Genomic DNA, 558917 nt, shown 5'->3' with positions numbered 1-558917 from the left:
CTGAATCTCCTGCGCTGAATCTCCTGCCCTGAAACTCATGCCCTGAATGTCATGCCCTGAATCTCCTGCCCTGCAACTGTAGCCCTGAATGTCAAGCCCTGAAACCACAGCCCTGAAACTAAAGCCCTGAATCTCCTGCCCTGAAACTCATGCCCTAAATCTCCTGCCTTGAAACTAATGCCCTGAAACCCATGCCCTACATCTCCTACCTTGAAACTAATGCCCTGAAACTGAAGCCCTGAATCTCATGCCCTGAATCTCCTGCCCTGAATCTCCTGTCCTGAAGCTCATGCTCTAAATTTCATGCCCTTGATCTCAAGACCTGAAACCACAGCCCTGCATCTCATGCCCTGAAACTCCTGCCCTGAATCTCCTGCCCTGAAACTCATGCCCTAAATATCCTGCCCTGAAACTCATCCCCTGAATCAAATGCACTGAATCTCCTTCCCTGAATCTCTATCCCTGAAACTGATGCCCTGAATGTCATGCCCTGAATCACCTTCCCTGAATCCCATGCCCTGAAATTCCTGCACTGAATCTCATGCCCTGAATCTCCTGCTCTGAAACTCAAGCCCTGAATCTCATGCCCTGAAACTCATGCCCTGAATCTCCTGCCCTGAATCTCCTCAGCTAAAACTCATGTCCTGAATCTCAAGCCCTGAAACCACAGCCCTGAATCTCATGCCCTGAAACTCCTGCGCTGAATCTCCTGCCCTGAAACTACTGCCCTGAACCTCATACTCAGAATCTCCTGCCCTGAATCTCATAACCTGAATCTCCTGCCCTGAATCTCCTGCCCTAAAACTCATGCCCTGAATCTCAAGCCCTGAAACCACAGCCCTGAATCTCATGCCCTGAAACTCTAGTCCTAAATCTCCTGCCCAGAAACTCATGCCCTGAATCTAATGCCTCGAAACTCCTGCCCTGAATCTCATAACCTGAATCTCCTGCCCTGAATCTCCTGCCCTAAATCTCATGCCCTGAATCTCAAGCCCTGAAACCACAGCCCTGAATCTCATGCCCTGAAACTCTTGTCCTAAATCTCCTGCCCAGAAACTCATGCCCTGAATCTAATGCCTCGAAACTCCTGCCCTGAATCTCATAACCTGAATCTCCTGCCCTGAATCTCCTGCCCTAAACCTCATGCCCTGAATCTCAAGCCCTGAAACCACAGCCCTGAATCTCATGCCCTGAAACTCTTGTCCTAAATCTCCTGCCCAGAAACTCATGCCCTGAATCTCATGCCTCGAAACTCCTGCCCTGAATCTCCTGCCCTGAAACTAATGCCCTGAATCACATGCCCTGAAACTCCAGCCCTGAAACTCCTGTCCTGAATCTCCTGCCCTGAAACTCATGCCCTGAATCTCATGCCCTGAACTCCTGCACTGAATCTCCTGCCCTGAATCTCCTGCCCTGAAACTAATGCCCTGAAACACATGCCCTGAAAGTCCTGCGCTTAATCTCCTGCCCTGAAACTCATGCCCTGAATCTCCTGCCCTGAAACTCATGCCCTGTATCTCATACCCTGATACTCATGCCCTGAATCTCCTGCCCTGCAACTGTAGCCCTGAATGTCAAGCCCTGAAACCACAGCCCTGAAACTAAAGCCCTGAATCTCCTGCCCTGAAACTCCAGCCCTGAATCTACTGCCCTGAAACTCATGCCCTAAATATCCAGCCTGAAACTCATCCCCTGAATCAAATGCACTGAATCTCCTTCCCTGAATCTCTATCCCTGAAACTCATGCCCAGAATAACATGCCCTGAAACCACAGCACTGAATCTCATACCCTGAAACTCCTGCCCTAAATCTCCTGCCCCGCACCTCATGCCCTGAATCTAATGCCCTGAATATCCTGCCCTGAATCTCCTGACCTGAAACTCCTGCCCAGAAACTCATGCCCTGAATCTCATGCCCTGAAACTCATGCCCTGATCCTCATGCCTTGAAACTCATGCCCTGAATCTAATGCCCTGAATCTCCTGCCCTGAAACTCCTGCCCTGAATCTCCTGCCCTGAAACTCATGCCCTGAATCACATGCCCTGAAACTCCAGCCCTGAATCTCCTGACCTGAAACTCATGCCCTGAATCTCCTGCCCAGGAACTCATGCCCTGAATCTCCTGCCCTGAAACTCATGCCCTGATCCTCATGCCTTGAAACTCATGCCCTGAATTTAATGCCCTGAATTTCCTGCCCTGAAACTCATGCCCTGAATCAAATGCCCTGAAACTCCAGCCATGAATCTCCTGCCCTGAAACTCATGCCCTAAATATCCTGCCCTGAAACTCATCCCCTGAATCAAATGCACTGAATCTCCTTCCCTAAATCTCTATCCCTGAAACTCATGCCCTGAATAACATGCCCTGAAACTCCTGCGCTGAATCTCCTGCCCTGAAACACATGCCCTGAATCTCATGCCCTGAAACTCCAGCCCTAAATCTCCTGACCTGAAACTCATGCCCTGAAACTCCTGCACTGAATTTCCTGCCCTGAATCTCCTGCCCTGAAGCTCTTGCCCTGAGCCACATGCCCTGAATCTCCTGCCCTGAAACTCATGCCCTGAATGTCATGCCCTGAATCACCTTCCCTGAATCCCATGCCCTGAAATTCCTGCACTGAATCTCATGCCCTGAACCTCATGCCCTGAAACTCATGCCCTGAATCTCCTGCCCTGAAGCTCCTGCCCTGAATCTCCTCCCCTGAAACTCATGCCCTGAATCAAATGCCCTGAGACTCATGCCCTGAATCTCATCCCTTGAAACTCCAGCCTTGAATCTCATGCCCTGAATCTCCTGCCCTGAAACTCATGCCCTGAATCTCCTGCCCTAAAACTCCTTCCCTGAATCTCCTGCCCTGAAACTCATGCCCTGAATCAAATGCCCTGAAACTCCAGCCCTGAATCTCCTGCCCTGAAACTCATGCCCTAAATCTCCTGCTCTGAAACTCATGCCCTGAAATTTTTGCCCTGAAACTCCAGCCCTGAAACTGAAGCCCTGAATCTCCTGCCCTGAATCTCATAAACTGAATCACCTGCCCTGAATCTCCTCAGCTAAAACTGATGCCCTGAATCTCAAGCCCTGAAACCACATCCCTGAATCTCATGCGCTGAAACTCCTGCACTGAATTTCCTACCCTGAATCTCCTGCCCTGAAGCTCTTGCCCTGAACCACATGCCCTGAATCTCCTGCGCTGAATCTCCTGCCCTGAAACTCATGCCCTGAATGTCATGCCCTGAATCTCCTGCCCTGCAACTGTAGCCCTGAATGTCAAGCCCTGAAACCACAGCCCTGAAACTAAAGCCCTGAATCTCCTGCCCTGAAACTCATGCCCTAAATCTCCTGCCTTGAAACTAATGCCCTGAAACCCATGCCCTACATCTCCTACCTTGAAACTAATGCCCTGAAACTGAAGCCCTGAATCTCATGCCCTGAATCTCCTGCCCTGAATCTCCTGTCCTGAAGCTCATGCTCTAAATTTCATGCCCTTGATCTCAAGACCTGAAACCACAGCCCTGCATCTCATGCCCTGAAACTCCTGCCCTGAATCTCCTGCCCTGAAACTCATGCCCTGAATCTCATTCCCTGAAACAACTGCCCTGAATCTCCTGCCCTGAATCAATTGCCTTAAATCCCAGCCCTGAATATCCTGCCCTGAATCTCCTGCCCTGAAACCAATGCCATGAATCATTTGCCTTAAATTCCAGCCCTGAATATCCAGCCCCGAATCTCTTGCCCTGAAACTAAAGCTCTGAATCTCATGCCGTGAAACTCCTGCCCTGAATCTCCTGCCCTGAAACTAATGCCCTGAATCACATACCCTGAAAATCCTGCCCTGAATCTCCTGACCTGAAACTCATGCCCTGAATGTCATGCCCTGAATCACCTTCCCTGAATCCCATGCCCTGAAATTCCTGCACTGAATCTCATGCCCTGAATCTCCTGCCCTGAAACTCAAGCCCTGAATCTCCTGCCCTGAAACTCATGCCCTGAATCTCATTCCCTGAAACAACTGCCCTGAATCTCCTGCCCTGAATCAATTGCCTTAAATCCCAGCCCTGAATATCCTGCCCTGAATCTCCTGCCCTGAAACCAATGCCATGAATCATTTGCCTTAAATTCCAGCCCTGAATATCCAGCCCCGAATCTCTTGCCCTGAAACTAAAGCTCTGAATCTCATGCCGTGAAACTCCTGCCCTGAATCTCCTGCCCTGAAACTAATGCCCTGAATCACATACCCTGAAACTCCTGCCCTGAATCAATTGTCTTAAATTTCAGCCCTGAATATCCTGCCCTGAAACTCATGCCCTAAATCTCCTGCCCTGAATCTCATGCCCTGAATCTCCTGCCCTGAATCTCATGCCCTGAAACTCATGCCCTGATCCTCATGCCTTGAAACTCATGCCGTAAATCTAATGCCCTGAATCTCCTGCCCTGAATCTCCTGCCCTGAAGCTCTTGCCCTGAACCACATGCCCTGAATCTCCTGCGCTGAATCTCCTGCCCTGAAACTCATGCCCTGAATGTCATGCCCTGAATCACCTTCCCTGAATCCCATGCCCTGAAATTCCTGCACTGAATCTCATGCCCTGAATCTCCTGCCCTGGAGCTCCTGCCCTGAATCTCCTCCCGTGAAACTCATGCCCTGAATCAAATGCCCTGAAACTCATGCCCTGAATCTCATGCCTTGAAACTCCAGCCTTGAATCTCATGCCCTGAATCTCCTGCCCTGAAACTCATGCCCTGAATCACATACCCTAAAACTCCTGCCCTAAAACTCTTGCCATGAATCTCCTGCCCTGAAACTCATGCCCTGAATCAAATGCCCTGAAACTCATGCCCTGAATCTCATGCCTTGAAACTCCAGCCTTGAATCTCATAACCTGAATCTCCTGCCCTGAAACTCATGCCCTGAATCACATACCCTAAAACTCCTGCCCTGAATCTCCTGCCCTGAAACTCATGCCCTGTATCAAATGCCCTGAACCTCCAGCCCTGAATCTCCTGCCCTGAAACTCATGCCCTAAAACTCCTGCCCTGAAACTCATGCCCTGAAATTTTTGCCCTGAAACTCCAGCCCTGAAACTGAAGCCCTGAATCTCCTGCCCTGAATCTCATAAACTGAATCTCCTGCCCTGAATCTCCTCAGCTAAAACTCATGTCCTGAATCTCAAGCCCTGAAACCACAGCCCTGAATCTCATGCTCTGAAACTCCTGCACTGAATTTCCTGCCCTGAATCTCCTGCCCTGAAACTCTTGCCCTGAATAACATGCCCTGAAACTCCTGCCCTGAATCTCCTGCCCTGAGGCTAATGCCCTGAAACACATGCCCTGAAACTCCTGTGCTGAATCTCCTGCCCTGAAACTACTGCCCTGAATCTCATACTCAGAATCTCCTGCCCTGAATCTCATAACCTGAATCTCCTGCCCTGAATCTCCTGCCCTAAAACTCATGCCCTGAATCTCAAGCCCTGAAACCACAGCCCTGAATCTCATGCCCTGAAACTCTTGTCCTAAATCTCCTGCCCAGAAACTCATGCCCTGAATCTAATGCCTCGAAACTCCTGCCCATGAATCTCATAACCTGAATCTCCTGCCCTGAATCTCCTGCCCTAAAACTCATGCCCTGAATCTCAAGCCCTGAAACCACAGCCCTGAATCTCATGCCCTGAAACTCTTGTCCTAAATCTCCTGCCCAGAAACTCATGCCCTGAATCTAATGCCTCGAAACTCCTGCCCTGATTCTCCTGCCCTGAAACTCATGCCCTGAATCTAATGCCCTGAATCTCATACTCAGAATCTCCTGCCCTGAATCTCATAACCTGAATCTCCTGCCCTGAATCTCCTGCCCTAAAACTCATGCCCTGAATCTCAAGCCCTGAAACCACAGCCCTGAATCTCATGCCCTGAAACTCTTGTCCTAAATCTCCTGCCCAGAAACTCATGCCCTGAATCTAATGCCTCGAAACTCCTGCCCTGAATCTCATAACCTGAATCTCCTGCCCTGAATCTCCTGCCCTAAAACTCATGCCCTGAATCTCCATCCCTGAAACCACAGCCCTGAATCTCATGCCCTGAAACTCTTGTCCTAAATCTCCTGCCCAGAAACTCATGCCCTGAATCTAATGCCTCGAAACTCCTGCCCATGAATCTCATAACCTGAATCTCCTGCCCTGAATCTCCTGCCCTAAAACTCATGCCCTGAATCTCAAGCCCTGAAACCACAGCCCTGAATCTCATGCCCTGAAACTCTTGTCCTAAATCTCCTGCCCAGAAACTCATGCCCTGAATCTAATGCCTCGAAACTCCTGCCCTGATTCTCCTGCCCTGAAACTCATGCCCTGAATCTAATGCCCTGGATCTCCTGCCCTGAATCTCCTGACCTGAAACTCCTGCCCAGAAACTCATGCCCTGAATCTCATGCCCTGAAACTCATGCCCTGAATCACATGCCCTGAAACTCATGCCCTGAATCTAATGCCCTGGATCTCCTGCCCTGAATCTCCTGACCTGAAACTCCTGCCCAGAAACTCATGCCCTGAATCTCCTGCTCTGAAACTCATGCCCTGAATCACATGCCCTGAAACTCCAGCCCTGAATCTGCTGACCTGAAACTCATGCCCTGAATCTCATGCCCTGTATCTCCTGCCCTGAAACTCCTGCCCTGAATCACATGCCCTGAATCTCCAGCCCTGAATCTCCTAACCTGAAACTCATGCCCTGAATCTCATGCCCGGAACTCCTGCACTGAATCTCCTGCCCTGAATCACATGCCCTGAAACTCATGCCCTTAATAACATGCCCTGAAACTCCTGCCCTGAATCTCCTGCCCTGAAACTAATACCCTGAAATACATGCCCTGAAACTCCTGCGCTGAATCTCCTGCCCTGAAACTCATGCCCTGAATCTCATGCCCTGAATCTCCTGCCCTGAAACTCATGCCCTGAATCTCATACCCTGATACTAATGTCCTGAATCTCATACCCTGATACTCATGCCCTTAATCTCCTGCCCTGCAACTGTAGCCCTGAATGTCAAGCCCTGAAACCACAGCTCTGAAACTAAAGCCCTGAATCTCCTGCCCTGAAACTCATGCCCTAAATCTCCTGCCTTGAAGCTAATGCCCTGAAACCCATGCCCTAAATCTCCTGCCTTGAAACTAATGCCCTGAAACTGAAGCCCTGAATCTCATGCCCTGAATCTCCTGCCCTGAATCTCCTGTCCTGAAGCTCATGCTCTAAATTTCATGCCCTTGATCTCAAGACCTGAAACCACAGCCCTGCATCTCATGCCCTGAAACTCCTGCCCTGAATCTCCTGCCCTGAAACTCATGCCCTGAATCTCATGCCCTGAATCTCCTGCCCTGAATCTCCTGCTCTGAAACTCATGCCCTGAATGTCATGCCCTGAATCACCTTCCCTGAATCCCATGCCCTGAAATTCCTGCACTGAATCTCATGCCCTGAATCTCCTGCCCTGAAACTCAAGCCCTGAATCTCATGCCCTGAAACTCATGCCCTGAATCTCCTGCCCTGGAGCTCCTGCCCTGAATCTCCTCCCCTGAAACTCATGCCCTGAATCAAATGCCCTGAAACTCATGCCCTGAATCTCCTGCGCTGAATCTCCTGCCCTGAAACTCATGCCCTGAATGTCATGCCCTGAATCACCTTCCCTGAATCCCATGCCCTGAAATTCCTGCACTGAATCTCATGCCCTGAATCTCCTGCCCTGAAACTCAAGCCCTGAATCTCATGCCCTGAAACTCATGCCCTGAATCTCCTGCCCTGGAGCTCCTGCCCTGAATATCCTCCCCTGAAACTCATGCTCTGAATCAAATGCCCTGAAACTCATGCCCTGAATCTCATGCCTTGAAACTCCAGCCTTGAATCTCATGCCCTGAATCTCCTGCTCTGAAACTCATGCCCTGAATCACATGCCCTGAAACTCCAGCCCTGAATCTGCTGACCTGAAACTCATGCCCTGAATCTCATGCCCTGTATCTCCTGCCCTGAAACTCCTGCCCTGAATCACATGCCCTGAATCTCCAGCCCTGAATCTCCTAACCTGAAACTCATGCCCTGAATCTCATGCCCGGAACTCCTGCACTGAATCTCCTGCCCTGAATCACATGCCCTGAAACTCATGCCCTTAATAACATGCCCTGAAACTCCTGCCCTGAATCTCCTGCCCTGAAACTAATACCCTGAAATAAATGCCCTGAAACTCCTGCGCTGAATCTCCTGCCCTGAAACTCATGCCCTGAATCTCATGCCCTGAATCTCCTGCCCTGAATCTCCTGCCCTGAAACTCATGCCCTGAATGTCATGCCCTGAATCACCTTCCCTGAATCCCATGCCCTGAAATTCCTGCACTGAATCTCATGCCCTGAATCTCCTGCCCTGAAACTCAAGCCCTGAATCTCATGCCCTGAAACTCATGCCCTGAATCTCCTGCCCTGGAGCTCCTGCCCTGAATCTCCTCCCCTGAAACTCATGCCCTGAATCAAATGCCCTGAAACTCATGCCCTGAATCTCCTGCGCTGAATCTCCTGCCCTGAAACTCATGCCCTGAATGTCATGCCCTGAATCACCTTCCCTGAATCCCATGCCCTGAAATTCCTGCACTGAATCTCATGCCCTGAATCTCCTGCCCTGAAACTCAAGCCCTGAATCTCATGCCCTGAAACTCATGCCCTGAATCTCCTGCCCTGGAGCTCCTGCCCTGAATCTCCTCCCCTGAAACTCATGCCCTGAATCAAATGCCCTGAAACTCATGCCCGGAATCTCATGCCTTGAAACTCCAGCCTTGAATCTCATGCCCTGAATCTCCTGCCCTGAAACTCATGCCCTGAATCACATACCCTAAAACTCCTGCCCTAAAACTCCTGCCCTGAATCTCCTGCCCTGAAACTCATGCCCTGAATCAAATGCCCTGAAACTCCTGCGCTGAATCTCCTGCCCTGAAACTCATGCCCTGAATCTCATGCCCTGAATCTCCTGCCCTGAAACTCATGCCCTGAATCTCATACCCTGATACTAATGTCCTGAATCTCATACCCTGATACTCATGCCCTTAATCTCCTGCCCTGCAACTGTAGCCCTGAATGTCAAGCCCTGAAACCACAGCCTTGAAACTAAAGCCCTGAATCTCCTGCCCTGAAACTCATGCCCTAAATCTCCTGCCTTGAAGCTAATGCCCTGAAACCCATGTCCTAAATCTCCTGCCTTGAAACTAATGCCCTGAAACTGAAGCCCTGAATCTCATGCCCTGAATCTCCTGCCCTGAATCTCCTGTCCTGAAGCTCATGCTCTAAATTTCATGCCCTTGATCTCAAGACCTGAAACCACAGCCCTGCATCTCATGCCCTGAAACTCCTGCCCTGAATCTCCTGCCCTGAAACTCATGCCCTGAATCTCATTCCCTGAAACAACTGCCCTGAATCTCCGGCCCTGAAACTAATGCCCTGAAACACATGCCCTGAAACTCCTGCCCTGAAGCTCCTGCCCTGAATCTCCTGCCCTGAAACTCATGCGCTGAATCACATGCCCTGAAACTCCTCACCTGAAACTCATGCCCTGAATCAATTGCCTTAAATTCCAGCCCTGAATATCCTGCCCTGAATCTCCTGCCCTGAAACCAATGCCATGAATCATTTGCCTTAAATTCCAGCCCTGAATATCCAGCCCCGAATCTCTTGCCCTGAAACTAAAGCTCTGAATCTCATGCCGTGAAACTCCTGCCCTGAATCTCCTGCCCTGAAACTAATGCCCTGAATCACATACCCTGAAACTCCTGCCCTGAATCAATTGTCTTAAATTTCAGCCCTGAATATCCTGCCCTGAAACTCATGCCCTAAATCTCCTGCCCTGAATCTCATGCCCTGAATCTCCTGCCCTGAATCTCATGCCCTGAAACTCATGCCCTGATCCTCATGCCTTGAAACTCATGCCGTAAATCTAATGCCCTGAATCTCCTGCCCTGAATCTCCTGCCCTGAAGCTCTTGCCCTGAAGCACATGCCCTGAATCTCCAGCGCTGAATCTCCTGCCCTGAAACTCATGCCCTGAATGTCATGCCCTGAATCACCTTCCCTGAATCCCATGCCCTGAAATTCCAGCACTGAATCTCATGCCCTGAATCTCCTGCCCTGAAACTCAAGCCCTGAATCTCATGCCCTGAAAGTCATGCCCTGAATCTCCTGCCCTGGAGCTCCTGCCCTGAATCTCCTCCCGTGAAACTCATGCCCTGAATCAAATGCCCTGAAACTCATGCCCTGAATCTCATGCCTTGAAACTCCAGCCTTGAATCTCATGCCCTGAATCTCCTGCCCTGAAACTCATGCCCTGAATCACATACCCTAAAACTCCTGCCCTAAAACTCCTGCCCTGAATCTCCTGCCCTGAAACTCATGACCTGAATCAAATGCCCTGAAACTCATGCCGTGAATCTCATGCCTTGAAACTCCAGCCTGGAATCTCATGCCCTGAATCTCCTGCCCTGAAACTCATGCCCTGAATCACATACCCTAAAACTCCTGCCCTAAAACTCCTGCCCTGAATCTCCTGCCCTGAAACTCATGCCCTGTATCAAATGCCCTGAAACTCCAGCCCTGAATCTCCTGCCCTGAAACTCATGCCCTAAAACTCCTGCCCTGAAACACATGCTCTGAAACTCCTGCGCTGAATCTCCTGCCCTGAAACTACTGCCCTGAATCTCATACTCAGAATCTCCTGCCCTGAATCTCATAACCTGAATCTCCTGCCCTGAATCTCCTGCCCTAAAACTCATGCCCTGAATCTCAAGCCCTGAAACCACAGCCCTGAATCTCATGCCCTGAAACTCTTGTCCTAAATCTCCTGCCCAGAAACTCATGCCCTGAATCTAATGCCTCGAAACTCCTGCCCTGAATCTCATAACCTGAATCTCCTGCCCTGAATCTCCTGCCCTAAAACTCATGCCCTGAATCTCAAGCCCTGAAACCACAGCCCTGAATCTCATGCCCTGAAACTCTCGTCCTAAATCTCCTGCCCAGAAACTCATGCCCTGAATCTAATGCCTCGAAACTCCTGCCCTGAATCTCATAACCTGAATCTCCTGCCCTGAATCTCCTGCCCTAAAACTCATGCCCTGAATCTCAAGCCCTGAAACCACAGCCCTGAATCTCATGCCCTGAAACTCTTGTCCTAAATCTCCTGCCCAGAAACTCATGCCCTGAATCTAATGCCTCGAAACTCCTGCCCTGAATCTCCTGCCCTGAAACTCATGCCCTGAATCTAATGCACTGGATCTCCTGCCCTGAATCTCCTGACCTGAAACTCCTGCCCAGAAACTCATGCCCTGAATCTCATGCCCTGAAACTCATGCCCTGATCCTCATGCCCTGAAACTCATGCCCTGAATCTAATGCCCTGAATCTCCTGCCGTGAAACTCCTGCCCTGAATCTCCTGCTCTGAAACTCATGCCCTGAATCACATGCCCTGAAACTCCAGCCCTGAATCTGCTGACCTGAAACTCATGCCCTGAATCTCATGCCCTGTATCTCCTGCCCTGAAACTCATGCCCTAAATATCCTGCCCTGAAACTCATCCCCTGAATCAAATGCACTGAATCTCCTTCCCTAAATCTCTATCCCTGAAACTCATGCCCTGAATAACATGCCCTGAAACTCCTGCGCTGAATCTCCTGCCCTGAAACACATGCCCTGAATCTCATGCCCTGAAACTCCAGCCCTAAATCTCCTGACCTGAAACTCATGCCCTGAAACTCCTGCACTGAATTTCCTGCCCTGAATCTCCTGCCCTGAAGCTCTTGCCCTGAGCCACATGCCCTGAATCTCCTGCCCTGAAACTCATGCCCTGAATGTCATGCCCTGAATCACCTTCCCTGAATCCCATGCCCTGAAATTCCTGCACTGAATCTCATGCCCTGAACCTCATGCCCTGAAACTCATGCCCTGAATCTCCTGCCCTGAAGCTCCTGCCCTGAATCTCCTCCCCTGAAACTCATGCCCTGAATCAAATGCCCTGAGACTCATGCCCTGAATCTCATCCCTTGAAACTCCAGCCTTGAATCTCATGCCCTGAATCTCCTGCCCTGAAACTCATGCCCTGAATCTCCTGCCCTAAAACTCCTTCCCTGAATCTCCTGCCCTGAAACTCATGCCCTGAATCAAATGCCCTGAAACTCCAGCCCTGAATCTCCTGCCCTGAAACTCATGCCCTAAATCTCCTGCTCTGAAACTCATGCCCTGAAATTTTTGCCCTGAAACTCCAGCCCTGAAACTGAAGCCCTGAATCTCCTGCCCTGAATCTCATAAACTGAATCACCTGCCCTGAATCTCCTCAGCTAAAACTGATGCCCTGAATCTCAAGCCCTGAAACCACATCCCTGAATCTCATGCGCTGAAACTCCTGCACTGAATTTCCTACCCTGAATCTCCTGCCCTGAAGCTCTTGCCCTGAACCACATGCCCTGAATCTCCTGCGCTGAATCTCCTGCCCTGAAACTCATGCCCTGAATGTCATGCCCTGAATCTCCTGCCCTGCAACTGCAGCCCTGAATGTCAAGCCCTGAAACCACAGCCCTGAAACTAAAGCCCTGAATCTCCTGCCCTGAAACTCATGCCCTAAATCTCCTGCCTTGAAACTAATGCCCTGAAACTGAAGCCCTGAATCTCATGCCCTGAATCTCCTGCCCTGAATCTCCTGTCCTGAAGCTCATGCTCTAAATTTCATGCCCTTGATCTCAAGACCTGAAACCACAGCCCTGCATCTCATGCCCTGAAACTCCTGCCCTGAATCTCCTGCCCTGAAACTCATGCCCTGAATCTCATTCCCTGAAACAACTGCCCTGAATCTCCTGCCCTGAATCAATTGCCTTAAATCCCAGCCCTGAATATCCTGCCCTGAATCTCCTGCCCTGAAACCAATGCCATGAATCATTTGCCTTAAATTCCAGCCCTGAATATCCAGCCCCGAATCTCTTGCCCTGAAACTAAAGCTCTGAATCTCATGCCGTGAAACTCCTGCCCTGAATCTCCTGCCCTGAAACTAATGCCCTGAATCACATACCCTGAAAATCCTGCCCTGAATCTCCTGACCTGAAACTCATGCCCTGAATGTCATGCCCTGAATCACCTTCCCTGAATCCCATGCCCTGAAATTCCTGCACTGAATCTCATGCCCTGAATCTCCTGCCCTGAAACTCAAGCCCTGAATCTCCTGCCCTGAAACTCATGCCCTGAATCTCATTCCCTGAAACAACTGCCCTGAATCTCCTGCCCTGAATCAATTGCCTTAAATCCCAGCCCTGAATATCCTGCCCTGAATCTCCTGCCCTGAAACCAATGCCATGAATCATTTGCCTTAAATTCCAGCCCTGAATATCCAGCCCCGAATCTCTTGCCCTGAAACTAAAGCTCTGAATCTCATGCCGTGAAACTCCTGCCCTGAATCTCCTGCCCTGAAACTAATGCCCTGAATCACATACCCTGAAACTCCTGCCCTGAATCAATTGTCTTAAATTTCAGCCCTGAATATCCTGCCCTGAAACTCATGCCCTAAATCTCCTGCCCTGAATCTCATGCCCTGAATCTCCTGCCCTGAATCTCATGCCCTGAAACTCATGCCCTGATCCTCATGCCTTGAAACTCATGCCGTAAATCTAATGCCCTGAATCTCCTGCCCTGAATCTCCTGCCCTGAAGCTCTTGCCCTGAACCACATGCCCTGAATCTCCTGCGCTGAATCTCCTGCCCTGAAACTCATGCCCTGAATGTCATGCCCTGAATCACCTTCCCTGAATCCCATGCCCTGAAATTCCTGCACTGAATCTCATGCCCTGAATCTCCTGCCCTGGAGCTCCTGCCCTGAATCTCCTCCCGTGAAACTCATGCCCTGAATCAAATGCCCTGAAACTCATGCCCTGAATCTCATGCCTTGAAACTCCAGCCTTGAATCTCATGCCCTGAATCTCCTGCCCTGAAACTCATGCCCTGAATCACATACCCTAAAACTCCTGCCCTAAAACTCCTGCCATGAATCTCCTGCCCTGAAACTCATGCCCTGAATCAAATGCCCTGAAACTCATGCCCTGAATCTCATGCCTTGAAACTCCAGCCTTGAATCTCATAACCTGAATCTCCTGCCCTGAAACTCATGCCCTGAATCACATACCCTAAAACTCCTGCCCTGAATCTCCTGCCCTGAAACTCATGCCCTGTATCAAATGCCCTGAACCTCCAGCCCTGAATCTCCTGCCCTGAAACTCATGCCCTAAAACTCCTGCCCTGAAACTCATGCCCTGAAATTTTTGCCCTGAAACTCCAGCCCTGAAACTGAAGCCCTGAATCTCCTGCCCTGAATCTCATAAACTGAATCTCCTGCCCTGAATCTCCTCAGCTAAAACTCATGTCCTGAATCTCAAGCCCTGAAACCACAGCCCTGAATCTCATGCTCTGAAACTCCTGCACTGAATTTCCTGCCCTGAATCTCCTGTCCTGAAGCTCATGCTCTAAATTTCATGCCCTTGATCTCAAGACCTGAAACCACAGCCCTGCATCTCATGCCCTGAAACTCCTGCCCTGAATCTCCTGCCCTGAAACTCATGCCCTGAATCTCATGCCCTGAATCTCCTGCCCTGAATCTCCTGCTCTGAAACTCATGCCCTGAATGTCATGCCCTGAATCACCTTCCCTGAATCCCATGCCCTGAAATTCCTGCACTGAATCTCATGCCCTGAATCTCCTGCCCTGAAACTCAAGCCCTGAATCTCATGCCCTGAAACTCATGCCCTGAATCTCCTGCCCTGGAGCTCCTGCCCTGAATCTCCTCCCCTGAAACTCATGCCCTGAATCAAATGCCCTGAAACTCATGCCCTGAATCTCCTGCGCTGAATCTCCTGCCCTGAAACTCATGCCCTGAATGTCATGCCCTGAATCACCTTCCCTGAATCCCATGCCCTGAAATTCCTGCACTGAATCTCATGCCCTGAATCTCCTGCCCTGAAACTCAAGCCCTGAATCTCATGCCCTGAAACTCATGCCCTGAATCTCCTGCCCTGGAGCTCCTGCCCTGAATATCCTCCCCTGAAACTCATGCTCTGAATCAAATGCCCTGAAACTCATGCCCTGAATCTCATGCCTTGAAACTCCAGCCTTGAATCTCATGCCCTGAATCTCCTGCTCTGAAACTCATGCCCTGAATCACATGCCCTGAAACTCCAGCCCTGAATCTGCTGACCTGAAACTCATGCCCTGAATCTCATGCCCTGTATCTCCTGCCCTGAAACTCCTGCCCTGAATCACATGCCCTGAATCTCCAGCCCTGAATCTCCTAACCTGAAACTCATGCCCTGAATCTCATGCCCGGAACTCCTGCACTGAATCTCCTGCCCTGAATCACATGCCCTGAAACTCATGCCCTTAATAACATGCCCTGAAACTCCTGCCCTGAATCTCCTGCCCTGAAACTAATACCCTGAAATAAATGCCCTGAAACTCCTGCGCTGAATCTCCTGCCCTGAAACTCATGCCCTGAATCTCATGCCCTGAATCTCCTGCCCTGAATCTCCTGCCCTGAAACTCATGCCCTGAATGTCATGCCCTGAATCACCTTCCCTGAATCCCATGCCCTGAAATTCCTGCACTGAATCTCATGCCCTGAATCTCCTGCCCTGAAACTCAAGCCCTGAATCTCATGCCCTGAAACTCATGCCCTGAATCTCCTGCCCTGGAGCTCCTGCCCTGAATCTCCTCCCCTGAAACTCATGCCCTGAATCAAATGCCCTGAAACTCATGCCCTGAATCTCCTGCGCTGAATCTCCTGCCCTGAAACTCATGCCCTGAATGTCATGCCCTGAATCACCTTCCCTGAATCCCATGCCCTGAAATTCCTGCACTGAATCTCATGCCCTGAATCTCCTGCCCTGAAACTCAAGCCCTGAATCTCATGCCCTGAAACTCATGCCCTGAATCTCCTGCCCTGGAGCTCCTGCCCTGAATCTCCTCCCCTGAAACTCATGCCCTGAATCAAATGCCCTGAAACTCATGCCCGGAATCTCATGCCTTGAAACTCCAGCCTTGAATCTCATGCCCTGAATCTCCTGCCCTGAAACTCATGCCCTGAATCACATACCCTAAAACTCCTGCCCTAAAACTCCTGCCCTGAATCTCCTGCCCTGAAACTCATGCCCTGAATCAAATGCCCTGAAACTCCTGCGCTGAATCTCCTGCCCTGAAACTCATGCCCTGAATCTCATGCCCTGAATCTCCTGCCCTGAAACTCATGCCCTGAATCTCATACCCTGATACTAATGTCCTGAATCTCATACCCTGATACTCATGCCCTTAATCTCCTGCCCTGCAACTGTAGCCCTGAATGTCAAGCCCTGAAACCACAGCCTTGAAACTAAAGCCCTGAATCTCCTGCCCTGAAACTCATGCCCTAAATCTCCTGCCTTGAAGCTAATGCCCTGAAACCCATGTCCTAAATCTCCTGCCTTGAAACTAATGCCCTGAAACTGAAGCCCTGAATCTCATGCCCTGAATCTCCTGCCCTGAATCTCCTGTCCTGAAGCTCATGCTCTAAATTTCATGCCCTTGATCTCAAGACCTGAAACCACAGCCCTGCATCTCATGCCCTGAAACTCCTGCCCTGAATCTCCTGCCCTGAAACTCATGCCCTGAATCTCATTCCCTGAAACAACTGCCCTGAATCTCCGGCCCTGAAACTAATGCCCTGAAACACATGCCCTGAAACTCCTGCCCTGAAGCTCCTGCCCTGAATCTCCTGCCCTGAAACTCATGCGCTGAATCACATGCCCTGAAACTCCTCACCTGAAACTCATGCCCTGAATCAATTGCCTTAAATTCCAGCCCTGAATATCCTGCCCTGAATCTCCTGCCCTGAAACCAATGCCATGAATCATTTGCCTTAAATTCCAGCCCTGAATATCCAGCCCCGAATCTCTTGCCCTGAAACTAAAGCTCTGAATCTCATGCCGTGAAACTCCTGCCCTGAATCTCCTGCCCTGAAACTAATGCCCTGAATCACATACCCTGAAACTCCTGCCCTGAATCAATTGTCTTAAATTTCAGCCCTGAATATCCTGCCCTGAAACTCATGCCCTAAATCTCCTGCCCTGAATCTCATGCCCTGAATCTCCTGCCCTGAATCTCATGCCCTGAAACTCATGCCCTGATCCTCATGCCTTGAAACTCATGCCGTAAATCTAATGCCCTGAATCTCCTGCCCTGAATCTCCTGCCCTGAAGCTCTTGCCCTGAAGCACATGCCCTGAATCTCCAGCGCTGAATCTCCTGCCCTGAAACTCATGCCCTGAATGTCATGCCCTGAATCACCTTCCCTGAATCCCATGCCCTGAAATTCCAGCACTGAATCTCATGCCCTGAATCTCCTGCCCTGAAACTCAAGCCCTGAATCTCATGCCCTGAAAGTCATGCCCTGAATCTCCTGCCCTGGAGCTCCTGCCCTGAATCTCCTCCCGTGAAACTCATGCCCTGAATCAAATGCCCTGAAACTCATGCCCTGAATCTCATGCCTTGAAACTCCAGCCTTGAATCTCATGCCCTGAATCTCCTGCCCTGAAACTCATGCCCTGAATCACATACCCTAAAACTCCTGCCCTAAAACTCCTGCCCTGAATCTCCTGCCCTGAAACTCATGACCTGAATCAAATGCCCTGAAACTCATGCCGTGAATCTCATGCCTTGAAACTCCAGCCTGGAATCTCATGCCCTGAATCTCCTGCCCTGAAACTCATGCCCTGAATCACATACCCTAAAACTCCTGCCCTAAAACTCCTGCCCTGAATCTCCTGCCCTGAAACTCATGCCCTGTATCAAATGCCCTGAAACTCCAGCCCTGAATCTCCTGCCCTGAAACTCATGCCCTAAAACTCCTGCCCTGAAACACATGCTCTGAAACTCCTGCGCTGAATCTCCTGCCCTGAAACTACTGCCCTGAATCTCATACTCAGAATCTCCTGCCCTGAATCTCATAACCTGAATCTCCTGCCCTGAATCTCCTGCCCTAAAACTCATGCCCTGAATCTCAAGCCCTGAAACCACAGCCCTGAATCTCATGCCCTGAAACTCTTGTCCTAAATCTCCTGCCCAGAAACTCATGCCCTGAATCTAATGCCTCGAAACTCCTGCCCTGAATCTCATAACCTGAATCTCCTGCCCTGAATCTCCTGCCCTAAAACTCATGCCCTGAATCTCAAGCCCTGAAACCACAGCCCTGAATCTCATGCCCTGAAACTCTCGTCCTAAATCTCCTGCCCAGAAACTCATGCCCTGAATCTAATGCCTCGAAACTCCTGCCCTGAATCTCATAACCTGAATCTCCTGCCCTGAATCTCCTGCCCTAAAACTCATGCCCTGAATCTCAAGCCCTGAAACCACAGCCCTGAATCTCATGCCCTGAAACTCTTGTCCTAAATCTCCTGCCCAGAAACTCATGCCCTGAATCTAATGCCTCGAAACTCCTGCCCTGAATCTCCTGCCCTGAAACTCATGCCCTGAATCTAATGCACTGGATCTCCTGCCCTGAATCTCCTGACCTGAAACTCCTGCCCAGAAACTCATGCCCTGAATCTCATGCCCTGAAACTCATGCCCTGATCCTCATGCCCTGAAACTCATGCCCTGAATCTAATGCCCTGAATCTCCTGCCGTGAAACTCCTGCCCTGAATCTCCTGCTCTGAAACTCATGCCCTGAATCACATGCCCTGAAACTCCAGCCCTGAATCTGCTGACCTGAAACTCATGCCCTGAATCTCATGCCCTGTATCTCCTGCCCTGAAACTCATGCCCTAAATATCCTGCCCTGAAACTCATCCCCTGAATCAAATGCACTGAATCTCCTTCCCTAAATCTCTATCCCTGAAACTCATGCCCTGAATAACATGCCCTGAAACTCCTGCGCTGAATCTCCTGCCCTGAAACACATGCCCTGAATCTCATGCCCTGAAACTCCAGCCCTAAATCTCCTGACCTGAAACTCATGCCCTGAAACTCCTGCACTGAATTTCCTGCCCTGAATCTCCTGCCCTGAAGCTCTTGCCCTGAGCCACATGCCCTGAATCTCCTGCCCTGAAACTCATGCCCTGAATGTCATGCCCTGAATCACCTTCCCTGAATCCCATGCCCTGAAATTCCTGCACTGAATCTCATGCCCTGAACCTCATGCCCTGAAACTCATGCCCTGAATCTCCTGCCCTGAAGCTCCTGCCCTGAATCTCCTCCCCTGAAACTCATGCCCTGAATCAAATGCCCTGAGACTCATGCCCTGAATCTCATCCCTTGAAACTCCAGCCTTGAATCTCATGCCCTGAATCTCCTGCCCTGAAACTCATGCCCTGAATCTCCTGCCCTAAAACTCCTTCCCTGAATCTCCTGCCCTGAAACTCATGCCCTGAATCAAATGCCCTGAAACTCCAGCCCTGAATCTCCTGCCCTGAAACTCATGCCCTAAATCTCCTGCTCTGAAACTCATGCCCTGAAATTTTTGCCCTGAAACTCCAGCCCTGAAACTGAAGCCCTGAATCTCCTGCCCTGAATCTCATAAACTGAATCACCTGCCCTGAATCTCCTCAGCTAAAACTGATGCCCTGAATCTCAAGCCCTGAAACCACATCCCTGAATCTCATGCGCTGAAACTCCTGCACTGAATTTCCTACCCTGAATCTCCTGCCCTGAAGCTCTTGCCCTGAACCACATGCCCTGAATCTCCTGCGCTGAATCTCCTGCCCTGAAACTCATGCCCTGAATGTCATGCCCTGAATCTCCTGCCCTGCAACTGCAGCCCTGAATGTCAAGCCCTGAAACCACAGCCCTGAAACTAAAGCCCTGAATCTCCTGCCCTGAAACTCATGCCCTAAATCTCCTGCCTTGAAACTAATGCCCTGAAACTGAAGCCCTGAATCTCATGCCCTGAATCTCCTGCCCTGAATCTCCTGTCCTGAAGCTCATGCTCTAAATTTCATGCCCTTGATCTCAAGACCTGAAACCACAGCCCTGCATCTCATGCCCTGAAACTCCTGCCCTGAATCTCCTGCCCTGAAACTCATGCCCTGAATCTCATTCCCTGAAACAACTGCCCTGAATCTCCTGCCCTGAATCAATTGCCTTAAATCCCAGCCCTGAATATCCTGCCCTGAATCTCCTGCCCTGAAACCAATGCCATGAATCATTTGCCTTAAATTCCAGCCCTGAATATCCAGCCCCGAATCTCTTGCCCTGAAACTAAAGCTCTGAATCTCATGCCGTGAAACTCCTGCCCTGAATCTCCTGCCCTGAAACTAATGCCCTGAATCACATACCCTGAAAATCCTGCCCTGAATCTCCTGACCTGAAACTCATGCCCTGAATGTCATGCCCTGAATCACCTTCCCTGAATCCCATGCCCTGAAATTCCTGCACTGAATCTCATGCCCTGAATCTCCTGCCCTGAAACTCAAGCCCTGAATCTCCTGCCCTGAAACTCATGCCCTGAATCTCATTCCCTGAAACAACTGCCCTGAATCTCCTGCCCTGAATCAATTGCCTTAAATCCCAGCCCTGAATATCCTGCCCTGAATCTCCTGCCCTGAAACCAATGCCATGAATCATTTGCCTTAAATTCCAGCCCTGAATATCCAGCCCCGAATCTCTTGCCCTGAAACTAAAGCTCTGAATCTCATGCCGTGAAACTCCTGCCCTGAATCTCCTGCCCTGAAACTAATGCCCTGAATCACATACCCTGAAACTCCTGCCCTGAATCAATTGTCTTAAATTTCAGCCCTGAATATCCTGCCCTGAAACTCATGCCCTAAATCTCCTGCCCTGAATCTCATGCCCTGAATCTCCTGCCCTGAATCTCATGCCCTGAAACTCATGCCCTGATCCTCATGCCTTGAAACTCATGCCGTAAATCTAATGCCCTGAATCTCCTGCCCTGAATCTCCTGCCCTGAAGCTCTTGCCCTGAACCACATGCCCTGAATCTCCTGCGCTGAATCTCCTGCCCTGAAACTCATGCCCTGAATGTCATGCCCTGAATCACCTTCCCTGAATCCCATGCCCTGAAATTCCTGCACTGAATCTCATGCCCTGAATCTCCTGCCCTGGAGCTCCTGCCCTGAATCTCCTCCCGTGAAACTCATGCCCTGAATCAAATGCCCTGAAACTCATGCCCTGAATCTCATGCCTTGAAACTCCAGCCTTGAATCTCATGCCCTGAATCTCCTGCCCTGAAACTCATGCCCTGAATCACATACCCTAAAACTCCTGCCCTAAAACTCCTGCCATGAATCTCCTGCCCTGAAACTCATGCCCTGAATCAAATGCCCTGAAACTCATGCCCTGAATCTCATGCCTTGAAACTCCAGCCTTGAATATCATAACCTGAATCTCCTGCCCTGAAACTCATGCCCTGAATCACATACCCTAAAACTCCTGCCCTGAATCTCCTGCCCTGAAACTCATGCCCTGTATCAAATGCCCTGAACCTCCAGCCCTGAATCTCCTGCCCTGAAACTCATGCCCTAAAACTCCTGCCCTGAAACTCATGCCCTGAAATTTTTGCCCTGAAACTCCAGCCCTGAAACTGAAGCCCTGAATCTCCTGCCCTGAATCTCATAAACTGAATCTCCTGCCCTGAATCTCCTCAGCTAAAACTCATGTCCTGAATCTCAAGCCCTGAAACCACAGCCCTGAATCTCATGCTCTGAAACTCCTGCACTGAATTTCCTGCCCTGAATCTCCTGCCCTGAAACTCTTGCCCTGAATAACATGCCCTGAAACTCCTGCCCTGAATCTCCTGCCCTGAGGCTAATGCCCTGAAACACATGCCCTGAAACTCCTGTGCTGAATCTCCTGCCCTGAAACTACTGCCCTGAATCTCATACTCAGAATCTCCTGCCCTGAATCTCATAACCTGAATCTCCTGCCCTGAATCTCCTGCCCTAAAACTCATGCCCTGAATCTCAAGCCCTGAAACCACAGCCCTGAATCTCATGCCCTGAAACTCTTGTCCTAAATCTCCTGCCCAGAAACTCATGCCCTGAATCTAATGCCTCGAAACTCCTGCCCATGAATCTCATAACCTGAATCTCCTGCCCTGAATCTCCTGCCCTAAAACTCATGCCCTGAATCTCAAGCCCTGAAACCACAGCCCTGAATCTCATGCCCTGAAACTCTTGTCCTAAATCTCCTGCCCAGAAACTCATGCCCTGAATCTAATGCCTCGAAACTCCTGCCCTGATTCTCCTGCCCTGAAACTCATGCCCTGAATCTAATGCCCTGAATCTCATACTCAGAATCTCCTGCCCTGAATCTCATAACCTGAATCTCCTGCCCTGAATCTCCTGCCCTAAAACTCATGCCCTGAATCTCAAGCCCTGAAACCACAGCCCTGAATCTCATGCCCTGAAACTCTTGTCCTAAATCTCCTGCCCAGAAACTCATGCCCTGAATCTAATGCCTCGAAACTCCTGCCCTGAATCTCATAACCTGAATCTCCTGCCCTGAATCTCCTGCCCTAAAACTCATGCCCTGAATCTCCATCCCTGAAACCACAGCCCTGAATCTCATGCCCTGAAACTCTTGTCCTAAATCTCCTGCCCAGAAACTCATGCCCTGAATCTAATGCCTCGAAACTCCTGCCCATGAATCTCATAACCTGAATCTCCTGCCCTGAATCTCCTGCCCTAAAACTCATGCCCTGAATCTCAAGCCCTGAAACCACAGCCCTGAATCTCATGCCCTGAAACTCTTGTCCTAAATCTCCTGCCCAGAAACTCATGCCCTGAATCTAATGCCTCGAAACTCCTGCCCTGATTCTCCTGCCCTGAAACTCATGCCCTGAATCTAATGCCCTGGATCTCCTGCCCTGAATCTCCTGACCTGAAACTCCTGCCCAGAAACTCATGCCCTGAATCTCATGCCCTGAAACTCATGCCCTGAATCACATGCCCTGAAACTCATGCCCTGAATCTAATGCCCTGGATCTCCTGCCCTGAATCTCCTGACCTGAAACTCCTGCCCAGAAACTCATGCCCTGAATCTCCTGCTCTGAAACTCATGCCCTGAATCACATGCCCTGAAACTCCAGCCCTGAATCTGCTGACCTGAAACTCATGCCCTGAATCTCATGCCCTGTATCTCCTGCCCTGAAACTCCTGCCCTGAATCACATGCCCTGAATCTCCAGCCCTGAATCTCCTAACCTGAAACTCATGCCCTGAATCTCATGCCCGGAACTCCTGCACTGAATCTCCTGCCCTGAATCACATGCCCTGAAACTCATGCCCTTAATAACATGCCCTGAAACTCCTGCCCTGAATCTCCTGCCCTGAAACTAATACCCTGAAATACATGCCCTGAAACTCCTGCGCTGAATCTCCTGCCCTGAAACTCATGCCCTGAATCTCATGCCCTGAATCTCCTGCCCTGAAACTCATGCCCTGAATCTCATACCCTGATACTAATGTCCTGAATCTCATACCCTGATACTCATGCCCTTAATCTCCTGCCCTGCAACTGTAGCCCTGAATGTCAAGCCCTGAAACCACAGCTCTGAAACTAAAGCCCTGAATCTCCTGCCCTGAAACTCATGCCCTAAATCTCCTGCCTTGAAGCTAATGCCCTGAAACCCATGCCCTAAATCTCCTGCCTTGAAACTAATGCCCTGAAACTGAAGCCCTGAATCTCATGCCCTGAATCTCCTGCCCTGAATCTCCTGTCCTGAAGCTCATGCTCTAAATTTCATGCCCTTGATCTCAAGACCTGAAACCACAGCCCTGCATCTCATGCCCTGAAACTCCTGCCCTGAATCTCCTGCCCTGAATCTCCTGCTCTGAAACTCATGCCCTGAATGTCATGCCCTGAATCACCTTCCCTGAATCCCATGCCCTGAAATTCCTGCACTGAATCTCATGCCCTGAATCTCCTGCCCTGAAACTCAAGCCCTGAATCTCATGCCCTGAAACTCATGCCCTGAATCTCCTGCCCTGGAGCTCCTGCCCTGAATCTCCTCCCCTGAAACTCATGCCCTGAATCAAATGCCCTGAAACTCATGCCCTGAATCTCCTGCGCTGAATCTCCTGCCCTGAAACTCATGCCCTGAATGTCATGCCCTGAATCACCTTCCCTGAATCCCATGCCCTGAAATTCCTGCACTGAATCTCATGCCCTGAATCTCCTGCCCTGAAACTCAAGCCCTGAATCTCATGCCCTGAAACTCATGCCCTGAATCTCCTGCCCTGGAGCTCCTGCCCTGAATATCCTCCCCTGAAACTCATGCTCTGAATCAAATGCCCTGAAACTCATGCCCTGAATCTCATGCCTTGAAACTCCAGCCTTGAATCTCATGCCCTGAATCTGCTGCTCTGAAACTCATGCCCTGAATCACATGCCCTGAAACTCCAGCCCTGAATCTGCTGACCTGAAACCCATGCCCTGAATCTCATGCCCTGTATCTCCTGCCCTGAAACTCCTGCCCTGAATCACATGCCCTGAATCTCCAGCCCTGAATCTCCTAACCTGAAACTCATGCCCTGAATCTCATGCCCGGAACTCCTGCACTGAATCTCCTGCCCTGAATCACATGCCCTGAAACTCATGCCCTTAATAACATGCCCTGAAACTCCTGCCCTGAATCTCCTGCCCTGAAACTAATACCCTGAAATAAATGCCCTGAAACTCCTGCGCTGAATCTCCTGCCCTGAAACTCATGCCCTGAATCTCATGCCCTGAATCTCCTGCCCTGAAACTCATGCCCTGAATCTCATACCCTGATACTAATGTCCTGAATCTCATACCCTGATACTCATGCCCTTAATCTCCTGCCCTGCAACTGTAGCCCTGAATGTCAAGCCCTGAAACCACAGCTCTGAAACTAAAGCCCTGAATCTCCTGCCCTGAAACTCATGCCCTAAATCTCCTGCCTTGAAGCTAATGCCCTGAAACCCATGCCCTAAATCTCCTGCCTTGAAACTAATGCCCTGAAACTGAAGCCCTGAATCTCATGCCCTGAATCTCCTGCCCTGAATCTCCTGTCCTGAAGCTCATGCTCTAAATGTCATGCCCTTGATCTCAAGACCTGAAACCACAGCCCTGCATCTCATGCCCTGAAACTCCTGCCCTGAATCTCCTGCCCTGAAACTCATGCCCTGAATCTCATGCCCTGAATCTCCTGCCCTGAATCTCCTGCCCTGAAACTCATGCCCTGAATGTCATGCCCTGAATCACCTTCCCTGAATCCCATGCCCTGAAATTCCTGCACTGAATCTCATGCCCTGAATCTCCTGCCCTGAAACTCAAGCCCTGAATCTCATGCCCTGAAACTCATGCCCTGAATCTCCTGCCCTGGAGCTCCTGCCCTGAATCTCCTCCCCTGAAACTCATGCCCTGAATCAAATGCCCTGAAACTCATGCCCTGAATCTCCTGCGCTGAATCTCCTGCCCTGAAACTCATGCCCTGAATGTCATGCCCTGAATCACCTTCCCTGAATCCCATGCCCTGAAATTCCTGCACTGAATCTCATGCCCTGAATCTCCTGCCCTGAAACTCAAGCCCTGAATCTCATGCCCTGAAACTCATGCCCTGAATCTCCTGCCCTGGAGCTCCTGCCCTGAATCTCCTCCCCTGAAACTCATGCCCTGAATCAAATGCCCTGAAACTCATGCCCGGAATCTCATGCCTTGAAACTCCAGCCTTGAATCTCATGCCCTGAATCTCCTGCCCTGAAACTCATGCCCTGAATCACATACCCTAAAACTCCTGCCCTAAAACTCCTGCCCTGAATCTCCTGCCCTGAAACTCATGCCCTGAATCAAATGCCCTGAAACTCCTGCGCTGAATCTCCTGCCCTGAAACTCATGCCCTGAATCTCATGCCCTGAATCTCCTGCCCTGAAACTCATGCCCTGAATCTCATACCCTGATACTAATGTCCTGAATCTCATACCCTGATACTCATGCCCTTAATCTCCTGCCCTGCAACTGTAGCCCTGAATGTCAAGCCCTGAAACCACAGCCCTGAAACTAAAGCCCTGAATCTCCTGCCCTGAAACTCATGCCCTAAATCTCCTGCCTTGAAGCTAATGCCCTGAAACCCATGTCCTAAATCTCCTGCCTTGAAACTAATGCCCTGAAACTGAAGCCCTGAATCTCATGCCCTGAATCTCCTGCCCTGAATCTCCTGTCCTGAAGCTCATGCTCTAAATTTCATGCCCTTGATCTCAAGACCTGAAACCACAGCCCTGCATCTCATGCCCTGAAACTCCTGCCCTGAATCTCCTGCCCTGAAACTCATGCCCTGAATCTCATTCCCTGAAACAACTGCCCTGAATCTCCGGCCCTGAAACTAATGCCCTGAAACACATGCCCTGAAACTCCTGCCCTGAAGCTCCTGCCCTGAATCTCCTGCCCTGAAACTCATGCGCTGAATCACATGCCCTGAAACTCCTCACCTGAAACTCATGCCCTGAATCAATTGCCTTAAATTCCAGCCCTGAATATCCTGCCCTGAATCTCCTGCCCTGAAACCAATGCCATGAATCATTTGCCTTAAATTCCAGCCCTGAATATCCAGCCCCGAATCTCTTGCCCTGAAACTAAAGCTCTGAATCTCATGCCGTGAAACTCCTGCCCTGAATCTCCTGCCCTGAAACTAATGCCCTGAATCACATACCCTGAAACTCCTGCCCTGAATCAATTGTCTTAAATTTCAGCCCTGAATATCCTGCCCTGAAACTCATGCCCTAAATCTCCTGCCCTGAATCTCATGCCCTGAATCTCCTGCCCTGAATCTCATGCCCTGAAACTCATGCCCTGATCCTCATGCCTTGAAACTCATGCCGTAAATCTAATGCCCTGAATCTCCTGCCCTGAATCTCCTGCCCTGAAGCTCTTGCCCTGAAGCACATGCCCTGAATCTCCAGCGCTGAATCTCCTGCCCTGAAACTCATGCCCTGAATGTCATGCCCTGAATCACCTTCCCTGAATCCCATGCCCTGAAATTCCAGCACTGAATCTCATGCCCTGAATCTCCTGCCCTGAAACTCAAGCCCTGAATCTCATGCCCTGAAAGTCATGCCCTGAATCTCCTGCCTTGGAGCTCCTGCCCTGAATCTCCTCCCGTGAAACTCATGCCCTGAATCAAATGCCCTGAAACTCATGCCCTGAATCTCATGCCTTGAAACTCCAGCCTTGAATCTCATGCCCTGAATCTCCTGCCCTGAAACTCATGCCCTGAATCACATACCCTAAAACTCCTGCCCTAAAACTCCTGCCCTGAATCTCCTGCCCTGAAACTCATGACCTGAATCAAATGCCCTGAAACTCATGCCGTGAATCTCATGCCTTGAAACTCCAGCCTGGAATCTCATGCCCTGAATCTCCTGCCCTGAAACTCATGCCCTGAATCACATACCCTAAAACTCCTGCCCTAAAACTCCTGCCCTGAATCTCCTGCCCTGAAACTCATGCCCTGTATCAAATGCCCTGAAACTCCTGCGCTGAATCTCCTGCCCTGAAACTCATGCCCTGAATCTCAAGCCCTGAAACCACAGCCCTGAATCTCATGCCCTGAAACTCTTGTCCTAAATCTCCTGCCCAGAAACTCATGCCCTGAATCTAATGCCTCGAAACTCCTGCCCTGAATCTCATAACCTGAATCTCCTGCCCTGAATCTCCTGCCCTAAAACTCATGCCCTGAATCTCAAGCCCTGAAACCACAGCCCTGAATCTCATGCCCTGAAACTCTCGTCCTAAATCTCCTGCCCAGAAACTCATGCCCTGAATCTAATGCCTCGAAACTCCTGCCCTGAATCTCATAACCTGAATCTCCTGCCCTGAATCTCCTGCCCTAAAACTCATGCCCTGAATCTCAAGCCCTGAAACCACAGCCCTGAATCTCATGCCCTGAAACTCTTGTCCTAAATCTCCTGCCCAGAAACTCATGCCCTGAATCTAATGCCTCGAAACTCCTGCCCTGAATCTCCTGCCCTGAAACTCATGCCCTGAATCTAATGCACTGGATCTCCTGCCCTGAATCTCCTGACCTGAAACTCCTGCCCAGAAACTCATGCCCTGAATCTCATGCCCTGAAACTCATGCCCTGATCCTCATGCCCTGAAACTCATGCCCTGAATCTAATGCCCTGAATCTCCTGCCGTGAAACTCCTGCCCTGAATCTCCTGCTCTGAAACTCATGCCCTGAATCACATGCCCTGAAACTCCAGCCCTGAATCTGCTGACCTGAAACTCATGCCCTGAATCTCATGCCCTGTATCTCCTGCCCTGAAACTCCTGCCCTGAATCACATGCCCTGAATCTCCAGCCCTGAATCTCCTGACCTGAAACTCATGCCCTGAATCTCATGCCCGGAACTCCTGCACTGAATCTCCTGCCCTGAATCTCCTGCCCTGAATCACATGCCCTGAAACTCATGCCCTGAATAACATGCCCTGAAACTCCTGCCCTGAATCTCCTGCCCTGAAACTAATGCCCTGAAATATATGCCCTGAAACTCCTGCGCTGAATCTCCTGCCCTGAAACTCATGCCCTGAATCTCATGCCCTGAATCTCCTGCCCTGAAACTCATGCCTTGAATCTCATACCCTGATACTAATGTCCTGAATCTCATACCCTGATACTCATGCCCTTAATCTCCTGCCCTGCAACTGTAGCCCTGAATGTCAAGCCCTGAAACCACAGCCCTGAAACTAAAGCCCTGAATCTCCTGCCCTGAAACTCATGCCCTAAATCTCCTGCCTTGAAGCTAATGCCCTGAAACCCATGCCCTAAATCTCCTGCCTTGAAACTAATGCCCTGAAACTGAAGCCCTGAATCTCATGCCCTGAATCTCCTGCCCTGAATCTCCTGTCCTGAAGCTCATGCTCTAAATTTCATGCCCTTGATCTCAAGACCTGAAACCACAGCCCTGCATCTCATGCCCTGAAACTCCTGCCCTGAATCTCCTGCCCTGAAACTCATGCCCTGAATCTCATGCCCTGAAACAACTGCCCTGAATCTCCGGCCCTGAAACTAATGCCCTGAAACACATGCCCTGAAACTCCTGCCCTGAAGCTCCTGCCCTGAATCTCCTCACCTGAAACTCATGCCCTGAATCAATTGCCTTAAATTCCAGCCCTGAATATCCTGCCCTGAATCTCCTGCCCTGAAACCAATTCCATGAATCATTTGCCTTAAATTCCAGCCCTGAATATCCAGCCCCGAATCTCTTGCCCTGAAACTAAAGCTCTGAATCTCATGCCGTGAAACTCCTGCCCTGAATCTCCTACCCTGAAACTAATGCCCTGAATCACATACCCTGAATCTCCTGCCCTGAATCTCCTGACCTGAAACTCATGCCCTGAATCAATTGTCTTAAATTTCAGCCCTGAATATCCTGCCCTGAAACTCATGCCCTAAATCTCCTACCCTGAAACTCATGCCCTGAAATTTTTGCCCTGAAACTCCAGCCCGGAAACTGAAGCCCTGAATCTCATGCCCTGAATCTCCTGCCCTGAATCTCCTGTCCTGAAACTCATGCCCTGAATTTCATGCCCTTGATCTCATGCCCTGAATCTCATGCCCTGAAACTCCTGCCCTGAATCTCAAGCCCAGAAACTACTGCCCTGAATCTCATACCCTGAATCTCCTGCCCTGAAACCACAGCCCTGAATCTCATGCCCTGAAACTCCTGCCCTAAAACTCCTGCCCCGCAACTCATGCCCTGAATCTAATGCCCTGAATCTCCTGCCCTGAATCTCCTGACCTGAAACTCCTGCCCAGAAACTCATGCCCTGAATCTAATGCCCTGAATCTCCTGCCCTGAAACTCCTGCCCTGAATCTCCTGCCCTGAAACTCATGCCCTGAATCACATGCCCTGAAACTCCAGCCCTGAATCTCCTGACCTGAAACTCATGCCCTGAATCTCATGCCCTGAACTCCTGCACTGAATCTTCTGCCCTGATTCTCTTGCCCTGATACTCCTGCCCTGAATCTCATAACCTGAATCTCCTGCCCTGAATCTCCTGCCCTAAAACTCATGCCCTGAATCTCAAGCCCTGAAACCACAGCCCTGAATCTCATGCCCTGAAACTCTTGTCCTAAATCTCCTGCCCAGAAACTCATGCCCTGAATCTAATGCCTCGAAACTCCTGCCCTGAATCTCCTGCCCTGAAACTCATGCCCTGAATCTAATGCCCTGGATCTCCTGCCCTGAATCTCCTGACCTGAAACTCCTGCCTAGAAACTCATGCCCTGAATCTCATGCCCTGAAACTCATGCCCTGATCCTCATGCCTTGAAACTCATGCCCTGATTCCAATGCCCTGAATCTCCTGCCCTGAAACTCCTGCCCTGAATCTCCTGCTCTGAAACTCATGCCCTGAATCACATGCCCTGAAACTCCAGCCCTGAATCTGCTAACCTGAAACTCATGCCCTGAATCTCATGCCCTGTATCTCCTGCCCTGAAACTCCTGCCCTGAATCACATGCCCTGAATCTCCAGCCCTGAATCTCCTGACCTGAAACTCATGCCCTGAATCTCATGCCCAGAACTCCTGCACTGAATCTCCTGCCCTGAATCTCCTGCCCTGAATCACATGCCCTGAAACTCATGCCCTGAATAACATGCCCTGAAACTCCTGCCCTGAATCTCCTGCCCTGAAACTAATGCCCTGAAATACATGCCCTGAAACTCCTGCGCTGAATCTCCTGCCCTGAAACTCATGCCCTGAATCTCATGCCCTGAATCTCCTGCCCTGAAACTCATGCCCTGAATCTCATACCCTGATACTAATGTCCTGAATCTCATACCCTGATACTCATGCCCTTAATCTCCTGCCCTGCAACTGTAGCCCTGAATGTCAAGCCCTGAAACCACAGCCCTGAAACTAAAGCCCTGAATCTCCTGCCCTGAAACTCATGCCCTAAATCTCCTGCCTTGAAGCTAATGCCCTGAAACCCATGCCCTAAATCTCCTGCTTTGAAACTAATGCCCTGAAACTGAAGCCCTGAATCTCATGCCCTGAATCTCCTGCCCTGAATCTCCTGTCCTGAAGCTCATGCTCTAAATTTCATGCCCTTGATCTCAAGACCTGAAACCACAGCCCTGCATCTCATGCCCTGAAACTCCTGCCCTGAATCTCCTGCCCTGAAACTCATGCCCTGAATCTCATGCCCTGAAACAACTGCCCTGAATCTCCGGCCCTGAAACTAATGCCCTGAAACACATGCCCTGAAACTCCTGCCCTGAAGCTCCTGCCCTGAATCTCCTCACCTGAAACTCATGCCCTGAATCAATTGCCTTAAATTCCAGCCCTGAATATCCTGCCCTGAATCTCCTGCCCTGAAACCAATTCCATGAATCATTTGCCTTAAATTCCAGCCCTGAATATCCAGCCCCGAATCTCTTGCCCTGAAACTAAAGCTCTGAATCTCATGCCGTGAAACTCCTGCCCTGAATCTCCTACCCTGAAACTAATGCCCTGAATCACATACCCTGAATCTCCTGCCCTGAATCTCCTGACCTGAAACTCATGCCCTGAATCAATTGTCTTAAATTTCAGCCCTGAATATCCTGCCCTGAAACTCATGCCCTAAATCTCCTACCCTGAAACTCATGCCCTGAAATTTTTGCCCTGAAACTCCAGCCCGGAAACTGAAGCCCTGAATCTCATGCCCTGAATCTCCTGCCCTGAATCTCCTGTCCTGAAACTCATGCCCTGAATTTCATGCCCTTGATCTCATGCCCTGAATCTCATGCCCTGAAACTCCTGCCCTGAATCTCAAGCCCAGAAACTACTGCCCTGAATCTCATACCCTGAATCTCCTGCCCTGAAACCACAGCCCTGAATCTCATGCCCTGAAACTCCTGCCCTAAATCTCCTGCCCCGCAACTCATGCCCTGAATCTAATGCTCTGAATCTCCTGCCCTGAATCTCCTGACCTGAAACTCCTGCCCAGAAACTCATGCCCTGAATCTAATGCCCTGAATCTCCTGCCCTGAAACTCCTGCCCTGAATCTCCTGCCCTGAAACTCATGCCCTGAATCACATGCCCTGAAACTCCAGCCCTGAATCTCCTGACCTGAAACTCATGCCCTGAATCTCATGCCCTGAACTCCTGCACTGAATCTTCTGCCCTGATTCTCTTGCCCTGAAACTCTTGCCCTGAATCACATGCCCTGAAACTCATGCCCTGAATAACATGCCCTGAAACTCCTGCCCGGAACCTCCTGCCCTGAAAATCATGCATTGAATCTCATGCCCTGAATCTCCTGCCCAGAAACTCATGCCCTGAATCTCATGCCCTGAAACTCATGCCCTGATCCTCATGCCTTGAAACTCATGCCCTGAATCTAATGCCCTGAATCTCCTGCCCTGAAACTCCTGCCCTGAAACTCATGCCCTGAATCAAATGCCCTGAAACTCAAGCCCTGAATCTCCTGCCCTGAAACTCATGCCCTAAATATCCTGCCCTGAAACTCATCCCATGAATCAAATGCACTGAATCTCCTTCCCTGAATCTCTATCCCTGAAACTCATGCCCTGAATCTCCTGCCCTGAAACTCATGCCCTGAATCTCAAGCCCTGAAACTCCTGCACTGAATCTTCTGCCCTGAATGGCCTGCCCTGTAACTCTACCCCTGAATCACATGCACTGAAACTCCAGCCGTGAATCCCCTGCCCTGAAACTCATGCCCTGAATCTCGTGCGCTGAATAACATGCCCTGAAACTCCTGCCCTGAATCTCCTGCCCTGAAACTCATGCCCTGAATCTCCTGCCCTGAAACTAATGCCCTGAATCACATGCCCTGAAACTCCTGCCCTGAAACTCATGCCTCAGGGCTGGCGTTTCAGGGCAGAAATTTCAGGGCATGATATTCAGGGCATGAGTTTCAGGGCATGAGTTTCAGTGCAGGAGTGTCAGGGCATGAGATTAATGGCAGGAATTTCAGGACTGGTGATTCAGGGCATGAGATACAGGGCATGAGATACAGGGCATGATTTTCAGGGCAGGAGTTTCAGGGCATGAGATTCAGGGCAGGAGATTCAGGACAGGAATTTCAGGGCAGGAGTTTCAGGGCCGGTGTTTCAGGGCATGAGATTCAGGGCAGGAGTTTCAGGGCAGGAGATTCAGCGCCGCAGTTTCATGGTAGGTGTTTCAGAGCAGGATTTTCAAGGAATAGTTTCAGGGCATGAGATTCAGGGCAGGAGTTTCAGAGCAGGAGATTCATGGCAGGAGTTTCAGGGCATGAGGTTCAGGACTGTGGTTTCAGGGCAGGAGTTTCAGGGCATGAGATTCAGGGCAGGAGATTTAGGACTTTAGTTTCAGTCTGGAGTTTCAGGGCAGAAATTTCAGGGCATGATATTCAGGGCATGAGTTTCAGGGTAGTTGTTTCAGTGCAGGAGTCTCAGGTCATGAGTTTAAGGGCAGGAGATTCTGGGCTGGTGATTCAGGGTATGAGATTCAGGGCATGATTTTCAGGGCAGGAGTTTCAGTGCATGAGATTCAGGGCATGAGATTCAGGACAGAAATTTCAGGGCAGGAGTTTCAGGGCTGGTGTTTCAGAGCATGTGATTCAGGGCATGAGTTTCAGGGTAGGAGATTCAGGGCAGGAGTTTCAGGGCATGAGATTCAGGGCATGAGTTGAAGGCCAGGAGATTCAGGGCAGCATTTTCAGGGCAGGAGATTCAGTGAATGAGATTCAGGGCATGAGTTTCAGGGGCAGGAGTTTCAGTGCAGGGGTTTCAGGGCATGAGTTTCAGGGCAGGAAATTCAGGGCAGGTGTATCAGGGCATGAGATTCAGGGCTGTGGTTTCAGGGCTTGAGATTCAGGGCTGCAGTTTCAGAGCAGGAGATTCAGGGCATGAGTTTCAGGGCATGAGATTCAGGGCATGAGTTTAAGGGCATGAGTATAAGGGCAGGAGTTTCAGTGCAGGAGTTTCAGGGCATGAGATTCAGGGCATGAGTTTCAGGGCAGGATTTTCAAGGCATGAGATTCAGGGCTGTGGTTTCAGGGCATGAGATTCAGGGCATGAGTTCAGGGCAGGAGTTTCAAGGCATGAGATACAGGGCAGTAGTTTCAGGGCTTGAGATTCAGGACATGATTTTCAGGGCAGGAGTTTCAGGGCATGAGATTCAGGATAGGAGATTCAGGGCAGGAATTTCAGGGCAGGAGTTTCAGGGCCGGTGTTTCAGGGCATGAGATTCAGGGCATGAGTTTCAGGGCAGGAAATTCAGGGCAGGAGTTTCAGGGCATGAGTTTCAGGGCACGAGTTTCAGGGCAGGAGATTCAGGGCAGGAGTTTCAGGGCATGAGATTCAGGGCTGTGGTTTCAGGGCATGAGATTCAGGGCAGGAATTTCAGGGCAAGAGATTCAGGGCAGGAGTTTCAAGTCATGAGATTCAGGGCAGTAGTTTCAGGGCTTGAGATTCAGGGCAGGAGTTTCAGGGCATGAGATTCAGGGTAGGAGATTCAGGACAGGAATTTCAGGGCAGGAGTTTCAGGGCCGGTGTTTCAGGGCATGAGATTCAGGGCATGAGTTTCAGGGCAGGAAATTCAGGGCAGGAGTTTCAGGGCATGAGTTTCAGGGCACGAGTTTCAGGGCAGGAGATTCAGGGCAGGAGTTTCAGGGCATGAGATTCAGGGCTGTGGTTTCAGGGCAGGAGATTCAGGGCAGGAATTTCAGGGCAGGAGTTTCAGGGCCGGTGTTTCAGGGCATGAGATTCAGGGCAGGAGTTTCAGGGCAGGAGTTTCAGGGCAGGAGATTCAGCGCCGCAGTTTCATGGTAGGTGTTTCAGAGCAGGATTTTCAGGGAGTTGTTTCAGGGCATGAGATTCAGGGCAGGAGTTTCAGAGCAGGAGATTCATGGCAGGAGTTTCAGGGCATGAGGTTCAGGACTGTGGTTTCAGGGCAGGAGTTTCAGGGCATGAGATTCAGGGCAGGAGATTCAGGACTTTAGTTTCAGTCTGGAGTTTCAGGGCAGAAATTTCAGGGCATGATATTCAGGGCATGAGTTTCAGGGCAGTTGTTTCAGTGCAGGAGTCTCAGGTCATGAGATTAAGGGCAGGAGATTCTGGGCTGGTGATTCAGGGCATGATTTTCAGGGCAGGACTTTCAGTGCATGAGATTCAGGGCATGAGATTCAGGACAGAAATTTCAGGGCAGGAGTTTCAGGGCTGGTGTTTCAGAGCATGAGATTCAGGGCATGAGTTTCAGGGTAGGAGATTCAGGGCATGAGATGCAGGGCATGAGTTTCAGGGTAGGAAATTCAGGGCAGGTGTATCAGGGCATGAGATTCAGGGCTGTGGTTTCAGGGCTTGAGATTCAGGGCTGCAGTTTCAGAGCAGGAGATTCAGGGAAGGAGTTTCTGGGCATGAGATTCAGAGCATGATTTTCAGGGCAGGAGTTTCAGTGCATGAGTTTCAGGGCATGAGATTCAGGGCATGAGTTTAAGGGCATGAGTATAAGGGCAGGAGTTTCAGTTCAGGAGTTTCAGGGCATGAGATTCAGGGCATGAGTTTCAGGGCTGTGGTTTCAGGGCATGAGATTCAGGGCATGAGTTCAGGGCAGGAGTTTCAAGGCATGAGATTAAGGGCAGTAGTATCAGGGCTTGAGATTCAGGGCATGATTTTCAGGGCAGGAGTTTCAGGGCATGAGATTCAGGGTAGGAGATTCAACACAGGAATTTCAGGGCAGGAGTTTCAGGGCCGGTGTTTCAGGGCATGAGATTCAGGGCAGGAGTTTCAGGGCAGGAGTTTCAGGGCAGCAGTTTCAGAGCAGGAGATTCATGGCAGGAGTTTCAGGGCATGAGGTTCAGGACTGTGGTTTCAGGGCAGGAGATTCAGGGCAGGAGTTTCAGGGCATGAGATTCAGGGCATGAGATTCAGGGCAGGGGTTTCACGGCTTTAGTTTCAGGCTGGAGTTTCAGGGCAGAAATTTGAGGGCATGATATTCAGGGCATGAGTTTCAGGGCAGTTGTTTCAGTGCAGGAGTCTCAGGTCATGAGATTAAGGGCAGGAGATTCTGGGCTGGTGATTCAGGGCATGAGATTCAGGGCATGATTTTCTGGGCAGGAGTTTCAGGGCATGAGATTCAGGGCATGAGATTCAGGACAGAAATTTCAGGGCAGGAGTTTCAGGGCTGGTGTTTCAGAGCATGAGATTCAGGGCATGAGTTTCAGTGTAGGAGATTCAGGGCAGGAGTTTCAGGGCATGAGTTTCAGGGCAGGAGTTACAGTGCATGAGATTCAGGGCATGAGATTCAGGACAGAAATTTCAGGGCAGGAGTTTCAGGGCTGGTGTTTCAGAGCATGAGATTCAGGGCATGAGTTTCAGTGTAGGAGATTCAGGGCAGGAGTTTCAGGGCATGAGTTTCAGGGCAGGAGTTTCAGTGCATGAGTTTCAGGGCATGAGTTGCAGGGCAGGAGATTCAGGGCAGGAGAATCAGCACAGGAGATTCAGGGCAGGAGTTTCAGGGCAGGAGATTCAGGGCATGAGTTTCAGGGCAGGAGATTCAGGACAGGAGATTCAGGGCATGAGATTCAGGGCTTTAGTTTCAGGGCTGGCGTTTCAGGGCAGAATTTTCAGGGCATGATATTCAGGGCATGCGTTTCAGGGCTGGTGATTCAGGGCATGAGATTCAGGGCATGATTTTCAGGGCAGGAGATTCAGGACAGGAATTTCAGGGCAGGAGTTTCAGGGCCGGTGTTTCAGGGCCGGTGTTTCAGGGCATGAGATTCAGGGCAGGAGTTTCAGGGCAGGAGATTCAGGGCAGGAGATTGAGCGCCGCAGTTTCATGGTAGGTGTTTCAGAGCAGGATTTTCAGGGAGTAGTTTCAGGGCATGAGATTCAGGGCAGGAGTTTCAGAGCAGGAGATTCATGGCAGGAGTTTCAGGGCAGAAATTTCAGGGCATGATATTCAGGGCATGAGTTTCAGGGCAGTTGTTTCAGTGCAGGAGTCTCAGGTCATGAGATTAAGGGCAGGAGATTCTGGGCTGGTGATTCAGGGCATGAGATTCAGGGCATGAACTTCAGGGCAGGAGTTTCAGTGCATGAGATTCAGGACAGAAATTTCAGGGCAGGAGTTTCAGGGCTGGTGTTTCAGAGCATGAGATTCAGGGCATGAGTTTCAGGGTAGGAGATTCAGGGCAGGAGTTTCAGGGCATGAGATCAAGGGCAAGAAATTCAGGGCATGATTTTCAGGGCAGGTGATTCAGGGAAGGAGATTCAGGGCATGAGATTCATGGCATGAGTTTCAGGGCAGGAGATTCAGGACAGGACATTCAGGGCATGAGATTCAGGGCTTTAGTTTCAGGGCAGAAATTTCAGGGCACGATATTCAGGGCATGAGTTTCAGGGCATGAGTTTCAGTGCAGAAGTGTCAGGGCATGAGATTAATGGCAGGAGTTTCAGGGCTGGTGATTCAGGGCATGAGATTCAGGGCATGATTTTCAGGGCAGGAGTTTCAGGGCATGTGATTCAGGGCAGGAGATTCAGGACAGGAATTTCAGGGCAGGAGTTTCAGGGCCGGTGTTTCAGGGCATGAGATTCAGGGCAGGAGTTTCAGCGCAGGAGTTTCAGGGCAGGAGATTGAGCGCCGCAGTTTCATGGTAGGTGTTTCAGAGCAGGATTTTCAGGGAGTAGTTTCAGGGCATGAGATTCAGGGCAGGAGTTTCAGAGCAGGAGATTCATGGCAGGAGTTTCAGGGCATGAGGTTCAGGACTGTGGTTTCAGGGCAGGAGATTCAGGACTTTAGTTTCAGTCTGGAGTTTCAGGGCAGAAATTTCAGGGCATGATATTCAGGGCATGAGTTTCAGGGCAGTTGTTTCAGTGCAGGAGTCTCAGGTCATGAGATTAAGGGCAGGAGATTCTGGGCTGGTGATTCAGGGCATGAGATTCAGGGCATGATTTTCAGGGCAGGACTTTCAGTGCATGAGATTCAGGGCATGAGATTCAGGACAGAAATTTCAGGGCAGGAGTTTCAGGGCTGGTGTTTCAGAGCATGAGATTCAGGGCATGAGTTTCAGGGTAGGAGATTCAGGGCATGAGATGCAGGGCATGAGTTTCAGGGTAGGAAATTCAGGGCAGGTGTATCAGGGCATGAGATTCAGGGCTGTGGTTTCAGGGCTTGAGATTCAGGGCTGCAGTTTCAGAGCAGGAGATTCAGGGAAGGAGTTTCTGGGCATGAGATTCAGAGCATGATTTTCAGGGCAGGAGTTTCAGTGCATGAGTTTCAGGGCATGAGATTCAGGGCATGAGTTTAAGGGCATGAGTATAAGGGCAGGAGTTTCAGTTCAGGAGTTTCAGGGCATGAGATTCAGGGCATGAGTTCAGGGCAGGAGTTTCAAGGCATGAGATTCAGGGCAGTAGTATCAGGGCTTGAGATTCAGGGCATGATTTTCAGGGCAGGAGTTTCAGGGCATGAGATTCAGGGTAGGAGATTCAACACAGGAATTTCAGGGCAGGAGTTTCAGGGCCGGTGTTTCAGGGCATGAGATTCAGGGCAGGAGTTTCAGGGCAGGAGATTCAGCGCCACAGTTTCATGGTAGGTGTTTCAGAGCAGGAGATTCGGGGCAGGTGTTTCAGGGCAGGATTTTCAGGGAGTAGTTTCAGGGCATGAGATTCAGGGCAGCAGTTTCAGAGCAGGAGATTCAGGGCAGGAGTTTCAGGGCATGAGATTCAGGGCATGAGATTCAGGGCAGGGGATTGACGGCTTTAGTTTCAGGCTGGAGTTGCAGGGCAGAAATTTCAGGGCATGAGTTTCAGGGCAGTTGTTTCAGTGCAGGAGTCTCAGGTCATGAGATTAAGGGCAGGAGATTCTGGGCTGGTGATTCAGGGCATGAGATTCAGGACATGATTTTCTGGGCAGGAGTTTCAGGGCATGAGATTCAGGGCACGAGATTCAGGACAGAAATTTCAGGGCAGGAGTTTCAGGGCTGGTGTTTCAGAGCATGATATTCAGGGCATGAGTTTCAGGGTAGGAGATTCAGGGCAGGAGTTTCAGGGCATGAGTTTCAGGGCAGGAGTTTCAGTGCATGAGTTTCAGGGCATGAGTTGCAGGGCAGGAGATTCAGGGCAGGAGAATCAGCACAGGAGATTCAGGGCTGGAGTTTCAGGGCAGGAGTTTCAGGGCAGGAGCTTCAAGGCAGGAGATTCAGGGCATGAGTTTCAGGGCAGGAGATTCAGGACAGGAGATTCAGGGCATGAGATTCAGGGCTTTAGTTTCAGGGCTGGCGTTTCAGGGCAGAAATTTCAGGGCATGATATTCAGGGCATGCGTTTCAGGGCTGGTGATACAGGGCATGAGATTCAGGGCATGATTTTCAGGGCAGGAGATTCAGGACAGGAATTTCAGGGCAGGAGTTTCAGGGCCGGTGTTTCAGGGCCGGTGTTTCAGGGCATGAGATTCAGGGCAGGAGTTTCAGGGCAGGAGATTCAGCGCCGCAGTTTCATGGTAGGTGTTTCAGAGCAGGATTTTCAGGGAGTAGTTTCAGGGCATGAGATTCAGGGCAGGAGTTTCAGAGCAGGAGATTCATGGCAGGAGTTTCAGGGCATGAGGTTCAGGACTGTGGTTTCAGGGCAGGAGTTTCAGGGCATGAGATTCAGGGCAGGAGATTCAGGACTTTAGTTTCAGTCTGGAGTTTCAGGGCAGAAATTTCAGGGCATGATATTCAGGGCATGAGTTTCAGGGCAGTTGTTTCAGTGCAGGAGTCTCAGGTCATGAGATTAAGGGCAGGAGATTCTGGGCTGGTGATTCAGGGCATGAGATTCAGGGCATGATCTTCAGGGCAGGAGTTTCAGTGCATGAGATTCAGGGCATGAGATTCAGGACAGAAATTTCAGGGCAGGAGTTTCAGGGCTGGTGTTTCAGAGCATGAGATTCAGGGCATGAGTTTCAGGGTAGGAGATTCAGGGCAGGAGTTTCAGGGCATGAGATTCAGGGCATGAGTTGAAGACCAGGAGATTCAGGGCAGCATTTTCAGGGCAGGAGATTCAGTGAATGAGATTCAGGGCATGAGTTTCAGGGCAGGAGTTTCAGTGCAGGAGTTTCAGGGCATGAGATGCAGTGCATGAGTTTCAGGGCAGGAAATTCAGGGCAGGTGTATCAGGGCATGAGATTCAGGGCTGTGGTTTCAGGGCTTGAGATTCAGGGCTGCAGTTTCTGAGCAGGAGATTCAGGGAAGGAGTTTCTGGGCATGAGATTCAGAGCATGAGTTTCAGGGCAGGAGTTTCAGTGCATGAGTTTCAGGGCATGAGATTCAGGGCATGAGTTTAAGGGCATGAGTATAAGGGCAGGAGTTTCAGTGCAGGAGTTTCAGGGCATGAGATTCAGGGCATGAGTTTCAGGGCAGGATTTTCAGGGCATGAGATTCAGGGCTGTGGTTTCAGGGCATGAGATTCAGGGCATGAATTCAGGGCAGGAGTTTCAAGGCATGAGATTCAGGGCAGTAGTTTCAGGACAGGAGATTCAGGGCATGATTTTCAGGGCAGGAGTTTCAGGGAATGAGATTCAGGGTAGGAGATTCAGAACAGAAATTTCACGGCAGGAGTTTCAGGGCCGGTGTTTCAGGGCATGAGATTCAGGGCAGGAGTTTCAGGGCAGGAGTTTCAGGGCAGGAGATTCAGCGCCACAGTTTCATGGTAGGTGTTTCAGAGCAGGAGATTCGGGGCAGGTGTTTCAGGGCAGGATTTTCAGGGAGTAGTTTCAGGGCATGAGATTCAGAGCAGGAGTTTCAGAGCAGGAGATTCATGGCAGGAGTTTCAGGGCATGAGGTTCAGGACTGTGGTTTCAGGGCAGGAGATTCAGGGCAGGAGTTTCAGGGCATGAGATTCAGGGCATGAGATTCAGGGCAGGAGATTCAGGGCTTTAGTTTCAGGCTGGAGTTTCAGGGCAGAAATTTCAGGGCATGATATTCAGGGCATGAGTTTCAGGGCAGTTGTTTCAGTGCAGGAGTCTCAGGTCATGAGATTAAGGGCAGGAGATTCTGGGCTGGTGATTCAGGGCATGAGATTCAGGGCATGATTTTCAGGGCAGGAGTTTCAGGGCATGAGATTCAGGGCTGAGATTCAACACAGAAATTTCAGGGCAGGAGTTTCAGGGCTGGTGTTTCAGAGCATGAGATTCAGGGCATGAGTTTCAGGGTAGGAGATTCAGGGCAGGAGTTTCAGGGCATGAGATTCAGGGCATGAGTTGAAGGCCAGGAGATTCAGGGCAGCATTTTCAGGGCAGGAGATTCAGTGAATGAGATTCAGGGCATGAGTTTCAGGGCAGGAGTTTCAGTGCAGGAGTTTCAGGGCATGAGATGCAGGGCATGAGTTTCAGGGCAGGTGTATCAGGGCATGAGATTCAGGGCTGTGGTTTCAGGGCTTGAGATTCAGGGCTGCAGTTTCAGAGCAGGAGATTCAGGGAAGGAGTTTCTGGGCATGAGATTCAGAGCATGAGTTTCAGGGCAGGAGTTTCAGTGCATGAGTTTCAGGGCATGAGTTTCAGGGCAGGAGATTCAGGGCAGGAGAATCAGCACAGGAGATTCAGGGCAGGAGTTTCAGGGCAGGAGTTTCAGGGCAGGAGCTTCAAGGCAAGAGATTCAGGGCAGGAGTTTCAGGGCAGGAATTTCAGTGCTGTTGTTTCAGAGCAGGGGTTTTAGTGCAGGAATTTCAGGTAGGAGATTCATGGCAGGAGTATCAGGGCAGGAACTTCAAGGCAAGAGATTCACGGCAGGAATTTCAGGGCTGGAGTTTCAGGTCATTTGTTTCAGACCAGGTGTTTTAGTGCAGGAGTTTCATGGCAGGATGGTCTGCGCAGGAGATTCAGGGCAGGAGTATCAGGGCAGCTGTTTCAAGGCAGGAGATTAAGGAAAGGAGTTTCAAGGCATGATTTTTGGGTCGGGAGTTTCTGGACTGGAGATTCAATGCAAAAGTTTCAGGGCAGGAGTTTCAAGTCAGCTGTTTCAGGGCAGGAGTTTCAGGACTGGTGATTCAGGGCATGAGATTCCGGGCATGATTTTCAGGGCATGAGTTTCAGGGCATGAGATTCAGGGCATGAGATTCAGGACAGGAATTTCAGGGCAGGAGTTTCAGGGCTGGTGTTTCAGGGCATGAGATGCAGGGCATGAGTTTCAGGGCAGGAAATTCAGGGCAGGTGTATCAGGGCATGAGATTCAGGGCTGTGGTTTCAGGGCTTGAGATTCAGGGCTGCAGTTTCAGGGCAGGAGATTCAGGGCAGGAGTTTCTGGGCATGAGATTCAGAGCATGAGTTTCAAGGTAGGAGTTTCAGAGCAGGAGATTCAGGGCAGGAGTCTCAGGGCATGAGTTTGTGGGCAGGAGATTCAGGGCGGAAGTTTCAAGGAGGGGGTTTCTGGGCAGGAGTTTCAGGGCTTGGGTTTCAGGTCAGGATTTTCTGGGCAGGAGATTCTTGGCAGGTGTTTCAAGACAGGAGTTTCAGGGCAGAAGGTTAAGACCATAAGACAAAGGAGCAGAAGTAGGCCATTCAGCCCATCGAGTCTGCTCCGCCATTTTATCATGAGCTGATCCATTTTATCGTATTTAGTCCCACTGCCCCGTCTTCTCACCATAACCTTTGATGCCCTGGCTGCTCAGATACCTATCAATCTCTGCCTTAAAGACACCAAATGACTTGGCCTCCACTGCTGCCCGTGGCAACAAATTCCATAGATTCACCACCCTCTGACTTAAAACTTAAAAAATTTTTTTCGCATTTCTGTTCTGAAAGGGCGCCCTTCAATCCTGAAGTCATGCTCTCTCATACTAGACTCCCCCATCATGGGAAACAACTTTGCCACATCCACTCTGTCCATGCCTTTTAACATTCGAAATGTTTCTATGAGGTCTCCCCTCATTCTTCTACACTCCAAGGAATACAGTCCAAGAGCGGACAAACGTTCCTCATATGTTAACCCTCTCATTCCCGGAATTATTCTGCTGAATCTTCTCTGTACCCTCTCCAACGTCAGTACATCCTTTCTTAAATAAGGAGACCAAAACTGCCCACAGTACTCCAAGTGAGGCCTCACCAGCGCCTTATAGAGCCTCAACATCACATCCCTGCTCCTATACTCAATTCCTCTAGAATTGAATGCCAACATTGCATTTGCCTTCTTCACTACCGACTCAACCTGGAGGTTAACTTTGAGGGAATCCTGTACGAGGACTCCCAAGCCCCGTTGTATCTCAGAACTTTGAATCCTTTCCCCATTTAAATAATAGTCTGCCCGTTTATCTTTTCTGCCAAAGTGCATAACCATACACTTTCCAACATTGTACTTCATTTGCCTCTTCTCTGCCCATTCTTCCAATCTATCCAAGTCTCTCTGCAACTCTCCGTTTCCTCAGCACTACCAGCCCCTCCACCTATCTTCGTATCATCAGCAAACTTAGCCACATTAACTTAGGATTTCATAATCCAAATCATTGATGTACAATGTAAAAAGAAGCGGCCCCAACACTGATCCCTGTGGAACACCACTGGTAACCGGCAGCCAACCAGAATAGGATCCTTTTATTCCCACCCTCTGTTTCCTGCCAATCAGCCAACGCTCTATCCACGTATGTAACTTTCCTGTAATTCCATGGGCTCTTATCTTGTTAAGCAGCCTCATGTGTGGCACCTTGTCAAAAGCCTTCTGAAAATCCAAATATACAACATCCACTGCAGCTCCCTTGTCTAGCCTACTGGTAATTTCCTCAAAAAATTGTAATAGGTTTGTCAGGCAGGATTTTCCTTTAAGGAATCCATGCTGAGTTCTGCCTATCTTGTCATATGCCTCCAGGTACTCTGTAACCTCATCCTTGACAATCGACTCCAACCACTTCCCAACCACCGACGTCAAGCTAACAGGTCTATAATTTCCTTTTTGCTTCCTTGCCCCCTTCTTAAATAGCGGAGTGACATTTGCAACCTTCCAGTCCTCCAGAACCATGCCAGAATCTATCGACTTTTGAAAGATCATCGCTAATGCCTCCGCAATCTCCACAGCTACTTCCTTCAGAACACGAGGGTGCATTCCATCTGGTCCAGGAGACGTATCGACCTTTAGCCTATTCAGCTTCCTGAGCACTTTCTCTATCGTAATTGTGACCACGCACACTTCTCTTCCCTGCCACACTTGAGTGTCCGGTATACTACTGATGTCTTCCTCAGTGAAGACTGATGCAAAATACTTGTTCAGTTCCTCTGCCATCTCCTCATCTCCCATTACAATTTCTCCAGTATCATTTTCTATCGGCCCTATATCTACTCTCACCTGTCTTTTACTCTTTATATACTTGAAAAAGCTTTTAGTATCCTCTTCGATATTATTTACTAGTTTCCTTTCATAGTTAATCTTTTCTCTCTTAATGACCTTCTTGGGTTCCTATTGTAAGGTTTTAAAGACTTCCCAATCCTCTGTCTTCCCACTAATTTTTGCTTCCTTGTATGCCCTCTCCTTAGCTTTAACTTTGGTTTTGACTTCTCTTGTCAACCACGGATTCAGGACAGGTGTTTCAGGTCAGGAGTTTCAGGGCATGAGTTTATGGGCAGGAGTTTCTGGGTAGGACAATCAGGCCAGGAGATTCATTGCAAGAGATTCCCCATTGCAGATTCAGGGCAGCAGTTTCAGGGCAGGAGATTCAGGGCAGGAGTTTAAGGACATGATTTTGGGGGCTGTAGTTTCAGGGCAGGTGTTTTATGGAAGGAGTTTCAGGGCAGGTGTTTCAGGGCATGCTATTCCGGGCAGGAGTTTCAGGGCTGGGGTTTCAGGTCAGGAGTTTCTGGGCAGGAGATTCGGGGAAAGAGTTTAAGGGCAGGTGTTTCAGGGCAAGCGTTTCAGTGCTGGAGTTTCAGAGCAGGAGATTCAGGGCATGAGATTCAGGGCTTTAGTTTCAGGGCTGGAGTTGAACGGCAGACATTTCAGGGCATGAGATTCAGGGCATGAGTTTCAGGGCAGGAGATTCAGGGCAGGAGTTTCAGGGCATGAGATTCAGGGCATCAGTTTCAGGGCAGGAGATTCAGGGCAGGAGTTTCAGGTCATGAGATTTAGCGCATGAGTTTCAGGGCAGGAGTTTCAGTGCAGGAGTTTCAGGGCAGGAGATTCAGGGCATGAGTTTCAGGGCAGGAGATTCAGGTCAGGAGTTTTAGGGCATGTGATTCAGGGCATGTCTTTCAGGGCAGAAGGCTCAGGGCAGGAGTTTCAGGTCTGGTGTTTCAGGGCATGAAATTCAGGGCATGAGTTTCAGGGCATTAGATTCAGGGCATGTGTGTCAGGGCAGGAGATTCAGGACAGGAGTTTCAGGGCATGAGATTCAGGGCTTTAGTTTCAGAGCATGAGATTCAGGGCTGTGGTTTCAGGGCTTGAGATTCAGGGCTGTGGTTTCAGGGCTTGAGATTCAGGGCAGCATTTTCAGGGCAGGAGTTTCAGGGCGTGAGATTCAGGGCATGAGTTTCAGGGCAGGAGTTTCAGTGCAGGAGTTTCAGGACATGAGATGCAGGGCATGAGATTCAGGGCTGTGGTTTCAGGGATTGAGATTCAGGGCTGCAGTTTCAGGGCAGGAGATTCAGGGCAGGAGTTTCTGGGCATGAGATTCAGAGCATGAGTTTCAGGGCAGGAGTTTCAGTGCAGGAGTTTCAGTGCCTGAGATTAAGGGCAGGAGTTTCAGGGCTGGTGATTCAGGGCAGGAGTTTTAGGGCATGAGATTCAGGGCTGTGGTTTCAGGGCAGGAGATTCAGGGCAGGAGATTCGGGGCAGGAGTTCCGGGACAGGAATTTCAGGGCAGGATATTCCGTGCAGATGTTTTAGGGCATGAGTTTCAGGGCAGGAGATTCAGAACAGGAGTTTCTGAAAGGGTTTCAGGGCAGGAGATTCAGGGCAGCAGTTTCACGGTTGGACTTTCAGTGCAGTAGTTTCATGGCAGGAGTTTCAGGGCAGTAGATTCAGAGCAGGACTTTAAGGGCAGGAGTTTCAGGACAGGAGTTTCAGGGCAGATGTTTACGGTCAGGAGTTTCAGGGCAGGTGTTTCAGGGCAGGTGTTTCACGGCAGCAGTTTCACGGCAGGAGTTTCATGGCAGGAGTTTCATGGCAGGATTTTCAGGGCAGGATTTTCAGGGCAGGAGTTTCCGGGCAGGAGTTTCAGGACAGGTGTTTCAGGGCAGGTGTTTCAGGGCAAGAGTTTCAGTGCAGGAGATTCAGCGCAGGAGTTTCAGGGAGGGTGTTTCAGGGCAGGAGATTCAGGGCATGAGAATCAGGACAGGAGATTCAGAGCAGGAGTTTCAGGGCAGCAGTTTCAAGGCTGGTGATTCAGGGCAGGAGTTGAAGGAGAGGAGTTTAAGGGCAGTAGTTTCAGGGAAGGAGTTTCAGGGCAGGAGATTCAGGGCAGGAGTTTCAGGGCATGAGTTTGTGGGCAGGAGATTCAGAGCAGGAGTTTCAGGGAGGGGGTTTCAGGGCAAGACATTCAGAGAGGGGGTTTCAAGGCAGGAGATACAGGGCATGAGAAACAGGCCTGGAGATTCAAGCAGAAGATACAGCGTAGCAGTTCCAGGGCAGGAGATTCAGGCAAGAGTTTAAGGACATGAGTTTCAGGGCTGTAGTTTCAGGGCAGGAATTTTATGGAAGAAGTTTCAGGGCAGGTGTTTCAAGCCATGCGATTCCGGGCTGGAGTTTCAGGGCAGCGCTTTCAGGTCAGGGGTTTCTGGGCAGGAGATTCAGGGCAGACGTTTCAGGGCATGAGTTTCAGGGCAGGAGAATCAGCACAGGAGATTCAGCGCAGGAGTTTCAGGGCAGGAGATTCAGGTCAGGAGTTTCAGGGCAGGAGTTTCAGGGCAGGAGATGCAGTGCAGTAGTTTCCGGGCAGGACATTCTAAGCTGTAGTTTCAGTGCAGGAGCTTAAGGAAAGAAGGTTCAGGGCATGAGATTCAAGGCAGGAGTTTCAGGGCAGGAGTATTATTGCAGGAATTTCAGTGAGGAGATTCAGGGCAGGAGTATCAGGGCAGGAGCTTCAAGGCAGGAGATTCAGGGCAGGAGTTTCAGGGCAGGAATTTCAGTGCTGTTGTTTCAGAGCAGGGGTTTTAGTGCAGGAATTTCAGGTAGGAGATTCATGGCAGGAGTATCAGGGCAGGAACTTCAAGGCAGGAGATTCACGGCAGGAATTTCAGGGCTGGAGTTTCAGGTCTTTTGTTTCAGACCAGGTGTTTTAGTGCAGGAGTTTCATGGCAGGATGGTCTGCGCAGGAGATTCAGGGCAGGAGTATCAGGGCAGCTGTTTCAAGGCAGGAGATTAAGGAAAGGGGTTTCAAGGCAGGAGTTTCAAGGCATGATTTTCGGGTCGGGAGTTTCTGGACTGGAGATTCAATGCAAACGTTTCAGGGCAGGAGTTTCAAGGCAGCTGTTTCAGGGCAGGAGTTTCAGGGCATGAGTTTAAGGGAGGGTGTTTCCGGACAGGGGATTCAGAGCAGTTGTTTCCCGGTAAGAGTTTCAGGGCAGGAGATTCAGGGCAGGAGTTTCAGGGCAGGAGACTCAGGGCAGGAGTTTCAGGGCATGAGTTTGTGGGCAGGAGATTCAGAGCAGGAGTTTCAGGGAAGGGGGTTTCAGGGCAAAAGATTCAGGGAGGGGGTTTCAGGGCAGGAGATACAGGGCATGAGAATTAGGCCAGGAGATTCAGGCAGAAGATTCAGCGTAGCAGTTTCAGGGCAGCAGGTCCAGGGCAGGAGATTCAGGCAAGAGTTTAAGGATATGAGTTTCAGGGCTGGAGTTTCAGGGCAGGAGTTTCTGGGCATGAGATTCAGAGCATGAGCTTCAGGGCAGGAGTTTCAGTGCAGGAGTTTCAGGGCAGGAGATTCAGGTCAGGAGTTTCAGGGCAGGAGTTTCAGGGCAGGAGATGCAGTGCAGGAGTTTCCGGGCAGGACATTCTAAGCTGTAGTTTCAGTGCAGGAGCTTAAGGAAAGGAGGTTCAGGGCATGAGATTCAAGGCAGGAGTATTATTGCAGAAATTTCAGGGCAGGACTTTCAGTGAGGAGATTCAGGGCAGGAGTATCAGGGCAGGAGCTTCAAGGCAGGAGATTCAGGGCAGGAGTTTCAGGGCAGGAATTTCAGTGCTGTTTCAGAGCAGGGGTTTTAGTGCAGGAATTTCAGGTAGGAGATTCATGGCAGGAGTATCAGGGCAGGAACTTCAAGGCAGGAGATTCACGGCAGGATGGTCTGCGCAGGAGATTCAGGACAGGAGTATCAGGGCAGCTGTTTCAGGGCAGCACATTCAGTGCAGGAGTTTAAGGGCAGGACATTCTGGGCTGTAGTTTCAGTGCAGGAGTTTAAGGAAAGGAGTTTCAGGGCAGGAGTTTCAAGGCATGATTTTCGGTTCAGGCGTTTCTGGACTGGAGATTCAATGCAAAAGTTTCAGGGCAGCTGTTTCAGGGCAGGAGTTTCAGGGTATGAGTTTGAGGGAGGGGGTTTCCGGGCAGGAGATTCAGAGCAGTTGTTTCCCGGTAAGAGTTTCAGGGCAGGAGATTCAGGGCAGGAGTTTCAGGGCAGGAGATTTGGGGTAGGAGTTTCAGGGCAGGGTTTTCACGGTAGTAGTTTCAGGGCATGAGATTCAGGGCAGGAGTTTCAAGGCAGGAGTTTCAGGGCAGGAGATTCAGTGCAGGAAAATCAGGCCAGGAGATTCAGGGCAGGAGATTCAGCGTAGCAGTTTCAGGGCAATTGTTTCAGGGCATGCGATTCCGGGCAGGAGTTTCAGGGCTGGGGTTTCAGGTCAGGAGTTTCTGGCCAGGAGATTCTTGGCAGGCATTTCAGGACAGGAGTTTCAGGGCAGGTGTTTAAGGTCAGGAGTTTCAGGACAGGTGTTTCAGGGCAGGTGTTTCAGGGCAGATGTTTCAGGGCAACAGTTTCAGGGCAAGAGTTTCAGAGCAGGAGTTTCAGGGCAGGAGTTTCATGGCAGGATTTTCATGGCAGGATTTTCAGGGCAGGTGTTTCAGGGCAACAGTTTCAGGGCAAGAGTTTCAGGGCAAGAGTTTCAGGGCAGGATTTTCAGGGCAGGATTTTCAGGGCAGGTGTTTCAGGGCAACAGTTTCAGGGCAAAAGTTTCAGGGCAAGAGTTTCAGGGCAGGATTTTCAGGGCAGGAGTTTCACGGCAGCAGTTTCAGGGCAGGAGTTGAAGGAGAGGAGTTTAAGGGCAGTAGTTTCAGGGAAGGAGTTTCAGGGCAGGAGATTCAGGGCAGGAGTTTCAGGGCATGAGTTTGTGGGCAGGAGATTCAGAGCAGGAGTTTCAGGGAGGGGGTTTCAGGGCAAGAGATTCAGAGAGGGGGTTTCAAGGCAGGAGATACAGGGCATGAGAAACAGGCCTGGAGATTCAAGCAGAAGATTCAGCGTAGCAGTTCCAGGGCAGGAGATTCAGGCAAGAGTTTAAGGACATGAGTTTCAGGGCTGTAGTTTCAGGGCAGGAATTTTATGGAAGAAGTTTCAGGGCAGGTGTTTCAAGCCATGCGATTCCGGGCTGGAGTTTCAGGGCAGCGCTTTCAGGTCAGGGGTTTCTGGGCAGGAGATTCAGGGCAGACGTTTCAGGGCATGAGTTTCAGGGCAGGAGATTCAGGGCAGGAGAATCAGCACAGGAGATTCAGCGCAGGAGTTTCAGGGCAGGAGATTCAGGTCAGGAGTTTCAGGGCAGGAGTTTCAGAGCAGGAGATGCAGTGCAGTAGTTTCCGGGCAGGACATTCTAGGCTGTAGTTTCAGTGCAGGAGCTTAAGGAAAGAAGGTTCAGGGCATGAGATTCAAGGCAGGAGTTTCAGGGCAGGAGTATTATTGCAGGAATTTCAGTGAGGAGATTCAGGGCAGGAGTATCAGGGCAGGAGCTTCAAGGCAGGAGATTCAGGGCAGGAGTTTCAGGGCAGGAATTTCAGTGCTGTTGTTTCAGAGCAGGGGTTTTAGTGCAGGAATTTCAGGTAGGAGATTCATGGCAGGAGTATCAGGGCAGGAACTTCAAGGCAGGAGATTCACGGCAGGAATTTCAGGGCTGGAGTTTCAGGTCTTTTGTTTCAGACCAGGTGTTTTAGTGCAGGAGTTTCATGGCAGGATGGTCTGCGCAGGAGATCCAGGGCAGGAGTATCAGGGCAGCTGTTTCAAGGCAGGAGATTAAGGAAAGGGGTTTCAAGGCAGGAGTTTCAAGGCATGATTTTCGGGTCGGGAGTTTCTGGACTGGAGATTCAATGCAAACGTTTCAGGGCAGGAGTTTCAAGGCAGCTGTTTCAGGGCAGGAGTTTCAGGGCATGAGTTTAAGGGAGGGTGTTTCCGGACAGGGGATTCAGAGCAGTTGTTTCCCGGTAAGAGTTTCAGGGCAGGAGATTCAGGGCAGGAGTTTCAGGGCAGGAGACTCAGGGCAGGAGTTTCAGGGCATGAGTTTGTGGGCAGGAGATTCAGAGCAGGAGTTTCAGGGAGGGGGTTTCAGGGCAAGAGATTCAGAGAGGGGGTTTCAAGGCAGGAGATACAGGGCATGAGAAACAGGCCTGGAGATTCAAGCAGAAGATTCAGCGTAGCAGTTCCAGGGCAGCAGGTCCAGGGCAGGAGATTCAGGCAAGAGTTTAAGGATATGAGTTTCAGGGCTGGAGTTTCAGGGCAGGAGTTTTACGGAAGGAGTTTCAGGGCAGGTGTTTCAAGGCATGCGATTCCGGGCTGGAGTTTCAGGGCAGTGGTTTTAGGTCAGGGGTTTCTGGGCAGGAGATTCAGGGCAGACGTTTCAGGGCATGAGTTTCAGGGCAGGAGATTCAGGGCAGGAGAATCAGCACAGGAGGTTCAGGGCAGGAGTTTAAGGGCAGGAGTTTCAGGGTAGGAGATTCAGGTCAGGAGTTTCAGGGCAGGAGTTTCAGGGCAGGAGATGCAGTGCAGGAGTTTCCGGGCAGGACATTCTAAGCTGTAGTTTCAGTGCAGGAGCTTAAGGAAAGGAGGTTCAGGGCATGAGATTCAAGGCAGGAGTATTATTGCATAAATTTCAGGGCAGGACTTTCAGTGAGGAGATTCAGGGCAGGAGTATCAGGGCAGGAGCTTCAAGGCAGGAGATTCAGGGCAGGAGTTTCAGGGCAGGAATTTCAGTGCTGTTTCAGAGCAGGGGTTTTAGTGCAGGAATTTCAGGTAGGAGATTCATGGCAGGAGTATCAGGGCAGGAACTTCAAGGCAGGAGATTCACGGCAGGATGGTCTGCGCAGGAGATTCAGGACAGGAGTATCAGGGCAGCTGTTTCAGGGCAGGACATTCAGTGCAGGAGTTTAAGGGCAGGACATTCTGGGCTGTAGTTTCAGTGCAGGAGTTTAAGGAAAGGAGTTTCAGGGCAGGAGTTTCAAGGCATGATTTTCGGTTCAGGAGTTTCTGGACTGGAGATTCAATGCAAAAGTTTCAGGGCAGCTGTTTCAGGGCAGGAGTTTCAGGGCATGAGTTTGAGGGAGGGGATTTCCGGGCAGGAGATTCAGAGCAGTTGTTTCCCGGTAAGAGTTTCAGGGCAGGAGATTCAGGGCAGGAGTTTCAGGGCAGGAGATTTGGGGTAGGAGTTTCAGAGCAGGGTTTTCACGGTAGTAGTTTCAGGGCATGAGATTCAGGGCAGGAGTTTCAAGGCAGGAGTTTCAGGGCAGGAGATTCAGTGCAGGAAAATCAGGCCAGGAGATTCAGGGCAGGTGTTTCAGGGCATGCGATTCCGGGCAGGAGTTTCAGGGCTGGGGTTTCAGGTCAGGAGTTTCTGGCCAGGAGATTCTTGGCAGGCATTTCAGGACAGGAGTTTCAGGGCAGGTGTTTAAGGTCAGGAGTTTCAGGACAGGTGTTTCAGGGCAGGTGTTTCAGGGCAGATGTTTCAGGGCAACAGTTTCAGGGCAAGAGTTTCAGAGCAGGAGTTTCAGGGCAGGAGTTTCATGGCAGGATTTTCAGGGCAGGTGTTTCAGGGCAACAGTTTCAGGGCAAGAGTTTCAGGGCAAGAGTTTCAGGGCAGGATTTTCAGGGCAGGATTTTCAGGGCAGGTGTTTCAGGGCAACAGTTTCAGGGCAAGAGTTTCAGGGCAAGAGTTTCAGGGCAGGATTTTCAGGGCAGGAGTTTCACGGCAGCAGTTTCAGGGCAGGAGTTTCATGGCAGGATTTTCAGGGCTGGATTTTCAGGGCAGGTGTTTCAGGGCAACAGTTTCAGGGCAAGAGTTTCAGGGCAAGAGTTTCAGGGCAGGATTTTCAGGGCAGGATTTTCAGGGCAGGAGTTTCACGGCAGGAGTTTCATGGCACGATTTTCAGGGCAGGATTTTCAGGGCAGGTGTTTCAGGGCAAGAGTTTCAGTGCAGGAGATTCAGCGCAGGAGTTTCAGGGAGGGTGTTTCAGGGCAGGAGATTCAGGGCATGAGAATCAGGACAGGAGATTCAGGGCAGGCGTTTCAGGGCAGGAGTTTCAGGGCAGCAGTTTCAAGGCTGGAAATTCAGAGCAGGAGTTGAAGGACAGGAGTTTAAGGTCAGTAGTTTCAGGGCAGGAGTTTCAGGGCAGCTGTTTCAGGTCAGGAGTTTCAGGGCATGTGTTTCAGGGCATGTGATTCTGGGCAGGAGTTTCAGGGCAGTGATTTCAGATCAGGAGTTTCTGGGCAGGAGATTCATTGCAGGAGTTTCAGCGCAGGAGTTTCCGAGCAGGAGATTCAGGGCAGGAGTTTTAGGGCCGCAGTTTCAGGGCAGGATTTTCAGGGCAGGTGTTTCAGGACATGCGATTCCAGGCAGGAGTTTCAGAGCAGGGGTTTCAGGTCAGGAGTTTCTGGGCAGGAGATTCAGAGCAGGAGTTTCAGTGCAGGAGTTTCTGGGCAGGAGATTCAGGGCAGGAGTTTTAGGGCTGCTGTTTTAGCGCAGGAGTTTCAGGGTATGAGTTTCAGGGCAGAAGTTTCAGGACCGGAGATTAAGTGGAGGAGTTTCAGGACAGGATTTTCAGGGTAGATGTTTCAGGACAGGAGTTTTAGAGTAAGAGTTTCAGGGCAGGAGTTTCAGGGCGGGAGAGTCAGGGCAGGAGTTATAGGGCAGGAGTTTCAGGGCAACAGTTTCTGGGCAGCAGTTTCAGGGCAGGAGTTTAATGGCAGGAGTTTCTGGGCATTAGTTTCATGGCAGTAGTTTTAGGGTTGAAAATTAATACAAAAAACATTTAGGATACTTAAGCCCTTTGAACAATACTGTATACAAGTTGTGCTCTCTGCTTAATGATCCTATTTCTTTTATTGGACCATAAGATACGGAAGCAGAATTGGGCTATTTCATCCAGAGTCTGCTCCACCATTTCATCGTGGCTGATCCAATTCCCTTTCAGCCCCAATTTCCTGCCTTCTCCCCAAAACCCTTCATGCCCTGATTAATAAAGAATCTATCAACTTCTGCCTTAAGTATACCCTAGGACTTGGTCTCCACAGCTGCCCGTGGCAAAAAATTCCAGATTTTACCACTCTCTAGCTAAAGAAATTCCTTCTCATCTCCTCTCTAAATGGACATCCCTCTAATCTGAAGCTGTGTCCTCTGTTCTTAGACCGTAAGCCATAGGAGCAGAATTAGGCCATTTGATTCATCGAGTCTGCTGTGCCATTTCATCATGACTGATGCATTTTCCCTCTCAGGCCCAATCTCCTGCCTTCCCCCTGCATCACTTCATGCCCTGACCAATCAAGAATCTATCAACCTCTGCCTAAGTATACAGACAGCTTTGGCCTCTATAGCTGCCTGTGGCAATGAATTCCACAGATTCACCACTCTCTGGCTAAAGAAATTCCTCTTCATCTCTGTTCTAAAAGGATATCCCTCTATTTTGAGGCGGTGCCTTCTGGTCTTAGATTTTCCCACCATAGGAAACATCCTCTCCAATTCCGCTCTGTCAAGGCCTTTCAACATTCAGTAGGTTTCAATGAGTTCACACCTCATTCTTCTGAATTCCAGTGAATACAGGCCCAGAACCATCAAAAGCTCTTCATATGACAATCCATTCAAACCTGGAATCATTTTCGTGAACCTCCTTTGAACCCTCTCTAGTTTCAGCACACTCTTTCTCAGACAAAGAGCCCAAAATCTACAAGTGAGGCCTTCCCAGCAGTTTATAAAGTCTCAACATTATATCCTTGCTTCTATATTCTGGTCCTCTTGAAATGACTGCTAACAAAGCATTTGCCTTCCTCATCATAGCTTCAACTGGCAAATTAACCTTTAGGGAATCCTGCACAAGGACTTCCAAGTTCCTTTGCAGCTCAATATTTTGTATTTTCTCTCCATTTAGAAAATAGTCAACCATTTTGTTTTGTCTACCAAAGTGCATGACCATACACTTTCCATCGCAGTATTCTGAAAATCCAAATACAATCAACTGATTCTCCTTTGTCTATCCTACTTGTTGTTTCTTCCACAGATTCCAAAAGATTAGTCAGACAAGATTTTCCCTTGAGGAAACCCTGCTGACTATAGCCTATTTTATCAAGTGCTTCCAAATACCCTGAAATTACATCCTTAACAATCAACTCCAACATCTTAAACACAAAATAATCTGCAGATGCTGTTGTCAAAGGAACACTCACAATGCGCTGGAGGAACTCAGCAGGTCAGTCAGCATCAGTTGAAAAGATTAGTTGACGTTTCAGGCTGAAACCCTTCGTCAGGACTGAAGGAAGAACTTTGGGGAGGGTTTGAAGAATGCTGGCAGTTGAAAATAACAGTAATTTGAAAGACAAAGGGGTGGGGAGGGGAAGCAGGGAGGTGATTGGCAGGAGAGCAATAGTAGAAGGAGGCGGAACTATGAGGGAGGTGATGTAAAATAGGGATAGGGGAAGGGAGGGGGAGGGAATTACCGGAAGTTGGAGAATTCTATGTTCATACCAAGGGGCTGGAGACTACATAGACGGTATATGAGGTGTTGCTCCTCCAACCTGAGTTTAGCCTCATCATGGTAGTAGAAGAGGCCATGTATGGACATATGTGATTGGGAACGGGAAGCAGAGTTGAAGTGGGTGGCTACCGGGAGATCCTGTCTGTTGTGGCGGACAGAGTGGAGGTGCTCGACAAAGCAGTCCCCCAATCTGCGTCAGGTTTCACCGATGTAGAGGAGGCCGCACCGGGAGCACCGGATGCAATAGATGACCCCAACAGATTCGCAAGTGAAGTGTTGCCTCACCTGGAAGGACTGTTTGGGGCCCTGAATGGTGGAAAGAGAGGAGGTGTAGGGACAAGTGTAGCACTTACGCTTACAGGGATAAGTACCGGGTGGGAGATCCGTGGAGATGGACGTGCAGATAAGTGAGTATCCTGTCCCTCCCCCTCCCTTCCTCTATCCCTATTTCACATCACCTCCCTCATTGTTCTGCCTCCTTCTACTATTGTTCTCCTGCCAATCACCTCCCTGCTTCCCCTCCCCACCTTTGACTTTCAAATTACTGTTTTTTTCAACTACCAGCATTCTTCAAACCCTCCCCAAAGTTCTTCCTTCAGTCCTGACGAAGGGTTTCGGCCCGAAACGTCGACTAATCTTTTTAACTGATGCTGACTGACCTGTTGAGTTCCTCCAGCGCATTGTGAGTGTTCCTCTAACTCTAACATCTTTCCAGCCACTGAGGTCAGACTAATTGTTCTATAGTTTCCTTTCTTCCGTCCATCTCCATTCTTGAAGGGAAGGGTGCATTTGTAATTTTCCAGTCTTCGAGAACCATTCCAGAATCTAGTGCTTCTTGAAAAATCATTACAAATGCCTCCGCAATCTCTTCAGCCATCTCTTTAAGAACACTGGGGTGTGCACCATCTGGTCCAGGTGACTTATCGACCTTCAAACCTTTCCCCAAGAATCTTCTCCCACGTAATGGTAACCATACATTTCATGCCCCTGACACTTGGAACTTCCACCATACTGCTGGTGTCTTCCATAGTGAAGACTGATGCAAAATACTTACTCAGTTCATCCACCATTTCCATATGATCTAGTGAGATGGAGGAACTGAGGGAAATACATGTTAGCAGGGAGGTGGTGTTAGGTAAATTGAAGGGACTAAAGGCAGATAAATCCCCAGGGCCAGATGGTCTGCATCCCAGCGTGCTTAAGGAAGTAGCCCAAGAATTAATGGATGAATTAGTGATAACTTTTCAAAACTCTTTAGATTCTGGATTAGTTCCTGAGGATTGGAGGGTGGCTAATGTAACCCTGGTTTTTAAAAAAGGAAAGAGAGAGAAACCTGGGAATTATAGACCTGTTAGCCTAACATCGGTGGTGGGGAAAATGCTACAGTCTGTTATCAAAGTTGTGATAACAGCACATTTGGAAAGCGGTGAAATCATCAGACAAAGTCAGCATGGATTTGTGAAAGGAAAATCATGCCTGACGAATCTCATAGAATTTTTTGAAGACGTAGCAAGTAGAGTGGATAGGGGAGAACCAGTGGATGTGGTATATTTGGATTTTCAAAAGGCTTTTGAAAAGGTCCCACTCAGGAGATTAGTGTGCAAACCTAACTCACACAGTATTAGGGGTAAGGTATTGATATGGATAGAGAATTGGTTGGCAGACAGGAAGCAAAGAGTGGGAATAAACGGGACCTTTGCAGAATGGCAGGCAGTGACTAGTGGGGTACCGCAAGGCTCAGTGCTGGGACCCCAGTTGTTTACAATTATATTAATGACTTGGATGAGGGAATTAAATGCAGCATCTCCAAGTTTACGGATGACATGAAGCTGGGCGGCAGTGTCAGCTGTGGGAGGATGCTTAGAGGATGCAGGGTGACTTGGATAGGTTAGGTGAGTGGGCAAATTCATGGCAGATGCAATTTAATGTGGATAAATGTGAGGTTATCCACTTTGGTGGCAAAAACAGGAAAACAGATTATTATCTGAATGGTGGCCGATTAGGAAAAGGGGAGGTGCAACGAGACCTGGGTGTCATTATACACAAGTCATTGAAAGTGGGCATGCAGGTACAGCAGGCGGTGAAAAAGGCGAATGGTATTCTGGCATTCATAGCGAGAGGATTCGAGCACAGGAGCAGGGAGGTACTACTGCAGTTGTAGAAGGGAGACCACACCTGGAGTATTGTGTGCAGTTTTGGTCCCCTAATCTGAGGAAAGACACCCTTGCCATAGAAGGAGTACAAAGAAGGTTCACCAGATTGATTCCTGGGATGACAGGACTTTCATATGTTGAAAGACTGGATCAACTAGGCTTATACTCTCTGGAATTTAGAAGACTGAGGGGGGATGTTATTGAAACATATAAAATCCTAAAGGGATTGGACAGGCTAGATGCAGGAAGATCGTTCCTGATGTTGGGGAAGTCCAGAACGAGGGGTCACAGTTTGAGGATAAAGGGGAAGCCTTTTTGGACCGAGATGAGGAAAAACTTCTTCACACAGAGAGTGGTGAATCTGTGGAATTCTCTGCCACAGGAAACAGTTGAGGCCAGTTCATTGGCTATATTTAAGAGGGAGTTAGATATGGCCCTTGTGGCTAAAGGGATCAGCGGGTATGGACAGAAGGCTGGTACAGGGTTCTGAGTTGGATGATCAGCCATGATCATACTGAATGGCGGTGCAGGCTCAAAGGGCCAAATGGCCTACTCCTGCACCTATTTTCTATGTTTCTATATCCCCCATTACTATACTTCAGCATCATTGTCCAGTGGTTTGATATCCACTCTTGCCTCTCTTTTACACTTTAGATATAAGACCATAAGACGTAGGAGCAGAATTAGGCCATCTGGCCCATTGAGTCTGCTCTGTCATTCATTCATGGCTGATCCTTTTTTTTAAATTTCCTCCTCAACCCCAGTTCCCGGCTTTGTCCAATCAAGAACCTATCAATCTCTGCCTTAAATACACCCAGTGACTTGCCCTCCACAGCTGCATGTGGTAACAAATTCCTCAAATTCACCACCCTCTAGCCAGAGAAATTTCTCTGCCTCTCTGTTTAATGATCATAAGATTTATGATCATATTATGATCTCTGTTTTGAAAGGGCGCCCCTCTAGCGTGAGGCTGTGCTCTCTTGCCCTTTATTCTCCCACCATTGGAAACAACCTTTCCACATCTACTCTGTCTAGGCCTTTCAACATTCAAAAGGTTTCAACGAGCAGAATTAGGCCATTTGGCCCATCAAGTGTACTCTGTCTTTCAATCATGGGCTGATCTAATTCTTCCAGTCATTCCCACTCTCCTGCCTTCTCTCCATACCCTTTGATGCCCTAGCTAATCAAGAACCTATCTATCTCCTCCTTAAATGCATCCAATGACTTGGCCTCCACAGCCACTCGTGGCAACAAATTCCACAGATTTACCACCCTATTACTAAAGTAATTTCTCCGTATCTCAGTTCAAAATGGACATCCTTCAATTCTGAACTTGTACCCTCTTCTCCTAGACTTCCCTACCATGGGAAATAACTTGGCCATATCTAACCTGTTCAGGCCTTTTAACATTTAGAATGCTTCTATGAGATCCCCCCTCACTCTCCTGAACTCCAGGGAATACAGCTCAAGAGCTGCCAGACATTCTTCATACGGTAACCCTTTCATTCTTGGCATCATTCTCATGAATCTTCCCTGAACACTTTCCAATGTCAGTACATCCTTTCTAAAATAAGGAGTCCAAAACTGCACACAGTACTCCAAGTGTGGTCTCACAAGTGCCTTCTAGAGCCTCAACATCACATCCCTGCTCTTACATTCTATACCTCTAGAAATGAATGCCAACATTGCATTTGCCTTCTTCACCACCAACTCAACCTGGAGGTCTCTCCCAATCTAAACAATAGTCTGCCTGTTTATTTCTTCCACCAAAGTGCTTGACCAAAGTACTTTCCAACATTGTATTTCATTTGCCACTTCTTTGCCCATTCCCCTAAACTATCTAAGTCTCTCTGCAGGCTCTCTGTTTCCTCAACACTACCCGCTCCTCAACCTATCTTTGTACCATAGGCAAATTTAGCCACAAATCCATTAACCCATAGTCCAAATCATTGACACACATCGTAAAAAGCAGCTGTCCCAACACCGAACCCTGTGGAACTCCACTCGTAACAGGCAGCCAGCCAAAATAGGATCCCTTTATTCGCATTCCGTTTTCTGCTGATCAACCAATGCTCCACCCATGTTAGTAACTTCCCATAATTCCATGGGCGCTTTTCTTCCCAAGTAGCCTCATGTGTGGAACTTTGTCAAATACCATCTAAAAATCCAAGTACACTACATCTACCTGGAGGAAGCAACAGTGGCCGTGCCTCTGGCACAGAGTCTGGCCCTGTGGCTCAGGAGGATAGAGAAAGGAAGAAGACAGCAATAATAGGGGACTCTATAGTTAGGGGGTCAGACAGGCTATTCTGTGAACACAAGAAAGAAACACGGAAGGTTGTTTGCCTCCCAGGTGCCAGGGTCTAGGATGTTTCTGCTCGTGTCCGCTATATCCTGAAGTGGGAAGGTGAACAGCCAGAGGTCGTGGCACATATTGGTACCAACGACATAGGTAGGAAAAGGAAGGAGGTGCTGAAAACAGAGTACAGGGAGTTAGGAAGGAAGTTGAGAAGCAGGACCTCAAAGTTAGTAATCTTGGGATTACTACATATGCCACATGACAGTCAGTATAGGAATAGAGTGAGGTGGAAGATAAAAGCGTGGCAGAGGGATTGGAGCAGGGGGCAGGGATTCAGATTTCTGGATCATTGGGACTTCTTTTGGGGCAGGAGTAACCTGTACAAAAAGGACGGGTTGCACTTGAATCCGAGGGGGAACCAATATTCTGGGAGGGAGGTTTGCTAAGGCTATTAGGGAGAGTTTAAACTGGAATTATTGGGGAGTGGGAACTGAACTGAAGAGATGGAGGAAGGGGCGGTTGGCTCACAAATAGAGAAAGCTTGGAGACAGTGCAAGAGGGAGGATAGGCAGGTGATAGAGAAGGGATGCGCTCAGACCGTTAGTTTGAGATGTGTCTATTTTAATGCAAGAAGCATCATGAACAAAGCAGATGAGCTTAGAGCATGGATCAGTACTTGGGGCCATTACAGATACTTGGATGGTGCAGGGGCAGGAATGGTTACTTAGAGTGTCAGGCTTTAGATGTTTCAGAAAGGACAGGGAGGGAGGCAAAAGAGGTGGAGCTTGGCACTGCTGATCAGAGATAGAGTCACGGCTGCAGAAGAGGAATTCTTGGAGGGATTGACTACTGAGTCCCTGTGGGTGGAAGTTAGAAACAGGAAGGGGTCAATAACTCTACTCGGTGTTTTTTATAGACAACCTAACAGTAACAGGGACATCGAGGAGCAGATAGGGAGACAGATTCTGGAAAAGTGTAATAATGACAGGGTTGTCGTGGTGGGAGATTTTCATTTACCAAATATTGACTGGCATCTCCCCAGAGCGAGGGGTTTAGATGGGGTGGAGTTTGTTAGGTGTGTTCAGGAAGGTCTCCTGAAACAATATGTAGATAAGCCTGCAAAAGGAGAGGCTGTACTTGATCTGGTATTGGGGAGTGAACCTGGTCAGGTGTCAGGTCTCTCAGTGGGAGAGCATTTTGGAGTTAGTGATCACAATTCTATCTCCTTTTGGAGTAAAGGGAAATATGAAGCTATCAGGCAGGAAATTGGAAGCATAAACTGGGAACAGATGTTGTCAGGCAAATATACCGCAGATATGTGGCAAATGATCAGGGGATATTTGCATGGCATTCTGCATAGGTACATTCCAATGAGACAGGGAAATAATGGTAGGGTACAGAAACCGTGGTGTACAAAGGCTGTTGAAAATCTAGTCAAGAAGAAAAGAAAAGTTTACGAAAGGTTCAAAAAACTAGGTAATAATAGAGATCTAGAAGATTATAGGACTAGCAGGAAGGAGTTTAAGAATGAAATTAGGAAAGCCAGAAGGGACCATGAGAAGGATTAAGGTGAGCAGGATTAAGGAAACCCCCAAGACATTCTACAAGTATATGAAGAGCAAGAGGATAAGAAGTGAGAGAATAGGACCAATCAAGTATGACAGTGGAAAAGTAAGTGTGGAACAGGAGGAGATAGCGGAGGTACTTAATGAATACTTTGCTTCAATATTCACTAAGGAAAAGGATCATGGTGATTGTAGGGATGATTTATAGCAGATTGAAATCTTGAACATGTAGATATTGAGGAAGAGGATGTGGTGGAGCTTTTGGAGAGCATCAAGTTGGATAAGTCTCCAGGACCGGCTGAGATGTACCTCAGGCTACTGTGGGAGGTGAGGGAGGAGATTGCTGAGCCTCTGGCAATGATCTTTGCATCATCAATGGGGACAGAAGAGGTTGCAGATGTTGTTCCCTTAGTCAAAAAAGGAGTAGAGATAGCCCAGGAAATTATAGACCAGTCAGTGGTTGGTAAGTTGATTGAGAAGAAGCAGGATTTATGAACATTTGGAGAGGCATAATATGATCAGGAATAGTCAGCATGGCTTTGTCAAAGGCAGGTCATGCCTTGTGAGCTTGAATGAATTTTTTGAGGATGTGACTGAACATGTTGATGAAGGTGAAACAGTCGATGTAGTGTATGTGGATTTCAGCAAGGCATTTGATAAGGTACCCCATGCAAGGCTTATTCAGAATGCAAGGAGGCATGGGATCCAAGGGGACATTACTTTGTGGATCAAGAATTGGATTGCACACAGAAGGCAAAGAGTGGTTGTAGACGGGTCATATTCTGCATGGAGGTCGGTGACCAGTGGTGTGTCTCAGGGATCTGTTCTCGGACCCCTACTCTTCATGATTTTTATAAATGACCTGGATGAGGAAGTGGAGGGATGGGTTAGTAAATTTGCTGATGAATCAAAGGTTGAGGGTGTTGTGGATAGTGTGGAGGGCTGTCAGAGGTTACAGCGGGACATTGATAGGATGCTGAGAACTGGAAGATGGAGTTCAACCCAGATAAGTGTGAGGTGGTTCATTTTGGTAGGTCAAATATGATGGCAGAATATGGTATTAATGGTAAGACTATTGGCAGTGTGGAGGATCAGAGGGATTTTGGGGTCCGAGTCCATAGAACACTCAAAGCTGCTGAGCAGGTTGACTCTGTGGTTAAGAAAGCATATGGTCCATTGGCCTTCATCAACTGTGGGACTGAGTTTAAGAGCCGAGAGGTAATGTTACAACTATATGTAACATATATAGCGGTCGGAGCGGACAGCAGAGTGAGTGGCAGCAGAGTGCAGGGTTTTGGTTTCAACGGGCTTCTGCGGTAACGGGAAGAGGCAAGAGCGAAGCACCAACTCTTTTTTTTACCCCCTTGGCGAATCGGCCCGGACAGACAGGAACAGCAGGGCTCACACAGCTAACGGTATGAGCTAACGGTTTAAAAAGTTTGTCTGTTTGGCGAGGTAAGTGGGTGAGTGGACTTATTTTTCCTGTTTCACTCCTGTAGAGTTAGATAGCACGCCTGCAGGGTTAGTGCTTTGTTCAGTGTGTCAGATGTGGGAATCCTGGTAGACCTCCAGCCTCCCTGATGGCCACATCTGCGTCAGGTGCACCGAGATGCAGCTCCTCGGAGACGGCGTTAGGGATCTGGAGCTGCCGCTTGATGACCTACTGCTTATCAGGGAATGTGAAGAGGTGATCGACAGGAGCTACAGGGAGGTAGTCATCCCTAGGCTACAGGGGTCAGAAAACTGGGTGACTGTCAGGAGAGAGAAGGAAAATGCCCGGATAGTGGAGAGCACCCCTGTGGCTGTCTTAGCAAAAAATATCTTGTTCTGGATGCTGTTGAGGGGGATGACCTGACAGGAGACGCCTACGGTGACCGGGTCTCTGGCACTGAGCCTGGCACTGTTGTGCAGGACGAAGGAGAGAGAAGAGGAACGCGGTAGTCATAGGGGATTCCATAGTCAGAGAAACAGACAGGAGATTCTGTGAGCCTGATAGAGAGACCCACATAGTGCGTTGCCTCCCAGGTGCTAGGGTACGGGATGTCTCAGATTGGGTCCAGAATATTCTGAAGGGAGAGGGCGAGCTGCTGGTTGTCTTGGTACATGTTGGTACCAATGACATAAACAGGACAAGGGAGGAGGTCCTGAAGAGAGAGATTTCTGGGAGTTAGGAAGGAAGCTGAGAAGCAGGACCTCCAGGGTAGTACTCTCGGGATTGCTACCTGTGCCACGTGCTAGCGAGGGCAAGAATAGTAAGATCAGGCAGATAAATGCGTGGCTGAGAGACTGGTGCAGGGGGCAGGGCTTCAGATTCTTGGATCATTGGGATCTCTTCTGGGGAAAGTAAGACCATAAGAGACCATAAGGAAAAGGAGCAGAAGTCGGCCATTTGGCCCATCGAGTCTGCTCCGCCATTTTATCATGAGCTGATCCATTCTCCCATTTAGTCCCACTCCCCCGCCTTCTCACCATAACCCTTGATGCCCTGGCTACTCAGATACCAATCAATCTCTGCCTTAAATACACTCAATGACTTGGCCTCCACTGCTGCCCATGGCAACACATTCCATAGATTCACCACCCTCTGACTAAAAAATTTCTTTGCATTTCTGTTCTGATTGGGCACCCTTCAATCCTTAAGACATGGACTCTCGTACTAGACTCCCCCATCATGGGAAACAACTTTGCAACATCTACTCTGTCCATGCCTTTTAACATTCAAAATGTTTCTATGAGGTCTCCCCTCATTCTTCTAAACTCCAAGGAACACAGTCCAAGAGCGGACAAACGTTACTCATATGTTAACCCTCTCATTCCTGGAATCATTCTAGTGAATCTTCTCTGTACCCTCTCCAATGTCAGCACATCCTTTCTTAAATAAGGAGACCAAAACTGCCCACAGTACTCCAAGTGAGGTCTCGCCAGCGCCTTATGGAGCCTAAACATGACATCCTTGCTCCTATACTCTATTCCTCTAGAAATGAATGCCAACATTGCATTCGCCTTCTTCACTACTGACTCAACCTGGAGGTTAACCTTAAGGGTATCCTGTACGAGGACTCCCAAGTCCCATTGCATCTCAGAACTTTGAATTCTTTCCCCATTTAAATAATAGTCTGCCCGTTTATTTCTTCTGCCAAAGTGCATAACCATACACTTTCCAACATTGTATTTCATTTGCCACTTCTTTGCCCATTCATCCAATCTATCCATGTCTCTCTGCAGACTCTCTGTTTCCTCAGCACAACCGGCCCCTCCACCTATCTTCATATCATCAGCAAACTTAGCCACAAAGCCATCTATTCCATAATCCAAATTGTTGATGTACAATGTAAAAAGAAGCAGCCCCAACACGGACCCCTGTGGAAAACCACTGGTAACCGGCAGCCAACCAGAATAGGATCCCTTTATTCCCACTCTCTGTTTCCTGCCAATCAGCCAGGGCTCTATCTACGTATGTAACTTTCCCATAATTCCATTGGCTCTTATCTTGTTAAGTAGCCTCATGTGTAGCAGCTTGTCAAAGGCCTTCTGAAAATCCAAATATACAACATCCACTGCATCTCCCTTGTCTAGCCTACTGGCAATTTCCTCAAAAAATTGTAATAGGTTTGTCAGGCAGGATTTTCCTTTAAGGAATCCATGCTGAGTTCTGCCTATCTTGTCATATGCCTCCAGGTATTCAGTAACCTCATCCTTGACAATCGACTCCAACAACTTCCCAACCACCAATGTCAAGCTAACAGGACTATAATTTACTTTTTGATTCCTTGTGCCCTTCTTAAATAGCGGAATGACATTTGCAATCTTCCAGTCCTCTGGAACCATGCCAGAATCTATCGACTTTTGAAAGATCATCGTTAATGCCGCCACAATCTCCACAGCTATTTCCTTCAGAACACGAGGGTGCATTCCATCTGGTCCGGGAGATTTATCTACATTTAGACTATTCAGCTTCCTGAGTACTTCCTCTGTCGTAATTGTGATTGTGCACATTTCTCTTCCCTGACACCCTTGAGTGTCCGGTATACTGCTGATGTTTTCCTCAGTGAAGACTGATGCAAAATACTCGTTCAGTTCCTCCGCCATCTCCTTATCTCCCATTAAAATTTCTCCAGTATCATTTTCTATCGGTCCTATATCTACTCTCACCTGTCTTTTACTCCTTATATACTTGAAAAAGCTTTTAGTATCTCTTTGATATTATTTGCTAGCTTATCTTTTCCTGACCTTCTTAGCTTCCTTTTGTAAGGTTTTAAAAACTTCCCTATCCTCTGTCTTCCCACTAATTTTTGCTTCATATGCCCTCTCCTTTGCTTTAACTTTGGCTTTGACTTCTCTTGCATCCTTTTTCCATTCGAAAATTTCTTCATTATTGGAATATACCTGTCTTGCACCTTCCTCATTTCTGGCATAAACTCCAGCCACTGCTGCTGTGCCGTCCTTCCCGCCAGTGTCCCTTTCCAGTCAACTTTGGCCAGTTCCTCTCTCATGCAACTGTAATTTCCTTTACTCCATTGAAATACCGACACATCAGATTTCGGCTTCTCTTTTTCAAATTTCACAGTGAACTCAATCATATTATGATCATTGCCTCCTAAGGGATCCTTCACCTCAATCTTTCTAATCACCTCCGGTTCATTACACAATACCCAATCCAGTACAGCTGATCCCCTAGTGGGCTCAACAACAAGCTGTTCTAAAAAGCCACCTCGCAGACATTCTACAAATTTTCTCTCTTGAGATCTAGTGCCAACCTGAGTATGACCTGTTCAAAATGGACAGGTTACACCTGAACCCGAAGGGGACCAATATCCTGGCGGGTAGGTTTAATAGAGCTGTGAGGGAGGGTTTAAACTAATTTGGCAAGGGGATGGGAACCAGAATGATTGAGCGGAGGAAGGGGAAAACAGAAATAAATCTAAGATAGTGAGCAGTAAAGATGTCAGGAAAGACAGGCAGGTGGTGGGGCAAATTTGTAGCCATTGGGATGAGTTGCAGTGCAATCAAAGCAAAACATACCAAATACTAGTTATACTTAAATGTTTATACTTAAATACTTAAATGCATGCAGCATAAGCAATAAGGTGGATGATCTTGTCATACAGCTACAGATTGGCAGGTATGATATTGTGGCCATCACTGAGATGTGGCTAAAGGATGCATGTGTCTGGGAGCTGAACTTCCAAGGATACACGGTGTATCGGAAGGATAGGAAGGTAGACAGAGGGGGTGGCATGGCTTTGTTGGTAAGAAATGTTATCAAATCATTAGTAAGAGGTGACATAGGATCAGAAGGTGCACAATCTTTATGGGTTGAGTTAAGAAATCACAGGGGTAAATAGACCCTGATGGCAGTTATTTAAAGGCCTCCAAACAGCTGCAGGGATGTGGACTACAAATTACAACAGGAAATAGAAAAGGCTTGTCAGAAGGGCAGTGTTATTATAATTGTCGGGATTTTAACATGAGAGTGGATTGGGAAAATCAGGTCAGCACTGGATCTCAAGAGAGACAACTTGTAGAATGTCTGCAAGATGGCTTTTTAGAACAGCTTGTTGTTGAGCCCACTAGGGGATCGGCTGAACTGGATTGGGTATTGTGTAATGAACCAGAGGTGATTAGAGAGATTGAAGTGAAGGAACCCTTAGGAGGCAATGATCATAATATGATTGAGTTCACTATGAAATTTGAAAATGAGAAGCCGAAATCTGATGTGTCGGTATTTCAGTGGAGTAAAGGAAACTATAGTGGCATGAGAGAGGAACTGGCCAAAGATAACTTGAAAGGAACACTGGCGGGAAAGACAGCAGGGCAGCAGTGGCTGGAGTTTATGCGAGAAGTGAGGAAGGTGCAAGGCAGGTATATTACAAAAAAGATGAAATTTTCGAATGGAAAAAGGATGCAACCGTGGCTGACAAGAGAAGTCGAACCCAAAGTTAAAGCAAAGGAGGGGGCGTACAATGAAGCAAAAATTAGTGGGAAGACAGAGGATTGGAAAGTTTTTAAAAGCTTACAAAAGGAAACTAAAAAGGTCATTAAGATGGAAAAGATGAACTATGAAAGGAAGCTAGCAAATAATATCAAAGAGGATACTAAAAGCTTTTTCAAGTATATAAAGAGTAAAAGACAGGTGAGAATAGATATAGGACCGATAGAAAATGCTGCTGGAGAAATTGAAATGGGAGATAAAGAGATGGCAGAGGAACTGAACGAGTATTTTGCATCAGTCTTCATTGAGGAAGACATCAGCAGTATACCGGACACTCAAGGGTGGCAGGGAAGAGAAGTGTGCGCAGTCACAATTATGACGGAGAAAGTACTCAGGAAGCTGAATAGTCTAAAGGTAGATAAATCTCCCGGAGCAGATGGAATGCATCCTCGTTTTCTGAAGGAAGTAACGTGGAGATTGCGTTGGCGTTAGTGATGATCTTTCAAAAGTCGATAGATCCTGGCATGGTTCTGGAGGACTGGAAGATTGCAAATGTCATTCCACTATTTAAGAAGGAGGCAAGGAAGCAAAAATGAAGTTATAGACCTGTTAGTTTGACATTGGTGGTTGGGAAGTTGGTGGAGTCAATCATCAAAGATGAGGTTACGGAGTACCTGGAGGCATATGACAAGATAGACAGAACTCAACATGGTTTCCTTAAAGGAAAACCCTGCCTGACAAACCTATTACAATTTTTTGAGGAAATTACAAGTAGGCTAGACAAGGGAGATGCAGTGGATGTTGTATATTTGGATTTTCAGAAGGCCTTTGACAAGGTGCCACACATGAGGCTACTTAACAAGATAAGAGCCCATGGAATTACGGGAAAGTTACATACATGGATAGAGCATTGGCTGATTGGCAGGAAACAGAGAGTGGGAATAAAGGGATCCTACTCTGATTGGCTGCTGGTTACCAGTGGTGTTCCACAGGGGTCTGTGTTCCGCTTCTTTTTACATTGTACATCAACAATTTGGATTATGGAATAGATGGCTTTGTGGCTAAGTTTGCTGATGATACGAAGATAGGTGGAGGGGCCGGTTGTGCTGAGGAAACAGAGAGTCTGCAGAGAGACTTGGATAGATTAGAAGAATGGACAAAGAAGTGGCAAATGAAATACAATGTTGGAAAGTGTATGGTTATGCACTTTGGCAGAAGAAATAAACGGGCAGACTATTATTTAAATGGGGAGAGAATTCAAAGTTCTGAGATGCAATGGGACTTGGGAGTCCTCGTACATGATACCCTTAAGGTTAACCTCCAGGTTGAATAGGTGGTGAAGAAGGCGAATGCAATGTTGGCATTCATTTCTAGAGGAATAGAGTATAGGAGCAGGGATGTGATGTTGAGGATCTATAAGACGCTGGTGAGAACTCACTTGGAGTACTGTGGGCAGTTTTGGTCTCCTTATTTGAGAAAGGATGTGCTGATGTTGGAGAGGGTACAGAGAAGATTCACTAGAATGATTCCAGGAATGAGAGGGTTAATGTATGAGGAACGTTTGTCCGCTCTTGGACTGTGATCCTTGGAGTTTAGAAGAATGAGCGGGGGCCTCACAGAAACATTTCGAAGTTGAAAGGCATGGACAGAGTAGATGTGGCAAAGTTGTTTCCCATGATGGGGGAGTCTAGTACGAGAGGGCATGACTTAAGGATTGAAGGGCGCCCATTCAGAACAGAGTTGCAAAGAAATTTTTTTAGCCAGCGGGTGGTGAATCTATGGAATTTGTTGCCACGGGCAGCAGTGGAGGCCAAGTCATTGAGTGTATTTAAGGCAGAGATTGATAGGTATCTCAGTAGTCAGGGCATCAAAGGTTATGGTGAGAAGGCGGGGGAGTGGGACTAAATGGGAGAACGGAAGAGCTCATAATAAAATGGCAGAGCAGACTCGATGGGCCGAATGGCCGACCTCTGCTCCTTTGTCTTATGGTCTTATATAAGACCCTGGTCAGACCCCACTTGGAGTACTGCACTCAGTTCTGGTCACCTCACTACAGGAAGGATGTGGAAACTATAGAAAGGGTGCAGAGGTGATTTACAAGGATGGTGACTGCATTGGGGACCACGATTTATGAGAATAGGTTGAGTGAACTCAGCCTTTTCTCCTTGGAGCGGCAGAGTATGAGAAGTGTATAAGATGATGAGAGGCATTGATCGTGTGGATAGCCAGAGGCTTTTTCCCAGGCTGAAATGGCTAACACGAGAGGGCACAGTTTTAAGGTGCTTGGAAGCAGGGACAGAGGATATATCAGGGGTAATTTTTTTAATGCAGGGAGTAGTGAGTGATTGGAATGGGCTGCTGGCAATGGTGGTGGAGGAAAATACGATAGGGTCTTTTAAGAGACTCCTGGATAGGTACATGGAGCTTAGAAAAATAGAGGGCTATGGGTAACCCTAGGTAATTTCTAAAGTAGACATTCAGCACAGCATTGTGGGCTGAAGGGCCTGTATTGTGCTGTAGCTTTTCTATGTTTTATGTTCTACATCTACTGCAACTCCTTTGTCTATCCTGCTTGTAATTTCCTCAAAAAATTGCAGTAGGTTAGTCAGGCAGGGTTTTCCTTTCCGGTAACCATGCTGGCTTTCCCAATCTTGTCATGTGCCTCCAGGTACTCCGGAATCTCATCCCTAACAATTGATTCCAACAGCTTCCCAACCACTGATGTCAGGCTAACAGGTCTATACTTTCCTTTATGCTGCCTCCCACCCTTCTTAATTAGCGGATTAACATTTGCAATTTTCCATTCATCTAGGATAAGGCCAGAACCTATCGATTTTTGAAAAATCATTATTAACTCCTCCACAATCTCTCCAGCTGCTTTCTTCAGAGCCCAAGGGTGCATTCCACCGGGTCCAGGAGATTTATCCACCCTCAGACCATTAAGTTTCCTGAGCACCTTCTTAGTCATAATTTTCACTGCACGCTTCACTTCCCTGATACTCTTGAATGTCCAGTATACTGCAGATGTCTTCCACTGTGACGACTGATGTAAAATACACATTCAGTTTCTCTGCCATCTCTGTTTCTCTCATTACCTACAGCACAAAACAAGTCCAATTGGCTTACATTCCTAAGCTGAACATCACAACCCCCATCTTTAACAGTAACCCAAACACTACCACTAGAACACAATACTTCTAAAGAAACTATTAAATGTCCCCACTTACCACCCCGCCGCCAGCCTCTACATCCGGCACATAATTCTCCGTAACTACTGCCATCCCCAGTGGGATCCCACCACTAAGCACATCTTTCTCTCCCCTCCACTTTCTGCTTTCAACAGGGATTGCTCCCTACGCAACTCCCTTGTTCATTCATCCCTCCCGACTGGCACTTATTCTGGCAAGTGAAGCAAGTGCTACACCTCCTCCCTCACTACCATTCAGGACCCCAAACAGTCCTTCCAGGTGAGGCGACACTTCACCGGAGTCTGTTGGGGTCATTTACTGTATCCGGTGCTCCTGGTGTGCCCTCCTGTATATCGGTGAGATCAGACAGATTGGGAGACCACTTCACTGAGCACTTACACTACGCTCTGTCCACCAGAAAAAGCTGCATCTCCCAGTGGTCACCCATTTTAATTCCACTTTCCATTCAGCGTGTCAGTCCATGGTCTCCTCCACTGTTGTGATGAGGCCACACTCAGGTTGGAGGAACCACACCTTATATTCTGTATGGGTAGCCTCCAACCTGATGCATGAACATCAATTTCTCAAACTTCCAGTCATGCCCCCTCACCATTCCCATTTCCCTCTCTATCCTTATCTCAACTGCCCATCATCTCTCTCTGATGCTCCCCCCTCTTTTCTTTCTTCCATGGCCTTCTGTCCCCTCTAGATTCCCCCTTCTCCAGCCCTGTATCTCTTTCACCTATCAACTTCCTAAGCTTAAACACGAGGAATTCTGCAGATGCTGGAAATTCAAGCAACACACATCAAAGTTGCTGGTGAACACAGCAGGCCAGGCAGCATCTCTAGGAAGAGGTACAGTCAACGTTTCGGGCCGAGACCCTTTGTCAGGACTAACTGAAGGAATGGTCTCAGTTAGTCCTGACGAAGGGTCTCGGCCCGAAACATCGACTGTACCTCTTCCTAGAGATGCTGCCTGGCCTGCCGCGTTAAACAGTAACTTTGATGTGTGCTGCTTGAACTTCCCAACCTCTTTTCTTTACTCCTTCCCCCATTCGCAGTTTCACCTGGTGGTTCCCCCCCCCCCACACACACACACACACAGACAAACTTTCTTACTCTGACTCCTCATCTTTTTTTCCAGTCCTGATGAAGGGCCTCGGCCTGAAACGTTGACTGTACTCATTTCCATAGATGCTGCCTGGTCTGTTGAGTTCCTCCAGCATTGCGTGTGTGTGTGTGTGTTACTTGGATTTCCAGTATCTGTCGATTTTCTCTTGTTTGGGAAATAAACTATCCCACAGCTTTAACAGTGAAATCTTAACCTGGGCTTTATATACAGATATGTCCACCAATGAAAAGAATCCTAAACATAACCCAAATCTTATCTAAAATATAATGAGATTGCTGGGTTATGACTGTTTTTTTAATACCATACCATTGTATATGAACCCTTGTATTTATTTTTCCCATTTTAATTCAGCAGTCTCGGGAGAAAGAGCTAGGTGCCATGCAGTATACTCTCCTACACAGCAGACTGTTGCTGAGAACCAGAAACACAGGGTCTAATTCAGACCTATGGTAATAAATCACCAACGAAGACACTGAAAGCAATCCATCAATCTGTTTTATAAATGTTTATTTTATAAAGGTGACAAAACACTTTCCCTCAAACCAGATGTAGGATATTTGAGATCAATCTTCTGTAATTGCAATTCAAACACAAGTCAGAAAAGGAAAATAAATTTTAGTGCTTGCATATTTACTCATTCCTCTCTTCCCATTCCCACAACAAACACTATATACAGATAGACAACAGCTCAGAACCATACAGAGAAAAACAACAGTGCCCTCTTTGGCTCTATCTTGAGCAGGACACCGTATGGACCACATTTCCAGCCATTCTCAAGACAACTGTCAAGGGAACAAACAGTTTTTGCTTTGTACATTTGGCTTTAGTGGTTAGTAACCTTCAAATTGCATCACATTAATAATTTAAATAGATAAATATTTTAATCACAAAGAATCAATCAACTATGCTTGTATAACAATTAATAACATAATTAAAAGGTGTAGGTCTGATAAATATATATTTTAGTCCTAAATAGCCTGGGAACTCCTGCAGACATATTGTGTTAGGCAACTATTCAGACTAACACTTGACTTTAGCAGTTATCAGCATTGGCAGCAAAAAAAGGCCAGCCATAGATTAAAAAACTTAAAACGACAGAATTAACATTTGATCTTAACATTTCACTTTGTATGTATCACCACCCTATCAGTATTGCAGCATTCCAGGACTGATCTAAATACTGGATCAGACTATCACCAGTTACCATCAGAAAGAAATCAGTAAACTCCACATTTAAACTTTTCCATCACCAAAAATAGAACAAGCATTTTGCTAAAGCAGTATGTAGGTGATTGACCAGTTAACGTAATATACAAATATGTTTTGCCCTTGAAATTCACAACCATCCCAAAATCATTCAGAATGCAAACGATACTACTAACACATAATTACCCAAAGATTAATATACCTGCTATTCTTTACCTATTTTTTTTCTTCATATAGTATGAAGTAAATCTAGTTAAAATTGTAGAAGTGCAGTGAAATAGATTAGAAACCATAAAAATCAAAATGTATATGAGAACTCAGTAAAATGTATTCAGATAATTCCCTGGTGGCTCAGAAAGCACAGTGTGCTTGCTATAGTGTCAAGTGATTCAGGCTGCATAGGTCCCAGTTTTGAATTCCTGACGGGTGCCGAGTTGAATTCCTGAAGAGTGCTGTGTTTTGTGTGTGTGTGTGTGCGCACGCATGCGCGCATGCACACACACACATGCACAGTTGCTATTATCAAGTAAAGACAGAACTGAGTTAAGCTGGGATAGTCAGTGTGGATGTGGAACATACTGAGCTAACGCTCATTATTAAACTAGATATTCACTTTAGGAAAATACTGGAAGACTGATGGAATTCATGTGACTGGAGTCTGGCAAGCTACAATTTTCAGAGAAAGATGGGAATTTGCTGGCAGGAAGGGGAGTGTTATTTCAGAATGTTTACTGACATTACCACACAATCAGTGACCCTGGAAAGTTTATTGATTGGTTGAAAGCTAACACAGATTTTTAAAAAGTGATGAGATCAATTCTAGGAGACCACTCATTGCCACAAAATGTAAAACATGGTGAAATAGATTCAGATATCACCAGTGCTTCGAAGAAACAAAGATCACACTGCACGGTTAAAAAGACAGTGAACTGTTGTTAATATTTGTGTTACATCCATGAGATTTATTTCCTGTATGGCTTTAATAATGGCTTAAGCTCTCTTTCTCATTTGGAAGCACCATATAATTAAGGCTTCTAGGAATCGAGGTGATTTCAGAGTCCTGAGCTCAGATCAGTGCAATTGTTGCAAGCTCATGCTTTCCAGGTCACCTAAACCCTCGCATAGTCACTTCTTTTACGTTTCAGTTTGCACCATGGTTTAGAGAAATTCACTACACACATAAGCACAACATGCATAACCCAACTATTACACACAACAATTGTCCGTTGTTATGTATAACCCAATACTTCTAAGCTACACTACGTGTACAATTAAAATATCATACCACTGGAAAGAAAGCTTTTCCCTTTTTGTACCACAGTATTAGGTCAGAAATAGTTTAAAATTCTGAAACAAGTCAAAAGAAAAACAAAAATCATGACATAATGCAGATGGCTGAGAAAAAGCAGTTGTCAAAGAGAAAATACAAGATAACGTTTTTGTTTTTATTCTGTAATGTTTCTTTTTTTTAAACTTCAAACCCTTTTCCAGACCAGAAATATATGAAACAACAACTCAATAACTTGCCACCACCAACCCCTGATATCCCTTAGAGCTCTGTGGCCCATGAGGCAGCAATCATTTACAAGTTCAGTAGTGATAGAACCAAAATATCATATAATGCAGCATGTAGCATTGTCTCTTCACAAAACATTAAATACGTATATCAGAAGTTGGATATTTAGATTTTGAAAAAAAAGGAATAAATGCATGTTAACATACAACACATAAGAGAACTCTTTGGTGTAACACAAAGATGATGACCAGTGATTTGAGTAGCTTTTCAAGTATAATATGAGATATTGATCATCACAACTTACAGTTTAATTTAAGCTCAAGTTTGCTTTAAACACACCTGAGGGAGAGGCTACAATGGAGACCTTGAATACATCATAATGAAACAATGTAATGCCCCCCTCAGTATTTAGAGATTTTACAATAACATGGAGAATTTCTTCTCAACATTAATAAATGATGCTGTAGGTCTTCATTTTTTTCAGTTTCTGAAATATTTGGTGGCACATCAGTGAGATTTACTGTTGTTTTATTAAAAAATTCAAGGTAGAAATGCTTATGGAAATGATTTTCTCTTACTAAAAGCACTTGACATTCCAAGTGTAAAATTTATAAATTACCAAGTCTCCCATTTTGCAAGAGAAAAATAAAATATTGTGGTTATAAATGTTATACCCATTAAAAGGGCTCACTCTTAGGGGTTAATGTGTGGAATTAGTGGGTGAAGAGCTGGCCTTAGCTCATCCTTTCTCTGAAAGATAATGCAGTCAAAAATTACAATCTGTAGCACAAATTTTTCTTGTATCTTGTATCTTGCTACTGCACACTCCACAGGTACAAGGGCTGATCAATCATTGTCGGACAGATGTCCATCCAAAAACCATGCATCTCCACACATACAGTGAAACTATTTGATCACACAGTGTCTAATCTGTAAGCAGTGTTAGAAAGGTCAGTTTGGGTTCAACGCCCTTCATGGCTGGATTTGAATGCAGTGTTTCAATTGGAAACCTTACACAACTTATCATAGACCATCGCTTGCCACAAAATGGATATACTTTGCAAGGATTATCTTATTGCCAAGTCACAATGCCAATTGCAAACGTATGATCTTCTTGCAAAGACATGGCTTTCTTTTTGATTGCTAAAGACACTGGTATAAGACTTCTTATGTAACCCTAAGGCAATCAAAAATTTAGGGCCCAGCACATACAAGGTATAGATTGAATAACTATTAACCCAATTTTAGCCATCAGTGCAAGACTGTGAGCATGGATCAGCAATTTTGACTTACGAATCAGGTCAAGAGAGGAGAGGATAGGAAAAGAAAGCAAAGGGAAAGACCTGTAGGCACGGAAAACCCAAGATTACTTCTACCTATCTCTTTGCAGCTGAGGCATATCAACTCACAGCTTTCTGCCATACCTGTTACATAAAGTATTGGTTGACCAGATCAGCCAATCAGCTCTCCTATATTTAGGAATCATAAATGAAACTGGATGTTTGCTCGTTAGAGGGCTAAAAAAACGAGCAACTTGGGCTAACCAGTGGGGAGGGGAGGGGGTGTGAGATGAGCTCAGAGCCATGTTTGGTAACATATCTTTTGAAAGTAGTAACAATCCTCTAATCGCAATCATGAACTCCTTTTATAACAGGGGTTCCCAACCTTGTTTTTTAATGCAATGGAACCTTATCCGTGGACCCCAGGTTGGGAACCCCTGTTCTACAGATTGTCACTTAGCAAATGATTAATTTTCAGATTGTGTGCAGTGCTAAGTGTTACAGAGCTCATAGCCAAGCATCTGGATACCCTCTTAATTGAAAACAACTTTGCAGGAGGATGGCACAACCAAAAGGATTGTTTTCTATAGATAATAATCCACATCCCAATGACACAGAATTTACAATATTCCATCAGTTAAGTTTTAGCACAGCAGAATTGCTTTTAACGTAGAACTTTTGCACATCACAACAAACCTGCCTAGAGTACCAACCCTTGAGAATTTGATACACTTTCATTAACACTGAATTTGACACAATTCATGGCTAATGACCACAATCTGTTAGGAATAGAGGGGCCACTTCAAATCAAAGGGGCATCTATGACATAAGCAATACAGGTTTGATAAACTTCTGATGTTTCTAAATTAATCATAAATTCAGTGTCATCAACACAGCTGTGGTCATAATGGCAATCATCTTTTCATGGCTTATGCCTCCACATGCCTGCATCAAGAGCCACAGAAGGTGACACTAAATGGAATGGTAAACCAGTTAAATTACGAAGAAGGAAAGCAGCCAAACCAAGTTAGGCATACACCTTTCACTAAAACAGTGAAATAAATCCGAAAATGCAGCAAGTATACATTTAAGTTTTTAAATGTCAAATAATCGATTCAAATGGGTTTATTAGTCCCAGTCCATGTCGATAAATTACCACAGCCCATTCAGCGTTCTCTATAACATAGTAAAATTCAGAATGTACTCCAGCAGCTTTTGTCGATTGATGAGAGGTAGAAAAGCGCTGCTCAGTTCTAAAGTTGTGCTCCCTTTCTTCTGTGCTTTAAAAACCTGCAGAAGGAAAATTGCTACAATTTAAATAATTGTGATTTTTACACCAGCTTACAACTTGCAGTAATTATAGTACAATTCTCTTCTTGCAATTACATACTGACAAATATTTCAGTACTGTGCTTATAAAAAAAATTGGAACTCAGTAGGCCACACAGACCTTTGAGACTGATCCATCATTCAATGAGAACCTCAGTAAGATTTACTAGTCCAGTAGCTATTTTCAAGACTAATTTTCATAGAACTACAATTTGACAAGGTAGTTGTGAGGAGGACTGCACAGACAGTAGTGATAAAATTATTTTGCTAACTCCTAAGTAATGAATGTTAATGATTTGTCTAGCAGGCCAGTGGGAAGAACCCCAAGATTAATGTAACTAATATCAACTTTTTGATGGAGCACACCATTCCTGAAAGCTAATGGGTCATACTGTAATAGCAAAGCATAGTGGCTCAACGCAAATGGAAGACACCAAAGTAAATATTACTTACCCCAAGGTCCTTCAGAGTTTTCACTGCACTTTTTGCAAGACAGAAAGTTGCACTCTCCCCTAAGGAACAAAATAAATTATAGAAGATCTATGATGATATTGCAAATGTTAAATTTGAAGACTGAGGCCCTTTTTAGTTGGGTTGACCATCGATATTGCATCCTAGCTATCTATGTGATACAAAAGCCAGGGCAGTATGATATGGAGAGCAAGCTGTTGCCCATCCAGAAGGCCCCCCCTCTCCACGCAGCTGATGAATCCAAAGGAACGACAGGGACCAGTAGTTTGGCATCAGTGGCAACACAGATGTTGTCAGTCAGCGTTGAACTCGACGTAGGACTGCCTTAAGGACTCCAGTTCGGATATTGCCTTTGGGGTTTACTGACGAAGCCTTCCCCATGAGCAGGCCAAGCCACAAGACAGTGGAGGCATAAGTTTTCCTTCTCCTAGATGAGCTGCCAACCACAGCTGATGAGCCCCATCTGTCTGAAATGACCCGTTTTAAGGCATCAGTAACTCAGCTTTGCCCCTTCTCCTGTCAGTAGAAACTGTTCTGCTGGGCTTAGTAGCTAAACCACATGTGAAGGCCAAGAAATGGATTTGGTTGTCAGAGGCTGTTTGAGACACATGCTACTGGAAGCAATAGGTAGTGGGAGCCAATTCCCACTATCACCCATAGCTGACAATCTTAAGGGACCTAAATTTGAAAATACATTAATTTATAACTACTAGAATGAGACATCACATGCTATTTTGGTAAGATCACAAATCTAAACACTGCTAAAAAAAAGTCTGAAGATGAACAGTTTAATTACAAATAGGTGAATGAAATTTGAAATGAGAACAGCTTTAGAACACGAGTGTGAATGTGCATGCAAGGGGATAGGAGGAAGATATGAAATAGTCACTTTTTCATAATACTTTTGATATTTCTAATATTTGAGGTGGGCCAAATGCTTTCAAACCCTTTAATATTTCCAAGTAGACTGCCCATTACTGAAGTAATTTGTACTATGGAATGCCAAGTGTGTTACTTCACTATCATACCTTGACAGGAATTTTATTTTGATGGGCAATCAAAAATCATGGAAAGAAAGATCTGAAACCCAGGGCCTGACTAGTTGTTCCCTACAGGAGGCAAGGACAGAAACTGTTGGGGCCCTAGCAGAGATATTTAAAACATCCTTAGTGCCAGGGGATAGCCAATGTTGTTCTGTTATTTAAAAAAGCCTCTAAACAGAAATCAGGAAATTATAGGCTGGTGAGTCTGACATCAGTTGTGGGAGTTTTTGGAAGGTATTCTAAGGGACCGAAATATACAATGCCTGTAAAGAATATTCACCCCCTCTTGGAAGTTTTCATGTTTAATGTTTTACTACATTGAATCACATTGGACTTAATTTAGAGCAAAAGACATAGGAGCAGAATTAGTTCATTCAGTCTATTGGGTCTGCTCCGCCATTTCATCAAGGCTGATCCCGTATCCCATTCAACCCCATACACCTGCTCTCTCACCATATCCCTTGATGTCCCATCCAATCAGGAATCCATCAACCTCTGCTTTAAATATATTCATGGATTTAGCCTCAACCATAGTCTGTGGCAGAGCATTCCACAGATTCACCACTCTGTGGCTAAAAAAATTCCTCCTTACTTCTGTTCTAAAAGATCACACCTTAATTTTGAGGCTATGCCCTTTAGTTCTGGATACCCTCACCAAAAGAAACATCATGTCCATATCCACCCTATCTAGTCCTTTCAACATTCAGTAGGTTTCAGTGAAATCCCCAGGCATTATTTTAAATTCCAGTGAGTACAGGCCCAAACCTGCCAAATGCACCTCATATGTTAATCCCTACATTCCCGGAATAATTCTTGTGAACCTCCTCTGGACTCTCTCCATTGATCTTGTCTTTTCTGAGATATGGGGCCCAAAACTGTTGACAATGCTCCAAGTGCAGCCTGACTAGTGTTTAATAAAGCTTCAACAGTTTGGCTTTCTTCCCCCCACTCTGATCAGCAGAAAGACTCTTTTGTGTCAAAGTGAAAACAGATCTCTACAAAGTGATCTAAATTAATTAATAATATAAAATACAAAATAATTGATTGTATAAGTATTCACCCCCTTCAAGTCAGTATTTAGTAGATTTAGTAGTTAATAAATTTTACGTCACATGCCAGTGATAATAAACCTGATTCTCATTCTGAGATGCACCTTTGGGAGCAATTACAGCTTGTGTGGATAGGTCTCTCAGACCTATCTGGACACTACAATTTTTCCCCATTCTTCTTTACAAAACGGCACAAGCTCTGTCAGATTGCATGCAGATCATGAGAGAACAGTCCTTTTCAAGTCCAGCCACAAATTCTCAATTGGATTGAGGTCTGGACTCTGACTTGGCCACTCTAGGACATTAACTTTGTTGTTTTTAAGCCGTTCTGGTGTAGCTTTGGCTTTATGCTTGGGGTTATCAACTTGGGAGAAAATTTGCTTTCCAAAAAGACACAGTTCTCTTGCAGACTGCATCAGGTTTCCTCTAGGATATCTTTGTATTTTGCTACATTCAGTTTACCCTCTACCTTCAAAAGCCTTCCAAGGCCTGCTGCAGTGAAGCATGATGCAGCCACCACCATACTTCATGGGATAGATGGTGTGTTTTTGATTATGTGTGGTGCTTGGTCTACGCCAAATATAGCATTTAGTCTGATGGCTGAAAAGCTCAATTTTGCTTTCATCAGATCATAGAACCTTCTTCCAGCTGACTTGAGTCTCCCACATCCCTTCTGGAAAATTGTAGCCAAGATTTCATGCAGTTTTTTTCTACAGCGGATTTCTCTTTGCCATTCTCCCATAAAACTGTGAATGGTGAAGCACTCAGGCAACAGTTGTTGTAAGCACAGTCTGTCCCATCTCAGCCACTGAAGCTTGTAACTCTTCAAGAGTTGTCATCGGTCTCTTGGTGGCCTCCCTCATGAGGCCCTTTCTTGCACAGTCACTCAGTTTTTGAGGACGGCCTGCTCTCGGCAGATTTACAGCTCTGCCATATTCTTTCCAATTCTTGATGTTTGACTTAACTGTACTAAGTGATATTCAGTGACTTGGAAATTTTCTTGAAACCATCTCCTGATTTGCGCTGTTCAATAACCTTTTCATGGAGTTGCTTGGCGTGTTCTTTTGTTTTCATGTTGTAGATTCACCAGCAGTTGGACCTTCCAGGTACAGGTGTATTTTTACTACAATCAATTGAAACACCTTGACTGTACATGGTGATCTCCATTTAACTAATTATGTGACTTCTGAAACCAAAAGGCTGCACCAGTGATGGTTTGGTGTGTCATATTAAAGAGGATGAATACTTACGCAATCAATTATTTTGTACTTTATATTTAAAATTAATTTAGATCATTTTGTGGAGATTTGTTTTCACTTTGATACAAAAGAGTGTCTTTCTGTTGATCAGTGTCAAAAAATGCCAAATTAACTCCACTGTGATTCAATGTTGTAAAATAATTAAACATGAAAACTGCCAGGGGTGGGGGTGAAAACTTCTTACAGGCACTAAATATTTGAATAGACATGGACTGATTATGGATAGCAGTGTGGCTTTGTGCATGGTAGAGTATTTCAAGGAAGTTACCAGGAAAAGGATGAAGGCAAGGCAATGGATGTTGTCTACACGGACTTTAGTAAGGGATTTTACAAGGTACTGTATGGGAGGTTGGTCAAGAAGTTTCAGTCACTCGGCATTCAGAATGAGGTAGTAAATTGAATTAGACATTGGCTTTGTGGGAGAAACCAGAGTGGTAGTAGAGGGTTGCCTCTCTGACTGGAGGCCTGTGACTAGTGGCATGCCACAGTATCGGTGCTAGGTCCTTTGTTGTTTGCCATCTATATTAATGATCTGGATGATGGATGTAGTTGGGAACCTAATGTCAAAGGTTATGCTTTGTATCAGAGGGATAGGAAGGTAGGCAAAGGGGATGGTGTGGCTCTGCTGGTAAAGAATGGCATCAAATCAGTAGAAAGATGTGACATAGGATTGGAAGATGTTGAATCCTTGTGGGTTGAGTTAAGAAACTGTAAGGGTAAAAGAACCCTGACGGTAGTTATATACAGGCCTCTCAACTAGCTGGAATGAGAACCACAGATTAAAACGGGAAATAGAAAAGTCATGTCAAAACGGCAATGTGATGATAGTCATGAGAGATAACAACATTTTAGTCGATTGGTAACATCAGTTGGTAATGGAACTCAAAAGAGTGAGTTTGTTGAATGCCTACGTGAAGCTTTTTAGAGCAGTTTGTCATTGAGCCTACTAGGGGATCAGCTATACTGGATTGGATGTTTTGTAATAAACTGGAGGTGATTAGAGAGCTTCAGGTAAAAGAACCCATAGTGATCACAATATGATTGAGTTCAACTTAAAATTTGATAAGGAGGAAGGAAAGTCTGACACAGCAGTGGGGTAAAGGAAATTACAGTTGTATGAGAGAGGAGTTGGCCAAAATAAATGGAAAGGAGATGCTGGCAGGGACAACAGCAGGGCAGCAATGGCTTGAACTTCTTGGAAAAATGAGGAAGGTGCAGGATAGATGTATTCCAAAAACAAAGAAATACTCAAATGGCAAAATAATACATCCGTAGTTGACAAGGGAAGTCAAAGCTATTGGAGGAGCAAAAGAGAGGGCATATAACAAAGCAAAAATTTGTGGGAAGACAGAATTGGGAAGCTTTTAAAAACCTACAGAGAGCAACTAAGAGTCATTATGAGGGAACAGATGAAACATGAAAGCAAGTTAACAAACAATATCAAGGTGGATAGTAAAAGTTTTTTCAAGTATGTAAAAAATAAAAGAGATTAGAGCGGATATAGGACTGCTAGAAAATGAGGCCGGAGAAATAATAACGGGGGGGCAAAGAGATGGCAGATGAACTAAATGAGTATTTTGCACCAGTCTTCACTACAGAAGACACTAGCAGTTTGCCAGATGTTGAAGAGTGTGAGGGAAGAGAAGTGAGTGCAGTTACTATAACAAGAGAGAAGATGCTCAAAAATGCTGAAAGACCCTAGGGTACCTAAGTCACCTGGACCAGACGAACTGCACCCTAGGGTTCTGAAAGAGGTAGTGTTGGAGATTGTGGTGGCATTAGCTATGATCTTTCGAAAATCATTGGACTCTGGCATGGTGCCAGAGAACTGGAAAATTGTAAAGGTCGCTCCACTCTTTAAGAAAGGAGGAAGGTAGCAGAAAGGAAATTATACACCAGTTAGCCAGAGCTCAGTGGTTGGGAAGATATTAGAGTCAAGGATAAGGTTATGGAGTACTTGATGACACAGGACAAGGCAGGACAAAGTCAGCATGGTTTCCTTAAAGGAAAATCCTGTCTGATGAACCTGTTGGAATTCTTTGAGCAGATTACAAGTAGGGTTGATAAAGGGGATGCAGTGGATGTTGTATATGTGGACTTTCAGAAGGCTTTTGACGAGGTGCCCCACATGAGGTTGCCTACCAAGTTAAGAGCCAATGGTATTACAGGAAAGTTACAAACATGGTTGGAGCACTGGCTGATTGTTAGGAGGCTAGTGGCGTTCCGCAGCGGGTTGGTGTTGAGACCGCTTCTTTTTATGCTGTATATCAATGACTTTGATGATGGAATAGATGACTTTGTTGCCAATTTTGCAGATGATACAAAGATTGGTGGAGGGGCAGGTAGTGATGAGAAAACAATTAGGCTGCAGAAGGACTTAGACAGATTAGGAGAATGGGCAAGAAAGTGGCAAATGAAATACAATATTGGAATATGCATGGTCATTCACTTTGGTAGAAGAAATAAATGTAAGACTACTTTCTAAATGAGGAGAAAATCCAAAAATCTGAGATGCAAAAGGAGTCCTTGTGCAGAACAACCTAAATGTTAACTTACAGGTTGAAGGAGGCAAATGCAATGTTAGCATTCATTTCAAGAGGCCTAGAATTCAAGAGGTCTAGAATACAAGAGCAAGGATGTGATGCTGATGCTTTCCAAGGTACTGGTGAGGCCTCATCTTGAGTATTGTGAACAGTTTTGGGCTCATCAAGAAAAGATGTGCTGGCATTGGAGAGGGTTCAGAGGAGGTTCACAAGGATGGTTCTGGGAACAAAAGGGTTATCATATGAGGAGTGTTTGATAGCTCTGGTCTGTACTTGCTGGAATTTAGAAGAATGAGGAAGATCTCATTGAAACCTTTAGAATGTTGAAAGGCCTAGCCATGGTAGATGTGGAAAGGACGTTTCCCCATTTTGGGGGAGTTTTAAGACAAGAAGGCACAGCCTCAGGATAGAGGTGTGTTCATTCAAAACAGAGATGCAGAGGAATTTCTTTGGTCAGAGGGTGGTGAACTTGTGGAATTTATTTCCATAGGCAGATGTGGAGATCAGGTATTTAAGTGTATTTAAGGCAAAGCTTGATAGGTTCTTGATTGGAGTGGTGCTGAGGCGAGGGGTGGTGGGAGAGAAGAAAAAAGGATCAGCCACAATTCAATGGCAGAGCAGGCTCGATGGGCTGAAAGGCCTAATCATGCTCCAATGTCTTATGATCTTCTAAGGTGGTTAACTGCTTCAGCAAATTTGTGGATGACACTAAGATTGGGGATGTAGTGGACAGCAGTAAGACTATCATGGCTTGCAGAGGGATCTGCATCAGCTAGAAAAATGTGCTGAAATATAGCAGATGGAATTTAATACAGGCAAGGTTTTGCACTTCAGTAAGACCAACCAGGGTAGGTCCTGCAGTGAACAGTAGGGCAATGATGAGTGTGGTAGAACCAAGGGATCTGGGAATACAGGCCCATAATTTGTTGAAAGTAGCATCACTGGTAGATAGGGTCATAATGAAAGCTTTTGCTATATTGTCCTTCATAAATCGATATATTGAGTACAGAAAATGGGATGTTATACTGAAGTTGTATAAGATATTTATGAGTCCTAATTTGGAGTATTATGATCAGTTTTGGCCACCTACCTAGCGAAAAGATGTAAACAAGGTTGAAAGAGTGCAGAGAAAATTTACAAGGATGTTGCTAGGTCTGGAGGACCTGAGTTATAAGGAAAGATTGAATAGGTTAGGACCGTATTCTTTAGAATGTAAAAGATTGAGAGGAGATCCGATAGAGGTATCAAAATTATTAGGGGTATAGATAAGGTAAACGAAAGCAGGCTTTTTCCACTAGGTTGAGTGGGACGACAACCAGAGGTCATGGTTTAAGGGTGAAAGGTAAGAAGTTTAATGGGAGCATGAGGGGAAACCTTTTCACTCAGAGGGTCATGATAGTGTGGAATGAGCTGCTAGTAGGAGTGGTCCATGTGAGTTCGATTTCAACATTTAGAAAAATTTGGATGGGTACATGGATAGTAGGAATATGGAGGGCTATGGCCCTGGTGCAGGTCAATCTGAGTAGGCAGATTAAATGGTTTTGGCATGGACTAGATGAGCCAAAAGCCTGTTTCTGTGCTGTGCTTTTCTATGACTCTATCAAGCATTTGGAAGACAAGAGATTCTGCAGATGCTAGAAACCTTGAGCAACACATTCAAATTGCTAGAGGAAATCAGCAAGTCAGGGAGTATTTTCCTGATGAAGGAACTCAGTCCAAAACTTTGACTGCCTATTCCTCATCACAGATACTGCCTGATTTGCTCAGTACCTTCAGCATTTTGTGTGTGTTACTGAAATATTTGGAGACAAGAATAATATTTGTTTACCTTCTAAGTTCATGAATGAAGATCATAAATTTTGTTCGATTTCAAATGATCACTTTGCATATTATTTGCTCATGACTCACCAAATACCGCAATTTTCATTTCGGTTCGGGATAAAAGATACTTGTGAAACTTGCTGATGCATTCACTTTCTGAAAAATAACGTATTTCTAAAAGTTGTTAATCAATAAAATGTATTTATTGAGTCGAATGTTGAAGTGTATTTTTTCTCTATTTTGTATAGAGTTTAGCCACTACAGCAACTTCACTTCAGTAATTATTTTCTTGGTACTAAAGACACTTTACATAAAAAGCAGCACAAATAGCAAAACCAGGACGTGTATTTGAATACTGTCTATCAATGCCACACCAGGTTCTGTGCACAACTGTATTTGGATGCTATCTATCAATATCATACACCAGTCTATCAATACCATACAGCAGGATTCCTTGAACACTGTGCACAACTGTATTTGGATGCTGTCTATCAATGCTACACACCAGGATTTGAGTTTCTGGGTTAAATGCATGGCAAGAGGGATTATTTCCATTCATGAAGGCAATTCATTCACTTAACTGCAAACGTAATTAGAGTGGAGTGCAACGATTAAGTTCTTCTACAAAAAATACTGAGAACAGCCCTTCAAGTCATGCACCATCGCAACTTGCAATTACAATGCTATTTCTTCATCAACACTGTATCAAGATTACTGGCTTAAGATGACACTGGAGGAATAAAGCAACAACTTACAGTTAGCTAACAAAACTACTAACTACTTTTATCAATCACATTTTTCCTGGAAAACTAAAAGATCAATTGCCTCTAATTTCCCTTTTGGAATTATGCTTTTGAACTGTCTATACAACCTAGCATTTTTGTGGTATGAACTTAAGTCTTGAAGGTGCAGGACAGTTGCAATGTTGCATGTACGGGTCAAATTGAGGCCACAGAGCTTGGGTCTGAGAGTGAGGAACCAGCCATTGTATGGCCACTGATGAAGCAGACTGGAGGCAATTCGAAGCAGCAAATCTGAGGTAAGAGAGAGCCGAGGCAACGGTACCCATGCCTGAGATCAAGGAATGAGCTGATGTTAAACTAAATTATGTGCCTGGCCAGATTGGAAAGGTTGGTTATGGGTCAAATCGAGGTGGTGGGTCCCAGGCCCAAGAGCGTATCGAAGCAGCAGGGCCTGCATTCAAGAATGAGGAGCGAGCAATGGTCTGGCAGATTTAAGTGCTGGGCCAGCTTGAAAAGATCAGGGTGTCGGGACTGGATGCAAGGGATTGGCTGGTGCTCAGCTCACTGCTTGGTGAGGTTTACTTGTATCTGCGCTGAACTGAGGCTGTGGCCAGCAAATAATGGGCTCCTGAGTCAGCTGTGACAGTCTTTGTGGCTGTGTACTCACTTTTGTAAACATTAGTTCTAAATCTTATTTGCTTACTTTTATTGTTTGCACAATTTGTTCTTTTTCTGCATATTGGGTGTTTGATCGTCTTTTTTCAAATGGGTTCTATTGGGTTTCTTTGTAGTGTTGCTGCCTATAAGATGAATTTCAAGGTTGAATATAGTATACTTTGATAATAAATGTACTTTCAGCCTGGATCTTCCTACCCATTAGCACATGGGACCACTTTCAGAGCATGTCACAGCAGTCCAAAAGGAGAACCTGTTGTTACTTTTGCAAAGCAATTGTGATTAGACTGTGCATGCGGCCCTCTTTAGGATAAATCTAAAAGATCACAAGTACAAAAGTACAAATGATGTTCTCAGCGAAACCTACCTTCAACCTGAACTCTGAAGCTTTGAATATAAACAGCAGCAGAAAAATAAGCTTCCAATAATGGACCCAACAGCCTCTGTAAGAAAGTGATAAACTCCAGGTGATCCTGAGACTGGCTCACCTAGAAAAGATACAATTTTAAATGATTCAGTTTTATAAATAATTTTTAGCAAAATTGCATTTTGAGTGGCATTGTTGACAATTATTTGAATACTACCAATTGAAGTTGGAGATAGAATTGGATGCAAGTCAGCTCTAGCAGGGCTTGCAGGGTTTTACTTCCTACAAGGCAACATCTAACATCATAAATGGCTGATAATTCATTTCTAGAACAGCTCAACTCCTATTATGCACACTTTGAAAGGGAAAATAAAATTACACCAATGTGAATCCCTGCAGCATCTGATGACCCGATGATCTCTGACTTGGAGGCCGATGTCAGAACATCTTTTGAGAGGGTGAACCCCTGCATGGCGCCAGGCCCTGATGGCACACCTGATAGGGCTCTGAAAACCAGTGTCAACCTACTGGCAGGAGTGTTCAAGGACATTTTCAATCTTACACTGCTGCAGTCAAAGATTCTCATCAAAGGAGCGACAATCATACCAGTGCCCAAGAGAGCATGGTGAGCTACCTCAAAGACTATGCCCAATTGAACTCACATCTACTGTGATGAAGTGTTTTGAGAGGTTGGTCATGGCCAAAAGCAACTCCTAAGCAAGGAACAGAACCCACTGTAATTTGCCTATTGCCACTATAGGTCTACAGCAGGTGCAATCTCACTGGCTCTCCATTCAGCCTTGGATCACTTGGACAATATGGGTTAGGGTTAACCCTAGCTCTAGCGTTAGGCTGCTGTTTATTGAATACAGCTCAGCATTGAACACAATCATACCCTCAAGCTCTGAAACTTGGGTCTCTATACCTCCCTCTGCAACTAGATGCTCATCTTCCTCACCGGGAGACCACAGTCTGCGCGGATCAAAATAACATCTCCTCCTCGCTCACAATCAATGCTGGCCTACCTCAAGGATGCATGCTTAACCCACTGCTCTACCCTCTGTACACGCACAACTGTGCGGCAAGGCACAGCTCAAACACCATCTATTAATTTGCTGATGATACATCTATTAATGGCAGATGGTGATGAGGAGGCATACAAGAGCAAAATACATCAGCTGGTTGAGTGGTGTCACAAAAACAATCTTGCACTCAACTGAAGTAGGACCAGAGAATTGATTGTGGACTTTGGGAAGGGGAATTTGAGGGAACAAAGACCAGTCATCATCAAGGGATCAGCAGTGGCAAGCTGAGCCGTTTCAAGTTCCTGGGTGTCAACAACTTTAGAGATCTAGCCTGCATCCAATATATTGATGAAATGACAAAGGCAGGAAGACAGTAGCTATATTTCATTAGGAGTTTAAGGAGACTTGGTCTGTCACCAAAGACTCTCACAAATTTCACAGATCTACTGTGAAAAGCATTCTGACTGGTTATATCGCCACCTGGTATGGAGGGGCCATTGCACACGTTTGGAAAAAACTGCAGAAAGTTGTAAACTTATCTAGCTCTATCATTGGCACTAGCCTCCCCAGCATCAAGGACACATTCAGAAGGTAATGCCTCAAAGTCCGCATCCATCATTAAGGACCCCCAGGACATGAGAGTGGTTTAAAGTAACATGTCAGGGGTATGGGAACTAGTCTGATAGAGCTGAGGGTGAGCCAGCAGGTTTACAAGTAGATGATGGGTATAATATGAACGTAAGTAAGGAGAAGCCGATGATTGGGTACAAATGCAGGCAGAGCACAGAGTTAAACTGTACCACAGAGGCAAAAATCAAAAGGGCAAAGAATGCAGGACTGAAGGTGCTGTATTTAAATGCTCATAGCATGTAAGATGGACGAACTTGAGGTGTAAATAAGAGATCAGTCGGTATGACATTGTGGGTATCACCAAGTGATGGCTGAAAGTAGGCCAGAGTTGAGAGCTTAACATCAAAGGATATACTTTGTATCAAAAGAACAGGCAGGAAGGCAGAGACAGTAGTGTGGCTCTGTTGGTAAGACATGGAATTACATCTTTAGAGAGGGGTGACTTAGGGTCAGAGAATGTTGAGTCTTTGTAGGTGGAGTTAAGAAGCCGCAAGACTAAAAAAACATTATGGGAATCATTTATAGGCCTCCAAATAGTAGCCAAGATGTGGGGTTGAGATTGCAAAGGAAGCTGGAAAAGGCACATAATACGGGTAATGTTACAGTTGTAATGGGGGATTTCAATATGCAGGGGGATTGGGAAATCCACCCACAGCTTCAATCTGCTAATTAAATTTGCAGATGATACTACATTGATTGGCCTCATCTCAAATAATAACAAGGCAGCCTACAGGGGAGAAGTCATCATCCTGACACAGTGGTGTCAAGAAAAGGAGCTGGCTGTGGACTACAGAAGGAACAAAGACAGGTTCACCCTATTGACATCAATGGATCCGGGTGGAGTGGGTGAAAAGTTTCAAAATCCTCGGTATACACACCGAGGATCTCACATGGTCTGTACACACCGGCTGTTGGTGAAAAAAGCACAATAGTGCCTCTTTCATGTCAGACAGTTGAAGAAGTTTGGCATGAGTCCCAAATCCTAAGAGCTTTCCATAGGGGCACAGTTGAGAGCATCCTGACTGGCTGCATCATTGCTTGATATGGGAACTATACTTCCCTCAATTGCAGAGAGTGGTACGGATATGTACTTTCCACTTACCAGGACATTTACAATGACAGGTGAGTTAAAAGAGCCCAAAGAATCATCGGGGACCCAAGTCACCCCAACTACAAATTGTTCCACCTGCTACCATCTGGGAAACGGTACTGCAACATTAAAGCGAGGACCATCAAGCTCCAGGATAGTTCTTCCACCAGGCCATCAGACTGATTAATTCACGCTGACACAATTGTACTTCTAAGCTATACTGACTGCTCTGTTGTATATCTTACTGTACATACTATTTATTACAAATTACTATAACTTGCACATTCAGACGGAGATGTAACATTTAGATTTCTTACTCCTCAAGCATGCGAAAGATGTAAGAAATAAAGTCAATTCAATTAAAAAAAAATCAGGTTGGTGTCGGATCACAAGAGAGGGAATTTGTTGAATGCCTACAAGATTTACAATAACTTGTGCTTGAGCCTACTAGGGGAAAAGCCATCTTAGATTCAATGTTGTGTAATAACCCGGATCTTATCAGGCAGCTTAACGTAAAGAAACCCTGAGGAGGCAGTGATCAGAGTATGATTGAACTTATACTGCAATTTGAGAGGGAGAAGCAGAAGTCACATGTATCAGTATCGCAATGGAATAAAGGGAGTTACAGAGGCACGAGAGAAGACTTGGTTAGGTGGATTGGACGGGAATACTGGTGGGGAAGATGGCAGAGCAGAGATGGCTGAAGTTTTTGGGAATAGTTCACAAGGTGCAGGATAGATATGTCCCACAGAAGTAGTTGTTCTCAGATGGTAGGCGTTGGCAACTGTGGCTGAAAAGGGAAGTTAAGGACTACATAAAAGCCAAGGAAAAGGCATAGAAGGTAGCAAAAGTGAGTGGGAAGTTGGATAATTGGGAAGCTTTTAAAATCCAATAAAAGGCAACTAAAACAGCTAAAAGGAAGGAAAAGATGAAATATGAGAGCAAACTAGCCAATAATATAAAACAAGATACTATAAGTTTTTTCAGTTATATAAAGAATAAAAGGGAGGAGAGAGTTGATATTGGACCACTGGAAAATGATGCTGGTGAGATAGTAACGGGGGTCAAAGCAGTGGCAGATGAACTTAATGAGTACTATGCATTAGTCTTTATTGTGGAAGACACTATCAATGTGCCAGAGGTCCTTGAGTGAATGCCATTGCTACTACAAAGAAAAAAGTACTCAGCAAACTCGAAGGACTTAAGGTGAATAAGTCATCTGGACCAGATGGACTACATTCAAGAGTTCAGAGAATTTGCTGAAGAGGTAATGGATGCATTGGTAATGATCTTTCAAGAATCACTTGATTCCAGCATGGTCCTGGAGGACGGGGAAATGGAAAATGTCACTCCACTCTCTAAGGTAGGAAGGCAAAATAAAGGACATTATAGGCCAGTTAGCCTTAGCTCAGTGGTTGGAAAAGTGCTGGAGTCTATTACTAAGGATGAGGTTTCGGGGTACTTGGAGACTGATGATAAAATAAGTTAAAGTCAGCATGGTTTCTGTAAAGGGAAATCTTGCCTGAAAAATCTGTTAAAATTCTTCAAGGAAGTAACCAGCAGGGTGGACAATAGATTTACTTGGATTTTCAGAAGGCATTTGATAAAGTGCCACACATGAGGCTGCTTAACATGATAAAATCTTATGCAATTTCAGGAAAGATACTGGCTTGGATAGAGGAATCACTGACAGGCAGGAGGCAGTGATTAGGAATAAACGGGGCCTTCTCTGGTTGCCTGCCAGTGAATTGTGCTGTTCCACAGGGGTCAGTATTGGGACTTTTACTTTTCACATTGTTTGTCAATGATTTAGATAATAGAAATGATGCTTTTGCGGCAAAGTTTGCAGATGATACGAAGATAGGTGGAGGGGTACATAGTGCTGAGGAAGCAATGCAATTGCAGCAAGACGTAGACAAATCAGAATCGGGTTTATTATCACTGGCATGTGACATGAAATTTGTTAACTTAGTGGCAGTGATTCAATGCAATACATAACATAGAAGAAAAAAATAATAATAAGTACATCTTATTCAGTATACTTTATACAGTATATGTATATTGAATAGATTAAAAATAGTGCAAAAAACAGATATACTATATATTAAAAAACAAAGTGAGGTAGCATCCATTTAGGAACTGGATGACAGAGGGGAAGAAGCTGTTCCTGAATCGCTGAGTCTACGCCTTCAGGCTTCCTTACCTCTTACCTGATGGTAGCAGTGAGAAAAGGGCATGCCCTGGGTGCTGGAGGTCCTTAATAATGGATACTGCCTTTCTGAGACACTGCTCCTTGAAGATATCCTGGGTACTTTGTAGGCTAGTACCCAAGATGGAGCTGACTGGAAGAATGGAAGAATGGGCAAAACAGTGGCAGATGGAATACAGTGTTTGGAAATGTATGTTAATGCATTTTGGTAAAAGGAACAATAGTGCGGATTATTATCTAAATGGGGAGAAAATTCAAACATCAGAGGTGCAGGGAGACTTAGGATTTTTTGTGCAAGACTCCCAGAAGGTTAATTTACAGGTTGAGTCTGTGGTAAAGAAGGCAGATGCAATGTTGGCATTTATTTCAAGGGGAATATAATGTAAAAGCAAGGAGGTAATGCTGAGCCTTTATAAGACATTAGTCAGGCCACACTTGGAATATTGTCAACAGTTTTGGGCCCCATATCTCAGAAAGGATGTGTTGTCATTGGCAAGAGTCCAGAGGAGGTTCACAAGGATGATCGGCAATGATGAGGTAAACATACAGTGGCATGCAAAAGTTTGGGCACCCCGGTCAAAATTTCTATTACTGTGAATAGCTAAGCGAGTAAAAGATAACCTGATTTCCAAAAGGCATAAAGTTAAAGATTCTTTAATATTTTAAGCAAGATTACTTTTTTATTTCCATCTTTTACAGTTTCAAAATAACAAAAAAGGAAAAGGGTCTGAAGCAAAAGTTTGGTCAATACTTAGTAACACCCACTTTGGCAAGTATCACAACTTGTAAACTCTTTCTGTAGCCAGCTAAGAGTCTTTCAATTCTTGTTTGGGGGATTTTCACCCATTCTTCCTTGCAAAACGCTTCTAGTTCTGTGAGATTCTTGGGCTGTCTTGCATGCACTGCTCTTTTGAGGTCTATCCACAGATTTTCGATGATGTTTAGGTCGGAGGACTGAGAGGGCCATGGCAAAACCTTCAGCTTGCGCCTCGAGGTAGTCCATTGTGGATTTTGAGGTGTGCTTAGGATCATTATCTTGTTGTAGAAGCCATCCTGTTTTCATCTTTAGCTTTTTATACAGACGGTGTGATGTTTGCTTCCAGAATTTGATGGTATTTAATTGAATTCATTCTTCCCTCTACCAGTGAAATGTTCCCTGTGTCACTGGCTGCAACACAAGCCCAAAGCATGATCAATCCACCCCCGTGCTTAACAGTTGGACAGGGCTTCTTTTCATGAAATTCTGCACCCTTTTTTCTCCAAACATACCTTTGCTTATTGCGGCCAAATAGTTCTATTTTAACTTCACCAGTCCACAGGACTTGTTTCCAAAATGCATCAGGCTTGTTTAGATCAACACTCACAACACGCTGGAGGAACTCAGCAGATCGGGCAGCGTCCGTGGAAACGATCAGTCGACGTTTTGGGCTGGAACCCTTCGTCAGGACCAAAACGATCATTTCCACGGATGCAGCTCGACCTGCTGAGTTCCTCCAGCATGTTGTGAGTGTTGCTTTGACCCCAGCATCTGCAGAGTATTTTGTGTTTAGGCTTGTTTAGATGTTCCTCTGCAAATTTCTGACACTGAATTTTGTGGTGAGGATGCAGGAAAGGTTTTCTTCTGATGACTGTTCCATGAAGGTCATACTTGTGCAGGTGTTGCTGCACAGTAGAACAGTGCACCACCACTCCAGAGTCTGCTAAATCATCCTGAAGGTCTTTTGCAGTCAAACGGGGGTTTTGATTTGCCTCGCAATCCTACAAGCAGTTCTCTCGGAAAGTTTTCTTGGTCTTCCAGACCTCAACTTGACCTCCACCATTCCTGTTAACTGCCATTTTTTAAATTACATTACGAACTGAGGAAACGGCTACCCGAAAACGCTTTGCTATCTTCTTATAGACTTCTCCTGCTTTGTGGGCATCATTTATTTTATTTTTCAGCGTGCTAGGCAGCTGCTTAGAGGAGCCCATGGCAGCTGATTGTTGGGACAAGGTTTGAGGAGTCAGGGTATTTATAAAGCTTTGAAATTTGCATTACCTGGCCTTTCCTAACGATGACTGTGAACAGCCATAGCCCTAACAAGCTCATTAAGGTTTGAGACCTTGGTAAAAGTTAGCTGAGAGCTCAAATCTCTTGGGGTGCCCAAACTTTTGCATGGTGCTCTTTTCCTTTTTTTCACTCTGAAATTGTACAAAACAAAAATAATACACTAATCTTGCTTAAAATGTTGAAAAGAATGTTTCATCTTTAACTTTATGACTTTTGGAGATCAGTTCATCTTCTACTCACTTAACTATTCACAGTAACAGAAATTTTGACCAGGAGTGCCCAAACTCTTGCATGCCACTGTATGAGGAGCGTTTGGAAGGTTTGGGCCTATACTCACTGGAATTTAGAATACAGGGGAACTTTGAAACTTACCGAATTTTGAAAGGACTAGATAATGTGGATGTGGAGAGGATGTTTCCTATGGTGGGGGTATCCAGAACTATTGGGCACAGTCTCAGTATTAAGGGGTGACCTTTCAGAATGGAGCTAAGGAGGAATTTTTTTTAGCCTGAGAGCAATGAATCTGTGGAATGCTCTGCCACAGACTGCTGTGGAGGCCATGTCTGTGGGTATATTTAAAGCGGAAACGGATAGTTTCCTGATTGGTCAGGACATCAAAGGATATGGTGAGAAGACAGGCATCTGGGGTTGAGTGGGATCCGGGATCAGCCATGGTGGAGTAGACTCGATGGGCTGAATGGCCTAATTCCGCTCTTATGTCTTATGGGCATGCCCATTTCTCATGAATGGTAAATATTTTCTCGTGCATATTGATGACATAACGTAAATGGCAGTCACACAGTCAACTTAGTCCATGCCAGCTCTCAGAGCCATTACAACAATGTTATTTCCTCTTATGGTTCTGTATTGCACTCCCTCTCTCATATGATTCGCTGAATATTAGACCACTTTCTACATGAGAAATAATTTATAGAAACAATTCACTTCCCACCCATGGGCAACTGAGGTGGGAGATGTACTTCAATCAACTGCTGTCACTTTGATTGAGAGAAGATACATTGATAAAGGATCAACTTAGATTTTTCCATTGTACGGCACAATATTAGGATCAAATAAACTATTCCTGTCTTTAAGTAATTTTTGAGAATCTGGCAACTAAATCAGCCTGAAGAGTTTTGCATTCTATACCTTTAGGTAATGATCACGTTGCTCTTCGCCGTAATCACTATCATCTTCTTCATCACTTCTCCAAGACAAACCATCTGGGTACTTATTCACCCACGCCTCCTCTGTAGGACTGGGACTGAGATCCTCCTGTTCAATCAATGAACAAAGACCTGTTATTATGGTTTTCACTATCCAAGTCTACACTGTATTATAAGTAAAGCAGATGGCAGTGAAGCAAGGAATACAGACACTGCATGTAGAGCACTTGCAATGGGACTTTATGTTCATTCTTTTTTGGTTTTGGCTTTTTTGTTAAACCGCATGAACTGAGCTACTATTGAAAGGAATTGAGTGTAATAATGGTAGTGGGCCCAATTTTGTTGCCTTGAAGTTCATACGGTAAATGTACTCCTGCAGTGCTGTTGCTTTGGTAGTTCTGGGATTTAGTCATAGTAACATTGCAGAATGTGATAAATTTTCAAATTAATTTTGTGTACATCTTAGAGATCAGATTGCTGTGCATGGCCTGATTCTGCACCACAATATAATTACAAGAAAACCTGCAGACACTGGAAATCCAAAGCAACTCTCACAAAATGCTGGAGGAACTCAGCAGGCCAGACAGCATCTACGGAAAAGATTAAACAGTCGATGTTTCGGGCTGAGCCCTTTCATAAGGACCGGAAAAAAAGATGAGAATTTAGAGCAAGAAGGTTGGGGGGGGTGGGGGGGAAGCAGTACAGGTGGTAGGTGATAGGTGAAACTGGGAGAGGGGTGAAGTAAAGAGCTGGGATGCCAATAGGTAAGAAGGGGAAAGGCTTGCAGAAGGAGGAATCTGACAGGAGAGGGTAGAAGACCATGGGAGAAAAAAGGGGGAGGAACACCAGAGGAAAGTGATGGGTAGGTAAGGAGATGAGGAGAGAGGGAAACAGGAATGGGAAAGGTGAAGGGGTTGGGACAATTACCAGAAATCGAGAAATCAACGTACATGCCATCAGGTTGGAGGAATGCAAGGTGCTGCATCTCCAGCCTGAGTGTGGCCTCATCACAGCAGTAGAGGACGCCATGGACTGACACGTCAGAATGACAATGGGAAATAGAATTGAAGTGGATGGCCAGTGGGAGGTTCTGCTTTTTCTAGCCGACAGAGCATAGGTGCCCATAGGTGCAGTCTCCCAATCTATGTCTGGTCTCACTGATATACAGAAGGCCACACCAGGAGTACCAGATCGAGTAGATGACCCTCAACAGACTCACAGGTGAAGTGTCACCTCACCCAGATTACATACAGATTATTTTCGTGACAATATTTAACAGTTATGTTAAAGAAAGAGAATGGCTATTTAAAAATTTATTAAAAAATTAAAATTGTAAAATACAAGAAAATATTGAAAAAAGTTAACATTGGAGAGCATTGGAACTAAATGATCATGCATAGAACACTGTGGAAGCTGAAATGCAGAAAAAGATGCTAGACATGCAGATTCTTCAGGTCTAAAACTATTTCCAGAGAAAAATGAAGTTAATAATCTTTCATGACCATTTCCAGAATTTTCTCCTTTCATTTTAGAGTAACAGTATTTTCAGTATTGTACTTCCATATTTTGTAAGTTGTGTGTTCTGTTTTGAACAGTTGTTCATGATATTGGGCTTATTCAGCAACTTTGTAAGGACATTACAACTCTCAACTCTGAATAATTAAAAAAATGTAATTCCATATGAAAACCACAGCCAACAGAAAAATGAACTATATTATAAACATTATTGAAGAACAAAGAACATCAAACAGGAACAGACTTACTTTGAATGCAACCTCACTAGTTGCCAGTGAATTACTGAGAAAGCTAGACTTGTTTTGATGGGTTTAGCATCATGCAATTCTCATCTATCTTCATTGTGGTTGAACCATCACTGACAGAAACTTTCAAGCATTTGAAAATTCAGTAAATTGGTTTCTCACCTCTGCCACTAACAGGATGCCATACTGAATGAACTTTCCAACAGCATCGTTGAAAATCTGGTACAGGGGCTGACATGGCTACAAATACAAATAGACAGAATTAAATCAGACCAATTAATGCAGGATTAACATAATCTCAGTGCTTCAAAATCTACCAAATTTAATGAAAACATTGTGGTGCGACCCACAAGTTGTAGTGGGGGAGCTCAGTGGGTTAAATAGCATGTATGCGAGAAGTGGGCAGACACTATTTTGGGTCGATTCCCTTCTTGAGGACTGTAAAGAAAGAGGGGAGACAGCCAGTCTTAAAAGGGGGAGGGGTGGGGGGGAGTTGAACCGAGAGCTGATGGATGCTGGGTAAATTCAGATGAGAAAGGGAAGCTATCATCAGTCAGCTCTCGCTTCACCCCCTTTACTCACCCTTTTATACTGGCCATCTTCCCATTTTTTTTCCAGTCCTGAAGAAAGGTCGCAACTTGAAATGTTCACTGTGCATTTCCCTCCACAGATGGTGCTTAACCTGCTGAGCTCCCCCAGATAGACTGAAGTTTTCCAGCATCTGCAGTCTACCTTGTGTCTCCATAAAAAATGTTGTGGCTGTGTACCACATTGCATTCAATCAGGATTCTTAATTACCAGTTAAATCAAGATTGCATATGAAGTTTGTGCACTCAACTGGCACTTACCAATCCTACAATCACCTCATTGGAAAGGAGGTGACACAGATCAGCAGCTGTACGAATAAGCCTTTCTTGACTGACAGTTGGATCCAATCTGTCTGGCCCTGAGGTCTTCTCCTTTAGTATAGCACAGAGGGAACAGGCTGTAATACAATGAAATAAAATCCAACTAAGAGATAATCAAGTTAGAGTGAAAGATTGTTCATATCCATGGTCACTTCTTAAATTGCATCTTGCTAAAGAAATGGGGGAGATCTTAAATAGGTTTTTTGCGTCTGTATTTACTAAGGAAACTGGCGTGGAGTCAATAGCTATAAGGCAAACAAGTAGTGAGGTCATGGAACCTATACAAATTGAAGAGGAGGAGGTGCTTGCTATCTTGAGGCAAATCAGAGTACATAAATCTCCAGGACCTGACAGGGTATTCCCTCGGACCTTGAAGGAGACTAGTGTTGAAATTGCAGGGGCGCTGGCACGGTATCCACGGGTGAAGTGCTGGAGGATTGGAGGATAGCTCATGTTGTTCCCTTGTTTAAAAAAGGCTCAAAAAGTAATCAGGGAAATTATAGGCCGGTAAATTTGACGTCGGTAGTAGGTAAATTATTGGGTGGAGTACTGAGAGATAGGATCTACAAGTATTTGGATAGACAGGGACTTATTAGGGAGAGTCAACATGGCTTTGTGCGTGGTAGGTTATGTTTAACCAATCTATTAGAGATTTTTGAGGAGGTTATCAGGAAAGTGGATGAAGGGAAGGCAGTGGATGTTCTCTACATGGACTTCAGTAAGGTCGATGACAAGGTCCCGCATGGGAGGTTAGTTAGGAAGATTCAGTTGCTAGGTATACATGGAGAGGTAGTAAACCAGATTAGACATTGGCTCAATGGAAGAAGCCAGAGGGTGGTAGTGGAGGATTGCTTCTCTGAGTGGAGGCCGGTGACTAGTGGTGTGCCACAGGGATCAGTGCTGGGTCCATTGTTATTGTCATCTATATCAACGATCTGGATGATAATGTGGTAAATTGGATCAGCAATTTTGCTGATGATACAAAGACTGGAGGTGTAGTGGACAGTGAGGAAGGTTTTCAAAGCTTGCAGAGGGATTTGGACCAGCTGGAAAAATGGACTGAAAAAACAAGTGTGAGGTATTGCACTTTGGAAGGACAAACCAAGGTAGAACATACAAGGTAAATGGTAAGGCACTGAGGAGTGCAGTAGAACAGAGGGATCTGGGAATACAGATACAAAATTCGCTAAAAGTGGCGTCACATGTAGATAGGGTTGTAAAGAGAGCTTTTGGTACATTGGCCTTTATAAATCAAAGTATCGAGTATAGGAGTTGGAATGTTATGGTGAGGTAGTATAAGATATGGGTGAGGCCGAATTTGGAGTATTGTGTGCAGTTTTGGTCACCCAGTTACGGGAAGGATATTAATAAGACCATAAGACAAAGGATCAGAAGTCGGCCATTTGGCCCATCGAGTCTGCTCCGCCATTTCATCATGAGCCGATCCATTCTCCCACTCAGTCCCACTCCCCTGCCTTCTCACCATAACCCTTGATGCCCTGACTACTCAGATACCTATCAATCTCTGCCTTAAATACACCCAATGACTTGGCCTCCACTGCTGCCCATGGCAACAAATTCCATGGATTCACCACCCACTGACTAAAAAAATTTCTTCGCATTTCTGTTCTGAATGGGCGCCCTTCAATCCTTACATCATGCCCTCTCATACTAGACTCCCCCATCATGGGAAAGAACTTTCCCACATCCACTCTGTCCATGCCTTTCAACATTCAAAATGTTTCTATGAGGTCTCCCCTCATTCTTCTAAACTCCAAGGAATACAGTCCAAGAGCGGACAAACTTTCCTCATATGTTAACCCTCTCATTCCCAGAATCATTCTAGTGAATCTTCTCTGTACCCTCTCCAACGTCAGCACATCCTTTCTTAAATAAGGAGACCAAAACTGCCCACAGTACTCCAAGTGAGGTCTCACCAGCGCCTGATAGAGCCTCAACATCACATCCCTGCTCCTATACTCTATTCCTCTAGAAATGAATGCTAACATTGCATTTGCCTTCTTCAGTACTGACTCAACCTGGAGGTTAACTTTAAGGGTATTCTGTATGAGGACTCCCAAGTCCCGTTGCATCTCAGAACTTTGAATTCTTTCCCCATTCAAATAATAGTCTGCCTGTTTATTTTTTCTGCCAAAGTGCATAACCATACACTTTCCAACATTGTACTTCATTTGCCACTTCTCTGCCCATTCTTCCAATCTATCCCAGTCTCTCTGCAGACGCTCTGTTTCCTCAGCACCACCGGCCCCTCCACCTATCTTCGTATCGTCAGCAAACTTAGCCACAAAGCCATCTATTCCATAATCCAAATCGTTGATGTACAATGTAAAAAGAAGCGGCCCCAACACGGACCCCTGTGGAACACCACTGGTAACCGGCAGCCAACCAGAACAGGATCCCTTTATTCCCACTCTCTGTTTCCTGCCAATCAGCCAGGGCTCTATCTACGTATGTAACTTTCCCGTAATTCCATGGGCTCTTATCTTGTTAAGTAGCCTCATGTGTGGCCCCTTGTCAAAGGCCTTCTGAAAATCCAAATATACAACATCCACTGCATCTCCCTTGTCTAGCCTACTGGTAATTTCCTCAAAAAATTGTAATAGGTTTGTCAGGCAGGATTTTCCTTTAAGGAATCCATGCTGAGTTCTGCTTATCTTGTCATATGCCTCCAGGTACTCAGTAACCTCATCCTTGACAATCGACTCCAACAACTTCCCAACCACCGATGTCAAGCTAACAGGTCTATAATTTCCTTTTTGCTTCCTTGCCCCCTTCTTAAATAGCGGAGTGACATTTGCAATCTTCCAGTCATCCGGAACCATCTTATCGACTTTTGAAAGATCATCGCTAATGCCTCCGCAATCTCCACAGCTACTTCCTTCAGAACACGTGGGTGCATTCCATCTGGTCCAGGAGATTTATCTACCTTTAGACTATTCAGCTTCCGGAGTACTTTCTCTGTCGTAATTGGGACTGCGCACACTTCTCTTCCCTGACACCCTTGAGTGTCCGATATACTGCTGATGTCTTCCTCAGTGAAGACTGATGCAAAATACTCGTTCAGTTCCTCTGCCATCTCCTTATCTCCCATTACAATTTCTCCAGCATCATTTTCTATCGGTCCTATATCTACTCTCACCTGTCTTTTACTCTTTATATACTTGAAAAAGCTTTTAGTATCCTCTTTGATATTATTTGCTAGCTTCCTTTCATAGTTAATCTTTTCCCTCTTAATGACCTTCTTGGTTTCCTTTTGTAAGGTTTTAAAAACTTCCCAATCCTCTCTTTTCCCACTAATTTTTGCTTCCTTATATGCCCTCTCCTTTGCTTTAACTTTGGCTTTGACTTCTCTTGTCAACCACAGTTGCATCCTTTTTCCACTCGAAAATCTCTTCTTTTTTGGAATATACCTGTCTTGCACCTTCCTCATTTCTCACATAAACTCCAGCCACTGCTGCTCTGCTGTCTTTCCCGTCAGTGTCCCTTTCCGGTCAACTTTGGCCAGTTCTTCTCTCACGCCACTGTAATTTCCTTTACTCCACTGAAATACCGACACATCAGATTTCGGCTTCTCTTTTTCAAATTTCACAGTGAACTCAATCATGTTATGATCACTGCCTCCTAAGGGTTCCTTCACCTCAATCTCTCTAATCACCTCCGGTTCATTACACAATACCCAATCCAGTACAGCTGATCCCCTAGTGGGCTCAACAACAAGCTGTTCTAAAAAGCCATCTCACAGACATTCTACAAATTCTCTCTTGAGATCCAGTGCTGACCTGATTTTCCCAATCCACTCGCATGTTAAAATTCCCCACAATTATCATAACACTACCCTTCTGACAAGCCTTTTCTATTTCCAGTTGTAATTTGTAGTCCACATCCCTGCAGCTGTTTGGAGGCCTATAAGTAACTGCCATCAGGGTCCTTTTACTGCTGCTATTTCTTAGCTCAACCCATAAAGATTCTGCACCTTCCAATCCTATATCACCTCTTTCTAATGATCTAATATCATTTCTTACCAATAAAGCCACGCCTCCCCCTCTGCCTACCTTCCTATCCTCCCGATACACCGTATATCCTTGGACGTTCAGCTCCCAGAGACATGCATCCTTTAGCCAGGTCTCAGTGATGGCCACAATATCATACTTGCCAATCCGTAGCTGTACAACAAGATCACCCACCTTATACCTTATGCTGCGTGCATTTAAGTGCAACACCTTTAAGACCAGTATTTGATACTTTTCGCTTTGATTTCACTGCAACTTTATTGCACTGCAACTCATCCCAATGGCTACAAATCTGCCCCATCACCTGCCTGTCTTTCCTGACATCTTTACTGCTCACTATCTTAGATTTATTTCTGTTTCCCCCTTCCTCCGCTCTGTCATTCCAGTTCCCATCCCCCTGCCAAATTAGTTTAAACCCTCCCTAACAGCTCTATTAAACTTTCCCACCAGGAATTGGTCCCCTTCGGGTTCAGGTGTAACCTGTCCTTTTTGAACAGGTCATACTTCCCCCAGAAGAGATCCCAATTATCCAAGAATCTGAAGCCCTGCCCCCTACACCAGTCTCTCAGCCACGCATTCATCTGTCTGATCCGACTATTCTTGCTCTCGCTAGCACGTGGCACAGGTAGCAATCCTGAGATTACTACCCTGGAGGTCCTGCTTCTCAGCTTCCTTCCTAACTCCTGGAAATCTCTCCTCAGGACCTCCTCCTTTGTCCTGTCTATGTCATTGGTACCAACATGTACCAAGACAACTGGCTGCTTACCCTCCTCCTTTAGAATATTCAGGACCTGATCCGAGACATCCCGTACCCTGGCACCTGGGAGGCAACACACCATGCAGGTCTCCCTATCAGGCTCACAGAATCTATGTCCATTCCCCTGACTATGGAATCCCCTACGACTACTGCATTTCTCTTCTCCCTCCTTCTCTCCTGCACAACAGTGCCAGAGACCCGGTCACCGTGGGCATCACCTGTCAGGTTATCCCCCTCAACAGCATCCAGAACAAGATATTTGTTGCTGAGGGGGACAGCCACAGGTGTGCTCTCCACTACCTGGGCATTTCCCTTCCCTCTCTTGACAGTGACCCAGTTTTCTGACCCCTGTAGCCTAGGGATGACTACCTCCCTGTAGCCCCTGTCTATCACCTCTTCACTTTCCCTAATAAGCAGTAGGTCTTCAAGCTGCAGCTCCAGATCCCTAACACGGTCTCTGAGGAGCTGCATCTCAGTGCACCTGGCGCAGGTTGAAAGAGTGCCGAGAAGGTTTACAAAGATGTTGCCGGGACTTGAGAAACTGAGTTACAGAGAAAGGTTGACTATGTTAGGACTTTATTCCCTGCAGCGTAGAAGAATGAGGGGAGATTTGATAGAGTATAAAATTATGATGGGTATAGATAGAGTGAATGCAAGCAGGCTTTTTCCACTGAGGCAAGGGGAGAAAAAAAAAACCAGAGGATATGGGTTAAGGGTGAAGGGGGAAAAGTTTAAAGGGAACATTGGGGGGGTGCTTCTTCACACAGAGAGTGGTGGAAGTGTGGAATGAGCTGCCAGATGAAGTGGTAAATGCGGGCTCACTTTTAACATTCAAGAAAAACTTGGACAGGCACATGGATGAGAGGTGTATGGAGGGATATGGTCCAGGTGCAGGTCAGTGGGACTGTGCAGAAAAATGGTTCGGCACAGTCAAGAAGGGCCAAAAGGGCTGTTTCTGTGCTGTAATATTTCTATGGTTTCTACTCTACCACATTCCCAAAATACACTGCTTGTAATACAAACTCCTTGTACTTCATTGTGCATTTGCACTTAGTAAAACAAAAATATTAGTTTACTCATTAGATAGTGCTTTGCTGACAGATGCTTTCACAGCACATAGTTTAAATGCAATTCTAAATGCAAATATTAAATTTCTAAAAATTAGTTTATTAACAACCAAGTTCTAACAGTACAGTTGAATTTTTTCCACCTTTCCTTGGTATGTCCTTTAAGAATTCATTCAAAATACTGTGTCCTGATTGGTCCATGTACATTGGTCTTGCAGCAATATTTCATTAGAATAGCAGGTGTAGAAAGTCACTGAGCAAAGATGATATTCTTTGCATATGTGAAAATCAGCTATAGAATCTTACGAGGATCGTTTCCAAGCTGGGAGTTTGAAGGAGCCATATAATTATTTTATTAGACCATAAGACCACCAGACATAGCAGCAGAATTCCACCATTTGGCCCATCGAGTCTGCTCCGCAATTCATTCATGGCTAACCCTTTTTCCCCCTCCTCAGCCCCATTCCCCAGCCTTCTCCCCATAACCTTTAATGCCGTATCCAATCAAGAACCTATCAAGCTCTTCCTTCAATACACCCATCAACTTGGCCTCCACAGCTGCCTGTGATAATAAATTCCACAAATTCACCACCCTCTGGCAAAAGAAATTTCTCCACATCTCTGTTTTTAAATGGGTGCCCCTCTTATCCTGAGGTTGTGCCCTTTTGCCCTAGACTCCCCCACCATGGGAAACATCCTTTCCACATCTACTCTCTCTAGGCCTTTCAACATTCCCTTGTTCCCATGCACCCCCGCAAACCTCTCATTTGTGAATGAACTAAAAGGGATTCTAAAATTATGAAAGGAAATTATAAGATCAATAGCCAACTCTCATCTATTGAGTGTCAGTAATTTAACGCTGCAGCTTGCAGATTGACAATACTAATAAGAACCCTGAGCAGCCCTGTATTAAGCTTGAATATTATATTAACTTAATGGCTTAATTAGAAGCTAAATTAAAATAATCAAATGATAAATGAAAATGCAAAAGGATATCCAAGTCATTGCCCTAGTGCCAATGTTGAGATGCTAAGCACTTACCAAGTATTGCTTCTGTGAGAAAAACCTGGAAAATGCCATTGCTGTAGAAATTCAGCTCAAACAGGGCTGGAATTGTTGTGGTTGGTGCAATAAAGAATTCACTGTTTCGTCGGGAGCTTCTGACATTGACACAGTCACCCAGTAAATGTAGGGCATGCGTTACGACATCTTCGGAATTTCCCGAAAACCCTAGATCAAAATCCCGAGCCAGCACTACCTCCTTCATACAGAAAAAATCTTCTACCAACTTGGATAAGTGGACACCCTAAACAAAATTAAGTGCTAAATTAAATTTATGTTAAATAGGATCACATTCACTTTTTACAACTGCAATTATTGAGAGATTTTTGAGAATTATGAAGACATACTCTACAAACAGTTGCAATAGTCAAGTAGAATACTGATTGCAAATACAAGAATCTGTCACTTTCCCCAGCCCATGCCTCTTCCAAGTCAAGCTAAGATGTGTACACAATACATTTTGAGTGAGGGCACCAAAGAATGATTGGTATTGGTGTATTATTGTCACATGTACCAAGATATAGTGTAAAGTTCGTCTTGCATACTGTTTATACAGATCAAATCATTACACTATGCATTGAGGTAGAACAAGGTAAAACAATATCGTGAAGAATAAGTGTAAAAACTACCAAAAGAGTGCACTAGAGGTAAACGACAAAAGTACAAAATCATAATGAGGTAGATTGTCCATCTTATCACATACGAGCTCTGTTCAAGAGTCTGATAACAATGGGTTAGAAGGAGTCCTTGAGCACGGTGGTACGTACTTTCAGGTTTTTATATTTTCTTCCTGACAGGACAGGGGAGAAGAGAATGTCCTGGGTGAGTGAGGCTTTTATTATGCTGGATGCTTTTCTAAGGCAATGTGAAGTATAGACAGAGTCTATAGAGGGAAGGCTGGTTCCTGTGATGTGCTGAGCTGAGTCCACAATTTTCTGATCTTATTTATTTTTCTGCTGATGCACTGCCATAGGGAATACAATCACGGTGTTAACTCAATGTCAAATATTGAATTATCACACCAGACAAGTCAAATCCATGTAATTTACATTTCTTGTTCTTAAAGATTCATTATTATAACTATCTTAAGAAAATATTATTGAAGGATTTTATGTGTTAAGAATTAACATATAGACAAAGGGTACAGTCCATGCACGTATAATTTTTATTGAGTAATTTTGGGATTTGTTTCATGCCATAAACAGCATTTGAGACTTTTTGCAACAATCAACCAGTGTGATGTAGTAAACCATTTGATGGAAGTCACTTCTCATTGTCCTCATGATGTCCTCATGTTGGTCCCTTCCACAAGCTCAAAATGCAACTTCCTACTGTGGTGGGAAAGCTGTTGGAAAAGATTCTTAGAGATAGGATCTATGGGCATTTAGAGAATCATGGTCTGATCGGGGACAGACAGCATGGCTTTGTGAAGGGTAGATTGTGTCTAACAAGCCTGATAAGAGTTCTTTGAGGAGGTGACCAGGCATATAGATGAGGGTAGTGCAGTGGATATGATCTTCATGGATTTTGGTAGGCATTTGACAAGGTTCCACACGGTAGGCTTATTCAGAAAGTCAGAAGGCATGGGATCCAGGGAAGTTTGGCCAGGTGGATTCAGAATTGGCTCTCCTACAGAAAGCAGAGGGTCGTGGTGGAGGGAGTACATTCGGATTGGAGGGATGTGACTAGTGGTGTCCCACAAGGATCAGTTCTGGGACCTCTACTTTTCGTGATTTTTATTAACAACCTGGATGTGGGGGTAGAAAGGTGGGCTGGCAAGTTTGCAGACGACACAAAGGTTGGTGGTGTGGTGGATAGTGTAGAGGATTGTCAAAGATTGCAGAGAGACATTGATAGAATGCAGAAGTGGGCTGAGAAGTGGCAGATGGAGTTCAACCCAGAGAAGTAGTACAAAGCAGAGTACAAAGTAAATGGCAGGATACTTGGTAGTGTGGAGGAGCAGAGGGATCTGGGGTTACATGTCCATAGATCCCTGAAAGTTGCCTCACAGGTAGATAGGGTAGTTAAGAAAGCTTATGGGGTGTTAGCTTTCATAAGTCGAGGGATAGCGTTTAAGAGTTGCGGGGTAATGATGCAGCCCTATAAAACTCTGGTTAGGCCACACTTGGAGTACTGTGTCCAGTTCTGGTCGCCTCACTATAGGAAGGATGTGGAAGCATTGGAAAGGGTACAGAGGAGATTTACCAGGATGCTGCCTGGTTTAGAGAGTATGCATTATGATCAGAGATTAAGGGAATTAGGGCTTTATTCTTTGGAGAGAAGAAGGATGAGAGGAGACATGATAGAGGTATACAAGATAATAAGAGGAATAGATAGAGTGGACAGCCAGCGCCTCTTCCCCAGGGCACCACTGCTCAGTACGAGAGGACATGGCTTTAAGGTAAGGCAACGGTCCCCAACCACCAGGCCGCAGACTGGTACCAGGCTACAAAGCTTGTGCTACCGGGCCACGAGGAAATGATATGAGTCAGCTCCACCTTTCGTCATTCCCTGACACGCACTGTTGAACTTGAACATAGGGTTGTCAACTGTCCCGTATTTGCCAGGACATCCCGTATATTGGGCTAAATTGATTTATCCCATACGGGACCGCCCTTGTCCCGTATTTCCCCTGCTAAGGTAGAGCGTTCCTATGAAACCTAAGCAATTATCATTAATTCATATGGGAAAATTTTTTTGAGCGTTCCCAGACCCAAAAAATAACCTACCAAATCATACCAAATAACACATAAAACCTAAAATAACACTAACATATAGTAAAAGCAAGAATGATATGATAAATACACAGCCTATATAAAGTAGAAATAATGTGTGTACAGTGTAGTCAGGAAGATTAAGCCAAAACCGATTTGTGGAAAAAAAATCGGCACGTACGTGCATGCGCACACAGGTGCCCGCGCAAGGCTTCATGGTCATGGTAGTCTTTCTCAGGGTAAACACAAGTTTGATTTGACTGCTACTTTTGTCCCTTATTTGGGAGTGAGAAAGTTGGCAACTCTAACTGTAAAAGACATGTTGAGGTGAGTTTAACCCTACTTGAACAACCCCCCCCCCCCCCCCCCACAGTCAGCCGCTCTGCAAGAATATTGTCAATATTAAACCGGTCCGTGGTGCAAAAGAGGTTGGGGACCCCTGAGGTGAGGGGTGGGAGGTTCAAGGGGGATATTAGAGGAAGGTTTTTTACTCAGACAGTGGTTGGTGCGTGGAATACACTGCCTGAGTCAGTAGTGGAGGCAGATACACTAGTGAAATTTAAGAGACTACGAGACAGGTATATGGAGGAATTTAAGGTGGGGGGTTATATGGGAGGTAAGGTTTAAGGGTTGGCACAACATTGTGGGCCGAAGGGCCTGTACTGTACTGTTCTATGTTCAAACTACTGCAGCAAAATACACCTTGGATTTTTCACCATGTTAGTATGTGCCAGTCCACAAACACAAAAACTCTCACCTCCCTGTGTCGGTAGAGCAGCAAACATGCAACAATATGAGTGGACATCACAGCAGAACATCTGCTGGCAGCTGGAATATAAAAAAGACATGACAATAAACAAATGGAATGAAATAAGGCAACATAGACAACACTGTGTAGAAAACACATATACTTAATTCATCATACATGTGATCAAATATGCTAGAAGTTTCTATATGTTTCACTAAAGTTTCCTTTTGGAAATAAATGAGTGTTTTGTAGCCAAGTCAAAGACTTGTGAAATACCACCACTCAAGTGCATAAGCAACTGAGCCACATCTGTCCACACACTTCCAATATGACACTCTCCAACAGGAAAGGAGTACAGAATGATATTTTGTACTCTCTTGCCCCTGAGAATCAATTATACAAAACTTGCTGCCACTTTATACAAAATTGGACGAAGTATTGCAAGCTATAAAAAATTTACAATAGCCCATATCACTGTCTACAATATGTGTAATACAAAACTGATCCATTTAATTTAACCCAGGGGTTCCCAACCTGGGGTCCACAGACCTCTCAGTTAATGGTAGGGGTCCATAAATTAAAAAAACAGGTTGGGAAGCCCTGATCTAACCCTATCAGCACTTCCTTCTATTCCTAGCTACCTCGTGCGCATGGAGCTTTCAGCTGAAATCACCTGGGTTACTTGTTTCAATTACTTCAGGTTTCACATTCTCGTTGAATTTAAACCACCAAATAAAACAGTTTGCAACTTCAGCCATTACCTCAATTTTTTTTATCTGTATTATTTGTTTTACATGAAAATGAATGATGAATTTGAAATCAAAGAAAATTCAAAGCTTTAAAAAGATTCTAGACATACTTACTGTAAAGTGCGTGTCTTGCTACACTGCAGATCACCTGTCTCTTGTACTGCTCATCTGAGAAATCTCTGGTGTTTATAACTGGCGCAGACTCTTGCTCAACATGGTTGAGGCCTGGTCTACGTGGACAAATCAGAGTGGAGTGAAACACGATAGGATTTTTCAAATTATAAAAGCCACCTATATATACATTTTTTAAAATTTGGAAAATATTATGCAGTTATTAGTCTGTAATTAAACTGCATACATTTAACAATATTAAAAGGGATTCTAAAATTTTGAATTAATTTAGCATTAAACCACTCACTCATTTGAGATTTCATTTTATTGATAAAAATTTTCTTCCAGAAATTCAGTGATTTTGCAATCTTAACAGAAATAGAGAAGTCCTTTTAAAAGAATTCTTTAAAACCACTGCATCACAGGGTATGATGGTGGTGGAAGAGTTTATATGAAAAACTCTGGTGGTTTGGGTTGGAAACACAAGATGCAAAATATTTCTTAGAATTGCTCCAACAACTAGCAGCATCAGAGGCATTAAATCACTTAGAAACACATTAAAGCCATGCAAACTTGTACACTTGCATTAAAAAACATAGACAGATAACCATCAACTCTTCAAATCTTTACTATTACCAGTGAAAGTTCTTGCAGGCCACTAACTAAAGATGCTCAGCTATTTGTTGTATAATAACGCAAATGATCTACAGTATGTGTTTCCCATTACAAACCCAGAGCTTACCTATCTGTGATAATAGCTGGCAGAAGAACAACTTCTAAGGAAAGGGTTGCAGGCAATGGACGGTTCCTCTGAGCATCAATGTATTCCTATAGAAACAAAGATTACATTTTTGTATTGATATTTTCACCCATGTTCCAAACCGTTTTTTTAAGTATATGGAAAGTGAACCTAGTATTTGTAATGGAGAACTGAGGCATGAATTTTGAAATTGCTAATCGACCAGATGCTAAAATAATAACAAAATAAGCTATGTTTTGTTTCACCATGAAGACAAACAAGGACTTGACTCCAAAGCCAACATGTCAAGTCTCCTCAAAGGCAAAGACAAATCATGGTGGATAATTCCCCAGGGTCTGACAAGGTTTTCCTCTGGACCCTACAGGAGGCAAGTGCAGAAATTGCTGGGACCCTAGCAGATATTTAAAGCATCCTTAGCGACAAGAGAGGTACCATAGGAGGATAGCCAATATTATTCTGCTGTTTAAAAAAGGCTCTAAACATAAACCAGGAAATTATAAGCTGGTGAGTCTGACATCAGTTGTGAGAAAGTTCTTGGAAGGTATTCCAAGGGACCAGATATACAAGTCTTTGGATAGACATGGACTGATTAAGGATAGACAGCATGGCCTTGTGGTGTGGTAAGTCACGTCTAACCAATCTTAGGGAGTTTTTCGAGGAAGTTACCAGGAAAGTGGATAAAGGCATGGCATTGGATGTTGTCTATAAGGACACTCGTAAAGCATTTGACAAGGTCCCACATGAAGGCTGCATTCAGGAAAGGTAGTAAATTGGATTAGTTATTGGCTTTGTGGGAGAAGCTAGCAGAAGGTTTCCTCTCTGACTGGAGGCCTGTGGCTAGTGGTGTGCCGCATGGATCAGTGCTGAGTCCTTAGTTGTTTGTCATCTATATCAATGATGTGGATGATAATATGGTTAACTGGATCAGAAAATTTGAGGATTACATGAAGATTGGAGGTGTAGTGGACAGTGAGGAAGGCTATCATGGTTTGTAGGGGAATCTACATTGCCTGGAAAAGTGGGCTGAAAAATGGTAGACAAGTGCAAGGTTTTGTGCTTCGGTAGGACCAAGCAAGGTGGGTTTTACACAGTGAACAGTAGGGCACTGAGGAGTGTGATAGAACAAAAGGATCTGGGAACACAGGTCCATAAATCATTGAAAGTGGCATACTAGGTAGATAGGGTCATGAAGAAAGCTTTTGGCACATTGGCCTTCATAAATCAATGTATTGAGTACAGAAGATGGGATGTTATGTTGAAGTTGTATGAGACATTGATGAGGTCTAATTTGGCGTATTCTGTGCAGTTTTGGTCACCTGCCTACAGAAAAGATGTAAATAAGGTTGAAAGAGTACAGAGAAAATTTACAAGCATGTTGTGGGCCTGGACGACCCAAGTTATAAGGTAAGACTGAATAGGTTAGGCTGTATTCTTTAGAATGTAGAAGACTGAGAGGAGATTTGATAGAGAGATACAAAATTAAGGGGTAAAGATACGGTAAATACAAGCAGGCTTTTGCCATGAGGTTGGGTGGGACTACAACCAGAGGTTATAGGTTAAGGCTGAAAGGTGAGCAGTTTAAGGGAATATGAGGGGAAATTTCTTCACTCAGAGGGCCATAAGAGTGTGGAATGAGCTGCCAGCACAAGTTATACATGTGAGATCGAAGTCAACGTTTAAGACCATAAGACATACGAGCAGAATTAGGCCATTCAGCCCATTGGTCTGCTCTGCCATTCCATCATGGCTAATCCTGGATCCCACTCAACTCCATATACCCGCCTTCTCGCCATATCCTTTGATGCCCTGACCAATTTGGAAACTATCAACTTCTGCTTTAAATACACCCACGGACGTGGCCTCCACAACAGTCTCTGGCAGAGTATTCCACAGGTTCACTACTCTCTGACTAAAAAAAAATCCTCCTTAGCTCCGTCCCTCAATTTTGATACTCTGCCTGTTCTGGATACCCCCACCACAGGAAACATCGTCTCCACATCCACCCTATCTCGCCCTTTTAAAATTCGGTAGGTTTCAATGAGATTCCAGCCCCCCCGCCACTCCCCAACATTCTAAATTCCAGTGGGTACAGGCCCAAAGCCTGTAAACGCTCCGCATATGTTAACCCCATCATACCCGGAATCATTCTCATGAACCTCTTCTAGACTCTCTCCAATGACAACACATCCTTTCTGAGGTACGGGGCCCAAAACTGTTGACAATATTCCAAGTGCAACCTGACTAGTGTTTTTCAAGCCCTGGCATTACCCCCTTGCTTTTATATTCTATTCCCCTTGATATAAATATCAACATTGCATTTGCCTTCTTTACGAAAGACTCAACCTGTAAATTAACTTTCTGGGAGTATTCCACGGGGAATTCCCAGTCCTTCTGCATCTCTGATGTTTGAATTTTCTCCCCATTTAGATAATAGTCCATACTATTGTTCCTTTTACCAAAATGCATTATCATACATTTCCCAACACTGCATTTTATTTGCCACTTTTTTGCCCATTCTTCCAATTTGTCCAAGTCCTGCTGCAATTGCATTGCTTCCTCAGCACTACCTATCCCTTCGTATCTATGTCATACCGACCAACTTCTAATTGCATCATGAGTTTGTCCAACTTACTCCAAATGCTGTGTGCATTTAAATATTGATTGGCACCTGATTAGTTCCAAGGGTTTAGATGGGGTAGAGTTTGTTGAGTGTGTCCAGGATGGATTTCTGTCACAGTATGTGGACAGACCGACCAGGGGGAATGCCATACTAGATCTAGTACTAGGTAATGAACCGGGTCAGGTCACAGATCTCTAAGAGGGTGAGCATCTGGGGGACAGTGACCACCGCTCCCTGGCCTTTATAATTATCATGGAAAAGGATAGAATCAGAGAGGACAGGAAAATTTTTAATTGGGGAAAGGCAAATTATGAGGCTATAAGGCTAGAACTTGCGGGTGTGAGTTGGGATGATGTTTTTGCAGGGAAATGTACTATGGACATGTGGTCGATGTTTAGAGATCTCTTGCGGGATGTAAGGGATAAATTTGTCCCAGTGAGGAAGATAAAGAATGGTAGGGTGAAGGAACCATGGGTAACAAGTGAGGTGGAAAATCTAGTCAGGTAGAAGAAGGCAGCATACATGAGGTTTAGGAAGCAAGGATCAGATGGGTCTATTGAGGAATATAGGGAAGCAAGAAAGGAGCTTAAGAAGGGGCTGAGAAGAGCAAGAAGGGGGCATGGGAAGGCCTTGGCGAGTAGGGTAACGAAAAACCCCAAGGCATTCTTCAATTATGTGAAGAAAAAAAGGATGACAGGAGTGAAGGTAGGACCGATTAGAGATAAAGGTGGGAAGATCTGCCTGGAGGCTGTGGAAGTGAGCGAGGTCCTCAATGAATACTTCTCTTCGGTATTCACCAATGAGAGGGAACTTGATGATGGTGAGGTTGATGTTCTAGAGCATGTTGATATTAAGGGAGAGGAGATGTTGGAGTTGTTAAAATACATTATGACAGATAAGTCCCCGGGGCCTGACAGAATATTCCCCAGGCTGCTCCACGAGGAGAGAGAAGAGATTGCTGAGCCTCTGGCTAGGATCTTTATGTCCTCGTTGTCCATGGGAATGGTACCGGAGGATTGGAGGGAGGCGAATGTTGTTCCCTTGTTCAGAAAAGGTAGTAGGGATAGTCCGGGTAATTATAGACCAGTGAGCCTTACGTCTGTGGTGGGAAAGCTGTTGGAAAAGATTCTTAGAGATAGGATCTACAGGCATTTAGAGAATCATGGTCTGATCAGGAACAGTCAGCATGGCTTTGTGAAGGGCAGATCGTGTCTAACAAGACTGATAGAGTTCTTTGAGGAGGTGACCAGGCATATAGATGAGGGTGGTGCAGTGGATGTTGTCTATATGGATTTTAGTAAGGCATTTGACAAGGTTCCACACAGTAGGCTTATTCAGAAAGTTAGAAGGTATGGGATCCAGGGAAGTTTGGCCAGGTGGATACAGAATTGGCTTGCCTGCAGAAGGCAGAGAGAGGGTCATAGTGGAGGGAGTACATTCAGATTGGAGGATTGTGACTAGTGGTGTCCCACAAGGATCTGTTCTAGGACCTCTACTTTTTGTGATTTTTATTAACGACCAGGATATGGGGGTAGAAGGGTGGGTTGGCAAGTTTGCAGACGATACAAAGGTTGGTGGTGTTGTAGATAGTGTAGAGGATTGTCAAAGATTGCAGAGAGACATTGATAGGATGCAGAAGTGGGCTGAGAAGTGGCAGATGGAGTTCAACCCGGAGAAGTGTGAGGTGGTACACTTTGGAAGGACAAACTCCAAGGCAGAGTACAAAGTAAATGGCAGGATACTTGGTAGTGTGAAGGAGCAGAGGGATCTCGGGGTACATGTCCACAGATCCCTGAAAGTTGCCTCACAGGTGGATAGGGTAGTTAAAGAAAGCTTATGGGGTGTTAGCTTTCATAAGTCGAGGGATAGAGTTTAAGAGTTGCGATGTAATGATGCAGCTCTATAGAACTCTGGTTAGGCCACACTTGGAGTACTGTGTCCAGTTCTGGTCGCCTCACTATAGGAAGGATGTGGAAGCATTGGAAAGGGTACAGAGGAGATTTACCAGGATGCTGCCTGGTTTAGAAAGTATGCATTATGATCAGAGATCCAGGGAGCTACGGCTTTACTCTTTGGAGAGAAGGAGGATGAGAGGAGACATGATAGAGGTGTACAAGATAATAAGAGGAATAGATAGAGTGGATAGCCAGCGCCTCTTCCCCAGGGCACCACTGCTCAATACAAGAGGACATGGCTTTAAGGTAAGGGGTGGGAAGTTCAAGGGGGATATTAGAGGAAGGTTTTTTACTCAGAGAGTGGTTGGTGCGTGGAATGCACTGCCTGAGTCAGTGGTGGAGGCAGATACACTAGTGAAGTTTAAGAGACTACTAAGCAGGTATATGGAAGAATCTAAGGTGGGGGCTTATATGGGAGGCAGGGTTTGAGGGTCGGCACAACATTGTGGGCCGAAGGGCCTGTACTGTGCTGTACTATTCTATGTTTCTATGTAAATACAGCACCTTCAGTCCTGCATTCTTCGCCCTTTTGAATCTTGCCTCTGTGGGACAATTTAACTCTTTACACTGTATGCATTTGTACCCATTCATTGGCTTGTCCTTCCTTACGTTCATGTTATACCCACCATCTACTTGTAAATCTGCTGGCTCATTCTCAGCTCTATCATACTGGTTCTCATCCCCCTGCCATATTAGTTTAAACCACTCCCAACAGCTCTAGTAAACCTGCCCGTAAGAATATTGGTTCCCTTCGGATTCAAGAGAAGCTTGGATAGGTACATGGATGGTAGTGGTATGGAAGACTACGGTCCGATGCAGGTCGTTGTGAGTAGTCAGTTCAAATGCTTTTGGCATGGACTAGTTGAGCTAAAGGGTGTGTTTGTGTGCTGTACTTCTCTTTGACTCTAAAAGACATAGGGAATAAAATCTAGGTGTAAGAGAGACTGACATTCCCTCTGGATATTCAGTGAGCTCATGTGACACAACAAAAAAGGGAAATTCAATAATCCATTCATGCCATATTATCAATAGTTTGTCTTTTACATCACAAACCCACCCGTACAAATCGAACTATATATTTGAACTGCAATCTGTAACACATTAATCTAAAGTAAGTCATGACATATACATTCAATTAACAGGAAAGCACAAATCAATCATTAGTTTGACATAATTGCAAAGGTTAAGGCTCTAAATGCTAAATTCAAGAGGTGCTCAGTTTGTCCCTCACCTTAACAGAAAATGGCTGCCCAAAGTCTACTCGGACGCAGCCAAAGTTCTTACGAAGCATTCTGAGGACTCCTTGTGCAACACCCCAAAGGCTTTCTTTTTTCTTGGGCTTCCCCTAGAAAATAACATATTTAAGCATTACCTGATTTACTTTAGTAATGAACCACTTAGGTTAAAGATCAGAGAAGCAAACTTGTCACAAACATAAGGCGTAAGACATTAAATACTCCAAATAAAAGTCAATTCATAACATTGAAATTATGTGAAATTATTGTTCAAGTATACTTCCATTAATAGTTGCTTAGATTAGTAAGTTCCAACATCTTACAATCAGTTCAGAAATATCAAAAACACTGAGCAGATCAAATAGTATCCATGGAGGGAGTCAACATTTCAGGTCAATAAGCTTCTACAGTTGTAGAGAGGGATACGGACGGGGATGGGGAGAGTATAAAGTGACAAGGTACAGAACAAGGTCACCCAGGTTACACAAGTTTTAATGAGTCAAGAAAACAACTCATCACATTATCAGGGTTATGTAGAAATGAGCAATTAAGGTCATCTTGTCAGTGACCTGCATATGCAATGAGTAGGAAGCAAGCTGAAAAAGTCACACACCTATTCTCAAACTTTCCACAGAATAACAAAGCAAATATAATTTAGAGTAAGTAACAAGACCTGTATCCATGATCAAAACAAAATTAATATTAAAAGAAGTTACCCACCAGCTGTTCACTGTTGTAATTGCCTTCAATGATTCGGTCATAGGAAATTCCCACTGGAATAATCATGACATCAGTAACTATATTCTCAAAGAGGCTATTGACCACAATAGAAAGAAGTCCTGTCATGGCTAAATATGGTTTACCACTGCGAGACCGTGTGCCTTCCACAAATATTTCCATAAACTGCCCCTGGCGTAGAAGCTCCTCAATGTACTGTGAAACAAAATAGATATACTCAATGTAAAAAAATAAGTCAGCTGTGCCATTATTTACTGGTACCCTATTAACTGGTTCCCGGCCAATTTTCTGCACCATCCAATTCTGAATATTTAATTCAACATGATGTATTTTAAAAACAAACCTGCCACCATCAGTACTGATCTACTGGCATATTGATATGTAATACAGACACACGAAGACCCGGAGTTAGAATTATATAAGCAGCAACCCTAACTGATAAACAATTTACTTACTTACTGAGACACAGTGTGGAATAGGCCCTTCAGGGTCTTTGAGTCACATCATCCAGCAACCCCTGATTTAGCCCCCAGCCTAATCACGGGAAAATTTACAATAACCAATTAACCTATCAACTGATACGTCTGTGGAAGGAAACTGGAGCTCCCGGAGAAACTTATGTATTTCATGGAGAGGGTATACAGATTCCTTACAGATGACATTGGAATTGAACTCTGATGCCCCAGGCTGCAATAGTGTCACATGGCTTCCAGTTTGGAAACACAAAATAATCTGCAGATGCTGGGATCAAAGCAACACTCACAACACGCTGGAGGAACTCAGCAGATTGGGCAGCATCAGTGGAAACGATGAGTCGATGTTTCGGGCCGGAACCCTTCGTCAGGACTCAGTTTGGAAAGTCATTGGGATCTAATGAGTTACCCAGCATCACCTTAAAGTAGATATTTGGCTCATGCGGCAAGCCAAAATACAAAGCAATGCCTCCAGATGACTATATACTGACATAGATTAAAAATTATGATGTATCATAAAGAAATTAGTATATACAAGTGTAAAACTGTTTCAGCTGAGACCGACAGAAATGAACCTTTGATACTAAAAAGTGCTATGCTATCATGTTACAGTACACTTGCAAAAGGTGTTCACTGGCAATCATTACAAAGATTTGTTTCAAGTCCCAGCTAGTGCCACCGCAACCTACCACACGCAGGACAGATCTATACAGAATATCCTTCCTTCCATCTGCACCAGTATCCAACTTCCGTCGAATGAAGAAGCCACCAAGTTTTCTTATGAGTGTGCTATAAAACCAAAACACAACATGTTAAGGTGTTCTACTGTACAATGTTTTTTGAAGTCATCTTTATTAGTGCCAATGATCATTACAATAAGATGTAATCTGTCTGCCGCATTTTTGTTCCGATTTTCATTTTAAAACTACAAAGCTGACCCAAACAGGAAATAAGTTTGTAATTCAACTTCTATTCAATCCAGAACCACACACAGATCTATTATATCATGGTTGCTGACAAATGGAAAACAGCAAACAAAGGAAACACCAGGACAATGTTGGAGAAGAGAAACAGAAGAAACCCTTCAGGTCAGAGACACACTGGCAAAGGTTATAGGACCCAAAACATTTTTCTTTCCACAGAACTTGCTGAGTATTTCCAGCATTTTCTGCGTTTATTTCAGGTTTTTAGCATTAAGTTTAGATCAAATCAAAGGCTGGCACCTTTCAATCAACTGCATACTGAAACCTGATCCAACTCTATGCAGTATTTCTATTTCTCACAACAAATATCTTTGTGGTTGATGAGATGATCAGCTTTATAAAACTGAAACCAGAGTGAAGTATTCAAATGCTGCTGACAAGAATCTGACAGCTCAGAGAGAAGCTAATGCCAACAGTCAAATGAAATACCAATGTTTAGACTCTAGTCATTTATTACATTGGCGTATCAAATTTTAAAGTTACAGTTTACTTCATAAAAAAAACTATTAAATATAATTATATGGCTATAAACAATGACAATTTTTTTTTTCTACGTGGGTGGAGCTTGTGGGTTTCGGGCTTTGATGTTTTAGCTGCCATGTCCAGGTGGGCGATCTGTTAGTTTTTGTCTGAGAGGGTGGTTTGAGAGTTTGGGGTTTCTTTTTCATATGGGGGTGGAGGTGCCTGTTGTTTTTTCTTTCAATAACTTCCATGCTTTTTCTGTATTTTATGGCTCCCTGGAGAAGATGAATCTCAGAGTTGTATTGCGCGTACATACTTTAATAGTAAAATGGACTTTTGAATTAATTGGGAGTTAAGACGAGATTTCATAAACTCATGCATTTGAATTGATATTTGCTGGAGTAATCAAAAATGTACGAGATAAAGGTTGTGAAATTTATCGTGGATAAAATGGAGTTTCAGTGGATTGGTGGGCATATTGTTCAACAGAAGTCAAACAAAATTATAACAGCTGATACATATTTGCATTTAGAAAGAACTTGGATAAACAGAAATAGACTTGACCTCATTGCACTCACCTGAAAATTGGTATGTTCAGATTATTTCCAGCAGCGATGTGCGGTGCTTTGATATTATGACAGAAGAGAATGAAAGTAAGCAGCAGGTAGTCAATGTGAGATTTGTGAACTGGTAGGAAGATCAGTGGGACATTCTGTTGCAAAGAGAGCAGAAAAGCAAAAGATCAATTGAACAATAAAGTGTTGTTTGAGACATACACAAAATCCTTTCAACATTTGGTTGAAACCTAACCAAATGAAATGACAACCAAACTGCACAGAGGAATCCTTTTCATATTGTTCCATTTTTACATTACAGATTCTAAATAATATTAAATAAATATTGACATCAGTATTATAACCATCTTATGCATAAAGCTTTCAGTCCCCTAATTGTTCAATGACAACATGTACACTTATAACGTGCAGTCATAACAGATAAATTGTATTTGTATTGTAAAGTATTGGAGGAAATTATACAATTTTATTATCTCATTTTAAGGTTCTCTGAATTTCTTCCACTTGCTCAACATCAAATTATCCTCCATTTTACACTTACAGTATAAAACTTACAGTACAGATATTGTATAGCTTAACATAGCACTGATAAATCTAATTAACCACCGAAATTTAAGAGTGGGATCAATCGTGTACAAACAGATCTACAGCTTGAAGGAAGAAAAAGCAAATGAAATGAATGTGATTTTAATCAGATATGGAATCAAAAGATAATTTAATTTTAAGGTCAGATGAGTGCAAAAAGTCATAATACTCTGCGCTCAATTTATGAAGTTAGTTAAAAGCCCAATTAGATAGGAGTAATAACCACTACCAGCCTTCAATCTTCTAATGAACTTACACTAACAAAAAAAATTAACCCATTTTACATCTCTATAATAATTGGAATGAAAAATAATGCATAATTCGGTGGTGAAGGCGGCAAATGCGATGTTGGCATTTATTTCTAGAGGTACAGAATATAAGAGGTGGGATGTGATGTTGAGGCTCTATAAGGCACTTGTGAGACTACACAGAGTATTGTGAGCAGTTTTAGGCTCCTTATTTTAGAAAGGATATACTGACATTGGAGAGCGTTCAGAGAAGATTCACGAGAATGATTCCAGGAATGAAAGGTTTACCGTATGAGGAGCATCTGGCAGCTCTTGGGCTGTATTCCTGGAGTTCAGGAGAATGAGGAGGAATCTCATAGAAACATTTGAATGTTAAAAGGCCTGAACAGATTAGAAATGGCAAAGTTATTTCCAGGGTAGGGGAGTCTACGACAAGAGAGCATGACTTCAGGATTGAACGATTTAGAACAGAGATGTGGAGAAATTACTTTAGTCAGAGGGTGGTAAATCTGTGGAATTTGTTGCCATGAGTGGCTATGGAGGCCAAGTCATTGGGTGCACTTAAGGCCGAGATAGATAGGTTTTGATTAGCCAGGGCATCAAAGGGTATGGGGAGAAGGCAGGAAAGTGGGAATGACTGGAAGAATTGGATCAGCCCATGACTGAATGGCGGAGCGGACTCAATGGGCCAAATGGACTACTTCTGCTCCAGTATCTTATAATTTTATTATAATTGATTTAACAGGTGATCCAGGTACAGAAGACGGGAATAAAATCATTATGACAAGGGCACCGGGACCAGTTGGTACGTTATTTTGTCAGCTCAACTTTTTGTGATGACTAACAAAAATTCTGACAATTAAAAATAAATAGTTAAATCTTATAGTTCATTACAAGATACAATACATCCTTTTACTTCAGAGCAGTTCAATATATATGGTCCTAGTTAAGGCAATAAAAATGAAGACAATGCTAATAATCTGCCAATAATACTCTTTAGTCAGACAGCTTCATAAAGATTTAAATTTCACAGTCTCTCAGGCTACGTCCACACTAGACCGGATAATTTTGAAAACGCCAGTTTTGAGTAAAAACAACAGGTGTCCACACTAGGCATTTTTCAAAATATCTCTGTCCACATTAAAACGGATATTTGGGTGAATCTATTCCCACTGGGCATGCGCAGACACATCTACAGAAAACAAGCGCAGAGGAAACAGTATAATATTTACATTTCCGTAGCGGCGTTGTGCTATTTCCATTGGTCAAAAACTAGAGTACCAACAACAACAGCGAAAGAAAATTTTCAACTATGTCTTCAAGGAATACAAAGAAAACCTCCGCTGGAAAAAGCAGACCGGACTTCTTCGTTTAGACAGACAATGAAGTCGAGCTGTTTCTGCGAGTTGCAGATGACTACAAAGTCAGCAAAGCAGTGGAGAACGTGGGGATGTTTAACTCCAAACAAGCTATTAATGTAGACAATAAGGTAAACAACACACGCATAAAGCCGTCCTCTACCCAAGATCAACAAGAGAGTGGAATCTTCTGCCGCCAGACCTGCTCAGTATTTCTGACATTAATATTTTTAAAGATAGACTCAATCAAATCAATTTAGAGGATCTAGTCAAAAAAGCTCACTTTACAATTTAACTCTCATGCCGTTCACACCGACTGCGCGCAGTACCAAGCAAAAGCAGAAAAAGCATTGTTGTTGTGGTGTTGTCATGACAGCATTTTTAAATCTCTCCGTTTACCCCGTACACACTACAACGCACAACAATCGTTTTCAAATTTACACACTCTGGAGAGTGTTTTAGAAAAGCTCCGTTTTCGGGGGATGAAAACGCCATTTCAATGTGGACAGAGGGTCAAAACGAAGAGAAAAAGCTTTGTTTTCAAAATTATCTGGCGTAGTGTGGACGTAACCTCAGCATTATACAACTGCTTTTCTCCTCTTCCGCCAACCCCACAATCCTGCACCAATGCCCACCCCAGCAAAAAAATGAGAATCAACTTAATTTAATTGACAGAATTTGCTGCCTCACTGTCTATTAGTTAGCAATCATCTTTCCTTGGCAGCAATGAAGTTGTACCCCACAGATAAACTTCCAAAATTCCAGCAATACTTAAAAAATGATCCGTATATCAATTTCCATAATGCAAAGATGTGTAAATTGTGCATCAAGAAACACAGGTAGAAGAAAATAAATTTTCAATTTAGTTAAGACCATAAGACCACAAAATATGGGAGCAGAATTAGGCCTTCAGCCCACCAAGTCCGCTCCACTATTCCATCATGGCTGATACCAGATCCCACTCAACCCCATATACCTGCCTTCATGACACATCCTTTGACTTCCTGACCAGTCATGAAACTATCAACTTCCGCTTTAAATATACCCAAGCACTTGGTCTCCCCCCCAGTCTGTTGCAGAGCATTCCACAGATTCACTGCTCTCTGGCAAAAAAAAATCCTCCTTACTTCTGTTCTAAAAGGTCGCCTCTCAACTTTGAGGCTATGCCTTCTAGTTCTGGATACCCCCACCATAGGAAACATCCTCTCCACATCTACCTATCTCGTCCTTTCAATATTGGGTAGGTTTCAGTGAGATTCCTCCCCACTCCCCGAGCCGCGTTCTTCTAAATTCTAATGAGTACAGGCTCAAAGCTGCCAAACTCTCCTCATATGTTAACCCCTTCATTCCCAGAATCATCCACATGAACCTCTTCTGGACTCTCTCCAATGACAACACATCCTTTCCGAGATATAGTGCCCAAAGTCGTTGACAATCGTCCAAGTGCAGCCCTTCTGTAGATGTCCCACCTGCCCCAGAAGAGGTCCCAATGATCCAGAAATCCAAATCCCTGCCCCCGCTCTAATTCTTCAGCCACACATTTATCTGCCAATTCATTCTATTCCTATGCTCACTGTCACATGGCACAGGCAGCAACTCCAAGATTACTACCCTTGAAGTCCTGCTTCTCAGCTTCCTTCCTAACTCCCTGTATTCTTTGTTTCAGGACCTCTTCCCTTTCTCTACCTATGTCATTGGTACCAATATGTACTGTGACTTCTGGCTGCACACCCTCCCTTTTCAGGATGTCGTGGACATGTTCAGAATCATCGCAGACCCTGGCACCTTGAAGGCAAACTACCATCTGTGTTTCCTTTTTGCTTCCACAGAATCGCCCATATGTCCCGTAACTATAGAGTCCCTGCTGCCATTCTCTTCAGTTCCCTACCCTTCCGAGTTACAGGGCCAGACTCAGTGTCAGAGACACGGTCATTGCTGCTTCCCACTTCCCCTACCTAGGTAGGTTATTTCTGCGCACTCCCCCCGCCCCCCACAGTACTCAAAATGGAGTACCTATTGTTGAGGGGGACAGCACAGGGGTGCTCTCCACTATGATATTCTCCTTCCCTCTCCTGACAGTTGCCTATTTATCTGTCTCCTGTAGCCTTGGGGTGACCACCTCTCTGTAGCTCCTGTCTATCACCTCTTCACTTTCCTTAACAAACCGAAGGTCATCGCACTGCAGCTCCCGTTCCCTAACATGGTTCCTAAGGAGATCATCTCTTTTGTCTTACTAATGTTGCGTTGCAGATGATTCAGCTTGCACCATTTGACTAAGTCCTTCATCAGGCCACTGTATTCATCCTCATGTCCTCCCTTTATACACCCAATTACTGCTGAGTCATCAGCGATTTTCTGCAAACTCAGTGTTGTATCTGAAGTCCGAGATATACAGGGTAAACAGGAAGGGAGACCATACAGTCCCCTGTGGGGCCATGTCTGACACACAGCTCTGAAGCTGCACAAACTGTGGTCACCAGTCAGGTAGTCCATTACCCAGGAAACAATGGAAGTGCCAACCTGCATTGAATGGAGCCTTCCCCCAACCCCAGCAATGAAGGCTGTATGGAATTGAAGGCACTAGAGGAATAAAAAAACATGATCCTCAAAGTGCTGCCCTGCTAATCCAAATGGAAGTAGGCTCTGTTCAGTAGACAGATGACAGCATCATCAACTCCAGTGTGCTCCTGTTAGGCAATCTGCGGGGGATCGAGAGCTGATCTGACCAGGCATCAGAGGTAAGCCAGGAAAGCCTCTCCATGGTCCATCACAAACAAGAGAAAATCTGCAAATGCTGGAAATCTGAGCGACACACACAAAATGCTGGACGAGCTCAGCAGGCCAGACAGCATCTATGGAAAAAAGTACAGTCGACGTTTCAGTTGCTAGGTCTGATGTGTGAGGTCAGGGCCACTGGATGGTAGTCATTCAAGACTTTCAATTGGCCCTTCTTGGGTACTGGAACCACTCATGATGTTTTCCACAGTCGGGGCCCTTTCCGGGCTGAGAATCAGATTGAAAATGCACTAGAGAACTCCACACAGCTGCTCAGCACAATCCTTCAGGACCTTGGGGTTCACACTATCTGGTCCCAATACTTTGTCGTGTCTGAGTTTCCCCAGAACTCTTCTCACCTGCTCAGTAGTGAAGGCGAGTCCATGATGACTGGAGAGTTGGTAGAAGGCGGGGGCTGGGGAAGATGAAGATCGGGACGATAGCAATTAGTATATGAAGCTGTGGATGGTAGGTGCAGGGCAAGGGGGGGACGTAGATAGCGGTAGCCTGTGTTGCTCATCCACGCGTTGAACTGGAGGCAGGAGGGGAGGCGTTGGTGCTGATGGAGCATTGAGTGCCTTGGCACCTGGACTGGTGTGCTGAGGGGCATGTGAACAGAGGGCAATTGTCAAATCTATTGAAGAATTGGATCAACTCATTAGCCATTATTATGGCTGCATGCCGAGGCTCTACAGCTGGGCTGATTGAAGTCAGTGACGTACTTCACGCCTCTCCACACATCCTTTGTACTGCTTTGCTAAAGCTTGTTCTCTAGCTCTCCCTTGTATTCCTCTTTAGTCACTTTGATCTTCTCCTTTAACTCCCTCTGCACATGTTTCAGTTCCTCCCTGCCTCCTTTTTGTGTTTGAGAAAAGATGCAAATAAAGTTGAAAGTGTACAGAGAAAAACTTCAAGGATGTTGCTGGTACTGGAGAACTTGATTATATGGAAAGATTGAATTCCATATTCAATGGGTTAGGACTCTATTCCTTGGAATGTAGAAGTTTGAAAGGAGATTTAGTAGATGTATACAAAACTGAGGGATAAAGATTGGGTAAATGCATGCAGACTTTTTCCACTGAGGTTGAGTGGGACTACAACTAGAGGTAATTGATTTAGGGTGAAAGGTGAAAAGTTTAAGGGGAACATGAGGGGAAACTTCTTCACTCAGATGGTGACAGGGTGGAATAAGCTGCCAGCACAAGTAGTGCATGCTAGCTCAATTTCATTGTTTAAGAGATGCTTCGATTGGTGCATGGATGGCAGGGGTATGGAGGGCAGTGGTCTCAGTGCAGCTTTAAAATGGTTTGGCACAGACTGGGTGCATCATAGGGCCAGTTTCTTGCTGTACTTTTCTCCGACTAGGACAATCCAACACTCAGATTTTGGTGCAGAATGCTAGAAACACTCAGCAGGTCCACCAGCATCTGTGGGAAAAGTCATACTTAACTCTTCAGGTTTGGAAACTTTATCAGTTCTAAAGATGATATTGATTGTGGGTAACATCCTGAAGCGAGAACCAGAGCTGGACCATCAAGATTTCCAAATAAACAGAGACTGAATCATTGGAGTTTTATTGTATGGACTGATTTTGTAGTTCTAACTCTTAGGGAAACATTTCTGTTCCCACTAAGGCCAGTAAACAGAAGTATTACACAATTAATCCAGCAGACAAGGCAGGGTGAGCAGTGAGCTTCAGTTCCATGCTGTGCAACTATACCTCATGCCAGTTGATTACAAAACAGAATTAGTGGAAGGCAAGGAGCTATGGGCCTCCATTGTTATAGCTTCCAGAATTAATGCTGAAACAACAGAAACTGTATTAGTGAAATTGAAAACCATTTATAATGCAAAGCCATGTAAAAAAACTGAAGAAATTTCATCAAGAAAGCCTCTTATTTCAGCTTAGTTGTTATGTTATAACATTGGCTTCCATCTAGGTTAGCAACAAATACAAAGTGTTTAGCCACACGTATGCCCATCAGCATTATTCCACTTCTATAATTCTCATACTATGAGCAACTACAATAATATTTGTAAATGCTTTCAATCATCAAAGTTAAGTGATCATTTTATGCAGCGCTGTTGAACTTCATACTATTGAAAAATGAATGTTGGTCTCTGGTTATGTCAGTACCTCCAGTTGAACTTTGTCTTTTTATATGTTTTCCCTCTAGCCATCAGTCTGTGGTTTTGCATTGCCGTGTGCTCATGTTTTCATGCCCCATGTGCTCCTGTCCCCACTCTTGCTCTACTCCAGTCCCTGTATTACTGAGTACTCCACCTCTCACCTGTTTCTCATTATTACTATATTGCTGCCACATGTATCTCATTGTGGTCCACCTATCACCTGCCTCTCTGTTTATTGCTCAGTGTATTTTAGTCCTGTTTTTCACCTGTTTATTGCCAGATTGTGCCAGTGAGTTTTCCTGAACCTTTCCAGCATTCGTATCTGAACTCTGTCTGAATATCAACTCTGCCTGTTTCCCGATTCTGGTTTTTGAATTTCTCTGCAATTTTTGATCTCTGCCTGAACTTTGACACTGACTTTGTTGCCCCTCTGGATTTGTTACTCAGTAAATATCACAATTGGTCTGCGATTGGGTCCCTGCTTCAGTGCCCTGACAGGTTAAGTTATCTGGGAGAGATTTTGGTGCTTGTCAAGTGTCACAGAGGTGTCAGGGCAATCTGAACAACAACATGGCAAAAGTTAATTCCCAAAAGAGCAAGTGAGCAACAGCAAACAATTCACCACCAAGAGTCGCTGAGCATGATCCAGGTGTTGCCCAACAAAATAAATTAGTCTAATCATACTTGCTCCTCTCTTAGCAACTGATTTTAAAGGAAGGGAAGCAGATGTAATAGCCTACCCCAAGCACATTGCACTTAATTAAGTTGTTTATTTTTGATTGCTTACCTCTGCAGCAGCTTTCTTAACCATTTCAAGCTGCCCTTTGTGTATCTGTATACTCCAAAAGAAACCATTGAATAGTTTCAGTAGCACCCACCCAGTCAATCTGAAAAAACAAATTTGTGAATACCTTAAAACTTTGAGATATACAACTCAAAATCTGCATTTCTATTGCCTTTCTGTATGTATACTGAAAACATAAAAATTGATACAAAGATACTTTACATTGAAAAACGTAATACAGGTCCACAATCCCTTATCTGAAATCCTTGGAGCCAGTTGCATTTCAGAATTCAAAATTTTTCGGATTTCAGGCCCCCCCCCACCCCCACCCGATACCAAAACACACTTATGCTCAAGTCCCTTATTTAACCTGTCTCAGTGTGGTGAACTTTAAGACCCAGCGGCGCACCAAACCTATGCACATCCTCCCGTATACTTTAAATCATCTCTAGATTACTTATAATACCTAATACAATGTAAATGCTATGTAAATAATTGTTATACTGTATTGTTTAGGGAATAATAACAAGAAGAAATTTTATTTCCAACAAAAACATTCAATAAAATATAAAAATATATAGCTTCAAACAAACTGAATCAAACACACGGTAAATGACTTATTGGAATAAATGTAGGACGTCACTGTCACTGTCACTATAAAACTTCAGTAACTTGTCTTTCTGTTTATTTAAATCATATACAGTGGTAGTTCTGACACTATTTTCTTCAGTAAGACGCCGCACAGTCACACCACGATCAAGCTTCTGCAATAACTTCACTTTCTGCGTTATTGATAGACAAGATTCCTTCTCTTTTTCTCATTGTTACCCATAGGGGTATCTGCAGCTCTTTTTGACATTTTCACAGTGAAATTACACACAAAAATCAACAGTGAACACAAAATATCAGCAAACAGCAAATTCATGCATAACCAGTACGAGCGCTGAGCCACAACTGACATCTGGCTAGTGCTGCCACGTCACACCTGAGTGACGTCAGCTGTCAGCGAGAAAAACTTCGGTTTTTGGAGCTTTTTAGATTTCAGAATTTCGGAAAAGGGTAGTCAGAATCAGATTTGATATCATCAACGTATGTTGTGAAATTTGTTAACTTTGTGGCAGAAGCTGCACCTGTAGTCAGAATCAGATTTGATATCATCAACGTATGTTGTGAAATTTGTTAACTTTGTGGCAGAAGCTGCACCTGTAGTCAGAATCAGATTTGATATCATCAACGTATGTTGTGAAATTTGTTAACTTTGTGGCAGCAGTACAATGCAATACATGATAACACAATATACATTTGAAAAACTAAATTAGAGTAATATATACACATCTCTTAAATAGTTAAGTAGTGCAAAAACAGATATTAAAAGGAGTGATGTATTGTTCACAGGTTCAATGTCCATTCAGATATCAGATGGCAGAAGGGAAGAATGTGTTCCTGAATCGCTGAGTGTGTGCCTTCAGGCTTCTGTAGCTCCTTCCTGATGATAACAGTGAGAAAAGGGCATGCCCTGGGTGGTGGGGGGTGGACACTGCCTTTTTGAGGCATCATTCCCTGAAGATATCTTGGATACTATGGAGACTAGTACCCATGATGGAGCTGACTAATTTAACAACTCTGCAGCTCACTTTGATTCTGGCAGTAAACACCCCCTTCCCCAAGCACCCAATACCAGACAGTGATGCAGCCAGTGAAAATAGTCTCTACTGAATATCCAGAGAAATTTGAGTGCTTTGGGTGACATACCAAATCTCCTCAAATCCAATTGAAATATAGCTTTCTTTATAACTGCATCAATATGTTGGGACCAGGTTAGGTCCTCAGATACATTAACACCCAGGAACTTGAAATTTCTCACTCTCTCCACTTCTGATACCTCTATGAGGACTGGTGTGTGTTCCTTCAACTTGCCCCTTCTGAAGTCCACAATCAGCTCTTTGCTCTACCAGAACTAAGGAAGTCAATCTACCAGTATTCCACATTTAATTTTTAATTCATTCTTTGCCAAATGGCTCACAATCATAGTTAGCATGTATTATCTACACCTTATTATCCTGGTTGATGGTGATCAGCCAGTTCCTTGAGGCTGTAGTCGAGAGCCAAAACCGATGGTGGAGAGGTTGTAGAGACAGATGTTAAGACCACAAAATCAGGCAACAAAAGTTTGAGCATAATATGACTAACATCCTGAGCTGTGTATATTTCAATGCTACAAGTATTGTACAAAAGGCAGATGAGCTCAGGGCATGGATCAACACCTGGAATTACAATATTGTAGCAATCAGTGAGACTTTGTTGCAGGAGGGGCAGGGTTGGCAGCTCAATATCTTGAGTTTCCATTGTTTTGGACATGACAGAGAAGGAGGGATTAAAGGAGGAGGGATGGTATTACCAGTCAGGGAAAATGTCATGGCAGATTGGAAAATTTGTCTAGTAAGGCATTGTGGGTGGAACTGAGGAATAAGAAAGGTATGACCACATTAATGGGACTATATTACAGACCACCCAACTGTGTATAGAGATTACAGGCTCAGGGAACCTGGATTTTCAAAAGATATTGAGGGCTTGGTTAAGAAAATAAAAAAGGAGATGCATAACAGATATAGGCAGGTAGGAACTAATCAGAATCAGATCTAATATCACTGGCATATGCCATGAAATTTGTCATCTTTGCAGCAGTACAATGCAATACATAATGATAGCAAAAAACATGAACTGCAGTATATCTATATATTTAATGTATATAATCTATATATAGATGAATGGATGGCTGGTTCTTCGCTTCCAAAGGTCAAGAGGTAAGAAGAGTGCTCAAGAGCAATGGCATGATCATTGGTGACTGTAGAGGTCAACTCTGGATCAGTAGACTCTGGAGCAGTAGGGACACAGGAACAGCTGGGAGGCAGGTGTTCCTAGTATGATCCTGCCTGCATCTAGTCTCCTCTTCAGCAGTTGTTCTTCTGAATTCCTCAAAATTCTTGGCTGTGCCGTGGTTCAGCATTCTTCAGCGACCTCTGTCACAAGCCAGCTGCTGCCACTTGTTGACTTCCATATTTGCCTGACAGACCTGCTGGTTAAGTTGGTCTTTGTCTCTCTTGTTGGGGCACCATAATCTCTCTTGCCCTAAGAGAGTTCTCCATAGAGTATTGCTTTTGGTAACCTGGAGTTGTCCATGTGAGACACATCACCTGAGCAGCAAAGTAGCTCCGATGTTTGGAAGTTGAGCCTTCTCCAGGACCTCGTTGTTGGAGACATGGCCCTGCCAGCTGATACCCATAATGGAGTGGAGGCAGCACTGATGGAATTGCTTGAGCAACTGGATTAACTTGCGGTACAAGACCCAAGCCGTATAACAGCGAAGTGACAATGGCTGCCCTATATATCTGGATTCTTGTGGACAGATGCAGCTGGTGGTTCTTCCACATGTTTCTGGAGACACACAAAGGCACTGCTGGCTCTGTGAGTCGACTGTCAATGTCCCTCACTATGGTAGTGTAGTTGGAGATGGCGCTGCCCAGGTAAATGAAGTAGTCAACTGTGGTGAGAGGCTAGTCGTCAATGGTGATCCAAGGTGGGTTGTAAACGCCACATGGGGCCTTCTGATGGAGGATCATTGTTTTCTTCAGAGTGACCATTAACCCAAAAGCTCTTGCAGCCTTGGCAAACTGAATGACTGCAGCCTGTAGCTCGTCCTCTGTGCGCGTGAGAAGAGTACAGTTGTCTGCATATAGTAGCTCGAAGGTGAGCTCTTGCATGGCTTTTGTTCTGGCAAGAAGTGGCAGAGGTTGAAGATATTTCTGTACTATATCTAAATATATTAAATAGTTAAATCAAATAAGTAGTGTAAAAATAAAATTTTTAAAAAAGTAGGGAGGGAGTGTTCATCGGTTCAACACCCATTCAGAAATCAGATGGCAGAGAAGAAGAAGCTGTTCCTGAATTGCTGAGTGTGTGCCTTCATGTTCTGTACCTCCTTCCTGATGGTAGCATTGAGAACAGAGAAAAGGTCCTGTTCTTCAGCCTTCTGCCTAGTTCCCGAAACTCACACTTCAGGACCTCATCCCTCTTCCTACCTATGTCGTTGAAGCTGTTCACCGTCTCAACCCCAGATCCATTGATGTCAGTAAGGGTGAGCCTGTCTCCGTTCCTCCTGTAATCCACAACCAGCTCCTTTGTTTATGCAACATTGAGGGAGAAGTTGTTTTCTTGACACCACTGTGTCTGGGTGATGATTTCTACTCTATAGGCCACCTCATTATTTGAGATTAGGCCAATCGATGTAGTTTCATCTGCAAATTTAATTAGCAGATTGAAGCTGTGGGTGGTGATGCAGTCATGGGAGTACAAAAAGTAAAGGAGCGGTCTTAGGACACAGACCTGGGGGGGGGGGCTCCTGTATTGAGGGTCAGAGATGAGGGGGCTCGTTCTTACCACCTGCCGGCAATCTGACAGGAAGTCCAGGATCCAGCAGCACAAGGCAGGGTGAAGGCTTTGAGCTTCTTGTCAAGCCTGGAGGGAATTATGGTGTTGAATGCTGAACTGTAGTCCAAGAACAGCATTCTCACATAAGCATCCCTCCTCTCCAGGTGTGTAAGGATGGTGTGCAGAGCTGTGGCTATTGCGTGATCTATCGATCAATTGTTAAGTATATAAAGGCCATGCATTTGGAGGGCACCAACAAATGAAGAGTGCACTGATGTTGTCTCCTCATATGGTGAAACATTTGCAAATGGATGGCCAAGATCAGAGAACAACTCAACCCAACCAGTAGGTGGAAAGTTATTGGAAGATATTTTAAAGGACCAGATATGTATTTGGATAGATAAGTATTGATTTGGAATAGTCAGGAAAGCTTAGTGTGCGGTAGGTTGTGCCTAACCAAACTCAGGGTTTTTCAAAGAAGTTACCAGGACAGTTGAAGGCGGCAAAGTAGTGGATGTTGGCTACGTGGACTTTAGTAAGGCATTGGACAAAGACCCACATGGGAGGTTCATCAAGAAGGTTGAGTCACTTGGCATTCAAGATGAGATAGTAAATTGGATTTGACATTGGCTTTCTGGGAGAAGCCAGAGAGTCGTAGTAGATGGTTGCCTCTCTGACTGGAGGCTTATGAACAGTGGGGTGTGGCAGGGATCTGTGCTGGGCCTATTGTTATTTGTCACCTACAGTTGCAATAACAAGTTTGCAAACTCTTTGCATAACTGGTTTTCTACATTAATTACTCATAAAACGTGGTCTGATCTTCATCTAAGCCACAATAATAGACACGCATAATCTTCCTAAACCAATAACACATAATTGTAGTTCTTCTCATCAATACTGAGTATACCATTTAAAGAATCACAGTTTAGGTTCAAAAAAGTTAGTGAACCTCTAGGGTAATGCTTTCTACAAAAGCTATTTGGATTCAGGTGTTCCAATCAATGATACGAGATTGGAAGTGTGGGTTGTCAAGGTGCCCTGCCCTATAAAGACACACAAAGAGGTGGAAAATTTCTTAAATGCATTTATTTTAATGCTAGGAGCATTATAAGAAAGGTGGAGGAGCTTAAAGCATGGATTGATACCTGGAAATATGATGTTGTAGCTATTAGTGAAACATGGTTACAGGAGGGGTGTGATTGGCAAATAAATATTCCTGGATTTAATTGCTTCAGGTGTGATAGAATCAGAGGGACAAGAGGGGGAGTTGTTGCATTGCTTGTCAGAGAAAATATTACAGTGGTGCTCTGGCAGGATAGAGTAGAGGGCTCATCTAGGGAGGCTATTTAGGTGGAATTGAGGAATGGGAAAGGTGTAGTAACTCTTATGGCGGTGTATTATAGACCACCAAATGGGGAGCGAGAATTAGAGGAGCAAATTTGTAAAGAGATAGCAGATATTTGTAGTAAGCACAAGGTTGTGATTGTGGGAGATTTTAATTTTCCACACATAGACTGGGAAGCCCATACGGTAAAAGGGCTGGATGGTTTGGAGTTTGTAAATTGTGTGCAGGATAGTTTTTTGCAGGAATACATAGAGGTACCAACTAAAGAAGGGGCAGTGTTAGATCTCCTGTTAGGGAATGAGATAGGTCAGGTGACAGAGGTTTGTGTTGGGGAGCACTTCGGGTCCAGTGATCACAATGCTATTAGATTCAATATAATTATGGAGGATAGGTCTGGACCCAGGGTTGCAATTTTTGATTGGAGAAAGGCTAACTTTGAGGAGATGCGAAAGGATTTAGGAGTGGATTGGGACAATTTGTTTTATGGGAAGAATGTAATAGAGAAATGGAGGTCATTTAAAGGTGAAATTTTGAGAGTACAGAATCTTCATCTTCCTGTTAGGTTGAAAGGAAAGGTTAAAAGTTTGAGAGAGCCATGGTTTTCAAGGGATATTGGAAACTTGGTTTGGAAAAAGAGAGATATCTACAATAAATGTAGGCAGCATGGAGTAAATGAGGTGCTCGAGGAATATAAAGCATGTAAAAAGAATCTTACGAAAGAAATTAGAAAAGCTAAAAGAAGATATGAGGTTGCTTTGGCAAGTAAGGTGAAAATAAATCCAAAGGGCTTCTACAGTTATATTAATAGCAAAAGGTTAGTGAGGGATAAAATTGGTCCCTTAGTGAATCAGAGTGGACAGCTATGTGTGGAGCCAAAAGAGATGAGGAAGATTCTGAACAATTTCTTTTCTTCCGTATTCACTGAGGAGAAGGATATTGAATTGGGTAAGATAAGAGAAACAAGTAGGGTAGTTATGGAAACTATGATGATTAAAGAAGAGAAAGTACTGGAGCTTTTAAAAGTGGATAAGTCTCTGGGTCCTGACAGGATATTCCCTAGGACCTTGAGCGAAGTTAGTGTGGAAATAGCAGAATTATCTCAAATGTCATTAGAAACGGGCATGGTGCCGGAGGATTGGCGTATTGCTCATGTTGTTCCATTGTTTTAAAAGGGTTCTAAGAGTAAACCTAGCAATTATCGGCCTGTGAGTTTGCCGTCAGCGATGGGTAAATTGATGGAAAGTATTCTTAGTGATGGTATATATAATTATCTGGATAGACAGGGTCTGATTAGGAACAGTCAACATGGATTTGTGCGTGGAAGGTCATGTTTGACAAATCTTATTGAATTTTTTGAAGAGGTTACTAGGAAAGTTGATGAGGGTAAAGCGGCGGATGTTGTCTATATGGACTTCAGTAAGGCCTTTGACAAGGTTCCACACGAAGGTTGGTTAGGAAGGTTCAGTCATTAGGTATTAACACTGAAGTAGTAAAATGGATTCAGCAGTGGCTGATTGGGAGACGCCAGAGAGTGGTGGTGGATAACTGTTTATCAGATTGGATGTCGGTGACTATAGGTGTGCCACAGGGATCTGTATTCGGTCCAATGTTATTTGTCATACATATTAATGATCTGGATGATAGGGTGGTAAATTGGTTGAGTAAGTATGCAGATGATACTAAGATAGGTGGAGTTGTGGATGACGAAGTAGGTTTTCAAAGCTTGCAGAGAGATTTAGGCCGGTTAGAAGAGTGGGCTGAAAGATGACAGATGGAGTTCAATGCTGATAAATGTGAGGTGCTACATTTTGGTAGGACTAATCAAAATAGGACATACATGGTAAATGGTAGGGCATTGAAGAATGCAGTAGAACAGAAGGATCTAGGAATAATGGTGCATAGTTCCCTGAAGGTGGAACCTCATGTGGATAGGGTAGTGAAGAAAGCTTTTGATATGCTGGCCTTTATAAATCAAAGCACTGAGTATAGGAGTTGGGATGTAATATTGAAATTGTACAAGGCATTGGTGAGGCCAAATTTGAAGTATTGTGTGCAGTTTTGGTCACCGAATTATAGGAAAGATGTCAACAAAATAGAGAGAGTACAGAGAAGATTTACCAGAATGTTACCTGGGTTTTCATCACCTAAGTTACAGAGAAAGGTTGAACAATTTGGGTCTTTATTCTTTGGAACATAGAAGGTTGAGGGGGGACTTAATAGAGGTATTTAAAATTATGAGGGGGATAGATAGAGTTGACATGGATAGGCTTTTTCCATTGAGAGTGGGGGAGATTCAAACAAGAGGATATTAGTTGAGAGTTAAAGGGCGAAAGTTTATGGGTAACATGAGGGGGAACTTCTTTACTCAGAGAGTGGTAGCTGTGTGGAATGAGCTTCCAGCAGAAGTGGTTGAGGCAGGTTCGATGTTGTCGTTTAAAGTTAAATTGGACAGCTATATGGACGGGAAAGGAATGGAGAGTTATGGGCTGAGTACAGGTCGGTGGGACTAGGTGAGAGTAAGAGTGCAGCACGGACTAGAGGGGCCGAGATGGCCTGTTTCCGTGCTGTAATTGTTATATGGTTATATGGTTATAAGTCAGGTTATGGTCAGAGCCTGCTCTTCTCCAGAAAGATCTGTTTATGCGCACTATGCCTCGATCACAACAACTTTCAGAGGACCTTAGAGGAAAAATTGTAGAGATCCATGAAGCTGGAAAATGCTGCAAAAGCATTTCTAAAGACCTGGGTGTTCATCAGTCCACAGTAAGGGAAATTGTTTACAAATGGAGGAAATTCAGTATTGTTGTTACTCTCCCTAAGAGTGGGCATTCTGCAAAGATCATATCAAGAACATAACATGCAATGCTGAAGGAGGTGAAAAAGAACCTAAGGGTAACAACAGAAGTCCTGCAAAAATCTCTAGAACTTGCTAAAATCTCTGTTCATGTGTCCAGTGTGAGAAAAACACTGAACAAGAATGGTGTTCATGGAAGGACACCATGGAGGAAACCATTGCTCTCAAAAAAAACATTGCCGCATGTTTCAAATTTGCAAAAGACTACCTGGATGTTCCTTAATGCTTCTGGGACAATGTTCAGTGGACAGATGAGACAAAAGTTCAACCTTTTGGCATCGTTATGTTTGGAGAAAAAAGGGCACTGCACACCAACACCGAAACCTCAACCCAACTCCGAAGCATGGTGGAAGGAGCATCATGGTTTGGGGCTGCTTTACTACCACAAGGTCTGGACAGCTTGCAATTGCTGAGGGAACAATGAATTCAAAATTGTATCAAGGAATTTTAGAAACATAGAAAACCTACAGCACAATACAGGCCCTTCGACCCACAGTGCTGTGCCGAACATGTACTTACTTTAGAAATTACCTAGGGTTACCCATAGCCCTCTATTTTTCTATTTTACAGGAGAATATCAGGGTAGCAGTCTGTTACCTGAAGATTAATAGAAGTTGGATGATGTAACAAGACAATAATCCTAAACACAATAATAAATCAACAATAGAATGGGTTAAAAAGAAGAAAATTTGTGTTTTGGAATAGCCAAATCAGAGTCCAGTCCTTAATGCAATTAAGATGCTGTAGCATGACCTGAAGAGGGCTGTCCATGCAAGGTATCCCCGAAATATTGATGAACTGAAACAGTTTTATATGGAGGAATAGTCTAAAATTCCCCTTGCTATTGCGCAGTATGATCACCAGCTACAGGAAATATTTGGTGGAAGTATTTGCTGCTAATGGAGGTTCTACCAGTTATCAAGTACAAGGGTTCATATATTTTTTCCACCCTGGACTGTGAATGACTAAGTAATGTTCTGATAAACACATGAAAAGTACAGTTTAGACTGATTGTGTTTGTCTGATCGTGACTAGAAGAAGATCAGACCACATTTTATCAGTAATTAATGCAGAAAACCAGGTAATTGCAAAGGGTTCACAAACTTTTTCTTGGAACTGTGCATCAATGATCTGGATGATAATTTGGTTAACTGGATCAGCAAATTTGCAGATGGGGGTGCACAGTGGACAGCAAGGAAAACCATCAGAGTTTGCAGCAGGATGTGGACTAGCTGGAGAAATGGGCTGAAAAATGGCAGATGGAATTTAATGCAGGCAAGTGCGAGGTGTTGCAATTCAGTACGAGCAAACTGGGGTAGGTCTTACACAGTGAACGGTAGTGCACTGAGATGTGTGGTAGAACAAAGGGATCTGGGAATACAGGTCCATAATTCACTGAATGTGGCATCACAGGTAGATAGGGTCGTAAAGAAAGCTTTTGGCACATTGGCCTTCATTCTGTAAATCAATGTATTGAGTACAGGTGGTGGGATGTTATGTTGAAGTTTTATAAGACATTGGTGAGGCCTAATTTAGAGTACTGAGTGCAGTTTTGGTCACAAACCCTCAGGAAAGATGTAAACAAGGTTGAAAAAGTACAGAGAAAATTTACAAGGATGTTGCTGGGGCTGGAGGAGCTGAGTTACAAGATTGAATAGATTATGACTTTATTACTTGGAATGTAGAAGATTGATAGAGGTATCCAAAATTTTGAGGGTTATTTACACTGAGGTCAGGTGGAACTATAACTGGCGGTCTGAATTAAGGGTCAAAGGTGAAATGCGTGGGTCATGAGAGTGTGGAACGAGCTGCCAGCACACATAATGCCTGCAAGCTTGAGTTCAACGTTTAAGAGAAGTTTGGATTGGTACATGAGTGTTAGGAGTATGGAGGGCTATGGTCCTGACGCAGGTTGATGGGAGTAAGTAGTTTAAATGGTTTGGCATGTTCAAGATTTTGAACTAGCAAAAATAAATATTTATCCTAATCTATTTAACCTACTTTCTTTTGCATTTTATGCATTGAATCATGTACTTTAGTCTTGCTGTATAATGTTGACAGTCCTGTTTGGAACCACTGACATCTAGTCATTTAAAATGACATTAAGTTCTTAACATTGAACATGTCGCATCAAAGACAGATTAAAAGACAAAGAGGAAGACAAGTACCTTTCTACAAATTAAATTTAAATTATATTTTTAAATATTTGACCTTTTCAATAATTTTAAATAAAAATATTTTAACTTTAATAGTTGGCAAAGTAGTGACATTGTTTTCTAGTTGTCAAAGTTCTTACTGGCCTTTCAAGAACGAACATCACCAATAGCTCATCCTCATCTAACCATGTTGATGCCATGGTCAGGAAAGCTTACCAGCACCTCCAAATGCTTAGGAGTGTAAAGAAATTTGGCATATCCCATTTGACCCCTAACAATTTTTATTGATGCACCACAGAATGCAGTATCGGGATTCAACTGCTTTGCCCATGACCACAAGAAACTGCAGAGGATTATGTACATAGCTTAGCATATCATGGAAAGCAGCCTTCCCCCCATTGACTTTGTCTATATTTCTGTTGTCTTAGTAAAGTAATCAAAGACCAGACTCACCCCCCACATTCTCTCTTCTTCCCCCTTCTGTCAGACAAAACCTGAAATCACATACTATCAGGCTCAAGGACAACTTCTATCCTGCTATTATAAAGCTAATGAAATATTTCCCTAACACTATAACATGGACCTGACCATACTGCCTCCCTCATTTTGACCTGGCATCTTATGTCTACTTGCATTGCACTTTTTCTGTACTGAAATACTTTTTTCTGCATTCTATTCTATTGCAGTTGTAGCACCTGAAAGCGCTGCTGTGATGAACTGAACTGTATGGACAGTACGCAAGACCAGTTTTCCCACTGTATCTCAATAAACGTGACAGCAATAAACTAATTTACCAATTTAGTTGCTGAGCAAGATATTAAAAAGCTAGATGAGAATATAATAATAAAACAAAATGTTAAAATAGGTCCAGCAAATACTAATTGTTTTCTTTCCAGTCCTGATGAAGAGTCTCAGCCCAAAATGTCAACTGTTTACTATTTTCCATTGGTGCTGCCTGACGCTGAGTTCCTCCAGCATTTTGTGCAGGTTGCTGTGGATTTCCGGACTCTGCCTTCTGCCTGTGGACATGTAAGACACAGTGTCTTTCTGTCTGCCTTTAATTTCTTCCTTTCCCGACTTAAACTTTGAAATTTTAACTTTATTCAGTCGGATCTTGCAAAGTGTTAATTATAACTATGGCTACTTTGAGAAGCACTAAAAAAAATTCCTGATGCTGGTAATGGTAAATTTAAAAAAACTGACGAAGCTTCTGAAGAGCCAGCCTGGGTTAACAGATTAGAGAGTCAAATGAGCTCTATTGTCACTGAATTAACTCAACTAAAAGAAAATCTTCTTCCTTTGGAGGGAAAATTGATTCTTTGAGCTCGGATCTTAAAGAAGTAACCTGTAATGCGGCTGACATTTCTTCTGGCTTGGAAAAAGCACAATGTCGGATTGTTGATTTGGAATCCGTTCTCGTCATCATAACATTCGAAATATTGGATTGTGAGAGAAATCAGAACCGGCCGACATACTGGACTATTTCGCTAAAATGTTTCAATCTCTATTTCCTGAGACATTTTCACAATTGCCCGACATCGAGGTAGCTCATAGGGTCGAAACTCCAAAAGAAGATAAAGACAGGCATGTTATTGTGCATTTCCTCCGTATTCGAGACAAAGACCATATTATTAAACTGGCAAGAAAACAAAGACTGTTTAAATTTCAAGGCTCTGAGATTCGTTTCTTTCAAGATTTTCCACGTGAAGTTGTTTGACAACGCTCTGGATTCGCGACCGTAATGCGAAGGGCCTTTCAAAAACAGATGAATCCTTTCCTTCTCTATCCAGCTAAACTAAGGCTTTTCGCTAAAGACTCTGGGGTTCGTATCTTTGAAGATCCAGCCGATGCACTGCGTTTTATTAATCCTTTCTCAGATGAGTCCGAAGCCTGAGGTTTAAAAGAATTCAATTATTCGATCGTTTTGCGATATAAGAAATGATGAGATCGGAAGAATTGAGAAGTACAGAAAGCCTTGGTATTAAAAAGTACTTTTATCTTTGAGATAGACTGGTTTGGACGGTTTTAACTTTAGAAGATATTTTATGGGATCTATTGGAAGATTGTAGAAATTTTAAACCATTTAGAATTTCTTTCTGTTTGCTATATATACGATTTAATTGTTCCTTTTTGCTTTGTATGGTTTTGTTAAGAACTTTTAACTACTATTCGGGTTTTTTTTACGTTTTATAGTTAGATGTAAACATTTAAAGATGGCGATGTTTTCTTTTTTGTGCAAATATTTCAAGAATTTGTTTTGGAAGTGTTTTTTTCTTATCTAATGTTATGAAAGTTACTTTTCAAATTGAAGGTAGTTTCTGTTAGCTGTTTTTTTCTAACTTAACTGTAATGGATTGTATGTCGGCTGTAATGAGTCGTATATCCAGGAGAGGGAGCCAGATTACTTTTTTATATTTGTACCTTTTACTTAGGCAGGTGGAGTTCAGAATTGCTTCTATGCATTTCTTGGGACTTGCGTCGATTAACATCGACTTATTTCTGGGCTTTGTAGGTTGGGTGGGTTTTTTTCTTTTTTCTCATTTCTATTTTTTATTCCCATTATGGAATTCCAGAGCGTATACAAATTATTATCATTGTGTTTATTACCACCACTTAAAATTTGTTTATCCTGACATGTCTTTAACTGTTTTCTTTAGATATAAAGTTTCATGATGTTAGTTAAACAGTTAAATGTTTTAAGTTGGAATGTCCGTGGTTGGAATCATCCTATTAAGCATAAGAAAACATTTTAAATTATTAATCGATTCCAACCTGATATAATTTTTGTACAAGAGATGCATGTCAGGTTATGTGATAAAAATCGATTTTTAAAATTTTGTAAGGACCCTCAGAGTCACGTAAACTCTCAAAGTAAAATTAGGGGTGTTTCCTTTTTTATTGATTCCAATATCCCCTTTAATCAGGAGGATATTATATCTGATATTAATGGTAGATTTTTGATTGTTAAAGGAACCATTTACAATAACAAAGTGGTTTTGGTTAATATATATGGACCAAATACTGATAATCCTTCATTTTTTAAAAATATTTTTGCTCTATTACCTGATTTAAATGAATATATGTTATTAATGGGTGGAGATTTTAATATTTGCTTAAATCCCCTGTTAGATAAATCATCAGCTAGACATCAACTCCCTAATCATTCTGCATCACTTATTAATTCCTTTTTAATTGATTATGGTTTAATCAAAGTCTGGAGACATATGCATCCTGCTGATAGAGAATATTCCTTTTTTTCACATGTTCATAATAAATATTCGAGAATCGACTATTTTATAGCTGACCCTCGACTTTTACTTAATGTTCAGAAATGTGAATATGATGCAATTGTTATTTCTGATCATGCTCCTTTAAACTTAATATTTGATTTGAAAGATGTTTCTACAAGACCACCTTGGCATTTCCCAGAACATTTGTTAAAAGTTCAGATTTTGTTGAGTTTATTGAAACAGATAAAAGAGTTTTTTCACTTTAACAATACAGGAAACGTCTCAAAGTTAATAATTTGGGATACGTTAAAAGCTTATTTACGTGGTCAGATTATTTCTTACTTAGCTAAGTTGAAGAAGCAGACAAAAACAGAATTAGATAAAATTGCTAAACAAATTAAAGAATTAGATAATCTCAACGCAATCTTTCCAAACATTGAATTGTTTAAAAGAAGAGTGGAACTACAATCACAATATAATTTATTATTAACTTATCCTATTGAAGGATGTTTGCTTAAATTAAAAAGTCAGTTTTATATTTTTGGGGATAAAAATAATAGGCTATTAGCTTCCCAATTAAGGGCTGCTAAAGCTAAAAGACAAATTTTAAAGATTCGTAAAGATAATGGAGATATAGTAAATAATTATGATGATATCAATATCTTTCAGGATTTTTATTCCGATCTCTATAAATCTCAGTTTCCAGCAGATCCTTCTAAAATGAAAGCTTTTTTATATAAGATTAAATTTCCTCAAATTACTGCTGAAGATCAACAGATCCTTGATGCTCCAATCGTTGAGCATGAAATTCAGAAAGCTATATGGTCAATGTAATCAGGTAAAGCTCCTGGACTTATCTTTCCAAGATAATGGCTAACCGTTTGGAAAACATTTTATCTAAAGCTATCTCTGTGGATCAAACAGGCTTTATTAGAGGCCATTACACTTTTTCTAATGTTCGGAGATTGATGATTATTATATATTCACCATTATCCAAAACACCTCAATGTGTTATTTCTCTGGATGCAGTAAAGGCATTTGATAGAGTTGAATGGACTTATTTATTTAATGTATTAGAGAGATTTGGCTTTGGTAATAATTTTAATAAGTGGATTCAAATAATCTATAAGAACCCTATCGCTCCCGTCATTACTAATAATCTTAGGTCTCCCTTTTCTTACTTTCACGAGGTACTCGACAAGGGTGTCCATTAAGTCCTTTATTATTTGATCTCGCATTGGAGCCTTTGGCTATAACAATTCGTGAAGCTAAAAATATTCATGGTATTTCTATAAATGGGACCATACATAAGATTTCACTTTATGCAGATGATCTTTTGGTTTATATCTCGAATCCTGAAGAATCTATTCCTAATCTTTTGGAATTATTGAATGATTCTGGAAAATTTTCAGAATATAAACTTAACTTAAATAAAAGTGAATTGCTCCCTTTAAATGTTCCTGTTTTTATATATAAGGATATTCCATTTAGAATTGTGAATTCTTTTAAATATTTGGGTATTATCATGACAAAAAAATATAAAGATCTTTATAAAGCTAATGTAGTTCCTTTATTGGACTCTATGAAACAATTATTTTCTAGATGGATTCCTCTTACACTTTCTTTAATAGGTCGTATTCATGCCGTGAGAATGATGATTTTACCTAGATTTTTTATGTATTTTTCAAAATAGACAATAGACAATAGGTGCAGGAGTAGGCCATTCGGCCCTTCGAGCCAACAGCACCATTCACTGTGATCATGGCTGATCATCCACTATCAGTATCCAGTTCCTGCCTTATCCCCATAACCTTTGATTCTGCTATCTTTAAGAGCTCTATCCATCTCTTTCTTGAAAGCATCCAGAGACTTGGCCTCCACAGCCTTCTGGGGCAGAGCATTCCATATATCCACCACTCTCTGGGTGAAAAAGTTTTTCCTCAACTCCGTTCTAAATGGCCTACCCCTAATTTTTAAACTGTGGCCTCTGGTTCTGGACTCACCCATCAGCGGGAACATGCTTCCTGCCTCCAGTGTGTCCAATCCCTTAATAATCTTATAAAGATCCCCTCTCAGCCTTCTAAATTCCAGAGTATACAAGCCCAGTCGCTCCAATCTTTCGACATATGACAGTCCCACCATCCCGGGAATTAACCTTGTGAACCTACACTGTACTCCCTCAATAGCAAGAATGTCCTTCCTCAAATTTGGAGACCAAAACTGCACACAGTACTCCAGGTGTGGTCTCATCAGGACCCTGTACAGCTGCAGAAGGACCTATTTGCTCTTATACTCAATTCCCCTTGTTATGATGGCCAGCATACCATTAGCTTTTTTCACTGCCTGCTGTACCTACATGCTTGCTTTCAGTGACTGACGTACAAGAACACCTAGATCTCGTTGTGCTTCCCCTTTTCCTAACTTGACTCCATTTAGATAATAATCTGCCTCCCCGTTCTTACCACCAAAGTGGATAACCTCACATTTATCCACATTAAACTGCATCTGCCCACTCACCCAGCCTGTCCAAATCACCCTGCATTCTCTTAACATCCTCCTCACATTTCACACTGCCTCCCAGCTTTGTGTCATCGGCAAATTTGCTAATGTTACTTTTAATTCTCTCATCTAAATCATTAATATATATTGTAAACAGCTGTGGTCCCAGCACTGAACCCTGCGGTACCCCAGTGGTCACCGCCTGCCGTTCCGAAAGGGACCCGTTAATCGCTACTCTTTGTTTTCTGTCAGCCAGCCAATTTTCAATCCATGTCAGTACTCTGCCCCCAATACCATGTGCCCTAATTTTGTCCTATGTGGGACTTTATCAAAGGCTTATCAAAAATATACCTATTTTTCTAACCAAAAAATTTTTGATCAAATTGATTCTACTATTTCATCCTTTATTTGGAATAATAAAAAACCAAAAGTTAATAAGTTTCATTTACAAAAATCTAAAAAAGAGGGTGGACTCACGCTACCTAATTTAAGATTGTATTATTGGGCTGTTAATATTCGACAATTATGTTTTTGGTTATATTGGCTCGATAAGAACCAAAAAAAAGCTTGGATTGATTTAGAATATAAAGCTATTAATCAATTTTATTTAACTTCATTATTAGGAGCTCCATTACCTTTACAACTTGCTAAAATCTCTAACTTAAATTTCTACCCTGTTATTAAACAGTCCTTACGGATTTGGTTTCAGTTTCACAACTCTTTTAATTTCAAACAATTTAAATTGGCTAGTCCTGTATTTCAAAATTTGCTATTTAAGCCTTCAATTACCGATCCCATTTTTCTTTTATGGAGAAATAAGGGGATTTGTTCTTTTGCAAATTTATTTACTGATGGTCGATTGATGTCTTTTGAAGAGTTAATTAGTAAATATTCTCTCTCTCACACACATTTCTTGCAATATTTACAGATCAGACATTTTGACAAAAATATGTTTCTATGTTTCCATATATGCAAGAATCTGCTTTGTTGGACACTATTTTCAATATGAATCCCTTAGTCAGAGGTTCCATTGGTAGAATTTATAATTTATTTTACTACAAAAAGATAACCTCTCACTAAAGATTAAACAAGATTGGGAGAGAGAACTTAATATGACTTTTGTTAACGAAGACTGGTCGCGAGTTTTGAAAATGGTTAATTCTTCTTCGATATGTGCCAATCATTGTTTAATTCAGTTTAAAATTGTTCACCGCTATTATTTAACAAAGGAGAGGCTATCCAAAATATTTCCTAATATAGATAATTACTGTGATAGGTGCAAAAATGAAGTAGCTACTTTGTCACATATGTTCTGGTCATGTCCCTCATTGAAACCTTTTTGGAAATCTTTATTTTCTACAATTTCTAAAGCTTTGAAAATTAATTTACAACCTAATACACTGATTGTTCTATTTGGAATAGTTCCGCATCATATTCAGCGTATTTCGTTTTCAAACCAACATGTAATTGCATTCTTCACATTTTTGGCAAAGAGAGCTAATTTACTGAGGTGGAAAGATACCTCTGCTCCTACACTAATTCAATGGTTTTCCCAAGTAATGTTATGTCTTAGTTTGGAAAAAATTAGAAGTAGAACTTTTGACCCCCGATTTGATTTTGAGAGAAGGTTGGGCTCTTTTGCTAAATATTATCATTTAATTTGAATCAATTTACATGGTTTCCTTCCAATCTTATATGATATAAATGTGATTGGTGGTTATTGTTTTCTTTTTCTTTTTTTATATATATATATAAATGATTGTAAGGTGTATCGCTCCAGGAGTTGGTTCCTAATGGTTTTTTTTTTCTTTTTTTTGTTTTATAGTTAGTGGGTTTTTGTTTTAGTTAGCTGGGGTTCTCTTTTTCCCTTCTTCTTCTATAAATTTTTTTTCATTAGCATATATATGTTTTTTTTCAGCTTCATTAATTATATATGTACTAATTTGCTAAATCTCTGTATTTTATAGCTGTAGAAGATAATATTAATAGAAAGATTTAAAAATGAAATGGATTTCGAGCATCTGCAGATTTTCTTCTGTTTGAAATACTAATTGTACCTGAGCTAGTTGTTTTGCTTTTTAAGGCAACCAATCAGGAGAGAGTATAATGTGCCAATATCAACATTTTATGCAAACTTTGTCATATTGGAATTCCATGTAGCAAGTGAAGGAGGAAAACTGTGGTGAGACTTCTGGTTTTTAGGAAGAAGAAGCTGACTAGACTGCACTTGGAAGTATCGTGTGCAGTTCTAGTACCACACAATAACGATGTACTGCAGAGAATGCAGAGTGCATTTACCAAGATGTTGATTGGGCTGGGGGACTTTAATTACAACAAGAGATTGGTAGGCTGGGTTTGTTTTTGGTTTCGGTAAGATATTGGCACATTCAATCACAGTGGCTTATTTGGGGGTCAACAAAAGGTGCTATTGTACTTTTTTAATGTTTTTTTATGATTGCAAGATCTTGCTGGATATTAAGAACTTAAAGTACTGCAGGTCTATCCCATTAGCAAGTTGCTCATTGGCAGAGAATACAAAGGAGCTGCACATCATGCTGCTGTCTTGAGACGAAGGAGGTGTACAGTCTAATAGTACATTTTTCATGTGGAATGCCGCAAGTTTAATTCATTGATTTACTGGCCGAGACCAGGAGCAGTTGGAAGGGAAGCTGTGTGGCCTTGGTCGTAGGGAGGACTAGGCCACAAGCTGCAGTGTTGCCTGTTTAGAGCTGTCAGGTGCAAAGGGTTAGAGCTGGTGCACTCCAACGGGGCGGTGTGGCTGTGTCTAGGCTGAAGTGTGTTTGCTCGGCAGAAGACAAGCTACATTGTGGTCGACTGCAAATTTCAGCAGCATTCACTTACTCAGGGTCTGGACTATATTTTTTTTGTATAGTTGCATTTTACTGATATCATATATGTACTTGCTACTTTGTATGTGCGAGGACTTGGCCGCAAGCTGCGGTATCACCTATTTACAGTCGCCAGGACAGAGGTGTCAGAGGCAGTCTGCTCCACCAGGGATGATGTGATGTGGTGTGGTGAGGTATCCAGGCTGGAGATGATGCTGCTCCCAGTGTCCATTTGTAGAAGACAAGCTGTATTGTAGTTAACTGCAGATTTCTGCGGCATCCATGACTTGGATCAGGACTTTTATTTTGCATGGCTGTATCTTACAGATATCTTTATGTGCTCACTATCTTGTATGTGCTATGTCTGATTTGTGCTGTGTTGGTAGTGTGTATTGCCAAGGAATAATGCTGTATTCATGGGTATTCATGCATGGTTGAGTCAGAAGTATAACACAGAAACAGGGCCTTCTGACATCTACAAGACCATAAGACATAGGAGCATAATTAGGCCATTGAGCCCATTGAGTTTGCTGGCCATTCCAATGTGGCTGATCCTGGATCTCACTCAACCCCATACACCTGCCTTCTTGCCATGTCCCTTGATGCCCTGACCGACCAGGAAACTATCAACTTCTGCCTTAAATATATGCACAGACTTGGCTTCTACCATAGTCTGTGGCAGAGCATTCCACAGATTTACTACTCTCTGGCTAAAAAAATTCCCCCTTACCTCTGTTCTAAAGGGTTGCCACTCAATTTTGAGACTGCGCCCTCTAGTTCTGGATACCCCCATCAGAGGAAGTATCCTCTCCGCATCCACCCTATCTAGTCCTTTCAACAATTGATAGGGTTTCAATGAGATATCCCCCACATACTGGAACTTAGAAGTAAGTACAGGCCGAAAGTTGCCAAACATTCCCCATGTTCCCCTTCATTCCCGGAATCATCCTTGTGAACTTCCTCTGGACTCTCTCCAATGATAACACAGTTCTAGTTCATGCTGACACTATTTAAACTGCCTACTGCCATCGACCTACACTGGAACCATAGACCTCCATATCCTTACTATCCAAACTTTTTTTGAATGTTGAAATCAAGCTCGCATGGACCACTTGTGCTGGCAGCTTATTCCACACTTTCATGATCGTCTGAGTGAAGAAGCTGCCCCTCAAACTTCTCACCTTTCACCCTTAAACCATGACCTTTGAACTGTAGTCCCACCCAACCTCAACGGAAAAAGCATCACACATCAAAGTTGCTGGTGAATGCAGCAGGCCAGGCAGCATCTGTAGGAAGAGGTGCAGTCAACGTTTCAGGCTGAGACCCTTCGTCAGGACTAACTGAAGGAAGAGTGAGTAAGGGATTTGAAAGTTGGAGGGGGAGGGGGAGATCCAAAATAATGATAAAAAGCATGCTTGCATTTACCCTGTCTATGCCCTTCATAATTTTGAATGATAATTCAACTCGAATTGAATTGTTTTCCCTTCAGTTAAAGAGGCTGAGGAGCACTCTGATAGAGGTGAATAAAATTATAAGAGACATAGACAGAGTATAGCATCAGAATCTTTTCCCTTGTCGGAGGTATGAAAAACAAGATGCACCAGTTTAAGGGAGTGATCAATATCTGACACATTGCAACAAGAAGTGGTGGATTCAGACACAATCACTTTATTTGATCAACATTTATACAGGCACTTAAATACGCAAGGCACAGAAGAATGAAATTAATGGGATAGGCAAAAAGACTGGCATGGATGTGTTTCTGTTTCCGTGCTGTGAAGGAAAGGGATAAATAAAATAAAATGTTACATCGGCATGAAATTAAGAACAGGAGTTGGCCAGAATAAGCCTGTATGATGCGCACCTAAGACAAGCCCATCAAGTTTAGTTCAAATAGTTGGCAAAACATATTCTGAAATATTGATGTGGGTTACTAGTAAAAAAATTAATGAACAATATCATAATTACCTGATCACAGCTGGTGAGATGTTAGCCACCATTTGCTGAAGGATTCCTCGAGCTTTTCGCTTTATTTTACTCACAGCTTTGGGGTCCGCCTGGACAAGAGTTTCCACAGGCATCCGATCAGTCACTGTATCAACAATGGCCTTTTGCACTCTGCAATTCACAATGAAATAAATAAAAATAGAGAAAAGAATCAGAATCAGGTTTATTATCACCAGTATGTGATGTAAAATTTGTTAACTTCACAGCAGCAGTTTAATGCAATACATAATATGGAAGAAAAAAATTAAATAAATTAGTAAATCAATTACAGTAGATATATATTGAATAGACTAAAATTGTGCAAAACCAGAAATAATAAATATTAAAAAACTGAGGTGGTGTTCATGGGTTCAATGACCATTTAGGAATTGAATGGCAGAGGGTAAGAAGCTGTTCCTGAATCACTGAGTGTGTGCCTTTAGGCTTCTGTACCTCCTACCTGATGGTAACAATGAGAAAAGGGCATGCCCTGGGTGCTGGAGGTCCTCAATAATAGACGCTGCCTTTCTGAGACACCAGTCCATGAAGATGTCCTGGGTACTTTGTAGGCTAGTGCCCAAGATGGAGCTGACTAAATTTACAACCCTCTGCAACTTCTTTCGGTCCTGTGCAGTAGCAACCCCCACCCCATACCAGACAGTAATGCAGCCTGTCAGAATGCTCTTCACAGTATATCTATAGAAGTTTTTGAGTGTTGTTGTTGACATACCAAATCTCTTCAAACTCCTAATGAAGTATAGTCACTGTCTTGCCTCCTTTATAACTGCATCGATATGTTGGGACCAGGTTAGGTCCTCAGAGATCTTGACACCCAGGAACATGAAGCTGCTCACTCTCTCCACTTCTGATCCCTCTATGAGGATTGGTATGTGTTCTTTCGTCTTACCCTTCCTGACTTCCACAGTCAGCTCTTTGGTCTTACTGATGTTGAGTGCAAGGTTGTTGCTACAACACCATTCCACTAGTTGGCATATCTCGCTCTTGTACACCTTCTCATCTCCTTCTACCAACATTGGTTGTATGATCACCAAATTTACAGATGGTATTTGAGCTATGCCTAGCCACACAGTCATGGGTATAGAGAGAGTAGAACAGTGGGCTAAGCACACACCTGAGTTGCACCAGTGTTGATTGTCAGCGAGGAGGAGAAACAGATTGTGGTCTTCTGGTTAGGAAGTTGAAGATTCAATTGCAGAGGGAGGTACAGAGGCCCAGGTTCTGTAACTTCTTAATCAGGATTGTGGGAATTATGGTGTTAAGTGCCGAGCTATAGTTGATGAAGAGCATCCTGACACAGGTGTTTGTATTGTCCAGGTGGTCTAAGACCGTGTAAAGAGCCATTGAGATTGCGTATATTTGAAATTCCAGTACATTTCAAACCCAGTCTGCTCTATTCTGCAGTTTTCATCATGGCATTTTTAAAAATTAAATACTTCCTGAAAGATTTGCAAATTTAACCACGTAAGGATGCATTTAAATTTCTTGGGAAGCCAAAAACTGCAGATATTGGAAAACTAAAATAAATAACACACTTAGTAGACCAGGCAGTATATGTGCAGACAGAGAAATAAGTGAACTTTTCAGTTCTAAAATCAAGAAAGAGAAACTGATCTAACATTTCAGATTAATAACATTTTAAAACAGCATATAGAAGTTAAAAATCAAATATATTTTATTGTTGAATGCAAGGAAGAGTTGAGATGGAGCCGGCAACTAAGGTTAAAGGAAATCCAACAGGGTTCTATAGCTATATTTAGAATAAAAGGGTGGCCGGGAAACAGTAGGTCCCTTAGTGATCTGTAGAGCTGCCTATGTCTTGAGTCACATGAGATAGGTGTGATGTTTAATGAAGATTTCTCCAATACACCTATTAACCTATACATCTTTGGAATGTGGGAGGAAACTGGAACATCAGAGGAAACCCATGCAATGATGGGGAGAATGTATAAACTCCTCACAAACAGCAGAAATGAACTCTGCTGGCGCTGTAATAGTGGTACGCTATCCACTAGGCTAACATGCCACCCTGGAAAGTACAAACTCCTGACAGTGACAGAATTGAACCCAATTTGCTAGCAACCAGTCAAGAACAGAATGGCTGCCGATCAATTTTAGAAAAATTAGTTGCTTGAGATTCACACATCTTGACCATCTTCTATGCCTCAACTGAAAACTTATTATGAGATTAAAATAGCAAAGTTGTTTGATGTATAAATATAAAGTACTTGTAAAGATCACAATAGCATCTTGATCACAATTTCTTTGGCAGGACTCTTTGTCTAACTGTGGAAAGTAACCAAAGCAGCCCTTCTGAGATTTTTCCTCTTCCCACCCTGTCTCTTGCAAAAGTGCCATCCCCTTATTGCAATTTCTCCGTCTCCGCCGCATCTGCTCTCAGGATGAGGCTTTTCATTCCAGGACGAAGGAGATGACCTCCTTTTTTAAAGAAAGGGGCTTCCCTTCCTCCACCATCAACTCTGCTCTCAAACGCATCTACCCCATTTCACGCACATCTGCTCTCACTCCATCCTCCCACCACCCCACTAGGAATAAGGTTTCCTTTGTCCTCACCTACTACCCCACCAGCCTCCAGGTCCAACATATAATTCTCCATAACTTCCGCCACCTTCAACGGGATCCCACCACTAAGCACATCTTTCCCTCCCTCCTCTCTCTGCTTTCCGCAGGGATCGCTCCCTACGCGACTCCCTTGTCCATTCGTCCCCACCATCCCTGCCCACCGATCTCCCTTCTGGCACTTATCCTTGCAAGCGGAACAAGTGCTACACATGCCCTTACACTTCCTCTCTTACCACCATTCAGGGCCCCAGACAGTCCTTCCAGGTGAGGCGACACTTCCCCTGTGAGTCGGCTGCGGTGATATACTGCGTCCGGTGCTCCCGATGTGGGCTCCTATATACTGGCGAGACCCGACGCAGACTAGGAGATCATTTCGCTGAACACCTATGCTCTGTCTGCCAGAGAAAGCAGGATCTCTGGTGGCCACACATTTTAATTCCACGTCCCATTCCCATTCTGACATGTCTATCCACAGCCTCCTCTACGGTCAAGATGAAGCCACCCTCAGGTTGGAGGAACAACACCTTATATTCCGTCTGGGTAGCCTCCCACCTGACGGCATGAACATTGACTTCTCACACTTCCACTAATGCCCCACCTCCCCCTCGTACCCCATCCGTTATTTATTTATATACATACATTCTTTTTCTCTCTCTCTCCTTTTTCTCCCTCTGTCCCCCTCACTATACCCCTTTGCCCATCCTCTGGGCTTTTTCTTCCCCTTCCCCTTTTCCTTCTCCCTGGGCCTCCTGTCCCATGATCCTCTCATATCCCTTTTGCCAATCAACTGTCCAGCTCTTGGCTCCATCCCTCCCCCTCCTGTCTTCTCCTATCATTTTGGATCTCCCCCTCCCCCTCCCACTTTCAAATCTCTTACTAGCTCTTCTTTCAGTTAGTCCTGACGAAGGGTCTCGGCCCAAAACGTCGACTGTACCTCTTCCTAGAGATGCTGCCTGGCCTGCTGCGTTCACCAGCAACTTTTATGTGTGTTGCTTCTGAAATTTTAACCTGACTTGTATCACAAAAATCCACCCAAGATCAGAGATCTGTTTAAGCATATCCTACAAGTGACACTAAACCAGCAGTCCACAACCACCGGGCCGCAAAGCATGCGCTACCGGGCCGCAAGGAAATGATATGAGTCAGCTCCACCTTTCCTCATTCCCTGTCATGCACTGTTGAACTTGAACATAGGGTTGTCAACTGTCCCATATTTGCCGGGACATCCCATATATTGGGCTAAATTGGTTTGTAAATGGTGTAAAGCGAAGAAGCAATTACCATTAATTTATATGGGAAAATCTTTTGAGCATTCCCAGACCCAAAAAATAACCTAACAAATCATACCAAATAATACATAAAACCTAAAATAACACTAACATATAGTAAAACCAGGAATGATATGATAAATACACAGCCTATATAAAGTAGAAATAATGTATGTACAGTGTAGTCGGAAAGATTAAGCAAAAACCGATTTGTGGGGGAAAAAATTGGCACATGTGCACATGCGCACATCACATATGCGCACATCACGCCTGCGCACACAAGTGCCTGCGCAAGGCTTCATGGTCATGGTAGTCTTTCTCGGGGTAAACCCAAGTGTCCCATATTTGACTACTACTTTTGTCCCTTATTTGGGAGTGAGAAAGTTGGCAACTCTAACTGTAAAGGACATGTTGAGGTGAGTTTAACCCTACTTGAGCACCCCCCCCCCCACCCGCCCCCTGGTCGGCCAGTCTGCAAGAATATTGGCAATACTAAACCGGTCCGCAGTGCAAAAAAGCTTGGGGACCCCTGCACTAAACCATTAACATGACATGTCAGTGACTGCACCCATTCTATCAAATCATCAATGCATTATGATGGCAAATACATCAAAGAATCTAAAGGGCAAATGCACTACTTTTTTAGTTGTTTTCCTGATTTAAAATAAAACAACAACAGGGGAAAACCTGAATATTTATTTAATTCGTTTATTAATGAATTTTAAAAAATCAAACATTGTAAGCAGAGGTAGTGGTGGGACACAGAAACTAACATAGTATGTGGTGGTCTGTCACTTTGTAAATCTTCCAGTCAGTAATATTCAGCTCTCCATACCTGTTGCTGTTTAAAACGTTCTCAATCACATTCCTGGGAAACATATCACGATGCACATCTCTTTCCTGAACAAACAAGACATAGCAGAGACGCCGGGCCAACCAGCCTCGATATCTAATCAATAAATAAAAATGAGGTAAAAAAAGAATTATATAATTGCCCCAAACCAGCAAATAATTAATGCATTTGCTCACTGATAACAAGGACCATTTCTTCTTTTTAAATGTTCTGTTTCAAAAGTGATGTTAATAAAGTATAAATAAAAATTCTGCTTGGTCATAATTTTAAGATAAATATTTTTCATTTTGCAACACTGTCTCTTGGGAACAAGTACACAACAGCTGTCTACTGCAATTCAAGTTACCTTCTTCCCATTCCTGCTTGTTTTTTTCTGCTTTCCTTTGCCCTTACAGTACTATACATCATTTCCCAATGAAAGATGCAAATTGGACAGGGAGCTTGTTCATAGCCCTTTGACGACATCATTTCCAGCTAACAACACGCAGAAACTACCATTCCAAATGATGCATCTAATCTTAAAAAAACTCAAATTCCCTTTGGGTGCCAGTAAAGAGCTGAAAAAACTCAGATGAAAGCCACTGTACTGATTTGTAACTTAATACAATTTAGTTGTTAGCATGATCTTGGGTCATTACTGATGAAATCATACTTTTCTTAAAATATTGTTATTGCTTTGGCAAAGACTTGATGGTAGAAAAAGCCAATCCATTTTCAGCGACAAGACCTGCTTATAAACTTATGAAAATCTTTTTTTGCATGGTTTGATTTGGGTGTTAGCTCAACTGACTTCAAATGTTAAAGACATGAATGTTTATCGTTCTGTGTAAAAAATTACCAATGCAGCACTTTTTGGGACTAGGAACAAAATATAAAATCTCCTTTAAGTTGATCTCAGAAATCTTTTCTCTGCAAAGGGTGTTATCTTATTATTTATCTATTATTACATATATGCCACACATGATAACATAGAAAAGACATCAGGATGAATGTAATTATGCTCATTCAATTGTCATACTTGCCATTTCTGAAGACATTGTACAAAAATTGAATGAGACATCATCCTCATGTCAAATCAGACTCACAGCCAAGTGAGGTAATATTATATTAATATGCTTATTGAAAACTGATCATTATTAAACAGAGAAAACACATCTAATATTATGTTGAAAATTCAGATCATACCTGGTGTGGGTTTCATTAATATAAATAACATTCCGTAGTCCTTGGGAAGGGATGCTGGCATTAAACAGTTTATCCTAGGTAGCAAAAGGACAAAGCACTGAAATCATATTTACTGTGTGCAAAATACAAGCAAAAGAAGCTTCTAGCAAATGTATTTCTTTAGCCAAGCTTTGATATTCTGAATAGTTCATTAACACGCATTGGTATGATCTAGATTATGTAACATAAGCATTTCATGACTGATAGGAGTCTGATTCCAGCCCAGATTTTTGGGACTACTGTCTCCACTTTGCTGAACGAGTTCCAACTGAAATGACCATGCCCATTCTTCAACTTTCACTATTCTTTGATGAATTATCAAACTAGAGTCATGAATGTACTCGGGGCTCTATTTTTTTTTTATATAGATTAGGGAGGCGAAAATTAACCAAGGCATAAATGCAATCCACCAAAATCTATCTCAAATACAAATATGCATATCAAACCACAGCAGGAATAAGCTCAACAATGATATTCCCTTCACTGAACAGCCTCCTAAATCTATCTGGGTGTCCGTCTACACAACATGTTCTAACCAGTATTCCTGAACTTCTCATGACTTACTGAATTGGTGGGGGGGGTGGGTTGGGGAGAAAAGAAAGATCATGCTTGCACAGGCATTTCATTCTATATATCTACGTAATGGTTATCATTTGAGCAATGTTCTAAGAATAAAGAATCAATGTTTATATGGAAAGGGAGAGGATGGATAGAAAAAAAATCAAGATAACTCTTATCATCAAGAACGCCAACTGTTCCATCCTTCGGCCACATTTTGGGAAATCTTATCATCTGGCTGTCCTATTCCCACCTGCATATAGGCAGTATATGCCTAAATAATAAAATTTAGTCGACTTAACTACTTTAACTTTTTAAAAGAAAAAAAGATGGGTATGTGGGGTAATGTGGACAACTTTACTCTGCATCTATCCTGGCATTAGGTGCAAAATGCTGAACTTACTCCATTTGTTGACTCAAGAATTACTTACCTCAACAAGTATAAAATCTGCAGGATAATGTAATACAGTACAATTCCCATAATCTGCGATCACATTGTTTGAAAATTTTGATGGCTTGGCTTCTGACTCAATAGGGTCCTGGTTCTTGTGCTCTTTTAAAACCCACCAGGACTCTGGTTCTCATGCCGCTTTTAAATTCACTGGCTTCACTGAAAATTTATTACACCTCTGTAAAATATTTATTGTACTAGTATAATATTAAAAAATAAACTACAAGTTGGAGTAAGAGTGAATGTTTTTGAATATCCGTAGTGTTCAAAGCAAGGTCAGTGAACTTGTTAGTGGCCATTACAGAAATATGGTCGCAGGGTGGAAAGGATTGGGAATTAAATATCCAAGGATATCAGGTAATATGGAAGGATAGGGAGGTGGGGTAGCACTCTTAATTAAAGATGAAGTTAGGCATGGTGAGAGACAGTACAGGATCTAAGTAGCTGAATGTTGAATCCATCCAGGTAGAGTCAGGAATAGTAAAGGGGAATAAAAAAATCACTGGCGGGAGTTGTCTATCAGCCACCGAATAATAACATTAGAGTGGCACAGGCAATAAACACGGAAATATCTGAGGCATGTAAGAATGAAACAGCAGTTATCATGGGGGACTTTCACTTGCACATGGATTGGGTATATCAAGTTGGTCGAGGTACTCTCAAGGAGGATGCATCCGTGATGGCTTTCTTGAACAGCATGTTACTGAACCTACAAAGAAATGTGCTATTTTAGATCTGGTCCTCTGTAATGAAACAGGTAAAATTAGTGATCTTGCAGTTAAGGATCCTCTTGGAAAGAGTGATCACAGTATGATTGGGTTTCTCATATAAATGGAGGGTGCAATAGTTCAATCTAAAAAAACTGTGTATTATGCCTAAACAAAAGAGACTACAATGGGATGAAGGATGATTTGACTAATATAGACTGGGAACACAGGCTATATGGTGGGACGGTTGAAGAACAATGGAAGACTTTCAAAGAGATTTTTCAACAAAAGTTTATTCCAGTTGAAAGCAAGGACAGTAAGGTTGGGGGCAGCCAGCCTTGGATAACTAAGGAAATAAAAGAAGGCGTCGAAATAAAAGCCTATTCATACAAAATCGCCAAGAGTAGTGAGAAATTGGAAGATTGGGAAAACTTTAAAAAGCAACAAAGAACCACAAAGCAAGCAATAAAGAAGAGGAAAATAGATTAAGAAAATATACTAGCACAAAATATAAAAACGGAGAGTAAAAGTTTTTATAATTATATAAAGTGAAAAAGAGTGGCCTAAAGAGAACGTAGGTGCCTTGGAGAACGAGAAGGGGGAATTGATATGGGTAATGAGGAAATGGCTGAGGGTTTGAATGACGATCTTGTGTCAGTCTTTATGGTGGAGGACATGTCTAACATGCCAAAGAGAGACGTTATGGATGCAATGGAAGATGAGAACCTCGATACAATAGCCATCACAAACAGGTAGTGCTGAGCAAACGTGTGGGCCTGAAGATAGACAAGTCCCCTGGTCCTGATGGAATGCACGCCAGGGTACTGAAAGAAATGGCAGCAGTTATTGTAGAGGCTTTGGTGATAATTTACCAAAATTCTCTGGACTCTGGGCAGGTCCTGACAGATTAGAAGATGGTGAATGTCACATCACTATACAAAATAGGATGTAGGCAAAAGGTAGGTAACTATAGGCCAGTTAGTTTAACATCTGTAGTTGGGAAAATATTTGAAGCTATCATTAAAGAAGAAATAGCGAGGTATCTGGAAAGAAATGGATCCATCAGGCAGATGCAGCATGGATTCAGCAAAGGCAGGTCCTGTTTGTCAAACTTCCTGGAGTTCTTTGAGGATATAACGAGCGTAGTGGATAGAGGGGGACAGATGGACGTTACTCACTTGGATTGCCAGAAGACATTTGATAAGTTGCCGCATAAAAGACTTATCCATAAGATAAGAGTTGGGGGTGATGTATTAGCATGGATAGAAGATTGGTAAACTAATAGAAAACAGACAGTTGGGAAACATGGGTGTTACTCTGGTTGGCAATCAGTGGTGAGCGGTGTGCCGTAGGGGTCAGTGCTGGGCCCGTAACTGTTCATGATGGACATTAATTATCTGGAAAAGTGGATCGAGTGTATATATCTAAGTTGCTGATGATACTAAATTGAATGGAAAAGCAAATTATGCAGAAGAATATTGAGATATAGGTTAAGTGACTGGGCAAGGGTCTGGCAGATGAATACAATGTTGGTAAATGTGAAGTCATCCACTTTGGATGGAAAAATGGATGAGCAGATTATTATTTAAATGGTATAAAATTGCAACATCATGCTGTGCAGAGGGACTTGGGGGTGCTTGTGCATGAATCACAAAAGGTTGGTTCACAGGTAGAGAAGGCTATCAAGAAGGCAAATGGAATGTTGGCCTTCATTGCCAGAAGAATTGAATTTAAGAGAAGCGAGGTTATGCTGCAACTATACAGGGTACTGGTGAGGCCGCACCTAGAGTACTGTGTGCAGTTCTGGCCTCCTTAGAAGATACTGGCTTTGGAGGCGGTGCAGAGGAGATTCACCAGGTTGGTTCCAGAGATAAGGGAGTTAGACGATGAGATCGAGCCGCCTGGGATGGTACTTGCCAGAGTTCAGAAAAAAGAGAGATCTTGTAGAAACATAAAATCATGAAAGGGATAGATAAGATAGAGGGAGGAAAGTTGTTTCCACTGGTAGGTGAGACTAGAACAGGGGACATAGCCTCAAGATTCAGGGGAGTAGATTTAGGACAGAGATGAGGAGGAACTGCTTTTCCCAGAGAACAGTGAATCTGTAGAATTCTCTGCCCAATGAAGCAGTGGAGGCTACCTCAGTAGATAGATCTAAGACAACATTGGATAGATTTTTGCATAGTGGGGAAATAAGGGTTATGGGGAAAAGGCAGGTAGGTGGAGATGAGTCCATGGCCAGATCAGCCATGATCTTATTGAATGGCAGAACAGTCTCCACGGACCAGATGGCCTACTCCCACTCCTATTTCTTATGTTCTTAAGAGTATTAACAGGAATACTCCTTGCAATAATAGACTGAAATATCTGTCAGTCCAGCACGTCAAAGCCTGCAACTTGCTCGTTCTGTTCATAATGAAGATGCTTCAAAATTACTATTTAAAAGTACTCACAAAAAATATAGAACACAGAATAGTACAGCACATTACAGGCCCTTTGGCCCACATTGTTGTGCCGACCCTCAAACCCTGCCTCCCGTATAACCACCCCCTACCTTAAATTCCTCCACATACCTGTCTAGTAGTCTCTTAAACTTCACTAGTGTATCTGCCTCCACCACTGACTCAGGCAGTGTATTCCACACACCAACCATTCTCTAAGTAAAAAACCTTCTTCTAATATCCCCCTTGAACTTCCCACCCCTTACTTTAAAGCCATGTCCTCTTGCATTGAGCAGTGGTGCCCTGGGGAAGAGGCGCTGGCTATCCACTCTATCTATTCCTCTTAATATCTTGTATACCTCTATCATGTCTCCTCTCATCCTCCTTCTCTCCAAAGAGTAAAGCCCAAGCTCCCTTAATCTCTGATCACAATCCATACTCTCTAAACCAGGCAGCATCCTGGTAAATCTCCTCTGTACCCTTTCCAATGCTTCCACATCCTTCCTATAGTGAGGCGACCAGAAATGGACACAGTATTCCAAGTGTGGCCTAACCAGAGTTTTATAGAGCTGCATCATTACCTCACGACTCTTAAACACTATCCCTCGACTTATGAAAGCTAACACCCCATAAGTTTACTTAACTACCCTATCTACCTGTGAGGCAACTTTCAGGGATCTGTTGACATGACCCCCAGATCCCTCTGCTCCTCCACACTACCAAGTATCCTGCCATTTACTTTGTACTCTGCCTTGGAGTTCGTCCTTCCAAAGTATACCACCTCACACTTCTCCGGGTTGAACTCCATTTGCCGCTTTTCAGCCCACTGCTGCAACCTATCAATGTCTCTCTGCAATCTTCGACAATCCTCTACACTATCTACAACACCACCAACCTTTGTGTCATCTGCAAACTTGCCAACCCACCCTTCTACCTTCACATCCAGGTCGTTAATAAAAATCACGAAAAGTAGAGGTCCCAGAACAGATCCTTGTGGGTCACCACCAGTCACAACCCTCCAATCTGAATGTACTCCCTCCACCACCACCCTCTGCCTTCTGCAGGCAAGCCAATTCTGAATCCACCTGGCCAAACTTCCCTGGATCCCATGCCTTCTGACTTTCTGAATAAGCCTACCATGTGGAACCTTGTCAAATGCCTTACTAAAATCCATATAGATCACGTCCACTGCACGACCCTCATCTATATGCCTGGTCACCTCCTCAAAGAACTCTATCAAGCTTGTTAGACACGATCTGACCTTCACAAAGTCATGCTGACTGTCCTTGATCAGACCATGATTCTCTAAAGGCCCATAGATCCTATCTCTAAGAATCCTTTCCAACAGCTTTCCCACCACAGACATAAGGCTCATTGGTCTATAATTATCCGGACTATCCCTACTACCTTTTTGAACAAGGGGAAAGCATTTGCCTCCCTCCAATCCTCCAGTACCATTCCCGTGGACAACGAGGACATAAAGATCCTAGCCAGAGGCTCAGCAATCTCTTCCCTCGCCTCGTGGAGGAGCCTGGGGAATATTCCATCAGGCCCTGGGGCCTTATCCGTCTTAATGTATTTTAATACCTCCAACACCTCCTCTCCCTTAATATCAACATGCTCCAGAACATCACCCTCACTCATACTATCCTCACCGTCATCAAGTTCCCTCTCATTGGTGAATACCGAAGAGAAGTATTCATCAAGGACCTCGCTCACTTCCACAGCCTCCAGGCACATCTTCCCACCTTTATCTCTAATCAGTCCTACCTTCACTCCTGTCATCATTTTGTTCTTCACATAACTGAAGAATGCCTTGGGGTTTTCCGTTACCCTACTCGCCAAGGCCTTCTCATGCCCCCTTCTTGGTCTCCTTCGCCCCTTCTTAAGCTCCTTTCTTGCTACCCTATATTCCTCAATAGACCCATCTGATCCTTGTTTCCTAAACTTCATGTATGCTGCCTTCTTCCACCTGACTAGATTTTCCACCTCACTTGTCACCCATGGTCCCTTCACCCTACCATTCTTTATCTTCCTCATCGGACAAATTTATCCCTAACATCCTGCAAGAGATCTCTAAACATCGACCACATTGTCCATAGTATATTTCCCTGCAAAAACATCATCCCAATTCACACCTGCAAGTTCTAGCCTTTTAGACTCATAATTTGCCCTTCCCCAATTAAAAATTTTCCTGTCCTCTCTGATTCTATCCTTTTCCATGATAAGGCCAGGGAGTGGTGGTCACTGTCCCCCAGATGCTCACCCACTGCATTAAACTGCATTTTATAAAATTAAATTAAAGACAGTCATCTATAAAATTTTATCCTTAGTCTCATCAACATGCTCCTTATTGAACCATATCCTATACACAGAAGTTAAAATTCTTACTTCCAGGACATCAGGAAACAAGCTTGAGAAAATGCATAACAGAAAGCAGATGAATGTGTCCTGATTTTCCACATTCTCCAAGAAAAAATTGTCTCCCCAATTAAAATCAATGGATTTACTGGATTAATTCTGCTTCAATGGTCAAAAATGGTCACCACATAAATCTGGTGAGTCATTTCGAGTGGATACCAATACCAAATTAATGGAGCTAAGCATTAACTACTTAACTGTAATATAATTCGTGCATGGCAAGAATACAGAAGGTATTTTATTACTGCATTTTACCTTATACATTACTATAATTACCCTGCTTAATGGAGAACACACATGACAGCATCGCCCAACAAATGGCCGCTTTCTGCTCAGAATTGACTCCTTTCCAGTAGCAACTGCAGACTGAAACACACCAGAACTGGAATAGTATTTTACCTGTAAAATATTAGAGCAGAATAATAAAGGCATGAGAGGAATTTTGATAAATAATGCAGTTGAAATTAAAAAGCCCTCCAGGACATAAAAATATGTTGTCAATACCAACATGTTAGACACACCTTACTTTAAAAGGAAAACCAACAACGGCCCAATTTTAGTCAGTGTATTCCCCCATAACTGCTTGAAGCATGCGTATATGTGAGAATGATCACCCCCACCTTCATCTCTGCCCAATGATCCAAATTTTTACAAATTGCTGAAAAATACTCTGACAAAACCTTAGCTATAACCTACCTGAATCAGAATCAGGTTTATTATCATTGATGTATGTCATGAAACTTATTTTGTGGCAGCAGTACAATGCAAGATTTAAAAATACTTATAAGTTACAAAAAAATTTTTTAAATAGTGCAAAAGCAAAATAGTGAGAGAGTGTTCAGGGTTTCACAGACTTTTCAGAAAGCTGATGGCAAAGAGGAAGAAACTGTTACTAAAACATTACAACACACATCAAAGTTGCTGGTGAACGCAGCAGGCCAGGCAGCATCTCTAGGAAGAGGTACAGTTGACGTTTCAGGCCGAGACCCTTTGTCAGGAGTAACTGAAGGAAGTGCTAGTAAGAGATTTGAAAGTGGGAGGGGGAGGGGGAGATCCAAAATGATAGGAGAAGACAGGAGGGGGAGGGATGGAGCCAAGAGCTGGACAGGTGATCGGCAAAAGTGAAATGAGAGGATCATGGGACAGGAGGCCCAGGGAGAAGGAAAAGGGGGAGGGGGGGAAAACCAAGAGGATGGGCGAGGGGTATAGTCAGAGGGACAGAGGGAGAAAAAGGAGAGAGAGAGAGAAAAAAAGAATGTGTATATATATATATATAAAACGGATGGGGTACGAGGGGAAGGTGGGGCATTAGCAGAAGGTAGAGAAGACAATGTTTATGCCATCAGATTGGAGGCTACCCAGACGGAATATAAGGCGTTGTTCCTCCAACCTGAGTGTGGCTTCATCTTTGCAGTAGAGGAGGCCGTGGATAGACATGTCAGGATGGGAATGGGATGTGGAATATCAGAATGGGAATGGGATGTGGAATGTCAGAATGGGAATGGGATGTGGAATAGTCCCATTCCCATTAAAACATTACATATGGGTCTTTAGGCTCCTGTACCCCCTCCCTTATGGTAGTAATGAGAAAAGGGCATGTCCCAGATGGTAAAGGACAGCTAGACACCAGTCTGTACGGCTGGGTAGTTCTCTGTTTGAGATGGCAGTGAAGGGCACTGGAGCGCCACAAGAGCCTGCCCTTTCTCTGTTTCAGGTCACCAAGTACACCTCAGACTTTTAGTACAAATCTGAGTCTTGTCATTTGCAGAAGTTCTCAGATGACTCTGCAGTGGTTTGGTGTATCAGAGATGGGCAGGTGTCAGCGTACAGAGGACCAGTGGACAAGTTTGCGAAGTGGTGCAGGAGGCAAGGAATCACCTGCTCCTGAAAGTGGCCAAAACCAGGGAGATGGCGATTGACTTTAGGATGAAGAGTTCCGGTGGTAGAATACAAATACTTGGGTGTTCACCTCGACAACTCTTAAGAGATTCCTGGATAGGTACATGAAGCTGAGAAAAATAGAGGACTATGGGTAACCCTGTGTAATTTCTGAGGTAAGGACATGTTCAGCACAGCTTTGTGGGCCGAAGAGCCTGTATTGTGCTATAGGTTTTCTATGTTTCTGTGACAACAGACCTGACTGGAAAGCCAACACTAAGGCTGTTTACAAGAAGGGGATGAGCAGACTATTTTCTAAAGAAGCTGAGATCCTTCGGTGTGTGTAGCAGGATGTTAGAGATCTCTTACTAGTCTGTTGTAGCGAGTTCAGTCTTCTCTGCAAATTTATGTTGGGGGAACAGCATCGGTGCTGGTGATGCAAAAAGACGAAATAAGACCATAAGATATAGGAGCAGAAGTAAGCTATTTGGCCCATCAAGTCAGCTCCGCCATTCAATCATGGACTGATCCAATTCTTCCAGTCATCCCCACACCCCTGCTTTCTCCCCATACCTCATCAAAAAGGTTGAATCTGTCCTTGGCTACAACCCGGACTCTTTGAGTTAGTGGCGGAGAGGAGGTCACTAAATAAACAGTTATCCATTATGGACAATCAGGCACATCCTCTCCATGACCTATTGAATAAACAGCAGAGCACTGTTTTGAACAGACTCATTTAGCTCCGCTGTCACAAGGATTGTTACAGAAAATCTTTCCTACCAACTGCAATAAGCATATACAACAGTTCATCTCTGTGCAACAGGAGAACACACATCATTGTACAATAGTCTCTGTTTCATTATTTCGGACATTATTATTGTACATTGGTAAATTGTTATTGTGTACATTATTATCCTGTTCTTTATTTGTTAATATTATATTCATTATCATTGCTAAGTAAGTTTTTAAATATTACTGTAACGAAATAATTTCCCACTCAGGACCAATAAAGTACTTATTATTATTATGAAGATGGAGGCTGCTTTCCTGCAACAATGTTCCATACAGATGTGCTCAATGGTGGAAAGGACTTAACGCATGATGGTCTGGACCGTATCCACTACCTATTGTAGAATTTTCTGTTAAGGGTATTGATGTTTCCATACCAGGCTGTGATGCAGCCTGTCAATATATTCACAACCACACATCTATAGAAGTTTGTCAAAGTTTAGGTATCATGCCAAAACTTCGCAAATTGAGGCACTACCATGCTTTCTTTGTACCTGCACTTATATGCTGCTCAGAGAATAGATCCTCTGAAATGACAACACTGAGGAATTTAAAGTTGCTGACTCTCTCCACCTCTGATCCTCTGATGTGGACTGACTCATGGCCCTCTGGTTTCATCTTCTTGAATTCAATAATTAGCTCCTTGCTCTTGCTGACATTGAGTAAGAGCTTATTGTTCTGGCACCACTCAGCCAGATTTTCAAACTTTCTCCTATCTGCTGATTCGTCACCAGCTTTGATTCAGCCTATGACAGCAAACTTGAACATGGCACTGGAGCTGTACTTAGGCACACAGTCATAAGTATAAAACGAGCAGAGCAGGTGGCTAAGCACACAGCCCTGTGATGCACCCGTGCTAATGGAAATTGTGGAGATGTTGCCAATCTGAACTGACTGGGGTCTGCAAGAGAGGAAATCCAGGATCTAATTACATAAGGATGTATTGAGGCTAAGGTCTTGAACGTTATTGATTACTTTTGAGGGGAATGATGGTATTGAATGTTGAGCTGTATTTAATAAAGAGCACCCTGTTGTTTGCACTTTTGCTATCCAGATGTTCTAGGGTTGAGTGAAGAGCCAGTGAGATGGTATCTGCTGTGGACCTGTTGCACTGCTAGGCAAATTGGAGCAGCTGTAAGTCACTTCTCAGGCAAGAGTTGCTATGTTTCATAACCAATCTCTCAGAACACTTAATCACCATGGATGCAAGGTCTACTAGATGATAGTATTTGAGGCAGGTTACCACATACTTCTTAGACAATGGTAAAATTGAAGCTTGCTTGAAGCCGGTGGATACCTCAGACTGCCAAAGCAAGATGTTAAATATCTCAGCACATTTCTAGCTAGCGAATTGTCTGGGTTACAACCTTGTCCTAACCTGAAGAGAGCTTGCATACCAATGTGACAACAAAATCAAGGCCCTAAGTAAGGATAAATGTGTCCTCTGAACCAAAGGTTTCTTTAATCAGCAGGTAAGTAAGTATACCATTTTTATGAAAACGGTGTAGTAATACTAAGACCAAACAATTATTTCTTTGTCAGCTTCAAAAAGTGTTTTAGAGTAGAAAAGAGACAGAGGATCTGGTATTTCTGAGAGGGAATTCCAGATCTTAAGAGCCTTGGCAACCGCAAACACAGTTTTAACACAATAGGGATGATTAAGTTGTCCAAATGATACAAGCATAGTTATCTCAGGAGTTAAGAGGGCTGGAAAGGGCCAGAGAATTAGGGAGGGGCAAAAACCAAAGATGCAAATTTTAAAACCCAATGGTATAAACCAGTGTGTGATAGCTAATACACAAGTGATGAACAGGACCACTTAACATTATAAAGGAAATAGCAGCATAGATTTAAATAACCTTAAGGTTATTTAATCTGAAGCGTAAAATGAGTTGGGGGTGGGGGTTCTAGACAAGACTAGTAAAAATGACATAGAACATACACAGTACAGGCTCCTTGGCCCATAATGTTGTGCCAACCTTTTAATCTACTCAATCTATTCCCTCCTATCTAGCCCTCCATTTTTAAAAATCATCTACATGTCATGGTACAAGGTTGTAACAGTAGACAAACCAAGACATGATTGAGATTGTTCAATGTTATAGAGTTGGAAATTGGTGGACTTGGAAATAGTACAACCATCTTGGGACAAAGGTGCTGAACAGCATGTTTCTATTTTAGACAGGCACCAGGAAGACTCCACCACCACTCTCCATATGACACACACCCAACTTGTTCCCCTCCACCACCATTCTCCTCCATTTGATGGAACTGGTCCTCACTCAACAATTCCTCCTTTGGTTCCTCCTTCTACCCCCAAACCAAAGATGTAGCCATGGGCACTCACATGGGTCCCGGCTCTGCCTTTTTGGCAGCTATGTGGTACATTCTATGTTCCAAGCCTACACCAGTATCACTCCCCAACTTTTCCTACACTACATCGACGACTGCACTGTGACTGCTTCCTGCATCCATGCTGAGCTTGTCAACTTTACTTCCAACTTCTACCCTCAAATTTACCTGTTCATTTCCAACACCTCCCTCCCCTTCCTCGATCTCTCTGTCTCTATCTATAGAGACAGCTTATCTACTGATAACTTTTATAAACCCACTGATTCTTACAGGTACTTGGACCATACCTCTTCCCAATCTGTCACTTGTAAAAACGCCGTCCGCTTCTCTCAGTTCCTTCGTCTCCACCACATCTGGTGGGAGTGTGGAACGAGCTGCCATCTGATGTGGTAAATGCAGGCTCACTCTTAAGTTTTAAGAATAAATTGGATAGATACATGGATGGGAGAGGTCTGGAGGGCTATGGACTGGGTGCAGGTCAATGGGACTAGCGGAATAAAGTTTTGGCGCAGACTAGAAGGGTTGAATGGCCTGTTTTCCGTGCTGTAGTGTTCTATGGTTCTATGTGCTCACAGGATAAGGCTATTCATTCCATAACTAATGAGATGTCCTCCTTCTTCAAAGAAAGAGGTTTCTTTCCTCCACCATCAACACTGCCCCCATCCGCATCTCTTCCATTTCGCACACATCTGCCCTCACCCCATCCTCCTGCCACCCCACCAGGGATAGGAATCCTCTTGTCCTCACCTACCACCCCAGTAGCCACATCCAGCGAATAATTCTCCGTAACTTCCAGCATCTCCAACAGGATCCCACCACCAATCACACATTTCCCTCCGCCCCACCCCCCCACTTTCTACAAAGATTGCTCCCATGTCCAATCATCACTCCCCACTGATCTCCCTCCTGGTATTTATCCTTGCAAGTGGAACAAGTGCCATAACCGTCCCCATACCTCCTCCCTCACTGCCATTCAGGGCCCCGAACAGTCCTGAGGCGACATTTCACCTGTGAGTCTGTTGGGGTCATCTACTGTATATCGGTGAGACCTGACGTAGATTGAAAGACAGCTTCAGCAAGCACCTATGCTCCATCTGCCAGAAAAAAACAGGATTTCCCAGTGGCCAACCATTTCAATTCTACTTCCCATTCCCATACAACATATTAATCCATGGCTTCCTTTACCGCTGTGATGAGGCCACACTCAGGTTGGAGGTGCAACACCTTATATACCATCTGAGTAGCCTCCAACCTGATGACATGACCATTGATTTCTTGAACTTCTCGTAACTTTCCTCGGTCACTTTATCTCCTTACCTGCCCATCACCTCCCTCCGGTGCTCCTCCTCCTTCCCTTACTTCCATGGTCTTCTACCTCTCTTATCAGATACCCCCTTCTCAAGCTCTTTCTTTCTTTCTTTTTCAATCTTTTTATTGGTTTCATAATGGTAAACATAACATAATATTGATACAAAGTTATTGGGATTACATTGTTATAATTAACATATTTAATTATAAACCAAGTTGGCACACGGGTATTAAACCTCCCAATCGTAAAGGATACAAATATAATATACAAAAAAAAGGAAAAGAATCATAATAAAGGGAAAAAAATATAAAAATATACCCCAAAAGAAAAACTAACCTGAACAATGTTAACCAACTAAACTAAAAAAAAGACATGGGCTGTTATGTAACATCGAAAAAAAAAGAACCATTAGTGTCGTCGACTCCGCTCCTCTCAACATATATTAAAAAGAAATAGAATAAGTTTGGAAAAGGTCAAATTACATCATATGGAAGTATTGAATAAATGGCCTCCAAGTCTTTTCCAATTTAATAGAGGGATCATAAATAACACTTCTAATTTTTTCTAAGTTTAAATATAACATAGTTTGAAAGAACCAATGAAATATAGTGGGAGGATTAATCGCTTTCCAATTCAGCAAAATGGATCTTCTAGCCATTAATGTAATAAATGCAATCATCCCACAAGCTGAAGAGGTTAAGTGACTTGATTCTATCATTGGTAACCCAAAAATTGCAGTAATAGGGTGAGGTTTTAAATCAATATTCAGAACAGTTGGAATAATATCAAAAATATCTTTCCAATATTTTTTCAAAAAAGGACATGATCAAAACATATGAGTTAAAGAAGCTATCTCAAAGTGACATCTATCACATACAGGATTTATATGAGAATAATAATGAGCTAATTTATCCTTAGACATATGAGCCCAATGCACTACTCTAAACTGTATCAACGCTTGTTTAGCACATATAGAGGATGAGTTAACTAATTGAAGAATTTTTTTTCCCATTTTTCAATCGGTAAAGTAATCTTAAGTTCCCTTTCCCAATGAGTCTTAACTTTGTTAAATACATCTGTTTGTATTTTCATAATTATATTATAAATAGTTGCTATCAAACCTTTCTGAAAAGGATTTAAATCTAAAATTTTTTCCAAAACATCCGTTGAATATAAATTCGGGAAGGTAGTCTTTAAAAAGCCTTTAAAAAGTTTCTAATCTGTAAATATCTAAAAAAAAAGGGGTCTAGGCAAGTTATATTTATTAGATAATTGTTCAAAGGACATGAAACAATTATCCAAAAATAGATCACAAAAACGTACTATACCTTTAGTTTTCCAAGCCAGATATGCTCGATCCATAATAGAAGGTTGAAAGAAGAAATTAGATATAATAGGACTTGCTAAAATAAATTGATTCAACCCAAAAAAATTTCAAAATTGAAACCATATACGATTCTGCAGGGAGCGCTCATGGAGTGAGGTCGTCTCTCTGGCTTCGCTCCATTCCCGTTATCCTTTTTAACCTATGATCTCCTTGATCTAATCAACTTTAAGTACACCAGAAGACTTACTTTATCTCTCTGAATTATCGATTAATTGACTTCCTTTTGTCAATCGCAACTTTTGAGCTTAAAGAAATGAGTACGAGATCTAAAACCAAAGATGGGAAAGACGCTGATGGGAACGGAGGAAAGAAGAAAGGTGACTCTAAACCAATGGAATTAACTTACGAAGTTATGGTGAAGTGTTTGGAGGAAATGTTTGAGCAGCATCGGATAAAATTATCTGAAAGTTTAACTGCTCAATTTGAACAACATCGTCAAAGCCTTAATGAAGATTTAAAATCAATCACGGAATCTTTGAAATTCCTGAATGCTGATGTTCAAAAACACGATGCAAAAATTTCTGAGCTGGATACTAAATCTCAGAAGACGGATACAAAAGTTGAGATCTTAGAGAAGAATCTAGCTTCGACTACTAAACAGCTCCAACAACTTAAATCCAAAGTTATTGATCTTGAGAATCGATCGAGAAGACAAAATTTACGTTTAATTGGCCTACCCGAGGATGTTGAGGTTGGAGATCCTGTAATATTCTTTGCTAAACTTTTAAAGCATTCGTTCGGTTCAGTTTTTCCCAACGATCCTCCATTACTCGATCGCGCCCATCGTATACCGTGGGTAAAGTCGGCAGCGGCTGTTTCCAAACCCAGACCAGTTATTCTTCGTTTCCATTATGTTAATGTTAAAGAACAACTTCTCCAGATCGCTCGTCGACAAGGGATGATCAAGTATCACCAGCATTCCTTCAGAATAGTTCAAGACTACAGTCCTGAAGTGATGAAGGAACGACTGACTTTTAAACCTTTAATGTCGGAATGCTATCAAAAAAATCTCAAACCAGCACTATTGTATCCTGCACGACTCAGAATCTCTCTTCCCGATGGAAATCATCGTGTTTTCCACTCTACAACTGCCGCTCGGAGCTTTTTGGATGATAATTTCCCATCTGATACAGATACCTTCTCTTAATCTGTGTTGGGTGCTTCCAGCACCAATTTTTTTTTCTCTCTGGTGTTTTCCTTCAAAATAAACCTTCTACTACTGTGCGATGAAGGTTTTTTATAAGTTTAAGATTTTTGTTCTTTGTTCTTTACTATAGTGATTATTCTATAACTTATATAGAATATTTATCTTCTGTGAATAACATCACTTTCCCTTAGTTAACCTTTTGTTTTAATTTATCCTTTTTTGTTATTACTAATGATCCGATCCGACGGTCATTTGTAGTTATATGCTTCCTATTTTTGATTTTTGCATAATTAAAATGGCGACTTGTCTTTCTTTTTCTATAATTTTTATTTTTTTTTCGGGGCGCCATGTTCTTATGCTTCTTCTTCCCATAATCCATTTTTCTTATTTTGGAAGCGTTTTTTTTATTTACTCGTTTATAATTAACTAATTATATGCACTGATACTGGTTTCTTTTATTTTATATATTTTAGTAATTTTTACTATGGAGACTAATTTACAATACTGTTTATTTTTCATATATTAGCCTTTGGGAGGTCACTTATCTAACATATATTTTTGGAGTTGCCCCCTGCAGAAATGGGGTTAAAGTTAGCATTAGTTAGCGCTTTTTTCAGCCTTCTCTGGCTCAGTTCGGGTTTCTATTTGGGGTTGGGGGAGGGGGTGGTCTTTTTCTTTTTTAATTTTTTCTATTGGGCTGATTCAGAACTACAAAGATGTCCCCAGTGTCGAGATTTCCGGTTCCTCTCTAATCATGTATTCCTCTTCCGATTTCATGTGCTCACATTATGGTTAACCCCTTACTCACCAAAGGGTTAATTTTTAGTTATGGCTCATTCTATTAATTTTGTCTCTTGGAATACAAATGGTTTAAACCACCCAATAAAACGGAAAAAGATTTTCAAAATATTCCAAAGACTGAATGCTCATATTATCTTTGCTCAAGGGACTCATGTAAGGAAAGAGGACAGTCAACGCTTCTTTAAGTTTTGGAAAAATCAACAATACCATTCAAATGCTCAAGCCAAAATTAAAGGCATTTCAATTTTTATTGATCCCTCAATTACATTCATTCATCAAGACATCATTTCAGATCCTAATGGCAGATTTCTGTTAATTACGGGGGTACTTTTTAATAAAAAGGTCGCTATGGTTAATGTTTACGCTCCGAATGTGGATTATCCTGAATTCTTTAAACATTTACTTACTTCCCTTCCTAATTTAAACGAGTATATGTTGATAATGGGCGGTGATTTTAATTTATGTTTGAATCCTATGTTGGATAAATCCACAAGTAGTCTGGCTTTACCGAATAAGTCGGCTACTATTATCAACTCTTTTATGTTGGATGCTGGGATTTCAGAAATTTGGAGATTTCTACATCCAAATGATAAGGAATTCTCCTTTTTTTCACATGTTCACCGTTCTTTTTCTCGAATTGATTATTTCCTGATTGACTCTCGTTTGATTCCATATGTAGTTGATTGTAATTATGACATTATTGCTATTTCAGATCATGCTCCATTGAAACTTTCCATCAAGTTAATGGATACCTTTTGTACTACCAGACAATGGCGATTTAACCCTATTTTGCTTCAAGATCAGGACTTTGTCAAATTTATAAAGGAGCAGATTGATTTCTTCTTTTCAACTAATACTACGGATGAAGTTTCCAACGGAACTGTTTGGGACGCCTTTAAAGCTTATATCCGTGGTCAGATTATTTCCTATTCGGCCGGTTTGAAAAGACGTATTAACAATGAAATACTTCTACTGGTTGATAAAATTAAAGAAGTTGATAAAAAATATGCTATTTCTCCTAGCAAGGAGCTGTACAAACACAGAGTTGAACTCCAATTGGAACATAGCTTATTATTAACATCCTTGATCGAAAATCAATTAATGAGAACTAGAAGTGATTTTTATATTCATAGTGATAAATCAGGTAAATTACTGGCTAACCAATTGAAATTTGATTCGGTTAAATGTCAAATTACTAAGATCCGCAAACAGGATGATACTTTCACAGTTGATCATGTTGGGATAAATCAAACGTTTCAAGAATTTTATACCTCTTTATATCATTCTGATTTTCCTCATGATTCTAATTTCATGCATGATTTTTTAAGTAAATTGAGTTTTCCGAAACTATCTCCCGAAGATTGCCTATCATTAGAAACTGCCATTTCAGAGGAAGAAATAATAACTGCAATCTCATCATTAAATTCCGGTAAAGCACCCGGTCCCGATGGGTTTACAGTGGAATTTTTAAAATTTTTTTCCTCCATTCTTTCTTCTAAGTTGTCTAGAATATTTAAGGAAGCAATTAGTTTAGGTAAATTACCACAATCGTTTTATGAAGCCTCTATTTCCTTAATTCTTAAAAAGAATAAAGATCCTACGGATTGTGCATCCTATAGACCGATTTCTCTTCTGAATGTAGATTCAAAAATTTTTTCAAAAATTCCAGCTACTAGACTGGAGAAGGTGTTACCTCAAATTATTTCCATGGATCAAACCGGATTCATCAAAAATCGCTATTCATCTTTTAATATTAGGAGGTTAATGAATATTGTTTATACCCCCTCACTTACTACCCCGGAATGTATTATCTCATTAGATGCTGAGAAAGCCTTTGACAGAGTTGAATGGCCTTATTTATTTAATGTTCTTGAGAAATTTAATTTTAATTTGACATTTATATCTTGGATTAAATTGTTATATTACTCCCCGGTAGCCTCGGTCTGTACAAATAATTATAGATCTCCTTTTTACGTCTTTTTCGTGGTACTAGGCAAGGTTGCCCTCTTAGTCCTTTACTATTTAATATTGCTCTTGAACCTTTAGCAATTGCTATCCGTGACTCGCCAAATATTGTTGGTATTACCCGTGGAAATGAAATACATAAACTATCATTATATGCATATGATTTGTTGTTATATATCTCTAACCCGGAGAAGTCAATTCCTGCTATCTTAGATCTGTTAGCTCAATTTAGTAACTTTTCTGGTTACAAATTGAATCTTAGTAAGAGTGAATTATTCCCTTTAAATAAGCATGTACCTATTTATGGATGTTCACCATTTAAATTGGTTACTGATTCATTTATATACTTAGGGATAACAATTACCAAAAAATATAAAGATTTATTTAAAGCTAATTTTTTACCTTTAATTGATCAGATTAAACTTTTATTTACCAAATGGTCCCCAATCTCTTTGTCTTTGATTGGTCGGATTAACGCTATTAAGATGATCATTTTGCCTAAATTTTTGTATATATTTCAATCGGTTCCAATTTTTATCCCAAAATCTTTTTTTGATAACGTGGATTCAAAAATTTCCTCATATATTTGGCAGAATAAAAATCCTAGGTTAGGTAAAAGATATTTACAGAAATCCAAGAAGGAGGGGGGACTTACCCTCCCAAATTTTAGATTCTATTATTGGGCAATTAATATTCGATATTTAAAATTTTGGCTACAAGATTTGGATGCATCTTTAAACCCTCATTGGGTAAATCTTGAATCTAATTCATTACAAGGGTTTTCCTTGGGTTCGGTTTTAGGAACTTTACTTCCTTTTACTTCTTTTAAATCATATAAACAAATGAATAACCCAATAGTTAAACATATTTTACGTATATGGTTTCAATTCCGAAGATTTTTTGGGTTTAATCAATTCATTCTAGCAAGTCCCATTATATCAAATTTTCTTTTTCAACCTTCCATGATGGATCAAGCTTACTTTGATTGGAAAACCAAAGGTATAATATCTTTTCGCGATTTATTTTTGGATAACTGTTTTATGTCTTTTGATCAACTTTCTAATAAATATAACTTACCCAGATCTCACTTTTTTAGATATTTACAGATTAGAAACTTTTTAATTACTGTCTCTCCTAATTTTCCACACCCATATCCAATGGACACTTTGGAAAAAACCTTAGACTTAAATCTTTCTCAGAAAGGTGTAATAACAATTGTATATAATATAATTATGAATTTATGTCCTGATGCCTCTAATAAAATTAAAGCTGACTGGGAAAGAGAACTTGAGATTAATATACCGACTGAAAAATGGGAAAAAATTCTTCAGTTGGTGAATTCATCCTCTGTATGTGCTAAGCATAGGTTGATACAGTTTAAAGTAGTTCACAGGGCTCATATGTCCAAAGATAAACTATCTCGTTATTACTCTTATATTAATCCAATATGTGACAGATGCCAGTCTGAGATTGCTTCTTTAACTCACATGTTTTGGTCATGTCCCTTGTTGGAGAAATATTGGAAAGATATTTTTGATATTATTTCAACGGTCCTAAATCTAGACTTACAACCTCATCCAATTACTGCTATCTTTGGATTACCAATGATAGACTCAAATAATTTAACCTCTTCATCATGAAGGATGATTGCATTTCTTACTTTAATAGCTAGAAGGTCCATCTTGTTGAATTGGAAAGAGATCTACCCTCCTACAGTATTTCATTGGTTTTCACAAACTATGGTGCGTCTGAATTTGGAGAAAATTAGAAGTGCAGTTTATGACCCTTCTATTAAGTTTGAAAAAATTTGGAGGCCATTTATTCAGCATTTTCATTTGATGTAATTTGATCATTTCCAAACTGGTTTTATTTCTCTGTACTGTTGTTGGAGGGGAGTGGAGGCGTCGACGCTGAGGTTTTCTTCTTTTCCATTTTTAAGTTGTTAGTTTTGCCCAAGTCTTTTAGTTTAGTTTAGTTTTTTTTTCTTTTGGGATGGGTTTTTTTTTCTTTTTTTTGTCTTTTTCCTTTTTTTTTTGCTTTATATTATCCGTGATCAGTTCTACATGTATGGGAGTTTTGGTAATTTCCACTATTTGGTTTTGCAATTACTCTTTTTTTAAATGTAACAATACATCTCATATTATTTGTATTATTGCTATGTTTTGTTTCTGTATTTTGAAATTAATAAAATGATTGAAAAAGAAAAGAAAGAAACCATATACGTAAAATATGTTTTACTATTGGGTTATCCATTTGTTTATACAATTTAGAAAGAGTAAAGGGAAGCGAAGTCCCTAAAAATAGAACCCAATGAAAACCCTTGTAAAGAATTACATTCAAGATTTACCCAATGTGGACTTGAAGTTACGTCCAAGTCCCATAACCAAAATTTTAAATATCGAATATTAATTGCCCAATAGTAAAATCTAAAATTCGGCAAAACCAAACGCCCCTCCTTTTTAGATTTCTGTAGATGTCTTTTACCTAACCTAGGATTTTTGTTCTGCCATATGTATGAAGAAATTTTGGAATCAACATCACCAAAAAAGGATTTCAGAATAAACACTGGCACTGCTTGAAATAAATATAAAAATTTAGGCAAAATAATCATCTTGATAGCATTGATCCCACTGATCAATGACAGAGACATTGGTGACCATTTAGTAAACAAAAGCTTAATCTGATCATTTAAAGGTAAAAAAAAATTCACCTTAAATAGATCCTTATGCTTTTTTGTAATTTTAACCCCTATATATGTAAAAAAAAAGTCGGTAACCAATTTAAATGGTAAACAACCATAAACTGGAACCTGCATATTTAGGGGAACTAGTTTGTTCTAATTAAGGTTCAATTCATAACCAGAAAAATTACTAAACTGAGCCAACAAAGATAAAATAGCAAGAATGAATTTCCCAGGATTAGAAATGTATAATAATAAATCATCTGCATAAAATGATAATCATGTATTTCATTCCCACGGGTAATACCAAAAATGTTAGGTGAGTCTCGGATAGCAATTGCTAAAGGTTCAAGGGCAATATCAAATAATAATGGACTAAGAGGGCATCCCTGCCTAGTACCACGAGATAAGCAAAAAAAGGGAGATCTTTGGTTATTAGTACAAACCAAAGCTACAGGGGTATGATATATCAGTTTAATCCAAGATATAAATATCGGACTAAAACTAAATTTCTCAAGCACACTAAATAGATATGGCCAATCAACTTTATCAAAAGCTTTCTCAGCATCTAATGAAATAACACATTCCAGAGTACTAAGTGAAGGAGTATAAATAATATTCATTAACTTCCTAATACTAAAAGATGAATAACGATTTTTAATAAATCCAGTTTGGTCCACAGACATAATTTATACTTTATACCTTATTGTCGCCAAACAATTGGTACTAAAACGTACAATCATCACAGCGATATTTGATTCTGCGCTTCACACTCCCTGGATTACAGATATTATAAATATTAAAAATAGTTTAAAAATTAGTAAATATTAAAAATTTAAATTTTAAATCATAAATAGAAAATAGAAAAATGGGAAGTATGGTAGTGCAAAAAAACTGAGTTGCAGGTCCGGATATTTGGAGGGTACGGCCCAGATCCAGGTCAGGATCCGTTCAGCAGTCTTATCACAGTTGGAAAGAAGCTGTTCCCAAATCTGGCCGTACGAGTCTTCAAGCTCCTGAACCTTTGAGGTAATACCTTCTCTAACCTAGTTGCTATTATTTTAGAAAACAGTTGTGAATCTACATTCAGGAGAAATATCGGTCTGTATGACGCACAATCAGTAGGATCTTTATTCTTTTTAAGAATTAAAGAGATAGAAGCTCCATAAAATATGGTAATTTACCTAACCTGATTGCTTCTTTAAAAATTCCAGACAACTATGGAGAAAGAATAGAAGAAAACTACTTTAAAAATTCCACTGTTAAACCATCTGGACCAGGTGCTTTGCCGGAATTCATTGAGGAAATAACAGCTGTTATTTCTTCATCCGTAATAGGAGTTTCTAATGTTAAACATTCTTTGGATGATAATTTCGGAAAATTCAATTTCCTTAAAAAGTCATGCATGGTTTTGGGATCGTGAGGAAATTCAGAATGGTATAAGGAGGTATAAAATTCTTGAAAAGATTTGTTAATCTCGTCATGATTAACTATCAAGGTGTCATCATGTTTGCGAATCTTGATAATTTGATGTTTAACCAAAGCAGTTTTTAATTGATTAGCTAATAATTTACCCGATTTGTAACTATGTATATAAAACTCACTTCTAGTTTTCAGTAATTGATTTTTATTTGAGGATGTTAATAATAAGCTGTGTTCCATTTGAAGTTCGACTCTCTGTTTATAAAGCTCCTTACTAGGAGCAATAAAATATTTCTTATCAATTTCTTTAATTTTATCAACCAACAAAAGTGTTTCATTCTTAATATGTTTTTTCAAACCAACAGAATAAGAAATAATCTGTCCATGGATATATGCTTTAAAAGTGTCCCGTACTATCCTGTTGGAGATATCTTCCATAATATTAGTTGAAAAGAAAAGATCAATCTGTTCCTTCATAAACTTAACAAAATCCGGGTCTTAAAGCAAATTAGAATTAAATCGCCATTGTCTAATAGTAGAAGAAGTATCCATTATCTTGATAGAAAGTTTTATTGGAGCATGATCAGAAATGACGATAATGTCATAATTACAATCAATTACAGATGGAATTAAATGAGAGTCAATAAAGAAGTAGTCAATTCGAGAATAAGAATGATAAACAAGTGAGAAGAATGAAAACTCTTTATCCTTAGGGTGTAGAAATCTCCAAATTTCTGAAATTCCAGAGTCAATCATAAAAGAGTTAATAAGAGTAGCCAACTTATTCGGTAAAGCCTGACTAGATATGGATCTATCCATCAGGGGATTTAAACAGCAATTAAAATCACCACCCATTATCAACATATACACGTTTAAATTAGGAAAAGAAGTAAATAGGTGCTAAAGAATTTCAGGATAATCCACATTTGGAGCATAAACATTAATCTATAAAAATTGAAACTCCTTTCACTTTGGCCTGAGAGTTCGAGTAAAACTGTTCTTCCCTCCAAAACCTAAAGAAACGTTGATTATCCTCTATCCTCACATGAGCTTCTTGTGCAAAAATAATATGAGCATTCAGTCTTTGGAATACTTTAAAAAACTTTTTCCATTTTATTGGATGGTTTAAACCATTTGTATTCCAAGAGACAAAATTAATAATCTGAGTCATAGTTTAAAGTCAACCCTTTAGTATATAAAGAGTTAACCATAATGTAAACTCATGAAATCGGAAGAGGAATAAGTATTCAGAACAGAACCGGAAGTCATGACGCTGCAGACATCTTTGTAGTACTGAATCAGCCCAATAGAAAAGATTAATAAAAAAAGTAAAGAACCCCCTCCCTCCACCCATAAAGTCCCAAAACTAAAGCCAGAAAGGGCTAGAAAAAGAACTAAGAACTAATACCAAATCTACCCCCATTTCTCCAGAAGGCAACTCCAAAGATATATGTTAAAAAGAAAACCCCCCCGAAATCCAAAAAAATTAAACACTGTACTATAATAATCTTCATATTGTGATTTCTAAAATGAACAAAAAAAAAAGTAAGCACTGTTGCATATTATTAATCAATTACAAACATAAATAATCAAAAATGGCACTTCAAAAAAAAAGAAAGGAATTATGGGAAGAAGGAACCTGAAAAGATGGTGTAGTGAAAAGAACAAAAGATATTATGAAAGGGAAACAGACCGCCATCTTAATTATACGAAGCAAAAAAAATAAACAAGATATTCCTCCATACAATAGAAATTCACCATCAAATCGTTAGTGACAATGTCAGAAATCAAATAATTAGGAATTAACAAAGTAAAAAAAAATGACATCATCTACAAGAAAAAAAAACTTTCGAGATGTGAAAAATGCCTACACTACCAACCAAAAACAAAAATCTTGAACTTATAAAAGACCTCTTCATACAACGATTATAGGCTTTAAAGAAAAAGCAAGTAAAAAATAAGCTGATGCTGCGAGAGCTAGACATTAATTAAAGCGAAGTATCCGTAGCAGTTGAATAGTGACTCATCCAAAAAACTTTGAGCCGCACTTATGGAATGGAAGACACAGCATGGACCCTCCGAAGGAGAGATTCTTAAGTGGGCAGTATACAATAGGGCTGGTCTGAGAAACCTTTTGGCAGCATTCCGACATCAGAGGTTTAAAAGCCAGCCGTGCGTTCATCACTTCTGGACTGTAGTCCTCTACTAAACAGAATTGATATTGTTGAAATTTAATCATACCTTGCCGACGGGCAAGTCGAATGAGATGCTCTTTAACGTGAACATAATGGAAACGGAGGATCACTGGTCTCAGTTTAAATTCGGAAGACGGTTTGGGACGCATTGTACGGTGAACACAGTCAAGCAGTGGAGGATCATCCAGGAGTACAGAGCTAAATGCATCTTTTAAAAATTGAGAGAAGAATTATGAAGGGTCCCCTTCCTCGACATCCTCGGAGCAGACCAATTATACGTAAGTTCTGTCTTCTAGATCGGTTTTCAAGATCAATAATCTTAGATTTAAAACGTTCCAGTTGTTTAGTCGTCGAAGATAATTTTTGCTCCAAATTCTCAATTTTCAAATCTCTCTTCTGAGCTTCAATGTCCAATTCAGTAATCTTACTTTGATGGTGCTTAACTTCACAATCAAGCGATTTCAAAGAGTCCATAATTAACTTTAAATCTTCTTTAAAACTTTGACATTGTTGTTCAAATTTTTCAGTTAAACGTTTCAACAGTTTGCTTGGATTCACCTTTTTTTTCCCCCGTTCCCGTCAGAATCCTTCCCATTTTTAGGATCTCGCACTTTAGATCTTGTACTTATTTCTTTGCTCATTTCTTCAAGTTTCACAGCTACAGTTCAAGGATTAATCAATAGTATAGAATAAATCTTCTAGTGTAGGTAAAAATAAATTAAGTAAGGGAGATCATAGGTTAAAAAAAAAGTAACAGTAATGGAGCGAAGCCAAAAACAACCTCTCTCCATGAGCACCTCCTGGAGAATCCCTCCAGCTCTTTATCTATTTCACCTATCAACTTCCAGCTCGTTACTTCACCCCTCCCCCTCTCCCAGTTTCACCTATACCCTATCACTTTGTACTTCTTTCTTCACTCTCCCCACCTTCTTAATCTAACTTCTCATCTTTTTTTTCCAGTCCACGGAACATTTTTGCTTTTCTGAAGCCTCCTAAATTGTGCATTGGTATTTAAAAAAAAGGTAACTTGATAAAAGAACTGTAAAATGACTTTACATTTGATAATTTGCTTACCAGCTCATCACTGGAAATCTTCATTCCATTGCCAGCTTGTGCGCGAGAGTTTGACAAATAAGCATTGTCGATCACTGAAGTCATGCGTACTGCATCAGCCATGTCTCCGTTTATTGGAGAACTGTAAATAAAAAGCAAAATACATTTTTCAAAAACGGTAAATCTTCAGTATTAAAAATGTTAGGGAACTGATATCCAAATTTACATATAATCGTATACAACTAATGTCATAGTCCCTCAAAAATAATAACTTTAGCGCAGTGAAGGCAATGTTAACTACTGGGCTGGCAGATCAGGCCCCACTTGGAGACTGACAGTGCAGTGCAGTAATGGAGCAGTGATATTTTCTAATTGAGTTAAGTCAAAGCCATTTGTGCTCAAGAGACATTTCTCAAGGACGTATAGGAGAAATAACATCAGTAGAACAAATATTCTGGTTACACAACTCATTGAAGTTTGGAGTTACAGAATTATGCAAGTAGGAAAAAGCTCCTCGGCCCACTGAGTCCATATCAACCATTAAGCACCTAGTTACACTAACCCCATTTTATTCTCCCCCAAGATTCTACAACGGGTCATATTCTGCATGGAGGTCGGTGACCAGTGGTGTGCCTCAGGGATTTGTTCTGAGACCCTTACTCTTCGTGATTTTTATAAGTGACCTGGACGAGGAAGTGGAGGGATGGGTTAGTAAGTCTGCTGATAACACAAGTGTTGTGGATAGTGTGGAGGGCTGTCAGAGGTTACAGCGGGACATTGATAGGATGCAAAACTGGGCTGAGAAGTGGCAGATGGAGTTCAACCCAGATAAGTGTGAAGTGGTTCATTTTGGTACGTCAAATATGATAGCAGAATATAGTATTAATGGTAAGACTCTTGGCAGTGTGGAGGATCAGAGGGATCTTGGGGTCCGAGTCCATAGGACGCTCAAAGCAGCTGTGCAGGTTGACTCTGTGGTTAAGGCAGCATACAGTGTATTGGCTTTCATTAATCGTGGAAATGAATTTAGGAGCCGAGAGGTAATGTCGCAGATATATAGGACCCTGGTCAGAGCTCACTTGGAGTACTGTGCTCAGTTCTGGTTGCCTCACTACAGGTAGGATGTGGAAGCCATAGAAAGGGTGCAGAGGAGATTTACAAGGATGTTGCCTGGATTGGGGAGCATGCATTATGAAAACAGGTTGAATGAACTCAGCCTTTTCTCCTTGGAGTGACGGAGGATGAGAGGTGACCTAATAGAGGTGTATAGAGGTGGTCGGAGGAGGCTTATGAGGCGCTCCAGGGTTGTTTTGAGGTGACAGACTGGCAGGCACTCTGTGAGCCACATGGAGAGGATATTGATGGGCTCACAGAATGCATCATTGATTACATTAACTTCAGTGTGGACTGCAATGTTCCGACAAGAACAGTCCTTTGTTATTCAAATAATAAGCCATGGGTGACAAAGAACATTAAGGACATCTGAACGCTAAAAAGAGGGCGTTTAGAGATGGAAATAGGGAGCAGCTGAGGGCAATACAGAGGGACCTGAAAGCCAGGATCAGGGAGGCTAAAGACAGGCACAGGAGGAAGCTTGAGTGGAAACGCCAGCAGAACAACATGAGAGGTCTGGAGGGGGATGAGGACCATCACTGGGTTTCGGCAAACTAGCAACAGAGGAGCTGAAGGCAGTGTGGACAGGGCCAACAAACTTAACCTGTTCTTTAACAGATTTGACATTGTGACCCCTGTCCATCCCCCACATGAGCCATCTGTTGTCGGCCTCCAACCAACACATATTCCACTCTCCCTTCCTACCCCTCCTCACAGTCCCCCACCCTGCTCTCATGACTATACCCCTCCCCCACACGAAACCACCACGGTAGGCTTCACGGCTGATCAGGTGAGAAGACAGCTGAAACGTCTCAACCCAAGCAAGGCTGCAGGACCGGATGGTGTCAGTACCAGGGTGCTCAAAGCCTGTGCCCTGCAGTTATGTGGAGTACGTCGCCATGTATTCAACCTGAGCCTGAGGCTCCGGAGGGTTCCTGTACTGTGGAAGACGTCCTACCTCGTCCCTGTGCTGAAGACGCCGCGCCCCAGCAGCCTCAATGACTACAGGCTGGTGGCATTGACCTCCCACATCATGAAGACCCTGGAGAGACTTGTTCTGGAGCTGCTCTGGCCTATGGTCAGGCCACACTTAGATCCCCTCCAGTTCGCCTACCAGCCCCGACTAGGAGTTGAGGATGCCATCGCCTACCTGCTGAACCGTGTCTACGCCCACCTGGACAAGCCAGTGAGCACTGTGAGGGTCATGTTTTTTGACTTCTCCAGTGCGTTCAACACCATCCGCCCTGCTCTGCTGGGGGAGAAGCTGACAGCGATGCAGGTGGATGCCTCCCTGGTATCATGGATTCTTGATTACCTGACTGGCAGACCACAGTACGTGTGCTTGCAACACTGTGTGTCCGACAGAGTGATCAGCAGCACTGGGGCTCCACAGGGGACTGTCTTGTCTCCCTTTCTCTTCACCATTTACACCTCGGACTTCAACTACTGCACAGAGTCTTGTCATCTTCAGAAGTTTTCAGATAACTCTGCCATAGTTGGATGCATCAGCAAGGGAGATGAGGCTGAGTACAGGGCTACGGTAGGAAACTTTGTCACATGGTGTGAGCAGAATTATCTGCAGCTTAATGTGAAAAAGACTAAGGAGCGGGTGGTAGACCTGAGGAGAGCTAAGGTACCGGTGACCCCTGTTTCCATCCAGGGGGTCAATGTGCACATGGTGGAGGATTACAAATACCTGGGGATACGAATTGACAATAAACTGGACTGGTCAAAGAACACTGAGGCTGCCTACAAGAAGGGTCAGAGCCGTCTCTATTTCCTGAGGAGACTGAGGTCCTTTAACATCTGCCGGACGATGCTGAGGATGTTCTACGAGTCTGTGGTGGCCAGTGCTATCATGTTTGCTGTTGTGTGCTGGGGCAGCAGGCTCAGGGTGGCAGACACCAACAAAATCAACAAACTCATTCGTAAGGCCAGTGATGTTGTGGGAATGGAACTGGACTCTCTGACGGTGGTGTCTGAAAAGAGGATGCTGTCTAAGTTGCATGCCATCTTGGTCAATGTCTCCCATCCACTACATAATGTACTGGGTGGCCACAGGAGTACATTCAGCCAGAGACTCATTCCTCTGAGATGCAGCACAGAGCATCATAGGAAGTCATTCCTGCCTGTGGCCATCAAACTTTACAACTCCTCCCTTGGAGGGTCAGACACCCTGAGCCAATAAGCTGGTCCTGGACTTATTTCATAATTTACTGGCATAATTTACATATTACTATTTAACTATTTATGGTTCTATTACTATTTATTATTTATGGTGCAACTGTAACGAAAAGCAATTTCCCCTGGGATCAATAAAGTATGACTATGACTACAAGATGATGAGAGGCATTGATCGTGTCAGAGGCTTTTTCCCAAGGCTGAACTGGTTGCCACAAGAAGACACAGGTTTAAGATGCTGGGGAGTAGGTACAGAGGAGATGTCTGGGGTAAGTTTTTTTTTTACACAGAGAGTGGTGGGTGCGTGGAATGGGCTGCCAGCAACGGTGGTGGAGGCGGATACGATAGGGTCTTTTAAGAGACTTTTGGATAGGTACATGGAGCTTAGAAAAATAGAGGGCTATGGGTAATCCTAGTAATTTCTAAGGTAGGGACATGTTCGGCACAACTTTGTGGGCCGAAGGGCCTGTATTGCGCTGTAGGTTTTCTACTTTTCTATGTTTAACACCAAGGAAATTTACCAATTAACAAGTCTTTGGGATATGGAGGTGATTGAAGCACTTATGTGGTCACAGAGAGAACATGCAAACTCCAAGTACACAGCACAGAGGTCAGTGTCAAACCAAGGTCCCTAGCAAGTGAGCCAATGCATGCCCAAGTTTTGAGTTAAGTGGAGACCTTGCAGGTTATCCACCACATACATTTTCTACATTACAATGGTACCAAGCTCAAATCATTCCATCACTGTTTTGGAACTCCCTGAGATATCAACTGGTGCCTCTGCATAAATGAGTTCATTTTATTCACAAGAAAGAAAAAGGAATTTGTTTCCTTCCAGATGTTGTTCTTTGCAGAGTAACATCAATGTGTTGTACATACTGATCCCATGAGATACCTGGAATAGCATGTATCTTTTAAGACATCACAATAGCTCAACTAATAACAGAACAAAAGGTCTCTGTAACCAGCAATAGGCAAAGATTTTCTGCAGATTGATGTATTCCTTCCTGGATAGAAGATCAATCAAAACATAAAAATTGTACCCAGCACGTAGGTGACAAAGCACTTGCTTCTTAAAACCAGTAGGCTTTATCTCTCTTTAGCTCCCAGCCAGAGCCCAAGACACTGAGTGTGGTAAACCATGTATATATGTTGTAACTGGGTTACCTGTCTGGACACACCCCTCTGCTGACTGCCCTTGTGGCTCCTCCCACAGAGTCCTGTATAAAGGTGTTCGCCTTGCCCCTCCCCCTCAGTCCGGGGGCAGACACTCACTGTGGAGGTCGTATTGTACAGCGAATAAAAGCCTTTCAGTATTTTACCAAACCTCAGTCTTTTGGAGTAATTGAAGGTGCTTCACTGAGCCAAGGTTGAAGTTAACATGGTTATTAATCCGGAGGCATTCAACCTTATTGTTTTTAAAAGACCAACGTGCCTTTGCAGATATACTGGATTTCCTGAACCTTGCTCCCAGCTTGGTTGATGCCAAAATGAACATGCCGAAGACTCCTTCACTTTTACTTTGTCAATCCAAATACACTCCCCCTTTCTGGAATTAAAAATTGCCCCTTTCTAATCAAATGTGAACACAAAGTCACTTACTTTTGCTTGACATTCGAATGATATTACAGCTATTCCTCAATTTCAAAGATAGAAACATAGAAAATAGGTGCAGGAGTAGGCCATTCGGCCCTTCGAGCCTGCACTGCCATTCAGTATGATCATGGCTGATCATCCAACTCAGAACCCTGTAACAGCCTTCCCTCCATATCCCCTGATCTCTTTAGCCACAAGGGCCATATCTAACTCCCTCTTAAATATAGCCAATGAACTGGCCTCAACTGTTTCCTGTGGCAGAGAATTCCACAGATTCACCACTCTCTGTGTGAAGAAGTTTTTCCTCATCTCGGTCCAAAAAGGCTTCCCCTTTACCCTCAAACTGTGACCCCTCTTCTGGACTTCCCCAACATCGGGAACAATCCTCCTGCATCTAGCCTGTCCAATCCCTTTAGAATTTTATACGTTTCAATCAGATCCCCCCTCAACCTTCTAAATTCCAACGAGTATAAGCCTAGTTCATCCAGTCTTTCATCATATGAAAGTCCTGCCATCCCAGGAATCAATCTGGTGAACCTTCTTTGTACTCCCTCTATGGCAAGGATGTCTTTCCTCAGATTAGGGGACCAAAACTGCACACAATACTCCAGGTGTGGTCTCACCAAGGCCTTGTACAACTGCAGTAGTACCTCCCTGCTCCTGTGCTCGAATCCTCTTGCTATAAATGCCAGCATACCATTCGCCTTTTTCACCGCCTGCTGTACCTGCATGCCCACTTTCAATGACTGGTGTATAATGACACCCAGGTCTCGTTGCACCTCCCCTTTTCCTAATCGGCCACCATTCAGATAATAATCTGTTTTCCTGTTTTTGCCACAAAGTGGATAACTTCACATTTATCCACATTAAATTGCATCTGCCATGAATTTGCCCACTCACCTAACCTATCCAAGTCACCCTGCATCCTCTTAGCATCCTCCTCACAGCTAACACTGCCTCCCAGCTTCGTGTCATCCGCAAACTTGGAGATGCTGCATTTAATTCCCTCATCCAAGTCATTAATATATATTGTAAACAACTGGGGTCCCAGCACTGAGCCTTGCAGTACCCCACTAGTCACTGCCTGCCATTCTGAAAAGGTCCCGTTTATTCCCACTCTTCGTTTCCTGTCTGCCAACCAATTCTCTATCCACATCAATACCTTACCCCCAATACTGTGTGCTTTAAGTTTGCACACTAATCTCCTGTGTGCGACCTTGTCAAAAGCCTTTTGAAAATCCAAATATACCACATCCACTGGTTCTCCCTTATCCACTCTACTAGTTACATCCTCAAAAAATTCTATGAGATCCGTCAGACATGATGCTCCTTTCACAAATCCATGCTGACTTTGTCCAATGATTTCACCGCTTTCCAAATGTGCTGTTATCACATCTTTGATAACTGACTCTAGCAGTTTCCCCACCACCGACATTAGGCTAACCGGTCTATAATTCCCTGGTTTCTCTCTCCCTCCTTTTTTAAAAAGTGGAGTTACATTAGCCACCCTCCAATCCTCAGAAACTAATCCAGGATCTAAAGAGTTTTGAAAAATTATCACTAATGCATCCACTATTTCTTGGGCTACTTCCTTAAGCACTCTGGGATGCAGACCATCTGGCCCTAGGGATTTATCTGCCTTTAATCCCTTCAATTTACCTAACACCACTTCCCTACTAACATGTATTTCCCTCAGTTCCTCCATCTCACTGGACCCTCTGTCCCCTACTATTTCTGGAAGATTATTTATGTCTGCCTTAGTGAAGACAGAACCAAAGTAATTATTCAATTGGTCTGCCATGTCCTTGCTCCCCATAATCAATTCACCTGTTTCTGTCTGTAGGGGACCGACATTTGTCTTAACCAATCTTTTTCAAACATTGTAACAATGTAACATTGTTACATTGCTGGAAAACATTGTGAAATCGGTAAGGTTCCAAAAAATATCCACAATAAGAGAAACAATGCAGCTAGGGTATCAAGTCTCTACAAATCAGGCATTTCCTTGAAATAGTCAGTAGAGTTATAACAAGAATTAGTAAATGAAATAGTCATGATTGTATCCGAAGAGCAGAAAAAAACATTTCATTTGATTGATACAAATTTCCGCTTCATCTCTTTAGTGCTTTACCAATACAAACATTATAAATTTGAGCTTTACCAAAATGATCCAATATATATTTCACATGCTTCATATCTTTTCCAGTTTGTAGCAGACCAATAAAGTGAGGAGTCAGACAGGGTTGTGTTCAATCACCAGACCTGTTCTCCCTGTACAGTGAAAACATCATGAGAACCACACGAGACCTACCTGGAATAAGTATAGGAGGATACAATATCAACAACCTCTGCTATGCAGATGATACAGTACTAATAGCAAACAATGAAGTAAATTTACAGAAACTAGTATCTACCATCCACACAGAGAGTGAAAGACTTGGCCTAACCTTAAACAAAAAGAAAACTGAAGTAATGGTAATATCAAAGAAACCTGATATCCCAAACTGTAGGATCGTATTGGGAAATGAACTCCTGAAACAAGTTCACAACTTCAAGTACCTTGGATCATGGGTAACATCTGATGGCAAATGCGAAACATACATAAAAACAAGAATAGCAATGGCAAGAACAACATTTATAGAAATGAGAAACATCCTAATGAACAAGAAAATAGCAATTGACATCCGCCTTAGAACTCTCAACTGCTACATTCTTCCTATGTTGATGTATAGCTGTGAGTCATGGACCATCACAAATGCAATGGAAAAAAGAATCAATGCAGTAGAGATGTGGTTCCTCCGAAGAATGCTATGCATATCATATACAGAGAGGATAACCAACGAAGAAGTTCTACAGAGAACGAAAACAAAACGTACATTACTTTAAAAAAAAATCAGAAAACAGCTGTCAAAATTCTTTGGACACATCATGCGAAGAGAGACATTAGAACATTTAGTTACAACTGGAAAGCTGGAAGGAAAAAGAAGCACAGACAGACAGAATGAAAATGATAGATGGAATAACATCATGGTTAGAAACAGGGGAGGCAACAACTACAATTCAGAGGGTCAAGGACCGTGATGGATGGAGAGACATGATTGCCCACACCGAACGGCAAGGCACCTGAGTGAATGAATGAATGAATGAAGCACACCAGTATGGCAGAGGCTGTTTTGTTTACTTACCAATTAACCACTGAACTGCACTTCATTGGCTAGCTTTAGAATATCTCAAGGATGGCAAAAGGCCATGAATGGATCTATTTTATTAATGTCATTAATTCAGCCAGCCCTGAGAAAATATATTCCAAGAACATAAACCTGAGGTATGTTTCCTGTAACTCCTCAGAAATTATTTGGAATTTGACAAATCATGGTCAACAGTGAAATGAATTTTTTTGAGAATCAAAATAATGAAATTTTTAAAAATGTACCCTCTAGAAATGAGACAAAGGAAATAATGTGAGCTTTTGCTAAGGCTACTATTTGCAAACAAAACGAAAAGAATTAGACAGTAGGAAACAGATGACCATTGGGAAACAGAGGGTGTTGGTAGTTTCTTAAAAATTGTGAAATTATCCAGTCATTTGCAATATTGACAGTATCCTTAATGAATAGCCTGATCAAGGTTGTTCGTCTGATTCAAAGTTTAATGGATACTTAAATGGAATCCCAGATTTGTTTGAAAAAATACTATTTTAAGATGTAGTACTCCTCCAACTAAACACTCCTCCAATATATGAACAGATTATTTCTGATCACTACTGAACAAAATGATTCCAAAATGTGAGAAAATGTATGGGCAAAAAATTAATATTTCTTGAACAAACATAAATACTCTGCATATTTAATTATTATTAATGTGTCTTGCTGATGAAAATGTATGGGCATGGATGGCAGGAGAAGGTAGAATTTGGATCATATTATACAAATTATTTACTCGTGACGAGGGCCAATTCAAGGAGCAAAACCCAACCGAATGTTCTGCACCTAGCCAACTGCACTGTACCAACTTACTGGAACAAAGGCAGTAGTAGTAATAATAATAATAATAACAACAACAACAACAATTATTTACTACCCATCAAATATTCTTCCAGTGAGTGCTGAGTGCAGTCTTCTACTAGGAGGTTAGGCCTGGGAAGTACAAGGCTTCCCCCAGCACAGGTGACTAACTATGCACACAAAATGGATTGAACAGCAGGAAATAGCCTGTCCACTCCCCTGCTCACCGCCCTGCACAAGCCCTACCAACTTCAGGTTCATCTGCTGCCAAAGTTGCCACTGAAAATGGATTTTTTTGGGAAATGCCTATGTCATTCAAAAACACTCATGAACTATCAAACTGTAAATTACAATAAATAGTAACCATCAAGACACTCACATTTAAAAACAAGTTTTAAACAAAATGAATTAGATTAAAAATTACTCACTTAAAAAGGTGTTTCTTGGTTAATATTGTCACATGTACTGCAGTACAATGAAAAGATTGTCTTCCATACTTTTCAGACACACCAAATCATCCTTGATAATGGATGTTGCTTTCCTGCAACACTGCTCCTTGTGGATGTGCTCAGTGGTGAGGAGGCCTTCACCCATGACGGAGTGGGCTGTATGCAGTACTTTTTGTAGGCTTTTCCATTTAGGGCACTGGTGTTTCCAAACCAGACTTGATCCAACCAGTCAATATACTCTCCACCGCACATCTACAGAAGTTTGTCAAAGTTTTAGATAATGTGCCGAATCTTTGCAAACTTCTAAGAAAGTAGATGTGTAACCATGTTCTCAGCTGCAAAATTTGGTTGATGGACTAATTGGTCATATTTCAAAGACTACAGAACTACTTTGAAGCCACGCACCCATCTTTAGAACAGTTGTCATTCCCACTTTTGACCAAAGATCCATCCCGCAACAGGTGGTCTTTGAAATTGTTCACGTTGGTACCCAAATAAGATCATCCTGACAAACTAATCCACTCTTTTCCAAAGTGAAGCCCAGAACAAATAGAAAACACATCTTTTCTGCCACATCTCCCAGTCTATCCCAGCATTAGAACTCTGCTTGAAAAATGAAGTTTTATTTAAATTTGTACCTGATTAGAAACAGTGTTAAATCATTTTTCATCTGCTAATTATTTGCTTATAGCACTGCAAGCACATACCAGTGCAAATCTTCTGCCAATGGCATATAGTATGCCAACTACAAAAAAAAATCAATACATTATTATTAGAGTTCCAAAGAAAGTTACAGCTATTAACTCCTTGAGCATTGGTAACTTGCTTCTTCTTAGGCAGTTCCTTATAATCATGGGTGAGCAACCTCTCCCTCAATGTCACAAAAACAAAGGAGCTAGTTGTGTATTATAGGAGGGATGGAGACGGGCTAAGCCCTATTGATATTAATGGATCTGGATTCGACAGGGTGAACAGCTTTAAGTTCCTCGGCATCCGCATCACCGCGGACCTCACGTGGTCTATACATACCAGCTGTGCGGTGAAAAAGGCACAACAGCACCTCTTTCATTTCAGATGGTTGAGGAAGTTTGGCATGGGCCCACAAATCCTAAGAACTTTCTACAGGGACACAATTGAGAGCATCCCAACTGGCTGCATCACTGCCTGGTATGGGAACTGTACCTCCCTGAATCACAGGATTCTGCAGAGAGTGGTGCGGACAGCCCAGCGCATCTGTAATTGTGAACTTCCCATGATCCAGGACATTTACAAAGACAGGTATGACAAAATTCCCCAAAGGATCATTGGCGACCCGAGTCACCCCAACCACAATATATTCCAGCTGCTACCATCCAGGAAACAGTACCACAGCATAAAAGTTAGGATCAACAGGCTCGGAAACAGCTTCTTCCACCACACCATCAGACTAATTAACTCTCACTGATTTGAGTGTCTTTCTATATTACATTGACTGTTCTATATATTATAAATTATTATAAACGACTATGATTGCACATTGCACATTCAGACGGAGACGTAATGTAAAGATTTTTGCTCCTCGTGTATGTGAAGGATGTAAGAAATAAAGTCAATTCATTGACTAGTTTTCACTCCGATTTTGTGGTTTTTGAGGTGATCAATGTGGGAACCACAGGCTCTTTCATTAATGGAGCAGGAGAGGCTTGACAGTGCAGGTAGGTATATACTTTGTGAGAAAGTGTGCTTCTTCCACAATTTGCACTGGGCTTTGACATACTCCTGTTACATGTTCTTGAGGTCCCCAACACAATTAAGAATTGTCACAACACAGGGTCTCTTGACAAAGTAAGCAGGATCCTTCACTGAAAACCACAATCTGTCTTTACCAAGGGTGAAATCTATGCACACACAATATTGTTATGCACTTAACTCAATATATAAACTGTACATTCCCATCAACAATTATACAAGAGAACATTATATAATAGATTGAGGAGATTACAAGTAAGATAGATAAAGGGGATGCAGTGGATATTGTATATTTGGACTTTCAGAAGGCCTTTGACCAAGTGCCACACGTGAGGCTGCTTACCAAGTTAAGAGCCCATGGTATTACAGGTTAGAGCATTGGCTGATTGGTAGGAGGCAGCGAGTGGGAATAAAAGGATCCTTGTCTGGTTGGCTGCCAGTGAGTAGTCGTGTTCCACAGGGGTCGGTGTTGCGACCACTTCTTTTTATGCTGTATATAAATGATTTAGATGATGGAATAGGTGGCTTTGTTGCCAAGTTTGCAGATGATACGGAGATTGGTGGAGGGGCAGGTAGTGTTGAGGAAACAGGTAGGATGCAGGAGGACCTAGGCAGATGAGGAGAAAGGACAAGACAGTAGCAAATGAAATACAATGCTGGAAAATGCATGGTCATGCACTTTGGCAGCTGAAATAAATGTGCAGACTATTTTCTAAATGGGTAGTAAATCCAGAAATCTGAGATGCAGAGGGACTTGGAAGTCCTTGTGCAGAACACCCTGAAGGTTAACTTGCAGGGTGAATCAGTGGGGAGGAAGGCAAATGCTATGTTAGCATTCACTTCAAGAGGTTCAGAATACAAGAACAAGGATGTGATGCTGAGGCTTTATAAGGCACTGGTGAGGCCTCACCCTGAGTATTGTGAATAGTTTTGGGCCCCTCATCATAAAAAAGATGTGCTGGCATTGGAGAGGGTCCAGAGGAGGTTCACAAGGATGATTCCAAGAATGAAGGGTTATCATATGAGGAACGTTTGAAGGCTCTGGGACAGTACTCGCTGTAATTTAGAAGGATGAGGGGGGAATCTCATTGAAACCTTTCTAATGTTGAAAGGTCTAGACAGAGTAGATGTGGAAAGGATGTTTCCCATGGTGGGAGAGTTTAGGACAAGAGGGCATAGCCTCAGGATAGAGGGGTACCCTTTCAAAACAGAGATGCAGAGAAATTTCTTTAGTCAAAGGGTGGTGAATTTGTGAAATTTGTTGCCACATGTAGCTGTGGAGGCCAGGTCGTTGGGTGCATTTAAGGCAGAGATTGCTAGGTTCTTGATTGGACATGGCATCAAAGGTTACAGGGAGGAGGCTGGGAACCGGGGTTGAGGAGGAGATGGATAAAAAGGATCAGCCAAGATTGAATGGCGGAGCAGACTCGATAGGCCAGATGGCCTAATTCTGCTCCCATGTCTTAATGTCTTATGTCAATGTCAATTGATATCAATTATGCCTACTGGATGCAAAAATCTAATTCAATAATTCAGTGTGGGGAAGTATATGGTCATGCACTTTGGCAGAAGGAATAAAGGTGCAGATTATTTTCTGAACGGGAAGCAAATTCAGAAATCAGAGGTGCAGAGGGACTTGAGACTCTAGTGCAGGCTTCGCTAAAGGTTAACTTATAGGTTGAGACAGTGGTAAGGAAGGCAAATGTAGTGCTCCAACATGGAACATAGAAATCTATAGCACATTACAGTCCCTTCCGCCCACAATGTTGTGCTGACCACGTAACCTAGTCTAGAAGCTCCCTAGAATTTCCCTACCACATAGCCCACTGTTTTTCTAAGCTCCATGTACCTATCTAAGATTCTCTTAAAAGACCCTATTGTATCTGCCTCTACCACTGTTGCTAGCAGTGCATTCCATGCACCCACCACTCTATGTGAAAAAACTACCTCAGACATCCCCCCTGAACCTACTTCCAAGCACTTAAAAATTATGACCCTCTTGTTAAGACATTTCAGCTCCAGGCAAAAGCCTTTGGCTATCCCCACCCTCAAGTCACCCAGGACACCACTATCGCTCCATGGAGAAAATGCCAAGTTCACTCAACCTATTCTCATAAGGCATGCTCCCCAATCCAGAGAACATCCTTGTAAATGTCATCTGCACTCTCTATAGTATCCACATCCTTCTTGCAGTGAGGTGACCAGAAATGAACACAGTACTCCAAGTGGGGTCGAACTAAGGTCCTGTATAGCTGTAACATTACCTCACAGCTCTTGCACTCAATCCCATGGTTGAAGAAGACCAAAACACCATACACCTTCTTAGCAACACTGTCAACCTGCGCAGCAGCTTTGAGGGTTTTATGGACAAAGACCCCAAGATCTCTCAGATCCTCCACACTGCCAAAAGTCTTATCATTAATATTATGTTCTGTCTTCAAATTTGACATACCGAAATGAACCACTTCATACTTAACAGGGTTGAAATCCATATACACTACATCCACTGCTCTACCTTCAATGCATTTTGTTACATCCTCAAAGAATTTAATCAGGCTCGTAAGTTACGGCCTGCCCTTGACAAAGCCATGCTGACTGTCCCTAATCAGGTTGTCTCTCCAAATGCTCATAAATCCTGCCTCTCAAGGTCATTTCTAACAATTTGCCCACCACTGAAGTAAGACTCACTAGTCTATAATTTCCTAGGTTACTTCTACTCCCTTTCTTGAAGAAGGGAACAATATTTGCAACCCTCCAACCTTCTGGTATTTCTCCTGTCCCTACTGATGATGTAAATACCATCATCAAAGGCTCAGTAATCTCCTCCCTTGCTTCCCACAATAGCCTAGGGCGTATCCCATCTGAGCCTAGCGGCTCATCTAACTTAATAATTTTCAAAAGTCCCAGCACATCCTCTTGCTTAATGTCTATACACTCAAGCGCTTAAGTGTGCTGCAAGTCATCACCACAATTGCCAAGGTCTTTTTCCCTGATGAATATGAAGCAAAGCTACCTCCTGCAACTTCATTCACGTTTCCACTACTCCACCTGATTGGTCCTATTCTCACATGGCTCATCCTCTTCCTCTTCACATACTTGTAGAATGCCTTGGGGTTTTCCTTAATCCTGCTCACCAAGGCTTTCCCATTGCTCCTTCTAACTCTCCTAATTTCATTCTTAAGTTCCTTCCTGACAACCTTCTAATTTTCTAGAGTACCTAGTTTCTTGAACCTTTGTAAGCTTTCTTTTCTTCGTAACTAGATCTTCTACACAATTTGTACACCATGGCTCTTTTGCCCTACCATCCTTTCCCTGCCTCAGCAGAACAGAACTATGCAGAACTCCATGTAATGTAACTCCATAATCTCATGTGGATAGGGTGGTGAAGAAAGCTTTTGGTTTGCTGGTCTTTATTAATCAGAGCATTGAGTATAGGAGTTGGGATGTAATGTTGAAATTGTATAAGGCATTGGTAAGGCTAAATCTGGAATATTGTGTACAGTTCTGGTCACTGAATTATGGGAAAGATGTCAATAAAATTGAGAGAGTACAGAGGAGGTTTACTAAAAGGTTTCATCTCCTAAGTTACAGAGAAAGGTTGAACAAGTTAGGTCTTTATCCTTTGGAGAGTAGAAGGTCGAGGGGCGACTTGACAGAGGTGTTTAAAATTTTGAGGGGGATTGATAGAGTTGACGTGGTTAGGCTTTTTCCATTGAGAGTGGGTAAGATTCAAACAAGAGGACATGGGTTGAGAGTTAGAGGACAAAAGTTTAGGGGTAACATGAGGGGGAACTTCTTTACTCAGAGAGTAGTAGCTGTGTGGAATGAGCTTCCAGCAGAAGTGGTTGAATCAGGTTCTATGTTGTCGTTTAAAGTTAAATTGGATAGATATATGGACAGGAAAGGAATGGAGGGTTATGGGCTGAGTGCAGCTCAGTGGGACTAGGAGAGAGTAAGAGTTCGGTATGGACTAGAAGGGCCGAGATGGTCTGTTTCTGTGCCGTGTTGTTATATGGTTATATGGTAAATGTTCCCTGAACATTTGCCACAATTCTGCCATGCATTTCCCTGAAAACATCTGCTCCCAATTTATGTTCCCAAATTCCTGCCTAATAGCACCATACTTCCCCCGACCCAATTAAATGTTTTCCCAAATTGTTTACTCCTATCCCTCTCCAGCGCTATGGTTTTGGGTGCTAAACAACCTTGCACACGCTCATCCCACATTACATAATAGCAAGTAATTTCTCCAGCATTTAATACCATCATTCTGACAACCCTGATTGAGAAGTTACAGAACCTGGGTCTCTGTACCTCCCTCAGCAATTGGATCTTTGACTTCCTAAACGGAAGACCACAATCTGTGCAGATTGGTGATAACATCTCCTCTTCGTTGACGGTCAACACTGGTGCACCTCAGGGTTGTGTGCTCTACTCTCTATATACACATGACTGTGTGGCTAGGCATAGCTCAAATACCATTTATAAATTTGCTGATCATACAGTCATTGTTGGTAGAATCTCAGGTGGTGACGAGAGGGCGTAGAGGGGCGAGATATACCAACTAGTGGAGTGGTGTCACAGCAACAACCTGGCACTCAATGTCAGTAAGACAAAAGAGCCGATTGTGGACTTCTGGAAGAGTAAGATGAAGGAACACATACCAATCCTCCCAGAGGAATCAGAAATTTAGTCGGCTTCATCTTGGGTACTAGCCTACAAAATACCCAGGACATCTTCAAGGAGCGGTGCCTCAGAAAGGCAATATCCATTATTAAGGACCTCCAGCACCCAGGGCATGCCCTTTTCTCACTGTTACCATCAGGTAGGAGGTACAGAAGCCTGAAGGCACACACTCAGCGATTCAGGAACAGCTTCTTCTCCTCTGCCATCTGATTCTTAAATGATCATTGAACCCTTAGACACTACCTCACTTTTTTATATTATTTCTGTTTTTTGCACAATTTTTAATCTATTCAATATACATATACTGTAATTGATTTACTTATTTATTTATTATTTTATTTTGGGTTTTTTTTCCTTCGATATTATGTATTGCATTGAACTGCTGCTGCTGAGTTAACAAATTTCATGACACATACCAGCGATAATAAACCTGATTCTGATATACCACAGTCTCAGAAAGGCAATGTCCAAGTTCAGAGACAAGAGTTTGGACTCAAACATAGCCAACTCCATTACATTTTAGACAGGTCTTGTGAAATCTCCTAGATGATGACACAAGAATTATAAGCAATGTATTTCCAATATACCTTGCAATGTGGGCAAACGTTCAGGTTCAAGCACCCTGAGCTTGAACTTAAAACAATTGAGAGTCAATTCCATTACATTTTAATTAATTATAGTGAAATCTCCTCATTTCTATAGCACATGAATGATAGGCAATGTATCTCAACTGCTACATTAATGTGCTTAAATTCTACTTTCTTACATAAGGTGTGTACATTTGGTTTGCTATCCTCTTATTCCCATTTACTCTTTAATTCCATTTGATAACAACACTCTGCCTGTACCACTTACCAATGAATTTATGCTTTCACCAACTTCCCACTGCCACTCAGCTTAACAGATGCTCACATCTCTGCTGGCCATCTAAAACTCGCCCAACTTTAAAGATAAAATACTACCTATTGATTCCAGAGATTGCTTCATTTACTACATCACACCTGGCAAGATTTTCAAATGTTCTAATCAAAGTTTGTACTTTCAGTGATAAGAGAAAACCTCACCAGTTTTAAGTAGATACCTGATTGGCCGAGACCAATAACAGAATAGACTGACCTGAAATAGCTGTGATCAGTCAGATCCATTACTGGCACATTACCATATTATTCAACTGATAAATTCTGCCTATCTCAGCATCCTTGAGGCATCCTCTGACACCCAATGCCCGAGCATACTGACAACACCATTTTAATTGTTTTAAGTTCTTAATGGTCACACTTTAATCTATGCCTGTAATCTTTCTAAGCACTATAATCCAAATTGTATCCACCACTCTCCTGTGGTTAGACACCCTGTTCCCCACCGTTATTAATAGAGGCTGCAGATGTCACTCTCATTCTGCTATTTCCTTCTGAATCTCTAGCTCTGGGCAGAGTTGAGATGGTGCCAAGTGGCTGCCTCTTTGAACTCATCTGTGAAAATAGCTTAAGTTCTGCTCCCTGATGTCTTCTTTTTCTCCTTTTCAAGGTGGTTGGGGTTCTGGTGAGGTCCTGATCTGCAAATGACACTCAACTGCATTTTTTTTTAAATGGCGGATATTCCTGTTCCTGAAGCTTGTCGGCCGACCATTTTCCAACATTTGGTACAGTTTGGAAGATGGTACCTCTGGGGTGCAGCCCAGTGGATGACCAGCTCCAGGGCAGTGTTGCTGACTAAGGCATTCTGGGAGATGGAACATCAGGATTTTGCTATGGCGGATGTATGAAAAAGCGACGTTGCAGACTGTAATATCATAACAGTGACTGTCAGTCTCCCCTTTCGCTAAGAAAATGGGTGATATCTCTCTATGCCTTGTTAGTGAGGAAGGGAGTGCTTGTGGCATGTCAAGCTGTTGAGCACACAATAGTTTTTGTTGACTGCAGATCATGGTCTTTCTTTGGATGCTTTGCTCTTGCTTGGTGGGTCGTGGAGGGTGATGCTTTTTACTGAAACGGGCGGCAGGGGGAGGCTGATGCATGATGCTTGCTCCTGCTTAGGTGGGGAGAAGGGAGAGGGGTGCTTTGGGGTTTTAACATTTTTCTATCGTTCATTCTTTTGGGGTTCTTTTTCTCATAGATGTTTGCGGAGACAAGTATTTCAGGTTGTATACTGTATACATTCTCTGACAATAATGGAACCATTTAACATCAAGGTGGTGAAATGATCTATAACCATATAACGATTACAGCACAGAAACAGGCCATCTCGGCCCTTCTAGTCCATGCCGATCCTATCCCCTTGAATCAGAACCAGGTTATCACCAGCAACTTTGATGTGTGTTGCTTGAATTTCCAGCATCTGCAGAATTCCTGTTGTTCAGGTTATTACTGTTTTATGTGAAGCAAAATTTGTTGTTTTGTGGCAGCAGTACATTGGAAGGACAAACGTTACTGTGAATCACAAAATAAATAAATAGTGCTAACAAAAAGGAATAAATTCCAATTGACTTTCCAGTTCTCATATGCTCCGCTGTTCTTGTCCGGTAAAGAAGGGTAAGGTTACTTGTAAGGTTAATAAAAATCACAAAAAGTAGAGGTCCCAGAACAGATCCTTGTGGGACACCACTAGTTACAATCCTCCAATCTGAATGTACTCCCTCCACCACCACCCTCTGCCTTCTGCAGGCAAGCCAATTCTGAATCCACCTGGCCAAACTTCCCTGGATCCCATGCCTTCTAACTTTCTGAATAAGCCTACCATGCGGAACCTTGTCAAATGCCTTACTAAAATCCATATACATCACATCCACTGCACTACCCTCATCTATATGCCTGGTCACCTCCTCAAAGAACTCTATCAGGCTTGTTAGACACAATCTGCCCTTCACAAAGCCATGCTGACTGTCCCTGATCAGACTATGATTCTCTAAATGTCTATAGATCCTATCTCTAAGAATCTTTTCCAACAGCTTTCCCACCACAGACGTAAGGCTCACTGGTCTATAATTACCCAGACTATCCCTACTACCTTTTTTGAACAAGGGAACAACATTCGCCTCCCTCCAATCCTCCGGTACCATTCTTGTGGACAACGAGGACATAAAGATCCTAGCCAGAGGCTCAGCAATCTCTTCTTTCGCCTCGTGGAGCAGCCTGGGGAATATTCCGTCAGGCCCCGGGGACTTATCTGTCCTTATGTATTTTAACAACTCCAACACCTCCTCTCCCTTAATAGCAACATGCTCCAGAATATCAACCTCACTCATATTGTCCTCACCATCAAGTTCCCTCTCATTGGCAAATACCGAAGAGAAGTATTCATTGAGGATTGTGTTACTTTGACCAACTCCTCTCTCATACCACTGTAATTTCCTTTACTCCACTGAAATACTGCTACACCAGACTTTACTTTTCCCTATCAAATTTCAAGTTGAACTCAATCATATTGTGATCACTGGTTCCTAAGGGTTCTTTTACCTTAAGCTCCCTAATCACCTCCGGTTCATATCATAACACCTAATCCAGTATAGCTAATCACCTAGTAGGCTCAACAACAAACTGCTCTAAAAAGCCATCTCTTAGGCATTCAACAAACGCATTCTCTTGAGATCCATTACCAACCTGATATTCCCAATCGACCTGCGTGTTAAATCTCCCATGAATACCATAACATTGCCCCTTTGACTCACCTTTGTAACCTGTGGTCCACCTCCCAGCCACTGTTGGGAGGCCTGTATATAACTGCTATCAACATCCTTTTACCCTTGCAGTTTCTTACCTCAGCGCACAAGGATTCAACATCTTCCAATCCTATGTCAAATCTTTTTACTGATTTGATGCCATTCTTTACTAGTAGAGCCACACCACACCCTCTGCCTACCTTCCTATCCCTCCAATACAATGTGTAACCTTGGACATTCAACTCCCAACTACAACCATCCTTTAACCACAACTCAGTGATAGCCACAACATCATACCTGGCAATCTGTATAATTGCAACAAGATCATCCACCTTAGTTCTACTTCACACATTTAGATACAACACCTTGAGTACCGTATTTGCTATCCTTTCTGATTCTGCATTCCTAATGATACTCAGCCCACTGGCTGCAACTAAGTCCCATCACCTGCCTGACAATCTGACTGCATGCTATCTTTACCTTTTTACTATCCGTCCTATCCTGAATCCCTTCACTCCAGTTCCCACCCCGCTGCCAAGTTAGATTAAACTCTCCCCAACAGCTGTAACAAACCTGCCCATGAGAATATTGGTCCTCCTCGGGTTCAGGTGCAATCTGTTACTTTTGAACAGGTTATAACTCCCCCAGAAGATATCCCAATTATCTGAACCTGAAGCCTTGCCCCCTGCACCAACTTCACAGCCATGCATTTATCTGCCAAATCATCCTGTTTCTACCCTGACTAGCGTGTGGCACAGGCAGCAATCCAGAACTTACTACCCTGGAGGTCCTGCTTCTCAGCTTTCTACTAGTTCTCTGAATTCTCTTTTCAGGACCTCATTGTTTTTCCTTCCTATGGCATTGGTACCAATATGTACCAAGACATCTAGCTACTCCCCATCCTTCTCTAAAATGTTGTGGACACGATCTGAGACATCCCTGACCCTGGCACTTGGAAGGCAACATACCATCCAGGTGTCCCGTTCACATCCACAGAATCTCCTGTCCGTACCCCTCACTATCGAGTCCCCTATCACTACCACTGCCTTCTCTCTTTCCCTTCTGCACCACGGACCCATGCTCAGTGCCTGTAACCCAGTCGCCGTGGCATTCTCCCAGGAAGTCATCCATCGCCCACTTTCCTTGGCATCTTTTTCATGCTACTTGTGCTCGACCAAAGCTAATAGTTCTGCTACTTGGAGGATGTTTATGTTGTCCTTCTGATGTTAAAATATAAACACCTAACAGACTTCTTCACTTCAAAACACAACCACAGAACAATATTTTAATTCTAACCTAACAGTTAAATAGATCCTAATGCTATTTCATCCACACTGATCAATGTTGAAAAAGGAAAGGAGAGCAAGGGAATGGCTGGTTTTCTTTACTGGCTTTTGATGACAAATACACAATTTGAAACAGCTACCAATTTATTGTTAGGTTCAGTTGAAAATTTGGAATTATAGAATCTAGAATTGCATTTTAACATGAAAATACTGGGGGCACATTATATTGAAATGTTTTGTTTTCATCCTTTCACACTTGAGCACAGAGAAAATTAAGATTTGCACTTTAATATTGCATCTTTTTGGATCGAAAGAATCCTAGGGGACCTATAACGGCCGTCTTCTCCTTGTCGGCCTCACTCATCGGGATCTGGCAACATCCACTCCTCAGATCTAGCACATTAAACCACGTCGCCCCATACAAACAGACCATAGCGTCTTCAGCCCTCAGGGCCATATTCTGGTCAATGACAGTGCGCCTGTTCAGAGTCCTATAATCCACACACACGCTGCCTACGTCTTCCACGGCTACAGGGTCCAGTCACCGCGACCTCTCTCTCACCAAGGTGTCTTCAGTGGTCAAATCCCCTCCCTCATGGTATTTCAGAGTGTCTACTAAGAGGGCCTCACCCTCTGATACTTCCCCCAGGCCGTAACACAATCGGCTCTCATTTAAATTCGGTACCGGCCCAAGGCTGGTACACACGTCCTCACAAGCAGCTCGAAGCAATGGGTGCACAGACAATGCCCCAACGAACTCCAGTGTCACTGACCAATAATTGTCTTCTGGATAATTACTGGCACTGGTACCCCAAATCTCCAGTGCCCTTAATGTTGTCAAGGGTAAATGCTTCAGAAACCAGTTGTAAAACCAACTGTATAACAACTTGACCTGTGCCCCGGTGTCGAGAATGGCTTTAGCATAGCTTCCATCTATCCGTAATGACACACGGGGGTGTGGTTCCTCTAAGCCTTCAGGAATAGGGTCTTTTCCTTTCGGAAGTTCCTTTGTACATTGCTGGGAACGTGCTCCCCCAGACACCCCAAGCCGTTCCTTCACTAAGTTTCCCAACACCTCTCTGATCAGCTGAACAACTGAGGGGGGGGGGGCTGATCCCCTTAAATGATCCCCCTGGCACTGCAAGCAACTTAGCTGTCCTCCTAGCCAGAGAAGATACACTGAAAGCTTTTCCCCAATCTCCTGACACAGGTATGGAAAGCCCCCCAGGCACTGCATTTTACTTCCAGTCGAACCAAACACATTTTCCCCTTTCAGATAACTGGTAGCTGTCATTACGGGGTAATTGAACCTGACAGATCTAACACGATCAACAGCCCGCCTACTCAAACTTTCAACCAATCCCTGTCACTCTCCCTCAACCAAGCACTGCTACTCATCTAACAACTGAGAGATCCGCTCCATCCATGTCTCATACGCCCCTGCCCCTTTAGGGGTGGACAATATCCCAAAAGCCAGGCAGAGCCTGCCATAGCTGGAACATTTATTCGCAGACACTACCTCCGAATCAGACCACTCTTTCCTCTCTCTCCAAACAATATGGACAACCCATGGTCCCACCTCACCTGGGGCACCAATAGACACCGGCAGTCCCACCACCAACTCGTCAGCGCTAGTGTGAACTTGAACAAAGACTTCCGTGGTACCAACAGCCACCCCACCCAACACGCATGCAGTAATAACCAGCAATCCCACAGAAGCACACAAGGCAATCACACAGCACACCACTGAATCAAATCTCGGACGCAGCCCCCAAATGTAGCCCCTTGGTAAGCCTCAGGCTCGCTCAACTCGCTTTTGTCCAGGGGCAGCAGCCTTCAGCCCTGCCAAACTTGGTAATCAAGTTTGTGTGGATGCTGTGTGATGTACCCCACCCCGCTAAATAACAGACAATACACCATATGCAATTAAATGATTACACTTTATAGATCTTACTGGAACTATGTAATGAATAAAGATAAAATATAAAAGGAAAATAAAAGGTGCCAAACGTATCAAAGTTCAACAACTTCATGCACAACAGTTGGAGCTCAATTAACAGGGTCCTCTTTCCACCATTCCATCCCCTCCGACCCCCTCAACCCACCGCCTGGGACCAACCATAGTGGTCAACCAGACGCTCCACACGAGTCTGTCTTCATCTCCTCTCCTCGCCAAAGACCCTGGGCCTCGGACTCCCGCTCAGGGTCAGTCCTGCCACCCAGCTTAAAGCATCGCATCTCCTCACTCTGTCCCCATCCACCTTCTGCGCCAAAACCCCGCGAAACAATAGCTTACAGACACACAAGAAAGAATAACATCTATCCCAATTGGTTCGTTCCCTCTCTTATAAATAATATAACCCAAACAAGCAGAGAGAGAGAGAGAACTCCTTACATCGCAATTATTATTACAGAAAAGCCATTTTAATTATAACATAACGAAGAAGCCATTTTGTTCGCCTCCGCAGTAACATAAAAGAAGAAACCCCTTACACCTGGATTGGGGAGCATGCCTTACAAGAATAGGTTGAATGAATTTAGCCTTTTCTCCTTGGGGCGACGGAGAATGAGATGACCTGGTAGAGGTGTATAAGATTATGAGAGGCATTGATTGTGTGGATAGTCAGAGGCTTTTTTCCAGGGCTGAAATAGCTAACATGAGAGGTCACAGTTTTAAGGTGTTTGGAAGCAGAGACAGAGATGTCAGGGGTAAGTTTTTTTTAAAACGCAGAGCGTGGTGATTGGGCTGCCGGCGACTGTGATGGAGGCGGATACAATAGCGTCTTTTAAGAGACTCCTGGATAGTTGCGCTTAAGAGGGCTATGGATAACCCTAGGTAATTTCTAAAGTAAGTACATGTTCGGCACAGCATTGTGGGTCGAAGGGCCTGTATTGTGCTGCAGGTTTTCTACGTTTCTATGTTTCTTGTAGTTGTAGTCATCAGGAACACAAGAGGTCTCCCTGCCTTTCCTCATCCCAAAAGAGGAGCATTCAACTATCCTGCATGGCATCTCTACTGTCCTAGCTAAGCATATATAAAGGGAAGGAAACAAAACACTTTAACTAGAGCTTTCTCTGACAGGTCTTGAACGGCTAAAGCCTCAAGATCATCACTCTAATGCTAATTGTACCTTCGCCATAAGCTATAACACTATTTATTTTGATTATTATTTTCGGTGAAGTGTTGAGTTACACACAAATAACACACATAATTAATCTTTGAAGTTTTTAAACTGATGAGCCCCAACTGGCCACCTTTATTCATGGCTCGGGGTACAAATGGGAAAAAAAACTTTAAATGTTCTGTTGACCTCTGGACTCACTGCTCCAAGGAACTTGTCTGTTATCTGTTAACATATTTTAGCATGATTGCCCACTTCTGTTGCAAAAGTTCAGCTATACAAACGTTTAACTCTGAAGTTACTAAACTAATAGCTTAATTCGTTCTTTTGGTGTGCAGTCTCTCAATGTTGCTGTTGGCTTGTGCGCAACTGAAATTCTATGTTCTTGGACCATCTGAGATATTTCAAATGCACGGAAGGACAACCCATTTGGTCGCTTCTTGGTTGGTGCATTTGGAACATGTGTAGAAAATGGCCACAATGGACCATAACACATAGGAGCAGAATGAAGCCATTCAGTCCATCAAGTCTGCTTCACCATTCCACTATGGCTGATTTATCATCCCTCCTGCCAGGCACTGGATCTCCTATCCATACAATTAACTTTCTTGTAATACCACGGGCTTTTATCTTGTTAAGTAGCTTCATGTGCGGCATCTTGTCAAAGGCCTTCTGAAAATCCAAATATACAACATCCACTGGCTCTTTGTTTCTCAAAGAATTCGAACAGATTTGACAGGCATGATTTACCTTTAAAGAAACAATGCTGATATTGACCTATTTTGTTATGTGCCTCCAATAATCCCAAACCCTCAACCTTAATAATGGACTCCAACAATGATGTCAGGCTAGCTGGCCTATAATTTTTTTTCTTCTGCTTCCCTCTCTTCTTAAAGGATGGATTGACAGTCCTCAGGAAGATCACTACAAATGCTTCCACAGTTGAATCAGCTACCTCTTTCAGAAACCTAGGGTGTGTACCATCTGGTCCAGGTGACTAATCTGCCTTCATACCTTTCAGTTTCCCAAGAACCTTCTCTCTAGTAATGGTAACTTCACGCACTTCATGACACCTGACACCTGGAACATCCACCATACTGCTAATGTCTTCCACTGTGAAGGCTAACACAAAATACTTAAGTTCATCCACCATTTCTTTATCCCCATTACCACCTCTCTAGTGTCATTTTCCATAATCCAATAACCACTATGTTTTACTCTTTATATATCTGAGAAAAACCTTTTTGGATCCTCTTTCGTATTACTGGCACTTACCTTCATCTTTTCTTTCTTTGTGGCTCTTAGTTGACTTCTGTTGGGTTTTAAAAGCTTCCCAATCCTCTAACTTCCCACTAAGGGTTCCTTTACCTTAAACTCCCAAATGAAATCTGGGTCTTTACACAACACCCAATCTAGAATTGCCATTCCCCTACTGGGCTCAACCACAAGCTGTTCTAAAAAGTCATCTTGTAGGCATTCTACAAATTCCCTCTCTTGCGATCCAGCGCCAACCTGATTTTCCCAAAGTACCCACATACTAAAATCCCCCGTGACTATCACAACATTGCTCTTTTTACATGCCTTTATCTCCCAATGTAATTTGCAGCCTACATACTGGTTACTGTTCGGAGGTCTGCATACAACTCCCATCGAGATATTTCTATCCTTGCAGTTTCTTAACATTTATTTATAAGGATTCTGCATCTTCTGATCCTATGTCACATCCTTCTAAGGATTTGATTTCATTTTTTTTTAAACCAACAGAACAACCCAATTCCCTCTTCCTACCTATCCTTTCAATACAATGTATATTCATGGAAGTTAAGCTCCCAACTATGATTATCATTCAGCGACGCCCACAACATCATGTTGACCAGAAAGAACTATCTACAAATCAGTGTATTTGGATGAATCATGGACAGTGGAAGTAGACAAACCAAATTTCTTTGTTCTTGCCATCCGCATGGAGGAGATAGAGACGCCCATTTGTGAGACTGTCCTTGCAGTTCCCCACCCCACGCCCCCCGCCCGCAATTTTGTGGACTCTGAACTGATTCTTGCTCTGAGATAATCTAATCAGAACACAAGGAACTTCAGCTGATTACGGGCTAAACATGAGACTATTCTCAGATGAGTAGCTAATTATTATGTAAAGTGGCAGATTTACTAGAGAAGCAATCTGTAATCAGTATATGGATCACCTAGTTTGACTGGTTTGAACTAGAGTTGAAAGGAACAAAGGCACGAGGCTGGGAGGCAGAAACCATAGAACAATGTTGGTTGTACCCCTGGACCAGGGCTAGTAAGAAAGTGACCCAAGTAGGTCAGGTGATGTTGAGCCAATGGGATGGAGGTCCATCAGTTCAACTGATAAGGAACACTATGAGAGTCAGGAGCTTGAAATACAAAACAGCAATGGCACTTCAGCAACCAAAGAATAACCATCACAGATGAGGAGGACCCTACGGACACACGGAAATCAGGCCACGATGAACACAGGGCCAACATGGACTCCTTTTCCAGGTAACACCTTTTCTCTTCATTGACTGTTCATGGAGGGTCAGGGAATTCTATTGAGTGTGTACACAGGTAGTTAGCTTTTGAACCCACGTATTTTAGTTGAGACAATAAAGGTTACTTTCGGTAAATACAGGTTCTCTATGTGCCTCTCTGATATTTATTACTAATGGGTAGATCCTTATACAGAATTGATGTTCTTGTTCAGGGCTGAAGGATAAATCTCTTCGTCCAGCTAAAGACTCGAGTCAGACCATGCAGGAGAGGTACAGAGAGATCTGGGGCTGAGTAGTTAGCAGTTATTAACCCAGGATAAAGAATTCAGGAAATTCTGCAAATTCTATTGTTTTCACTGGAGAAGATACCTCCAGAAATATGTGTTGGAGAAGTGGCTGCAATATGAGGAGTTTGTTGATCACCCTGGCTGCGAAGGGATGCCCTTTGGAAAATAGACTAAGGGAAGTGGTCCAGCAGGAAGTTTAAACAATTACAAAAGCCATTAGAGGTTGGCTGTATAATTGAGGATTTGATAGAATTAAAACAGAATGATAAGACAGAGCAGCATAGTTCAGAAATGAAAAACTAATATTGGCAAAAAGCAGAAGCTGAGCAAAATACTGTAGATTATAACAGAAAGGCAGCTTCCATTATTAAAGACCTCCAGCACCCTGGGCATGCCCTTTTCTCACTGTTACCATCAGGTAGGAGGTACAGAAGCCTGAAGGCACACACTAGCGATTCAGGAACAGCTTCTTCCCTTCTACCATCCGATTCCTAAATGGACATTGAATCTTTGGACACTATCTCACTTTTTTAAAATATACATTATTTCTGTTTTTGCACACTTTTTAAATCTATTCAATATATGTATACTGTAATTTATTTATTTATTTATTATGTTAAAATTTTATTTATTATTATTATTTTTCTGTTTTCTCTGCTATGTTATGTATTGCATTGAACGGCCTAGCTGCTGAGTTAACAAATGTCATGTCACATGCCGGTGATAATAAACCTGATTCTGGTTCTGAAATCCTAGAATATTGGCATAAAGCAGAAGTCAAGCAAGATAGGATAGAAAGAGAAAACAAAAGGCTCCAAAAGGAGGTAGAAACCCTTAGGGAAAGGGTTACTGATTTACAGGGTCACTGGGGCATGGACTTGATGCACATGAACCATTTCAACTGAAGTGTGAGAAATTACTTAAAGAAAAAAGAAACAAGAGGAAGCAGCTGAACTAATGAAGGATGAAGTGCAAGGATTAAAGAAACAGTAGTGATTTACAGATGGCTGTGAATGTGATTCAGAAATCAGCACAGGAAATGAAGAGTAACACTTGTGATCATACAAAGTGTTTAAGCAGATGCTTAATAGCAGAGGTATATAAGCAGAGGTATATAAAATTATGATGGGTATAGATAGAGTGAATGCAAGCAGGCTTTTTCCACTGAGGCAAGGGGAGAAAAAGACCCAGAGGACATGGGTTAAGGGTGAGGGGGGAAAAGTTTAAAGGGAACATTAGGGGGGGCTTCTTCACACAGAGAGTGGTGGGAGTATGGAATGAGCTGCCAGACGAGGTGGTAAATACGGGTTCTTTTTTTAACATTTAAGAATAAATTGGACAGATACATGGATGGGAGGCGTATGGAGGGATATGGTCCGTGTGCAGGTCACTGGGACTAGGCAGAAATTGGTTCGGCACAGCCAAGAAGGGCCAAAAGGCCTGTTTCTGTGCTGTAGTTTCTATGGTTCTATGGTTCTATGCAAAAGCTGCAGGACCAACTTGCTGCACAGAGGAATAACATGTGCTTTTGGATCTGAAAGAGGAGATGGGGGTGAATATGGACATATTGATTGGATTGATTAGGTAGATGAAGCTACCAAATATGGACTAGGCAGAAAATCAAAATCAGAACATAACATACACTAACAAGAGAAAATGACCCCCCTCTCCTTCACCGTCCCCTTTTCCCTCTCTCACCTTATCTCCTTGCCTGCCCATCACCTCCCTCTGGTGCTCCTCCACCCCCCCCCCCATCCTCTTTTCTTTCTCTCTTCTACTAGATTCCCCCTTCTTCAGCCCTGTATCTCTTTCAACAATCAACATCCCAGCTTTTTGTTTTATTTCACTTCCCCCCTCCCGGTTTCACCTATCACCTTGTATTTGTCTTTCCCCTCCCCCACCTTTTAAACCTACTCATCTTCTTTTCTCCAGTTCTACCAAAGGGTCTTGGCCCAAAACGTAGACTGTACATTTTTCCGCCATAGATGCTATTTGGCCTGCTGAGTTCCCCCAGCATTTTGTGTGTGTTACGTAACATAAGCTACACCATGTAGGGTACAGCAGCTTAGAGATATTGCTAATATCTGTCTGGAGATGATCCTCGAGAGCTTTTCTAAGCAACTAGTCGTTAAAGAGTAATACATAGCCTCAATGGCTCTGAGTAAAGGAAATTGATCATAATGTGTTTGCATCTGAATGTACACTCAGCTTTGCCATATGTACAACAACATGGGGGGGAGAGGGAAGTGAGGGAATAAAAGAATGCAATATTAACTGTTACAAGCATACAGAGGGTACCCGGTAGACATGCTAGCCAAATGTTACCGGGGAGAGGTGAACATCCTACTGCATTTACATGCCATTTATGGACGGTGTTCTAAGAAGTATATGGAACAGCATTAGATCGAGACCAGTTAGGGCTAAAGCCTTCAAATAGATGGTTAGGGACACTGGTGTCTTGCTGTGTACCGATGAATCTAAAAAAGTCATTGGAAGTGTTTGATCCAACTGAACTTACATACACTGAAGCATGGGTACTGAGGAAAATGAGTAGAGCATGGGAAAAGGAGAAACAAAGGCCAACTAAACCCTCTAATGAGGTGATGCCTGTTAAAAGTCAGGCAACTGCCTGGAGAAACAAGGGTAGGGGACTCACCACCTTGGGAATTGTACCCCGAGGTTCAACGATGGTGTCAGGCCACATTAACATGAATACTGTGACGCAACCTAGGATGAAACTGAAAGACCTCTAGTGAGTAGTGGGGTCACAGGCCACCCCGTTACTTTTTCATAGGACACTAGAGGATCCTGAACTAACATCCACACAACTAATATAAATAAAGCAAATTGGAGGATGCAAGGTGAAATTATCCTAAGTGGATTCACATGACACTCACAAGTGGTACTTGTGAATGTACCGTTTATTGGAAGTTAGAATAGGAGAACATAGCTTCCAAACATTCAATAGTGCCGGTGGGATTACCTAGGGAGCAGCAACATACACTGGGGAGTGATCATATAGCCAAAGAGGGGCTTTGTTTTGATCCAATTAATATGATTAAATTCATACTGCAATTTGAAAAGGAGAAGCATAACTCACGTGTATCTGTATCACAATGGAATAAAGGGAATTACAGCGGCATGAGGGAGGAGTTTCCCATGTGAATTGGAGGAGGATACTGTCAGGGATGACAGCAGAGCAGAGATGGTGTGAGTTTCTGGGTATAGTTCAGAAGGTGCTGGATAGATATGTACCACAGAGGAAATTGTTCTCAAATGGCGGAGATAGACAACAGTGGCTGACAAAGGAAGGAAAGGGCTACATAAAAGCTAAGGAAAGTGCATATAAGGCAACAAAAGTGTATATAATGTAACAAAAGTGAGCGGGAGGTTTTCTGGTTGGCTGCCAGTGACTAGTGGTGGTCCTCAGGGGTCAGTATTGGGGTTGCTGCTTTTCACGTGGTTTGTCAATGATTTAGATAATGGAATTGATGGCTTTGAGGCAAAGCTTGAGGATGATACAAAGATAGGCGGAGGGGTAGGTAGTGCTGAGGAGGCAATGCAATTATAGCAGGACTTAAGAGACAAATTGGAAAAATGAACATACAAGTGGTAGATGGAACACAGTGTTGGGAAATGTACGAGAATACATTTAGGTAAAAGGAACAATCGTGCGGACTATTATCTAGTACAAACATGAGAGGTACAAAGGGACTTAGGAGTCTTCGTGCAAGAATCCCAGAAGGTTAATTCACAGGTTGAGTCTGTGGTAAAGGTGGCAATTCCATATTGGCATTTATTTCAAGGGGAATAGAATATAAAAGCAAGGAGATAATGCTGAGCCTTTTAAAGACACTAGTCAGGGCACACTTGAAGTATTGTCAACAATTTTGGGTGCCATTTCTCAGAAAGGATGTGTTGTCATTGGAGAAAGTCCAGAGGAGGTTCACGAGGATTCCGGAAATGAAGGAGTTAATAATGCTCACAATACGCTGGAGGAACTCAGCATATTGGGTAGCAGCTGTGGAAAAGATCAGTCAACGTTTCGGGCCGGAACCCTTCATCAGGACTGTAGAGGGAAGGGGCAGAGGCCCTATAAAGAAGGTGGGGGGAGGGTGGGAAGGAGAAGGCTGGTAGGTTCCAGGTGAAAAACCAGTAAGGGGAAAGTTAAAGGGGTGGGGGAGGGGAAGGAGGGAGGTGATAGGCAGGAAAGGTTAAGAAGGAATAGGGGAAAACACAATGGGTAGTAGAAGGAGGCAGAACCATGAGGGAGATGATAGGCAGCTGGGGGAGGGGGCAGAGTGACATAGGGATAGGGGAAGGGAGGGGGAGGGAACAGCCGGAAGTTGGAGAATTCTATGTTCATACCAAGGGGCTGGAGACTACCCAGATGGTATATGAGGTGTTGCTCCTCCAACCTGAGTTTAGCCTCATCATGGCAGTAGAGGAGGCTATGTATGGACATATTTGAATGGGAATGGGAAGCAGAGTTGAAGTGGGTGGCAACCGGGAGATCCTGTCCGTTGTGGCGGACGGAGCGGAGCTGCTCGACGAAGCGGTCCCCCAATCTGCTTCGGGTTTCACCAATGTAGAGGAGGCTGCACCAGGAGCACCAGATGCAATAGATGACCCCAACAGACTCACAAGTGAAGTGTTGCCTCACCTGGAAGGACTGTTTGGGGCCCTGAATGGTGGAAAGAGAGGAGGTGTAGGGACAGGTGTTGCACTTACGCTTACAGGGATAAGTGCCAGGTGGGAGATCCATGGGGAGGGACGTGTGGATCAGGGAGTCATGGAGGGACCAATCCCTGCGGAAAGCGGAGAGGGGTGGAGAGGGAAAGATGTGCTTAGTGGTGGGGTCCTGTTGAAGGTGGCGGAAGTTGCAAAGGATAATGTGCTGGATCCGGAGGCTGGTGGGGTGGTAGGTGTGGACAAGGGGAATTCTGTCCCTGTTGCGGTGACGGGAGGATGGGGTGAGGGCCAAAGTGCAGGAAATGGAGGAGATGCGGGTGAGGGTATCATTGATGACGGCAGAAGGGAAACATGATCCTTAAAGAAAGAGGACATTTGAGATGTCCTGGAACGGAAAGCCTCATCCTGGGAGCAGATGCGGCGGAGACGGAGGAACTGGGAATAGAGAATGGTATTTTTGCACGTGGCGGGGTGGGAAGAGGTATAGTCCAGGTAGTTATGAGAGTCAGTGGGCTTGTAGAAGATGGCAGTGGACAGTCTCCTTCTAGAGATGGAGACCAAGAGATCGAAGAAGGGAGAGAAGTGTCCAAGATAGACCAAGTGAATTTGAGGGATGGGTGGAAGTTTGAAGTAAAGTCGATGAAATTGACGAGCTCAGAATGGGTACAGGAAGCAGCACCAATGTAGTCATCAATGTACCGAAGGAAAGGTTGAGGAGCAGTACCAGAATAGGTTTGGAGCACAGACTGTTCCACATAACCAACGAAGAGGCAGGCATAGCTGGGGCCTATGCAAGTTCCCATAGCTACACCCTTAGTCTGAAGAAAGTGGGAAGAGCCAAAAGAGAAGTTATTAAGTGTGACTACCAGTTCTGCCAACCGGAGGAGGGTAGTGGTGGTGGGGAACCTGTGAGGTCAAGTTGAGGAGCAGTACCAGAATAGGTTTGGAGCACAGACTGTTCCACATAACCAACGAAGAGGCAGGCATAGCTGGGGCCTATGCAAGTTCCCATAGCTACACCCTTAGTCTGAAAAAAGTGGGAAGAGCCAAAAGAGAAGTTATTAAGTGTGACTACCAGTTCCGCCAACCGGAGGAGGGTAGTGGTGGTGGGGAACCTGTGAGGTCTATTGTCCAGAAAGTAGTGAAGGGCTTTGAGGCCTTCTTGATGGGGAATGGAGGTGTATAAAGATTGGACATCCATCGTGAAAATGAAGCGGTCAGGACCGGGGAACTGGAAGTTATTGAAGAGGTGGAGGGCATGGGATGTATCCCGGATGTAGGTGGGGAGGGACTGAACTATGGGTGACAAAATGGAGTCCAAGTAGGCAGATACAAGTTCGTTGGGACAGGAGCAGGCAGAAACTAGTCTACTGGGACAGTCAGGCTTGCGGATCCTGGGGAGGAGGTAAAACCGAGTGGTACAGGGTGTGGGAATTATGAGCTTAGCAGCTGAGGATGGAAGGTCTCTGGAGTTGATAAGGGCGGTGATGGTACGGGAGACAATGGATAGATGTTTTTTGGCGGGGTCCTGTTCCAGGGGTAAGTAAGAGGAGGTGTTAGAGAACTGCCGTTTGGCCTCAGTGAGGTAGAGGTCCGTCCGCCAGACTACTACCGCACCACCATTCTCTGAGGGTTTGATGGTGAGGTTTGGATTAGTGTGGAGAGAGTGGAGGGCAGTGCGTTCAGAGGGAGTGAGGTTGGAACAGGAGATAGGAGTAGTGAAGTTGAGGCGGTTGATGTCTCAGCGACAGTTGGAGATGAAAAGATCGAGGGCAGGTATAAGGCCCAGGCGGGGTGTCTAGGAGGAGGAGGAGGGTTGAAGACAGGAGAAGGGGTCATCACTGGGGGAGGGGAATCCTTACCAAAGAAGTAGGCTCGGAGACATAGGCGACGGAAGAAGAGTTCAGCGTCATGGCGGGCACAGAACTCACTGAGGTGTGGACAGAGGGGGACAAAAGTGAGGCCCTTGTGAAGGACAGAACGTTCTGCCTCAGAGAGGGGAAGGTCAGAGGGGATGGTGAAGACACGGCAAGGGTTAGGGCTGGGGTCAGAGGAGGGTAAAGAGTGGGAGGTCTCAGGAGGGAGAGGGGGGTTGGGATGTTCAGGGAGAGCAGGGTTAGGGGAGGATGAGGGATCAGAGGAATGGAGGGGCAATGAGGGGTAGACGGAAGGTTGGGAGTCGCGGGGATGAAAGAGGGCAGTGGGAGAATAAGACAGGCGGTGGGACCCAGCGGCAGTAAGAGCGGTCCTGGTCTGGAGAGGGTTGGGACCTCAGTCTGAGCTGGATCTGGAGCTGAGGGTGGTGGAGCCTGTGGCCTGCAGGGCCCCAGAACTGAGGTTGGAGTCGGAGGCGAGTGAGTCCATGGCCCGCCAGGGGCTGGTGCCCATGTCCGGGAGGCCGTGGTTCCAGTCGGGGTCAAAGCCACAGGCGGATGGGTCTTCGGCCTGCTGAAGGCCTCAGAAGTCGAGGTCCGAGGGGTGGGCTGGAGGCGGTCGTTGTCGTGGGCTCCAGGCGGGCGAGATTGTGGTCCTTCTTGGACGCGAGGAAGGAGAAGAAACGGCGGTTGGAGGCGTGAATCCGGTGGAGAATGAAGTGTAGGAGAGGTCCATGACAGACGGTGGAGAGCAAGGCCCGGAGTGGTGGCAGAGAGAGGGACAGGGCCCATAGGTATCTTCGCATGGCAGTGAGCGTGGCGTGGAGAATCCAGCGGGAGCAGCGGTCAATGAAACAGAGGTACCTGGGATCCTCGCTGGGCCCAAGCGGGGAGGCCTGGAACTGGAGCTGGAATTCCTGCGGTACAAGATGGCAGTGGAGACACGTTCCCAGGAAGGAGACGTGGCCGTAGTAGCGGGTCTGGGTGAGGATCTGGTCGAAGAGTGAGAGAGAGGTGAAGATCACAGAGGGGGAGCAGTGAGAGAGGGTCTCACTGAACTCCCATCAAAGGGAAGATTTAAACTTCTTCAGGGTAGGCATACCTCAAAGAGACTTCGCAGCGGAATAGCAAATGGTAAACACAAAATACTCTGCAGATGCTGGGGTCAAAGCAACACTCACAACATGCTGGAGGAACTCGGCAGGTCGGGCAGCATCCGTGGAAACGATCAGTCAACGTTTCGGGCCGAAACCTTCCGTCAGGACTGAAGAGGGAAGGAGCAGGGGCCCTATAAAGAAGGTGGGGAGGAGGGTGGGAAGGAGAAGGCTGGTAGGTTCCAGGTGAAAAACCAGTAAGGGGAAAGATAAAGGGGTGGGGGAGGGGAAGCAGGGAGAGGATAGGCAGGAAAGGTGAAGAAGGAATAGGGGAAAACACAATGGGTAGTAGAAGGAGGCAGAACCAAGAGGGAGTTGATAGGCAGCTGGGGGAGGGGGTAGCGTGAAATAGGGATGGGGAAGGGAGGGGGAGGGAATTACCGGAAGTTGGAGAATTCTGTGTTCATACCAAGGGGCTGGAGACTACCTAGAAGGTATATGAGGCGTTGCTCCTTCCAACCTGAGTTTAGCCTCATCATGGTAGTAGAGGAGGCCATGTATGGACATACCTGAATGGGAATGAGAAGCTGAGTTGAAGTGGGTGGCTACCGGGAGATCCTGTCTGTTGTGGCGGACGGAGCAGAGGTGCTCGACGAAGCGGTCCCCCGATCTGCGTCGGGTTTCACCGATGTAGAGGAGGCCGCACCGGGAGCAATGGATGACCCCAACAGACTCACAAGTGAAGTGTTAATAATGTGAGGAATGTTTGACAGCTTTGGCCCTGTACTCACTGTAATTCAGAAGAATGTGTGGGGATCTCATTTAATCCTATCGGATGTTGAAAGGACCAGATAGGGTGGATGTGGAGAGGATGTGGGATAGCCAGAACTAGAGGGCACAGCCTCAAAATTGAGGGGTGACCTTTTAGACAAGAGGTAAGGAGTAATTTTTTTTAGCCAGTGAGTAGTATAACTGTGGCATGCTCTGTCACAGACTGCGGTGGAGGCCAAGTCTGTGTGTATATTTAAGGCAGAACTTGTTTTCTGATTGGTCAGGGCATCAGAGGATATGGCGAGAAGGCAGGTGTATGGGGTTGATTGGGATTTGGCAGAGCAGACACTAAGGGGCCGCATGGCCTAATTCTGCTCCTATGTCTTGTGGTCTTATAGTTGGGAGCTGAATGTCGAAGGTTACACATTGTATTGGAGGTATAGGAAGGTAGGCAGAAGGGGTAACATGACTCTGCTGGTAAAGAATGGCATCATATCTTTAGGAAGATGGGACATAGAATTGGAAGATATTGAATCCCTGTGGGATGAGTCAGGAAACTACAAGGGTAAAAGAACCCTGATGGCATTTCTGTACGGGTCTCCAAAAGTAGCTGGGATGTGGACTACAGATTACAACCAGAAGCAGAGAAGGTGTATCAAAAGGACAATGTTATAACAGTCATGGGAGATTTTAACATGCAGGTAGATTTGGAAGATCATGTTGGTAAATGGATCTCAAGAGAGTGAGTTTGTTGAATGCGGACAAGATGGTATTTTAAGAGCAATTTGTCACAAGGTGCCGTATAAAAGACTTATCCATAAGGTAAGGATGCATAGAGTTGGGTGTGATGTACTAGCATGGATAGAGGATTGGTTAACTGATAGAATTGGGATTTATGGGTGTTACTCTGGTTGTCAGTCAATGGTGAGGTGTGTGCCACAGGGGTCAGTGCTGGGCCAGCAACTGTTCATAATATACATTAACGATTTGGAAGAGGGAACTGAGTGTACTATGTCTACATTTGCTGATGATACTAAATTGAGTGGAAAAGCAAATTGTGCAGAAGATACAGAGAGTCTGTAGAGAGATATAGATAGGTTAAGTGAGTGGGCAGGGGTCTGGGCAGATGGAATACAATGTTGGTAACTGCAAAGTCATCCACTTTGGAAGGAAAAATGGAAGAACAGGTTATTATTTAAGTGGTAAAAAATTGCAGCATGCTGCTGTGCAGAAGGACTTGGGAGTGCTTGTGCATGAATCACAGAAGGTTAGTTTGCAGGCACAGCAGGCTATCAAAAAGGCAAATGGAATGTTGGCCTTCATTGCGAGAGGGATTGAATTTAAGAGCAGTGAGGTTATGCTGCAACTGTACAGGGTACTGGTGAGGCCGCACCTGGAGTACTATGTGCAGTTCTGGTCTCCTTACTTGAGGAAGGATATACTGGCATTGGAGGCAGTGCAGAGGAGCTTCACCAGGTTGATTCCAGAGATGAGGGGGTTAGACCATGAGGAGAGATTGAGTCACCTGGGACTGTACTCGCTGGAATTCAGAAGAATGAGAGGACATCTTATACAAAATTCTGAAAGGGATAGGTAAGATAGAGGCAGGAAAGTTGTTTCCACTGGTAGGTGAGACTAGAACTAGGGGACATAGCCTCAAGATTCGGGGGAGCAGATTTAGGACCGAGATGAGGAGGACCTGCTTTTCCCAGAGAGTGGTCAATCTGTGGAATTCTCTGCCCAATGAAGCAGTGGAGGCTACCTCAGTAGATAGATCTAAGACAAGGTTGGATAGATTTTTGCTTAGTAGGGGAATTAAGGGTTATGGGGGAAAGGCAGGTAGGTGGAGATGAGTCCATGACCAGGTCAGCCATGATCTTATTGAATGGCACAGCAGTCTCGACAGACCAGATGGCCGACTCCTGCTCCTATTATGTTCTTATGTCATTGATCTTTCTAGGGGATTAGCTATACTGGATTGGGGGTTATGCAAAGAATTGGAGGTTATTAGGGAGCTTCAGATAAAAGAACACTTAGGAGGCAGTGATCACAATATGACTGAGTTCAACTTGAAATTTGACATCGAGAAAGTAAAGTCTGACACAGCAGTATCCCAGTGGAGTGAAGGAAATTACAGTGGTATGAGAGAGGAGTTGGCCAAAGTAAATGGAAAGGAGATGCTGATAGGGACAACAGCAGGGCAGCAATGGCTTGAATTTCTTGGATAAATGAGGAAGGTGCAGGATAGATGTATTCCAAAAACAGTAGAGCTACTAGGACTTGATGTTTCAATCCCTATGGTAAGTTGGCACTCTCGATGTCGGCAGTGGGTTTGGAGTGGTGACAAGGAGGGAGGGTAGGTACATCATCGGGGTCATCAGGTGGGCACCCTCCTTCTTTGACGTTTCATTGATAAGCCCACAACATCTCCAGAGGGCTCAACAGTGCTACCTGGCGTCCCAGATATACCCCCCTCAGTTCCATACCCTCCTGTCTTCATCTTGCAGCCCAGTTGTTGTCTTTCCTTTTAATCCAAATCCAATTGCTGCTTTCTTCTGCTGCATTTGACAAGGACTTGATTGCTTGTTGAAGGGAGTGACCCCTCACCCCCATCTTCTTCAATAGACTGGTCGTAGATGTAGCAACGAATCCCCTGCATCCCCACTCCTACAGGGAAAATCTTGGACTTCCAGCCATTCTGGGCAGCTTCAGTTGCCAGTTCAGAGCACTTGGTCTTTTTCCTCTCATAAGCTTCTTTGACACCATCTTCCCACAGTACTGTCAATTCCACAATGAGAAAGGTGCAGGATAGATGTATTCCAAAAACAAAGAAATACTCTAAAGGCAAAATAGTACAACTGTAGCTGACAAGGGAAATCAAAGCTAATGCAAAAGCAAATGAAAGGGCATATAGTGAAGCAAAAATTAGCAGGAAGGTAAGAAGATTGAGAAGCTTTGAAAAACCTACAGAAAGCAACTAAAAAGAATCATTAGGAGGGATAAGATGAAATATTAAAGTAAGGAAAAAACAATATCAAGGTGGATAGAAAAAGGTTTTTCAACTATATAAAAAAATTAAAGAGAGGTGAGAGTAGTACGACCATTAGAAAATGCGGCCAGAAAAATAATAATGAGGGATAAGGAGGTAGCAGATGAACTAAGTGAGTAATTTGCACCAGTCCTCACTGTGGAAGACACTAGCAGTGTGCCAAGTATTGAAGGGTGTGAAGGATGAGAGTGAGTGCAGTTACTATTACAAGGGAGAAGGTGCTCAAAAAGTTGAAAGACCTAAAGGTACATAAGAGACCTGATTCCTACCGTACCCTACCAGCCCCAGAAAGGACTGCAGCCCTTTCAGATCTTGGGGAACAGGCAGTTTCTTAATCACTTCTACTCTCTGTTTGTCAATTTCTCTTTTACCCGGTGTCGAGATCATTCCCAAATAACTAACTTCTTGTTTCATCACCTGAGCTCCTTTAGGGTTTACCTTTATTCCCAATGCATGTAATTGCAGCAGTTCTGTCAATAGCTGATGATGTTCTTGCTTGGTCTCGGTCTGCAGAAGTAGATCATCTATGTATTGCACCAAGCACTCATGTTTTGAGAACTGTTTTAACCTTCCCCCTAAGTGCTGGTGAAATGTAGATGGGGAGTTATGGAACTCCTGTGGTAGGGCTGTCCACGTATACTGCTGGCCCTGAAAGGTAAATGCAACCTCTCTTTCTAGTGGGCTAGACCAATTTCCATTATTTATATCTAAAACTGTGAACCATTGTGCTCTGTGAACAGAGGGAGGAGAAGATGGCGGCGCGACACAGCGCGCACGGCCGTTCCGAATGAATATCGATATGTGTAACTCGGGGTGCCGTGCACAATCCGGATTTGATGGGAACAGTCGTGAGAAGCACAGAGGAACATCTGGAGTAACTTCTGAAATGCCTGCTTCGCTGCCGCTGCTACTGTGCAATCGAGAATCTCCGGAGACGAAGGCCCCAAATCCCTGGCTTTGCATATCGCCTGTTGCCAGGGCCGGGGGTCGAAACGGTCGGCAGAGACAGTGCTCGATGTCAAAGAGGAGGTCGGAGGCTCAGAGTTTTTTGATCGGACTCGGAGTCGGACTGTGGTTGGATGCTTCCAGGATGCTGCACCAGCAAGTTGGCGGCGCTGGAGATTTACCAACTGCGTGAGATGATGGAACTTTAGAGTGACTTTGAGACTTTTACTGTGCCATGGTCTGTTCTTATCAAATTACAATATTGCTTTGCACTGTTGTAACTATATGTTATAATTATGTGGTTTTTGTTAGTTTTTAAGTTGGTTTGTCATGTGTTTTCGTGATATCGTTCTGGAAAAACATTTTTATCATTTCTTAATGCATTCATTACTAAATGACAATAAAAGGGGACTGCGTGTCCTCATAATCATAATAATCTTTCTGGACCTACTGTAATTTGCCTATAGCCACAATAGGTCTACGGCAGACACAATATCAATGGCTGTTCACACGGCCTTAGATCATCGGAACAATACAAGCACCTATGTCAGGAAGCTGTTCATTGACTATAGCTCAACATTTAACATCATCATTCCCACAGTCCTGGTCATTAAGCTACAGAACCTGGGCCTCGGAACCTCTCTCTACAATTAGATCTGCATAAACCATAAACTGTGCAGATTGGTGAAGATCAACACTGGCTCCACCTCGGGTGTGTGCTTAGCCTACTGCTCCACTCCCTCTATACCTATGACTGTGTGGCTGGGTATAGCTCAAATGCCATCTATAAACTTGCTGATGACACAACCATTGTTGGTAGAATTTCAGATGGAGATGAGAGGGAGCGAGATATACCAGCTACTAGAATGGTGTCACAGCAACAACCTTGAACTCAATGTTGGTAAGACGAAAGAACTGATTGTAGACTTCAGTAAGGGTAAGACGAAGGAACACACAATTTCAAGTTCCTAGGTGTCAGGATCTCTAAGGATCTAATCTGGTCCCAACATATCGATGCAGCTATAAAGAAGGCGAGACAGCGGCCATATTTCATTAGGAGTTTTAAGAGATTTTGTTTGGTCACCTGAAACACTCAGAAGCTTCTATAGATGCATTCTGAGAGGCTACATCACTGTCTGGGGGGTGTGGGGGGAGGGCACGTGAAGCCTACTGCATACGACCGAAGGAAGCTATAAAAATTTGTGAAATTAGTCAGCTCCATCTTGGGTACTAGCCTCTGTAGTATCCAAGACATCTTCAAAGAGTGACGCCTCAGAAAGGCAGCGTCCATTATTAAAGAACCCTATAGGACTCCCATTACCCAGGACATGCCCTCTTCTCATTGTTACCGTCAGGAAGGAGGAACTGAAGCCTGAAGGTACACATTCAGCGATTCAGGAACAGCTTCTTCTCCCTTGCCATCCAATTCCTAAATGGACATTGAACCCATGAACACTACCTGACTTTTTAAAAATTATTCCTGTCTTGCGTTATTTTTAAGCTAACTATTAAACATATGTATATCTACTGTAATTGATTTATTTATTATTTTTCCTTCTAAATTATCATGCATTTGTATTGCATTGAACTGCTGCTGCTAGGTTAATAAATTTAACAACACGTGGGTGATAATAAACATTCTGATTCTTTCATTCTGTTTAACCACTGTTTCCTGATTTGTTGCTACAGTTGGGGCCGTTAATAGGGTTAATTTCTTCAGTTTTCGATGGACCATCAAACAAAGGAGCAGAATTGGGCCTTTTGGTCCTTCAAGACTTGCTCTGTCACTCAATCATGGCTGATTCTTTTTACCCGCTCCTCAACCCCACTCCCTGGCCTTCTCCCTGTTACCTTTGATAGCATGTCCAATCAAGAACCTATCAAGCTCTGCCTTAAAGACACCCTATTATCTGACGTTGACAGCTGCCTGTGGTAACAAGTTCTAGAAATTCACCCCCACTCTGGCTAAAGAAATTTCTCTGTATCTCTTGTTTTAAATGGATGCCCCTCTATCTTGCGGCTGTACCCTCTTGTCCTAGACTTCCCCACCAATGAAAACATTCTTTCCACATCTTCTCTGTCTAGGCGCTTCAACGTTCAAAAGGTTTCAATGAGATCTGCCCTCATCCTTCTAAATTCCAGCGAGCACAGGCCCAGAGCCATCAAACCTTCCTCACATGATAACCCTTTTATTCCTGGAATCATCCTTGTGAGCCACCTCTGGACCCTCTCCAATACCACATCTTTTCTTAGATAAGGAGCCCAAAACTGTTCATGATACTCAAAGTGAGGCCTCACCAGTTCCTTATAAAGCCTCAGCATTTCATCCCTGCATTTGTATTCCAGACCTCTTGAAATGAATGCTAACACTGCATTTGTCTTCCACACCACCGACTCAGCCTACAAGTTAACCTTCAGGGTGTTCTGCACAAGGACTCCCAAGTCCCTCTGCATCTCAGACTTTCTGGATTTTCTCCATTTAGAAGATTGGTAGTAGAAATAAATGTGCAGACTATCTTCTATCTTCTAAGTGCATAAGATTGATGGGTCTTCCACTAAGGCAGCTCCTCTAATGGAGCTACTGAAAAAGAATGTGGTGTAGGAATGGAAATCAAGAGCACACCCAGGCCATGACAGCTCTGAAGCAAGCCTTGACCACTGCACCTGCTTGAAAAACCTAAATCTGAATGAGCCATTCTCATTGGAGGTGGCCACAATGATACCACTCTCTCAGCAGTGCTATTACAGGAAACGTAAGTTAAGACTAGTAGCATATGCATTACGCATGCTCTCACCAGTAGAAAAGGTGTGTACTGTACATGAAAAACACTTGTTCGTGGTTTTCTGGCGGTACAACATTTTGCTAGCATAGTAGGACTTAATCCACTTACAATACTGACAGAACACACACCCATGCAATAACTGGTAGACAGAAGGTATAAAAATGGTTCATTAAGCCAAAACAGAATTGCTAGATGGACATTGCTGTTGCAAGGAAGAAATATTAGTGTAAAGCAAGTAAACGCTATCTCTATGTTAGCCAACAACCTGGTGTAAAAAGGAAGTGAACATGAGTTTTAAGTTATGATACCAAATGATCCCAAGGGATCATTTGTATCAAAACAAAAAGGGGGAGAGGGTGGAAGCAGATCAGATAAAGTAATGTCAGAGAACAAAGACCACAAAAGAAACAAAACCCTATTTTAAAGTCTTTGTAGACGGCTCCTCATCATTACAGAATGGAGAGAAGAGTGTGGCATATATGTAGAGGGTGAACATGGCCAGAAAAGGTGTAGTATAGCTTTAGTTGCCCAAGACCATGAGTGCACAGGCAGCAGAATTGGCAGCTGTAGCATATGTGGTGAGCCACCCAGAATGTTTTCTATCTGGGTCAGTCACACACTTTAATACTACGTACGTTTGAAACAGCCTTGCAGAACATTTGCCTCTGTGGCAAGCCAGACGGCTTGTCTCCTGCTTTATTACAATATATATTTGAGGAGGCAAAGGGAAAGAATTATGGAGTTATAAACGTGAAATCTCACTCCATTATCTCCAGAGGGAAAAAGAAAAGCTGACGAACTGGCGAAGCCAGGTGCTTTAATTTGACAGGAATGGCAGCCACTTATTGGGAGATTGGAAGGCAGAAGGGCAACAGATCGAGATAATAGATTTAACAGAGGAGCAAAAGAAAGATAAAGTATTTTTTTTAAATGGGAGAAGCAGGGTCAGAAATATACAGAGCACAAGGGAGTATTTGTTAAAGATGAAGTTGTCCTATATGAAGGAAAGTTTGTGATTCTGGAGGGAGGAAAAACCAGATGATCCATTGGTACCATGATCTATGGGGACAACAGGGTTGCGAAAGCACTCTGGAAAAGATAAAGGAAATGTGCTGGTGGCCTAAGATGATGGATGATGCAGAGCACTATATTAAGAATTGCTTAATTCGGAAAGAAATGTAAAGAAAGGAGCCCTTCAAAACACCATGCCAGTGGAAGGGCCTTGGATTAATTTTAAGATAGATTATGTTGGTCCGTTACTGCTCACCCCAGGAGGGTACAAATATATTCTGGTAGTAATAGATACCTTTATGAAGTGGGTGGAAGCTTCCCTGGCTAAAACAAACAAAAAGGCCTCTGCAAAAATCTTATCGGAAAGGATATTCACTCCCTGGGGATTGCCCTGGAATATCAAAAAGCATCAAGGCACACATTTCATAGCCCAGTTAATGCAAGATGTCATGACACTTTTAAGGATCAAGCAGAGATTTCATATAGACCAGCCTAGCGGAATTGTAGAAAGGATGAATTGAACACTAAAAAATATGATTACCAAAATGATACAATGACATGGAACAACATGGCAGGTTGTTTTGCATTATGCCCTGATGATAATAAGGAATACAGTGACATCTTCAACAGGTTACACCCCCTATAAACTCATGACCAGAAGGGTCATGAGGATTGGAGGAGTTGTTACGATTAGATCAATCAGAATAAGATGTGGTTCATTTTGGTAGGTCAAATATGATGGCAGAATATAGCATTAATGGCAGTGTGGAGGATCAGAGGGATCTTGGAGTCCGAGTCCATCGGACACTCAAAGCTGCCGCACAAGTTGACTCTGTGGTTAAGAAAGCATACGATGTATTGGCCTTCATCAATCGTGGAATTGAGTTTAGGAGCCGAGAGGTAATGTTGCAGCTATATAGGACCCTGGTTAGACCCCTCTTGTAGAACTGTGCTCAGTTCTGGTCGCCTCACTACAGGAAGGATGCAGAAACCATAGAAAGGGTACAGCCAAGATTTACAAGGATGTTGCCTGGATTGGGGAGCATGCCTTATGAGAATAGGTTGAGTGAACTGAGCCTTTTTTCCTTGGAGCAATGGAGGACGAGAGATGACCTGATAGGATCGTGTGGATAGGCAGAGACTTTTTCCCAGGGCTGAAATGGCAAGCATGAGAGGGCTGTCTTAAGGTGCTTGGAAGTAGGTACAGAGGAGATGTCGGGGCAAGTGGTTGTTGTTTTTTTTTAAAAACGCGGAGAGTGGTGAGTGCGTGGAACGAATGGGCTGCCGACGACGGCGGCGAAGGCTGATACGATAGGGTCTTTTAAGAGACTCCTGGCAGGTACATGGAGCTCAGAAAAATTGAGGGTTATGCGTAACCCTAGGTAATTTCTGAGGTAAGGACATGTTCGGCACAGCTTTGTGGGCCGAAGGGCCTGTATTGTGCTGTAGATTTTTTATGTTTCTATTACTAATGCCTCTACAATCTATTCAGTCACCTCCTCCAGAACCTTGGAGTGTTCACCATCTGGCCCAAGTATCTTATCTACATTTAAACCCTTCAATTTCCCCAAGAACCTCTTCTGTAGTAATGGCATCTTCACACACTTCATGACTCCTGACACATGGAACTTCCACCGTACTGCTAGTGTCTTCCACAGTGATGTAAAATACTTATTCAGTTTGTCCCCCATTTTCCTTGTCCCCCAGTACTACCTTTCCAACATAGTTTTCCAGAAGCTCAATATCTTCTCTCTCCTCTCTTTTACACTTTATCTATCTGAAGAAACTTTTTGGTATTCTCTTCAATATTACTGGCTAACGTACTTTCATATTCCATCTTTGGAATGACGTTTTCAGTTGCCTTTGTTGGTTTTTAAAATCTTCCTAATCCTCCAACTTCACATGAATTTTTGCTCTATTATATACCCTCACTTTGGCTTTTATGTTAGCTTTGACTTCCCTTGTTAGCCACAGTTGTATCATCTTGCCTTTGGAATATTGCTTCCTCCTTGCGATGTATACCCTGTGTCTTCTAAATTGCTTCCAGAAATACCAGCCATTGGTGCTCTGCTGTCATCCTTGTCAGTGTTCATTTCCAATCGATTCTAGCCAGCTCTTCTCTCATGCCCCTGTAATTTTCTTTACTCCACTGTAATACTGGTAACATCTGATTTTAGTTTCTTTTTCTCAAATTTAGAGTGAATTCAATCATATCATGATCCTTACCCCAAAGGGATCTCTTAGTCTAAGCTCTCTAATCAATTCTGGTTCATTACACAACACCCAATCCAGAATAGCTGACCCCATAGTGGGCTCAACCACCAGCTGCTCTAAAAGCAATGTCGCAGACATATTAAAAATTCACCCTTTTGGAATCCAGCACCAACCTAATTTTCCCAATCTACCTTCATATTGATATCCCCCATGAATTGAATTTGAAATGAATTGACTTTATTACTTACCTTCTTCATATACATGAGGAGTAAAAATCTTTACATTACGTCTCTGTCTAAATGTGCAATGTGCAATTTATAATAAATAGCATGTACAACAGGATAGTCAATATAACATAGAAATAGAGATAGACCATAAGAACACAAGTCATTGGAGAGAATTAGGCCATCTGGCCCAACGAGTCTGCTCCGTCATTCAATCGTGGCTGATCCTTTTGCTTTCTCCTTCTCAAACCCAGTTCCTGGCCTTCTTCCCCAGAACCTTTGATGCAATGTCCAATCAAAAAACTATTAATCTCTGCCTTAAATATACCCAACAACATGCCCTCCACAACTGCATGTGGCAACAAATTCAGCACCCTTTGGCTAAAGAAATTTCTCCACATCTCGTTTTAAAAGGGTGCCCCTCTATCCTGAGGCTGTGCCCTCTTGTCCTAGGCTCTCCCACCATGAGAAACATCCTTTCCACATCTACTCTGTTGAGGTCTTTCAACATTCAAAAGGTTTCAATGAGATCCCACCTCATCCTTCTGAATTCCGGCGAGGACAGACCCAGAATCATCAAACGTTCCTCGTATGATAACCCTTATATTCCTGGAATCATCCTTGTGAACCTCCTCTGGACTCTCTCAAACGCCAGCACATCTTTTCTAAGATGGGAGGCCCAAAACTGTTCACAATACTCAAGGTGAGACCTCACCAATGCCTGGTAAAGCCTCAGCATCACATCCCTGCTCTTGCATTCTAGACCTCTTAAAATGAATGCTAACATGGCATTTGCCTTCCTCACCACCGACTAAACCTGCAAGTTAATCTTTAAGGTATTCTGAACAAGGACTCCCAAGTCCCTTTGTATCATAGATTTTTGGATTTTCACTCCATTTAGAAAATAGTCTGCATATTTATTTCTACTATCAAAGTGCATAACCATGCATTTCCCAACATTGTATTTCATTTCATAGTCATAGTCATACTTTATTGATCCCAGGGGAAATTGGTTTTTGTTACAGTTGCATCATAAATAATAAATAGTAATAGAACCATAAATAGTTAAATAGTAATATGTAAATTATGCCAGTAAATTATGAAATAAGTCCAGGACCAGACTATCGGCTCAGGGTGTCTGACCCTCCAAGGGAGGAGTTGTAAAGTTTGATGGCCACAGGCAGGAATGACTTCCTATGATGCTCTGTGCTGCATCTCGGAGGAATGAGTCTCTGGCTGAATGTACTCCTGTGCCCACCCAGTACATTATGTAGTGGATGGGAGACATTGACCAAGATGGCATGCAACTTAGACAGCACCCTCTTTTCAGACACCACCGTCAGAGAGTCCAGTTCCATTCCCACAACATCACTGGCCTGGTCCCCTGGTCCAGGTGAATTGCGCACCTTTCTTGCCCATTCTCCTAATCTTTCTAAGTCCTTCTGCATCCTGCCTGTTTCCTCAACACTACCTGCCCCTCCACCAATCTTTGTATTATCTGCAAACTTGGCAACAAAGCCATCTATTCCAACATCTAAATTGTTATGCAGCATAAAAAGAAGTGGTCCCGACACCAACCCCTGCAGAACACCACTAGTCACTAGCAGCCAACCAGAAAAGGATCCTTTTATTCCCACTCACTGCCTTTTACCAATCAACCAATGCTCTAACCATATTAGGAACTTTTCTGTAATACCACGGACACTTTACTTGGTAAGCAGCCTCATGTGTAGCACCTTGTCAAAGGCCTTCTGAAAGTCTAAATATACAATATTCACTGCATCCCCTTTATCTATCCTACTTGTAATTTCCTCAAAGAATTCCAGCAGGTTCATCAGGCAAGATTTTCCCTGAAGGAAACCATGCTGACTTTGTACTATCTTGTCCTGTGTCACCAAGTACTCCATCACCTCATCCTTAACAATTGACTCTAACATCTTCCCAACCACTGAGGTCAAGCTAACTGGTCTATAATTTCCTTCCCGCTGCCTTCCTCCTTTCTTAAAGAGTGAAGTAACATTTGCAATTTTCCAGTCCTCTGGCACTATGCCAGAGTCCAGTGATTTTTGAAAGATCATTTCTAATGCCACCACAATCTCTAACACTACCTCTTTCAGAACCCTAGGGTGCAGTTCCCCTGGTCCGGGTGACTTGCGTACCTTTCGGTCTTTCAGCTTTTTAAGTACCTTCTCTCTTGTAATAGTAACTGCACCCACTCCTCTTCCTTCACACACTACAACACCAGCCATACTGCTAGTGTCTTCCACAGCGAAGACTGATGCAAAATACTCATTTTGTTCATTAGCCATCTCCTTGTCCCCCATATTAATTCTCCTGCCTCATTTTCTGGTGGTCCTATATCCACCCTCATTTCTCTTTTATTTTTAAACATTCTTGAAAAAACCTTTACTGTCCACTTTGATATTATTTGCTAGCTTGCTTTCATATTTCATCTTTTCCCTTCCAATGATTTTTTCGTTGCTCTCTGTTGGTTTTTGAAAACTTCCCAATCCTCTATCTTCCCATTAATTTTTGCTTTATTGTATGCCCTTTCTTTTGCTTTTACAGTAGCTTTGACTTCCCTTGTCAGCCACGGTTGTACTATTTTACCATTTGAGTATTTCTTCATTTTTGGATTAAGTATGTCCTGCACCTTCCTCATTTTTCCCAGAAACGCACGCCATTGCTGCTCTGCTGACATCCCTGCCAACAGCTCCTCCTAATTTACCTTAGCCAACTCATCTCTCATACCACTATAATTTCCCTTACTCCACTGAAATACTGCTACATCAGACTTTACTTCCTCCCTGTCAAATTTCAAGTTGAACTCAATCATATTGTGATCACTGGTTCTTGAGTTCTTTTACTTTAAGCTCCCTAATCGCCTCCAGTTCATTAAATAATAAGGACACAGTTTTAAGGTGCTTGGAAGTAGGTACAGAGGAGATATCAGGGGCAAGTTGTTGCTGCTTTTTTTATGCAGAGTGATGAGTGCGTGGAATAGGCTGCCGGCAATGGTGGTGGAGGCAGATACGATAGGGTCTTTTAAGAGACTCCTGGATAGGTACATGGAGCTCAGAAAAATAGAGGGCTATGGGTAACCCAAGGTAATTTCTAAAGTAAGTTCATCTTTGACACAGCATTGTGGGCCGAAGGGCCTGTATTGTGCTATAGGTTATTCTATGTTTCTCTAACACCCAATCCAGTATAGCTGATCCCCTAGTAGGCTCATTGACAAACTGCTCTAAAAAGCCATCTCCTCGGCATTCAACAAACTTGGACATTCACTCCCAACTACAACCATCCTTCAGCCATGATTTAATGATGGCCACAACATCATCCACCTTATTTCTTATACTATGCACATTTTGATACAACACCTTGAGTACCACATTTGCTATCCTTTCTGATTCTGTATCCCTAATGTTTTAATATTCAGCCTGTTGGTTGTAACTCAGTCCCATCACCTGCCTGCCCTTCCTGACAATCTGACTGCATGCTATCTTTACCTTTTCACCATCCATCCTATCCTGAATCCCTTCACTCTGGTTCCCACCCCCTGCCAAATTAGTTTAAACCCTCCCCAACAGCTCTAGCAAACCTGTCCGCGAGAATATTGGTCCCCCTCGGGTGCAGGTGCAAAGGATCATTTTTGAAATGGTCATACCTCCCCCCGAAGAGATCCCAATGATCCAAGAACCTGAAGCTCTGCCCCCTGCACCAGCTTCTCAGCCACACATTTATCTGCCAAATCATCCTGTTTCTACCCTCACTGGCGCATGACACAGGCAGCAATCCAGAAATTACTACCCAGGAGGCCCTGCTTCTCAGCTTTCTACCTAGTTCTTTAAATTCTTTTTTCAGGACCTCAATGCTTTCCTTCCTTTGTCATTGGTATCAATATGTACCAAAACACCTGGCTGCTCCCCATCTCTGTTTCTCTTCTGCACCACAGACCCATGCTCAGTGCCTGTAACCCAGTTGCCGTGGCATTCTCCTGGGAGGTCATCCCCCACAAAAGTATCCAGAGTGGTGTAGTTGTTTTTGAGAGGAATGGCCACAGGGGTGCTCTGCTCTAACTGCCTATTTCTATCTCTCCTGACAGTCACCCAGCTATTTGCCTCCTGCAGCTTTGGGGTGACTACTTCCCTGTAGCTTTGATCAATTATCTCCTCACTCTCCTGTACAAGCTGAAGGTCATCCAGCTACTGCTCCAGATCTCTAACACGGTCTTCAAGGAGCTGCAGCTGGATGCACTTCACACAGATGTAGTTCCCCGGGAGACTCTGCGTCTCCCAGTTCTCTAACATCCTGCACAAAGAGCACACCACAGCTATTTAAATGGTACAGTAAGAGAGAGAAAAACCAAAAAGGAAATCTTAACAGATGCTTTACACAGAGCCAACACCTCTTCCAAGCCAAAGCCTCTTTTGAGCCAAGGCCTGTCGCTTCCACTCTCGCTACTGGCTGCTCCGCTTATCCCTTCTGTACTTTTATTTAGTTTGCAGAGCTCTGTTGACGCTGCTGATAGGCCCCATACAATCAGTTGTGTCAGCATAAGTTAAGCAGTCTGATGGCCTGGTGGAAGAAGCTGTCCAGGAGCCTAGTTCTTTTATGCTGCAGTACCCTTTCCCAGATGGTAGCAGCAGGAACAATTTGTGGTAGGGGTGACTCAGATCCCCAGTGATCCTTCGGGCCCTTTTTACACACTTGTCTTTGTAAATGTCCTGAATAGTGGGAAGTTCACATCTACAGATGCGCTGGGCTGTCCGCACCACTCTCTGCAGAATCCTGTGATTCAGGGAAGTACAGTTCCCATACCAGGCAGTGATGCAGCCAGTCAGGAGGCTCTCAATTGTGCCCCTGTAGAAAGTTCTTAGGATTAGGATTTGATTGTAACACTGCACATTTGGCATGCATTTTCTACTTCCCACTGTAATCTGTAGACCACATCCTTACTACTGTTTGGGGGTCTATATACAATTCCCACTAGGGTCTTTTTACCTTTGCAGTTCCTTTGCCCTATCCACAATGATTCACCACCTTCCAACCCCATGTCACCTCTGTCTAATGACTTGATTTCATTTTTTTCCAACAGAGTAACGCCGCCGCCGCCTCTGCCTCTGCCTCCTTGCCTGTCCTTTCGATACAATGTGTATCCTTGGACATTCAGTTCCCAGCCAAAATCTTCTCTCAGGAATGATTCAGTGATGCCTCCAACATCATACCTGCCAATCTACAACTGTGCTGCGAGTTCATCTACCTTATTCCGCATACTGCACACATTCTGATATAACACCTTCAGTCCTGTATTCACCTTTTTCGATTTTGTCCACCTTTTACACTGCAACTGATCCTACTGACTGCAATTTTACTCTATCAACTGCCTCTCCTCTCTACACATTGCCTCCCTTTGTAAACCAGCTACTTCATCTTCAGCAATATCAACCATCTTTCCTACGATACTTCTTGCATTGAAATATACACATTTCAAGACACTAGTCACACCAGCGCTCAACCTTTTGATTCCTAACTTTGTCTGAAGCCTTACCAACATCTGCCTCCACAATCTGTCCACTAATTGTTCTAGCATTCTGGTTTCTATCCCCCTGCAACTCTGCTTTAAACCCCAAATATCATGAGAATATATGGGTATCGTTACGTAACACACCAACTCATGCTATTGTTATGAATGGCATTGGGAAAGGGATAGATTTAGCAAGATGCCATCTAGCTGGAGACCACTGGTCTTGTCTGGAAGAAATAACAAAGCAGAAGCTTCCAAATGGTTTCAGTGCTTATGAACATGGTTTTGCATGTAAATAATCAGGCTTTCTTACAATATACATTGGTGGGAAAGACATATTACACAGCAACAGCGACCACGAGTTATACCAAGGGATGGAAACAATGCCCTTTTGAAAGCCTTAGGGATTGTGACTTTAGATCTGGGCACTGGAGGACGAACTTTGCCTCAGCCAGCAGGAGACACTGTAAAGAAAGGAACTTCAAGATCCAAAGCACTGATACAGATGAATACTTATGGGGACAGCAACACACATCAAAGTTGCTGGTGAACGCAGAAGGCCAGGCAGCATCTCTAGAAAGAGGTACAGTCGACGTTTCAGGCCGAGACCCTTCGTCAGGACTAACTGAAGGAAAATCTAGTAAGAGATTTGAAAGTGGGAGGGGGAGGGGGAGATCCAAAATGATAGGAGAAGACAGGAGGGGGAGGGATGGAGCCAAGAGCTGGACAGGTGATTGGCAAAAGGGATATGAGAGGATCATGGCACAGGAGGCCCAGGGAGAAGGAAAGGTGGGGGGGAACCCAGAGGATGGGCGAGGGGTATAGTCAGAGGGACAGAAGGAGAAAAAGGAGAGTGAGAGAAAGAATGTGTGTATATAAATAAATAACGGATGGGGTACGAGGGGGAGGTGGGGCATTAACGGAAGTTAGAGAAGTCAATGTTCATGCCATCAGGTTGGAGGCTACCCAGACAGAATATAAGGTGTTGTTCTTCCAACCTGAGTGTGGCTTCATCTTTACAGTAGAGGAGGCCGTGGATACACATATCAGAATGGGAATGGGATGTGGAATTAAAATGTGTGGCCACTGGGAGATCCTGCTTCCTCTGGCGGACAGAGCGTAGGTGTTCAACAAAACGATCTCCCAGTCTGCGTCGGGTCTCGCCAATATATTGAAGGCCACATCGGGAGCACCAGACGCAGTATATCACCCCAGCCACCTTACAGGTGAGGTGTCGCCTCACCTGGAAGGACTGTCTGGGACCCTGAATGGTGGTAAGGGAGGAAGTGTAAGGGCATGCATAGCACTTGTTCCGCTTACAAGGATAAGTGCCAGGAGGGAGATCAGTAGGGAGGGATGGGGGGGGGACGAATGGACAAGGGAGTCACGTGGGAAGTGATCCCTGCGGAAAGCAGAGGGGGGCGGAGGGAAAGATGTGCTTAGTGGTGGGATCCCATTGGAGGTGGCGGAAGTTATGGAGAATAATATGTTGGACTCGGAGGCTGGTGGGGTGGTAGGTGAGGACCAGGGAACCCTATTCCTAGTGGGGTGGCGGGAGGATGGAGTGGGAGCAGATGTGCGTGAAATGGGGGAGATGCGTTTGAGAGCAGAGTTGATAGTGGAGGAAGGGAAGCCCCTTTCTTTAAAAAAGGAGGACATCTCCTTCGTTCCGGAATGAAAAGCCTCATCCTGAGAGCAGATGCGGCAGAGACGGAGGAATTGCGAGAAGGGGATGGCATTTTTGCAAGAGACAGGGTGAGAAGAGGAACAGTCCAGATAGCTGTGAGAGTCAGTAGGCTTATAGTAGACATCAGTGGATAAGCTGTCTCCAGAGATAGAGACAGAAAGATCTAGAAAGGGGAGGGAGGTGTTGGAAACGGACCAGGTAAACTTGATCCTACATCTACAGACTCCAGAGCCTGCCGGCCCCGACGCTAGCAGACATGAACTTTAGATTGCGGCCCCTGCCACTGATCTCGGCGGCTCCAACACCTCAGGACATATTCAAAAAAACTCACTCTTCCTTCAGTTAGTCCTGACGAAGGGTCTCGGCCTGAAACGTCGACTGCACCTCTTCCTACAGATGCTGCCTGGCCTGCTGCGTTCACAAGCAACTTTTATGTGTGTTGCTTGAATTTCCAGCATCTGCAGAATTCCTGTTGTTTGCAGGTAAACTTGAGGGCAGGGTGAAAGTTGGAGGCAAAGTTAATGAAGTCAACGAGCTCAGCATGCGTGCAGGAAGCAGCGCCAAAGCAGTCGTCGATGTAGTGAAGGAGAAGTGGGGGACAGATACTAGAATAGGTTTGGAACATAGATTGTTCCACAAAGCCAACAAAAAGGTAGGCATAGCTAGGACCCATACGGGTGCCCATAGCTACACCTTTAATTTGGAGGAAGTGGGAGGAGCCAAAGGAGAAATTATTAAGAGTAAGGACTAATTCCGCTAGATGGAGCAGAGTGGTGGTAGAGGGGAACTGATTGGGTCTGGAATCCAAAAAGAAGTGCAGAGCTTTGAGACCTTCCTGATGGGGGATGGAAGTATATAGGGACTGGACATCCATGGTGAAAATAAAGCGGTGGGGCCCAGGGAACTTAAAATCATCGAGAAGCTTAAGAGCATGAGAAGTGTCACGAACATAGGTAGGAAGAGATTGAACAAGGGGGGATAAAACCGTGTCAAGATATGCAGAAACGAGTTCGATGGGGCAGGAGCAAGCTGAGACAATAGGTCTGCCAGGACAGGCAGGTTTGTGGATCTTGGGTAGGAGGTAGAAAAGGGAAGTGCAAGGTGTGGGAACTATAAGGTTGGTAGCAGTGGATGGGAGATCCCCTAAGCAGATGAAGTCAGAGATGGTGTGGGAGACAATGGCCTGGTGCTCCTTAATGGGATCATGATCGAGGGGTAAATAAGAGGAGGTATCCGCGAGTTGTCGCTGTGCCTCGGCAAGGTAGAGGTCAGTACGCCAACTGTACCTCTTCCTAGAGATACTGCCTGGCCTGCTGCGTCCACCAGCAACTTTGATGTGTGTTGCTTGAATTTCCAGCATCTGCAGAATTCCTCGTGTTTGAATATTTGTGGGGACTGTGTTGTTACTGATTTGTCACCAATTCCTCACTTGACTGCAAACTGGACACATGTTGTGGAGAAGGCAAGGGAGATAATTCATCAATGGACTAAACATACTAAAGTAATTAAAACAGTCGCTGGTAGGGCAAATGAAATATTGACTCAGGCTTTTGCAGCAAGGTTTGGAATTGGGAAAGAAATGTTCAAATACATTAGTGGGTGAGAATAGTATTGCATGCTGCTGCAATTCTAATTTTAGGTACGTTGATAATTGTAATGCTTAATATTTATCAATTGGGAAGGTGGAAGTCTGAAATAATGCAAAAATTAGTGGATAATGCTTTCATGAAACAACAGAGATGATTGTCAGTATAAAGTGTGTGAATTTAGTAAGTAAATGTTAGTATTATTTATAGAATGTAAGTGTTGCAGTTACTGGGGTTTGCATGGCAGTCCAGTGAATGAGGAGGATAATGATCCTAAGATGAGTATCCTTAGATAAGTGGAGGGTGATGTTGGCCAGAAAAATCTACAGTCTACCAATGAATCAAGGAGAGTGGAAATAGACAAACCAATTTATTTTTGTTCTCACCATGTGCTTGAGGGAGATGGAGACGCCCATTTTGAGAAACTGTCCTTGCAGTTCTCTCCCCCACCTCCCCACCACCATTTCCATTTTGCGGATTCTGAACTGATTCTTACTCTGGGATAATCTCATCAGAGTAATTGAATGTGGATATAAAGAGCTTCAGCTAATGACCTGCTAAACCTGAGAGCATTCTCAGATCAGTAGCTATTTATTATGTAAAGTGGCAGACTTACCAAAGAAGCAATATGTAATCTCTTTAGACTCAGTGTCTGGGTCGCCTAGTTTGACTGGCTTGAACCAGTCAGAGTTGAAAATAACAAAAGCATGTGGCTGGCAGGCAGAAACCATAGAACAATGTTGGTTGTAGCCTGGACCAAAGGCAGTAAGAAGGTGACCCAGGTAGGTTAGGTGACCTTCAGCTAATGAGATGGAGATCCATCAGTTGAACTAATAAGGGATACTATAACAGTCAGGAGCTCCACATACATAACAGCAATGACTATTCAGCAACCAGAGAACAACCATCACAGATGAGGAGGACCCCACAGACATGTGGAGACCGGGACCATGAAGAACACCTAAGCAGTGTAGTCTCCTTTCCTGGATAATAGCTCTTCTCTTCACTGACCGTTCAAGGAGGGTCAGGGAATTCTAGAGGGTGCATACACAGGTAGTTTGTGAACCCATATGCTTTTTAGTTGAGACAATAAAGGTTACTTGTCAGTAAGTTCAGGTTCCTTCTGTGCCTCTCTGATCATTGTTACCAAGAGGTAGATCCTTACAACAATCATACCAGCCAATCTCTAACTGTGCTACAAGATTATCTACCTTAGTCTATATACTGCATCCATTCAAATATAATATTTTCACCCTTTTCAATTTTTGCCCCCATTATACTTTAACTCATCCCACTCACTGCAATTTTGCCCCATCATCTCCCTGTCACAGTGCACCCACTTCTACACCCACTCCCTATTCTCAGCCCCATCACTCTGGGTCCCATACCCCTGCCAATTTAGCTTAAACTTCCCCAGGTGCTTTAGCAAACCTGCCTACCTTGGGTTCAGGTGCAACCCATTCTTTTTGTACAGGTTATATCTTCCCCATAAGGCGGGAGGAGAAGATGGTGGCGCGCCTGCGTGTGCGCAGGCCTCCAGTGAAAAGTGATATCGTATCTGTTAAATAGGGGCCGTGGACAATTCTGATTTGATGGAGAATCGATGTGAAAGCACAGAGGAACATCTGGAAAAATTTCCGAAACACCTGTTCGCTGCTGTCGTTACTGTGTGGTCGGGAATCTTTCGGAGGGTAGGCCTCAAAATCCCCGGCCTTGCCTGCTTTTAGCGACTGAGAAGGAGGTCGAATCGTTCAGACAGAGATGGCGCTCAGTACTTCGTGTCGGAGAGCTGATCAGACGAAGGGTTCTGGCCCGAAATGTCGACCGATCTTTTCCATGGATGCTGCCCGACCTGCTGAGTTCCTCCAGGGTGTTGTGAGTGTTGCTCAGAGCTCGAAGTTTTCAGATGACTCAGGGTCGGATTGTGATCGGCATGGCAGGGAGAGTTTTTCTTCCTTCACCCGTCTGCGTGAGATGTGGGACATTTGAGAAACTTTGAATTTTACTGTGCTCATGGACTTCTTCATCAAGTTATGGTATTGTTACACTGTTTGTAACTATATGTTATAATTATGTGGTTTTGTCAGTTTTTTCAGTCTTGGTTTGTCCTGTGTTTTATGATATCACACCCGAGGAAATGATGTATCATTTCTTAATGCATGCATTGCTAAATGACAATAAAAGAGGACTACATGTTTTCATAATCATAAGAGATCCCAATGATCCAGAGATCAGAAACTCTGCCCTCTGCGCCCATTCATTTGCCAAATTATCCTATTCTACTCTCACTGCCACATGGCACAGGAAACAACAGAGGTTATTACCTTGGAAGTCCTGCTTTTCAGCTTTCTACATGACTTCCTACATTCTCTCTCCAAGACCTTCTCCCTTTTCCTACCTATGCCATTGCTACCAATCTGTACCAAGACTTCTGTCTGTTCATCTTCCCCCTCTAAAATGCTGTGGACCCAATGCGAGACATCTCCGACCCTGGCATATAGGAGGCATCATACCATCTATCCGGGTGTCTCTTTCATGTCCACAGAATCTGCTTTCCGCTTCAATTATGGAATCCCCTTTCACTACTGCACTCCCCTTCTCCCCTCTTCCCCTTCTGAGCCACAGAGACAGACTCAGTGCCAGAGATCAGGTAACTGCAGCTTCTCCATGGTAAGTCATCTCCACCAACAGTATCCACAGTAGTTTAGTTATTATTGAGGGGATCAGCCACAGTCAGTAGAATGGAATGCAAAATGGAGCCAAATTTCTCAACTGCACGTGATCAGGATTACAGACACATCATTATTTTATATAATCCCATGATGACACTGAAGGAAGCAAGAAAATAGGATTGTTTAGCTTCACAAAAACAAGAGCCCTCAATTGGACTATTATGACAGAAGTTATGTTTTTAATCTTGTGGATATGTTGAGCTGGCTCCTAGTCTTGTCTTGCAAACCAAACTACAAGAGAGCAAAAGAAAGAATCTATTAACTTAGATCTCCCCTGCACATTTAATTTGGTAGGCCATAAGTGTTAGGAATAATGCACAGGAACAATAGAAGCTGTTGATCAGATGTTGATCTGATAGATATTGACTCTGATTTTATTGCTGACTCACAATGGGATACTGCAGGACATTAGGAAAAAGATGTGTGGGTTATATTACTTGTGTTGCCTATATCTGCTACAGTTTAAACACAATCCTTACTAGTGCTCTTTTCTGCTCCTTGAAATGATAGGGAAAGTCAGCTGTCAAATTTAAAACTCTAATTTTCAAATCCTTCCACCATCTAGATCACCCCCACATCAACTAAACAAAATCAAATTATTGCAAAACTGAATCCAGCACCCAAACATTCAGATGACAAATATCCAGATCCATTCAATATGTGATTGTGCTCAGAGCACCTCACTTTATCATCCATCACATTACTCCCTTTCTTCACCAGATTTTCTAAACTGCATTTAGTCCTCAGAATTCCTTGGCAATAAGAGGAATACTCAGTCAAGGAGCCTCCTATTACTGACCCACTGGTTTATTTGATAAAATGAATAAGCTTGAGATGTGAAAACGCAGCTGAAAGCATGCATGAAGCTCCCTTTTCTGAACAGGTAGCAGAAAGTTGAGGAATCATCTGTGAAATATTTCTTCATAAGTGACGTCCTCAAACTCCCCAAGTAGTTCAATTAGTGTCACTATGCATGGTCGGTATAGTTCAGGAATATTCTAAGTTCATTAGGGAAGACAAATGAACTAGTGAGGTGCAACTGGGCACAGTAATCTTGGACAGAGAACAAACAATCTGCTAGTGGCTCCCATTTCTTGTCTATAATCACTTTATGCATGCTCACAAATAGTCATCAATCAACCGAAATACTGACATAAAGTATACATTTTGTCTGATAGCATAGCAGTTAACGCAATCCTTCAGAGTGCCACTGATCACCAATCGAGCTTTAGTTCCTGCCGCTAACTGTATGATCCCCCGCGAACAGGTGCTTGTTTCTTCCCACATTCCCAGGATGTATGGTTAGAGTTAGTAAGTTGTGGACATGCAGTACCAGCACTAGAAGCATGGTGACACTCATGGGCTGCCCCTAGCACATTCTTGGATCATAGAACATAGAATAGTACAGCACAGTACAGGCCCTTCGGCCCACAATGTTGTGCCGACCCTCAAACCCTGCCTCACATATAACCCCCCACCTTAAATTCCTCCATATACCTGTCTAGTAGTCTCTTAAACTTCACTAGTGTATCTGCCTCCACCACTGACTCAGGCAGTGCATTCCACGCACCAACCACTCTCTGAGTAAAAAACCTTCCTCTAATATCCCCCTTGAACTTCTCACCCCTTAACTTAAAGCCATGTCCCCTTGTATTGAGCAGTGGTGCCCTAGGGAAGAGGCAATGGCTATCCACTCTATCGATTCCTCTTATTATCTTATACACCTCTATCATGTCTCCTCTCATCCTCCTTCTCTCTGAAGAGTAAAGCCCTAGCTCCCTTAATCTCTGATCATAATGCATACTCTCTAAACCAGGCAGCATCCTGGTAAAACTCCTCTGTACCCTTTCCAATGCTTCCACATCCTTCCTATAGTGAGGCGACCAGAACTAGACACAGTACTCCAAGTGTGGCCTAATCAGAGTTTTATAGAGCTCCATCATTACCCCGCGACTCTTAAATTCTATCCCTCGACTTATGAAAGCTAACACTCCATAAGCTTTCTTAACTACCCTATCTACCTGTGAGGCAACTTTCAGCGATCTCTGGACACCTACCCACAGAACCCTCTGCTCCTCCACACTTCCAAGTATCCTATCATTTACTTTGTACTCTGCCTTGGAGTTTGTCCTTCCAAAGTGTACCACCTCACACTCCTCCGGGCTGAACTCCATCTGCCAGTTCTCGGCCCACTTCTGCATCTTATTAATGTCTCTCTGCAACCTTCAAAAATCCTCTACACTATCCACAACACCACCAACCTTTGTGTCATCTGTAAACTTGCCAACCCACCCTTCTACACCCACATCCAGGTCATTAATAAAAATCACGAAAAGTAGAGGTCCTAGAACAGATCCTTGTGGGACACCACTAGTCACAACCCTCCAATCTGAATGTACTCCCTCCACCACCACCCTCTGCCTTCTGCAGGCAAGCCAATTCTGAATCCACTTGGCCAAACTTCCCTGGATCCCATGCCTTCTGACTTTCTGAATAAGCCTACCGTGCGGAACCTTGTCAAATGCCTTACTAAAATCCATGTAGGTCACATCCACTGCACTACCCTCAGCTATATGCCTGGTCACCTCCTCGAAGAACTTTATCAGGCTTGTTAGACACGATCTGCCCTTCACAAAGCCATGTTGACTGTTCCTGATCAGACCATGATTCTCTAAATGCCCATAGATCCTATCTCTAAGAATCTTTTCCAACAGCTTTCCCACCACAGACGTTAGGCTCACTGGTCTATAATTACCCGGACCATCCCTACTACCTTTTTTGAACTAGGGGATAACATTCGCCTCCCTCCAATCCTCCAGTACCATTCCCGTGGACAAGGAGGACATAAAAGATCATAGCCAGAGGTTCAGCAATCTCTTCCCTCGTGGAGCAGCCTGGGGAATATTCCGTCAGGCCCCAGGGACTTATCCGTCCTAATGTATTTTAACAACTCCACCACCTCCTCTCCCTTAATATCAACATGTTCCAAAACATCAACCTCACTCATATTGTCCTCACCATCATCAAGTTCCCTCTCATTGGTGAATACCAAAGAGAAGTATTCATTGAGGACCTCACTTACTTCCACAGCCTCCGGGCACATCTTCCCACCTTTATCTCTAATCGGTCCTACCTTCACTCCTGTCATCATTTTGTTCTTCACATAATTGAAGAATGCCTTGGGGTTTTCCTTTACCCTTTCGCCAAGGCCTTCTCATGCCCCCTTCTTGCTCTCCTCAGCCCCTTTTTAAGCTCTTTTCTTGCTACCCTATATTCCTCAATAGACCCATCTGATCCTTGCTTCCTAAACCTCATGTATGCTGCCTTCTTCCACCTGACTAGATTCTCCACCTCACTTGTCACCCATGGTTCCTTCACCCTACCATTCTTTATCTTCCTCACTGGGACAAATTTATCCCTAACATCCTGCAAGAGATTCCTAAACATCGACCACATGTCCATAGCACATTTCCCTGCAAAAACATCATCCCAATTCACACCCACAAGTTCTAACCTTATAGACTCATAACTTCCCCTTCCCTAATTAAAAATTTTCCTGTCCTCTCTGATTCTATCCTTTTCCATGATAATGTTAGTAGTTGATGCAAAAAGACATATTTTGCTGTATGTTATGATGCACATGCGACAAATAAAGCTAATTATCTTCATACATAAAACCAATAATTATTTTACCTTCAAAATAAGCACCAAAGTTTTTACTGACTTAACCAGAAAGGACAAGGGAAGTAGAAGAGTACAAAGCTGTCTGTCATGCAATGTATAATTTGCTAATTGGCAACCACACAAAGCTATGTCCCTTCTCCACCTACACAGGAACCACTTTCTAATTCAGATAGCAATTAGGAATACAGGCATGACATTTGCTCCCTGTAAAAGAATGCTATGGCCAACTATTTTGAACTCCAAACTTCCTGAACCATATCATGGCATACTAGCCATCAGTGGTTTGGACTCACCTCTTATAAAGAAATAAATCGGAAATGACCCCTGAACCTGAAGTACATGTTCACTAAAGGAAGCCTCAGAAGTGATTTTAACACAATTATCAACACCAGTGTATTGAAACCTCAGAGTACAATCAGCCTCTGAACTATATCTGACCAAAACTAAAGCAATTTTATATCACTCCTGGTGAAGCTAGTTCTCAGGCTGAAATCTGAACAGCTCAGGAAATTAAGTAAAATAAGAACATAGGAGCAGAATTAGGCCATCTGGCTCATCGAGTCTGCTTCGCCATTTATGTCACTCCACTTTTGCAAATGTTACTCCATTCTTTAAGAAAGGAGGAAGGCAGTAGAAAGGAAATTTTAGACCATTTGGCCTGACCTCAGTGGTTGGGAAGATGTTAGAGTCAATTGTTAAGGATAAGGTGATAGAGTACTTGGTGACACAGGACAAGATAGTACAAAGTCAGCATAGTTTCCTTAAGGGAAAATCCTGCCTGATGAACCTGCTGGAATTCTCTGAGATTAAAGTAGGGTAGATAGAGGGGATGCAGTGGATATTGTATATTTGGACTTTCCGAAGGCCATTGACAAGGTGCCACACATGAGGCTGCTTACCAAGTTAAGAGCCCATGGAATTAGAGGAAAGTTATTAACATGGTTAGAGCATTGGCTGATCAGTGGTAAGCAGCAAGTGAGAAGGCGGCCAAGCAGAGTGACGATGGCGCTAAACGGCAACTCCTTTGCTTGCATCTTTGGAAACAGCTCTATTTCCATCTGTAATATCTTTATTTTACTCTTTCAGGGCTCTTTTGAAGACCCTGACCTGGAGTTACACGCTGACTACGGTTCTTTGCGGGAATGGGACCTGCTCTCAGGGTTTCATAACCAGCTGTTGTTGTTCAGCAGGCCAAGGGCTTCGCCCAAGTATTCGGCTTGGCTTTGGAAGCCTAGGATCTTAGGCCTCTGGAGACGGGCGAATCAAGAGTCGGTGTCACAACAGGAGACCTGTATGTTGTCGGAGGAGTCGGAATATCTGCAGCTGTGTGCCCAGAGACTTGTGATCTTTGGGCACAGAGCTAAAAAAAAGCGACCTGGCAGACTTTTAACATCGTAAACCAGCAAGTTGTTTGTTATATCTCCCCGCTCACTGTGAGAACAGAGACACCTCTTTCTCCCTTATTAGGGAGCAAGAGAGCCTGTGGTATGTCGAATACCAGGTGAAACGTGAAGTCTCTGGGGTAACTGCAAGTCTGTGTCTTTGTTGTTGCTTTGCTCACACCTGAGTGCTCGGAGGCGGGTGTCGATTCTTTTTTTGCCGGTGGGGGGGAGGGGGGATTGTAGCTTGCTGCCGCTTACGCCCAACAGGGGAAAGGACTTTGGGATTCTAACATTTGACTGTCATTCATTATTTGGGGCACTCCATTTCCATGGTTGGTTGCAAAGAAAAAGCATTTCAGAATGTATATTGTATACATCTCTTTGACATTAAATGTACCTTTGAAACGTTTGAATAAAAGGATCCTTGTCTGATTGGCTGCCAATGACCAGTGGTGTTCCACAGGGGTCAGTGTTGAGACCACTTCTTTTTATGCTGTATATCAATGATTTAGATGATGGAATACATAGCTTTGTGGCCAAGCTTGCAGATGATACAAAGATTGGTGGAGGGGCAGATAGTGTTGAAGAAACAAGTAAGATGCAGACAGACAGATTAGGAGAATGGGCAAGAAAGTGGCAAATGAAATATAATGTTGGAAAATGCATGGTCATGCACTTTAGTAGTAGAAATAAATGTGCTGACCATTTTCTAAACAGGGAGAAAATCCAAAGATCTGAGATGCAGAGGCACTTGGGAGTCCTTGTGCAGAACACCCTAAAGATTAACTTGCAGGTTGAGTCAGTGGTGAGGAAGGCAAATGCCATGTTAGCATTCATTTCAAGAGGTCTAGAATACAACAGCAAGGATGTGATGCTGAGGCTTTATAAGGCACTGGTGAGGCCTCACCTTGAGTATTGTGAACAGTTTTCGACCCTTTATCTTAGAAAAGATGTGCTAGCATTGGAGGGGGTCCAGAGGAGGTTCACAAGGATGATTCCAGGAATGAAAAGGTTATCATACGAGGAATGTTCGATGGCTCTGGGTCTGTACTCACTGGAATTCAGAAGGATGAGGGGGGGAATCTCATTGAAACCTTTTGAATGTTGAAGGGCCTAGACAGAGTAGATGTGGAAAGAATGTTTCCTATGGTGGGGGAATCTAGGACAAGTGGGCACAGCCTCAGGATAGAGGTGTGTCCATTCAATACAGAGATATGGAGAAATTTCTTTAGTCAGAGGCTGGTGAATTTGTTGCAACATGCAGCAGAGGAGGTTAGGTCACTGGGTGTATTTAAGGCAGAGATTGACTGGTTCTTGATTGGACATGGCATCAAAGGTTACGAGGAGAAGGCCAGAAAATGGAATTGAGGAGGGAAAAAAAAGGATCAGCCATGATTGAATGGTGGAGCTGACTCGATGGGCCAAATAGCCTAATTCCGTTCCTATGGCTTATGGTCTTAATCATTGCTGATCATTTTTAAGCCTCCTCAGCCCCACATCCCAGCCTTCTCCCCGTAACCTTTGAAGCTGTGTCCAATCAAGAACCTATCAAGCTCAGCCTTAAATATACCCAATAACCTGGCCTCCACAGCTGCCTGTGATAATAAATTCCACAAATTCATCACCCTCTGGCTAAAGAAATTTCTCCACAAATGTTTTAAATAGATTGCCCTCTACCCTGAGGCTGTGCCCTCTTGTCTGAGACTCCCCCACGATGGGAAACATCCTTTCCACATCTACTCTGTCTAGGTCTTTCAACATTTGAAAGGTTTCAATGAGATCCCCCAGCCCCCATCCTTCTAAATTCAAGTACGTACACCCACAGCCATCAAATTTTCCTCGTAAGATAACCCTTTCATTCCCAGAACCATCCTTGTGAACTTCCTCGGAACTCTAGACCTCCTGAATAAAAATGGCATTTGCTTTCCTCACCAGCGACTCTACCTACAAGTTATCCTTCAGGGTGTTCTGCACAAGGACTCCCAAGTCCCTTTGTATCTCAGATTTTCGGATTTTTTCAAGATTTAGAAAATCGTCTACACATTTATTTCTACTACGAAAGTGCATGACCATGCATTTTCCAACATTGTAATTCAAGCTTACACACACACACACACAAATAAACAGAAAAACATCATGCCCAACCAAAATGAGATGGACCCAAAATCATTAACAACAATGACAAAGGCAGCAGGAGGGACAACCCCTTTTGTGCCATATGCATCTAAAAAATCAGACCAGCCCACGATCAGGTTATTGGAGTTGAGCTGACCACAAGCTTACTTATGAATTACACACAGAAAATGGTGGAAGAACTCAACAAATCAGACAACATCTATGAAGGGGAATAAACAGTCAACACTTTGGGCTAAGAGAAGAAAGAGACACCAGATGTTAGCAATCTAGAGAAACACACACAAAAAGCTGGGGAAACTCAGTAGTCAGGCAGCATCTACGGAGGAGAATAAACAGTTGCTATTTCGAGCTGAGACACTTCATTAGGACAGGAAAGGAACGGAGTAGAAGCCAGAAAGCAATGGGCATAAGATGGGTGATGATCCCAGACAGCTGGGGTGCTCAGGTTAAATACCCTGAATGTGGATGCTTTCTGCTCAGATACAATGTCCGCCAACAGTCTCTTAAGTGTCTGCAATAAATCTGCACTTGACTCAGGACAAGATTAAATTGGGCAAAAGAGAAGTCATGTTTTTACTGGTCTGAATGACCCTTCATTATTAGGTCCAATTACCTGTAGATGCTGAGGTGAGACAGCTTTTGGGACAGTAAGAATGGCACTGCCTCTTAATGGTGGGAACATACTGGATTAACGGATGATCCTGATGTTGCTGTATATGGCACAGGTGTGGCCTATCCTACCCTCCTGTGTCACAGTGGTCATCCAAGCAATTTCCTTCATCTGCATCTCCAAAATAGATCATGTCCAGAGTCGTGACGTACATCGAATGTGGGTATTTTGTTGTGTGACTGCATGTAGTCAAGGCTTAGATACTAGGGTTCCAGCTGCTATTGCTGTGGACCTAGCTATTCGTTTCAACCTATCCTTCACAGAAAAAAACCTTCAACTACAGATCAAAAGGACAATGGTCTCCAAGGAATGTCCGTAAGATATACAAGCGGAACTAGGCCATTCGGCCCATTGAGTCTGCTCCGCCATCCAATCATGGCCTAATCCAATTCTTCCAGTCATCCCCACTCCCCTGCCTTCTCCCCATACCCCTAGATGCCTTGGTTAATCAAGAACCTATCCATCTCTGCCTTAAATGCACCTTATGACTTTGCCTCCACAGCTGCTCGTGGCAACAAATTCCACAGATTTACCACCCCCTGACTAAAGTAATTTCTCCACATCTCTGTTCTAAATGGATGCCCTTCAATCCTGAAGTCGTGCCTTCTTGTCCTAGACTCCCTTACCATTGGAAATAACTGCCATATCGAATCTGTTCAGGCCTTTTAACATTCGGAATGTTTCTGAGATCCCCCCTCATTCTCCTGAACTCCAGGGAATACAGCCCAAGAGCTGCCAGACATTCCTCATACAATAACCCTTTCATTCCTAGAATCATTCACATGAATCTTCTTTGAGCCCTCTCCAAGGTCAGTATATCCTATCTAAAATAAGGAGCCCAAAACTGCACACAATACTCTAACTGTGGTCCCACGAGTGCCTTATAGAGTCTCAACACCACATCCCTGCTCTTATATTCTGTACCTCTAGAAACGAATGTCAACATTGCATTCGCCTTCTTCACCAACGACTCAACCTGGAGGTCAACCTTTAGGGTATCCTGCACAAGGACTCCCAAGTCCCTTTGCATCTCTGCATTTTGAATTCTCTCCCCATCTAAATAATAGTCTGCCCGTTTATTTCTTCCACCAAAGTGCATGACCATACACTTTCCAACATTGTATTTCACTTGCCATTTCTTTGCCCATTCCCCTGAACTATCTACGTCTCTCTGCAGGATCTCTGTTTCCTCAACAATACCCACTCCTTCACCTTTGTATCATCGGCAAATTTAGCCACAAATCCATTAATCCCATAGTCCAAATCCCAATGTCCTTTGAGGCCAGCAAGAGGGAGAGATTACTGAACAGTTGCAAGAGCAATTTGTTAGACATTTGGTAAAGTTTCATCCCCAGAGCTTATAAGGATCAAGGTCTCATACGTTTGTTAAGGAATGATCTCCCAGTCAGATGTTTCGTGCAGTGCACAGCTGAATTGTCAGTCTTACTGCAAGATACAGGTGACATGGCAGCATAGTGACTGTTGTAATGCCAGATACAGGTGACATGGCAGCACAGTGACTAGTGTAACGCCTGATACAGGTGACGTGACAGCATAGTGACTAGTGTAATGCCAGATACAGGTGACATGGCAGCATAGTGACCGGTGTAATGCCAGATACAGGTGACATGGCAGCAGTGACCAGTGTAATGCCTGGTACAGGTGACATGGCAGCATAGTGACCGGTGTAATGCCTGATACAGGTGACATGGCAGCATAGTGACTAGTGCAAATCCAGATACAGGTGACATGGCAGCACAGTGACTAGTGTAATGCCAGATACAGGTGACATGGCAGCATAGTGACCGGTGTAATGCCAGATACAGGTGACATGGCAGCATAGTGACCGGTGTAATGCCAGATACAGGTGACATGGCAGCAGTGACCAGTGTAATGCCTGGTACAGGTGACATGGCAGCACAGTGACCAGTGTAATGCCTGATACAGGTGACATGGCAGCGTAGTGACTAGTGTAATGCCTGATACAGGTGACATGGCAGCATAGTGACTAGTGTAATGCCAGATACAGGTGACATGGCAGCAGTGACCGGTGTAATGCCAGATACAGGTGACATGGCAGCAGTGACTGGTGTAATGCCTGATACAGGTGACATGGCAGCACAGTGACTAGTGTAATGCCTGATACAGGTGACATGGCAGCATAGTGACTAGTGTAACGCCTGTTACAGGTGACATGGCAGCAGAGTAACTAGTGTAATGCCTGATACAGGTGACATGGCAGCATAGTGACTAGTGTAATGCCTGATACAGGTGACATGGCAGCATAGTGACTAGTGTAATGCCTGATACAGGTGACATGGCAGCATAGTGACTAGTGTAATGCCTGATACAGGTGACATGGCAGCATAGTAACTAGTGTAACGCCTGATACAGGTGACATGGCAGCATAGTAACTAGTGTAACGCCTGATACAGGTGACATGGCAGCACAGTGACTAATGTAATGCTTGATACAGGTGACATGGCAGCACAGTGACTAATGTAATGCTTGATACAGGTGACATGGCAGCATAGTAACTAGTGTAATGCCTGATACAGGTGACATGGCAGCACAGTGACTAATGTAATGCTTGACAGCGCCAACCACTGGGTTTTAATTTCTGCTGCTGTCTGAGGAGTTTGCAAACTGGGCTGGCCGTTGATGCAAACAATGCATTTCATTGTATGTTTCAATGTACAAATGACAAAAAAAGCTCATATTTTTTATTTTTAAAATGCTCTCAAGATGGCTGCAGTATGAATAATTCAGTCTACCTCAAGGACTGTTTGTCAGGGTCTGGGAAGGGACAATCTGATCTTTGTTGAAGTTCCCCCAGGCAGCTGCATCAGGCAGGGCATTGTAATGTATGGGCTGCTCCCAGTTCAGTGAAAGAGGTTTCACCTAATTGCAGGCCTAAATGCAGAGAGATGTTTTGAAACTTGCTGCAAATGCTGTAAAGGCTCTTTAAGCAGAAACACCGTTGACCAGGGCTCTCCTGTCACTGGAAGGGCTGCACCTGGTGTAATAACCTCTCAAAATCACTATCAACAATGCCTGGGACTAAAAAATGACATATTGTAAATACTACAAGCAACTCTACAGATAAGCTTGGTATAGTGAATGAAGACAATGTAAGTTTTTATATTGTATAACTCACTGATCTGATATAAAATTATGAATTTCATGTCTGTTTCGATGTACATGTGAGAAATAAAGCTAATCTACTTTTTGGAATAAAATGTCCCAGATACTGGTGTACACACCAGCTCTCCACCGACTTTCCAAACCCACTGCAAAGGAGATCAACTAACAAGATTCTAACCTTGGAGCATTTTGAACGCACTGACTTGGCCGTTCATTTGAGGGCACATTCCAGGACCAATTTGTGGATCTAGTGTAATTTTCGTAACACATGTTGTTCCAGATATAAATAAGTTTACAGCCTGTGGCAAGAAACTGGGTCATGGAGCACTGCAGCTTTGTTGTAGCACAATATGATTTTGCTCTGTCCAGTAACATATTCAAAACATTCAGAAAAATAAAAGGAAATTAAATTCCAAAAGATTTACCTTCTAGTTTCGAATATTTCATTAGGGATCTTCACCAATCTTTCCCATTTTCAGGGGTGCATCCCTTAACTAGCAAGTCATTGTACTCTTATACTCTGAACTTAGCCCCATTCATCTTCCATCAAGTTTTCTTTTTTTTTTGGCGTGTGCCTGCGTGCGTGCAAGTCTGTGCATGTGCATCTGTGTGCATCTGTGTGCATCCGTGATGATGTCTTTTTCATGGCTTTTTACAAGGCGCGGAACGAGAGAGAGAGACTATATAGTGCACCACTCCTCACACAGACACTTTCACAGTATTTTCCCTTTATTTTACGAGGTCGAGTTGCGATCTCGACACTCAACCCGGCACGGATGGAAAGCGTACCTGGGAGCGGACCCGACTGGTTTCGAACCCGTGAACCTCCGCTCCCGGGTCCGGCGCCGATGTCATTGCGCCACCAGCCGGCCTCTTCCATCAAGTTTTCATAACACTTAGGGACATAATTAGGCCAATTGGCCCATCATCTGCTCCACCACTCCATTGCGGCTGATTTACTATCCCTCTCAATTCCATTCTCTTGTCCTTTCCTCTTTTTCCACCAAACGCACCCCTTCCATTACCTGCCTGTATCTTCTTTCAATTCTGCCTTGGTATTGAGTCCTTGGGAAATTTCAGAACGGCATTTCTTTTTTCCCCTCAGGCGCAATGAATGCCCTGTCACTTTTCACTGCAATACAAACGAGGAACTGGTGTTGAAAGGGCACCACCTTAAAGCAAAGCTCTTTTATATTCATAAATGTACAGCATTGAAAAAGTGCAGGTAAACCTATTTGGAATGTGTCACATTTTTAACCTTCACAGTGGACTACCTCAACTAAAAGGATCAGTGATATAGGTGACGCTGCAGAACCAGATTCATTGGATAAAACAGTCAGTTTTATTTAGAGTGTAAACAGGATGCAGGTCCAGTAACGAATGAATTGTTTTTAGTGCTAACTTACAGGACCAACACGTTCCGAGACAGCTTCTTCCATCAGGCCATCGGACATCGGACTGCTTAATTCATGCTGACACTACTCTATTTCTATGTTATATTGACCATCCTGTAGTACATAATATTTATCATAAATTACTATAATTGCACATTTTGAACGGAGATGCAACATAAAGATTTTTACCTCTCATGTATTTGAAGGATGTAAGTAATAAAGTTAATTCAATTCAAGAGACCTTCTATTCATGTGATTCAAATAATGTACTGAATTACTTGCATAGAATGCCACTGAGATAAGAGTAACACAAGGTCCTCCCATCTCATCATCTGGCATACAAAGAAACTCTGAGGTTTAAAATATTGCAAATTCTTCTCAGGAAGTGCCAAACCAGATCTGGCAGTGAGTTACAAATCTGCACAATTTTGTGCAACTTCTGTCGAAATTTTGAAACATTATAAAAATCATCCTTTTTAAAAGCAGCAAATCATACAGCTAAGCCATATAGTTTATTTTCCACTGAAAATATATTTTAAAATGGGTAATTGGTGGCTATAGTGACAGTGTGATCCTGTATAAGTAGCTTCTGGAGTAAGCACAAGTAAGCATGATGTTATTGCAGCTCGGGGTGATGGAGCTGGGATTTCTACCCTGGCGTTCTCTGTAAGGTATTCTCCCTCTGGAAGATTGGCTTCTCCAGCTGCTCCAGTTGCCTCCCACAGCTCAAAGATGTACCAGTTAGCAGGTTAATTGGTAAATTATCCCATGATTAGATTAGGTTAAACTAAGGTTGATAAAGGCAGCTGGGCAATGTGGCTCCAACGGCCAGAAGAGCCCATTCTGTGCTGTATCTTTATATACATGAAATAAATCAATGTTTGGTTAAATATGGAGATCCATGGTTGCTGTTAACGTTACTGTGTCTCCAAATCAAGTGCAATTGAAAGTTCACAATCAAAGCAGTATCACTGATTTTATGTGAGTTTCAAGTTTTTTTTAAAAAATTCTTGCTGTTAAAAACTCAGCTTTATTGAAAAAAATATTACAATCTGGTACATTGTTGAGTTTTTAAAATGATTTCAAACAAATTGAATATACAGGAGCTATACAGAGTAGCAGAATCAGACAAATACATCACAGAGACATCTCTCCCCACGATAAGGAGCTGTGGAGTAGTGGACTTGGTCCAATACATCACAGGGACATCCCTCCCCATTACTAGTTGTATCTACATTCACGAAGCAACGTCTCAAGAAGGCAACATCCATTAAGGATCCCCACTATTCAGATCATGCCATCTTCTCACAGTTACTATTGGGCAGGAGCTACACGAGCCTGAAGCAACTAAAAGCATCAGTGATACCTTGGTAAATTGAAATGACAGTAATTTTTTTGTTCTTGAACTAGTCTTCACTAGTTCATGAACCGATCTACAGAACCCTAAACAGTACCTCATGACAATAAACTCAACTTTGGCTTGATATTATTGAATAATCACTGTCTCTCTAACATGAAATGTTACAAGTCTGAAGTCTGAGCTCCTTTTTTGATTTCTTGTTTTATTCTATTCTATCCCAATAACTTGAGGTCCTTACTTTTACCCCCTTTCCTGCCTCTGAGAATGATCTGCAATGTGATTCTTTTCCATCATTCCCTTCACTGTGGTCTCTCTCACCCCAGAACTGTTGCTATTCTAACCCGCCACCATCACCAGTGGCCTCAACAACAATCATTTCCCTGTTCAGGGCACCTTTCTCAATAGTTATGGCGTTTTAAACCCTCTCATCTGGAAATCGCAGTGTCTCCCTTATCATTTGTGATCAACCTCAACACCTTCCATTCTGAGGGATCACTCAGTCCTCTTCCCACCACTGGTGGTATCAGATTCACCTTCTCTCCAGTCCGTGGCATTCAGAAACACAGACTCTGCTTGTCTTAGGCGGTGTTAGATCATAAAACATTGGAGCAGAATTAGGCCATTCAGCCCATCGAGTCTGCTTTGCCATTCCATCATGGCTGATCCTGGATCCCACTTAACCCCATACACCTGCCTTCTTGTCATATCCTTTGATGCCCTGACTGATCAGGAAACTATCAACTTCCGCCCTAAATATACCTACGGACTTGGCCTCCACTGCAGTCTGTGGTATTTAATTCCACAGAGTCACCACTCTCTGCGTTCTCTTCTCATTTGAGGGGATCTTTCTCTTTCTCCTCATGAGAGGAAGTCCCTCAACCTCCCTGCCCCCAATAATTCTCACAATCCCAACTTGTCTAAGGTATCCATCACTCTCTCCCCCCCCCAACCCAAGGAGACTGCTCACCCTCATTGCACTCTCACTCTCCCACCCCTGCCCTTCACAATGTGGACCCCTCCCACACATCCCCCTCTCCCCGGGGTGACCCACCCCCCCCACACACACACACTTCCCCCTCTCCCCGGATTGACCCCCACATTCTTCCCTCCTCTCCCCGGAGTGACCACACACACACTTCCCCCTCTCCCCAGAGTGACCCCCTCACACACACACATTCTCCCCCTCTCCCCAGAGTGATACACACACTTACCCTTCTCCCCGGAGTGAACCTCACATCCTTCTCCCTCTCCCCGGAGTAACCCCTACACACTTACCGCCGGGTGACCCCCCACATACTTCCCCCTCTCTCCAGTGTGACCTCCACACTTTCCCCGCCCTGCCGAGGCGGTCCTTCCTCTCCCCAGTCACTATTATTCTGACATCGGGGGTCTCTGCTCTTTCCGTCTGGTGCAACCTAGCCTAATTTGTTTTTTTTGGGATGGAATTTTTATCTTTGTCGTGGCAAGTTGCTCTGAGAATGGCCCGCGCCTCCATCAATATGACAGGCCGGCAACAGGGTGGGAACCGAAGACCGAGGGCCGGGAGCTCCAGGGCCGTCTGACCATGTGACACCCACCCGGCGACCTACCTCAAGACGTGTTGAAACAGTCGGTGCCGGTCCCGATCCCGCAATACCGTCGCATCGCCGACAACAAGGGACACCTACACACGTTCCTTCACAACAACCACCGGCACATCGAACTCCCACGCCGTTCTGCATGAGGGCAGCGCAGCAGCCTGTCCTCCCAGCCGCACGGTGGCGCTCCTCCTCAGCGTCCAATTAACTATAGCCCAGACCCAGACCAACACCACACCCCCACCTTCCTCACTCTGAAGTGATCGCTGCTCCCAACAGAAGTCGGCGCCATAATCCCTCCTCCTGGCCGCGTGGTGGCGCCCTGGTCTCCTTCAGAGGCATAAATTCCTTCCAGCCGAGTTGTGGCAAGTAGGAATCACTTATCTTTCTGTCCTTTATTAATCTTATATATTGTGTATATATTTATAGCTCCTGTTACACAACAGGAGACCGTATCATTGAGCCGGCGTTTATTCTAAGGCCGGAGGAATAGAACCCTGCTCTCCGGTACCACCTGGAAATGTGTCCCCACTGCCTGTGGTCCGCAAACAAATCAATCCGGATGGGCGCAGTTGAGGTCAAGTGCTGATTTCTTCAGTATCCCATGGAACCGAGTGTCAATCAATGGAGGAGGCACGAGCAGGTAATCAATTAAGATTTATGATGGCTGAATCGTAACTTGTATTTAGCCATTTGTGCATATTGGATGTATTTATAGCGCGATTACTCCATCCTGCGTCCTGTGGGTCTTGCTCATTGTCTTTCAATGCAAAGAACTCAAAATCAACATTCTCATCAATAAACCCCTGCATGGGTTTCCTTTACCTTCTAAACTTTGCTGCATCTACCAGAGCAGGGCCTGGGGACATAGAGTAGTTTCTGGGTTCTGTGATGGCTGAAGAGGCTAACGTGGGATTGACAGACTTTCTGCTGATGGGGTGGGGTGGGGTGGGGTGGGGTGGGGTTTTGGGGCGTTTGTGAAGTGGCGCACTCCTGCCATCACATAACACGGTTTTCATCTTCACATCCAGAATATTTCCTAAATGCTTTCTCTCAAATTTAAACAGCAATAGGCTAGAAATTCCTAGGAATTAGTGTGGAGGTGTTGGGTGGATGATGCCCAACAGAGCCAACTAGGATTTCAGAGCTGGGTGTGTTGGCCTGGGAGAGAGAACTCTGATAAGAGTTTTCTTAAACTTACTGTGAATCTAGAGGGCAATATTGGAAACATCTTTCCAAAGCCTTCAGGTGCCTGCTGCAGTTCAGATCTCAGATGTATGCAAAAGGGCAGCAATCACTACTGTCCTATAGACGGATTCACCAAGGTATTCTCCCAACAACAATCTGTCCAGGCCCTGTACCTGTTCCCCAACTAGGAGCCGAAATATACACTCACTATAACTGTTCATTGCTGTTTTCGTACCCTTGCTTTATCCTTCCCCTTTGCTCTACTTCCATTTCTTGTTCTGAATTTACAAGCTCACTGAAGTAATGATGCACTTTGAATCAGAACCAGGTTTATTATCACTGGCATGTGTCGTGGAATTTGTTAACTTAGCAGCAGCAGTTCCATGCAATATGTAATATAGAAGTAAAACACAATATAATAATAATAACAAATAAATAAATGAATTACAGTATACATTTATTGATTAGATTAAAAATCGTGCAAAAAACAAATAATATATATTTTAAAATATTCCAACAAGCCTGATTGAGAAGTTACAGAACCTGGGCCTCTGTACCTCCCTCTGCAATAGGATCCTCGACGTCCTATCCAGAAGACCACAATCTGTGCAGATTGAAGATAACATTTCCTCCTCGCTGATGATCAACACAGGTGCACCTCAGGGGTGTGTGCTTAGCCCACTGCTTTACTCTCTCTCTACCCATGACTGTGGCTAGGCATAGCTCAAATACCATCTATAAATTTGCTGATGATAATTTGACTATTGTTGGTAGAATCTCAGGTGGTGACGAGAGGGCGTACAGGAGTGAGATATGCCAACTAGTGGAGTGGTGTTGCAGCAACAACCTGGCACTCAACATCAGTAAGACGAAAGACCTGATTGTGGACTTCAGGAAAGATAAGACGAAAGAATGCAATCCAAACCTCATAGAGGGATCAGAAGTGGAGAGAGTGAGCAATTTCAAATTCCTGGGTGTCAAGATCTCTGATTATCTAACCTGGTCCTAACATATCGAAGCAATTATAAAGAAGGCAAGACAACAGCTATACTTCATTGGGAGTTTGAAGAGATTTGGTATGTCAACAAATACACTCAAAAACTTCTATAGATGTACCGTGGAGAGCATTCTGACAGGCTGCATCACTGTTGGGTATGTAGGGGGTGGGGGGCTACTGCACAATTGAATTGAATTGACTTTATTTCTTACATCCTACACATATACGAGGAGTAAAAATCTTTACATTACGTCTCCATCTAAATGTGCAATCATAGTAATTTGTAATAAATAGAACAGTCAATGTAACATAGAGTGCACTCGAATCAGTGTGAGTTAATCAGTCTGAAGGCCTGGTGGAAGAAGTTGTCTCAGAGCCTATTGGTCCTGGCTTTTATGCTGCGGTACTGTTTCCAGGATGGTAGCAGCTGAAATACAGTGGCATGCAAAAGTTTGGGCACCCCTGCTCAAAATTTCTGTTACTGTGAATAGCTAAGGGAGTAAAAGATGAACTGATTTCCAAAAGGCCAAAAAGTTCTATTTTAACTTCAGCAGTCTACAGGACTTGTTTCCAAAATGCATCAGGCTTGTTTAGATATTCCTTTGAACCTTTTGATTAGAACTTTTTGGCCGCAATGAGCAAAGGTATGTTTGGAGAAAAAAGGGTGCAGAGAATTTCATGAAAAGAACCCCTCTCCAACTGTTAAGCACGGGGATGGATCGATCATGCTTTGGGCTTGTGTTGCAGCCAGTGGCACGGGGAACATCTCATTGGTAGAGGGAAGAATGAATTCAATTTAATACCAGCAAATTCTGGAAGCAAATATCACACCGTCTGTAAAAAAAGCTGAAGATGAAAAGAGTATGGCTTCTACAACAGGGTAATGAACCTAAACACACCTCAAAATCCACAATAGACTACCTCAAGAGGCGCAAGCTGAAGGTTTTGCCAAGGTCCTCACAGTCCCCTGACCTAAGCATCATCGAGAACCTGTGGATAGACCTCAAAAGAGCACTCATACAAGATGGCCCAAGAATCTCACAGAACTAGAAGCCTTTTGCAAGGAAGAATAGGCGAAAATCCCCCAAACAAGAATTGAAAGACTCTTAGCTGGCTACAAAAAGCACTTACAAGCTGTGATACTTGCCAAAAGGGGTGTTACTAAGTACTGCCATGCAGGGTGCCCAAACTTCTGCTTTGGGCCCTTTTCCTTTTTTGTTATTTAAAAACTATAACAAGATGGAAAAAAGTTTTCTTGCTTAAAATATTAAAGAAATGTGTCATCTTTAACTTAATGCCTTTTGGAAATCAGTTCATCTTTTACTCACTTAGCTATTGACAGTGACAGAACTTTTGACCAGGGTGCCCAAACTTTTGCATGCCACTGTAGATTGTGGTTGGGGTGACTCAAGTCCCCAATGATCCTACGGGCCTTTTTTACACAGCTGTCCTTGCAAATGTCCTGAATCATGGGAAGTTCACAACTACAGATGCGCTGGGCTGTCCGCACCACTCTCTGCAGAGTCCTACGATTAAGGGATGTACAGTTCCCTTACCTGGCAGTGATGCAGCCAGTCAGGATGCTCTCAATAGTGCCCCTGTAGAAAGTTCTTAGTGGGCCCATATCAAACTTCCTCAACTGTCTAAGGTGAAACAGGACCAAAAGAAGCTGCAGAGGATTGTAAATTTAGTTGGCTCCATCTTGGGTACTAGCCTACAGAGTACCCAGTAAGTCTTCAAGAAGCGGTGTCTCAGAAAGGCAGCGTCCATTATTAAGGACGTCCAGCACCCAGGGCAGAAGCAGAATCAGAAGCAGGTTTATTATCACTGGCATGTGACGTGAAATTTGCTAACTTAGCAACAGCAGTTCAATGCAATGCATAATCTAACAGAGAGAGAGAAAAAGTAATAAATAAAATAAAACATAATAAAAAATAAACAAGTAAATTGATTACGTTTATTGAATAGATTTTAAAAATTGTGCAGAAACAAAAATACTGTATATTTAAAAAAAGTGAGGTAGTGTCCAAAACTTCAATGTCTATTTAGGAATCGGATGGCAGACGAGAAGGAGCTGTTCCTGAATCTCTGAGTGTGTGCATTCAGGCTTCTGTATCTCCTACCTGATGGTAACAGTGAGAAAAGGTCATGCCCTGGGTGCTGGAGGTCCTTAATAATGGACGCTGCCTTTCTGAGACACCGCTCCCTGAAGATATCCTGGGTACTTTGTAGGCTAGTACCCAAGATGGAGCTGACTAGATTTACAACCTTCTGCAGCTTCTTTCGGTCCTGTGCAGTAGCCCCTCCATACCAGACAGTGATGCAGCCTGTCAGAATGATCTCCATGGTACAACTATAGGAGTTTTTGAGTGTAATTGTTGACATGCCAAATCTCTTCAAACTTCTAATAAAGTATAGCCACTGTCTTGCCTTCTTTATGACTACATCGATATGTTGGGACCAAGTTAGACCCTCAGAGAACTTGACACCCAGGAACTTGAAGCTACTCTTTCTGTCTCCACTTCTGATCCCTCTGAGGATTGGTATGTGCTCCTTCGTCTTACCCTTCCTAAAGTCCACAATCAGCTCTTTCGTCTTACTGACGTTGAGTGCCAGGTTGTTGCTGCTGCACCATTCCACTAGTTGGCATATGTCACTCCTGTGTGCCCTCTCGTCACCACCTGAGATTCTACCAACAATGGTTGTATCATCAGCAAATTTGTATATGGTATTTGAGCTATGCCTAGCCACACAGTCATGTGTATACAGAGAGTAGAGCAGTGGGCTAAGCACACACCCCTGAGGTGCGCCAGTGTTGATTGTCAGCAAGGTGGATATGTTACCAACAATCAGCACAGACTGGTCTTCCGGTTAGGAAGTTAGGATCCAGTTGCAGAGGGAGATACAGAGGCCCAGGTTCTACAACCTCTCAATCAAGATTGTGGGAATGATGGTATTAAATGCTGAGCTATAGTCGATGAACAGCATCCTGATGTAGGTGTTTGTGTTGTCTATTGGTCTAAAGCTGTGTGAAGAGCCATTGAGGTTGCATCTGCCGTTGACCTATTGTGACGATAGGCAAATTGCAATGGGTCCAGTTCCTTGCTGAGGCAGGAGTTCAGTCTAGTCATAACCAACTTATAGAATAGTACAGCACATTACAGGCCCTTCGGCCTACAAAGTTGTGCTGACCCTCAAACCCTGCCTCCCATATAACGCCCCACTTTAAATTCCTCCATATACCTGTCTAGTAGTCTCTTAAACTTCACGAGTGTATCTGCCTCCACCACTGACTCAGGCAGTCCATTCCACGCACCAACCACTCTGAGTGAAAAAACCTTCCTCTAATATCCCCTTTGAACTTCCCACCCCTTACCTTAAAGCTATGTCCTCCTGTATTGAGCAGTGGTGCCCTGGGGAAGAGGTGCTGGCTATCCACTATCTATTCCTCTTATTATCTTGGACACCTCTATCATGTCCCCTCTCATCCTCCTTCTCTCCAAAGAGTAAAGCCCTAGCTCCCTTAATCTCTGATCATAATGCATACTCTCTAAACCAGGCAACATCCTGGTAATCTCCTCTGTACCCTTTCCAATACTTCCACATCCTTCCTATAGTGAGGCGCCCAGAACTGGACACAGTACTCCAAGTGTGGCCAAACCAGAGTTTTATAGAGCTGCATCATTACCTCACGACTCTTAAACTCTATCCCTCGACTTATGAAAGCTAACACCCATAAGCTTTCTTAACTACCCTATCTACCTGTGAGGCAACTTTCAGGGATCTGTGGACATGTACCCTCAGATCCCTCTGCTCCTCCACACTACCAAGTATCCTGCCAATTACTTTGTACTCTGCCTTGGAGTTTGTCCTTCCAAAGTGTACCACCGCACACTTCTCCAGGTTGAACTCCATCTGCCACTTCTCAGCCCACTTCTGCATCCTATCAATGTCTCTCTGCAATCTTCAACAATCCTTACACTATCTACAACACCACCAACCTTTGTGTTGTCTGCAAACTTGCCAACCCACCCTTCTACCCCCACATCCAGGTCGTTAATAAATATCACGAAAAGTAGAGGTCCCAGAACAGATCCTTGTGGGACACCACTAGTCACAATCCTCCAATCTGAATGTACTCCTTCCACCACGACCCTCTGCCTTCTGCAGGCAAGCCAATTCTGAATCCACCTGGCCAAACTTCCCTGGATCCCATGCCTTCTGACTTTCTGAATAAGCCTACCGTGTAGAACCATAACCATAAAACCATAAGATATAGGAGCAGAATTAGGCCATTTGGCCCATCACATCTGCTCTGCCATTTCATCTTGCCTTCTCCCCGTATCCCTTCATGCCTTGACCAATCAAGAATCTATCAACCTCTGCCTTAAATACTGTATACATAAAGACTTGGCCTTCATAGCTGCCTGTGGCAACAGATTCCACAGATTCACCACTCTCTGGCTAACCATGGGAATGGTACCGGAGGACTGGAGGGAGGCGAATGTTGTCTCCTTGTTCAAAAAAGGTAGTAGGGATAGTCTGGGTAATTATCGACCAGTAAGCCTTATGTCTGTGGTGGGAAAGCTGTTGGAAAAGATTCTTAGAGATAGGATCTATAGGCATTTAGAGAATCATGGTCTGATCAGGGACAGTCAGCATGGCTTTGTGAAGGGTAGATTGTGTCTAACAAGCCTGATAGAGTTCTTTGAGGAGGTGACCAGGCATGTAGATGAGGGTAGTGCAGTGGATGTGATCTATATGGATTTTAGTAAGGCATTTGACAAGGTTGTGGTATCAGGGTTGGAGGTCAGAGATGGGTCAGTTTGGCTCACTGCTTCACAGGGTTTGATGGACTCGATGCTGGATTTGAGGCCTTCTGAATCAGCTGTTGTGATGTCTGGTACTGTTAGCTTCAGTTCTGAATGCTGTTTTCTTGCTTTATTGTTTGCACTCATTGTTTTTTTTTTCCCCCTCTGCACGTTGGGTCTTCGACCATCTTCTGTTTTTAATGGTTTCTACTGGGGTTTTTTGTTTCATGGCTGACTGTAAGGAGATGAAAGTCAAGGTTGTATAAAGTATACATACTTTGATAATAAATGTACTTTGGACAAATAAAGCTGATCTATTAATGAAATTTTACTTCAGTAAAGAGGTATTTTTATTCAAATTTAGTTTTGCATTATCTCCTTGTATAATTACGAGACCACAGATCCTGTCTCAGTTAACAGAAATCGCAGTATGTACGAAGTTTACATATCAGCTCCACGAGTCTTTACTTGCTCAATTAATCAATAGATGGCGCTACTGAATGTGAGTGGCAGTTTACTGGATTTTCTGACATCCTGCAAGAGATCTCTAAACATCAACCACATGTCCATAGTACATTTCCCTGCAAAAACATCATCCCAATTCACACCCGCAAGTTCTAGCCTTATAGCCTCATAATTTGCCCTTCCTCAATTAAAAATCTTCCTGTCTTCTCTGATTCCGTCCTTTTCCAAGATGATGCTAAAGGCCAGGGAGCGGTGGTCACTGTCCCCCAGATGTTCACTCAGAGAGATCTGTGACCTGACCCAGTTCATTACCTAGTACTAGATCTAGTATGGCATTCCCCCGAGTCGGCCTGTCCACATACTGTGATAGGAGTCCATCCTGGACACACTTAACAAACTCTGCCCCATCTAAACCCTTGGAACTAATCAGGTGCCAATCAATATTAGGGAAGTTAAAGTCACCCATGATAACAACTCTGTTATTTTTGCACCTTTCCAAAATCTGCCTCCCAATCTGCTCCTCTGTATCTCTGTTGCTACCAGGGGGCCTATAGAATACCCCCAATAGAGTAACTGCTCCCTTCCTGTTCCTGACTTCTACCCATACTGACTCAAAAGAAGATCCTGCTACATTACCCACCCTTTCTGTAGCTGTAGTAGTATCCCTGACCAGTAATGCTACCCCTCCTCCCCTTTTTCCACCCTCTCTATCCCTTTTAAATCACTGAAATCCAGGAATATTGAGAATCCATTCCTGCCCTGGTACCAGCCAAGTCTCTGTAATGGCAACTACATCATAATTCCATGTATGTATCCAAGCTCTCAGTTCATCACCTTTGTTCCTGATGCTTCTTGCATTAAGGTACACACATTTCAGCCCTTCTACCTTACTGTCTTTACACCCTTTATTCTACTTCTCTTTCCTCAAAGCCTCTCTGTACGTTAGATCTGGCTTTACTCCATGCACTACTTTCACTGCTCTATCGCTCTGTGTCCCATCCCCCTCGCAAATTAGTTTAAACCCTCCCAAACCATGCTAGCAAACCTGCCTGCAAGGATATTGCTCCCCCTCGAGTTCAGGTGCAACCCATCCAATCTGTACAGGTCCCACCTTCTCCAGAAGAGAATCCAATGATCCAAAAATCTAAAACCTTGCCCCCTGCACCAACTCCTCAGCCATGCATTCAACTGCCATCTCCTCTAATTCTTATCATCGCTATCACATAGCACTGGCAGCAATCCTGAGAACACCACCCTTGAGGTCCTGTTCTTCAGCCTTCTGCCTAGTCCCTGAAACTCACACTTCAGGACCTCATCCCTCTTCCTGCCTATGTCGTTGGTACCAACATTTATCACGACTTCTGGTTGCTTTCCCTCTCATACCAGGATGTCGTGCACCCGGTCAGAGACATCCCGGACCCTGGCACCTGGGAGGCAACAAACCATGCGGGTGTCCTTCTCACGTCCACAAAATCTCCTGTCTGCTCCCCTGACTATAGAGTCTCCAATGACGACAGCTCTCCTCTTCTCCGTCCCACCCTTCTGCACCACCGGGTCAGACTCAGTGCCGGAGGCCCTGCCACCGTGGCTCACACCTGGTCGGTCATCCCCACCAACAGTATCCAGGACGGTAAACTTATTATTCAGGGGAATGGCTACAGGGGTGCTCTGCACTACCTGTCTGCTCACCTTCACTTTCCCCCCTCTGACTGTCACCCAACAACCTGCTTCCGACAGCCTAGGTGTGACTACCTCCCTGTAGCTCTCATCTATGACTGCCTCATTCTCCCTTATGAGTCGAAGGTCATCCAGCTGCTGCTCCAGATTCCTTACACGGTCTTCCAAATCGCCCAGCCGTATGCACTTCTGGCAGATGTGACTCTGCGGGAGAGGTGCGTTCCCCCAAGACCGCCACATCTCACATGAGAGGCACATCACTGTCTCAGGAGGTATTGTAAAGACTAACTGCGAGCAAGCTTGTCTTCCGCCTCTTCTCGTCGAAGCCTCAAAGCTCCACTGCTTCACTGGCCCACTCACTCACTGGCCACTTTCCACAGGCCGCTCTGCTCGAGCTACCCCTCTATTTACCTGTTTGAGCTTTTCAAAATGCTTGGTCACCTGACCTAGATTGCCCAATCAGCTGCTTTCTGCTGAGTCTGAGCTATTCAAATCTTGATTGTCTAATCAACGGCTTTTTCTGTGGTGATTGAGGCAAAGCTATTGGCTCAAGGGACTGGCTGGGGAAAAGTGATAGCAAGAGTTGATTGTGGAGCTCACTGGAAAATGGCAGAGAGTGAGAACGTCGAGGAAAGAGCCAAGCTGTTGAAGGAAGATTTTTGGCGAGAGTGGAAGTGAACTAGAGATGGAGGTCAGCGGGAAAGAGGAACAGAATGGAAAGAGGAAGAAAAGAAAGCAGAGGTACGGGATATCAAACTCTGAGGAATCAGCGGATGATCAAAGCAGGACAGCAAAACAATGGGAAGAAGATGAAATTAAAGCAATTATAAAACTAAGTGAAGACGGGGCATCATTTGGTGATTGGAACCCGATTCATTTGACGAAGATGCTCAACAAAATTCTAGGCGAGTTTAAAGGAGCAAAGATTTTACGAAATGGATCGCTATTAGTGATTTGTCGGGATAGTTCTCAGCAAGGTAAAGTGATAAGATTATGTAAAATAGACGGCAAAGAAGTACAATTCTCAATACCCAACAATAGAAAGTGGACTAGAGGAGTTATTTCGGGGATATCAACAAAAGTTACTATGGATGAGATTAAACAGAACATAAAAGGAGCAAAAATTATTGAGGCCAAACATTTGAAAGTTACAAGAAATGGGAAAAAGTGTGATAGTTTATCGGTAATGATTAACTTTGATGAAGAGAGGTTGCCGACTAATGTTTACTTAGGGTATATGTGTTATGCGGTTAGAGTATATATACCACCGCCTTTAAGATGCTATAAATGTCAGAAATTCGGGCACATTGCGGCAGTCTGCAGAGGAAAATAAGGATGTGGGAGATGTGCTGGAATATATGAATATGGGAAATATGAAGCGGGCGCTAGGCTGAAATACTGCAATTGTGGCAAGGAACACAGCGCAGCTTATTGAGGGTGCATTTATAGCAAGAAAGCAGCTGAGATACAATATGTAAAAGTAACTCAAGGAATCAGTTATGCAGAGGCAGTGAAAGAAGTTGATGGAAAAAAGGCTGTCAAGCAAACAAATACAGGGAATAATAAACTGGTGAATAGTGAGATCTGTAATATGAAAAATACACTATTAATGAGTAAAAAGGAGCTTGTGCTTTTTATGGTGGATGCAATTAATTGTTCAGCGCAAACAAGCAAAAGAACTGAGAAAATTAAAATTATCGTCAAGTCAGCAGAAAAGTATCTTGTATTAAAGGAATTAGGTGGGAAGAAGTCAAAGAAACGCTGAATGGAGGATCCAACAGTTCACAGGCAGGGGAGATGGAATCTTAATGGCAGTATACTTATCACAAATGGTCAAGAATTGGAGAAATGTTTCAGAATTTAAGGAAAATCCTCAAATTTTATGGTTGAAGCCCAGGGTAAATGTGCAGAACTCCAACAACAAAGAAGTACCCGACAAGAGCAACGGTGAGTTGGAAAGAGATTGGAAAATGGAGGAAATTATTACAAGGATACAAAAGGAAAAGGAATTTGTTGCAAAGTGAATTATCTACATTCAGATTGTAAAATGAAAACATGGAAGCAAATGAAGAAGAACTCTGAGGTCTCAGTAAACAACTGCAGGCTACGGTCCAAGAAAAGAAAAACCTGGAAAAGCAGATAGACTTGGAAAAACAGCAATTTTAAAAGTATAACATGCGATAATTACTATTCTTTAACAAGACGATTTTAGTCTTACAAGTGATGTAGATGAAATCAATGTAATTGAGGTAATGCAACTATGCAAAATCATGTGACATAATTAGGGAAGAATAGTGGTTTGTGGCATTATCTAATGAGTGCATTAAGTATTCATGAGGAATTGCAACTACAGAGTGATGCTAATGGAGAACTGCAGGCTGAGCTAGGTTGTCTAAAGTAGAGAACTCCAGGACATATTTGGTTGGTACACCGCATATGTGCAGGTGGCAGTAATGCGCTGAAAACTGGTTGCCAACCGCCATAAAACAAAAAAGAAGAAGAAGAGTCAAAGCCTCAAAGCTCCACTCCTTCACTGGCCCACTCACTCACTGGCTGCTTTCCACAGGCCAGTGTACAGTTTCATCACTGTCAATGTGAGTGCTACCGGTTGATAGTCATTAAGGCAGCCCACATTATTCTACTTAGGCACTGGTATAATTGTTGCCATTTTGAAGCAAGTGGGAACTTCTGCCCATAGCAGTGAGAGGTTGAAAATGTCCTTGAATACTCCCACCATTTGGTTGGCACAGGTTTTCAGAGCCTTACCGGTATTCCATGGAGACCTTCTGTCCTTCTGTCCTGCCTTCGATGCAATACAGCGATTACGATAAATTAATGGTTTTTGCGAATTTGTATGCCCCGAATATAGATGATCCAGGTTTTTTTGAATGCTTTTTTTCGCTTTTACCAGATTTAGGTGTGTATTCTCTGGTTTTAGGAGACTTCAGCTGTTGTTTAGACCCTGTTTTAGATCACTCATCTTTTAAACGATTGATTTTTAGTAGATCTGCCTCCTTTATTCAATGTTTTTTTAATGAAATGTGATATTGTTGATGTTTGGTGCTTTTTGCATCCAACAGAGAAAGAGTACTCATTTTTTTCTCACGTTCATCATACGTATTCCAGGATTGATTATTTTTTGTTGATAGTCAATTGATTCCATTGGTTCGATCCTGTGAATATAAAGAAATTGCTGTTTCAGATCATGCTGCTGTGTTTTTGTCTTTAAATCTTCCGGGTGTCTCCCAAATAAACAGATTCTGGCGTTTTAATCCGACTCTGTTATCTGATAGGATTTTTTTTAATTTTTGGAGAGACAAGTTACTCTTTTTTTATGAAGAGAATACGCTAGAAGAGACTTCTAGTCTTTTTTTTATGGGATGCTTTTAAGGCTTATATTAGAGGACAAATTATTTCTTTTACCGCAAAGTGTTAAGAAAAAAGCTAATAAGGAGAGAATTGAATTATCCAATCAGTTGAAACAATTAGACCAAAAATATGCTTTGGCTCCAGATCCTGCTTTATATGAAAGACATGTTGAAATTAAAACTAAATATGATCTGCTTTTAACTTACCCAATTGAAACTCAACTTTTAAAAGATAAAAGTAAGTTTTATGTTCATGGAGATAAAACGGGTAAACTATTAGCTAACCAATTAAAGATCTTTATAGTTAAATACCAAATTAAAGAAATTTGTAAAGCCAATGGTGATAAAACATCTGATAATGTAGAAATAAACAATACTTTTAGAGAACTCTATTCTAAACTTTATAGTTCTGATCCTCCTAAAGATAATACTGTAATGAATAATTTCTTAGATCGATTAAACATTCCTACACTTTCTGATGATAATCAAAAATTACTGGATCAACCAATATCTTGTGAAGAAATTGCCGAGATTGTTCACTCTTTGCACTCAGGGAAGACTTCGGGTCCTGATTTTCTTTCTGGGGAGTTTTTTGAGGCTTTTTCCTCTACTTATACCTCACTTATACTCAGTCCTTTCGGACTCTTTTAAATTAGGTAGGTTGCTACAATCTTTTTATGAAGCCTCTATTTCGCTTATTCTTAAAAAGAATAAAGATCCAACTGAATGCTCTTCTTATAGACCAATTTCCTTCCTTAATGTAGATACTAAAATTTTATCTGAACTTTTGGCTCGTAGGATCGAAAATATTTTGCCATTTATTATTTCTGATGATCAGACTGGATTTATCAAAAATCGATACTCCCACTTTAATATTCATCATTTATTGAATGTTATTTATTCTCCTTCTGAAGAGATATCAGAATGTGTGATATCCTTAGATGCTGAGAAAGCCTTTGATTGGGTTGAAAAGAATTATTTATTTAAAACTTCAGAAAAAAAAATAATTTTGTTTTAATTTTATTCAATAGATTAAATTACTTTATCTGTCTCCCTCCGCTCAGGTTCTTACTAACTCTCAAAATTCTAAACCATTTAAATTTAAATGTGGAACCAGACAATGTTGTCCTTTGAGTCCTTTGCTTTTTCATTTGGTCTTAGAACCTTTAGCTATTGCTTTCCGGGAATCTAATGATATCACTGGTATTTTAAGGAGGGGTATTACTCACAAAGTGTCGCTTTATGCTGATAACCTTTTGCTCTACATTTCTAATGTGGAGTCTTCTTTACCTTCCGTACTTTCTTTACTTTCCTGCTTTAGTCAGATTTCAGGATATAAACTTAACTTTCATAAGAGTGAACTTTTTCCTTTGAATAATTTGGTATTAGTTAACACTAACCTTCCTTTTAAAATTGTAAGAAATCAATTTACTTAATTTGAGCGTAACAATTACTAGGAATTATAAATTCCTTTTTAAAGAAATTTTTTTTACACTTCTGAATTATGTTAGGAAGGCACTATCAAATTGGTCACCCTTCTCTTTATCGTTGATTGGCCGAATTAATTCTATTAAAATGAATATTTTGTCTAAATTTTTATATTTATTTCAGGCCATACCTGTTTTTATTCCTAAATTCTTTTTTGGTTCTCTGGATTCTATTATATCTTCGTATATATGGAAAAATAAAATTTCTCGATTAAATAAAGTTCATCTTCAAAAAGCTAAAAGGAATGGAGGTTTAGCCTTACCCAATTTTAGGTTTTATTACTGGGCAGTCAATATACGGAATCTTACGTTTTGGTGTATTATATTAATCGAGAGGACTGTCTGGTCTGGGTTTCTTCAGAAGCTAATTCTGTTAATAAATTTTCTATCATTTCTCTTCTCGGATCCTCAATTTCTTTATCTTTAAGTAATTTAACTGATAATTTTGTAGTTAAACACACCTTGAGGATTTGGGTACAATTTAGAAAATATTTTGGTTTATTGAGTTTTTCACTTTAAAATCCCATTTTTTCTAACTATTTTTTTAAACCTTCTATGACTGATGTAGTTTTTAAAGAGTGGAATAGATTGGGTATTAAATGTTTTCAGGATTTGTTTGTTGGAGGTAGTCTCTCTTCATTTGAACAATTGTCAGCTAAGTATAGCCTACCCAAAACCCACTTCTTTTGATATTTACAAATTAGAGGCTTTTTGTGTTCTCAAGTACATACATTTCCTAAAAACGCAAACACGAAGAAATCTGCAGATGCTGGAATTTCAAGCAACACACATAAAAATTGCTGGTGAACACAGCAGGATAGGCAGCATCTATAGGAAGAAGTACAGTCGACATTTCAGGCCGAGACCCTTCGTCAGGACTAACTGAAAGAAGAGATAGTAAGAGATTTGCAAGTGGGAGGGGGAGATCTGAAATGATAGGAGAAGACAGGAGAGGGAGGGATGGATCTAAGAGCTGGAAAGTTGATTGGCAAAAGGGATATGAGAGGATTATGGGACGGGAGGCCTAGGGAGAAAGAAAGTGGGAGGGGGGAAGGCCAGAGGATGGTCAAGGGGTATAATGAGAGGGACAGAGGGAGGGAAAAAAATTAACAATAATAGCCTTCTGTATATTGGCAAGACCCGACGCAGGCCGAGAGACCGTTTCGCTGAATACCTGCGCTCTGTCCGCCAGAGAAAGCAGGATCTCCCAGTGGCCACACATTTTAATTCCACGTCGCATTCCCATTCTGATATGTCTATCCACGGCCTCCTCTACTGTAAAGATGAAGCCACACTCAGGTTGGAGGAACAACACCTTATATTCCATCTGGGTAGCCTCCAACCTGATGGCATGAACATTAACTTCTCTAACTTCTGTTAATGCCCCACCTCCCCTTCGTACCCCATCTGTTATTTATTTATTTTTTATTATTATTAATTTTTTCTCTCTCTCTCTTTTTTCTCCCTCGGTCCCTCTCACTATGCTCCTTACATTCACCAGCAATTTTTATGCGTGTTGCTACATTTCCTCAAAGTCCAGATAAGAATTTACTTGATACAATTTTTAATTTGAAACCCTTCCATAATGGATCTATATCTAATATTTATGGTATGTTGTTGGGAATGAGAAATATTCCTTTAGACAAAATTAAAAATCTCTGAGAACAAGATTTACAGATTCTAATTTCTGAGGATACTTGGAATGAAAATTTTTAATTGGTTAATACTTCATCGTTATGTGCCCGTCATTCCCTTCTACAATTTAAACTGGTTCATAGGGCCCACATGACTAAAGATAAGCTCTCTCATTTTTATTCGATATATCTCCCTATTGTGACAGATGTAACAATGGAGAAGCTTCACTAATTCATATGTTTTGGACTTGTCTGAGTCTTGAAAAATATTGGAAGGAAGTGTTCCAAACTTTTTTCGGTGCTTTTTAAAAATAAACTTTAAACCTAATCCTTTGACTGCCTTATTTGGTATTGTTGGAGGAATTGATATTATTTTGGAGTCACATGATTTGCACATTTTGGCCTTTATGTCTCTTGTAGCCAGGAAGGCATTGTTGTTTAAGTGGAAAGATGCCACTCCGCCTACTCATACTCATTGGTTACATGATGTTATGTCTTGTTTAAATTTAGAGAAGATTTGCTGTTCAATTTCTGAACCTAGACAAGATTTTTTAACATCGTGGGGACCTTTTTTGAATTATTTTCAAAATCTTTGATTTGCTTTTAAGCACAGATGTTGGCTAACAATATGTTTTATTATATGTTAAGGATTTTTTTCCTTTTTTTTTAACCAAACAGCTGGTTTTTTTCTGGTAGTGGGTTGAGATTTTTTTGTATAATAAAAGTATATCTTTTCAATATTATGTTTAAATTTAATGTATACGAATATGGGATAATGAAACTATATTTGTAATTCTAATATATTGTAATCGATATATATAATATCACAAGACAAAGGAGCAGAAGTAGGCCATTCGGCCCATCGAGTCTGCTCCGCAGCTCCCCCATGAGCTAAACTATTCACCGTCTAGTTCCAGTTTCCGGCTTTTTCCCCATATCCCTTGATACCCTGACTAATTAGATACCTGTCAATCTCCTCCTTAAACATCCTCAATGATCAGTCCTCCACAGCTGTATGTGACAACGAATTCCACAAATCCACGACCCTCTGGCTGAAAGAATTTCTCCTCATCTCTGTCTTAGGTGGGTACCCTCTAATTCTAAGACGATGGCCTCTTGTCCTGGACTCACTCACCAAGGGAAACAACCTTTCCACATCTACTCTGTCCAACCCTTTTAACATTCGAAATGTTTCTATGAGATCCCCTCTCATTCTTCTATACTCTAATATATCTTACTGTACTCTGTATTCTTTTATGTAAGAAATCAATAAAAATATTGAAAAAGAAAATGTCCTTGAATACTCCCACTAGTTGGTTGGCACAGGTTTTCAGAGCCTTACCAGGTACTTCATCGGGACCTTCTGCCTTGCGTGGGTTCACTCTCTTTAAAGACAGTCTAACATCGGCCTCTGAGACAGAGATCACAGTGTCATCAGGTGCAGCAGGGATCTTCACAGCTGTAGTTGTGTTCTCCCTTTCAAAGTGTGCATAGAAGGCATTGAGGTCATCTAGTAGTGAAGCATTGGGTTTCGCTTTGTAGGAAGTAATGTCTTACAGACCCTGCCAGAGTTACCGTGCATCTGATATCGCCTCCAACCTAGTTCGAAATTGTCTCTTCGCCCTTGAAATAGCCCTCTGCAAATCATACCTGGTTTTCTGGTACAGGCCTGGGTTGCCAGACTTGAATGCCACAGATCTAGCTTTCAGCAGACGACATACTGCCTGGTTCATCCACGGCTTTTTGTTTGGGAATGTACAGTAAGTCTTTGTAGGCACACACTTATCCACACAGGTTTTAATGAAGTCGGTAACAACTGCAGCATACTCAACCAGATGCAAAGATGAATCCCTGAATACAGGCCAGTCCAGTCCACCGATTCAAAGCAGTCCTGTAGGGGCTCCTGTGCTTCCCTTGTCCAAACCTTCTTGGTCCTCTCTACTGGTGCTGCAGTCTTCAGTCTCTGCCTATACTCAGGGAGGAGAAGTACAGCCAGGTGATCAGACTTCCTGAAGTGAAGATGTGGAATAGCACGGTTAGGCATACTTGATGGTGGTTTAGCAATGGTCCAGTGTGTTGTTTCCTCTGGTATTGCAAGTGATCTGTTGTTGGTAATTGCTCAGTGATTTTTTTTCAGACTGGCCTTCTTAAAATCTCCCAAAACGATGGTGAAAGTGTTTCTCACTGTTACCATCAGGTAGAAGATACAGAAGTCTGAAGGCACACATTCAGCGATTCAGGAACAGCTTCTTCCCCTCTGCCATCCATTTCCTAAATGGACATTGAACCCTTGGACACCACCTCACTGTTTTAATATATATTCTGATTTTTGCACGATTTTTAATCTATTCAATATAAGTATACTGTAATTGATTTACCCATAAATTCCAGTGTATAAGCCAAGAACTTGGCCCTAAATTTTGGTCCTAAATTTAGAGGATCGACTTTTACAGAGGGTGCCAACTTTGGGAAAAACGAATACACGGAAGACAGGTCGTATTTATTGGCTGTTTTTGAGTCAAATACAAACGCTTATGAAATCTGCACAAAAGAAAAGATCTACAAAACACAAACATGAGAAAATCTGCAGATGCTGGAAATTCAAGCAACACACCCAAAATGCTGGTGGAATGCAGCAAGCCAGACAGCATCCATAGGAAGAAGCACAGTTGATGTTTCAGGCCGAGACACTTTGTCAGGACTAACTGAGAGAAGAGATAGTAAGAGATTTGAAAGTGGGAGGGGGAGGGGAGATCCGAAATGATAGGAGAAAATAAAACACATTCTGTTTCTCAATTTACTTGTACACACTGTTGTTGTCAAACATTCAGAGCTTGAAACTCTCACGCTCTTCATTATCTGACTCTCCGAAAATCGTGTCCCATTCTTCTTTGAATGGTTTGTTTAAACTCACATCGAGTGGCTGGAGCACGGACGTCAAACCACCAGGGATGACTGCAGTGTCTGTATTTTCAGCTTTCAGTGCTGCTTTTGTCTCACCTGACAAGTGCTCTTTGAACATGTCCCAGACAAGTAGCGATTTTTCCTTCCTGAAACCTTCGGGATGTCGACGCCACACCTCTTTAATCCATTTCAAGCCACCCGCTTTATCCATCCAGCCGCATTCTTGAACATAAACAACAACACCCTGCGGGAATTTTTCTTTCTTTGGGAATGTTTTCCTCTTAAAAATCACCATTGGTGGTAGTTTGGTCCCATCAGCCATACACATTAACACGACAGTAAAATGTTGCTTCTCGTGTCCAGTTGTTTTGACAAGGACTGTTTTCTCCCCCTTCTGATTGACAGTGCGATAGCCAGCAGAATCAAAGAACATTGGTGTCTCGTCCATGTTACCAATCAGTGAGAGCAGGTAAGAATGTTCCTTTCGGTGCTTGATTACAGACGATTGGAAGGCCATAATCTTATTCTCAAGGTCGCTCAGCAACTTCTGAGCAATCTTTGTTTTTTGTCTCAACGTAAGATCACATCTATTCATAAATCGGGTGCTTCAACTTCGCATAGCTTTGAAATTTTCTCTGACCTCACGGTGTTTTTCAGCCCATTTCAACGCTTGAACTCGAATTATTTCTGTGGTAACAAATGTATCCAGACGATCACTGGTGATTCACCCACTCTGAAACTCTTTCTTCCAGTTCTGGCCACTGGCATGTTTACCCGCAGTTTGCACATTTCGTCTTTAGCATTTCCCTCAGCGTGTCCTCTGCCTTTCTCCACTCTCTCACTTGTTTGTCATTTACAATAAACTTCTTAGCAGCTGCAGAATTATTCGTTCTTCTAGCAAAATTAACAACCTTCAGCTTGAAGCCAGCATCATATCGCATTCGTTTTAATCTTTTGTACGTGGTGGTCACAAACTCAATACTGAGTACACGTACTGATCCCGCCACCCCGTGTTATGTTTTAATGAGATTATGATGGGCGCTAAATGGTTTCACGGGGGTTACGTTTCAGAGGGTTCTTTACCATTGGGTACCTAATCCAAAACTTCACTCCCTGATTTATTTATTAAGAATTCGCTTCTAACGCTCTACAATGTGTAGGCCTATTTTCTTAGCAGGTACTGGTTCACAAAATTTCCAAGTTTCGGATCCGGCAAAGCTGAGTACCGGCATGTGAGATCTTGTGACCTTTTCTGGTTAAATCAAAAACCTCTACAAGAGGGGTCGGCTTATACAAAGGTAACATGAGGACTGTCGTGGTTTCTCATTTTTCACAAACGACAAAGAGACACAGAAAACCCTTCAAGACGTTTTAAACTTTAATTTGCAAATCAAAGCTGAGACAATCAGAAAGCTAGTAACTGACTGTCTGTCGAGGCTTGTACATAGCATTTTTTATAGCAATTCTCCTATCTTAGCTACATTATCATATGCAATCGGCCTGTGATTACATATCATCAAGATATCCGCTCTCGACTTTCCACTATTGTTTTACTCCCCAACTTAATTATGTCCTTGTTTACATTTTAGACCATATGTCTTCTCATCCCTAACCACAGATATTTCTTAATTGGTCTTGCATTGACATACTGACACATATTTCATCATCCTACCTGCCACCGTTATCTTTCTACTTGGTTTCATTCTAGTTCTCTTCATGAATTAATAGTGAGCAGGTCAAAAGGCATGGCTACATAGTGAATACCTTCTAATGAGCTAACAGTGGTTATATAGTAAATATTGTAGAGAATACAATGTGCGCACTTGAGTAAATACTGTTGAGTAAATACTGTAATACATAGAAAATACAATCTGTGCATTTGCATTTTCCAATAGTACCGGCATGTGAGATCTTGTGATGTTTTATGGTTAAGTCGAAAACCTCTACAAAAGGGGTCGGCTTATACAAAGGTAACATGAAAAAGTCACTTTTTTAACCTTGAACGTGGGGCGTCGGCTTATACTCAGAGTTGGCTTATACACCGGAATTTATGGTACCTATTTTCCCTCGATATTACATATCGTATTGAACTGCTGCTGCTAATTTAACAAATTTCGTGACACATGCTGGTGATAATTGGCAGCTTCTTCTTCTCTATATATGTGAGGTTTTATGAGGGAGATTGAAGGAATTTCGGTTAGTTACCTGAGTGAATTTAATGGTGGTCTTTTAAGTATAATCATAGAGAATCATATGTTTAACTGATCCTTTAACCACCAGCTTCTCTCTTAATTTAAGAAAATAACTTTGCTAACTCCAAAGTCAAAAAATAAGAGCAATAAAGATGAAAAAAGTTGATAAGAAAATTTATGTCCAACGATACAAAAAATCTTTTTGCAAAATCCCACTCTGGACTTTCCCATGCAGTAAAAATATTCCAGCATCAGGTAAAGAAACTACTAAATTTCCACACTAATAAACAACTTATCATTTAATTGATACATGTTTGCTTATGTTGTTTTGCTCTGTTAGTTTGACTTGTGTTTTGTAGTCTTTCCTCTGCAGGATTCTTCAGTGGCTGGATATCCTGGACCCTACAACATTACTAGCATCAGATGTAAGCAGTATTTTATTTTAAAAGGCTGGATATCCTGGATCCTACAACATTACTAGCATCCAATGTAAACAGAATTTTATTTAAAACCGACTATCTAATTTTACATGCAACACAACTGGTGCACTATGCAATGAGTTTTCCATGATGCAGTGAACTTTTTAAAGATGGAACTTAGCATTTAAAAATAATTATTTATATTATTTACATATTTTCCTTTTACTCCACCAGGTAGGCCAGAGCATTTAAGATGTGAGTTTAATGCAGGGGGGGGGGGACATTTTATAAAAGTGATTGGAAGAAAGTATAGCAGGAGATAATCAGAAGTTAGTTGTTTTTTTGCACAGAGTGGTAGAGGCAGATACTCTAAGAACATTTAAGAAATTCTTAGGTAGGCATGTGGATGGTAGAAAAATGGAACAGTATGTAGGAGGGAAGGGTCAGATTGATCTTGGAGTAGGTTATAAGGTTGGCACAACATTGTGGGCCAAAGGGCCTGTACTGTCCTTTAGTGTTCTTTCTTCTGTATTTTATGTATGTAATTGTGCTGTATGGAATTGCCTTTGAACATAGCAACATCCCATATAGATTAAGAAGGTTAATGATGAGATAAAAATTTCTTTGTCGTATTTCAGAGCAACTTTTCTATGAGGAAATAAGAGACGATTTCTAATCTGGATCTGATAAATCTAAGCAAATATTATGAGTAACAAATAATCACATTAATTCCAAAGTTGTGCTAATTGTGATTAAATTTAGTTGTCTTGAAGTGACTGCCCACAATAAACATACCCCAACCTTTGAAGGTATGAGACGTGAATTAGCTAAGATAGACTGGCAAATGATAACTAAAGGGTTGACAGTGGATATGCAATGGCAAGCATTTAAGGATCGCATGGATGAACTACAACAATTGTTCAACCCAGTTTGGCAAAAGAATAAACCAGGGAAGGTAGTGCACCCGTGACTGACGAGGGAAATTAGGGATAGTATCAATTCCAAAGAAGAAACATACAAATTAGCCAGAAAATGTGGCACACCTGAGGACTGGGAGAAATTCAGAGTCCAGCAGAGGAGGACAAAGGGCTTAATTAGGAAAGGGAAAAAAAATTATGAGAGAAAGCTGGCAGGGAAAATAAAAACTGACTGTAAAAGCTTTTATAGATATGTGAAAAGAAAAAGATTAGTTAAGACAAATGTAGGTCCCTTACAGTCAGAAACAGGTGAATTGATCATGGGGAACAAGGACATGGCAGACCAATTGAATAACTACTTTGGTTCTGTCTTCACTAAGGAGGGCATAAATAATCTTCCAGAAATAGTAGGGGACCAAGGGTCTGGTGAGATGGAGGAACTGGGGGAAATACATGTTAGTAGGGAAGTGGTGTTAGGTAAATTGAAGGGATTAAAGACAGATCAATCCCCAGGGCCAGATGGTCTGCATCCCAGAGTGCTTAAGGAAGTAGCCCAAGAAATAGTGGATGCATTAGTGATAATTTTTCAAAACTCTTTAGATTCTGGATTAGTTCCTGAAGATTGGAGGGTGGCTAATGTAACCCCGCTTTTTAAAAAAGCAGGGAGAGAGAAACCGGGGAATTATAGACCAGTAAGCCTGACATTGGTGGGGGGGCGGGGAATGCTAGAGTCAGCTATCAAAGATGTGATAACAGCACATTTGGAAAGCAGTGAAATCATCAGACAAAGTCAGCATGGATTTGTGAAAGGAAAATCATGTCTGAGGAATCTCATAGAATTTTTTGAGAATGTAACTAGTAGAGTGGATAGGGGAGAACCAGTGGATGTGGTATATTTGGATTTTCAAAAGGCTTTTGACAAGGTCCCACACAGGAGATTAGTGTGCAAACTTAAAGCACAGGGTATTGGGGGTATGGTATTGATGTGGATGGAGAATTGGTTGGCAGACTGGAAGCAAAGAGTGGGAATAAACGGGACCTTTTCAGAATGGCAGGAAGTGACTAGTGGGGTACTGCAAGGCTCAGTGCTGGGACCCCAATTGCTTACAATATATATAAATGACTTAGACGAGGGAATTAAATGCAGCAACTCCAAGTTTGCGGATGACACGAAGCTGGGCGGCAGTGTTAGCTGTGAGGAGGATGTTAAGAGGATGCAGGGTGACTTGGATAGGTTCGGTGAGTGGGCAAATTCATGGCAGATGCAATTTAATGTGGATAAATGTGAGGTTATCCACTTTGGTGGCAAGAACAGGAAAACATTACCGATTAGGAAAAGGGGAGGTGCAACGAGACCTGGGTGTCATTGTATACCAGTCATTGAAAGTGGGCATGCAGGTTCAGCAGGCAGTGAAAAAGGCAAACGTTATGCTGGCATTCATAGCAAGAGGATTCGAGTACAGGAGCAGGGAGGTACTACTGCAGTTGTAGAAAGCCTTGGTGAGACCACACCTGGAGTATTGTGTGCAGTTTTGGTCCCCTAATCTGAGGAAAGACATTCTTGCCATAGAGGGAGTGCAAAGAGGGTTCACCAGATTGATTCCTGGGATGGCAGGACTTTCATATGATGAAACACTGGATCGACTAGGCTTATACTCTCTGGAATTTAGAAGGTTAAGGGGGGATCTTATTGAAACATATAAAATTCTAAAGGGATTGGACAGGCTAGATGTAGGAAGATTGTTCCTGATATTGGGGAAGTCCAGAACGAGGGGTCACAGTGTGAGGATAAAAGGGAAGCCTTTTAGGACCGAGATGAGGAAAATCTTCTTCACACAGAGCGTGGTGAATCTGTGGAATTCTGTGCTACAGGAAACAGTTGAGGCCAGTTCGTTGGCTATATTTAAGAGGGAGTTAGATATAGCCCTTGTGGCTAAAGGGATCAAGGGGTATGGAGAGAAGGCAGGTACAGGGTTATGAGTTGGATGATCAGCCATGATCATACTGAATGGCGGTGCAGGCTTAAAGGGTCGAATGGCCTACTTATGCACCTATTTTCTATGTTTCTATGAGATCCCCCCCTCATCCTTCTGAATTCCAGTGAGTACAGACCCAGAGCCATCAAACATTCCTCATATGATAACCCTTTCAATGCTGGAATTATCCTTGTGAACCTCCTCTGGACCCTCTCCAATGCCAGCACATCTTTTCTAAGATGAGGGGCCCAAAACTCCTCACAATACTCAAGGTGAGGCCTCACCAGTACCTTATAAAGCCTCAGTAACACATCCTTGCTCTTGTATTCTAGAACTCTTGCAATGAATGCTAACATGGCATTTGCCTTTCTCACCACTGACTCAACCTGCAAGTTAACCTTCAGAGTGTTCTGCACAAGGATTCCCAAGTCCCTCTGCCTCTCAGATTTTTGGATTTTCTCCCCGTTTAGAAAATAGTCCGCACATTTATTTCTACTTCCAAGGTGCATGACCATGCATTTTTCAGGGTTGTATTTCATTTGCCACTTTCTTGCCCATTCTCCTAATCTGTCTAAGTCCTTCTGCAACCTATCTGTTTCCTCAACACTACCTGCCCCTCCACCAATCTTCGTATCATCTACAAACTTGGCAACAAAATAATTTATTCCATCATGTAAATCATTTATATACAGCATAAAAAGAAGTGGTCACAACACTGACCCCTGTGGAGCAACACTAGTCAATGGTAGCCAACCACTTGCTGCCTCCTACCAATTAACCAATGCACTAACCATGTTAGTAACTTTCCTGTAATTTCATAGGCTCTTAACTTGATACGCGGCCTCACGTGTGGCATCTTGTCAAAGGCCTTCTGAAAGTCCAAATATACAACATGCACTGCAGCCCCTTTATCTATCCTACTTGTAATCTCCTCAAAGAATTCCAACAGGTTCGTCAGGCAGGATTTTCCCTGAAGGAAACCATCTTGTCCTGTGTCACCAAGTACTCCATCACCTCATCCTTAACAATTGTCTCTTAACATCTTCCCAGCCACTGAGGTCAGGCTAACTGGTCCATAATTTCTTTTCTACTGCCTTCCTCCTTTCTTAATGAGTGGAGTAATATTTGCAATTTTCCAGTCCTCTGGCACCATGCCAGAGTCCAATGATTTTTGAAAGATCATTTCTAATGCCACCACAATTGCTAATGCTACCTCTTTCTGAATCCTAGTGTGCAGTTCCTCTGATCCTGGTGACTCACGTACCTTTAGGTCTTTCAGATTTTTTGAGTACCTTCTCTCTTGAAACAGTAACAGCACCCACTTCTCTTACTTCACACACTGCAACATCAGGCATACTGGTTGTGTCTTCCATAGTGAAGACTGACGCAAAATACTCATTATTCTCAATATTCAATATTCAAATACTCAATATTCATCAGCCATCTCCTTGTTTCCTATTATTATTTATCCTGCTTCATTTTCTTGTGGTCCTATATCCACTCTCATTTCTCTTTTATTTTTAACATACTTGAAAAACTTTTACAATCCACTTTGATGTTATTCGCTAGCTTGCTTTCATATTTCATCTTTTCCCTTCTAATGATTTCTTTAGTTGCTCTCTGTAGGTTTTTAAAAACTTCCCAATCCTCTATCTTCCCACTAATTTTTACTTTGTTGTATGCCCTTTCTTTTGCTTTTACAATAGCTTTGACTCCCTTCTCAGCCCTGGTTGTAATATTTTACTATTTGAGTATTCCTTTATTTTTGGAATACACATGTCCTGCACCTTCCTAATTTTTCTCAAAAATGTACGTCATTGCTCTCTGCTGACATCCCTATGAGCAGCACCTTCCAATTTACTTTGGCCAACTCCTCTCTCATACCGCTGTAATTTCCCTTACTCCACTGAAATACTGCTACGTCAGACTTTACTTTCTCCCTTTCAAATTTCAAGTTAAACTCAAACATATTGTGATCACTGGTTCCTAAGGGTTCCTTTACCTTAAGCTCCCTAATCACCTCCGCTTCATTACATAACACCTGATCCAGTATAGCTGATCCCCTAGTAGACTCAATAACAAACTGTTCTAAACAGCTATCTGTTAGGCATTCAACAAACTCACTCTCTTGAGATCCATTACCAACCTGATTTTCCCAATCAATTTGCATGTTAAAATCTCTACCATGATTACCATAACATTGACCTTCTGACTCGCCTTTTCTGTTTCCTGTTGGGAGGCCTGTATATAACTTCCCTCAACATCCTTTTACACTTGTAGTTTCTTAACTCAGCCCACAAGATTTCGACATCTTGCGATCCCATGTCACATCTTTCTACTGATTTGATGCCATTCTTTACCAGTAGAGCCACACCATCCCCTTTGCCTACCTTCCTATCCCTCTGATATAATGGACATATCTTGGACATTTCACTCCCAACCATCCTTCAGCCATGATTCAGTGATGGCCACAACATCATTCCTGGCAATCTGTACAGGGCAACAAGATCATCCACCTTATTTCTTATACTACACACATTTAAATACAACACCTTGAGTACTGTTTTTATTATCCTTTCTGATTCTGCATCCCTAATGATTTGGCTGCAACTAAGTCCCATCACCTGTCCGCCTTTCCTGACAATCTGACTGCATGCTATCTTTACTTTTTTAACCATCTGTCCTATCCTGAGTCCCTTCACTGTGGTTCCCACCCCCCTCCCAAGTTAGTTTAAACCCACCCCAACAGCTCGAAGAAACCTGCCCGAAAAAATATTAGTGCTCCTCAGGTGCAGGTGCAACTCATCAGTCTTGAACGGGTCATAACCTACCCAGTACAGATCCCAATGATCCAAGAACCTGAAGCCCTGCCCTCTGCACCAGCTTCTCAGCCACGCATTTATTTGCCAAATCATTCTGTTTCTACCCTCACTTGTGCGTGGCACAGGCAGCAATCCAGAAATTACTACATCCCTGACCCTGGAGTTGGGTGTTACCATACCATACGGGTGTCTCATTCATATTCACAGAATCTCCTGTCTGTCTGATCCCCTCACTATCGAGTCCCCCGTCACTACCACTCCCTTCTTTGTCTTTCCCTTCTACGCCACGGACCCACGGTCAGTGCCTGTAATCCGGTCACCATGATATTCTCCTGGGAGGTCATTCCCCCACAAAAGTATCCAAATCGGTATACTTGTTTTTGAGGGGAATGGCCGCAGGGGTGCTCTGCTCTAACTGCCTATTTCCATTTCACCTGATGGAAATGGTGGGAGAAATGTATATGTATATTCAAGGCAGATGTTGATCGTTTCTTCATTAGTCAGGGCATGAAGGAATTTGGAGAGAAGGCAGGAGATTGGGGCTGAGAGGAAAATTGGATCAGCCATGACGAAATGGTGGAGTAGTGTGGATGGGTTAAATGGCCCAATTCTGCTCCTATACATTATGGTCTTCGGTCTTATGGAAAGAGTACAAAGAAAATTTACAAGGATGTTGCTGGGTGTTGGGGGTCTGAGTTATAAGGAAAGGTTGAATATGTTAGGACTGTATTCTTTAGAGTGTAGGAGATTGAGAGGCGATTTTGTGGAGGTGTACAAGATTATGAGGGATATAGATAGAGTAAATGCAAGCAGGCTTATTTCGCTGAGTTAAGGGTGAACAGTGAGAAGTTGAAGGGGAACATGAAGAGAAACTTCTTCACTCAGAGGGTCATGAGTTTGTGGAATGAGCTGCCAGCACAAGTGGTGCATGTGAGCTCGATTTCAACGTTTAAGAGAGATTTGGATAGGTCCATGAATGGCCGTGGCATGGAGAGCTATGGCCCCAGTGCAGGTCATTGGGAGTAAGCAGTTTAGGTGGTTTTGGCATGAACTAGATGGGCTTAAGGGTCTGTTTCTGTGCTGCACTTCTCTATGACTCTTATGGTTCTTTTTATTTGTCTATGAAAGTTAATCATAAGGCTAAAATCAAGTTGTAGGTATTGTACACAAACACAAGAAAATCTGCAGATGCTGGAAATCCAAAGCAACACATACAAAATGCTGAAGTAACTCAGCAGGCCGGGGAGCATCTATGGAAAAGAGTTAACAGTCAATGTTTCTGCTGAGTTCCTTCAGCATTTTGTGTGTGTTGTAGATATTGCACTTGTGCAATGTTTATTAATGTACAGTTTGTTTTACCGTGGATATTTGGGGCATTCCAAAACTAGATCCAATTCAAAAACTTTCTTTTATTTCCAACATGCAGTGATGAAGCCCATGTTTTTTTTGAATTTATTAAATGCATGTCTTATTTTTCATTTGAACAGCAGGAAATAAAAAATGCTCAAACTCTGCTTCAAAACAGCCAGCCCAGCCTGGAGGAGCAGGTGAAAGATGAAAAGGTAAACCATACTAGCAGAACACAAATAAATTGTGCAAAAGGCAGTCATACTTCATTTCATATTTGGCACTTCGGTTCATATTGTTGAAGTACCGAAGTGCTTTAGCAATGGATTCAGAAAGGGCAGGGCCTGTTTAACAAACTTACTGAAGTTCTTTGAGGACATAATGAGTGCAGTGGATAGAGGGGAACAGGTGGATGTTGTACACTTGGATTTCCAGAAGGCGTTCAATAAGGTGCCGCACAAGAGACTTATAAATAAGATATGGATGCATGGAATTGGAGGATGTGTATTGACATGGATAGTGGATTGGTTAACTGATAGAAGGCAGAGAATTAGTATAAATGGGTGTTTCTCCGGTTGGCAGTCAGTGGTGAGTGGGGTGCCGCAGGGGTCAGCGCTGGGCCCACAGCCGTTTACCATTTACATTGATGATTTGGAAGAGGGGTCTCATAGCAACATTTGCTGATGACACTAAACTGAGTGGAAAAGCAAATAGTACAGAGGATGTGGAGAATCTGCAGAGGGATATAGATAGGTTAAGTGAGTGGACCAAGGTCTGCCAGATGGAATACGATATTGGTAAATGCGAGATCATCCACTTTGGAAGGAATAATGGAAGAGCAGATTATTATTTAAATGGTGAAAGGTTGCAGCATGCTGTTGTACAAAGGGACTTGAGAGTGCTTGTGCATGAATCGCAAAAAGTTGGCTTGCAGGTACAACAGGTTATTAAAGAAGGCAAACGGAATGTTGGCCTTCATTGCTAGAGGGATTGAATTCAAGAGCAGGGAGGTCGTGCTGCAACTATACAGGGTACTGGTGAGGCCGCACCTGGAGTACTGTGTGCAGTTCTGGTCTCCATACTTGAGGAAGGATATACTGGTTTTGGAGGCAGTACAGAGGAGGTTCACCAGATTGATTCCAGAGATGAAGGGGTTAACTTATAAGGAGAGATTGAGTTGCCTGGGACTATACTTTCTGGAATTCAGAAGAATGAGAGAGGATCTTATAGAAACATACAAAATTTTGAAAGGGATAGGTAAGATAGAAGTAGGAAAGTTGTTTCCATTGGCAGGTGAGACTAGAACTAGGAGACATTGCCTCAAGATTCAGGGGAGAAGATTTAGGATAGAGATGAGGAGAAACTGTTTTTTCCCAGAGAGTGGTGAACCTGTGGTATTCTCTGCCCAGGGAAGCAGTTAAGGCTTCTTCACTAAGTATATTTAAGATACAGTTAGATAGATTTTTACATAGTAGGGGAATTAAGGGTTAGACAATAGACAATAGGTGCAGGAGTAGGCCATTCAGCCCTTCGAGCCAGCACCACCATTCACTGTGATCATGGCTGATCATCCACAATCAGTACCCTTTTCCTGCCTTCTCCCCATAACTCCTCACTTGAAAGAATCCAGAGAATTGGCCTCCACTGCCTTCTGAGGCAGAGCATTCCACAGAACCACAACCCTCTGGGTGAAAAAGTTTTTCCTCATGGGGAAAAGGCAGGTAGATGGAGCTGAGTTTACGGACAGATTTTATTGAATGGCGAGCAGGCTCGATGGGCCAGATGGCCCATTCCTGCTCCTATTTCTTATGTTCTTATGTACAGTGAAAAGCTTTGTTTGGAATACTATCCATACAATGAACAAGTAATAATAAAGTGGTACATTTACAAAGTGCAATGAAGGCAGACAATAAGGTGCATGGCCATGGTGAGGAAGATTGTGGGTCAAGATTTCATTTTATCACACAAGAGGTCCATTCAATAGTCATGCAAGAGCAAAAAAGCAGCTGACCTTGAGCCTGTTGGTACATGTTTGTATCTTCTACCTGCTGGGAGGAAAGAAAAGAAAATATCTTTGCAGTAAGAAGGGACTTTGATTATGATGGCTACTTTACCAAGGCGGCGAGGGTTAGGATTAGGGTTACCCTAACCCAAGGCCGAGTACGTGGAGGAGAGACTTTTTCTTGAGATCTACTTAGCTTTCTTGCAGTCTTGATCAAAAAAGTTGCCATATCAAATGGTTTATTTACTTAAGGTTATTTGGTTAGTGTCAATTAGTTTAAACCGTAGTTATACATGTTTTAATAGTTCACTTTTTTATCTTACAGATTAAAGGAGCCTTGAAGCTTACTCTGGTGAGGAAGCATTAGTGAAAACTAGTGGGATGTGTCATAAGGCCATAAGATGTAGGAGCAAAATTGGCCCATTTGGCCCATTTGGCCCATTGAGTCTACTGCGCCATTTCATCATGGCTGATCCAATTTTCTTCTCAAAGAGAAGGAGTCCCAGAACAGGTCCCTGAGCACACCACTGGTCACCGAACTCCATGCAGAATATGACCCATCTACAACCACTCTTTGCCTTCTGTGGGCAAGCCACAAAGGAATGTCCTCTTGGATTCCATGCTTCCTTACTTTCTGAATAAGCCTTGCATGGGGTACCTTATCAAATGCCTTGCTGAAATCCATATACACTACATCTGCGGCTCTACCTTCATCAATGTGTTTAGTCACATCCTCAAAAAATTCAATCAGGCTTGTAAGGCACGACCTGCCTTTGACAAAGCCATGCTGACTGTTACTAATCATATTATGCCTCTCCAAATGTTCATAAATCCTGCCTCTCAGGATCTTCTCCATCAACTTAGCAACCACTGAAGTAAGACTCACTGCTCTATAATTTCGTGGGCTCTCTCTACTCCCTTTCTTGAATAAGGGAACAACATTCGCAACCTTCCAATCCTCTGGAACATCTCCCATCCTCATTGATGATTCAAAGATCATCGCCAGATGCTCAGCAATCTCCTCCCTCACCTCCCACAGTAGCCTGGGGTACATCCCATCCGGTCCCGGTGACTTACCCAACTTGAGCTTTCCAAAAGCTCCAGCACATCCTCTTTCGTAATATCTACATGCTCAAGCTTTTCAGTCCGCTGCAAGTCATCCCTACAATCGCCAAGATCCTTTTCCGTAGTGAATACTGAAGCAAAGGATTCATTAAGTACCTCTGCTATCTCCTCCGGTTCCATACACACTTTTCCACTGTCATATTTGATTGGTCCTATTCTCTCACCTCTTATCCTCTTGCTCTTCACATACTTGTAGAATGCCTTGGGGTTTTCCTTAACCCTGTCCGCCAAGGCCTTTTCAGGGCCCCTTCTGCCTCTCGTAATTTCATTATGAAGCTCCTTTCTGCTAGCTTTATAATCTTCTAGATCTCTACCTAGTTTTTTGAACCTTTCGTAAATTTTTCTTTTCTTCTTGACTAGATTTACAACAGCCTTTGTACACCACAGTTCCTGTAGCCTACCATCCTTTCCCTGTCTCATTGGAATGTACCTATGCAGGACCCCACACAAATATCCCCTGAACGTTTGCCACGTTTCTTCCGTATGTTTCTCTGTTTCCAATTTATGCTTCCAAGTTCCTGCCTGATAACCTCATATTTCCCCTTACTCCAATTAAACATTTCCCTAACTTGTCTGTTCCTATCCCTCTCCAATGTTATGGTAAAGGCGATAGAATTATGATCGCTATCTCCAAAATGCTGTCCCACTGACAGACCTGACACCTGACCAGGTTCATTTCCCAATACCAGATCAAGTACAGCCTCTCCTCTTGTAGGCTTATCTACATATTGTGTCAGGAAACCTTCCTGAACACACCTGACAAACTCCACCCCATCTAAACCCATCACTCTCAGGAGTTGCCAATCAATATTTGGGAAATTAAAATCTCCCACCACAACAACCCTTTTATGATTACACTTTTCCAGAATCTGTCTCCTTATCTGCTTCTCTGTCCCTGTTACTATTGGGTGGTCTATATAAAAAAAAAATACCCAGTAGAGTTATTGACCCCTTCGTATTCCTAACTTCCACCCACAGAGACTCCGTAGACAACCCCTCCATGACTTCCTCCTTTTCTGCAGCCATGACACTATCCCTCATCAACAGTGCCACGCCCCCACCTCTTTTGCCTCCCTCCCTGTCCTTTATGAAACATCTGAAGCCTGGCACTTGAAGTAGCCTTTCCTGCCCCTGCACCATCCAAGGGCCACAATATCATAGCTCCAAGTGCTGATCCACACTCTAAGCTCATCCGCTTTATTCATAATACTCCTCGCAATAAAATAGACACATCTCAAACCATTGGTCTGAGCGCATACCTTCTCTATCACCTGCCTATCCTCCCTTTCACACTGTCTCCAAGCTTTCTCTATTTGTGAGCCAACCTCCCTTTCCTCCGTCACATCAGTTCGGTTCCCAGCCCCCAGGAATTCTAGTTTAAACTCTCCCTAATAGCCTTAGCAAATCTCCCCGCCAGGATATTGGTCCCCCTCAGATTCAAGTGCAACCTGTCCTTTTTGTGCACGTCACACCTGCCCCAAAAGAGGTCCCAATGATCCAGAAATCGAAATCCCTGCCCCCTGCTCCAGTCCCTCAGCCACGCATTTATCCTCCACCTCATTCTATTCCTAAACTCACTGTCTCGTGGCACAGACAGTAATCCCGAGATTACTACCTTTCAGGACATCCTTCCTTTTCCTACCTATGTCATTGGTGCCAATATGTACCATGACCTCTGGCTGTTCTCCTTCCCACTTGAAGATATCATGGAGGTGATCAGAAACATCCCAGACCCTGACACCTGGGAGGCAAACTACCATCCGCGTTTCTTTCCTGTGTCCACAGAATTGCCTATCTGACACCCTAACTTTAGAGTCCTCTATCACTGCTGCCATCCTCTTCCTTTCCCTATCCTTCTGAGCCACAGGGCCGGACTCTGTGCCAGAGGCATGACCACTGTTGCTTCCCCCAGGTACGCCACCCCCCCCCCCCGCAATAGTACTCAAACAGGAGTACTTATTGTCAAGGGACACAGCCACAGGGGTACTCTCTAGTATCTGCCTCTTGCCCTTCCCTCTCCTGACTGTTACCCACTTATCTGTCTCCCCAGGCCTCAGAGTCACCACCTGCCTATAGCTCCTCTCTATCACTTCCTCACTCTCCCTGACCAGAGGAAGGTCATTGAGCTGCATCTCCAGTTCCCTAAGGAGCTGCAGCTCGATGCACCTGTTGCATATGTGGCCGTCCGGGAGGCTGGGAGTATCCAGGACCTCCCACATCTGACACCAAGCACAGAAAACTGGCCTCACACACATACTTTCTGTCTGTATTCTGCACAGATAACCTACCTTGCCTTGACCCTTAATCACTGAAACCCTGTTGAGCCAAAGCCTTCCTACTCTGTTGCACGCTCTATAAGGCTGTCTTCTTCTTAAGCTCTTCTCGCTGTTCTCACGGCTGACATCCACGCGCTTGCACAGTCATGCCCTGTTCAAATACTAAAGAAATAACCGTCACCTTTTGAACTCCTCTTGCTGTTTTCACTGGCTGACACCCACACACTTGCACAGTCGTACCCCGTTCAAACCGCTCAAGAAATAACCATCACCTTTTGAACTCTTCTCACTGTTCTCACTGGCTGATGCCCACGCACTTGCACAGTTGTGCCTCGTTCAAACCACTGAAGAAATAATCATGCCAAAGTTGCAGTGACGTTTGCAATTTTCCAGATCTCCGGAGCCATTACAGAATCTCATGATTCTTGAAAGATTATTACTAGTGCATCCACAATCTCTTCAATCACCTCTTTCAGTACCCTGGAATGTACACCATCTGGTCCAAGTGACTAATCTACCTTTAGACTTTTCAGTTTCCAAAGAACCTTCTGTCTAGTAATGGTAACTTCACATACATCATGACTCCTGACACCTGGAACTTCCATCATACTGCTGGTGTCTTCCACAGTCAAAACTGATGCAAAATTCTTATTCAGTTCATCCACCATTTCCTTATCCCCCATTCTTACCTCTCCAGCATTGTTTTCAGCAGTTTGATATCCACTCTCACCTTTCTTTTACATTTTATGTATCTGAAGAAACTTTTGGTGTCCTCTTTAATATTACAGGCTAGCTTGCCTACATATTCCATCTTTACCTTCTTAATGACTTTTTAGTTGCTTTCTGTTAGTTTTTAAAAGCTTCCCAATCCTCTAAGTTCCCACTAATTTTTGCTCTATTATATGCCCTCTCTTTGGCTTTTATGTTTGGTGTTGACTTCTCTTGTTAGCCACACTTGTGTCATCTTGCCTTAAGAATACTTCTTTCTCTTTGGGATGTATATATCCTGTGCCTTTCGAATTGCTTCCAGAAATTCCAGCCATTGCTACTCCATTGTCATCCCTGCCAGTGTTCTTTTCCAATCAATTCTGGCCAACTCCTCTCTCATGCCTCAGTAGTTCCCTTTACCCAACTGATACATCTGACTTTAGCTTCTCCTCAAATTTCAGGGTGAATTTGGTCATATTACGATCACTTACCCCTAAGGGTTCTTTTACCTTAAGCTCTCTAATCAATTCCGGTTCATTGCACTACACTCAATCCAGAATAGCTGGTCCTCCAGTGGGCTCAACCATGAGCTGCTCTATAAAGCCAGCCATAGTCACTCTAGAAATTTCCCCTCTTAGAATCCAGCACCAACCTGATTTTCCAAATCTACCTGCATATTGAAATCCCTTAGACTATTCTAAGAGTGACCTTTTGGCATGTATTTTCTATCTTCCATTGTAATTTGGAGACCATATCCTTGCTACTATTTGGGGGTCTGTATACAACTCCCATCAGAGTCTTCTTATCCTTGCAGTTTCTTAGCTCTATCCACAATAATTCAACACCTTCTGACCCTATCTCACCTCGTCCAAATAATTCAATATCATTTTTTATCAACAGAGCAATGCCGTCCCCTCAGCCTTCCTGCCTGTCCTTTCAATACATCTTTGGACATTAAATTCCCAGCTATAATCTTCTTTCAGCCATGATTCTGTGTTGTCTACAACATCATACATGCCAATCTGTAACTGCCACAAGTTCATCTACTTTATTCCCTATACTGTGCGCATTCAAATACTGTATAACACCTTCGGTCCTGTATTCACCCTTCCTGATTTTGTCTGCCTTTTACGTTGCAACTCATCCTGTTGACTGCAATTTTGCCCTATCAACAGCTTCTTCCACTACACATTTCCTCTGTTTGCAAGCCAGTTACTTCATCTTCAGCACTATCACTCCAGTTCCCATCCCCCTGCCAAATTAGTTTAAACCCTTCTTAACATCTCTAGCCAACCTCCGTGCAAGGATATTGGACCCCTTCTGGTTCAGGTATAACTTGTCCCATAGGTACAGATTGTACCTTCCCCAGAAGAGATCTCAGTGATCCATAAATTTGAACTCCTGCCCCCTGCACCAGTTCCTCAGTCACGTATTTACCTGCCAAATCATTCTATTTCTACCCTCACCGGCATGTGGCACAGGCAGCAGTCCAGATATTACTACACTGGAGGTCCTGTTTCTCAGCTTTCCACCTAACTCTCTAAAATCGCTCTTCAGGACCTCATCACCTAGTCTACCTTTGTCATTGGTGCCAATATGTACCAAGACCTGGCTGCTCACCCTTGCCCTTGATAATACCATGGACCCAATCCGAAAAATCATGAACAGACTGAGTCTGCATAAAGGGAAAGTTTATGCAATGTAATCTCACAATACTGATCTGATATTTAACCCTCAAAGTTCCTCCGGTGAATAGATTCTCCGTTGCACAGCTATAAGATTGCATCTTCCCAGCATTTCAGTGTCCAAAACCAAACAGTATGCCAGTTGGAGTATAACCAGGACCCCATGTGAAAAAGACATCCCTTCTTGTAATGTGTACGCAAGTTTCCTTAAGTCAAATGCCAACATTTCAATATATCATCTGTGATTACACAATGACTTTGTCAGAGGCCAGCCATAGTACTTGAGCTCTGTTACCTGTTTGTTGGTGCAGTTGTAGATTTTTGTAAGTTTTTTCACATCTTTTTGATATAATTTGTGTCTTTAATTGTAACTGTAGTTAATATGCTCACTTATAATTACATAGACTAATTGCACAGTGACTTTTTAAATTTCTAGTTATTTCTGTCAGTGTCCAGTGGTGAGGTAGATTATGTAATACCCATTTCTTTATGTAATACGGAGAAATATCTGAGGCATGTTAGAATGGAACAGCAGTTATCATGAGGGACTTTAACTTGCACATAGATTGGGTGAATCAAGTTGGTCGAGGCAGTCTGGAGGAGGACTTCATAGAATGCAACCGTGAACGGCATGTTACTAAACCTACAAGGGAACATGCTATCTTAGATCTGGTCCTGTGCAATGAGACAGGTAAAATTAGTTATCTTGGAAAATATGATTGAGTTTCTGATACAAATGGAGGGTGCAATGGTTCAATCTAAAACCAGTGTATTATGCCTAAACAATGGAGACTACAATGTGATGAGGGAGAATTCGGCTAGTGTAGACTGGGAACACAGGCTATATGGTGGGATGGTTGAGGAACAATGGAAGACTTTCAAAGAGATTTTTCATGGTGCTCAACAAAAGTATATTCCAGATAAAGGCAAGGACAGTAAGGGTGGGAAGATCCAGCCTTGGATAACTAAGGAAATGAAAGAAGGTATCAAACTAAAACCTCATGCATACAAATTTGCCAAGAGTAGTGGGAAACTGGAAGACTAGGAAGATTTTAAAAAGCAACGAAAAACCATAAACCGAGCAATAAAGAAAGGGAAGATAGAATATGAAAATAAACTAGCACAAATTATAAAATTATAGTAAACGTTTTTATAATTGTATAAAGCGGAAAAGGATGGCTAAAGTGAAAGTAGATCCCTTGGAATACGAGAAGGGGGAATTGATTTTGGGTAATGAGGAAATGGCAGAGCCTTTGAATAACTATTTTCTGTCAGTCTTCATGGTGGAGGACATGTCTAATATGCCAAAGAGAGATGTTATGGATGCAATGGAAGGTGAGAACCTCGATACAATAGCCAACACAAGCAGGTAGTGCTGAGCAAACTTGTGAGCCTGAAGATAGATAAGTCCCCTGGTCCTGATGGAATACATTCTAGGATACTGAAAGAATTGGCAGAAGTTAGAGTAGAGGCTTTGGTGATAATTTACCAAAATACTCTGGACTTCAGGCAGTTCTAGGTGGATTGGAAGATGGCAAATGTCACACCACTATTCAAAAAAGGATGCAGGCATAAGGCAGGTAACTATAGGCCAGTTAGTTTAACATTTGTATTTGAGGAAAACGCCTGAAGCTATCAATAAAGAAATAGGAAAGCATCTGGAAAGAAATGGATCCATCAGGCAAATACAGTATGGATTCAGCAAAGGCAGGTCCTATTTGACAAACTTACTAGAGTTCTTTAAGGATATAATGAGCGCAGTGGGTGAGGGGAATAGATGAACATTGTTTACTTGGATTTCCAGAAGACATTTGATGAGGTGCCGCATAAAAGACTTAACTATAAGATAAGGATACATAGAGTTGGGGGTGATGTATTAGCACGGATAGAGAATTGGTTAACTAATTGAAAGCAGAGAATTGGGATACATGGGTGTTACTCTGGTTGGCAATCAATGGTGAGTGGTGTGCCACAGGGGTTGGGGTTGGGCCCGCAACTGTTCACGATATACATTAACAGTCTGGAAGAGGGGACCAAGTAAGTTTGCTGATGATATTAAACTGAGTGGAAAAGCAAATTGTGCAGAGGATACAGAGAGTCTGCAGAGAGATATGGATAGGTTAAGTGAGTGGGTGAGGGTCTGGCAGATGGAATACAATGCAAGGTCATCCACTTCGGAAGGAAAAATAGAAGAGCAGATTATTATTTAAATGGTAAAAAAATTGCAGCATGCTGCTATGCTGAGAGACTTGGGAGTGCTTGTGCATGAATCACAGAAGGCTGGTTTGCAGGTGCAGCAGACTGTCAAAAAGGCAAATGGAATGATGGTCCTCATTGCTAAAGGGATTAAATTTAAGAGCAGTGAGGTTATGCTGCAACTGTACAGGGTACTGGTGAGGCTGCACCTGGAGTACTGTGTGCAGTTCTGGTCTCCTTACTTGAGGAAAGATATACTGGCTTTGGAGACAGTGCAGAGGAGCTTCACCAGGTTGATTCCGGAGATGACGGGGTTAGACTATGAGGAGAAATTCAGGGGAGAAGATTTATGAACTTTTGAAGAGAAGGAAGAAATTTAATCCAGTGAAAAAAATCCTATGGGATCATGGTTATCAATTTATATTGCGTTATCCTGCAACCTTGAAGATTTTTTTGGCTGGTGGAGAAAAAAGATTTTTTGATGACTGCCAGAAAGCGGAGCAGTTTGTGCGAGATCCTCTGAATACAAGAATCAGATACAAGAACAAATCCAGGGGAGCGAGATAGATTGAAGATGAAGACTGAGTCAAAGAATGGACTTGTTGGATTTTTGGGCGGATGAATATATAAATATATTATTAATTATACAAGAGAGGGGGAAGAAAGATTAAAATTTGAAGAATACTAGTTGGGAATAGTAATATTAATTTTGTTTATATATATATATAATTTTTTTTTGTTGCGGGGGAGCTGGAAGAAGCACTGACCAATTGCTACGCTAATCATGTGTGCAAGCGTGGCTTTAGCCACGACCCGCAAAACGGAGGGGGGTAGTGTTGTGTATCTTTTCATTCACAACATTAGTGGGGGGGTATTTTGCTTTTTCTTTTTTGTATCTTTTCTATCTTCTTTTTTCTTTTTGCCTGGAGGGTTGGGGGGGAGACACATAGCAACATGGTGAAGTTCAAAGAGATTCCCTAAGGAACTATGAGAGTTGAGAAGATAAGTAATGTTTTAGATTGGAGTAACTTTGTTAAGGATAATGGCTAATTTATTGAATTTTTTGAGTTTTAATGTTAATGGGCTTAATGGACCAGTGAAAAGAAAAAGAATCTTAACACATATTAAGAAAATTAAGATAGATTTAGCCTTTTTACAGGAAACGCATTTAACAGAAACAGAACATCAGAAACTAAAGAGAGATTGGGTGGGTAGTGTTGTTGCGGCTTCATTTAATTCAAAAGCGAGGGGAGTAGCAATTTTGATCAATAAAACGTTACCAATTAGAATACAAAATGTAATAACCGATTCTGCGGGGAGATATGTGATTATACATTGTCAACTTTTCTCTGAATTATGGACATTTATGAATATTTATGCACCAAATGAAAATGATGCAAAATTCATACAAGAAGCTTTTTTGAATTTGGCGGATGCACATGAAAAAATATTATTTGGAGGAGACTTTAATTTTTGCTTAGACCCAATCTTAGATAGATCAACTAAGACTGTTATAAAATCGAAGGTAGTAAATCTAACTTTATCATTGATGAAAGATTTAAATCTGATTGATATATGGAGAAGAATCAATCCTAAAGAGTCACCTGGACTGTACTCGCTGGAATTCAGAAGAATGAGGGGAGATCTTATATAAAATTCTGAAAGGGATAGGTAAGATAGAGGCATGACAGTTGTTTCCACTGGTAGGTGAGACTGGAACTAGGGGACATAGCCTCAAGATTCGGGGGAGTATATTTAGGACGGAGATCAGGAGGAACTGCTTTTCCCAGAGAGTGGTGAATCTGTGGAGTTCTCTGCCCAATTAAGTCGTGGAGGCTACCTCAGTAAATATACTTAAGACAAGGTTGGATAGATTTTTGCATAGTAGGCTAATGAAGGGTTATGGGGAAAAGGCAAGTAGGTGGAGATGAGTCCATGGCCAGATCAGCCATTATCTTATTGAATGGTAGAGCAGGCTTGACAGGCCAGGTGGTCTACTCCTGTTCCTATTTCTTATGTTCTTATGCTTAACTCCCTGTCCCCTTTAGTCTTCAGTTCATCCGGACACAGGAAGTGTACTGCCAACAGTGTTCCGTGCTTCAGGTCAGTATTGTTCACATCGTTCGCTATTTATTTCTTTGCTCTGAGGTGCACAGTCGGCGTAGTATCTGAAAGGCTCCCACGCACTTAATCTTTGCTTACGAGCAGCTGGAAATTTCTTTATTTAAACATTTAAAGTGTTGTCCAGTTCTCAGGCTGTGTAAAACAATTTCCTGCTTAAAGCAATGGTTGGTCTGCAAAGCTGTAAAAAAATATGAACGGTATCAATGGTCCCCTTTCATTAGGATCATCAGTGATTTCTTGTCACATTATCAAGGGTAGAACTGAAACACCTCAATTTCCTTGGCTACATTTGTCTTGGGAAGACAACCTCTGACCCCACCAAACTTTAGAGATTGAGGTGCACTGAATCCCACCCCAAACCTCAGCTTGTATGGACACTGTAATTCGCTGCCCTGTTACAAATTAATGTCACGAAATAACAGACAGCACACTGCATACGATTACAGGAATTATATTTATGAATCTTAACTGAACAGTTATATAGAATAGTATAGCACAGTACAGGCCCTTCGGTCCACAATGTTGTGCCGACCCTCAAATCCTGCCTCCCATATAAGTCCCCACCTTAAATTCCTCCATATATCTGTCTAGTAGTCTCTTAAACTTCACTAGTGTATCTGCCTCCACCACTGACTCAGGCAGTGCATTCCACGCACCAACCTCTCTCTGAGTAAAAAACCTTCCTCTAATATCCCCCTTGAACTTCCTACCCCTTACCTTAAAGCCAGGTCCTCTTGTACTGAGCAGTGGTGCCCTGGGGAAGAGGTGCTGGCTATCCACTCTATCTATTCCTCTTATTATCTTGTACACCTCTATCATGTCTCCTCTCATCCTCCTTCTCTCCAAAGAGTAAAGCCCTAGCTCCCTTAATCTCTAATCATAATGCATACTTTCTAAACCAGGCAGCATCCTGGTAGATATCCTCTGTACCCTTTCCAATGCTTCCACATCCTTCCTATAGTGAGGTGACCAGAACTGGACACAGTACTCCAAGTGTGGCCTAACCAGAGTTTTATAGAGCTGCATCATTACATCGCAACTCTTAAACTCTATCCCTCGACTTATGAAAGCTAACACCCCATAAGCTTTCTTAACTACCCTATCCACCTGTGAGGCAACTTTCAGGGATCTGTGGACATGTACCCCGAGATCCCTCTGCTCCTCCACACTACCAATTATCCTGCCATTTACTTTGTACTCTGCCTTGGAATTTGTCCTTCCAAAGTGTACCACCTCACACTTCTCTGGGTTGAACTACATCTGCCACTTCTCAGCCCACTTCTGCATCCTATCAATGTCTCTCTGCAATCTTTGACAATCCTCTACACTATCTACAACCTTTGTGTCGTCTGCAAACTTGCCAACCCACCTTTCTACCCCCACATCCAGGTCGTTAATAAAAATCAGGAAAAGTAGAGGTTCCAGAACAGATCCTTGTGGGACACCACTAGTCACAATCCTCCAATCTGAATGTACTCCCTCCACCACCACCCTGTGCCTTCTGTAGGCAAGCCAATTCTGAATCCACCTGGCCAAACTTCCCTGGATCCCATGCCTTCTAACTTTCTGAATAAGCCTACCGTGTGGAACCTAGTCAAATGCCTTACTAAAATCCATATAGATCACATCCACTGCACTACCCTCATCTATATGCCTGGTCACCTCCTCAAAGAACTCTATCAGGCTTGTTAGACATGATCTGCCCTTCACAAAGCCATGCTGACTGTCCCTGATCAGACCATGATTCTCTAAATGCCTATAGATCCTATCTCTAAGAATCTTTTCCAAACAGCTTTCCCACCACAGACGTAAGGCTGACTGGTCGATAATTACCCAGACTAACCTTACTACCTTTTTTTGAACAAGGGGACAACATTCGCCTCCCTCCAATCCTCCGGTGCCATTCCCGTGGACAACAAGGACATAAAGATCCTAGCCAGAGGCTCAGCAACCTCATCTCTCACCTCGTGGAGCAGCCTGGGGAATATTCTTTCAGGCCCTGGGGAATATTCCATCAGGCCCCGGGGACTTATCTGTCCTAATGTATTTTAACAACTCCAACGCCTCCTCTCCCTTAATATCAACATGCTCCAGAACATCAACCTCACTCATATTGTCCTCACCATCATCAAGTTCCCTCTCATTGGTGAATACCGAAGAGAAGTATTCATTGAGGACCTCGCTCACTTCCACAGCCTCCAGGCACATCTTCCCACCTTTATCTGTCATTGGTCCTACCTGCACTCCTGTCATCCTTTTTTTCTTCACATAATTAAAGAATGCCTTGGGGTTTTCCTTTACCCTACTCGCCAAGGCCTTCTCATGCCCCCTTCTTGCTCTTCTCAGCCCCTTCTTAAGCTCCTTTCTTGCTTCCCTATATTCCTCAATGGAGCCATCTGATCCTTGCTTCCTAAACCTCATGTATGCAGCCTTCTTCTACCTGACTAGATTTTCTACCTCACTTGTCACCCATGGTTCCTTCACCCTACCATTCTTTATCTTCCTCACCGGGACAAATTTATCCCTAACATCCCGCAAGAGATCTCTAAACATCGTCCACATGTCCACATTACATTTCCCTGCAAAAACATCATCCCAATTCACACCCACAAGTTCTAGCCTTATAGCCTCATAATTTGCCTTTTCCCGATTAAAAATTTTCCTGTCCTCTCTGATTCTATCCTTTTCCATGATAATGCTAAAGGCCAGGGAGCGGTGGTCACTGTCCCCCAGATGCACACCCACTGAGAGATCTGTGACCTGACCCAGTTCATTACCTAGTACTAGATCTAGTATGGCATTCCCCCTGGTCGGCCTGACCACATACTGTGACAGGAACCCGTCCTAGACACACTTAACAAACTCTGCCCCATCTGAACCCTTGGAACTAATCAGGTGCCAATCAATATTAGGGAAGTTAAAGTCACCCATGATAACAACCCTGTTATTTTTGCACCTTTCCAAAATCTGCCTCCCAATCTGCTCCTCTGTATTTCTGCTGCTACCAGGGGGCCTATAGAATACCCCCAATAGAGTAACTGCTCCCTTCCTATTCCTGACTTCCACCCATATTGATTCAAAAGAGGATCCTGCTACATTACCCACCCTTTCTGTAGCTGTAATAGTATCCCTGACCGGTAATGCCACCCCTCCTCCCCTTTGTCTGTCCTCTCTATCCCTTTTAAAGCCATGAAATCCAGGAATATTGAGAATCCATTCCTGCCCTGGTGCCAGCCAAGTCTCTGTAATGGCCACTACATCATAATTCCATGTATGTATCCAAGCTCTCAGTTCACCACCTTTGTTCCTGATGCTTCTTGCATTGAGGTACACACATTTCAGCCCTTCTACCTTACTGTCTTTACACCGTTTATTCTGCTTCTCTTTCCTCCAAGCCTCTGTGTATGTTAGCTCTGGCTTTACTCCATGCATTTCTTTCACTGCTCTATCACTCTGGGTCCCATCCCCTCGCAAATTAGTTTAAACCCTCCCGAAACATGTTAGCAAACCTACCTGCAAGGATATTGCTCCCCCTCGAGTTCAGGTGCAACCCATCCAATCTGTACAGATCTCACCTTCCCCAGAAGAGATCCCAATGATCTAAAAATCTAAAACCCTGCTCCCTGCACCAACTCCTCAGCCACGCATTCAACTGCCATCTCCTCCAATTCTTACCATCACTGTCAAGTAGCACTGGCAGCAATCCTGAGAACGTCACCCTTGAGATCCTGTTCTTCAGCCTTCTGCCTAGTTCCCGAAACTCACACTTCAGGACCTCATCCCTCTTCCTGCCTATGTCGTTGGTCCCAACATTTATCACGACTTCTGGTTGCTTTCCCTCTCGTACCAGGATGTCGTGCACCCTGTCAGAGACATCCCGGACCCTGGCACCCGGGAGGCAACAAACCATGCGGGTGTCCTTCTCACGTCCACAAAATCTCCTGTCTGCTCCCCTGACTATAGAGTCTCCAATGACGACAGCTCTCCTCTTCTCCGTCCCACCCTTCTGCACCACAGGGTCAGACTCAGTGCCGGAGGCCCTGCCACCGTGGCTCACACCTGGTTGGTCTTTCCCGCCAACAGTATCCAGGACGGTAAACTTATTATTCAGGGGAATGGCTACAGGGGTGCTCTGCACTACCTGTCTGCTCACCTTCACTTTCCCCCCTCTGACTGTCACCCAACAACCTGCTTCCGACAGCCTAGGTGTGACTACTTCCCTGTAGCTCTCATCTATGACTGCCTCATTCTCCCTTACGAGTCGAAGGTTATCCAGCTGCTGCTCCAGATTCCTTACACGGTCCTCCAAATCGCCCAGCCGTATGCACTTCTGGCAGATGTGACTCTGCGGGAGAGGGGAGTTCCCCCAAGACCGCCACATCTCACATGAGAGGCACATCACCGTCTCAGGAGACATTGTAAAAACTAACTGCGAGCTAGCTTGTCCTCCGCCTCTTCTTGTTGAAGCCTCTCGAGTCAAAGCCTTAAAGCTCCACTCCTTCACTGGCCCACTCATGCACTGGTTAGTAAAGAATATGAAGAGGAATAGGGCCCATTCTAATTAACAGTCAAATGTGCACAAGTTGGAGCTGACCTTGAATTTCTTTGTCACTCACATGCTGAGTCCTTGGTCAACGTGAAAGCACACACCACCTTCCAAATGTCACTCACAATCCATCTCCAACAAACGGGTCTCCCACCAGATCATATTCTCTGACCAGTTCTCCCCAGCGTCTTCTCTCTTCATCTCCTCTCAAACAAAAACCCAAGACCAACCTTATTGTCCCTCACCAAGAAAAACCTCCCACTAATTGGATGACACATATTCCACATCATCCCTTTTCTTCAACAATAACCCAAACAGGCTGAAAGCAGAACAAACAGCTCTTACAGAGCTGCACAAAATGAAATACATACAACATAACAATAAAAAATATGAACCAGGTCATTACGGAACATAGAACATAGAAATCTACAGCACATTACAGCCCTTCGACCCACGATGTTGTACCAACCATGTAACCTACTCTAGAAACTGCCAAAAATTGCCCTGCCACATAGCCTTCAATTTTCCAAGCTCCATGTACCTATCTAAGAGTCTCTTAAAAGACCCTATTGTATCCATCTCCTCTGCCATCGCTGGCAGCCCATTCCATTCACCCACCACTCTCTGTGTGGAAAAACCTACCCCTGACATACCCTCTGCGCCTTAAAACTATGCCCCTTCATGTCAGCCATTTCAGCCCTGGGAAAAAGCCTCTGGCTATCCACACCATCAATGCCTCTCATCATTGTATACACCTCTGTCAGGTCATCGATCCTCCATCACTCCAAGGAGAAAAGGCCAAGTTCACTCAACCTATTCTCATAAGGCATGCTCTCCAATCCAGGCAACATCCTTGTAAATCTTCTTTGCACCCTTTCTATAGTTTCCACATCCTTCCTGTAGTGAGGTGAGCAGAACTGAACGCAATTTGGGTGTATAGCATAGTGTGATATTACATGTGTGTGCTGTAACTTTGGAAATAAGTGTCAGTCTATTTACGGTTTGTCTTTTGTTCTCTCCTTCAGCATTCACACCACTTGCTGCTCCTTTGGTAGGTACTGAAAGCCCAGTAGGTTAGTTTTTCACTCAAAGATTCAAATTGTCATCAGCTCTTTTTCTCTCTTTATCAACTGAATGAGAGTAGCTAATTGACAGATTTGTCTAAGCTGATATTTTCAGAAGGCATTTGATAAGGTGCCACACATGAGGCTGCTTAACAAGATAATCCTGTGGTGTTACAGGAAAGATACTGGCATGAATAGAGGAATGGCTGACAGGCAGGAGGCAGTAAGTGGAAATAAAAGGGGCCTTTTCTGGTTGGCTGCCAGTGACTAGAGGTGTTCCTCAGGGTTGAGTATTGGGACCACTACTTTTCACCTTGTTTGTCAATGATTTGCATAATAGAATTGATGGCTTTGTGGCAAAGTTTGCGAATGATACAAAAATAAGTGGATGAGTAGCTAGTGCTGAAGAAATAGTGTGATTGCAACGGGACTTAGGCAGATTAGAAGAATGGGCCAAAAAGTGGTAGACGGAATCCAGTGTTGGGAAATGTATGATAATGCATTTTGGTAAAAGGAACAACAGTGCAGTTATTACCTCAATGGGGAGAAGGTTCAAACATCAGAAGTGCAAAGGGACTTGGGAGTCCTTGTGCAAGACTCCCAGAAGGTTAAATCATAGATTGGGTCTGTGGTAAAGAAGACAAATGCAATGTTGGCATTTATTTCAAGGGGAGTAGGATATAAAAGCAAGGAGTTAATGCTGAGGATTTATTATAGTCAGCCCGCACTTGGAGTATTGTCAACTGTTTTGGACGTGATATCTCAGAAAGTATGTGTTGTTATTGGAGGGAATCCAGAGGAGGTTCATGAGGTTGATTCCAGGAATGAATGAAAGGAGAGTTTGACAGCTTTGAGCCTGTACTCACTGGAATTTAGAAGAATGCATGGGGATCTCATTGAAGCTTTCCGAATATTGAAAGGGCTAGGTAAGGTAGATGTGGAGAGGATGTTTCCTCAGATGGGGATATCCAGAACTAGAGGGCACAGCCTCAAAATTGAGGAGCGACCTTTTAAAACAGAGTTAAGGAGGAATTTTTTAGCCAGAGTGTAGTGAATCTGTGGAATGCTCTTCCACAGACTGCTGTGGAGCCAAAGTCTGTGGGTATATTTAAGGCAGGAGTTGATCATTTCCTGATCGATCAGGGCATCAAAGGATATGGTGAGAAGGCAGGTGTATGGGGTTGAGTGGGATCTGGGATCAGCCATGATGGAATGGTGGAGCAGACACGATGGGCTGAATGGCCTGATTCTGTTCCTGTGTCTTATGGTCTTGTGATATATACAGCAAATAACAAATTTATGCTGTTCTACATTAAATGTGACTGTGCTGGAGAGAGTGTAGAGGAGATTCACCAGGATGTTGTCCAGATTGGACAATTAGTTGTGGAAGAAGTTGGATAGATTGGGTTCGTTTCCCCAAGAATGAAGGAGACTGAGAAGTAACCAGTTAGAGGTATGTAAAATTATAAGAGGCATAGTGAAGCAATAGAATCTTTCTCCCCACAGCAGGCATCACAAAAACATGGGGGCATGGATTTAAGGTTAGATGAAGGAGTTTTAAAGGAGATTTGAGAGGAAAGTTTTTATTTACACTGAAGTTAATGTCTGGAGCTTGTTGCCAGAAGCAGTGGTGGAGTCATTGAGCCAGGCACGTGAATAGGTGAGGCATAGAAAGATTTCAATTGAATGCAGGCAAATGGAAATAGTGTTGATAAGCAAAAACAGTAGTGATCGGATGAAGAGCCCATTTATGTGCTCTGTTCTTTTTGTTAACCTTCCAAAGAAGTTATTAAAATATTTGGAGTACAGATAATACTTGTCAGCAGAGTTAAACAATGAATACTGAACTTTAAATATATGCGTAGTTGTTTTAAAACTTTGCAATATCTTTATTATTTCTGAATTCCTCTTTCACGTTCAGATTCTAGGTATGCTTCTACCACACAAACGGATGAAACCAGCTTTGTTTTGGCAGGTAATGATATATCAAAGCAGTGTAAATAATGTGAAGTTTCAGTGGGTGTGTTTAACTGGAGTTAATCATTCACCATTCACTGATGATCTGGTCAAAGTGATGACAGAAGCTAAGCAATATGATCTTGTTTTTTTAAATAGAATAGTTGAAGAGTATTAGGAAGATGGAAGGAAAAAGATGAGTGTGCACTGTAAACGAATTTATCCCTGGCTTCTAATTAGATCTAGCATATTTTATTTTATGTAGAGATACAGCATGGTAACAGGCCCTGCCAGTCCAACCCAATGATCCCTTGCTACCCAGTTACACCCATGTGACCAATTAAATTTATTAACCTGTACATCTTCGAAATGTGGGAGGAAACTGGAATACCTGGCAGAAACCCGTGAAATTACAGAGTGAAGGTGCAGACAGCAGCTGAATTGAACCCAGGTTGCTAGCGCTGTAATAGCATTTTGCTAACTGCTATGCTACTGTGTCTATACGTTGACAAACACAGAGAATTTTATAGTGGTTTGCATTATTTCACACTCCTGAAGTCCACTGCCTTGGCTCACATTTGGATTACTTATTTGTAACCTGGCTGCAGAGCGTAAAACTAGAGGCCACAGTTTCAGAATAAATGGTAGGCCATTCAAAGCAGAGTTCAGGAAAAAAGATTCCCTGTTATGATTTGTAACTTCAAAACATTAAAGTAATTCACAGGAAGACACAGGAGTCTGAAATGTGAGTCTAACTTCATGTTTACTTTAAGCAAGGTGCACGCTATATAATACAACTACTACAAACAGACTTTCACAGCATAGGAAATTTTGAATTGTCCCATTCAGCCCTAAAAGTTTAATCGCTGTGGAGGATTTGTTACTCTTGTGGGATAATGTCTTTCCTGACAAGGGAGGTTGAGACTTGTGGCTATGAAACAGTATCGGGTTCTGGGGCATCCTCCATGGTGTTTGTAGGAGTTGACTCTGGGACTGCAGGAAGTGGTTCTGACAGTGATAGCCACCTTTCTTTATCTTTTCTCTCTGCATCTAATTTGATCCTTGCTCCTCTCCTGGTCCCAGGTTCCTTTTCTCTTTTTCTTTCTCATTTTCCTGCTCTCTTTCACACCTCTCTCTTTCATGCTCATTGTCTTTCTCTCCATCTCCTCTCCTTTTCAACTTCTTGTCTTTCTTTTTCTTACCTTCATTTTTCTTCTTTCTGGGACGTGTATCTTTGTCTTGGGAAGGTGCATTTAGTTCACTGGAGTATTCTCTTATTAATCCTTCTGTTACTTCCTTTACAATCTGATCTCTACACTTGGTTTCCTCAACCACAACATCATCTGACAAATTTTCTGTTTTCATATCTCCATTGCTCCTTTCTTTTTCGCCTTCCATTCACCCAGCTGGGCTTTGGTCTTTGTACCTACTTTTACAATCAGCTTTTTGTCTCCTACTTGAAGTTCATGCAATAACTTTAATGCATGCAGAGTAGATTCTGGTTCTTTATACTTACAAAACTTTCCTGAAGCTCCTTGAACTCTCTTCCAGCTTAAAGCCAAGCCACATTTCACAAATAACTGCCTACTTAACATATCACAAGCTTTCTCAGATATTTTTGCCTACAAAAACTGTTGTAGTCAGACCACTGTTGTCGTCACTTTCACAATTCCTCTGAGCAGCATGGTCCTTCTTTGGTCCAATGTGCTTTCCAACCAAAGGCACAAAGGTTGGAAGCTACACCCTTTTTCCCTCTGTTGGGCAACAGTTCATGGTGTACAGCATGGCTTCATTCTCTTAGTTCACTTTCAGTTGACTCCATTGCTGGGGATTTGGTGGATGGATCTTCGATCAAGTTCTAGTTGTCTCAGCCAATCACAACCCCACAAGGCTGGTCCTCCTGTTTTTACCACATACAGCCACATACAATGTGGTTTGTTGGGTGTTGTATTTCACTGTCACAAATGTCATTCCTCCAAAGGTTACCTTTTTTTCCCAGTATAAGTTCTTAGTTGGATATCTGCAGCCGTGAGTTTAGTATCTTTGAAATGCCATTCAAACTTATTTTGTGGAATGACTGAAACAACTGAGCCAGTGTCCAACTCCATTTTAATTAATTTGCCGTTCACTTCTGTTCTGAGTCATATGGATTGTATGTTGTTAGTTTTCACATTGTAAATCTCAAGACTAAGCAGCCCTGTGTCACACTCATCGTTATCAGATTTTTCATCAACCGCATGTAGATAAGTACTTTTTTAAACTGCAACTTAACTTTATAACTTTTTATTTTCCCTACGCAGTCCATTTATTTTTGTTTGCCCGACATGCTCTTTGTATGTGTCCTACTTTGTTGCATTTTCTACAAATTTTGCCTTTAAACCTGCATTGGTCTGGGGTATGTGAGCCCCTGCCACAACAACAACACAATTTATTTGGTTAGGCAGGTTTCTGTTTAGACTTTGCAATTTTGTTCATACTCACTGTCATTCTTGACTGTAACTCAACTGCATCTCTGTCTGCTGTTTGCATTTCAAAATCAGGTTTATTATCACCGGCATGTGACGTGAAATTTGTTAGCTTAGCAACAGCAGTTCAATGATCTAGTAGAGAGAGAAAATAAATAAATAAAATAAAACATAATAAATAAACAAGTAGATCAATTACGCATATTGAATAGATTATTAAAAAATGTGCAAGAACAGGAATACTGTATACAGTATTAAAAAGAGTGAGGTAGTGTCCAAAGCTTCAAAGTCCATTTATGAATCAGTTGGCAGAGGGGAAGAAGTTGTTCCTGAATCTCTGAGTGTGTGCCTTCAGGCTTCTGTATCTCCTACCTGGTGGTAACAGTGAGAAAAGGGCATGCCCTGGGTGCTAGAGGTCTTTAATAATGGACACTGCCTTTCTGAGACACCGCTCCTTAAAGATGTCCTAGGTACTTTATAGGCTAGTGCCCAAGATGGAGCTGACTAGATTTACAACCTTCTGCAGCTTCTTTCGGTCCTATGCAGTTGCCCCTCCATACCAGACAGTGATGCAACCTGTCAGAATGCTCTCCACAGGACAACTATAGAAGTTTTTGAGTGTATTTGTTGACGTGCCAAATCGCTTCAAACTCCTAATAAAGTATAGCCGCTGTATTGCCTTCTTTATTACAACATCAATATGTTGGGACCAGGTTAGATCCTCAGAGATCTTGACACCCAGGAACTTGAAGCTGCTCACTCTCTCTACTTCTGATCCCTCTGAGGATTGGTATGTGTTCCTTTGTCTTACCCTTCCTGAAGTCCATAATCAGCTCTTTCGTCTTACTGACATTCAGTGCCAGGTTGTTGCTGCGGCACCGTTCCACTAGTTGGCATATCTCACTGCTGTACGCTCTCTCATCACCACCTGAGATTCTACCAACAATGGTTGTATCATCAGCAAATTTGTAGATGGTATTTGAGCTATTCCTAGCCACACAGTCATGTGTATACAGAGAGTAAAGCAATGGGCTAAGCACGCGCCCCTGAGTAATTTCAACTGCTCTTTTAAATGTAAATTGTGCATCAGTTAGGAGCCGTTTTTGAATGCATTCTTTCGAACAATTTCTTCAATTCAGCCAGGTATGCTGAAATGGACTCTCCTTCCTTTCGATATTGCTTATGAAACCCTAAGATAAGTGGAGGAGTGGGTAGTGTTGCAGAAACAGCGAGCCCACAGAGAGACTTAGATAGTTTAGGGGAATGGGCAAAGGAGCAGCAAATGAAATACAATGTTGGAACGTGTATTGTCATGCACTTTGTTGGAAGAAATAAACAGGCAGACTATTGTTTAGATGGAGAGAGAATTCAAAATGCTGAGATGCAAAGGGACTTGGGAGTCCTTGTGCAGGATACCCTGAAGGTTAACCTCTAGGTTGAGTCGGTGATGAAGAAGGCGAATGCAATGTTGGCATTCATTTTTAGAGGTATAGAATATGAGAGCAGGGATGTGATGTTGAGGCTCTATAAGATACTTGTGAGACCACAGTTGGAGTAGTGTGTTCAGTTTTGGGCTCATTATTTTAGAAAGGATATACTGACATTGGAGAGGGTTCAGAAAGATTCACAAGAATGAATCCAGGAATGAAAGGGTTACCATATGAGGAACTTCTGGTAGCTCTTGGGCTGTATTCCCTGGAGTTCAGGAGAATGAGGGGGGATCTCATAGAAACATTCCGAATGTTAAAGGGCCTGAACAGATTAGATATGGCAAAGTTATTTCCCATGGTAGGGGAGTCTAGGACAAGAGGGTATACCCTCAGGATTGAAGGATGTCCATTTAGAACAGAGATGCGGAGAAATTACTTTAGTCAGAGGGTGGTAAATCTGTGGAATTTGTTGCCACGAGCGGCTGTGGAGGCCAAGTCATGGGGTGTATTTAAGGCAGAGATAGATATGTTCTTGATTAGCCAGGGCATCAAAGGGTATGGGGAGAAGGCAGGGGAGTTGGGATGACTGGAAGAATTGGATCTGCCTTGATTGAATGGTGGAGCAGACTCAATGGGCTGAATGGCCTACTTCTGCTCCTACATCTTATGGTCTTAAAGCATTCTGCAATCAACATGGGTTTTGGTTCTAGATGTTCCTGGATTACTTTCACTATATCAGCAAAGCTAATTTCTACTCGTTTGATTGGAACGGTCGAACTTCGAAGCAAACTGGATGCCCTTTAACCCAATGCACTCAGCAAAATTGGTACTTGTTTCTCATTGGCTATTTCATTTGCTTCTAAATACTGTTTAATTAGATCAGTGTATATGAGCCAGTTACCCGCTGAGCAATCGAATGCGCCTATCTTTCTAACGTAGCCACCATTTCTACTTTTTGTTATGATTATTATCGCCCGGTACTCACTGTTTATGAACCCATGAATTCTTTCGTTTTCTGCCTTTTTTTTTACCTCGATCATCTCTGTATATGCTGCGCTGTTTTTTTGCTCGCCATTCCTCACTGCGCTTTAACGGGTCAGTAGCCATCTCGGGGTTGTTTTAAAAAATACCGTGTCACCAATGTTATGTTTTGTAACTTCAAAACATTAAAGTAATTCATAGGAAGACACGGGAGTCTGAAATGTGAATCTAACTTTGTGTTTACTTTAAGCGAGGCGTGCACATCTCGTCTGTAGACTACACTACATCTGTAGTGTGGTAACATATGTAATTCACATCTTTATACATATAATCGGTAATGAATTATTTAAACGAATAAGACTGCTTAATCAAACTGTATATACATTCAACATTCTCTGCCCTCTGAAATATTTCTTTAAGCAGAGAGTGGTAAATCACTGGTACAGACATTGCATTCTTTCCAAGCAGAGGTTGATAGATCTCTCAAAATAAAGAATCAGGGTTGTGGAGACAGAAGGAAGATTCTGCTTGATTAGAAGATCTGCCATATTCTCGATGATTGGCAATGCTACCTTTATGGATTAGCTTAGATTAGACTTTATAAGTAAATGATTACATGCACATCAAAACATTAGGTGAAACGTGCCGTTTGTATTAACAACAGGCACAGTCTGAGAACTGCTGGGTGCAGGCTGCAAGTGTTGCCACATTTCCTGCCAACATAGTGTTCTCAGAGTGTTCAGTGGAACAACACGCAGCCAACCTACAATAGCAAAACAACCCCCCCCACCTCCTACTTCCCTCTCTCCATTGGTCCCATGTCCTCAGGGCCTGCCAACTGTGGTCCTTAAACTTGGGGATCACTGCTCTTCATCCTCAGTGCCTTCTGACTTGACCTCTGTTCTCGAGGATCGCTGGATCTTCTGACCGACCTCGCACCTCTGGACCTGCCCCACACTGACATCCAACACAGGGATTTGCTGACCTTGGGGGTCACCAGCCCTCATCCTCAGGGCCTGCCAGCATCTGTCTGTCCTTACACAAGACATTCTGATGAAAGGTTTACACTTTGAATGCTTTTTTGTTTGTTGTTTCAACCCATTATGTTTAACCTGCTATAGGAATCAGAATCAGATTTAATATCATCAGCATATGTCGTGACATTTGTTAACTTTGTGGCAGCTGTACAAAGCAATACATAAAAATATAGAAATAAAACTGAATTACGTTAAGTATATGTATATTAAATAGTTGAATTAAGATAAGTGGTGCAAAAACATTTTTACAAAGAAGTGAGTGTCTCATTTATAGAATTCCTCATTACATGGGCCATCAATTGGATCAATTAAATTAAACTAAACTAAAATACTGAAACAAAACACACACAGTTTCTGGGTTTTTCCCACCAGCCTGCTGTTAAATGTTAAAGGTATATATAATGTGCTTTTTGTTATATAAATCTTAACAAAGCTTGTCATTAGAATATGTGATTAATATTATCTATCTTGTGTAGTTCCTCTTTCAGTCATACAGTGCAGGATACAACCTGGCAAATGGAAACAAAACTGCTGGTAAAGTAAGTACTATTCCCTTCAACTTGTGATGTATCTGTTTAAGTGTATACATTGATTTCATTGACTTTGACTTACATCGACTTTGTTTATGAATTATTAGCAAAATAATTGTAAAACCCCAAATTGTTCTTGTAGTGATAGAAATCTGTATTCTAAAGTTCCAAGTTCAAATTAAATTTATTTTCTTCCAAGTACACATATGTCATCATATACTACACTGAGATTAATTTTCTTGCAGGCATTCACAATAGAACGAAGAAATACAATAGAATCATTGAAAAACTACACACAAAGATTGACAAACAGCTCATGTGCAAAAGAAGATAAACTGTGGCAATAAAAAATATACAAATAAGTAAATAATGCTGATAATATGAGTTGTAGAGTCCATACTTTATGGAATCAGTTCAGAGTTGAGGTGAGTGAAGGTTCAGGAGGCTAATGGTTGAAGGATCCTGCCAATTTTTGCCTGTATGTGGTTCTAATTCCTCATTAACATATTATAACCGTATAACCATTTAACAATTACAGCATTGAAACAGGCCATCTTGGCCCTTCTAGTCCATGCCGAACTCTTACTCTCACCTAGTCCCACCGACCCGCACTCAGCCCATAACCCGCCATTCCTTTCTTGTCCATATAGCTATCCAATTTAACTTTAAACGACAACATTGAATCTGCTTCAACCACTTCTGCTGGAAGCTCGTTCCACACAGCTACCTCTCTCTGAATAAAGAAGTTCCCCCTCATGTTACCCCTAAACTTTTGCCCTTTAACTCTCAACTCATGTCCTCTTGTTTGAATCTCTCCCACCCTCGATGGAAAAAACCTATCCACATCAAATATAACTATCCCCCTCATAATTTTAAATACCTCTATCAAGTCCCCCCTCAACCTTCTACGCTCCAAAGAATAAAGACCCAACTTGTTCAACCTTTCTCTGTAACTTAGGTGATGAAACCCAGATAACATTCTAGGAAATCTTCTCTGTACTCTCTCTATTTTGTTGACATCTTTCCTATAATTCGGTGACCAAAACTGTACACAATACTCCAAATTTGGCCTCACCAATGCCTTGTACAATTTCAACATTACATCCCAACTCCTATACTCAGTGCTCTGATTTATAAAGGCCAGCATACCAAAAGCTTTCTTCACCACCCTATCCACATGGGATTCCACCTTCAGGGAACTATGCACCATTATTCCTAGATCCCTCTGTTCTACTGCATTCTTCAATGCCCTACCATTTACCATGTATGTCCTATTTTGATTAGTCCTACCAAAATGTAGCACCTCACATTTATCAGCATTGATCTCCATCTGTCATCTTTCAGCCCACTCTTCTAACCAGCCTAAATCTCTCTGCAAGCTTTGAAAACTTACTTCATTATCCACAACTCCACCTATCTTAGTATCATCTGCTTACTTACTAATCCAATTTACCACCCCATCATCCAGATCATTAATGTATATGACAAACAACATTGGACCCAGTACAGATCCCTGAGGCACACCACTAGTCACCGGCCTCCAATCTGACAAACAATTATCCACCACTACTCTCTGGCATCTCCCATCCAGCCACTGCTGAATCTATTTTACTACTTCAATATTAATATCTAACGATTGAACCTTCCTAACTAACCTTCCGTGTGAAACCTTGTCAAAGGCTGAAGTCCATATAGACAACATCCACTGCTTTACCCTCGTCAACTTTCCTAGTAACCTCTTCAAAAAATTCAGTAAGATTTGTCAAACATGACCTTCCACGCACAAATCCATGTTGACTGTTCCTAATCAGACCCTGTCTATCCAGTTAATTATATATACTATCTCTAAGAATACTTTCCATCAATTTACCCACCAGTGACGTCAAACTCACAGGCCGATAATTGCTAGGTTTACTCATAGAACCCTTTTTAAACAATGGAACAACATGAGCAATACGCCAATCCTCCGCCGCCATCCCCGTTTCTAATGACATTTGAAATATTTCTGTCAGAGCTCCTGCTATTTCCACACTAACTTCCCTCAAGGTCCTAGGGAATATCCTGTCAGGACCCGGAGACTTATCCACTTTTATATTCCTTAAAAGCGCCAGTACTTCATCTTCTTTAATCATCATAGTTTCCATAACTTCCCTACCTGTTTCCCTTATCTTACACAATTCAATATCCTTCTCCTTTGTGAATACGGAAGAAAAGAAATTGTTCAGAATCTCCCCCCATCTCTTTTGGCTCCACACATAGCTGTCCACTCTGATTCTCGAAGGGACCAATTTTATCACTCACTTATATAAGCATCCGTTAGTCTCATGAGGCCATGTATTTGAGCCTTGGAAGGTTTCCAGGGCGCAGGCATGGGCAAGGTTGTATGGAAGACCAGCAGTTGCCCATGCTGCAAGTCTCCCCTCTCCATGCCACCAATGTTGTCCAAGGGAAGTGCATTAAGACCCATACAGCTTGGCACCAGTGTTGTCGCTGAGCAATGTGTGGTTAAGTGCCTTGCTCAAGGACACACACGCTGCCTCAGTCAAGGCTCGAACTAGCGACCTTCAAATCACTAGATGAACGCTATCCTTTTGCTATTAATATAACTGTAGAAACCCTTGGGATTTATTTTCACCTTACTTGCCAAAGCAACCTCATATCTTCTTTTAGCTTTTCTAATTTCTTTCTTAAGATTCTTTTTACATTCTTTGTATTCCTCGAGCACCTCATTTACTCCATGCTGCTTATATTTATTGTAGATATCTCTCTTTTTCCGCACCAAGTTTCCAATATCCCTTGAAAACCATGGCTCTCTCAAACTTTTAACCTTTCCTTTCAACCTAACAGGAACATAAAGATTCTGTATCCTCAAAGTTTCACCCTTAAATGACCTCCATTTCTCTATTACATTCTTCCCATAAAACAAATTGGCCCAATCCACTCCTTCTAAATCCTTTTGCATCTCCTCAAAGTTAGCCTTTCTCCAATCAAAAATCTCAACCCTGGGTCCAGACCTATCCTTCTCCATAATTAAACTAATAGCATTGTGATCACTGGACCTGAAGTGCTCCCCAACACAAACCTCCGTCACCTGACCTATCTCATTCCCTAACAGGAGATCCAACACTGCCTCTTCTCTAGTTGGTACCTCTATATATTGAGCAATAATTTTCTAGAATTACATTGTATGAAATTTCCCCAAAACATAACATTTGACAAATGCCTTGGCTGTAACAGTTGCATCAAAATATGGTCATGATCAAGGCATGTTCAACACTGTCAATGCCACCTGCTCTTTGATAATGCCTGAGTGGTAGTGCAAGAGCAGTTAGAGCTGCTCTACTGACGAAAAGGAACGAAAGATAAAAGATGGATGGAATCAAGTGATGGATGGCAGATAAAATGTAGTGTTAGGGAAGCACAGGAGCGCCTACAGGACTGCTTTGAATCGGTAGACTGGACTGTGTTCAAGGATTCATCTTTGGATCTGAATGAGTATGCTGCATTTGTTACCGACTTCATTAAAACCTGCTTGGATGAGTGTGTGCCTACAAAGACTTACTGTACATTCCCAAACAAAAAACCGTGGATGAACCAGGAGGTATGTCATCTGCTGAAGGCTAGGTCTGTGGCATTCAAGTCTGGCAACCCAGGTCTGTACCAGAAAACCAGGTATGATTTGCAGAGGGCTATTTCAAGGGCGAAGGGAGAATTTCGAACGAGGTTGGAGGCGATATCAGATGCACAGCAACTCTGGCAGGGACTGCAAGACATTACTTCCTACAAAGCGAAACCCAATAGCATGAATGACACTGATGCTTCACTACCAAATGAACTCAACGCCTTCTATACCTGCTTTGAAAGGGAGAACACATCTACAGCTGTGAAGATCCCTGCTGCACCTGATGACCCTGTAATCTCTGTCTCAGAGGCCGATGTTAGACTGTCTTTAAAGAGAGTGAACCCTCGCAAGGCAGAAGGTCCCAATGGAGTACCTGGTATGGCTTTGGAAACCTGTGCCAGCCAACTAGCGGGAGTATTCAAGGACATTTTCAACCTCTCACTGCTATGGGCAGAAGTTCCCACTTGCTTCAAAAAGGCAACAATTATACCAGTGCCTAAGAAGAATAATGTGGGCTGCTTTAACAACTATCGCCCGGTAGCATTCACATCGACAGTGATGAAATGCTTTGAGAGGTTGGTTATGACTATACTGAACTCCTGCCTCAGCGAGGATCTGGACCCATTGCAATTTGCCTATCGTCACAATAGGTCAATGGCAGACGCAATCTCCATGGCTCTTCACACAGCTTTAGACCACCTAGACAACACAAACGCCTACTTCAGGATACTGTTCATCGACTATAGCTCAGCATTTAATACCATCATTCCCACAATCCTGATTGAGAAGTTGCAGAACATGAGCCTCTGTATCTCCCTCTGTAATTGGATCCTCGACTTCCTAACCGGAAGACCACAGTCTGTGCGGATTGGTGATAACGTATCCTCTTCGCTGACGATCAACACTGGCACACCTCAGGGGGTGTGCTTAGCCCACTGCTCTACTCTCCATATACACACACGACTGTGTGGCTAGGCATAGCTCAAACACCATCTACAAATTTGCTGACAATACAACCATTGTTGGTAGAATCTCAGGGTGAGATATGCCAACTAGTGGAGTGGTGCCGCAGCAACAACCTGGCACTCAACGTCAGTAAGACAAAAGAGCTGATTGTGGACTTCAGGAAGGGTAAGACGAAGGAACACATACCAATCCTCAGAGGGATTAGAAGTGGAGAGAGTGAGCAGTTTCAAGTTCCTGGGTGTCAAGATCTCTGAGGATCTAACCTGGTCCCAGCACATTGATGTAGTCTTAGAGAAGGCAAGACAGCGGCTATACTTTATTAGGAGTTTGAAGCAATTTGACATGTCAACAAATATGCTCAAAAACTTCTATAGTTGCACCATGGAGAGCATTCTGACAGGCTGCATCACCGTCTGGTATGGAGGGGCTACTGCACAGGACCAAAAGCAGCTGCAGAAGGTTGTAAATCTAGTCAGCTCCATCTTGGGCACTAGCCTACAAAGTATCCAGGACATCTTTAGGAAGCGGTATGTCAGAAAGGCAGCGTCCATTACTAAAGACCTCCAGCACCCAGAGCATGCCCTTTTCTCACTGTTACCATCAGGTAGGAGGTACAGAAGCCTGAAGGCACACACTCAGTGATTCAGGAACAGCTTCTTCCCCTCTGTCATCGGATTCCTGAATGGACTTTGAAGCTTTGGACACTACCTCACTTTTTTAATATACAGTATTTCTGTTTTTGCACATTTTTTAAAATAATTATTCAATATACGTAATTGATTTACTTGTTATTATGTTTTGTTTATTTTATTTTTATTAATTTTTTTTCCTCTCTCTCTCTCTCTCTCTGCTAGATTATAGAAACATAGAAAATAGGTGCAGGAGTAGGCCATTCGGCCCTTTGAGCCTGCACCACCATTTATTATGATCATGGCTAATCATCCAACTCAGAACCCCGCCCCGGCCTTCCCTCCATACCCCCTGATCCCCGTAGCCACAGGGGCCTTATCTAACTCCCTCTTAAATATAGCCAATGAACTGGCCTCAACTGTTTCCTGTGGCAGAGAATTCCACAGATTCACCACTCTCTGTGTGAAGAAGTTTTTCCTAATCTCGGTCCTAAAAGGCTTCCCCTTTATCCTCAAACTGTGACCCCTCGTTCTGGACTTCCCCAACATCGGGAACAATCTTCCTGCATCAAGCCTGTCCGATCCCTTTAGGATTTTATACGTTTCAATCAGATCCCCCCTCAATCTTCTAAATTCCAACGAGTACAAGCCCAGTTCATCCAGTCTTTCTTCATATGAAAGTCCTCCCATCCCAGGAATCAATCTGGTGAACCTTCTTTGTACTCCCTCTATGGCAAGGATGTCTTTCCTCAGATTAGGGGACCAAAACGGCACACAATACTCCAGGTGTGGTCTCGCCAAGCCCTTCTACAACTGCAGTAGTACCTCCCTGCTCCTGTACTCGAATCCTCTCGCTATAAATGCCAGCATACCATTCGCCTTTTTCACCGCCTGCTGTACCTGCATGCCCACTTTCAATGACTGGTGTATAATGACACCCAGGTCTCGTTGCGCCTCCCCTTTTCCTAATCGGCCACCATTCAGATAATAATCTGTTTTCCTATTTTTGCCACCAAAGTGGATAACTTCATATTTATCCACATTAAATTGCATCTGCCATGAATTTGCCCACTCACCCAACCTATCCAAGTCACTCTGCATCCTCTTAGCATCCTCCTCACAGCTAACACTGCCACCCAGCTTCGTGTCATTCGCAAACTTGGAGATGCTGCATTTAATTCCCCCATCCAAGTCATTAATATATATTGTAAACAACTGGGGTCCCAGCACTGAGCCTTGCGGTACCCCACTAGTCACCGCCTGCCATTCTGAAAAGGTCCCGTGTATTCCCACTCTTTGTTTCCTGTCTGCTAACCAATTCTCCATCCACATCAATACCTTACCCCCAATACCGTGTGCTTTAAGTTTGCACATTAATCTCCTGTGTGGGACCTTGTCAAAAGCCTTTTGAAAATCCAAATATACCACATCCACTGGTTCTCCCCTATCCACTCTACTAGTTACATCCTCAAAAAATTCTATGAGATTCGTCAGACATGATTTTCCTTTCACAAATCCATGCTGACTTTGTCCAATGATTTCACTGCTTTCCAAATGTGCTGTTATCACATCTTTGATAACTGACTCCAGCAGTTTCCCCACCACCGACGTTAGGCTAACCGGTCTATAATTCCCCGGTTTCTCTCTCCCTCCTTTTTTAAAAAGTGGGGTTACATTAGCCACCCTCCAATCCTCAGGAACTAGTCCAGAATCTAACGAGTTTTGAAAAATTATCACTAATGCATCCACTATTTCTTGGGCTACTTCCTTAAGCACTCTAGGATGCAGACCATCTGGCCCTGGGGATTTATCTGCCTTCAATCCCTTCAATTTACCTAACACCACTTCCCTACTAACATGTATTTCGCTCAGTTCCTCCATGTCACTGGACCCTCTGTCCCCTACTATTTCTGGAAGATTATTTATGTCCTCCTTAGTGAAGACAGAACCAAAATAATTATTCAATTGGTCTGCCATGTCCTTGCTCCCCATAATCAATTCACCTGTTTCTGTCTGTAGGGGACCTACATTTGTCTTTACCAGTCTTTTCCTTTTTACATATCTATAAAAGCTTTTACAGTCAGTTTTTATGTTCCCTGCCAGTTTTCTCTCATAATCTTTTTTCCCCTTCCTAATTATGTATTGCGTTGAACAGCTGCTGCCAAGTTAACAAATTTCACGTCACATGCCGGTGATAATAAATCTGATTCTGATTCTGACTGATGTTGAACAAGATCTTTAATTCCAGACCTGGCTGTTTACTTTTATCTCAATCCTTCAGTCTTGAAACAATTGATTCTTCAGATCCCATATATATTTCTTTTAACTGTCTGAATGTGATATAACAGTTCATTTTGAAAATAACAAAGATATTTCAATAAGCATATTTTATTATCTGAATTATCTTTGAACCAAAGTAACTCTCTTCAAAAATGTTCTTCATCATTTTTAGGATGAAAAGATTCCTTTAAATGAAGTTCTCCTCCTGATTGGAGCTGTGTCCTACACTACATGCTTGGGAGTACGTAATCAGAATAATATGTTTCTGCAAAGAGACTTGATGGATTTTATTTTCTTTATTATTAAGAGATGCAGCATAGTCACAGGCTGTATCAGCCCAATGATCCCGTGCTGCCCGATTGTGCCCATGTATCCAATTAGCTTAGTAACCCATGTGTCCTTGGAATGTGGGAGGAAACTGGAGCACCTGGAGGAAACCCACACGGTCATGAGGACAACATGCAAACTCCATACACACAGGGCAGAATTGAACCCAGGTGACTGGTGCTGTTTTAGCGTTTTGCTAACCGCTAAGCTACCATGCCTCCCTCTGATAGTTTTAACAACTATAATATGGTGGTGTGCCTTGTATTTAGTACAAAAGAGTAAATCAGTTATCATTAGTTAACATAATCTCAACAATTATTTCATTTTCCACTATAATGAGCTCGAAGCAGGACCATTTCTGCCATTTGGATTGCATGTGTTTTGCCTTCTTTCCCAATTTTATTTTGTTTATTTGAAGAAATGCTCTGAGCATCAAATGTAGTTACAAAATGCAACTACTGTACCTGCTTCCTGCACCTACCTCTGTTCTTAAAATATGTTCACTTCACCAAAATTCAAATCAGCATTTAGCAATTCTTAATTACACTGAAATTATGTACACAATGTCATGCAGGCCAATGGTCACATGGTCAATGGCCACAATGGTCATATGCATCCAATTTGTCCGTGTCCATGGGCTGTGAAAGACCTGGTTTGTTAATAACCCCACATCTTCCCCCATGTGTTAGTTTATTTTGTTCTGAAGATGTGAGTATGATATTATTTAGCTTCACTTTGAAAAGAAGGCTTTTAGTGCTGTCGCTCATGTCCATGCTGTCTGTGACTTTAACTCCATGCAAGGCATTGGTGAGATCACGTTTGGTATAGTGTTCAGTTTTAGTTACCCTGCTCTAGGAAAGATGCCATTAAGTGGGAAAGAATGCAGAAAAACATCATGAGGATATTGCCAGGGACTGAGTTATGGAGAGAGGTTAAGCAGATTGGGATAGGAGCACAGTGGATCTTATAGAGGTGTACAAACAGCCATAGATAGGGTCAATATGCACAGTCTTTTTCCCAGGTTTGGGAAATCAAAAAATTGAGGGTGAGGTTTAAGATGAAAAGGGAGAGATTTAATAGGAATCTGGGGGACAATTTTTTCACCCAGTAGGTAGTCAGTATACCTGTCAGAGGAAGTGGTTTGAGCTAAGTACATTAACAACAGTTAAAAGGTACCTGGACAGGTAAATGGATTGAAAAGGTTTAGGTGGATATGGCTAAATGTGACTAGCTTAGATAACATTTTGGGCTGCCATGAACCAGATGGGCTGAAAAGCCTGTTTCTGTCCTGTACAATTCTGTAATTTCGCCAGGTTGAATGAACCAGGTGGACTGAATAGCCTGTTTCTGTACTGTACGATTTGGTGACTGCAAAGTTGGATGGTTAAATAATTTGGAGCTCTGATCCTCACATACAGTTTCAGCAGGAGTTGTGGGTATATAATAATTCCAAAGTTCTTGTCACTCTTTAACTGTCAATCACTCCTACATTGTTAAATGAGTTTAGACTTGTACAACATTTAAAATGATGTTCTGTTCATGTTTTTAGATCTTCCCTCAATTTATGGTGTATCGCTATGGATTAAACAGTCCGGCAATGCGCACCCTCTTTACGAAGGTTCTGCCAGTTCCTTTTCTTGGTAAGTGTGCTGCTGCTTCCAGTGCTTGATCCCAAGCAATTGTCTGACTCGTTTCCACTCCAGTTCTGTATATTCTGAGATGGCTGATGAGGCCGATGTGGAATCCGGGGAACAGCATCACTAATGTGCAAGCCATGTCTGCTGGGATGGGCAGTTTGAGTGGGTGATGCTCTCCTTTTGCTCTTCAAGTGGTGGGCTCTGCATTGTCCCCTGCAAATGGACTCATCCCAGATGCACCCTGTTCTTTTGGGCGAGGGATGGGGATGTTACATTCTCTCATGCAGGCTTTGAGAACAGATTTGAATCTTTTTCTTTGTCCATTTAGTAGTCTCTTGATTTAGTGAAATCCAGAATGGATTGGTGACTTCTATACAACAATCATGGCCTGCTCTTTATCAGAGCTGGGGATTTTGCCCTGCAAGAGGGTATGGATGTTAGTTCACTTATCCTGCCGGTGGATTTTGAGGGTTTTGCAGACCTTGTAGTCATATCTTTTCACTCCTGAAGAAGGATCTTGGCCCAAAATTCAACTGCTTGTTCATAACCATGGACCCTCTGATGTCCTCCTGCATTTTGTGTGTGCATCTTTCCAGTGTTTTGGTGAGTCCATAATTGATTAATGTTGTCAGACAGGCCACAGGGGTTAATGTTCTTGTGAGTCAGAATGAAATGTAGGTTCTAAATGACAGTGAGGAGAAAGAATGCTGCTGATAGGGCCTTCCCTCTGCACTGACACTTTGCCTACATGTAGCATCCATTGTAGGGAGAGAAAGAAGTGTTGCACTCCTATAACATAGGTACATAATTAGTATTCACCAAATGAAATGGCACAGATACTTAACAGGCATGTTACATTAACATAGAAAATGAGTATGCAGTTTGTTTTACATGCTTTTTGTGTTTCTTGCTCTGTGGTAAGGCTGTCAGGTATAATGTCCCACAAACACATTTGGGGAGTTCATCAGCTGCGACTCAAATTGCCTTGCTGCCTTTGGAATCTGACTGCAAGGCACTAGAGTTATAGAGTCATAGAACACTACAGCACAGAAATAGGCCCTTCAGCCATCTAGTCTGTGCCAAAATATTCTCCCTTGTCCTATTGATCTGCAGCCAGACCTTAGCCTTCCATATCCCCTCCCATCCATATACTTACCAAACAACGGGACAGATTGCACCTGAAGTGGAGGGGACTAATATCCTTGCGGGAAGGTTTGCTAGTGCTGCTCCCGGGGGTTTAAACTAGATTTGCAGGGGGAGGGGAACCAGAGTGTTAGAGCAGATAGTGAAGTGGAGGAGGATAAAGATCATGCGAGAACTGCAAGTATAGTGCATGGAGTAAAGCCAGATCTAACATATAAAGAGGCTTTGAGGAAAGAGAAGCAGAATAAAGGGTGTAAAGGTAGTAAGGTAGAAGGGATAAAGTGCGTGTACTTCAATGCAAGAAGCATCAGGAACAAAGGTGATGAACTGAGAGCTTGGATACATACATGGAATTATGCATTGGGGGTAAGGTATTGATATGGATAGAGAATTGGTTGGCAGACAGGAAGCAAAGAGTGGGAATAAACGGGACCTTTTCAGAATGGCAGGCAGTGACTAGTGGGGTACCGCAAGGTTCAGTGCTGGGACCCCAGTTGTTTACAATATATATTAATGGCTTAGACGAGGGAATTAAATGCAGCATCTTCAAGTTTGCGGATGACACGAAGCTGGGCGGCAGCGTTAGCTGTGAGGAGGATGCTAAGAGGATGCAGGGTGACTTGGATTATGTTAGGTGAGTGGGCAAATTCATGGCAGATGCAATTTAATGTGGATAAATGTGAGGTTATCCACTTTGGTGGCAAGAACAGGAAAACAAGTTATTATCTGAATGGTGGCCAATTAGGAAAAGGGGAGGTGCAACGAGACCTGGGTGTCATTATACACAAGTCATTGAAAGTGGGCATGCAGGTACAGCAGGCGGTGAAAAAGGCGAATGGTATGCTGACATTCATAGCAAGAGGATTTGAGTACAGGAGCAGGGAGGTACTACTGCAGTTGTAGAATGCCTTGGTGAGACCACACCTGGAGTATTGTGTGCAGTTTTGGTCCCCTAATCTGAGGAAAGACATTCTTGCCATAGGGGGAGTACAAAGAAAGTTCACCAAATTGATTCCTGGGATGGCAGGACTTTCATATGATGAAAGACTGGATCGACTAGGCTTATACTTGCTGGAATTTAGAAGATTGAACGGGGATCTTATTGAAACGTATAAAATTCTAAAGGGATTGGACAGGCTAGATGCAGTAAGATTGTTCCCGATGTTGGGGAAGTCCAGAACGAGGGGTCACAGTTTAAGGATAAAGGGGAAACCTTTTAGGACCGAGATGAGAAAAAACTTCTTCACACAGAGAGTGGTGAATCTGTGGAATTCTCTGCCACAGGAAACAGTTGAGGCCAGTTCATTGACTATATTTAAGAGGGAGTTAGATATGGCCCTTGTGGCTAAAGGGATCAGGGGGTATGGAGGGAAGGCTGGTACAGGGTTCTGAGTTGGATGATCAGCCATGATCATACTGAATGGCGGTGCAGGCTCGAAGGGCCGAATGGCCTACTCCTGCACCTATTTTCTATGTTTCTATGATGTAGTGGCCATTACAGAGACTTGGCTGGCACCAGGGCAGGAATGGATTCTCAATATTTTTGGATTTCAGTGCTTTAAAAGGGATAGAGAGGGTGGAGAAAGGGGAGTAGGGTGGCATTACTGGTCAGGGATACTATTACAGCTACAGAAAGGGTGTATAATGTCGCAGGGTCCTTTTAACTCTATTGGGAGTATTCTATAGGCCCCCTGGTAGCAGCAGATATACTGAGGAGCAGATTAGGAGGCAGTTTTTGGAAAGGTTTAAAAATAGCAGGGTTGTTATCATGGGTGACTTTAATTTCCCTAATATTGATTGGCACCTGATTAGTTCCAATGGTTTAGACAGGGCAGAGTTTGTTAAGTGTGTCCAGGATGGATTCCTGTCACAATATGTTAACAGGCCAACTAGGAGGAATGCCATACTAGATCTAGTATTAGGTAACGAACCGGGTCAGGTCACAGATCTCTCAATGGGTGAGCATCTGGGAGACAGTGACTACTGCTTCCTGGCCTTTAACATTATCATGGAAAAGGGTAAAATCAGAGAGGACCGGAAAATTTTTAATTGGAGAATTGCAGATTATGAGGCTATAAGGCTAGAACTTGCGGGTGTGAATTGGGATGATATTTTTGCAGGGAAATGTACTATGGACATGTGGTCAATGTTTACGGATCTCTTGCTGGATGTTAGGGATAAATTTGTCCCGGTGAGGAAGATAAAGAATGGTAGGGTGAAGGAACCGTGGGTGACTGGTGAGGTGGAAAATCTAGTCAGGTGGAAGAAGGCAGCATTCATGAGGTTTAGGAAGAAAGGGTCAGATAGGTCTATTGAGGAATGTAGGGTAGCAAGAAAGGAACTTAAGAAGGGGCTGAGGAGAGCAAGAAGAGGGCATGAGAAGGCCTTGGCAGGAGGGTAAAGGAAAACCCCAAGGCATTCTTGAATTATGTGAAGAACAAAATGATGACAGGAGTGAAGGTAGGACCAATTAGAAATAAAGGTGGGAAGATGTGCCTGGAGGCTGTGGAAGTGAGCAAGGTTCTCGATGAATACTTCTCTTCGGTATTCACCAATGAGAGGGAACTTGATGAAGGTGAGGACAATGTGAGGGAGGTTGATGTTCTGGAGCATGTTGATATTAAGGGAGAGGAGGTGTTGGAGTTGTTAAAATACATTAGGATGGATAAGTCCCCGGGGCGTGATGGAATATTCCCCAGGCTGCTCCACGAGGCGAGGGAAGAGATTGCTGAGCCTCTGGCTAGGATCTTCACGTCCTCGTTGTCCACAGGAATGGTACCGGAGGATTGGAAGGAGGTGAATGTTGTCCCCTTGTTCAATTATAGACCAGTGAGCCTTGCATCTGTGGTGGGAAAGCTGTTGGAAAAGATTCTTAGAGATAGGATCTATGGGCATTTGGAGAATTATTGTCTGATCAGGGACAGTCAGCATGGCTTTGTGAAGGGCAGATTGTGTCTAACAAGCCTAATAGAGTTCTTTGAGGAGGTGACCAGGCATATAGATGAGGGTAGTGCAGTGGATTCAGAATTGCCTTGCCTGCAGAAGGCAGAGGGTCGTGATGGAGGGAGTACATTTGGATTGAAGGGTTGTGACTAGTGGTGTCCCACTAGTCCTGGGTTCTGGGACCTCTGCTTTTCGTGATTTTTATTAACGTTCTGGATGTGGGGGTAGAAGGGTGGGTTGGCAAGTTTGCAGACGACACAAAGGTTGGTGGTCTTGTGGATAGTGTAGAGAATTGTCAAAGATTGCAGAGAGACATTGATAGGATGCAGAAGTGGGCTGAGAAGTGGCAGATGGAGTTCAACCCAGAGAAGTGTGAGGTGGTCCACTTTGGAAGGACAAACTCCAAGGCAGAGTACAAAGTAAATGGCAGGATACTTGGTAGTGTGGAGGAGCAGAGGGATCTGGGGGTACATGTCCACAGATCCCTGAAAGTTGCCTCACAAGTAGATAGGGTAGTTAAGAAAGCTTATGGGGTGTTAGCTTTCATAAGTCGAGGGATAGAGTTTAAGAGTTGCGATGTAATGATGCAGCTCTATAAAACTCTGGTTAGGCCACACTTGGAGTACTGTGTCCAGTTCTGGTCACCTCACTATAGGAAGGATGTGGAAGCATTGGAAAGGGTACAGAGGAGATTTACCAGGATGCTGCCTGGTTTAGAGTGTATGCACTATGATCAGAGATTAAAGGAGTTCGGGCTTTACTCTTTGGAGAGAAGGAGGATGAGAGGAGACATGATAGAGGTATACAAGATATTAAGAGGAATAGATAGAGTGGATAGCCAGCACCTCTTCCCCAGGGCACCACTGCTTGGTACAAGAGGACATGGCTTTAAGGTAAGGGGTGGAAAGTTCAAGGGGGATATTAGAGGAAGGTTTTTTACTCAAAGAGAGTGGTTGGTGCGTGGAATGCACTGCCTGAGTCAGTGGTGGAGGCAGATACACTAGTGAAATTTAAGAGACTGCTAGACAGGTACATAGTGGAATTTAAGGTGGGGGGTTGTATGGGAGGCAGGGTTTGAGGGTCGACACAACATTGTGGGCCGAAGGGCCTGTACTGTGCTGTACTATTCTATGTCCTATGGTAAGTGTTAAAATCAAACCCACATTTACCACTTTTGCTGGCAGCTCGTTCCACACTCTCACCACCCTGTGAGTGAAGAAGTTCTCTCTTATGTTCCCTTAAACATTTCACATTTCACCTTTGACATCTGGTTCTTGTCTCACTGAAGCTCAATGGGGAAAAAAAACTTGTATTTACCTTGCCTATACCCCTCATAATTCTATATTCACGTATTTGAGGAAGTACAATACTGTGCAAGAGTCTTGGGCACATATATATATAGCTCGGGTGTCTAAGATTTTTGCACAGTACTACATTTGTCAAGGTGGAGTGAGGACTGAATTTGTAAATCGGGCAGAAGGAAAGGACGTTAGGAATGGGCAGGATGGGTTGCTGCGCGAGGGGTGTAAGCCTGGTGGCAGAGAAGGAGTGCTGAGGTGGGGGATGGTGGTGCTGCAGACAGATCCAGCCTTGAGACACAAGGCAAAGGTCACCTAATTCCAAACAATTGGTATATTGATCATTGCAGAGCATGCCTTTGGTGCCTCTGGCTCCCTCCCCTCTCCCTTCTCCATCTCCCAACCATGACTTCCACCACCCCATGCCCCCCGCCGCTACCTTCCCACTCTCAGTCCACAACAGAGACCCATATCAGAAGCAAGTTTATCATCACTCACATATGTCATGAAATTTGTTTTTTTTTTGAGACAGCAGTACAGTGTAATACATAAAATTACTCCTGTACTGTGTTGGTGCTATCTTTCCTCACAGCAATTGCAAGTGCTGTCAATGTGGCTGCAGTTAGAGGATCCGAATTTGCGAAAGGCATTGAACTTACGGACAAAAATGGCAATGTTGTCGGAGTCTCCCAAGCAGCTGGAACTAAGGTAAGAGTTTAGAGATTGTCATCCTGGACTAACTTACAGATTAAGTTTGTGAGTTCAGTACTCGCCAAAGTATGTGGTAAAATTGCACTCAGTTTGAAACAGGAAAATATGCCATTGAGTTGACAGGTGAAAAACATTTCAAGGTTCAAAGATACAATTTAATATCAGAGAAATGGATACAATATACATCCTGAAATGCTTTTTCTTCACAACTATCCACGAAAACAGAGGAGTGCCCCGGAGAATTCACGACAGCTAAATGTTAGAACTCCAAAGTCCCCCCCAGTTCCCCCCTCCTGTGCGTAAGTGGCAGCAAGCAACAATCCCCCCCTTCCTCCACCGGCAAAAAAAAGGATCGACGTAAGCATCCGCAACCGAGCACTGAAGCGTGAGCAAAGCAATAGCAAAGACACAGATTTGCAGTTACCCCAAAGACTTCAGTTTTCACCCGGTATTCAACATACCGCAGGTTCACTCTCTCCCTAATAAGGGAAAAAGAGGTGACTCCATTTTCCCAGCGAGCGGGGAGACATAACAAACAACCCACTGGTTTATGATGTTAAAAGTCTGTTACGTCGCTTTTCTCGAGCTCTGTGCCTGAAGATCACAAAGATCCCAGGTCTTCAGGCACACAGCCATAGATATTTGGACTCGCCCAATGGCATACGGGTCTCCTGTCATGCCACTGACCTTCGATCCGCCCATGTCCAGAGCCCCGAGATTCTAGGCTTCCGAATCCGAGCCGGACTCTTGGGCCAAGCCTTTGGCATGCCAAACAACGGCCAGTTGTGGAACCTCGAGAGCGAGTCCCATTCCCACAAAGAACCACAGTCAGCATGTAACTCCAGGTCACTCCCTGAAAGGGAAAAATGGAGATACTTAAGATGGAAATAGAGTTGTTTCCGAAGATGCGAGCAAAGGAGTCGCCATTAGGCACCATTCGCCCTCCTAAGCTCCGCCTTTTTGCGGGCAAGCTTCAGCCATCGGCATCCTTCAGTATCACATTGTTACGAAAATCAGCAAGAACAAATCTGAGGTTCCCAAATTCATATTAGGTCAATAAAACCTGATTGATTCCCAGGATAAAGGTTTCGTTTGTGAGGATGGACTGGATGAACTGGCTGATCTCTTCTAGAGTTGAGAAATATAAGAGGCAAACTTAATGAAGATTGTAAGATTCTGAGGGCCTTGATAGAACGTTTCTGTTGGCGGAGCATAAACTTAGGGAACATGGATAAACTTTCTATCTGAGAACAGGAGATGAAGAGCAATTTCTTCTCACAGAGTTGTGAACCAGTAGAATTACCTCCCCAGTGCCAGGGTCCGAGATGTTTTGGGTACGTCCACAATATCGTAAAAAGGGAGGGTGAGCAGCCAGAAGTGGAAGTACATATTGGTAACAGCGACATAGGAAGAAAAAGATAAGTGGTCCAGAAAAAAGAATATAGGAAGTTAGGAAGGAAGCTGAGAAGCAGGGCCTCAAAGGTAGTAATCTCAGGATTACTGCCTGTGCCACATGACAGTGAGGATAGGAATAGAATGAGGCGGTAGATAAATATGTGGCTGAAGAATTAGAGCAGGGGGCAGGGATCTTGGATAATTGGGACCTCTCCTGGGGTTGGCAGGACCTGTACAGAAGGGATGGGTTGCACTTGAATCCAAGGAAGTCCAATATTCTTGTGGGTAGATTTACTAAAACTGTTGGGGAGTGGTTTAAACTAATGTGGCATGGGGATGGGAACCAGTATGACAGAGCTGAGGATGAGCCAGCAGGTTTACAAGCAGATGATAGGTGTAACATGAATGTAAGGAAGGACAAACTGACAATTAGGTTCAAATGCAAACAGAGCAAAGAGTTAAATTGTACCACAGAGGCAAAATTCAAAAGGCAAAGAATATAGGACTGAAGGTTGTGTATTTAAATGCGTGTAGCATTTGATATCAGGTGGACGAACCCGTGGCGCAATTAGAGATTGGTCAGTATGATGCTGAGGGCATCACTGAGTTGTGGCTGAAAAAAGGCCACAGTTGGGTGCAAAGGGAGCTGGAAAAGGCAGGTAATAAAGGTCAATGTAGAAAGGGAATTTGTTGAATGTCTACAAGATGGCTTTTTAGAGCAGCTTGTGCTCAAGCCTACTCGGGGAAAGTGTATCTTAGACTGAGTGTTGTGTAATAACCCAGTCTTATTAGGGAGGAACATAAAGGAACCCTTAGGGAGGCAGTGATCATTATATGATTGAATTCATACTACACTGTGAGAAGAAGAAGCATAAGTCATATGTATCAGTGTCGCAATGGAATAAAGGGAATTGCAGAGGCATGAGAGAGGGGCTTTCCCAGGTGGATTGGAGGAGGATACTAACAGCAGAGCAGAGATGGCTAAAGTTTCTGGGAATAATTCACAAGGCGCAGGATAGGTACATCCCACATAGGAAGAAGTTCTCAAATGGCAGTGGTAGGCAACCGTGGCTGACAAAGGAAGTTAAGGACTGCATAAAAGGAAAGGAAAGGACATATAAGGTTACAAAAATGAGTAGAAAGTTGGATGATTAAGAAGCTTTTAAAATCCAACAAAAGACAACTAAAAAGCTATAGGAAAAGAAAAGATGATATCTGAGGGCAAACTAGCCAATAATATAAAGCAGGACACCAAGAGTTTTTTTCAGTTGTATAAAGAGTAAAAAGGAGGTGAGAGTTGATAGTGGACCACTGGAAATGATACTGGAGAGGTAGTAATGGGGACAAAGAAATGGCAGATGAACTGAATGGGTACTTTTCAGCAGTCTTCACTGTGGAAGACACTAGCAGTGTGCCAGAGGTCTGTGAGTGTCATTGCTATTACAAAGGGAAAAAGTGCTAGGCAAACTGGAAAGTCTTAAGGTGGATAAGTCACCCAGTCCAGATGGGTTACATCCCAGAGTCTTGAGAAAGGTTGCTGAAGATACAGTGGATGCACTGGTCATGGTCTCTCAAGAATCACTTGATTCTGGCATGGTCCCAGAGGACTGGAAGATTGCAAATGTCGCTCTACTCTTTAAGACGGGAAGAAGGCAAAAGAAAGGAAATTATAGGCCAGTTACCCTAACCTCAGTGGTTAGGAAAGTGTTGGAGTCTGTTATTAAGGATGAGGTTTCAGGTACTTGGAGACTAATGATAAAATAAGTCATATATCAGCATGGTTTCTGCAAAGGGAACTCTTGCCTGACAAATCTGTTAGAGTTTTTTAAGGAAGTAACAAACAGGGTAGACAAAGGCGAGGCAATGGGTGTCATTTACTTGTATTTTCAGAAGGTGTTTGATAAGATGCCACACATGAGGTTGCTTAACAAGATAAAATCCAATGTCATTAAAGATACTGGCATGGATAGAGGAATGGCTGACAGGTAGGAAGCAGTGAGTGGGAATAAAAGGGGCCTTTTCTGGTTGGTTGCCAGTGACTAGTGGTGTTCCTCAGGCCAGTATTGGGACTGCTGCTTTTCAGATTGTTTGTCACAAAGCCATCAATTCCATTATCTAAATCATTGACAAAGTTTGCAGATGATAAGATAGGCAGAGGGTTAGGTAGTGCTGAGGAAACAATGCGATTGCATCAGGACTTAGACAAATTGGAAGAAAGGGCAAGAAAGTGGCCGATGGATTACAGTGTTGGGAAATGTCTGATAATGCATTTTGGTAAAAGGAACAATAGTGCAGACTACTATCTAAATCGGGGGAAGGTTCAAACATCAGAGGTGCAGAGGGACTTGGGACGCCTTGTGCAAGACTCCCAGTAGGTTAATTTACAGGTTGAGCCTGTGGTAAAGAAGGAAAATGCAATGTTGGCATTTATTTCAAGGGGAGTAGAGTATAAAAGCGAGATAATGTTCAGTCTCCAGGCCGCATTTACAGTATTGTCAACAGTTTTGGGCTCCATATCTCAGAAAGGGTGTATTGTCATTGGAGAGAGTCCAGAGGAGGTTCCCAAGGATTATTCCAGGAATGAAGGGGTTAACATTTGAGGAGCATTTGGCAGCTTTGGACCTATATTTACAGGAATTTAGAAGAATGTGGTGGGATCTCATTGAAACCTATTGAATGTTGAAAGGACTAGATAATGTGGATGTGGAGAGGATGTTTCCTATGGTGGGGTATCCAGAACTAGAGGACAGAGTCTCAAAATTGAGGGGTGCCTCTAGAAAAGAGGTAAGGAGGAATTTTTTTAGCCAGAGAGTAGTAAATCTATGGAATGCTCTGCTACAGACTGCGGTGGAGGCCAAGTCCCTGTGGATATTTAAGGTGGAAGTTGATCATTTCCTGATCAGTTAGGGCATGGGGTAGAGTGGGATCCGGGATCAGCCATGATGGAATGGTGGAGCAGACTCGATGGGTTGAATGACCTAGTCTGCTCCTATGTCGTATGATCTTAATTGTCTACTGACGAGCTGCAGTTGCAAAGAGAAGATTTTCATCTCCAAAGAATTGAGGGAATGGGAATAGGCAGTGAAGTGGGAGCTGAGACCGATGACCTATCTTACTGAAAGACAGTGCAAGCTTGAGTAATATGACCTACCCATTCTGTTCTACTATGTCTAGACTGTAGTTCTTAGCTTCCCTAGATTACAGAAAGAAAATAAACCAGAGATAGCCTAATTACTATCTGGTGACATTAGTCACAAAACTCTGCAGATATTGCTGTGTCTGAACATTAAAAAGAGTTAAGTGATCATATGAGTCAAATTCAAGAGACTTTAAAAGACTACAAGAGTTTTCAAGGTTTATTTTTCCTTCTAGGCAGTAAAAGACACGGCAGTTTCCAGAGCTGTATTAATTGGAACCACAGTTGCTGCACCAAACATGATTGTTAGCTATTTGCAAAGGTATGGGATATTTCTTTCATTATTTTTGCATTGCAGTATAATGTGTTTTCCTGCATTCTTCCCCTTACAGTCATATGATAGTTGGTTTTGATAAAATTGGGCAATATGTCTATTTAAATGGTGGATTTGATTTTATTTTCAATATTTTGTGCTGCCTTCACAGTGTTCAGCTGTTCTGCAGCAGACGAAAGAACAACAGGAAGATCACGTCGTCTCCCACCACTGTGGGATGGCTTGCTTTGTTAATTCTCCATCCTTGCTGGTGAAAGTACTTCTATCTTGGCAGTATTTGAAAGTATTTCCCAAGAAGCTCTGGTTGAGATGGTGAACTCCCAATGTGGGGATTTTTACTGTCAGCTGCTAGTGCAGAATTTCAGTTTGAAGTGTAATACCACTCAGTAACTGTATCTTTGTAAGCCATTTTTTCCATGTACCAAGCTATTGTCTTCATGTATGTCAGTGCACTTCAGAAAACCTTTGACAAGGTGCCACACAAGGCTGCTTACTAAGTTAAGAGTCCATGGTATTACAGGAAAGTTACTAACATGGTTAGAGCATTGGCTGACTGGAAGAAGGCAGCGAGTGGGAATAAAAGGATTCTTGTCTGGTTGGCTGCCGGAGACTGGTTGTGTTCTGCAGGGGTCGGTGTTGGGACCACTTCTTTTTATGCTGTATATCAAAGATTTAGATGATGAAATAGATGGCTTTGTTGCCATGTTTGCTCATGATATGAAGATTGGTGGAGGGGCATATATAGTGTTGAAGAAACAGGTACGCTGCAGGACTTAGAGAGATTAAGAGAAAGGGCAAGAAAGTGGCAAATGAAATACAATGTTGGAAAATGCATGGTCATGTACTTTGGAAGTAGAAATAAATGAGCAGACTGTTTTCTTAACAGAGAGAAAATTGAAAAATCTGAGATGCAAAGGGACTTGGGAGTCCTTGTGCAGAACACCCTAAAGGTTAACTTGCAGGTAGATTTGGTGGTGAGGAAGGCAAATACAATATTAGCATTCACTTCAAGAGGTCTGGAGTACAAGAGCAAGGATTTGAGGCGTTATAAGGCACTGGTGAGGCCTCACCTTGAGTACTGTGAACAGTTTTGGGCTCCTCAGCTAAGAAACAATGTGCTGGCATCGGAGAGGGTCCAGAGGATTCAGGAGAGGTTCACAAGGATGATTCCAGGAAAGAAAGGGTTATCATACAAGGAATGTTTGATGGCTCTGGGTGTGTACTAGCTGGAATTTAGAAGGATGGGTGGGGGAGATCTCATTGAGACCTTTTGAATGTTGAAAGGCCTAGACAGAGTAGATGTGGAAAGGATGTTTCCCATGATGGGAGAGTCTAGGACAAGAGGGCACAGCCTCAGGTAAAGGGGCATCCATTTAAAACACAGATGCGGAGAAATTTCTTTAGCCAGAGTGTGATTTGTGAAATTTATTACCACAGGCAGCTGTGGAAGTCAAGTCATTGGGATTATTTAAGGCAGAGCTTGATTGGTTCTTCACTGGACACAGCATCAGTGGTTACAGAGAGAAGGCTGGGGAGTGGGGCTGAGGAGGGGAAAAATGGATCAGCCATGATTGAATGGTGGAGCAGACTTGATGGGCCAAATGGCCTAATTTTGCTTCTGTGTCATAGTTTTATGATCATATGGAATGAGTAAATATTTATTTTAAATGGTGTGTATAAAAATGACAAAGAGTCACTAGGCAAGTTCCAGACCATAAGACCATAGACCGTAAGACATAGGAGCAGAAACTTGGCAAGAAGCCATCTATTCCATCATCTAAATCTTTGATATACAGCATAAAAAGAAGTGGTCCCAACACCAACCCCTGTGGAACACCACTAGTCACAGGCAGCCAACCAGACAATGATCCTTTTATTCCCACTCACTGACTCCTACCGAGCAGCCAATGCTCGAACCATGCCAGTGCTTTCCTGTAATACAGTGGGTTCTCAACTTGGTAAGCAGCCTTATGTGTAGCACCTTGTCAAAGGCCTTCTGAAAGTCCAAATATACAACATCTACTACAACCCCTTTATCTATCCTACTTGTAATCTCCTCAAAGAATTCCAGCAGGTTCATCAGGCAGGATTTTCCCTGAAGGAAACCATGCTGACTTTGTACTATCTTGTCCTGAGTCACCAAGTATTCCATCATCTCATCCTTAACAATTGACTCTAACATCTTCCCAACCACTGAGGTCAGGCTAACTGGTCTATAATTTCCTTTCTGCTGCCTTCCTCCTTTCTTAAGGAGGGAAGTAACATTTGCAAATTTCCAGTCCTCTGGCACCATGCCAGAGTCCAATAATTTTTGAAAGATCATTTCTAATGCCACCACAATCTCTAATGCTACATCTTTCAGAACCCTAGGGTGCAGTTCCCTGGTCTGGGTGACTTATGTACCTTTCAGCTTTTTGAGCACCTTCTCTCTTGTAACAGTAACTGCACCCACTTCTCTTCCTTCAGACACTACAACACCAGCCATACTGCTAGTGTCTTCCACAGTGAAGAATGATATAAAATACTCATCTAGTTTATCAGCCATCTCCTTGTTCCCCGCTATTATTTCTCCTGCCTCATTTTCTAGTGGTCCTATATCTACTCTCATTTCTCTTTTATTTTTAACATACTTGAAAAAACTTTTACTATCCATTTTGATATTGATAAATCATGGATAAATGGAAAGAGTTCTATAGAAAGGGACAGAGACATGGTTTTGGTTAAAGAATATCAATAGATCTAAAGTCTCATCTGCCTTAAGTACCAGATAAAACTGACCAAATAAATAGAATCACTGAAATATATAACAGAGCATTGGTCAGGAAACTTAGGGCAAGCTGAGGGTAGTAGACAGGGTAAATTTATAAATTGGTTTTTGGATAATACATTTTTATCACAATTAAATGCTCTTTCTCTCTAGGACAAATTTCATAAGGAGATTTCCATTTGCTCTTGCTTCTTCTAGACTTGTAATGACTTCCTTGATCCTCGGATTAATGATACCTGTTTCCTTTAGCTTGTATCCTCAGATGGGGAAGGTATGTCCTGATTTAACATTTTGTATTTGACCTTTTAAAGAGTAGCGTTATTTGTCACATGCACATCGAAGCATTCAGTGAAATGTATTGTTTGCTTCAACGATCATTGCAGTCCGAGATGTGCTGGGGGCAGCTTGCAACTGTTACTATGCTTTCTGCAGCAACAGAGTATTCCCTCAACGTAGCATGTCCTGTTACTCTGTGTACTTCCAATAGTTGTATTAATCCCTTAGAATTAATATTTTCCTGTGATTTTCACAAATCGTTTCCAACAGGGATTCCTCGAGTATCTGTGACTTAGAGTCATAGAAAAGTACAGCACAGAAACAGACATTTTGACCTATCTAGAGATTCTTCAGATTCATTCTCCACTTCATATTTCTATAATAACTTGCTGTAATTTAAGTGCATATTTGATAATGGAATATTAAATTTATCTAGTTCTGACATTCCCAGGCCATATGCATAGTTGCAAAAGGTTTCTGGGAGATTTGCAGTTTGCAGCCTCTTACTCCCCTGCTGTGCTGTTGAAGGCTTCGGCAGCTACAAAGTGGCCCAGGTAGAAAATCTTGAATACCACTGATATAAACCCGTAACATGGTTAAGGGGAGAAGGAGGGGGAAAGCTGAAAATGACCCTTGTCAACCTTCCTTATTTCCAATATTTCTTCTGTTTCGGAGAAAGATTGTTTTAAGGTATAATAACTCTGAGAAATGTAAATGTTAAAAGCACTGATTGAGGTACAAAACGTTAACATACTTTATGCATTTGATAAACACAAAAACATAACTTAGTAGGGACAGGAATACACAGTTGAAAACAGGGTACAACCTAATAAGGATATGAAAGGAAGGATAAAATAGTCAGTGGATTTGGCTCATTTTAAGAAGCCCCTGATGATAGATTATATAGTAGCATTTAGTGTTTGGGCTCATTGTGTGGGACAGCTGGATTTAATGTAAACATTTATGAATCTGAGTTTGAAGAGGGATGTTTGTAGATTTAGAAATGGGATATATCTATGTTTCAACAGCTCAATCTGTACCAGTTCTTTTCTGTTGGCAATGAGTTTTCAGGAAGACTATCAGAGCTTGCAGCCAGATCTGGACTTGCTGTAAAAATGGCAAATGGAATTTAATGCAGACAAGTATGAGATGTTTGCACTTTGAGAGGACCATCAGGGGAGGTCTTACACAGTGAGCGGCTGGGCACTGAGGAGTGTAGTAGAACAAAGGGATCTGGGAGTACAGGTACATAATTCATTGAAAGTGGCTTCACAGGTAGATAGGGTTGTAAAGAAAGCTTTTGGCACATTGGCCTTCATAAATCCAAGTATTAAGTACAGGAGATGGGATGTTATGTTGAAGTTGTATAAAACATTGGTGAGGCCTAATTTGGAATATTGCGTGCAGTTTTGGTCACTTACCTACAGGAAAGATGTAAATAAGGTTGAAAGAGTACAGAGAAAATTTACAAGGATGTAGCTGACACTGGAGGACCCAAGTTGTATAGAAAGATTGAATAGGTTAAAACTTTATTCCCTGGAATACAGAAGATTTGGGGGGGGGGGGGGTCGCGATTTAATAGATATATACAAAATTATGGGAGGCATAGATAATTCCAGATTTTTCCACTGAGGGTTGGGTGTGATTACAATTGGAGGTCATGGATTAAGGGTGAAAAGTGAAATGTTTAAGGGGAAAATGAGGGGAAACTTCTTCACTCAGAGAGTGATGAGAGTGTGGAATGAGCTCCCAGCGCAAGTGGTGGATGTGGGTTCAATTTCAACATTTAAGAGAAATTTGGATAGATTAATGGATGGGAGAGGTATAAAGGCCTATGGTCCGTGTGAAGATCAATGGGATTAGGCAGTTTAAATGGTTTGGCACGGACTAAATGGGCCAAAGGGCCTGTTTCTGTGCTGTAGTTTCCTATGATTCCAGGAGTCAAGGAGCTCTCAAGATTTGCTCTTTGCTTGTGTTGATATTTTAAATTGCACTTCAAATGATACTGAGGTAATTGTCACAGATGTCAGTTACCCTGGTGGGAAAGGGAAGAAAGTGAATATGGTTGACACCCTACCAGGTGTCACAGGATCGGTAAGTGTTCCACTTCCGCGGTTCATATCTTGGTGCAGTCATTCACCAAACCTTCCAAGAGCAGGGGTTCCCAACCTGGGGTCCACGGACTACTTGGTTAATGGTAAAGGTCCATGGCATAAAAAGGATTGGGAACCCCTGTTCCAGAGGAAGCAGATGGGTATCCATGCCCTTGAAACCATGTACAGTCCCAAATGAGGATGTGGAATCATAGCAGGGAGTAAAGAGAAAACAAAAAGATTGAATTGCACTTTACAAACTAAATATGTTTTGTTTTGAGTTTATTTCAGATAAACAGGAGCAAACTGGAACCTTCAATTCAGTCTTCAACAACCGAAGATGAACTTTATTACAATAGAGGGCTGTGAAAGAGGGACAGAGTCAGATTGCCGGGTTGCTTTGTGCATATCATTGTTAAACATAAATGTTGGCACCCAACATGATCAGAAGCCTGATCAATGCAAATGTTTTACCTGCTGGTTAAGTGCTTAAAATAAGGAATGCAATACATTGAAATCTAATGTTATAACTGTGAATTAAATATTTTGTTTTAACATTTTGCTTCTCATCCAGATGGTTGTATTCTCCGATACACAACAGCCAAAGAACCAGAGAACAGACCTTTCTGCACATAATTATGCTTTATAAGTTATTGTGATGGTTTACCTTTCTGCAGAAAGGTAGTGACTTCCCATGAGTGGTGTTCTCATACCAATGAAATTGAGCAAAGTTTGTATGACAATATCAGTTTTGGCTGGTGTTTTACCCATGGATACATCACATTCCCAATCATCTCCCTCTGTCAACGTCCAGTGGTTGGTGATAAGATGGTTTCCATTCCTGATTTCCATCCTATTCCCTGGAATAACAGAAGACTATCAAATAGCACTCACAACTGTTCTGAATGTAACAAGAAGCACAAAGCTAACTTGTTCTGTTCTGCACCATATTTTTTGGTATATTTAATTACCAAATCATTGAGAATTTTATCTGTATCCTTTCAGGAGTTGGATATTTATCTACCTGCCTGAAAGCAGCTGATATAGTGAGTAACATCTCCCACCTGTCCTTTTAGAAAAAATGGAGCTTGTGCAGTTCACATTTGGAGTGCAAACATCATCATCATCAAGTGCCGTGCCCAGTTTAAGCTTTGACTGCAATGGCCCACACACTCCTGTTTGGGGTCAAGTGGATCAATTCATTGGTATTCATAGAACATAGAACAGTACAGCAGAGTACAGGCCCTTCGGCCCACAATGTTATGCAGACCCCTTAAATTCCTCCCTATACCTGTCTAGTAGTAGTCTCTTAAATTTCATTAGTGTATCTGCCTCCACCACTGACTCAGGCAGTGCATTCCACGCACCAACCACTCTCTGAATAAAAAACCTTCCTCTAATATCCCCCTTGAACTTCCCACCCCTTACCTTAAAGCCTTAAAGGTTCATTTCCAGTTCTCTGGCTGCTGTCTCCATCATCATTTGTCTTTGCCTTCCTCTTGCTTTCTTCCCTTCAATCTTTCCCATAATTACCATGCAATCTAACTCCTCTTTCCTAACTCCATGTCCAATGAAGTCACGTTGCCTTTTCATGATCTCATACATTATTTCTCTTTTTGTGTTCGCTCTGTTCATGACATCCTTGTTAAATATTCATTTTGTCCATGATATTCTTTGCATCCTCCTCAAAAACCACATCTCTGCTGCTACAATTCGTTTCCTCATGTTACTAGATATTGTCCAACATTCTGAGCCATATAACATAACTGGATAAACGTAACATTTCAGTACTCTGAGGCGGGTTGTCATGCCTAGTTTAGTATTGGTCAGTATACTTTTCATTCTCGTAAAGGTGTCTTTTGCCATCCCTATTCTTTTGATGTCCATGTCGTACCTGCCATCTGACATCACCCAACTTCCTAAGTAGCAAAAGTTCTGTATTTGTTTTATGTCTTCCCCATTTATTCTTAGCCTGTAGATAGGATTCTCCTTTTTGGATATCACCATACATTGTCTTTTTGCAGTTGATAGACCCATTTTTGCACTTTCTTCAACAATTATATCAATTAAGTTTTGTAGTTCTTTCTCCGTACTTGCAAGTAACACAGTGTCATCTGCATATCTGAAATTATTGATGTTTTCACTGCCAACTTTGATTCCCAAGATGTCTCTTATTTTTTGTAATATTCTTTCACTGTACACATTAAATAAATCAGGGGAGAAAACACACCCTTGTCTAATGTCTCTCTTGATTTTCATAAACTAGTTTCAATATAAATTAGTTTCAATATAATTATGGAGAAGGATAGGACTGAACCCAGGGTTGAGATTTTTGATTGGAGAAAGGCTAACTTTGAGGAGATGCGAAAGGATTTAGAAGGAGTGGATTGGGACAATTTGTTTTATGGGAAGGATGTAATAGAGAAATGGAGGTCATTTAAAGGTGAAATTTTGAGGGTACAGAATCCTGATATTCCTGTTAGGTTGAAAGGAAAGGTTAAGAGTTTGAGAGGGTCATGGTTTTCAAGGGATATTGGAAACTTAGTTCGGAAAAAGAGAGAGATCTACAATAAATATAGGCAGCTTGGAGTAAATGAGATGCTCGAGGAATATAAAGAATGTAAGAAGAATCTTAAGAAAGAAATTAGAAGAGCTAGAAGAAGATATGAGGTTGCTTTGGCATAGTTCCCTGAAGGAATCTCATGTGGATAGGGTGGTGAAGAAAGCTTTTGGTACGCTGGCCTTCATAAACCAGAGCATTGAGTATAAGAGTTGGGATGTAATGTTACAGACCACCCAACAGTCTGAGGGATGTGAGGTTGAGATTGCAAAGGAAGCTGGAAAAGACATGCAAGAAGGGTAACTTCACAATTGTAATTGGGAGTGTCAAAATGCAGGGGGATTAGGAAAATCAGGTCAGTGCCAGATGGTAAGAGAAGGAATTTGTTGAATATCTGTGAGATGAATTTTTAGAGCAGCTTGTGCTTGAGCCTAATAAGGGAAAGGCTATCATACATTGGGTGTTGTTTAATAACCCAGATCTTATCCGGGAGCTTACATAAATTACTGCTTAGGAGGCAGTGACCATAATATCCATTCCACTCTTTAAGAAGAGAGGAAGGCAAAAGAAAGGAAATTATAGGACAGTTAGCCAAACTTCAGTGCTTGGAAAAGTGTTGGGAGTCTATTATTAAAGATGAGATTTTAGGATACTTGGAACTAATGATAAAATAAGTCAAAGTCAGCATGGTTTCTGTCAAAGGAAATCTTGCCTGGCAAATCTGTTAGAGTTCTTCGTGAAATAACAAGCAGGTTGGACAAAGGAGAGGAAGTGAATGTCACTTACTTGGATTTTCAAAAGGTATTTGATAAGGTGCCACACGTGAGGCTGTTTAACAAGATAAAATCCTGAGGGGTTACAGGAAAGGTACTGGCATGGGTAACGGAATGGCTGACAGGCAGGAGGCAATGAATGGGAATAAAGGGGGCCTTTGCTGGTTGGCTGCCAGTGATTAGATGGTGTTCCACAGGGACTACAACTTTTCACATTGTTTGTCAATGATTCAGATAATGGAATTGATGGCTTTGTGAAAAAGTTTGGGGATGGTATGAAGACAGGTGGAGAGGTAGGTAGTGCTGAGGAAGCAATGTGATTGCAGCAGGACAGACATTGGAAGAATGGGCAAAAAAGTGGCAGATGGAATACAGTGTTTGAAAATAAATGATAATGCATTTTGGTAAAAGGAGCAATAGTGCAGACTATAATCTAAATGGGGAGAAAACTCAAACATCAGAGGTGCAGAGGGACGGACTGAGAGTCCTTGTTCAAGCCTCCCAGAAGGTTAATTTACAGGTTAAGAACCTGTGGTAAAGAAGGCAAATGCAATGTTCATATTTATTTCAAGGGGAATAGAATATAGAAGCAAGGAGATAATGCTGACACGTTATAAGACACTAGTCAGGCCGTACTTGTCAACAGTTTTGTGCCCCATATCTCAAAAAGGATGTGTTGTTATTGGAGAGAGTCCAGAGGAGGTTCATGAGGATGATTCTGGGAATGAAGGGGTTAATATACAGGTTTGGCAGCTTTGGGTCTTTACTCACTGGAATTTAGAAGAATGCGAGGGTATCTCATTGAAACCCACCAAATGTTGAAAGGACTAGATAAGGTGGATGTGGAGAGGATGTTTCCTGTGGTCAGGGTATCCAGAACTAGAGGGCACATCTCAAACTTGAAGGTCAACCTTTTAGAACGGAGGTAAGGAAGAATTTTTTTAGCCAGAGAGCAGTGAATCTGTGGAATGCTCTGCTGGAGACTGTGTTGGAGACCAAGTCCATGGGTGTATTTAAGGTGGGGGCTGGTCAGATGGAATGGAAGAGCAGACTCGCTGGGCTGAATAGCCTAATTCTGCTCCTATGTCTTATGGTCTTATGGTCTTATAAATCCCCAGGGCCTGACAATCCCTCAGACCCTACAGGAGACAAGTATAGAAACTGCCAGGGCTCTAACAGAGATATTTAAATCATCCTTAGCGACAGGAGAGGTACTGAAAGGCTCTAAACATAAACCAGATAATTATAGGAAAGTTATTGGGAAAATTATTGGAAGGTACAGTATTCTAAGGGACCAGGGTCTATAGAAAGTATTCTATAAAGTGTTACAGTGTCTATAAAAAGTGTTCACCCACCCCCCAGAAGTTTTCATGTTTTATTGTTTTATAACATTGAATCACAGTGGATTTAATTTGGCTTTTTTGAGACATATCAACAGAAAATGATTATGTTGTACCGTATAGCTTACAGTATAATAAGGGATTACTTTATGCTGTAGGGACGCATTGTTGCATGCACTATTAGGCACATATTGATCTGTACGTGTGTGCTGAGTTCGGATTCTGCCAGTAAAGAACCATGAAACTTAGCTCCCATCTCCCGTGTTTTTATTAAAAGCATTGTTGTGTAACCAGGCCACATACACAACAAATTGGCGACAAAGTTAATGAACCTACGTCGTATCGGAACACCATGTTTCAGTTGATAATGACACTCGGAAGAAGAAGAGCGCAAAGAACGAGCCAAGGAGTGGGAGAAGGAGGCAGAGCACAGCCGGGGTCGGGAACATTGGGAGACCAAGAGACACAGTCGGAGCCACAGCACGTCCAGTGAGACCACAGCCGGCGCTGACCCCCAGGGGCTGAGGGTCTGCCTGCCCCAGAAGGGAGATAAAAAGGAGCGACGCACACATCTAGACGGAGTGCGCTCCTGGCGCTAGCAAAAAGGACACGTGGGTCAAAAAGAAAACAAGGGGAAAATGGAGCTAAATTAACATAACTAAGATGGCGATGATTGGAACCATTACAGCATTTGATAGTGGCATTGAAAACTGGGTAATTTACATTGAAAGAGTGGAGTTATATTGTGATGGTAACGGTGTTAATGATGAAAAGAAAGCCAGCGTCTTACTCAGTGTAATAGGAGCAAAAACATACGGGGTGCTACGGAGCTTGTTAACCCCTGAAAAGCCAGCTGACAAAACGTTCAAGCAAATAGTAGACACTCTCCAACAGCATTTAAACCCCAACTGCTGGTCATTGCTGAAAGATTTAAATTTCACAAACAGAATCAGAGAAAAATGAAAACATTTCTGAATATTGTGCTGAATTGTGCAAATTATCAGAACATTGTCAATTTGGAGCTGGTCTATCAAACACATTGAGGGATGGGGTAGTGTGTGGCATGCACTGTGAAACCACACAGAAGAAGCTCCTGTGGGAAAAAGACCTTACTTTAGAGAAGGCGCTGAACATTGCAATATCAACGGAAACAGCAGCACGGGGTGCTTCTGAGATACAGCAAAAATCTCTGGAAGATGCTACAAATAAAATGTCACTGAGCAGAAATGAAAGACAGAAATGTTACCGTTGCGGGAATATGTCACATGGCCCTGAGGACTGCTGGTTTAAAGACAAAGAATGCAGAAACTGTGGCAAACGGGAGGAGAAGATGGTGGCGCGACGCAGCGCACATGGCCGTTCCGAATTGATATCAATATGTGTTAACTAGGGGGCCGTGAACAATCGGGATTTGATGGAGACAGCCATGAGAAATGCAGAGGAACATCTGGAGTAACTTCTGAAATGCCTGCTTCGCTGCCGCTGCTACTGTGTGATTGAGAATCTCCAGAGGGGAAGGCCCCAAATCCTCGGCTTTGCGTATCGCCTGTTGCTGGGGCCGGGGTCGAAGCACTCGGCAGAGACAGTGCTCAGTGCTCAGTGTCGAAGAGGTGGGTTGGAGGCTCGAAGTTTTTTGGACGGACTCAGAGTTGGATTGTGGTCAGATGCTTCCAGTGTGCTGCATCGGCAAGTTGGCGGCACTGGAGGTTTACCGTCTGTGTGAGATGATGGGACATTCTAGAGACTTTGAGACTCTTACTGTGCCATGGTCTGTTCTTATCAAATTACGGTATTGCTTTGCACTGTTGTAACTATGTGTTATAATTATGTGGTTTTTGTTACTTTTTAAGTCGGTTTGTCATGTGTTTTCGTGATATCATTCTGGAAAAACATTTTATCATTTCTTAATGCATTCGTTACTAAATGACAATAAAAGGGGACTGCGTGTCCTCATAATCATAATCACTGGCAGAGTATGCAAAGCTAGTCAACAGCAGAAAAAGGACAAAATGCAGAGAAACAAGAAACCCCAGAAAGGAAAATACAACAATGTACACAAAGTGAAAGCAGTTTTGATGAAAACGACTCAGATGAAAGTGATTTGTCTTGTCTGCAACTTCATAGCGTGAAAGAGACAGATGATCGAGGAATAATAAGGATCACTCCACAAGTGGCAGGTGTGAGGCTGAAAATGGAGTTGGACACAGGCTTAGATTTAACAGTGATCTCTGTACACGACTACAAACGACAGTTTTCTCACATACCTCTGAAATGAACTAAACTACTGCTAAAGTCTTACACAGGACAGAAAGTGCGTCCCAAAGGTAAAATTAAAGCGACAGTGACCTACGGAAACAAAACACAGCAGCTGAACTTCTATGTACTGAAAAATAGAGGACCACCGTTGCTGGGACATGAATGCCTCAGGACGTGAATGGACAAGAAAATCCGCCAAAAGGTTATTAAAAAGCACAAGTCAGAGATGGATACAAGAAAATGTCTAAGTTACTGAATATCCCTTGGAGTACAGTTAAATCAATCATCAGAAAATTAAAGAATGTAGCACAGCAGTAAATCTGCCTAGAGCAGGCTGTCCTCAAAAACTGAGTGACTGTGCAAGAAGGGGACAAGTGAGGGAGGGCACCAAGAGACCTAGGACAGCTCTGGAGGAGTTACAAGCTTCAGTGGCTGAGATGGGAGAAACTGCGCATACAACAACTGTTGCCCGGGTGCTTCACCAGTCGCAGCTTTGTGGGAGAGTGGCAAGGAGAAAGCCACTGTTGAAAAAACCTCACATGAAATCTCAGCTAGAGTTTACTAGATGGCATGTGGGATACTCTGAAGTCAGCTGGAAGAAGGTTACATGGTCTGATGAAACCAAATTAGATTTGCTGACGTCGCTACATTGACTGGCCTTATCTGAAACAATAATGAGGTGCCCTACAGGGAAGAAATCATCTCTCTGACACACTCGTGTCAAGAAAACAACCTCTCCCTCAAGGTCGCAAAAGCAAAGGAGCTGGTTGTGGATTACAGGTGGAATGGAGATGGGCTAACTCATATTGACATCAATGGATCTGTACACACCAGCTAGGTGCCTCTTTCACCTCAGACGGTTGAGGAAGTTTGGTATGGGCCCACAAATCCTAAGAACTTTCTACAGGGACACAATTGAGAGCATCCTGACTGGCTGCATCACTGCCTGGTATGGGAACTGTACTTCCCTTAATCGCAGGATTCTGCAGAGAGTGGTGCGGACAGCCCAGCGCATCTGTAGTTGCAAACTTCCCATGATTCAGGACGTCTGCAAGGACAGGTGTGTAAAAAGGGCCTGTAGGATCATTATGGACCCGAGTCACCCCAACCACAATCTATCCCAGCTGCTACCATCTGAGAAATGGTACCACAGCATAAAAGCCGGGACCAACAGCTTCTTCCACCAGGCCATCAGACTGAAGAACTCACGCTGATTTCAGTGTACTCTATATTACATTGATTGCTCCATTTATTATAAATTACTATGATTGCACATTGCACATTTAGATGGGGACGTAACATAAGATTTTTACTCTTCATGTATGTGAAGGGTGTAAGAAATAAAGTCAATTCAATTCAATTCAAAATTCAGCTTTTTGGCCATCAGGCTAAACACTATGTTTGACATAAACCAAACATCGTACATCATCTAAATCACACCATCCTGCCATGAAGCATGGTGGCAGCTGCATCATGCTATGGGGATGGTTCACTGCAACAGGCCCTGGAAGGCTTGTGAAGGTGGAGAGTAAAATGAATGCAGCAAAATACTGAGAAATCCTGGAGGAAAATCTGATGCAGTCTGCTAGTGAACTGCAAATTGGGAGAAGATTGGTTTTCCAGCAAGACAATGACCCAAAGCATAAAGCCAAAGCTACACAGGAATGGCTTAAAAACAACAAAGTTAATGTCCTGGATGGCCAAGTCAGAATCCATATTTCAATCCATTTGTGGCTGGACTTGAATCCCCATGCAATTTCACAAAGCTTGATCAATTTTGTAAAGAAGAATGGGGAAAAATTGAGGTGTCCAGATGTGCAAACCTGTCCACACAGACTCAAGGCTATAATTACAGCCAAAGCTGCATCTATTATATTTTGTCTTGAAGGGGGTGACTACTTATGCAATCAATTATTTTTGTTTTATATTTGTAATTAATTTAGATCACTTTGTAGAGATCTGTTTTCACTTTGACATGGAAGTTTTTTTCTGTTGATCAGTGTCAAAAAAGCCAAATTAAATCCAATGTGATTCCATGTTGTAAAACGATAAAACATAAAAACTTCCAAAGCAGATGAATACTTTTTAAAGCCACTTTAAGTGCGTGGATAGATGTGGACTGATTAAGGATGGTTAGTATGGCTTCGTGCATGGTAGGTCATGTCTAACCAATCTTACAGAGTTTTTTGAGGAAGTTACCAGGAAAGTGGATGAAGACAAAGTGGTGAATGTTGTCTCCGTGCACTTCAGTGAGATTTTTGACTAAGTCCTACATGGGAGGTTTGTCAAGAAGTTTCAGTTGCTTGGCATTCAATATGAGGTAGTAAATTGGATTACATACTGGCTTTGTGGGAGAAGCCAAAGAGTGGTAGAAGATGGTTGCTTCTCTGGCTGGAGGCCTGTGACTAGTGGTGTGCTGCACAGATCAGTGCCAATGTGTGCACGTGTGTGTGAGCTCACATCTTTTGTTACTAGAGCACAAAGGAATTTAAACTGTGCACAAAAGGTTGCCATCCTCTACCTCGTTGGTATGTTAAGTATATTTCATGATCGTACACAATCACATTTCCTTTTCCATTTTCTGGCGTGGATGGTGTTGACAATGTGGAGTTTGCGATGATTTATCTGCAGATTTTGGAATTGTCTTATTTATACTGTTTTTATTGAAGAAATTATTGATTCACCATGTTGAATTCCAAAGAAGCATAGGACGTGACGTGGAAAAGAACTGCTAGTTCATTTAAAGCAGAATGGCTTAATGAACCAGCAGGAACTGCTACACTGAAATATCATGAGGTCAGGATTGTACAGCTACAGAAACTGGTGTTACCTGTGTGTATTGTCACGATATAAAAGTTGGTGGAGACTTTGCAAGTGGGAAGCAACGGAGCGATATTTGGAAATTTGACTTTTTAAGGTGTCATTTAGCAAGCAAATCACATATGGACGGTGTGCAAAAGTTCCAACAAAAAAATCCTTCATTAACCACTACAGGACCACTGCGTAAGTTTTGTGAGAGTGCAGATCAACGAGAGTGAAAAGTTCAAACCCAAGGGAGATCAAAGTTCTTATTGATAGTGTATTGCTAGCTGTTAAAATGAATACCTCTATATTTAAAATTCAATATGCCCCCATACTGTCATTGGGCAAAAAATTGAACAACTCAAGAGTTTTGCACACATTAATCATACAAATTAGAGGGAACATTGATCGGTGCTGGTTCCATTGTTTGTCATCTGTATCAATGATCTGGATGATAATGCACATAACTGGATCAGTAGATTTCCGAATGACACCAAGATTGGGGATTAGTGGACAGCGAAGAAGGCAATCACGATTTGCAGAGGGATCTGGACCAGCTGGGAAAATGGGCTGAAAAATGACAGATGGAACTTAAAGCAGACAAATCCGAGGTTTTGCACTTTGCGAGAACCAGTCAGGGTGGGTCTTACACAGTGAATGGTGAATCTCTGAGGAGGGTGCTGGAACAAAGGGATCTGGGAATACAGGCCCATAATTCATTGGAAGTGGCATCACAGGTAGATAGGATGCAAAGAAAACCTTTGTCACGTTGGCCTTCATAAGTCAATGTATTGAGTACAGGAGATGGGATGTTATGTTGAAGTTGTATAAGATGTTGGTAACATACACAAAATGATGGAGGAACTCAGCAGGTCAGGCAGCATCTATGGAAAAGAGTACAGTCTACGTTTCGGACCAAGACCCTTCATCAGGTTTCAAATGTTGGTGAGGCTTGATTTGGAATATTGTGTGCAGTTTTGGTCACCTACCTACAGGGAAGATATAAATAAGGTTGAAAGAGTACATAGGCAATTTACAAAGATGTTGCTGGGACTGGAGGACCTGAGTTATCAAGATTGAATAGGTTAGGGCTTCATTCCTTAGAAGGAAGAACCTTAAGGGGAGATGTGATGGATGAGTACAAATTATGAGGGGTATAGGTAGGGTAAATGCAAGCAGGCTTTTTCCACTGAGGTTGGGTAAGATTGCAACCAGAGGTCATCGGTTAAGGGGGGGAGGGAACGTCGACTCAGACCATGAGAGGCCTGCGTCGGGCATTGTCGGGCACGTGGGCAAGTGATTAAGGTGTTCATCTAGTTATCTCAAGGTCGCTAGTTCGAGTCTCAGCTGTGGCAGCGTGTTTGTGCCCTTGAGCAAGGCACTTAATCACACATTGCTCTAGTCTGTGCGAGGAGTGGTGCCCCACTCAGACTTCCAATCTGCACCTTGTAAAGCATGAAAATGCCGGACACATGGGTTAAGGGCATCAAAGGATATAGCAAGAAGGCAGATGTATGGGTTTGAGTGGGATCTGAAATCAGCCATGATGGAATGGTAGAGCAGACTTGATGGGCTGAATGGCCTAATTCTACTCCTATGTCTTATGGTCTATAGATGAATAAGGTATAGGATAAATGCAAGCAGGCTTTTTCCACTGAGGATAGGCTGAGACTACAACTGGAGCTCGTGGACTAAGGGTGAAAGGTGAAATGTTTCAGAGGAACATGAGGGGAAACTTCTTCACTCAGAAGGTCGTGGACCGAGGTGCCAGCACAAGTGATGCATATCAGCTTGATTTCAACATTTTAAGCAAATGGATAGATAAATAGATGGTAGGAGTATGGAGGGCTATGGTCCTAGTGCAGATCAATGGGAGTAGGCTGTTTAAATTATTTTGGCATGGACTAGAAGGGCCTGTTTCTCTGTTGTTTTACTATCTCTTACTTTAATTTGCGCTGATTTAGAGTACCAGCCACAATTCTGGTGAACATGACCCTAGAAATGAAAATTATCAAAGGTTTAAAAGGTAACTACTTCTCAGTTTCGAGTTTCAGTTATTTTATACGTGATAATGTTGGAACTAGCGTGAAGAAGATCTGATGAAAGATGCGTGAATATATATGATAATTTTCCCTCTCTTATTGGAAGAACCTTAAATCCAGCTGGTAACTACTCTAGGTCCAAGTAAACATTAGCATAGATCATCTGCAGTTTTTTGATTATCATTACTGTACCCTGAACTCTGGTAAAACTACGAGAAACTAGCAACACAAAACAGCATTTCCTTTAAGAAAAACTATGAATCATATTACTTTATGCTTTAGGTTCTTTTGGCATTTTCTTCATATTTCTGTTTCCACATACCGCATTATGTCCTAATACCCTGCTATTTTAATGCTTGTTTTGATAATTATTTCTTTAAATTTATTGATAATGATTAAAATGTCAGCAGACATAATGCATGGTAATAACAGTTATATTTATTTCCAACAAATGTGTTTCAGGCTCAGTTCTGAATGGCTTTCTGTACATTTCTTGTCTAGAGTCATTTTGCAAAGGGGTTTCCTGGTTCTTTTCTACCAACAGTAATTGTAATTGATATTAATTATTAATAACTGTTTGTTTGAAGACTTAGACATGAATTACCATACAACCTGAAAAATTTTCTCTGCAATGAAAAAAATTGGAATAAGAATTGTATAACATAGGACCAAGTTATGCTTTAAGTATGTTCATTTTCTGATTAGGCGGAGGTCTTTCGAATCTAGATCTAGAGTTTTCTGTAATATTTCAAATAACTTATTGTGTTTCACTTTATCAGATGCTTTTGTGTAGTCAATAAAATAAACAAACAAATCTTTTTGCACTTGAATAGCTCATTCTGATAGTATCCTTAACATCCATATTATGTTTCTTGTACCTTTGTCTTTCAGAAAACCATTGTTCTTTGCTTATTTCAGCTTGTATCTTACTTTTAGCTCTTGTCATCAAAATTCTTAGAAGTATCTTGGTGACTCCTTAAACTTATGGTCCCATGTAATTCACATCCTATTGCTCCAGCTTTCTTAGGAAGAGTGATAAATACTGATTTTTCATCTCTTCTGGTATTATTCCAGTCTTATAAATGTCATTGATTAAATCAGTAAGTTTTTCAATTCCATAATCTTCAAGGGTGATAATTTGTTCTATTACTAATTCATCAGGACCTACTGCCTTTCCTTTCTTCATCTTATTTATTGCATTACGAACTTCAGATTTTAAAATACTTGGACCTTCAATGTTTTTCTTAATTTCTGGTTTTTTGCCTTGATCGTCTTCAAACAATTCCTGAATATACTCAGTCCATCTGTTCATAATCTCATCTTTTTCCATGATAACGGTACCGTCCTTTGTTTTCAAACATCCACCTGAAGAACAGAGGAGCTTCTTACCAGTGATATTCTTGATTTGTTGATGTAACCTTTTTGGATCAGTAATAGGGATTCTTTCTATTTGCTCACATTCCTGGTTTAACCACTCTTTGGCTTTTTGACATAAGCTTTTAACTTTTTTATCTAACGACATATTCTATAGGATTTGCTTTCTTCTGTCTCCTTTCTTCCATTAGATTCTTGATTTCATCTGTCATCCATTTATTCCTTGTGCTTTTTTTCTTTTTTAGGAATCACTGACTTTGCTGATTCTACTAAGGCATCCTTTAGAGAGTTAAATTTCATTTCTATATGATTGCTATCATCTTCAACAGATTCTATTTCTAGACTTTGAAATCTATTCCTTACTTCAATTGTATATTTTTGTCTTAAGTTTTCTTCTTTAATTAATTGCGAGCAGTCAAGGGATTGTTCAGGTTTTTGCTTCTTTAGTTTTTTAAGTTTTTCTTTCACATGACATACTTATGGTCACTATTACAGTCTGCACCTGGGTATGTTTTGCATTGAGTCACTGAGTTTCTAAATCTTTGGTTTATAGTAATAAAGCCAGTTTGATTTCTGTTGTCATCACCTGGACTTTTCCAGGTCCACAAGCATCTTGGATAGTTTTTAAAGTAGGTATTCATAATGACCTGATTATTCATCTTGCACCATTCTGCCCATTTCTCACCTCTTTCATTTCTTCCCCCAGTCCAAATTTTCCTATGGTATTTCCATCAGCACCTTATCATACGTTAGCATGTAGATCTCCCATGACAATAACAATATCTTGAGATTTCCATCCATTCTTTGCTTGTTCAAGCTCTTCATAGAATTTATCTATATCTTCATTTGTTCCATTTTTGTTGGTGCATATACCTGTATAATTGCTAAATCAAATTGTTGTCCTCTGAATCTAACAAGGAGCGCTCTTTCTGATATTGCCCAATGTCCTAAGACACTTTTTGCCATGTTTTCATCCATAAGAATTCCTACTCTATTAGTATGGGATAATCTAAAGACCTCTGCCTAATCAGAAATCTGTACTGGGAACAAACTGCCGCTGTAAGAATAGATGGAGAAGTGAGTCAGTTTACGAAAATCAAGAGGCGTTAGACAAGGGTGTGTTTTCTCCCCTGATTTATTTAATGTGTACAGTGAAAGAAGGCATCTGTTAGTCTTGCAAGACCATGGTTCTGCACCTGGAAAGCTTTTTTTTTTCACTCTCCAGGGCACAGGCCTGGGCAAGGTTGTATGGAAGACCAGTAGTTGCCCATGCTGCAAGTCTCCCCTCTCTACAACACCAATGTTGTCCAAGGGAAGGACATTAGGACCCATACAGCTTGGCACCAGTGCTGTCGCAGAGCAATGTGTGATTACATGCCTTGCTCAAGGACACAACATGTTGCCTCTGCTGGGGCTCAAACTCACAACCTTCAGGTCGCTAGTCCAATGTCTTAACCACTTGGCCACGTGCCCACTATACAGTGAAAGAATATTACAAAAAATAAGAGACATCTTGGGAATCAAAGTTGGCAGTGAAAACATAGAAACATAGAAACATAGAAAATAGGTGCAGGAGTAGGCCATTCAGCCCTTCGAGCCTGCACTGCCATTTATTATGATCATGGCTGATCATCCAACTCAGAACCCCGCCCCAGCCTTCCCTCCATACCCCCTGACCCCCGTAGCCACAAGGGCCATATCTAACTCAAAACATCAATAATTTCAGATCAATAAAACATCAATAATTTCAGATATGCGGATGACACTGTGTTAATTGCAAGTACGGTGAAAGAACTACTAAACTTAATTGATATTGTTGTTGAAGAAAGTGCAAAAATGTGTCTATCTATCAACTACAACAAGACAGAATGTATGGTGATATCCAAAAAGAAGGAGAATCATATCTGCAGACTAAGAATAAACGGGGAAGACATAAAACAAGTACAGAACTTTTGCTACTTAGGACGCTGGGTGACGTCAGATGGCAGGTACAACGTGGACATCAAAAGAAGAATAGGGATGGCAGAAGACACCTTTAGGAGAATGAAGAGTATACTGACCAATACTAAACTAGGCATGACAACCCGCCTCAGAGTACTGAAATGTTATGTTTATCCAGTTATGTTATATGGCTCAGAATGTTGGACAATATCTAGTAACATGAGGAAACGAATTGAAGCAGCAGAGATGTGGTTTTTGAGGAGGATGCAGAGAATATCATGGACGAAACGAATATCTACTGAGGATGTCATGAACAGAGCAAACACAAAAAGAGAAATAATGTATGAGATCATGAAAAGGCAACGTAACTTCATTGGACATGTGATTAGGAAAGAGGAGTTAGAATGCATGGTAATTATGGGAAAGATTGAAGGGAAGAAAGCAAGACAAAGACAAAGACAAATGATGATGGAGACAGCAGCCAGAGAACTGGAAATGAATACCAATGAATTGATCCACTTGACCTGAAACAGGAGTGTGTGGGCCATGACAATCAAAGCTCAAACTGGGCACGGCACCTGATGATGATGATGATGATGTTCATTTTAGCATGTAAGTGGAATAAAGATGCCCCGTTATTTGAGTTCTTCTCAAGGAAAATGTGCAATGGTTCAGTTAAATAGTTGGAAACAAACAGTATCACAGAGAATTGTCTTTTAGAATTCATCTTCATACATTTGCTCTAATTTCTACTTGAAATTGTTTGTAGGAACAGAGCATTTTTTTCTCTGTGTAAATCTACAATAACTTGTCAGTTGTAAAGGCTAAATTGCAAAAACAAGTACAAATAAAAAGAAACCAACTAAAAATTTTAGGAAATACTAGACTCTTTTTGAAATGCTGACCACATGGAAAAGCAAAATCCTTGTTTGAGATGTTACTTTTCCAATCATTTTTTGGAAAGGTTGAGGCTTTCAGAATCATGTCTATGAAAAAACTTATTATAAGACCGTAAGATATAGGAGCAGAATTAGGCCATTTGGCTCGAGTCTGCTCTGTTATTTCATCCCAGCCAATCCAATTTTCTTCTCAGTCCCGATCTCCTGGCTTCTCCTAGTATCCCTTCATGCCCTGATCATTAAAGAATCGTATCAACTCCTGCCTTAAGTATATTTACGGTCCCTAAATCTAATGCGTGTGACGTGCGATGTTAGTGCTTGCAGTGGTTGGCAGTCACTGAGCAGCCACATTTGCAGTCTTGTTTCAAGCCTCTTCGCCCAGTATGGCAGTGCGCAGTAGGACCATCTTTATTCACAGTTTTTGATGCAAGAAAGGCCATTAATAACTGGTGTGCACATAGAGAGGATGGTAGGCTGTTGGTGAGCCCAGTGTTGAATGGTGGGGAGGATGGTAGGCTGTTGGTGAGCCCAGTGTTGAATGGTGGGGAGGATGGTAGGCTGTTGGTGAGCACTGTATTGCACAGAGGGAAGGAAGGTAGGTTGATAATTGATGAGTGCTCTATTACATGGAGGGGAGGCCAATAGTCTGATAATTGGTGAGCAATGCATTGTACAGAGGGGAGAAAGGTAGACTGATCGTAATCACTGTATTGCATCAAGGGCAGGACGGCAGGACAGTAGGACAGAAGGTCCCGATGGAGTACCTGGTAAGGCTCTGAAAACCTGTGCCAACCAAATGGCGGGAATATTCAAAGACATTTTCAACCTCTCACTAATATGGGCGGAAGTTCTCACTTGCTTCAAAAAGGCAACAATTATACCAGTGCCTAAGAATAATGTAGGCTGCCTTAATGACTATCGCCTGGCAGCACTCACATCGACAGTGATGAAATGCTTTGAGAGGTTGGTCATGACTAGACTGAACTCCTGCCTCAGCAAGGACCAGGACCCATTGCAGTTTGCCTCTCGTCACAGTAGGTCAATGGCAGATGCAATCTCAATGGCTCTTCACATGGCTTTAGACCACTTGGACAACCTATGTCAGGATGCTGTTCATGGACTACAGCTCAGCATTTAAAACCAATTTAGTAACATCATTCCCCAATCCTGATTGAGAAGTTGCAGAACCTGGGCCTCTGTACCTCCCCCTGCAATTGGATCCTCGACTTCCTAACTGGAAGACCACAATCTGTGCAGATTGGTGATAAAATATCCTCCTTGCTAACGATCAACACTGGCGCACCTCAGGGGTGTGTGCTTAGCCCACTGCTCTACTCTCTGTATACACATGACTGTGTGGCTAGGCATAACTCAAATACCATCTATAAATTTGCTGATGATACAACCATTGTTGGTAGAATCTCAGGTGGTGACAAGAGGGTGCACAGGAGTGAGATATGCCAACTAGTAGAGTGGTGCCACAGCACCAACCTGGCACTCAACGTCACAGTCATAGTCATACTTTATTGATCCCAGGGGAAATTGGTTTTCGTTACAGTTGCCCATAAATAATAAATAGTAATAGAACTATAAATAGTTAAATAGTAATATGTAAATTATGCCAATAAATTATGAAATAAGTCCAGGACCAGCCTATTGGCTCAGGGTGTCTGACCCTCCAAGGGAGGAGTTGTAAAGTTTGATGGCCACAGGCAGGAATGACTTCCTATGATGCTCTGTGCTGCATCTCGGTGGAATGAGTCTCAGGCTGAATGTACTCCTGTGCCCAACCTGTACATTATGTAGTGGATAGGAGACATTGACCAAGATGGCATGCAACTTAGACAGCATCCTCTTTTCAGACACCACTGTGAGAGAGTCCAGTTCCATCCCCACAACATCACTGGCCTTACGAATGAGTTTGTTGATTCTATTTGTGTCCGCTACCCGGAGCCTGCTGCCCCAGCACACAACAGCAAACATGATAGCACTGGCCACCACAGACTCGTAAAACATCCTCAGCATCGTCCGGCAGACATTAAAGGACCTCAGTCTCCTCAGGAAATAGAGATGGCTCTGACCCTTCTTGTAGACAGCCTCAGTGTTCTTTGACCAGTCCAGTTTATTGTCGATTCGTATCCCCAGGTATTTGTAATCCTCCACCATGTCCACACTGGCACCCTGGATGGAAGTAAAGTGGAACTCAGTAAGAGGAAAGAGCTGATTGTGGACTTCAGGAAGGGTAAGATGAAGGAACACATACCAATCCTCATAGAGGGATCAGAAGTGGAGAGAGTGAGCAGTTTCAAGTTCCTGGGTGTCAAGATCTCTGAGGATCTAACCTGGTCCCAACATATCGATGTAGTTATAAAGAAGGCAAGACAGCAGCTATACTTCATTAGGAGTTTGAAAAGATTTGGTATGTCAACAAGTACACTCAAAACCTTCAATAGATGTACCGTGCAGAGCATTCTGACAGGCTGCATCACTCTCTGGTATGGCGGGGGGGTGGGCTCAGTGGCTACTGCACAGGACCAACAGAAGTTGCAGTTGGTCGTAAATCTAGTCAGCTACATCTTGGACACCAGCCTACAAATTACCCAAGTCTTCTTCAAGGAGCAGTGTCTCAGAAAGGCAGCATCCATTATTAAGGATCTCCAGTACCCAGGGCATGCCCTTTTCTCACTGTTACCATCAGGTAGGAGATACAGAAGCCTGAAGGCACACACTCAGTGATTCAGGAACAGCTTCTTCCCCTCCGCCTTCCAATTCCTAAATGGACATTGAACCCCTGGACACTACCTCACTTCTTAAAATATATACTGTTTCTGCTTTTTTGCATGATTTTTAATCTATTCAACATACATATACTGTAATTGATCTACTTTTTTATTTATTATTATTATTTTTATTTTATTTTTTTTTGTTCTCTTCTAGATTATGTATTGCAATGAACTGCTGCTGCTAAGTCAACAAATTTCACGGCACATGCCGGTGTTAATAAACCTGATTCTGATTCAAATGGTGAGCCCTGCATTGCACAAAGGGGAGGAGGTAGGCTGATGGTGAGCACTGTATTGTACAGAGGGGAGGGAGGGAGGCTGACAGTGAACGCTATGTTGCACGAGGGAGGGTGGTAGGTTAGTGGTGAGTGCTGTTTTACATGGAGGGGAGGACGGTAGACTGACTGTGAGCACTGTATTGCACAGAGGGGATAATTGGTGAGCGCTGGACTACATGTAGGAAAATCGGTAGGCTGGCGGTGAGCCCAGTATTGCACAGAGGGGAGGACAGTGGGCTGATAATTGGTGAATGCTGAATTGCATTGGGGGAGGATGATAGGTTGATGGTGAGTGCTGAATTGCCTCAGGGGAGATGTTAGGCTAATAATCAGTGCTGTATTGCATGGGGGTATGGACGGTAGACTGATGGTGAGCACTGTGTTGCACAGAACGGAGATCAGGAGGCTGATCATTGGTGAGCGCCGTATTGTATGGAGGGGAGGACAGGAGGCTGATAATTAGTGAGCACTGTATTGCACGGACGGGATGACGGTAGGGTGATGGTGAGTGCTGAATTGCATGGAATGGGTACGGTAGGCTGATAATTGGGAGAAGAGTTTCACATGGGGGGAATACGATAGGCTGATAATTGGTGAGCACAGTTTCACATGGAGGGGAGTACGGTAGGCTGATAATTGGTGAGCACAGTTTCACATGGAGGGGAGTACGGTAGACTGATAATTGGTGAGCACAGTTTCGTACGGAGGGCAGTACGGTAGGCTGATAATTGGCGGGCACTCTTTTGCACTCAGCTCAGTATGGCAGATAATGGGTGTTTTCCATTGGACAGGGTCTATCAGCGACGTCAATGGAGCTCTATGAAAAGGTGTTTTTCGCAGATCAGTGGCAATTATTTAAAAAGAGCTTTGAGGGCACTTGTCCATTGTACGGGACCTATCAGCAGCATCAACAGAGCTCTGCAAACTAAATAAAAGTACAGAAGGAATAAGCAGAGCAGCCATTGTTGGGGTGGCCATCGTCAGGAGTAAGCCAGTGGCAAGAGTGGAAGTGACAGGCTCCAGCTCAAAAGAGGCTTTGGCTTGAAAGAGGCATTGGCTCTGTGTAAAGCATCTGTTAAAGTTTCATTTTTGTTTTTTTTCCTCTCTTACTGTACCATTTAAATGGCTGTGGTGTGCTCTTCGTCCAGGATGTTGGAGAACTGGGAGACCCAGAGTCTCCCGGGGAACTACATCTGTGTGATGCATCCGGCTGCAGCTTCTTGAAGACCGTGTTAGAGATCTGGAGCAGCAGCTGGATGACCTTCAGCTTGTACAGGAGAGTGAGGAGATAATTGATCAAAGCTACAGGGAAGTAGTCACCCCAAAGCTGCAGGAGGCAAATAGCTGGGTGACTGTCAGGAGAGATAGAAATAGGCAGTTAGAGCAGAGCACCCCTGTGGCCATTCCCCTCAAAAACAAGTATACCGATTTGGATACTTTTGTGGGGGATGACCTCCCAGGAGAATGTCATGGAGACCAGGTTACAGGCACTGACCGTGGGTCCATGGTGCAGAAGTGAGGGGAACAGACAGGAGATTCATTGGACGTGAACAGGACATCCGGATGGTATGTTGCCTCCCAGATGCCAGGGTCAAGCACATCTCAGATCGCTTTGTTTCTCTCAGCAAGGTCAAAGGTCGTGAAACCAATCCAAACTTCACAAGTACTATTCAAAAGTCCAGAAACAGCACCCTTCTCAATATCTTCAAAAACATTTACCTCATCAATTTTCATCTCATCACCAACTTTTAGAACACTGTCTAACACAAGTGACTGAGAATCCTCAATTTCCATTGGTACCAAAGTTAACCCCTTATTCACTGAACCAAGTCCATCTGAGGCAAAAGGACTGCATTCCTTTTCAACCGAGTCAGACACCTCAGACCTTAACTGAGCCTCAACATGAGGTTCAGTACCCTGTGAATTCACAGGTACTTTAACCTGAACACAGGCAATCGGGACAGCTGCCTCTTCTAGGCCTTCATCACTAGTCCCAGTTTCAAATTCCAGGTTACCCTGAATCTCCCAGCTACTCTCTGGGAAACTCTCATCCAGAGTAAACTCAACCTCGTGGGTTAAAACAACCTCGTCTGCTAATCTAGCAGTCTCCCACAAGGTAGCAGCATCCTCTTCATCTAGGTATGCCCTTACATCATCGGGGCTGCACCTCTTAAAGTCTTCAAACACAATCAGCTCTTTCAAGCCACTAAGAGCTTCAGTTACCCCTTCCGAGGTACACCCACGATTGAAGGACATAAATTTCTCCCTCTCAAACTCTGTTTTTCTGTCTCTTCAGCCTCAAGCCGTTTTAGTTGCACCTCATGCTGTCGTCGCCTGTCCTCAGCCTCCACCTCTAAGTCTATCTAACTTCATTTGTTCTAGTCGTACCTGGATCTCCTCTTTACCTACAGGAAACCCCTTTAACTCCTCATCAAATTTCTTCACAGAGATATAGTGTTCAACTATTTTCCTTTGAATGTCTGTCTTTGTCATACCCTTCTTTACCTCCGTAAGTTTCAGTTCCTCAGCAATCTCCCGCAATTCATCCTTTCTAGCTTTCTTCAAAGCCACAGGGTCTGGCGATGCCAGAAATTTCCTAACATCCATTTCTGCTGTTTTTCCACACAAGCAAATCAAAAGGGATTTTCCCCAATCAACTCGATTAAGCCCCCAAACAATTTAAAAATGGCTCCAAACAATTTGTTCAGATCTTGGACACAGGCCCCAATTTTGCTACATACCCCGTAACAGGTTAAGGAACCAGCAGAAATAGAACACACCTGGAGTCTGTCTTACTGCTAACTAATTCTACTTTATTAGTAACTACGCAATACAGTAATATAAAACTAGATAAGTCAAACAGGTTAGCGGAATTTATGCATATATAGGTGTGGAAATATAAAACCCAAACTTCTTCAAGCTTAGGTGATAAGTGATGCACTCTTAAGATGGTAGGAAAGCGAAGTCAGTTCAGTTCGTGATATTGAGTTGAGTAGAATTGAGGAGAGAGAGAGAGAGAGAGAGAGGTTTGTTGTCCATTAAGCCGATGCCGTCAATTCTTCCTTTTGTCCTCCGAAACTTCCAAGTTAGCCAAACTTGACCAACTTACAGAAACCATAGAAACCATAGAAAAACTACAGCACAGAAACAGGCCTTTTGGCCCTTCTTGGCTGTGCCGAACTATTTTCTGCCTAGTCCCACTGACCTGCACACGGACCATATCCCTCCATACACCTCCCATCCATGTATCTGTCCAATTTATTCTTAAATGTTAAAAAAGAACCCGCATTTACCACCTCGTCTGGCAGCTCATTCCATACTCCTACCACTCTCTATGTGAAGAAGCTCCCCCCTAATATTCCCTTCAAACTTTTCCCCCCTCACCCTTAACCCATGCCCTCTAGTTTTTTTCTCCCCTTGCCTCAGTGGAAAAAGCCAGCTTGCATTCACTCTATCTACACCCATCATAATTTTATACACCTCTGTCAAATCTCCCCTCATTCTTCTACGCTCCAGGGAATAAAGTCCCAACCTATTCAACCTTTCTCTGTAACTCAGTTTCTCAAATCCCAGCAACATCCTTGTAAACCTTCTCTGCACTCTTTCAACCTTATTCATATCCTTCCTGTAATTTGGTGATCAAAACTGAACACAGTACTCCAGATTCGGCCTCACCAATGCCTTATACAACCTCATCATAACATTCCAGCTCTTGTACTCAATACTTTGATTAATAAAGGCCAATGTACCAAAAGCTCTCTTTACGACCCTATCTACCTGTGACGCTACTTTTCGGGAATTTTCTATCTGTATTCCCAGATCCCTCTGTTCTACAGCACTCCTCAGTGCCTTACCATTTACCCTGTATGTTCTACCTTGGTTTGTCCTTCCAAAGTGCAATACCTCACACTTGTCTGTATTAAACTCCATCTGCCATTTTTCAGCCCATTTTTCCAGCTGGTCCAAGTCCCTTTGCAGGCTCTGAAAACCTTCCTCACTGTCCACTACACCTCCAATCTTTGTATCATCAGCAAATTTGCTGATCCAATTTACTACATTATCATCCAGATCATTGATATAGATGACAAATAACAATGGACCCAGCACTGATCCCTGTGGCACACCACTAGTCACAGGCCTCCACTCTAAGAAGCAATTCTCTACCACCACTCTTTGGCTTCTTCCATTAAGCCAATGTCTAATCCAATTTATCACCTCTCCATGTATACCTAGCGACTGAATTTTCCTAACTAACCTCCCATGTGGGACCTTGTCAAAGGCCTTACTGAAGTCCATGTAGACAACATCCACTGCCTTCCCTTCATCCATTTTCCTGGTAACCTCCTCAAAAAACTCCAATAGATTAGTCAAACATGACCTACCACGCACAAAGCCATGTTGACTCTCCCTAATAAGTCCCTGTCTATCCAAATGCTTGTAGATTCTGTCTCTTAGTACTCCCTCCAATAACTTACCCACTACTGACGTCAAACTTACTGGCCTATAATTTCCCGGATTACTTTTCGATCCTTTTTTAAACAACGGAGCAACATGAGCCACTCTCCAATCCTCCGGCACCTCACCCGTAGACACCGACATTTTAAATATTTCTGCCAGGGCCCCTGCAATTTCAACACTAGTCTCCTTCAAGGTCCGAGGGAATACCCAGTCAGGTCCTGGGGATTTAACCACTTTAATTTTCCTCAAGATAGCAAGCACCTCCTCCTTTTCAATCTGTACAGTTTCCATGATCTCACTACCTGTTTCCCTTAATTCCATAGACTTCATGCCAGTTTCCTTAGTAAATACAGACGCAAAGAACCCATTTAAGATCTCCCCCATTTCTTTTGGTTCCGCACATAGCCAACCACTCTGATCTTCAAGAGGACCAATTTTATCCCTTACTATCCTTTTGCTCTTTATATACCTGTAGAAACTCTTTGGATTATCCTTCACCTTGACTGCCAAAGCAACCTCATGTCTTCTTTTAGCCCTCCTGATTTCTTTCTTAAGTATTTGTTTGCACTTTTTATACTCCTCAAGCACCTTATTTACTCCCTGTTTCCTATACATGTCATACAACTCTCTCTTCTTCTTTATCAGAGTTCCAATATCCCTTGAGAACCAAGGTTCCTTATTCCTATTCACTTTGCCTTTAATCCTGACAGGAACATACAAACTCTGCACTCTCAAAATTTCTCCTTTGAAGGCTTCCCACTTACCGATCACATCCCTGCCAGAGAACAACCTGTCCCAATCCACGCTTTTTCTCATTTCTTCAAATTTGGCCTTCTTCCAGTTCAGAACCTCAACTCAAGGACCAGATCTATCCTTGTCCAATATTCAGTATCCAATATTGCATCCCCTCTAGTTGGTACCTCTATATATTGATTTAGAAAACTTTCCTGAACACATTTTACAAACTCTAAACCATCTAGACCCCTATCAGTATGGGAGTCCCAATCAATATATGGAAAATTAAAATCCCCTACCACTACTACTTTACGTTTCCTGCAGTTGCCTGCTATCTCTCTGCAGATTTGCTCCTCCAATTCTCGCTGACTATTGGGTGGTCTATAATACAACCCCACTAATGTGGCCATACCTTTCCTGTTTCTCAGCTCCATCCATACGGCCTCGGTAGACAAGCCCTCTAATCTGTCCTGCCTGAGCACTGCTGTAACATTTTCCCTGACAAGCAATGCTACCCCCTCACCTTTCATTCCTCTGCCTCTATCACATCTGAAACATCGGAACCCTGGAATATTAAGTTGCCAGTCCTGCTCCTCCTGTAGCCAAGTTTCACTAATTGCTATTACGCCATAATTACACGTGTCAATCCACGCCCTCAACTCATCCGCCTTCCCCGCAATACTCCTAGCATTGAAATATATACACCTCAGAAGATTTTTACCACCACTCACAACCTTTCTATCAGCGGATTTGCTTAAACTTTCAATATCATTTATTTTCACCCCAGCCACACTGTCAGCTCTGGCACTCTGGTTCCCATCCCCCTGCAAATCTAGTTTAAAGCCTCCCCAACAGCACTAACAAACCTCCCTGAAAGGATATTGGTCCCCCTGTGGTTCAAGTGTAACCCATCTCTCTTGTACAGGTCCCCCCTGCTCCAGAAGAGGTCCCAATGATCCTGAAATCTGAAACCCTGCCCCCTACACCAGTTCCTCAGCCACTTGTTCATCCTCCAGAGCATCCTATTCCTACCCTCACTGGCACGTAGCACAGGTAGCAATCCTGAGATTACCACCCTCGAGGTCCTGCTTTTCAACTTCCTACCAAGGTCTCTATACTCACTCTCCAGGATCTCCTCACTCTTCCTTGCTATGTCATTGGTACCGATGTGCACCACGACATCTGGCTGATCACCCTCTCACTTCAGAATGTCATGCAAGTGATCAGAGACATCCTTGACCCTGGCACCCGGGAGGCAACAAACCATCCTGGATTCTCTGTCACTACCACAGAACCTTCTATCTGCACCGCTAACTATCAAGTCCCCTATTACTACCGCTCTCCTCTTTTTCCACCCTCCCTTCTGCACTGCAGAGCCAGACTCAGTGCCAGAGATCCGGCTACTGCAGCTTGTCCCAGGTAAGTCATCCCCCCCAACAGTATCCAATGCGGTATACTTGTTGCTGAGGGGAATGGCCACAGGGGAACCCTGCTCTGCCTGCCCTTTCCTCTTCCCTTGCCTGACAGTGACCCAATTTCCTGTCCTCTGCTCCTTTGGCGTAACTACCTTCCTGTAGCTACTATCTATAATCTCCTCATTCTCCCGAATGATCCGCAGGTCATCCAGCTCCTGCTCCAGTTCCCTAACGCGGTTTGTTAGTAGCTGCAGTTGGATGCACTTCTTGCAGATGTCGTTGTCAGGGACACCGGAGGGCTCCCTGACTTCCCACGTCCTGCAGGAGGAGCATTCCAACATCCTGCCTGGCATTCTCTCTGCTCTAAACAATCTGGACAAAAAACTTACCGGAACCTACCTTGGCCTCTGCCTGTTGAGCCAAAGTCGTCCCACTCCGACGATGGCCGCTACAACAATGGCCACTGTATACGGAGGTCTGTTTTTAAACCTTGGCGCATTACATCACGCACCTGCGCAGTGCAGACCCTTCTCCCCGAGCAGTGTTAAAAATAAAGACTTTTTCTACCCGATTTCTTCACACCCTTCTTCTCAGCTGCTTGCTTCGACTGAAACAAGAACCGTTGAAAATTCCTCTTTTTAAACCTTGGTACGCTATGTCACGCACCTGCGCAGTGCAGACTTAAGAGCGCTGTCTTCAAGTGATAATCTACCAACCCATTCAAGGGTTAGACACACTGGTAGACTCCACAGGGTCATTCTTTCACGCACTAATAATCACAGATAGATTCCTCTTAATCGATCCTCAGTTCCACACTTGTGGGCACCTGAAAGTGTAGTGGTAATTTCACCACCCCTTAGTGCATCTGCTTGTCATTTTCTTCTGTGTCCTTGTGTGTGTCCCCTGAAACAAGCAACTATGCTGGTTTAAATACTGTTGTGCTGAACACCAGCTTTCCATCATGTAGCTCTGCCCTTCTAACACCATAGCAACTTACGAGCTGCTCGGTGCCTCTCTCTCTCTGAATCAGCTGCACGCTCCCTCTCTCTCTTTTTAAAGGCAAAGTCCATAATGAATAACTCAGGATATCGTCACAGCATCCACAACATTTTGCAGAGGGAGAGAGAGCAGCCAGGTGTCTTGGTACATTATTTGTACCAGTGACAAAGGAAGGAAAAGCATCGAGGTCCTGAAAAGAGAATTTAGAGAGCTAGGTAGAAAGCTGAGAAGCAGGTCCTCCAGTTAGTAGTTTCTGGATTGTTGCCTGTGTCATGCCTCAGTGAGGGTAGAAACAAGATGATTTGGCAGATAAATGCGTGGCTGAGAAGCTGATGCAGGAGGCCGGGCTTCAGATTCTTGGATAATTGGGATCTCCACTGGGGGAGATATGATCTGTTCAGAAGTGATGGGTTGCACCTGAACCTGAGGGGGACCAATATTGTCACTGGCAGGTCTGTTAATTTGGCAGGGGGTTGGGAAACAGAATGAAGGGACTCAGGAAAGGACAGATGGTAAAAAAGTAAAGATAGCATCCAGGCAGGTGATGGGACTTAGTTGCAGCCAACAGGCTGAGTATCAAAACATTAGGGATGCCGAGTCAGAAAGGATAGCAAATACGGTACTCAAGGTGTTGTATCTAAATGTGTGAAGTATAAAAAATAAGGTGGATGATCTTGTTGCACTATTACAGATTGCCAGGTATGATGTTGTGGCCATTACTGAATCGTGGCTGAAGGATGGTTGTAGTTGGGAGCTGAATGTCCAAGGTTACACATTGTATCAGAGGGATAGGAAGGTAGGCAGATGGGGTGGTGTGGCTCTGCTGGTAAAGAATGGCATCAAATCAGTAGAAAGATGTGACATAGGACTGGAAGATGTTGAATCCTTGTAGGTTCAGTTAAGAAACTGCAAGGGTAAAAGGATGTCGATAGCAGTTGTATACAGGCCTCCCAATGGTGGCTAGGAGGTAGACCACAGATTACAACAGGAAATAGAAAAGGCGTGTCAAATGGGCAATGATATGGTAGTCATGAGATATTATAACATGCAAGTCAATTGGGAAAATCAGGTTGGTAATGGATCGGAGCAGAGTGAGTTTGTTGAATGCCTAAGAGACGGCTTTTTAGGGCAGTTTGTCATTGAGCCTACTAGATCAGCTATTCTTGATTGTGTGTTATGTAATGAACTGGAGGCGATTAGGGAGCTTAAGGTAAAAGAACCCCTTGGAACCAGTGATCACAATATGGTTCAGTGCAAATTGAAATTTGATAGGGAGAAAGTAAAGTCTGGTATAGCAGTATTTCAGTGGAGTAAAGGAAATTACAGTGGTATGAGAGAGGAGTTGGTCAAAGTAAATTGGAAGGAGCTGTTGGCAGGGATGTCAGCAGGGCAGCAATGGCGTGCGTTTCTGGGAAAAAACGAGGAAGGTGCAGGACATACGTATTCCAAAAATGAAGAAGTACTCAAATGGTAAAATAGTACAACTGTGGCTGACCAGGGAAATCAAAGCTATTGTAAAAGCAAAAGAAAGGGCATACAACAAAGCAAAAATTAGTGGAATGATTGAAGATTGGGAAGTTTTTAAAAACCTACAGAAAGCAACTAAAAAAAATTAGAAGGGAAAAGACGAAATATGAAAGCAAGCTAGCAAATAATATCGAAGTCGATAGTAGAAGTTTTTTCAAGTATGTTAAAAATTAAACAGAGATGAGAGTGGATATAGGATCGCTAGAAAGTGGGGGACAAGCAGATGGCTGATGAATGAAATGAGTATTTTGCATCAGTCTTCACTGTGGAAGACACGAGCAGTATGGGTGATGTTGTAGTGTGTGAAGGAAGAGACGTGGGTGCAGTCACTGACACAAGAGGGAAGGTGCTCAAAAGGCTAAAAGACCTAAAGGTACATAAGTCACCTGGACCAGATGAACTGCACCCTCTGGTTCGGAAAGAGGTAGTGTTAGAGATTGTGGTGGCATTAGAAATGATCTTTCAAAAATCACTGGACTCTTTAAGAAAGGAGAAAGGCAGCCGAAAGGAAATTCTAGACCAGTTAGCCTGAACTCAGTAGTTGGCAAGATGTTAGAGTCAATTGTTAAGGATGAGGTGATGGAATACTTGGTGACATAGGACAAGATAGGACAAAGTCAGCATGGTTTTCATCAGGGAAAATCCTGCCTGATGAACCTGTTGGAATTCTTTGAGGAGATTACAAGTAGGATAGATAAAGGGGATGTTGTATATTTGGACTTTGAGAAGGCCTTTGATAAGATGCCACACATGAGGCTGCTTATCAAATTAAGAGCCCATGATATGACAGGAAAGTTACTAACATGGTTAGAGCATTGGCTGATTTGTAGGAGGCAGCAAGTGGAAATAAAAGGATCGTTTTCTGGTTGGCTGCCAGTGACTAGTGGTATTCTGCAGGGGTCAGTGTAGGGACCACTTCTTTTTATACTGTATATAAATGATTTAGATGATGCAATAGATGGCTTTGTTGCCAGGTTTGCAGACAATACGAAGATTGGTGGAGGGGTAGGTAGTGTTGAGGAAACAGGCAGGATGCAGAAGGACGTAGACAGATTAGGAGAATGGGCAAGAAAGTGGCAAATGAAATACAATTCTGGAAAATGCACGGTCATGCACTTTGGTCATAGAAATAAATGTGCGGACTATTTTCTAAATGGAGAGAAAATCCAAAAATCTGAGATGCAAAGGGAATTGGGAGTCCTTGTGCAGAACACCCTAAAGATTAACTTGCAGGTTGAGGCGGTGGTGAGGAAGGGAAATGCCATGTTAGCATTCATTTCAAGAGGTCTAGAATACAAGAGCAGGGATGTGATGCTGAGGTTTTATAAGGCACTGGTGAGACCTCACCTTGAGTATTGTGAACAGTTTTGGGCCTCTCATCTTAGAAAAGATGTGCTGGCATTGGAGAGGGTCCAGAGGAGGTTCACAAGGGTGATTCCAGGAATGAAAGGGTTATCATATGAGGAACACTTGATGGCTCTTGGTCTGTATTCACTGGAATTTAGAAGGATGAGGGGGGAATCTAAGAACATAAGAAATAGGAGCAGGAGTAGGCCGTCCGGTCAATCGATCCTGCCCCACCATTCAATAAGATCATGGCTGATCTGTCCGTAAACTCAGCTCCATCTACCTGCCTTTTCTCCATAACTCTTAATTCCCTTAGTATGTAAAAACCTATCTAACTGTTTCTTAAATATATTTAGTGAAGAAGCCTCAACTGCCTCCATGGGCAAAGAATTCCACAGATTCACCACTCTCCGGGAAAAACAGTTTCTCTTCATCTCTGTCCTAAATCTTCTTCCCTGAATCTTGATGCAATGTCCCCTAGTTCTAGTCTCACCTACCAATGGAAACAACTTTCCTACTTCTATTTTATCTATCCCTTTCAAATTTTTGTATGTTTGTATAAGATCCCCTTTCATTCTTCTGAACTCCAGAGAGTATAGTCCCAGGCGACTCAATCTCTCCTCTCATTGAAACCTTTCGAATGTTGAAAGATCTAGACAGAGTAGATGTGGAAAGGATGTTTCCCATGGTGGGAGAGTCCAGGACAAGAAGATACAGCCTCAGGATAGAGGGGCGCCCTTTCAAAACAGAGATGCGGAGAAATTTCTTTAGTCAGAGGGTGGTGAGTTTGTAGAATTTTTGCCACATGCAGCTGTGGAGGCCAGGTCGTTGAGTGTATTTAAGGCAGAGATTGATAGGTTCTTGAATGGACATGGCATCAAAGATTACAGGGAGAAGGCCGGGAACTGGGGTTGAGAGGAGATAGAAAAAAAGGATCAGCCATGATTGAATGGTGGAGCAGACTCGATGGGCCAGATGGCCTAATTCTGCTCCTATGTCTTATGGTCTTTTGGTCTTATCACAGAAGATTGGTTTGCAGGTGTAGTAGGCTATCAAGAAGGCAAATGGAATGTTGGCCTTCATTGCTAGAGGGATTGAAGTTAAGAGCAGGGCAGTAATGCTGCAACTGTACAGGGTACTGGTGAGGCCACACCTGAAGTACTGTGTGCAGTTCTGGTCTCTTTACTTGAGGAAGGATATACTGGCTTTGGAGGTGGTGCAGAGGAGGTTCACCAGGTTGGTTCCAGAGATGAGGGGGTTAGACTATGAGGAGAGATTGAGTCGCCTGGGACTGTGCTCGCTGGAATTCAGAAGAATGAGAGGCGATGTTATAGAAACATATAAAATTCTGCAAGGGATAGATAAGATAGAGGCAGGAAAGTTGTTTCCACTGGTAGGCAAGACTATAACTAGGGAACGTAGCCTCAAGATTCGGGGGAGTAGATTTAGGATGGAGATGAGGAAGAACTGCTTTTCCCAGAGAGTGGTGAATCTGTGGAATTCTCTGCCTAATGAAGCAGTGGAGGCTACCTCAGTAAATATATTTAAGACAAGGTTGGATAGATTTCTGCATAATAGGGTAATTAAGGGTTGTGGGGAAAAGGCAGGTAGGTGGAGATGAGTCCACAGCCAGATCAGCCATGATCTTATTGAATGGCAGAGTGGGCTCAATGGGCCAGATGGCCTACTCCTACTCCTATTTCTTATGTTCTTTAGAGAGCACCCCAGTGTATGATGCAAACAGAATCCCAGTTCTGCTGAAGATGACACAGAATTTAAAGCATGGAAAATTGTGGATTGTCAGTCCTGGAATGAGTTCAAAGGTTTAATGTCTTATTTCTCATTCTCACTGTAGACTTGTTCCTTCCTGCCCCAATGACAATTCACTGTTTAAGAAGCTGAATCTGCTAGAGACCTCTTTACCTTTGTAGATTGGATTTCTAAGATTCATCGGGCCTAACTCATGGAGGGATAAAGATAAAGATTGGCTTTATTGTCACTATGGATCAAAATATACAGCAAAATGCATCGTTTGTGTCAACAACCAACACAGTTCTAGGATTGTACTTGGAGCAGCCCACAAGTGTTGCTATGTCTCCAGCACCAAGATGCCCACAAACTACGAACCATAACCTTAACCGTACATCTTTAGAATGTGGGAGGAAACCGGAGCAATAGGAGGAAAGCCACCTGGTTAAGGGGATAACATACAAACCCCTTACAGACTCCTTAGCAGTGGAAATTAAACCCTAATCAGAGATCTTTTGTGATGTCAAGTGATGCACTAACAGCTATACTTCCATGCCACCCTATAACTATTGAAAGCTTCATTGCCAGGAAACATCTGACAGAAAAAGCAGCTAAATCCAAGCATGGCTAATAAATTGAGCTTTGCATATTAAAAAGAAACTATTTCCTAAACTAGACTAAATTAAACTAGGCATGACAACCCGCCTCAGAGTACTGAAATGTTACATTTATCCAGTTATATTATATGGCTCAGAATGTTGGACAATATCTAGTAATATGAGGAAACAAATTGAAGCAGCAGAGATGTGGTTTTTGAGGAGGATGCAAAGAATATCATGGACGAAACAAATATCTAATGAGGATGTCATGAACAGAGCAGACACAAAAAGAGAAATAATGTATGAGATCATGAAAAGGCAACGTAACTTCATTAGACATGTGATTAGGAAAGAGGAGTTAGAATGCACGGCAATTATGGGAAAGATTGAAGGGAAGAAAGCAAAAGGAAGGCAAAGACAAATGATGATGGAGACAGCAGCCAGAGAACTGGAAATGAATACCAATGAATTGATCCATTTGACCCGAAACAGCAGTGTGTGGGCCATGGCAGTCAAAGCTCAAACTGGGCACTGCACCTGATGATGATGATGATGATGATGATGATTTCCTTATGGTCCATATGAAAGAGTGATATTCTAAGGCCCCCAGTTAATCTTGGTTCACTGTGTCTTGGCCACACACACACCAACACTTTGGTGCTCTTGGAATGGAATTTGTGAATCCTCCTGTGACAATATGGATTTCCGCTAGTTGTCCTGGTTTCAAGCAAAGGTGCACAGGTAGTTTTGCATAAGTAAGTGACCAAAGGAAAGAATGTTCATGGGCATGTGAAGGAGACTAATTTGAGGAGGAGAATCGGATTGATGGGATCATTCTGCTGGGAGACAATATTGATCAAATGAGGTAAAAGGCCTTTGTTTCAGTACTCACACAGCGTGCTGCATCATATTGTCCACTTTCGCAGCCAACTAACACCTGCCATCAATACCCTGGTGCTTTGATCAGAGTGTTAAGAGTCAGCAAGCTAATAGTACACACCTTAAAAATAAGCAAAGCTACCTTTGACCAGTGTCCAAAAGGAAGCCAATTATTTATTTAATGTTTTGCTCTGGTTAGATTGCACTCTGAATAATGTGTGCAGTACTGGTTGCACACTATAGAAAGGATGTAGTTGTGTTGGATAGAGTGCAGAAGATATTCACTAGAATGTTCCTTGGATTGAAAGTCTTCAAGTTCTGGGGAGAGATTGGAGATGTTAGGTTTGTTTACCCTTTGGTGAAGGAGACCATATAGAGGTTTATTAAATGATGAGACATAGGCAGGATAGATAGAATCTTTTCCCCATGGTAGGGAAAAAGAAGGCAGCATAGGTTTAAGCTGAGAGAAAAGATTTTAAAAGCAATTTGAGGGGCAAGTTTTTCTTTATATTGAGTAGTTGATATCTGCAACTTGCTGCCAGAGGAGGTTGTGGAATCAGATACAATAACCACATTAAAGAGACATTTAGGCACGCACTTAAATAGGATACCGTCCCAATGCAGGCAAATAAAATTAGTGTTTTATTGGGCAAAAAGGTCAGTGAGGATGTGAAAGGCTGTAGGGCTCATTTCTGTGCTGTACAATTTCTTTTTTTAAATTTTTTTATTTTTATTTGGATAAGGAATTCACAAGTATCATGAACTTTTTTCACATGTATAACCGTTTCCATTTTTTATATATGTATAAATCTATAATTATTTATACATTCTTAAGTACACATTGAGATGATATAAAAAGTAATTAGGCACTTAAATAGATAATTATGTGCAGTTGTAATTCTACTCTATTAGGCTAAGTAATGATATTAGTTGTTAAGAAAAAAAGTAATAATAGTGGATTAATAATAATTTCCAATATCTCTTCTGGGCCATTTCTTTCTGGTCCAAAATATTGTATGTAAGCCTATGTAACTACCATTGTAGGTGTTTATATCCTAACTCGTTCATGTTTGTTCCTACCCCCAAACATAATTATCCAATCCCTATGTACTTATTTACTTAATTTCATCATTTTTTTTCCTTTTCCCAAATCTTTTCCTTTACTTGTGTTAATTCTCCATTTTCCAAAAAAAGAAAAAAGACAGTAAACATTTGGACCAAGGGTGCTTACGATAGCAATATTACAGTGTTGATGAGGAGAGCAGTATAAATCAGTAGGAGAGTCATCTAAAGTCCAAGATAATTTCGTGCCAATCTTCTAATGTAGGTGGTATCGGATTTAGCCACTTTCTAGTGATTGATTTCTTACTTGCTGCTAAAAGGGCCTGCAGCAACTTTATATTTTTCTTCTGTTCAAGAAACAATACATGCCCCAAATAGAGCGTCTCAAAGTTCAGAGGTATCTGGGTCTTAAGTACCTTAACTAAACTAATGTTCTATGAATACATTTCCAATATAAACTTAATTTAGGGCAATCCCAGAAAATATGGAAATGATTTGCCTCCTTGGAGCCGCACCTTCTCCAACACGTCACGTTTGTGTCTCTATATTTTTCCTGATATGGGGTCTTGAAGTATCTTGTAATATTTTTCCAACAATGTTCTCTCCAAGTCAAAGAGTTAGTCAAAGACCACTGAAAGCCGCATATTTTCCCCCAAGCCTCCTCTGAAAGTACCAACCTCGCTTCTTTCTCCCACTTCTCTTTAATATACAGTGTGTTTACATTTTTAGCATGGGAGAGTGTATTATATAATCGAGAAACTGATGTACTTGGTATTGAACTGTAGGCCAAATTCAGAATCTTGAAAAATTCCAATTCTACTGTTGATAAGTCTGTATATCTACAACTCTGGTTAACATAGTGTCATACTTGAAGGTACCTAAAAAAGTCACTGTGTTCTCGGCCATGTTTGTCCTGCAGGAATTGGAAACTTTGTAATACTCTTTTATGTATAAATGACAGGTAGGTTGTAAGACCTTTCTTTATCCATAGTTCAAATCTTTTATCTCCTCTGTTGGGAAGGAATTCGGTATCATATGCACACCATCTGAAAAGTTTTAACATGTTATTGATTCCACATGAATTAACCACCTTCTGCCATACTTTTAATGTAAGATTTATCCAGCTGTTTCTAAACTTTTCCAATTGGGCCATCAATCCTTTGTCTGCTATTGAGGCGTGTAGAGGAAAACTGTCAACCAATCTAAATTCTATTTCCTTCCATCTAGCCTTATATTCCCTATTACACCAACATAACAGAGGGGTTATCTGTGAAGTATAAAAATAATTTCTCAAGCAAGGAAGTACCATACCTCCTCCTTCCTTCCCTAACTGTAAGGTGTTATGTCGAATTCTAGGTTTCTTTCCTTGCCAGATAAAGCGGGAAATCCATTTGTCCCATTCCCTGAATTGATTATTATCCACCTCCATGGGTAAAGTCCGGAAAAGATAGAGTAACCGAGGGAGAATATTCATTTTTATGGTATTTATCCTTGAATTTAAACTTAAAAAGGGGATAAGATTCCATCTATGTATATCTGCTTTTATCTCTGAAATTAATGGCCCATAATTTACCTGTGACAGCATTGAAAGTTCCTTTGGAAGGGTTATTCCTAAATATTTTAATGATTTAGCATCCCAGTTAAGATCATATGTATCCTGCAGTTTTTTGGATGGTGTATAATTTAGGGACATAACCTGCATTTTCTTTACATTTATTTTATAACCTGATATTTTCCCAAAGTCATTCAAGTGTAAACAATCCTATAAATGATTTTTCTGGTTCACTCAGATAGACTAAAACATCATCTGCGAATAATGCTACTTTCTGTTCAATCCCTGCCACCTTGATACCTTTTACAATTTCGCTCTGTTGGGCAAGCGGTTCAATGCATAGCGCAAAAAAGAGAGGAGAAATTGGGCATCCCTGTCTAGTTCCTCTCTCTAAAATAAAGGAGTCAGAGAGGTCCCCATTTATCTTAATCTGAGCTGTAGGGCTGTCACATAAAGTTTGGATTACTTTAATAAACTTTTCTCGAAAGCCAAATCTTCCTAACACTCTGTATGGGAATACCCAACTATCTGAATCAAAAGCTTTCTCAGCGTCTAATCCCACTACCATTGTCTCTGTCCCGTTCTTAGTAACCTGTTCTAGTATGTGTAGAGTTCTCCTTATGTTGTCCCGTGTTTGTCTTTGTTGAATAAATCCAGTCTGGTCTAAATGGATTAGGTCAGGTAAAAGCTTTTCCAATCTGTGCGCTAATATAGATGTAAATAGTTTGTAATCTAAATTAAGAACGCTAACTGGCCGATAATTACCACATTCTAGTTTATCTTTACCCTCTTTAGAAATAACTGAAATAATCACTTCTCTCCAGGAAAGTGGAGTTTCTCCTCTCTGCAAGATCCAATTAAAGGTGTTAAGTAGTAATGGGGCTAACTGTGACACCGCGATTTGCACCACTCTGAGGTAAACTCATCAGAACCCGGGGACTTCCCAGCCTTTAATCTAGAGATGGCCACATTCAGTTCTTTGGCAGTTACTGCTTCTAATAGGCATTCATTTTGTAAATCTGTAAGCTTGGGTAGAGCTAAAGAATTCAATAAATTGTCTATATAGGGCTCATTGGAGGCCCAGGGTTGAGAGTACAGCTCTCGATAATATGTTTCAAAACTCTCTTGAATTTTCCCTATTGTACTCTCCACAAGCTTTGTCTTTGGATTTTTTATTTTATGAATTGTATTGTCTGCTTGTTGTTTATGTAATTTATATGCTAATAATCTAGTTGATTTACCTCCTACTTCATAATTCTTTTGTCTCAGGCAAAGAAAATTTCTTTGAGTTTCCAACGTATAAGTATCATCAATTTCACTTCGCAATTTCTTAATTTCCTGTTTTAAATTAGAATTACTTTTGTTGCTATCTACAACTTGAAGTTGTTTTAATTTTCCTTGAAGGTCTGCTAATTTTTGTGCGTTGATTTTTTTCATGTGAGTGGTAATTGAAATAATTTTTCCTCTCAGCCTAGCTTTCAATGTATCCCATAAGATCACTAGTGATGTTTCTCCCATGTCATTAAGGTCTAGGTATTCTTTGATTTCTCCCCTTAATCTCTCCATTACTTTCAGGTTGTTAAGTATATATGAATTTAACCTCCATAGTGTTTTCCTCATTTTCCTTTCCAGGATTAGAGACATAGAGACTGGGCTATGATCCCACAGATCAATTGTTGCAATATTACAGTCTTTTATCCTGAGTCGATCTGTATTAAATATAAATAAATAGTCTATCCTTGAATAGGCTGAATAAGGGAAAGAGTAATGTGTATAATTTTTACTAGTGGGGTGTAATTCCCTTCACACATCTATAATTCCCCACTCCTCCATCAATAAACTTATTTTCCGAGTCAGAGGTTTATTCTGAGTGACTATTGAAGAATCTAATGCAGGATTTAAGCTAATATTAAAATCCCCTCCACAGATTACTACCCCTTGAGAACTGACCATTAGGTCAAAAATGTGTCTATAGAACGACCATTCACAACCTGGTGGAGCATAAACATGCAGCAATGTTATTTCTGTACCTTCCATTCTTCCTGTAATTTTTACAAATCGTCCATCTTTGTCTTTAGTCTCTGAAATATGTTCATAATTAAGAGTACTTGATATTAAAGTAGCTACCCCTCTTTTGTAGCTCAATTTATATGATGAATAAAATACATGCTTAAAGCCCATTCTTTTTAATTTTTCATGTTCAGATTGGCTCATAAGTGTTTCCTGGAGGAAAACTATTTGTGCCCTCTCTTTTTTCAATTTAGACATAATCTTACTTCTTTTAATTGGATTCAAAACCCCATTAACATTATAGGAAATTATTTTTACCAGTTCAATTTGCATTTTTCTCTAGTAGAAAAAACTCTCCTTTTCTAACCAAACAGTAAGCAATCCCTTCTCAACAGTAAACCAAAACATATAACCACACCCTAGACATTTTTGAATGTATAACATTTGAAAACTTTCCCCGACTTCCAACAGTGAGGCCTGAGCACCGACCCGCCTCAGTTCAGAGGGATAACCTCTATCTTCACCCTGTGTTAGAGGGTGAATAATCATAGAGAATTTTCTCCTATTTATGTCTCGACCATATTGCTATCATTCAAGTTATTCCGTCTAGTTTATTTTCAGTTACCAGCTTTCATTTTACCTTTAAGTCCAATTTACTCTTTTCAGTCATTTCTCTTATTTATCTATACTATCTGTAAATTCATGTCTGAATATTTGCAGCTTTTCCTTGTAGTTTGACACTGTAGTTCGTGTGGAGCATCCTCGTCACACTGGCTGCCACGACTTCTGCCAAATCCTCTCCAGTAGCGACTCTGGTTGGGTGATAACTTTAATAGGTAGTCCCCGGTCCGCCAGGTCCAACATTGCCTCCTCCACCGTAGCGTAAGTTTTTGTCCCTTCGTCATAAAAGACTCTCAGCCGAGCTGGGTACAGAGTCTGGAATCTTATGTTTTCCATCAGGACCCTCCATGTTTCCGCATATTCCTTCCATCTGTCAAGGATCCCCTGTGCGTAATCGTGGTCAAAGCTGATTTTACAGTTGCTCCACATGAAACCTTTCTTTTGCCGTGCCCGTTTAAGCACCTCTTCCTTCATTCTGTAACTGAGAAATCTGACCAGAATCGATCTGGGCTGGGCGCCTGCCGGAGGCTGTGGTGCCAACGCGCGGTGGGCCCTTTCTATCTGTAGGTCTTTGCATCCGGTATATCAAGGTTCTCTCTAGGCAGCTTCCCCACGAAGGGAATCATCAATCCGGGTTTACCTTCAGTTCCTTCGAGAACTCCGTAGATCCTCAGATTTTCCCTTCTTGAGCGGCCTTCTTGGTCTATTGGCCTCCACTGGAGCTGCTCTTGTAGCTTTAGCATTTCTGCTAGCACTTCCTCTGCATTTTGCAGCCTCTCCTCAATTCCTACAATCCTCGCTTCGGCTTCATCTAACCTCAAATTAGTTTTTACTATTTCTCCTTTAATATCTTCCAGCTGTTTGTTGTTATCTTGTCAGAACTCGCGAATCTCTCTGAGAATCAAAGACAGATTCGCCGATTCCTCCTCATTATCTCCGTCCTGGCTTGCCATGGGGGAGCTAGGCCCGTCACCTTGCTGCGTCCCTTTGTGTTTATCAGCCTTCTGAGCGGACTTTTTAATCTTGTTCTTAGACATCATCCTTGCCCCTTTTATTAATATAGTTATACAATATTAAGTATTTGTCTAATTTTGACTTTGGGGCAGTTTACCTTCTTTTTTGTCGAGAGACCTTTTCCTTACGCCGCCATTCCCTTGATGACCCAGAAGTCCGTGCTGTACAATTTCATAACTTTATTCAAGATTGAGAAATCTATTCCATATACATTTTCTCACAATATCAAAATAGTTATTTGCCCTTTTTCATCTCCTCAATTTCCTGCAAAACGATACAAAGTGCCTGAAGCATTGTTGAGGATTCCCACCCGCCATCCCACAATCTCTCTGACCCACTACTGTCACGAAGAAGGCACAGGAGCATCAGCACTAGGACTGCCAAACAGGTAACAGCTTCTTCCCTCCAGATGTGAGGCTAATGAATACCCTGCCAGCACTGAGGTCTCGTCAATAGGACAGCCAGCTGTTTACTGTTTGCCTGTGCTGCACACTACATGCATTTTAAGTTATATTTTATTAACTTATCTGTGGTAATATTTTGTTTTATGTGCTGTGTGTGATATACATTGGTCCAGAGGAACTATTTGTTTGATTGTACTGTGTATATGTACAGTCAGATGACAATAAACTTTAACTGGAGTAACTGCAATCTACAGTCACTTAATCTTTCTGACAGTGATAATGTCACAGTTCATTTTCTATACAGTTACACAGTGCACAATACATCACACAGTTACAAGCACTTGTCACTGAAGAAGAGATGGGGGTTTTTGTCTGATGAATCACAAAAACTATATGACTAACTTGAGCATGGAGCACAACTGGGATCGTGTATCAGAGGACTATGTTCTGTGATGCATAATTGTGTGTGTAATCTTTACTTGTTTTACTCCAAGGAGCAGATAATAATTTATTCACTTCAGATTTCATTACAATTGCATTATTTAACTGAGGAAAATGTTCTTATCATTTCTGATCCTGGGAGACGGGCTATATTCATGTACCTCTCACAATTTATTTTCCAGCAATGTGACATATGAACAGATGCGTCATTAGAAAGATTAATCCTCTTCACTGTAATATGGCATAAATCACAAATCATAGATTGATTTGGTCATAGAGTCATAAGGAAAGAAAAATGGCAATAGCCAAATAACATGAAGAGCTATAAACCAATTAGTAAAAGGATATTGATGTTACCAATGACAAAGGTGAAATAAACGCAATGAAAAATGTACCAGTACCAGTCAAGGTATCCAGCATAGGCACCAAACCTGTGAAGAAACTGAGGGCAAAGATGTCTTGAAACTGCTGGAGTCCACATATTCTGCTCTGCACAAGACCCAAAGCATGGTGCACATTAGAAAGGCTTTCCACTATTAAAGATATTTCTTCTGTGTGATTAGTTGCCAGGGGAAAGTTGAGACAGTGTTGGAGGGCATAGGTTCCAGTTAGCTTGGTGGGTGGAGATCATGCTCATGATGGTGTTGGGGGTACAAGAGAGTGCTGATATGATGGTAAGCTTTTAATTTCTTGTAATCTTTGTAGGCTTCAGAAGAAATATCTCTTTCTTCTCAAAGTGGAAAGTGCCCAGATTTTTTACATAAATATTTTCATTGGAAAATAATGGCTATACAGGAATTCATCTTACAGTATGGAGAAGCCAGGAGTGAAATGGCTAGTGCAGGTTCAGTTTCAGTCATCTGTTTAGCTGTCGGCTTGGCTAGTACCTCTTGGTCCACAATATGAAAGCTGGCCAAGTGGAAAAAGCAAGAGTCAGATCTGCAACATCTGCTCAGCAGCCGCCAAGTGATACAAGAAGCTCTCAGTTGCTGGTGGGAAACGCCGCTCCTTCAGGATTTCCAGAGTTATCTTGGATTTTCCGTCCTCGTCTGGTGTAAGAGACGCTAAAATGGTCAACATCTCCTTTGTTTTTTGTGAAATGTCCTGGATGAGAGAATGGGTTTGAAATCATCATCAACATTAAAAAATCTATTTGTCATTGTTTCTTTATTTCATTATCTTTAGCTCCACATTAGCTACTGAAGTGTAGTTGGGTGCATTCAGATATTAGACCAACAGCATTTGAGGCACTTGTGATAATTATTGGTAGTGAAGTGCATTTCTGTACCAGAATGAGTCTTGATCTTATCGAACAGTGGAATATGCTATTGAATGAAGTCATTCAAGAAAGACATGAAGTTTAGTTCTCAAACAGTGCTGATATAGCTGATTGGGGCATGTCAGTGTCTGGAAATGTGGCAAAGGAAGACACCAAAGCTATCTGCTCATGACCTCATAGTCAGCAAGCCCTCCTCAAAGTGTCGATAGGTCAATGTGACTTCAAGTATTGGCTGCGCTGCCACATGTACCAGGATGGCCCAGCAATACTCGCCATTAAGATCCATGATTTTGAGAAGCAGTTGTTATGACCTTGCACTTATTGTCTATCTGCACCACAGTTTCTCTGTAGCTGTTGCAATTAATCCTGTTGTTGTTTTCCCCCTTCTACTACCACAATGCACTGTGTAATGATCTAAGACAAATTTTTCACTATCACAGTACATGAAATCAACCAATTCCAATTAAAAGGAAGATACTGAGAGGCAGAGATCAGAAAGATGGAATATAACATTAGGAAAAGGAAGCTGCCATTCAGCACATGTAAATCTTTGGCTACTGTGCCCCACAGAGCTGTGGAAGTCCAGGCTCTGTGTCCATTCCTGGCTGTGACCACCAGTACTTGAGGTACCTAACAGAATCAAGGAATATGGGATCAGGCAGCAAAGTGCACTTCAGCCGCAGAATGAGTTACAAACTCGAGGGGGAGCAATATCCTTGCAGGTAGGTTTGCTAGCATGGTTCGGGAGGGTTTAAACCAATTTGCAAGGGGGATGAGACCCAGAGCGATAGAGCAGTGGAAGAAGTGCATGGAGTAAAGCCAGATCTAACATATAAAGAGGCTTTGAGGAAAGAGAAGCAGAATAAAGGGTGTAAAGGTAGCAAGCTAGAAGGGCTAAAGTGCGTGTACTTCAATGCAAGAAGCATCAGGAACAAAGGTGATGAACTGAGAGCTTGGATACATACATGGAATTATGATGTAGTGGCCATTACAGAGACTTGGCTGGCACCAGGGCAGGAATGGATTCTCAATATTCCTGGATTTCTGTGCTTTAAAAGGGATGGGGGGGGCCGGAGAGGGGGGAAGGGGAGGAGGGGTGGCATTACTGGTCAGGGATACTATTACAGCTATAGAAAGGGTGGGTAATGTAGCAGGATCCTCTTTTGAGTCAGTATGGGTGGAAGTCAGGAACAGGAAGGGAGCAGTTACTCTATTGGGGTATTCTATAGGCCCCCTGGTAGCAGCAGACATACCGAGGAGCAGATTGGGAGGCAGATTTTGGAAAGGTGCAAAAATAACAAGGTTGTTATCATGGGTGACTTTAACTTCCCTAATACTGATTGGCACCTGATTAGTTCCAAGGGTTTAGACGGGGTAGAGTTTGTTAAGTGCGTCCAGAATGGAATCCTGTCACAGTATGTTGACAGGCCAACTAGGGGGAATGCCATACTAGATCTAGTATTAGGTAACAAACTGGGTCAGATCACAGATCTCTCAGTGGGTGAGCATCTGGGGGACAGTGACCACTGCTCCCTGGCCTTTAGCAATATCTTGGAAAAGGACAGAATTAGAGAGGACAGGGAAATTTTTAACTGGGGAAGGGCAAATTATGGGGCTATAAGGCTAGAACATGCAGGTGTGAATTTGGATGATATTTTTGCAGGGAAATGTACTATGGACATGTGGTCGATGTTTAGAGATCTCTTGCAGGATGTTAGGGATAAATTTGTCCTGGTGAGGAAGATAAAGAATGGTAGGATGAAGGAACCATGGGTGACAAGTGAGGTGGAAAATCTAGTCAGGTAGAAGAAGGCAGCATACATGAGGTTTAGGAAGCAAGGATCAGATGGGTCTATTGAGGAATATAGGGAAGCAAGAAAGGAGCTTAAGAAGGGGCTAAGGAGAGCAAAAAGGGGGCATGAGAAGGCCTTGGTGAGTAGGGTAAAGGCAAACCCCAAAGCATTTTTCAATTACGTGAAGAACAAAAGGATGACAGGAGTGAAGGTAGGACCAATTAGAGATAAAGGTGGGAAGATGTGCCTAGAGGCTGTGGAAGTGAGCGAGGTCCTCAAAGAATACTTCTCTTCGGTATTCACCAATGAGAGGGAACTTGATGATGGTGAGGACAATATGAGTGAGGTTGATGTTCTGGAGCATGTTGATATTAAGGGAGAGGAGGTGTTGGAGTTGTTAAAATACATTAGGACATATAAGTCCCGGGGGCCTAATGGAATATTCCCCCGGCTGCTCCATGAGGCGAGGGAAGAGATTGCTGAGCCTCTGGCTAGGATCTTTATGTCCTCGTTGTCCACGGGAATGGTACCAAAGGATTGGAGGGAGGCGAATGTTATCCCCTTTTTCAAAAAAGGTAGTAGGGATAGTCCGGGTAATTATAGACCAGTGAGCCTTACGTCAGTGGTGGGAACGCTGTTGGAAAAGATTCTTAGAGACAGGATCAATGGGCATGTAGAGAATCATGGTCTGGTCAGGGACAGTCAGCATGGCTTTGTGAAGGTCAGATCGTGTCTAACAAGCCTGATGGAGTTCTCTGAGGAGGTGACCAGGCATATAGATGAGGGTTGTGCAGTGGATGTGATCTACATGGATTTTAGTAAGGCACCTGACAAGGTTCCACACGGTAGGCTTATTCAAAAAGTCAGAAGGCATGGGATCCAGGCAAGTTTGGCCAGGTGGATTCAGAATCGGCTTGCCTGCAGAAGGCAGAGGGTTGTGGTGGAGGGAGCACATTCGGATTGGAGAGTTGTGACTGGTGGTGTCCCACAAGGATCAGTTCTGGGACCTCTACTTTTCGTGATTTTTATTAACGACCTGGATGTGGGTGTAGAAGGGTGGGTTGGCAAGTTTACAGACGACACAAAGGTTGGTGGTGTTGTAGATGGAGGATTGTCGAAGATTGCAGAGAGACATTGATAGGATGCAGCAGTGGGCTGAGAAGTGATAGATGGAGTTCAACCCAGAGAAGTGTGAAGTGGACAACAGGAATTCTGCAGATGCTGGAAATTCAAGCAACACGCATCAAAGTTGCTGGTGAACGCAGAAAGCCAGGCAGCATATCTAGGAAGAGGTACAGTCGACATTTCAGGCCGAGATCCTTCGTCAGGACTAAGTGAAGGAAGATTTAGTAAGAGATTTGAAAGTGGGAGGGGGAGGGGGAGATTCAAAATGATAGGAGAAGACAGGAGGGGGAGGGGTGGAGCCAAGAGCTGGACAGGTGATTGGCAAAGGGGATATGAGAGGATCATGGGACAGGCGGTCCGGGGAGAAAGACAAGGGGCGGGGGGAACCCAGAGGATGGGCAAGGGGTATAGTCAGAGGGAGAAAAAGGAGAGTGAGAGAAAGAATGTGTGTGTAAAAATAAATAACGGATGGGATACGAGGGGGAGGTGGGGCATTAGTGGAAGTTAGAGAAGTCGATGTTCATGCCATCAGGTTGGAGGCTACCCAGACGGAATATAAGGTGTTGTTCCTCCAACCTGAGTGTGGCTTCATCTTTACAGTAGAGGAGGCCGTGGATAGACATGTCAGGATGGGAATGGGATGTGGAATTAAAATGTGTGGCCACTGGGAGATCCTGCTTTCTCTGGCATCCCTCCCCACTGATCTCCCTCCTGGCACTTATCCTTGTAAGCCGAACAAGTGCTACACATGCCCTTACACTTCCTCCCTCAACACCATTCAGGGCCCCAGACAGTCCTTCCAAGTGAGGTGACACTTCATCTGTGAGTTGGCTGGGGTGATATACTGCGTCCGGTGCTCCCCATATGGCCTTCTATATATTGGCGAGACCCAACGCAGACTGGGAGACCGCTTTGCTGAACACCTACGCTCTGTCTGCCAGAGAAAGCAGGATCTCCCAGTGGCCACACATTTTAATTCCACATCCCGTTCCCATTCTGATATGTCTATCCACGGCCTCCTCAACTGTAAAGATGAAGCCACACTAAGGTTGGAGGAACGACACCTTATATTCCGTCTGGGTAGCCTCCAACCTGATGGCATGAACATCGACTACTCTAACTTCCGCTAATGCCCCACCTCCCCCTCGTACCCCATCCATTATTTATTTTTATACACACATTCTTTCTCTCACTCTCCTTTTTCTCCCTCTGTCCCTCTGACTATACCCCTTGCCCATCTTCTGGGTTCCCCCCACCCTTGTCTTTCTCCCCAGCCCTCCTGTTCCATGATCCTCTCATATCCCCTTTGCCAATCACCTGTCCAGCTCTTGGCTCCATCCTCCCCCTCCTGTCTTCTCCTATCATTTTGAATCTCCCCCTCCCCCTCCCACTTTCAAATCTCTTCCTAAATCTTCCTTCAGTTAGTCCTGACGAAGGGTCTCGGCCTGAAACGTCGACTGTACCTCTTCCTAGAGATGCTGCCTGGCCTGCTGCGTTCACCAGCAACTTTGAGAAGTGTGAGGTGGTACACTTTGGAAGGACAAACTCCAAGGCAGAGTACAAAGTAAATGGTAGGATACTTGGTTGTGTGGAGGAGCAGAGGAATCTGGGGGTACATGTCCACAGATCCCTGAAAGTTGCCTCACAGGTAGATAGGGTAGTTACGAAAGCTTATGGGGTGTTAGCTTTCATAAGTTGAGGGATAGAGCTTAAGAGTCGTGAGGTAATGATGCAGCTCTATAAAATTCTGGTTAGACCACACTTGGAGTACTGTGTCCAGTTCTGGTCGCCTCACTATAGGAAGGATGTGGAAGCATTGGAAAGGGTACAGAGATTTACCAGGATGCTGCCTGGTTTAGAGAATATGGATTATGATCAGAGATTACTCTTTGGAGAGGAGGAGGATGAGAGGAGACATGATAGAGGTGTATAAGATAATAAGAGGAATAGATAGAGTGGATAGCCAGTGCCCCTTCCCCAGGGCACCACTGCTCAGTACAAGGGGACATGGCTTTAAGGTAAGGGGTGGGAAGTTCAAGGGGGATATTAGTGGAAGGTTTTTTACTCAGAGAGAGGTTGGTGCGTAGAATGCACTGCCTGAGTCAGTGATGGGGGCAGATACACTAGTGAAGTTTAAGAGACTACTAGACAGGTATATGGAGGAATTTAAGGTTGGGGGTTATTAAGGAGGTAGAGTTTGAGGGTCGGCACAACATTGTGGGCCGAAGGGCCTGTACTGTGCTGTACTATTCTATGTTTTATCTATGTCCTCTGTTCAGCCAGATCCTCAGTGAGATTAAATACAACCAAGTCCTCAGTGTGATTAAATTCAACCAGTTTAAACTCACTGAGGATCAGGTTGAATTCAATCACACTCTTAGACTGGTTTTATTTCATCTCATTCTGAAATCCTGGTTGATCATAAATTCCCACTGAGGATCAGGTTAAATTTAATCTCACACTGATGAGCTCTGATGAGCTGAACTAGTTGCCACAAGAGGACACGGGTTTAAGGTGCTTGGGAGTAGGTACAGAGGAGACGCCAGGGGTAAGTTTTTTACTTAGAGAGTGGTGAGTGCGTGGAATGGGCTGCCGGCAATGGTGGTGGAGGCGGATACGATAGGGTCTTCTAAGAGACTTTTAGATAGGTACATGGAGCTTAGAAAAATAGAGGACTATGGGGAAGTCTAGTAATTTCTAAGGTAGGGACATGTTCGGCACAACTTTTTGGGCCGAAGGGCCTATGTGGTGCTGTAGGTTTTCTAAACTTACTGAACATACTTGAGGGTTCACATAGCCTTCTCCAACTTCTTGTTATCTTATATTCTGAATATATTTAAGTGAAGCAAAGACATAACATCCACCTAAGAATCAATGCTGATGGAGAGAAGTGAATGCATGCAAGGAATAATGCTCCAACCTGAAAGAAACTCATTGGATTTAACATTTCCCATAGATCAAGTATGTAGAAAATTAAAGAATGAAATGGCTTTAAGTACATATCAACCATCTATTGCTGAATGACACAATCGTAGACTCACGGAAGCTCTGCCGAGAATGAATAACAACAAATAATCACCTTAATCACTTGACCATCCGATTTGTCTGGGTCACCAGCTGACTGGACAATAAGTTGACCTATATCCTTGTGCAGTTTACCCATTGCCATTGCTTCTGTAAGAAAAAGAGCAAAGTAGCTTCATGTATAAAATATTGTTAATAACATTAATATATTGTATCAAGTATTCACAGTAAGTGAAACAATTGATAACAAGATTATTGCCATCTAAACATGACACTGAAATGTTATGGGATGTGCATGACATGTAAGGGTAGACCATACATAAATCTTATACAGTTCAAGTATCGTATTGTGTATTGTGCTGTAGGTTTTCTATGTTTCTATGTCTAAGTCCAAATTCATTGTCATTCAACAGTGCACACGTATACCGCCAAACAAAATAACCTTCCTCTGAAGGTGCACAACACTGTACATATAACTCACACACAATAGATAAAGTACTATTACCCCAATAAATTAACAAATAAAATATATTCCAGAAGGTTGACATTTAACATAAGGTGCATTTATGACACAAGATAAAAAGTAAACGGTATAACACAACTGGTGCATCAAGTGATGAGATCTAGGTGGGACAGGGAGTTCAGTCGTCTTGGGCCAGTGAAAGAAGCTGTTTCCCATCCTAACAGTCCTTGTCCTTGAGAAATATGTTGGAGTTCTTTGAAAAAGTAACAAGCAGAACAGACAATGGAGAGTCAGTTGATGTAGTGTATTTGGATGTTCAGAAGGGCTTTAACAAGGTGCCACACACGAGGCTGCTTAACAAGCTACGAGCCCATGGTATTACAGGGAAAATTCTAGTATGGATAAAGGAGTGGTTGATTGTCAGGAGGCAAAGAGTGGAAATAAAGGGAGCATTTTCTGACTGGCTGCCGGTGACTAATGGTGTTCCACAGGGGTTTGTGGATTCTTTTTACATTATATGTCAATGATTTGGATGATGGAATTGATGGCTTTGTTGCAAAGTTTGCAGACGATATGAAGATAGGTGGCAGGGCAGTTAGTTTTGAGAAGAATAGAGGCTACCGAAGGACTTAGACAGATTAGGAGAATGGGCAAAAAAATGGCAGATGGAATACAGTGTCAGGAAGTGTATGGTCATGCACTTTGGTTGAAGAAATGAAAGGGTTGACTATTTTCTAAATAGAGAGAAAACACAAAAAAAAACTGAGACGCAAAGGGACCTGGGAGTCCTTGTGCAGGATTCCCTAAAGGTTAAATTGCAGGTTGAGTCTGTGGTGAGGAAGGCAAACACGATGTCAGCATTCATTTCAAGAGGACTAGAGTATAAAAGTGAGGATGTAATAAAGGAAATTACAATGGCATGAGAGGGGAACTGGCCGAAATTGACTGGAAAGAGACATTTGCAGGAAGGACAGCAGAGCAGCAATGGCTGAGTTTCTGCAAAAAATGAGGGAATTGCAAGACAGATATATTCCAAATAAGAATAAATTTTCAAAGGGAAGAAGGACCAAAGTGTAGTCAGAGCCAAAGTAAAAGCAAAAGAGAGGGCATACAAGTGTAACACGCTGTAAGGTTCCACTGCTAAGGCTAATGTAATGGCTTCTATGTAATGGTTTCTCTGTAGCAGCAATGTTTGGGTTATGACTAGAGATAACGGGGCTTTAAAATGTATGCTATCCAATGGGAGAAATGTTGTTCTTTCTTATGAGTCTGGAAGAGAGATTTTTAGGGTTTTTTGTCAGGGAGCGATGGAGAGAGAGGACACAAATAGAGAGAATCGGAAGACCACCGGACGGAGTGGACTGAGGAGTGAGGGTCCAAGGGCCAGCTACGTTTGGAGGTCGACAGGAACAAATGAACGAACAGTGAGCTCCAACAATCCACAATTGACTTTTTTCCTTAAAATGGGCCCTTTTCTTTTTATTTTCTCCACTAACCCTATAGTCAACTTAAGAATTATAAAGATCAATCCTTTAATCGCATATGGTGTACTGTCTGATATTCTGCGGTGCGGATTTGTAATCGGACAACACATCACGCAGCATCCACACAAACAAGATTTCTCAGTTTGGTGGGGCCAGGAGTTGTTTTCCCCTAGACGAACACGTGCTGGCCGAGCCTGAAGGTTACAATTGTGGGGGTTCGTCCAGGATTGATTCCATTGGATGCTGTGTGATTTCTCTGAGCATTGAACCAGTGGGCTGTGTGTTTAAATCTGTGCTGGTATGGATGCTGCTGGGGTAGAGTGGTGGTACACCTCCGTGAGAAATAAGGAAAGCGCAGGAAAAATATATTCCAAGAAAAAAGAAAATCATGAATGGAAAAATGGCACAAACATGGTTAACGAGAAAGGTTAAGGCTAAAATAAAAGCAAAAGAGACGGCACACAAGGAAGCAAAAATTAGTGGGAAAACTGAGGATTGGACAACTTTTAAAAACTTACAGAAGGAAACCAAGAAAGTCATTAGGAAAGAAAAGATTAATTATGAAAGGAAGTTGGCAATTAATATAAAAAAAGATACTAAGAGTTTTTTAAAATATATGAAGAGTAAAAGAGTGACACAGGTAGATACAGGACCGATTGAAAATGATGCTGGAGAAATTATAATGGGTAACAAAGAGATGGCAGAGGAACTAAATGAGTATTTTGCATCAGTCTTCACAGTGGAAGACAATAGCAACATACCTGATAGCCAGAGGTCTCAGGGAATAGAATTAGATACAGTCAAGATTACTGGAAAGAAAGTGCTTGGGAAGCTAAATGGACTAAGAATAGATAAGTCTCCTGGTCCGGATAAAGTGCACCCACGGGTTCTGAAGGAGGTGGCTTTGGAGATTGTGGAGGCATTGGAAATGATCTTCCAGGAATCAATAGACTCTGGCATGGTTCCAGAGGACTGGAAGGTCACAGATGTAGTTCCGCTGTTTAAGAAAGGAGGGAGGCAGCAAAAAGAAAATTACAGACCTATTAGTCTGACATCGGTAGTTGGAAAGTTATTGGAGTCGATCCTCAAGGACGAGGTTATGAAATACCTCGAGGTGCATGACAAGATAGGCCGAAGCCAGCATGGTTTCATGAAGGGAAGATCCTGCCTCACCAACCTATTGGAATTTTTTGAGGTAATCTCAAATAAGATTGACAAGAGAGAGGCTGTGGATGTTGTGTATTTGGAATTTCAAAAGGCCTTCGATAAGGTGCCGCATAAGAGGCTGCTTAATAAGATGAGAGCCCATGGAATTACAGGAAAGATATTGGAATGGATGGAGCATTGGCTGATAGGCAGAAAGCAAAGGGTGGGAATAAAGGGATCCTATTCTGATTGGTTGTCAGTTACTAGTGGTATTCCGCAGGGGTCGGTGTTGGGGCCGCTCCTTTTTACAACGTATATCGATGATTTAGATTATGGATTAAATGGTTTTGTGGCTAAGTTTGCGGATGACACCAAGATAGGTGGAGGAGCAGGAAGTTTTAAAGAAACGGAAAGGTTGCAGAGGGACTTGGTGAGTTTAGGAGAGTGGGCAAAGAAGTGGCAGATGAGATACAATGTTGAGAAATGTACAGTTGTACATTTTGGAAGAAGAAATTATCGGGCAGATTATTATTTAGATGGGGAGAAAATTCAAAAATCAGAAGTGCAAAGGGACTTGGGGGTCCTCGTGCAGGATACCCTAAAGGTTAACCACCAGGTTGGATTGGCAGTAAGGAAAGCGAATGCTATGTTGGCATTCATTTCAGAGGAATAGTGTATAAGAGTAAGGAGGTGTTGAGGCTCTATGGGGCACTGGTGAGACCTCATTTGGAATACCGTGCGCAGTTTTGGGCCCCCTATCTTAGAAGGGATGTACTGATGTTGGAGAGAGTTCAGAGAAGATTTACGAGGATGATTCCTGGAATGCAGGGGCTAACATGAGGAGTGTCTGTCGGCTCTTGGACTGTGTTCATTAGAGAGTAGAAGAATGAGAGGGGATCTCATAGAAACATTTCAAATGTTGAAAGGGTTGGACAGAGTAGATGTGGAAAGGCTGTTTCTCTTGGTAGGTGAGTCCAGGACAAGAGGCCACAGTCTTAGAATTAGACGGTACCCATTTAAAACAGAGATGAGGAGAAATTTTTTTTAGCCAGAGGGTCATGGATTTATGGAATTCGTTGCCACATACAGCTGTGGAGGCCCGATCATTGAGGGTGTTTAAGGAGGAGATTGATAGGTATCTAATTAGTCAGGGTATCAAGGAATATGGGGAAAAAGCCAGAAATTGGAACTAGATGGGAGAATAGTTTAGCTCATGGTGGAGTGGCGGAGCAGACTCGATGGGCTGAATGGCCTATATCTGCTCCTTTGTCTTGTGATCTTGTCAGGTTACTGGTAACTAATGCATGCATGTTGAGTGGGGTGGATACTCGTACCCCGGATGAATTGTTAATTCGATTTTTAAGTATGGTTAAAGCTATTGGCAAAGTTGAAATTATAGCACAGAGTTTTGATAAAATGGCGGGTTCAGACCTTGTTTTAGTTCAGACTAGCGCTGACGTAACGACAGTGGGACTGTCAGTGTCTATCGGTGGCCCAGGTGAGGCGGGGCCATGGCCTGTCCATACTGTCAGGCAGGAGGAGAAGGTAGCTGAGTGGGCTGAGTCACAAGTTGAGTTTCCCGTAGCTGGGGGCGGTGACTTCAAAGACAAAGTTCTATCATTTCTGAGGAGGCTTATGGGGGCCTGCAAGGAGAAAGCTGGGGAGAGTTTTCTGGGGACATTGTCCATGCACCCAGTGTTTTGAGCTGCTTTTAAGGAAGTGCATGGCTGCATTGGGCCCAATACCGAATTTAAACAAGGGACTGTGTGGTTCACACAGTCGAAGCCACTGGTGGTCCGGCCCGGGGAGGTAACAAGTGATGGGGACGCCCAAATTTCCCGGAGTGCCTGAGGGCAAGACCCTCTTAGTGGACACTCCAGAAGACCTTGAGGGGGATGCCCCAGGCCACCTGTTCCCCGTGACGGTAATGTCCAGTGTCCCTGTGAGACAAGCCGGGGAGAAACTATAGGGAAAAGGGGGAAAGTTGACAGCGAAGATAGAGGCGGGTACCACTTGGCCAAGACCCCAGACCGTGAGCACTCTGCGCTCGTTCCTCGGGTTCTGTGGTCATGCTGCCTTTTGCTAACTCCCCATTGATTGAAGAAGAGACTACCCGGTACCTACGGGTTGGTAGAGGAGACTATGGCAGGGTGTGACCCCTACCGTTCTGGGGAGCTATGCCACTGCTTTGTACACCTGGACTGGACTTTGTGTTTTGCAGGAAGGGTTGGTGAATTATCTCCCCGTCACGAGGACATGACTAAATTCAGTGGGAGGGCAAGTGTAACAGACTGTAAGGTTTCACTGCTAAGGCTAATGTAATGGCTTCTATGTAATATTTCACTGCTAGTGTAATGGTTTCTTTGTAGCAGCAATGTTTGGGTTATGACTAGCAGGGCTTTGGAATGTATGTTAACTAATGGGAGAAATGTTCTTTCTTGTAAGTCTGGAGGACTTTTCAGGGCTTTTCGTCAGGGAGCGATGGAGAAGGAGGACACAAATGGAGAGAGTCGGAAGACCACTGTACGGAGGAGTGGACTGAAGAGTGAGGGTCCGAGGGCCGGCTACGTTTGGAGGTCGACGGGAACAAATGAATGAACAGTGAGCTCCAAGGATCCTCAATTGACTTTTTTCCTTAAAATGGGTCCTTTTTCTTTTTATTTTCTTTACTAATCCTATAGTCAAATTAAGAATTATAAAGACCAATCGTTTAATCGCATATGGTGTACTGTCTGATATTTTGCAGTGTGGATTTGTAACCAGACAACACATCACACAGCACCCACACAAACAAGATTTAAAAACTTGCAGAATGAAACTAAGGCCATTTGGAAGGAAAAGATGAATTATGAAAGGAAGCTGGTGACTAATATCAAAGAAGACACCAAAAGCTTTGTTAAGTATATAAAGGGTAAAAGAGAGTCGAGGGTAGATATAGGACCAATATAAAATGACGCTGGAGATATTTTAATGAGAGATGCAGATATGGCAGAGGAACTGAATGCGTATTTTGCATCAGTCTTCACAGTAGAAGATGTCTGCAGTATACCAGACATTCAAGAGTGCCAGGGAAGTGAAGTTTATGCAGTGAAAATTACGACTGAGAAGGTGCTCAGGAAGCTTAATAGTCTGAGGGTGGATAAATCTCCTGGACCTGATGGAATGCACCCTTGGATTTTGAAGGAAATAGCTGGAGAGATTGCGGAGGCATTAATGATGATCTTTCAAGAATCGATAGATACTGGCATTGTACTGGATGACTGGAAAATTGCAAATGTTACACTGCTATTTAAGAAGAGTGGGAGGCAGCAGAAAGGAAACTATAGACCTGTTAGCCTGACATCAGTGGTTGGGAAGTTGTTGGAATCGATTGCTGGGGATTAGATTACGGAGTACCTGGAGGCACATGACAAGATAAGCCAGAGCCAGCATAGTTTCCTGAAAGGAAAATCCTGCCTGACAAACCTACTGTAATTCTTTGGGGAATTTACAAGCAGGGTAGACAAAGGAGATGCAGTAGACGTGGTGTACTTGGATTTTCAGAAGGCCTTTGACAAGTTGCTGCACATGAAGATGCTTAGCAAAATATGAGCCCATGGAATTACAGGGAACTTACTAGCACGGGTGGAGCATTGCCTTGTCAGCAGAAAACAGAGAGTTGGAATAAAGGGATCCTATTCTGGCTGGCTGCCGGTTTCTAATGGAGTTCCACAGGGGTCGGTGCTGGGACCGCTGCTTTTTACGATGTATGTCAATGATTTGGACTATGGCATTAATGGATTTGTGGCTAAATTTGAGGATAATACAAAGATAGGTAGAGGAGCAGGTAATGTTGCAGAAACATAGAAACATAGGAGACCTACAGCACAATACAGGCCCTTCGGGTCACAGAGCTGTGCCGAACATGTCCTTACCTTAGAACTACCTAGGTTTATCTATAGCCCTCTATTTTTCTAAGCTCCATGTATCCATCCAGGAGTCTCTTAAAAGACCCTATCATTCCCGCCTCCACCACCGCCGCTGGCAGCCCATTCCACACACTCACCACTCTCTGCGTGAAAAACTTACGCCTGACATCTCCTCTGTACCTACTCCCAAGCACCTTAAAACTGTGCCCTCTCGTGCTAGCCATTTCAGCCCTGGGAAAAAGCCTCTGACTATCCACACGATCAATGCCTCTCATTATCTTGTACACCTCTATCAGGTCACCTCTCATCCTCTGTTGCTCCAAGGAGAAAAGGCTGAGTTCACTCAACCTATTCTCATAAGGCATGCTCCCCAATCCAGTCAACATCTTTGTAAATCCCCTCTGCACCCTTTCTATGGTTTCCACGTCCTTCCTGTAGTGAGGACCCGGAACTGAGCACAGTACTCCAAGTGGAGTCTGACCAGGTTTCTATATAGCTGCAACATTACCTCTGGGCTCTTAAACTCAATCCCACGGTTGACGAAGGCCAATGCACTGTATGACTTCTTAACCACAGAGTCAACTTGCGTAGCAGCTTTGAGTGTTCTATGGACTCGGACCCCAAGATCCCTCTGATCCTCCACACTGCCAAGAGTCTTACCATTAATACTATATTCTGCCATCATATTTGACCTACCAAAATGAACCACTTCACACTTATCTGGGTTGAACTCTATCTGCCACTTCTCAGTCCAGTTTTGCATCCTATCAATGTCCCGCTGTAACCTCTGACAGCCCTCCACACTATCCACAACACCCCCAACCTTTGTGTCCTCAGCAAATTTACTAACACATCCCTCCACTTCCTCATCCAGGTCATTTATAAACATCACCAAGAGTAGGGGTCCCATAACAGATCCCTGTGGCACACCACTAGTCACTGGCCTACATGCAGAATATGACCCATCTGCAACCACTCTTTGCCTTCTGTGGGCAAGTCAATTCTGGATCCACAAAGCAATGTCCCCTTGGATCCCATGCCTCCTTACTTTCTCAATAAGCCTGGCATGGGGTACCTTATCAAATGCCTTGCTGAAATCCATATACACTACACCTATGGCTCTACCTTCATCAATGTGTTTAGTCACATCCTCAAAAAATTCAATCAGGCTCGTAAGACACGACCTGCCTTTGACAAAGCCATGCTGACTGTTCCTAATCATATTATGCCTCTCCAAATGTTCATAAATCCTGCCTCTCAGGATCTTTTCCATCAACTTACCAACCACTGAAGTAAGACTCACTGGCCTATAATTTCCTGGGCTATCTCTACTCCTTTTCTTGAATAAGGGAACAGCATCCGCAACCCTCCAATCATCCGGAGCCTCTCCTGTCCCCTTTAATGATGCAAAGATCATCGCCAGAGTCTCAGCAATCTCCACCCTCACTTCCCATAGTAGCCTGGGATACATCCCGTATGGTCCCAGTGACTTATCCAACTTGATGCTTTCCAAAAGCTCCAGCACATCCTCTTCCTTAAGATCTACATGCTCAAGTTTTTCAGTCTGCTGCAAGTCATCCCTACAATTGCCAAGATCCTTTTCCATAGTGAGTACTGAAGCAGAGTATTCATTAAGTGCCTCTGCTATCTCCTCCGGTTGCATACACACTTTTCCACTGTCACACTTGATTGGTTTCATTCTCTCATGTCTTATCCTCTTGCTCGTCACATACCTGTAGAATGCCTTGGAGTTTTCCTTAACCCTGTCCACCAAGGCCTTCTCATGGCCCCTTCTGGCTCTCCTAATTTCATTCTTAAGCTCCTTCCTGCTTGACTTATAAACTTCTAGATCTCTATCATTACCTGGTTTTTTAAATCTACATATTGTGTCAAGAAACCTTCCTGAACACACCTAACAAACTCCACCTTATCAAAACCCCTCACTCCAGGGATATGCCAATCTATATTTGGGAAATTAAAATCTCCCATCACAAAAACCCTGTTATTATTAATCCTTTCCAGAATCTGTCTCCCTATCTGCTCCTCGATGTCCCTGTTACTTTTGGATGTTCTACAAAATACACCCAACAGAGTTATTGACCCCTTCCTGAAACAGAGAGGCTTAGATAGTTTAGGGGAATGGGCAAAGAAGCGGCAAATGAAATACAATGTAGGAACGTAAACACGAGGAATTCTGCAGATGCTGGAAATTCAAGCAACACACTTCAAAGTTGCTGATGAACGCAGCAGGCCAGGCAGCATCTCTAGGAAGAGGTACAGTTGACGTTTCAGGCCGAGATCCTTCATCAGGACTGACTGAAGGAAGAGCTAGTAAGAGATTTGAAAGTGGGAGGGGGAGGGGGAGATCCAAAATGATAGGAGAAGACAGGAGGGGGAGGGATGGAGCCAAGAGCTGGACAGGTGATTGGCAAAAGTGATATGAGAGGATCATGGGACAGGAGGCCCAGGGAGAAGGAAAAGGGGGAGGGGCGGGGAAAAAGACCCAGGGGATGGGCAAGGGGTATAGTCAGAGTCAGAGGGAGAAGAAGGAGAGAGAGAAAGAATGTGTGTATATAAATAAATAATGGATGGGGTACGAGGGGGAGGTGGGGCATTAGCGGAAGTTAGAGAAGTCGATGTTCATGCCATCAGGTTGGAGGCTACCCAGACGGAATATAAGGTGTTGTTCCTCCAGCCTGAGTGTGGCTTCATCTTTACAGTAGAGGAGGCCGTGGATAGACATATCAGAATGGGAATGGGATGTGGAATTAAAATGTGTGGCCACTGGGAGATCCTGCTTTCTATGGTGGACAGAGTGTAGGTGTAATCAATTCCAACATCTTCACAATCACTGAGGTTAAACTAACTGGCCTATTATTTCCTTTCTTCTGCTACTCTCCTTTCCTGAAGAGTGGAATGACATTTTCAATTTTCCAGTCTTCCGGGACCATTCCAGAATCAAGTAATTCTTGAAAGATCATTACTAATGCCTCCACAATCTCTTCAGCCACCTCTTTCAGAACCATGGGGTGTACACCATCTGGTCCTGGTGATTTAGCTACCTGCAGATCTTTCAGTTTTGCAAGAACTTTCTCCCTAGTAATGGGAACTTCATACACTTCTGACCCCTAACACTCTAGAACTTCCACTATACTACTAGTGTCTTTTATTAGCGGTGGACCAATCAATTCGAAGAGAGAGCTAGCTTCATACAGGTCGGGGAGAAATGTTTAAAGAATGAGCGATTCGTGGGGCTTGGCGCATTAGTGCGGATCAATCGATTTGCAATTCATTAGCGGAGCAAATTTAAAAGTAAAGCAGGGTTAAGGCGGAGCAGCCATTGTGTGAGTGGTCCAGTGCAGGAGTGGGACCTTGAGGCTTTAGTGAGGAGGCACAGGTAAGTAGCAGGTAAGGCTGTTGTAGTGGTTGACTAAATTACAGCTAATTGAATAAAGTAGGGGTGATGCAGGATCAGCTGATGTGCTGTAGCTGCACGATGTGGGAGCTGGTGGACCCCATTGTGGTTCCCGGTGACCACATCTGCAGCAAGTGTTGGTTGCTCGAGGGACTCAGGCTCAAAGATGATGACCTGGAATCTGAGTTAAAACACTCTGGCACATCAGGGAGGGGGAAGAGTTAGTTGGATTCTCTGCTTCAGGAGGTAGTTACACTCACTAGATTAGCTGCCTCAAATGTAGTTTGTGGTCAGGGGCAAGAGGGTGTAACTGCGAATGAGAGGGTAGTGGGATCCAAGAGACAGTGCTGGAGGAGACTCAGCCCTTGAGCTTGTCCAACAGGTCTGAGATTCTTGCTCCCTGTGCGGATGGGAGTGGGGGCTGTAGGAAGGATGAGCAACCTAACTGTGGCACTGTAGTTCAGGGAGCCATTCAAGAGGGGGGGAAAGAAGATAAATGTAGTGGTAATTGGGGATAGTATAGTCAGGGGAATAGACAGTTCTCTGTTGTGAGGATAGAGAGTCCCGAAGGCTGTGTTGCCTGTCGGGTGTCCGGCTTCGGGAAATCTTATCTGACCTGCAGAGGAATTTGCAGTGGGAGGGGAAAGATCCTGTTGTCGTGGCCTACATGGGTACCAATAACAAAGGTAGAATGAGGAAAGAGGTTCTGCTGAGGGAATTTGAGCAGCTAGGGACTAAATTAAAAAGCAGAACCAAAAAGCTAGTAATCTCTGGATTACTACCTGAGCCACATGCAAATTGGCATAGGGTCAAGAAGATTAGAGAGTTAAATGCATGGCTCAAGGATTGGTGTGGGAGAAGTGGGTTTGAATTCATGGGAAATTGGCACCAGTACTGGGGAAGCAGGGAGCTGCACCAATGGGGCAGGCTCCACCTGAACTGTGATGGGGCCTGGATCCTAGCGAATCGCATAACTAGGGCTGTGGATAGGGCTTTAAACTAAATAGTATGGGGGTGGGTTCAACAGATTGGAGAAGTATGGATAAAGTAAAAGAGAAAGAGTGTGGATAAAGATAAAGACAAAGCAAAGATAGAAAAGAAAAAAGAGTGGAGTAAAGAAAAGTCAAGTGCAAAAGTTTATAAGATTTTAAAAGCACAATGAGTGTAAAGACACTTTATTTGAATGCCTGTAGTATTTGAAACAAAGTCAGTGAACTTGTGACTCAATTCAGTACAAAATATATATGATTTAGTGGCCATTACAGAGATGTGGTTGCAGGGTGGAGAGGATTGGGAATTAAATATCTAAGGATATCAGGTAGTATGGAAAGATAGGCAGGAAGGTAAGGGAGGTGGGGTTAACACTCTCAATTAAAGATGAGATCAGGGCAAAAGTGAGATATGATATAAGATCTAAGGAACAGAATGTTGAATCCATCTGGGCAGAGATTAGGAATAGTAATGGAAAAAAATCACTGGTGGGAGTTGTCTATCGGCCACTGAATAATAACATTAGAGTGGCACAGGCAATAAACAGAGAAACATCTGACGCATGTAAGAATGGAACAGCAGGTATCATGGGGGACTTTAAATTGCACATAGATTGGGTGAATCAAGTCGGTCAAGGTGGTCTTGAGGAGGACTTCATAGAATGAATCTGTGATGGCTTTCTTGAACAGCATGTTACTGAACCTACAAGGGAATGTGCTATCTTAGATCTGGTCCTGTGCAATGAGACAGATAAAATTATTTATTTTGTAGTAATGGATCCTCTTGGGAAGAGTGATCATAGTATGACTGAATTTCTCATACAAATGGAGGGTGCAAGGGTTTGATCGAAAACCAGTGTATTATGCCTAAACAATGGAGACTACAATGGGATGAGGGAGGATTTAGCCAGTGTAGACTGGGAACACAGGCTATATGGTGAGACAGTTGAGGAACAGTGGAAGACTTTCAAAGAGATTTTTCATGGTGCTCAACAAAAGTATATCCCAGTTAAAAGCAAGGACAGTAAGGTTGGGGAGAGCCAGCCTTAGATAATTAAGAAAATAAAAGAAGGCATCAAACTAAAATCTCGCGCGTACAAAATCGCCAAGAGTAGTGAGAAACTAGAAGACTGGGAAAACTTTAAAAAGCAACAAAGAACCACAGAGTAAGCAATAAAGAAATTAGTGATCTTGTAGTAATGGATCCTCTTGGAAAGAGTGATCACAGTATGACTTGAGAGTGCTTGTGCATGAATCACAAGAGGTTGGCTTGCAAATGCAGCAGGCTATTAAGGACGCAAATGGAATGTTGGCCTTCATTGTTAAAGAGACTGAGTTTAAGAGCAGGGAGGTTATGCTGTGAGGCTGCACCTGGAGTACTGCATGCAGATCTGAACTCCTTACTTGAAGAAAAATATACTGGCTTTGGAGACGGTGCAGAGGAGATTCACCAGGTTGATTCTAGAGATGAGGGGTTAGACTATGAGGACAGATTGAGTCACCTGGGACTATACTCACTGGTATTCAGAAGAGTGGGAGGAGATCTTATGAGAACAAAAAAAAAAGCCTAAAAGGGATAGGTATGATACAGGAAGGAAAGTTTTTCCACTGATAGGTGAGACTAGAACTAGGGTACATAGCCTCAAAATTCAGGGGAGTAGATTTAGGACAGAGATAAAGAGGAACTGCTTTTCCCCACAGAGTGCTGAATCTGTGTAATTCTCTACCCAAAGAAGCAGTGGAGGCTACCTCAGTAAGTATATTTAAGACAAGGCTAGATAGATTTCTGCATTGTAGGGGAATTAGGGTTGTGGGGAAAAGGCAGGTAGGTGGAGATGAGTCCATGGCCAGATCAGCCATGATCTTTTTGAATGGCAGAGCAGGCTCGACGGGCCAAATGGATTACTCCTGCTCCTGCTTCTTATGTTCTTATGTTCCACAGTGAAGACTGATGCAAAATACTTGTACAGTTCATCCGCCATTTCTTTGTCCTTCATTACTACACCTCCAGCATCGTTTTCCAGTAGTCCAATATCTATTCTCGACTCTTTTTTACACTTTATGTATCTGAAGGAACTTTTGGTATCCCTTTTAATATTATTGGCTAACTTACTTTCGCATTCCATCTTTATCTTCTTAGACAAGAGAAAATCTGCAGATGTTGAAAATCCAGCCACACACACAAAAACGGCTGGCCTGCTGAGTTCCTTTAGCTTCTTGATGACTTCTTTAGTTGCCTTCCGTTGTTTTTAAAAGCTTCCCAATCCTCTACCCACTATTTTTTGCCCATTAATATGCCCTCTCTTGGTCTTTTATGTTGGCTTTGATACCTCGCGTTTGTGTCACCTTGCCTTTTGAATACTTTTTCCTTTATGGGAAAAATACTTATCCGGTGCCTTACAAATTTCTCGCAGAAATTTCAGCCATTATTGCTCTGCCGTCATCCCTGGCAGTGTTCTTTTCCAATGAATTCTGGCCAACTCCTCTCTCATGCTTCTATAATTCCTTTACTCCACTGTAATATTGATATATCTGACCTGAACTTTTCCTTCTCAAATTTCAGGGTGATTCGATCATGTTATGATCACTAAGGGTTCTTTGACCTTCAGCTCTCAAATGAATTCCGGTTCATTGCACAACACCCAATGCAGAATAGCTGATCCCGAAGAGGGCTCAACCACAAGCTGCTTTATAAAGCTATCTTGTAGGCATTCCAGAAATTCCCCCTCTTGGGATAAAGCGAAATCCTAATTTTTTCCTATCTACCTATATATTAAAATTCCCCATGAATATTGTAACATTACCCTTTTGGCATGCATTTACTATCTCCAGTTGTAATTTGTAAACCACAACTTACTACTATTTGGGGGTCTGTACATATATTACTCCCAGCCAAGTCTTTTTACCCTTGCAGTTCTGAGCTCTATCCACAACAATTCATCACCTACCGACCCAATGTCACCATCATTTGATTTCATTGTTTACCAATAGAGCCAATAGAAGCATCATCAATAAAGCGGAGAAGCTTAGAGTGTGGATCAGTACTTGGAGCTATGATGTTGTGGCCATTACAGAGACTTGGATGGCTCAGGGGCAGGAATGGTGACTTAGAGTGCCAAGCTTTAGATGTTTCAGAAAGGACAGGGAGGGAGGCAAAAGAGGTGGTGGTGTGGCACTGCTGATCAGAGATAGTGTCACGGCTGCAGAAAAGGAGGAAGTCATGGAGGAATTGTCAGGGACTCTGCCTTCCGCCTGTGGACATGTAAGACACAGTGTCTTTCTGTCTGCCTTTAATTTCTCCCTTTCCTGACTTAAACTTTGAAATTTTAACTTTATTCAGTCGGATCTTGCAAAGTGATAATTATAGTTATGGCTATCTTGAGAAGCACTAAAAGGAACCCCGATACAGGTAATGGTAAGCCTAAAAAACTGACGAAGCTGTAGAGGAGACAGCCTGGGTTAATATCGATTAGAGACTCAAATGAGCTCTATCGTCGCTGAACTAACTCAACTAAAAGAAAGTCTTCTCCCTTTGGAAGAAAAAATTGATTCTTTGAGCGTGGATCTTAAAGAAGTAACTCGCAATGCGGCTGATATTTCCTCTCATCTGGAAAACGCTCAACAACGAATTGTTGATTTGGAAGCTCGTTCCCATCGGAACAATATTCGAATTGTTGGATTGAAAGGGAAATCAGAATCAGCCAACACACTGGCCTATTTTGCTAAAATGTTTCAATCTCTATTTCCCGAGGCTTTTCCACAATCGCCCGACATCGAAATAGCTCATAGAGTTGGAACTTCAGGACAAGGCAAAAATAGACATGTTATCGTGCCTTTCCTTCGTTTTCGAGACAAAGACTGTATTATTAAACTAGAAAGAAAACAAAGACTGTTTAAATTTCAAGGCTCTGAGATTCGTTTCTTTCAAGATTTTCCGTGTGAAGTTGTTCAGAAACGTTCTGAATTTGCGGCCATAATGCATATGGCTTTTCAAAAACAGATGCATCCTTTTCTTAAATATCCAGCTAAATTAAGGCTTTTCACTAAAGACTCTGGGGTTCGTATTTTAGAGAATCCAGACGATGCATTGCGTTTTATTAATTCTCTCTCTGATGAGTCTGAAGCCTGATGCTTGAAGGACCTACAATTGTTTGATCACTTCATGATATAAGAAATGATGAGATTGGAAGAATTGAGGGCTATAGAAAGTCTTGGTATTAAAATGTACCTTTATCTTTGAAATAGACTGGTTTGGACGGTTTTAATTTTAGGATATCGTATGGGATCTGTTGGAATTCTGTAGAAACTTTAAATCATTTAGAATTTCTTTCTGTTTGCTACATTTACGGACTAATTGTTTTTTTTTTGCTTTGCATGTTTTTGTTAAGAACTTTCAACTTACTATTCGGGTTTTTTTTCACTTTTTATAGATAGATGTAATAAGTTAAAGATGGCGACTGTCTTCTCTTCTGAGCAAATATTTTAAGAATTTGTTTTGGACTTATCTAATGTTATGAGGGTTACTTTCTAAACTGAAGGTCGTTTCTGTTAACTGTTTTTTCTAATTTAATTGTAATGGGTTGTATGTCGACTGTAATGAGTTGTATACTTGGGAGAGGGAGACAGATTACCTTTTTTCATCTGTACCTTTTATTTAGGCAGGTGGAGTTCTGAATTGCTTCTTATGTATTCTTTGGGGCTTGCATTGATAGATATCGACTTATTTCTGGGCTTTGTAAGTTGGGTGGGTGTTTTTCTTTTTTCTATTTCTATTTTTTATTCCCATTATGGTATTCCGGAGCATACGTAAATTGTTATTATTGTTGCTTATCACCGCCATTCACGACTACCTTATCCTGACATGCATCTAATTGTTTTCTTTAGATACAAAGTTTCATGATGTTACTTAAACAGTTAAATGTTTTAAGTTGGAATGTCCGTGGTTGGAATCATCCTATTAAACGTAAGGAAACATTTAAAATTATTAATCGATTCCAATGTGATATAATTTTTGCATAAGAGATGCATGTCAGGTTATGTGATAAAAATCGATTTTTAAAATTTTGGAAGGATCCTCAGATTCACACAAACTCTCAAAGTAAAATTAGGGGTGTTTCCATTTTTATTGATTCTAATACTCCCTTTAATCAGGAGGATATTATATCTGATATTAATGGTAGATTTTTGATTACTAAAGGAACAATTTACAATAAGAAAATGGTTTTGGTTAACATATATGGACCAAATGCTGATGATCCTTCATTTTTTAAAGATATTTTCACTCTATTACCTGATTTAAATGAATATATGTTATTGACAGGTGGAGATTTTAATACTTGCTTAAACCCTTTATTAGATAAATCACCATCTAGACATCAACTCCCTAATCGCTCAGCATCACTTATTAATTCCTTTTTAATTGATTATGGTTTAATTGAAGTCTAGAGACATATGCATCCTAGCGACAGAGAATATTCCTTTTATTCACATGTTCATAATAAGTATTTGAGAATCGACTATTTTATAGCCCTCCCTCGACTTCTATTTAATGTTCAGAAATGTGAATATGATGCAATTGGTATCTCTGATCATGTTCCCCTAAAGTTAATATTTGATTTTAAAGACGTTGTTTCTACAAGACCACCTTGGCATTTTCCAGAACATTTGTTACAAAGTTCAGATTTTGTTGAGTTTATTGAAAGTCAGATAAAAGAGTTTTTTCTCTTTAATAATACAGGAAACGTCTCAAAGTTAGTAATGTGGGATATGTTAAAAGCTTATTTACGTGGTCAGATTATTTCTTATTTAGCTAAGTTGAAGAAACAGACAAGAATGGAATTAGATAAAATTGCTAAAGATAATAAAGATGTAGATAATATCAATGCAATCTTTCCAAATGTTGATTTGTTTAAAAGAGTGAAATTACAATCACAATATAATTTATTATTAACTTATCCTATTGAAGGATATTTGCTTAAATTAAAAAGGTCAGTTTTATAATTTTGGGGATAAAAATAATAGGCTCTTAGCTTCCCAATTAAGGGCTACTAGAGCTAAAAGACAAGTTTTAAAGATTCGTAAAGATAATGGAGATATAGTAAGTAATTATGAAGATATTAATAATATTTTTCAGGATTTTTATTCTGCTCTTTATAAATCTCAGTTTCCTGCAGATCCCTCCAAAATGAAGGCTTTTTTATATAAGGTTAAATTTCCTCAAATTACTGCTGAAGATCAACAGACCCTTGATGCTCCAATTGTTGAGCATGCAATTCAGAAAGCTATATGGTCAATGCAATCAGGTAAAGCTCCTGGACTCAATAGTTATTCAGTAGGATTTTACAAAAAATTTGAAAAATTACTTTCTCCATACCTTTTGGAAATATTTCATGAATCTTTTCAGAAAGGCAATTTACTTTCTTCTTTTTATGAAGCCTCTGTTTCTGTAATCCTTAAGAAAGATAAAGATCCTACTGAATGCTCATCTAATAGACCTATTTCGTTATTAAATGTGGATGCTAAAATTCTTTCTAAGATAATGGCTAACTGTTTGGGAAACATTTTAATCTAAAATTATCTCTATGCATCAAACAGGCTTTATTAGAGGCCGTTACACTTTTTCTAATGTTTGGAGATTGATGAATATTATATATTCACCATTATCCAAAACACCCCACTATTTCCCTGAATGCAGAAAAGGCATTTGATAGAGTTGAATGGACTTATTTGTTTAATGTATTAGAGAAATTTGGCTTTGGTAATAATTTTAATGAGTGGATTCAAATGATCTATAAGAACCCTATTGCTACCGTTATTACTAATAATCTTAGGTCTCCCTTTTTTCCACTTTCACGAGGTACTCGACAACGGTGTCCATTAAGTCCTTTATTATTTAATCTTGTACTGGAGCCTTTGGCTATAACAATTCGTGAAGCTGAAAACATTCATGGTATTTCTATAAATGGGACCATACGTAAGATCTCTCTTTATGCAGATGATCTTTTGGTTTATATTTTGAATCCTGAAGAATCTATTCCTAATCTTTTGGAATTATTAAATGATTTTGGAAAATTTTCAGGATATAAACTTAATTTAAACAAAAGAGAATTGTTCCCTATAAATGTTCCTGTTTTTATATATAATGATATTCCATTTAGAATTGTGAATTCTTTTAAATATTTGGGTATTACCATTACAAAAAAATATAAGCAGACTGGGAGACCGCTTTGCTGAACACCTACACTCTGTCCGCCAGAGAAAGCAGGATCTCCCAGTGGCCACACATTTTAGTTCCACATCCCATTCCCATTCTGACACGTCTATCCACGGCCTCCTCTACTGTAAAAATGAAGCCACACTCAGGTTGGAGGAACAACACCTTATATTCCGTCTGGGTAGTCTCCAACCTGATGGCATGAACATCGACTTCTCTAACTTCCGCTAATGCCCCTCCTCCCCCTTGTACCCCATCTGTTATTTATTTTTATACACACATTCCTTCTCTCACTCTCCTTTTTCTCCTTCTGTCCCTCTGACTATACCCCTTGCCCATCCTCTGGGTTTCCCCCGCCCCTTGTCTTTCTTCCCGGACCTCCTGTCCCATGATCCTCTCATATCCCCTTTGCCAATCATCTGTCCAGCTCTTGGCTCCATCCCTCCCCCTCCTGTCTTCTCCTATCATTTTGGATCTCCCCCTCCCCCTCCCACTTTCAAATCTCTTACTAACTCTTCCTTCAGTTAGTCCTGACGAAGGGTCTCGGCCTGAAACGTCGACTGTACCTCTTCCTAGAGATGCTGCCTGGCCTTCTGCGTTCACCAGCAACCTTATTGTGTGTTGCTTGAATTTCCAGCATCTGCAGAATTCCTGTTGTTTACGTAATTACATTCGTTACATTGTTGGCAAGAAGGGCTATTTTATTGAAATGGAAAGATACCTCTGCTCCCACATTAATTCAATGGTTTTCCCAAGTAATGTTATGTCTTAGTTTGGAAATAGAACTTTTGATCCCCGATTCGATTTTGAGAGAAGGTGGGGCTCTTTTGCCAAATATTATCATTTAATTTGAATTAATTTATATGGTTTCCTTCCATTTTTATGTTATATAAATGTGATTTGGCAGTTGTTGTTGTTTTTTATTTCTTTTATATATATAGATGATTGTAAGACGTATTGCTCTGGGGGTTGGTTCCTAATGGGTTTTTTTTGTAGTGGGTTTTTTTTAGTTAGTTGGGGTTCTCTTTTTTCCTTCTTTTTCTTATTTAATTTTTTTCATTAGCATATACAAGTTTTTTTTCTTCAGCTTTATTAATTATACATATACTAATTTGTTGAACTTTTGTATTTCACAGCTGTAGAAGATTATATATCAATAAAAAGATTTTAAAAATGAAATGAAATGGAATTGTCTACGGAGTCACTGTGGGTGGAAGTTAGAAACAGGAAGGGGTCAATAACTCTATTGGGTGTTTTTTATAGAACACCCAATAGTAACAGGGACATCGAGGAGCAGATAGGGAGAAAGATTCTGGAAAGGTGTAATAACAGGGTTGTCATGGTGGGAGATTTTGGTTGGCAAAATCATTGATTGGTATCTTCCTACAGCAAGGGGTTTAGATGGGGTGGAGTTTGTAAGGTGTGTTCAGGAAGGTTTCCTGACACAATATGTAGATAAGCCTACAAAGGGAGAGGCTGTACTTGATCTGGTATTGGGAAATGAACCTGGTCAGGTGTCAGGTCTCTCAGTGGGAGAGCATTTTGGAGATAATGATCACAATTCTATCTCCTTTACCATAGCATTAGAGAGGGATAGGAACAGACAAGTTAGGGAAATGTTTAATTGGAGTAAGGTGAAATATGAGGCTATCAGGCAGGGATTTGGAAACAGATATTCTCAGGGAAATGTACGGAAGAAATGTGGCAAATGTTCAGGGAAAATTTGTGTGGGGTTCTGCATAGGTACATTCCAATGAGACAGAGAAAGGATGGTAGGGTACAGGAACTGTGGTGTAAAAAAGGCTTTTGTAAATCTAGTCAAGAAGAAAAGAAAAGCTTACAAAAGGTTCAAAAAACTAGGTAGAGGTCTAGAAGATTATAAGGCTAACAAGAAGGAGCTTCAGAATGAAAATCAGGAGAGGCAGAAGGGGACATGAGAAGGCCTTGGCGAGCAGGAATAAGGAAAACCCCAAGGCATTCTACAGGTATGTGAAGAGCAAGAGGATAAGACATGAAAGAATAGGACCAATCAAGTGTGACAGTGGAAAAATGTTTATAGAACTGGAGGAGATTGCGGAGGTACTAAAAGAATACTTTGCTTCAGTATTCACTACGGAAAATACCTTGGCGATTGTAGGAATGACTTACAACAGACTGAAAAGCTTGAGTATATAGACATTAAGAAAGAGGATGTGCTGGAGCTTTTGGAAAGCTTCAAGCTGGATAAGTCACTGGGACCAGATGAGTCATACCCCAGGCTACTGTGGGAGGCGAGGAAGGAGATTGCTGATCCTCTGCCAATGATCTTATTATCATCAATGGGGACGAGAGAGTTTCTGGAGGATTGGAGAGTTGCAGGTGTTGTTCCCTTATTCAAGAAGGGTAGTAGAGGTTGCCCAAGAAATTATAGACCAGTGAGTCTAACTTCAGTGGTTGGTAAGTTGATGGAGAAGGTCCTGAGAGGCAGGATTTATCAACATTTGGAGAGGCATAATATGATAAGGAGTAGACAGCATGGCTTTGTCAAAGGCAGTTTGTGCCTTACAAGCCTGATTGAATTTTTTGAGGATGTGACTAAACACATTGATGAAGGTAGAGCAGTAGATGTAGTGTATATGGATTTCAGCAAGGCATTTGATAAGGTACCTCATGCAAGGCTTATTGAGAAGGTAAGGAGGCATGGAATCCAAGGGGACATTGCTTTGTGGATCCAGAATTGGCTTGCCCACAGAAGGCAAAGAGTGGTTGTAGATGGGTCATATTCTGCATGGAGGTTGGTGACCAGTGGTGTGCCTCAGGGATCTGTTCTGGGACCCCTACTCTTCGTGATTTTTATAAATGACCTGGATAAGGAAGTGGAGGGATGGGTTAGTAAATTTGCTGATGACACAAAGGTTGGGGGTGTTGTGGATAGTGTGGAGGGCTGTCAGAGGTTACAGCGGAACATCGATAGGATGCAAAACTGGGCTGAGAAGTGGCAGATGGAGTTCAACCCAGATGTGTGAGGTGGTTCATTTTGGTAGGTCAAATATGATGGCAAAATATAGTATTAATAGTAAGACACTTGGCAGTGTGGAGGATCAGAGGGATCTTGGGGTGCAATTCCATAGGACACTCAAAGCTGCTGCGCATGTTGACTCTGTGGTAAGTAAACATACAGTGCATTGGCCTTCATCAACTGTGGTACTGAGTTCAAGAGCCGAGAGGTAATGTTACAGCTTTATAGGACCCTGGTCAGACCCCACTTGGAGTTCTGTGCTCAGTTCCGGTTATGTCACTACAGGGATGATGTGGAAACTTTAGAAAGGGTGCATAGGAGATTGCCAAGGATGTTGCCTGGATTGGGGAGCGTGCCTTATGAGAATAGGTTGAGTGAACTTGGCCTTTTCTTCTTGCAGAGACAGTGGATGAGGGATGAATAAGATGATGAGAGGCATTGATCGTCTGGATAGTCAGAGGCTTTTTCCCAGGGCTGAAATGGCCAGCACTAGAGGGCACAGTTTTAAGGTTCTTGGAAGTAGGTAAAGAGGAGATGTCAGGGCTAAGTTTTTTTACGCAGAGAGTGGTGAGTGCGTGGAATGGGCTGCTGGTGACGGTGGTGGATGCTGATACGATAGGGTCATTTAAGAGACTCCTGGATGGGTACATGGAGTTTAGAAAAATAAAGGCCTATGGGTAACCCTAGGACATTTCTAAAGTAAGGACATGTTCGGCACAGCGTCGTGGGCCGAAGGGCCTGTATTATGCCGTAGATTTTCTCTGTTTCTAATCACGCCACCCTTTTTGCCTACATGCCTGTTCTTTTGACAACATCGAAAAGGGTGAATATAAGGCTGAAGGTATTATATTTGAACGCACACAGTATATGGAATAAGGTAGATGAACTTGCAGCACAGCTTCAGATTAGCATGTATAATATTGTAGGCTTCACTGAATCAAGGCTGAACAAGATTATAGCTGGGAGCTTAATGTCCAAGGATACACATTGCACTAAAAGGACAGGCAGGAAGGCTGAGCATGTGGCATTGTTCTGCTGGTAAGAAATAAAATCAAATCATTAGAAAGAAGTGACATAGGGTCAGAAGGTGTTAGCCTTTCTTTGTTTTGATTTCCTCTCTTCTTAAGGACTGGAGTGACATTTGCAAATTTCCAGTCCTTCAGAGCCATGCCAGAATCAAGTGATTCTTGAAAGATCATGACCAACGCTTCGGCTATCTTTTCAGCAACCTCTCTCAGAACTCTGGGATGTAGTCCATCTGGTCCAGTTAACTTATCCACCTTCAGACCCTTCAGGTGGCCAAGCACTTTTTCCTTTGTAATAGCAATGGCACTCACTTCTGCTCCCTGACACTCATGGACCTCTGGCGCACTGCTAGTGTCCGCCACAGTGAAGAACGATACAAAGTACCCATTAAGTTCAGCTGCCATTTCTTTGTCCCACATTACTATCTCAACAGCATCATTTTCCAGTGGTCCAATATCAATCTCACCTTCGTTTTACTCTTTATATAATTGAAAAAACTTTTAGTAGCCTGCTTTATATTATCGGCTAGTTTGCCCTCATATTTCATCTTTTCCTTCCTTATAGCATTTTTAGTTGCCTTTAGTTGGATGTTAAAAACTTCCTACTCACTTTTGCTACCTTATATGCCCTTTCCTTGGCTTTTATGGGGTCCTTAACTTCCCTTGTCAGCCATGGTTGCCTATCCCTGCCACTTAAGAACTTCTTCTGTGGGACATATCTATCGTGCACCTTGTGAACATTCCCAGAAAATTCAGATATCTCTGCTCTACTGTCATCTCTGCCAGTATCCTCTTCCAATCTATCTAGGCAAACTCCTCTCTCATGCCTCTGTAATTCCTTTTATTCCATTGCGAAACTGATATATGTGACTTATGCTTCTCCCTGTCAAATTGCAGTATGAATTCATATTATGATCACTGCCTCCTAAGGGTTCCTTTACATTAAGTTCCCTAATAAGATCTGGGTTATTACACAACACCCAATCTAATATGGCCTTTCCTCAAACAGGCTCAAGCACAAGCTGCTCTAAAAAGTCATCTTGTAGGCATTCAACAAATTCCCTCTCTTGCGATCTGACACCAACCTGATTTTTCCAATCCCCTTGCATATTGAAGTCCCCTATTACAATTATGTCACTACCCCCTTATCCCTCTGCAATCACAATCCCACATCTTGGCTACTACTTGGAGGCCTATATATGATTCCTATCATGGTTTTTTTACTCTTGCAGTTTAACTCCACCCACAAAGATTCAACATTCTCTGACCCTATGTCCCCTCTTTTTAAAGATGTAATTCCATCTCTTACCAATAGAGCCACACCACCGCCCATACCTTCCTGCCTGTCCCTTTGATATAAAGTATATCCTTTAACGTTGAACTCACAACTGCGACCTCCTTTCAGCCATGACTCAGTGCTTCCCACAACATTATACTGAGGAATAATGTTCCACCTTCAAGAAGGGAGGGAGGCAGAAGAAAGTAAATTATAGGCGTGTTCGCCTCACTTCAGTCACTCAGAAGATGTTGGAGTCTTTTATTAAGGATGAGACATGTGACAAAACAGGCCAAAGTCAGCATGGTTTCCTCAAGGAGAAAAGTTTGCCTGACAAACCTGTTGGAATTGTTTGAGGAAATAATAGGTAGGATAGACAATGGATGTTGTTTATTTGAATTTTCAGAAAAGTTTTGACAAGATGCCTGTATTAGCTGGAGTTTACATGAATGAGAGGGTGGATCTCATTGAAACCCACAGAATATTGAAGAGCCTAGGTAGAGTGGATGTGGAGAGGATGTCTCCTGTAATGGGACCAGAGGACACAGCCTTAGAATAGAGGGACAACCATTTAGAACAGAGATGAGGAGGAATTTCTTTAGCCAGAGGAAGGTAAATCTGTGGCATTCATTGCTACAGATGGCTGAGCAGGCCAAGTCATTAGGTATATTTAAGGCGGAGGTTGATGAATTCTTAATTAGTCATGGTGTCAAGCTTATGGAAAGAAAATGAGAGAATGTGGTTCCAAGGTATAATTATGGACTGGCAGAGCAGACTCAATCGGCCAAGTGGCCTAATTGTGCTCCTGTATCTTATGGTCTCATAACAGTGCTTTTTTTAAAATATATCTGGCACTTTTAACAGGATAAAACATGACAAGCAACCTCACAGGAACATATTGAACACAACTTGTCACCAAAGCATAAGAGAAAATGGAGACATAAAAGACTCCAGATTCTGGAATCTGGGGCAAAAGGCAAGATTGTCCATGGAGAGAAATTGACAAGGTAATGTTTATGCCAGACCCTTAACCTTGACTGGTCACTTCATCAAAACTAAAGATAAAATGTTACAGCAGATTTAAAACCTGAATTATGGAAAGAATTCTTAAGATACTATATTGTAAAAGAGGAGAAAGAAGTTGAAAGATTTGGGGAGGTTATTCTAGAATGTATAGGATTAGCCACCATGTAATTTTGAAAAGGCACAACTTGACAGAATCGGAGAAGATGTTTTAGGTTAGGAATAGGTCACAGAGAAAGAGAGTATGAAGACAATGATGAACACTGTAAATTTGTTATGTAGGTGTTGCAGGAGCTTATGGTAGATGAGGAACAGGAATCTGCTGAAACAAAACCATATTAATAAAGACAGAAACGACAATGATACCTTTAGCATGGGGTGCGATGATGATTTCACTTTCCACCAGATTCACAAACACATCGTAGATGTCTGGCCGGTCAGTCACCTTTAAGTCTGTGAAACCAGCCACATAACCTGAGTGTGAAGTAAAAACATCTGTCAGAATTATTTGCAAGGTGTTGGGATGTTTATTGTCATTACAGGAAACTAATCAATCCTTATTGCTGAATGAATGGTCAGTTAGACATCTTAAAGTATCCCAAATTTTCAAAATAAACTTTTCCTTTAAAGTACTGCATTAACTGCATTTCAAAATTGGATTAACTATAGTAAAACATTTCAAGCACATTTTCAACAAAAATGAACTCTTACCAGTGCAAGCTTTCAATGCCTCCAGCTCATCATGATTTAGATGCATGTAAGGATGAAGTATGGACCAATCCTGCCTATGCCAAATGAATGTGGGCAAAGTCCTAGAGCATAAAATATAAAAAAGTAAAATGAGTATCTGAATACCTCTTACATCTAGCAAAGTTATGCAGCATTTCTGTCTATGCTCTTAAATGTCAACTGTCATGTTTAAAAGGAGAAATAAAACTATTTCCTTCCTTTTTTTGTTTTCCTGGTCCCTCTACACAGTAGGAGTTAAGGATCCATAAATGTTACCTTACAACATTTTCCCAGCATATTAGTTCTACTGACCTACATTTCTCCACTTGGAGTGCCTCAGCAATGTCTATTGTTATTGAGGGAAGAAAGCAGGGTTTAAATGTCCTGAGATAAGCAAAAACAAAATAATTTCAAATGCCAAAAGAGGAAAATTTGATGGTATGAAAAATAAAATATAGCCAGTCAAAAGCACAGCCTGCCTTATTTGTGCTCTACATGTTGCTTTCACCTGGTAAATTCCTGCAAAGCTTCGATGCGAGGGTGATAGACCACAACCCTCTTCTTCAGCATGAGTCCCGTGTACAGAATGATAGTTTCCATTCCAAACTGACTCACTATATCTGGAAAGAAAATGCATTCCATTGAAACAAAAAAAAACCTTCTGTCTTACACTGTTAATAAATTAACCTTCTTTATGTATTAGTCAGAACTTCATCATTTATTTAACACTCAGAAAGGCCAAACCTCCTGGGAACTATAAAAATCATCCTTGCTGATCCCAGGTTTGAACCTCTACTGGTATCATTGGAGTCTTGATAATCTTGGAGGAGTTTGGCAAGAGTTACGTAGGAATATTTGAGTAAATAGCAACGGTGATCCTTATCCCCGATTCTGTCAGTCTTCTTGGGCAAGAATTTACATACATGGATGCGGAATGTGAATTTATTCCCATCTAATTTGCAATTTAAACTTCAAACTGCTGTACCTGAGTTGCAGACAAGGCAGATAAAATGGTGGATCATAGCAGTGTTTAAAAAAGACCATAATGCAAAATTAGACCATTCAGCCCATTGAATCCTCTTCAACATCCCATGATGGCCGGTTGATTATCCATCTCAGCCCTATTCTCCTGTCTTAAGACTATAAGACCACAAGACATAGGAACAGAATTAGGCAATTCAGCCCATCGAGTCTGCTCCACCATTCCATCATGGCTGATCCCAAATCCCACTCAACCGCATACATCTGCCTGTTCGCCACATCCTTTGATGCCCTGACCGATCAGGAAACAATCAACCTCCACCTTAAATATACCCACGGACTTGGCCTCCACAGCAGCCTATGGCAGAGCATTCCACAGATTCACTATTCTCTGGCTACAAAAAGTTATTCCTTACCTCTGTTCTAAAAGGTCACCCTTCAATTTTGAGGCTATGCCCTCTAGTTCTGGATACCCCACCACAGGAAACATCCTCTCCACATCCACCTTATCTAGTCCTTTCAACATTCCATAGGTTTCAATGAGAACCCCCCTGCATTCTTCTAAATTCTAGTGAGTACAGGCCCAAAGCTGCCAAACGCTCCTCATATGTTAACCCCTTCATTCCTGGAATCATCCTCATGAACCTCCTCTGGACTCTCTCTAATGACAGCACATCTTTTCTGAGATATGGGGCCCAAAACTGTTGACAGTACTCCAAGTGCAGCCTGACTAATGTCTTACAAAGCCTCAGCATTATCTCTTGTTGATATTAAGGGAGAGGAGGTGTTAGAGTTGTTAAAATACATTAGGACAGATAAGTCCCTGGGGGCTGACGGAATATTCCCCAGGCTAGCCTCTGGCTAGGAGCTTTATGTCCTCGTTGTCCACAGGAATAGTACCGGAGGATTGGAGGGAGGCGAATGTTGTCCCCTTGTTCAAAAATGGTAGTTGGGATAGTCCGTGTAATTATAGACCAGTGAGCCTTACGTCTGTGGTGGAAACGCTGTTGGAAAAGATTCTTAGAGATAGGATCTATAGGCATTTAGAGAATCATGGTCTGATCAGAGACAGTCAGCATGGCTTTGTGAAGAGCAGATCATGTCTAACAAGCCTGATAGAGTTCTTTGAGGAGGTGACCAGGCATATAGATGAGGGTAGTGCAGCGGATGTAATCTATATGGATTTTAGTAAGGCATTTGACAAGGTTCCACATGGTAGGCTTATTCAGAAAGTTAGGAGGCATGGGATCCAGGGAAGTTTGGCCAGGTGGATTCAGAATTGGCTTGCCTGCAGAAGGCAGAGGGTGGTAATGGAGGGAGTACATTCAGATGGGAGGATTGTGACTAGTGGTGTCCCACAAGGATCTGTTCTGGGTCCTCTACTTTTCGTGATTTTTATTAACGACCTGGATGTGGGGGTAGAATGGTGGGTTGGCAAGTTTGCAGGCGACACAAAGGTTGGTGGTGTTGTAGATAGTGTAGAGGATTGTCAAAGATTGCAGAGAGACATTGATAGGATGCAGGAGTGGGCTGACAGGTGGCAGATGGAGTTCAACCCGGAGAAATGTGAGGTGGTACACTTTGGAAGGACAAACTCCAAGGCAGAGTACAAAGTAAATGGCAGGATACTTGGTAGTGTGGAGGAGCAGAGGGACCTCGGGGTACATGTCCATAGATCCCTGAAAGATAGGGTAGTTAAGAAAGCTTATGGGGTATTAGCTTTCATAAGTTGAGGGATGGAGTTTAAGAGTCGCAATGTAATGATGCAGCTCTATAAAACTCTGGTTAGGCCACACTTGGAGTACTATGTCCAGTTCTGGTCACCTCACTATAGGAAGGATGTGGAAGCATTGGAAAGGGTACAGAGGAGATTTACCAGGATGCTGCCTGGTTTAGAGAGTATGCATTATGATCAGAGATTAAGGGAGCTAGGGCTTTACTCTTTGGAGAGAAGGAGGATGAGAGGAGACATGATAGAGGTGTACAAGATAATAAGAGGAATAGATAGAGTGGATAGCCAGCACCTCTTCCCCAGGGCACCACTGCTCAGTACAAGAGGACCTGGCTTTAAGGTAAGGGGTAGGAAGTTCAAGGGGGATATTAGAGGAAGGTTTTTTACTCAGAGAGAGGTTGGTGCGTGGAATGCACTGCCTGAGTCAGTGGTGGAGGCAGATACACTAGTGAAGTTTAAGAGACTACTAGACAGATATATGGAGGAATTTAAGGTGGGGACTTATATGGGAGGCAGGATTTGAGGGTCGGCACAACATTGTGGACCAAAGGGCCTGTACTGTGCTGTACTATTCTATGTTCTATGTTCTTTGCTTTTATATTGTATTCCCCTTGAAATAAATGCCAACATTGCATTTGCCTTCTTTACCACAGACCCAACCTGTAAATTAACCTTCCGCGCGTCTTGCATGAGGACTCCTAAGTACCTCTGCACCTCTGGAGCTTGAACCATCTCCCCATTTAGATAATAGTTCACACCATTGTTCTTCACCAAAATGCATTATCATATATTTCCCAGCACTGTATTCCATCTGCCATTTTGTTTTGCCCATTTTTTCAATTTGTCCAAGTCCAGCTACAACTGCATTGCTTCTTCAACACTACCTAACACCGCCCCCTCCACCTATCTTTGTATCAATCGCAAACTTTGCCTCAAAGCCAACAATTCCATTATCTAAATTATTGACAAACAGTGTGAAAAGTAGCAGTCTAAATACTGACCCCTGAGGAACACCACTAGTCACTGGCAGCCAACCAGAAAAGGCCCCCTTTATTCCCACTCGCTGCCTCCTGCCTGTCAGCCATTCCTCTATCCATGCCAGTATCATTCCTGTGACGCCACAGAATTTTATCTTGTTAAGCAGCCTCATGTGTGGCACATCATTAAATGCATTCTGAAAATCCAAGTAAATGACATCCACTGCTTCTCCTTTGTCCACTCTGCTTGTTACTTCCTTGAAGAACTTTAACAGATCTGTCAGGCAAGATTTCCCTTGACAGAAACTATGCTGACTTGGACTTATTTCATCATTTGTCTCCAAGTACCTCAAACCTCATCATTAATAAAAGACACCAACACTTTCCCAACCACTGAGGCTAGGCTAACTGGCCTATTAATTTCCTTCTTTTGCCTTCCTCCCTTCTTAAAGAGTGGAGTGACATTTGCAATCTTCCAGTCCTCTTGGACCATGTCAGAATCAAGTGATTCTTGAAAGATCATGACCACTGCATCCATTATCTCTTCAGCAAACTCTCTCAGGTCTCTGGGATTTAGTCTATCTGATCCAGGTGACTTATCCACCTTAAGACCTTTGTGTTTGCCTGGCACTTTTTCCTTTGTAATAGTAATGACACTCACTCCTGCTCCCTGACACTCATGGGCCTCTGGCATACTGCCAGTGTCTTCCACAGTGAAGACATGCAAAGTAACCAATAGGTTCATCTGCCATTTCTTTGACTCTCATTACTACCTTACCAACATCATTTTCCCTCTGTCCCTCTGACTATACCCCTTGCCCATCCTCTAGGTTTCCCCCCCCACACCTTTTCCTTCTCCCTGGGCCTCTTGTCCCATGATCCTCTCATATCCCTTTTGCCAATCAACTGTCCTGCTCTTGGCTCCATCCCTCCCCCTCCTGTCTTCTCCTGTCATTTTGGATCTCCCCCTCCCCCTCTCACTTTCAAATCTCTTACTAGCTCTTCCTTCAGTTAGTCCTGATGAAGGGTCTCAGCCCGAAACGTCGACTGTACCTCTTCCTAGAGATGCTGCCTGGCCTGCTGCGTTCACCAGCAACTTTGATGTGTGTTGTTTGAATTTCCAGCATCTGCAGAATTCCTCATGTTTGCGCAATTATACCAGTGCCTAAGGAGAATAATGTGAGCTGCCTTAATGACTATCGCCTGGCAGCACTCACATCTACAGTGATGAAATGCTTTGAGAGGTTGGTCATGACTAGACTGAACTCCTGCCTTAGCAAGGACCAGGACCCATTGCAATTTGCCTATCATCACAATAGGTCAACGACAGATGCATTTCAATGGCCCTTCACACAGCTTTAGACCACCTGGACAACACAAACACCTATGTCAGGATGCTGTTCATCGACTACAGCTCAGCATTTAATACCATCATTTCCACAATCCTGATTGAAAAGTTATAGAACCTGGGCCTTTGTACCTCCCTCTGCAATTGGATCCTCAATTTCCTAACTGGAAGACCACAATCTGTGCAGATTGGTGATAACATCTCCACCTCGCTGACGATCAACACCGGTGCACCTCAGGGGTATGTACTTAGCCCACTGCTCTACTCTCTATATATACATGATTGTGTGGCTAGGCATAGCTCAAGTACCACCTACAAATTTGCTGATGATACCATTGTTGGTAGAATCTCAGGGTGAGATATGCCAACTAGTGGAGTGGTGTCACAGCAACAACCTGGCACTCAATGTCAGTAAGACTTCAGGAAGGGTAAGATGAAGGAACACATGCCAATTCTCATAGAGGGATCAGAAGTGGAGAGAGTGAGCAGTTTCAAGTTCCTGAGTGTCAAGATCTCTGAATACCTAACCTGGTCCCAACATATCAATGCAGTTATAAAGAAGGCAAGACAGTGAGTATATTTCATTAGAAGTTTGAAGAGATTTGGTATGTCAACACATACAGTCAAAAACTTCTATAGATGTACTGTGGAGAGCATTCTGACAGGCTGCATCACTGTCTGGTATGGAGAGGGGGGTGTTGCTACTGCACAGGACCAGAAGAAGCTGCAGAGGGTTGTAGATTTAGTCAGCTCCATCTTGAGTACTCGCCTACAAAGTACCCAGGACACCTTCAAGAATCGGTGTCTCAGAAAGACAGCGTCCGTTATTGAGGACCTCCAGCACCCAGGGCATGCCCTTTTCTCACTGTTACCATCAGGTAGGAGGTACAGAAGCCTGAAGGCACACACTCAGCAATTCAGGAACAGCTCCTTCCCTTCTGCCATCTGATTCCTAAATGGACATTGAACCCTTGAACACTACCTCACTTTTTTGAAAATATATTATTTCTGTTTTTGCACGATTTTTAATTTATTCAATATATGTATTCTGTAACTGATTTACTTACATATTTATTATTATTTTTTTTTTTTCTTCTTCTAGATTATGTATTGCATTGCTGCTAAGCTAACAGATTTCACGACATATGCTGGCGATAATAAACCTGATTCTGATATATAACCTTGAGATTCATCTCCATACAGGCAGCCACAACACAAAGAAATCCAATAGCACCCATTGAAAAAGACTGTCAAACACAAATGTGCAGGAAAAAAACAAATCATGCAAATAATCAAAGTCAGCAAATAACATTCAGAACTGAAGTTCACAAAAATGAGTCCACAGTCACATCACAGCCAATCCAGGAGCTCATGAGTTGCAGGTCACAACCTCAATTCAGCACAGAGACAAGCAAACCTCACTGATAGCAAGCTGAACACCAGCCCATCCCTAATCTCCAGCCCTGACACTGCAAATTTTTCAATCGGGCCTGGCACTCAAATCAACTAAAAAGCAGGTCATTCCTTGCTCTCGGACCTGGGATCCGGGATCCAACACCTCAATTCAGTCCATGCCTGACCTTTCCAATCTGGCCTGGCATTCAAATCAACCAAAGAGCGGGTCATTCCTCGCTTTTGAACCTGGATCCCAGGATCTAACATCTCAATTCAGCCCGTACCTGACCTTTCCACACTGGCCTGCACTTGAATCAGTCAAACATGGGCTTGTTCTTTGCTCTTGATCCCCGGCCCCACTGCTTCGACTCTGCCTTGCTTTAGCTCTGCTGCTTCGAAGCGCCTCTGTCCGCTCCAACAAAGGCTAAACATTGGCTCTTGAACATCTTTCTTGACTTCTGAAAGAATCTTGGATAAAAATCATCAGAGTCTAGCAGATTCTGGGTTTGAGTGAGCAGAAGTCAAGCCTTAGGAGTGTCTGCGACAGAGACCATAATCACAGAACAGTACAGCAGAATGTCTGAGACAGAGACCATAATCACAGAACAGTACAGCAGAGTGTCTGAGACAGAGACCATAATCACAGAACAGTACAGCAGAGTGTCTGAGACAGAGACCATAATCACAGAACAGTACAGCAGAGTGTCTGAGACAGAGACCATAATCACAGAACAGTACAGCAGAGTGTCTGAGACAGAGACCATAATCACAGAACAGTACAGCAGAGTGTCTGAGACAGAGACCATAATCACAGAACAGTACAGCAGAGTGTCTGAGACAGAGACCATAATCACAAACCAGTACAGCAGAGGCCTGAGACAGAGACCATAATCACAGAACAGTACAGCAGAGTGTCTGAGACAGAGACCATAATCACAGACCAGTACAGCAGAGGCCTGAGACAGAGACCATAATCACAGAACAGTACAGCAGAGTGTCTGAGACAGGGACCATAATCACAGAACAGTACAGCAGAGTGTCTGCGACAGAGTCCACTTGTGCTGGCAGCTCACTCCACAGCCACATCACTCTCTGAGTGAAGAAGATCCCTCTGATTCCCTTTAAATATTTCACCTTTCACCCTAAACCTATGACCTCTATCTCTAGTCTCACCCAACCTCAGGGGAAAAATCCTACATGCATTCACCCTATCTATACCCCTCAAAATTTTGTAAACCTCTATAAGATCTTCCATCATTCTCCTGTGCTCCAGGGAATACAAACCTAACCTATTTAACCTTTCCATAATACTCTGGTTCTCAACTCCCGGCAAAAGCCTTGTAAATTTTTCTCTGCATCCTTTCAAGCTTACTGACATCTTTCGTGTAGGTAGGTGACCAGAACACAATACTCCAGACTTGGCTTCACCGACATCTTATACAACTTCAACACTACATTCTAACTTCTGTATTTAATGCCCCGATGAAGGCTATTGTGCCAAGGCTTTCTTTGCGACCCTATCTTGCTGTGATGCTATTTTCAAGGATAATGATCTGTATCCCCAATCCCTCTGCTCTACCTCACAACTCAGAGCCTTACCATTCACTGTGTAAGTCTTACCATGGTTTAAAGATATTAAGTGCAATTATGAAGAAAGCATGGCAGCACCAAAGCAGGATCCACCATCAGGGAGGCCATGCTCTCTTCTCACTGCTGCTGAAGGTACAGAAAACTCAAGATCCACACCACCATGTAAGGAACAGTGTTAACCTTCAACCATCAGGCTCTTAAACCAGAGGGGATAACTTCACTCACCCCATCACTGAACTGACCGATGGACTCCGTTTCAAGGACTCTTCGTCGCTTGGTTGTGGTATTTATTGCTTATTTAGTTATCATTTTTTTTCTTTTGTATTTGCAGTTGGTTGTCTCTTGCAGATTGGTTGTCTGTCTGTCCTGTTGGGTGCAATCTTTCACGATTCTATTATGTTTCTTGGATTTACTCAGTATGCCCACAGGAAAATGAATCACAGGATATGGTGACATATATGTACTTTAATAATAAATTCACTTTGAACCTCCCAACTCATCCCATAGCACTCATATCTACAGTGAGGAAATGCTTTGAGAGGCTGGTCATGGCTAGAATCAACTCTTGTCTCATCAAGAACCCACAGTAATTTGCACAATACCACAATAAATCTATGGCAGATACAATCTGAATGGCTCCTTCACACGGCCCTAGATGATCTGGACAATAGAAATACCTATGTCAGGATGCTATTTATTGACTATTGCTCAGCGTTTAACACCATCATTCCCACAGTCCTGATTGATACGCTACAGAACCTAGGCCTCTGTACCTCCCTCTGCAATTGGATCCTTGACTTCCTAACTGGAAGACCACAATCTGTGTGGATTGGTAATAATATCTCCTTCTTGCTGATGATCAACACTGGTGCACCTCAGGGATGTGTGCTTAGTCCACTGCTCTACTCTCTCTATACCCATGACTGTGTGGCTAGGCATAGATCAAATGCCATCTATAAATTTGCTGATGATACAACCATTGTTGGTTGAATCTCAGACGGAGATGAGAGGGCGCACAGGAGCGAGGTATACCAGCTAGTTGAGTGGTGTCACAGCAACAGCCTTGCACTCAACGTCAGTAAGACCAAAGAGCTGACTGTGGACACTTCGGGAAGGGTAAGATGAGGAAACACAAACCAATCCTCATAGAGGGATCAGAAGTGGAGAGTGGACAGTTTCAAGTTCCTGGGTGTCAAGAGGATCTAACGTGGTCCCAACATATCGATGCAGCTATATAGAAAGCAAGACAGCAGCTATATTTCATTAGGAGTTTAAGGAGTTTTGGCTTGTCACCTAAAACACTCAAAAGCTTCTAATTCCGCTGCTGTGTCTTCTGGTCTAGCAGGTACCATGGAAAGCATTTTGACAGGCTGCATTACAGTCTGGTATGGGGGGATGACTACTTCACAGGACTGAAAGAAGTTACAGAAAGTTGTAAATTAGTCAGCTCCATCTTGGGTACTAGCCTCCATAGTATCCAAGACATCTTCCTGCGGGCACACATTGTGATTCAGGAAAAGATTCTTCCTCTCTGCCATCCAATTCCTAAATGGACATTGAACCCATGAACACTACTATTATTACTGTTTTTGCATTATTTTTAATTTAACTATTTAATATGCATATATACTTATTGTAATTGACTTACTTATATATATTTCTATATTATCATGTATTGTATTGCACTGCTTCCACTACGTTAACAAATTTCACAACATATGCTGGTGATATTAAACCTGATTCTGATTCTAATTCTAAGTGAAACACCTCACACATGTCTGCATTAAACTCCATATGCCATTTTTCAAACCATTTCTCAACTGGTCAAGATCATACTGCAAACTTCAGTCGCTTTCTTACACTCCCAGTTTTCATGTCAGCCACAAATCTGCTGATGCAGTTTACCACATTATCAGCTAAATCTTTATTATAGATAATAAACAACAATAGACCCAACAACAATCCCTACGGCACACCAGTTGTACAGTCAGAGAGACAATCATTATTACAACTCCTTGGCCACTGTTGAATCCAATTGACTATTTTATCCTCAGTGCAAAGCAACTTAACCTTCTGGACCAGCCTCCCAAGTCAAAGGCCTTGCCAAAGTCCATGTTGAGAACATCTACCACCTTTCCTTCATCAACTTTCTTGGCAACTTCCTATGAGATCCAGATATCTTATAGAGATCCTATAAGTGGCTGAGAGAGCCCCAGAGGTACAGAGACCATGGAAGTAATCAGAAGTGGGTCAGATGATCTGGCTCATTATAGTACAAGCCTGATATTGCAGAATTCTCAATTTCCTCAATATTTTTAAGTAAGACTTTATTTGTATCATAAACTTCTGCAATTTACTGTGTTTACCTTTGACAGATCCAGCAAGATATGCCTTTTTAGCATCATAGTCCTTCGTAAAAAATGACCCATTCTCTTCACTTTGACAAATGCCATTTGTAACAACAGAAATGTAGCCTTCCATTATTCTGGCAGGATTACCGTATTTCATGTACGTCCTACAGAAAAATAAACATATTTAGATTAAAAAAACGTTTTTCTCCATCAAGTACTTATCCAATTCCCCTTTGTTAAAGTACTATAACTATCATTCTATCACATCCGGAAACCTAATCTCACACTTCCACTATAAATGCTTCAATCACTTTTTCTCGTAATTTGAAGACAAAAGAGACTACAGATGCTCAAATTTGGTCACTTTTGCCTCCACAGATACTGCTTGACCCACTGTTCCACCATTCTGCTTTATCTCCTCTCTTAGCTTATTACCTGAATGAAGAATTACCTGACTTTTTCTCGAATGCCTATAGTGGTGCAAGAAAGTTTGTGAACCCTATAGAATTTTCTCTATTTCTGCATAAATATGACCAAGAATGTGATCAGACCTTCACATGTCCTAAAACTAGATAAAGAGAACCCAGTTAAATAAATAACACAAAAAGCATTATAATTGTTCATTTATTGAGAAAAATGATCCAATATTACATGTATTTATTGGAAAAAGTATGTGAACCTCTGAGGTAATGCTTTCTACAAAAGCTATTTGAAGTCAGGTGTTCCAATCAATGAGAAGAGATTGGAGGTGTGGGTTGTTGAGGTACCCTGCCGTAGAAAAAAGACACACAAAGTCAGGTTACTGACAGAACCTGCTCTTCTCTGGAAAGATCTATTTATGTGCAAATGCCTTGATCAAAACAACTTTTAGAGGACCTTAGAGAAAAAATTGCAGAGATGCATGAAGCTGGAAAATGCTGCAAAAGCATTTCTAAAGACCTGGGTGTTCATCAGTCCACAGTAAGAGAAATTGTCTACAAATGAAAGAAATTCAGTACTGTTGTTACTCTCCCTATGAGTGAGCATCCTGCAAAGATCACATCAAGAACATAATATGTAATGCTGAAGGAGGTGAAAAAGAACCGGAGGGTAACAGCAAAAGACCTGCAGAAATCTCTAGAACTTGCTGAAGTCTCTGTTCATGTGTCCACTGTAAGAAAAACACTGAACAAGAATGGTGTTCATGGAAGGATACCACAGAGGAAACCACTGCTCTCCAAAAAAAAAAACATTGCTGCATGTTTCAAGTTTGCAAAGGACCACCTGGATGTTCCTTAATGCTTCTGGGACAATGTTCTGTGGACAGATGAGACAAAATTTGAATTTTTCGGCGAAATACACATTGTTATGTTTGGAGGAAAAAGAGCACTGCACACGAACACCAAAACCTCATCCCAACTGTGGCATGGTGGAAGGAACAGAATTAGAATTAGGTTTATTATCACCGGCGTGTGACATGAAATTTGTTAATCATGGTTTGGGGCTGCTTTGCTGCCTCAGGGCCTGGACAGCTTGCAATCATTGCGGAAGCAATGAATTGAAAATTGTATCAGGACATTTTCTAGAAAATGACAGGGTAGCAGTCCATCATCGGAAGCTATATAGAAGTTGGATAATGCAACATGACAATGATATGAAAGACAAGAGTAAGGCAACAGCAGAAGAGACTAAAAGGAAGAAAATTAGTGTTCTGGAATGGCCCAGTCAAAGTCCTAACCTTAATCCTATAGAAATGTTGTGGGAGGGCCTGAAGCAAGCAGTTCATACAAGGAAGCCCACCAAATTCCTGGAGTTGAAGCAGTTTTGTAAAGAGGATTGGCCTAAAATTCCTCCAAACTGATGTGCAGGACAGATTAACAGTTATTGGAAATACTTGGTTGAACTTTTACTCTACAATGGGTTCACACCAATTACTGAAACCAAAGGTTCACATACTTTTTCCAACAAATACATGTAATATTTGATCATTTTTCTCAATAAATAAATGAACAAGTATAATGTTTTGTGTTATTTATTTAATTGGGTCTCTTTATTTAGTTTTAAGACTGACCTCTAGATCTGATCACATTTTCGGTCATAGTCATGTAGAAGTAGAGAAAATTCTACAGAGTTCACAAACTTTCTAACACCACTGCATCTACCCCATTTCAAAAACTTGCATCACAATGATTCAATATATTGTTACATCACACCCAAAGAAAAATATCAAACAGAATATTCAAAAGTTCCCAACGTCATTCTGTTAGAGTGCATGATCTAATATAGAACGAACAAGGCTGGTGACTATTCGGGAGAGCTGTAACATTCCGTTGTACAAGATTAGTGTACAGAAATACAGTAAGGATTCCGTGATTATAATGCCTCTTGATTTCAATAATTAGTCCATCACAACAACAGATTTGAGCACAACGAAAACGTTGATGGACAGCTTTCAGATAATAATATACATACTCTCATATTATCTTCTGACCAAAATCTATTTAATTTATATTTGAATGGACAAATGAGCAATGTTTTCCCTAGGAAATCTGTTAACCACGTGCACTTTGAGGTTAGAGTTTCAATGTTCATACAAATGACGTAGATGAGATTGAAAACAGCTGACGGACCAAGAACGGCTGAGACATCCCGTCCAACTTAATGACAGGGCTTCATCTGCATATTGTAGCTTCACCTACAAACTAGTCAAGAACGGCCGAGACATCCTGTCCAACTTAATGACAAGGCTTAGAACCATAGAACATTACAGCAGAGAAACAGGCCTTTTGGCCCTTCTTGGCTGTGCCTAACCATTTTTCTGCCTAGCCCCACTGACCTGCACGTGGACCATATCCCTCCATACACCTCTCATCCATGTACCTGTCCAAGCTTTTCTTAAATGTTAAAAGTGAGCCCGCATTTACCACTTCATCTGGCAGCTCATTCCACACTCCCACCACTCTCTGTGTGAAGAAGCACCCCCCCAATGTTCCCTTTAAACTTTTCCCCCTTCACCCTTAACCCATGTCCTCTGGTTTTTTTCTCCCCTAGCCTCAGTGGAAAAAGCCTGCTTGCATTCACTCTATACCCATCATAATTTTATATACCTCTATCAAATCTCCCCTCATTCTTCTACGCTCCAGGGAATAAAGTCCTAACCTATTCAACCTTTCTCTGTAACTCAGTTTCTCAAGTCCCAGCAACATCCTTGTAAACCTTCTCTGCACTCTTTCAACCTTATTAATATCCTTCCTGTAATTTGGTGACCAAAACTGAACACAATACTCCAGATTCGGCCTCAACAATGCCTTATACAACCTCACCATAACATTCCAACTCCTATACTCAGTACTTTGATTTATAAAAGCCAATGTACCAAAAGCTCTCTTTATGACCCTATCTACCTGTGATGCCACTTTTAGGGAATTTTGTATCTGTATTCCCAGATCCCTCTGTTCTACTGCACTCCTCAGTGCCTTACCATTTACCTTATATTCCGTCTGGGTAGCCTCCAACCTGATGGCATGAACATCGACTTCTCTAACTTCCGCTAGGCCCCACCTCCCCCTCGTACCCCATCTGTTACTTATTTTTATGCACACATTCTTTCTCTCACTCGCCTTTTTCTCCCTCTGTCCCTCTGAATATACCTCTTGCCCATCCTCTGGGATCCCCCCCCCCCCCGGCTTTCTTCCCGGACCTCCTGTCCCATGATCCTCTCGTATCCCCTTTTGCCAATCACCTGTCCAGCTCTTGGCTCCATCCCTCCCCCTCCTGTCTTCTCCTATCATTTTGGATCTCCCCCTCCCCCTCCAACTTTCAAATCCCTTACTCACTCTTTCTTCAGTTAGTCCTAACGAAGGGTCTCGGCCTGAAACGTCGACTGCACCTCTTCCTAGAGATGCTGCCTGGCCTGCTGCGTTCACCAGCAACTTTGATGTGTGTTGCTTGAATTTCCAGCATCTGCAGAATTCCTGTTCTTTGTATGTTCTACCTTGGTTTGTCCTTCCAAAGTGCAATGCCTCACACTTGTCTGTATTAAACTCCATTTGCCACTTTTTAGCCCATTTTTCCAGCTGGTCCAATTCCCTCTGCAAGCTTTGAAAACCTTCCTCACTGTCCACTACACCTCCAATCTTTGTATCATCAGCAAATTTGCTGATCCAATTTACTACATTATCATCCAGATCATTGATATAGATGACAAATAACAATGGACCCAGCACTGATCCCTGTGGCACACCACTAGTCACAGGCCTCCACTCTGAGAAGCAATCCTCCACTACCACTCTCTGGCTTCTTCCATTGAGCCAATGTCTAATCCAATTTACTACTTCTCCATGTATACCTAGCAACTGAATCTTCCTAACTAACCTCCCATGTGGGACCTTGTCAAAGGCCTTACTGAAGTCCATGTAGACAACATCCACTGCCTTCCCTTCATCCATTTTCCTGGTAACCTCCTGGAAAAACTCTAAAAGATTGGTTAAACATGATCTACCACGCACAAAGCCATGTTGACTCTCCCCAATAAGTCCCTGTCTAACCAAATACTTGTAGATCCTATCTCTCAGTACTCCTTCCAATAATTTACCTACTACCGACGTCAAATTTACCAGCCTATAATTTCCCGGATTACTTTTAGAGCTTTTTTTAAATAACGGAACAACATGAGCTATCCTCCAATCCTCCGGCACCTCACCCATAGATACCGACATTTTAAATATATCTGCCAGGGCCCCTGCAATTTCAACACTAGTCTCCTTCAAGGTCCGAGGGAATACCCTGTCAGGTCCTGGGGATTTATCTACTCTGATTTGCCTCAAGATAGCAAGAACCTCCTCCTCCTCAATCTGTATAGGTTCCATGAGCTCGCTACTTGTTAGCCTTATTTCCATTGACTCCATGCCAGTTTCCTTAGTAAATACAGACACAAAAAAACCATTTAAGATCTCCGCCATTTCTTTTGGTTCCATACATAGCCGACCTCTCTGATCTTCAAGAGGACCAATTTTATCCCTTACTATCCTTTTGCTCTTAATATACCTGTAGAAGCTCCTATGGATTATCCTTCACCTTGACTGCCAAAGCAACCTCATGCCTTCTTTTAGCCCTCCTGATTTCTTTCTTCAGTATTTTTTTGCACTTGTTATACTCCTCAAGCACTTTATTTGCTCCCTGTTTCCTATACATGTCATACATCTCTCTCTTCTTCTTTATCAGAGTTCCAATATCCCTTGAGGACCAAGGTTCCTTATTCTTATTCACTTTGCCCTTAATCCTGACAGGAACATACAAACTCTGCACTCTCAAAATTTCTCCTTTGAAGGCCTCCCACTTACCAATCACATCCTTGTCAGAGAACAACCTGTCCCAATCCACACTTTTTAGATCCTTTCTCATTTCTTCAAATTTGGCCTTTTCCAGTTTAGAACCTCAACTCAAGGACCAGGTCTATCTTTATCCATGATCAAGTTGAAACTAATGGTGTTATGATCACTGGAACCAAAGTGTTCCCCTACACACATTCCTGTCACCTGTCCTAACTCGTTTCCTAATAGGAGATCTAATATTGCATCCTCTCTAGTTGGTACCTCTATATATTGATTTAGAAAACTTTCCTGAACACATTTTACAAACTCTAACCCGCTTATACCTTTAACAGTATGGGAATCCCAAAAAATATGTGGAAAATTAAAATCCTCTATTACCACAACTTTATGTTTCCTGCAGTTGTCTGCTATCTCTCTGCAGATTTGCTCCTCCAATTCTCACTGACTATTTGGTGGACTATAATACAACCCCATTAATGTGGTCATACCTTTCCTGCTTCTCAGCTCCACCCATACGGCCTCGGTAGACAAGCCCTCTAATCTGTTCTGCCTGAGCACTGCTGTAACATTTTCCCTGACCAGCAATGCCACCCCCCCCGCCCCACCCTTCATTCCTCTGCCTCTATCATGTCTGAAACATTGGAACCCTGGAACATTAAGCTGCCAGTCCTGCCCCTCCTGCAGCCAAGTTTCACTAATGGCTATAATGTCGTAATTCCATGTGTCAATCCACACCCTCAACTCGTCAGCCACAATACTCCTAGCATTGAAATAGACACACCTCAGAAGATTATTACCACCACACACAACCCTTCTATTTGTGACTTTGCATGAACTTTTAACGTCATTTATTTTCACCCCCGCTCCGCTATCTGCTCTGGCACTCTGGTTCCCATCCCCCTGAAAATCTAGTTTATACCCTCCCCAAAAGCACGAACAAATCTCCCTGCAAGGATATTGGTCCCCTTGTAGTTCAGGTATAACCTGCCTCTCTTGTACAGGTCCCACCTGCCCTAGAAGAGGTCCCAATGATCCTGAAATCTGAAACCCTGCCCCCTACACCAGTTCCCCAGCCACGTGTTCATCCCCCACAGCCTCCTATTCTTACCCTCACTGGCACGTGGCACAGGTAGCAATCCTGAGATTACCACCCTCGAGGTCCTGCTTTTCAACTTCCTACCAAGCTCTCTATACTCACTCTCCAGGACCTCCTCACTCTTTCTTCCTACGTCATTGGTACCAATGTGTACCATGACATCAGGCTGATCACCCTCCCACTTCAGAATGCTGTGCCGCGATCAGAGACATCCTTGACCCTGGCACCCGGGAGGCAACAAACCATCTGGGAGTCTCTGTCACGACCACAGAACCTCCTTTCTGTACCTCTAACTATTGAGTCCCCCATCATTACCGCTCTCCTCTTCTTCCACCCTCCCTTCTGCACTGCAGAACCAGACTCAGTGCCAGAGATCTGGCTGCCGCAGCTTGTCCCAGGTAAGTCATCCTGCCCAACAGTACCCAATGCGGTATACTTGTTGAGGGGAATGGCCAGAGGGGAACCCTGCTCTGTCTGCCCTTTCCTCTTCCCTCGCCTGATGGTAACTCAATTACCTCCCTGAAGCTACTATCTATAAACACCTCATCCTCCCGAATGATCCGGAGGTCATCCGGCTCCTGCTCCAGTTCCCTAACGCGGTTTGTTAGGAGCTGCAGCTGGATGCACTTCTTGCAGGTGTCATTGTCAGGGACACCAGAGGTCTCCCTGACTTCCCACATCCTGCAAGAGGTGCATTCCAACATCCTGCCTGGCATTCTCTCTACTCTAAACAATCAAAACAAAACTTACCGGGACCTACCCTTCATCTACATATTGTAGCTCCACCTACAAACTAGTCAAGAACACCTGACACATCCTGTCCAACTTAATGCCAGGGCTTCATCTGCATATTGTAGCTCCAGAGTTGGGGTAAAGGGACATTCTGTTGAAGGGTGGCATGGGTATACAACCATCAAAAGGTCATTTTAGAGAGAATAACTACTACTTTAGAAGGCTTTGCATTTTAGGAGTGGATGGGGAAGTTAGAATTGGTAGCAAAGGATAGACAGAGGAGAAAAATGTTGTAATTACTATCTACAATTCAAGAGGAGTTGGTAGATGCAGGGGGTGATTAGGCTCGGGTTAAATAAGTGGGTTGTTGGGTGGTGCAGCTCATTGGGCTGGAAGGGCCTGTTCTGTGCTGTATCAATACATGAAATAAAATAAAGGCTAAAAGTTTTCTTGAGGGAACCTTGAGCTGACCTTGTCCAACAAACTTTGCTCAGAGGGCAATTCGCCTTGCAGAAATTGTACTTCTGCCTGGGTTTCATTGCCCAGTTTCACTACTTCTGGGAAACCTGAGAAGCAGCAATAATTTTGTAAAATCCTTAATTGCATTGTAGAAGTCCGACCATGAATGCCTTAAAAAGCTTTGATATAAATCACACTGTATGCTGGCGAGGAGTTATGTATATTTTCCTGCTTAACCTTCCAATCATGACAATGTTCCTCTCCTGCCCATTTTGTGGGGAATGTTAGAAATTATGTGAATATCAGATATTAATTTAAATGAGAACAGTCTTTATTTCTCAATGTAAATTACAAGCAGTAATCAGAGTCCGCTGCGGTCGTGTGCTTCCAATGGTGCTGCATCGGCGAGTTGGCGGCGCTTGGAGGTTCATGGCGGGGAGAGTTCCTCCTTTCTACCGCCTGTGTGGGATGATGAGTCTATCGGAACTTTGAGACTTTTTTTACCGTGCTCATGGTCTGCTCTTTATCATATTACGGTATTGCTTTGCACTGTTGTAACTATATGTTGTAATTATGTGGTTTTGTCAGTTTTAGTCTTGGTTTGTCCTGTGTTTTCTTGTGATATCATTCCGGAGGAACGTTGTATCATTTTTTAATGCATGCATTTCTAAATGACAATAAACGAAGACTGAGTGTCCTCATAATCTAAATCTAATTAATTTGAAGATAAAAGCATGCTTTTGCAAATTAACAATACTGTCTGTGGAGCACTGGCTGGACTACAGAGCGGGGGGTGGGGGTACTAGCTGGTAACTGACATGGTTTTCAAAAAGGTAACCACGAGACGTTAATGTTTGCATGAAGAGAATGGGGTTGTGTAAATTGGCCTGCATCAAACCAGGCTATGATGGGTTTAAGTAATTTGCATTATTGTATTCAAGTTCACAGTAGCTTGCAGACCGGACTCATATTATCACTTAGCACATCAAATAGCTGATCTATCAATAATTGTGAGATTTGTGTGCATTCTAGATACTCAGTCCTCATAACACTAATCTTGGGTGTCGTAACACTGATCTTGGGTGTCTGGCTCTCTGTCCTCAGATATTTTTAGATGATCTGTGTGAATTAGTTTGTCCCAACAAATGTGATTGAACATTCAGAGCACATTGTCATTGATAACTGAACATTATCATTGACAATGTGCTTCCACTGTAAATATGTACTTCAAAGAAACCGTTCGTCAGACATAAAATATTGAAGTAAACAATGTCATTATAACTGTGGAAATTGTTTTGTAGTATCTTTGATGTTAAGGATGTAAGAATGTAATGTACTTTGAATTTGGGGGACTCTGCTGTGAGGGTGCCTGCTTGTCATGATGAATAAGGACTTCTATATCCGCACCTTCAGTCTCTTTCTGGGACTTTGATCACCATCACAAGAGAAACTGCTGGCTGTTGAAAGAGGTGAGAAAGATGGAGGGACAAGGAATATGAGTCATGGGAAGAGTTTGTTTTAAAGCTAATGTTTTCTCAGAGTTTTGAATATTACTGAAGAGTTATTCTATTCAACATTTATCCTTCAACTTACTGCACTAACTTCCAACAGGACCAAAACCTTGTCATAGGGTATGGAGGTCTGCATGCCACAATGACCTGGAGAGCTATGTAGGCTGGAGTCAGGGCTTTATGCTTTAACATAGAAACATAGAAAACCTACAGCACAATACAGGCCCTTTGGGCCACAATGCTGTGCTGAACTTGCATTTAATTTAGAAATTATCTAGGGTTACCCATAGCCCTCTATTTTTCTGAGTTCCATGTACCTATCCAGGAGCCTCTTAAAAGACCGTATCGTATCCACCTCCACCACCGTCAGCGGCAACCCATTCCACACACTCACCACTCTATGAGTAAAAAACATAGCCCCGACATCCCCACTGTACCTACTTCCAAACACCTTAAAACTGTGCCCTCTATCTTTTCCGTACTTTACCTGTGGAGGTGGATGATAATCAATTCAGGGAATGGGACAAATGGATTTCCCGCCTCATTTGGCAAGGAAAGAAACCTAGAATTCGATATAACACCTTACAGTTAGGGAAGGAAGGAGGAGGTATGGTTCTTCCTTGCCTGAGAAATTATTTTTATGCCTCACAGATAACCCCTCTATTATATTGGTGTAATAGGGAATATAAGGCTAGATGGAAGGAAATAGAATTTGGATTGGTTGACAGTTTTCCTCTACACGCCTCAATAGCAGACAAAGGATTGATGGCCCAATTGGAAAAATTTAAAAACTGTTGGATAAATCTTACATTAAAAGTATGGCAGAAGGTGATTAATTCATGTGGAATTAATAACATGTTAAAACTCTTCAGACGGTGTGCATATGATACCGAATTCCTTCCCAACAGAGGAGATAAAAGATTTGAATTATGGATAAAGAAAGGTCTTACAACCTACCTCTCATTTATAGATAAAAGAGTATTACAAAGTTTCCAAATCCTGCAGGACAAACATGGCCTAGAACATAATGACTTTTTTAGGTACCTTAAAGTACGAAACTATGTTAACCAGAGTTGTAGATATACAGACCTATCAACAGTAGAATTAGAATTTTTCAAGATCCTGAATTCGGCTTGCAGTTCAATTCCTAGTAAATCAGTTTCTCGATTATATAATGCACTCTCCCATGCTAAAAATGTAAACACACTGTATATTAAAGAGAAGTGGGAGAAAGAAGCGGGGTTGGTACTTTCAGAGGAGGCTTGGGGAAAAATATGCAGCTTTCAGTGGTCCTTGACTAATTCTTTGACTTGGAGAGAACATTGTTGGAAAAATATTATAAGATACCTCAAGTCCCCATATCAGAAAAAATATAGAGATACAAATGTGACGTGTTGGAGAAGGTGCAGCTCCAAGGAGGCAAATCATGTTCATATTTTCTGGGATTGCCCTAAATTAAGTATATATTGGGAAGGTATTCATAGAACATTAGTTTAGTTAAGGTACTTAGGTCCCAGATACCTCTGAACTTTGAGACGCTCTATTTGGGGCATGTAATGTTTCTTGAACAGAAGGAAGATATAAAGTTGCTGCAGGCCCTCTTAGCGGCAAGCAAGAAATCAATCACTAGAAAGTGGCTAAATCCAATACCACCTACATTAGAAGATTGGCATGAAATTACCTTGGAAATATTTAAAATGGAAAAGTTGACTTACTCCCTGAGAATTCAAAAAGAAAAATTTTATCAAATCTGGAATAAATGGATTGAATATATAACCCCAATGCGAGCAGACTTTAGGTGACTCTCCTAATGATTTATACTGCTCTTCTCATCAACACAGTAATATTGCTAACGTAAGCACCCCTAGTCTAAATGTTTACTGTTTTTGTTTTCTTTTGGAAAATAGGGAATTAATACAAGTAAAGGAAAAGATTTGGGAAAGGGATAAAAAATGATAAAATTAAGTAAATAAGTACATAGCGATTGGATAATTGTGTCTGGGGACAGGAGCAAGCATGAACAAGTTAGGATATAAACACCTACAATGGTTGTTACATAGGCTTACATACAACATTTTGGACCAGAAAGAAATGGTCCAGAAGAGATATATGGAAACTATTGTTACTATGTTTCTTAACAACTAATACTATTACTTAGCCTAATAGATTAGAATTACCACTGTACATAATATTTAAGTGTCTAATTTCCTTTTATATCATCTCAATGTGTACTTAAGAATGTATAAATAATTATAGTTTTATACATATAAAAAAATGGAAAAGGTTATAAGTGTGGAAAAAGTACATGATACTTGTGAATTCCTTATCCAAATAAAAATAAAATTTAAAAAAAAACTGTGCCCTCTCATGTTAGCCATTTCAGCCCTAGGAAAAAACCTCTGACTATTCACAGGATCAATGCCTCTCATCATCTTTTCACCTCTATCAGTCATCTCTCATCCTCCGTCACTCCAAAGAGAAAAGGCTAAGTTCATTCAACCTATTCTCGTAAGACATGCACCCCAAACCAGGCAACGTCCTTGTAAATCTCCTCTGCACCCTTTCTATAGTTTCCACATCCTTCCTGTAGTGAGGTGAGCAGAACTGAGCACAGTACTCCAAGTGGGCTCTGACCAGGGTCCTATAAAGCTGTAACATTACCTCTCGGCTCTTGAACTGAGATCGGTTGATGAAAGCCAATGCACCGTATGCCTTCTTAACCACACAGTCAACCTGCACAGCAGCTTTGAGTGTCCTATGGACACAGACCCCAAGATCTCTCTGATCCTCCACAATGCCAAGAGTCTTACTATTAATACTATATTCTGCCATCATATTTAAACTACAAAAATGAACCACCTCACACTTTTCTGGGTTGAACTCCATCTGCCACTTCTCAGCCCAGATTTGCATCCTATCAATGTTCCTTTGTATGTAACCTCAGACAGCCTTGCACACTGTCCACAATACCCCAACCTTTGTGTCATCAGCAAATTTACTAACCCATCCCTCCACTTCCTCATCCTGGTCATTTATAAAAATCACGAAGAGAAGGGGTCCCAGGACAAATCCCTGAGGCACATTACTGGTCCATGCAGAATATGACCCGTCTTACAACCACCCTTTGCCTTCTGTGGGCAAGCCAATTCTGGATCCAGAAAGCAAGGTCCCCTTGGATCCCATACCTCCTTACTTTCTCAATAAGCCTTGCATGGGGTACCTTATCAAATGCCTTGCTGAAATCCATATACACTACACCTACTGTTCTACTTTCATCAATGTGTTTAGTCACATCCTCACAAAATTCAATCAGGCTTGTAAGGCTCGACCTGCCTTTGACAAAGCCATGCTAACTATTCCTAAACATATTATGCCTCTCCAAACATTCATAAATCCTGTCTTTCAGGATCTCCTCCATCAACTTACCAACCACTGACTCACTGGTCTATAATTTCCTGGGTTATCTCTACTCCCTTTCTTGAATAAGGGAACAACATCTGAAACCCTCCAATCCTCTAGAACCTCTCCCGTCCCCATTGATGATGCAACGATCATTGCCGGAGGCTCAGCAATCTCTCTCACCTCCCACAATAGCCTGGGGTATATCTCGTCCAGTCCCGGTGACTTATTGCACCTGATGCTTTCCAAAAGCTCCAGCACATCCTCTTTTTTAATGTCTATATGCTCAAGCTTTTCAGTCTGCTGTAAGTCATCCCTACAATCACCAAGATCCTTTTCCATAGTGAATACTGAAGCAAAGTATTCATTAAGTATCTCCACCATCTCCTCCAGTTCCGTACACATTTTTCGTCTGTCACACTTGATTGGTCCTATTCTCTCATGTCTTATCCTCTTGCTCTTTACATATTTGTTGAATGCCTTGCGGTTTTCCTTAACCCTGCTCGCCAAAGCCTTCTCATGGCCCCTTCTGGCTCTCCTAATTTCATTCTTAAGCTCCTTCCTGCTAGCCTTATAATCTTCTAGATCTCTATTATTACCTAGTTTTTTGCACCTTTTCTTTTGAACTTTTCTTTTCTTCTTGACTAGATTTTCAACAGCCTTTGTACACCATGGTTCCAGTTCCCTACCATCCTTCCCGTCTCATTGGAATGTACCTATACAGAACACCACGCAAATATCCCCTGAACATTTGACACATTTTTGCCGTACATTTCCTTGAGAACATCTGTTCCCAAGTTACGCTCCAAGTTCTTGCCTGATAGCTTCATATTTCCCCTTACTCCAATTAAAGGCTTTCCTATCTTGTCTGTTCCTATCCCTCTCCCATAGCTCTTGGTAGGATCACTCATGCCAAACAGGTCAAAGGGTAGAGGTCAGACTAAGAGTAGTCCTTCAGAGTTTGGGGGTTCAGCTCAGGGCTAACAACTCTGACCGGTAAAACAAAACTATTACAAAACTAGCAATGCGGATTCCTTCTATATCTATGCACAATGGTGTTCCTGAGTCTCCACCCGGGACTTTCATGACTGACGGCAGTGAAAATCAGCTACTGTAACGATGAAGGAAGCCCCGAACACCACCAGAGATAGAGGACCTTCATTGTTGCTCTAAACACCAGCGGCATAATAGGCAGTAAGTAGGTTATTACAGTAAAATATCACTGTCTTGGGATTTTTCCATGTGTGATTAGGCTCCAACTATTTCCTTCATAAAATCAGCAAATAAAACAGATCTTCAGCTGTAAATGTATTTTCTTTTGTTGCCTTGTTTGCTTGGAAAGTTTAGCACTTGCAAAACTTATACTCTGACCATAAGCACATAATGTGTACAATTAGAAAAGAATTCAAAACTTACCTACATAGCACTCTTCCAAACGCTGCATATTTCTCTGGGTTAAAATCTTTGGCAGTTAACACCAACGAGAAATGGGTCACCTGTTATAAGATTGAGGGAAAAAAATTAATGAAATTTGATGAATATCATTACTGGAAATTCAAGACTATTAGTTTCAATCTCATGTTTTAGTCCACAAGACCATTCGATATAGGGGCAGAATTAAGGCCAATCAAGTCTGCTCCACCATTTCATCATGGCTGATTAAATTTTTCTCTCAGCCCCAATCTCCTGCCTTCACCACGTATCCCTTTCTACCATGACCAATCAAGAATTTATCAAACTCTTCTTTAAATATAGACAAAGACTTGGCCTCTACAGCTGCCTGTGGCAAAGAATTCCACAGATTCACCACTCTCTGGCTAAGAAGTTCATCCTCACCTCCATTCTAAAAGGGCACCCTCCTATTCTGCGGCTATGTCCTCTGGTCTTAGACTCATAGAAACCATAGAAAAACTACAGCACAGAAACAGGCCTTTTGGCCCTTCTTGGCTATGCCGAACCATTTTCTGCCTAGTCCCACTGACTTGCACAGGGACCATATCCCTCCATGTACCTCCCATCCATGTATCTGTCCAATTTATTCTTAAATGTTAAAAAAGAACCCGCATTTATCACCTCGTCTGGCAGCTCATTCCACACTCCCAACACTCTCTGTGTGAAGAAGCCCCCCCCCAATGTTCCCTTTAAACTTTTCCCCCTTCACCCTTAACCCATGTCCTCTGGTTTTTTTCTCCCCTAGCCTCAGTGGAAAAAGCCTGCTTGCATTCACTCTATACCCATCATAATTTTATATACCTCTATCAAATCTCCCCTCATTCTTCTACGCTCCAGGGAATAAAGTCCTAACCTATTCAACCTTTCTCTGTAACTCAGTTTCTCAAGTCCCAGCAACATCCTTGTAAACCTTCTCTGCACTCTTTCAACCTTATTAATATCCTTCTTGTAATTTGGTGACTAAAAACTGAACCTAATACTCCAGATTCGGCCTCACCAATGCCTTATACAATCTCATTGTAACATTCCAGCTCTTATACTCAATACTTTGATTAATAAAGGCCAATGTACCAAAAGCTCTCTTTACAACCCTATCTACCTGTGACGCCACTTTTAGGGAATTTTGTATCTGTATTCCCAGATCCCTCTGTTCCACTGCACTCCTCAGTGCCTTACCATTTACCCTGTATGTTCTACCTTGGTTTGTCCTTCCAAAGTGCAATACCTCACACTTGTCTGTATTAAACTCCATCTGCCATTTTTCAGCCCATTTTTCCAGCTGGTCCAAATCCCTCTGCAAGCTTTAAAAACCTTCCTCACTGTTCTCTACACCTCCAATCTTTGTATCATCAGCAAATTTGCTGATCCAATTTACCACATTATCATCCACAGCATTGATATAGATAACAAATAACAATGGACCCAGCACTGATCCCTGTGGCACACCACTAGTCACAGGCCTCCACTCAGAGAACCAATTCTCTACTACCATTCTTTGGCTTCTTCCATTGAGCCAATGTCTAATCCAATTTACCACCTCTTCATGTATACCTAGCGATTGAATTTTCCTAACTAACCTCCCATGCGGGACCTTGTCAAAGGCCTTACTGAAGTCCATGTAGACAACATCCACTGCCCTCCCTTCATCCACCTTCCTGGTAACCTCCTCGAAAAACTCCAACATGACCTACCACGCACAAAGCCATGTTGACTCTCCCTAATAAGTCCCTGTCTATCCAAATGCTTGTAGATTCTGTCTCTTAGTACTCCCTCCAATAACTTACCCACTACCGACGTCAAACTTACCTGCCTATAATTTCCTGGATTACTTTTCGATCCTTTTTTAAACAACGGAACGACATGAGCCACTCTCCAATCCTCCGGCATCTCACCCGTAGACACCGACAATTTAAATATATCTGCCAGGGCCTCTGCAATTTCAACACTAGTCTCCTTCAGGGTCCAAGGAAATACCCTGTCATGTCCTGGGGATTTATCCACTTTAATTTGCCTCAAGATAGCAAGCATCATCCGGCAGAGGAAACATTCTCTCTGCATCCACTCTCTCAAGGCTTTTCACCATTTGATAGGTTTCAATGAGGTCATCCTTCATTCTTCTGAATTCTAATGAATACAGGCCCAGAGCCATCAGACGTTCTTCATATGGCAAGCCTTTCAATCCTGGAATCATTTTTGTGAACCTCCTTGGAAGCTTCTCCAGTTTTAGCACATCCTTTCTAAAATAAAGTGCCAAAAAGTCCTCACAATACCACTAGAGAAGCCTCACTAGTGCTTTATAATGATTCAACATTACAGCCTTGCTTTTATATTCTGGTCCTCTTGAAATGAATGCTAACATTGCATTTGCCTTCCTCACCATAGACTCAACCTGCAAATGAACCATTAGGGAATTCTGTACGAGGACTCCCAAGTCCTTTTGCACCTCAGTTTTTTTTGTACTTTATCTCCATTGAGAAATTAGTCAACCCTTTCATTTCTTCTACCAAAGTGCATGATCATACACTTCCCAACAATGTATTTCATCTGTCATTTCTTTGTCCATTCTCCTAATCCGTCTGTCCTTCTGTAGTCTCTCTACTTCCTCAAACCTACCTGCCCCTCCACCTATCATCATATTGTCTGCAAACTTTGCAACAAAGCTATCAATTCCATCACCCAAATCATTGCCATATAACATTAATTAATTGGTCCCATCACAGACCCCTGTGGAACACCACTGGTCACTGGCAGCCAGCCAGAAAAGGTTCCCCTCATTCCTACTCTTTGCCTCCTGCTAATCAGCCACTGCTTTATCCATGCTAGAACCATTCCTGTAATACCATGGGCTCTAACTTGTTAAGCAGCATCATGTGTGGCACATTGTCAAAGGTCTTCTGAAAATCCAAGTACACAGCATTCTACTTTTTCTATCCTGCTTGTTACTTCTTCAAAGAATTCCAACAGGTTTGTCAGACAAGATTTTTCCTTGAGGAAACCATACTAACGATGGCCTTTTTTATCATGTGCCTCCAAGTAACCTGAGACCTCATCCTTTATAATCTCCCTTCTTGAAGTGTGGAATGACATTTGAAATTTTCCAGACGTCCTCCATTTCATTGCTCCCATTACTACCTCTGCAGCATCGTTTTCCAGGGGTCTGATATCCACTTTCACCTCTCTTTTACACTTCATTTAACTGAAGAAAGTTTTGGTATCCTCTGTAATATCACTGACTAGCTTACTTTCATATTCAATCTTTATCTTCTTAATGCCTTTTTTAGTTGCCTTCTGTTGGTTTTTAAAAGTTTCCCAATCCTCCAACTTCCCACTAATTTTTTTTCTCTATTACAGAGCTTATAAAAAGAACTTGCCCTCTTGGAAATTTTTATATTTTATTGTTTTACAACACTGAATCACAGTGGAATTAATTTGACTATTTTGACACTGATCAACAGAAAAAGACTTTTCCATGTCAAAGTGAAAACAGATCTCTACAAAGTGATCTAAATTAATTACAAATATAAAACACAAAATAATGTATTGCATAAGTATTCACCCCCTTTAATATGACACACCAAATCATCACTGGTGCAGGCAGTTGGTTTTAGAAATCACATAATTAGGTAGATGGAGATCTGTTTTTGGAGACCTATGTGCGGTCAAGATGTTTAATTGATTGTAGTAAAAATACACCTGTATCTGGAAGGTCCAACCGCTGGTGAGTCAGTATCCTGCTAAAAACTATATCATGAAGACCAAAGAACACCCCAAGCAACTGCGCAAAAATATTATTGAAAGGCATGAGTCCAGAGATGGATACAATCAAATTCCCAAGTCATTGAATATCCTTTTGAATATAGTTGAGTCAGTCATCAAGAAATAGAAAGAATATGACACAGCTGCAAGTCTGCCTAGAGCAGGCTGTCTCAAAAACTGAGAGACCGTGCAAGAAGAGGACTAGTGACGGAGGCCACCAAGAGACCTATGACAACTCTGGAGGAGTTACGAGCTTCAGTGGCTGAGATGGGAGAGGCTGCACATACAACTGTTGCCTGTGTGTTTCACTGGTCACAGCCTTATGGAAGAGTGGCAAAGATAAAGCGACCGTTGAAAAAAAAAACTCATGAAATCTCGGCTAGAATTTGCCAGAGGCATGTGGGAGACTCAGAAGTCAGCTGGAAGAACGTTCTATGGTCTGATGAAACCTCAATGGTTGGGAAGGTGTTGGTGTCTATTGTTAAAGATGAGTTTATGGAGTACTTGGTGACACAGGACAAGATAAGACAAAGGCAGCATGGTTTCTTTAAAGGAAAATCTTGCCTGATGAATCTGTTGAAATTCTTTGAGGAGATTACAAGTAGGATAGATAAAGAGGTTTCAGTGGATGTTGTGTATTTGGACTTTCAGAAGGCCTTTGACAAGGTGGCACACATAAGGCTGCTTTCCAAGTTAAGAGCCCAGGAAAGTTACTGGCATGGTTAGAGCATTGGTTGCTTGGTAGGAAGCAGTGAGTGGGAATAAAAGGTCCTTTTTTGGTTGGCTGCCAGTGACTACTGGTGTTCTACAGGCATTGGTGTTGGGACCACTTATTTTTATGCTGTATATAAATGATTTAAATGATGGAATAGATGGCTTTGTTGCCAAGTTTGCAGATGAAACAAACATTGATAGAAACACAGAAACATAGAAAATAGGTGCAGGAGTGGGCCATTCGGCCCTTCGAGCCTGCACCGCCATTCAGTATGATCATGGCTGATCATCCAACTCAGAACCCTGTACCAGCCTTCCCTCCGTACCCCCTGATCTCTTTAGCCACAAGAGCCATATCTAACTCCCTCTTAAATATAGCCAATGAACTGGCCTCAACTGTTACCTATGGCAGAGAATTTCACAGATTCACCACTCACTGTGTGAAGAAGTTTTTCCTAATCTCAGTCCTAAAAGGCTTCCCCTTTATCCTCAAACTGTGACCCCTCGTTCTGGACTTCCCCAACATCAGGAACAATCTTCCTGCATCTAGCCTGTCCAATCCCTTTAGGATTTTATACGTTTCAATCAGATCCCCCCTCAACCTTCTAAATTCCAACGAGTATAAGCCTAGTTCATCCAGTCTTTCATCATATGAAAGTCCTGCCATCCCAGGAATCAATCTGGTGAACCTCCTTTGTACTCCCTCTATGGCAAGGATGTCTTTCCTCAGATTAGGGGACCAAAACTGCACACAATACTCCAGGTGTGGTCTCACCAAGGCCTTGTACAACTGCAGTAGTACTTCCCTGCTCCTGTACTGGAATCCTCTTGCTATGAATGCCAGCATACCATTCGCCTTTTTCACAGCCTGCTGTACCTGCATGCCCACTTTCAATGACTGGTGTATAATGACACCCATGGGGGGGGGGGGCAGGTAGTGTTGAGGAAACAGGAAGGCTGCAGAAGGACTTAGACAGATTACGAAAACGGACAAGAGTGGCAAATGAAATACAGTGTTTGAAAATGCATGGTCATGCATTTTGATTATAGGAATAAATGTGCAAACTATTTTGTAAACGGGGAGAAAATCCAAAGATCTCAGATGCAAAGGGACTTGGGGGTCCTTGTGCAGAACACCCTGAAGATTAACTTGCAGATAGAGTCGATGGTGAGGAAGGCAAATGCAATGTTAGTATTCATTTCAAGAGATCTAGAATACGAGAGCAAGGATATGATGCTGAGGCTTTATAAAGCACTGGTGAGACCTCAACTTGAGTATTGTGAACAGATTTGGGCTCCTCATCTAAGAAAAGAAGCGCTGGTATTGGAGAGGGTTCATATAAGGTTCACAAGGATGATTCCAGGAATGAAAATATGAGGAATATTTGACAACTCTGGGTCTATACTCGCTGGAATTTGGAAGGATGAGGGAGGTTCTCGTTGAAACCTTTTGAATGTTGGAAGACTTAGACAGAGTAGATGTGGAAAGGATGTATCCCATGGTGGGGGACTCTAGGACAAGAGGGCGCAGCCTCAGGATAAGGGGCATCAATTTAAGGCAGAGATGTGGGGAAATTTCTTTAGCTGCAGCGTGCTGAATTTGTGGAATTTATTACTACAGGCAGCTGTGAGGCCAAGTTGTTGGGTGTATTTAAGGCAGAGATTGATAGGGTCCTGATTGGACACAGTATCAAAGGTTACCGGGAGAAGGCTAGGGAGTGGAGCTATATTACCGAAAACACACCATCCCTGCTGTGAACATGGTGGTGGCTGCATCATGCTATAGGGATGCTTCTGAAAGTTGAGGGTAAAATGAATGTAGCAAAATACAGTGATAACCTGGAGGAAAACCTGATGCAGTCTGCAAGAGAACTGTGACTTGGGAGAAGATTTGTTTTCCGTTAAGACAATGACCCAAAGTATGAAGCTACAGCTACAAAGAAATGGTTTAAAAGCAACAAAGTTAATGTCCTGGAGTGGCCAAGTCATAGTCTAGACCTCAACTCAATTGAGAATTTGTGGCTGTACTTTGAAAGGGCTGTTCACTCACAATCCACATGCAATCTGACAGAGCTTGAGCAGTTTTGTAAAGAATGGAGAAAAATTGCAGTGTCCAGATGTGCAAAGCTGACGGAGACCTATCCACACAGATTCAAGGCTGTAATTGCTGCCAAAGGTGTATCTGCTAAATACTGACTTGAGGGGGGGGGGGTGAATACTTATACAATCAATTATTTTGAGTTTTATATTTGAAATTAATTTAGATCACTTTCTAGAGATCTGTTCACTTTGACACAAAAGAGTCTTTTTCTGTTGATCAGTGTCAAAAAAGCCAAATTAAATCCACTGTGATTCAATGTTGTAAAATAATATTACACAAAAATTTCTGGGGGAGTGAATACTTTTAATAAGCACTGTATATGCCCTCTCTTTGGCTTTTATGTTGGCTTTGGCTTTTCTTGTTAGCCACAGTTGTGTCATGTTGCCTTTAGAATGTATTCTTATTGAGGATTCTTCATCTTTGGTATGTATATATCCTGTGCCTTTCAAATTGCTTCCAGAAATTCCAGCCTTTACTGCTCTGCCATCATCCCTGCCAGTGTTCTTTCCCAAACAATCCTGACCAAGTCCTCTTTCATGCCTCTGTAATTCCCTTTACTCCACTGTAATACTGATACATCTGACTTGTGCTTCTCCTTTTCAAATTTCAGGGTGAATTTGATCTTATTATGATCATAAGAACATAAGAGATAGGAGCAGGAGTCGGCCGTCTGGCCTGTCGAGCCTGCTCCACCATTCAATAAGATCATGGCTGATCTGGCCATGGACTCATCTCCACCTACCTGCCTCTACCCCATAACCCTTAATTACCCTCCCTTGTCCAATCCAACCTTGTCTTAAACATATTTACTGAGGTAGCCTCCACTACTTCATTAGGCAGAGAGTTCCACAGATTCTCCACTCTCTGGGAAAAGCAGTTCCTCCTCATCTCCACCCTAAATCTACTCCCCCGAATCTTTAGACTATGTCCCCTAGTTCTAGTCTCACCTACCAGTGGAATCAACTTTCCTGCCTCGATCTTATATATCCCCTTCAGAATTTTATATGTTTCTATAAGATCTCCTCTCATTCTTCTGAATTCCAGCGAGTACAGTCCCAGGCGACTCAATCTCTCCTCATAGTCTAACCCCCTCATTTCTGGAACCAACCTGGTGAACCTCCTCTGCACCACCTCCAAAGCCAGTATACAGTATTCTTCCTCAAGTAAGGAGACCAGAACTGCATGCAGTACTCCACGTGCGGCCTCACCTGTACCCTGTACAGTTGCAGCATAACCTCCCTGCTCTTAAATTCAATCCCTCTCGCAATGAAGGCAAATATTCCTTTTGTCGTCTTGATAGCCTGCTGTACCTGCAAACCAACCTTTTGTGATTCATGCACAAGTACTCCCAAGTCTCTCTGAACAGCAGCACGCTGCAATTTTTGTACCACATAAATGATAACCCGCTCTTCCATTTTTCCTTCCAAAGTGGATGATCTCGGATTTACCAACATTGTACTCCATCTGCCTTACCCTTGCACACTCACTTACCTATTTATATCTCTCTGCAGACTCTCCATATCTTCTGCACAATTTGCTTTTCCACTCAATTTAGTATCATCAGCAAACTTAGATACACTACACACAGTCCCCTCTTCCAAATCATTAATGCATATCGTGAAAGGTTGCCAGTCCAGCACCGACCCCTGCCGCACACCACTCACCGCTGATTACCAACCAATTTAACACCCATGTATCTCAACTCTCTGCTTTCTATTAGTTAACCAATCAGCTATCCATGCTGATATATCACCCCCAATTCTATGCATCCTTATCTTATGGATAAGTCTTTTATGTGGCACCAGAAGACCACAGTCTGTGTGGATTGGTGAACACATATCCTCCTCGCTGCCAATCAACACTGGCGCACCTCGGGGGGGGGGCGGGTGTGCTTACCCACCTTTCTACTCTCTGTATACACATGACTGTGTGGCTAGGCATAGCTCAAATACCATCTACAAATTTGCTGACGATACAACCATTGTTGGTAGAATCTCAGGTGGTGATGAGAGAGCGTACAGGAGTGAGATATGCCAACTAGTGGAACGGTGTCGCAGCAACAACCTGACACTCAACGACAGTAAGATGAAAGAGCTGATTGTGGACTTCAGGAAGGGTAAGATGAAGGAGCACATACCAATCCTCATAGAGGGATCAGAAGTGGAGAGAGTGAGCAGCTTCAAGTTCCTCGGTGTCAAGATCTCTGAGGATCTAACCTGGTCGCAACATATCGATATAGTCATAAAGAAGGCAAGACAGCAGCTATACTTTATGAGGAGTTTGAAGAGATTTGGCATGTCAACAAATACACTCAAAAACTTCTATAGTTGTACTGTGGAGAGCATTCTGACAGGCTGCATCACTGTCTGGTATGGAGGGGCTACTCCACAAGACCGAAAGAAGCTGCAGAAGGTAGTAAATCTAGTCAGTTCCATCTTGGACACTAGCCTACAAAGTACCCAGGGCATCTTTAGGGAGCGGTGTCTCAGAAAGGCAGCGTTCATTATTAAGGACCTCCAGCACCCAGGGCATGCCCTTTTCTCACTGTTACCATCAGGTGGGAGATACAAAGGCCTGAAGGTACACACTCAGGAACAGCTTCTCCCCCTCTGCCATCTGATTCTTAAATGGACATTGAAGCTTTGGACACTACCTTCCTTTTTTTAATATACATTATTTCTGTTTTTGCACATTTTAAATCTATTCAATATACGTAATTGATTTACTTGTTTATTTATTATTATATATTTTTTTCTCTCTCTCTGCTTGATTATGTATTGCATTGAACTGCTGCTACTAAGTTAACAAATTTCACGTCACATGCTGGTGATAATAAACCTGATTCTGATCTTATTGAACACCTTCTGGAAATCCAAGTAAATAACGTCCATCTGTCCCCCTCTATCCACTGTACTTGTAATATCCTCAAAGAACTCCAGTAAGTTTGTCAAACAGGACCTGCCTTTGCTGAATCCATGCCGTGTCTGCCTGATGGATCCATTTCATTCCAGATGCCTCGTTACTTCTTCTTTAATGATAGCTTCAAGCATTTTCCCAACTGCTGATGTTAAACTACTTAGCATATAGTTACCTGCCTTTTCCCTACTTCTTTTTTTGAACACTAGTGTGACATTCACCGTTTTCCAGTCCGCCGGGAGCTGCCCAGCATCCAGAGAATTCTTGTAAATCATTATCAAAGCCCCTACTTTAACTTCTGCCATTTCTTTCAGTACCCTGGGATGCACTCCATCAGGACCAGGGGACTTGTCTATCTTCAGGCCCACAAGTTCGCTCAGCACTACCTCTTTAGTGATGGCTACTGTATCGAGGTCCTCCTCTCCCATCGTATCCATAACATCTCTTTCTGGCATGTTAGACGTGTCCTCCACCCTGAAGACCAACACAAAACAGTCATTCAAAGCCGCTGACATTTCATAGAACATAGAATAGTACAGCACAGTACAGGCCCTTCGGCCCACCATGTTCTGCCGACCCTCAAACCCTGCCTCCCATGTAACCCCCCACCTTAAATTCCTCCACATACCTGTCTAGTAATCTCTTAAATGTCACTAGTGTATCTGCCTCCACCACTGACTCAGGCAGTGCATTCCACGCACCAACCACTCTCTGAGTAAAAAACCTTCCTCTAATATCCCCCTTGAACTTCCAACCCCTTACCTTAAAGCCATATCCTCTTGTATTGAGCAGTGGTGCCCTGGGGAAGAGGTGCTGGCTATCCACTCTATCTATTCCTCTTATTATCTTGTACACCTCTATCATGTCTCCTCTCATCCTCCTTCTCTCCAAAGAGTAAAGCCCTAGCTCCCTTAATCTCTGATCATAATGCATACTCTCTAAACCAGGCAGCATCCTGGTAAATCTCCTCTGTACCCTTTCCAGTGCTTCCACATCCTTCCTATAGTGAGACGACCAGAACTGGACACAGTACTCCAAGTGTGGCCTAACCAAACTTTTATAGAGCTGCATCATTACCTCGCGACTCTTCAGCCTATCCCTCGACTTATGAAAGCTAACACCCCATAAGCTTTCATAACTATCCTATCTACCTGTGAGGCAACTTTCAGGGATCTGTGGACATGTACCCCCAGATTCCTCTGCTCCTCCACACTACCAAGTATCCTGCCATTTACTTTGTACTCTGCCTTGGAGTTTGCCCTTCCAAAGTGTACCACCTCAACTTCTCTGGGTTCAATTCCATCTGCCACTTCTCAGCCCACTTTGACGTCCTATCTACGTCTCTCTGCAAGCTTTGACAATCCTCTACACCATCTATAACACCACCAACCTTTGTGTCGTCTGCAAACTTGCCAACCCACCCTTCTACACCCACATCCAGGTCGTTAATAAAAATCACGAAAAGTAGAGGTCCCAAAACCGATCCTTGCGGGACACCACTAGTCACAACCCTCCAATCCGAATGTACTCCCTCCACCACCACCCTCTGCTTTCTGCAGGCAAGCCAATTCTGAATCCACCTGGCCAAACTCCACCTGGATCCCATGCCTTCTGAATTTCTGAATAAGCCTATTGTGTGGAACCTGGGCAAATGCCTTACTAAAATCCATGTAGATCACATCTACTGCAATACCCTCATCTATATGCCTGGTCACCTCCTCAAAGAACTCTATTAGGCTTGTTAGACACAATCTGCCCTTCACAAAGCCATGTTGACTGTCCCTGATCAGACCATGATTCTCTAAATGCCCATTGATCCCATCTCTAAGAATCTTTTCCAACAGCATTCCCACCACAGACGTAAGGCTCACGGGTCTATAATTACCCGGACAATCTCTACTACCTTTTTTGAACAAGGGGACAACATTCGCCTCCCTCCAATCCTCCAGTACCATTCCCGTGGACAACTTGGACAGAAAGATCCTAGCCAGAGGCTCAGCAATCTCTTCCCTTGCCTTGTGGAGCAGCCTGGGGAATATTCCGTCAGGCCCAAGGGACTTATCCGTCCTAATGTATTTTAACAATTCCAACACGTCCTCTCCCTTAATATCAACATGTTCCAGAACATCAACCTCACTCATGTTGTCCTCTCCGTCATCAAGTTCCCGCTCATTGGTGAATACCAAAGAGAAGTATTCATTGAGGACCTCGCTCACTTCCACAGCCTCTAGGCACATCTTCCCACCTTTATCTCTAATCCGTCCTACCTTTACTCCTTTCATTTTTTTGTTCTTCACATAACTGAAGAATCCCTTGGGATTTTCCTTTACCCTACTCGCCAAGGCCTTCTCATGCCCCCTTCTTACTCTTCTCAGCCCCTTCTTAAGCTCTTTTCTTGCTACCCTATATCCCTCAATAGACCCATCTGATCTTTGCTTCCTAAACCTCATGTATGCGGCCTTCTTCCACCTGACTAGATTTTCCACCTCACTTGTCACCCATGGTTCCTTCACCCTACCGTTCTTTATCTTCCTCATCAGGACAAATTTATCCTTAACATCCTGCAAGAGATCCCTAAACATCGACCGCATGTCCATAGTACATTTCCCTGCAAAAACATCATCCCAATTCACACTCGCAAGTTCTAGCCTTATAGCCTCATAATTTGCCCTTCCCCAATTAAAAATTTTCCTCTCCTCTCTGATTCTATTCTTTTCCATGATAAATGCTAAAGGCCAGGGAGCAGTGGTCACTGTCCCCCAGATGCTCATCCACTGAGAGATCTGTGACCTGACCCGGTTTGTTACCTAATACTAGATCTAGTATGGCATTCCCCCGGTCGACCTGTCAGCATACTGCGACAGGAATCCATCCTGGACACACTTAACAAACTCTGCCCCGTCCAAACCCTTGGAACTAATCAGGTTCCAATCAATATTAGGGAAGTTAAAGTCACCCATGATAACAACCCTGTTATTTTTGCACCTTTCCAAAATCTGCTCCTCGGTATCTCTGCTGCTACCAGAGGTCTTATAGAATACTCCCAATAGAGTAACTGCTCCCTTCTTGTTCCTGACTTCCACCCATACTGATTCAAAAGAGGATCCTGCTACATTAGTGGAGGAGAAGATGGCGGTGCAACGCAGCGCGCACGGCCTGTCCGCTGAATGATATCTGTAATCTGTCAGGTAGGGTACCGTGCACAATTCTGATTTCATGGAGACAGATGTTAAGAGTACGGAGGAATATCTGGAGAAACTTCTGAAATGCCCGCTTCGCTGCCGCTGCTACTGTGTGGTCCGGAATCTCCAGAGGAGAAGGCCCTGAATCCTCGGCTTTGCTTGTTTTGGCAGCTGGGGCGAGGTCGAAGGCGCTCAGCAGAGAATGGCGCTTAGGAGGCTGTATCGGAGGGGCTGGTCGGCGGCTCGAGGTTTTCGGATGGACGGACTCAGTGTCGGCTGTTGTCGCGTGCTTCCAATGCATAGGCAGTTGTTGGTGCCTGGAAGTTTATGGCAGGGAGTTTCTCCCTTTTGCCGCCTGCTATCGGGGACTCGGGAGTCGATCGGGACTTTGAGACCTTTTTTTTTTACTGTGCCCATGGTCTGCTCTTCATCAAATTATGGTATTGCTTTGCACTGCTGTAACTATATGTTATAATTATGTGGTTCTGTCAGTGTTAGTCTTTGGTTTGTCCTGTTTTTCTGTGATATCACTCTGGAGGAACATTGTATCATTTCTTAATGCATGCATGCATTTCTAAATGACAATAAACGAGGACTGAGTGTTCTCATAATCTAAAAAAAAATTACCCAGCCTTTCTGTAGCTGTAATAGTATCCCTGACCAGTAATGCCACCCCTCCTCCCCTTTCCCCCCTCTCTATCCCTTTTAAATCACTGAAATCCAGGAATATTGAGAATCCATACAACTCCCATTCAAGGTCTTTTTACCCTTGCAGTTCCTTAGCTCTATCCACAATGATTCAACACTTTCCAACCCTATGTAACCTCTTTCTAATGATTTGATTTCTTTTTTTTTTAAACCAACAAAACAAGGCCATCCCCTCTGCCTTCCTGCCTATCCTTTCGATACAGTGTGTATCCTTGGACATTAAGCTCCCAGCTATAATCTTCTTTCAGCCATGATTCAGTCATGCCTACCAATTTGCAACTGTGCTGCAAGTTCATCTACCTTATTCCGTATACTGCATACATTCAAATGTAACACCTTCAGTCCTGTATTCACCATTTTCAATTTTGTCCACATTTTACGTTGCAGCTCATCCTGTTGACTGCAATTTTGCCCTATCAACAGCCTCTCCTCACTATACATTCCCTTTTGTTTGTAAACCAGCTAACTCATCTTCAGCACTATCAACCACCTTTCCTATGATACTTGCATTGAAATATACACAGCTCAGGACACTAGTCACGCCATGTTCAACTTTTTGATTCTTAACTTTGTCTGAGGCCTTACCAACATCTGCCTGCACAACCTCTCCACTAACTGTTCTGGCACTCTGGTTCCTATCCCCCTGCAACTCTAGTTTAAACCCCACCGTGCAGCATTAACAAAACTTCCGTCTAGGATACTAGTCACCCTCCAGTTCAGGTGCAAACTGTCCCTTCTGTACAGGTCCCATCTTCCCTGGAAGAGAGCCCAATGATCCAAAAATCTGAAGTACCCCCTCCTACACTAACTCCTTAGCCATGTGTTAAACTGTATAGTCTTACTTCAGTGGTTGGTAAGTTGATGGAGAAGATCCTGAGAGGCAGTATTTATGAACACTTGGAGAGGCATAGTATGATTAGGAATAGTCAGCATGGCTTTGTCAAAGGCAGGTCGTGCCTTACGGGCCTGAATGAATTTTTTGAGGATGTGACTAAACATGTTGATGAAGGTAGAGCAGTAGATGTAGTGTATATGGATTTCAGCAAGGCATTTGATAAGGTACCCCATGTAAGGCTTATTGAGAAAGTAAGGAGGCATGGGATCCAAAGGGACATTGCTTTGTGGATACAGAATTGGCTGGCTCACAGAAGTCAGAGTGGTTGTAGACGGGTCATATTCTGCATGGAGGCTGGTGACCAGTGGTGTGCCTTAGGGATCTGTTCTGGGACCCCTTCTCTTGGTGATTTTTATAAATGACCTGGATGAGGAAGTTTGCTGATGACACAAAGGTTGGGGGTGTTGTGGATAGTGTGGAGAGCTGTCAGAGGTTACAATAGGACATCAATATGATGCAAAACTGGGCTGAGAAGTGGCAGATGGAGTTCAACCCAGATGTGTGAGGTGGTTCATTTTGGTAGGTCAAATACGATGGCAGAATATAGTATTAATGGTAAGACTCCTGGCAGTGTGGAGGATCAGATGGATCTTGGGGTCCGAGTCTGTGTGGTTAAGAAGCCATATGGTGTATTGGCCTTCATCGACCATGGGATTGAGCTCAAGAGCCGAAAGGTAATGTTGTAGCTATATAGGACCCCGGTCAGACTCCACTTGGAGTACTGTGCTCAGTTCTGGCACCTCACCACAGGAAGGGTGTGGAAACTATAGAAAGGGTGCAGAGGAAATTTACAAGGATGTTGCCTGGTTCGGGGAGCATGCCTTTTGAGAATAGGTTGAGTGAACTCGGCCTTTACTCCTTGGAGCGACGGAGGATGCGGGGTGATCTGATAGAGGTGATGAGAGGCATTGATCTTGTGGATAGTCAGAGGCTTTTTCCCAGGGCTGAAATGGCTAACACGAGAGGGCACAGTTTTAAGGTACTTGGAAGTAGGTACAGAGGAGATGTTGGGGTAGGTTTTTTTATGCAGAGAGTGATGAGTGTGTGGAATGGGCTGCCGGTGACGGTGGTGGAGGCAGATACAATAGGTTCTTTTAAAGGCTCCTGGATAGGTACATGGAGCTTCAAAAAGTTGAGAGCTATGGGTAACCCGAGGTAATTTCTGAAGTAAGTAGATGTTCGGCACAGCACTGTGGGCTGAAGAGCCTGTATGGTGCTGTAGGTTTCTATGCTTCTATAATCTTCTTACTTCTGGCCTCACTAACACATGGCACATCCTGATATCGCAACCCTGGAGGTCCTGCTCTTTAGCTTAGCAGCTATCTCTCTGAAATCCCTATGTAGAACCTCATCACTCTTTCTACGCATGTCATTGGTACCTACACAGACCACAACCTCTGCCTACTCACACTTGTTCCAAGATAACCTGGACCCTGGAACCTGGGAGGCAACATGCCATCCCAAAATTCCCACCCACAGAACCTCCTGTCCGTCCCTAATAAATACCCTATCACCATAGAGTGACTCTTCTCCACCCCCCCCGCCCCCCGAGTTGCAGAGCCATACTCAGTGCGAGAGACCCGACCACTGTGACTTTCCTCTGACAGGTCAACACCCCCAACAGTATCCAAAGTGCTATACCTGTTGTTGAGGGAGATGGCCACGGTGGTACCCAGCACTGGTTTCTTAACCCCTTTCCCTTTCCTGACTGTCACCCAGCCTTCTGTGACCTGCACCTTGGGTGTAACTACATCTCTGTATCTATTACCTCCTCAGGCTCCCAAATGAGTGGGGAATCTGTGGAATTCTCTGCCCAATGAAGCAGTGGAGGCTACCTCAGTGAATATACTTAAAATAAGATTGGATAGATTTTTGCATAATAGGGGAATTAAAGGTAATGGGAAAAGGCAGGTAGGTGGAAATGAGTCCATGGCCAGATAAGCCATGATCTTATTGAATGGTGGATCAGGCTCAACAGACCAGATGGCCCACTCCCACTCCTATTTCTTATGTAGTCGTCAGGGACACTGGAGGTCTCCCTGCCTTCCCACATCCTACAAGAGGAACATTCAACTATCCTGTCTGGATTCTCTACTGTCCTAGCTGAGCAAATATAAAGGGAAGAGGAAAAAAAAACTTAACCTTGAGCTTTTCTTTCCTTTGCTTTCTGACTGAAACCTCCTTTCACTGAAGCCTCAAAAGAGCTAAGTTCCCAAGATCACCATTCTGATTCTGTCCACTCAGGCACTGGCCGCTCTGACAATATTGCTGCGCATACCCTTGCCTTCCTTTAATTTGCTCTTGCTAATCAATTCCAAAACGTCAACTGGTTGATGGTCAAATCTCTTTTTCGCTGTAGTGATCTGCTTCTGGCTTTTCTACTTGGTCACTAGACCTGAGTGAAATACCCTCCTCTCAAAACTTCTAATGTCTGGATTGGTCACTGGTCAAAGCTTTTTTTCTGTATGTTTCGTGGCTTGGGAGTGAAAGCTAACGAAACAAGTGCCTCTGTATTTAAATTATTTATTACGTAATATTTACAACATCAAACACAGTCAATGAACTGAAAGGACCCACATTTGGGGTACATTAGAAATTTCCTAAGTTAGATGTGACATTTATGCTTTTGGTAAAATGTCTTTACTCAACTACTGACAGGAGGAATGTGAATATTTTCATCAATGAATTCTCTATTTATGATTTCTGGATTAAGGTGTTCAGTTCATGGTGAACACTTAACTAAAATTTTTTTTCTGTAATTCATTAACATTTGAATAGCAAACTTGGACCCACATATTGATGTCAACAGGAACTACAGTGCCCATTTTGCTTGCCCACATCCAATCTATCAGGATCTCCAGCTTCTATCTTACTCATACTCAATACCACTGAAATCCCCAGGCCACATGTTTGTCTTCTTTAAGCATCTTCCTTCATTCCCAAATTCTAACCATTGTTAGTTCCAACCATTTCAAAAACAGCATGGAGTTTATTTCCTTTATCTAACTCTGACATGGGTACCCATTTGATACTTCCTTAAAGTTCTTGAGAAAAGAGTTCTGGCATAGTGAATTCATCAGAAAGGCTCTTGACTCAAAATGCCTATGAATGATGCCTGATCTGCTGAGCTCCTCCAGCATTTTGTATGTTCCAGATTTTCAGAACCTGTAATTTCTTTGTGTTTCCATAGTGAATCCTGTGCCTGTATTCAGTTGGATAGCAAACATATTTTTACGTTATAGGTTAATAATTTGGGTAATGGAATTGATGGCTTTGTTACAAAGTTTGCAGACAATATGAAGATAGGTAGAGTGGCAGGTAGCTTTGAGGAAGTACAGAGGCTACAGAAGGACTTAGACAGATTAGGAGAATGGGCAAAGAAGTGGCAGATGGAACACAGTGACAGGAAGTGTATGGCTATGCCCTTTGGTAGAAGAAATGAAAGGGTTGACTATTTTCTAAATGGCGAGAAAATACCAAAAAAAATGAAATGCAAAGGGACTTACTTGGGAGTCCTTGTGCAGGATTCCCTGAAGGTTAATTTGCAGGTTGAGCCTGTGGTGAGGAAGGCAAATGCGATATCAGCATTCATTTCAAGAGGACTGTAATCTAAAAGCAAGGATGTCATGTTGAGATTTTATATACTAAGGCCTCACTAAGAGTAGCGTGAGCAGTTTTGGGTCCCCTATCTTAGAAAGGATATGCGGAAACTGGGGAAGGTTCAAAGGAGGTTGATGAAAATGATTCCAGGTTTGAATGGCTTGTCATATGAAGAGCGTTCACTGGCTCTGTGCCTGTACTCACTGGAATTCAGAAGAATGAGGGGTGACGTCATTGAAGCCTATCAAATGGTGAAAGGCCTTGATAGAGCAAATGTGGGGAGGATATTATCTATGGTGGGAGAGTCTAAGACCAGAGGACACAGTCTCAGAATAGAGGGTCGATCTTTTAGAATGGAGATGAGGTGGAATTTCTTTAGGCAGAGAGTGGTGAGTCTATGGAATTCTTTGCTACAGGCAGCTGTGGAGGTGAAGTCTTTATGTATACTTAAGGCAGAGGTTGACAGATTTTTGGCATGAAGGGATATGGAGAAGACAGGGGAACGTGGCTGAGAGGAAATATAAATCAGCCACAATGAAATGGCAGCACAGACTTGATGGGTCGAATGGCCTAATTCTCAGCTTATGTCTTATGGTTTTATATCCTAACAATCAAGATAATGAATCATGACGAAAATTGTTGTAGAAATGCTCCATCTTTCAGTTTAGCAATGTGGCCTTGAAAATCAGTTTAGTAAGTGCATGTGTACTATTGTGTCCACTATCAATTTAGTGTTTCCTTTTAAAAAATGTGCTACAAAACCAAAATGAAATGCATTTCCATATATGTAACCACACTTACAACATCCATATTCTCTCTTCCAACTTTATTTTCTGGCAAATAAAGAGGCAGGAATGATCCATTTTCAACTGCTGAAAATGGCCAATGTTTCAGTGTTATTAATTTGAGTTGAATTTTGTTTTCCAGCATGTTCACTTCAATCAACTTACTGAACTGCAATGATAGCACTGAGAAAGATTCTCTGCATGAAAAGAACACTTTTATAATTTACTGAACAGCAAGCACTGAGAAAACATCTCCTTCCCCCAACAACAACTTCTACACACATAATGCCTTCAGTGAGCCAAAGTGTCCTAAGGGACTTCAAACTAAACTTCATGTCACACTGCATAATTATTAATTAAAAATTAGGGCTGATTATCAAAGTTTGGTTGACAACTATAGTTTTAAGAAGCATTATAATGGAGAAATATTAGTTACGGAAAGTTTTAAAGAGGTATTCTAGAGCATAAGCCCTTAAGGCATGAACACCATTGATGACACAAATAAACGCAGGGATGAACAAAGGCCATAAATGAAAGTGGAATAAGGATTCATAAACAATTGTCAAATCATAGCAGTACCTAACAGACAGCCAAAGTTGTTAGCAAGTTATTTGACTACTGATGAATGAAAGGTTATGACTGCATTATCTGATTTCTGGTGTCTAGTAATTTCATTCTTCAACCAGGTTCTTAGACATGCACCTGTGCCATTTAGTTCAGCTTGCTCAATTCTCTGAATGCTCTGCCACAGAAACAGTTGAGGCCAGTTCATTGGCTATATTTAAGAGGGAGTTAGATATGGCCCTTGTGGCTAAAGGGATCAGCGGGTATGGAGAGAAGGCAGGTACAGGGTTCTGAGTTGGACGATCAGCCATGATCATACTGAATGGCATTGCAGGATCGAAGGGCCAAATGGCCTACTCCTGCACCTATTTTCTATGTCTCTATGAAATTGGTTTCTCATGCAGTTCAGAGTTCTGTCTGAAGATGATAACAAAAACGCCCTGAGGGTATTCAAATCACAAACAAGAAAAAATTGCAGATGCTGGAAATCCAAGCAGTAGTTCATAGGGCCCATATGTCCAAGGATAAGTTAGCTCGTTTTTATTGCGATATAAATCCTGTCTGTGACAGATGTAATTCTGAGGTAGCTTCCTTGACACACAAGTTCCGGTCTTGCCGTCTCTTGGAAAAATATTGGAAAGACATTTTTGATATTATTTCAGTAGTTTTGCGTATTGATTTACAACCTCATCCTATTACTGCAATTTTTGGATTACCAGTGATGGACTCTAATCATTTATCCCCTTCAGCTTGCCGTTTGATTGCATTTGTTACATTAATAGCCAGAAGATCCATTTTATTTAAATGGAAACATTCTAATCCCCCTACTACATTTCAGTGGTTTTCCCAAACTATAACGTTTAAAATTGGAAAAAATTAGGAGTGGTATTATCGATTCTTCGGCTAAATTTGAAGAAACTTGGAGGCCATTTATTCAACATTTTCATATGATGTAAGTTGACCTTTTCCGAATCCTTTTCATTAACTTTTTGTTTGTGTACAGAGGAGCGGAGTTAGTGACAAATAATGATTTTAACCGATGAAACATGGTAGCCCAGTTTTTGTTTTGTTTTGTTCTGTTTTTTGTTTAGTGTAGGGGGGCTTTTTTTTTGTATAAAACTTTGAATTTTTTCATGTTTAGTTATTAAGAGACTGGGAGGCTTAAATTACATACGTTACTCAGAGTCTGTGTCTGCATACATTTACCATTATCAATGTAATCCCGATCTCTTTCTATCATTATCATTGTTATGTTTATCAATTCGAAACTTAATTAAAAAATTGAGAAAAAGAAAAGGAAATCCAAGCAACACACACAAAATGTTGGAGGAACTCAGCAGGCCAGACAGCACGTGTGGAAAGGAATATAGACGACGCTTCCGGTTGGAAAGGAATACAGACGCCGTTTCGGGTTGAAGTCCTGAGGAAGGATCTTGGCCCGAAACATCGACTGTACTCCTTTCCATAGATGCTGCCTGGCCTGCTGAGTTCCTCCAGCATTTTGTGTGTGTTGCCCTGAGGGTAGATCAGTTGGCCCATGGAAAGGAGTTTTTTTTTGCATTATATTGAAACAAACTGGGGTAACATTACACACCTTTGCTAATGCAGTGGGATCCTGGACTTGTGTGGTTGTGATATAGTACCAGGTTTTTCGGAACTGGCCAAAGATGAAGGTATGAATGATGTCATTTTCACCAGTAAGGGAGCATTTCCTTAAAAGCAGCTCTCGAAGCTCTGCTGTAATGGTAGGGTAGCACCACACCCACAATGCATCGCCATTTGTGTCTTTTTCTAAGTAGAAATACAATATCTGTGAGATAATTGAAGAGCAATATTAAAGTTACAAATAACATTAAAAGGTTGATCGTCAGGAAATTAACCATGGAGCACGCAATTTGTCCTTTTTGGTCACGCTTTTAAAAATCAGGATTTTCCCAAGCCAAATAGTGATGACAATAGTTTCATATTATTAATTCAATTCACGACTGTGAAGAAGCACACAGCTTAACGTGTTACTCTACAGAAAATTAATCTCAATACATTGGGCATCAGGGTCAATATAATCTGAACACACACATACACATCCATGCTCAGGAATTTTCATTAGTCCAATCACAAAGGACTTCAATTATTGTCATTCTATTTCCAGTACAGAAAATGCTGGAAATACTCAGCAGGTCAGGCAGCGTCTGTGGAAAGTAAAACAACCGTTAACATTTTGGTAGAGGGACACAGTGCACGTCACAGATTCAGCAAGCTGAATTCAAGTCTGTGACCTCAAGTTCTGTTTCTACTGAGTCTGTACATTCTGTCGTTGACCATCTGGGCTTCCTTCAGGTGCTTTGAGTTCCTCGCACATTTCAAAGACATGGCAGTTGGTTGGTTAATTAATCATTGCAACTTACTTCTCATGCATAAGTGAATCTGGGGGCAGCTCATGGAATAATTGGGAGAATAGGATGGGATTACTGACAGACACTAAGTTAAGACAGGATTCTGTTCCTGAGAACTGTTGGTAACCTAAACTGTTCGTAAATCATAAGACAAGTAAAACTGTGTGGTGGAGGATCCCAGAAACAGTGGAGATGGGCTGCTCTCTCCAGACCTGCCACCTGCCAGCCGCACTGACTTATTGAGTGAGCAGCAGTGTCTCAGTGCTCCTAGTCCTGCTCAGTTCAGTCCAGCCCCTAATTGTGTGCAGTTTTGGTCTCCAAATTTGAGGAAGGACATTCTTGCTATTGAAGGAGTGCAGCGGAGGTTCACAAGGTTAATTCCCAGGATGGCGGGACTGTCATATGTTGAAAGATTGGAGCGACTGGGCTTGTATACACTGGAATTTAGAAGGATGAGAGGGAATCTGATTGAAACATATAAGATTATTAAGGGATTAGACACGCTAGAGGCAGAAAACATGTTCCCGATGTTGGGGGAGTTCAGAACCAGAGGCCACAGTTTAAGAATAAGGGGTAGGCCATTTAGAAGAGAGTTGAGGAAAAACTTTTTCACCCAGAGAGTTGTGGATCTGTGGAATGCTCTGCCTCAGAAGGCAGTGGAGGCCAATTCTCTGGATGCTTTCAAGAAAGAGTTAGATAGAGCTCTTAAAGATAGTGGAATCAAGGGATATGGGAGAAGGCAGGAACGGGGTACTGATTGTGGATGATCAGCCATGATCACAATGAATGGCGGCGCTGGCTCGAAGGGCCAAATGGCCTACTCCTGCACCTATTTATTGTCTAATTATTGGGGATTGGGATGTGGGTTAGTAGAGAAGCTATACAGAAATGCCCTGTTCCCACCCGGTACAAGATGCCTGAGCCTACGTATCCATCCAGCCAGTCTCCCAAGTGCTCTGTTGTGTGTTTGAAACCTGTATTGTAGGGTTAGTGTAAAAGGGATTTTGTTTTTTAAAAGGCATGGTTCCCTACTGCAGAACTTCAACCTGGAAAGAATTCAGCATCTGCAGTAAAGTTTCACATTTATATTCCCTGATCTTATACTGATTTGAATACAGTAACTGATTTTGGAGTTGAGGGGAGATGGGGTCAGAGACTTTAGTTATACATCCTACCCTCTGAGTGCTCGGAGGGCCAATCATACAATCTTTTACACCTCATACAGAGGTGGGAAGAAAGAATGAACAAGTGTCCTATGAAAATATCACGTTATAGCAACTTGACAAGCGAATCTAATCAGGGAGCCTTAATATTTCTTTGCCACACAACCGACTCATGCAACCGCCGGGCTCGGAGGCCTACAGTCCTCAGCATAACGTACTTCACGGGGCCGAGTAAAAATTATGTAAATTCCAAGGCCAAGATATTTATACGTGCATTATGTCAGCAGCATTTCTGTGGAAATAAAACGCTTTCCGATTACATTTGAATCCAACCATGGTTAGTAGCACTGGAATTACCTTGCACTGACCTGGAAGTGAATGTGAAGGGTTCGTTTGTGACTAATCATGACAAATCCTATAACGGAGAGAAAGCAGCTGAGGTAGGCCGAACAAATACAAGTGCTGCACCAGCCGTCAGCAGAATCTAAAGAACGGGGAATGGTCTGTGCAATAAATTGAAGGATTCTTACCGACAAGGCCCACACTCAGCATCAGGCACGTTCCAGCCATCGTCCGTGCCGTAGCAAGCGCAGTTTCTCCCGAGAGCGAGTCAACGAGTCCACTCACTGTGACTAGGAAAAAGTACAGCAACTGGCTGTAGGAACCGCCGTGTTGTCACTTCAGATAATATAACTGGCAGTATTCCAACCAAACATGACAACAGAATCGTTGTTAACTTTGATCATTGTTACCACTACTGTCACCTGAGGTAGAGCTTTCTGCATCTGTTACTTCTCCAGCTGTAGTTCAGAAGAAGGAACTTGTTGCTGAGACGGCAGTGAATATTTCCGCATTGTGATCTTTCAGGACCTCTCGTGTCTCCGGGCTGAACAGGCGTGTTCAGGGATAGCACGGTGGAGATATCCCAGGGATAAAAATAATTCATTTCTCAGTCTGGTTCTTTTATTTTGCAACGACAGAACCAATGATGATATTAGAAAACAAACATACTAACGTCCCACTAGACACGAAAAAAGGCGGGTAACCTAGTTTAGGTCCTAGAGGATAAAGGTGACCTTTTGCTGCTGTATGTTTTGACATTGTAACAAAAGTGTCCCTTAGTCCTCGCAATCTAAACAAATTCCAACGAAAAAAATCCCTTAAATTATCAACATAGTAACTTGTAACTTTTTGGAGGGTCCTTCTTAAAATTTTGGAATGAAAAAATAAGCAAAGCTGAGGACTTTTTAAATTCTTTAAGTACTTTGTTTCCTGATGATGTGAACTTTGCTTTTACAGATGTTTCAAAGATCGTAAAAGATTTGAATTCAACACGTCCATACTTTCGCCTTGTAAATTAGTTGGTCATAGATGATTGGCCAAAGGCTATGCATTATATGGTCTCTTGTGTGTCACATACTCTATATCTTACGTCTTAATCTTAATATTCTGAGTTGTGTGTGCAATTTTTGAAAACTATATTTACATATTTTTGGATATTAATATCAGGGGATGTAAATCTGGGTGCAGGCAAAAATATATAGCACCTTTACATTGTACGAATCATATTAAGTCTGTAAGTTATAGGAGCAGAATTAGGCCATTTTGCCCCGTCGCGTCTGCTCCACCATTTCATCATGGCTGATCCAATTTTCCTCTCAGCCCCAATCTTTTGCTATCACCCCATATCCCTACATGCCCTGACCAAAAATTTGGCCTCCACAGCTGTCTGTGCCAAAGAATTCCACAGATTCAACCATCTCTGGCTAAAGAAATTACCCCTCATCTCCGTTCTAAAAGAACGCCCCTCTGTTCTGACGCTGTGTCCTCTGGTCTTAGACTCTCCACATCCACTCTACCAAGGCCTTTCACTATTTGATAGGTTTCAATGAGGTCATCCCTTATTCTTCCGAATTCTAGTGAATACAGGCCCAGAGACATCAAATGCAATCATTTTTGTGAACCTCCTTTGAACCCTCTCCAGTTTCAGTATACCCTTTCAAAGATAAGGGGCCCAAACCTGCTCACAATACTCAAAGTGAGGCCTCATCAATGCTTTATAGAGCCTCAACATTATATCCTTGCAGTTATATTCTAGTTCTCTTGAAATGAATGCTAACATTGCATTTGCCTTGTGCACCCAACTCAACCTGTAAATTAACCATTAGGGAATCCTGCACAAGGACTCCAAAGTCCCTTCGCACCTCAGTTTTTTGATATTTTCTCTCCATTTAGAAAGTAGTCTACCCTTTCATTTCTTCTACCAAAGTGCATGACCATACACTTCCCGACACTGTAATCCATCTGTCATTTCTTTGCCCATTCTCCCAATCATTCTAAATCCTTCTGTAGCCTCTCTATTTCCTCAAAACTACCTGTCCCTCCACCTACCTTTATATCATCTGCAAACTTCACAACAAAGCCATCAATTCCATCATCCAAACCACTGACACACGATGTAAAAAGAATCAGTCCCATCACAGACCCCTGTGGAACACCACTAGTCACCGGCAGCCTGCCAGAAAAGGCTCCCTTTATTCCATAAGCCCATAAGATATAGGAGCAGAGGTAGGCCATTCAGCCCATCGAGTCTGCTCCACCATTCAATCATGGGCTGATCCAATTCTTCCAGTCATCCCCACTCCCCTGCCTTCTCCCCCTACCCTTTGATGCCCTGGCTAATCAAGAACCTATCTATCTCTGCCTTAAATACACTCAATGACTTGGCCTCCACAGCCGCTCGTGGCAACAAGTTCCACAGATTTACCACCCTCTGACTAAAGTAATTTCTCCACATCTCTGTTCTAAATGGGCGTCCTTCAATCCTGAAGTCGTGCCCTCTTGTCCTAGACTTCCCTACCATAGGAAATAACTTTCCCATATCTAATCTGTTCAGGCATTTTAACATTCAGAATGTTTCTATGAGATCACCCCTCATTCTCATGAACTCCAGGGAATACAGCCCAAGAGCTGCCAGACGTTCCTCATACAGTAACCCTTTCATTCCTGGGATCATTCTCGTGAATCTTCTCTGAACCCTCTCCAATGTCAGTATATCCTTTCTAAAATAAGGAGCCCAAAACTGCACACGATACTCCAAGTGTGGTCTCACGAGTGCCTTATAGAGCCTCAACATCACGTCCCTGCTCTTGTATTCTAAACCTTTAGAAATGAATGCCAACACTGCATTCGCCTTCTTCATCACCGACTCAACTGGGAGGTTAACCGTTAGGGTATCTTGCACAAGGACTCCCAAGTCCCTTTGCATCTCTGCATTTTGAATTCTCTCTCCATCTAAATAATAGTCTGCCCATTTATTTCTTCCACCAACGTGCATGATCATACACTTTCCAACATTGTATTTCATTTGCCACTTTTTTGCCCATTCCCCTAAACTATCTAAGTCTCTCTGCAGGCTCTCTGTTTCTTCAACACTACCTGCTCCGCCAACTATCTTTGTATCATTGGCAAATTCAACCACAAATCCATTAATCCCATAGTCCAAATCATTGACATATGTCGTAAAAAACAGTGGTCCCAACACCGACCCCTGTGGAACTCCACTGGTAACCGGGAGCCAGCCAGAATAGGATTCCTTTATTCCCACTGTCTGTTTTCTGTTGATCAGCCAATGCTCCACCAATGCTAGTAACTCCCCTGTAATTCCATGGGCTGTTATCTTGCTAAGCAGCCTCATGTGCGGCACCTTGTCAAAGACCTTCTGAAAATCCAAGCACATCTATTGCATCTCTTTTGTCTACCCTGCTTGTAATTTCCTCAAAAAATTGCAGTAGGTTAGTCAGGCAGGATTTTACTTTCATGCTGGCTTTGGACTATCTTGTCATGTGCCTCCAGGTATTCTGTAATCTCATCCCTAACAATCGATTTCAACAACTTCCCAACCACTGATGTCAGGCTAACAGGTCTATAGTTTCCTTTCTGCTGCCTCCCACCCTTCTTAAATAGCGGAGTAACATTTGCAATTTTCCAGTCATCCGGTAGAATGCCAGAATCTATTGGTTCTTGAAAGATCATCAATAATGCCTCCGCAATCTCTCCAGCTACTTCCTTCAGTACCTGAGGCTGCACTCCATCAGGTCCAGGAGATTTATCCACCCTCAGACCATTAATTTTCCTGAGCACCTTCTCAGTCGTAATTTTCACTGCACAAATTTCACTTCCCTGACACTCTTGAATGTCTAGTATACTGCAGATCTCGTCACGCTCTTTGCTTCCTGCCAATCAGCCACTCCCTTATCTATGCAAACATAAGGAAATCTGCAGAGGCTGGAATTTCAAGCAACACACATAAAAGTTGCTGGTGAACACAGCAGGCCAGGCAGCATCTCTAGGAAGAGGTACAGTCGACATTTCGGGCCGAGACCCTTCATCAGGACTAACTGAAAGAAGAGCTAGTAAGAGATTTGAAAGTGGGAGGGGGAGGGGGAGATCCAAAATGATAGGAGAAGACAGGAGGGGGAGGGATGGAGCCAAGAGCTGGACAGTTGATTGGCAAAAGGGATAAGTTAGGATAATGGGACGGGAGGCCTTGGGAGAAAGAAAGGGGGAGGGGGGAAGCCCAGAGGATGGGCAAGGAGTATAGTGAGAGGGACAGAGGGAGAAAAAGGAGAGAGAGAAAAAGAATGTATATATAAGAGCATTATAAAGAATATAATGCTCTTTTGGCATGCATTTTCTATCTCCCATTGTGTAATTTGTAAGCCACATGCTTACTACTGTTTGGGGCTCTGTATACAACTCTCATCAGGGTGTTTTTACCTTTGCTGTTCCTTAGATCTATCCACAACACTTCCCAATCCTGTGTCATCTCCTTCTAATGATTTGATTTCATTTTTACCAACAGTGCAACAGCAGCCCTTCTGCCTTCCTGCCTGTCCTTTCAATAAAATGTGATTCCTTAGACATTACACTCTCAGCTATAATCTTTCAGCCATGATTCAGTGATGTCTCTGACATCATACCTGCCAATCGGCATCTGTCCTGCAAGTTTATTTACCTTGTTACGTATCCACGTGCATTCAGATACTACTCCTTCAGTCCTGTGTTCACCCCTTTTGATTTTGTCACATCAGTGCTCAACCTTTTGATTCCTAATTTTGTCTGAGGTCTTACCAACATCTGCCTCCACAATCTGTCCACTAACTGTTTCAGCACTCTGGTTCCCATTCTGTTCTGCCCCGCGCCCCCCCCCCCAGCAATTCTAATTTAAACTCCTCCACACAGTATAATTTTTATTAAATGAAAGTGTCATTATTCCTTATAAAGCTTATTACACCTGTTTAAGCATCAGTCATTAAAAGTGCAATTAAAATTTTTACTATAGTCATAGTCATACTTTATTGATCCCGTGGGAAATTGGTTTTCGTTACAGTTGCACCATAAACAATAAATAGTAATAAAACCATAAATAGTTAAATAGTAATATGTAAATTATGCCAGTAAATTATGAAATAAGTCCAGGATGAGCCTATTGGCTCAGGGTGTCTGACCCTCCAAGGGAGGAGTTGTAAAGTTTGATGGCCACAGGCAGGAATGACTTCCTATGACGCTCTGTGTTGCATCTCGGTGGAATGAGTCTCTGGCTGAATGTACTCCTGTGCCACCCAGTACATTATGTAGTGGATGGGAGACATTGTCCAAGATGGCATGCAACTTGGACAGCATCCTCTTTTCAGACACCACCGTCAGAGAGTCCAGTTTCATCCCCACATATATCAAATCATATCAAATTGAATGAGATAAATTAAGGAGAAGTACAACTAAAAGAACGTTCGAAGAATTATCCTGTTGGAAGTGAAGTCAGAAGCATTGTATAAGAATTTCTGAATTGTAGGAGCAAAATGGCTGAAGTTGCAGGCAATGTTGGAAGTAAATAATTATATATTTTGAAGTATATATTACATACATATTTATATACATATTGAAATACATTCCAGACATCAGATATCACTATAATTTTGAATATTAGCTATGTTGAAATAAAGAAAGCACAGTGCCCAACTTGCACACCCAGATAACGAGATCAGAATAAATTGCTTCTGTAATATTGATTGCATGACAAACACGAGTCTGACCCTCAAAACTGGTGTCACGGCACTTTCACATTCTCTTGCAGCAACAAAAAAAGTGTTGTTCAACATATCATTCAAAAGAGAGAGAGTATAGGATAAAGAGTACTTGAGAAGTTTTAGGCACTATGGCTGTAATTATGTGCCTAAAGTACACAGTACTGTACAAACCACTTGTCTCTTTCAAAGCAAGAGACTGTTTTGGTTAGAATCAGAATCAGGTTCATTATCATTAACATATGTCATGAAATTTGTTTTGATCCGTGCAAGACATATACATTATATAAGCATTATATACAAATCATTATGTACATTAGATCAGTGCAAAGTGTACATTATATAAGCATATACAAAAATTCAAAAATTAATAGTGCAAAAATGAATAGTGAAGTAGTGTTCATGAAACATCCAGAAAACTGATGGCAGAGGGGAAGAAGCTTGATCCTAAAACATAGACGATTGGTGTTCAGGCTCCTGTATCTCCTCCTTGATGGCATTAACAAGAAAGGGGCATGAATTGGATGGTGAGGGTCCTTAATAATGCATGCCACCTTAATGAGGCACCACTGCCTGAAGATGTCCTCCACAGACCCCTTTTCTGAAGTCAGTGACCAGCTCTTTTGTTTTGCTGGCATTGAGGTTGTTGTCATAGACCATAAGACATGGGGGCAGAATTAGGCCATCCGGCCCATCGAGTCTGCTTCGCCATTCAATCATGGCTAATCCTTCTTTTCTATCTCCTCCTCAACCCCAGTTCCTACTTGTTTCTTCAACACTACCTGCCCTTCCATTCATCTTTGTATTACCTGCAAACTTGGCAACAAAGCAATCTATTCCATCATCTAAATCATTTATAAACAGCATAAAAAGAACTGGTCCCAACACTGAACCCTGTGGAACACCACTAGTCACTGGCAGTCAACCAGAAAAGGATTCTTTTATTCCCACTAACTGCCTCCGACCAATGAGCCAATGCTCTAACCATGTTAGTAACTTTCCTGTAATACCATGGGCTCTTAACTTGGTAAGCAGACTCAAGTGTGGCACCTTGTCAAAGGTCTTCTGAAAATCCAAATATACAACATCCACTGCATCCCCTTATCTATCCTATTTGTAATCTCCTCAAACAATTCCAACAGGTTCATCAGGCAGGATTTTCCCTGAAGGAAATCATATTGTGATCACTGGTTCCTAAGGGGTCTTTTACCTTAAGCTCCCTAATCACCTCTGCTTCATCACATAACACCCAATCCAGTATGGCTGATCCTCTAATAAACTCAACGACAAACTGCTCTAAAAAGCCATCTCTTAGGCATTCAACAAACTCACTCTCTTGAGACCCACTACCAACCTGATGTTCCCAATTGACCTTAAAATCTCCCATGACTACAATAACATTGCCCTTTTGACTTGCCTTTTCTATTGCCTGTTGTAACATCCCAGCCACTGTTGGGAGGCCTGTATAAAACTGCCATCAATGTCCTTTTACCCTTGTAGTTTCTTAACTCAACCCACAAGGATTCAACATCTTCTGATCCTATGTCACATCTTTCTACTGATTTGATGCCATTCTTTGCCAGTAGAGACACACCACCCCCTCTGCTTGCCTTCCTATCCCTCCAATATAACGTGTAACCTTGGATATTCAGCTCCGAATTACAACCATCCTTCAGCCACGATTCAACGATGTCCTCAATCTGTGAAATTGCAACAAGATCATCCACTTTATTTCTTATACTACATGCATTTAGATACAACACCTTGAGTACCATATTCGCTATCCTTTCTGACTCTGCATCCCTAATGTTTTGATACTCAGCCTGTTGGCTGCAACAAAGTCCTATCACCTGTCTGCCCTTCTTGACAATCTGACTGCATGCTATCTTTACTTTTTTAACATTCTTCCTATCCTGAGTTGAATTCAATGCCAAGTTAGTTTAAACCCTCCACAATAGCTCTAACAAGCCTGCCTGCAAGAATATTGATCCCCTCGGGTTCAGGTACAACCTGTCGCTTTTAAACAGGTCATAACTCCCCCAGAGGAGATCCCAATTATCCAAGAATCTGAAGCCCTGTCTTCTGCACCAGTTTCTCAGCCAATATTTTTCCAATATTCTCAGCTGATTTTCCAATATCCCTTTTGCCAATCACCTGTCCAACTCTTGGCTCCATCCCTCCCCCTCCTGTCTTCTCCTGTCATTTTGGATCTTCCCCTCCCCCTCCCACTTTCAAATCTCTTACTAGCTCTTCTTTCAGCTAGTCCTGACGAAGGCTCTTGACCCGAAACATCGACTGTACCTCTTCCTAGAGATGCTGCCTGGCCTGCTGCGTTCACCAGTAACTTTGATGTGTGTTGCTTGAATTTCCAGCATCTGCAGAATTCCTCATGTTTCTGCTAAGTCATCCTGTTTCTACCTTCACTGGCGCATGGCACAGGTAGCAATCCAGAAACTACTACCTGGGATGTCCTGCTTCTCAGCTTTCTACCCAGCTCTCTAAATTCTCCTTTCAGGGCCTCTTTGCTTTTCCTTCCTATGTCATTGGTACCAATATGTACCAAGACATCTGGATGCTCTCCCTCCCTCTCCAAAATGTTGTGGATGCGATCTGAGATATGTTTGACCCTGGCAAATGGGAGGCAACATACCATCCGGGTGTCCTGTTCAAATTCACAGAATCTCCTGTCTGTTCCTCTCACTATCGAGTCCCCTATCACTATGACTCCCTTCTTCTCTCTCTTTCCCTTCTGCACCATGGACCCATGGTCAGTGCTTGATACAGTGTTGCTAAGCTCTCTATCATACCAAATCTCAAAATCCAAACAAAGTTTGGAGTGTCTTCTTCTTGACTGCATCAATGTACAGATCCTCACAAATAGTACCACTCACCCTTTGCTGCTAATAAAATTATCCACCTTGCACAGTTCTGGTGCATGAATATATAATACCATAAGACACAGGAATAGAATTAGACCATTTGGCCCATCGAGTCTGCTCTGTCATTCAGTCATTTTTCCCCCTCCCAGCATGGTTCGGGAGGGTTTAAACTAATATGCAAGGGGGAATGGGACCCAGAGCGATAGAGCAGTGAAAGAAGTGCATGGAGTAAAGCCAGATCTAACATATAGAAAGGCTTTGAGGAAAGAGAAGCAGAATAAAGGGTGTAAAGGTAGTAAGGTAGAAGGGCTAAGGTGTGTGTACTTCAATGCAAGAAGCATCAGGAACAAAGGTGATGAACTGAGAGCTTGGATACATACCTGGAATTATGATGTAGTGGCCATTACAGAGACTTGGCTGGCACCAGGACGGGAATGGATTCTCAATATTCCTGGATTTCAGTGCTTTAAAAGGGATAGAGAGGGCGGAAAAGGGGAGGAGGGGTGGCATTACTGGTCAGGGATACTATTACAGCTACAGAAAGGGTGGGTAATGTGGCAGGATCTTCTTTTGAGTCAGTATGGGTGGAAGTCAGGAACAGGAAGGGAGCAGTTACTCTATTGGGGTATTCTATAGGCCCCCTGGTAGCAGCAGAGATACAGAGGAGCAGATATGGGAGGCAGAATTTGGAAAGGTGCAAAAATAACAGGGTTGTTATCATGGGTGCCTTTAACTTCCCTAATATTGATTGGCACCTGATTAGTTCCAGGGGTTTGGACGGGGCAGAGTTTGTTCAGTATGTCCAGGATGGTTTCCTGTCACAGTATATTGACAGGCCGACTAGGGGGAATGCCATACTAGATATAGTATTAGGTAATGAACCGGGTCAGGTCACAGATCTCTCAGTGGGTGAGCATCTGGGGGACAGTGACCACCGCTCGCTGGCCTTTAGCATTATCCTGGAAAAGGACAGAATCAGAGAGGACAGGAAAATTTTTAAGTGGGGAAGGGCAAATTATGAGGCTATAAGGCTAGAACTTGCGGGTGTGAATTGGGATGATACTTTTGCAAGGAAATGTACTATGGACATGTGGTCGATGTTTAGGGATCTCTTGCAGAATGTTAGGGATAAATTTGTCCCGGTGAGGAAGATAAAGAACGGTAGGGTGAAGGAACCATGGGTGACAAGTGAGGTGGAAAATCTAGTCAGGTGGAAGAAGGCAGCATACATGAGGTTTAGGAAGCAAGGATCAGATGGGTCTATTGAGGAATATAGGGTAGCAAGAAAAGAGCTTAAGAAGGGGCTGAGAAGAGCAAGAAGGGGGCATGAGAAGGCCTTGGCAAGTAGGGTAAAGAAAAACCCCAAGGCATTCTTCAATTATGTGAAGAACAAAAGGATGACAGGAGTGAAGGTAGGACCGATTAGAGATAAAGGTGGGAAGATGTGCCTGGAGGCTGTGGAAGTGAGCGAGGTCCTCTTTGGTATTCACCAATGAGAGGGAACTTGATGACAATGAGGACAATATGAATGAGGTTGATGTTCTGGAGCATGTTGCTATTAAGGGAGAGGAGGTGTTAGAGTTGTTAAAATACATTAGGATGGATAAGTCCCTGGGGCCTGACGGAATATTCCCCAGGCTGCTCCACGAGGCGAGGGAAGAGATCGCTGAGCCTCTGGCTATGATCTTTATGTCCTCGTTGTCTATGGGGACGGTACCGGAGGATTGGAGGGAGGCGAATGTTGTCCCCTTGTTCAAAAAAGATAGTAGGGATAGTCCGGGTAATTATAGACCATTGAGCCTTACATCTGTGGTGGGAAAGTTGTTGGAAAAGATCCTTAGAGATAGGATCTATGGGCATTTAGAGAATCATGGTCTGATCAGGGACAGTCAGCATGGCTTTGTAAAGGGCAGATCATGTCTAACAAGCCTGATAGAGTTCTTTGAGGAGATGACCAGGCATATAGATGAGGGTAGTGGAGTGGATGTGATCTGTATGGATTTTGGTAAGGCATTTGACAAGGTTCCACACGATAGGCTTATTCAGAAAGTCAGAAGGCATGGGATCCAGGGAAGTTTGGCCAGGTGATTCAGAATTCTCTTGCCTGCAGAAGGCAGGGGGTTGTGGTGGAGGGAGTACATTCGGATCAGAGGGTTGTGACTAGTGGTGTCCCACAAGGATCTGTTCTGGGACCTCTGCTTTTTGTGATTGTTATTAAGGACCTGGATTTGGGGGTAGAAGGGAGGGTTGGCAAGTTTGCAGAGGACACAAAGGTTTGTGGTGTTGTAGATAGTGTAGAGGATTGTCGAAGATTGCAGAGAGACATTGATAGGATGCAGAAGTGGGCTGAGAAGTGGCAGATGGAGTTCAACCTGGAGAAGTGTGAGGTGGTACACTTTGGAAGGACAAACTCCAAGGCAGAGCACAAAGTAAATGGCAGGATACTTGGTAATGTGGAGGAGCAGTGGGATCTAGGGGTACTTGTCCACAGATCCCTGAAAGTTGCCTCACAGGTAGATAGGGTAGTTATGAAAGCTCATGGTGTGTTGGCTTTCATGAATCGAGGGATAGAGTTTAAGAGTCGCGAGGTAATGATGCAGCTCTATAAAACTCTAGTTCGGCCACAGATGGAGTCCTGTGACAAGTTCTGGTCGCCTCGCTATAGGAAGGATGTGGAAGCACTGGAAAGGGTACAGTGGAGATTTACCAGGATGCTACCTGGTTTAGAGAGTATGGATTATGATCAGATATTAAGGGAGCTGGGGCTTTACCCTTTGGAGAGAAGGAGGATGAGAGGAGACATGATAGAGGTATACAAGATATTAAGAGGAATAGCTAGAGTGGATAGCCAGTGCCTCTTCCCCGGGCACCACTGCTCAATACAAGAGGTCAAGGCTTTAAGGTAAGGGTTTGGAAATTCAAGGGGGATATTAGAGAAAGGTTTTTTACTCAGAGAGTGGTTGGTGCGTGGAATGCACTGCCTGAGTCAGTGGTGGAGGCAGATAGACTAGTGAAATTTAGGAGACTACTAGACAGGTATATGGAGGAATTTAAGGTGGGGAGTTATATGGGAGGCAGGGTTTGAGAGTCAGCACAACATTGTGGGCCGAAGGGCCTGTACTGTTCAATGTTCAGTCCCACTCCCCATATCTTTTCATTATTATTCTGGTACTGTAAGAAAGCAGGCACTTCCGGATCCTGCTGTTGCTGCTGCCGCCTAGTCGCAGGGCGCGCTCCCGCACTCCGGGCACAGCGCTAGGAGGCGCGGGCGCGGTATCACGTGGCGCCGGCGCGGTATCACGTGGCGCCGGCGCGGTATCACGTGGCGCCGGCGGGCTCCATTTTGAAGCGGCCGGTTTGGGGAGTCGGGAGTTGAGGCGGGGGAAGGAGAGCGCAGAACCTGAAAACATGCCGGCTTACTTCCAGAGACCGGAGAATGCCCTCAAGCGGGCTAACGGTGAGCCAGGGAGAGGATGGAGAGGGAAAGGAATCGGGACTCATTCGGGCGCAGGCCTTGCCATATGGCCACGGTGTCGCTGGGTTGCAGGCCTGTGGTGTGGCCTCGCCCATGCACACGTTACCTGGGCCCTCCAACCTCAACGGTGCCTCCTTAGTTCAATAACCCACTTTATAAGCCGTATTTATTTATACATTTTTATGTATATGTGAAATCTGTGTATTTAAAGATCAGACGTCTGCTTAAAATGGTTGATACGTCATGTAAGAGAGAGAATTTCCTTTTCGCCCTTCGAAGCAATCTGATCTTAAATATAAATTTCTTAAACATTAATTTAACATTTGATATCTGGAGTTTGCTTATGTTTGTGAGTTCTCCGGATGCAAGGAAGAATTCTGCATTTTATAAAATTTCCTGGTCCTTGAATGTACGTAGTCACGTTTATTAGAATCCTTCTGGTCCTTTATTTTTGGTGTGTTTTTGAAACTGGGTTCATGTGGATGTTCCTTTTGGTACTTGGGATTAATTGGATACGTTTTTTTTCTGTTTTGGTTGTGAATGGGGATGGCTTGTTAGGAGTAGAGGGTTTGTTTGAACCATATGAAGGTTGGTATTGCTGCAGTTGGAATGGCCTGCGTTAAATTCCATTCTCAAGCAATATTTGGTGAGCCCCTCTAACTGTTGCTTTTCCTCCTGTATGATTTGGCTTTTACATAGGTTTTCCTTTGAACGTCCTTGTCAATTTTTTTGTTGCACTTAGTGTTGCATCTGTGATTGAATTGCTTATTCTGAGTCGATTTTTAAGAAATTGAATAAGGTTTATTATTGAAGTCAAAGTAAAATTTATTATCAGAATACATACATGTCACCACATACATCCCTGAGATTTTTTTTGCAGGCATACTTAGCAAATCTATAGAACAGTAACTGTAAACAGTGTCAGTGATAACATACTATGCAAATGCAGATTTAAGTAAATAACAAGCATGAAATAAGATTGGAGTCCTTAAAAAGCGTAGTTATCCTCTTTTGTTCAAGAGCTTGATGGTTGAGGGGTAGTAACTTGAACCTGGTGGTGCGAGTCCTGAGGCACAGAGGCAGCAGCAAGAAAAGGGCATAGCTTAGGTGGTGAGGATCTTTGATAATGGATGCTGCTTTTCTTCGGTAACCTTTCACGTAAATGTGTTCATTGGTTGGGATATATGTAACTGACATGTTGAATTTGTTTTGCAGCAGTACATTAAAATTATGTTACAAAGGTAAATAGTACAAAAGAGGAATAGTGAGGTGGTGTTCACAGATCATCCTGAAACCTTGGAGTGGAAGAAGCTGTTACTAAGACATTAATTTTGGGTCTTCAGGCTCCTGTACCACCACCTGATTGTGGTAATGAGAAGAAGGCATGTTGTGGATGTTGGGGGGCCCTTAATGATGGATAACACCTTCTTGAAGCACCACCTTTGAAAATGTCCTCTGGTTGTGATGGAGCTGGCTGTGTCTAGAATTCAGTGCAGCCTCTTTCAGTCATACACATTGAAGACCTCATTCCGGGCAGTGATGCAACCAGTCAGAATGCTCCCTACAGGTTTTGAGTATCCTAGGAATATTAATTGAAAATATAATTTGAAATGAATGGAGGGAGAAAGATCTGTGCGCTAATCTAAAATAAAAGAAGGGATAAATTATAAATTTGATAAGCTGTAGTAGGTGCTACCAAAAAATTGTACGGACTACTTGAGTCACCATTTCTAATTAACTAAGTGGAATCTACTGTGGTAGGATTATTGACAATCATGCTTTGTGAATTGTCCAAATGAGAATCTGTGTGAATTCCTGAAAGATGCATTATGTGGACCACACTTTTAAAACTAAGGGTGTCAATAATAGGGGTAAAGGAGTTTGTAAGCAAGATAATAAGATTCTACAGTAATGATTGACTAAAGGATTGGTAGCAACCTCACAATAAATTGTCGTATTTTAAGTAGAGTATTGAGGAGTGGTCAGATTGTGGAATTGGTAATCCAGGAAGTGGCTCACATAAGTGAGTGAATGATTTCAGATGGAAATGAGTGCAAGAGGGTTGAGAGGGTAAATAGCTGTAAGTTCCTCGGCATCCACATCACGGAGGACCTCACGTCTGTACACACCAACTGTATGGTGAAAAAGGCACAACAGTGCTTATTTCACCTGAGATGGTTGAGGAAATTGGTGTGGGCCCCCAGATCCTAAGAACTTCCCACAGGGGCACATTTGAAAGAATCCTGACTGGCTGCATCATTGCCTGGTGTAGGAACTGTACCTCCCTTAACCACCGGACTCTGCAGAGAGTGGTGCGGACAGCCCAGCGCATCTGTAGTTGTGAACTTCCCATTATTCAGGACATTTACAAGGACAAATGTGTAAAAAAGGCTGGAGAGATCATTGGCGACCCGAGTTACCCCAACCACTATCTATTCCAGCTGCTACCATCCGGGAAATTGTACCGCAGCATAAAAGCCAAAACCAACAGACTCCGGGACAGCTTCTTCCACCAGGCCACCAGACTGATTAACTCATGCTGATTTGAGTGTACTCTATCTTACATTGTTCTATTTATTATAAATTATTATAACTTACTATGATTGCACATTTAGACAGATGTAACAAAGATTTCTGCTCCTCATGTACAGAAACATAGAAAACCTACAGCACAATACAGGCCCTTCGGCCCACAATGCTGTGCCGAACATGTCCTTACTTTAGAAATTACCTAGGGTTACCCACAGCCCTCTATTTTTCTAAGCTCCATGTACCTATCCAGGAGTCTCTTAAAAGACCCTATTGTATCTGCCTCCTCCACCATTGCCAGAGCCCATTCCCCACCCTCACCACTCTCTGCATTTGAAAAAAAGATTAACCCCTGACACGTGAAGAATGTAAGAAATAAAGTCAATTCAATTCAAAATCTGCTGAAGGGGAGAGATAAGATAGGTCGGAGGGAACTTGTGTGGCACATTAAGATAATTACAAGGTTAAAATACAGATGTTGGAGGTCAAGTGAAAAAAATGTCAAATATTCAGCTCAAGCAACATCTGACATAACGGTTAATTCTTGCGATAGATTGATGGATTTGCATATTCCAGCATTTTCTGGACTTTTAAAAACTAATTATTGGCTAATAGAATACTGGGCTTTACTTTTGTTTGCAGCAGTGATTGACTTTGCATAGCAAAGGCAGAAAACTAAGTTCCATTGTACAGCATGTTGTTCTGACGCTTGTTTGGAACACTGCATTTAGTTTGGGTCAAGGGATCAAAATTGACTTCCGATAGAATACTGTGTCAAATTGTCAGAATATAAATTGGCGAAGGATAGGTTTGCATGTAATTTATCAAAATTCAAGCCAAGTTGACGTGTACACAAGTACATTGAGGTACAAGTACAGGTATGATAGAAAGAAACTTGTTTGCTATAGTATCACAGCTGCACCATCCAATAACGATTCAGCCATACCTGGTGTTAATGGATAATGATTTTGTGCACCGACTACGCACATCTCTCTTCTTGCTTGGAAGAACAAAGATGAAGAAGGGTCATTTGAGTAGGTGACATAAACGTATAAAATCCTAAAGGGATTGGACAGGCTAGATGCGGGAAGATTGTTCTCGATTTTGGGGAAGTCCAGAACGAGGGGTCACAGTTTGAGGATAATGGGGAAATCTTTTAGGACCGAGTTTAGGAAAAACTTCTTCACACAGAGAGTGGTGAATCTGTGGAATTCTCTGCCACAGGAAACAGTTGAGGCCAGTTCATTGGCTATATTTAAGAGGGAGTTAGATATGGCCCTTGTGGCTAAAGGGATCAGGGGGTATGGAGGGAAGGCTGGTACAGGATTCTGAGTTGGATGATCAGCCGTGATCATACTGAATGGCGGTGCAGGCTCGAAGGGCCGAATGGCCTACTCCTGCACCTATTTTCTATGTTCCTATAATACAAGAGTAAGTGGTTTGTTGGGGATATAAGGAGCAAATTTCCAAATCAGCAGCAGCTGAAGTATTATGGTAAATGGTAGAACTAAAGATAGGCTGTTTGGGAGTTTGAAGTTGCAGTCATAAATAAAACAATAAAATAAAACGTTGGAAGTGCTGTACTATTTCATCAGGCTGAAATTGGAAAAACTTGTTATTGTCCTTGACCCTTACTGTGTACTCTATTGTTCTCCCCATTTCTGAACCTTGTGCAATTGTCACCTGAGGCAGAAACAGACTGCTCACAACCTTGATATAAGGGTATTTTTTCCAAGGACTGCAACATTCTTTACTCTTTGGACAATTGTTATAAAGAAATCTGGAGCTTTTTTACAAAGAGTGTTTTTGAAGGAATTGAGGTTAGAAGATACAGGTTAAAGCTTTGGTGTCAGCATAGTCATCTGGTAGTATTGATGGCAAATGTTATATTCGTATTTGAATCAACATTCTTGTGGAACTGGAAATAGAGATTATGGACCCTTTGGCAGATCCAAGTGGGTCTGGAGCAAGAGGATCTCGTTAGCACTCATTTAGACAGTGTCCCTCTTCTGGGGTACAGATGTAACTCCAACTTGCATCTTACTTAGAGCTTGTAAGCTAATTTTATGGGACTTTGATTATATAATTATCTCCATGGGGAAAGTACAAACTTTTCAAGTTAACATTGATATAAAAATTAAATGGGTGAATTTTTACATAATGTGTTGATTGTTTTGAATAAATCTCAAAGGGAAGATTTTATTACTGAACATCTAATTGTTTAAAATGGATTGTTGTTACATTAAGCTTGCAGTATAGCAGTGTTTAATTATTTAGACCTTAAGACGTGGGGGCAGAATTGGGCTACTCAGCCCGTCGAGTCTGCTCTGCCATTCAATCATGGCTGGTTTACTATCTCTCTCAACCCCATTCTCCTGCCTTCTCCTTGTAACTTTTGACACCCTGTCTAACCAAGAACCTATCAACCTCTGCTTTAAATATACCCAATGGTTTGGCCTCCAACAGCCGTCCGTGGCAGTGAATTCCACAGATTCAACACCCTCTGGCTAAAGACATTTCTCCTTGTCTTTGTTCTAAATTTTGAGCTTTTTCCTTCTGGCTATATGCTGACCCATTACAGGATACATCCACTTTCTCTAGGCCTTTTAATATTCACAAGTTTCAATGAGATCAACATTTTCAGTGAGGCTCAAAGCCATCAAATGCTTCTCATACGGTAACACTTTCATTCCCAGAATAATTCTCATGAGCCTCCTCTGGACCCTCTCCAATGCGACACATTTTTTGTTAGATTGGGACACCAGAGTAGTGCAGTGGTTAGCATGACACAATTTCAGAAATCCGAGTTTGATCCCGGCGTCCTCTGTAAGGAGTTTGTACATCCTTTTCGTGGATTGTATGGGTTTTTCCAGTTGCTCCAATTTCCGCCCGCATTCCAAAGACGTAACGGTTCATAGGTTAATTGGTCATTGTAAATTGTCCCATGATTGGGTTTGGGTTAAATTGGGGGTTGATGGGTGGCATGGCAGGGAAGGCCTATTCTGCGCTGTCTCTCAATAAATATATAAAATCTTTGCAGACCCAACTTGGGAGTATTGTGAGTGAAGTCTTGTAAAATATCAGCATCACATTCTTACTCTTATATTCTAGTCTTCTCAAAATGAATGCTAACATTGTATTTGCTTTCCTTACCACTGACTCAACATGGAATAACCTTTATGGAATCCTGCATGATTCTCCCAAGTCCCTTTGCACCTCTGATTTTTTGAGTTTTCTCCCCATTTAGTAAATGGTCTGTGCCTTTATTCCTTCTGCCAAAGTGCATAACCGTATTCCATCTGCCACTTCTTTGCCCATTCTCCCAATCTTTCCAAGTCCTTCTGCAGAGTCCCTGCTTCCTATCTTTGTATCACCTGAAACGTTGACCCCAAAGCTATCAATTGTCCTCCAAACCATTGATATATAACATGAAAAGAAACAGTCTGGATACTGATCCCTGCAGAACACCACCGGTCACTGGCAGCCAACCAGAATCGGCCTCTTTCATTCTGACACTTTGCCTTCTGCTAGTCAGCCAATCTTCTATCCATGCTAATAACTTTCCTGTAATACCATGGGCTCTTGATCTTGTTTAGCACCCTCGTGTGGCACCTTGTTAAAGGCCATCTGAAAGTCCAAGTAAATCAATATGCACTGACACCTTTGTCTATCCTGGTTGTTGTTTAGACCATAAGCCATAATAGAATTAGGCCATTTAGCCCATTGAATCTACTCTGTTATTCCATCATGGCTGATCCAGATCCCACTAAACCCCATACACCTGCCTTCTTGCCATATCCTTTGATACCCTTGCCAATTAGGGCAATCAACTTCTGCTTTAAGTATAACCACGGATTTGGCCTCCACTGTAGTCTGTGGCAGAGCATTCCATAGACTCACTACTCTGGCTAAAAAACGTTCTTCCTTATCTCTGTTCTGAAAGATCACCCCTCAATTTTGAGGCTGTGCCCTCTGGTTCTAGATATCCCCACCATAGGAAACATCCTCTCCACATCCACCTTATCTAGTCAATTCAACATTCCTTAGGTTTCAAAGAGATCCTCCCACGTTTTAAATTCCAGTGAGTACAGGCCCAAAGCTGCCAAACGTTTCTCATGTTTTAACTCCTTCATTCCTGGAATCATCCTTGTGAGCCTCCTCTGGGCACTCCCCAAGAATCTCTTTCCTCAAAGTATTCCAACAGATTTATTAGACAAGATTTCCCCTTAAGGAAACCATGCTGACTTTGGTCTATTTTATCACCTGCCTCTAAGTACCTTGAAACCACGTCTGTAATAATAATTTCCCCAACCACTGAATTCAGGATAACTGGCCTTTTAGTTCCTTTAATCTGCCTCCCTCCCTTCTTAAATAGTGGAGTGACATTTATAATTTTCCAGTCTTCCAGAACCATTTCAGAATCTGGTGATTTTTGAAAGATCTTTACTTCAGATACCTTTCAGAACTCTGAGGTCCATCTGATACAGGTAACTTATTTACCTTTCGACTCCCAAGCACCATCTCCTTAATAAGAGCAATGACACTCACTTCTGCCTCCTACCATCGAATTTCTGGCATACTGTTAGTATCTTTCATAATGAAGACTAGCACAAAATACTTACTAAGTTTGTCCGCCATTTCCTTGTCCCTAATTACTACCTCTCCAGTGTAATTTTCCAGTGGTCTAGTATCTACACTCACCTCTATATATTTGAAAAACCATTTGGTATTCTCTTTGATATTATTGGCTAGCTTGCCTTAAGTTTCATCTTTTCCCTCCTTATGGTTTTTTTTTTAGTTGTGTTCTGTTTTTTTAAAAGCTTTCAAATTCTCTAAACTTCCCACTGGTTTTTGCTCTATTATATGCCCTTTCTTTGGCTTCTATATTGACTTCGACTTCTCTTGTCAGCTAAGGTTGCCTCATCCTCCTTTTAAAATGCTTTATCTTTGGGATGGATCTATCGTGTACCTTCCAAATTGCCCCCAGAAATTCCAGCCATTGCTGTTCTGCCATCATCCTGCTTGTGTCCTTTTCTAATCAACTTTGGCCATTTCTTCACTTGTGCCTCTGTAATTTCCCTTACTCCACTAATACTGATATCAAGCTTCTATCTTCACCCTCTCAACTGCAGGGTGAATTCTATCATATTGTGATCACTGCCTCCTAATCAAATCTTTGCCTCTAAATTGCAGAATTCTTGGAGGTTGGCAAGAAGCAACCTGCTCTTGATGTGTTGTATGATGTCATTAAGAGTAAAAAACATCGAACATGGCAGAAAATTCATGAGCCTATTATGCTCAAATACCTGGAGTTGTGTGTGGATCTTCGGAAGAGCCACCTCGCAAAAGAAGGATTGTATCAGTACAAGAATATCTGCCAGCAGGTATGCTACATTTCCAGAATAACTTGCATGAATATTAAGCTCGTCAGTATTAAGGATCATTAACAGAAACATCTAATGTTCTTTGTATTTTGGAAGTCAGCAGAATGAATTTCAGACAAATTTTTCATGCTTAGTTGTATTCAGGAGTATGGATTGTCTAACTATGCTTGTCAATGATTGTTCCACTTGTTGCATATTTTATTTCTACAAACTTTTTGTAGGACTACAAGATATAAGGGGGTTTTAAGCCATTTAGCCCATCTTTTCTTCTCAGCCATTCAGTTATGGCTGCTTAGTTTCTAACTCCATTCACCTTCCTCCCTGTAACCCTTAAACCCTTGACCAGTCATGAATCTATTAATTTCTGCCTTACACACCCAATAACTTGAGCTCAGCAGACCCCTGTGGTAATGAATTCTGTAGATTCACCACCTCTGGCTTTCCTCCTCATCTAAATAAAACTAAAGGATGTCCCTTTATTCTGAAGCTGTGTCCTCTGAATCAGAATCAGATTTTATTATCACATACCACAAGGATATTGCCTGGATTGAGGAGCATGCCTTATGAGAACGCGATCTTTTTTCCTTGGGGTGACGGAGGATGAGAGGTGACCTGATAGAGGTGTATAAGATGATAAAAGGCATTGATCGTGTGGATAGTCAGAGGCTTTTTCCCAGGGCTGAAATGGTTAGCACAAGAGGGCACAGTTTTAAGGGTGCTTGGAAGTAGGTACAGAGCAGATATCAGGGGTAAGTTTTTTATGCGGAGAGTGGTGAGTGCGTGGAATGGGTTGCTGGTGATGGTAGTGGAGGCAGATACGATAGGGTCTTTTTAGAGACTCCTGGACTGGTACATAGAGCTCATAAAAATGGAGGGCTATGGGTTACCCTAGGTAGTTTCTCAGGTAAGGACATGTTCGGCTCAGCTTTGTGGGCTGAAGGGCCTATATTGTGTTGTAGGTTTTCTATGTTTTTATAAACATTGAATTAGTATTGTGACAGTAGTACACTGCAAGACAAATTATAAGTTGCAATAAAAAGTAAATGTTGCAAAAGAGGAATGTCAAGGTAGTAGTATTAATGGAACATTCAGAAATCTGATGGCAGAAGGGAAGAGCTGTTCCTGAAATGTTGAGAGTGGATCTTCAAGCTCTAGTACCTCCTCCCTGATGGTAGTAATGAGAAGAGGGCGTGTGGTTGGTGAGGGTGCTTAATGGTTTCAAATAATCAGTTCTAATAAGGCAGATCTGGCATTGATATGGGTGTTTGTGTTTTTTCTAGCTGCTTGTATTGATAGAGAAATGCCAAACACCTAGGACTAGTATTTAACCATAGTGGTTTAAAACTTTCTCTGAGATCAGGAGTTAATGTTAAAGTTATTTTTGCACTTATCCTGAATAGCTGTTGAGTTGGTACAGAGCCAAATTGATGGTTCCATTTAGGGAGAGAGCTCCAGAATCTTAGCAGTAAAGGATTAGCAAGATTTGAAAGTCAAGAATGTGTATGAAAAAGAAATTTCATAAATTAATGTGCTGAAATGTTTGTGCCATATGCGGTGAAAGCAGATTTAGAGGATGTTTAAATGAAATGTTAATATAATGTACTTCTGTCCAGGAACCATTCTGTGGATATAGTAATCCAAACATGAATATGTATTCTGATTGACTATTTTGTGATCTAGGTTTTGCTCCTCCATTAGAACATTCAATAATATTGCCTGTTTCATTTGATTTTTACAGGTGAATATCAAATCTTTGGAAGATGTGGTTAGGGCTTACCTAAAATTAGCTGAGGATAAAACTGAAGCTGCCAAAGGGGAATCTCAACAAATGGTACTTGATATTGAGGACTTGGACAATATTCAAACGCCAGAAAGGTAAGCAAAATTTAAGGATTGGACACAAGTTATTTGCAGTGTAAAATAATTCATACATGTGATAGTTCACCATGTATGAGTCTTTTGTAGTGTTGCTGAACACAGATCTTGTAAACATGGACTAATTCCTCAAAAAATTTGCAACCATTTCCACTGTGGCATTATTGTTCAGTTGCATAAACAAGGATGTGTAAACTGAGGGCCCAGTTAACCGGAATCCACTGTAATTTGAATTGGTAGCGAGATGAAATAACTATAACTCTTTGTACCACACGCAAAGTGCTGAAGGAACTCAGCAGGCCAGGCAGCGTCTATGGAAAAGAGTATGCTTGACGTTTCGGGCTGAGGCCCTTTGAGGGGCCTCGGCCCAAAATATCCACTGTACTCTTTTTTTTTTCCATAGATGCCACCTAGCCTGCTGAATTCCTCCATCATTTTGTGTGTTGCTTGGATTTCCAGCATCTGCAGGTTTTCTCCTGTTTGTAATTGATAACTATCTTTGTGATTGCTGCACAAATATTTCAAACAATTACAAAGTTCTCAGGTAGAGTTCTGCATTGATAACTTGGTGATATCATGCTTTGATGGGAAGCAGATCACAATCACAAGTATTCACAAAATATTGAAATTTGTTTGGTAGTACTATTGCATTTAACTGCTGTGCAAGAGTTCTTAGTGCTTTGCAGCATTACTATTTTTAAAAAAAAGTGTGTTCCTTTTAAATGACTTGGAAGTGCTTGTGTTTCCTTTATGCAAGTCCACATGAGTAGATTTAAACAATAAAAACATTCTGTTTCTGAAGCCATTATGTTGTTTTGTTCCACCAAATGGAAATTGCTTCATTAGTAACTTTTCAATAGCTTAAACCATTGAACCATTTAATGTATTTACATAGAATATTTGTTTATCTTTTCAGTGTGCTGTTGAGTGCAGTTAGTGGAGAGGACACCCAGGATCGCACAGATCGCCTTTTGTTAACCCCTTGGGTCAAATTTCTTTGGGAGTCCTACAGACAGTGTTTGGATCTGTTACGTAACAATTCAAAAGTGGAGCGTCTTTATCATGATATTGCTCAACAAGGTAGTTTTCTTGGTGAATGTATCCTGTGTTTTTCCCAACTCTCCAACTTGTTCTGACTATAAACTTCTTTAATATAGCCATAGAGAGAATTAGGTGTTTCTTCTCTGAATCAAAATACACTTTGTTTGACATGCACAGGCATGTCAATATCTCCTCAACATATCCTTGAGCTACTGGTTAAGTCTCTATTTCTAGCTGCCCTCTTCAGCCCCTTTGATTAAATATTGTATTTAAACACTATATTTGATAACGTATTTCTTGTTCTTTCCTCACTCCAGAGATTCGCAGAAAATATAAGGAATAGATTCAGGTCTTGTAAGCTTTTCTTCCTATTCCTCCCACTCCCCATTTCAAATTCATTGAAATACTCGAGGAACAGAATCTATTCCAAAACAAACTCCTGAAATATCCCTATCCTCTAACTAGCTTTAACTTTTGATGTCTCTTCCTTTCTAAGAGAAGAACTTTAATACCAAAAGTAAAATGTTGCCACTGTATTGTTAAAATCTATGAAATGAGACCAGTGATTAAAAATCTTTGAATCTTGTTCTCACCAGTTCATTATCTTTGTTGTTTAAGCTGACTCCCTGGAATTTTAATTCCTTGACATAATCCACAAATGTTAAGTGCACAGGAATAAGCTCGGAATAGTTGTTATCATTTGGAGATGTAATCTTTTAATGTGTATGTTAATTTTACTAAAGTAACAATTTGCCTCTTTTGATAGCATTCAAGTTCTGCCTGCAGTATACTCGTAAGGCAGAATTCCGCAAGTTATGTGACAACTTGCGTATGCACTTGGGACAGATCCAGCGTCACCATAACCAAAGCACAGCAATCAATCTTAATAATCCTGAAAGTCAGTCCATGCATCTGGAGACACGACTTGTACAACTAGATAGTGCAATTAGTATGGAACTCTGGCAGGTAACAAACTTTATGAAATTTTATTCATATTGGATGTATGACGATCGGAGTGAAATGTAGTTCTAAACTAAAATATCCTTTTTAATATTGTGGCCATACGATATAGGTTCTCCCAGTATCCCTTCATGCCCTGACCAACCAAAAATCTATCGACCTTGGCATTAAATATACATAAAGATTTTTTCATATGATGTAATTTGGCCATTTCCAAACTTACTTTACTCCTCTGTAGTGTTGGTTGAGAGGAACGGGATCGTCGACACTAAGGTTCTTTTCTCCCATTTTTTACGATGGTAAAACAGCCCAGGTCTTTTTTTTTAGTTTAGTTGATTAATTCTGTTTAGATTAGTTTTGTTTTGAGGGTTTTAAAAATTTTTTTTTCTTTTTTCACGATTTTTGTCCAGATTTTTTTTGTTCTGCATTATTCATTGGTATCCTATATGATTGGGAGTTTTGTCAATTAAGTACTATTTGGTTCTATAATTACTCATGTTAAGTATAACAATGTATTCGCAATAACATTGTACTATTATTATGTTACATTTATATTTTATGAAACTAATAAAAAGATTGAAAAAGAAAGAAAGATAAAGATTTGGCCTCCACGGCTGCCTGTGACAACAAATTCCACAGATTCACCACTCATGGTGAATTCGCAGTACACAAAGGAATCTGGGAATATAGATCAAAGTGGCATTATAAGTAGATGGGGGCTGTAAAGAAAGCTCTTGGCAGGATGCCTTCGTCAGTCAGTGTATTAAGTACAGAAGTTGGGAGGTTATATTGTGTGCATTTTTGGTCACCTCCCTATAGGAAAGATACAAAAGATTTTCAATGTATTCTTTCAGTCTTTCCATTTAGAAAGATTGAAAGAGTACAGTGAAAATTTACAAGGATGTTGCTGGGATTTGAGGGCCTGAATTGTAGGAAAAGGTTGAATAGGATAGCATTTACTTTTCCCTGGAGCATGGGAGAATGAGGGGAGATTTGATAGAGATGTATGCAACTGAGGATTATAGATGGGGCTAATGTAAGCAGGCTTTTTCACTGAGGTTGGGTGAGAATGGAAGTTGAGGCCATAGATTAAGGGTAAGGAGTACCTGAAGGGGGCATTTTAAACACAGGAAAAAAGAACAGGCTATTTGGCCCATAATGTTGAGCTAAACTAGTTGAAAGGCAAATCAAAAACCTGCAAACACTAATCCCTCCTACCTACACCATGTCTATATCCCTCCATCTTCCTTATCCATGTATCTATCCAGACATCTCTTAAAAGTCTCTTAATGTATTTGCCTCTACCACCATACCGTACAGTGCATTCCAAGCATCCCTGACTGTCTGAATAATAAAACTTGCCCCTCACATCCCCTTTGAACCTATCCCTTCTGACCTTCAATGCATGCCCTCTGGTATTACATTTCAACCCTGGGAAACAGATATTCTGTCCACTCTATCTTTGCCCCTCATAATCTTGTAAACCTCTATCAGATCTCCCCTCAGCCTCCGACACTCCATAGAAAACAGTCCAAGTTTATCCAGGCTCTTGTGATAGCACATGCCCTCTAAACCAGGCATCATCCTGACAAACCTTTTTTGCATCTTTTCTAAAGCATCAACATCCTTCCTACAGTGGGGTGACCAGAACTGCATGCAATACACCACATGCGGCCTCACCAGAGTTTTATAAAGTTGCAACACAACCGCCTGACTTTTGAACTCAATGCCTCGACTAATAAAAGCAAGCATTCCTAAAGCCAACTTAACCACCATATCGACACGTGTTGCCACTTTCAAGAAGCTATGAACTTGAATCCCAAGATCTCTCTGTTCCGCAACACTTTAAAGGATAAGACCATAAGATATAGTAGTAGAACTGAGCCATTTGGCTAATCAAATTTGCTGTGCTGGATCCAGATTTCTTCTCAACCCTAATCTCTTGCCTTCTTCCCGTATCGCTTCATTCCCTGACCAGTCAAGAATCCTTCAATGTCTGCCTTAAGTATACATAAAGAATTGGCCTCCACAGTTGGCTGTAGCAGAGAATTCCACAGATTCCCCACTCTTCGTCCAAAGAAATTCCTTCTCATTTCCATTCTAAAAGAACGCCCTTCTATTCTGAGGCTGTCCCCTCTGGTCTTAGACTCTCCTACCATAGGAAATATCCTCTCCACATCCACTCTATCATGGCCGTTTACCATTCAATAGGTTTCATTGAGTTTACCCCCTCTTCTTTCTGAATTCTAGTGAATACAGGCCCAGAACCATCGAACTCTCTTCATATGACAAGCCACTGAATCCTGGGATCATTATCATGAGTCTCCTTCAAGCCCTCTCCAGTTTCAGCACATCTTGTCTAAGATAGAGGCCCAAACCTGCTCACAATGCTCCTAGTGAAGCCTCCCTCATGCTTTATAAAGTCTCAACATTATATCCTTGCTTTTATATTCTAGTCCTCTCAAAATGAATGCAAACATTGTATTTGCCTTCCTCACCACAGAGTCAACTTGCAAATTAACCTTTCGGGAATCCTGCACAAGGGCTCCCAAGTCCTTTTGCGCCTCAGTATTTTGTATTTTCTCTCTATTTAGAAAATGGTCAATCTTTTCTTCTATCAAAGTACAGAACTACACACTTTCTGAAACCGTATTCCATCTGTCACTACTTTGCTCATTCTCCCAATCAGTATCAACCCAAGTTCTGTAGCCTCTCTACTTCCTCAAAACTACATGCCCCTCCATCTATCTTATTATCCTGCTTGTTATTTCTTCAAAGAATTCCAACAGATTTGTTGGGGAAGATTTTCCCTTGAGGAAACCATGCTGACTATGGGCTATTATGTGCCTCAGAGTACCCTGAGACGTCATCCTTGATAATCAAATTCAACATTCTTCCCAACCACTGAGGACAGACTAGCTGGCCTATAGTTTCATTTCCTCCTGCCTCTCTCCTTTCTTAAAGAGTGGAGTAACATTTGCAATTTTCCAGTCGTCTGGAACCATTCCAGAATCTAGTGATTCTTGAAAGATCATTAATGCCTCCACGATCTTTTTAGCTACCTCGTTCAACCCTGTAGTATATGCCATCTGGTCCAGGTGACTTATCTATCATCAGACCTTTCAATTTCCCAAGAAACTTCTCTATAGTTATGGTAACCACACACTTCATGACCGCTGACACCTGGAACTTCCACCAGTGTCTTCTACAGTGAAGACCGATGCAAAATACTTATTCAATTTGTCTGCTATTATTGGCTAGGTTATGTTCGTATTCCACCTTAACTTCAGTGACTTTTTTTAGTTGTCTTCTGTTTTTTTTAGAAATTCCCCAATCCCCCAATTTCCCACTAATTTTTGCTCTATTATATGCCCTTTCTTTGGCTTTTATGTTGGCTTTGACTTTTGTTTGCCATGGTTGTGTCATCTTGCCTTTAGAACACTACTTGTTCTTTAGGATGTATATATCCTGTGCCTTCTGAGTTGCTTCCAGAAATTCCAGCCGTTGCTGCTCTCATCATCCCTGCCTTTGTTCTTTTTCAATCAATTCTGGCCCAGTCCTCTTTCATGCCTCTGTATTTCCCTTTACTCCATTGTGATACTGATTACATCTGACTTTAGCTTCTCCTTCTCAAACTTCAGGGTGAATCCGATCATATTAAGGTCACTAGTTCATAAGGGATATTTCGTCTGAGGTGAATAAGGATTTAGTGCGTTCCCGGTGTATATGATGAAGAAACTATTCTCGGGCTTCCAGCTGGGTACAGGTACTGATTATAACCAATGTTATAATGTCGGTGGCCAAATGGTTAAGGCATTCGTCTAGTGATCTGAAGGTCGCTAATTTGAGCCTTGGCTGAGGCAGCGTGTTGTGTCCTTGAGCAAGGCACTTAACCACACATTGCTCTGCGACGACACCGGTGCCAAGCTGTATGGGTCCTAATGCCCTTCCCTTGGACAACATCGGTGGCGTGGAGAGGGGAGACTTGCTGCATGGGCAACTGCCGGTCTTCCATACAACCTTGCCCAGGCCCGTGCCCTGGAAACCTTCCAAGGCGCAAATCCATGGTCTCATGAGACTAACGGATGCCTATTAAATGTCAATTATAATTGGTGCATGCTGCAGGAAGCCTGAGAAGAGTTTTTGTCTGAGGCCTTATCAATATCTGCCTACAGAACCTCTCCACTAACAGTTCTGGTAGTCTCACTCCCAGCCCGTGAAACTCTACTTTAAATCCCACCATGGAGCATTAACAAACCTTCCCATAGTTTAGGCCCCCACCAGTTCAGGTGCAAACTGGTCCCTTGTGTACAGGTCCATCTTCTCTGGAAGAGAGCCCAATGAACCAGAAATCTTGTGCCCTCCCTCCTACACCAACTCTTTAGCCATATATTAAACTGTATAATCTTAGGAGTTCTGGTTTCACTAGCATGTGGCATGGGTAACATTCCTGAGAAGATCCTGGAGGCCCTGCCCTTTAAATTAGCACCTAACGTCCTATGCAGAACCTTGTTCCTCGTCCTACCTATGTTGTTGATACCTACATGGATCACTACTTCTGGCTGTTCACCTTCCCACTTAAGAAAACAACACACTGCATCTGAGATATCCCTGACCCTGGTAGCCAGGAGGCAGTATTCCATCCGGGAATCTCATTCTCTCCCACAGAACCTCCTGTCTGTTGTCCTAACTAAGGAATCCCTTATCACCACAGTGTACCTTTTCTTCCCTCTTTCCTTCTGAGTCACAGAGGCAGGCTTAATGCCAGGAGACCTGACCACTGTGACTTGCCCTTATCAGTGTACTGTCGGTTTACGTTTGTCCTGCCAAGGAGTAGCACCTCATATTTATCTGGGTTAAACTCCTCATCTGCCATTTCTCAGCCCATATCTGCAACTGATCGATATTGTGCTGTATTCTCTACACCAGGGGTCCCCAACCCTTTTTTTTGCACTGTGGAATGGTTTAATATTGACAATATGCTTGCAGACTTGGGGGGGGGGGGGGGGGCGGTGTTCAACTTCAACAGTGCTTGACGGAATGAGGAAAGGTGCAGCTGACTCATGTCATTTCATATCGCCAAATCATATAGTTTCCTCGCGGCCCGGTACTGGTGGCTGGGGACCACTGCTATGCACTATCCATAATTCCACCAATCTTGGTATCATCTGCATATTTACTAACCCACAACTACATTTTTATCCAGGTCGCAAACAGCAGAGGTCCTAGCACAGATCCCTTCACTAATTACAGACCTCCAGCTCCGTTGTCCCTTCAACCGCTGTCTTCTATGCGCAAGCCAATACTGAATCAAAACATACAATTCCCCATGGACCCCATGCATCTTAACATTCTGGATTAGCTTCTCATGAGGGACTTGGTCAAATGCTACTAAAATCCAAGTAGACAACATGCACTGCCCTACCCTCATCGATCTCTTTCGTCACCTGGTGAAAAAACTCAATTAAGTTGGTAAGGCATAACCTGCCACACTCAAAGCTGTGCTGGCTCTCCCTCATTAGGCCAATGCTCGTATATTGTATACCTAAGAATATTCTCCATTAATTTCCCGACAACTGACTTGAGACTCACCGGTCTATATTAACCATAATTTTTCCCTTATGCCTCTGTTTAAGAAGGGAACAACATTAGCCATTAGCCTGTTCTCCTGGACCTCACCCATGGCGAGAGAGGACACAAAGATACTGATCAAGGACCCAGCAATCTTGTCTCTTGCTCCCTTCAGTAACCTGAGGTAAATCCCATCAGGCCCTAGGGACATATTCACTATTAATTAGAAAGCTAAACTCTTCCTCCTCGAATGCCATATGCCCTAATGTATTTACAGTGCCTATAAAAAGTATTCACACCTTTTGGAAGTTTTCATGATTTATTGTTTTACAGCCTTAAGCCACAGTGTATTTAATTTGCTTTTTTTGACACTGATTAACAGAAGACACCTGTCAAAGTGAAAACAGATCTATGCAAAATGTTCTAAATTAATTACAAATATAAGACACAAAGTAATTGATTGGATAAATATTCACCCCTTTAATGTGACACACTAAATCACTGGTGCAGAGAATTGGTCTTAGAAGTCATGTGATTAGTTAAATGTAGATCTGTTTTTTGGAGAGCTGTGCAGTCAAGGTGTTTTAATTGATTGTAGTAAAAATACACCTGTATCTGGAAGGTTCAACTGTTGGTGAGTCAGTATCCTGGCACCAAAAAGACGAGAACACTCCAAGCAACTCTGCGAAAAGTTTATTGAAAAACACAAGTCAGGAGATGGATACAGGAAAATTTCCAAGGAATTTCCATATTCCTTGAGCTCAATCATCAAGAAATGGAAAGAATATGGCACAGCTGTAAATCTTTTTTTCTGGAGGTCATCCTCAAAAACTGAGTGAAGAAGGGGACTAGTTAGGGAGGTCACCAAGAGACCAATGACAACTGGAGTTACAAGCTTCAGTGCCTGAGATGGGAGTGACTGTGCATACAAAAGCTGTTGCCTGGGTACTTCACTATTCGCAGCTTTATTGGAGAGTGACAGAGAAAGCCGCTGTTGGGGGGGAGAAAAACCCTCAAAATCTTGGCTAGAGTTTTCCGGAAGGGATGTGGGAGACTCCGAAGTCAGCCGGAAGAAGTTCTATGGTCTGATGAAATAAAAATTGAGCTTTTTGGCCATCAGACTTGGTGTAAGCCAAACACTGCACATCATCAAAAACGCACCATCCCTACAGTGAAGCATGGTGGTGGCTGCATCATGCCGTAGGGATGCTTCACTGCAGCAGGTCCTAGGAGGCTTGTGAAGGTAGAGATAAAATGAATGCAGCAAAATACAGAGAAATCCTGGAGGAAAACCTGATACAGTCTGCTAGAGAACTGTTATTTGGGAGAAGATTTGCTTCCCAGCAAGACAATGACCCCAAGTGTAAAGCCAATGGTGCACGGTAATGACTTAAAAACCACAAAGTTAATGTCCTGGAATGGCCAAGTCAGTCCAGACCTCAATCCAATTGAGAACTTGTGGCTGGACTTGAAAAGGGCTGTTAACTTACGATGCCCATGCAGTCTGACAGCTTGAGCAGTTTTATAAAGAAGAATGGGGAAAGATTTCATTGTCCAGATGTGCAAAGCTGACGCAGACTTGAGGCTGTAATTGCAGCCAAAAGGTTCATCTAAATACTAACTTGAAGTGGGTGACTAATTACGCAATCAGTGAGTTTTTGTTTATTAATTGAGGATGCCATCGTCTACCTGCTGAACCGTGTCTACGCCCACCTGGACAAGCCAGTGAGCACTGTGAGGGTCATGTTTTTTGACCTCTCCAGTACGTTCAACACCATCCGCCTTGCTCTGCTGGGGGAGAAGCTGACAGTGATGCAGGTGGATGCTTCCCTGGTATCATGGATTCTTGATTACCTGACTGGCAGATCACAGTACGTGTGCTTGCAACACTGTGTGTCCGACAGAGTGATCAGCAGCACTGGGACTGTCTTGTCTCCCTTTCTCTTCACCATTTACACCTTGGACTTCAACTATTGCACAGAGTCTTGTCATCTTCAGAAGTTTTCTGATGACTCTGCCATAGTTGGATGCATCAGCAAGGGAGATGAGGCTGAGTACAGGGCTACGGTAGGAAACTTTGTCACATGGTGGGAGCAGAATTATCTGCACCTTAATGTGAAAAAGGCTAAGGAGCTGGTGCTAGACCTGAGGAGAACTAAGGTACCGGTGACCCCTGTTTCCATCCAGGGGGTCAGTGTGGACATGGTGGAGGATTTACAAATACCTGGGGATACGAATTGACAATAAATTGGACTGGTCAAAGAACACTGAGGCTGTCTACAAGAAGGGTCAGAGCCGTCTCTATTTCCTGAGGAGACTGAGGTCCTTTAACATCTGCCAGACGATGCTGAAGATGTTCTACGAGTCTGTGGTGGCCGGTGCTATCATGTTTGCTGTTGTGTGCTGGGGCAGCAGGCTCCGGGTAGCGGACACAAATAGAATCAACAAACTTATTCGTAAGGCCAGTGATGTTGTGGGGATGGAACTGGACACTGTCACGGTGGTGTCTGAAAAGAGGATGCTGTCTAAGTTGCGTGCCATCTTGGTCAATGTCTCCCATCCACTACATAATGTACTGGGTGGCCACAGGAGTACATTCAGCCAGAGACTCATTCCTCCAAGATGCAGCACAGAGCATCATAGGAAGTCATTCCTGCCTGTGGCCATCAAACTTTACAACTCCTCCCTTGGAGGGTCAGACACCCTGAGCCAATAGGCTGGTCCTGGACATTTCATAACTTACTGGCATAATTTACATATTACTATTTAACTATTTATGGTTCTATTACTATTTATTATTTATGGTGCAACTGTAATGAAAACCAATTTTCCCCCGGGATCAATAAAGTATGACTATGACTAATTATAATAAATTTAAATCAATTTGTAGAAATTTATTTTCACTTTGACACGAAAGGATCTTTTCTGTTGATTAGTGTCAAAAAAGCCTAATTAAATCCACTGTGATTTAATGTTTTAAAAACAATAAAGGATGAATACTTCTACGGGGTGTAAATACTTCTTATAGGCTCTGTATACCCTCAGCACTGATCTCCTAGTCCTTCGTATCCTTTTCCTTGGTAAATACTGAAGCAAAGCAGTCATGAAGTAAGTACCTCACTCACGTTCTCTGATTCCAAGTAAATGTCCATCTCTTCCCCCCCCCCCGCCCCCAATCCGTGAGTGGTCCTACCCTCCATAGTTATCCTTTTACTTCTTGACGTACATATAGAATGCTTTGGGATTCATTTTAATCCTATTTGATAAGCTCTCTTCATGGCCCCTCCTGGCTTTCCTAATTCCCTTGTTTAGTTCTTTTCTGGCTTCTTTATACTTGTGTACTTCGTTTGATCCTAACTTCCGAAGCTTTACACGCATTTTCTTTTATTGGCCAAATTCATTACCCCTCTGGACATCCAAGGTTCTCTTATCTTTCCATCCCCATCCTTCCTTCTAGCAGGACTCTGTATAATTAATCTTTAAGCATCCTCCACATGTCTGATGTGGACTTGATAGAGAAAAAGGTGTTCCCAATTAATGCTGCTTAGTTCCTGCCTAATGCTCCCATAATTTACCCAACTCCAATTTAAAATTCTCCCATAAGGGCCATTCATGTGCTTACCTGCAGCTGTCTTGAAAGTTAAGGTGCTGTGGCCACTGTTCCCTCACTGTTCACCCACTGAAAGGTCAGGCACCTGGACAGTGTCATTACTCAGCACCAGATCCAGTATGGCTTCTCCTCTCATTGGACTGTCCACATACTGATTTAAGAAACCTTCCTGGATACACTTAACAAATTCAGCCCCATCTAAACCCCTTACACACAGAAACAGAGTTTATATTAGTTAGGGAGGTTAAAATCCCCCATGACAACAACCCTACTATTTTTACACATATCCTTAGTTTGATTACATAGGTGTTCCTTTAATGGCTCTGTGGCTCGGAGGTCTGTAGTACAATCCAGTCAGTGTCCTGATTCCTGTTCCGGAGTTCCACCCAAATGGACTCAATGTCTGATGCCTTCATTACGTCTCTTCTGAGTGCAGCTGTGGTATTGTCCCAAATTAGTGGTGCAACTCCACCTCCTACCTTTACTAAAACTTTGAAAACCTGGTACATCAATCACCCATTCTTGCCCCTCTCTCAACCAAGTTTCAGTAATGGTTACAACATCGTAGTTCCATGCTCTTAATTTCATTGCCCTTACCCGTAATACGCCGAGCATTAAAATATACACACTTCAAACTATCTGACCTATCGTACCTGTTATTTCGTTTTTTGCCTTTCATTACCTTCTCTGACATCTACCTCTGGTCTGATCCTTCCCTTACAGACCTGGGGCTCCAGTTCCCAGAACCCTGCAAAACTAGTTTGAACTCCCAAGTGGCATCAGTAAATCTGGCTCTTTCCCAACTCTATATACTCACTGTGTAGGACCTCTTCTCCTTTTCTGCCTATGTCATTGGTGCCAATATGCACCATGACCTCTGGTTGTGCCCCCTCCCCCTTAAGAATATTTTACACCCAGCTGATCCGTCATGGATCCTAGTATCTGGTATCTCTTTTACAGCCACAGAACTTCCTTTCTGTCCTCTTAACTTGGGAGTTGAATATACTCAGGATCATTCAGGAGATACTTCATGGAAAGTTGTGTGAATGTGAAACAAGCAGGTGGGTGCAGGTCGATTGCAACATTTAAAGAAAGTTTGGATACGTACATGGATGTGAGGAGTATGGAGGGATGTAGTGTAGGTGCAGATCAATGGGACTAGGCATGGACTGGATGAGCCAAAGGACCTGTGTCTGTAATAGTACTGTGCCTGCACTGTGTAATACCACTAATATTAAGTGAAATGTAAACATTCCCCATTTTGGTCTGTCACTCGTGAGACTTTACAGAATGAACACGCAGCTGCACAGAAAATTCTAGACTTTAAGCACTTGCAATCCTTCCTGATGTACAGTGATAAATATTTCCTTTTAAAATTTTGTACCTTCGCATTGATCTAGATTGGCATTTAGTGTACTTTTGTCTTCCATCTTGTATCTTAGCAATATGTTGTATTTTATTTTGTGTAAGCACTGCAAGTTTAACTGGTATGGTTGCCCTTTGCTAACAGTGTTGGATATAGAGTTAAGTTAACCATCTCCCTCTTTAGGGCAAGTGTACATAGTAACTTGTAAAACTTGGTTATTTTATGCATAATTTTGGGGAAACCATTGGGATCACACAGTGTAATCAAGGGTGATGTACATGCTATTTTTTAAATCTAAAATACTTCATTGGTTATACACTCAGACCCCGCATAGTGTTGATTTGTTACAATGTGGTTATTCAAGTCTTTACCAAAATTTAAAAAAAATGACACATTTATTCTAAATAACTTAAAACTTCTCGTGGCCACCATTACAGTAAGCATTCATTCAGCCAATGAGAGTGCTTTACATACATTCTGAGCCACTCACAGCCAATCTCATATTAGTTCACATTTTCTGCTCTGCATATGTAAACATTCTTGCTCCCTCACTAAATTATTCAGCTTTTTTTCACCCATAATGTCTGGAAAATTGCCTTCAACTTCCAGTGTGGGTAGTACATCTAAGATGTCTAGGAACAGCATTAGCATGGATGTGAAACTGCAAGTGACACAGCATTTGGAAGCTGGTGAGCAGCAGGTTGACGTTAGTGCCTCTGAAATTGGCTACATCAGTGATCAGAACAATTATTTTAAAAATGCAGAGAAGATAAAAGGTTCTGCAATAATCTCAAAGTTATCAATGAAGGTGACTCATTCAAGTAGCCTTAGCTTGAAAAAAATGGAAAGTAGACTAAATGTATGGTGGATGACCAAACGCAATGAAACATGCCCCTAAGCCAGCTGATAATAATGGAAAAAGCAAGAAGCATCTTTAATCATATTCAAGAAGATGATGTGTTGCTGACATTCACTGCCAGCAGAGGTTGTTTTTATAGGTTTACACAGCGCATTAACCTCCGTAGCATGTGCGTCTCTGATGAAGCATGTTGGCATGCCAGTATTGCACTATTCAGTGTGTTTGTCATAGAAGTCGAGATCTTTCAAGTTGTAGAAAGGTTTTTGGGATTTAAGTTGGGAAATTGTGGAGGAACATTTTTGATGAGTTGTTGGGCATATTTTGAATATGCTTGTAGAATTTTGTTGAAGCTCTTCTACAGATCTCTGGGATGCTATTTCGCTCATTGTTGAGAGCCATTGGACAAGTGTTGATTTAGGCTTCCTGAAATTATTCTCATAGAAGTATGGAGCTGTGTATTGATAATGTTTGTGTGAGCTCTTCTCTCCCAGGTGGGTGCACAATGTTTGGTAACTGAGAAACGTAGTACTAGGCTGGATGTTCATAGGACTGACTGGTTGGTACCCCATTTGGCTTTGCTATCTTCCTGATCATGGTCATTCTGAATTTTAGTTTCTTTGCAACATTTTGAAGGTGGGTCTTTATATGAGAGAGTGTGATCTACTGTGACTCCTTAGTACTTTGGGTGTGGATTGTTGGGTAGCTGTCATGTGGTTTGATATTAAGTTTAACTTTGGCTAGTCAGTTGTCTAGATGAAATATGGAAGTTACTGTCTTGACATTCATATTTAGGTATCATCTTGAGAAGTAGTTGGATAGGGAGTTATATCTTGAGTAAATTTTTTTCAATGAATTTGACATTGTTCAACTGGAAGGCTATGACCCAGTCATTAGTGTATCCAAATTTAGTAGATTTGTTTTCAGGGAGGTCACTGAGGTACAGATTGAACCAGGTTGGGGGCCAGATCTGACTCTTGGGGGACACTATTGTGGAATTTCATAATACAACTAGTGTCACTTCCTAGGCAGGTGAAGAAAATTAAAGCTTATGATTGTGTGTCACTCTGAAACACTGAGCAATGAAAGGCATTTTAATCAAGTCTACCAGTAATTGAAAATCAAACAAGAAAGCCTGGGTGATGGTTGATGTTTTCCAAAATTGGTTTGTTTCATATTTTTATCCATGAGTGAAGCAGCATTCTGAGGAGCATGACCTTGAACCTAAAGGTGCTTGATAATGCCCCAGTCCACCCTGAGAATCTTGACATGCTTTGGACCTACATTCCTATAGAAGTGATTTACCATCCACCTAACACCACCTTCATAAATTCAACCAGTGGATCGTAGGGTAATATTGAATTTTAAAGCCTACTATCTTTGTCGCACATTCAAGCAACTTGTAGAGGAAACTAATGGTCAAGATCAACAGTTCATCAGGCAATTTTGAAAAACTAGAACATCATGAAAGCTGTAGACAATATTAGAGCAGCCTGGGATGAATTAACTTCAAACTGCGTGAACAGATTGTGGGTGAAGTAATGGCCAGAAGCGTAGAATGATATCCCAGGATTTCAGGTTGAACCAGTCAACCAAAACCACTGTTGAACTGGTCAGTGAAGCAGGATTAAAGGATATTAATGATGGCAGTGTTGAAGAGTTACTGCATTTTTATGATGAGAGCCTTGATAACGAAGAGCTTTGAGAATTGGCAGAGCAGCGCATAGAAACCATAGAAAAACTACAGCACAGAAACAGGACTTTTGGCCCTTCTTGGCTGTGCCGAACCATTTTCTGCCTAGTCCCACTGACCTGCACACGGAGCATATCCCTCTATACACCTCCCATCCATGTATGTATCTGTCCAATTTATTCTTAAATGTTAAAAAAGAACCCGCATTTACCACCTCGTCTGGCAGCTCATTCCATACTCCTACCACTCTCTGTGTGAAGAAGCCCCCCCCTAATGTTCCCTTTAAACTTTTCCCCCCTCACCCTTAACCCATGTTGTCTGGTTTTTTTTCTCCCCTTGCCTCAGTGGAAAAAGCCTGCTTGCATTCACTGTATCTGTACCCATCATAATTTTATGTACCTCTATCAAATCTCCCTTCATTCTTCTACCTCCAGGGAATAAAGTCCCAACCTATTCAACCTTTCTCTGTAACTGAGTTTCTCAAGTCCCAGCAACATCCTTGTAAACCTTCTCTGCACTCTTTGAACCTTATTTATATCCTTCCTGCAATTTGGTGACCAAAACTGAACACAATACTCCAGATTCGGCCTCACCAATGCCTTATACAACCTCATCATAACATTCCAGCTCTTATACTCAATACTTTGATTAATAAAGGCCGATGTACCAAAAGCTCTCTTTACGACCCTATCTACCTGTGACGATACTTTTAGGGAATTTTGTATCTGTATTCCCAGATCCCTCTGTTCTACTGCACTCCTCAGTGCCTTACCATTAACCTTGTATGTTCTACCTTGGTTTGTCCTTCACCCGCTTCTTGGGTGAATCTGTGGACATGGATGAAGAGGAGGAAACACCACCAAGAAACCTCGCCACAGAATTCCTCAACACTAGCATCACCACGATCACACAAATCACGGACCATCAATAATGACCCTGACTGGGAACGAAGCAATTTTAAGGCAAAGGGGGGGGGGGGAGATACACTGGAGCTACTGAGAAGTGCTGTATGAGAGGAAACGTGAGAAAAGGCAGTCAAATCTTGATAAGCTTTGTGATCTTGATTATCTTGAAAGGAAGAATAATGTATATCCTTTTAAAGGATTTGGAAGTTCTGTATAGTGTTGTCTGTTTCAGAAGTCCAAATGCCTACTTGAAGAAGAAGCCAAAGTTGGAGGAGGACCTGTAGCCGGGTCCCTTCTCTAAGATGTAATCACCATCCGCTTCCCTTCACTGCTGTTGCGATATGTTGCTGCTCCACTGATGTACACGTTAGGCCTATTTATATGTTTGTTACTCCACAAATTACGGTGTATACATAACATAATATATATCTGGGGTTTAATTTTTTTAAAAATCTGGCACACATGTCCATTTATGTACTGTTATAATAACCCTGCAAAGTGCAGATTTACATAGTGCTCCACCTTCGAGGAATGCTCCCTCAGTGTCGAGCAGGGCCTGAGTGTAATGTAGAGATGTAATCTGTACACAATAAGCTTAACAAGGTAATCAAGTAACATTGATCAAGGTAATTAAGTAATATTGGTCAGAGTTCTCATGAATGTCAGCCAGTCTTACGTGTGAGTCTCTGAAATGGAGTTTGAATTCAGTCTTTTAAATGACAGTGGTTGCAGTTTGGCCACAGCTGATAATCCAGGAAGATCGATGTTTATACCACATCTTACTTGAAAAGAAGAGCAATGTGTATCCTTTTAAAGGATTTGGAAGTTCTGTATAGTGTTGTCTGTTTCAGAAGTCAAACATTTGCACTTAACATAAGCACATTTCATTGCAGTGCTGACTATTACATCAATTTCAGCTTTGGTTTTTAGGCAGTATTTTGTTAAACACTTCAAATTCATTTTGATAACATTGCATTTTCTTTACCAACCTTTCCCTGTTACTCAGAGATTCATATAGGTTTGATTTGTCTTCAGTAGTTTCATGCTGCTACTTCCTGATAAGCATTTACAGAGATTTGGGTCAATTAAATTTCATTCTATAGGTTTAATAGATTTGCTTGTGGTTGTTGGTGCATCCTGTCTTAACAGTTTTCACCTCATCTATTACCTCTGCCATCCCTGCTTGTTCCAATAATAGTCAGTACCTCCATAGATACTCTACAAATCTGTAGCTGTTCTGAACCCCGTCAGCATATTTTTTGCCTTTGTTTTTAATATAATTTCCCACTCCATCTTCTGATTATTTGCAAGCAAGGTAAAAGCTTAGATTTCCTTCCATGTTGAAAGTATAGTTTAACTGCTGACTAAATAGCTATTGGGTTTTGTTCACCTTAATTATTTGGAAATTCAATTTGAAGATTCTCTAAAGTGTGTTTATTTTATAGGAAGCTTTCAAAGCGGTTGAAGACATTCATGGATTGTTCTCCTTGTCTAAGAAGCCTCCTAAGCCGCAGTTGATGGCAAACTACTATAACAAAGTTTCCACAGTATTCTGGAAGTCGGGAAATGCTCTATTTCATGCATCTACTCTTCACCGACTGTACCATTTGTCCAGAGAGATGAGGAAGAATCTTTCAGCAGAGGAGATGCAGAGGTGCAAAAATATTTGTGTTGATGAAAGAGTTGCTTTCTTTAGTCTGCAATCATTTGGTGAGAAGACATCATAGAGATCCAGTGGAACACTGCAACAATAAAAAGATGTGTTATGGTGTAATTGGTATGCCAATATCTTACATCACGGTGACGTGATATTGGTTCACACTTGCAATTTTTACCAGGTTATCAGTCTCTAGGACTCTTAGAAGGTACTTTTCTTGGGTGAAGAGACAAGATAAATACAAGTGAATCCAGATTTGTCAAGATGATAGTTGCGGAGGATCTTACCTTTGCAGACACTTTCCTTCAAAGTGTGTTCACAGCAATGGAGATGGAAAATTAAATTTGCTACCTAATATTTGAGGAGCCTTGCATTAGCCTCGCATCTTTAATGTGCATAAACCTATGCTAGAATTGTTTTGCTCCCATTCAAAACATTTCAGTGGATATTTCTAACAATTTCAATGAACAGAAGCGAATCGGAGAAGTGAATTATCAGTGTGCTCTTGTTTAACATTATTTCTAAACTTTTTCACGTTTGACCTAATTTTTAAGTTCCATTAGGTAAATGGGTACCAGTTAGAAGCTCTGTTGTTGTTATATTAACAACAGTTCCTAATTAAAGGTAGAGAGATTGCAATTTGAAAGCACTGTTTTGCTTGCAGTAACATTTTAATGGCCTTTATCAATTTGCTATTTTTGAATGAAGATTATTTCTTTGAATACAGAGCACAGTATTACTACATGAAGTAAATGCTATAACTGTCTAGGTTAGTAGCAGCATGTGTCTGCAGAGCGTTTTCTGTTGGAGTTTCCCAGTGTATCAGATTTGTAATTTTCCAAATGAAAGTCTCATCATGATGTGATTCTAAAAAATTCAAATTTTGTATTGTAATATGAAGGCATTTCTCAATTTATTCATTGCTTTTATTATGTTTACAGGATGTCCACTAGAGTACTTTTGGCTACTTTATCAATTCCTATTACCCCTGAAAGAACAGACATTGCCCGGCTGCTAGACATGGATGGTATTATTGTTGAAAAGCACCGACGACTAGCTACACTCTTGGGATTGCAGGCACCTCCAACACGGCAGAGTTTAATTAATGATATGGTTAGTTTTTTTTATTGGTCATTCTATTAAAGAGGGGACCAATTTTCCTATTTTTATTATTTATTCTTGAAAGGTGGGACAGAGATCAAGGATTGCTTGTTTGGCGTATGTTAAGTCATGTGGGCATAAAGACAGCCATTTGCCCTTCCTAATGGGTATTCGCTAACTAGGTTTTTTTCCAGCTCTTCACTATTTTTCTTTAGTAGTTTAAAATCCTCTGACTTATGCTTGCATTTAAATTTGTTATTTCTGGTTTATTACAATGCCTGTTTGTGTTATTTCAGTGTTCAGTGATTGCGTACATGATGGCCAACTAGCCAACTGCCCAGCTTGTGAATCAACAGAATCACTAGTTGCATTGAGGAGAACATGAATGTGAAAAGTGAAGGCCAACACCATTTAATTTTGAATCCCATTGCCACCTTTGTATTTTTTTTTACATTGAACCTCTGTTGTAATCAATCTTTTGGGATCCTTCAGAGACTTCTGTTTTTTCTCTTTGGAATCTTAAAACTTCATGCAGTTTCATCAATATAAACGGCTGGCTGGTGGTGCGGTGAGATCAGCGCCGGACTCGGGAGCGAAGGTTCCCGAGTTCGAATCCAGGTCGGGCCACCCCCGAGCACGCTTTCCATCTGCGCCGGGTTCAGTGTCGAGCTAGCCACTTGGCCTCATGAAAAATGCCATTCAAGAATGGCAGAAACATTTGCTTCTTTCATCACACGCTAATATGCAGAGTAATTGCAGCATTTCCTGTAATCTATAGTAGTAAGCACATTTCATTGCCTTGTTCTCAATCTTGTTGAGACTCATGGTATTTCTTGTGTGCCAGAATAAGAATTGAAGGTTAATGGTAACGTGGCTTGTTCACCAATAGCCACGATTGCCAGTCACCTCTGACAGAAGGAAGCTGTAGAATTTTGTGAAGGTTACTAATACAGTTGCATTAAATTCCAAATGAAGAGATGATTGATCCAGTAGTTAGCCATTTAATAATTGGCCTCCTTAATTTATTTTCAAAAATTAAATCGTATTGCATTTAAAAAATCTTTATCTGTCGCGTAAAAAAAATCACAAGTGAAAATCTGACTCTTTAACAACTATCATTATTTCTGCTGCACATAATCTTTCAGCTTCATGAAAGCAAATTAAGTTATTAATATTTAATATTCAAACAGTTATTCTGTAAGCATCAATTAAGTCTTGGAGCTTGACATTTCTATTAGATGACTAATGAGATTTTATGCAATAATTACAATTAGATTAAGTATTTGCTTTCATTGAATTTCTTCGGTCTTCAAAATGAAGTTGGTCTTTACTTGATCTGGTGTTCGATCGTTAAAACCAGGACACAAGATCCCATTCAAGCTTGTGTAGTTTTTCTTTTCGTAAATGTGTTTTGATGCTGCTTGTCATGTCTTTTTGAAAAGCGTGTTTAAAAGTTCAATTCTTTTTGATCTTTTTTTTAAACAAATATAAGGTGCGATTCAATGTGATGCAATATGCAGCACCTGAGGTGAAGGATGTCTACAACTGGTTAGAAATGGAATTTCACCCGCTCAAACTTTGTGGGCGAGTTATTAAGGTAATAAAAAATAATAAATAACACCTGATTTCCCTCTTGCGCATTCGAACTTTCGGGGGGAAAAAATTGTTTAAGGTATAAGAGGTATTCCCCCAAGTTGTGCTATTCCTAATAAATGTTATTCCAACCATTTGGAAGTAATGGATACTTTGATTGAGAGTGTAGTTAGATGAAAACAATGGTATAGCTACAAACATTATTCCCTCAGAAGAACCAAGACAAGGGGCAAACAATGTGAGCTGTCTCAGGTTTATTGGAAGTGAAATCAGAAAGTTTTCCTGATGTCAAAGGTTTTGGAAATCCTAGGAATCTAAATAGAAAAGCTGTGCATTTTAGGTCAATTAATGTTTCATTACAGAGATCAAATGATGTTAAAGCAGAGGTTTAAAAGGATATAAAATAATTGTGTGTAAAATTAAGATAAAGTTCATAGTAAATTTATTATCAAAGTGTATATATAGTGGCATGCAAAAGTTTGGGCACCCCAGGTCAAATTTTCTGTTACTGTGAATAGCTAAGCGAGTAAAAGATGAACTGATTTCCAAAAGGCATAACATTAAAAGATGACACATTTCTTTAATATTTTAAGCAAGAAAACTTTTTTATTTCCATCTTTTACGGTTTCAAAATAACATCAAAGGAAAAGGACCTGAAGCAAAAGTTCGGGCACCCTCATTGGCAGTACTTAGTAACACTCCCTTTGACAAGTATCACAGCTTGGAAATGCTTTTTGCAGCCAGCTAAGAGTCTTTCAATTCATGTTTGGGGGATTTTCGCCCATTCTTCCTTGCAGAAGGCTTCTAGTTCTGTGAGATTCTTGGGCCGTCCTGCATGCACTACTCTTTTGAGGTTTATCCACAGATTCTCGATGATGTTTAGGTTGGGGGACTGTGAGGGCCATGGCAAAACCTTCAGCTTGTGCCTTTTCAGGTAGTCCATTGTGGATTTTGAGGTGTGTTTAGGTTCATTATCCTGTTGTAGAAGCCATCCTCTTTTCATCTTTGGCTTTTTTACAGATGGTGTGATGTTTGCTTTCAGAATTAATTCTTCCCTCTACCAGTGAGATATTCCCTGTGCCACTGGCTGCAATACAAGCCCAAAGCATGATCGATCCACCCCCGTGCTTAACAGTTGGAGAGGGGTTCTTTTCATGAAATTCTGCACCCTTTTTTCTCCAAACATACCTTTGCTCATTGTGGCCAAAAAGTTCTATTTTAACTTCATCAGACTTGTTTTCCAAAATGCATCAGGCTTGTTTAGATGTTCCTTTGAACCTTTTGAATAGAACATTTAATAGAACGGGGAACATTTACTGGTAAGAGAGAAGAATGAATTCAATCAAATAAGTCGGCCCTCCTTATCCGGGAGGTATTGGTTCCGGGACCCCTCGCTGATACCAAAAAAAACGCTGATGCTCAAGTCCCTTATTCAACCTGTCTCAATACGGTGGACCTTAGGACCCAGTGGAACCCCAGACCTTATTTATCCTGTCTTAGTGCGGTGGACATTAGGACTCGGCGGCGGAGTTCTGAATCTGCAGAGTTTCTGATGATGAAAATAATCATGATTGAAAGTAAAGTGGAAATAATAAAGCGATCGGAAAGAGGTGAAACGCCATCGGTCATTGGAATAGCGTTAGGCTACAGTCGGTCAATGATCGGAACAATTTTAAAGGATAAGGTGAGAAAGGCCCTGCCCCGATGAAAGCTACAATTATTGCTAAGCAGTGCAATGGTTTAATTTTTGGGTTTTGGGTTTTTGATCCTCCACATCAACCCGGCACGGATGGAGGGTGCGCTCGGGAGTGCTCTGTCACTGGATCGAACTCGGGAACTTTAGTTCCCGAGCCCAGCGCTGAAATGTACGTTTCTTAAGTGAATTATATACATAGAAAGGTAAAATATATACTATATACTAAGACAAACGTTTGACTAACTAACACTAAATAGTACCGGATGTACCTGTTTCGACTTACTTAGTAAGAGAACTTGCGTTTATTTTCGATCCCGATCCACAATAACCTACGCATATCCTCCCGTATACTTTAAATCATCTCTAGATTACTTATAATACCTAATACAATGTAAATGCTATGTTAAATAGTTGTTATACTGCATTGTTTAGGGAATAATGACAGGAAAAAAAAGTCTGTACATGCTCGAACAACAAGTGCTGGAAGAGCACTTCCGGGTTTTCTCGATTCGCGGTTGGTTGAATTTGCACATGTGGATGAGGGCCGACTGTACCAGCAAATTCTGGAAACAAACATCACACCGTCTGTAAAAAAGCCGAAGATGAAAAGAAGATGGCTTCTACAACAGGATAATGAACCTAAACACACCTCAAAGTCCGCAATGGACTACCTCAAGAGGCGCAAGCTGAAGGTTTTGCCATGACCCTCACAGTCCCCTGACCTAAGCATCATCGAGGATCTGTGGATAGACGTCAAAAAGAGCAGTGTGTGCAAGACGGCCCAACAATCTCACAGAACTAGAAGCCTTTTGCAAGGAAGAATGGGCGAAAATCCCCCAAACAAGAATTGAAAGACTTAGCTGGCTACAAAAAGCGTTTACAAGCTGTGCTACTTGTCAAAGGGGCCATGCAAGGTGCCCAAACTTCTGCGTCGGGCCCTTTTCCTTTTTTGTTATTTTGAAACTGTAAAAGATAGTGAAAGAAATTTAAAAAAAAGTTTTCTTGTTTAAAATATTAAAGAATGTGTCATCTTTAACTTTATGCCTTTTGGAAATCATTCATCTTTTACTTGCTTAGCTATTCACAGTAACAGAAATTTTGACTGGGGTGCCCAGACTTCTGCATGCCACTGTATATGTACTTTGAAGCTTGGATATTACACAATTTACAACGGTTATTTCACGGTATACACCATCTACTGTGGGCATTCACAGTAAATACAAAAACCATAATAGAATCAATGAAAGGCCATACCCAATAAGATGCACAAATGAACAATGTGCAAAAGACAGTGATGGGGCAAGTGAACTTATTCCCTTTGGTTCAACAGCCCTGATGGCTGAGGGATAATAACTGTTCCTGAACTTGGTGGGGTGACTCTTGAGGCTCCTGTATCTTCATTCTGATGGAGACAGCGAGTAAAGAGCGCGATCTGGGTGATGGGAATCCTGATGACCGCAGCTTTCCTGCCACAGTTCTCCCATGTGGATGTACTCAGTGGTGGAGAGGGCTTTACCCATGATGAGGGTGGGCAGCCTATTTTAATAATACAATTTGTTCCTCTATTTGGCAGCACATTTTAATATCTTGCTCTTGGTCCCAGAGAGCAGTGATATTTTCAATGTGCTAAAGTAAAACTGGAGGTTAATTAGCAGATGGTCAAACCATATTGCCATAACTGCCAGTCCCCTCCATACATTTAGCATCATCTGTTTAGGCATTCTTATTGATGGTCATTTCAATAAATGACTGTAATGAGTAATTGTTTTTTTAAATTAGTTCTTTATTGTGAGGAGTTTTTTTTTAGCAGCTTTCTGTTTGTATCATTGCTGAGTGCGTAACATTGTTAGTTGTTTAACTGGGTTGACCTGGCATCCTTAACTTTGTTTTTCAGGTTCTCAATTGGGTTCGAGATCAGTCAGAAAAAGAACCTGAACTTCAGCACTATGTGCCTCACTTGCAGAACAACACTATCCTTCGACTTCTTCAACAGGTGCCTGTGTGGTCAGGTTGATTTATTTAGGAATTTAGCTATTTGAATTATAGCTGAATGTAAGCAACCAAAGTTAAAAATGGATTCTTTAATGTTTTCAGCTGTCTAGAAATAGTTGAAATTTGCATTGTTGAAGGTTGAAGGCTGCACGCCTATTATTACAGATGGGTGTAATGGCAGCACAGAATATGTGGAGCTGGACAATTCAATGATTATAATGGTGCTACAATGTGCAGATCTGTGCCTTTTTCCCCTCCTCCATCACTAATATTTCAATTGCATGTTTTCTGTTTAAGAATTTTGAAATTAAGTTTTGTTTATACAATTTGAGGGATATTTGTCATGCTATGGGAATACTGCTGGTTTTGTGGAAAAGCTAGTAAGCTGAAATGGTCGTGCTGGTTTTAAATGTGCAGTTGAGCTTGCTATCCCAATTCTTTTCCTAATTAGTTTCCTAGTAATAATTGGAAGCAGCATAATATTCTTATTTTTAAAGAACAGTGACTACCTTTTTGTGAAGTATTAGAATTTTCTCCTTCATTTATTTGTCTTCTGGTCTGTGGGACCAGATTACTGATGTTCTCTACAAACAATTGGCAAAAAGACCTTTCTTAAAAAAAAAAGCAGCAGCTCATTTTTTCAGCTAAACTGCGTTTTAGTTTTAAAGTGGTCTCCAATTTGCCATTGTATCAAATATTCATTAGGAAATTGTATTCTTGCTGTTACTAAGGTAACAAACTACATTTGACTTCCTTCCCTATTGTGCATTTGAAACTTTAGAAATAACTTGGTAGTGTAAGAGGTTCTTCACGTTTTCCTTTACCTTTTTGAAGGGTATGAATGCTTTAATCAAGACAGCACAACTTAATGTGATGCAGTATAGATACAAATATATTCCTTTTTAGATTTAGTTTTGAGGAGTAAAATTGGGATGTTTGTTTTTCCCTAATGTTCATTGTTTTATAAAGCTTAGAACTCTTAATCAGGGAAAAATTAATGTTTTCAGTTTAGAGATCAAATGATTTTTGAGCAAGAGTTTTAAAAAGATACATAGCATAGATGTGCTAATTGAAGTGGAGGTGTTTTATCTTGAGGATTTGGGACAGGTTGTCTATCATTTTCCTGATAGAATGTAGTTCCTCTGGCAGCACATTTTGATATCTTGCTATCTGTCTTTGAGAGCAGTGATAAGTTTAGTGTGCTAAAGTAAAGATGGAGGTTAATTAGCAGATGGCTTGATTACATTGCCGTAACTGCCAGTCCCCTCCATACATTAAGAATAGCAGGCTGCAACTTGTTGACATGATGGTCATTTAAATAAATATCCTTTGAGTATGTAATTCCCTGGTTAAGATTTCTACTGCTAGGCTGTGAGGTAGTTTATGTTAGCAGTTTCCTGTAAAAAGCAGTGTACCATGCTGGAAAGTGTCTTTTAGCTTCGGCTGATATAAGCACCCATGTTGTCCAACTTGGGAATGTGAGTCAGCCAGTCAGAATTGTGGGATGTGAGAGAAGGTTCAAGAGAGCTGTGCGGAAGAGTTTTCTGAAAGATAGCAGTCTGGCTTTGGGTCTTTTGACGGGGGCTGTGGAGCGGGATGCCGCAGAATGCTGTTGGGAGGAGAGTCCCCGTCGCAAGAAGTGCTTTGTGCAGGTGAATGGCTCTGAGGAGGGAGAGCTAGGGTGTTTGACATGGACTTCGAGGGAAGTTGGGTGTGGTGGGTGCTTCCATGCAGACCGTGGGTCCAGCACGTGAGTAAGTGATACAGCCCTGAATAGCTCCAACAGTTATGTGTACAGTGGACTGGTTAAACTGTAGTGGACCCTTTTAATTTTTTTCCTATTAACTGATAAAGCTGAAATTGGTAAATATACTTTCTTTGTAATTTTATCCAGTGTACAATTGTTATTTCTTGCCAACTGATAATTGTGTATGGGTAGTATTCGCATAGCATTCACTCTAATCGAGGTTTCTTTAATTGGAACATCACGACATTTCTATTTGGTTGGACCTAAATCATACCAATCCGAGACATACATGTTTATGAAAGGTGACGTTCTCACTGCTGAGTAATGTGGTTGTTAGCAGTCAGCTAATGGGCTGAGTTTGTATCCGAGCCTGATGATGAGGTTGCAGGTATATGTTTTTAAAAATAGTTTGTATCATTGTACAGTGCATATTATATAGATATGTGACTAGGCTGATACTACCATTGAACTGTATGTGAGCTGCAGTGTGTCTCAAAAGTTTTAATATTTTTGATCTTCAACTTGTCCCTTGGATCAAATGGCAGTGGAATACGCTCCAAATTCATACTAAGTAAATATCAGGTACCTCATTTTAAAAACAATATCTGGCTGTAACCAGTTGAATGTTAGTCAAAGCATAACACATGGCAAAAAGCTTTTACCTAATTCTGTTTGATTTTGATATTTTTTGCTTGCCACAGGTTGCCCAAATATATCAGAGTATTGAGTTTACGCGATTGGCTTCCTTGGTTCCATTTGCTGATACTTTCCAGTTGGAGCGTGCTATTGTTGATGCTGCTAGACACTGTGATTTGCAGGTAATCCCAGCAGCTACACATATTGCGTGGCCTCTGTCGGTCGTGGTCAACCATCGGCACTGCGCCTCTGGTAGTCACTGGGAGTGGCTTCTTCAGGGCGCAAGGCAGGGTAGAGTTGATATGGAGATCCATCTGTTGCCCATGCAGTGGGACCCCCCCCCCGCCCCCATGCTGACGACAGGTCCAAAGGAACGACGAAAGTCGATACAGTTTGGTGCCAGCAGCATCGCAGGAGTTGCTGTGCCGGTGCTGGGTACAGCAGTCAGCCGCCTTTGGGACTCCAACTCCGGATTTTTCCTCGGGGTTTACTTCCAAAGTCTTTCCCGTGAGCGGATATAGCCGCAAGGAAGTGGAGGTTTGAAAACGAGTTTTCCCTCTCCTAGATGAGCTACCGTCCATGGTTAACGACCCCCATCTGCCCGGAGCAACAGGTTTTAAGGCACCAGTGGTCCTTCTTTGCCCCTTCTGTCAGTGAGAACATCTCCGCCGGGCGTAAGAACGATGCCACACGTGAAGGCCAGGAGTTAGACTTGGTTGTCAGAGGCTGTTTGAGACGCATGCCATGAAGAGCATTTGTTTAGCAGTGGGAGCTCGTCCCCACTACCACCCTTCGGCTATGACTACCCTTGGAGCCAAAACATATTGATTGGTGCAGTTATAGTGGCATGCAAAAGTTTGGGCACCCTGGTCAAAATGTCTGCTACTGAATAGTTAAGTGAGTGGAAGATGAACTGATCTCCAAAAGTCATAAAGTTAAAGATGAAGCAGATTAGTGTATTATTTTTGTTTTGTACAATTTTAGAGAGAAAAAAAGGAAAGGAACACCATGCAGAAGTTTGGGCACCCCAAGAGATTTGAGCTCTCAGATAACTTTTACCAAGGTCTCAGACCTTAATGAGCTTGTTAGGGTTATGGTTTGTTCACAGTCATCGTTAGGAAAGGCCAGGTGATGCAAATTTCAAAGCTTTATAAATACTCTGACTCCTCAAACCTTGTCCCAACAATCAGCAGCCATGGGCTCCTCTGAGCAGCTGCCTAGCACTCTGAAAATTAAAATAAATGATGCCCACAAAGCAGGCGAAGGCTATAAGAAGATGGCAAAGTGTTTTCAGGTAGCCATTTCCTCAGTTCGTAATGTAATTAAGAAATGGCAGTTAACAGGAACGGTGGAGGTCAAGTTGAGGTCTGGAAGACCAAGAAAACTTTTTGAGAGAACTGCTTGTAGGATTGCTAGAAAGGCAAATCAAAACCCCTGTTTGATTGCAAAAGACCTTCAGGAAGATTTAGTAGACTGTGGAGTGGTGGTGCATTGTTCTACTGTGCAGCAACACCTGCACAAATATGACCTTCATGGAAGAGTCATCAGAAGAAAACCTTTCCTGTGTCCTCACCACAAAGTTCAGCGTCAGAAGTTTGCAAAGGAACATCTAAACAAGCCTGATGCATTTTGGAAACAAGTCTTGTGACTGATGAAGTTAAAATAGAACTTTTTGGCTACAATGAGCAAAGGTCTGTTTGGAGAAAAAAGGGTGCAGAATTTCACGAAAAGAACACCTCTCCAACTGTTAAGCATGGGTGGATGGATCATGCTTTGGGCTTGTGTTGCAGCCAGTGGCATGGGGAACATTTCACTGGTAGAGGGAAGAATAAATTCAATTAAATACCAGCAAATTCTGGAAGCAAATATCACACCGTCTGTAAAAAAAAAAGCTGAAGATGAAAAGAGGATGGCTTCTACAACAGGGTAATGATCCTAAACACACCTCAAAATCCACAATGGACTACCTTAAGAGGCACAAGCTGAAGGTTTTGCCATGGCCCTCACAGTCCCCCGACCTAAACATCATCAAGAATCTGAGGATAGACCTCAAAAGAGCAGTGCATGAAAGACGGCCCAACAATCTCACAGAACTAGAAACCTTTTGCAAGGAAGAATGGGCAAAAATCCCCCAAGCAAGAATTGAAAGACTTAGCTGGCTACAGAAAGCATTTACAAGCTGTGATACTTACCAAAGGGGGTGTTACTAAGTCCTGACCATGCAGGGTGCCCAAACTTTTGCTTCAGCTTCCTTTTTTGTTATTTTGAAACTAAAAGATGGAAATAAAAAAGTAATCTTAAAATATTAAAGAAATGTGTCATCCTTAACTTTATGTCTTTTGGAAATCAAGTCATCTTTTACTTGCTTAGCTATTCACAGTAACAGAAATTTTGACCAGGGGTGCCCGAACTTTTGCATGCCACTGTATGTTCATAATCTGTTAGATTTCAAATATTGACTTTAGTTTTTAGGTTGGAGTGTAATATACAAGTCTGGAATTATTTGTTCCTCTTCAAAACAGTTACTGTTTTTGCACATTGGAAATCAATTGAAATTTTTTCTGTTGGTGATACAGTACCTCTGAAAAATAATTTGGATTTGTACTGATCAATTTATATAAATTTGTGTTGATCTCTTGCAATAGGTTCCTTTCAGTTAATATGATTCCAAACAACTGCTCACTGAGTAACTTTAATTTTCAATCTGCTTGTAGCTTAATTTAAACAGAAATTGTAGGGTAATTTGTGTAACTGGAGCAGAATATTCACATTTATCCAGGTGTTATTTTAATGGAATCTCAACAAAAACTATTCTTGATACCTATCCCATGATTTTAGCTCATCCATGGAAAACAGGAGATTGGCAGGATGCTCAGGAAAATGTACAATTGTCATGAAAAGCTTAAATTATTAAAACCATACTGGATTTAAAAAGTTATGCCATCCAGTATTACTTGAATACTTTTAAGAAGGGAAACCGTTCTCTGATATTTTTTCCTCCCCCTTTCTAGGTTCGCATAGATCACTCTACCCGTACTTTGAGTTTTGGCACTGACCTTAACTATTCTCCACGAGAAGATTCACCAGTGGGTCCCTTCTTGCAACCAATGCCCTCGGAGCAAATTAGAAGCCAGCTCACTGCAATGTCTGCTGCATTAGCCAGAGCTATACAAGTTGTTAAGCCAGCACATTTGCTTGTAAGTACTTCATATCATAGTGATCAAGTAAATTATCATAAAATAATCAAATTTGCTCTAAAATTTGAAAAGCTAAAATCGGATGTATCAGTATTACAGTGGTATACCTGCTGAACCGTGTCTACGCCCACTGGACAAGCCAGCGAGCACTGTGAGGGTCATGTTTTTTGACCTCTCCAGTGTGTTCAACACCATCCGCCCTGCTCTGCTGGGGGAGAAGCTGACAGCGATGCAGGTGAATGCTCCCCTGGTGTCATGGATTCTTGATTACCTGACTGGCAGACCACAGTACGTGTGCTTGCAACACTGTGTGTCCGACAGAGTGATCAGCAGCGCTGGGGCTCCACAGGGGACTGTCTTGTCTCCCTTTCTCTTCACCATTTACACCTCGGACTTCAACTACTGCGCAGAGTCTTGTTATTTTCAGAAGTTTTCGGATGATTCTGCCATAGTTGGATGCATCAGCAAGGGAGATGAGGTTGAGTACAGGGCTACTGTAGGAAACTTTGTCACATGGTGTGAGCAGAATTATCTGCAGCTTAATGTGAAAAAGACTAAGGAGCTGGTGGTAGACCTGAGGAGAACTAAGGTACCGGTGACCCCGTTTCCATCCAGGGGGTCAGTGTGGACATGGTGGAGGATTATAAATACCTGGAGATACGAATTGACAATAAACTGGACTGGTCAAAGAACACTGAGGCTGTCTACAAGAAGGGTCAGAGCCGTCTCTACTTCCTGAGGAGACTGAGGTCCTTTAACATCTGCCGGACAATGCTGAGGATGTTCTACGTGTCTGTGGTGGCCAGTGCTATCATGTTTGCTGTTGTGTGCTGGGGCAGCAGGCTGAGGGTGGCAGACACCAACAGAATCAACAAACTTATTCGTAAGGCCAGTGATGTTGTGGGGATGGAACTGGACTCTCTCACGGTGGTGTCTGAAAAGAGGGTGCTGTCTAAGTTGCATGCCATCTTGGTCAACGTCTCCCATCCACTACATAATGTACTGGGTGGGCACAGAGACTCATTCCTCCAAGATGCAGCACAGAGCGTCATAGGAAGTCATTCCTGCCTGTGGCCATCAAACTTTACAACTCCTCCCTTGGAGGGTCAGACACTCTATGCCGATAGGCTGGTCCTGGACTTATTTCATAATTTACTGGCATAATTTACATATTACTACTTAACTATTTATGGTTCAACTAACGAATCCGGGATCAATAAAGTATGGCTATGACTATAAAGGGAATTAGAGGAATTGATTGGATAAAACCACTGGCGTGGATGGTGGCAGAGCAGCAACGGCTGAAATTTCTGAAAGCAATTTGGAAGGCACAGTATTTGTACCTCCCGAAGGGGAAGAAGTATTCGAAAGGAAAGATGATAGAATCATAGTTAACGAGAAGTCAAAGCCGACATAAAAGCCAAAGAGAGGATCTCTGTTAAGATTCCAAACAAGAGGAAATCTGCAGATGCTAGAAATCTGAGCAACACACAAAATGCCGGAGTAGCCCAGTCCTGCTGAAGGATTTTGGTCTGAAAAGTCGACTGTACTTGCTTCCATGGGTACTGCCTGGCCTGCTAAGTTCCTTCAGCATTTTGTGTATGTTGTTCTGTTAAGATTCCCTTGTTTTTTTTCTCGCTCTCTTTTGCTGTACTTGGTGCACTAAATGGCTGTTGTGTGTTCTTCATGCCGGTTTTCTCCTAGGTAACTACATCTGTGTGAAGTGCATCCAGCCGCAGCTCCTTCAAGACAGTGTTGGGATCTAGAACAGCAGATGGATGACCTTCTGCTTATATGGGAGCGTGAGGAGATAATCGATCAAAGTTACAGCGAAGTAGTCATCCCGAAGTTGCAGGAGGCGAGTAGCTGGGAGACTCAGGAAAAATGGAACTGTAAATAGGCAGTTAGCACAGAGCACCCCTGTGACCATTACCCTCAAAAATAAGTTTACCTCCTTGGGTACGTTTGTGGGGATGGCCTCCCGGATGTATGCTATGGAGACCAGGTTACTAGCATTGAGCATGGGTCTGTGGACAAAAAGTAAAGGGAGAGAATAGGGGAGCAGTAGTGATAGGGGACCTCAATAGGCAGGAGATTCTGTGGATGTGAATGGGATACTGGGATGGTATGTTGCCTTCCAGATGCCAGGGTCAGGGATGTTTCAGATCACATCCACAGCACTTTGGAGAGAGAGGAAGAACAGCCAGCTGTCTTGGTATATATTGGTACCAATGACATAGAAAGGAAAAGCAATGAGGTCGTTATGAGAGAGTTTAGAGAGCTAGGCAGAAAGCTGAGAAGCAGGACCTGCAGGATAGTATTTTCTGCATTGCTATCTGTGCCACGTGCCAGTGAGGGTAGAAAATTACATGGCTGAGCAGCTGGTGCAGGTGGTAGAGCTTCAGGTTTGTGGATCACTGGGATCGCTTCTGGGGAAGGTATTAGCTGCACAAAAGGGACTGGTTGCACCTGAACCAGAGGGGGACCAATATTAATGTGGGCAGGTTTGTTAGAGCTGTTAGGAAGAGTCTAAACTAATTTGGCAAGGGGGTGGGAACTGGAATGAAGGGACTTGGGTTATGACGGATGGTAAAAAAGCAAAGATAACATGCAGTCAGATTATCAGGAAGGGCAGGCAGATGAAAGGATAAAGTTGCAGCCAGCAGGGTGAGTATCAGTGCAACACCCATCAAAGTTGCTGGTGAACGCAGCAGGCCAGGCAGCATCTCTAGGAAGAGGTACAGTCGACGTTTCAGGCTGAGACCCTTCGTCAGGACTAACTGAAGGAAGAGTTAGTAAGAGATTTGAAAGTGGGAGGCGGAGGGGGAGATCCAAAATGATAGGAGAAGACAAGAGAGGGAGGGATGGAGCCAAGAGCTGGACAGGTGATTGGCAAAGAGGATATGAGAGGATCATGGGACTGGAGGCCCAGGGAGAAAGACAAAGGTGGGGGGGGGAACGCAGAGGATGGGCGAGGGGTATAGTCAGAGGGACAGAGGGAGGAAAAGGAGAGTGAGAGAAAGAATGTGTGTATAAAAATAAATAACGGATGGGGTACGAGGGGGAGGTGGGGCATTAGCGGAAGTTAGAGAAGTCGATGTTCATGCCATCAGGTTGGAGGCTATCCAGATGGAATATAAGGTGGTGTTCCTCCAACCTGAGTGTGGCTTCATCTTTACAGTAGAGGAGGCCATGGACAGACATGTCAGAATGGGAATGGGATGTGGAATTAAAATGTGTGGCTACTGGGAGATCCTGCTTTCTCTGGCGGACAGAGGGTAGGTGTTCAGCAAAGCGGTCTCCCAGTCTACGTCGGCTCTCGCCAATATATAGAAGACCACACCGGGAGCACTGGACGCAGTATATCACCCCAGCCGACTCACAGGTGAAGTGTCGCCTCACCTGGAAGGACTGTCTGGGGCCCTGAATGGTAGTGAGGGAGGAAGTGTAAGGGCATGTGTAGCACTTGCTCCACTTACAAGGATAATTGCCAGGAGGGAGATCAGTGGGGAGGGATGGGGGGGGGGGCGAATGGACAAGGGAGTCGCATAGGGAGCGATCCCTGCGGAAAGCAGAGAGAGGAGGGGAGGGAAAGATGTGCTTAGTGGTGGGATCCCGTTGGAGGTGGCGGAAGATACAGTGAATATTTTGGACCTGGAGACTGGTGGGGTGGTAGGTGAGGACCAGGGGAACCCTATTCCTAGTGGGGTGGCGGGAGGATGGAGTGAGAGCAGATGTACGTGAAATGGGGGAGATGCGTTTGAGAGCAGAGTTGATAGTGGAGGAAGGGAAGCCCCTTTCTTTAAAAAAGGAGGACATCTCCCTCGTCCTGGAATGAAAAGCCTCATCCTGAGAGCAGATGCGGCTGAGACAGAGGAATTGCAAGAAGGGGATGGCATTTTTGCAAGAGACAGGGTGAGAAGAGGAATAGTCCCGATAGCTGTGAGAGTCAGTAGGCTTATAGTAGACATCAGTGGATAAGCTGTCTCCAGAGACAGAGACAGAAAGATCTAGGAAGGGGAGGGAGGTGTCGGAAATGGACCAGGTAAACTTGAGGGCAAGGTGAAAGTTGGAGGCAAAGTTAATAAAGTCAATGAGCTCAGCATGTGTGCAGGAAGCAGCGCCAATGCAGTCGTCGATGTAGCGAAGGAAAAGTGGGAGACAGATACCAGAATAGGCATGGAACATAGATTTTTCCACAAAGCCAACAAAAAGGCAGGCATAGCTAGGACCCATACAGGTGCCCATAGCTCTCGATGTGGCCTTCTATATATTGGCGAGACCCGATGCAGACTGGGAGACTGCTTTGCTGAACATCTATGCTCTGTCCGCCAGAGAAAGCAGGATCTCCCAGTGGCCACACATTTTAATTCCACATCCCATTCCCATTCTGACATGTCTATCCACGGCCTCCTCTACTGTAAAGATGAAGCCACATTCAGGTTGGAGGAACACCACCTTATATTCCGTCTGGGTAGCCTCCAACCTGATGGCATGAACATCGACTTCTCTAACTTCCGCTAATGCCCCTCCTCCCCCTCGTACCCCATCCGTTATTTATTTTTATACACACATTCTTTCTCTCACTCTCTTTTTTTCTCCCTCTGTCCCTCTGACTATACCCCTTGCCTATCCTCTGGGTTCTTCCCCCCCCCCCCCACCCCGTCTTTCTTCCCGGATCTCCTGTCCCATGATCCTCTCATATCCCTTTTGCTAATCACCTGTCCAGCTCTTGGCTCCATCCCTCCCCCTCCTGTCTTCTCCTATCATTTTGGATCTCCCCCTCCCCCTCCCACTTTCAAATCTCTTACTCACTCTTCCTTCAGTTAGTCCTGACGAAGGGTCTCAGCCTGAAACGTCGACTGTACCTCTTCCTAGAGATGCTGCCTGGCCTGCTGCGTTCACCAGCAACTTTGATGTGTGTTGCTCGAATTTCCAGCATCTGCAGAATTCCTGTTGTTTGAGTATCATTACATTAGGATGAAAAATCAAAAAGGGTAGCGAAAAAGTACTCAGTGTACTCTCAATCCACAAAGTATAAGGAATAAAGGGGGATGATTTTGATGCACTATTACAGATGGTCAGGTGTGATGTTGTGGCCATCACTGAATCATGGCTGAAGGGTGGTTATAGTGGGAGCTGAATGTCCAAGGTTACACTTTGTATCAGAGGCAGAGGAGGTGGTGTGGCTCTGCTGGTAAACAATGGCATCAAATCACTAGAAATCGGTGACATGGGATTGGAAGATGTTGAATCCTTGTGGGTTGAGTTAAGAAAGTGCAAGGGTAAAAGGACCCTGATGGCAGTTATATATAGGTCTCTCAACAGTAGCTGTGATGTGGACCACAGATTTCAATAAGAAATTTAAAAAAAAGGTGTGTCAAAAGGGCAATGTTATATCCATGGGAGATTTTAACTTGCAGGTTGATTGGGAAAATTAGGTTGGTAATGGATCTCAAGAGAGTGAATTTGTTAAAGGCTTATGAGGTGGCTTTTTAGAGCAGTTTGTTGTTGAGCCCACTAGGAGATCAGCTATACTGGATTAGGTGTTATGTAATGAATCAGAGGTGATCAGGGAGCTTAAGATGAAAGAACCCTTAGGGAACTGTGATCACAATATGATTGTGTTCAACTTGAAATTTGATAGAAAATAAAATCTGATGTAGTAGTATTTTAGTGGAGCAAAGGAAATTATAGTGGTATGAGAAAATAGTTAGCCAAAGTAAATTAGAAGGAGCTGCTGGCAGGGATGTCAGCAGAGCAGCAATGGTGTGAGTTTCTGGGAACAATGATGAAGGTGCAAGATATATGTATTCCAAAAATGAATACTCAGATGGCAAAATAGTTCAACTGTGGCTGACAAGGGAAGTCAAAACTAACGTAAAAACAAAAGAGAGGGCATACAACAAAGCAAAAATTAGTGGAAAGATAGAGGATTGGGAAGCTTTTTAAAAACCCACAGAGAGCAACAAAGAATCATTAGAATGGAAAAGATGAAATATGAAAGCAAGCTAGCAAATAATATCAAAGTTAAAGGCTTTTTCAATATGTTAAGAAAAAAGTGATGAGAGTGGATATAGGACCGCTAGAAAATGGGGCCAGAGAAATAATAACGGGGACAGTGAGATGGCAGATAAACTAAATGAGTATTTTGCATCAGTCTTAACTGCGGAAGACACTAGCAGTGTGCCAGATGTTGAAGGGTGTGAAGGAAGAGAAGTGGGTGCAGTCCCTGTTACAAGAGAGAAGGTGCTGAAAAAGCTGAAAGGCCAAAGGGTACACATGTCACCCGGACCAGATGAACTGCACCCGAGGGTTCTGAAAGAGTAGCAGTAGAGATTGTGGAGGCATTAGCAATGATCTTTCAAAAGTCATTAGACTCTAGCATGGTGCCAGAGGATTAGAAAATTGCAAATATCACTCTCCTCTCTAAGAAAGGAGGAAAGCCGCAGGAAGGAAATTATAGAAAAATTAGCCTGAGCTCAGTGGTTGGGAAGATGTTGGAGTCAATTATTAAGGATGAGGTTATGGACTACTTGGTGACACAGGACAAGATGGGACAAAGTCAACATGGTTTCAGGGAAAATCCTGACGAACGTATTGGAATTCTTTGAGGAGATTACAAGTAGGATAGATAAAGGGGATGCAGTGGATGTTGCATACTTGGACTTTGAGCAGGCCTTTGACAAGGTGCCACACATGAGGCTGTTTACCAAGTTAAGAATCCATGGTATTACAGGAAAATTACTAATATAGTTAGAGCATAAGCTGATTTATAGGAGGCAGTGAGTGGGAATAAAAGGATCCTTTTCTGGTTGGCTGCCATTAACTAGTGGTGTTCCGCAGGAGTTGGTGTTGGGACCACTTTATGCTGTATATCAATGATTTAGATCATGGAATAGATGGCTTTGTTGTCAGGTTTGCAGATGATACGAAGATTGGTTGGAGGGGCAGGTAGTGTTGAGAAAACAGGCTGCAGAGGGACTTGGACAGATCAGGAAAATGGACAAGAAAGTGGCAAATAAAATATGTTGGAAAATGCATTATGATGCATTTTGGTGGTAGGAATAAAATGTGCAGACTATAATCTAAACCGGGAGAAATTCCAAAAATCTGAGATGCAAAGTACCTGGGAGTCCTAGTGCAGAACACCCTGAAGGTTAACTTGCAAGTTGAGTCGTTGGTGAGGAAGGCAAATGCAATGTTAGCATTTATTTCAAGAGCTCTTGAATACAAGAGCAGGGGTGTGATGCTGAGTCTTTATAAAGCACTAGTGAGGTTGTACCCTGAGTATTGTGAACAGTTTTGGGCGACTCATCTAAGAAAAGATGTGCTGGCATTGGAGAGGGTCCAGAGGTGCTTCATAAGGATGTTCCCAGGAGTGAAAGGGTTATCATACGAGGAAAGTTTGATGGTTCTAGGTCTAGAAGGATGAGGGTGGATTTCATTGAAACCTTTCCAATGTTGAAAGGCCTAGACAGAGTAGATGTGGAAAGAATGTTTCTCATGGTGGGGGAGTCTAGGACAAGATGGAACAACCTCAGGATAGAGGGGCATCCATTGAAAGCTGATGTGGAGAAATTTCTTCAGCCAGAGGGTGGTGAATTTGTAGAATTTGTTCCCACAGGCATCTGTGGAGGCCAGGTTGTTGGGTGTATTTAAGGTAGAGATTGATAGGTACTTGATTGGACATGGCATCAAAGATTACCAGGAGAAGGTCAGGGAATGGGGTTGAGGAGTAGAAAAAGGATCGGCCATGATTGAATGGCAGAGCAGACTTGATGGGCAAAATAATCCTGCGCCTAGGTCTTGTGGTCTTATATAATAGTGAAAATTAGAGGTTTGAGAAGCTTTTAAAAGCCAACAGAAGGCAACTAAAAAAGTCATCAAGAAGATAAAGGTGCAATATGAAAATAAGCTAGCCAATAATAAAAAGGATACCTAGAGTTTCTTCAGATTCATAAAGTGTAAAAGAGAGATGAGAGTGGGTATTGTACCACTGGAAAACGATGCTGGAGAGGTAATAATGGGGGAGAATGAAATGGCTGACGAACTGACTGAATATTTTGCGCCAGTCTTCACTGGAAAACACTAGCAGTAGGGTTAAAGCTCCAGGTGTCAGTGTTCATGAAGTGTGTGAAGTTACCATAATTAGAGAGAAGGTTCTTGGGGAAACTGAATGAAGTGTCACCTGGACCAAATGGTGAACTGAAATTTAGAAGAATGCAGGGTTTTTTCCTTGAAACCTACTGAACGTTGAAAGGACTAGATGAGGTGGATATGGAGAGAATGTTTTCTTTGAGGATGTCCAGAACTAGAGGGCACATCCTCAATTTTGAGGGGTGACCCCTTAGGAATTTTTTTACCCAGAGAGTAGTGAATCTATGGAATGCTCTGCCGCAGACTGCTGTGGAGGCCAAATCCATGGGTATATTTAAAGTGGAAGTTGATGGTTTACTGAATGGTCAGGGCATCAAAAGTAACGACGAGAAGGCAGATGTAGGGGTTGAGTCGGATCTGGGATCAGCCACGATGGAATGGCAGAGCAGACTGAATGGGCTGAATGGCTTAATTCTGCTCCTACTCCTATGGTCTAGATTAGCCATGATGGAATAGTGGAGAAGACTCAGTGGGCCAAATGGCCTAATGTTGCTCCTATGTCTTGTGTCTTATCAAAAGTGAGATCATTTGGTCAAAAATCCTTTTAAATAACATGTTAGCTAGTTTTTTAGAGCTAAAGGCACAATTTGTATCAGAAATTGTGAGATGATCTGTCTACCACATTTCCTCCTCCCCCCCCACCAACCCTCCATGGCTCCTGGATGCTTAAACTGTGTCACCTCAAAATTATTCCACCTGAAATCCAGAAACTCCGCCTCGTCTGGAGTTTTGCCTTCTGTGCTCACATTAGGTATCAGGAGTTTATACTGTTCTGTGAACTTTAACATTGATAAATGTACCTTTTCTTGTTTGTGTTTCTTGCATTAAGAGTGAGAAGGAGGAACAGCACCAGCAGGCTGTCAGTGCTTACTTGAAGAATGCCAGGAAGGAACATCAGCGTATCCTTGCCCGTCGTCAAACTATCGAAGAGCGAAAGGAGCGCTTGGAAAGTCTGAATGTTCAGCGGGAGAAGGAAGAAATGGAACTGCGAGAAGCAGAGCTTCAGAAAGTTCGTAAAGCTGAAGAAGAACGTTTACGTCAAGAAGCTCAGGAGAGAGAGAAAGAGCGCCTCATGCAAGAACATGAAAACATCAAGCGGAAGCATGTACGGGAACGGTTGGAGCAAATCAAAAAAACTGAATTGGGTGCTAAGGCATTTAAAGATATTGACATTGAGGTGAGATGCTGCTCTACATGCTTACATTTTCCAATTATTTTACATATTGAGCACTCTGTAAATGCAACATTGGACTAAACTAGCCCAGGTGCATTTTACGACTTGTGTACCCTCCCATTTATCCTTGCTGATCTATACCCTCTTCGCCCTTGGTTATTTTGCTTCCCTGTGTAAGCATTCATAATTTTGCTTTGGCTATTTGTGGTGGTAATGATCCAAAGTGACTTTTGGTTTAACTCTAGCATTTGAGTAAGAATACTCAATGCTATACAAACCTTTAATATAAGAGTTGTGCTTATTGTCTGGCAACTTCAGGACATTCCAATCAATGAAGTACTTTGAGTTGTAATCTTTGTTTAAAATAAAATTCTTATTCCTTCCTTGTAGATTTTAAACTAATTTCCTTGCATTGCTATTCTTTGGGGAATAGGTTTGGGAATTTTTTTAAGGTAGTGGTCCAACTTTGATGTGAAGTTGTGTATTCATGACCTAACTTTCTCTGTACTCTGTTTGCAACTTGATGGTCATGTAAAATGTACTGTGCATGTGAGGCATTTTTTAATGTTTTGCTGCATGATGTATGATCACATTACTGCACAGGACCTTGAAGAATTGGATCCGGATTTCATAATGGCTAAGCAGGTTGAACAACTGGAGAAAGAAAAGAAGGAACTTCAAGAACGTCTGAAAAATCAGGAAAAAAAGGTAAGCGGACATAATTGTGGTAAAAGAAAATGATGATATTTACTTGAGACTTCATAACTGTGGAATGTGGCACTGATTTACATAGATTTCATTAAGGCCTTTGATAAGGTCCCACAAGGGAGACAAGTCCAAAAAGGTTGGAGCCTGTGGGATCTAGAGCAAGTTGGAAATTTGGATCCAAAAAATTGTTTGGCAATGGGGGAGAGTGATGCCTGAAACCAGTAGCCTTTTCAATTATGGGGGAGGGACAGGAGATGCTGGGTTTGTTTTTCCTGGAACAAGGGGTTAAGGGATACCCTCATGGAACTTCCATTTATCAGAGATGAATAAAAATAGAGGATTGTAGCGATGTGCTACACACAGAGCTAGAAATAATGATGCGCAGTCTGTAAGTTGCACTCGAGACTCGTTTATTCAAACTTTGTGGCACTGGCTTTTATGCAATTCTGTTCCCACCCTCCCCGGGCGGAAATGACGTCAGAGGTGCATTACAAAAGCCCTTTGCTGTGTGGGGGTTTCTCCCCTTTGGGGCTGGCCTTGCTGCCGACACGCGCGCCATTTTGTGAGCCGGTTCGCTTGTGTAGAAAGTGGGTCGCCACATTCCACCCCCCCCCCCCCCCCCCCCCCCCAGAACCGGCGATACATCCCCCAGTGTCCACAGTCTGGATCAGTCTCTGTTTGGGAGGTCTGCCTCTGCGCCGTGGTGCCTGAACCTCGACCGACTGTGCCAAGTCCACATGGGCCGGTTTGAGTCGGTCCACCATGAAAACCACCTCTTTCCCCCCCCAATGTCCAGAACGTACGTGGACCCGTTGTTCCTGATCACCTTAAACGGCCCCTTGTAGGGCCGCTGTTGCGGTGCCTGGTGTGTGCCTCTTCGTACAAGTACAAACTTACAGTTCTGTAGGTCTTTGGGTATGTAGGTCAGGATCTGTCTGTGCTGTGAAGTTGGTACGGGGGCCAGGTTGCCGAGCCTTTCGCGTAGTCTGTCCAGGACTGCTGCGGGTTCTTCCTCTTGCCCCCTTGAGGCTGGTATGAACTCTCCTGGGACGACCAGGGGTGCGCCATACACCAGCTCGGCCGACGAGGTGTGCAGATCCTCTTTGGGTGCCGTGCGGATTCTGAGCAGGACCCAGGGAAGCTCGTCCACCCAGTTAGGCCCCTCCAGGCGGGCCATGAGAGCCGACTTCAAGTGACGGTGGAAGCGTTCCACTAGTCTGTTCGACTGTGGGTGGTAGGCAGTTGTGTGGTGTAGCTGTGTTCCCAACAGGCTGGTGGTGAACTGGGCGCCTCTGTGAGAGGTAATGTGGGTTGGTATCCCGAAGCGTGCTACCCAGGTTGCAATCATTGCTCGGGCGCAGGAATCGGCGGTGGTGTCAGTGAGCAGGACCGCCTCTGTCCATCTTGGGAACCGGTCTACCATAGGAGGTACTGCGCTCCTCGCGACACTGGCAGGGGCCCCACGATATCCACACGAATGTGGTCGAACCTCCGACGGGTGGGTTCGAACTGCTGCGGCGGGGCTTTGGTGTGCCGCTGTTCCTTGGCTGTTTGGCACTGCGTGCATGTTTTGGCCCATTCGCTGACCTGTTTGCGAACTCTGTGCCACACGAACTTGCTGGAGACCATCTAGATGGTTGTCCTGATAGATGGGTGTGCCAAGCCATGTATGGAGTTAGAAACTTGCCGCCGCTAGGCTGCCGGGACGATGGGGCGAGGTTGGCCGGTAGCCATGTCACACATGCGGGTCCTCTCACCTGGGCCTACGAGGAAGTCTGGCAGCTGCAAACCCGAGACTGCGGTCCTGTAGCTGGGCATCTTGTCGTCTGTCTGCTGTGCCTGCGCCAGTGCCGCATAGCCCACCCCCTGGGACAAGGCCTGGATAGCTGTTCTGGAGAGTGCATACGCCACAACGTTGTCCTTTCCTGAGACATGCTGGATGTCGTCATGTACTCGGAGATGTAGGACAGATGTTGCTGCTGGCGGCCGACCAGGGATCGGACACCTTCGTGAACGCGAAGGTCAACGGTTTGTGGTCTGTGAATGCAGTAAACGGCCTGCCTTCTAAGAAGTACCTGAAATGCTGGATTGCCAGATATAGTGCCAACAGCTCCCGGTCGAAGGCACTGTACTTGAGTTCGGGTGGCCGTAGGTGTCTGCTGAAGAATGCCAGGGGTTGCCAGTGCCCCTTGATGAGTTGCTCCAGCACCCCACCAACTGCTGTGTTGGATGTGTCCACTGTGAGGGCAGTTGGAATGTCCTTTCTGGGCTCCACCAGCATCCCGGGATCTGCCAAGGCTTCCTTAGCTTTAACAAAAGGGGCCGCGGCCTCTTCGTCCCAAGTAATGTCCTTGCCTTTACCTGACATCAGGGTGGACAAAGGGTGCATGATAACGGGCTGCTGGGGGGAGGAAGCGTTGGTAGAAGTTCACCATACCAACGAGCTCCTGCAGGCCTTTGACTGTGTTGGGTCGGGCGAAGTGGTGGATCGCATCTACCTTGGCGGGCAGAGGTGTTCACCCGTCTGTGGTAATCCTGTGGCAAAGGAAGTCGATGGTGTTGAGTCCGAACTGGCATTTGGCTGGGTTGATTGTGAGGCCGAAATCACTCAGGCGGGAGTAGAGCTGGCGGAGGATGCTCCTGATGACTGCTGCTGGCTATGAGGATGTCGTCCAAATAGATGAATGCAAAGTCCAGGTCGCGTCCCACCACATCCATTAGCCGCTGGAACGTCTGCGGCATTCTTCAGGCCGAACGACGTTCGGAGGAATTCGAACATGCCGAACGGGGTGATGAGTGCTGTTTTGGGGATGTCTTCAGGGTGTACTGGGATTTGATGGTCTCCCCGGACGAGGTCTACTTTGGAAAAGATGCTTGCCCCGTGCAGGTTTGCTGCAAAATCCTGTATGTGCGGCACGGGGTAGCGGTCTGGAGTTGTAGCCTCGTTCAATCTGCAGTAGTTGCTGCATGGTCTCCAACCCCGGCTGCTTTGGGCACCATGTGCAGTGGGGAGGCCCATGGGCTGTCAGACTGCCGTACGATCCCCAATTCCTCCATCCTCTGGAACTCCTTCGCTAGGTGGAGCCTGTCCGGGGGGAGCCTTTGTGCACGGGCGTGGAGGGGTGGTCCCTGGGTTGGAATGTGGTGCTGTACTCCGTGTCTGGGCATGGCTGCCGTGAACTGCGGTGCCAGAACCAATGGAAAGTCCGCCAGGATTCTGGTGAATTCGTTGTCGGACAGTGTGATGGAGTCCAGGTGTGGGGCTGGCAACTTGGCTTCACCCAGGGAGAACGTCTGGAAAGTCTTGGCATGGACCAGTCTTTTCCCTTGCAAGTCGACCAGCAGGCTGTGAGCTTGCAAGAAGTCTGCTCCCAGGAGTGGTTGGGCCACGGCGGCCAATGTGAAGTCCCACGTGAACCGGCTGGCGCCAAAGTGCAGCTGTACTGTGCGGGTGCTGTAGGTCCGTATCGTGCTGCTGTTTGTGGCCCTCAGGGTGGGTCCCGGCTCCCTGTTGCGGGTGTCGTACCCTGTTAGGGGTAAGACGCTGATTTCCGCTCCGGTGTCAACCAAGAAGCGGTGTCCCGACTGTTTGTCCCAGACGTACAAGAGGCTGTCCTGGTGGCCAGCCGCTGTAGTCATTAGCGGCGGCTGGCCCTGGTATTTCCTGGGAACTTGCAGGGCGGGTGACAACGGTGGGCTTCTGTGCCCCATCGCTGGTGGTAGAAACACCACTGTTCATTGGCCTCCTCACTCCTGCCTCTGGGTTGTGTGCGCTCTGTTGCCAGGCCTGGTCTGGCTTGCTGTTGGGCACGTAGCTTGGTAATCTATCGACAGACACCCCGCTCTCCCGCTTGGCATTCCACAGCACGTCTGCCCGGGCCGCCACCTTCCGGGGGGGTCACTGAAATCTGTGTCGGCCAGAAGCAGATGCATGTCCTCGGGCAGTTGCTCTCGGAACGCCTGCTCAAACATGAGGCAGGGCTTGTCTTTCAGCCAGGGACAGCATCTTGTTCATAAATGCTGACAGCGGCCTGTCTCCCAAACCGTCCAGGTGCAGCAAGCGGGCACCTCGCTCACGCCTTGACAGGCCAAAGGTCACTATGAGCAGCGCTTTGAATGCTGCATATTTGCCGTCTTCCGGGGGTGACTGTATGAAATCCTCAACCTGGGCGGCTGTCTCCTGGTCAAGGGAACTCACCACGTAATAGTAACATGTGGAATCAGAAGATATCTGCCGAATCTGGAACTGGGCTTCTGCTTGGTCAAACCAGAAAGTTGGCAGTTTTAGTGAAACTGCATGTACAGATGAAGAGTTGATCATCTTTGGTCCAAATCCCGTTTGGACTGTCGGGGTCACCAATATAGCGATGTGCTACACACAGAGCTAGAAATAGCAACACACAGTCTGTACATTGCATTGGAGACTCGTTTATTCAAACTTCGCGGCACTGTCTTTTATGCAGTTCCGTCCCTGCCCTCTCCGGGTGGAAATGACGTCAGAGGTGCATTACAAAAGTCTCTTCCCGCCTGCGGGCTTTCTCCCCTTGCTGGTGAAGAAGATGGCCCAGTGCCATTTTGGGGTTGGCCTCTCTGCCGATGCGCGCGCCATTTTGTGAGCCGGTTCCCCTGCGTAGAAAGTGGGTCACCACAGGATACAGATTTAGCTAAGGTATAAGAGATTGTGGGGATTTGCAGAAGATCATTCTTACCTGGAAAGTAAACATCATAGATGAAAGTACTCTGCCTTTTGGCCTTTGAATGATCAATACTCCTTGAAGAAGGAATGAGATTATAAATCTATATAATGACATGTAAAGAGAAATTCACTTGGCAATGGTGAGAAAGTCTTGCATTGTGCCATGAGAATGAAAAAGTATGAATTTGTGTATTGGAGATATTAACTAAAACCTGACTCTGCTTAATAATTTTAATAGATTAAAAACTGAAAACTACAAGAAGTCATAGATAAACATCTCCCATTTGTAGTCTATTAGAAATGTTAAACGTGAAAGTGGATTGGGAAAACTAGGCCAGTACTGGACCTAGAGAGAGAATTTGTAGAATGTCAAAGGGATGGCTTTTTAGAACAGCTTGTTGTTGAGCCCACTAGGGGATTGGGTATTCTGCAATGATCCGGAGGTGATTAGAGCTTACGGTTAAAGATCCCTTAAGGATCACAGTATGTTCAAGTTCACTTTGAAATTTGAGAGGGAGAAGCTAAATTCCAATGTGTCGGTATTTTAGTGGAATAAAGGAAATTACAGTGGCATACAAGGGGAACTGGCCATAGTTGTCTGGAAAGGGACACAAGCAGGAAGGACAGCAGAGCATCAATAGCTGGAGCTCTCTGAAAAATGAGTGAAGTACAAGACAGATATATTCCAAATAAGATGAAATTTTCAAATGGAAGGACATTACCGTGGCTGACATGTGAAGTCAGAGCCAAAGTAAAAGCAAAAGAGAGGACATACAGGAAGCAAAGGTAGAGGGAAGATAGAGGATTGGGAAGCTTTTAAAAACTTGCAGAAGGAAACTAAGAAGGTCATTAGGAAGGAAAAGATGAATTATGAAAGGAAGTTAGCGACTAATATCAAAGAAAATGCTAAAAGCTTTTTCAAGTATATAAAACATAGAAACATAGAGAAACTACAGCACAATACAGGTCCTTCGGCCCACAATGCTGTGCCGAATGTGTACGTACTTTAGCAATTGCCTACGGTTACCCATAGCCCTCTATTTTTCTAAGCTCCATGTACCTATCCAGGAGTCTCTTAAAAGACCCTATCGTATCCACCTCCAGCATCGTCACCGGCAGCCCATTCCACGCACTCACCACTCTCTGAGTTTTTAAAAAAAGGACACAACTAAACCCTCACATCTCCTCTGTACCTACTTCCAAGCACCTTAAAACTGTGCCCTCTCGTGTTAGCCATTTCAGCCCTGGGAAAAAGCCTCTGACTATCCAGACGATCAATAAAGGGTAAAAGATTGTTGAGGGTAGTTATAGGACCAATAGAAAATGACGCTGGAGATATTGTAATGAATGACGTAAAGATGGCAGAGGAAGTGAATGCATATTTTTGCATCAGTCTTCACAGTGGAAGACATCTGCAGTATACCGGACATTCAAGAGTATCAGGGGAGTGAAGTATGTGCAGTTAAAATTACAACTGAGAATGTGCTCAGGAAGCTTAATGGTTTGAGGGTGGATAGATCTCCTGGACCTGATGGAATGCACCCTTGGGTTCTGAAGGAAGTAGCTGGAGAGATTGCAGAGGCATTAATAATGATCTTCCAAAAATCGATAGATTCTGGCCTTATACTGGATGACTGGAAAATTGCAAATGTTACTCCGCTATTTAAGAAGGGTGAGAGGCAGCAGAAAGGAAACTATAGACCTGTTAGCCTGACATCAGTGGTTAGGAAGTTGTTGGAATTGATTGTTGGGAATGAGATTCCGGAGTACCTGGAGGCACATGCCAAAGCCAGCATGGTTTCTTGAAAAGAAAATCCTGCCTGACGAACCTACTTCAATTTTTGAGGTAATTACAAACAGGGTAGACAAAGGAGATGCAGTAGATGTGTGGATTTTCAGAAGGCCTTTGTCAAGGTGCCGCACATGAGGCTGCTTAGCAAGATAGGAGCCCATGGAATTACAGGGGAGTTACTAGAATGGCTGGAACATTGGCTGGTCGGCAGAAAACAGAGAGTGGGAATAAAGGGATTCTATTCTGGCTGGCTGCCGGTTACCAGTGGAGTACCACAGGGGTTGGTGTTGGGACCGCTGTTTTTTTACGATGTATGTCAATGATTTGGACTATGGGATTAATGGATTTGTGGCTAAATTTGCTGATGATACAAAGATAGGTGGAGGAGCGGGTAGTGTTGAGGAAACAGAGGCTGTAGAGAGACCTAGATAGTTTAGGGGAATGTGCAAAGAAGTGGCAAATGAAATACAGTGTTGGCAAGTGTATAGTCATGCACTTTGGTGGAAGAAATAAACAGGCAGACTATTATTTATATGGGGAGAGAATTCAAAATGCAGAGATGCAAAGGGACTTGGGAGTCCTTGTGCAGAATATCCTAAAGGTTAACTTCCAGGTTGAATGGGTTGTGAAGAAGGCGAATGCAACGTTGGCATTCCTTTCTAGAGGTAGAGAATATAAGAGCAGGGATGTGATGTTGAGGCTCTATAAGCCACTCATGAGACCACACGGAGTATTATGTGCAGGTTTGGGCTCCTTATTTTAGAAAGGATGTACTGAGATCGGACAAGGTTCAGAGAAGACTCGTGAGGATGATTCCAGCAATGAAAGGCTTATTTATGAGGAATATCTGGCAGCTCTAGAGATGCGGAGTAATTACTTTAGTCAGAGGATGGAAATCTGGAATTTGTTGCCATGAATGGCTGTGGAGGCCAAGTCATTGGGTGCATTTAAGGCAGTGATAGTTTCTTGATTAGCCAGGGCATCAAAGGGTATGATGAGAAGGCAGGGGAGTGGGGATGACTGGAAGAATTGGATTTGCCCATGATTGAATGGTGGAGCAGACTTGATGGGTCGAATGGCTTCTGCTCCTATATCTTATGGTCTTATCTGCCCAAGGTGATTATGAGGAACTTGGTTAAATTTATCTAAATAGCTACTAGAATTTTAAATTTATGATGTAATATATGTTAATTTCCTGTAATTTGGGGAGCACATGATTTAAAATTGTTGATTGTATTTGAAAATTGCTGGTACATGCTTCAGTTTAGTTTGTTTTTGTTTGTACAGATTGATTTTTATGAAAGAGCTAAAAGATTAGAAGAAATACCTTTGCTCAAGAAGTCTTTTGAGGAACAGCGAATAAAAGACATGGAATTGTGGGAACTTCAAGAGGAAGAAAGGGTGGGTAATATAATTTTAAAACACTTCAATTATTATTTCACCAGTGAATTTTGTTCATGTTGTAATTTAGAGTCCAGTGAGATTGAAGTGACTAAAGTGCATTTGTACATAGTTGAAGTATAAAGTTCTTATTTACAGATCACCAATATGAAAGTAGAGCGTGAGAAGGCACTGGAGCACAAGAATCGAATGTCAAGAATGTTAGATGATCGAGAATTGTTCCTGGCCAAGCTCATGGCTTCACGCCGCACTGTGTATGAGGTCTGTTATTTTTTCATGTTGCAATTTCACGTTGGTAGATATTTAACATCTTTGTAGAGTTGGTGTTTTCTGTATGCAACTTTTCAGCAATGAACTGATCAAATTATTACTCTGAGACTGGTTTATAGATTTTATTTCCTTATTTTGTGTTTTGCTTTTCCCGGAAAAGGAAAAACTGAAGAATTTCCAGGAGAAGCTTAATGAGGAACGGCACCTGCGCTTAGAGGAACGCAAGCGACAACGTAAGGAGGAAAGACGCAGGATTTATTATATAGAAAAAGCAGAAGAAGCTCAGAGGCTGGAAGAGGAAAAGCTTAAAAAAGGTTTGAATTTATATCATACGAGTCAAACATATTATGGTAAAGCATGAATTCTAATTGAGTTTCTTGATGTAGAACGAGAAGAAAGGGAACGTACTGAGCGTGAGAAACGGGAAGCAGAAGAGCGAGAATACCAGGAAAAACTAAGAAAGTTGGAAGAAACTGAAAGGAAACGCCGCCAGAGAGAGATGGAAATTGAAGAACGAGAACGTCGTAAAGAAGAAGAAAGAAAACTTGCTGACGATCAGCTTAGGAGAAAGGTAGTGGCTCCAATTTAAAATCTTTATTTGTTCGCTGTTATCTTTCAGAAATTGAGAACAGATTGTTGCTACTTGTGCTATAGCAACAGAAGATGAAACTCCTAAGAGCTCAAAACGTGTGATATCTATTTTCTTGTTAATCAAGATTGTACATGTCTCTTGGGTTCTAATGGGAACAGTCTGTATTTATCCATTTGAATGGAATCAAACTTGACAATCGCATATGCAAGCCTCAGATTTGCAGTCATGAAACATTTCAGATGGAGATTTCCAAAAATTTAGTGTGGAATCACATGTCAGATCTGTTAGGATTATATCATTGGTGAATCTGAAGGTTGGGGTGGGGGAGTGCATGGAGGAAGAGCATGTTGCTTAGACTGTCAAAGCATGTTGGAGTGTTTTGATGAAAAGAAATTTGCCATCTATGCGAAGGCACTTAAGGTTGCTGTTTGGCTGACTTGGGGAATTGTTTGTGCTAATTAGAAAGATTTAAGGTTCAATATACGAATTAATAACCCTTGATTATTGTTAAAACTTTCACATTTTTGCAGTAGTTAAAAACTTCGCTCCATTGGTTTTTAAATCAACTTGGAGATTATAAACCTCAATTTTAAGCTTCTTAGTGGAAAGCTGGTTAATTTTGAACTGTCAATGTTACGATAGGATTCTGCTCAAGAATGATTAGAATTGAAATTAATGAATTTCAAAGAAAATATCTTTATTTTGAAAGGAAACTGCAATTCATCAATAATGACAGTTACATACTCTTATCAGGATTTACATCGCTGGAGTGACAGAGATGGTGAACGAGATAGCTGGAGAGATACCCGTGCAGAGAGAGACTCTGAGTGGAGACGTGGTGGAACTGATGCGTATGTAGTTCTATTAAAATTGTGATTTGTAACCGAGGTATCAAATTGCATATCATTGAAAAAGTCCTCAAAGTGTTTAGCTGTGTGTGTGTTCTTTAAAATATTATCCAATTAATCATCTTCTGTGGCCAATTACATTTTGTCTTTAAAGTATTACCCTTGACTTTTTAAGTAACTTAAAAAATTTTCCTTGTGACTTTTTTAGGCATTGAATTACAAATGTAATCTGTTGAAATACCTTTAAAAGTTGAAGTTCAACTACCTGCTTTTTCCCAGACTGTTTAATTATGTGTTGTTACTGACAATATGAGAAGAATGTGCAAGGTTTTTTGAGATTAGTCCTGCATTACATCCATATTTACAACCAGTCTCCATGTCTTATAATTGAAGACCAGCAAACTCCAGATGCTAGGAATCTGAAATAAAAACAAAATGCTGGGGGTATTAAAGTAGTCAGGCAAGACCTGTAAAGAGGGAAGCAGTTAATATATCAGGTCAATGACATTTTAGTTCTGTTTCTCCCAGTAAATTTCCCTTGACCTGTGGAATTGTTCAGCATTTTTCCTGTTTTTTTTTTGCCTGATTTATTTACCTTAAGATACAATAATCCACTGATCTCAGCTTTGTGAGTATAACATTTGTAGCCCTCTATGTAGACAGCTCCACTTCTGAGTTCTAAATCACCGATCTCTTGTCCTACTGCTCTGTCCCATTTTTATAGATGGAATAATAAGCAGCCACTCGGCGTCTACTGTGTCGGTTCCTCAAAGATCTTAATGTTTGAATTCTTCTAAATAGCAATGAGTACACACTCAATTCGTCATCTTTTCCTATTTGGAATCAATTTAATGGATCTGTTTGTAAGCTACATGACAACTGTTACCTTCTCTGGGTAGAGAGACCATGACTACAAGTAGTATTGTATATGAGAGACTGCCAAAGTTCTGTGCAATTTCAGTAAGGCTTCTTTAGTTTTGTATCCCAATCTCCTTGCAAGCAGTAGCCTGATGCTTTGATTTTAGTATTTTATCTATATTTATAGATAGTAGCACAGAAACAGGATCACTGGCACACCATGTTTATGACCAGTAATACTAATCCTGTCATTCTCTCATTTCTGTCAACTCCCTTGGGTCAAGATTGAACTAGAACTGTGAAATGGTGTTAATCACTATGCAAAATGTGTGTATATTTTGTATTAAATAAACAAGTACACCATCATCTCTGATTGTTAAGGCCTTCCTATCAATTCCATCAATATCTCTCATCAAAAATTTGTCTCAATTCCCTTTATTTTGATTGGAGGTGATTGGAGAGATTGAGGTGAAGGAACCCTTAGGAGGCAGTGATCATAACATGATTGAGTTCACTGTGAAATTAGAAAAAGAGAAGCCGAAATCTGATGTGTCGGTATTTCAGTGGAGTAAAGGAAATTACAGTGGCATGAGAGAGGAACTGGCCAAAGTTGACTGGAAAGAGACACTGGTGGGAAAGACAGCAGAGCAGCAGTGGCTGGAGTTTATGCGAGAAATGAGGAATGTGCAAGGCAGGTATATTCCAAAAAAGAAGAAATTTTCGAGTGGAAAAAGGATGCAACCGTGGTTGACAAGAAAAGTCAAAGCCAAAGTTAAAGCAAAAGAGAGGGCATACAAGGAAGCAAAAATTAGTGGGAAGATAGAGGATTGGGAAGTTTTTAAAACCTTACAAAAGGAAACCAAGAAGGTCATTAAGAGAGAAAAGATTAACTATGAAAGGAAGCTAGCAAGTAATATCGAAGAGGATACTAAAAGCTTTTTCAAGTATATAAAGAGTAAAAGACAGGTGAGAGTAGATATGGGACCGATAGAAAATGATGCTGGAGAAATTGTAATGGGAGATGAGGAGATGGCAGAGGAACTGAACAAGTATTTTGCCTCAGTCTTCACTGAGGAAGACAACAGTATACCAGACACTCAAGGGTGGCAGGGAAGAGAAGTGTGCACCGTCACAGTTACAACAGAGAAAGTACTCAGGAACCTGAATAGGCTAAAGGTAGATAAATCTCCTGGACCAGATGGAATGCACCCTCGTGTTCTGAAGGAAGTAGCTGTGGAGATTGCGGAGGCATTAGCGATGATCTTTCAAAAGTCGATAGATTCTGGCATGGCTCCGGAGGACTGGAAGATTGCAAATGTCACTCTGCTATTTAAGAAGGGGGCAAGGAAGCAAAAAGGAAATTATAGATCTGTTAGCTTGACATCGGTGGTTGGGAAGTTGTTGGAGTTGACTGTCAAGGATGAGGTTACTGAGTGCCTGGAGGCATATGACAAGATAGGCAGAACTCAGCATGGATTCCTTAAAGGAAAATCCTGCCTGACAAACCTTTTTACAATTTTTTGAGGAAATTACCAGTAGGCTAGACAAGGGAGATGCAGTGGATGTTGTATATTTGGATTTTCAGAAGGCCTTTGACAAGGTGCCACACATGAGGCTACTTAACAAGATAAGAGCCCATGGAATTACGGGAAAGTTACATATGTGGATAGAGTGTTGGCTGATTGGCAGGAAACAGAGTGGGAATAAAGGGATCCTATTCTGGTTGGCTGCCGGTTACCAGTGGTGTTCCGCAGGGATCAGTGTTGGGGCCGCTTCTTTTTACAATATACATCAACGATTTAGATTATGGAATAGATGGCTTTGTGGCTAAGTTTGCTGACGATACGAAGATAGGTGGAGGGGCCGGTAGTGCTGAGGAAACGGAGAGTCTGCAGAGAGACTTGGATAGATTGGAAGAATGGGCAGAGAAGTGGCAAATGAAGTACAATGTTGGAAAGTGTATGGTTATGCACTTTGGCAGAAAAAATATACGGGCAGACTATTATTTAAATGGGGAAAGAATTCAAAGTTCTGAGATGCAATGGGACGGGAGTCCTCATACAGGATACCCTTAAAGTTAATCTCCAGGTTGAGTCAGTAGTGAAGAAGGCGAATGCAATGTTGGCATTCATTTCTAGAGGAATAGAGTATAGGAGCAGGGATGTGACGTTGAGGCTCTATAAGGCGCAGGTGAGACCTCACTTGGAGTACTGTGGGCAGTTTTGGTCTCCTTATTTAAGAAAGGATGTGCTGACGTTGGAGAGGGTACAGAGAAGATTCACTAGAATGATTCCGGGAATGAGAGAGTTAACATATGAGGAACCTTTGTCCGCTCTTGGACTGTATTCCTTGGAGTTTAGAAGAACGAGGGGAGACCTCATAGAAACATTTCGAATGTTAAAAGACATGGACAGAGTGGATGGGGCAAAGTTGTTTCCCATGATGGGGGAGTCTAGTATGAGAGGGCATGACTAAAGGATTGAAGGGCGCCTTTCAGAACAGAAATGCGAAGAAATTTTTTTAGTTAGAGGGTGGTGAATCTATGGAATTTGTTGCCACGGGCAGCAGTGGAGGCCAAGTCATTGGGTGTATTTAAGGCAGAGATTGATAGGTATCTGAGTAGCCAGGGCATCAAAGGTTATGGTGAGAAGGCGGGGGAGTGGGACTAAATAGGAGAAAATGGATCAGCTCATGATAAAATGGCGGAGCACACTCGGTGGGCCGAATGGCCTACTTCTGCTCCTTTGTCTTATGGTCTTTATTTTAAGAATCCAGCTTCTCATATTTCAGTGCAACTGAATTTTCCATCCTTGATACCTAGTAATTTTCTAGTCCTTTCAAGATCTTGCATCCTAAAAGAGTGTACCCTGAATTGGATGCTGTATTTTGAATATTTTACCGAGTCAATTTATGGAGTCGATCCGTTGACTTCTAAAAGTTTGCCAATATTGTCTTGGTTTCACACCTACTTACGAAGCTACATAACTCTAAGCTTCAACTGTATGTCCTACTATTTTCAAAATACAGGTATTATGCAGTTGATATTATTGGATTTCAGAATTGTACCATTTGGTGTACTTTGCACCTCATTCTTTCACATGTATGAATTTACTCTTGACATCCCATTTCAGAGTTCTTTTCCCCTCCGGAAGGTCTCTACTCTCATTCTTGCTGTTGGTTCCATTAAAAAGTTTTCTCTCCACACTGTTTCAAATATTGCATTTTACAGATGGGTAAAATTGTGAAATCTGCCTTGTCTTCAATTCCCCCCCTCCCCCCCCCCCCCCCACCACCACACACTTAGAGAATGGCGCCGAGGAGAAAGCCGAGCTTTTGAAGATGAAAGGCCTGCATTCCGTCGGGGAGAGGACAGAATCCGACGAGATGATGATAAGGAACCACTGTTCAGGAGAGGCGATGACGATCGGAGTATGTTGTTTAGAAGAAGTGATGATGACCGGGGATCTTGGAGGGATGATGACAGACCACCTCGCCGAGATGATGACAGGGGCCCTCGGCGTGCAGACGATTCAAGACCCGGCCCATGGAGACCACTTGAGAGACCTGGTACAAAATATTTTGTTAGTTCTGGATTTAACTTCACTGAGGCATTTGTGGTTTATATTAATTCCATCCATATAATGTATAATTTACCTGAAAGAAAATATAATTTTCTTTTTGAATTTGAGGTGGTGGATGGAGAGAGAGAGAAAAAGCACGTGAAGAAAGTTGGGCCCCACCTAGAGACATCAGGTCTTCGGAAGATAACCGGGATAGAGAGCGTGACTTGGATCAGGATCGAGATCAGGATCGACGTCCGACATTTAGGTTTGTAGCTTGTGGATTAATAACAATCTTCCTTCATCTTATTAGACAATCTGCTAACTGAAGTTACTTTAAATGTATTATGATAGATTGGTTTATGTTTAAGTATTGAGAGCATGTTTATTTGTTTTTTTTTCATAAATAATTGTTGAGGTGGATCTTTGCCAGGCAATTGAATATTGCAATTACTTTGGTGTACGCCCCAATTTTCATTTCATATTATCATTACATATTTGAAGAGTTTTTAGTGAAATGTTCAGCTGTACATTTTTAAACAAAGTGGTTCTTTTCTTCATCCATGCCATTTTGTTTTTCCCAGTGTTAGAATCCAGATGAACATCCTCTGGTACTGTGGCTAAATAGCTGTTAACATGTGAACTGTGAGATCAAATCCAGCAGGTTGTTGTGTGTAGGCAGGAAAGCCGGGTGCTGTTTACCAGCATCAACAGAAGTATGGTCCACTTGGGATCCAAAAAGGCAAGCGGCTCAGACTTCTCTCACTGTTGGCTTAACTCTTAAGTATAAGGCCAATTACTACTGACCTCACTGTGGTTACATAACTCTACACAGGTAAGATGTTAACTCCACAAAGAGTCAAATATCTGAATAGCTCAACATATTGCTTAAACGTGGTGGTCTTGCAGAATTGATCAACCAGTTTTGCATCCATTGGTACAGAATTTACTTATTAGCTGAAAGAAAAATGATTTCTTCTGGGACCATGTTAGGTATTTGAATGGAGGTAAACGGGAAATCAAAACATTGATATAGGGACAAATATTTTGAACTACACATACATAAGTAACCATTCTCACTATATTAATGTTACAAATGAACATAATAGATTTTGCTATACAGAGACAGGGATGAAGGCCCTTGGAGACGTGGTGGCTCTGAAGAGATTGGTAATTGGAGAAATTCTCCTCGGCGTGATGACTGGGATGGTGACCGAGATCGTAGAGACTTCCGTGAACGCCGAGACATAAGGGATCGTAAAATCGAGCCAGAGCGTCGTGCTCCACCTGTTAGGGGCGATCGAGAAGAGGGTAAAAGAGCAGAATAATATTAATGCTTAATTATTGCTTAATGCTTAAACTTAATGCTCTATTCATTAGAATAGGGTTAACCAGCTTTATCCCCACAGCGATTTGCGTAAGTTGTGTTTTTTAACGCTCTGCTAATATCTTTAAAATCTGTATAAATCTTGTGCATAAGTGTTCAATGTTCATTTTAATCTCTTTTGTAGCATATTGTGAGGCAATTCTGGTTTGGAGTTTGTAGTTGGAATGGTGAAGAATGCAAGCAAATGGTATATGACACCATTTATTCATCATGATGACCTGACTGGACATGATGTTTCTGCACCTTTCACATTGCAATCTGTTGTTAGCCCTGAGCTTTACTTAAATTTGGAAATGTACCAAAAGAAAAGGCAAGATAGTTGCCACAGTGGCTTCTAGTTGCAAAGTTTGTGAATCAGATTGTGCTGTGAAATATTATGATTCTAGCCCATAAAAGTAAAGATGGAATAAGTGCCAACACTCAGGCTTGAGGATGAATAGTCACATGAGTCTTAACAAATTCAGATTAAGTGCTCTCCTGCTGCATGTCAAATATTAATTTGTTGTGATTTCCTTCTTGATTCAAAGTAAAATGATTCTTGAATTCTCAGTCAATGATACTTACCTAGATTTTTATTTTCAGTAGGTGCCTGGCGACGTGGTGGTGAGGATCGAAGAGCTGAAAACCAGGATGACAGGGAGATAAAGGGTACACCCAGCAAAGGTCTGTCACATAAGGACAGTGACCAAGAAAAATCAGCCTGGCGAGCTGACAAGGAGAAAGAGACACCTCGTCGTATCAAAAATGAAATTGATGAAGAAGGCTGGACTACAGTACGCCGCTAAAAGTACATCAGTGTCCTGTTTACAGGCTGAATCCTTTTCAATCTGAATTATAGTAACTTTATGGCTTAATCTTTTTGAAGCTAACAATTAAATTGACATTTGTTAAACTGTACGCATGTATCTATTTTAGTACAGCCAACTTAATACAAGCCGATCATGCAACTACAATGATAGAAGCCTGCAAAGTGAAACACCTGTTGCATGTCAAAGCATTTCCTTTACTAAGTCAGCCTATCAGTTGACAACAAGGGCAGTAAGGGAATACAATTAGCATCCAGTGCAGCTGTCATGTGAAAGGACAATGCCTTCCTATTACTTGTCAGCTTGTCACTTGGTAACATTATGGTAAATGAACAGCACTGGCATTCTATGTATGCAGCTGTAATATGAAAGAAAAATGCACATCAAACCTGAATCTCAATTTTTATCAACTGATTTGGATAAAGTAGCCTCGCTGTATTACATAGGTGTGATTTAAGGCTTTTAATATACAACTATTTGTTGCCAGTATGTCAGCTGTCATACTGTAGACTGTGTGAACATATTTTTAAAATGTCACATTATTTAAATCTTGCAGTTCAGAGAAATTTTGCTCAGGTTTGCTTTATTTTTCATTTGGATGATTAAATTGATTCAGATCTAGTTTTGTTCCCATCTTTCAAATAAAGGTTTTCCCCATCAGATTTGTTCTAGTAATTGTGTTGCAGACTATTACACTGCAGTCTGTTCAAGGAGGGAAAAAGATCAAATAAAATAACTTGTGCATAGTGCCTGTTTTTATTCATTTGAATAGAGTCCTAAATGTTGTAGGGTAAAGTTTATGAAGCATTAATTTTGTTTCCTCTGTGGATTTGGAGCTGAGTGTCTAAGTGATAATTTGTAATTTAAGCACTAAGGCAGATTTGAACAGTTGAGGAAAATAATTGAAAATTTCTTTACCATCAGTAGCAGTAGACTCTTCATCAGAAAAGTCAAGATTAAAAACCTATATAAGGGTGCTAGCTAAATTAGCTTGCTGTGTACTATTTGACAGCTATTACAATTTTTTTTTTGAAGAGATGCTAATTTGAAATGTTTGTCAGTTTTATTATTTGGACCTGCAGCTAATGTACACAAACTTGTTGCTAGTCTTTTTGTCGAAGAGTATGGTAATGCTGTGTCACACAACCCACCATTACCTTGTTAACATAAGCAACTTGGAAACTGGATTGCTGAACTTGACAAGTAAGAGTCCCGTAATTGGTTGGCTTGCTTTTGCATATTATCACAATATCTGATGTCTTGGAAGTATTTTTTTTCTCTCCAGTTTAGGAAATTGGCTTGCCTTTTGCTAATAACATAGTGTTCCAGTTGCTGAAGTATAGCAGAGAACAACTTTGGTTGGACTAAAATGAATTATCTTCCACTTTGTCTGGTTTGAGTTTATCCCCAGACCTCAACTATGCTGTCTGAGAAATTATAAGATTAACCTGGCAGAAGTAAAGGAAGTGGAATATAAGAAGTTTGTTTAAGTGATTCTTGAGCCAACAGTAGAGAAGAAATGCAAATTGCAGAAATTTGGTTTACTTGTGTTTTATCTGAGCAAATACAAAACAAATAAATTAAGTAGAGAACATGACAGAAAGAGTCCTTGAAAGTGAGGCCATAGGTTGTAGGAACATTTCAGTGATGGGGCAAGTGCAGTTATCTCCTTTAGTTCAAGAGCTTGAATGTTGAGTAGTAACTGTCATGAACTTGGTGGTGTGAGTACTGAAGGAGGCTCCTGTACCACCTTTCTAAAGGCAACAGTGAGAAGAGCATGGTCATAAGCACAAATGATGTTTATAAAAAAAAAGTAACCACAAAACTGTCCTACAGCCTAATCCAGCATCAGACAATGAGTAGGTTTTCTAATGGCATATTTAGTGGGTGCATGTGCTTCTTATGAATTCCTAGTCAAACTAATTACCATTGTTCAAATATAATCTATTTCAAATTCTTTGAATGAAATATTTGGATTAGTAGATGATCAATTTAGTTTGGCTAAGGCTTCACTATCATTCACTGAACTTGAACCATAAGACATAACAGAATTAGGCCATTCCATCGTGGCTGATTAATTCTCTCTCTCTCAACCCCATTCTCCTGCTTTCTCCCCATAACCTTCGATGCTCTAATTAATCAAGAACCTATCAACCTCCACCTTAAATATTACCAATGACTTAGCCTGCACAGCTGTCTGAAACAATGAGTTCCACAGATTCACCACCCACTGGTTAAAGAAATTTTTCCTCGTATCTGGTCTAAATGGATGTCCCTGTATTCTGAGACCGTGTCCTCTGGTCCTAGCCTTCCCCAATATAGGAAACAGCCTCTATGTCTGTTCTTTGATATATTTTTTCCCCTCATTCTTCTAAACTCCAGTGAGTACAGGCACAGGCCATCAGAAGCTCAAGTTAACCCTTTCATTCCAGGGAATCATTCTCATGAACAGTCTCTGAATCCGCTCCAATGCCAGCACATCCTTTCATAGATAAAGGGGCCCAAAACTGCCCACGGTGGTCTGTACAGCCTTATAAAACCTCAGCATTACATTTTTGCATTTGTATCCTAGTTTTCTCAATTGCATTTGCTTTCCATATCACTGACTCAATCTGCAAGTTAACCTTTAGGGAGTCCTGCATAAGGGCTCCCAAGTCCATTTGCACCTCAGATTTTTGAATTTTCTCACCATTTAGAAAACAGTCCATAATTTTATTCCTTCAATCAAAGTGCATTACCATGCACTCCCCTACACTATATTACATCTGCCACTGTGCCCTTTCTCCCAATCCTATGCAGGCACCCTGCTTCATCAACATTACCTGCCCCTCCATCTATCTTTGTATAGTCTGCAAACTTGGCCAGAAAGTCTTCAATTCCCTCATCCAAATTATTGGTATAAGATGTAAAGAAGCAATCCCACATCTACCTCTGCAGCACACTGCTAGTCACTGGCAACCAACCAGAAAAGACTCCCTTTATTCCCACTTTTCTCCTGCCAGTCAGCCAATTTTCTATCCATGCTAGCATCTTTCCTGTAATACCATGGGCTCTTGTTAAATATCACCCTAACCCTAATGTGGCACCTTATCAAAGGCTTCTTTGCCCGCCATTATTAGCTTTCTAGCAGTTAATATGTACCTTCATCTCGTATTGTATACCTGGGGAAAAAACCTTGTATCCTCAATATTGGGATTAGTAAAGAATCAGTAGTTTCTGGAATGGTTTCAGAAAATTGCTTGAGCAGAAATTATTTCCTTCGTTTATGTTTACCTGTACCACAACTGGCCTTCTTAAAAAATCTGGACAAGGACTCTAATTACAGTAGCCTGCTTCTATGCTTTTAGACACTATTCAATAAATGTGTCTACAAAAGAAGTCTTAAAGTACAACAGCGCGGGCAGCCATTGCAAAACAAGTTCTTCAAGGGTCAACAGCATATGCACTTTATATATCCAGCATGAAGTTTACATAAGCATTAACAATCCAGACTACTATCCCCAACTCAAAAAAAGGCATGAATCATAGTAATTGGGGTTGCTATGCATTGTCCAGATGCCAGCTGCCTAGAATGCTTTGACTCCTCACAACCTCCTGACAACTAATACCAAGGAATGGATCACCACATATTAAAAGTACATGTATAGATCATGTTATTGTTAGAGGGATTTACTGCTCAGATACTCTGATATACATTGCTATATGTTTTTGCTGTTTGGACATTTGAAAGAACCATTATTCTGCTGTTGCTCACCTGCTAATTGTTTAATGCTGAACAGTGACTTATACAACTGCACATAACTCATCAGTATTGAGTTTGTCATCTTTATAGATAAATATAAATATCAGATTATGAGTGTGTCTGAGGGAACACCTTGAGAGAATACAATATATTCACATAAATTTATACTCTGGCAGATGAGTCAAGGCATGAGTATTGAATTTCTCTCTACATCAAAGAATAATATAAAGGAGAAGCAGCCATGACTCATTTTTTGCAGGCAAAAAAGGGACACTCCTTTGAATGTAGTATTTGTTTCATTCCTCAATGTGGAGTTCCACAATAGAAAGCTGGTACTCATCTGGCTAGTGCTTTCATACAATTTTGTGGAGATTAATTTTCCTCCAATTTGCTGTTTTTGCCAAAAAAAACCCTCCCCAAACCTGTAGAATATCCCTGCAATTAAACTGACCACTTTGACATGTTTCTGTAGAATGCCATAACAGGTAGAGAAATACAGCACAGACACAGGTCCTCTGGACCATAGTACGGATATGGAGTGCTATCCGTGTACCTATTCAAACTTCTCTTAAATGTTGAAATTGAGCTCAAACAAGACCACAAAACATAGGAGCAGAATTAGGCCATTCAGCCCGTTGGGCCACTTATGCTGGCAGTTTATGACCCTCTCAGTGAAGAAGTTTCCCCTCATGTTTTCCTCAAACTTTTCACCTTAAAGCCATGATCTCTGGTTGTAGTCCCATTCAACCTCAATGGAAAAAGCCCATTTGCATTTACCCTATCTATACTTCTCGATTTTGTATACCTAAATTTTAATTGTTTTAATGTATGGCACAACATTCATTATCTAAACAGGCATACAATCATGCAGTGTCTTGCATGGAATCGTGTGTCTTTGGTCCAAGGTCATCTAACCATATTTCAAATACCTTACTACTTGTTGAAGGAGGAAAAACTGATGTCACCTTTTGTGACATTAAGGTACTTCAAAATGTTCATGGCTAGTTAATTGCCAGTATATGGAGATGTACATAGAAAATATTGGCAGTTCATTCCCCAGGCAAAGTTTCTCAAACCACAATTAAATAAATGCCTGATAAATTGATTGCTCAATACTGATGCAGGGTAAATACTCCCAGGAATAACCGTCCACAATAGAGCCTCACTTTAACTCCTAATAATGTAGCAGAGTGATGTATGCTCAAGTTGTGGCAATGGGGCTCGAGTCAGGAACAAGAATGCCATTATTGAACAAAGATGATATCAAAGGAGATTAAAATTGCACAACACTTGCTAAATATGCTGCTCTTCCTTGGCTCATGATAATTGTAGCATTATTCCAAACATCTACACAAATATTACAGATGAGAAATATTATACTTCCCAATCTAGTTCTTGTCTCACAAATCAACAGCTAATCCTTTAAGTTTACCATTTGATTTGAAAGTCAAAAATAAATTGACTTTATTTGAAAATTTAGAGTAGTCTTAAATTTACCTTTCAATTTTTTTTGCCAAGATCCCACGGCCATTAAACTATGGATGTTTACGCATCTCCCCACTATTGCGGCAATTAGTTTTCTGGTCACACCTTCAAGCCTTCAGCTACTATACAGATCAGAAGGATGGCCTTAAAGTTAATATTGTTTCAGTAACACACGGACTGAAGCAATAAAATGCTGGAATACAAGTTATATCAAGTCAAATGTTAAATTATGTGCCATGAAATTGTGTTACTTGTTGCATCTTGCAGATTATACACTAGTTTGGATGTTAACCAAAGCGGTGGTATGTTATTTGCCACAGAAGCTGTTTGACCAGCTTTTTTAAAAAAAGATTTGACTTGATGTCGCTTTGTTTGTATTAGACAAAACCCCAGTTCTACCAATTCGCACATTTAATCCCACTTTAGAAATGGGACAATTTTTTTTTCAAATCCATACGTTTTTAGAATTTCCCAGTTCAGGTCAGTCCACGTAAGTTAGAAACAAAAGCGATTCAAATATCCAAACTTTCTGCTCTCCCTTTCCCCAACCATCAATATAGAACATTGCTTTCTCCCAGAGAAAGCAGCTAGTACTAAAGCACAGATCTTCAGATGAACGAACATAATTATTCGCCTGAAACGTTGGATAGGAAAACCAAACGCAAGGTCAATTGTCCACGTTAGTCCTCGTTTAATTAGGTTATAAGGCAGTTAAAGCATCCGTTGGTCTTATCTATGATACTAGCGGTAGGATGCAATCAATATTCGGGCATGGCTAACCAGATTAACTGGCGGTGACCGAGTTTTAATTCCGAGTGCGAAGCCACCAAGGATAGGTCACATTGCGGATGGGGCCCGGGGCGGGGGTGGTGTATAATCGTTTTCAACCTACTGAATGTAAAGTCTGTGACTCGACTGTTGTCTACGGCCAGGCGGCGCCCGAGGACAGTCGAACGCACAATTGGTTTCTAACCAACTTGAAGGTTCATCGCAAACAAAACAGACAAAAGAGCTGCTAAAACATGAAAATTTATTGGCTTCCCATACTGTTAACAGTTACTAATTAGTAGTCCTTAGAACAGTTTTACATTTCACTTTCCTATGCAACGTTTACAACCTAATTAAATCAAAATACATCTACAATATGTCACTGGTTAAGTCACCTTAAATTTTCTGAAAGCGAAATGCACATAGCCGATTTAAAAAAAATGGTTGTGGCATTCTCTCATTTCCATAAACTATGTATTTATATAACTGAGGTAGGTTTCTGGACTTGATATTCCGCCAGAAATAGTAGGTTGTAAACAAATTTAGACAGTGTACATTCAGCCACTATAAAACGTTTTCCCGTACTCAAAATACTCTCAATAAAAGTCCAAATATTAGTCTACGAAGGTTGCTCAGGGCATGAACTTAATTCGACTCACGCTGTCCTTATTAACGGACCCTCTTGCTAACGCAGTTTCTGCTCTTCAATTTCGGGATAGAGGGTTGTAGCTTGGAGAGGGGGCAATATTTGATGGTGTGTGCGTTGTCCCCGTTAGCACCACACAGGGGGCAGGTGTACCTCCGCAGGATGGGGCACAGCACTCTTCCATCGGGACTTTTCAGGACATGGGTGGTGTAGAGGGTAACAGACTCGTTGTTGTTCCTGCAGAACACGCAGATTTGCAGGTCTGGCTTAGCTCTGGCGCCTCGCTGGTGGTGAGTAGTTGGCTGTTGGTAGTGGTGAGGGAGATGCTTTTCGTCCATCATGATCACGTCCACTCGGTTCCACCCCAACTGTTCTCGGTCCAGTCGCTGCTGGTGCCGCTGCTCTTCGCCCGCCCCGGAGGAAGCAAATAGGGAGCTCGAACTCGTGGAGAAGGGGCTGAACTCAGCGAACCTCTCCTCCAAGTCGGAGTCTAGCAGGTCGCCGTGATGAGAGCACAGGGGCAGGTGACTCAGCTCTAGGGAGCGAGCGAGATAGGGAGACCGGGTCTGCAAACCAAGCTCGCTGCCCGGATCTAGCCCACTCTTGCCCGCCTGGTTGACAGCTTTGCTCACCAGTGTGGTCAGACCCAAATAATCATTCCACGAGTTGAAAGTGTTCTCGCAACTATTGGCGAACCTCTGGTGCAAATAATCCACCGGGCTGGTATGATTATCCAACCGGTTGTCCAGTGATCCAAAACTTTCCATTTCTCATTTACAAAGAATCTTGTGTTTTCTTTCCCCCCACCCCCTCCCTCTCCCCACCCCTCCACCCCCTTCCCGTTGCAGAGATTCTCGACGATGCCTCTTTAGAACGCTGTAGTTTTTCCGAGTCTCCTCACTCATAAATACAACGCAGGCACTGCAGTTCGAATAGGCACACGCCTCCTCCACACAAAACTTTTCAGCCAAGCGCCCTCAGAGACACCCACGCTCTGCAAACACCCTTTAAATCCTGCAAATTTCACACAAAGTCCCCACCGCCATTTCTCTTCTGATCTCCAAACAGCCGATTATCTCTTTAGAAATAGCAACTGAGCTGCTTGGGGTCCGCCTACCGCTACCGTTGATTGGACAATAATCGGGCTAACCCTGACAGTGCGGTTCTTATTGGTTAGTTACGCCGTCAGTCACCAGGCATTCTGGCCATTTTTGAATGGCGAACGCGAGGGTCAGCGACAGAGGCTGGAGAGGCTTATCGGTCACTGTCATCCATTCCTCTCCTGGTGCTTCCATGTTTAACGTGAAGTCAATTGAAAACAGGTTAGCTTAACCAGAAGGTTTTATGCAAAACTGTGAGGAGCAGCAAGATGTTTCATTTGAGATATTACCATAAGTTCCAGAAATCAAAGATGTCATTTCGTTTAAAATTATCTTTGATTAAATTCCAAATATAAAGTAGCTGGTAGCAGAGCCTGTTAAAATAGTAAAGATTTTGTATAAAAATTGTTTTGTCATTCTATTGCATCTTTGCTCCTTTGAATCAATGGTAAAACACTGGAAATACTCTGCAGATGCGGCAGCATCTGTGCAGATAGAGAGAGATCTTAAACATTCACTCTGTTTCCCTCTCTACACATGGTGCCTGATGTGCAGAGTATTTCTTAGCTGATTTCCAATATTTGCTGTGTTTTGGAGGGATAATTGTCCTTTTTCATTTGATTTCTTTTCTCTTCTGGCTACTGCCAACAGGAATGTGACATAGGAGCCTTAGGTTGGCACACCACCAGGTTCAGAAACAGTTATTATCCTTCAACCATCAGGCTATTGAACCAACCTGGAAAACTTCACCTAATACTGAACTGATTCCACAATCTATGGACTCTACAAGCCATATAATCTGAATTAAATATTTATTTATTATTTTTATTTTGTATTTTTTGTATTTTCACACTTTGTCTTTTGCACGTTGACTGTTTGTAAGTCTTTAGTGTAGTTTTTCATTGATTCTTTTGTATTTCTTCTACAGTGAATGCCTGCAAGAAAATGAAACTCAGGATAGTAAATGATAACATGTACATAGTCTTGTAATAAATTTACTTTGGAGCGGATGAGCCTTTTGTTATTCAAGGGAAGTAGAAGTAAATTAAGCTGTGAAATCCTAATATAAATACTGTGGGAAGTCACGGTAACACAGTGGTTAGCACGAACGACATTTATAGCTCAGGGCATTGGAATTTGGAGTTCAATTCTAACGGCATTTGTAGGGGGGCTGTATGTCCTGCACATGGAGCATGTGGGTTTTCTCTGGGTGCTCTGGTTTCTGAGGTGTACCAGTTGGTAGGTCAATTCGTCATTGTGAATTGTCCTGTGATGAGGCTCAGGTTTAATCCAGGGTTGTTTAGGCAGTGTGACTTGAAGGGCCTATTCCACACTGTATCTCTAATTAACTGATTAAACTTAACATGCACTAACAATAATATAGCTCTTTACTAATTTAGATAACTCACAGAAGAACTGGGTTGATGTTAGATTCTTTAAGAAAATAATTTGTTTTAGTTTACAGAATTATTATTAGTACATTTCTCATGATGGAGCTGGCATTAAATATGAGCCAGCGAAATGAATTTGTCTTGCAAGATTATGGGGATAGGAGGAACTACTAAATAGCTTTACAGTGAGGCAAAAACATGTGTTTTTCATTTTATCTCCCCCAACCCACCCACCTACCTTCCCCTTCACTTGGTTTCACCTCTCACCTGCCAGCTTGTACTCCTTCCTCTCCCCACCTTCTTTTTCTGCATTCATCCCACTTCCTTTGCTGTCTGATTTTTATTTTTATTTTGTGATACAGTGCAGAGTATACCCTTCTGGCCCTGGCAACCCTGATTAATTGCAAGTTACAATGACTAATTAACCTACCCAGTAGGTCTTTGGACTGTGGGAGGAAACTGGAGGACCCAGAGAAAATCCACATAGTCCATGGGGAGAACAAACAGAGACTGTTAACGGAACAGCACTGGAATTGAACTCCAAACTCTGGGATGCCCCAAGCTGTAATACTGCTCAGCTAACCACTGTGGTGGCACCCCAGGTATTTGATAAAGGGCTTTGCCTTGACACATCAACTGTTCATTCCTCTCCATTATAACCAATTATGAATAGCCATAACCAGATAACTCATTAAACTGGAACTGTGCTCATAATGAATGTCCTTAGATTACCATTACTACATTGTTTTTGTAATACTGCACTTGAAGTTAATATTGAATATTTTGTTAGAATTTTATTTTTTTAGGAAATAAACTCCAAAGTCTAATATTATCAGAATCAGAATAGGGTTTATTGTCATTGACACATGTCATGAAGTTTATTGTTTTGTGGAGCAGTACAGTGCAAGGTATAAAAAAATTACTATAATTTACAATAAATAAAAAATAGTGAGGATTTAATTGTGTTAGAAGCACAATAAATAACCTAAAGCAACTCCAACCATTTCAAGTCAAGTCACTTTTTATTGTCATTTTGACCATAACTGCTGGTACAGTACACAGTAAAAATGAGACAATGTTTTTCAGGACCATGGTGCTACATGAAACAATACAAAAACTACACTGAACTACATAAAACAACACAAAATCTACACTAGACTGCAGACCTACCCAGGACTGCATAAAGTGCACAAAACAGTGCAGGCATTACAATAAATAATAAACAAGACAATAGGCACAGTAGAGGGCAGTAGGTTGGTGTCAGTCCAGGCTCTGGGTATTGAGGAGTCTGATGGCTTGGGGGCAGAAACTGTTACATAGTCTGGTCGTGAGAGCTCAAATGCTTCGGTGCCTTTTGCCAGATGGCAGGAGGGAGAAGAGTTTGTATGAGGGATGCGTGGGGTCCTTCATAATGCTGTTTGCTTTACGGATGCAACGTGTTTGTTTCACAGAAAGCCTCATCATTGTTTGCTTTCGGAAATACAGATCCAATAGAAATAGTTTGGGAGATGTTGATGGCACTCTGATCAATAATGGAGGGGATGGAACAGTAAAACAGGACATAAACAACAATGCAACAGAAGCAACTTCAAATTAACTTCTGGTTTGCATAACACCTATTGCCAACTACACCAAAGTACATTGTCTTTCCATTTGGGAACAGTGCTGGGATTGGCACTTAAAGGTTATTAAAGATTTTGTCAAAATACAAAACCTACTTGAAAAGTTAACCAACAAAGAAAAATAACCCATGAATTGTTGTCAACTTCAGTAAATTCTAGTATGTATTCAGATCCAAATGAAGAGCAAGCTCATGCTTTTGGTAGTTCTTACAAAGAATTTGGGATAATTTTTTCAGAGAGCGGAAGGTCTCAGCAACCTTCTTACACCTTAGTATATATTGTTTTATCACCCCAAATGTTGAATTAGTACCAGTAAATAAATACCGGTAACTATACCCATTTGCTGTTGCTAACAATTACACATACCTGTCTCTGTCTGTACCCAAGTGCTTAACCTTCACCAGTGGAACACCAACTGTGATGAAGCTCAGAAAGCAAAGAGCAGCATGGTATTTTAGCAGTTTGTGTATTGCTTTACAGATCAGGGATCAATTCACACTGCAGCCTGTAAGAAGTTTGTCCGTTCTCCCCAGGACCACTTGGGTTTTCTCTGGGTAATCTAGTTTCCTCCCGCATTCCAAAGGCATTCAGTTAGGATAAGTTGTGGACATGCTATGTTGGTGCTGGACTTGTGGGCTGCCCAGCACAATCCTCACTGATTAGATTTCATGCAAATGACATATTTCACTGAATGTTTTAACGTACATGTGACAAATGGAGCTAATCATAGATCTTATTCTTAAACTTCAAGTTCAAAGTAAATTTATTATCAAACTAAATGTATCTCACTGTTTTTTTCTGTGGACAGTCTCAGTAAATCCAAGAAACAGAGTAGAATTACTGAAAAATGCACCCAACAGGACGGACAAACAACCAATGTGCAAAGACAACAAACTGTACAATTACAAAAAGAAAAATATAGATATAATAGTAGTAAATAAATAAATAAATAAGCAATAAATATCAAGAACATGAGATGTTGAGTCCTTGAAACTGAGTCCTTAGGATGTGGAATCAGTTCAGTGATGGAGTGAATTTATTCCAGTGATGGTAAGGATTGGAGGAGATGGCAGTTGAATGCGTGGCTGAGGAGTTGGTGCAGGGAGCAGGGGTTTAGATTTTTAGATCATTGGGATCTCTTCTGGGGAAGGTGGGACCTGTACAGATTGGATGGGTTGCACCTGAACTCGAGGGGGAGCAATATCCTTGCAGGTAGGTTTGCTAGCATGGTTTGGGAGGGTTTAAACTAATTTGCGAGTGGGATGGGACACAGAGCGATAGAGTAATGAAAGAAGTTCATGGAGTAAAGCCAGATCTAACATACAGAGAGGCTTTGAGGAAAGAGAAGTAGAATAAAGGGTGTAAAGACAGTAAGGTAGAAGGGCTGAAATGTGTGCACCTCAATGCAAGAAGCATCAGGAACAAAGGTGATGAACTGTGAGCTTGGATACATACATGGAATTATGATGTAGTGGCCATTACAGAGACTTGGCTGGCACCAGGGCAGGAATGGATTCTCAATATTCCTGGATTTCAGTGCTTTAAAAGGGATAGAGAGGGCGGAAAAAGGGGAGGAGGGGTGGCATTACTGGTCAGGGATACTATTACAGCTACAGAAAGGGTGGGTAATGTAGCAGGATCCTCTTTTGATTCAATATGGGTGGAAGTCAGGAACAGGAAGGGAGCAGTTACTCTGTTGGGGGTATTCTATAGGCCCCCTGGTAGCAGCAGAGATACAGAGGAGCAGATTGGGAGGCAGATTTTGGAAAGGTGCAAAAATAACAGGGTTGTTATCATGGGTGACTTTAACTTCCCTAATATTGATTGGCACCTGATTAGTTCCAAGGGTTTAGATGGGGCAGAGTTTGTTAAGTGTGTCTAGGACGGGTTCCTGTCACAGTATGTGGACAGGCCGACCAGGGGGAATGCCATACTAGATCTAGCACTAGGTAATGAACTGGGTCAGGTCACAGATCTCTCAGTGGGTGTGCATCTGGGGGACAGTGACCACTGCTCCCTGGCCTTTATAATTATCATGGAAAAGGATAGAATCAAAGAGGACAGGAAAATTTTTAATTGGCGAAAGGCAAATTATGAGGCTATAAGGCTGGAACTTGCGGGTGTGAATTGGGGTGATGTTTTTGCAGGGAAATATACTATGGACATGTGGTCGATGTTTAGAGATCTCTTGCGGGATGTAAGGGATAAATTTGTCCCGGTGAGGAAGGGTGAAGGAACCATGGGTGACAAGTGAGGTGGAAAATCTAGTCAGGTGGAAGAAGGCAGCATACATGAGGTTTAGGAAGCAAGGATCAGATGGGTCTATTGAGGAATATAGGGAAGCAAGAAAAGAGCTTAAGAAGGGGCTGAGAAGAGCAAGAAGGGGGCATGAGAAGGCCTTGGTGAGTAGGGTAAAGGAAAACCCCAAGGCATTCTTCAATTATGTGAAGAACAAAAGGATGACAGGAGTGAAGGTAGGACCGATTAGAGATAATGCTGGGAAGATGTGCCTGGAGGCTGTGGAAGTGAGCGAGGTCCTCAATGAATACCTCTCTTCGGTATTCACCAATGAGAGGGAACTTGATGATGGTGAGGACAATATGAGTGAGGTTGATGTTCTGGAGCATGTTGATATTAAGGGAGAGGAGGTGTTGGAGTTGTTAAAATACATTAGGACGGATAAGTCCCCGGGGCCTGAAGGAATATTCCCCAGGCTGCTCCACGAGGCGAGAGAAGAGATTGCTGAGCCTCTGGCTAGGATCTTTATGTCCTCGTTGACAACGGGAATGGTACCGGAGGATTGGAGGGAGGCGAATGTTGTTCCCTTGTTCAGAAAAGGTAGTAGGGATAGTCCGGGTAATTATAGACCAGTGAGCCTTACGTCTGTGGTGGGAAAGCTGTTGGAAAAAATTCTTAGAGATAGGATTTATAGGCATTTAGAGAATCATGGTCTGATCATGGACAGTCAGCATGGCTTTGTGAAGGGCAGATCGTGTCTGACAAGCCTGATAGAGTTCTTTGAGGAGGTGATCAGGCATATAGATGAGGGTAGTGCAGTGGATGTGATCTATATGGATTTTAGTAAGGCATTTGACAAGGTTCCACATGGTAGGCTTATTCAGAAAGTTAGAAGGCATGGGATCCAGGGAAGTTTGGCCAGGTGGATTCAGAATTGGCTTGCCTGCAGAAGGCAGAGGGTGGTAGTGGAGGGAGTACATTCAGACTGGAGGATTGTGATTAGTGGTGTCCCACAAGGATCTGTTCTGGGGCCTCTACTTTTCATGATTTTTATTAATGACCTGGATGTGGGGATAGAAGGGTGGGTTGGCAAGTTTGCAGATGACACAAAAGTTGGTGGTGTTGTAGATAGTGTAGAGGATTGTCAAAGATTGCAGAGAGACATTGATAGGATGCAGGAGTGGGCTGAGAAGTGGCAGATGGAGATCAACCCGGAGAAGTGTGAGGTGGTACACTTTGGAAGGACAAACTCCAAGGCAGAGTGCAAAGTAAATGGCAGGATCCAGAGGGATCTTGGGGTACATGTGCACAGATCCCTGAAAGTTGCCTCACAGGTGGATAGGGTAGTTAAGAAAGCTTATGGGGTGTTAGCTTTCATAAGTCGAGGGATAGAGTTTAAGAGTCGCGATGTAATGATGCAGCTCTATAAAACTCTGGTTAGGCCACACTTGGAGTGCTGTGTCCAGTTCTGGTCACCTCACTATAGGAAGGATGTGGAAGCATTGGAAAGGGTACAGAGGAGATTTACCAGGATGCTGCCTGGTTTAGAAAGTATGCATTATGATCAGAGATTAAGGGAGCTAGGGCTTTACTCTTTGGAGAGAAGGAGGATGAGAGGAGACATGATAGAGGTGTACAAGATAATAAGAGGAATAGATAGAGTGGATAGCCAGCGCCTCTTCCCCAGGGCACCACTGCTCAATACAAGAGGATATGGCTTTAAGGTAAGGGGTGGGAAGTTCAAGGGGGATATTAGAGGAAGGTTTTTCACTCAGAGAGTGGTTGGTACGTGGAATGCACTGCCTGAGTCAGTGGTGGAGGCAGATAAACTAGTGAAGTTTAAGAGACTACTAGACAGGTATATGGAGGAATCTAAGGTGGGGGCTTATATGGGAGGCAGGGTTTGAGGGTTGGCACAACATTGTGGGCCGAAGGGCCTGTACTGTGCTGTACTCTTCTATGTTCTATGTTCTATATCTCCACTGGTTCAGGAGCTTGATGGTTGAGGGGTAATAACTGTTCCTGAACCTGATGCGCCCGTTTCCCGTCCCAGTACAGGGCCAAATACCTCTAAGTATTATAATAGTATCAACCTCTACCGCTTCCTCTGGCTGTCTATTCCTTATAACCTCAACTCTCTGTGTGAAAGATTCTGACACAATTGTCTGGTGAATGGTAAAATCAGTAAATAAATCAGCTTAATGCTTTACAGTGGCATCTGTAAGATTGAGGATCAATTCCTTTTGCCGTCTGGAAGGAGTTCATAATTCTCCCGGTGATTACGTGTTTCCTCCAGGTGCGCTAGTTTCCTCTCACATTCCAAAGACATATGGGTTAGAGTTAGTATGTTGTGGGCATGCCGTGTTGGCACACGAAACATGTCGACACTTACGGACTATCCCCACTATATAGAACGGAGACATTAGGGCACAGTATAGGGCCTTTGGCCCATGCTGTTGTGCTGACCTTTTAACCTACTTTCAGATCAATCGAACTCTTCCTTCTGAAAAACATAGATCTTAGACTGTGTTGGTTGATGATACAAGCGATGTATTACCCTGTATGTTTTGATGTACATGTGACAAATAAAACTAATCTTTATCTTTAGATGCTGCTCTAGATTTGTGTTAGCCATTTGAAAGATGAATGAATCATACAATTTTAGATGTTTCAATACACTTTTATCTTTATATACCTCAACAAAAATTATCTGGGTCTGGGATGTTTCTGATCGTGTTCAGGATATCCTGAACTGGGAAGGTGAACAGCCAGAGGTCGTGGTACATATTGGTACCAACGACATAGGCAGGAAAAGGGAAGAGGTCCTGAAAACAGACTACAGAGAGTTAGGAAGGAAGTTGAGAAGCAGGACCTCAAAATTAGTAATCTCAGGATTACTGCCTGTGCGACGTGACAGTGAGTATAGGAATAGAGTGAGGTGGAGGATAAATGCGTGGCTGAGGGATTGGAGCAGTGGGCAGGGATTCAGATTTCTGGATCATTGGGACCTCTTCTGGGGCAGGTGTGACCTGTACAAAAAGGACGGGTTGCACTTGAATCCCAGGGGGACCAATATCCTGGCAAGGAGGTTTGCTAAGGCTATTGGGGAGAGCTTAAACAAGAATTGCTGGGGGTTTGGGAACTAAACTGAAGAGAGGGAGGAAGGGGCTGTTGGCTCACAAATAGAGAAAGCTTGGAGACAGTGTGAGAGGGAGGACAGGCAGGTGATATAGAAGGGATGCGCTCACAGTGATGGTTTGAGATGTGTCTATTTTAATGAATGAAGTATTATGAACAAAGTGGATGAGCTTAGAGCGTGGATCAGTACTTGGAGCTATGATGTTGTGGCCACTAAAGACTTGGATGGTTCAGGGGCAGGAATGATTACTTAGAGTACCAGGCTTTAGGTATTTCAGAAAGGACAGGGAGGGAGGCAAAAGAGGTGGGTGCGTGGCACTGCTGTTCAGAGATAGTGTCACGGCTGCAGTAAAGCAGGAAGTTATGGAGGGATTGACTACTGGAAATTATCAATAACTTTACTGGGTGTTTTTTATAGATCACCCAATAGTAACGGGGACATTGAGGAGCAGGCAGGGAGACAGATTCTGGAAAGGTGTAATAATAACAGAGTTGTCCTGGTGGGAGATTTTATTTTCCCAAATATTGATTGGTATCTCCCGAGAACAAGGGGTTTAGATGGGGTGGAGTTTGTTAGGTCTGTTCAGGAAGATTTCCTGACACAATATGTAGATAAGCCTACAAGAGGAGAGGCTGTAATTGATCTGGTATTGGGAAATGAACCTGGTCAGGTATCAGGTCTCTCACCGGGAGAGCATTTTGGAGATAGTGATCACAATTCTATCTCCTTTACTATAGCAATGGGGAGGGATAGGAACAGACAAGTTAGGAAAGCGTTTAATTGGAGTAAGGGGAAATATGAAGCTATCAGGTGGGAAATTGTCTCCCCCTCCCTCTCCTCCCCTTAGGTAATTACTAAGTAAATACACGTTTGGCACCGGTCTGTGGGCCAAAAGGCCTGTATTGTGTTATAGGTTTTCTATGTTTCTAAAAATATTTATCTGGTCACAGGTGTAACTATCCAGATTTTGTGCAATATATTATCTAGAAACTCTGGGTCATGTCAAAATACAATTCAGGTCATATCAATATATTTGGAAATGCAAGGAATTGCAGATAATGGAATCTGGAAGAAGCAATAACTGCTGAAGGAGCTTAACAACTTGATCATCATCTGCAGGGGGAAAGGAATTTGAAATTAGCCCTGATGCAGTGACCGAAAACATTGGCAATTCCTTCCCACCACCACCTCCACTACAGATGCTGCTTACCCGGCTGAATTTCTCCAGCAATTTGTTTTTTAATACCTAAATAATTTCCTTGCGTGAGTGAACCTTACATTGATTTTGTAGAATAAATTGCATACTCAAAAAAATTCAAAGTCAGTATTAAAACTAGATTAATTTCACATCTTTAGTGTGATTGCTACAAACGATGACAGCTTTGTTCACTTGAAAATTAGGACCATTCCTTTTTCTTTTTTTCTTCAATGATAATGAATACCAGTGATGTAAGATCTATAACTTGTGAGGATTCATCATTTTCAATATTGTTGTGTCAGGCTGTGGGTTAAAATGCCACTCTGAACTTTCAACTTTATCTTATCTCTGAGGCTTTGATAGCATTGAAAATATTCTCTTCTTCTGGTTATAATGAATGTTTTTGAACAAAGGAGACCTATATTCTTGCGGGCAGGTTTACTAGAGCCGTTGGGAGTGGTTTAAGCTGATATGGCAGGGGGATGGGGACCAGTATGATGGAGCTGAGGCTGAGCCAGCAGGTTTACAAGTAGATGATGGATGTAACATGGCTGTAATGAAGGACAAGTCAATGATTGGGTAGAAATGCAGTCAGAGCAAAGAGATAATTGTACTACAGAGACAAAATTCAGAAGGGTGAAGAATGCAGGACTGAAGGTGCTGTATTTAAATAAGCATAGCACTTGGAATAAGGTGGATGAACTGGTGGCACTGTTACAGATTGGGTGGTATGACGTTGTGGACATCATTGAGTCGTGGCTGAAAGAAGGCCATAACTGGGAGCTTAACATCAAAGAATATACCTTGTATCAAAAGGACAGGCTGGAAGGCATAGGCGGTGGTGTGGTTTTGTTGGTAAGAGATGGAATTACATCTTTAGAAAGAGGTGACATAGGGTCAGAGAATGTTGAATCTTTGTGGGTGGAGTTAAGAAACTGCAAGGGTGAAAACACTATTATGGGAATCAAACTTCGTCCTCCAAATAGTAGCTAAGATGTGAGGTTCAGATTGCAAAGGGAGCTGGAAAAGGCTGGTAATAAAGGTAATGACACAATTGTAATGGGAACTTCAAAGTTATTTGGAAAATCAGGTTGGTGTTGGATTTCAAGAGCGGGAATTTGTTGAAAGCCTGTGAGATAGCTTTTTAGTGCAGCTTGTGTTTGAGGAAGTTTGGGGAAAGGCTATCTTAGATTGGGTGTTGTGTAATAACCCAGATCTTAGTAGGGAGCTTAATGTAAAGGAAGCCTGAGGAAGCAGTGACCATAATATGATTGAATTCATACTGCAATTTGAGAGGGTGAAGCATATATCACATAAGAAGAGAAAAGATGAAATATGAGGAGAAACTAGCCAATAATATAAAGCAGGACACTGAAAGTTTTTTTCAGTTATATAAAGAGTAACAGGGAGGTGAGAGTTGATATTGGAGCACTGGAAAATGAGTAGTAATGTGGACAAAGAAATGGCAGATGAACTTAATGGGTACTTTGCATCAGTCTTCACTGTGGAAGACACGAGAAGTGTGTCAGAGGTCTGTGAGTGTCAGGGAGCAGGAGTGAGTGCATTGCTATTACAAAGGAAAATATGCCAGGCAAGCTGAAAGGTCTGAAAGCGGACGTCCACTTTTTTCCATGCATTTTGTTTTGGAGGAATAGAGAGCATGTCTGTAGGGTTAGAACTTCACTCTGGGAGTCAGATGTAGAAATCCTGGGAATCTTCCAGTCTCCCAGATGGCCACATCTGTTCCAGGTAGACCGAGGTGCAGCTTCTGAGAGACCATGTTAGGGATCCAGAGCTGCAGCTTGATGACCTACTGCTTATTAGAGCAGGAGATGGATAGGAGCTACAAGGAGTTAGTCACCCCGGGGCTGCAGGAGTTAGATAAGTGGGTGACTGTCAGGGAAGGGAAGGGAAGAGCTCAGATAGTAGAGAGCATTCCTGTGGCCATCCACCTTAGTAATCGTTCTCTCATTTTGGATGCTGTTGAGGGGGGTGACCTGACAGAGGACAACTACAGTGATCGGGTCTCTGGCACTGAGCCTGGTTCCGTGGTGCAGAAGGGAGAGAAGAAGATGAGGAATGTGGTAGTCATAGGGGATTCCATAGTGATGGGAACAGACAGGAGGTTCTGTCAGCCTGATAGATATACCTGCATGGTGTGTTGCCTCCCAGGTGCCAGGATACGAGATATCTCAGATCGGGTGCAGAGTATTTTGAAGAGAGAGGGTGAACAGCTAGAAGTCTTAGTACACGTTGGTACCAATGACATAGGTAGAAAAAGGGGGGAGGTCCTGAAGAGAGAATTCAGGAAGTTAGGTAGGAAACTGAAAAGCAGGACCTTCAGGGTAGTATGAGTTAAGAAACGTGCCTATGCTATGTGCTAACGAGCATAGGAATAGCATGATCAGGCTGAGCGTGGCTGAGAGACTGGTGTAGGGGACAGGGCTTCGGGTTCCTGGGTCACTGGGGCCTCATCTGGGGGAGGTACGACCTGTACAAAAAGGACGGGTTACACCTGAACCCAAAGGGGTCCAACATCCTGGCAGGCAAGTTAAAGAGAGCTGTTAGGGAGGGGTTAACCTAATTTGACAGGGGAATGGGAACTGGAGTGATAGGGCTGAAGAAGGGGTAAACAGAAATAAATCAAAGACAGCGTGCAACAGAGATGATAGAAAGAACAGGCAGGAGATGAGGCATAATTACGCCTAGTGGGATAACAGGACAATAGAGGTGTGGTGCAGTTAAAACAGACAGCAACAAATACTGGACTGGAAGTGTTATATTTGAACGCACACAGCATAAGAAATAAAATGTATGATCTTGAAATTCAGCTACAGATTGGCAAGTATGACATTGTGGCCATCTCTGAAACTTGGCTAAAGGATGGCTGCCATTGGAAGCTGAACGTCTAGGGATATACAGGGTTTCGGAAAGATAGGTTAGTAGGCAGAGGGTGTGATGTGGCCCTGTGTATAAGAAATAATATTAAATAATTAGAAAGGGATGACATAGGATCGGAAAGTATAGAGTCTCTATGGGTTAAGTTAAAAGATGGCAAGGGTAAGACTGCCCTTTGAAGGTATGAGACGTGAATTAGCTAAGATAGACTGGCAAATGACACTTAAAGGGTTGATGGTGGATATGCAATGGCAAGCATTTAAAGATCGCATGGATGAACTACAACAATTGTTCATCCCAGTTTGGCAAAAGAATAAACCAGGGAAGGTAGTGCACCCATGGCTGACAAGGGAAATTAGGGATAGTATCAATTCTAAAGAAGAAGCGTACAAATTAGCCAGAAAAAGTGGCTCACCTGAGGACTGGGAGAAATTCAGAGTCCAGCAGAGGAGGACAAAGGGCTTAATTAGGAAGGGGAAAAAAGTTTATGAGAGAAAACTGGCAGGGAACATAAGAACTGACTGTAAAAGCTTTTACAGATATGTGAAAAGAAAAAGATTGGTTAAGACAAATGTAGGTCCCCTACAGACAGAAACAGGTAAATTGATTATGGTGAGCAAGGACATGGCAGACCAATTGAATAACTACTTTGGTTCTGTCTTCACTAAGGAGGACATAAATAATCTTCCGGAAATAGTAGGGGACAGAGGGTCCAGTGAGATGGAGGAACTGAAGGAAATACATGTTAGTAGGGAAGTGGTGTTAGGTAAATTGAAAGGATTAAAGGCAGATAAATCCACAGAGCCAGATGGTCTGCATCCCAGAGTGCTTAAGGAAGTAGCCCAAGAAATAGTGGATGCATTAGTGATAATTTTTCAAAACTCTTTAGATCCTGGACTAGTTCCTGAGGGTTGGAGGGTGGCTAATGTAACCCCACTTTTTAAAAAAAGGAGGGAGAGAGAAACTGGGGAATTTTAGACCGGTTAGCCGAACAACAGTGGTGGGGAAAATGTTAGAGTCAGTTATCAAAGATGTGATAACAGCACATTTGGAAAGCGGTGAAATCATCGGACAAAGTCAGCATGGATTTGTGAAAGGAAAATCATGTCTGACGAATCTCATAGAATTTTTTGAGGATGTAACTAGTAGAGTGGATAGGGGAGAACCAGTGGATGTGGTATATTTGGATTTTCAAAAGGCTTTTGACAAGATTCCACACAGGGTACAAACTTAAAGCACACGGTATTGGGGGTAAGGTATTGATGTGGATAGAGAATTGGTTGGCAGACAGGAAGCAAAGAGTGGGAATAAACGGGACCTTTTCAGAATGGCAGGCAGTGACTAGTGGGGTACCGCAAGGCTCAGAGCTGGGACCCCAGTTGTTTACAATATATATTAATGACTTAGATGAGGGAATTAAATGCAGCATCTCCAAGTTTGTGGATGACATGAAGCTGGCGGCAGTGTTAGCTGTGAGGAGGATGCTAAGAGGATGCAGGGTGACTTGGATAGGTTAGGTGAGTGGGCAAATTCATGGCAGATGCAATTTAATGTGGGTAAATGTGAGGTTATCCACTTTGTGGCAAAAACAGGAAAACAGATTATTATCTGAATGGTGGCCGATTAGGAAAAGGGGAGGTGCAACGAGACCTGGGTGTCATTATACACCAGTCATTGAAAGTGGGCATGCAGGTACAGCAGGCGGTGAAAAAGGCGAATGGTATGCTGGCATTCATAGCAAGAGGATTCGAGTACAGGAGCAGGGAGGTACTACTGCAGTTGTAGAAGGCCTTGGTGAGACCGCACCTGGAGTATTGTGTGCAGTTTTGGTGCCCTAATCTGAGGAAAGACATTCTTGCCATAGAGGGAGTACAAAGAAGGTTCACCAGATTGATTCCTGGGATGGCAGTACTTTCATATGATGAAAGACTGGATCAACTAGGCTTATACTCATTGGAATTTAGAAGATTGAGGGGGGATCTGATAGAAACGTATAAAATCCTAAAGGGATTGGACAGGCTAGATGCAGGAAGATTGTTCCTGATGTTGGGGAAGTCCAGAACGAGGGGTCACAGTTTGAGAATAAAGGGGAAGCCTTTTAGGACCGAGATTAGGAAAAACTTCTTTACACAGAGAGTGGTGAATCTGTGGAATTCTCTGCCACAGGAAACAGTTGAGGCCAATTCATTGGCTATATTTAAGAGGGAGTTAGATATGGCCCTTGTGGCTAAAGGGATCAGGGGGTATGGAGGGAAGGCTGGTACAGGGTTCTGAGTTGGATGATCAGCCATGATCATACTGAATGGCGGTGCAGGCTCGAAGGGCTGAATGGCCTACTCCTGCACCTATTTTCTATGTTTCTATGTTTCTAATGGCAGTTGTATACAGGCCTCCAAACAGTAGCCAGGATGTGGATTTTAAATTACAGCAGGAGATAGAAAAGGCTTGTCAGAAGGGCAATGCCATGATACTGTAATTGTTGCGGATTTTAACATGAAAGTGGATAGGGAAAACTGGGCCACGACTTGACTTCAAGAAAGAGAATTTGTAGAATGTCTAAGGGATGGCTTTTTAGAACAGCTTGTTGTTGAGCCCACGAGGGGATTGGTTGTGCTGGATAGGGTGTTATGGAATGATCCAGAGGTGATAAGAGAGCTTAAGGTTAAGGAACTCGTAGGGAACGGTGATCGCGATATGATCGAGTTCACTTTGAAATTTGAGAAGGTGAAACTAAATTCCAATATGCCAGTATTTCAGTGGAATAATGGAAATTACAATGGCATGAGAAGGGTACTGGTCAAAGTTGACTGGAAAAAAACACTAGCAGGAAGTCAGCAGAGTAGCAATGGTTGGAGTTTCTGTGAAAAATGAGGGAAGTGCAAGACAGTTCTATTTTAACTTCATCAGTCCACAGGATTTGTTTCCAAAATGCATCAGGCTTGTTTAGATGTTCCTTTGAACCTTTTGAATAGAACTTTTTGGCCGCAATGAGCAAAGGTATGTTTGGAGAAAAAAGGGTGCAGACTTTCATGAAGAGAACCCCTCTCCAACTGTTAAGCACGGGGGTGGATCGATCATGCTTTGGGCTTGTGTTGCAGCCAGTGGTACGGAGAACATTTACTGGTAGAAGGAAGGATGAATTCAATTAAATACCAGCAAATTCTAGAAACAAACATCACACAATCTGTAAAAAAGCTGAAGATGAAAAGAGGATGGCTTCTACAACAGGATAATGAACCTAAATAAACCTCAAAATCCACAATGGACTACCTCAAGAGGCGCAAGCTGAAGGTTTTGTCATGACCCTCACAGTCCCCTGACCTAAACATCATCGAGAATCTGTGGATAGACCTCAAAAGAGCAGTGCATGCAAGACGGCCCAAGAATCTCACAGAACTAGAAGCCTTTTGCAGGGAAGAATGGGCGAAAATGCCCCAAACAAGAATTGAAAGACTCTTAGCTGGCTACAAAAAGCATTTCCAAGCTGTGATACTTGCCAAAGGGGGTGTTACTAAGTACTGCCATGCAGGGTGCCCAAACATTTGCTTTGGGCCCTTTTCCTTTTTTGTTATTTTTAAACTGTAAAAGATGGAAATAAAAAAATTTACTCGCTTAGCTATTCATAGTAACAGAAATTGTGACCAGGAGTGCCCAAACTTCTGCATTCCACTATATGCCAATGATTTGGACTACGGTATTAATGGATCTGTGGCTAAATTTGAGGATAATTCAAAGATAGGTGGAGGAGTGGGTAGTGTTGAGGAAACAGAGAGCCTGCAGACAGACTTAGACAGTTTAGGGGAATGGGCAAAGAAGTCACAAATGAAGTACAATGTTGGAAAGTGTATAGTTATGCACTTTGGTGGAAGAAATAAATGGGCAGACTATTATTTAGATGGAGAGAGAATTCAAAATGCAGAGATGCAAAGGGACTTGGGAGTCTTTGTAAAAGATACCCTAAAGGTTAACCTCCAGGTTGAGTTGGTGGTGAAGAAGGCGAATGCAATGTTGACATTCATTTCTGGAGGTACAGAATATAAGAGCAGGGATGTGATGTTGAGGCTCTATAAGGCACTTGTGAGACCACAGTTGGAGTATTGTGTGCAGTTTTGGGCTCCTTATTTTAGAAAGGATATACTGACATTGGAGAGGGTTCAGAGAAAATTCACGAGAATGATTCCAGGAATGAAAGGGTTACTATGTGAAGAATGTCTGGCAGCTCTTGGGCTGTACTCCCTGGAGTTCAGGAGAGTGAGGGGGGATCTCATAGAAACATTCTGAATGTTAAAAGGCCTGAACAGATTAGATATGGCAAAGTTATTTGCCATGGTATGGGAGTCTAGGACAAGAGGGCACGACTTCAGGATTGAAGGACGTCCATTTCGAACAGAGATGTGGAGAAATTACTTTAGTCAGAGGGTGGTAAATCTGTGGAATTTGTTGTCACAAGCGGCTGTAGAGGCCAAGTCATTGAGTGCATTTAAGGCAGAGCTAGATAGTTTGTTGATTAGCCAGGGCATGAAAGAGTATGGGGAGAAGGCAGGGGAGTGGGGATGACTGGAATTGGATCAGCCCATGATTGAATGGTGGAGCAGACTCGATGGGCTGAATGGCCTACTTCTGCTCCTATATCTTATCGTCTTATGGTTGTATGTCCCACTTGGTGGCGCAATAATATCAGCGCCGGACTCCGGATCAAAGGTTCCCAAGTTCATATCCAAGTCGGGTTGAGCGTCGAGCTAGCAACTCGGCCTCCTAAAAACAGGAATAACTTGCTACGGAAACACCATCATTACGGTGCCCCAATAATTCCACTGCTGAGTTAAGGGCTATTCTTCTCTTCTTCTTATGGTCGTATGGACTACATCCCAGAGTCCTGAGAGTGGTTGCTGAAGAGAAAACAGATGCATTGGTCATGATCTTTCAAGAATCACTTGATTTTGGTGTGGTCCTGGAGCTCTGGAAGTTTGCAAATGTCACTTCACTCTTTACAAAGGGTGGAAGGCAAAGGAAAGGAAATTATCCACCAGTTAGCCTAACCTCAGTGGTTGGTAAAGTGTTGGGTTCTATTACACTGGACAACAAGTGTTGCTTCCTCAGAATTTTGTTTTGTTTATGATAAACTGCTTGAAGATGAACACAAATGTAATCTCAGACTACTTGTATGACGTAGGAATTTGGAGAAACAACAAATTAAGTTTTATTGACTATAATGTGTTTAATTGCATAATGGTGCTGATGCTTTGCAATAGTTCAACTAAATTAAAAATACTTTGTTAATGATTTTCATTTGTACTCCATGTCTGAGGCTTCTCGCTTAAGTGTCCAACAATAATTCGCCAGCATTGATGGATTCCAGTTTCCCTGGTATCCTTTCTCCATGACCGCAATGTCCTGGTGAAACATTTCATCGTGCTCGTCACTATCAGCACCAAGATTTGCAGGGAAGAAGTCCAAATGGGAATGCAGAAAATGAATCTTTAATGACATGTTGCATTTCATGGTTTTATATGCTTGAAACATGCTTTCAACCAGCTGCATGTAGTTTGGCGCTCTGCAGATACCGAGAAAAATTTCAGCAACTTCCTTGAATGCCTTCCTTGTGATTTTCTCCGGTCCCACTAGAAATTCTTCAAATTGTCTGTCATTGATGACATGTTTGATTTGTGGACCAACAAAAATGCCTTCCTTAATCTTGGCATCAGTTATTCTGGGAAGCAATTGTCTCAAATATCAAAATCCTTCATAGAAATTTTTGTGCCTGGTGATAACAAATCCCATCCTTACAGTCCTGAACCCAATAATTATTACTAAAACCTGTCCTGCCATGCAGTAGCCATTCCGCCTATGCATTCCCAAGCATACCTGGACAAGATAGGAAACTTTCCAGCTTACATTGTAGGCAACATTTTAATTGACTTGAATTATGAATTGAAATAATAAACATAAGTTTATTAAAAAGTGGTGTGTGATAGGGAAATTTCATGGTGATTTTCATGATCAGTATCCCAAAATTCGTAAGATACACCTAAAGGTATTCAGGAAGCAAATCTTTGTTGTCCAGTGTTATTAAGGATGACGTTTCGGAGTACTTGGAGACTAATGAGAAAATGAGTGAAAGTCAGCATGGATTCTGTTGCAATAGACGAGGCGAACCCAAACGTAGGACACAGGCACGAGAATTGAGTTATGATGCAAACGCGGGTGTGAGCGTTGAACGGCAAACAGGAGGGAGTGCAGGAGAGCAGGAGGCAGGCGGAACTTATCTTGACATGGAGCGTAGAAGGGAAAATGGCAGACAAGACTTTTCTTAGCACGGAGAGATGGAATTACACAGGTAAACCTCGGTGCTGAAGTAAAACTTAGAATACTTATCTTGACATGGAGGGACTGAGTTTCACAGGTAAATCTCGGTACTGAAGCAAAACTTAGAACACACAATCCTAAGCGGCCTGGGAAACATTAATTACCACACTGGCAAAACCAATGATCTGGCAACTAGTGAGTGCAAAGCCGGGGTTCTTATGCTGCAGGTCTTGATGAAAACCAGGTGTGTCGCCATCAAAGGAAATTAGGAGAAAATGGGGAATTAACGGATGGAACTGTGACAGTTTCTGTGAAGGGAAGTCTTACCTGACACATCTGTCAGAGATTTTTGAGGAAGTAACAAGCTGGGTGGACAAAGGAGAGGCGGTAGATATCACTTACTTGGATTTATGTCACTTATGTCACATACTATGTCACTTACATAGGAAGTCATTCCTGCCTGTGGCCATCAAACTTTACAACTCCTCCCTTGGAGGGTCAGACACCCTGAGCCAATAGGCTGGTCCTGGACTTATTTCATAATTTACTGGCATAATTTACATATTACTATTTAACTATTTATGGTTCTATTACTATTTATTATTTATGGTGCAAATGTAACAAAAACCAATTTCACCTGGGATCAATAAAGTATGACTATGACTATGACTATTTTCAGAAGGTGTTTGATAAGGTGCTACACATGAGGTTGCTTAACAAGATAAAATCCTATGGTTTACAAGAAAGATACTGGCATGGATAGCGAATGGCTGATGGGCAGAAGGCAGTGAGTGGGAGTAAAATGGGTCTTTTCTGGTTGGCTGCCAGTGACTAGTGGTGTTGCTCAGGGGTTAGTATTGGGTCCACAACTTTTGCAGATGATACAAAGATGGGTGGAGGGGTAGGTAGGGCTGAAGAAGCAATGTGATTGCAGCAGGACTTAGACGAATTGGAAGAATGGGCTAAAATGTGGCAGATGGAATATAATCTTGGAAATATACAGTAGTGCATTTTGGCAAAAGGAACAATAGTGCAGGTTATTAACTAAATGGGGTGAAGGTTCAAACATCAGAGCTGCAGAGGGACTTCGGTTTCCTCAAGCGGGAGGAGAAGGTGGCGGCGCGACGCAGTTTGCAGCGGCCACTCCGGTGAATGGTATCTGTTATTTGTCAAGTAGTGTGCCGTGCACAATCCTGATTTGATGAGACAGACGTGAGAGCACGGAGGAACATCTGTGAAACTTCTGAAATGCCTGCTTCGCTGCCGCTGCTACTGTGTAATCCAGAATCTCCAGAGGGGAAGGCCCCGAGTCCTCGGCTTTACTTGTTGCTCCACGGCCAGGGCGGGGTCAAAGCGCTCGGCAGAAATGGTGCTCGGTGCTCAGTGTCGAAAGGCTGGTCGGAGGCTTGAAGTTTTCAGACGTACTCAGAGTCGGCTGCGGTCGGGTGCTTCCGATGCATCGGCAAGTTTGTGGCGCTTGGAGTTCATGGCAGGGAGAGTTTCTCCCTTCTACCGTCTGCGTGAGATGATGGGGCTATCGGGACTTGAGACTTTTTTTTTACCCGTGCCCATGGTCTGCTCTTTATCAAATTACGGTATTGCTTTGCACTGTTGTAACTATTTGTTATAATTATGTGGTTTTGTCAGTTTTAGTCTTGGTTTGTTCTGTGTTTCTGTGATATCTTTCTGGAGGAACATTGTATCATTTTTTAATGCATGTATTTCTAAATATAAAAGCAAGGAGACTTGAATTCTTTGAAGATGTAACAACACATCAGTGAAGGTAGAGCAGTGGATGTAGTGTACATGGATTTCAGTAAGGCATTTGATAAGGTTCCGGCCATCCCGGGAATTAACCTTGAGAACCTACGCTGCACTCCTTCAATAGCTAGAATGACCTTCCTCAAATTTAGAGACCAAAACTGTACACAATACTCCAGGTGTGGTCTCACCAGGGCCCTGTACAAGTGCAGAAGGACCTCTTTGCTCCTATACTCAACTCCCCTTGTTATGAAGGCCAACATGCCACTAGCCTTCTTCTCCACCAATAGAACATTCAAAGCTACTGCGCAGGTTGAGAGTTTTGTTAAGAAGGTGTGTGGTGTGTTGGCATTCATCAACTGTGGGAATGAGTTCAAGAGCAGTGAGGTAATATTATGGCTATATAATCTTGGTCAGACCCCATTTGGAGTACTGTGTTCAGTTCTGGTTGCCTTACTACAGGAAGGATGTGGATACTATAGAGAGAGTGCAGAGGAGATTTACAAGGATGTTGCCTGGATTGGAGGGTGTACCTTATGAGAATACTTGGCCTTTTCTCCTTGGAGCGACAGAGGATGAGAGGTGACCTGATAGAGATGTATAAGATGATGAGAGGCATTGATTGTGTGGATAGCCAGAGGCTTTTTCCCAGGGCTGAAATGGCTAACATGAGGAGGTATAGTTTTAAGGTGCTTGAAAAAAGGTACCGAGGGGATGTCTGGGGTAGGTTTTTCACACAAAGAGTGGTGGGTGTGTGGAATGCACTGCTGATGGCGGTGGTAGAAGCGGATACAATAGGGTCTTTGATGAGCCTCTGAGATGGGTACATAGAGCTTAGAATAATAGAGGGCTATGTGGTGGGGAAATTCTAGGCAGTCTCTGGAGTAGGTTACATGGTTGGCACAACATTGTGGGCTGAAGGGCCTGCAATGTGCTGTAAATTTCTATGTTCTATGTTCTATAATGCTGAGTCTTTATAAGGCACTAGTCAGACCACACTGAGAGTGTTGTCAACAGTTTTGAGCCCCGTATCTCAGGGTGTGTTGTCAATGGAGGGAGTTCAGTGGTGGTTCACAAGGATGATTCTGGGAATGAAGGAGTTAAGATATGAAGAGCGTTTGGCAGCTTTGGGTCTGTACTCACTGGAATTTAGAAGAATGTGTGGGGATCTCATTGAAACCCACCAAATGTTGAAAAGACTAGATAAGGTAGATGTGGAGAGGATGTTTCCTATGGTGGGGATATCTAGGAATAGAGGGCATAGCCTCAAAATTGAGGGGCAACCTTTTAGAATGAAGGTAAGGAGGAATTTTTTTAGCCAGAGAGTAGTGAATCTGTGGAATGCATTGCCACAGAATGTGGTGGAGGCCAGGTCCGTGGGTATATTTAAAACGGAAGTTGATTATTTCCTGATTGATCAGGGTATCAAAGTATATGGCGAGAAGGTAGGTGTGTGGATTGAGTGAGATTGAGGATCAGCCATGATGGAATGGCGGAGCAGACGCGATGGGTTGAATGGCCTAATTCTGCTCCTATGGCTTAATTTTCAATCCTGTTCCTAGCGACCATAATTTTACAGAGCTAAATATGAGG

At 42.8% G+C, this 558917-nt stretch overlaps 5 protein-coding genes and 2 non-coding genes across 22 annotated transcripts; 4 read left to right on the top strand and 3 right to left on the bottom strand.

The window, feature by feature from the left end:
- Positions 1-71609: 71609 nt before the first annotated feature.
- Positions 71610-251346, bottom strand: gpam (glycerol-3-phosphate acyltransferase, mitochondrial). Of its 8 annotated transcripts, none has more exons than XM_072239647.1 (23): positions 251194-251346; positions 247876-247982; positions 179044-179164; positions 160321-160443; positions 153428-153501; positions 152225-152338; positions 147503-147652; positions 126177-126276; positions 118297-118430; positions 116963-117062; positions 115783-115995; positions 115059-115172; positions 109235-109320; positions 108496-108611; positions 107642-107712; positions 104150-104414; positions 97194-97330; positions 96508-96585; positions 94569-94694; positions 86416-86536; positions 84718-84786; positions 76898-76956; positions 71610-76405 (listed from the first exon to the last, which is right to left on the bottom strand). In XM_072239647.1, exons 3-23 carry the CDS (start codon positions 179143-179145, stop codon positions 76292-76294), a joined length of 2466 nt encoding a protein of 821 aa, XP_072095748.1. In that variant the 5' UTR covers positions 179146-179164; positions 247876-247982; positions 251194-251346; the 3' UTR covers positions 71610-76291. The 8 variants fall into 8 exon arrangements, with proteins under 8 accessions (XP_072095748.1, XP_072095749.1, XP_072095754.1 ...); XM_072239648.1 differs by lacking the exon at positions 251194-251346 and adding an exon at positions 250816-250886; XM_072239653.1 differs by lacking the exon at positions 84718-84786.
- A 96-nt stretch (positions 251347-251442) lies between these two features.
- sfxn4 (sideroflexin 4) lies at positions 251443-333283 on the top strand. Of its 5 annotated transcripts, XM_072239643.1 has the most exons (15): positions 251449-251550; positions 251628-251824; positions 272264-272329; positions 279526-279600; positions 281713-281739; positions 291426-291480; positions 297073-297098; positions 299033-299086; positions 305457-305519; positions 313180-313248; positions 314884-314974; positions 320948-321063; positions 325834-325919; positions 328852-328969; positions 331359-333283. In XM_072239643.1, the coding sequence occupies exons 2-15, from the start codon at positions 251786-251788 to the stop codon at positions 331434-331436; spliced, it is 963 nt and encodes a 320-aa protein (XP_072095744.1). In that variant the 5' UTR covers positions 251449-251550; positions 251628-251785; the 3' UTR covers positions 331437-333283. The 5 variants fall into 5 exon arrangements, with proteins under 5 accessions (XP_072095745.1, XP_072095746.1, XP_072095744.1 ...); XM_072239644.1 differs by having other exon boundaries at positions 251443-251824; positions 331349-333283; XM_072239645.1 differs by having other exon boundaries at positions 251445-251824; positions 328897-328969.
- A 31380-nt stretch (positions 333284-364663) lies between these two features.
- dennd10 (DENN domain containing 10) lies at positions 364664-451786 on the bottom strand. Of its 4 annotated transcripts, none has more exons than XM_072239638.1 (9): positions 451460-451786; positions 448968-449164; positions 428117-428196; positions 414207-414355; positions 404326-404437; positions 403800-403900; positions 403455-403562; positions 378204-378295; positions 364664-372031 (listed from the first exon to the last, which is right to left on the bottom strand). In XM_072239638.1, exons 1-9 carry the CDS (start codon positions 451497-451499, stop codon positions 371861-371863), a joined length of 1050 nt encoding a protein of 349 aa, XP_072095739.1. In that variant the 5' UTR covers positions 451500-451786; the 3' UTR covers positions 364664-371860. The 4 variants fall into 4 exon arrangements, with proteins under 4 accessions (XP_072095739.1, XP_072095738.1, XP_072095741.1 ...); XM_072239637.1 differs by having other exon boundaries at positions 378204-378298; positions 451460-451784; XM_072239640.1 differs by lacking the exon at positions 451460-451786 and adding an exon at positions 438026-438113 and having other exon boundaries at positions 378204-378298; positions 448968-449058.
- Positions 451787-463213: 11427 nt separating this feature from the next.
- eif3s10 (eukaryotic translation initiation factor 3, subunit 10 (theta)) lies at positions 463214-529690 on the top strand. Of its 2 annotated transcripts, none has more exons than XM_072239635.1 (22): positions 463214-463351; positions 471092-471282; positions 473021-473157; positions 474074-474237; positions 474965-475164; positions 490605-490813; positions 491758-491929; positions 493410-493514; positions 497101-497199; positions 499647-499763; positions 502593-502778; positions 511768-512115; positions 512716-512820; positions 520596-520709; positions 520848-520970; positions 521140-521293; positions 521366-521550; positions 522325-522422; positions 526582-526844; positions 526967-527105; positions 527961-528148; positions 528810-529690. In XM_072239635.1, exons 1-22 carry the CDS (start codon positions 463303-463305, stop codon positions 529007-529009), a joined length of 3546 nt encoding a protein of 1181 aa, XP_072095736.1. In that variant the 5' UTR covers positions 463214-463302; the 3' UTR covers positions 529010-529690. The 2 variants fall into 2 exon arrangements, with proteins under 2 accessions (XP_072095736.1, XP_072095735.1); XM_072239634.1 differs by having other exon boundaries at positions 528807-529690.
- Positions 496777-496907, top strand: LOC140186032 (small nucleolar RNA SNORA19). Its single transcript, XR_011882765.1, has one exon. It is a non-coding gene; the product is annotated as a small nucleolar RNA SNORA19 (small nucleolar RNA).
- Positions 498345-498475, top strand: LOC140186033 (small nucleolar RNA SNORA19). Its single transcript, XR_011882766.1, has one exon. It is a non-coding gene; the product is annotated as a small nucleolar RNA SNORA19 (small nucleolar RNA).
- A 5644-nt stretch (positions 529691-535334) lies between the features above and the next one.
- On the bottom strand, positions 535335-536438 carry LOC140185852 (nanos homolog 1-like). The gene has a single exon (XM_072239636.1). The coding sequence runs from the start codon at positions 536436-536438 to the stop codon at positions 535695-535697; it is 744 nt and encodes a 247-aa protein (XP_072095737.1). The 3' UTR covers positions 535335-535694.
- Between the last annotated feature and the right edge of the window lie 22479 nt (positions 536439-558917).

Source organism: Mobula birostris, chromosome 21 (assembly GCF_030028105.1).
Source record: "Mobula birostris isolate sMobBir1 chromosome 21, sMobBir1.hap1, whole genome shotgun sequence".
NCBI lineage: Eukaryota > Metazoa > Chordata > Chondrichthyes > Myliobatiformes > Myliobatidae > Mobula > Mobula birostris.
The sequence above is the reverse complement of the archived record's forward strand: the minus strand, read 5'-3'. Positions and strand labels throughout refer to the sequence as shown.

Coding starts and splice junctions, on each gene's coding strand:
- gpam (XM_072239647.1), bottom strand. CDS start 179,145: ATGGCTGATGCAGTACGCATGACTTCAGTGATCGACAATGCTTATTTG. Junction 147,653..152,224: donor AACGTTTTAAACAGCAACAG/GTATGGAGAGCT, acceptor TGTGAATTGCAG/AGTGCAAAAGGCCATTGTTG. Junction 86,537..94,568: donor AACGTGATCATTACCTAAAG/GTATAGAATGCA, acceptor TATCTTTTCTAG/GTGAGCCAGTCTCAGGATCA.
- sfxn4 (XM_072239643.1), top strand. CDS start 251,786: ATGGAACCGAGTGTCAATCAATGGAGGAGGCACGAGCAG. Junction 279,601..281,712: donor AGCAGGTGAAAGATGAAAAG/GTAAACCATACT, acceptor TTTATCTTACAG/ATTAAAGGAGCCTTGAAGCT. Junction 313,249..314,883: donor CCTACACTACATGCTTGGGA/GTACGTAATCAG, acceptor TCATGTTTTTAG/ATCTTCCCTCAATTTATGGT.
- dennd10 (XM_072239637.1), bottom strand. CDS start 451,499: ATGGCTGGAACGTGCCTGATGCTGAGTGTGGGCCTTGTCG. Junction 428,197..448,967: donor ATCCCACTGCATTAGCAAAG/GTGTGTAATGTT, acceptor ATCTTATAACAG/GTGACCCATTTCTCGTTGGT. Junction 378,299..403,454: donor CATCGCACCCCATGCTAAAG/GTATCATTGTCG, acceptor TTTTTCTTACAG/AAGCAATGGCAATGGGTAAA.
- eif3s10 (XM_072239634.1), top strand. CDS start 463,303: ATGCCGGCTTACTTCCAGAGACCGGAGAATGCCCTCAAGCGGGCTAAC. Junction 473,158..474,073: donor AATATTCAAACGCCAGAAAG/GTAAGCAAAATT, acceptor TTATCTTTTCAG/TGTGCTGTTGAGTGCAGTTA. Junction 502,779..511,767: donor TTAAGCCAGCACATTTGCTT/GTAAGTACTTCA, acceptor TCTTGCATTAAG/AGTGAGAAGGAGGAACAGCA.
- LOC140185852 (XM_072239636.1), bottom strand. CDS start 536,438: ATGGAAAGTTTTGGATCACTGGACAACCGGTTGGATAATCATACCAGC.